We start from the raw sequence: 576,716 nt of genomic DNA, 5'->3' as shown, positions 1-576,716 counted from the left end.
TTCCCTACATCGCATTAGCTATGGATTTTCTCATTGTAAGGGCTAAGAAGTCATCCAAAATTAAGATTAAAATATTACACAAAACAGAAGCATACTATACACAAAAATATTTTAAATTAGCACATTAATTGTAAAGTGCTCAGAATCACAATTTCTATTCCTCCATTCCTAGTTTTATATTTAAAATCCTCTTTTATTAGATGGCTGTTATCAAGTAACCTGAACATGATATTCATCTTTAAAGGGCAAATCAGTAAACTGTACTAATCTCCCTACAGTTCTAAAGCTAGAGCATCGATTCACAGAAACCTGGTAGATGCGATGGAAAGAAAGTGCAATATATGCACACCTGTACAGCAGATGACTAAGTGATTAAGCAGAAACAAGCATTTATTCCTGCCTGTTTTAGTTTTGCGTCTTACTCCTTTATATGTCTGCTAGAAAAATCTTTTGGGCCAGAATCTCACTAATCCTACTGATTTGCAGCAGTATACCTACTTTAAAATTTAGCAGTGATAATTATTAACTTCGAACACCACCTTTAGACTCCAGGCTATTCTTCTCATAAAACTTCCCCCCCAGTTTGTTCAAATGAGATCTAATATGAAAACACTGTGCTGGTGGATATTTAAACTACAGCCCAATGCAAATTGTGTTTGGGAGTGTAAATGTTAGGATGAAATCTGTATTGTTAAATTGAGACGGAATCAGGTTTATAGCCTCGAGGCAAGTTGTGAATCCCATAAAGCATTGTTTAAGGGACCTGGTTAGTGTTCTGTACACCTGCTTTATGTTTTTTTCCCCTCCTTAGTCACAAAATGTCAAACTGCTCAGTAACGCATTGGGGTTTGAATGACAGCCATGCACTAGAGCAGCAGTTATGTTTTTTCACTACCAAATTGGACCATAAATGATGAAAAAGAGGTTAGAAAGGAAGTATGGAAGAATACAAATTTGAAAGGGGAAACTGCTAATAGCCATAAACCCTGTGCAATCAAAGGACTGGCAAGTCATTGTGAATTACCAGCTCCATGAATTATTGATCTAACTGCATTATGATATGGAATTTTCTAACTCCTTTCATCTGTGGTACCATGTTTTTTAACAACTCCCAGATCAAAAGCAAGGCTCTGCCAGCAAGATCGGGCGGGCCGGAGGGGTGGGGGGGGGAGAAATCCATTGAGTTACATTAAAATACCCTATTTGTTAAAAAATGTTATATGCAGGATTTGTTATTTATTGATTGGATGTAATGTAAATATGGTGCTTATCAAAGTTGAAGTAACAAAATAAAATGCGTTGCTTTTGCATACAAGTCAAAGAAGAAAGAATACTTACATGTACACATTGATGGCTTGAGAGATCTGCACGAGCAGTAAGATACAGAACAAATTCTGGAATTATATAAACAATTAAGTACTTTGGAAGTGGAAAATAGGTTATAAAGCATATACTGCTAGTGCTATTTATTCTATACGGACGATAGGACAGTGTGTACTTAACAACAGTGCAAGATTAAAGACTATTCATTTCTAGGAGTATCCAGTATGTTCACCTGAGAACCGAATTTGGCCCATAGCTTCAATGTCACAACAAGTATTACTGTTAAACTGAATGCAGAAAATGTTGGCCAGAGCACCAAATATTAAAACAAATTCTCATCACCAACCAAACTCTTGAAAAATATGGTTTTGTGGCTTTGTGGTGAAAAAAATTGAAGCCTCAATACTTCTGCAAAAATTAAATGCAGTTTTTGCAGGCAGATCACCATTTTTCTTTAAAAAGCAAGTTGATTTCTATTTGGGACAGGTTTATGATTTTGCTCAGAGGTGGAATTGTGAGCTCATTTCGATACGGTGACAGAATGAACAGTGAACATCTCATCCATACCGGTCTTAGATAAATGTAGTTAGAAATAAACATTATGTCTGACAGTTTATAAATGCTCTGTAGACAACTAACCCCAAAGCAAAGCTTATATGAAATTACCAGCCAGTGTATTGTTAACTTCACCTAAGCATCCCTCAGAGATGCAACAGAAGGACTTAAATTTAACCTTCCATCTGAAAGACAGTGAGCCAAGTTCTTCCCTGGCTTATTGTCTATACAACAAACATGGGCTTAGACTGGGATGTTTGGGACACTGAAAATATCTGGTTTCTCTTGAGAACGGCCTATGTTTCTGCCAAGTTGGAGGAACAGCTGCCATTTTAAAAATTTAGTATCTCATGAACCACCAGGGATAGAAGTGAATGCTAGGGACCATTGGAAAGTGAGGAATTCCAGTTTTGCTGGCTCTGGTGGTTCATGAAATAGCAGACCTTAAAAATCAGATCAGGCATCACCTTGCCTTGTTCATTCCCACTTCAAATCCAATCTAATTTTACCAGCCATTATCTGGGCAACTATTAAAGCTAGAAACAAAGGTGAACACTGTTTCAAAGTGTGTCCTTCCAGTTTTCAAAAAGAATGAAGTATTAATCTTTGTCTTCAGAGGTTAAATATGGCAATTAGAACTGAAAGAGGGGAGGAAGATTTTAATCGGAATAGTAAATGTTTAAAAGTGGACATTATGAATTTGTCATGTTCATATTCAATAGTGTGCTAACATAATAAGAGGTTTCCATTTTCATTTTCCAGAGAAGCCGCAACTAACTGTACAATGAAGTGAGAAAACGTTTTTACCTAGAAGAAAAAGGAAGTGAAATCCTCTTAAGTTCATTGGGCCGCTGCAGGTCCACCTCTGTGTGGAAGCAGTTTATGATGCACAAGCAGCACGGACATGGGACCAAAATGATCTCTAATACTTCCTGGGTGCAAGAGTCACCTATAGGACAAATGGTAAAGGGACAAAATCAACTTAAAATATCAATTCTCTGTCTGAATTTAAGCCATAGATTTTTGTTTTACTAATATGGTCTGATTAGAGAAAAATCTTTTTCAGTCAGAGCAAACTAATTTTTCCATTTGTTTTCTTTATACATTTGACAGTACTTTGGTCCCTTCCATGGCTAGCCATTCCACATCTTTGTGTGGGGGTATCACTTAACAATGAAGAGAAAATGTGCATTAAAAAAGAAACTCATTGTAAAACCATAAAGTTTTAGAAAGGGTTCAGAAAAGTTACAGAATTATCTGAGTTTTGCAAGACATACCTTTCGTGAGAGACTTAAGAAGCTTGATCTAGTTAGTTTATCCAAGAGAAGGTTAAGAGGTGATCATCACTGTCTACAAGTACCCATCTGGGGAAGAGATTTATAGAAGATGGCTCTTTTATCTAGTAGAAAAAGACCTAACATGACCCAATAATTGGAAGCTGAAGCTTGACAAATTTAGACTTGAAATAAGACAAATATTTAACATTGAGGGTAATTATCCATTGGAACAACTTACCTAGGAATGTGGTGGATTCTCCATCATTTGAAATCTTCAGACTGGATTCCTTCCTATTACTCAGCCAGGAGCAGTGGACTTGGTGCAGAAGTTATTGGGGGAGGCTGTTGATAGCCTGTGTTGTACAGGAAGCAGGGCCAGATTACACTTTATATGCCCTTAGGTGCAGCATCTTCAGCACCCCCATCACATGCCTACAGGTGACCTTCATGTTGCAGACAGTTTTAGAGAGGTAAGGTGTCCCTAGAAGGCTGGCACCCCAGACACATGCCTAATCAGAAATCTGGCCCTGGCAGGAAGTCAGACTAGGTGGTCATAATGGTCCCTTCTAGCCTTAGACTCTATAAGTCTAATAACTGGCAGGAGACGTCTGGGGTGGGTGTAGTACTGGAGACTGCTTATAATTTAGTTTTCACACTGACTGGATTTCACAACTGATGGTGTCTAACTTTTCAATTTTATGAAACTATTGCGATTTTGTATAACAAACATTCAACAAGTATCTTGCTTCACAAGCACTTTCAGTTTCAGTGTGACTGTTCATGAAGTGGGATACTAGTTAACATGGGAAAGGGCAGCAGGATTGGGCCCTAGATTATTCCTTCGATATTGGTTTATATTGCATGTTAATTATGCAAAAGAAGGCTTTAATAGACGTTTTGAGGTCCAAATGTGCTTTCTGGCTCTGTAAACTTTTTACTAAGTACTGATTCCTAAATTCAGTGCTTATGGACCAGCAGTCCCACCCATCTGCATCCACAGAGCAGCACTAGACCTATAAAGCACCCAGCAGCGACAGCCATTACCACACACCACTGCCAGCTGATGGGGTGGGTGATCTGTCTGAAGGAAGGAGGAGAATGTTTAACCAGTCACCAGAGCATGTTGCATGGCTCACTGGCCAGCTTGCAAGTGGCTGGCTGGAACAAGGGGGTGGAGGGAAGAAGGAAGAACAGAAAGGGGGATGAAAGAGAGACTCGTAAGAAAGAAAAGTAAAGAGGGGAAAGAGGTAATGAAAAACACAGTGGGGAAAGGGATAGATAGCTGTAAGAGGAAATAGAAAACATCAGTGTAGAAAGAGCAGAAACAATATAGAGAACCGCAAAGCCCCCACAACACTGTATTATAGTAAAAGTTACAGAACCAAAGCAGACCATCCCCTCCATCATCACAGAATCTAGAATTGGGCCTGAAATAAACCCCAAATTACCAGTGCCCAATGTTTGGGGGCAGTTGGATCTGAACTTTGCATCTGGCACTGGTGTCTCTGCTCAGGCACTTAGAGCAAATGTAAACACCCTCAGAACTACCTTTGACAGGAACACTGGGAGCCCGGCTCACCTCTTATTCACTGCCAGGTCTTCCAAGTACCTCTCAGCCTAAAACATTCTTATACAATATATCACATATATACACCATACATCCAACATACAATGTCAAACATTTTGTAGTGTGCATGTTTTCTATAACAATTTGGCACCAAGAATTTCATAAAACAATTTTAAAAGATTAACTTGACCTCTCCTGGTTTTTTTGCTCTTTATCTTTGCTTGCTTTTTCTACTTCCTTTTTTGGCTACTGGTCTCTTTTCAGCCCCTCCCACCCCTTTTGTACAATCTGTTTTCCCTCTGATTAATGTTTCTTTTCCACTCTTCTCCCCTCTGTAAATCTCAGGAAAAATACTTTGGGCACTGACAAAATATTCTAGTTCAGATTTCATAATAACTCCCAGGTAGCCTCACCTTTTTACACACAGACACACACACACACAAAATCCCACACTTTGGGGGGATTAAATGTTTTTAAAATAGTCTCAAAATTCAGGAAATGACACATACTATTTTAAAGTTTCCCCAAGGGAGACCCCACAACCTAGTTCTCATGAATGATAGTGATACATGTATACATATGTGCCTCTCTATTTTGGCTTGGATATCTCTGTGCCTGAATCTAGTGTGTGAGAGACTGTTCTTGGAAAGCAATATAAATTCACACATGCAAATAATTGTGCTAGAAGTGCCTGCACAATCATTCAATCAGGAAACAGAAATAACTTCTTGTGAGATTTATCTGACCAATCACAACTAAGAACTCCCTCATTTCCTTTTTTTTTTTTTTTTTAATTTAGTCTCTGCCTATCTTTTTTCTTTTCCACCCTTGACAAGCTCTCTCTCCTGATTCAGTGTTGCTTAGTGATGAGTCATAGGGTACATCTAGCTGGAAGTTTCATTTCTGGCTAAGGTAGATGTAGGTATGTTAAGTTAGATGGAACTAAAAATAGAGTACCCATGGTGGCACAGGCTAGCTGCCTGTCAGAGTGCACCTAGGGTTCCGGGTGGGCTCGTATTCATTCGCTAGCGTAGGCCACAACTACACTTCTATTTTTTAGCTAACTAGCCAGGGCCAGATTTACACCTTACACACCCCTAAGCACAGCATCTTCAGCACCCCCACCCTCTGCCTACAGCTGACCTTCATGTTGCACACAGTTTGAGAGAGATAAGGAACCCCTAGGCATGCGCCTACTGTGCCTAATTGGAAATCCGGCCCTGCAACTAGCTCGATCAAAGTTAGCGCACAAATACCTACCCAAGCTAGACTTTACACCTCCAGCTCAAGTGTAGACAAACTCTGCCTGTAAGGGGAAGGTCAGAAGGGACCACCCAGATCATGCAGTCTGATCCCCTGCATATCAGACCATTCAATACTATCAAGTTACCTCTGTATTGACCCCAAATAACCTGAATTAAACTAAAATATTACAGCCCTCAGGAGATGAACCAGCATGTACCACAGTTTAACAGTAATATTTATGTTTAACATTGAAGCTGTGGGCCAAATTCTGTTCAGGTGGATATACTGGATACGCATATCAATAGTCTTTAATCTTGCACCTATCGTTAAGTACACAGTGATTGTCTTTGTAACCTTACATAAATGAATAGCACTATCAGTATATATTTAATTGTTTATAATGTAAAGTATTTTGGGTGACTTGAAGTCAAGGTCATACTACACAGAGGCAGCCATTTTGTAAATCTGATGCGTTTGTGGAGCAGGTTGTATGGAGATGGCTGCGTGAACACCAATTTTGGCCATTTGCACCATCCAACTGTGCAAGCATCCCCCTGAAGGGCTTTGATGAAGAAGACCCTTATCTGCGGGCGGCAGCCTCATTAACAGAGCATCCTCTTTGCTCAAGCTGTTAGGAGCCTGTGATAGCCTTTTCGGAGATGGGAATCTGCACTGGCTTGTACGTCTCTTAAGGCAGGGCCCATAACTTCTTTTATGTCATCCTGAGTACGCTGTTGGTACTTAAAGATAAGAATCATTTTAAGTCACCCTCTCTGTGCTGCTCTAGTATGATCACACAGCCTTCCTAAGTCCTGGTCTCGTTTGATTAACAGTGAATTCTTCTGACTTGTTATAAGGGCACAAAGGACACATTTTTACACAGAGTATCTGCTTCAGCCTCCAGCAGTGAGTCTAATGATGCAGTTATGAGCAAAACACACACCAAGAAATGTGCTCACAAATATAAGGAGGCTTCTTTGCTTATGGCTTAACCAGTGTTTTGGTCAAGGGCGAAGAAAGCATCATTTTGGCCTATGTCACAATGTTATCTAGCAAAAGCATGAAGCCTAGTAAACTTAAATGAGACTTGGAACCCCTTCACAAGGAATACACAGAAAAACCGGCACCAGCAAGAATAACTTTAGCATCAACAATTGCAATTCATGAGAGCCATGTCCATCTCTGACCAAGCTCAAAAAGGCATCATTTAAGGTGAGTTGCCACATTACATAGGCCAAGAGACCTCATACAGTAGGACAGACTTTGATTTTGCCAGCTGCAATTGATATGGTGAATATAACTGTGGGGGAAACTGAGGCAAACAAGCTCAAACCCATACCACGCTCCAGCCACACAGTGAAGCGAAGGATTGAAATGATAGCAGCAGATCAGGAAAACACACTGGGGGAGCATCTGAAAAACATAGATGCTTTTGCTTTTCAAGTTGAGGTGAGCACTCAGGATCATGATGCACATTTCTTGCTTTGTGAAATACACCTGGGAGGATGCAATTCTTCCCAAACACGAGACAGCACAAGGAATGTTCTATGTGAATGCATGGTGGGCTTCTACACACATGGAGCTTCATCTACCGAAGGCCACAACGCCAGCCTGCGTGCCTTGATATAGAAAGGTGCTTCGTCCCCTTTGTGCACCCACTGCCTGATTCACAGAGAACAACTGGCATCTAAAGCCCAGAGCTCGATGAAGTTTTGCAGCAGGCCTCATCTATTCAAACTACATAGACACCCAGCCTCTTCACACAGTCATGACATGTTGTTCCACACTGAAGCTTGAGAAGAAACATTCTGGGATGATCTTCTGAACTGAGACACAATCTGCATGGCTCTGCAGCAGACTGCAAAGAGTGTGACTTCACTGATTTTCTTTGTGGCCACAGGAAGATGTGCCTTCCTGCATAGGTGCCAACTCTGTGGGTGCTCTGGGGCTGGAGCACTCATGGGGAAAAAATTGTGGGTGCTCAGCACCCACCAGTCACAGCTGTTTGGTAGGGCCCCGCCCAAACAGCTGATGGGTGGGGCTGCTGATCAGCCATTTGGCAGATGGGGGAAGGGCTTTGGGGAGGGTAGAGAGCAGCAAGTGGCAGGCAAGGACTTCGGGGAAGGGGTGGAGTGGGGGCATGGCCTTGGGGAGGGGTATGGAGTATCCCCAGTGAAAAGTACAACTCAACATTTACGCCTTCTTGCCTATGTCAGACATATCTGGGAAACTGAATACAAGCCTTCAAGGAAAGAACACCCACATCCTTCAGCAGAGAGATCAAATCACAGGCTTCATGAAGAAAATTGTTTTCTGGAAGAATAATCTATTGAAGACAAACTCTGAATCCTTCCCACAGCCTTGCAAATTCCTGGCTGACAAAGAAGTTATTCAGCCTCCCACACAGGTGATCTCAGCCAACTGGAGGAACAGTTTGTCATGTCCAATTTGGAGGGGAAAGGATGCAAAGTATGATTGGGTGCAAAATCCCTTTAAGTGTAAGACTGATGCCATGGTTTGGCCAGCAGCTGAAATTGAGCAATTCTTGCAAGAAACATCTGCCTAACTTTCTCTCCCAGAGTTCTGATTCACTAAAAAGAATGAATATCTTGCACTCTCAACACAAGCCTTGAAACTGATGGAGCCATTCATGAGTATGTACTTGTGTGAAGCTGGATTCAGCGCACTTTTGTCCATCAAGTCTTGGTATCGATGTACTGTTGACAGGGCTGGCCTTACCATGAGGTGAACTGAGGTGACTGCCTCAGGTGCCAGACGGTGGTGCCACTAGGACCCAGAGTGTAGAAAATTGTGTCTGCTGCATATGTATTCTCTCTGCTCTAGATGCACAGAGATGGCGGAGTGCCCTCCTTCCTCCAGCACAGCACAAGAGACATAACAGGCCAGCAGTAGAAAAGGTGAGAGGAAACAGAAAGCAGCAGGAGCTTCAGGGAGAGAGAGGAGGAGGAGCCTCTTATGTACCTCTTTATCACCCCCAGGAGCCTGGACTGATTAACACCAGCTTCTCATGGAGCTTCCTGTTTCCTGCTGCTTCCCTGAACCCACTTGAGGAGAACCGGCAGTCAACTGAAGTAGTAGGAGCCGGTTAGGCCCTTAAGACTCTGATGTCTTCCCTCACTCAGGCCCTGCTACCAGCTTGTTTGTTTGTCCCCTTCAACTGAGTGTTGAGAACCACTGTAGCTGGCACAGAACAGCAGTCATGAGTGAAAGAAGAAAACGCCCCTCTGGGGCAGCATTCAGAAAAAGAAAGAAAGCAAAGGAAGCCTTTCTATCTAAGCAGGAAGGAGCTCTCCCGAGATACATAGACACAAATGTTCACGGTGAGCCTTCCGGCCCCAGTGAGGATGTGAGTGGTGAGGAGATGCCTGATCTTCCAGTTAGTCAGACTGCAGGTGACCTGGCAGGTACTGAAGCATCCATATCTCCATCTCAAATGGATGTAACCATGCACATTCCTGAAGAAAAAAGTGTAGATCAGAGAAGAAAGTGTGGTGGAGGTGCAAGAAACAGCTGCTGCTGAGTTTAGTTTCTTAAGTCTAGATGATCCAGGACTGTGGACCCACTTGTGCAGTAGCCTGAGGGACTTCATTGTACTGCATGGGCCACAGCAAGTGAAAACTTCATGTTCCCCAAAGACAATGAATATAGAATTTTCCATCCAACACATTACTGGCGTGAAACCCCCAATGGTGACAAAGTGGAGAGGCCATGGCTTATCTACTCAAAAATCCAGAATGCTGCATACTGTTTTTGTTGCATACTCTTCCAGTCTAATGTTCCAGCCACATTGAGTTCTACAGGAACAGGGGACTGGAAAAAACTGGCTAGAAATCTGGCATGTCATGAGAAGGCAGCAAATCACGAGAGCATTCCATAGGTGAAAAGAGCTTGAGATGAGACTAAGGTTAAAAGGCCACCATAGATGATCAGCATCAAGAGACGATTGCATCAGCGTCCCTTTACTGGCAAAAAGTTCTGAAAAGGCTTATTGCTGTTGGGAGAATGCTTGCTACCCAAAACGTAGCACTGCGTAGCACTTCAGATCAGCTGTGTGTGCCAAACAGTGGAAACTTCCTTAAAACTGTGGAGCTGATGGCTGAGTTTGATGCTATACTCCAGGAGCATCTAAGAAGAGGCACCACCCAAGAAAGGTACACACACCACTACCTTGAAAGAACAATTCAAAATGAGATCATACAGTTATTGGCTACAAAATTCAAACAAAAGATTGTGGTAGATCTGAAGTCAGCAAGGTATTACTCTGTTATTCTGGACTGCACATCTGACATCAGCCATACAGAACAAATGACTTTAATAGTGTGTTTTGTAACCACAACAGAACCTAGTGAAAATGTCCCCGAATGGTGACTGTCAGAGAGCATTTTCTAGAATTTATTGACATTGATGATACTACAGGAGCTGGGATGACAAATGTGCTTCTTAAAAAGCTGGAAGATACGGGAATTGCGATAGTGGACATGAGAGGTCAGGGCTACGATAATGGTGCCAACATGAGAGGAAAAAACAGAGGAGTGCAGAAGCAGATCCAAGAGTTAAACCCTCAAGCTTTTTTTGTCCCATGCAGTTCTCATTCAGTGAACTTAGTGGTCAGTGATGCAGCATCAGCTTCTAGTGAGGCTGCTGAATTTTGTAATGTAATTCAAAGCATCTATGTATTTTTCGCTGCATCAACAATTGATGGCAAGTTTTGAAGCAACATCTGGGAACATCCTCTCTGACACTGAAACCACAGAGTGCCACATGATGGGAAAGTCGAGTGGAGGCGATAAAGCCTATCAGACACCAAATTGGGAAGACAGATGATGCCATAGTTGCCATTATGAGGATAACGCTATGACAGGAACTGTTCATGGGAGAACAGTGGCAGAGGGAAATGGAATCACCAGAAACATACATAACTTCAAATTTCTGTGTGGCTTAGTGTTGTGGCATGACATACTGTTTGAAATAAATGTTGTAAGCAAGAGACTCCAAGGTGTTGCCCTTGATATATCTGGAGCAATGGAACTGGACAAAGTAAAGTCATACCTACAGTCTTACCGGTCAGATGAGGGATTTCAAAACGTTCTCAAGCGTGCACAGAAGTTGGCAGAGGAATTTGACACTGAAGCTAGTTTCCCACCCATTCAAGAATACAAGAGTTACTGAAGACGATGACATTTTGATTACGAGGCATGGGATAATCCCATAAGAGACCCCAAACAACAATTCAAAGTTGAATTCTTTAGCCAGGTGCTAGATTGTGCAATACAGTCAGTTGAACGTTTCATGCAGTTTAAGAAACACAGCGGTATATTTGAGATGTTGTATGATATCCCCAACTCCTCACCATACCTGAAGAAGACCTACACCAGCAATGCAGGGCACTACAGACAGTGTTGACACATGAGGACATGCGCGATATTGATGAGAGTGATTTAGGTGATGAACTGAAAGCCCTTTCAAGCAGGGCCGGCTCTACAGTTTTTGCTGCCCCAAGCAGTGAAAAAGACTGCCGCCGTGGATGGCAAAAGGGAGAAGCTGCAGCTGATTTGCCACCGGGGCCAGCGGAACGGAGAAGCTGCCACCGAATTGCTGCCGCGGCCGGCGGGACAATGGAGCCATCACAAGAACACTGCCGCCCCTTTCTAAGTGCAGCCCCAAACATCTGCTTGGAACGCTGGTGCCTGGAGCCGGCCCTGCTTTCAAGATACATTTCAGCAGGATCAACTCCAAAGGCTGTTCTGGAATATATGTGGCAAATAAGATGACCGCCCTCTTTCCAAATGCTTTCGTTGCTCTGTGCATACTTCTAACGCAGCTTCTCCAAGCTGAAGTTAATAAAAATACATCTACGCTCCACAATGACACAGAGGCTAGTCGGCCTTGCAACCATCTCAGAGCATGAGCTGGCCCAGACTGTGGAACTTCAGGAAGCAGTTCAAATCTTTGCAACCAAGAAGGCATGAAAAGGACCACTTTGATTATCCAAACAGATAACAATGCCAGTGTTTACTATGCAGACAAGAAAAGTTACATCTGTTGCTCAGGCGTTTGAAAGTTAAGTGTTACTAACAATTTTTGAACAAGGCATTTTAAGTTGTTAGTTCTCCTTTATTGGGGTAGGTAGCAGAGCAGTACCATGAGAGGAGTAGAACAGGAAGAGGGCAGAATCAAGACCTTTCAAAGTTTTGGCCCAAGAGAGGGGGTATGGGGGCGTCATTTGAGCTCCCTGCCTCGGGTGCCAAAGTGTTGTGGGCCGGCTCTGACTGTTGATATCACAGTGATTAGATGTGCACTGGACTTTTGAAAAGGCTGTGTTGCAACACACAAGCCCATGTGTCACATTAAAGGACATTAAATGTACTTAATGTGTAAATTCCTTGGTCACTATGTTGATTTGTTGCTACCTGGAGTCACGGGAACTGAGTCTCAGAATGGGGTCAAGCATGCAGTTTGGGAACCCCTGAATTATACCCTGAGCATTTGACCAAGACCCACCAACCAAGCATCTGAGATTATGGATATGTTATTTCTCAATTGCCACACAAAGACGTGGGATTCTAAGCTGTTAGAATGCTGTTTTGATACAAAAAAGACCATGGAAATTGTTGCATCTTATTATAAGCACTTTCCTTCTATACAAATTCTAAAGAAGATACAGAGAAGCTATCAAAAGGAAGATCTCTGAATAAAGGAACAATAGGAAAATATGGACACTCCTAGAATAAAAAAAAGTGAAACTGGCTAGACTCAAAAATAAGTCCACCTGTCAAAAGATGACTCCAACTAGAATTGCTCAGGGGAACTCAATTACCACCCATACTGCAGAAAGCTGAAGGATCCAACATGAACACATCAAAACAGACCTGACCATGACCTCCCAGTCCTAACACTCCCTTTGGCAGACTCCCTCTTCACCCTGCTCAACCACCATTTGCTATCTTACATGAATTCAGCCCCCCAAAAGGTCACATGACTATGGCCTCTTCAGTTTAATTCCACTTTTGCAAGCACAATTTAAAAAAATAAAATAAAATCAGGCCATTTTGATCAAGCAGAAGAGTTATTCATTTGCTGGATTGTTTAACATTTCTTTTGTTAAAGTCATAGATCTCATACAGTACATATGCACACTTAAGGCAACATTCTGATCTCTGTTATGCTGTGGTAAATCTGGAGTAACTCCATTTGCCTTAATGGAGTTAATCCATATTTACCTTTCCAAATGAGATCGGAATATGGTCCCTAGCATGAGGTGTACCAGACCCTTCCCAGCACATTCCAATTAAGAGAACCCTGAGCAGATAACAAAAGAAGTTTAGCATGGTCTTTTAATCACTGTCACCAGAAAATCCAAGTGTTTTCTCCATGTGCCTCTAGAAATTGGTGTGCATTTGCAAGTTCCATTTTAATGCGTGGTGCTGGACCAAATTGTATACAGCCCTGTCATCTGCAAACACACACACACACACACGAGGAAAAATAAAAGTGAATATGTGAAGTGAATATGCCTTGCACTCAAAGTTACGAAGTGTTTTCATATTGCCTGTCACATATTTGATTTGTAGAAACAAATATATTATCCTTGTTTTTCTAGCACAAACATTATTTTCCACATGAGACCAGACTTAAAAGTGCTTTTAAAAAGGAGATGCAATAATCAGTCCTGAAACTTTCACTTGAAATTCAAAACAGAACCTGGAATAAGTCTTCTGGGATATTCCTATATGCTAAGGAATGTGCACCTGCTGTTACCTAAAGCAGACAATGAATGGCACCATTGCCTCACAGAAATGCAACAGAAGAGCCTTTATTTTTTCTTAGCTGTAGAAAACGGTAAGGCCAAAAGTCTAACACTGCACTGGATCTGAAAACAAAAAAAGCAAAACACAAAAAGCCCCTGTGCTTCCATTTCTTTCTTGAATAGAGTCCATGGACAACAGTAATGACCACACCTCTCAGCCATCCCTCTTCCCTAGGGATGTCACTCATTTTAGTCTCAAAGTTCCACACAAAACTTGGTGTCCCTTCATGCTTGTGGCTGAAGACTATTTACATCAGAAATACAGAATCATGAAACAGGGATTACAGAAAGCGTCACTTAGACTCCTTCCTTTAGCGTAACAACAATTTCCTACACGATTAATTTTTTCCTCTCTCTCATTTTGGGCCTTTATCACACATTGCACTTCGTAGAATGAGAGGGACAGAGATGGCTAAGAAGTACTCATGTGGCCAATGAAGAAAGGAGAGTTACTCAGCAGTACGGCAGGTTCTTCATTCGTTTTCCCATTGTATGTTGCCACTTGTGTTACCACCTCGTACCTCCCCATCTCTCACCTCCCTAACACTGGTGTCCTTCGGGAAACTTCTAGTAAGCCAGTCTCCATTGGGATCAAACAAGTACCTAGTCACAGCACTGGACCTTCAGAACATTCTACAATATCCCAGGGTCCTAAAGAGAGTTGAACTCCAACGAAGAGAGTAGGGCAAACAGGTAGTGTGAAAATGCAGAGGCAAAACTCTCAAAGAAGCACAGATAGTAGTAACTTTTTGTTCTTCGACATGGCCTTTGTATATTCCCATTGTGGAAGTCTAGTTAGCAGTATAACACACAGGGAGGTAAGCTGAGGAGTTCTAATTAAGCCAGTCCTTGTATATAGGGGTCCCAGATTGAAAGGAGCTAGGTGAAATATTTACCTACTACACTACTTGGACTGAGACACATCATTAGTCACCACCCCAAGAGCACAAGACACCCACTTTGGTTCTTGATCTCATCAGATCGAGAACAAGGGGTAGGAAGAAGGAAGGGGAGGACATGCATCAAGGGCTCCTTTGCCATACCTTCCAACCAAGGAGTGACTGCTTGCAGAAGTTTGTCTCATATAAATCTTCCTTTGCAGCATCGAGATGTTAAAAGTCATTGGGGATTGTTTTAGCAATGTGTCACAGCAAGGGCTCCGATAACAACCTGAACCTGCATGTGCCCTCATATTCCAGTGACCTCAATGGGAGACAAATTTGCTCAGCACTTTGGACAATCAGTCCCTAAGTGAGGCTGAATAGTTCCATCTGTATAAGTGTAGTCACCATTAAACAAGCAACATTCATTGTGCTAAGGTATTTGACTTCAGTGCAGTGTTTCCTATAGGAGTAGCAGAGCTGAGAATGTCTAGAGCGCTGTCAGTTCTCATTGTAGACTTTGATCCAGCAGAGCACGTAAGTACATACTTAACTTTAAGCATGGTTTTAGTCCCAGTGGGGTTAAGCATGTGCTTTAAAGTTTGTCTACACCTAGTGACAGGTGCAGTTAAAGTAGAGTTAGAATGGTAGAGTGATAAGAGAAATGCCTTGCTTAATTTTGATCTGCCATCTCTCCCCCAATTAATTATCTTGCAAAGGGAACAGTATTGCCCCAGACCCCCCTTAGCTCAAGCTGTATATAAAATAACCTCAACTTTTTGTTATGATTCATTTAGAGTGAAAATAAAATAATTAAGAGCTTAATGGGCCAGGTTCTGTCGTCATCTGAAGTGGTGCAAATCTAAATCCAAATTAACTCCCTTAGACTCACCAGATTGCACCAGCATGCATGAGATTAGAATTTAGTCCAAGATTTACCAATTCAATTTTCATATATCTGTTATGCTGTAGCTGAACCCAAATTATGATCATTAAAGTATCATTATTGCATTCAGATAACTAAAAAATCTGGATAATCTGTTCCCTTTGTTTATCTTGAGATTGTTTCTTTCAAAACCTTAATGAACTACTTTTGCAGTCACCTTCATAGATAATTTGAATGTGTGAATCAAGTGACAGTGCAGATTAAAAAGTAAAGCAAATTCCCATTGTGTATATATGGGTGTGTCACAATCACCACCACAGTTGGTCATCTTTTTGGCAGTGTCAATGGAGGAATGTCATGGAAACAAACCTCTCAAGGCGGAGAGGTTCGGTTTAGAGAAGTACATTATATAACATAATATTGCCATAACATTCCACGTTTGATCTCTCCATTTAGATATAGATGATAGGCGAATCTGGTAATACTACTTATTAAGGTGGCCCAACCCTTTCCATTATCAAACCCTGTTTTTAGTTGCTTGTAATTCTGCCAACTGTTTGGGCTGAAAGTTTCAATCTTGGGTGTTTTCCTCAGGCTGAATGTTTTTGGAAAATTTCAGTCAAAACAGTGCAGCTGTTTCTGAGAACAAAGCTAGAAAGAGATACATTGTTCTGCCCATGTTAAAAAATTCTTGTGACCTTTCTTTGAAAAAGCTCTAGCACTGGTGTGCTTTGAAGCAGGGTCTTGACATGTTGCAAGGGGTTGGATTTGTGTCAGGGACCTGCCTATTCCTGCCCTCATGAAAATCTGCCCAAATGATAAGACGTTGTTGGGGGTGGGCAGGAAAATCATCTTGCACATGCTCAGTAGAGACTTGGATTATAGTAGCTAAATTCCCTGAATATTCCATTCCCACCAGGCCTGCTCCAGTCTGGGGTGAAGCAACTGACCTGGAAGCAAGGACACTATGTCCTGTGCTCCCAGTGACACATGTACACACTAGGCCCAGGCAGCACGGAGGACGAAACTACCCAATTCAACTGCACAGGGGACAAGAGCCAGAGGAAGTAGACTGGAACAAGGAGTCTGGAAGGGGCAGAGAATGAGAGTTGGAGGAGAGGTTGGGACTGATTGGTCAAGGAGACGGAGACTTGGGGGAAAATGAGGACTGACTGGGAAAGGAAGTTGGGGCTATCATTTGGTGGGGAAGGCTGCAACTGGATGGGCAAGGAGGAGGAGTTTAAGGCCAGAAGCGATCACTAGATTGTCTAGTCCTACCTCCTGTATATCACAGGCCACCAACACCACCCACCACCTGCACATGAAACTCACCAACCAAAATAAGACTGGGACAAGGAAATTGCAATACAGCCACTGCAAGTAGTGCCATGAGTGGGGAAGAGATAGCAGTGGGACAAGGATAGGTTGGAGAGGATGAGGCAGAAGGGGCCACACTTGGAGGAATGGGCAGAATAGTCACTTGAGTACACTGCCCTCTACAGCCTGGAACAGTGGGCTGTTACTTCATATTCTTTATGGAAATATGCTTATACTATGGATATGACATAACTGAGATATACTTTATGCAAGATGGGTCTTGTAAGGTATCATTGGAAAGGTTATGATTTACTGAATGTGATTATCCAATTTGTATGCATGTGTCATTTCTGTATCTAAAGTTAGGAATATGGACTATGTAACAATTACAACTGGGTGTGTATTGGGAAGACACCCACCAGATGACAGGCCATCAGATTTGATGGGCCATCAGGAAGGAATAACAAGGCCATGAAGATACTAATCTCTCTCTCTCCTGGGAGGTGTCCGGGAATGTAGTTGTGACACTACTAGGTCAGGCGGTCTTGTCACCTGATAACAAACGTTATCTGGGACTTCTTGTAACTTTCCACTGGAAGGGAAGGAAGGGGGTCAAGTTTGGGAAACAAAGGATTTCTGCCTTATGTAAATATTACAGAGAGGAAGACAAATGGACTCCTCTCCATGGCCTGTCTGCCCAAGAAGAAAGATTGCTAAAGACACCTGAAGGGAAGGCAGGTGGGGAGTCCAGATTGAGACAGGGGTCCAGTCTGAAAAGGAATACAACCGGAACTCTAAACCACAGAAACTTTGCAATCTGCCTAAAATAATATTTAGGGTAAGAAATTATATTTTGTAACCTGTTTCTTAAATATATACAGCTCAGCTTGCGTATTTTGTTTTTTTGCTCAGTAATCTGCTTTGTGCTGTCTGTTATTGCTAATATTCACTTAAAATTCACCTTTTGTAGTTAATAAATTTATTTCTTGTTTATAACATAACCCCATGTGTACAATTCATAATTGTGGTGGGTTAAGAGGCTGTGCATACCCTTCTTCACATTGAGAGAGAAGGGAGATAACATAATACACCTTTGGGTCTGCACTCCAAGGGAGGTGGACACCTGTGTGCTGGGGCAAGTCCCTTAAATTGAGCCTTCCCAGAACTGATCTCAGTTTCTGTTTTGTTCTGCAGTTGGGTGTGGCCCTGCCTGTGTGTGTGCTGGAGGCGGCTTAATAGTTTGCTCAGCAAGACAGGTAAAAAGGGTGTCCAGGATGGCATAACTGACAGGCTCAGTGGTATCTCAACACATCTGGTGACGTCCTAAGGGGGGCAACCCATCACAAACGGAACCTAAGATTCCTGAGTCTCACCATTCCTCTGCTGTCAGCAAATATCTATGAAACCCACTGGCAAAAAAAGTGTTCCATCTCCTTCTTGTGCTGGTCCACACAGAGGATGACAACCTAGTATGGATGAAAGATCCTCTGTTAGTTCCAGTGGCAGAGGTCTGGGCTGTGAATGTAAAGATTCCAGTCCTGCTAATGACCCATGTGAGTCCCAGTGTGATGCCACATGATGAATTTCTGGGTGTTTTCAATTTGCTTTTTTAAAATATCTATGAAATTATGCACCAAAAGCCTACTAAAAATATTACGAAAGTTGCAAAGTCAAGTACTAAAAAAATTAGTGCCAGAACTAAAATTTCCTGCACTTCACTGTCCAGTGCACTCAGTTCTGTGCTTTTCATGAGCACTAAATTCACAAACAAAAAAATATTCAAGAGACTAGAAAAAGTCACTTCATAAATATGGATAATAATGTAAAAGATTCAAGGACGGTGAAATACTCATAGCAGAAAGATAGCAGTAATGAAGGAGAAGAACAGTACTTCTCTTTTCTATTATCTGTACATCCCTTGAATGAAAATGGACATGTTTTGGGCCATTTTATGCATCTAATATTCCCATGAAGCAAAATAGGTCTCCTACCATTGGACATTTTACACTATGGAAGACAGGCATCCACTTTACTGCCCTGACCTCCACAAACCACCACATTTTGACTGTCTAGACCCTTGCAGCCCTTTCCCTAAGCCAGCAATTAAAGCCTAATTTGAAGCTGCACTTGTGAAGTTGGAACTTCCATTTTATCATTTTTGAAATCAGAGAGGTGTGGAATTGTAAAAATTCTATTTTTGAGGCCATATAAAGCACATAAAACAATAAAAAACAATGACCATCCCGAGATAGAAACACTGCCCCAAATTGAGATAAAACACAATCCGCAAATATAAAGGAAGAAAGGAGAAGCAACAATAATTCACTCTTCTCTAGGAAGTTTGGCACTCCGGTTCTGAGCACAAGGAATGAGCTGCAGAGGAAAACAAAACTAGAGAATATGGAAAGCGGGCGATGAGATCATCCCTCAACAATGCTTCAAATTCATAGACACTTATGGATTCATGAGGTGAGAATGACCAGCACTGAGGACTGTAAAATTAATTTGTAGCTTTAGCATTTGTTAACATACATTCACAATATGTCTGTCTTATAGAAAGGAGACCACGAGCTGCACTGGTAAACAGGGACTGAGCAAAGTAACCTTTCCAAAAACACTTCTTCAAAAGAGTGACACAGTAGTTTGCATCCAGACATTCTCTTTCATAGCAATCTACACCAGGCTAGATAAAAGTTACCCCTATTTTTTAAACTTGCCACCAGTGTATTATGATTTTGTAAAGGCCAGATCCCGCAAATGGTTCCTCCCCGGTGTATCAATATTCACATGTGTAGCCCATTGAAGAGAATGGAAGTCAGTGCATGAGTAACTATTTGGAGGACTGAGCTCTTGAAAGCGTTTCTGCACATGAGCGGGAGTTGCACATTTGTGAATATATTTCACTTACATGTAGGCGGATCATTTTGTTCACTCAAACAAAATGGAGAAAGACCTATGCCAAGGTATCTGTAGAGAACACCCTAAACTTTGACGATGCTTCAAAGTCAAACCCAGATCCAGATCCAAGATTTGCAAACGCACTCTGTGTTTGTAGGAGGCTGGACTTAGATCCCACATCCAGAAATTGCCAGGTGTTTAAAATATGGAAGTAAGTTTTGCCATTTGAACCATCCCTAAATAAAAGCATTAGAAGAAATAGTTCATTACTATACAGTGCAGCATTCACCTCTACACATACCACACACACAAAAAGGTCTGTCCTTGTACAAACAAACACCAAGAATTTGAAGAGTGACAAATGATTTTGGATACTTCGGTTTTTGGAAGCCCAACTTGTAACACCTTAAATAGGCCTAATTTTTAGAGAACGAATGCTGTGTGTTTTCTAAAAATCAGGCACCTTTAAGATGTCTTGGGCATCATCCTGGTCCTCTCTCTTTTCCAATCACAAGCTACTAGGAGACCTTCTCCTGGTCAAACACCTCCTGATTTTTTTCACCCTGTTCTCCCCATCACCCTTACAAACTTGTGCAACTCTGTATTTACAATAGTATACACCCCTTAGCTCATCCCAAGGGGGGGGGGGGGGAGAGAAAGAGAGAGTAGGTATCTTCCCCCAGAGAGATCTCTCCTGGCTCTGACTCTCAAAAACCAGCTGGTCTCTCTTCCCCCAGCACTTCCTTCCTGTGCCTTTTCTACTTTCCGGGCTAATGGGTTAGCCAGCCTTGTAACTTCCTCTAGCCTATCCCCAATCTATTAATTGGATACAGCTTTGTCTCTCAGGTTTACTCCAGGGCAATTTAATAGGGGACCCAATGATCAGAGTACTGGTGCAGCAGCTGTTACCCAGCCATAACTACTTCGAGTGTGCCAGGTTGTGGCTCCTCCAGAACCTTCTCCTCAGGTTCTAGCTGCACTTTTCCATGCACTTCCTGATTTATTCACACCCTGTCCATGGCTCCACAAAGTCACGAAACCTTCTTGTCATCCTCCTCCTGGCCATCCACCATACCAGAAGGAGGATGTTGGATGGGGAGGTGCTCTGCGATTGTGGGGGCTATTTCAGCTCCTCCCTTTGATCATGTATCCAGGCAGAGTTCCTCTGGACCATGTCTGCTGGCTCCCTAGACACCTTCGAAGAGCAGAGGGCACTGTCTGGGGTTCTCTGCTTGGTGTCCTCCTGTGGCTCCCTGCTTATGACCTTCACTCCTGTCCCATCATTTGTTGCCCCCCAAACTTGCTTGAGGCCTGGGTTCAGAAGCTCCTCCCCTTAGGTTGGGGAGGGGCCTTCAGCTGAGGGCAGTCTTGTGCCTGCCTGCTCACCTCCCCCAGACATCAATAGGTGCTATTGCCCTGCACTCCGGCACACACCTCCCACCAAAGTTTTTTCTTATGCCATGCTTTCCATCCCTTACTGGAGGTGCTTCCTTGTGGGGTTTTCCCTCTGTCTCCAAGGTGATCATCTTGGCCCTTCTTATATGGTCCACCCATTCTCCACAAATCATACTTTGTGGGCGGAGGTTGCCCCCACAATTCTGTTTTGGAATATAGGTTCTCACACTATGGTACCTGGGACTGGTGGTCTCTTCCCATGCTCCTGCTCACTTGGAGTTATTGATTCTCCTAACCATATGAACAGTGCCTGAGCTTTTTCCCCCTTGATGCCAATGCGGGAGGGAGGAGATGCTTCTGAGGGCCACTCAACCCCCATTAACAAGTTCAGGTTATCCTTATTTTCCTTCCTTTCCCCACTCAGCCTCTCGGGGCTCTTCCCTTACATCTTGGCTTGGATTCTCCTGTCTAGTAGTATCCAAACCTTCTACCTCATTTTCCTTACTCTCCCAATCAATACCTTGGGGAATTCTCTTTTCTTACTTCTCATTTGGCTTTGTCTTCTTGTCTAGAGGCATCTACCTCAGGTTTGTCCCTTCCTTTCCCCTTTTTCTTCACCTGAGGCCCCCAACACCAACTTGTTTTCCCAATGGGAGGAGCCTTTAGTTGGTGCCCAACATAAAGGAGTAGGGTAACCTATCCATTCCCTTTACCTGAGGGATTCCAAGTGAACCTCCCCTGGACGTCCAGGGGTACCTCTGCCATAGGGTGGTGCTTTTTGTCTCCATAGACCTATTCTAATTTCAAGATTGCTCCTGGAATCATCCAGTGGGGTTTTACCCACTCCCACTATACCAGAGAGCAAGCTGAGGTCATGTCTACCAAGCTCTTTGACACTTCCTCCTGCCATCAGAGTTTCTTTCCGCAGCCCACAAGTCCTGACCCAACTGATGACTTCAGCAAAACTCTACTCCATATAAGGGCAGTCTCTCTTTATGCGTCCCTGTCACCCACACTGGTAGTCGGAAAGGGTAGAAGTCTCTGTTGGAGCTCCTTTTCCGTATGCCCTTCCATTGTCTAGATTCCACCAATCTGCTGTCCCGAATGGTCAGCCCTCTTTCTTGGGAAGGTCCACTTATGTGAATTCCTATCAGTTTAACTGGTACACCTAGTTACATGGCTGATACCACCAGACCCAGTTCTTGAGGAGGCTCTGGAGGAACCACTCCAGAGTCAAAGTGTTATGAATCTTCCCCAGTTGGAGTGTCCAATCTCAGCCACTAGGTGGCCAAATCTATCAGGTTTGGGGCAAATGTCCAGGACTGCAAACTCCTACTTCATCTCATGGCTCAGAACTTCTGTCCACACTGTTCAGTGGGCAGAATCACCTGATCCAGGATGGCCATCTTAACTGCCTGCTCATCATTTAGACCATATAAGCCACTTGGGCTTCACCAGTCAAATAGGGGGCTAGCCACAGTGCCCAGGCTCCCACATCCCAACCTGCAGTCATAGCCACCCTCTTGAAGGCACCCAGGAATGCATCAGGGTTATCTGTAGGGCCTATCTTACAGAGGCCCGGACCCTGGGCCCAATTACCCTTCCCCTCCACGAGACTCACCACCCTTTGTAGTAACTACTGCTGCATATTTGCTTGTGCTCAAAGTTCTGCAGACCCTTTTGCTGTGTCGCCTGCCAGGTATACAACAACTGCCAGTCCAGGTGGTGTGGCTGCTGGAAACTTTGCAGAGTTGTCTTGCTGTTTCACTGGTACGGCAGGATCTCCTCCATAGTCCAGGCCCCCAAACTCTTGCACCAGCTGTGATCCCAGACAAGCTCCCCCATGCAGTTTGTTTACATCTGCTCTTCCCATCACCTTTCTGATCCATACACCATAATTATTTACAGTTTCAGTTTCTCCTCAGTCCTCTCAGGAAGGAGGAGAAGCGATCACTCTACCCAGACAGCTTTCCTGGTTCTGGCTCCACTAGCCTGCTTCTCTATCCCCTGCACTTCCTTCCTGCACCTTTTCTACTTTCTGGGCTAATGGATTAATTAGCCTTGTAACTTCCTCCAGCCCATCCCCAATCTATCAATTAGGCTTTGCCCCTCTGGTTTACTCTGGGCCAATTTAATTGGTGATCCAGTAATCCAGGTGCTGGTACAGCTGCTGCCCAGCTCTCTGTCACAGCATCCAAAAATTGAAGTATCCAAAATCACTAGTCACTTCTGAAAATCTTCGCCTAAAACAATATTTAAATAAAAACAAACCCAATGGTGCAGAAATCAGCTGTTCTTACACAAACAAAAAGGACAAAAAAGGAAAACAAAAAAGCCAAAAGAGGATCGTTTGGGGGAAAGAGGTGAATATGGTCAGACAAATTCACCAGAAATAGAATAATTGTGCCAGGCCTCGAAAACAACAAGTGGATTCTAGTGGGCACGGTAAGACAGTGAGGAAGTTCTTTATATAGAACTCATAAGTTAAAAAAAAAATTCTGCCTACGCTAGATAGAACAGCCTGATAATCAATCTAGTCTTCATTCATCTTGGAAAAACATAAAGGAAGGGATTTGTCCAAGTGATTTGAATATTTCTTTTATACATTTCTAGAAGATAAGTATGTAGTGGCTTAATCTTTCATTTTCTTCAAATGAAAAATTAATCAACATAAAAGATGAAAGTGCCATAGAGACAACACATACATAAAGTATTTACAGTTTTACTCCTGGCAATGGCCAAACCCAAGGCTTCCTGGTTCCTCCAGTCTGTCTGAACTGTGTTCAGTGCATGATTGTGGGCAGAAAAGGGGCTCTGTGTCTTCTCCATCCTGGGGCTAGCCACGGGGGATGATTTCAGCCCCTACTGTAGCCTCTGTCCAGCAGCTGAGGCTTATGGATATATAGAGGGGCCTATGCTGTGCCTCCTTTTCCTTGAACAAGGACCCTAAACATATTCCAGCTACCACTCAGGAATTTCCCTCTATATGGTACTTTAAGAATTCTCAGTGCACGGGTTAAGCCTCATTAACCCCCTGTACCATCAGAGTATCAGGGTCAAAAGTCTGGTCCACATTCCAATAGGTTTAGACTTGGTCATATGCAGCTGGTCAATTTTTTTGCACTCACATAGAATGACACTAAATTGGATATTGCATGTAAAGGGTGGAGACCCAAGGCCTTGATCCAAAGCCCACTGAAGTTTGATGAATCTTACCACTGACATCAATAGGCTTTGGCTCAATAGCCCCAAGTGATATGTAGCCCTTCTCCTCTCCCTCGTCCTATTCTTCTTCCTCAGTCAGCAGCCCTTTCCCTTCCCTTTTTAAAAGTGGCTAATATTTCTCTCCCTTCCTTTTCTTTATATATAGGGCTAATTTTGGAGACAATGCTAATTTATACCAACTGAGGATTTGGGCCAATATTCCAAAAAGCATTTCAGGGTCTCCAGCAATAATATAATCCATAATCATTGTCTTTTCTTTCAACAAATAAATCGATTAAATACTGGGAAACAGAACTGCCTCAAGAAATACAGGTCTCTACGTAAAAGAATAAATGGACACAAATCAGACGTCAAATGATTTCAAGGTCTCTTTAGGTGACCCCTTTGTAACCTGTTGTCTCTGTGATACATCTTTGTAAGTTGGAGCATCAGGTTTTATCTTTGTCTGCAGGAGTCATGCTCTACAAAGGAAGACTATTTGTAGAACCTATTAATTCATTCTCATACTGACTGCAGAAGGCTGATGTCTCTACTGAGAAGGCGTGTACTGGTATGAGGGGTTAGTTTATTTTTAATTTGAAAGGGATCCCAAATAGACTTTTATAAAGCACAATTTGCTTTTACGTTTTGGCATGTTTATAAAATCATGCAAGGAAGTAATCTCTCTTAACCAATATGGTTCAGACATATTTGCAATGTTAATTACACTGTTGGTCTGACATTTCAATGACAGTCCTTCATTGTAATCAGCTGAGAGATGGTGCTTTAACTTACTCAGTGCAGGTATAAACTCCTCCAAAGTGCATGTAACAAGTCTGGAAATTATAAACATAGCAAGCAGTCATTTCCCCAGAGATCTTGGATTCTGACTTTCACAATGAGCTCTCGCTTATAGTAATAAAATGCTGGAATTCTACAGGGCAATTATCACTAAATTATAATTACAATAATGGATGTGCTAGTCACTCTAGCAAGACCAATATCCTGAAAACAATACCTAAAAGGACACAAGGCAATTTTTGCTCTGACACACTGAAAATGTTCAAATATGCCTGTGATTTTTTTAAAAACAGTAATATGCATTTTTGGTATTTTCTAGAGAAGTGCTTGTTAACCCAATAATAACCAAATGCTTGTTATTCTATGAATATTTAGTATACTGCAGCATGGCCCTGTGCACTGGAATCTCATCTCTGAATCAGCTGACTGGTGAACAGTTGCATGAAGGCTTTTCAAAAATATATTTTTGGAAGTAAATTTCCCAACACGAAAAACAGCTGTCGTAAAATGTGTTGTGACAAAAATATCCCTATGTAATGCATTTTTAATAAATATTCCAGGCAGCATGGGAAGTACTGGAGTGATCAGTTTTAGTCTAGCCTGTATCACATTGCAGTATATATCCTTTATGTTTAGGATGTCCATGTGTAATTCAATTTTTCCCCTTCCTGTTCATATTCTAGTTTTGTGCACATTTGAACACTAGGGGTTCAATTCAATACAAATAGTCTATTCCAGACTCCTTGGCTAGGCTATGGCAGATTCAATGGCGGATTTAACAGTTTAACCAAATCCCAGTTTGCCGGTGACCCCCTGCAGGCAGCATTAAACAGTGTGCCATGCTGTGTCCCATGCACCTTCCACTCTGAAACCAAAAAGGCTTCTCATCCAGCAGTTACTGAGGAATGAAACTGGAGAGTTACATCATATTCAGGGGCTGTCCTGAAATCCTTCCACCCTAGTGCAATCCACTCTTGACTTTTCAAAGGAGGCAGCGATGACAGTCAGCTGAGACAGTTTCAGAGAAAAAAAAAGATTTCAAAATATTTCAAAAATATTGAAATTAGAGCAGAGAGAGGACAGAAACAACAGAGCTGTTCTCAAACCATTCCAGGCCTAAAGAGCCTTCTTCCAGATCTTCACATTTATCAATGTATTCTTCTCTAATTTAGACCAGTTTTAAGCAGATGTAACTCATTTGAAGTCAAAGGAGTTACATCTGTTTTATACCAGTGTGAGTCTAAAAGAGTCAGAGAGTCTGAAAATTGTAACAAAAGGCAAACAACCCTGCAACAGAGAGGAAAATGACCTCCTTGTCAAGAAGCAATGTTTGTTACTAAAAAAAGATTTTGTATTTGGGCCACCAAACCTAGACCCTGTTCTGGTAGCTGCACAGAGGAATTGCCAGAGCTAAAATAAATTTGATGCACTGCTCTGGAACATCCATTAAACTGTCTGTTGATTCAGGTATAATGCTAAACAGGCTAAGGGGATCTTATCATTCAGATTAATGCAACCCACGCTCACAACCCCGCAAAAGTTTATTTACAAGAAAGCAAAGATTTGAGAGCATTAGACGCACACAGAAGTCCATGGCTATTTCTACTGGATTGAGTCACCCTGTAAGCATGTAACAAAATGGATACCACCATTAAAAAGCAAGGAAAACTGCATGAATTTGTACCACCAAGATAATATCTTAGCAACATGATAAAAAGCTATATACAGCTGACCACTTTCTGGTGACCATTTTTTAAAAATAGTTGTGGCTGTTGATGTAATCACCATCTGTTCTAATCAATGAGCATCTAAGCAACTAACTCTGTAACTGCCTGAAAAAAATCACCACAGCTGTTTGCTACCTCAATTAATTAGCATAGAGTCATCCTTTAAGGCCAGAAGTGACCAGCAGATCAACCAGTCTTCCCTCCTGTATATCACAAACCACCACCATCATTGGGCACCTGCACAGTAAACCCAACAAGTGAGGGTAGATCAAAGTATTACAGCCCTTGGGAAACTAGCCAACAACTTCACTAGTACTGGCATTCAAAACAAATGTTTAGCAAACATAAAAGTATTTTTAAAAAGTTGGGGGTGAGTGTAGCTTTGCACAAAAAATAAAGGAAATCATCTCTTAGCTGAAGGATGTTGCAGATTTAGGGTATGCCTACACTGCATGCAGAGGTGTGACTGCGCCACATATAGGCATAGCTGAGCCACTTTTGCCCTAATTAGCTCAAATAACAATAGCAGTGAAGCCATGGCAGCATAGACAGAAACATGGGTTAGCTGCTCAAGTACATACCCAAGGTGTCTGGTCAGTTTGTACAGCCCAGACTGCGTCTAGTGCTGCCGTGGATTCACGGCTATTGTTATTCGTGCTACATCAGAGCTAGCTACGATATGTGTACACATGCTGCATTCACATCTCTGATTGCAGTGTGGACATACCCTAATAGAGTTTAAGGCCAGAGGGGAAACTCTGGGACATCTAGCCTGATGGACATCATTGAGACAAAAAGAAGGGACCAAGACATTAACTAATGTACATGCCAAAATGATTCCTTCTCCGCCAAAGAAACCAAAAATCTTAAAACTGAAATAAAAAGCTTTTCAATTTTAAGTTTTGCCCCAGCCTTTACAGGCACCGTGGTTGTGTAGTTAATAAAAACCTGAAGTGTCTGTCCGGATCACATTACAATGAACAGGGGTCTGTGTTACTCCATTACAAAGATCTTCAGGAAGGAAAAAGTCGGACAGTGCTATAGTTATTAATTTTAGTTTGTAAATTAACTAACTAATTTCCTTGTAAATTCTCAGAAGATTCATTCTGTAATCCAAGAGTATGTGCTATCATTTTGGGGAGGATACACTGTATGCTTCATACTTAACCAAGGGTTGAATCACTGCTTTAAGTCCAAAACTCATCTCAAACTTAACTCTTCAACCACCATTGGTGTGGTCCTGATGCATCATTCCAGCTTTCTGTTAGACTTACTTGCTCAACCACTCCATGACATGTGGTGCATAAGCCTGATAAGCTTAGCGAAATATGGGAACACATTTCAGTGTTTGGCCCATCTCTATGTGACAGGCTATAGAACTAACATTTTCTTCAGGATTATTTTATGCTTGCTCTGAAGAATACAGTGGGATGTATTCTTACCCCTTTTCACTCAGTGTTAATTGCTTCTCTCACTTCCCAGTATTTTAGAAAGACATCCAGGCATGGGCATGTACTGTAGCTTATAGTAAGTGCAAATGTATGCCTTTGGAATCCATATACCGGTAGTTTCTGTGCTACTTTATATCTTACTGTCAAATTCATACCTTAGAAATTGGAAGTGTCATCCACAGATAATGCTGCATGTGTTGAGACAGTGAGGAAAAAACTTACCTCTCTGCTTTGCTAAAGAAAAACAAAACAAAAACAAAGACAAAAAAATAACTTAAACCAAACATGGCCATAGGCAGCAACAACCCCCAGTGGGTATTCACCGCTAAGGACATCCATCAAACAAGCAGCAGTGAAGTACGTGAACAGATTGTTTTTATGACACGTCCTTTCCTGGCACCAAAAGTAAGAAGTCTTCATCAGATTGTGGAACTATTTGTTTTAAACTGCAGCTAAAATAGTTAAATGGAGTTTAAAGTGATAGGTCAAAAAAGAAAAAGAAAAAAAGACCCCTGTGTGTGTGATTTGTAGGCTTAGCATAGTAAGGGGTAAACATAAAGGCCATTTGTCAACCAGCATGTGGAATCACTTACATGCGATCCAGTCATCTACTCTAAATGGGAAGCACTATCCTCACACTTTCTGAATTACACTCAAATTGCAAAAGCATGCACATGGAGGAAATAAATAGACAGCAGCAAAAACTAGACCTGTTCCTCTTTCATCAACTCCTGCATTTACACCCACAGCTCCAGCAGAACACAAGGCTTCCCCAGTTACACAGCCACACCAAAGAGTCAGGAGTCAGACTAAGAAACACCTATCTCTGTACTACAGTTGTTTCAGTGTCAGGGAACAGCAAGTTCCACTTTCCTAGTTGCCAGAAAACTGAGTGACCTCTCCTGATGGAAGTGATAGCTGGAAATTTACAAGCCATTTTCTTTTGGCTGACAATTTTGTTTCCAAACATCTTCTGCAGTGACTGACAATACTGTCTTACTGATTTGAACTAATTTCAGCCGCCGTAAGTTCCCAATCATGTAGGAGAGGTTAGAAAAATTAAATCCAGCTTTTACCAGTAGTTAAAAAGTGGTTTGTTGCTGACAACTAGAGAAACATTAATATAGATACTTCATAGCTGCCCTTAAATAGGATACTATCAGAAACAGATATTCAGGGTTCTCATGGAGGGGGAATAAGGGAGGATTCAGTTCCTGTCAGGAAAAGATTTGATACAATAAATTCTTTTAATATATCTAAGGAGAAGACAGAAAAGGTGAATTCTCTCTGTTAGTTGTTTATTATTTGAGCCTATCAGATGTGTTGGTTCTTTCATATTTGAACATAGGATTTTTGCTACATGCTTCTGAATGTATATAGTGGTGAATAAACAATTTTGCTTCTTAATAATGTTCTCTCTTAAAACTCTTCCACTTACAGACTTCAAGATTGTTGATCAACTATGCCCCATTATAATGACCTTTGCATATGTAACTCACTGGTCTCAGTGTGTATTATGTGTTCCCCTCTAATGGTTCAGCTAAATAATAAAGTAAGTACCTACTATTGCTACCAGTTAACAGAATTGTTCCTTGAGCTCAAATGGTTGAGGCCTTTCTTTTTAGTGCTGAAGGTCCAGGATTCAATCCACACTGATGATCCATGATAGGGACCATCTATTTACAGTGTGTACAGTTTATAAGCATAGTGTCATATAATGCATGTAACCAAACTGGATGCTCTCTGGATGTCTTAAAAGTGTAATGTTTCACTAACAGTCACATTCTTGAAAATCACAACATATCATAGGTGCTAGAACTAGGGGTTCTGGGAGTATTGTCACATCCCCTGGCTTGAAGTGATTTCCATCATATATAGGGTTTACAGTCTGATTCAGTGGCTCTCAGCAACCTCACTATACCAACTGTTCCACCAGCCCTCCAACATATTGTCGTATCCTGCAAGTACAGCAAGCGTCATTTGTCCACATTGTGTCTAGGGACTCAATCAAGTCAATCAGAAACAAAGAAGATGCAGACTTCCTACAAAGCCCCTGAAAGAGGATGTCATGTCCTAAGAATTAACACCATTAATTTAAAGCATGTGCTGTGACATATATGTACCGCCAAATAAGATTTATTAAATACTACACCACCTGTTTTGGCATGCCAATGATGCAATACAAGGAAAAGAAATCATATAGCTTGCTGTTCTTTGAGACTTTTAGATGAGGCAATGTTAACTTATACCAAGAGTCTGCAACTGTACCACAGTGGAATAATTCTAAAGCAGAATTATATGCCAAGAAATAGTGTCTATAAAATCCATGGTGTTTTTAGCAGAAATACACCTGTAGTTTGAATGTATTTCTCAAGCCCAAGTGCTATGTTACTGCCACACTGCTTGGCCATATTATTTACAATCTTTGCCTTAACTGATGGGTTTTTTAATCTGTCATATGAAGCCAGGAAATGATGAGCTAATAAATCAGGGAACTAAAAAAAGCAGCTAGAAGCATTTGACTTTTTGAGAGAGACACTGAAGCCAACTCATGTTTGCACCAGAACAACTCAATTAAAACCTATTTCAACCATTTTAAATAATTCAATATGCTACATGGTCAGTTTTCCTGAATGATCACATAGCTCCCCTCTTCTCGCACTCCCATTTCATTGCTTTTTTGGCGTTACCCCATCACTTTATCACATATGATATTAGATAGTGAGCAATTGGGGGAAGAGATTTTTGTTGTGATTTTAATGTGCTGAGAAGTGCCTGGCACAATTCTGGCTGCTGTAAAATTAAAAGCTAAGTACTTTTCTGTTATTCAACTCATTCATTGATGAATGGATTATTTTTTCTTTTTTGGTGAGATTTTATTGTCCTTGCTCCCTCATTGCTCGGCATCTCTGCTTAGACTGCACATTAATGCTCACTCTGATGGTAATTTTTGTGATGAGGAGTAGGACCTGGACAGATTCCACCACCTTACTGCAAGCAGGCCTCTGAACAGCAATCAAATAGTAATGACTTCTGGCTGCTGTTCATCTGAACTGGTGATGTAGAGATGAAATGGCTCTTGAGTCATCAATCCCCTGTCACTAAAAGATTTTAATCTAATTTTCCAAAACAATGCATGTCTTTCCAAACACAAATTCATATCTGCACAGAGTTATAGAACACTCTTCAACTACTAATACCGTAAGGACAGGCTCCTGCACTCCCACCGGCAATGCAGTAAACAAAGGGCCAGCCCCTTGTAGCATCCTCATTGAATCCCGTTTGAATATTAATACCAAGTTCCTTTTTTGTTACCCATCCAAATGCCAGTAAAAAAGAAGGTACCAACAAAAATTCAAAACATAATAAGCAAGTTAAAAATACTATAAAACACTTGTTTGCATAAAAATAAAGTACTTGCTTTAATTTATCCAAATAATTGCAGTAAAACACTTAATTGCTGAATAGTTTTTAAACACTGTCCATTAATATCCTTGATCCCACTTGTACATACTAATTCCTTTTTAATGCTACTCTGCTGATGTTGATGGAATTTCATCAGGGATATATTTGTCCCCTGCCGTTTTCCTTTGGAGCAGTTTTACAGCTGGACACGAGATCATAAAATTGTGTATGATTCTTAAGTTATCACTCACTATTAATAATACTTAGTGATATATCAGTGCACATCTTCAAAGCACTCTGCAAATGGTAATCCTCACAGCATCAGTATAAGGTGGGCATATATTACAGTATTAAGACCATGTTACAGCTGAGGCTGGGAGATTAAGTGAATTACTCAAAATCACAGAGGAAGTCAGTTCTGCTCTAGCTATGTGTATATATAGCTCATTGCAATAGGGTCTGACCCTATTGTGGCAGGGTATGTTCCTCTCCCACCTTTTAACATTACAGAAGGCAGCTCAGACTCTATTGGTTGGGTGAGCACACCATGCTGTTTATTTATGTTCCCTCCACCCACACCTTTACCATTACATACATCAATGCTATTTACAACATCCCTTGTATCCTCAGCCCTTCTGCCATGGCCAACAAGGAAAAGCTATCTCCCTTCCTGGAGATTGCTCTGTCTCTGAGCTCAACTAACCCTATTCCTCTACCTTGTGCTTCCTTTCTGTGCCTTTCTAATCAGTCCTCATCTGATGGGCTAATTAATCCTTTAGCTCACCCAGCCTGCTATCCTGATCAGCTGATTACATTTAATTCCCCAGTCAGCCCTCTCTGGGGGAAGCTAAGTAGTCAGAGTGATCAGAATGAATGCTCAACCTGTTAACTCACTGCACTGTAAAAAGAAAAGGAGTACTTGTGGCACCTTAGAGACTAACAAATGTATTTGAGCATAAGCTTTCGTGAGCTACAGCTCACTTCATCAGATGCATTCAGTGGAAAATACTGCACTGTGTCACAACCATACGTTAAAAATGGAGTTCTAATTCTCACATCACCTTAGTATAGCAGGGAAGTAGGATGGTCATTTTACAGATGGGAAACTGAGGCACCGGGTAAACTAAGTGATTTACCCAAGGTCATACAGAAAGTCTGACTGAGCTAGGTACTGAACCTAGGTCTCCTTTGGCCTACTTCAGTACTATTCTGTTGGCCCAGAGCAGAACTCAAAAGGCGCTGGCTGGGAGTCCTGTGCTGGTTGCTTACACCTGGCCCTCACAAAACTAGCTGGTTGTCCCTGGAGAGTTGGATGGTCATATAGTGCTGACTCTGCGCCTTGCTTCCAGCTACTCAAAACACCTATAAATAAATCCTTTCTAAAATTATTTTTTCACAGAAGCAAGTGCTGTCGTTTCCAGAGGGCTGTTGTACAATTGCAAATGGGAGAAAAGGTAGTTTGTGTGGTTATGAATAGCAGGAGAAATAGTCCACAAGACAAGCTCTCTATTAAGTTGTGCTCCAAACTATGATACAGTTTAAGAACCCATAGCTTTCTCACAGGATATTCCTAGCCATGGCTTTTGTTATATTAACGACATACAAACAGAGAAGTTAGATAGATCATAAAATACTTTTTCCAGAAGTATAGAGAGTAACACTGCTTTATTTCTTACACTCCAGAACCCTAACATACAAGAACGCCAAAGCAGAGAGGCTCAACTTACCCCACCTTGCTCTAAGCTGTCTCTTTTCAGAAAGGTTGCTGAAGAACCAGATTGCATCTATTTGCATGCTTCCCTACAGAGCCCTCTAGCCTGCAAGCAGGACCCAGAAACTCCTTACATTTAAAGTGATAGCTTGTAGTTTTAACACAGTTTTCAATACACCACACCTTTCAGTGTTATTATTTTCCAAAAGCCTCTGTTAATCATTATAGGACCCATGCTATCATGCATTTGAGAAATATAACATTGTAGTACCACTATTTATGAATGCAGGTAGATCCCAACATGCAATTTCACCTGATCTGAATTTTACCAAGTTTGCCAGACAGCTGTAGCCTTATGGTTAGTCCTACAAACTGAGAGCTCTAAGGTACCTCTCAGTGCTACCCCTTTTGTGATTTGTTTGCAGAGTTACAACTGGTTGCTGATGTGGCTGTTCTTCAACCAATAGCACTTGTGGAATCAAGCAGTGGGTTCCTTTGTCAACTGGCTTTCATAATCAGTTTCCCCGGTTGTGTCTTCCTTTCGTTCCATGCTTTATGCTCACTCTTGCAAAGTGCTGCATTCCAGCACCAGCCCTGCTCCACCAAAGCATTGCAGCATACAGGGAGAAAGGATGGTTTAAGGCACAAGATACTGCACTGCGCTTGGGAGACCTCTGTTCAAGTCCCCCCTCTGCCAAAAACTTCCTATATGATCTTGTGCACATCATTTACTCTCTCTCTCTCTGCCTCAGCTCCCCATCTGTAAATTGGGAGAATACTTCCTTACCTTAGGACATGGTGGATGAAAATCCATTAATGATTAGGAGGATCACATATGAATAGACAGTTAGATTTGATGGGAGTACTCATGTGCCTAAATACTGTGCTAGATTGGAGCCAGAGTGCTTAGCATTGTACAAGATCAAGCCATTAGATTCCTTTCAAGGGGTTCTAAATTTCCTTAAAGGGAGGCAAAGAGTTCTTTAATCCTCTGTTTCTTTGGTTTTCATGTAACTGCATATCTATTACACACTATCTGCTTTTTGGGGGGAGCAGAACTCAAACTCCCCCTGCATTGCAAACACTACCCAGAGGAAGCTAGAAATAGAGAATAGGGCTCTCTAAACTCACACTGGAAGTGACTAACCCATGTTTCCTATCTCTGTTGGCTTTCTCTTACAGCCTGGCAGCATTTCTTCTTCATTTGTACCTCCCTAAAACATGTAATAGAGAGAACAAATATTCTAATCATCCAGGGAAGGAGATGTAATGAATTCCAAAGCTGTTCACTTTACAAGGAAAGTTCCCTGTAGTAAAAATGGTGTGCTTTTTAGATGTTACATCAAAATGCATTCAGATCTGCTTTTTGTCAAAATATAGGGCCAAATCATTTCTTCCACCTTTATGGGCAGAAACCACAAAAATTAAAGGCCTCTACAGATTTGGGTCACCTTGTCAGAGGCTGACCTAGGAGCAGGAAGACCTAGGATTGATAAGTATTGACTTCTAACAAATCCTGCAAGAAACTTAAGTGACAGTCACTATTTTATTATGGGGGGAAGGTAAACATCCAATATTCAATTTTCTATTTGTAAGGCATATATAGAAATAGATATACATATATGTATTTCTATCCATAAGCCTCCTTTATTTGAAAGGTGAATTAGAAAAAAGCATTAATGCAGTTTACCTGCTGGAGGGAATACGTAGGGGTAGGAACGCATTTTCGTGCTTAGTGGGAATGTGATGTTGTCCACTGCTTCTGGAATCATACTTTAAATGTGACAGAGCAGGTGATTGGAGTGTCCCTAGAGACAGATCAAAAGGGTCAGCTGATGGAACTGGACGGTGACCTGAAACAAGCTCCTTTAAGGAGAATATAAATGTGGTTGCTCAGAAGGCCCACTCAGCATGACACACCATTGCTATAGTCTAGATATTGGTATCGGGGGACAATCTGTGAATTAGACAATTTTATTACTGTAAATGATATTTCTTCAATGGATAATGTCAATCGCTACTTGAATGGGGTTTTGGTCACATCACATAGGAACAGGCTTGAGTAACCAAAGGAACAGCAGAATGTTTGAGCAGCAACACAAATTGCCTCAAGGCCCCTATTGGCTTCCCAAACATGAATCCCACAGCACTTATTAGAAAGGGAAATATTTACAAGCTGGGAGGTGGCAGACACCTGGGTGGAATGAAATTTATAACAGGAATAAGAGCCTTAGCTTATAGTCAAGCTTAGTTACAGTGAAAATCCTTTATCCAGAAAGTCCAAATGATAAGACATTAATAGAAACTGTGCTCAGGAGATTTCTCTCATAAGTATGACAGTATAGTAAGGAAATAGTATCATTAATGCCAACTGGCAATAAAACAGAAAGACAACGAATGGTAGAGTATTAGCAATTGATTTTGAAAAAATACCAATTACAAGTAAGAAATGTTAGGTGAGATTCTCACACCTGCTCCAGCCCCTTTATATGGGTATAAAGGCCAGAGAAGTTTAAAGGGGCTCTAAAAGCTCCAGATCTGACTAGGGAAGGATTCCCCTATGCAGGCACTGCAGAGACAGCCCAAGACTGTCCTTCCAAGAACCTCCTTAAAAGCCCAGATGTAAGGTATATACCAGAGGCAGGGCAGCAGCACATAGCATTGTGAAAATCTGGGCAGTGCTGTGGCCCATAGACCAGGCAACCATTAGACAGGGTTCCAGGACTGTGTAAATTAATCTGGATGCTGCTTCAATCCTTACACTATCTCCAGACTGCGAGGGTGGAAAAGTGGATTAAAACGGCATTAAAAGTGGGCTGTCAGTTCGGTGCTGCAACTCTCAGAGGTGCAGCTTAGGGCGTCTCACCCACTGTTTATTCTCTGCACAGGCAAGGTCAATCTCTGATTAAATGGGGTCTATACAGGGAGTCCTCAGACTTACGACCCCCAACTTACGTTGGACGCCACTTACGACGCTTTTCAATTGACTGCCCGTTTCGCCCTTACGACGCTCGATTTGCATAAAGTTCGCTTGAAATCACTTCCTGGTTGCATTATACTGGTATGGAGCTGGAAGAGGTCACTTCTGATTGGCTTCGAGGCAGCAGGGTAGCTTGTTGCCCAGTAAGGTTGCCACTTGTTTTTGACTGGCTCCCGGCCCTGGGCTCAGCCAATCAGAAAGCTTGAACAGTGATTGGCTGAGGCTTAGTATGTGCGCCTTTCTCCCTGGCTGTCTGAGTAGCATATGTGAGTTGCTGGCATTCTGAGCAGCATATCTGAGTTTATCTGTTTATTTGAATGCTGTTTACCAAATACAGTGTACAGTACATACATTGATGTTGCAACATTAGTCATCTATAATTCATTTAGTACAAAAATCTGGGTTATTGTGCTGAAAATAGTGTATGAAGCCTTGGTTCAGGAACCAAGCCCCTCTTCATACCATTGATTCCTACGGGAAAGGCAGTTTCAATTTACAACGTTTCGACTTACAACGCAATTCTGAGGAACGAATAGTGTCATAAGGCCAAGGACTCCCTGTATAGCATTCCCTTTAAATTAAAGAGTGGGACTACTTCTTAAGAACAGACTAGAATAGTTGGGCCAGAAGCTACACATGCAAAGGAATGTGTGTCCGTATTCTAACAGCCTGTGGAAGTGTTCAGGTGTGAGTCATCTGCTTAGTAGGTGTGTGTGTGTAAGTCTAACTAGAACTCAAAAGAGTTGCTTGGCCAGAGAAATGATGTTAACCAACAATGTATGCTGACACCTTAGGGAACTGGTGATGTCTTCAGCAAAACCTTGCTGGAAAACTAAGTCCTTAGAGAAAATATGGTAGAACAGTAGAAATTCTTCTAGACCACTCTTCAGTAGAAAAGGGATTTGGAAGAGTCTCAGGATTTTAAGAGTCTCCTGGAATGCAAACGGGGCCATTCTTTTAGTTCTAGAATATTTATGTGAAGCCATAACTCAGCAAACGTTCCCATGTGCTCTACCACCAGACAGACTTGCATCTGTTGTTATAACAGTCCAGTGACACAAAGCTCCCCTTTAAATGATTCACATCTTGAAGCCACTATGACAGAAAGCTTTTCTTAGAGAAGGATACCTATCAGTTTGTCCAAGCTGGTTCTGAGATACTACAGTGATAAGCTCATTACTGTTGCCTAAAACAGAAAGAGAGGGAGATGGATTTGCTCTGGTTGACTCTCACTTGCAGAAAAAAGAGTTGTGAATCTGAAGCCAGAAGCAAGCCAAGGGGAGTACCTGGAAGCAGGATATAAGAAAACTAAGCAGCTATATTTCCTGTAGGTCCTGAACATGGGGGGATTTTCCCAAGGTGTATCTGCTGGAACAACATAACACAGTTATTTCATTGAGCGCTGTTCATCAAATCAAGACTTTTGCAAGATTACTCGGTGTGCTACTGTTAGCGAAGCCATAATTCTAATTAAAAATTGGAGAAAATCTTTGGCTATGTATTGTAGATATTTGGATACATCGTCTAATAATATGAAGGGACTGTACGAGAAAGCTTGTAAGGAAGATAAAAATACTCAAAGGTCATTTTATAAGTGTTATAGACTATACGAGGTGAAAACAGAATTTGTAGAATATCACTTTAAAAGCTGTGCATACATTTTTTCCCAAGGCATGTGTTGTTGCCCTGTGTTGGAACAATTATTTTCCTGGAAAACTTAAGTTTAGCCTAATTCATCACAGGGGCAGCATCCCCCTCAGCTTTAGCTCCTTTGTAGAAAGAGAGGGCACTAGCTTGAGCTGCTCAGTCACATTTCACTATGTCACAGGTAGATCTCTGAGAGCCAAATGCCTAGCCTCTTGCGGGCAGTCTGTTCTATGTATTCAGGCTCATTTTGACCCATATTAGGAGCGGTAATTACAGATGAATGTGAGGTAACCAACAAGTCCAGGTTAGTGGTATATGGAAATCTCAGTGGGCTGATTAAAGAGTTGATTTAAAGCATGAAGAAGTCAGTAAGAGCTTTTCCACTGACGTCAGTGGGCTTTGGATCAGGACCTCAAATTGCAGTTTATGATATTTATGGAAACAATAGAAGAAAGAGGAATTATTTATTATTAATTAGCTCAGAAGCTGCAATTAGGATCAATATCCTGTTGTGCTAGCTGCTGTACAAATACATAAGAAGACATGCTCCATACACTGAAGAACTTACAATTTAAAAAAGAAAAGTAGGAACAACTTTAGCTTTGACTGGTGGTGACAGACTTTATCCTTTACTGTCATCTTCTTTTAATCAAATGCCTACTTAAACTGCCTCCCCCTTTCATCTAGATATGTTACACTTGGTGCTGGTATTACTTTTTCAGATAAGCCAGACAAGCCTGTGCTACTGAAGACCAGAGGCAGGCATGCAACATGTGCTGACAGGTTACCCCAGTGATGATGATTATCACATCCACAATATTGATAAGCTAGTGAGGTGAAGCTGACATTATCAAGGATAGTTTGTGTAGTGTTAATATTACATATAATCCAAGAGAATCATACCATATTATATCATGATCAGTCATTAATCAATGTATCTAGTGAATCTAATAATTTACTATGATGCATGGAATATTTTATAGTTTCACATACATTAACTGATATTTGCAAAATTAATATCTTCCAATATTTTAGCATATCCCACTGTCCATTATTACACTACTCACACACAGGATTGCCTCCACAAAGTCCTGCCACTTACTCCACTGATTCATTAAGATACTTAACATATATCTAACTTTAAGCATGTTAGTCCACTAGCTTATGTACTTTGTTGAATTAAGACCTAAACTCTAAATCAATGGGAATCTTTCCAATGGACTCTGGATCAGGCCCTTAATCCTCGAGTAGAGGACTGCTTTGCTTGAGTCATCTTCACCCAGGAAGTGGAAGAGGTCAACGTGTCACGGGAAGAGAGGAGAATAAGGGACAAAGATTACCGCAAAGATAGAGAGAAAGTAAGAGGAAGTGTAATTGCTAATTTTCTGACTTTTGTGAGTTTTCTGGGTTACTGGAATCTTAATTCAAAGTCAGGCTTGTAGCATTAATTTTAACAGGTTTAATGATACATTAATGCACAAAGGAAGAGAGATACATTGGTAAAATACATGAACAGCTAAATTCTCTCTGGTATAATTCCATTGACTGTAATGGAATTGCACCATCAGAGAATATGGCTCATAATATACAAAATACATATTTCATAACGTACCATTAGGCATAGATAATGATTTTCTTTGCCACCTAAAACCCAGGAATCACATTTGTATTTGGCAGCTTGATAACAGTATAAATGGAACAGATCATAAGAACTGTCATTAGTACACAGATCATAGTAAAAGTTATAAAATATTATTATAAAACATTGTCATTAGAAGACTACACTGAAATGATTTACATGCAATCTCATAATCTGTGATAGATTTATAGACATTTCATCTATAATTTTCAGAAAAACCAAACAAGGTGACTTAGTTTCCTTTAACATACAGTACATTGGGGGGGGGAGTGAGCTTCTATTTTGAAAAGCCCAGATTCTTACCTGATGATATGCTTGATAGATTATATCAAATAGGAAAGCCTGAGGCATTTCACTTGCTCTGTACCTGGAACGTTCTAGTGAATAGTCTAAGGAACCATCTGCAGAGGAAGCAACAACAGTAGAGACGAGAGGACGGATTGCTCCTGTAACTTTCCATTAATTAACTGTATTTCATTAACACCATCTTGATTGAACTGAAAAATTTGGAGCAGGAGATTCTAATGAAACCTTAATTATTTCACCATTATCCCCTTTGATGTTTTCTTTCATTTGCCTCACCCTACACTCAGAGCTTACTGAAAGCACTCCAAACTCTAATCTCCAGGCTTCACTTCCTCTTCACACATCGACTTGTGGAGAGTTGCCTATCATCCAGGGATCTCCAAGGTTGGTGCCTGGGAGCATGAGATTTCTTCACTTGCCACTTGGCAGGAATTCTTTCAGTGCACTAATGTGTAAAGCCTGGTACCTCATGGTTGAAAAGAAGAATCTGTTACAAATCTTTTGCAAGAATAACAACCTGTGTTGTGGGGGCAAAAGACCTATCTGGATTTAAGATTAAACTCAATAAGTTTATGGAGGAGATGGTATGATGGGATAACATGATTTTGGCAATTAATTGATCTTTAACTATTCATGGTAAATAGGCCCAATGGCCTGTGATGGGATGGGATCTGAGTTACTACGGAGAATTTCTTTCACTTATCTGGCTGGTGAATCTTGCCCATATGCTCAGGGTTTAGCTGATCGCCATATTTAGGGTTGGGAAGGAATTTTCCTCCAGGGCAGATTGGAAGAGGCCCTTGAGGTTTTTCGCCTTCCTCTGTAGCATGGGGCACGGGTCACTTGCTGGAGGATTCTCTGCTCCTTGAAGTCTTTAAACCACGATTTGAGGACTTCAGTAGCTGAGACATAGGTGAGAGGTTTATCGCAGGAGTGGGTGGGTGAGATTCTGCGGCCTGCATTGTGCAGGAGGTCAGACTAGATGATCATAATGGTCCCTTCTGACCTTAATATCTATGAATCTATGAAATATTATAAACTTTATGTATGAAGCACTCGGAAAACCTCTTTGCAACCTTCTGATCCAAGTTAATTATTCATGTGGTGATCCTTTTCTCCAGAGTTATTTTATAGTATGAATATACTGTAGCAGCAGTAAGACTGATCTGGTATAATGTGAACTTGCATTTTATTGGTTTGGATTTTTTTCTATTCATTTTGTAGGACAGGCTTTTGTATGTATTTACAATAACACCACCTTTTAGATTTCTGCAGTGGCTGAGATAGTGTCTCAGGCAAAGACCTATAGGATTAAAATAAAAATAGCAAAGAGTTCAAAATGACATCATGTTTTATGCACTCAAGACGTGACCACAAATAACCTACAATAACCTTTAAAATTAGTTTTTTCCTGACTTCATAAAACAATATTTTATTTGGCAGGCCCTTGCTGGCAAGCACTTTGAACAGTTCTATTTGTTTTCTGTAACCAGGAAGACACAACTAGTGTTTTCACATAGGCTTCCTTTAGAACTGTGGTTTTGCCATTTTCTGCCTCTTTATTACTGCCTGCTGCTGTTGAATGTTTTTCTTTGGGATGTTTATTAAGAACAAGACTCTGAATAAAAACATCCATCCATCCATATAACAATACTAGTGGGTTTCTCCCACTGTAATATTGCTGTACTGAAAACACAGAAATAGATACTATGATCTAATTGCTTTATTCTGAAGTTATGTAACAACATACAACTGGGTACATGTATATTATGAGAAACTGGTGGAAATAGGGACATATGTCCTTTGATGCATTAACCAAAACCAAGATTTAGAAATCCAGAATAACTTACAATACTGTATGAACTGGAGAAAAAGGTTATATCTAGTCACTGAACTGAAACACAAAATAAATAATAAGAGCTTGATTTAAAGAAAATTAGGACTGTCACACATAGCAAGAACCACACTTTGTTTCTAATGCAGTCCAATCTAGAATGTGTTAATATTTTGAATTGCCACCAGTGGTTGTCCTTATAATGAGAACCACAAATGGAAGGCTGTGTGTTTGATAGTGCCTCCTGTTAATAAACATGTTTGCATACCATGAATGAGGATGCTCTGAATTTCATTATTGAGGGCTCTGCTGAGACTGAGGCTGAGGGGAATTTTACAGTTAGCTGAGGAGGTGTCTCACTTTCACAAGTGCTCTGGGTATTTTAATTTTTAAATTTCACACACTATTTGTATTCACTACATTCTGAGATATTAAATAATTAGCATTTCCCAGTTAAATACCATAATATAGCAAACATTTTCCCCAAATTATTATATTTATGAAAAGAGGGGATATATTTACTAAGGAATATCAAATCCATCCATTTACTAAGGATGAAAATTTCAGCTACTGTACACAGTTCTGACTTCCTAGTAATTTCTCTTTCTGATGTACAGTATGCAGCTTGAGCGAAAAAGGAAAGTTCCAATAATTAAACTTGCTCTATTGACCTAACCAAAATTAACTGGTTATGCAACAATGTAGCTGTCCATGTAAAAACAGGAAGTCAGATTTCCCCAAGTATTCACCATGAGAAAAACAGCTGGTGCTCTCCCTTTACATGCAAGTCTGTAGGGCATGGATAAAAGGATGTATATTTCTGATATCCTCTTTTTTAAATGGGTGTTTTTTTTCCAATGGAAGTTTTCCAGCACTCAGTTCCTGAGAGGTAGGGCCCAAGACAGTCCGGTCAAAATAGTTGGAATTATATCATTTTAAGGAGAAGGCTGTGAAAATGAACAAAGAAGCCACATCAGTGTAACGTGAATAACACTCCCCCACGTCCAAAAAGAAAAATAATAAAGGAAGCATATGCTTTTTTCCCCCTAAGAAGGATTAATAAGAAAAATACTCCCTAAAAAGCAACAATACTCACCATTTCAGAATCAGAGCTTTTGTGTCACTGTTTTTCAGTAGTTATGCTACATTTCCCCTGGTCCACTGCTGGGATTTTTTATTTTTTATTTTGCTACGCATGCTCGCACATCTGCTCCACATGTGTGATCAGCGACTAGATTTTTTGAGCTGAATGTCTTGTTAAATGGACAGAGTGGGCAGATCAGTCCTTTGAGAGCAGAGAATCTGCCTCTGGTGGGTTGCCGCCAAATGCAATGGTGTAATAAAGAAAAGAAATCTGCTTATTCAAATTGCTCTGAAATGAACTGTGTCCTCTCCTAAAATACCATATGGTTATGATCCCTAGAGGCATAGTCCATAACACCTAGGTCTGGCAGGCTATGTTTGATGGCTGTAAATGTCTCTGCAGTCAGACTGTGGGGAAGGCAAGATAATTAAAGAGAATGAGAGGTGAAACAATTGCACTCTCCTACTCTTTGACCAAGTGAAATCTCATTGTGATAGACGAGGAGACTGATCATTTTGTTGTAATCAACAAATACTCCTCTGCTATTATTTAAAAAAAACTGTCTCAGGCATGAACTACAAAATAATATCTTGGTGCTCGATCCTTGGTGGGTATAAATTGGCTGAGAGCCACTGAACTCAGTGGAGTTATACTGAGTGCACCAGCTGAGGATCTGGCTCTTTGTGTTTTATTTTAAGTAGCAGGAAGAGATGCTTTGTAGTAAATTGTGTAAAGAAGACGAAGGGTACTGTGCAGTACATATGCAAGGCAAAATACAGGTTCCTTAATCAAACCACACCAATGGCTGCTAACAGATGTATAAAGTCACAAGAGAAATTAACAGATGCGTCTCAGTTTTGGCCATTATCACCAATAAATATCGTAATTTCATGTGGTCCATTGACCACGCTAAAGAGTCTGTGCAGAAGAATAAGATTGGTTTATGGTGTTGCATTAAAAATATAAAATAATGTAATGGTTTTGTGAAGTGACGAGCTACTATCCTGTTTTAGGCATAGAAGGGCAGGGCCGGCTCCAGGCACCAACGTTCCAAGCAGGTGCTTGGGGCAGCAGTTCCTCCGGCCGCCACGGCAATTTGGCGGCAACTTCTCCCTTTTGCCGTCCGCGGCGGCAGTTTTTTTCACTGCTTGGGGCGGCAAAACCTGTAGAGCCGGCCCTGTAGAAGGAGAAAAGTGAATAGCTAGTTTTATAAGCAAAAAGCACAGCACTGATATCACCAGTTTAATTCAATTCATCTCTCTTATTGTTCATCATGACTGTAAAGCAGCAAACACCACCAGCCAGCTCTAGCTAAACACAGCACTTCATTTTAATTTTCTTTTTAAACTTTCAGAAGTATCTTTAACTGGGGACAGTTTGTTTGGACAGGTACAAATCCTACCACTGTGTGGGGACCCTGCTTTTGGAAAATCTCTAACATTTTCGAGTGGTACTAAAATAATAGTTATAATTGGTGATGATGATGATTGATGATAAACATGAACTTCAGTCAGCTTGCATTCTAATTTAAATATGGCTTCACTGAGCTTTGAAATTGACCTTGAATTTTGCAAATTCAGAATTGCCATAAAAGATACACTGACTAAAGGAATAATAGAGTGATGTACATCTGTACAAAGCATTTTGCAGAGATTACCTAATTGAGACTGATAACAGCTCTGTGTGGTAGGTATTTAGGTAAGTAATAACTACAGCTGTCTAGAGGATGACAGTTACGTTTCATGGCAACTTTCAAGGTTTTGAAATTTGTTTTCATTCATTCAAAAACAAAATCTTTCAAATGTTTTCACAAAATGGTACTGTGTCAAAATGTCCATTTTCGGATCAAAAACCAAGGCTTTTTGACTCTCTCTCACTCACCCTAGACCAAAAAATCATTACTGATGAACTTGCCAAAAAGCCAAATTAGGAGTCAATATTAAACCTGGGATAAGAACTCGGAAACTTGCTGAACCTAGTTCTGTGCTTAGGCCATTTGATCCTGACTCTCTAAAACAATTCCCATTCCTCAGACCTTTTCATAAAGCTTTTAACAACTGGGTCTTTTTGATGTACTCTTATCATAATGAATTGATAAGGGCCTGGATCCAAAAACCAATGAAGTCAGTGGGAGTTTTTCCACTATTTTCAGTGGGCTTTAGATCAGGCCCAAAATGAGACTGGATTGAACTGCAGATTCCCACTAGTGAAATAATGGTCTCCTGCATTGGTTGAGAATGATGGTATCTGCCTTGAGAGTCCATTCAGTAGGTAAATTGGGTGTAATAAATAGCTGGCTAGTGCAAGGAACAGAGGCTCTCTGAGAAACTCTGGACAGAAAGTTTTCAGTCTTGGTCTGAATCAGTGTTTTCTTAATACTAATGTAACTGGGTAATAACCAGGGATGAGCAAAGCAGTTCAGATAAAGAACTGACTCAACTCACATCTTGAACTAAAACCACTTTAGTTGATGGTTTTCATTATTTTCCATGTCTCCGGCTTGCATTCCTGTCTATGCTCAGTCTTCTCACCTGGGTAGGGTTACCCACATTTCTACCACTGCAGGAACGTTTGTTCCCTTATTCCTGAGCTCCACTGTTAGTTGGTACACACTTGGTTCCTGCTGCTATGGAGACGCTGCAGTTCCACACACTCAGCAGCCACAACAGAGTCTGTTTGTAACATCCTCCTCCAAGTCCTGTCATAGCCTAAGCCAGAGGGTAAGGGAGGATTTTAAAAGGAAAAAGAGGGTGTTAGAACATGCTGTTAATTAAGATAGAAATGATCTTATTTGGATTCCCTGATTTAGCAAATCATAGTTGGGACTAGGCATGCTGATTATGTCAGTCCACAAGACCATGATAAAACCCTACTGAATTCTAATTCTTTCAATGTTGAAAAAACACAAAACAAATGAAAACCAAGTAATGCCTTCTACAGTGTGATTCGGGTCAGTTGCTTAATGCTAAATATTCTCACAGTTAAAAATCAGCTTCCATCTCTTCCATCCATGGACCTGGTGATTCAATGCCCATTGAAGTCAGTGGGAGTCTTTCCATTGGGTTGAATGGAAACTTCAGCCTCATAAAGTTGCATGTAATTGAATTACTTGAATTTTCTTAGTTCTTTTAAAATATATTTAATAATAATAATTAAATACTTAGCCCTGGGACCTAAGTCATCTCTAATCTAACAGCACCTTAGCAAGCTGGTCAATAAAATGTTGCCCTCATTTCACAAATGGGAAAAATGACATAGAGAGAGGTTAAGTGACCGAGCAAGGTAATGGCAGAGCCAGGAACAAAATCCATGTCTCTTGACTCTTAGTCTGTGCACTGCACAGTGATGTGCTGTTAGAGGCAGGCCCATGATAGAAAGAGCTTTAGAAAAGGAGGTGGGAGGGGGAAGGAGGAAAGCCTAAATTGGTTTCTTAACTGCTCAGCAAATTTAGGTAAAAGATAACAGCTGAACAGACCTGGGGAGTGAAGACTTCTGTAAATCTGCCCACAGAAAATATACAGCAAAGGAACCAATAGAGCAAGCTTCTCCACATTGCTTGGGCACTGTGACTCAGTCTTAACCTAGGGGACCTCTGCTTTAAGAAAGTTCAGTCTCCATGACCTTCCAGATCCTGGCCTCTGCACATTTGTTCTTATCTCTGTGAATCTATCCTTCCCCTCTACTTTGTGCTTCAACATCTGGGTTAATGATACTTAGGCTACTGTTATTGTTTTGAACAGGTCTGGGAAAGCAGCATCTTTTATAGCTCACCTGAAACCTGGTTTTAACTGTTAAGATTTTAAAGAATAAGTTAACGGATTTGTTTTTCAAACTATATATATATATATATATATACAGAGAGAGAGAGAGAGAGAGAATAGAAACATATAAACACATATATGTATTTAAGAGAGATCAGGCTGCAGATTCCAATATTCCTTTGGTTTTACGTACCAGCTTTTACTAATTTATCATTACTGTAGGCTGAAGGGCAGAATGTTTCTCAGGAAATGCAGAAGGACTTTTTTGCTCTCTTGGCCCTGGTCTACACTACGAGTTTAGGTCGGATTTAGCAGCGTTAGATTGGCTTAGCCCTGCACCCGTGCACACCACAAAGCCATTTTTTCCGACTTTAAGGGCTCTTAAAACCAGTTTCTGTACTCCTCTCTGGACCTAGAAGGCGGAGAAGGGACCTTTGGTGAGTGTACCTTTGTAAATATAATACACGGTTTAAAAGCAAGCGTGTTTAATGATTAATTTGCCCTGAAGAATTGGGATGCATTCGTGGCCAGTACAGCTACTGGAAAAGTCTGTTAACATGTATGGGGATGGAGCGGAAATCCTTCAGGGACATCTCAGTGAAGCTCTCCTGGATGTACTCCCAAAGCCTTTGCAAAAGGTTTCTGGGGAGGGCAGCCTTATTCCATCCCCTATGGTGAAAGAAAAGGAGTACTTGTGGCACCTTAGAGACTAACTGATTTATTTGAGCATAAGCTTTCGTGAGCTACAGCTCACTTCATTGGATGCTGTAGCTCACGAAAGCTTATGCTCAAATAAATTGGTTAGTCTCTAAGGTGCCACAAGTACTCCTTTTCTTTTTGCGAATACAGACTAACACGGCTGTTACTCTGAAACCTCCATGGTAGGACACTTTACCACAGCAGGCCAGCAGCACGTAATCTGGAATCATTGCATAACAAAGCATGGCAGCATATGGTCCCAGTGTTTGCTGGCATTCAAGTAACATCCGTTCTTCATCTCTCTGTGTTATCCTCAGGAGATAACACATTCATGGTCACCTGGTTGAAATAGGGGAATTTTATAAAGGAGACATTCAGAGGTGGCCGTTCCTGCTGGGCTGTTTGCCTGTGGCTGAACAGAAATCTTCCCTACTGTTAGCCACGCGGTAGCGGGAGAGATGAAGCGATCATCCCAGAGAATTGGGAGCGTGTGGGTGTGTGTGTGTGTGTGTGGGGGGGAGGTTAGTTGGGTTTGTGCTGAACGTTAACCCGAAAACCGCAGCCCCTACTTTTAAATGGCCAACCCATTTTAAAGGGCCAATCCAACGGGTGCTTGGTATGTGAAACGAGGGCTCTGCTGTTTGAAACCATTCCCACATGTTAGGAAGGTTGAAGAAGCCAAAAGACTGGCTTACCATGTCTGCCTGCAAGCCGAATTCTGTTGCCCATGGGCCCTGTGTGTGTGATCTCTCACACCATACTGGCAGGCCCTCGATATAAGAGGCAAAATGTGACCTTGTATAGAAATCACACGTGCTATGTAATGTTAACAGCTTGGTTCACCGTGAAAGAGTCTACCCATTGTTCTCTAAAATGTCTCTTTTTAAAGACTAATCTCCCTTTTTTCCCTCCTGCAGCTGCAAATGTTTCATCGCTCCATGCATCGTCTCCGTTCCAGAGGTTATCAAAAATTAGAAGCCGAAAAAAACGCACTCGTGATGAAATGTTCTCTGAGCTCATGCAGTCCTCCCACGCGGAAAGAGCCCAGCATAGTGTGTGGAGGGAGACAATGTCAGAGTCCAGGAAAGCACAAAATGAATGCGAGGAGAGGAGGGATGAGCGAGAGGAGAGGTGGGGTCAGCGTGATGAGAGGAGGCAGGATGCAATGCTGAGGCTACTGGAGGATCAAACTGATATGCTCCGGCATATGGTTGAGGTGCAGAAAAGGCAGCAGGAGCACAGACCACTGCTGCAGCCCCTGTGTAACCAACTGCCCTCCTCCCCAAGTTCCATAGCCTCCTCACCCAGACACACAAGAACGCGGTGGAGGGACCTCCAGGCACCGAACCACTCCACCCCAGAGGACTGCCCAAGCAACAGAAAGCTGGCATTCAACAAGTTTTGAAGTGCAGTGTGGCCTTGTCCTTCCGTCCTCCCTTCCTCCACCACCCCACCTAATGCTTCCCTTCTCCCCTATCTACCTCGGCAGTTATCCCCGCATTTGTGTGATGAATTAATAAAGAATGCATAAATTTGAAACAACAATGACTTTATTGCCTCTGCAAGTGGTGATCAAAGTGGGGGGAGGGCGGTTGGCTTACAAGGAAGTAGAGTAAACCAAGGGGGCAGGTTTTCATCAAGGAGAAACAAACAGAACTTTCACACCATAGCCTGGCCAGTCATGAAACTGGTTTTCAAAGCTTCTCTGATGCGCAGCGTGCCCTGCTGTGCTCTTCTAACTGCCCTGGTATCTGGCTGCGCGTAATCAGTGGCCAGGCAATTTGTCAAAACCTCCCACCCCACCACAAACATCTCTCACTTACTCTCACAGATATTGTGGAGCACACAGCATGCAGTAATAACGATGGGAATATTGGTTTCACTGAGGTCTAACTGAGTCAGTAAACTGCGCCAGCAAGCTTTTAAACATCCAAATGCACATTCTACCACCATACTGCACTTGCTCAGCCTATAGTTGAACAGCTCCTTACTACTGAGCAGGGTGCCTCTGTATGGCTTCATGAGCCATTGCATTAAGGGGTAGGCTGGGTCCCCAAGGATAACTATAGGCATTTTCAATATCCCCAACTGTTATTTTCTGGTCTGGAAAGTATGTCCCTTGCTGCAGCCATTCCCACAGACCAGAGTTCCTGAAGATGCGAGTGTCATGTACCTTTCCCGGTCATCCCACATTGATGTTGGTGAAACATCCCTTGTGATCCACCAGTGCTTGCAGTACCATTGAAAAATACCCCTCTCGGTTTATGTACTGGCTGCCTTGGTGGTCCGGTCCCAAGATAGGGATATGCATTCCATCTGTAGCCCCACCACAGTTAGGGAATCCCACTGCAGCAAAGCCATCCACTATGACCTGCACATTTCCCAGAGTCACTACCCTTGATAGCAGCAGCTCAGTGATTGCATTGGCTACTTGGATCACAGCAGCCCCCCACAGTAGATTTGCTCACTCTAAATTGATTCCTGACTGACCGGTAGCTGTCTGGCGTTGCAAGCTTCCAGAGGGCTATCGCCACTCACTTGTGAACTGTGAGGGCTGCTCTCATCTTGGTATTCTTGTGCTTCAGGGCAGGGGAAAGCAAGTCACAAAGTTCCATGAAAGTGCCCTTACACATGTGAAAGTTTTGCAGCCATTGGTAAATGTCCCAGACCTGCAACACTATGCGGTCCCACCAGTCTGTGCTTGTTTCCCGGGCCCAAAATCAGCGTTCCATGGCATGAGCCTGCCCCATTGCCACCAGGATGTCCACATTGCTGCAGCCCGTACTTTGAGAGAAGTCTATGTCCATGTCCTCATCAGTCTCCACACTGCGCTGCCATCGCCTACTCGCCTGCTTTTGCAGGTTCTGGTTCTGGTTCTGCATATACTGCTGGATAACGTGCATGGTGTTTAGATCGGTCACAGCTGCCACGGTGATCTGAGCGGGCTCCATGCTTGCCATGGTATGGTGTGAGCAGGAGAGCAGAGTGGCAGCGGAAGCGGTGGATGGATGACGATGCTGACAGCAATATGGCGCCCGCATGGAAAAAGGCGTGAAACGATTGTCGGCCGTTGCTTTCATGGAGGGAGGGAGGGATGGGGGGCCTGATAACATGTACCCAGAACCACCTGCGACAATGTTTTTTGCCCAATCAGGCATTGGGATCTCAACCCAGAATTCCAATGGGCGGCGGAGACTGCGGGAACTGTGGGATAGCTACCCACAGTGCAACACTCTGGAAGTCGAGCAGGAGAGTGAATTTGTGTGTGGGGGGGTGGAGGGTGAGAAAACCTGGATTTGTGCTGGAAATGGCCCAACTTGATGATCACTTTAGATAAGCTATTACCAGCAGGACAGTGGGGTGGGAGGAGGTATTGTTTCATATTCTCTGTGTGTATATAAAGTCTGCTGCAGTTTCCATGGTATGCATCCGATGAAGTGAGCTGTAGCTCAAGAAAGCTCATGCTCAAATAAATTGGTTAGTCTCTAAGGTGCCACAAGTACTCCTTTTCTTTTTGCGAATACAGACTAACACGGCTGTTACTCTGAAGCCTCAGTACTGTGGATGCACTCCGCTGACTTAATGTCTTAATGGTCTTAATGGTCTTAAGTGGGGACACACACAATCGACTGTATAAAATCGCTTTCTAAAAAATCCACTTCTATAAATTCGACCTAATTTCGTAGTGTAGATATGCCCTTGGAATTTAGTAGAAAGATTCAGAACTTTGGCAACAGTTTGCTCTTTCAATAACCAGTAAGTACAAAAAGGACATGAATGCTGTGCTCTTTTACACCAGCTAAATACGGAGAAATCACATAGTCTTCAACACAGTCAACTCTAATTATTCCCTGGAGCAGCTGGGATAAACCTGACCTTGGTTTTTTTAATGCTGCCCATTTATAGTTAGGAACCTAAGACAATGCAGTTATAACAGTTCAAAACCAAAATGAGATCTTTACACAGTACTCATGGAAGATAGATGCCAACCCATTAAAGAAGCTTCCTGGTGCTCCTTTACCAGGCCTCATTTAGCTGCAGATAAATGGATGTTCAAGAATGTTGGCTTTTTTTTTTTTTGTCTGTCTGAAAAATGGGGATAACTGTCCTAAACAACTTCTCAGGGTTGTTGTCACCATTAATGAACATTTGTAAAGTATCTTGGGATCATCAGATGAAAAATATCACTTAAGTGCAATTGATAATTAAATATTTTATTATGTGCTTCTTTGATCCAGTACTAACAGTTAACTGTGGAAAACTTCAATCTCTGTGTCTCAGAAAGGTCAGAATAACTGGAGAGCAGGGAACTATCTGGCTAAAATATGTGAAATCTGAGAAAATTGTCTGAACAGTGTTGGGTGTCTTGAGAAATGGATGGGGAACAGGAGCCTCTCTTTTCATCAACATTTAAATTTCTATTTATCTATAATCTGATAGAATAAGAGCATTTTCAGCATTACCCACCTAAATGTAGGTAATGTTTATAGACTTAGGCATCTAAATTGGGCACCAGGATCCTGCCTCACAGGTACATGTAGGTATCCAAATGAGGGATGTTGATATATGAGTAAGGAGATACTTATGAAAATTGGGTTCCCTCTGAATTTGAAGGAGGCACAATTTATTACTTACTACATTGTTTTTTATACTGCTAACAGTCCAGTTTAAGACAAAATACTATGAGTGTAATGAACAATAGAGGGCAAGAGCATGGAAGAATAAGGACAACAGTGATAATTTAATGGTTCAAAGACATTACTTATAAATTATATATATACACAGGTGCGCGCGCACGCACACAAGTGGGTATGCTGATTGGAACAGCAGGGTGTGGAGGAACCTTCCAGGGGCTCTGTTACAGTTCCATAAGTTTCTGGCTAGTCCTGGCAGTGTTTGGAAATTCATAACAGTTTCCAAAGAACCAGCTGCAATTGTGGGGATGGGTGCAAGAGGCATACCCTGGCTCTACATTGCTCAGCACTCACCTGTGCCAGGTGAGTCCACAGGGGGGAAGATGCTGCATGTTTCTGCTTCTTTTTTTGCAGCTTGAGTGGCAAAAAGGGAAAGGTGAGGACTAGAGAATAAGCCCCAGAAACTATTAAATAAATATATATCAACAATCCCTGCTGGTCCTCTATCTAGCAATTAACCTATGATTAAATGCCTTGTTTACACAGTATTACCATGAACTACATTTCAAAAAATCCATCTGATTAAAAATTGGCTGAACAGTGAATAGCCTTGTTCCTACAGACATTGAACTGCATAGAGCTACTGTATCAACCCTAGATTCCGTTCCCCACTAAATCCTTTAGTTAAGAATGCTGTTGTTATAGCAACGTGATAAATCCAATTTTTACCTACACTGGGGGCCCAGATCCTTCATTTGGATAGGCAATGGCCATGCCTTAATTCTCCTCTTCACAGTCTTACTATACAGGTTCCATCTCATTAACTAACTTTTATCATATATATGGGACAATTTGATCATGTTGCTAAATGATTCAATAACATTAGAAAATGTATACTAGAGATATAAGTGGTGAATAAACGGCATGTACTGGAGTGCAAGGCTTTTAGCTGACTAGATTCCTGTTTCCAAGCTCCAAGTGTCTGTTCAGCATGCATCATTTATAATGTTATACTCCCTCTGCTGGACAAATGGGAAACTGAAGCAGGCTTGGAAACTGAGAAACATATTTGTTTTAGAGATTCTTCATCTTTAGTCTTTTATTTTCTTGTAAATGTTTAACCTGAGTGAGGCTGTGCACTAATATTTTTAAAAAAACAAGTATCCACTGGAATTATATATTTATCCTTCAGCAAAGAAAAAGACATTATAATCCCTCCCTCACTTTCTCTCGCTCACCTCTTCTTCACAGTCCCAAATATTCCCTCTTTCCTGGCAGTTTCCTGCTTCAGTGACTCCCTACCCACGGTTCCTAGCAGCAGAATCCTCCATGTTCTGGGTGCCTGTTTTCTGAGATCCCCTTCCCTCCAGCCACCTCATGATCAGCTGCAGAAACTCCTGACCTATTTCCTCCTCCCTCATTTCACTAAGAACTAAATTCACAAAGGGATTTAGGAGCCTAACTGCCATTTTAGGCACGTAAGTCCAACATTTAGGCAGTCCTGACATTCACAAAAGCCCCCCCTGAACTGCTGCCTAACCCTAAATGTAGGTGCCTAAATTTCCTAGGTACTACATTTCCACCACCAAAGTCCCCTAGGTCCCTACATTTCTGCCGATGGGCGTGCACACTGCCACCCATATCCTGATACCCTGGAGCAGCTCAGTGCCTAGCTCATGTCTAAGCCCTGGCAGGATTCACAGACTAAGCATTTCTCAACCTATCTCACTGGCTGGGTCCAATCTGATAGGCCTGCTCTGAACATGCCTATCAGAAGACAACAGATGTGACGGCTGTGATTGCAGAGCCATTGGCCATTATCTTTGAAAACTCGTGGCGAACCGGGGAAGTCCCGGATGACTGGAAAAAGGCTAATGTAGTGCCAATCTTTAAAAAAGGGAAGAAGGAGGATCCTGGGAACTACAGGCCAGTCAGCCTCACTTCAGTCCCTGGAAAAATCATGGAGCAGGTCCTCAAAGAATCAATCCTGAAGCACTTGCATGAGAGGAAAGTGATCAGGAGCAGCCAGCATGGATTCACCAAGGGAAGGTCATGCCTGACTAATCTAATCGCCTTCTATGATGAGATTACTGGTTCTGTGGATGAAGGGAAAGCAGTGGATGTATTGTTTCTTGACTTTAGCAAAGCTTTTGACACGGTCTCCCACAGTATTCTTGTCAGCAAGTTAAGGAAGTATGGGCTGGATGAATGCACTACAAGGTGGGTAGAAAGCTGGCTAGATTGTCGGGCTCAACGGGTAGTGATCAATGGCTCCATGTCTAGTTGGCAGCCGGTATCAAGTGGAGTGCCCCAAGGGTCGGTCCTGGGGCCGGTTTTGTTCAATATCTTCATAAATGATCTGGAGGATGGTGTGGATTGCACTCTCAGCAAATTTGCGGATGATACTAAACTGGGAGGAGTGGTAGATACGCTGGAGGGGAGGGATAGGATACAGAAGGACCTAGACAAATTGGAGGATTGGGCCAAAAGAAATCTGATGAGGTTCAATAAGGATAAGTGCAGGGTCCTGCACTTAGGACGGAAGAACCCAATGCACAGCTACAGACTAGGGACCGAATGGCTAGGCAGCAGTTCTGCGGAAAAGGACCTAGGGGTGACAGTGGACGAGAAGCTGGATATGAGTCAGCAGTGTGCCCTTGTTGCCAAGAAAGCCAATGGCATTTTGGGATGTATAAGTAGGGGCATAGCGAGCAGATCGAGGGACGTGATCGTTCCCCTCTATTCGACATTGGTGAGGCCTCATCTGGAGTACTGTGTCCAGTTTTGGGCCCCACACTTCAAGAAGGATGTGGATAAATTGGAGAGAGTCCAGCGAAGGGCAACAAAAATGATTAGGGGTCTGGAACACATGAGTTATGAGGAGAGGCTGAGGGAGCTGGGATTGTTTAGCCTGCAGAAGAGAAGAATGAGGGGGGATTTGATAGCTGTTTTCAACTACCTGAAAGGGGGTTCCAAAGAGGATGGCTCTAGACTGTTCTCAATGGTATCAGATGACAGAACGAGGAGTAATGGTCTCAAGCTGCAGTGGGGGAGGTTTAGATTGGATATTAGGAAAAACTTTTTCACTATGAGGGTGGTGAAACACTGGAATGCGTTACCTAGGGAGGTGGTAGAATCTCCTTCCTTAGAGGTTTTTAAGGTCAGGCTTGACAAAGCCCTGGCTGGGATGATTTAACTGGGAATTGGTCCTGCTTTGAGCAGGGGGTTGGACTAGATGACCTTCTGGGGTCCCTTCCAACCCTTATATTCTATGATTCTATGATTCTATGACAGTCCTGTGATTAGAGCACTCACCCAGCCTGTGGGAGACCTAGGTTCAAATCTCCCCTGTCCCAAGTTAGAGCAGGGATTTGAATCCTGGTCTCTTACCACCAGGCCATATAGTCACCGTCTGGTCTAACGATTATATAATTATTTATACACAGTGGAACTGTTCCAACAGGAGAGCTTGACACAGCCCCACCCCAGAATAACCCTATAGCTGACTGGTTAGGGCCCTCTGCTGGGAGAGGTCAAATCAGGCAAAGTGGGGATTTCAACTTGGGTCTTCTATATCCTAGGTGAGGGCTCTGATCACTGGGGTGTTATGAGTAAGGAAGAGGGGTTTCGTTTCTGGCTTTGTGAAATGCTGTCTGACCTGGCTTAGATGCCCACATTCCTTTGAGGGGCAGGATTTTGGACACACCACATCCTTTGCATTTCCTACCAGCTAGATAAAGAGTCTCCTCACTCAGCTTGCTGCCTTCTCTGAAGCCCTAGTTTAGGTACCCAACTTTCCCGATGCACTGCATGGGGAGCCTGGCTGCCTAACCTGGGGCTGTGGATTTCACGAAGTGGCAGGGTGCCTAAAAGTTGGATGCTGCCAGTGATGAGCTGCCAGAAGCTGAAGAACCGGTTCCTTCAGTCGCTCCAGGTCTTCGGTGGCACTGAAGAACCTGCCGCCGAAGTGCCGCCGAAGGCCTGGAGCGAGTGAAGGACACACCACAGAAGTGCCACCGAAGGCCCGGAGGGCCGCTGGGTGAGTAAAAATTCTCAGGGGAGCTTCCCCAGCCGAGAGCTCAGGAGGGACAGAAAGGATGGTCCCACTGGCCGCATGTGGTGCGCGGGCCACAGTTTGCCCACCCCTTTAACAAATGGTTCTAAACCGGCTTCAAAATTTAACAACCGGGTCGCGCGAACCGGTGCGAACCAGCCCCAGCTCACCACTGGATGATGCAACACCTAAATCCCCCTTGTGAATCTAGCCCTAACTTTCTACCTCATCCCCAGGGAAGCACAGAGAATTAGAGAGGGAGTCACAGCAAGCAAGCCATTCCACTCCCATGCTGTGGGAGAACAACAGGCAGGGGCTGGAGCAGTGCAAGTGTAATGTGATGCCCCTGAGCAGATCACTGACAGTGGGGATGGAAGCTGGCCTCTCTCATCCTAAAAGCCGGAGCATCTACTCCCTGAGTTAAAACACCTCAGCCTGGGCTCTAGCAGGCTCATCAACCTCAATCAGTAGCCCAGCTGGAGACAGAACACCACCCTGAGAGGGTGTGGGTTACAGTCCAGAACTGGGGAGATGGATGAGCAAAGGTAATGGGGGGGTGGTGTGTGCAGTGAATCAGCGTTTGCTGACTACCCATGCTAACTTTTGGATATATACTGAAACTTTATCCCTTAAATTATGGCATGTTTCTAATCCGTTGTGTTTTCTCAACTACTGGTTTCTTTTTGGCACATCTCAGAGTGGTAAACTTAACATTCATACAAACTGGTTTGAACAAAATGTTCAACGCTGTTTTACACACACAATGTGCCAGCTCTTTGCCATTGTCTTCAAGGGCCTCCACAATTTAGCCCCTGCCTACTTTTCTGCTTTAACCTCTTATGCTTCCCCATATGCTCTGCCCAAGCCATCCAATTGTCAGAAATATTTGTACAGCACAAATCGGAAGTCTATTTTCCTTGAAGAATGTTTTCAAGAAAATATACTTGCCAACAGCAATGGAATTAGTATGAATGATTGTGCGCCTGTCCAAGAGCGTTATCCTTTCAGTTCAGTTCATGTTCTTAGTGAACATGAACTGAACATACCTCCACTAACCTATTGCATTGCACAGTCATGTAAAAGACACCATTGGATAATTTTAATATGTTGACAAAAAAAAAACAATTTACAAGCACTGCTAATAATCCAGATATATAAGTCATATCATCTACTTCTCTACAGTCACTGAAAAGCAAAATCAATACCAGAAAGGATTCAGCTAGGAATTCAAGGAGTTTCCAATATACTATTGAATTGTTTTCTGTACCGAGGTATGTTGTAAATAATACTAAAGGTATCTACTGAGCATTGATATAGTCTCATTTGAAACAGTACTATGTTAACATGCCCAAGGAACCTTTTAGAGTGTGGCATCAGGGTTTACACAAGGCAGTTCGAGCACTTTACAATTTACACCCCTCTGGTGCACATTGTGGCACAGTGTAGACAACCCTACCTTGCCAAAGAAACAACAGGGAGTCTGGTGGCACCTTAAAGACTAATACATTTATTAGGGCATAAGCTTTCATGGGTAAAACCCCACTTCTTCAGATGCATGGAGTGAAAATTACAGATGCAGGCATTATATAATGACACATGAAGGGAAGGGAGTGGAGAACAGTGGAGAACCAATGTTGACAGGGCCAATTTGATCAGGGTGGATGTAGTCCACTCCCAATAATAGATGAGGAGGTGTCAATTCCAAAGCTGCTTTTGTAATGAGCCAGCCACTCCCAGTACCTATTCAAGCCCAAATTGAAGCCCTACCTTACCAAGAGTCACAGAATTGATCTTTAGCAGAGCTGGGAGGAGAGCCCAGGACGCCTGGTTCACAGTCCTGTGCTTTAAATACTGGACCATGCTTCCTCACCTCATCACAGAGAAATTGCACCTTGTTGACTCCTGCAGACAAACCAAACCAATATTCATACAGAAGGAGACAGTGTAGGCTAGTAGCTGTGGTGCTAGACTTTGAGTGGGAGACCTAGGTTCTGGTCACAGTGCTGTCACTGACTTGCTGTGTGATTCTGGTCAAGTCATTGCCTTTCTCTATGGTTCTGTTTCCACCTCCCCCCGTGCCTCTCATGTCTATTTAGATTGTAAGCTCTTTGGGGCAGAGACAATCTCTTACTCTGTGTTTGTACAGTGCCTGGCACAATGGAGCCCTGATTTGTTTGGGGCCTCTACTGCTACCACACTGCAAAACAATTAATAACTATTCATCAATTTTTATTTATCTTAAAATTATTTGTAATAATGTAGCACCTGGAGTCCCCAACAGAGTTTGTGCCCTCATTACAATAGGCCAGGGGTCGGCAACCTTTGGCATGCGGCCCATCAGGGTAATCTGCTAGTGGGCTGCAAGACATATAGTTTACATTGACCGTCCACAGGCACAGCCCCCCGCAGCTCCCAGTGGTTGCAGTTTGCCTTCCCCGGCCAGTAGGAGCTGCAAACCGCGGCCACTGGGAGCTGCGGTGAGCCGTGCCTGCAGACAGTCAATGTAAACAAAATGTCTCATGGCCCAACAGCGGATTACCCTTATGGACCACGTGCTGAAGGTTGTCGACCCCTGAAATAGGCACTGAACACACACAATAGTAAGAAACCATGCCTGCCCCAAACAGCATGCCAGACAAAATTGGCAAGGGGCATGAGAAAGGAAGTTTTATTATTTCCATTGTACAGATGGGAAACTGAGGCAAAGACTAAGTATCCTGTGACAGTAACATAGGAAGTCTGTAACAGAGTCAAGATTTAAACCCCTGTCTCCTGAATCACAATCCAGTGCCTTACACTTGAGACCCTCTCCTTCTACTATGTGGTCCCAATGCTTGGAACCCTCTCCCTGGCCTGACCTGCATGCTGCTACCATCTCTGGCACTGTACAAACATACTGAAAAATCTATTTCCAAGATTTTACAGTCTGTGGTCTAATCCAGCAAAGCAAACAAATAGTCAAGAGGGACTGCTCCCATGCTTTTATTGAGATATACGCTTAAATCTTTGCTGGATCAGGGCCTGAAATCATTTTCATATTCCCATTAGTGTCATTTATTATTCTACTTCCAAGGGACCATTCTTATTTTTAATCTTTAGACTTGCTTAGCTGCTAAAATTAATGATTAAAGAACTTCCTCTTAATTCATACACAAGCAATTTATGGTAATTTAGATTATTAATTTAATGATACTTTTATTTGCATGAATGAGAGCAGCAATAATTGAATCTGGCACACATTTTTAAAACTGATAGTTAGTAAAATGAAATTTATAATAGCAGCTCTACCCATAGCCCTACTTATTTCAAAGCAGTTTGGACAGTCATCTATATTCAAGATCTGCAATTTTCATTTAGCTTTGAATACTGCAGGTGTATGTTAACCAGTGCACAGATAATTGCGTGTGCAGTGACATGCAAACTTGTGAAGTTAGTCATGCCATCAAACAGTACATGCAATAATGTGCTTGTATTTCAGTGCTCTGAACTACTTCTGTGAATTAGACTATGTACAGTACAACCTTATTCTACTCTGTAGCATCTGCTTGTCAGTGGCGGGTGTGAGTAACAGAAGCCACAACAGCATTACCCCCCTGATGTACTGGTATTTACCTGAGGTAAATTGCATTAGCAGGAAAAACAACAGATCTTAATTTGACTGCACATACACAAGAAATAGACTTAACTGCAGAGGGCATGAAAGAGCTGCTGAACAATTACGTGTCTTACTTATAAAACATTCTTTCAAGTGTAGCAGCTTCCACAATGAAGTTTAAATAAGACTGATTTCTTCTGTACTGTCTGCCTCACATTCTACATTAGTTACAAGTGATCCTCCAAGGAACAATATCCAATCTGGTTTCCTGTGTTTGCTTGAAAAAAACAAAACAAAACGCACACGCTGATAAATGTGACTCCAAAGAACACAAAGCACCAAATTTACATGACATTCGTAATGGTTATTTCTTAATGAGAATCATGGTAGAAAATTCAAATTTATTTTGTTGCCCAGAGGTGAGTGTAATAAACATCTCACTTTGTGGAAAATCTGTCCTTGTGGAGATTTTTTTTTCTCACACTGACCAAAACTTTTTGCATCAATTAAGTACAATTGTGTTACTTTAATATCAACTGATATTAATCGATTTCTCATTTAATGTCAATTTGAAAATCACCAGGTGCTTGTATTAAACAGCCTGGAACACCGTCTGGCTGCCTGGAGTGCTGTGCGTTGCAAGCTGTGTTTCTAAAGGCTCTCTACTGTTCAGAAACAGTTTCAAGAAAGCCCAGGAAGATTTTTGCAAGAAATGACCCTTATTTAAGCTGTTGGCTATAAACCATGCGGAACTCTATGGTTTCAACCCACATCCAGGCAAAACTTTGGCCAAGTTTGGGGGGTTTGTTCAAGCCTGAAAAAAATGAAACTCGGGGTCTGTACTGACAGAAACTGACAAAAGTCTGAATGAAACCCTGGGAACTGCAGAGAAACTGCCTCCAAGACTATACATGTCCGCCAAGATAATCCATTGTATCCTAGCCAATAGATATTGCATTTACCTTTCCCACCCACATGGACTGTTTGATTAACTGTCTGGCAGCTTGTTGCTACCCAATGGGCTAATAATATTACTGAGCATATTTTCCAGCACTCTCTGTAAACTAGAGTTTACAGTAATGATTGCACTTTTCCTTTTTACATTTTAGTAACTGTGAATGATGCTGGATTGATAGCTCTGGAGCCAAATTCTGTATTTTTTCAGTCTTGCCACATTGTTCAAACAGGTACCCCATTTCTCATTAATTACCACAGGCACGGAGTTGTGTTGCTAGGAAAGAGATTGGGAATCAGTGATATTCGAGATCAAGGTGATGATTTAAAATCCTAGTGAGATTGTCCCAGTGAGCAATCACTGCACTGCCAAGCTATTCATCAGTAGTACAGGCCTTCTGATCAACTTTAGAAAGGCTTTTTTTGCTAGAAATTCATAAGGCACCACCACCAGGTGGTGCTTTGCTGCCACTGTATTTTGTCTTCTTTGGTGCGGGAAGTAATCATACTACAGTACTGTGAAGCTTTGAACAAACCCTGCACCTTCAGTTTCTGTGTGGCTGCCTACACAAAGATACACATTAAATACGTGGGATGAAACAAGGAAGGCTGATGTTTTTTAAACAATAAGAGACTGTCTTTTGTGATGTGCACTCAAGGCATTTGGAAGTTTTTGTTTAAATACACATCATAACAAAACTTCTTTGATCTGGTGTTAAACAACCACTCCCAAAATGGTTTACAGACATTTTCCTTCCCCCCACCCACCCCCGCCATGTTAGAACACAGTTCAGACTCTGAGCATTTTTAGAGAGATCATTTTCACAGAAGACTTGCATTTCAGTGTACACAGGGCATGGATAATTTCAGTGCCTATGTTTTAAATGCTGCACATGTAGCCAAGAGCCTTGAGTTCAATAAATGTACATGAATTTTTACTTACACACAGAAGCCATTCTGAAGGTCTGCATCAAAAATATATACATATATATTTATAAGCGTCCTTCCCAACAAATGATGAAGTACGTGGGTGCTGCATACACACACACCTCACAATGTAGCATAAGTGAAACAGCCTAAACTAAGCAGTGTGGTTACGTGTAATGTTAACAAAACATGGCAGGAGGGAGTAGATGCAATAATACTTGAGGACCCAGAAAGCAGTGATTTCAGTGGGTCTAAATGGATTTCAGTGGGTCTAGATGGAGTTTTGCTGTGAAAAAGGGACTAACACGGCACTGGTTTATTGTCTCACAGTGACTCCAAATCTGCTGTTTTTATACCTAAACATTTTTCCAGTCGCCAGAGCCCTGGAAGCGCTCCCTGAATTCTGAGAGTCAAGCTGGGTTCTTTCTGACTCATGCAATCCGGCTGCTTATTTGTCTGACTTTATTCACCCAAATGTGCTTATTTTGGCCTATCTGACCTGGAAGGAGATCAGTTTCCATGTGACAGGGAGCTTGAGGCTTTACTCAGTTAACTGGTGGGGCTCAGTGTTGCTTTTAGCAGCTATCCATGCAGGAAGTCTGTCCTTTCAGGCAGCTATTGCTTGAATGTGCTCAGCTACCAATGGAGCACAATGGAAGGGGAGAAGGTCTTTGGATGCTAATTCATGTCAAGATTTTACAGTAGCTTAATATGCAAGTGATTACAGGTAGTTACCTGCATCTGGCTCAGTAGAGCCACAGGTTGTAAGTATGGAAGTGACAGCTGCCCTCAGTCCCAGCTCTGAAGAGCACAGAGAAGCAGAAGAATGACTGCCTTAGTTCTTGATCCAGGCAGGCAAGGAAGGCATTCTTGTGCAAGCCCACAGCCTGGCTTTGGGGAGGAGGAGTGGATTGTCTCCTTTGACCATGATTGTCCGGGAGGAAAAGAAGGATATTGACAAATAGGGAAAGACAGAAGAGAGACAGAGGGGAGGAGGAGAAGACAAAAGGAGGGGAGAAGGGGGAAATAAATGTAACCCACACACCTCCTGGGTGTGGCGTTCTGTCCCCTCTAGTGGCGTGAAGACCACTTAGAGATTAATGAGTCTGCTCTACAACCTTAGCTAAGGGCCCTATGCCTTTTAGCTCATGCCATAGAGGCTCCTGCATTTAGCTCTAGAGGTCCCAGGTTTGATCTTGCCTGCACCAACAGACCCTGCGAGGTGTGTGGAAAGATAAGATTCAAAATGAGACAGAGTTGAGATATGATGACATAAAATAGAAGGAAAGAGGAAGTGCCATGAAAGAGGAAGAGATGAACTGATGCGAAGAAGGAACAAGTAATTAAGAGAGATAAAATTAATTACCAGGAAAGGGGAAACACAGCTGCAGCCTGTGGCTCTACTGAGCCAGATGCAGGTAACTATAATCCCTCGCATTTTAAGCTACTGTAAAAACTGTTTTATACTGTAAAAACTTGACATGAATTAGCATCCAAAGACCTTCTCCTCTGCAGCTCCTGCCATCTGGAGGAGCTTTCCTATATCTCAGTCTCACTGCCTCTTGCTCATAGCCATTTGCTCCTATCTATGCCTCTTCATTTCTCTCTCCATCTGCTTTTATTTCTCTCTGTAACAGTGTTATTTAACTCTGTGAAGCATTCTGATACTGAGAGTATGTGACAGATGATGTAGAAAATAAAGTTGTGTTCTATGGTTTAATTCATGTGGGGGATAAATGCATCAAGGAATGCCACACCTCCTCAGGCTGGTATGTGTAATCGAACAGTCGACGCTGCCATACACTTATTTGAGATACAGGGACTCTGGAGTCAGCACTGGTACAGAAATTGCATTTTTCAGGCTCCAACTCAATTTACAAACATTAACATTATTAATTAATTAATTATTAATTAGCATTAACGTTCATATTGTAGGAGTGCCTAGAAGCCAACAAGGTTGAGGCCCAATTGTGCGAGGCATTGTACAAATCCAAAGTAAATCACAGTCCCAGCCCCAAAGAGCTAACACTCTAAGGGACAGAACAAGTGGGCTGAGGTGGGGGTTGAGGACATGGGGTAATAAAAAGAATAGTAAGTTACAAGCCTAAAGATGGAGTCACAGCTCCAATATTGTCCACATGGATATCCATGCGCAAGGACCGTACTGACCACCTAGAAATCAGGTAGTTACACATCTAACTGCGCAGTTGCAAGAGCAAGTTAGTTTTTTTTAAATAATAGAGCTACAATATGTCATAATTTGAACTTACCACGAGGTGAAAAAAAACCTGAGTGATTAAATGAATGGGCCACTAGTCAAGTTTTGTTTTGGGGTATCTCATTCCTGACCTATCTAGTTACTGCACCAAGACTGGTATCTAAATAACAGCTTTATAGTGGAGTCTTTTGCATCACAGCAAATATCAACATCTGAGCATTTCATAACTAATTACCCTAAGGGGGGCACTTAAATATTCTTTCTTTTTACAAGTCTCAGCATCTCTCCAAGTTTAAGTGAACAGTCAAAGAGTTAATTGTGGCTTTTATAAGTGATTCTTGAGACAAACAAGAGGAAATGCCTTTGAATAGCATTCTTTCACTACCAAGTCATACACAAAATCTTCCATTTAGTGAACCTTGTATTTCAATTCCTTAGTTGGAAAGATCCCAATAACACATTATAAAAAAATAAGATGGGGATTAGGGGTAGTGATTTCCTTGTCAAAAGGAGCATAGAAAAATCAGGTACGTGACTTTAAAAGGACGAGCAAACAAAATCACTCTGAACTGCTACATGAATCTCTGCAACAAATTTTGTTTCACAACTGTTTGTCCCCTTCATTGGGCCAAATCCTGGCTCTACTGAATTTAGTGGAAGTTTTATCTATCAATGGAATTCATTTAAATTCACTCATTTAGATGTGTGTTCAATCCATCTAGATTCAGCGCCTTCCACTTCTAATTCAAAGTATCCTTAATCCCAGATAAAATATGATGATGTGAATTATTCAAATCACGTAAGAGGTGACATACAATAGGAGAGCACTAACTAGCAATAGGGAACCTCAAATGGTTTTTGAAGCTTCTGTTTGGATAAGCACCAAAAAGTCTATTTTCATGTGGATATAACGCTGAATGTGCCCAAAACTTAAAGGCTTTGGATACAGAGTTTTGTTGTTCAGTCCATTATACTGAGAGGGTCAGCTGCAACCTTCATGGGTGAAATCCTGGCCCCTGAGGGCAAAATGGGAGTTTTGCCATTGATTTCAATAGGGCTAGAATTCCATCCCCTATCTGGATGTTTCTTTATTATGTTGCCTTCTGTGCTTTTCATTCATGTAATTTTTTTCAGTGAAACAACCAAATGTAATTTTCAAGTCAGATGGCCTGGAAATATAATGAAGATCAGGGTAGAAATTTTTCTACCAAATGACCTAGCAGACCTCAAGTTTTTACTTTATTTTCAATTGTGACAAGCAGGTTTGTTTCACTGTACATATATATATATATTACAATTATTCTGTCAACTTTGCAATCATTATAATAATTACTAGGGTCAGATTCTGAAACCCTTATTCACATTAAATAGCATTTTACTCAAGAAATATTATTGGTTATTACTTGAGGGGTAAGGTGAGTAGGAGCAGCTGAATCTGGTTAGAGTATTATCTCTGTCTAGATATTCAAAGCAATATGGCTTGTGACTGATTACTAGTTAAACTCAAACAGCATGTGTACATATGCCAATTTTTTTCATTTCTATAACTATTTGTGAGCTGCTGTGTGTAGATAAAAAACAATCAACCAGTTTCTTAATTTCACCTTACCTATTTATTCATATTTTAGATATTAACATTAATGAAAAAGGCACCACTTAGATTTGGTTGGGACATTCAAATATCATTAATTCTATTTTGTTTCATTCATTCCTACAGAAGCGTACTATTTTACCGTGTCTCAATAGCTTTGCTTTTGTAATTTTTACTTTCTCCATGCGAGTTTACTGGTTGTTTATGGATTGTTTAAAGAGAAACAACAGCAATGATATTAATAGCACATCAAGGAAACCTGTTATTTTATCCTACATTTCAGTTTAAATAAACATTAAATCTATATTGAGAACCTGAAACTAATTTACATTGTTTATTTTCTTTTCAAGTGCTCCCAAATAGCCCATAGAAAATCATTTTTCATTATGCAAGTTTATTGCATGAGAAATTTTCAGTTGTATCAAAACCTGTTCAAAATAAATAATTAGGTAAAAATTACAACTCAATATAAGTGAAATTGACATAATTGACAATTTTATGATAAGTCAGTTTCCTTACTACAGTGCTTGAATTTAAGCACAGTGGCTATAATTACTATAGATGGAAAACATAAAGGATATTTTATTTGCTTGCTTGTCAGTCCTGGGGAAACGCATCATATATTTTGTGTTAGAACCTTTCTACATGTTATAGTGAAGCAGCAGCAAAATAAGAAGTCACTAGTAATCTAGGTGTTTGAAAGCCAATTAATAACTTACATCACATCTTTTGCAAGCCTGAGAGATGAATTACTGCATCAAACTCAATCTATGAGTGTCAGATAAAAGTGAATTTGAAAAGCTTATTCATAAGTGAAAGCAAATAATGTAAACTCTCAAGTTTCTCATTTGTCTAACTAAACTGCATAGGTATTCTATAGCCATGTAAGGTGCTAACACAAATGTATTTGTTGTATAATGTCAAAGAAGGACAAATGGTTCATTTGTGATAATTATAGAGAGGGAAGAGGAGCAAAGGAGAAAACAGCTTATACTGACTGCTTGAGAAGCTTATAGCTCTTTTATACAGGTTTCTGTATTGAATGAAAATATCTGCTCTGGATGAAAAACAGGCAGCCATAACTATTTGTTGTACCTTGTAAAGGAGGAAAATTTGGATCAACATCAGTTTCTTAGCAGGATTTTAAAGCAGAGACACGCGTAGTTCATCCGGTGTCTAAGAGTACTCACTAGCAGAGCGAACCCAAAGTAGATTCAGATTCTTATAGGACCTTATCTAATGCACCAGATGAGATCTTCTGGAGCACCTAAGCCTCAGAATACTGTGGTTGGGACTTCACATTAGGCCAATCTTCTCCTGCACCAGGTTTATTGCAAGGGCAAAATAACCCACCATCAACCCATGCTCCATGGCCAGGAGTGCACATCTAGCAGGTGAGCAGAAAGAAGTATGAAGATTTTACCGGCTGAGACACAAAGATTGTATTGAACATCCACCTTCCCCATGCAAGACTGCATCCTCTTCTCGACCAAACCTTCTCCCACTCACAGGGGGCCATGCAGGCAGTTGAATTTATTACAGCCTTAAGACTGCATTAGGCTCCTTACCTGGCACAGCTGGGAATCCGCAGGGAGAGAGGAGGAAGGGTAGCAGGCAGGGATTGTTTTATTTTTTGCAAACAACTGTGTTGGCTATCTTTCAATGGGCTGTTGTGCTGGGGAAGGGAGACATCCAACAGTCAGTGATGGATGTTTGGGAGGGCTCTCTTTTTATCAAAATTGGGGGCCCTCTTCTTCACAGGAATTTTGTGATGTTTGCTTAATAGAGAAGGGGAGATCACTACTCTTCCCACCTGAATGCCATTGAGACAGGGAAATCTTTGACACAACGGGGTCTCCTGTCTCCTTTTTCTGGCTGAGACCCTTGAAAAAATTCCCCATACACCTGTAAGTCAGGGAACAATCTTCCCCCTTCTAGCTGCAGTGCATGTAACTGTGCATTCTCCAGCATTATGCCAAGGCCCAATTTCCATCCTGACAGACTTCATCCCTGGGAAGATTGCAGTGACAGGTCAGCAGCAAAATGCATTACATGACTGGTTTCAAGGGGAAATTTCCCCTTGGAATAGGAGCCATCTCTAAACCTGGAGATGGTGGGAGGTTCCTGGGAGCACATGTGGGACAGCTACTTATGCGCTGAATATTTCTCAAAGTTCTTGTTCCAATTACAATGAAGTCAACAAGAGTTCCTAAGAATGTAATCTAACTTATTCACAAATTGGGGAAACACAGTACCAAAAAAACATTAAGACTGCAGGGGGTTACGTGCTGCCAGAGGCAGTAGAGAACTGTACATTTTAAGCTAGTAGAACATGTGAAAATATTCAACACAGATAAGTGAAAACTTCTTATTCTACCCTCCTCCCTAAGCCATCTTCATTTAAATGTCAAAACACCCTCCATGCATTAGCAGTTACGATACTGTCTTCCAGATGATGGTCTAACAAACACATATATCAAACAGAAAATCAGAGTGACACAAAAACTGAAAGTGCAGCTCAATTACTGAAGAAGAGAGTCTTTCTTCTGTCTTATTTCTCCACTACCATCAGAACTGATAACCTTTCAAGCTTTAAAAAGAATTAGTTCCCACCACAATGAATTCCTAATTCTGCACTCCCAGGATAGGCTATTACATCTCATATGGTATGCACAAATGTATTTTTAAAATTTAATCTTCATTCTCTGGGGAATAAGGACCAGATCTTGAAAACAATTCTAGGATACTTTCATTAAAGTCCAAGGGACTATGTCTTGTATTAAAGAGCACCAGCTGTGCTTTAATATCATATATGTTATCTGGTTGAAAAGAAATTTGTGCTTAGATCAAGTGCTTTGGACATGAAAGGACTAAATAGCACCAATCAGTTGTAGTTTTTGAAATGATCAGTACCTCACATATAATGCTTCAATATAAACACTTTGAAGTATAATACCTGGTGCACCTCACAGCATCTTCTATTTCATTTACACTTGCATCTCAACACAAGGTCAGACTTACATTTTATGTTGATAAAATATCCTAATAACAAACTTTGTAAGTCCAGTGGTTTTGTCACAGAGTAAAATGTTTCAAGAATATTGCTAAACACATGATGAAAAAGAAATACTTCTGTTAGCTACAAATGATTTAGTTATTCATGCTACCAACAGCTGGCCAATCAGCTCCGGGTTTCTGTCCTTTATTAATGCAGAGATAATGGCAGCAGCAGAATTTATTGTCTCCTGAAGCTTCGGATCATCCTGAAAGAAAAAAGGAATAGCCTGTGAGCAATTATGAAAAAAGTTAATTGCACTTAACAACCTTTTAAAAATATGCACAATCAGTTTATGACTTCTGACACAAATTCAAAATGTGCTGCATTTACCAGTACAAAAACCTTCCAAAAATGTTGATTGTTTATAAAAGAAAATGTCATAGTAATGTCAGTTCTCCAATCTATACCATAAAAAAACATTTGTAGACAGAAGTAGAATGTAAACAAACGGTAATGGAATGTATTTTAATTGTTTCAGGTTAATGACATGAGATCGCCTCAATTAAGAGATGATCCAAAATGAAACCTTTTTTCCAGACTCCCTCTCCCCAACTTGTGTTTGAAAGCGAATACAACTCCAAATTCCATGAGCAGCTTCCCAGGCAGAAGCAAAACCCAGAATCCTAACACCCTCACATTTTAGGGTTTGGGAAATCTGGATCCAAATTTAGGTCCAAACTAAACAAAGCATTTAAGCACATACTTAACTTTAAGCATGTGCTTAAATCCAGTCCTATTCAGTAAAGCACTGAAACATGTGACTTCAATGAGATTTAAACATTGGGACCTTAGTGATTTGAGCCTATCTGTGTTCAAACAATCAAAGAAGTTAGTCTGTTCTTGGTAGGCACGTATAAAGGCCAACAAGGGATGGTACAACATTACTGGCACTCTAGTACAATATGAAGCTCCTTAACAGGCAGTGGAGATGAGTTTTTCAAAGGGAATTCAATCTGGCTTCCAAATTTTCCTAATTATATGCAGATAAAAAGCCAAATCTGTATGGACAATTAGTAACTCCACCTGCACACTGATTAGATGTCAATAGATGTAGCTAGCAGTAGCTCACTGGTGGGAGTGATATGCGTGCCCCCAAGACTAGCCCTAGACCAAATGGCGCCCCAGGCGAGGAGCGTGTTCAGCACCACCCCACCATTTATTAAAATTTTGAATACCTTATTTTTATTGCATTTGTAGGCCATTTCATGACTTTTATTTATGATTTGCATGCATGATTTATCCCGGTCATACAAGACAATACATTTGCACGCTAGGATCTGTAAATCTGTATTTATTCATGCCATAACAAAAAATTGTTAGTGAAAAATGAATCCATACATGGAATATCTGAACACGTTACTTCTATTTTGCCTTTTGTTACTAACATTCTATTTTCCCTTTTGTTGCTAAAAACAAAAACAGCATCCTGAGCCTGGCGCCACCCAAGCTCAGCTCCCCAGGCAGTCGCCTGGGTTGCCCGCCCCTAAATCCAGCCGTGTGTGCAGCAGTGGATCAAAAGTCAGATTTCTAAAGAGGAATCAGAAAAGAAGATGCTGAGCCAATGATTGTAGATGGCATGTTCAAGAAACCTGGGTTAATGGATAAAGGGAAACGATATAAAAATGAAGATTGACTCAATTGCTGGCTTTTTTAAGGAGAGGGGCTACTGCACGGGGGAAGGCAGAATGAGTATACAAGTACAGGAGTTAGAAGTTAAGAGTAAGAGGCCTTGAAGTCTAACTGGGAGTGAAAGGAAAATGGATATTGGGCAGGGGGGCATTGGAGAAGCTCACTGTCATTTGTTCATTTTTAAGAAAACGATGAGAACCAGGGCAGAAAGGGAAGTTGGAAGAACTAGAAGAGAGGGTTTAAAGAGAGGACTGAAGTTAGAGAAGGGGTACTGGAGGTTGTAGTTTTAAATAGGGCTGTCAAGCGATTAGAAAAATTAATCACGATTAATCATGTGACTAAAAAAATTAATCACAATTCATTGCACTGTTAAACAACAACAGAATACCATTTTTAAAATATTTTTGATGTTTTCTACATTTTCAGATATATTGAGTTCAATTACCACACAGAATACAAAGTGTATAGTGCTCACTTTATACCATTATTTTTATTACAAATATTTGCACAAGAGAAAAACAAAGGAATAGTATTTTTCAATTAATCTAATACAAATAATGTAGCGCAATCTCTTTATCATGAAAGCTGAACTTAAACATGTAAAATTATATACAAAAAAAAAACCACTCAAAAATAAAACAATTTAAAACTTTAGAGCCTACACTTTAGTCCTACTTCTTGTTCAGCCAATTGCTCAAACAAGGTGGTTTACATTTGCAGGAGTTAATGCTCCCCTCTTCTTGTTTACAATGTCGCCTGAAAGTGACAACAGGTGTTTGCATGGCACTGGTGGAGCCGGCGCCGCAAGATATTTACATGCCAGATGCGCTAAAATTCATATGTCCCTTCATGCTTCAGCCACCATTCCAAAGGACATGCATCCACGCCGATCATGGGTTCTGCTTGATAACGATCCAAAGCAGTGAAGCAAGACGCATATTCATTTTCATCATCTGAGTCAGATGCCACCAGCAGAGGGCTGATTTTCCTTTTTGGTGGTTCAATTCTGTAGTTTCCGCATGGGAGTGTTGCTCTTTTAAGACTTCTGAAAGCATGCTCCATACCTCATCCCTCTCAGATTTTGGAAGGCACTTCAGATTCTTAAAACTTGGGTTGAGTGCTGTAGCTATCTTTACAAATCTCACACTGGTACCTTCTTTGCATTTTGTCAAATCTGTAGTGAAAGTGTCCTTAAAAGGAACAACATGTGCTGGGTCATCATCCAAGATTGCTATAACATGAAATATATGGCAGAATGTGGGTAAAACGGAGCAGGAAACATACAATTCTCCCCCAAGAAGTTCAGTCACAAATTTAATTAACACATTTTTTTAACGAGCATCATCAGCATGGAACCATGTCCTCTGGAATGGTGGCCGAGGCAAGGGGTACACGAATGTTTAGCATATCTGGCACGTAAATACCTTGCAATGCTGGCTACAAAAGTACCATGCAAATGCCTGTTCTCACTTTCAGGTGATGTTGTAAATAAGAAACGGGCAGCATTTACCTCCTGTAAATGTAAACAAACTAATTTGTCTTAGCAATTGGCTGAACAAGAAGTAAAACTGAGTGGACGTCTGGCTCTAAAGTTTTACATTCTTTTGTTTTTTGAGTGCAGTTTATGTAACAAAAAACAATCTACATTTGTAAGTTGCACTTTCATGATAAAGAGATTGCACTACAGTATCTGTATGAGGTGAATTGAAAAATACTATTTCTTTTGTTTATTATTTTTACAGTGCAAATATTTGTAATCAAAAATAATAATATGAGTGAGCACTGGATATTTTGTATCCTGTGTTGTAACTGAAACCAATATGTTTGAAAATGTAGAAAAACATTCAAAATATTGAATTAATTTCAATTGGTATTATATTGTTTAAAAGTTAATCGTGATTAATTTTTTAAATCATGATTAATTTTTTTGAGTTAATCATGTGAGATAACTGTGATTAATCAACAGCCCTAGTTTTAAGATGATAAGGGAATAAAGCAGAGCTATTCTGTTGCACATTGGCTCATCCCAGGTAAGTCACATGAGCCTTTAGTCGTTAGTCTGGAAATATGAATGATTGGCTCAGACTAGAATTTTGCTCTAAAATTCCATTTTTGGAGACAGTTATCGTGTATACAGAGAAAACATGGTAATTCCTAGATATAGGAACCATTTCATGTATTTTTGATACCTAGGAGGATTAGTCAATGTTATTCACTAGTAGCCTGCAAAATTCTCTGAGTTAAAAATAACAATCACAGCCATTGAGAACGCAGATGTTTATTGTTCACTTATGGTTAAATCCTGTATTTCTTATTCAGACAAAAGTCCCAATTAGCGCAGGGGATAAACAAGGAGTGCAGAATTGGCCTCATGGGGCCCAATTCTGCATTGTCTTTCATCTTGTGTAGACATTTACATGCTTGTGCAAAGTGGCTGTCAGAAGATGCCATTCTGGTTTTTGCCCATGTTGCACAGGTGTAAATGATGGCACAAGGTGCAACGGATGGGGAATCAGGCCCATAGGGCGATAAAAACATTTTAATTGTTTTCAAGATTCAGTAACACACTTGTTGAAATTCAGCAGGAACAACCTCCAGTCTCCACTTTTGTTTAGTTTGCGGGTGCAGTGTGGAGAAGTGTTTCACAATTACAGACATTACGTTTTCTAAATAGGCTCCCAGCCATATCTGAAGTTGGCCAAAGTTGTACACTTTTTTTTTTTTAAAGGAGAAAAAAAAATACACCTGGCCAGGAATGCTCTTAATGTTTCTCCTAATAAATCTTTCCACATCCTCTGTTGGTTACTGGATTCTATACACATTCCTTTGTTGCAATAAATTATTTCAGTTTTTGAACATGAAAGGAAGCGAGAGAGGAAAATTTAGCTTCCACTATTTTAAAGCAAGGGACTTAAAGTGTCATTGGGAGGTCCAATTTGACTGAAAAATTAGCTTTAATAAAAGCTTTTACCAAACATACAGCCACCTTAAAGATTTTTATGATTATTTCAAAATTCCAAGGGAAAGATTTGAAAAAGAAAATCCTCTGGGGTATTTGCAAGCCGCACACTGCAGCAGTGTGCTGTGTAGAGGAAGCTGAAACAAGAACCTGATTAGAAATGGAGTAGTCTATTTTTCTTTGTGTAGGAGGAAAGAAATACAAAACATAAACAGCATAAATGATTAAAAGTAATATTGATTTTTAAAATTATTTCACTCTTAATAACCTAAGCTGTAACACAGGTAAGGAAATCTGTTGGTTCCTTTTTAATATGTTTAGCCTCACAATTTCCCTTTAAAATCAATCTTTGAGAAGTACTGGAACATCTGAGCTGCCGTTCCAGTTCAGACCATCATTCCATCCAGTCTGGTATCCTGTCTTTGACAGTGACCAGCAGCAGATGCATTACAAGAATATGTAATACTCAGTGATAAGTCTGGGTATATTCTAATATAACTTGCTTTATTCACACACCTATACCAGTTCTGGAATGAGATGGTCAAACAGCATGCAGAACTATATCTTCTTCCCAGAATTTCAGACCAACACCAGTGCTTGGTTCCCAGGGACAAACTCTGCCTCAAGAATAGACTCTAATCAGAGCCCAAAGCAGAAAAACTTCTCCTGCTGTTTGCACAGCTCCCACTTTCCTAAAGCTGTCTCCATACAGAAACTCAAATAGCTCAAAACTAACAACAACACAGTATGCTTTTCCAAAAGTCAAAACTAGCTTGCACACGAAGATACAGTACTGTGGTATCTGACTGTCATGGTATCTCCAGGAATATTCCTTTCTATTGCTCTTCCCTGGACCTTTTCTATTTCTGCTATATCTTTTTTATATTCACAGTGGTTAACTTTTTGGAAGCCAACCCTGAATATGGTATTCATAACATTGACTTGTGGAATCATAGGACTGGAAGGGACCTCGAGAGGTCATCTAGTCCAGTCCCCTGCACTCGTGGCAGGACTAAGTGTTATCTAGAGCAGGCTAGCCTGCTCTTGAAAATCTCCAATGATGGAGATTTCACAACCTCCCTAGGCAATTTATTCCAGTGTTTAACCACCCTGACAGTTAGGAAGATTTTCCTCATGTCCAACCTAAACCACCTTTGTTACAATTTAAGCCCATTGCTTCTTCTCCCATCAAAGGTTAATGAGAACATTTTTTCTCCCGCCTCCTTGTATTTGTGTTATGTAATTAAAAACTGTTACCATGTCCCCTCTCAGTCTTCTCTTCTCCAGACTAAACAAACACAATTTTTTAAATCTTCCCTCATAGATTATGTTTTCTAGTCCTTTAATCATTTTTGTTGCTCTTCTCTGGACTTTCTCCAATTTGTCCATATTTTTCCTAAAATGTGGCGCCCAGTACTGAATACAATACTCCAGTTGAGGCCTAATCAGCATGGAGTAAAGCGGAAGAATTACTTCTTGTATCTTGCTTACAACACTTGTGCTATTACATCCCAGAATGATGTTTTCTTTTTTTGCAAGAGTGTTACACGGTTGAATCATATTTAGCTTGTTATCCACTATGACCCACAGATCCCTTTCCGCAGTACTCCTTCCTAGGCAGTCATTTCCCATTTTGTATGTGTGCAACTGATGGTTCCTTCCTAAGTGAAGGAATGGTAATGTTATGGTATTAATGGTAATGTTATATTTTCAATGTTCTGTTCTATCTTTTCCTCATTGTAGCCTGATGATTTTATTGCTTTTCAGACCATTGGTGTTTACTGAGTTGATATTTGCATTGAGCCTTAATGATACCTAACTTTTTCCCAAGTGGCTACAGTTAATTTGGAATCCATCATTGTTTACACAGAACACAAACTAGAATTCAGACTACAAAAAATGAAGAGTTTAAGAGCCCTCCTAATTTAGGGGGGGGCTAGTAAGTGAACATATGAAACCCCATAGGTATACCTTGAGAACTCCCAAGTTTTGGATACTTGCAGTGTCATTCTTGGAATTAGTGCTGTATAAAATGGGTAATGCATCCAGGGACACTTCAATCAACCTAATCTACCAAGATCAAGATCAACCTAATCTACCATCCTACACACAGGCCCCCCAGCATCCTTTGTATTCAGTGGTACAGTACTGAATCTTTCAAAAATCTCATTACTGGTTGCAGAAAGCCAAATAATCAAGTAGAGCGAGGGCTTCACATGGCTAGTTGCTTGGGAAGTTTAGATGCAATGTAAACCATGGCACAGAATAGGATGTAAGAACAAAATGCTCAATAGAGATCTTGTATGCAGCCCTCAACAGTTATCTCATATTATTGCCCACCCACTGTTCAGTTCAGTACATTTAGAGGATAAAATGTACTGTAGTATCCTAGGTTTCAGAGTAACAGCCGTGTTAGTCTGTATTCGCAAAAAGAAAAGGAGTACTTGTGGCACCTTAGAGACTAACCAATTTATCTGAGCATGAGCTTTCGTGAGCTACAGCTCACTTCATCGGATGCATCCGATGAAGTGAGCTGTAGCTCACGAAAGCTCATGCTCAAATAAATTGGTTAGTCTCTAAGGTGCCACAAGTACTCCTTTTCTTTTTGTAGTATCCTACTCACTCAATGCTTATAGATTAAACAAGACTAGTTCTTTTACTTAACAAAAGCCTTCAAAGTCTGATTCATATCAGAAATACCTTTATGAATTAATATGATTAAATTTCCCCAGGCTCAGCTGGCATGACCCAAAAACATCTTGTCTTATCCACTGTCTACTCACAGATTAGTCACTGGGACAACAGGGTCTTTGCCCAGGAGCCCCAGACAACAGAGGCGTCTCCTGGAAAAAATCTGCCACTGCTGGAAGGCTGGAGCCCTGGCCAGAGGGGCAAGGAAGCCCCCCACGCCCTGATCTTGCTCAGCGGCAGCAGCTGCCAGATGGGGGAAGCCCCCCAGAGTGGTCCGCCATCCCCAGCAGCCCCCCATCCTGTCAGCAGCCTCAGGATGGGGGAAGTCCCCTGCCCAGTAGCCCCCGAGCCTGTCCCCAGCAGAAGCTACAGGACAGGGACCCCACCCCTGGCAGAAGCTGCAGGGCGGCAGGGCCAGCCCCTCCCCTCAGCGACCCCTGACCCCATTCCCAGCAGAAGCCACGGGGCGGCAGGGCAAGTCCCCATGCCGGACCCACCCTCTGGTAGAAGTGCCTGGTGGATGTGGAGGCAGAAGCCCCAGCACACCAACCGTGGTCCCCTGCAGAACTGCGGGAAGTGGCAGAGGAAACCCCAGCACCTGGACCCCTATTAGGCAGCACTGGGACTGGAGGAGCTTCTCACTCCCAGCTGCAGCCTCAGGGCTGTGGTGTGGGGAAAGAGCCTCTCTGGCCTTGGGGCCGCAGTGGAGGGGTGGGGGCAGAAAGGAGCAAAAGGGGTTGCGGCGCTGCAGTGAGAGAGAGAGCCTGGGTGGAACAGGATCAGCCCCGGGGAAGGGGCAGAAAGGGGTGGGGCTTTGGGCAGGGCCACAGGCGGAAGGGGCAAAATGGGGGCAGGGCTGCAGGCGGAAGGGGTGGGGAGAGGTACCCACGTGCACCAGCCCAGGGCCCCAGGAAACCTTAATCTGCCTTTGTCCTACACATTTCATCCAGTTGATTTAAGTGAGTCTCTTGTAGAAACCCTTTTCTTGGCCGTTAAGAAAAGTATTTTTTTATTGTTGAAATGGATATACCAAGAACAAAACTTTTACCATTTTATTTTTTAGTACATTGAAAAGAAAGTACTTAAAACATTACTAACTTTATAAATAATAAATCCATACAACAAAATTTTGATTCCAAAATAAAATATCCACTTTCTGTCCATTATTAAATAGTAAAAAATTCCAAACACAGTAGTATCATATGATTGTCATTCACATTCATAATGTACATGAGGTAGAGCTGTTAGGTTTAAGAGGTTTTCTGGTCTACAGGATGAGGCTGGTAAGAGATACAGGAGCGGAGTTAAAAGCAGTGTTTGGAACGTGCAATGAGATATTTCACCTGTGTGTATTTATTTAAGAAACTGGGAGGATAGTATAAAATTTATTGACACTCTCCTAACTGTTTATTCCCATACTTTAACATGTTTAGGACTTTTTCTTTAACTGGAATACTGTTTGATATGCATATATGTCATCTAAATATTAACTAGCTTAATTTAAAGCATAGCTTGAGAAATGTATCTGACACCCATAAACCTGTTATCCCCGGTGAAAAATACCTGTGCAGGTTTCCTCCCTGTCTCTTAAAACCACAGACCTTTTAATACGACAGAAGTTCTCAGATTTCATTGCATTGCGACCCCCTTCTGATAACAAAGTTACTACATGATCCCAGGAGGGGAGGGGAGGGGGTTGCAGCCCAAGCCCCGCCGCCCTGAGTTGGGGGAGAGGGGGCCGCAGCCCGAGTCCCACCGCCCGGAGTGGCGGGAGAGGGGGCCGCAGCCTGAGCCCCACTGCCCCAAGTGGGGTTGGAGCTCGGGCTTCAGCTTCAGCCCTGGGTCCCAGTAAGTCTAATGCTGGCCCTGGAGACCCCATTAAAATGGGGTTGCAACTCACTTTGGAGTCCCAACCCACAGCTTGAGAACCGTTGATCTAATTTGATGGCCTACCTCTCCTTAAGATGCTTCCATGCTACATTTTTATTGAAGCCACTTGCCAAAGAACCTACTGAGAAATAACATTTCAGACATAATACCAATGCAATTGTTTACCTCAGTAAGAAGATATTTAAGCAGATAATTTAGAGAGAAAAGAAAATTTTCACTTAACATCTTTAGTTTTCCTTTCAAATAATAAACAAAAAATTAATGTAGCATTTGGGTTCAAATACAAAGTACAATGTAGATGGATCACAGCACAAATAGCACACAGGAGACAGACTGCAGGCAATGAACTTTCAGTCCAATCGAGTACTTCTTCACTTCCAAACTAACATTAGATCATTATTCACTATATCATAACTTGATACTTATTCTTACACTAACTACAGTGCATACAGGTATTGTCTGTCATGAGTAATGGGAAAGCCATCAACTTTTGAACTTAATGACTGTTTACAAAGTAGCAGAAAATAAAACTAAGCAGGACAATAATTCAATTTACTGATTCTTGGAAGCTTCTGGAATTGATGGTAATACAAGAGAAAATATTGTGCAACCCCAAAGCTTCAATACTGCTTATCCTGGAAAAGTCTACATGACTTCCCTGCCCTCATTCTTTTCACGTCTCTCTAGTTTTTGTAAAAACATTGTTATAATAATTACGTTAAAAAACAGTTCTATGGCAAACGAAACAAAACACACCTTCCACAACAACAATAAAGGAGTGTCTTGTAAAGCCCAGTCTCCTAAAGCCTGCTCTTTGTGGTTCAGACACAGGGAATGAGAGTCAGCAGAGTTTGAGGCTTTTGTTCCCCATTTACTATCCTCAGCTCTACGCACTTGGCTTCACCAACTGCGCTAGCAGTCATACCAGGAGCTACCGTCCATTCCCCTTCCTGTGTTCAATAAAGTGACCTTATGCTTGAACTGGCAGCCAATTCTCCTTCTTGTATGTCACTAGTACAAAAGTACTGGCAAAAATCAGTTGTTTACAGACGTGGTCATTTAATAAAAGTGGAAGAATATTGTCTACTGTACATTTGAGGAGTCTCTGGGTGGATTCTTAGTATCGGATATTACCTATTATTAAAAGTGTTATGGTCGTGTATACAGGCTGCACCCAAAATCAGGATCCCACTGTGCTAGGCACTGTGAAACCATGCTATGAGCTTTTTTGGAGCAAGGACCGTTTCTTATGGATCAAAATAGACTAGACGAGGGTTGAAAAAAAAGGTATAAATCTGAGGCACCGCAGAGTCACTTTCTTCTCCCCCCATGAGGTATGAACGTTATCTCCACAGTGCTCCAAATCGTTAAAACCTGAGCCTGGGACAAAGCCTATGGAAACGAATGAGTCTGTCCACTGACTTCAGTGGGCATTGGGTCAGGCCATTAGGCAAGCCCAAATTCACATGGGATTTCAATACAGGTCTCCCACAGAGTCGTGCATAGTAGGGTTTCCTTCTGCATGTTAGCCCTGGTCTACACTAGGACTTTAGGTCGAATTTAGCAGCATTAAATCGATGTAAACCTGCACCCATCCACACGATGAAGCCCTTTATTTCGACTTAAAGGGCTCTTAAAATCGATTTCCTTACTCCACCCCTGACAAGTGGATTAGCGCTTAAATCGGCCTTGCCGGCTCGAATTTGGGGTACTGTGGACACAATTCGACAGTATTGGCCTCCGGGAGCTATCCCAGAGTGCTCCATTGTGACCGCTCTGGACAGCACTCTCAACTCAGATGCACTGGCCAGGTAGACAGGAAAAGAACCGCGAACTTTTGAATCTCATTTCCTGTTTGGCCAGCGTGGCAAGCTGCAGGTGACCATGCAGAGCTCATCAGCAGAGGGGACCATGATGGAGTCCCAGAATCGCAAAAGAGCTCCAGCATGGACCGAACGGGAGGTACGGGATCTGATCGCTGTTTGGGGAGAGGAATCCGTGCTATCAGAACTCCGTTCCAGTTTTCGAAATGCCAAAACCTTTGTCAAAATCTCCCAGGGCATGAAGGACAGAGACCATAACAGGGACCCGAAGCAGTGCCGCGTGAAACTGAAGGAGCTGAGGCAAGCCTACCAGAAAACCAGAGAGGCGAACGGCCACTCCGGGTCAGAGCCCCAAACATGCCGCTTCTATGATGAGCTGCATGCCATTTTAGGGGGTTCAGCCACCACTACCCCAGCCGTGTTGTTTGACTCCTTCAATGGAGATGGAGGCAATACGGAAGCAGGTTTTGGGGACGAAGAAGATGATGATGATGAGGTTGTAGATAGCTCACAGCAAGCAAGCGGAGAAACCGGTTTTCCCGACAGCCAGGAACTGTTTCTCACCCTGGACCTGGAGCCAGTACCCCCTGAACCCACCCAAGGCTGCCTCCTGGACCCAGCAGGCGGAGAAGGTGTGAGTGTACCTTTTAAAATACTATACATGGTTTAAAAGCAAGCATGTGAAAGGATTACTTTGCCCTGGCATTCGCGGTTCTCCTGGATGTACTCCCAAAGCCTTTGCAAAAGGTTTCTGGGGAGGGCAGTCTTATTGCGTCCTTCATGGTAGGACACTTTACCACTCCAGGCCAGTAACACGTACTCGGGAATCATTGTAGAACAAAGCATTGCAGTGTATGTTTGCTGGCATTCAAACAACATCCGTTTTTTCTCTCTCTGTGTTATCCTCAGGAGAGTGAGATATAATTCATGGTCACCTGGTTGAAATAGAGTGCTTTTCTTCAGGGGACATTCAGAGGAGCCCATTCCTGCTGGGCTGTTTGCCTGTGGCTAAACAGAAATGTTCCCCGCTGTTAGCCACAGGGAGGGGGGTTCCGTCTATGGCCCCACCACAGTTAGGGAATCCCATTGCAGCAAAGCCATCCACTATGACCTGTACATTTCCCAGGGTCACTACCCTTGATATCAGCAGATCTTTGATTGCGTGGGCTACTTGCATCACAGCAACCCCAACAGTAGATTTGCCCACTCCAAATTGATTCCCGACTGACCAGTAGCTGTCTGGCGTTGCAAGCTTCCACAGGGCTATTGCCACTCGCTTCTCAACTGTGAGGGCTGCTCTCATCTTGGTATTATTGCGCCTCAGGGCAGGGGAAAGCAAGTCACAAAGTTCCATGAAAGTGCCCTTACGCATGCGAAAGTTTCGCAGCCACTGGGAATCGTCCCAGACCTGCAACACTATGCAGTCCCACCAGTCTGTGCTTGTTTCCCAAGCCCAGAATCGGCGTTCCACAGCATGAACCTGCCCCATTAGCACCATGATGCATGCATTGGCAGGGCCCATGCTTTCAGAGAAATCTGTGTCCATGTGCTGATCACTCACGTGACCGCGCTGACGTCGCCTCCTCGCCCGGTATCGCTTTGCCTGGTTCTGGTGCTGCATATACTGCTGGATAATGCGTGTGGTGTTTAATGTGCTACTAATTGCCAAAGTGAGCTGAGCGGCCTCCATGCTTGCCTTGGTATGGCGTCCGCACAGAAAAAAGGCGCGGAACGATTGTCTGCCGTTGCTCTGACGGAGGGAGGGGCGACTGATGACACGGCTTACAGGGTTGGCTTCAGGGAGCTAAAATCAACAAAGGGGGTGGCTTTACATCAAGGAGTATTTCAGGCAGGACTTCACAGAGGGTTCCAATAAGAAATGGTGCACCTAAGTTATTGTTCTTATTGGAACAAGGAGGTTAGCCTGGCCTCTGATTGATACATGGCTAGATTTACCTCGCTGCACCTTCTCTGTGAGTGACTGCAGTGTGACCTAGAGGAATGAGTCCCCTAAACAGGGGAGGAGGCAAATGAGTACAAAACAAATCTGGTCTATTTCTTGTTTTGATCCACTCCATCTATCTTTTACATCTTTGGCTGGCAGCAGACGGTGCAGAAGGACTGCATGCCATCCACATCTCATGGCTGCTCGGCAGAAGATGGTACAGTACGACTGCTAGCCATCCTCATCTCTTGCCTGCCTGGCAGAAGATGGTACAGTACGACTGCTAGCAATCCGTATCGCCTGCCTGCTCACCGTAAGACTGTTCAATAGGACTGACTGCAGGACTAAAGAGAATGACCTGCTCAAGTCACTCCAAATTTCGTCCCTGTGCCCATGTCTGCCCAGGCGCTCCCAGCCGACGTGGCCAGGAGCACCTCGGACACGACGAGGACGGCTACCAGTCGTACTGCACCATCTGCTGCCAGAAGGCAATGGGTTGCTGCTACTGTGTAGCAAAGCCGTACCGCGTCTGCCAGCACCCAGGAGACATAGGGTGACGGTTACCTGAGCGGGCTCCATGCTTGCCGTGGTATGGCGTCTGCACAGGTAACTCAGGAAAAAAGGCGCGAAACAATTGTCTGCCCTTGCTTTCACGGAGGGAGGGAGGGAACGGGCGCCTGACGATATGTACCCAGAACCACCCGCGACAATGTTTTAGCCCCATCAGGCATTGGGATCTCAACCCAGAATTCCAATGGGCAGCGGAGACTGCGGGAACTGTGGGATAGCTATCCACAGTGCAATGCTCCGGAAGTCGACTCTAGCCTCGGTACTGTGGAAGCACTCCGCCAAGTTAATGCACTTAATGCACTTAGAGCATTTTCTGTGGGGACACACACACTCGAATATATAAAATCAATTTCTAAAAAACTGACTTCTATAAATTCGACCTTATTCCGTAGTGTAGACATACCCTAAGTGTGGTAGACCTTCTGCTGACTGATGGACTGTGGTAGTCTGTAAATGATTTCAATGGCTTGGATGTTATGTTTTGTGGGAGGCCAAGAATGCCTCTCAGACCCACCACATACACGCATTCAGAGAAACATGCTACTCATTCCTGGCCTCCCACTACACATAAACACCCCAGTCATCCAAATCATTTACAGACTACTACAGTACCACTGGCCCCATCAGAAGCCTGAGTTACTGTATGGCTCACGTAAGGAAGTTCCTGACACATGGAGCTAGCAGCGCAGTGAAATCTGCTTAACACAGTCCGAGGCAGTTCCCCTTAATAGGTAAAACCATGTGTAAAGTACATCAGAGATCAGCATTACTTGATGACTGTAGCTCTCCCTACTAGACAGAAAGAGAGAGCCAGCGGAACATAGGACGGAGAAAGTGGGAAGAAGTGGGGAAAGAGAGAGAGATTGCCAGAGAAAGAAGAAAATGTAGAGGCAACAGAAGTGTTCTAATATTGTTTTACTCAGACAGTATTTTGAAAAAAGGTGAACAAAACTTACATTTTGGTACCCAAGCAGACTGCCAAAAAATAAAACATTTCCCCCCATTCCTGCTAAGTAATCTAAGGAGATTTGGGAGATATCAAGGGGAGAGTTATTTTATTTTTAAAAATCCTGGGACTGAGAGAGAGAAATATTCCTACTTCCTACTTATTTTCTAGTGGCCAGGATGATATTGACTCCCACTCCCACATTATTTAAAATCAATTCGGGATCTTTTCTATGTAACCAAACTAGCCAGTCTGTTCTCTAATATATTATTTAATTTCATATTCACCATCTTTCAGCTTGTTCTAAACAATTATTTCTGTTACTGAGTGAGGTCACAAAGATGCTATTGTGATAGTCAAATACACTCTCTAGTAACAACAGGCTAATATACAAGGAGTGAACAGGCATATATGAACTCACACTTCTTAAGCAGGTACTGTTCCTAGATTCTACAGGAGAAGGGACCATTGTGATCATCTAGTCTGACCTCTTGTACAACACAGGCCATAGAACATCCCCAAAAGAATTCCTGGAGCAGATCTTTTAGAAAAAAAAATCCAATCATAATTTAAAAATTGTCAGTAAGGGAGAATCCACCACTACCTTTGGTAAATTGTTCCAATAGTTAATTACTCTCACCACAAAAAATTTGAGACTTATTTCCAGTCTGAATTTGTCTACTTTCAACTTTCAGCCATCGGGTCATACTATACCTTTCTCAGCTAGACTGAAGAGCCCATTATTAAATATTTGTTCCCATGTAGGTAATATAGACTGAAATCAAGTCACCCCTTAACCTTCTCTTTGTTAAGCTAAACAGCTCCTTCAGTCTATCACTATAAGGCGTGTTTTCTAGTACTTTAATGATTCTCATGACTTTTCTCTGAACCCGCTCCAATTTATCAATACCCTTCTTGAATTGTGGGCACCAAAACTGAACACAGTATTCCAGCAGCGGCCACAACAGTGCCCAATACAGAAGTAAAACAAATCTCTCTAGTCCTATTCAAGATTCCCATTTATGTATCCCAGAACCCATTAGCTCTTTTGGCCACAACTCACCCTGGGAGCTCATGTTTAGCTGATTATCCACCACAACCCCCAAATCTTTTTTTCGTTTACATTTAGCCATATTAAAATGCATATTGTTCATTTTTGCAAAGTATACCAAGCAATCCAGAGCGCCCTAAATCAGTGACCTGTCCTTTTCATTATTTACCACTCCCGCAATTTTTGTATCATCCACACATAAAAAATCAGTGATGGGTTTATATTTTCTTCCAGGTCATTGATAAAAATGTTAAATAGAGTAGGGCCAAGAACCAATCCTTGCAGGACCCCACTGAAAACAAATCTGCTAGATGATGATTCCCCATTTACAGTTACATATGAGACTATCAATTAAGCCAGTTTTTAATCCATGTTAACTTTATATCGGTCTAGATTTTTCATCAAAATGTTGTGTAATCAAGTCAAATGCATCATAGATGTCTAAGTATATTACATCAACACTATTACCTTGTAATAATAATCAATCTCTTGTTCTTATATCTACTGTAGAAGGATCCTTATAAAGACTTGTCATTAGGAAATGCTATACAAATAGGAAAATTAAATTTTTAGACCAATTTGTAAGAAAACCATAACTTGCATAATGCGTGCAAAATGCCAAAATATGGAACAGTAGTCTTCTAATGTAAATGGAGTAGAATTGTACTTGGGAGTCAGGGTCCCAATGTAGGAGGGTACCTAAATAAAGGAGTTCAGACTAGATGATCACAATGGTCCCTTCTGGCCTTATAATCTATGAATGAAAAGGCATTTTCAGATTATGGTGATTATAACAGAAACAAATTGTATCAATTGTAGCAATTTTGAATACATCAGTTTGATTTTTCACTTTCATTTTCATACAAACACTGAAAATGTAGGTTGTTCTGTCATCAGTTTCAAGAAAATTTGACCACACTGGAGTGCAAACAACTAGGATCAAGTTGCTAAAACAAAAAAGTACAGACCATGAAACGCTTCAGTTGTTGTGGATGACAGACTCTGGCATATGAAGGTATAAGCTCTGGTTTATACTGAAAAATGATGAACATTTGTTTTGTGATCTTCATATTATCAGCAATATGCAGGAAAGCTGAGCAACATTTAGTTGTTATTATTATTATTGTACCAAAATGGAAAGGTGTTTGTTGAGAGGGAGCCATGCACTAGAATCTCCTGTGGGGCACTGAAAAACAGTGCAGAGGAAATGTTAGCATTTTTTCCATTCCCTCAGCCTAATGCAAACTTCTTTGGTTTCCTGAATGTACTGATTTCATAAAGAATAATCTAAATGTTAAAACAGAACTCCTTCCCCTCCAAAAATAGAAAGGAAAAGAAGGCTACAAAACTTGTATACATTTTAATTTACTTATTTCTGATTAGTTGTTAAAATCTACATTAAATACAACTCCTATCGGCTGTAAGTAATTTGAAATACTAGCATAAGGTCACAATAATTACTTAATTGATTAGAAACATTCCCCTTGATTGTAGGTAATTTGTTTAAGATGGTTCACAGGAAATGCTGTAACAAAACAAAATGAAAAAATCTCCTCCGGGGAGAATAATAAACTGAACACAAGAGACTCTGAGGGGCAAACCACACGTGAGTGCATTCTCTAGGCTATTGTTTACGTTGCCCTTTGCTGTTTTGCTCAATAGTTTTGGGCAACAATGCCAGTTTAGTAGTTTAGAGGCCAGATTCCAATCTCAGTTACACCAGAGTTGCCATCAACAGAGTTACTCTGGTATTACACTGAGAATGGGTCTGACCCCAAGTCCTCAATTACACGCACATGCTTGCTGCACACTACACTATGTGCTCTAATTTCCTGTGGTGTTGATTGCTCTCTCATGATGTCAAGATCAAGGTTTGGAGCAGCCCAAGGTTCACTGTGTGCTTGTGTGCAGAAAACAATGAGACGTGGGCAGTTGCAGCACACAGTATATTCTACACTGCAGCTGGAAGCAAGCCTTCCAGCCCAGGGGGACAGACTTGTGCCAGTGGTGCTTGAGCTAGCGAGCTAAAAATAGAGGTAGATGTTGCTGCTCGGGCTATCAAGCCCACCTGACCTCTGAGCTCAGGTGGCTAGCCTGAATCTCTGCTGGAGATGCAATGTCCACACGATTCCTTTTATCCCGGCTGCAGTGCAGAGATACCACAGGGGCTCACTGTTAAGGGGTTGGTGCTGCAAGATGCCCTACACAGATAGCTTCAATGGGAGTTGACTTCCCTCAGCACAGTTCTCTGCACTTTGCAGCATCAGACCCTAATGTAAAAAGGGACAGCCCAGTGAACAAGTCATGAACCCTTCATACTTTAATTGCATTTTGAAGTCAATGGAGCTACTTTGACTTACACCAGCCGAATTGCAGCTTAATATTTAAAATTAAACATCTAGCCAAGTAACTTTCATCTTATCATTCACATCCCACTTTAATGATAATATAAAAGTATGAAGCACCATATATTTATTTTAAATTTTGAAAAAGTATGAAAAAATAAGCTCCAGTTACCAGTATTTGCTATAAGATATAATATCTAATTATTGCCATGTTTGTAGTCTCTAATACCACCACGTTAGCTAGCAAACAAAGGAAGAGAGAGGAATTAAAAAGGCATATAACATATTTGGTTTAGGTTAGTGTTTCTGTGGCACCTCACACTTTGTCGTACAGCCGTTCCCTCCCATCCTACCAACAGGAACAGTCAAAGACATACAGTATTATGGCACCACCACTGGAAAGCAAGTAAGCAAAAGAATCAAGACAATAAAGGCAAAGTCAAGAGCTGTATGTAGGGCCTAAGGATGGCCAACTTTCCAACAGAATGAGAAAACTTCCAGAGTGATGAAGAAGTTAATGAGTTGAGAAATGGGATAAAGAGATGTAAAGATGTAAGGTGGTACCTCTTCACAAGAGGAAAGGGGATGTTGAATGGAAGAAGGGAGAACTACAATGAAAGAAATTAACAGTAAGTAATCTTCCTGTCTGTAAAAAGAAAAGGAGTACTTGTGGCACCTTAGAGACTAACCAATTTATTTGAGCATGAGCTTTCGTGAGCTACAGCTCACTTCATCGGATGCATACCGTGGAAACTGCAGCACATATTATATACACACAGAGATCATGAAACAATACCTCCTCCCACCCCACTGTCCTGCTGGTAATAGCTTATCTAAAGTGATCATCAAGTTGGGCCATTTCCAGCACAAATCCAGGTTTTCTCTCTCTTATACCAATAGGATGCTAATTTTAAAATTTATTAATATTATGGTAGTGCTGAGAGACTCTGATTGTACTTAGGGCCCCATTGTGGTAGACATTGTACAAACAGCGGTAGACACAATCCCTGCCCCAAAGAGCTTACATCCCAAGATGTGCATTGAATGTAGATAGCGAGAAGGGGCCTGCCTTTACTGTGAGAGTTGAATAACTCTGTGACCAGAGGTGGCATCCACCAATGTAGATAGATCCAAATGATAGAAACTGGGGGTGGGGAATGACTACACTGCAGCCTAACACACTTTGGAAGTCAAAGTCTCAGGTCACATGTGGCCCAGGGAGCTACGACCTCTTTGGCAGAATGATATTTGACCATCTATGAATGCAGGCCCTTACTTCTCATAGGTAGGTAAGATGCAATCCTTTTCTCATCTGGTATTCCTCGAAACAGACTGACTGCATAACGTTTCTGAGCTCTTGTGAACAAGAAAGAACTTCAATACATGTTTAATCCTCTAGAAAGGGTATAGAGAATAACAGCTTTGTTGATGAATTCCATGTTCATCTTCCTGATGAATTCTGGCAGGAGAGGGAAGTCCACATTTTCAGGAAAGAACTGAAGATTCAGGCATGTGTATGTAACAAAGTTCATTTCTCTCACCCATCTAGTGATGTCACAGAAACTAAAAAAGGTCCACCTCTGAAGACACTGGTTTGAGGGGACCTCTCCGAGGGATCTGAAGAGTAAACCTGTGAGCACTTGCAAAATGAGGAACAGGTCTCATTGAGGAATCACTGGATGATGTCAGACTCTCAAACAAAATAAACGAACGAGATCTCTGGGATACCAACATCACTGCTCCCAGTATGACTCCTTGAAAGTAATCTTATTGTGATTGTTACATAACACTCCTGGATCCCTTTTCTGTGTTCTAAGCTAAAGTATTTGAGGCTGGCAGAGTATGTTTCCATATGGTACCGTATCTCTGACTTGAACATCACATGGATGTTATGCAAACAAATATACGATAGCCACGGTATAATAGCTGCTTGCAAATTAAGTGATTAAAAATAGCATTTCCAACATCCTTAAATTTAAAAGGTCAAATATCCTTTTTTGAGAATAATAAATTTTATTATCCTTAAGGGGAAAAATATCCTTATTTTTACATTCAAGTTCTCTTCTAGACTGTGTTAGTTCAGTAAGATAAATATGGATGTCACTGATGTTCTCTTAAATAAAACCTATAGTTTGTCAAGATGGGTCGTTCACATCTTTCTGCCAGCTAATATCAATCATCAATCCAAACCCATTAACACAATAGTCTGTTCCTATACAAACACCCACACTCAAACTAAAATTAACTTCAAAAGATAAAACACTTGTAAAATAACCAGGACTTTTCTAAAAAGCTAAAGCTATTTGAAATGACAGATTAAAGAAAAAGGTAATGAAGAACCAATTATAAAAATTAAAGGAACAACAAACTAATTTTGCATTAACGGTTTAAGGATGAATTAACTGCACTCAATAATTACAGTATTTTAATAAAAATGAAAACAGATGAGTAGTTCATGACCTATGAAGGCATCCACAACTCTTTGTTAACATTATTACTCAATACTAACCTACACCTTCATCTATGTTATACGTTAATCTGGATAATAAAAGCAGCAAAAATGCCTACCCCTGGGAAGTTTCCATGCTGCACAGTCTTTAACTACTATTTAATTGTTACCACAGTCTCCTTTCAAAATATCTTCAAAACCCCAGTCACTTTCCTATGGATACTTGCAGTTTTATATGTCCCCAAAGACAAAAACTTTCCTGCAATAGGAATTCAAATAAGGAAATGATTCTTAGAAAAATCAAAACACATTTCCCATTATTATGATTAAAACAAGTTCTATTATAAGAGTGAAATTCACTCAAGCACTGAGTGCCTCACAGCATTTAGCATTTGGTTTGATCCGAAGTCATTTGAAATCAATGGGAACCAAAGACTTCCACTGATTTGAATGAGTGTTGGCTCAGACCCTCTGTGAGCAGCTCTACCACCTACATGAATTGTGGAAGGTCACCCCACGCCAGCCTCAAAGCTACTGAAGCTATTCTTATACAGATCCAATGGCCCTAACTCCAGCCATAAAAGAGCAGTGGCCAATATTTTAACCCGGGGTGGGCAAACTTTTTGACCTGAGGGCCACATCTGGGTATGGAAATTGTATGGCGGGCCATGAATGTGCATGAAATTGGGGTTGGGGTGCGGGAGTGGGTGAGGGCTCTGGCTGGGGGTGCGGGCTCTGGGGTGGAACCAGAAATGAGGAGTTCAGGGTGCAGGAGGGGGCTCCGGGCTGGGGCTGAGGGTTGGAGTGCAGAGGGTGGTGAGGGCTCTGCTGGAGGTGCAGATTCTGGGCTGAGTCTGGGGAGTTCAGGGTGCAGGAGGGGACTCTGGGCTGGGACCAAGGAGTTCAGAGTGTGGGAGGGGGCTCCGGGATGGGGCAGGGTATTGGGGCATGGGGGTGTGGGAGGGCTCTGGCTGGGGGTGTAGGCTCTGGGGTGGGGCTGGGGATGAGGGGTGCAGGAGGGTGCTCCGGGCTGTGATCAAAGGGCAGAGGGCAGGATGGGTATATGGGCTGGGGCAGGGGATTGGGGCGCAGAAGAGGTCAGGGGTGCAGGCTCCAGGCAGTGCTTACCTCAAGCAGTTCCCAGAAGCAGCACCATGTCCCCTCTCTGGCTCCTACGTGGAGGCGCGGCCAGGTGGCTCTGCGTGGCTGCCCCGTCTGCAGGCACCATCTTGCAGCTCCCATTGGCTGCAGTTCCCGGCCAATGGGAGCTGCGGGGGTGGTGCTTCAGGCAGGGGCAGGATGCGGAGCCCCCTGGCTGCCCCTATGCTGGGCAAGCCCCAGACGCCGCTCCCCAGCGGGAGCTTGAGGGCTGGATTAAATCAGCTGGCAGGCCAGATGTGGTCCACGGGCTGTAGTGTGCCCACCCCTGTTCTAACCCATAAGCTGGAAGAATTGCCAGGAAGAGGTTGCGTTTTTTGCCCTACAGCCTCACTGCAGGTTGGTGGGGGTGACTTCCCCCTCAGATTCCTCTCTCCTTCCACAGAGTTTCCCACACAATGTTCAGTTACTTGGGTGTGGTGCAAGGAGTGAGTTGGACTCTAAATAAACACTGTCTAACTCCCTTATGACATATTTTGGATGTTTCTTAAAAATAAAGATGAACTGAACATAAAATTGCAAATAGGCGCACAAATAATGTATAAGATTCAACCTATTTCTTGAGGTTATTTGCTGGCTATAACTCAAAAATGAAAGAGTAAGCAAAATCCTCTATTTTCCCCATTTCCTGGCAATTTTCTACATTACAGAAATGAGACACAATTTTTAGACCTGTGGAAAAAGTTTAAGTTGTACCCTTTAATACAAATTGTGTTACAATTACAGATGTGTGAATGACCTATTTGTCAGTTCAGTGGCAATTCTGAAAAATGAAAACAAAAATGGTCCGACCTGTATCAAAAAAGCTGAAAAATGTCAGCAAATCAAAAAAGTCAACAAATTTAGTTCCAAGTCAAATGGAATATTTCATTCAATCTACAATGAACTGCTTTGATTTGTTGCCACACACTCTTTAACATAAAAGCAAAGGAAATGATGAGCTAGACTCACACAAAGGGAGGAGGAGGAAGTAGTGGTGAATAATGAGCCAGAGAAAGCAAGTAAGAGTGACTCTATAGCCAGGTGATTAGGGCACTCCCTGGGAGGTGAGAAGATCCAAGTTCATGTCCCTGTTCCACAAACTATTTTTTATACCCAGTGGAACAGATTCAGCACGAGAGATTGAGAAAGATGCACAACACAATTTCCCGCAGCCTAGTGGCTAGGGTACTCTCCTGCACTTGGAGAGATCCCTGTTCAAATCCCTACTCCACACTAGGCAGAGCAGGGAATAAACTTGGGTCTCCCACATCACAGGTGAATGCCCTAACCACTGGATCAACAGTTGAAAGGCAAGCAATGGGACCACCTCTTTTTCCTCCTGCAGATATTCTAAATATTCCCTGCCTCCCCCTCAAAAAAACCCAAAAAAACAAAAAAAAAAACCCCAAACAATTTGGCCAAAACTATTCAACAAATTAATGTCAAATTTGCAAATAGTTTCGAATTAACTGAAACTGCATTTTTCGGCAAATAAACTATTTGTCTGAGAAATTTCACACAGTTGTAGTTGGGCATTTCAGGGTGATAACATTGCTGGCTTTTGGGCTGATTTTCACAGCAACAGAAGTTGCCACTTATTTATTTAGGTGTCTAACTCTGGATTTAGGTGATAGTCAAGGATGAATATTCTTGTGCTAACGTTTAAAGGGCTGTTTTTACCTCTTCTTTGATATTTACTCTCACTCATCTTTTTTCAAGTTTAGCTTTAAGCTTCCACTTTAACAATTACTCTTAAATGCAATATTTTTGACAGTCTAATGACTCTACGTTATCCACCCTCTCAGCCTGTATTGATAATGAGAATTTATAGTTTGTCTATATGATTTTCAGCCAGGCCCCAAAAACCAAAAAGCATTCTGTGGGCAAAAAGAGCAATCTGGAGTACAACTTCATTTCCACAAACTCCCTTCCTGACTCAAAACTCTCCTTCATCTGCAGTAAATTTCACTCCCCTATGTCCGTAATCTTGACCTCATTTTACACCCTCATCTCTCCTCCTAGTTCTGTAAATCTGCTGCCTATCTAATAATTATTACTATGTCTATAACATTGCAATGTACACATCATACCCATCATCAAACAATTCATTGTTGCATTTCTCCATTCCCTTCAAGATCCAATTCCAAAACACCCACCACCTTTTATTTTAAGCCCACAATGGACTAGTTCCTGCCTGCAGGTGGGCTTTGTAAATATATATATTTGCTCTCTCTGTTCCCCTCCCCGCCCATCTATCAATGGTTTCCACGTGGCTTTTTCTTTAACACAGCCTCGTTATTACTGATGCAAAACACTTTCTGTATACTTCTACCTTAACTCTCCATCTCAGTTCAAACCTCAGCTGAAAAAGTAGCTTTTCTTTCTTGCCTAAGCCTCACTTCTCTCTTATTGTGTTATTTATTACTGTAATTTCATTACTGAACTCTGCAAATCACTTCTTTCACACAAAGTATATGCATGACATTACACAAATTAAAATTCTACTGTAAAATCTTTGCTTTCTTCCACTCCCTGAAGGTTTTGGAGGTTTTCCGAGACTGAGTCCTCACCCTTTCCCAACCTCCTTAATCGACTAGCAATATTCTTCCCAGAGGACCACATCTGGTGTCTCCCTCAGAACTGGGGACTTTTAATTCTTGTTTTCCTTCAAAAAAGCGGAACCACAAATTTTCCAGATTCAGATTTGTTTTAAATAAGTAGAATCATGCCCTTTAAATAGCAAGTGAAGTAATTCTTACTGGCAGTACTGATCCAGTATATCACCAAGGATACTAGCTAATCGGACTGTGGCAGATTAAAGATCAAAGGTGGCAATCTTTTTAATTACTTATTTTCCCAAATAAATACAAAATCATAATATCTAGAAATTGTTCAAACAACTTTGGATTTCTATGCTGCTGAAACACACAAACCTACATTTTATTCTGGGGTCATTTTATGACCAGTCCCACAATTCTATAGAGAAAATTCAAGCATGAATCATTTTATTTAACCACAATTAAAAATAAAAAGTAGTTCCACCAGCTTTATAAAAGGGCTGTTTACATTCATGTATCATAAACTTCAGTGAGGAACAATTTAAATAAAACTGTCATTGTCCTTAAAATAAAAACAAATTAAAAATGTTTTCAGACACCAAAACACAAACAAAAGAAAAAGAAAATGTCACTTTTTAATTGCACAGAGACATTTACCAAAGCAAATGTAGCTTCAGGGCAAATTCTTCTTTTCTTAAGTATTGTTAGTTGAATAAAATACATGCCATCTCATTGGAACTCTCTTTGGAAGCTCAGTATTTTAAACAGTTTTTATAAGAAGCTTTGTTTTTACAGCTATTATTATCATGGGGTAGGTGGAAGTGGAAGCCAACTATAGTCGTGTAACCCATATTCTGCTGTCTGCAAACACTCGACACTCCAGAACCAAGTCAATCAAAAGAAACAAGCCCTTAATATGGATTTACTTGCTAATGGTTCTGAGGGAGCCATCACAGACAACTGCATCAACGATCTACAATTTTGAAGGACCTGGTATAGGCATGTAATACACAATATTGCTCACTGAGGCTATTAACATCTACTGTGTCAATAATATACCTTTTAAGTGATTAAATTCATAGTTACACAATAGATAGTATTTAAGGCATAATAAGTCATGACAGGCAGTGAATTTCAAGGCACTTGTAACGTGCCTCAGGGAGCATTATAAGGCATGAGACTAATACCTAGTGAGTTTAACCACCCAAGAAGTGCTGTGAGTCTTGAACTGAAGTATCTGGATTGTATTACCATTATAAAATAAAAAACAAACATGAAAACAGGACCACATATTTAACAGGCATCATGTATTTGGGAATAACATAATTAATAGTCAGTCTCAGAGCACTCATTTTATACAGAGCTGTGAAACTATTTTATAATGACAATTGCAGTCTATCAGATCAGTTCCTGTTTCTTAACCTACTGGAGAAACAAAAACACAATTCAGACAGAAAGAAATGTAAACGATATTAAGGTTTCTTAACCAATATTATGAAGTACAGGTGTTGTGAGATTCCTCCAGTACATGATACATGCTGCAATACCTGGGCTTTCATTGGGCATTTAAAGGTGATATGTTAGCCTTCACTCTGAATTTTCTGGTGTGTGTGTTAACTTTATGCTTGTGACATTGTTTCCACTAGGCTTTTGTGTGTGTACATATGTGTTATGAGCAAATAAAAATTAAAAACTTGAAATCAGGATTGTAAACCGGTCAAATTAATACATTAAAATAGTGTTAATTCATGTCAAAAGGCTCACGTATCATGTGAGTTCATATCAAAAGGGTCAAAATTCATGACCTCTATATGTACACACCCATAAGAATAATCCTAAAATTCCTTGCATTTAGGGGAGGTTTAAATATGCAAACTGTGTGCTGAACTTCATGCTTTATAGTTACAGTATATGAAATGTTATTTGTGAGACTAAGTCTATTCTGGATTTGGTTCCTCCTTTTACCTAAAAAGTAGATAATTATCACAGCCTGTTTTCTTCATCAGGTAAAATAAACTTAAATTAAAACAATGTCACTTATGTTTATATCCTGTCTGAGGTCACAGAAATGAAGTTTGTAATTTTGAACCCAGAGTATAAAAACTTACACAGATTGCAAAAGCCTTGCAACGCCCCAGTCAACCATGTTGTGACAAATCAGTTTCCACATGAAAAGCCACAAACATTTCTTACTTCAGTGCTAACCTATCATGAAAAAATATCTCCATGCTTTTTAAAACCTTGGCTATGAAAATAACGATCAGTTTATCTCTAAGGCATGAGAGTGTCATTTGTCAAATGTATGCACTTATCATTTTATTGTGACCTTTAAAACACTCTTTACAATGTTTAGAACTCATATCTTCAGTTGCCCGGTAAAACAATCTATATTCCAGCTCCAAACATGGGTTATCAAAGGGAGGCATACGTAAGCATGTGCCTGTCCAAAATGTGATTTGTTCACCATTTTTGTAAATTCTCTACTCTGCTCACTCGCTGCTTCTCCAAAATGAGGGTATTCTCTTTTGCTTGTCTTAACTCCTATGCCATTCTGGGTTGTGAGATCAGATGTAAAGTAGAGAGGCCAGAACAACAGAAGTTGTACAGTTTGCACCAGTGAATTGTAGAAACCAGTTTATGGAGCTAAATTATCCATAGGTTCTGTGTGGAACATTCAAATGTGAGAAATTTGGCGGGCTTGCAATTAAACATATGTTATCTATCCTGACAGGAGTTGAAAGTTATAGTGGAAAATTATTGCCTCACAGGATATATATCACTATTATCTGACAGTAAAAGACAACTACTGACTGCGAGGGATATGTGTGCATATGCGTGCAACTACTTTATAATTTGTATATAGGGTACTTTTCAGTACTAAGTGTATTTGCACACAACAAACATTATTTCAGAAGGGTTCATTTGTTCCTGAAGTGTATTCTGTACGTGTAATCCTAATTGCTCATTTACTAGCAAGCAACTGTAGTGTTATAGACAGAGAATTATGATTTTTGGTGGATATAAAAAGGAATGTATTGACACTTAAGGAACAAAGATCCTGCACAAATCCTTTGGAACAAAAAACTTGAGATGAGAACTACATGAAAAATACTATACACAGAACCGTTTCTAAATAAAATGTTTTTCCAAGTTTTCCATAAAGCATCAGCAGCTCACAGGGACATGCCAGCCATGTTAAACTTTTAATCACACATCGTGAGTTTGGACCTGAATGGATCTAAATAGCTCAAAGTCAGGAAGAAGGGAAAGAGAGAAGCAGCTGAGAACCTACAACTAGTCACGATTCCTGGATTTTTTTGCGTCAGATCAGGTTAGAACAACCTGGGGGCTGCTCTAATTTGCATAATCTAATTTGCATAATCTGACAACAATCCCCTATTGACTACATATCAGATAGGAATAACCACAGTGCAGAACTTTCAATCTACTCATCGTCCTTGCCTCCTAAGCCAGGAGGATTTGGGGAAGAAGGCTGAGGAGCCATCTCTGCTGGTGCCATGCCCACTAGGGAGTCCCCCACACCACAGGAAGCCAAACAGGGAGCAAGTGGATGGTTTCTGTTCCCTTTGCACCACCTGAGCTACACAGATGGAGCAAATGGTGCAGGAAATCTGCCCCAGAATACTGACCCTTTGGACCTTATTGAAATAATGTTTGGCGCTCAGAGCAGAGGTGTCTCATCTTTCCAGTTTATGCTATATACAGAGCCAGGGCTTAAGCGAATGGCCAAGAGGTAGGGAGAGAAGAAAGAATGGAGAGTGACCTGAGACTGAGGGCACGTCTTCACTGGCAATATTACAGCACTGCCGCAGTAGTGCTTTAACGTGGCTGGTGTAGTCACGGCAGAGCACTGGGAGAGAAAAACCACCTCCATGAGGGAAGTAGCTACCAGCCTTGGGAGCTGGTGCACTGTCTACACTGGCACTTTACAGCGCTGAAAATTGCAGCCCTCAGGGAAGTGTTTTTTCACACCCCTGAGTGAGAATTTTTCAGCGCTGTAAAGTGCTGGTGTAGACAAGCCCTCAGTTCTGCTATTGTTGACTGACCGGCTAGCTGTTCCAGCTTTGTTTCCTCTATTTTTCTTTTAAGTTGCATGTCTGTGTTTGTCCCTGTAATAATGGTTGTAATTATGGTAACTACTTTTAATTGAGGAGGATTTGCTTGTAGTGACACTGTGAAAAGCAGAGAACTTGGATATTCAGGTGAGGTTTTAACATCACAATAAGCTGTGCACAGCGCATATCAAAAAGCACTATTTGCTCCATGTTATGATTTCAAATACAGTCAACCAACATGACAAGACTCATATGCCATCTATCCATTATAAAACTAGCGAATGAAAAGACAGCACATAAAACAGAAACTAAAATTCACTCATAAGATCATTCAAAAGTCATCTGACAAATGTATACAAGACTAACCCCCTATTTCTGATGCTTCTACTGCCACTTTGCCAGGAGACATCTGTTCTATCTATTACATCAACCATAGGGCCTGTGCATTCTTTTTTTTTTTTTTTAAAGGGGGATTTTGCACTATTGTTATACCTTCATGTGAAGGCCTTCCTGAGCCTAAAATAGGGAGCTTCATTTTATCCTTTGCAATGGCAAAGTAAAGATCCATAAAAAAAAATATGAATTGATAACTGAAGGTTGGTCTGCGCTTAAAAGTTATATCGGCATAGGCATGTCGGGTGCGAGTTTGAAAAAAACCCACAGCCCTGAATGACACAGCAATGACAACAAACCTCCAGTGTAGATACAGTTATGTTGAAAGAGCCCTTCTGTTAATGTAACTAATTTCATTCAGAGAGGTGGTGCTAATATATCAAAAGAAAAACTCCTCTATTGGTGTAGGCTGGCTACACTAGAGGGGTGTGCTAACACCGCTATGCTCCATCGTGCAGACAGAGCCTGTGGCTGGTGAGTTTAGCAAGGACAAAAAATAAAGACTTGAATCCTGTATGTTGAGAAACCCAAACCAACAAATAGATAAACCTTTAAACCAGTTAAATCGTTGACAAGGAGAATGATGTGTGGGGATACAGAATATCCATGTAATTTGGATAAAATGGAAATTCTAATATTGCATTTCTTAGAGGAAATGCATGCTCTAATGTGCTTAAACTGGAAAAGCTACAGGATCTGATGGTTTTAAATATTTCAGACACTTCCCTTTTTTGTCCAATTCCATTTCTTTGTATTAAGTTGCATAATTCTGCACCACTTAGTGGGCATGGAACTCTTTCTGTGCATCTTTACAAGAAAAGGTGAAGGTATGGCTTCAGTGAAAATAGATCGTTTATGCAGAAAATATGAGCGTCACACTTTTGCACCATTACTGGAACTCCTCCAATGAAACTTATCCTTTATGTCTGAGTTTCTATTCATTTCCAATAAAACATCTGTTATACCAGTCACGTGAGGCATAATGAATTGCCTTCGGCTATGGAAACTATATGCACCTATCATTTTCACTTTTTTATTGGTTATTATGTGAGCAGGAGCAAATTCAAACAACTTTGCAACAACCAACCATTGGTTGATACCCAACCATTTGATAGCCAACCATTGTTAAAATAATAAATAAGGTGCCCATAAGCAGCTTTGGGTAAAGTTGTAATGGTGTATGATCATTTATATCATTAACATGGCCATTGTTAGACAACTGCAACGTATCGATGGAAAAGTTACAATCTATCAAATATGATTATTTGTATGCTAGTATCATCTTTGTATCTAAAGTTATGAATAGTGACTATGTACCAGTATTTCAAATGTGTTTGCTCCTGGGGTAACACTCCCAAGGTAATTTACATCCAGTCTGGCCAGCACATTTGTGAATGAACTATTCAAGTTGATGGCCCATGAAAGAATACTTATCTCTCAAATGGGTCACAGAAGAAGCTTGTCCCCATCCGGTGAGTCTTCCTCTGGCCACTTTAGCCAAAATGGCTACTCCTATGAGTCATCAAAGCATGAAGGGCCCGTAACTTGCTCATGTGTCCCTGGACTCCATCTTGTGCCTGTAATTTTCCACAAACTAAGACAGAGAGCAATCCCTCCATATGTGAAAAGGTATACAAGTTCCTGAAGCATCTCCATTTTGCCTCTTTCCTGATCTGACCTCTGGGCTATGGACTTAGACCAACGGACTGAGGACCTTCCAATCTTTTTGGAAGTTACCAGAGACTTTACAGCCAGCAGTTTATTCCATCACTACTACAAACCTGATCCAAGAACTTTGCAATGATGGTATGTATATGATTTCTTTGATGATTTTAGCTCTCTCCTCTGTCTTTTCTTGTCTAAATAAACCTTTAGATATTAGATACGAAAGCATTGGCAACAACATGATTATTGGGCAAGAGCTGAGCTATACAGTGACCTGGCTATGTGGGTGATCTCTTGGGATTAGAAAGACCCTTTGTTTGATTAAATTGGCTTTAAATAACCACACATTGTAAGTTGAGGTGGCTGAGTGGTGAAATGAGTGCTGGAATGCCAAAGGAGACTGCATTTTTTACTTTTTGTTAACCAGTGTGGCGAGACAGAAGTTTCCTTTTACTACTGGCTAGGTATATCTTATGATAGAATAACCACCAGTTTGGGGTGAGTTTGTCCTATTTCTCAGCAGTTTGTCCTGAATCTGGTATTCTCCGCTGCGATCCACTGAGGCACGGTGACTGACGTGCAGACATTTTCTTAGAGCTCTACAACCAAAATGGTCTTCTCACATTTAATCTGCTACATACAAGGCTTGTGTACTCTGCAATTATGAGTAAATTCTGCAACAAGGCCTCTCTGGTTTCTGAAACACTCCAGTGTAGAGCTGGCCAGAAAACAAGAATTCTGTTTCACAAAAAAAGAGGTCTCTTTTACACTGGGATGAACCAGACACCTCTGAAAAAATTTTGAGAAATTTTTTTTTCAGAAAAATTTGAGAGACTTTATAGCCTGGGGGTGATAAGGCACTGACCTACTCTCAGGTTATTGGCTATTCCGGGGTCTCTCTCTTATTTTGACAAGAATCTCCATCCTAGACCATCCATCCATTGCAACAAAAGTTATGTTTCCGCAAACCAGTGTGTTTCCACATACTGATATTTCAACGAATCTGCACTTTCCAACAAAACATTTTATTGAAAAATTCCCAACCAGCTCTATTCTAGGGTGTCAAACTGGAAATTTTACAGTTCTTGAAATTCATTGTGGGTGCGGGCATGTGGGATTTGAATGACAGAGTTGAGGCAAAGTGGAAGTAAAGATTGAGTAAAGATTTACTATTGAGTAAAGATGCTTTGTTGAGGGATTTGGGTACAGACTGAGCAAGAACACATTTGTTCAATAACAGTATAGTCTTTCCTTCATTGAGTGGGTGAGACAGGTGTGGCTTGTGACCAGAACACACACATGTGGTTACAGCTAATACAACAGAAACATTGTTCAGAGTTCTATTGTTTTTTATGTTAAAATGAACCTTCAAATAAACATGTCTGGTAGTTTCCAGGTGTACAACATACAATGGGATTTATTTACTGTTTCACTGTTTACCTTGCATGAATTAAGTAACTCTACCTTCCTGTAGTATGGCATTTTTGTGATGTGCTATGTAATATGATACAGTTTGTCCTCCATATATTAAATCAAAGTATTTAATAAATGAAAATATGGCATGTGAAGAAGTCTCAAAGTGAAAGCTGAAATTGTATTACAACCTTTTAATTAAGGCCTGAACATTCTCCAGGAACAACAGGAGAGAATGAAAGTTAGATGCTTTGCAGCTATTTCTTCAAGAATATAATATTTGACTACTTTTTAATCTATAAATAAACATAAATATATAGAGAAATTAAAGGCCAACAAGATACTATGGGCCTGTTCTCTAGCAGTGGAAAGTCTGCCAGGAGGGGTGCTGCTGCACAGGTCTCCTACAATATCTTTTCCACCCTTGGAACCAGAAATGGCAGCAAAGTGGACAGGGCTAGCTGCGGAGTGGGTGGGACTAAGACACATAGGAGATGCACTGATTTAGTTGAGTATCCACTGCAGATTGAGAGGAAGTGTGGACCTATATGTAGGAGTTGAAAGAGAGCTATGAACTATGGAAACAATGGAAAAGCTTATTAGTGGCATGAATACCTACTGCACAGTTAGAAGGGTCAAGTATTGTCTTCAATTCTGACATCCTAAAATGTACTAGAGAATCTAGCTGGATGCAGAATAATGTAGTAGAAACAAAGGTGTCATTTTAAAAACAGTTTCTAGCCACCGCAGTTATAAATAAATAATTCCAAATGCAAACTGAATGTAAATCTATGCAGTGTTGTCTTTCTGCATTTGCAAACCAAAAGCTTGAATCAATATGTCTTAGATGTAGGAACTGTTTCATTCTGCAGCCCAGCATCTCCCATAATTCTGAAACATATGATTCCCCTCCTGTCCGCAGGTTCTGAAAGTGGTTCAGAACCTGCAGATAGGTTGGGGTGCAGGAGGGGTGCAGGCTCCTGCTGAGCGGCGCTTACTTCAGGCAGAGGCACAAAAATATATCCCTGCTTTCCTGGGGTGTACTACTTCCTTTAATCTAACAATATCTGAGTAATAGAACTTGCTTGGGCCCTCTAGTCTTCTCTATCATTCAGCAGTGTGACTTTCCTTATTACCTGACAACTTTCTATCACCAGTGATTTAAATAACCAAATAATACTCGTTATTTATATTACAAATAATTTGATTCAAAAATTATTTGATCAAATTAGTCAGGGAACAAATTAACTGAATGGCATTGTATGTAAACTGTTCAAAACTGTTTTCACTTAGATTAAATTTTACATTTGAGTCCAATAACTTTAAAGATTATCTAGTAGTACATTTTAATATTCAAATAATATAAAATATATTTAAAAGAGAGACAGCAACAAGATATTTGAATAGCAAGAAAGACAGTACCAAATTCAAATATTTAAAGGTGAAGATTTAAAGGAGGTAAGCAAAGGAAAAAGAGACAGCAATTTCAAGGATCCCTAGATGTAGCATCATCAACGCCATAAACATGAACAGTTTGCTAAGGCAAATACCCCGGGCACATGACAATGAAGACACACACAAATCAGTGAATGAAAAAAAAAAAAAAAAAAGATTTGAACAGGCAGCATCTCTATTAAATGAAATTAAATTAGACAGCCCAGAAGACAGAACTCCTAGCAGCTCCTAAAAGGTGGAAGGTGACAGATAGCTTCTGAGGTGCAGATTGAGCAGGAATGTGGCCATCTTTGTCCCTTCACTGCAGTGTTAGCTTGAGTTATAACTCAAATGTCCTTAATCGATCCCACTGTACACAGGTGAGTCTCTAGCTCTAGTTAAGTGGCACTTTAAACTTGAGCTAGCTAGCCCATCGGGGATGAAGCCAGTTAGGGCAGTGAGGAATCAGTTATTCTGCACTACTACCACAAAAACTCTGTCTTGCTGCTACAAACACTATGTGCTGTTCAGTGTTTTGTAGTGTGACTTGTCTTATATGAACCATTTTGAGAAGAGTTAACTCAAGTGTAGATTGATCAAACAACATTCCAGTGAAGACAAGCCCTTAGGCTAATTCCTGAGCACGAGGGAGGCAGCTGGGATTTGGCAATGGCAGTCTGCTTTTGTGAAGTGGTGAATTCCACTAACTAGAAGGAAAATTCCATGCAGCAGCTTCCTCAATTTCCTGTAATATCAAGCAGTTCCTATAAACAAAGAGGCTACCTCTCTGTTGATCAGTATAATGTTCAGTGCTAAATTGGTGAAGAGGCACGAGTTCTAGGATATAATTTAAAAAATTAATTTCAGTGTCTGAAATCCATGCAAAGTAAAATGGTTGACAAAAATCTTACCCCAATTACCATTATATGGTCACACATTATGCTCTTTTCGCTTGAAACAAATTGGCTAGTGCATCCATCCGCTACTAAAGATGTAAAATTCAGAAAAGTCCCTATTAATTCACTGCTGGCTGAAATATACTTCTGTGGAGTGCAAAATTAGAATGTTTCAGAAATATCAAAGCTGCCTTCATACAAAATTATATAGATTAACACCCATGAAAGCCAGAAGACATAAATTCTTAATAGCCTTTGAGACTATGAAATGTGTATCACCACAAAACCAAAATGTTTCGGAAGCTGACACTGAATGAAGAGCTGTATTAAAAAACACAGCAGAAAAAAGTAGTCATATATATGAAGCACAACTATGAAAATGTTGAAGATTAACACTTTAAATGAAGGTTTCTCACCAAGGTCAATTTTACCATAAAACTGCCAAGAAATCTGGTAAAGAATAAAAACACTGTACAAGCTTCATTACTTTATATATTATTTTTAAAAAGTTGGATATTTGAAATGCGGGTGTTTTTTCTGATCATGTAAATTGCACATTTCAGCATGAAATTTAATTAAATTTTAAAAAACATATTGATAAAGAATGATTCAGGAAAACAATATAATTTATTTCTTTTAAAATAACCATCACCTCATATTTCCTGGTAAACAAGGAACTACTGGTCATAGTTTATTAGTAGTTTTTAACATATTAAAAGCTTTCCGGTATATATTCACACATTTTTTCCTAATGAGATAACTCGCGTTGTACTAAATAAGATTTCTATTAACGTTCATAATATCAGGTATGTATTACTCCAGGTAGATTAAGCTTATATCTCCTATCTTACCCTAAACATAACTTTCTACGTGGTCTGTTATAAATTCCTTCATTCAGGGAGTCCAGACACATTAGGGAATAATGATGCTAAGGACTGAACAGATATGGTAATTACTATGCCAGCAATGTTACTTATAGTACTATAACTAAAATACGGCAATACCAATAGTAAGGGTGAAAATCTTTTATAATTGAAATCCAGAGGATATTTTCCCATTATATACACGATTACTTGACAGCAAAATTACACGATCAAGCATTGTGACTGCAGACATCTATACATATGTTGAAATCCTGGTCCCATTGAAAGGGGCCAGGATTCCATCCCTAAATTCTGACACACTTTATCATGTAGGACAGTGCATTACTTACATTTTTAACTATGGCTTGGTGCTGAAAGTCACTTAGTTATATTTACTCAAAACAACACTAAACTACATTAACGTCTTTGATGATAAGAATGAAATGTCTTGGCAATACATTCCAATTGTAGCAGTGGAATACACTGTGATCACTTATTCTAATAAGATTAAATACACACAAAAGCAACTTACTACAATAACGTCAGGGCTCTAATATCATCTCATGAAAGCAAGAAAATTCTGAGTTGAGGCTGCTAAAGCACTATTGACTATATGTTAACTATACCTAACGAACATAGTACTAATGGTGGCTGATGATTTGGAGGAGATGGATTCTTTGCAGCAATCCAGCCCCTTTGAACGGCAAATGATCTGGAAGCAGACAGGTTCAGCTAGGATCAGCTGGCCACAGCTGAAAACATGGCCCAAGATCTCTATCAAATGCTCTCAGAACAAGATACTACATTTTGCTGTAAATATATAAAACAGGGGTAAATTAGGAGAGCTGCTGTAGCCTTAATTGGGGATATTTTTACTCTATGTATTTATAGTAGAATCCTAGAGTTATTTTAACTGGGTTTAGGATTTGAGGGTTTTTGAGGGTTTAAGAGCATAAATTGTACTGATATTATGATGCTGAAAGAAAACAATCATAATGCTGTCATTTATAATAATGAGTTGTCTATGCTCTTGCATTTTAACAATTTTGCTGTCATCTCAGTCTAGAAGCACAGCAAATTTTTGCTCTTCACACCAGACATAACTGCATTGTCATGGGTTCCTGGCTAACTGACACTGAGATTATTTTGCCATCATCATCTCACATTGTAACTGGGTCTCCATAGAGAGGCTCCATCAGCCATAGGAGAACAGCATATGGCCATGTATGCACTGTGCAAAATAACTGCTCTGGCTCAGTTGTTATTTTTCAGATTTAAATATCTGTCATTTGAGAATTCTTATTTTCTTAAATAAGAACATAAGAATGGAGATTGAGAGAGCAGGAACAAACCATCTCAATGTGCAGAAAGAATAGCAAATATGGCAGGCGACCAGCTTGGCTTAACAGTGAAATCTTCGGTGAGCTTAAACACAAAAGGGAAGCTTACAAGAAGTGGAAATTTGGACAGATGACTAGGAAGGAGTATAAAGATATTGCTTGAGCATGCAGGGGTTTAATCAGGAAGGCCAAAACACAGCTGGAATTGCAGCTAGCAAGGGATGTGAAGAAGGGTTTCTATAGTTATGCTAGCAACAAGAAAAAAATCAGGGAAAGTGTGGGACCCTTAATGAATGGGGGAGGCAACCTAGTGGCAGATGATGTAGAAAAAGCTGAAGTACTCAATGCTTTTTTTGCCTCGGTCTTCACAGACAAGGTCAGCTCCCACACTGCTGTCCTAGGCCACACAGTATGGGGAGGAGGTAAGCAGCCCTCAGTGGTTAAAGAACCGGTTAAGGACTATTTACAAAAGCTGGACATGCACAAGTCCATGGGTCCAGATCTAATGCATCTGAGGGTGCTGAGGGAATTGGCTGATATGATTGCAGAGCCATTGGCCATTATCTTTGAAAACTTGTGGTGACCGGGGGAGGTTCCGGAAGATTGGAAAAAGGCAAACACAGTGCCCATCTTTAAAAAAGGGAAGAAGGAGAACCTGAGGAACTAGAGACTGGCTAGCCTCACCTCAGTCCCTGGAAAAAATCATGAAGCAGGTCCTCAAGCCCATTTTGAAGCCCTTGGAGGAGAGGAAGCTGATCAGGAACAGTCAACATGGATTCACCAAGGACAAGTCATGCCTGACCAACCTGATTGCCTTCTATGATGAGATAACTGGCTCTGTGGATATGGGGAAAGCAGTGGACGTGATATATCTGAACTTTAGCAAAGTTTTTGATACGGTCTCCCATAGTATTCTTGCCAGCAAGTTAAAAAAAGTATGGATTGGATGAATGGACTATAAGGTGGATAGAAAGCTGGCTAGATTGTCGGGCTCAATGGGTAGTGATCAATGGCTCGATGTCTAGTTGGCAGCCAGTATCAAGCGGAGCATCCCAGGGGTCGGTCCTGGGGCCGGTTTTGTTCAACATCTTTATTAATGATCTAGATGATGGATGGATTGCACACTCAGCAAGTTCTCAGAGGACCTTCTAAGCTGGGGGGAGAGGTAGATATGCTGGAGGGTAGGGCTAGGGTCCAGAGTGACCTAGACAAATTGAAGCATTGAGCCAAAAAGAAATCTGATGAGGTTCAACAAGGACAAGAGCAGAGTCATGCACTTAGGACGAAAGAATCCCATGTACCGTTACAGGTTAGGGGACCGACTGGCTAAGCAGCAGTTCTGCAGAAAAGAACCTGGATGAGAAGCTGGATATGAGTCAGCAGTGTGCCCTTGTTGCCAAGAAGGTCAACGGCATATTGAGCTGCATTAGTAGGAGCATTGCCAGCAGATCGAGGGAAGTAATTATTCCCCTCTATTCTGCACTGGGGAGGCCACATCTGGAGTATTGCATCCTCCCCACCCCCCAAGTACAGAAAGGATGTGGACAAATTGTAGAGAGTCCAGTGGAGGGCAACAAAAATGATCAGGGGGCTGGGGCACATGACTCACGAGGAGAGGCTGAGGGAACGGGGCTTGTTTTGTCTGCAGAAGAGAAGAGTAAGGGGGGATTTGACAGCAGCCTTCAACTACCCGAATGGGGGTTCCAAAGAGGATGGAGCTCGGCTGTTCTCTGTGGTGACAGATGACAAAACAAGGAGCAATGGTCTCAAGTTCCAGTGGGAGAGGTTTAGGTTGGATATAAGGAAACAGGATTTCACTAGGAGGGTGGTGAAGCACTGGATTGGGTTACCTAGGGAGGTGATGGAATCTCCATCCTTAGAGGTTTTTAAGATCTGGCTTGACCAAGTCCTGGCTGGGCTGATTTAGTTTGTATTGGTCCTGCTTTGAGCCAGAGATCTAAGGTCTGGTCCAAGGCCCACAGAGGTACTGGGAGGCAGAGGAAGGCAACAGGTCCAGACTCCATTGCCTATTATGAGTGGCCTTTACACTGCAGTCTGCCACAGGGAGTGGGGGCTTGGTGATGACTGGCAGTAGCCCAGACTGAGGTAAGGTGGGGATAGGAGGTTGGGGGTTCCCCAGGAAGGGGAGACCCAGAGGCAGAGTGTGTGGGTACTGCCAGAGGGCAGAACCCTAGAGAAAGGGGCACCGAGGTCTGAGGGAGATGGGGGGCCGGAGTTGTGTGGATCACTGGCCTGCAGAGGGTGCTCTGCACTGGAAAAAGATATTTTCCCCAATGACCAGCAGGAGGTGCTGCAGGGGTGATTCTGCTCCTTTACACATAGACACATGAGATGTACCTAAGAGGTATAAAATATCGGTGCAGCAGAGATGCCAATTCAGATATATTTTTGGGAGGGGTGAGGGTTACAAATTAAGTGGGTCACCTTTAACTGATATGGTTAATTTCTTAATAGCTAAACACTAACTGTACAGAATAATAGCTGAAAAGTGAGAGGGGGTTCATTTGTATCATATTTCTTCTGTGGACATTCCAAGTCCACAATAACCCTCTATATGTATGTGCATTCACAAGCATGCATGGGAATGTCTTGTGTCGATATAAAAATTAGAAACTTGGGCAATACATTTATAATCACTAAGATAAAACCAGGCTCTGTTGCTTGCTACTGTAATTACATTAATAAAAGCACTGCTGAATGATGAAGAAATATGATATTTATGCTTGAGGGATTAAAAATCACCATTCATTTACAGCCCAGCAGTTGATAAATCCAGTCTTTCACCACAGATAAGTTATTAAAATATATTTTAAACATAGGTAAAACAATGCTTCAGTATGTTAGATTGATTATATTCAAACATGCCTACAAGGCTCAATCCTCAAACTTCAAATCTCATTTTAAAATCATGTCTTTAATCTTACTTTGCTCAGTATATCCTCAGAGTGCATATTAAAAAGGAGGCCAATTTTACTACAGCCAAATGGGAATTCATCAAATTTTAATTCAGATACTTTAAATGTTCTAGAAAGATAGGTAAAAATGTGACTGGTGTTTTAATCTATATTTATGAACTGATATCGTGTTTCCAAATTCTGCCAAGGAGGTTGGACCTACATAGGTTGGGCAGAATTTGATTTTATATATATATACATTTCAAAGGATAATAGCAATGCTTTTTAAACTTTTATTTTTATTTATTAATATTTTCACAGTTGAGGGAAATTATGTGGGGAGGGTCAGACAATGAATGGATGGGCTCAGGCAGTTATTTAATGGCAGTAGACATTGAGATTCAAAAAGTTAAAGCTTTATAAACGTTAAAACAAACTGCGAACATCAGATAACAAAATATAGGAAATAAATATCAGTAAATCAAACTCTCATAAGTTCTTAAGCAGCATTTTTTCTTACGTTTGCTATCTGCAAATTTTGATTATTATCAATGTAAATATTTTTCCATCAGTTTGTGTGCGTGTGGTGAAATCAACATTTACCCATAAAAACCTAATCCTTCCAAACATCCTTTTGGATAGGAGAGCCAAAATGGACACAGAAACCCAGTGTGGATATAGAGAGACATGACCATCTTTCCCACACTTAGTGGTAAAGTTATGGGGAATGGTCAGCCGTTAATTGAGCAACTTCCTCTAGAATTATGATAATTTAATTTCAATTTAGATTTACTTTTAAACCTTAAAAACAAGCATGGAGAAGTACTGTTTATTCAGATTACACATACAAAAACAGCCGTGTTAGTCTGTATTCGCAAAAAGAAAAGGAGTACTTGTGGCACCTTAGAGACTAACCAATTTATTTGAGCATGAGCTTTCGTGAGCTACAGCTCCGATGAAGTGAGCTGTAGCTCACGAAAGCTCATGCTCAAATAAATTGGTTAGTCTCTAAGGTGCCACAAGTACTCCTTTTCTTTCTACATACAAAAAACTACGTTAAAGAATGATAGATTGGCAAAGCCTAATATCAAAAGTTAGGAAAAGTCAGAAATAAGACTGCCCATAAAACCTTAATTCGGCCCCCTTGTGCACTTACATTATGATAGTCTCCAAATACAAGTTCACCTACTTTTTTTCCCCTTCACTAGATCCTAGCTTCATTCAGTGAATGGGTAGCTTATCTACTTTCTTTTTAGTCACATTCAATGTATGGCCCAGATCTTTATCCAAACCTTGCACTGAATACAGAATTACTCATTTCCCTGTAGGTGTTTCTATGCTGCTTTCACCATAGTTTCTGAGCACTTCACAAACATTAATGAATGTATCCTCAAAACAATCTAGTGACATTAAGTTTTACATTTTTCAGCTGGGGAACTGAGAAACACGGAGATTTAGGCCAAAATAGTCAAAAGTGTCCACTAATTTTGGACACCAACTGGAAACACCTAGAATCTGATTTTTTCAAAGTACTTAGCATTTTTATCAAACTTTTATCTGTTCTAAACACAACTCTAACTGACTTCATTTGCAGTCTGAGATAAGGTGGGTGAGGTAATATCTTTTATTGGACCAATTTTTGTTGGTGAGAGACTAGCTTTCAAGCATATACAAAGCTCTTCTTCAGGTCAGTTACAGTTGTGAGTGCTCAACACTCCTGCAAAAAAGACCCCAGGTGTCTCACATGGGGCGCCCAGAAAATAAGGAACGCACAATTACTGGCAAAGGTGAACATTTTGGGTTAAGTGACTTGCCCAGCATCACATAGAAACTGTGGCAGAGGAAGGAAAAAATCCAGTTCTCCAGGGCAACATTCAAGTCTCTTAACCATGTGACAATTCTCCCTCTTCCTGCAATCTCCTGCCTTATTCTCTACATACCTTCCAACTTCGACCACAAATAAAGCTGGGATCCTACAGACAATAGCCTCCTTTACTACACAGCCTTGATTAATCCCCAGAGCACTGCCCATCAGGTGCACTCAATGAAGCAGATGCCCTGTGCACTTATCCAATCCCCTCCAAAGCTGGCTCTTGCCCCCCCCCCCCCAATCTCCTGAAACACCAATCCAGCACCCTCTATTCCTTACCCCTCTGCATTCAAATCAGGTTGCTACCTCCTCCTTTGCTTCCTTTCTGGGCACCAGCAGGGGGAACACCAAGTATACAGAAGAGCCAGACTCCCTGTATTCAGTTCCTGTGCCTGGTGTCACAATGGCCCCCCATCAGCTGGGAGGAGTAATTGCAGGGGAAGGCCTGCTAAATCCCTCACAATTTGTGCTGGAACTTGCTGGCTCCCTTTGCAGGGATGACACACACAATCTGGTCACACGTAGGAGCCGAGAGAGGGCGAAGCATGCTTAGTGCAGACAGAATCTTTGAATTATAACTGCAGTGCCAAACTCTACCAAGTTTCTACTGAGCATGTATGAACTGTGATTTTTAAGAGACTCATAATTTGACCAAATTTGGGTGAATATTCACAGGGATGAGGAAAGACTTAACTTGTAATGCATTTATTTTCACATGGGCAAAACCAATGTGTTTTCCCCAAATCTTGTTCTTGGAAATGGCTGATTTTATTTTTTCTCAGAAAGAAAAGGAGTACTTGTGGCACCTTAGACTAACAAATTTAGAAAGCTTATGCTCAAATAAATTTGTTAGTCTCTAAGGTGCCACAAGTCCTCCTTTGTCTTTCTGTGAATACAGCCTAACACGGCTGCTACTCTGAAACCTTATTTTTTCTGAAACTTTCCAAAAAAATTCAGCCTGAGGCAGGCAACTTGCATCATCACAAATTCCAGTCTAGAAAGTTAGTCTGGCAAAGTTATAAGCCACTGACAACAGGAAAGTGTCAAGCAGCCTTAATTTTAGGTGATGCTAACAGCTCCACCTATAAGCTAGGTTTGGACTTTGGCCAAATTGAAGTCAATGGCAAAACTCCCATTGACTGCAAAGGGGCTGGGTTTCATCCTTTGCCTCGTCCTGTCTAAGGAGTGGTAGCTTCACTGCCACAGGAGGAGCCCAGGGAAAAATCTGTGACTCAGTAAGGTATGGCTGGTTTTTACAGGATGCAGTTTACTTCCTGCCTTGTGTCAGTTCAGCTGGCCATGCATTTGTGGAAAAGGGAGCCACAAGGGTGCAAACAAAGCTCCATTCACTCACTGCCCCTCTCCAACCCCTTCCTGTCCTCCTGCTCATGTAGGGCAGTAGTGGTACCATGGACCCTATTCTCCCTCTACACCTGGACTCTATTAAGATACCCAGTTGCAGGGGACTGAGTCCCCTTCTTCCAAGTGGGCTGCAGAGGCCTAGGTTATAATCTTGCCTTTAAAGAGTATTAAATAATATAAGAATTGGATTATGTTCAGCTCTCATGAAGAAAAAAAAAAAAACAGGGCAAAACAAAAATATCTGCCAAGTCAATATAAAAAGCCACCCAAGTAGCCACTGAATAGAAGCACATTGTGTACTACAGGAAATTCTACTGTCATCTGCCTGAAGCTACACAGATGAGAACATTCTTTTCTTATGTGTAGTACCACTTTAATATCTCTCTGTAATATTCCTATTCTGTCTTCATAAATGATGTGTTGTGGTCAATTACTGCTTCACAAGTATCTATGAAGGTCTTCTGGGGCTTTTTTGCAGTAGAGCCTAATTATTTAGTAGAAAAAAATATCTTCACAACCAGCGAAGGAACATAATATTACATACATGCAAAGAAGTAATTCTTCCACTGTACTCTGCGCTGATTAGCTCTCAACTAGAGTACTGTGTCCAGTTTTGGGCACCATATTTCAGGAAAGATGTGGACAAACTGGAGGAGGTCCAGAGAAGAGCAACAAAAATGATTAAAGGTCTAGTACACATGACCAATGAGGGAACATTGAAAAAACTGGGTTCAGTCTAGAAAAGAGAAGATGGGGGGGGTCTAGTCCCCTCCACTCAAGGCAGGACTAAGTAAGTGACCTCTCAAGGTTCCTTCCAGTCCTATGATTCTATCAAGTCTTTCCAGCTATGCCCTTTTTATCTTGCAAATTCCGAGTCACCTCCATCATTGTTGGCATATTTTATCATTGTTTAATAAAAAATCATAATCATGATGGTAATCCATTGTGGCATATGGTTTCCAATGTGGGCAGAAGAACGTAGAACATTCTTTATCACAGGTACTCTGGAATTAATGCCCTACAGAAATACACTTAAGCACACATCTAACCACCTTTAGAAAGTTGCAAAGATGCATTTTTTTTCTCAGATCATCTCAAATTACTAGACTCCAAGTTGGCCTAGCTGAAAGTTGTTCACAGCACAGTGTTTACTCTGTTATCAAAATTGCTAGTATCTCCATGTAACCTGCATAAGAGGTATCCAGATACTATAGTTATGAGAACCTATAATGGGTTCACAGCGTTCTTCTGTTTACACACCTCATTGGCAGGTGCTGGAACCACTGGCTGATTCCTGCTGTCTCACTGTGACAGGTGGGATTTAAGTCCACCCCTCTAAGAGAAATAGTTGCTCTTTGACCTAAGAAAGAATGGTCTTTTCAGGAAACTACTAGGAAAAGCTAAGTTTAAAGGGAAAAATTAAGGTGTACACATTTATCCTTCTCATTATTTGAGATACTAGTAAAGCCAAATCCCAGGAAGGGCATAAGTCTGGACTAAATACATGTACAGTTTCAGTTCGGTGCAGGGTTAGACCTCCACCTGTACTATAAATACCTGTAGTAGTGATGATGATGATTGGAGAGTCATAGATTTGTACTATCCTAGGCTGATTAACACCAGTCTAAGTACTGGATGGTAAGTATATACTATGTTAAATCCCCAGTATATAAATACTTTTGCTAACTTCCTCAAGTGCATTTTCTCCTCCTATCTTTGAGTACCTAGGTCAAGTTTTGAACACTGGTATAACTTTGAAAAGAATGATTATGGGGTTGGAGCAATTTATAGCCTTTATCCAAAACTCATCATACAGAGAGGTATGCACATCGGCTTTCCTGAGGTACTGAGTCTCTCCCTTGTTCATCTTTCGTCCACAATCATTCCAAGAGACATCCTAATGATATGGCTTTCCCTCAACTTTTCCTTAGGTACAATGCTGTTCTGAATCCACAGCTGACCCTATCTCTGCCTGTGATGTGGGAGAGTTATTCAAGCTACTCCTACACTTCCAAGTCTGCTCCTGCAGAACTCCCTCTAGTTTGTTTTTTATTTCCCACTATACCTGCAGAATGCACTGATCACAGAATGGTGCACAGATCCAATGAATATCTGGAGGAATGAATTAGTATTCTGGGAACAGCATGAAGAACATTCCTAACAATATGAACTAGTATCCTGTGTATGGCTGGGGCAGAGGACTGTACAGCAAATGGGAGACTCACTAGCAGGCATCATAAATATTTTTGCAAGTTTGTGTGTCTGAACTGATGAGTGTCTTCTCATGTCACACTTAAAAGGGAACAAGTGGCCAATTAAATTACACACCTTATTAGGCACCATTCCAGGTGCTGGTGAGCCTCTTATTGTGCTTTAATATTTATAAAGACAAAAATATATTTGCTGGATAGCAGGTGAAAGAGACCTAATTAGGAATAAAAACGGTTAAAGGAAGAAAAATATCCATTCAAAGTTAATTGAATAAACGTCTACCAAAAAATAAAACTGAAATTCAGAGAAATAAGTGCCTTTCAGGAGTAGTATAGCATCAAAAATATCAGTTACACAAGATGTATTAGAACACTATAACCACCACTGAAGTAATACAAACATAACAACCTGTACTATGAGGAACAATACTTTGTTGGGAAGGAGATGGAATGGATAACCTATTAAGGTTTTTCCATCTCTGACTTCTGTGATTCAGTATACAAGAAAGGAGGTGTGTCCATCACAGAAATATCAAAATCTGACTAGTCTACAAATAGACAAGGTCAGGCTCTAACAAGACAGAATCTATTTAATATTCTCACAATAATAATAAGGTGGTGTCCGTAGTGGGATTATTTCTTAAGAACAGATGCTACTGATCCTCCAGAATGCCTCACCCCTCCCCACTCACCCACATTGCTGAGGAAGAAATGCACCAAGGTCATCAGGTCTCTTTTTTTTAAAAGATATCTAAAAACTAATTAATGGTGGCTGAATAATTTCTAGTTATTGGAATGGACTCATTTCCATCACTGGGTTAAACAAATATAAGCTTTACATCTAAAAGTTCACTAGAGATACATGCAAGTTAAGATGTAACATCTGCACATAAAATATTGTTTTCTAGCTACTGCAGAAGGTATCATCAATTAAACTATCATTTGTCTCCTTTCCCAGGATATAACAATATCAGTGACCCTTGATTCAAGCATCAAATTCTGATGTCAAGAAATGTTTAAGTACAGCATTTACACAAAGATTTGATATTTGATCACAAAGTAACAATGTGATTTAAATTAGTTTTGTCATAAGTTTCAATAAGTAAGGCTCTGACATAGCAAACATGTTTACTAAGCTCTAGAAACTCCAACAATACAAAAGCACAATCAATACAGTTTGGAACCTTCTGCACCAATCGGAAATCATATTCTCCTTGCAGAATCAGGAAACAAGGAGATTCAGAACAAGAGTTTCACATTAACTCCATGTAACATATTTAATTTAAATGTTATTCTAGCAAAACATACACTTGAATATTATTTCATTGGGATAGGCATGAGGGGAGCAGAAGTAGTTAAAATAGCAACAAATCTTTAATTGATTATAAAATTCATATTAAGTCTCCCAATGGAGAATTGGGAATTTTATTTTTAAATCACCATTTGGAGTGCCCTTATGAAGGACTGTAACATTCCTCTTGAAATGGACTGTATTTCAAGGCATGTCAGGGCAAACAGCAAAAATGTTTTTGCGAGGCCCAGGCTTGGCACAGAAGGCATTGAAGTAGTTAACTTTTTAGGAGATATTTTAGAGTCCTTCCTCCACTGGATGTTTGATGTTTAGAGGCTCTTAAATTGGTTCAGTCTTTCAAACAATATCACTTAAACCACTTAAGTCCCTAAAATATTTCAAATGTAAAGCAACTGAGCATTTATATTTATTCAACAGTAGACAAACACCTTCATATCATTTGCACTGGTTGTAATTACTTAAATGTGTTCATCAGAGTTACAGTTATCTTTATGAAAATTGAAGTTATTTTCTGTTAAAGTAAAAGGTTTATTTATTTCTAACTTGCACATGATCGTAATTAATCTATCAGAGCAATTAAATTACAAACCTCTGCACTGCTTTAGTATGTGCAAGGTATTATACAAGTAGAATGATCTGTGCTGCAACAGAATCTTATTTATCTTCTTATTTGCCACTTCCCTATTCAGGATGGCCAATATTTATAGCCTTTATCCAAAACTCATCATACAAAGAGGTATGCACATCGGCCTTCCTGAGGTACTGAGTCTCTCCCTTGTTCATCTTTCGTCCACAATCATTCCAAGAGACATCCTAATGATATGGCTCTCCCTCAACTTGTCTTCAATTGGAGCACCCGCATTACATCCTATACAGCCTCTTTTTGTTTCCTATCAGTGTTCAACCATTTGACCATCTCAACATCTTCATTTCTGTGGTGGAGAGCATATTTATTTCCCTTCCTGGCCAAGTCTCTGCTCTGTATATTAAGATGTGTCAAATTACAATTTTATGTACTGAACCAGAATCTGAACAACTTTATTTCTCTTGAAGCATATTAACTCTGAAAAATGAGCATTCTGAGAGCCAGAAACAACTCTGATAGAGGAATATATCCAAGGCTTGCAGGAAGGTTACTGGCAGTCAGAAGATGGGTCAGGCACAAGTTCTCAATCTGGAGGTTGCAACCAACCTGCTTCCCCCATATTGCTAAAGGGGAAGGAGGTCTCAGCTAGATGAGAAGGAGGTTCTGGTCTGAATAAAGGGGTTTCAATATGAAAAAATTGAGGACCACCACATCTAAGGCAAGCTAGCTGCTGGAAATCTTCCCTACTCCCTAAGCCAGGGTTCTTTTTTCATAACCGAACCCCTTTATTCAGATCAGAACCCTCCTTCCCATCTAGCTGGGACCTCCTTCCCCTATAGCAATATGGGGAAAACAGGTTGGTTGCAACCTCCAGGTTGCAAACCTATGCATTAGATCATGAAACCAGAACCTCTCACCCTCTTCCCTAAACAGGTACCAAAAGGGAAGGGGGTGAATTTTGGCAACTGAAAGACCAGCTTAAGTGGGAGGATAATCAGGTCACAGACTATTTTTGGAAGAAAGCAGTGGAGAATACTGACAAATAGCAACATCCAAAAGCTCAAGGTTCAAACTCATGAATGTAAGTCTTCTTAAAACCAAAACCTTCATTTCTCTTGATCCAAATGAGGATGAAGCTTCCTCTTTGAGTACTATGCCCTCTCCTCTTGTCTCTCATGCAAATCAATACATGTACCAACAGCTGTGGGGAAGATGGGGGTGCTTAATGTGAAAGGTCAGTTGTTTCCTCCTCACTATACATAAACTGGGTAATGAAAGGTTTTGGACAAATGGGATCCAGTTTGCAGACTCTTCTGTTCCCCTCTAAAGTACTGTCACCGAGGGCTTGTCTATACTTATAGTGCCACTGTGGTGCTTAGTGAAGACGCTACCTCCACCAACAGGAGAGCGTCTCCCACTGATGTAAGGCAATACACACTACACTCTGTATTAGGTCAGATTTTCCACATCCCTAAGCGATGCAGTTATACTGACCAAAGTCTGTAGTGTAGACCAAGGATCAGTGAAATAGGAGCCACTGATTTCCCTTGCAGGACAAGAAGAGGAACTACTGCTACCTCCATCACTCTCTTCTGCTCCAAGAGGTGCCACTGCATTGGATGAGAAGGTATTACACATCAAATAATACTAGTCCTCAAAACTTCTTCATTGATAGTAAATATGTGGAAGCTAATATAACTTTACAATACACAGTTTAACACAATGAGTAAAATTTTCAAAGGAGTCTCTGTCCCATTTTCAAATGTGACAGGCCCTTAGGAGCATAAGTCCCATTGACCAGCAACAAGACTTAGGTATGTCTTCACTACAAGCGCTACAGACACTTGCTACTGCAACAGAAAGGGTTTTTTCCACCACTGTAGTAAATCCATCCCCTTGAGAGGTGGGAGCTAGGTTGATGGAAGAATTCTTCCATCAATCTACCATTGTCTACACTGGGGCTTAGGTCAGCCTAACCATCTCTCTCAGGGGTGTGATCTTTCCACATCCATGAGCAACATAGTTAGGTTGACCTAAATTTTACATGTAAAGCAGGCCTTAGGCTCCTAAGTTGCTTCTGAATATGGGACTTAGGTGGTGCTTTTCAAAAATTTAACCTGAATCACTAATATGTCTCCTGCATTTTATGTTTGTTTCATGATTTTTGTACTTCATTATAAATCTATTATTATCCATAAGTTTCATACAGTATTTATTACTATAAATTCAAGTTTCAAGAAGTCAAGGCATATTTGGCAGCACACAATGTGTGCATAGACTTTACTTATATCCTTTGTCAGTAGATAGTAAAAAACAATTTAAAATATTGTAGGTATTCTTACACTTCACCATGTCAATTACTACAATAACTCCTTTTATATGAAAATATGGTTCAGAAACACTTTTTGCTTTTGTTTTAGGGAACATTCATTTATTCTCCAGAAAAGATTGAATAACAATTTGTATAAAAGAAAACAAAGGGAAAAATCACTCCTTTTTAAATTTCACAAAAGGTAATGTTATAAGAACATAAAGAATGGCCATACTGGGTTTGACCAACAGTCCATCTAGCACAGTATCCTGTCTTCCGACAGTGGCCAGCATCACATGCTTTAGAGGGTGTGACGTTGCACTCCATATTAGTTTATGAAAATATGCTAATGAGTGTGAATAAGCTTCATGCAAAAGGTCTCTTCTAACGTATCATTACAAAGTTTATAATCTACTGAGTGTGTTCATCCTATTTGTATGAATGTATCATTCTTGTATCTGACACTAGAAATATGAAATATAACTCTGAGGTCCTACTGTAATTATGCAAAGTGTGGGTCATTAATGGTGGTTTGGAATCTTGATGGTTCCCATTAACCAGGACAATTGCTGTAGATGGCTCTGTTTACTTGCAAGCCTTTCTGTGAGTCAGGCTGGGAAGAATGAAGGCTTGGGTCTCACAGGACATGTGACCATGTCACCTGGTACTGGAATCTATCTTAAACCTGGTGCTTTTCCATTAGAAGGATGGGTGGGGACCCAGAGAGACAAAAGATTCCCGCCTTGTGCCAAAACTATATAAGGGGGTGGAACAGAACAAAGGGGCTGCAGTGATGTGAAATCCCCTAGCTACCACCTGAGGTGGAACAAGGACTGTACCAAGGGAAAGGATTGGGCCCAGACTAGAAAGGAATCTAGTCTGTGAAAGAAGCTTATTGGAACATCTCTGAAGGTGAGATATTATCTGTATTCAGTTTCCTTCTGTATTAGGCTTAGACTTGCATGTTTTTGTTTTGTTTTGCTTGGTAACTTACTTTGTTCTGTCTGTTATTACTTGGAACCACTTAAATCCTACTTTTTATACTTTAATAAAATAACTTTTTGCTTACTACTGAACCCAGAGATAATGACTAATACCTGGGGGCGCAAACGGCTGTGCATATCTCTCTATCATTGTTATAGAGGATGGACAATTTATGAGTTTACCCTGTATAAGCTTTATACAGAGTAAAACTGATTTATTGGGGTTTGGATCCCATTGTGAACTGGATATCTGGGTGCTAGAGACAGGAGCACTTCTTAAGCTATGTTCAGTTAAGTCTGCAGCTTTTGGGGGACATGTGTCAGACCTGCGTCTGTGTTTGCAACAGGCTAGCATGTCTGGCTCAAGAAGGCAGGCTTCTGATATCCCAAGCTGCCATGGAAAATGGGCTCAGAGGTAGTCTCAGCACATCAGGTGGCAGTCCTAAGGGTGTTTCTGTGACCCAACCAGTCACAAAGGGAATAACAGAACAGGACAATTTATTGAGTGATCCATCCTCTGCCATCCAGTCCCAGCTTCTGGCTCTCAGAGGTTTAAGGACACCCGGAGCATGGGGTTGTGTCCCTGATCATCTTGGCTAATAGACACTTATGGACCTCTCCTCTAGGAACTTGTCTAATTAGTTTTTTAACCCATTTGTACTTTTGGCCCTGGAAACAAGTTCCACAGGTTGATGGTGTACGTGTGAAGAAATAATTCCTTCTGTTTGTTTTAAACGTGCTGCCTATTAAATTAATTGGGTGACCCTGGTTCTTGTGTTATGTGAAGGGGTAAATAACACTTCTATATTCTTCTCAAACCATTCATGATTATATAGACCTCTATCATACCCCTTATTAGTTGTGTCTTTTCTAAACTGAGCAATCCCAGTCTTTTTAATCTCTCCTCATATGGAAGCTGCTGTTCCATAACCCAAATCATGTTTGTTGCCCTTCTCATATGTTTTCCAATTCTAATCTTTTTTGAGATGGGGCAACCAGAACTGCATGGCAATGTTCAAGGTGTGGGCATACCATGGCTATATAGAGTTGTATTATGATTTCTGTCTTATTATCTATCTCTTTCCTAATGGTTCCTAACATTGTTAGATTTTTTGACTGCTGCTTCACACAGAGCAGATATTTTCAGAGAACTATCCACAAAGACTCCAAGATCTGTCTTGAGTGGTAACAGTTCATTTAGACCCTATCATTTGGTATATACAGTTGGGATTATGTTTTCCAATGTGCATTATTTTGCATTTATCAACATTTTAATTTCATCCGCCATTTTGTTCCCCTCTCACCCAGTTTTGTGAGATCTCTTTGCAACTCTTCAGTCAGCTTTGGACTTGACTATCTTGAGTAATTTAGTATTGTCTCCACACTTTTTCACCTCACAGTTTACCCCCTTTTCTAGATCATTTATGAATGTGTTGAACAGCAAAGATTCCAGTACAAATCCTTGGGGGACCTCACACTTCATCTCTCTTCATTGTGAATTTATTTCTACTCTTTACAGTTTTTTTTCTTTTTGGCATAAAGGATCTTTTATTAGCATTTCACATTAGGAAACTAATCCAGACCAGTGTAGGTATTGTAGCAATGCAAACATAGGAAATGAGGAATTTCCGTCTGTCCTTTTCAAGCATCATTCTTTGTTTATGTAAGACATACTAAAATCTCATTACTTATTATGTTTGTACTGTGACCCATGTATTCATATTGCTGTCTCTCCTTGAGATTATGCAGCACAATAGCTCTACAAACAGGAAGACTTGCATATTTACTCTTTTCATTAAAAAGAACAAATATTAGTTGTCATCAGTATCTTGTCAACAATTTAAAAAGGGCCATCAACTTGTACAAATTAATATTTAATTTATAGATATTTAATAATTTTTAAAATGCATACTGAAAGCATTTGTTCTACATAGCTGTTAGGAACAGTCTTAGGTTACGTTCCTTGCTAATTCAGTTTGGAAAATAGTACTATAATGTTGGCAAGCTCTGGAACACTTTCTATTTTGATTTGACACAAGAATGCAGTACCATACCTCAACATCTTCCACAAAAGAGAAACAAATACTTTGCCCTTAACTATTACTCTGTCCATGAGCCAGCACTACTGACCTTGGCTCAGGTGCCTTTAATAAATATAAACAAGCCAAACCCCCTTCCCCTCCCCCAAACTATGGGATCCCTGGAGTAACCCAGGGCCTGATTCTACAAACCTTCACTCCTGTGCGTCATCTTATTTACTTCACTGACTCCACCGGGACCACTTATGAGAATATGGGCTTACCAGACTGGGCCCCAAACATTGTCATCCTCTAATCTCTTCCTTCGGTCTCCTGAAAATGTACATGTGAAACTAATTCTTGAGATATTAATCTCTTTCTTATACCATATTTGCAAGCCTATATAACAATAAATAAAAGTTTGGGGGAAGATGCATTTTCCTGAACTATTTTTGTTCCTGATTTCTAATAGGGCCCTCTTAACGTTCATAGTATGACACATTTACCTACCACAGAGATGTGTTAAATAAGTTCACCAGAAAGTAGATGGAGTATAATTTGCACCACTTTAGTCATTCTGAGCTTATTTACACTAAGCTTTCCATTAGGAACTACTATTAATATTTTCAGGTCAATAGAATCGTCACTTTGACTATTGGTAAATTCAGGTTGCTGAACTTTGAGCACCACAACACACATTCATAATTTCCAATATTTATTTGAAGATTGCATATATTGAACTTTGTATTTTAATCTCACTGAGGAAATACTACAGGTCAAAAACATTTTCAGTGTCCCATCTATCCCTGATAAAACAATAATTGTCCCATCCATCATGCCAAGATCTTATTATGGTTGGTTCTAAAAATCTTAAAAAAAAAAAAAAAAAAAAAAAAGCAGTGTTGACTCTCTCTATTTAAAAAGATGCAGTGGTGCAGTCTCAGTAATGACCATTCAGCCAACTGAGGAGTGATAGTGACAAACTCCAAAAAGAATCCTGCTATGATGGACTGGGAAGTAGGCAGTCTGGCCTAGTAGTCAGAGCATGTAGCCAGGCTGGGGAACAAAGCCAAGGGTTAGCACCAGAGTCAACTACCAATTACCAGAGCCAGGGGTTAAGCCTGAGTCAGGGTCAGAAGTCAGAGCCAGGACTGGTAAATGATGATTGGAGATGAGGTGTAAGTAGGGTGACCAGATAGCAAGTGTGAAAAATCGGGATGGGGTGGAGGGTAATAAGAGCCTATATAAGAAAAAACCCCAAATATCAGGACTGTCCCTATAAAATTGGGACATCTGGTCATCCTAGGTGTAAGGGTAGGAAGCAGAGGAGAGGCAAGGATCAGGCACAGAGCAGGAGTAGGGTGGGGACAGGAGTGAAACCAGGAGTGAGGCAGGAGCCAAGAGTGGAGCAGAAATGAGGAATATGGTTGGGTGTACGAAGTGGGCACAAGCAGGGACCAATGCAGCCACAATCGAAAAGCACCTTGTTGCTTGACAACTTCCTGTACCTCCTTCTGGCTTAAATAGTATGGTTGGACCAATCAATGGAGCCAGGCAATCCTCCAATCAAGGCTCCTGTGGGTGGTGCCTTGGCTGAGGCTATAATCCTACTAGCTTCTTTGCCCACTAGGTTTCAGCAGACCCTGGGTGGAGGCCAGCAGCTGTCAGTGGAAGTCTAGATCAAGACAACTCTACGGCTACTTCCACTAGAAGAATAGTGGCTGTGGCCAGATTGAGTAGTACCTCACAGTAGTTCAACTGATTTCAATTATACTATTTTTGCAAGGTCAGGGTAGAAGAATCTGGCCCTAGATAGAGACCCTTGACAATGGAAGATTGGGGTTAGGAGGGTTAAACTGAGCATGAACATGATTGAGTGTGTGTCATGGGGGGAGGTGGAGGGTAAGATAGTGTAGATAATCTTCATGTCTTCTGAAGAGATGCAGAGTAGACCCTATTCATTCAGTAATTCATTGAAACTACAATACAGAAACATATCTCCTGCATCCCTCAGAAGCAGTGCAAAGGCTTGGGGAAGTCAAGGATAACAGAGCAGCTTAGGGAGAGGGACGGAGCCTGGGAGTGAACCTGGAGGGTTGTTGGGTATGGGTAGGAGAAGTATGGAACAGGTTTGGTTGTTTTTTTTTGGGAGGGGGGGTGTTTGAGTAAGAGATACTGTGCAGGCACATGCATATGCATGGAAACATTGAATAAGTAACAAAGTCAAAGGCAAAAGCTCTGCCAAAAAATGAATATGCATGCTGTTGCCAGTACCACACAGGTTGAATCAAATTCCAATGTAAACAATTTACTTTTATTCTTCTACAAAAAAAAAAAAAGATTCTGCTTGGTGGAAATTCAAGGATCAAAACACAGTTACAGTTATAAATCAAGTATGTTTACTTAGCACATTGCAAAGTAATGAGTCTGTGCCTCTTAATTCTAAAAAGAATGACTTTTCTGAACTGGTGGGAAATTACATTGCACGGAATAATATAGAGTAAACATTATTTAAAAGTATGGATAAAAGTGGCCAAAACAAATATCAGTTCATACGAATGTTTTAAAGTCAATATAATTAGTTCAGACTGTGAATGTTGGAAATTCTATGAATGATAATGAAGTATTTCCATTTTTTTTTAATCCAAGCATCTGGTAGGAAATACCTTAAAGAAATTTGTTCATATTGAAATGTAACTGAAAATGTCCTAACCAATATCCTTTTCTTCTATAAAAACTATACAGAAGTTTCTGAACATGGAAGTAATTTTAAATTAAATCGTTTTTGTTACAAATGTAACTATACATATTTTATACCTAATAGTATAGCAAGGCTGTCTAAATTACAGCAGCGCATCCCTCCCTGCTTATGGACAGCAGCACTGCTCAGAATCTCCAAAGTGCTACAAGCTGCAGCCCAGCTCCCGCCATACCCTTCCCGCCCCCCAAGGAGTGCCCTCTAGGTCAGAGCTTGTAAGGGAGTCTCCTGAGGACAACCTGATGCTCTCCCTCAGTTTCCAGAGGGAAGAGTTGACAAAAAGCCAGGTGGAACTGCTACAGTGTAAATCTGATGGCCCCATCCTCTATGCAGGAATTTCAAGAACTACCATAGACTTATGGCTGCAGTAACAGCCACACTGCCACTACATAGTTTAGTGGGGGATTTGTCCCTGTCCATTTAAATGGTTGAAGCATTTCATAAGCCCTGCAGTTAAACACAGGAAATATGACAACAAAAACCCGATGATAAAAACTCAGAAATATAAATCAGAAAAAGAGGTTAAATGGTACAACCTCTTGTTGTTTAGGTTTTAAAAGTTTATACTATTTTATTTAATACATTTAGTGTTTGGTACAATGAAATTTATGGAAATTATTACTAATACTGCCTGAAACAAATCAAGATTGCATAGGCATGCTACAGTAAAGTCAGTGCAGAAATTCAACTGAATCCAGAAGGAAACAGAAAAATGTCTTAATGTGAATTTTTAGGGACATGAAAACTCAATTTTAAAATGACTAGAGTGGTGAAAATTTACCAGTTACGGATTAAACAGAGTATCATCTATAATATTCTCTCCCTAGCTATGCCCAGATTTTAGAGATTGATGGGTTTATTAGCAAAAGGATGTTTAGATGAGATGTCACGTACATTGAGCCTGACTATCTCAACATAACTAACCATTGCTTTTCACCATGGAGCTGATCATGAACTCCCCCTGCAACTGAGAAAAATCGTCATTGTTAGGAATAGTATTTTTATCTGTAACCAGTTGGTGAGGCGATAAAGTTACTAAAATACTCTAAACTGTATTGAAATTGAAATTTATATTCACAGTTCAATGGGCAATCTATAGGGTTGAGAATACAAGTACTGGAAACCAAATAAAGCTTTATAATTTGATCAAAATGTTAACTGCTCTATAGAAGCAGAGAAAAAGTGTGATTCATCTGAAGTTAGTGAGGAAAAAGTGTTACAATCAGCTCTTTTTCATTTATGTGGATATAAAAAAAGACACTCAGTACAAGACAGATTTCAGTAATAGTCTACAAAGAAAAAATACAGACGGTAAAGATAAAAATACCATATCCAAAAATGAGGATTCGTCCCACTTACTGTACATATTTACATAAAAATATAAATAACAAATCTGTACATTGTATTAGTTTAAGTACTTGGTTCAGTGTATACAGCTATTTATTGGTTTAAAAAAAGTCTGCCACAACCAAATAGTTCACCTGCAAATTCAGTTTGGGTTCAATGAACTGATTTGTTTTTAATCTTCCTGGTCTGGTCCCCATGTACCTCCAGTACTGAAGGAGCACAAATGAAGGTTTAAACCAAACACTACAGCACCAACAATCTGAAGTGAAAGTGCCCATGAACAAGTGAGACTGACATCACTGGATTCCATTGTTCATGCTGAGTAAAATGCAAAAAAACAACATAGCTAAAAATAATTTGTTGGCAACTGGTGATTTTTTTTCCTATAAGTCTGTTATTTTAAATATCTACGTATTTCTCTTATTAAGAGGTAACAATCCAATACTAAAACCTTTCAGTGTATTGAAAATATTTCAGAGTAACTATTTACAGATTTGAAGATGAAACAGCTCAAATTTGATACTCTCCTTATTTATTTTCACAAACTGTTCCAATTCAGTGTTTATTTCCTATCTCATTAAACTATCAAACATAATTACAACAGACACATTTTTGCAGCTTGCCATCTTTATGTGCTGTATATTTTCCTTTCTTCTATTTATCCTGGAATTACAGCTCTCAAAAGCATTTTTTTCCACATTTCCTTCTCTAAAAATCTCAAGATTCAGAACAATACACACTATAAAAAAAAAATCTAGGTAGCATAACCTTGTTTAAACTTCATGAGTAAGAAAGCAAGTTTATAAACTGGGTAGTCACAACATTATTTTTATGACAAGTCTATATGCCTTGATCATTTTGGCTGACAAGGTGGTGGGAGAATTCTCAATTGGCAATTAAAAGTTTGATAGTTGAAACAAGTCTAAAAAGGTCATGTGTAGAGACAAAAAATAGTAATCTCATCATTTTCTATAGAGCTTGTTAAACTCCTAGAAACACTAATAGTGGAAACAAATTGAGCAACTCTCTGACCTTTCCAAGACAAAAAAAAAATTGGATAATTATTTAGTGAAAACCTAAAAGATTACCAATTATTTCTCTCAGCAGCTCATCTCTTACTCAGATTGGCAATTCATAATCACAGTGAAAAGTTTGTTTGTGGGATGCTTCATCTGAGCACTTGCATTCCTTTATTAAGATTCCACAGTTGTAATGCACCAGGTAATTTATTGTCTGCTGTGTAACGTTTACAGATGTAGAGTTCTTGATAGACGCACTAATTAATACCCATAAGGGAAAGGAAACAATACTTAACTAACAGGGTGATGGGGAAGCTGATCTAAAGCCAGTCCTTATAATTTCTATTATTCTGCAGGACTACAGACATTTAGCTGTACATACTCTTGTGCCACCCAGCCAAACTCATTAGTGGAACACTCAGTTCCAGAATTGCCAAAAAAAATCCTGAGTCAGACCCAGAGCATGAGAGGTGGCCCAAAAATCATGAGGTTTATTTTTAAAAAGAACATTGTGTAGTTTGGTGTGTCTTAATTTTTGACCTCATCACCCTCATCCCTCCGAGTGTGTGTATGTGACAATTAGTGTCACTAACTCACCCAAATGCATATAAAGTGATTATGGTCCCTGCTGCACGAGGTCTCACCCCCACATCTGCCTGCCAAATCAGTCCTGTCCCCATAGCTCCCACATCAGTTCTGCTCCACTCGCACCTGCCCCCACATCAGTTCTGTCCTCCCTGCCTCACCTCTGCTCCAGGGGCAGGACCAGATCTAGGCACCCGCAAAGCAAGCACGTGCTTGGGGCAGCCCATTTCCAGGGGCGGCATTCCGGCCATCCTTTTTTTTCAGGGCAGTTGCGCTCTCGGAGCTGCACCACTTAGACGGGGCGAGGGCACCACACCCCCGGCTGCAGTGGGAAGGGGAAGCCCCAGCCCCGGGACGTTGAGCTGCCAGGGCCCAGCCGCTACCTGGGGAGGAGAGGGCAAGTCCTGCCAGGGAGCCGGGCCTGCGCCATTTCATCTGCGCACTGGCTGCTGCGCTGCCTTGTGCCACCCCTTATAGCGGGGTTTCTCTGCACAGCTGGGTGGGGAAAGTCCCTGCAGGCGCTGGGAGAAGGTGACATCACTCTCTCCACTTACAGCACCACCTGCGAGCCTCAACCCCACCTGAGCTTGGGGCGGCAAATTTTTTGCTTGGGGCAGCAAAAAAACTAGAGCCAGCCCTGCCCACCGGTGTTGCAAGGAGGGAAAAGGAAGGTGGGAGAAGCTGTCTTGTCATTCACAGGAGAAGAAAGGAGCAGTGCCATCCGAACCTAATTCTTTAGCTTACCCCTCCTTCTCAGAGAATGGTGTTGGCTACTGAGGGGAGGGAACAGAAGCTCTACCTGCTTCCTGCAGCAGCTCTGATCGGCTGCTCTTCATTTGCTCAGGTCTAGAACCCAAGCTGCAGTCACCAGGGAGCTGGCATCTCCATGCTGAAACCCCATGGTAGCTGTAATCAGCTTCCATTCCACTGCCCATGACCCACAGTGGACACAGACCCTGGGTAGCGTCACCTCAGGAGATCTGATAGCCAGCAGCCTCATGGCTTCTGATAGGTTTATATAGGGCAGTGAGCCAAAGGGGCATTCCGAGAAGTTTCCAAGCAACCATGTGGATCTCCTATAGCTGCCACGACCACTCCTGCTCCTCGTACTGACCTCAGCTTGATTTGGATTTCGTCTCCTGACTTGGACCCTGAAACCTTCAGAGGAGTCCAAGAGAGTTAAGTGCCTTTGACCGCTGGTATCATTCCTGGCCTGGAACCTGACCATGCGCTCATCCGCTACTCCCCGCCGCAGGTTTGCCCCTGCTCTGACCCTTGGTCCCAACTGCTCTTGTTAGGGTCCTGACATCCCCAGGAGTGAAGGAAAGCACCCAATCAGAGGTGGTTTTCCCCAAGGCAGGCCTGAAATTCGTGAGAGGGCTAGAACTCACATCATTGCAAAACTGGCTCCAGCCCTGGCTAAAATCTTGTCATTTGTGGGAGGAAAAAATTGTGAGAGCTAGCAACGAACTCTCCAATGCTTCCTTTAAGCAACATTAAAAGCAAAGGGACTTAAGCCCATACCTATGTGCCTTGATCAGTCATTTCAAGCATAGTAACAATTACAGATAAATTCATAATTTAGGTCCTAACCATTCCTTTTTTTTAATCTCCCCGCAACAACTACACATTCTTAAATATACTTAGTGCTCTGAGTATTTGCAAATAACAACATGCTTTGTTCAGAAAGCGTACTATCACAAAAATGAAGTCGTGTGGAAGGCACCTCCTTTGCCTTGCTGGGCTCAGTGTTTCCCTCTCTGGTAGTGAGGAGGGAGGGGGGCGGGGATGCCTGGAGTAAATCAGTCCAACTCCGGAGAGTTTCAGAAGGATGTGCTGGCTGCTGCTTCCCGCAGCTCCCATTGGCCGGGAATGGCGAACCGTGGCCATGGGGAGCTGCAGGGGGCCGTGCCCGCGGACGGTCAGCGTCCGCAAAACGTTTCACAGCCCCAGTCAGCTTACTAAGGTGTCACTAAGGGCAAAGTCTGCCTTAATGTCTACATACAAAACAGTTCTTATGGATTTTTTGCTGAAAAAAGATGCTATTGTACCTTTGCTGCTTTTCTAAATAAGAAACTATTTTTCCCTATTAGTACAGGATATTTCTCCAGCAGGGAAGGTCAGTTTTGATTGAACTCTCTCTTCTTCAAAAAGCACAGAAGACCAATTGCAGAATTCTGATAAGCTTAAGCCTCCTTTTAGCACCCCAAGTTAGATGCCACAGCACTACAGTTTTGGACACGTGGTTGATGCAAACCATTCTAGAGGGAAATAGGAAATTCTGCTCCCTAGTTTCAGCTCTGAGCAGAGGTCTATGCGATCTTTGTCATAAAGTGACTTTTATGGGTGGGAGCAGAGCTCCCTCTGGGCTCTCTCCCCAAACCTCACATCCGTGACTTTCTTTTGGATAATCTGTTGTCCCTTCACTGGTACTTCTGTGAGGTTGAGGCCCGAAAGGAGCTGTACTCTCTCCTGAGGGCACTTCATGACAATGGGAGGGACTGCTCAGATTTTGCAGCATTATCAGCCACTACCTTGTCTAGCTTTTCTCTGAAAAGGAGGGAACCTGTAAACTTGACAAAGAATAGGACCTGCTTAGAATGAGTATCCAACTTCCAGGGTCGGAACCATAGATGACACCTGGTTTCTGAGCTGGAAGCCAGGGCCCTGGCTGAGAACTTCATTGCATTCATTGAGGCATCAGCAGTGAATACTGTTGCTAGGGAGATTTTCTTTAAAATGGAGTCAAAAGTCAGGATGATCTCTGTCCTTTAGGGCTTTGAGATCTGCCAGCTAGGAAAGAGATGCCCTTGCAAAGAAGGTAGGTGCTACAGACACTCTGAGAGAGACCAAGGAGGACTCAGAGTCCTTCTTGAGAGTGGTCTCTACTTCTCTGTCTATTGGGTCCTTAGGATAGCATTCCCCTTCTGAGAGAATGACTGTATCCCTTGCCAGAAATACTACAGTGGCACCTACCTGAGGTACCTCAGAAATAGAGGCCTTTGTTTCCTTTATAGAACCTGAGGTCATTTTTATTAATGTGCTTGCCCTAATCAGGCTTGTTCCATTCATCCCTGACCATGTCCTCAAAGGCAGACTGCAGGGGAATTGTAGTCTCAGGGAAGGATTTTGAGGGGCAAAATTTACCCTGAGGCTTGCTCTCAAGAACCTGTTCAGGTTGGATCTGAATCGTGGAGACAGCCCTTCTGAACATGGCCTCAAATTTCTCACAGGGGGAAAAAGCTCGTGTTCCCCTACGCAGTCCTGTTTGGATTCAGAGTCCCATAGTTCGCCTTCCTCAATGGAGAAGAAGAAAGAGGAGCCAGAGGGCTCATACCAAGATTTTTTGCAATTTTTCTTCCCCTTTTTTGATTTCTTTGCTCTTTGCATGCTTTGCAGGTGTAGGAGCTCTGTTGTGGCTTTGAGGCCTTTTGCGGCTTGCCTTCTATAGAGCCTGAAGCCCTCAGGAAAGTCCTCTCTCTGATTCCTCCCCCTTCTTGGTCCCATTCTCATGCGGGTGGGACTCATTACCAGAGCCCTTCTGTTCAAATTGGGAAGGATGAGGGCTGTTTAAGAGCCCTGCAACTTTTCCCAGAGCATTCAGGACCCATTCTAAGATTTGGATGGGGAGGGATCTGTGGTCCCACAAGCCCTTCTCTTTGTTCCCTGGGGACTTACCCCCTGAGTTGGGTGGCTAGTGTCCTTCTCTTTATAGCCTTTCACTGATCTATTCTTCCTGGTCCATTTTTTCCATGCTGGAGCCGTGGCAGCTTTGGTGAGTATGCGATCCCACCTACCTGTCCCTCTCATAGCCCTGAGACCTAAAGCAGTTAGGGTCAGCTGGCTGGGTACAACTCACCATCTGCTGAGCTTGGGAAGGCTGCCTGACAAATGGAGCACTTCTTGAATCTGACCCGGGTGCCTTCTTGGTTGCTCTGCCATGCCTGTACAGGGGCAGAGGAGCCGACAGAAGATGCTGCAGTGGAGGCTGAGAGAATTGAACCATCAGGCTTGCTTAAGACCGACCCAGGGAAGAAGAAGAAAGAAGCCTGAAATAGAGAAATTGATCACCACTTCCCCCCAGAAAGGGAGAAAAATAAGGATAGAAATAAAAAAAAGTAGGAACAGTGTAACCGCCAACTGACCACTGCCGCAGGGAGTGGGGGAAGTGGAAGCAAAGGGAGTGTGGCCAGGCTGTGAAATACCAAATCTCTGATCGCCTCTGTGAGCTGCAGAGTAGAGGGGAGGAAACCAGACATGCAGAATTGTGGGAGACGCTGGGGTGCAGAAAAGAGATACTCAGGGAGCCATGTTCCTCTGTGAGGAAATGTGAAGAATTGTCTCTCCATACATCTCTCCAAATTCTGCTGAGTTCCAATTCCTTGGGCTCTGAGGATTGCTGGCCATGTCCCTGTCCTACACCATGACCCTGCAGACAACCCTAAATATTTGACCCTAAGTATAAAATGAACAAATTTACTAATTAAGAATGACTTTCTTTTTAACTCCTTTCCGGGGGGGCGGGAGGGGGTTGAATTCAACAATATATTGTGGATTTCAGTAAACAAGATTTAATTTGTGTTTGCCCATGTTCCACAAGACCGTGTCTTGGAAAATATGTGTTTGGTAAGTAGTGAAGGAATAAATTCCATGTAATCACTCAGAACACAAACAAGAGTTGTTGCTAAATGAATCCAACCTTTGTATCAATATTATTATATTAGAATTTCATGCATAGTTATATTGATAGGTCACCCTTTGTTTACAAGCACATGCTCTTTTTGAATGACTGACACAGTATTTACAGGATACAGTACAGATCATTTGTACCAGTTATAGAGGCCTTTAGTTTTGTTTCACTGTTTCTGAGTAACTCCCTAGAAACCTTTGGTCCATAAAAAATATAACTCTTTAGTAAATCAAAAAAATTCTCAGCATCACTTTATAATTAGCAAACAAAAACTATACTTAAAAGCTGCAGGATACAGTCCATCCATCCAAAACACTGGTTCAGCAGCTGTTCAACTCTCTGGGATTAAAATCAATTCAAATATTCTGTGGTTATGATCTGTGCCTTTAGCAGACATAATACAACTATTCTTAACTTTAAAAGGATATACTTGGTATGCTCATGTCCCATATTTGATCCATCTATATATAAGAAAGGGTACTCTGATATATCCTCTAACAGGAAACTATAACCTGCACTTGAAGGATGATGGCCTAATAGGTCCATATTAGACTTAATTTTTTTAGTGCTTACTGCCTGCTTGAACTCCTCCAAATGACATTTCAGCAGTTATATCAGTGTTTCCTGACCCAAGGCTGCCGAAGTCTACTCTGAAAGAAGCACTGCCTAGGTAAGAACAGGAGGAATTTACAAAGCTTTATAAAAAGAAAAGGAGTACTTGTGGCACCTCCACAAGTACTCCTTTTCTTTTTGCGAATACAGACTAACACGGCTGTTACTCTGAAACCTGTCACAAAGCTTTATGACACCTGATCTCCCCCACCCCATTAAAAGTGTGCTCCCACAACAAAGCAGAATGTGGTTATCTGCAAGCCACCCATATTCTGTCCCCACAACCACATTCTCCTTAATCCAGACGGCCACAGGGCTAGAAGTAAAACTAAATTTCTTGCCCCTTAATAGTTACATTTATTTAAAAATCATTCAGAAAGTGTTTAGGAGTTGCCACAACCAACTAATTATATGACTGAAAAGCTGCTACATTACACTGTAATTTATAAACTTCTTAAAATGAAGATCTGCTGCACTGTTTTGGCTCTATAGGACCCATTATGATCATTCATGTAAATGTAAGTTAAATTATTTTAAAGTTCCCTTATGTTATAAGTAGTAATAGATTAACAGAGATATTACGTTTTATTATTTAATACAGATTTAGGGATTTCTTAATATGAAGATTAGTGATTTGAGACCTTTCTGGAGACCTCAAGGTCCTCAAGGAAACCATTTTGAAGCACTTGGAGGAGAGGAAAGTGATCAGGAACAGTCAACATGGATTCACCAAGGGAAAGTAATGCGTGACCAACCTGATTGCTTCCTATGATGAGATAAGTGGCTCTGTGGATATAGGGAAAGCAGTGGACGTGATATATCTTGACTTTAGCGAAGCTTTTGGTACAGTTTCCCACAGTATTCTTGCCAGCAAGTTAAAAAAGTATGCATTGGACTATAAGGTGGATAGAAAGCTGGCTAGATGGTCGGGCTCAACGGGTAGTGATCAATGGCTCAATGTTTAGTTGGCAGCCGGTATCAAGCGGAGTACCCAGGGGTCGGTCCTGGGGCCAGTTTTATTCAACATCTTTATTAATGATCTGGATGATGGGATGGATTGCACCCTCATCAAGTTCACAGACGACACTAAGCTGGGGAGAGAGGTAGATATGCTGGAGGGTAGGGCTAGGGGCCAGGGTGACCTAGACAAATGGGAGGATTGGGCTAAAAGAAATCTGATGAGGTTCCACAAGGACAAGTGCAGAGTCCTGCACTCAAGACAGAAGAATCCCATGCACCGCTACAGGCTCGGGACTGACTGGCTAAGCAGCAGTTTTGCAAAAAAGGACCTGGGGATTACAGTGGATGAGAAGCTGGATATGAGTCAGCAGTGTGCCCTTGTTGCCAAGAAGGCTAACGGCATATTGGACTGCATTAGTAGGAGCACTACTGCAGATTGAGGGAAGTGATTATTCCCCTCTATTCTGCACTGGTGAGGCCACATCTGGAGTATTGCATGCAGTTTTGGGCCCTCACTACAGAAAAGATGTGGACAATTGGAAAGAGTCCAGTGGAGGGCAACAAAAATGATCAGGGGGTTGGGGCACATGACTCATGATGAGAGGCTGAGGGAACGGGGCTTGTTTTGTCTGCAGAAGAGAAAAGTGAAGGGGGATTTGATAGCAGCCTTCAACTACCTGAATGGGGTGTCCAAAGAGGATGGAACTAGGCTGTTCTCAATGGTGGCAGATGACAGAACAAGAAGCAATGGTCTCAAGTTGCAGGTCTAGGTTGGATATTAGGAAACACTATTTCACTAGGAGGGTGGTGAAGTACTGGAATGGGTTACCTAGGGAGGTGGTGGAATCTCCTTCCTTAGAGGTTTTTAAGGCCCAGCTTGATAATGCCCTGGCTGGGATGATTTAGTTGGCGTTGGTCCTGCTTTGAGCAGGGGGCTGGACTAGATGAGCTCCTGAGGTCTCTTCCCACCCTAATCTTGTAAGATTCTAGGGCCTGTTTCAGTAAGTTTATGTAAATCCTTTCATCTTGTGAATTACAGAACCAGTAGACAGAAAAGATCTTACAGACCTATCTTGCCTATATAGCTTCGATGTACAGAATGAATGATAAGGAAGTTTATAATTTCTGGGGGGGAAAAAAATCACTCAAAGCTTAAACCTAGCATTTAAGTTATGCAAGTAATACAGCTGGTTTACAATAGATGAGTCAGTGCACACATGCATCAAAACAAGATTTAATCTTTGAGAGTCTGCTAAATATTTTTAACTTTTCAGTTAAAGTAATGCACAGTAGTTACTTTCTAAGCAAAATAGTTTGTGATTAAATTTTTATTTGCCACCATATTTAAAGATACCCTGTCATATTACATTTTGAAATGACAGAAAGTCATTCTGAAGCCCTACGTGCAAAAGGTGTTTGAAACCACTAAATTATTTTATTTGTGGTTGTATAATTTAATAAGGGTCATCTTGATTTTTTTCGCCCCAAATTTTATTTCAAAATAACTTTTGACCTTCATCTGAGACTTTGAATTTTAAATTTCATCTTAGAAAGATTATATAATCTGAAAATCTACATCTGAATAAAATACATCCTTCTATAGAGGGGTTGATGTTGAAGGAGAATTACAGTTATTTATAACAGTATTCCTATAATAACATTAATAAGTCTTTAAATATAAGTGACCTGATTTTCAAAGATATTAAGTATCCACAACTCTCATTAAAATCAATGGGATTTTTGAGGCCTCAGCACTTTTGGAAAAAAAGGCTAAAATGTTATGAACTATAGTTGTGATTAGTCAGCCACATCTAACTCTAAACTACCATATTCCAAACATTCAGTAAAAAATACATTTATTCCACTTATTTAAACATCAGTTGAATATTGAATATTTGCATCTCTTAACTGGTGGCTCTATGAAGCTATAAAGCTGCCAGCACAATGAAAACTATATATGCACTAGTGGCAAAGTAGCCTACTGTGTTTTGTAAGCAGAACATATCCCCAAACAAAAAGGTTAATTTTAAATAGCTTTTCTAAGTACAAAGATGCTGTAGATTGCCTTGGCAGTCTACTACTACTGGAGATATGGATACTGTTTGTTTCACCAGTTATATGCCATGTCCTTTTTGTTACCTGAATACCAAACTTTGTTCTGATGCAGGAACGGAACACACTTGAAAAATCAATTTTGATTACAAATACTTCTAATATTTTCCATTTTAAAAAGCTGCAAATGCCAAGTTTTAAAAGTTAACAGGAAAAGAAAGGCTCAAGCATGGTCACGTTGTTTTTTTTTTTTTACTATTTACCATTTTTTCTCTCTAATCAAATCACTTACATTTTTGCCTGTAACCAGAGGCTCTACTGAATATTGAACATGAACAGGCAAGGATCTTTTCAACAAAACTTTACCTTGTCATATTTATTTCCCTTTGATTTTTTTAAATGAAGAAGATTCTTATAATTAATCATATAGTTTACAAAAGTAGATAATTTGCAGGTATAAAGAGAATTACATACCTTATTGTAATGGATGAGAAGACCATAAACCAAAATATTTTTCTTTTTCACTTCGCTTGCAAATTCCTTTATCCAAGCCAGTTCTTCCATTCCATTGCTGAAAGACATATTTTCTGAAACATTCAAGTGGACCTGCAAAGGGGTGCAAAAAGCAAACCATTACTACATTATATTACAAAATATATTCTGTTAGATCTCCAGATTTTTTTAACAAATTGTTAAATAAACACACAAATAATATAAGCTGGCAAGGGATTTATTTATAAATTTGTATTAATGTGATGCTCCATGACTCAATTATTTAATAAGAGGAAAACTTTTTCAAAATCTAGATAAATCAACATGCCAGAAGTGATGGAATCTTTAAAAATTTATTAATTAAAAAATAATCTCTAATCTCTGATCCATCTTTCATGCAATTGTTTAGTATCAATGGATTCACAAATCGAATTCTCACCTGAAGAAATCAGAGAAGAGTACAGATGTTTTCCTTTAACATCTTTTAGTTTTTCAATGTGGAATCACATTCTCAAGAATATTTGCTGTGTCTGTTCTCTTTGTCTGGGACATTGCATTTGTAAGGGCTTGTATACATTACTTGCTGGATCGATGGGCAGCGACTGATCCAGCGGGGGTCGATTTATCGCGTCTAGTCTAGATGTGATAAATCGACTACCGAGCACTCTCCTGTCTCCTCCGGTAGTCCATCAGGACAAGAGGCGCAGGTGGAGTTGACAGGAGAGAGTGTCAGGCATTGACTTACCACAGTGAAGACACCGCTGTAGATCTAAGTACGTCGATTTCATGAAAAATGTAGCTGAAGTTGTGTAACTTAGATCGATCCCCCTGCAGTGTAGATCCCTAAGTTGCATTCTATACAATACTGCACTTCAGCATTGTAAAGAGAAGTAACTAGTTCTCAAACTTTGACTCAGGCTTGACAACAATCCAACTATTTTGATCTTTACCTCTTCACAAAGTTTCTATTAAGCACAGAAAACCAAGATTGAAGAAGGACATTTCTTCATATAATGTTTTTCATATGATGTCATGGCTATGCTACTGGATAGTTAAAATGAGTGTCATAAAACACAAAAATAAAAAGCTATTTTTCAGAAAATTCAAGTCCCTAAAATCTTAATGAGACTTTGTGTTGTTCAAATACTTTGATTTGAGATTGAGTTTTGTAATTACCAGTCCTGCCTACCTTTCCTGATGGAGGCAAGAGCTAGTGAGTCATGCCTCGACAACACTTGTGCCTTTCTTCTGCTCCACTTCAAGCCTTACAGAACCCTCATTACTGCTTCAAAAATATATTGTGTGTCTATATCAATGTCCATCAACATGACATGTTTAAGAAAAGCTGAAGTAATATTTTTAATAAGCAGAAACTCACAACTACAAGGCACCTTACACTAAAGGGAAAAAGCATTATGAATATTATTTTGAAATAGGATGCAAAATCCTCTACCTGCCATCAGGGAAAGGACCTGATTGTTGAAGATTATGACAATGTATATTACATGAAAAAAATGTGCTCGTGTGGCACTGAGTCTACACATTCACAGTGCATTATCAAATCATGAAATTCAAGAGTTAATATTGGTGATGGAATCTTATCTTCATGACATTGTACATTCTACATATTTTATTATTTGCATTTTACAACATAAACAGGATTATATTCTACTATATATTTATCCAGAACATTAAGGATAGAAAATACCACTACTGATTATTATAGCACCCAGCTCTTATATAGCATTTTTCAGCAGTAGATCTCAAAGCGCTCTACAAAGGAAGTCAGTATCATAATCCCCATTTTACAGATGGGGAAACTGAAGTACAGGGAGGTGAAGCAACTCGCCCAAGGTTACCCAAGCGGCAATGGCAGAGCCAAGAATAGAACTCAGATCTCCATCGCAGCCTAGTGCTCTATCCACCACTTCAAACAGATATCGTGGGGGTCACTAATGGGCATTGGCTGGGTACATGATGAACATGGGTTAAAGCCTGGGGAAGTTCTGCAGCGAAGTCCCAGTCAGGACTCTAACTACTAAAATGATTATCTAACACTTAACTTAATGGTCCATACCTAACAACTAACTACAAGGGAGACAGAACAATGGGGTCTGAAAGAACTGCTCACGCTTTTGCGATGCAAGACAAGGCACTCCGACCAACCGCCATGGATGGTAAGAAGGAACTGAGAGGGCATAGGGTTGGTGGCACTCAAGGATGCACCACAGCCAACCTTACGAATACGACTAACACAGAAGTCTCCGACTGTGCATGTGGGCGCACACACACCTAGAATGGAATCAATATGAGCAAGCATTCGAAGAAGAATCTGTGGCATTGTAAACTATTGCAGCTTCCCATGTACCTGCCTGCACCTCTCAACTTACTGTTCCAACTGGAACAATCAAGCCAACAGTCTGTGGTGAGTAACTACCTCTTAACATGTCTTTAAAAATTAACACTTTCCAAACTGTGCATGCATGTCCAGCACAGACATGTGGAAATGTGCACTAAAACACAATGTTTTGTTGTGCATGCTAAGAATGCAATTTTCAAACCACTCATAACTTTGTTAAATATAAATCAATTCTTTTAAAAATTTAGCTGAGGCACTACTCCTTAATGACAATTTACAAGCAAATTTTAAAACTTCTGCTTTTTTGAGAGACTCAAGTCAAGATAACGTGTAGTCAAAAGCTATATATTTTAGTCACATTCACAAAATTCATAAGAAGAGATTTTGCTGAAGAGGTTTTCCTCAAACTTACCTTTGAACTAAGAGCAAATATTGGACATTCGGCCCCAAAGTCCTCCACTCTCCTTCCTCCGTGCCCCCTCCCCCCAAAAAGTTGTGAGAATGAAAATTGAGTTAAAATAGCAATCTTAACCACGCTTTTGATAGTGGCAAAGGCTATAATGCATTAATAGTGAAAATGCAGGAAATGTATTATAACAGGTTTACGCACAATACATTTGTCCAGTGAAACATATACCTACAAGTTTATACAGAGTTTAGAGCAGCTGTGTTAGTGTGGGAATAGAGATATTGGGTCCAAAGCTGGAGTTTAGCTGTTCAGCAGAGAGCTCATGTTTGTTGTAGGAGAGGTGGAAAAACTGTGTAAAGTTTACCTTTGTGCTCCCCTGTTCCTAGTCTAACCCCACCCTTCCCTTCCCTGTTGTACTGGGTTATAGCAGGCCAATCAGTGTTCACTTATGCTGGTTACAAAAGGGTCCAATGGGCCAAAAATGTACTCAGGTATCAGTATGATATAGTGACATCCTGGCCACACCCTGCTACTGTATCAGTAAGGAGGCCAAGTGATGTAGGAGCCCCTATGCTGCCTGTACGCCACTAAAGGGTCACCCTTATACTGCGAAAAGAAAAGGAGGACTTGTGGCACCTTAAAAACTAACAAATGTATTTGAGCATAAGCTTTCATGAGCTACAGCTCACTTCATCAGATGTATGCAGTGGAAAATACAGTGGGGAGATTTATATACACAGAGAACATGAAACAATGGGTGTTACCATACAGACTGCAACAAGAGTGATCAGGTAAGGTGAGCTATTACTAGCAGGAGAGCCGGGGGTGGGGGGGGGGGGAACCTTTTTGTAGTGATAATCAAAGTGGGCCATTTCCAGCAGTTGACAAGAACGTGTGAGGAATAGTGGGGGGCGGAGGGAATAAACATGGGGAAATAGTTTTACTTTGTGTAATGACACATCCACTCCCAGCCTTTATTCAAGCCTCTAAGGTGCCACAAGTCCTCCTTTTCTTTTTGCAGATACAGACTAACACGGCTTCTACTCTAAAACCTTATACTGCAGCAATCCTCCCCTCGCTAGCTAAATTGGTGGTTTGGTGCTAAGTAGTGCAATGCACCAGAGAATCAAAAAAGTTAAACACTAAAAAAAAAGCAAAGTAATACAAAACCAATTCTGCCAGTGATCGGATTCGTTTTTTTTATCAGAGAAGGTGTTCTGAAATAAGTGCAGAGTGTGAGAACTTTCTATTTATACAAAAAAGGAAATAAAATGCTTGTCAGGGCGGAAGGAAAAACCCTTAATACAGGTTTTTCTATGTTAGATTAGAGGAAGTCTGCTGCTTCTTTTCACCTATCCCTTCCTGGCTCCATAGCAAGGGATACGTTTACTTCTGGACTCAAAAAGGGAAATGTTAATCAGTCAACCAGTATCTAAAAAAACATAATGACCAATTGTGCCAACAGCCTCATAATACCGTAAGTTTTGACATTTATTTGTCTGAGAAATCTACGTATCCACTTTTACATCAAAAGAGCAATGCTATACAGAATAGTTTTCTAACACTTCATTCAGGTTCTGTAAGTTAAATTTATTTTATTTTTTAAAAAAATATATCAAACTGAGAAGAATTTCACTATAGTTGCTATTACTTAGGAGTACACCCAACACTGAATAATTAAAGACTGATGAAAGAAATTTCTATCCCTCAGCTATACCATCTGTAGTGAATTTTAGGGATCAAAAGTTTAAAGGATTTAAATAGTTCCCAGTGATTAATATGAAACAATGATTTGTTTAACTCTTTATTAATTAAAAACATCTTTTTCAGACCTCTTTCCATTTTCTATTTCTGAAAATAATGTGGAAGCTCCATAAACCGAGAATATGAATAGGTAGCAATAAGAATTCTGGACAAAGAATTCTATACAAAGCTTTTTTTTAAGCACCAGGTCTATTTATTTTTAGGACATTGCTCTATTTTGAAGAGAGACTTCGTGTGCATCAAAACTATGTTTCATAAACAGACAATTTTGTGTATCTGTTATTAAGGCTATTCCCAGGCTATCTAGGCCAGGGATATTTAGAATGTACTGTGAGAATAACTTAACAGATGAATCAGATCCCGTAGTTTAAAATGTATCTTATTCTTCTTAGAAGGTATTAACAGTTTAACAATTTGGGATTGGGAGGCAGGGCAGAGAATCAGAGCTTCTGCAAAGATGGTGTCGCACCGCAGGCAGATGTCAGGATCTGTGTAGTTTGAGGGCAGAACCCTGACAGAAGTTTCCTTAGTGAGTTCTTGTAAGGAATTTATGTTCTCATATATTTTTCTTCAAACATTGACATGAGTCTGGTATGTTTTATTATTGCTACTATCAATCCTTAGCCCTTTCATTTTACACCCCAGACAAGAAAGAATTTAATACCCATCTGATAACAGACAAGGACATCTACTGCAAAAGATTTTAAAGTTATCGTGTTATCTGGCTGATTGATAATTCTATAAAGATTCACTCATCATGCTCCTCCTTGGGCTTTATATGTACAGAAAGTGATTAAAGCAGTTATTCAAGGGATAATGCAAACAATATTCTGCCCCAGAGGGAAAGTATTTTGTGTTACCACACAGCTGAATAGTTGGTAAGAAAGAAGAGTCTTTTATGGAGGCCCCTAAATACTGGGTGCAGGAGTGAGAGATCTGGATTTTCTCTGTTTCTCATAGGTAAACACAGGAAGCCCCACCTAAAACTTAAGAGGTTGGTATGCATGGAGGTCCCTACTGAATTTCCTCATAAACGTCCATAAGCAAGCAAACACTAAATTCTCAGATGCCAAGGATCAGCATTCACACTAGCCCACTGTGTGCAGCGAACACTTGGGTCAGATAAGGATGTAGTACTTGTGATGTTCTATTCACTTGGAAAGTGTTTTATAAACATTAACTAATGAATCTTCACAACATCTCTGTTAGTTGGTAAAGGATAAGTGATTTGTTCTGGATACAGAGAAAGTGACTGTCAGGGCTGAGACTAGAACTCAGGAGTTCTTGACTCCTAGCCTTACCCTTAGACAATGCAATCCTCTCCGACTAGCTGAGATTCTACTGCCAGTGGCTTCATGTATAACATCAACCTATATGTTTACAAGTACCTTACTCAAAGAATGATATTTAAAGTAACAGTCAGTTGTGATGCACTATTTCTACCAAAACCTTTAAGTACAATACAGCAGCATAATCCTTAGTACTAGGTAGAACTGGTAACTCCCCTGTCTCCATTCTTTCAGCAAGGCAGAACACTAGTAGAGAGAACTATGCACAGCTGTTCAGTAGAAGCAGAGGCTTGCAGAGCTGCTCAGTTGCATGGAAAATGCTTGTCTCACATTTTGTGTGGATATGAATCCCTCTGCCCCTCTAGGTGTAGAAACAGCATTCAGCCCAAAATCTGAAGATATCCTCAGCAGCAGTAGCAAATGACCCATGTAACCAGAATGTAAGCCACATACAGATTGATAATATATACACTTAGAAAGACTGATACTTAATGAAAGTTTACGCATAGCTGAATCTATTAGGTCTTAAGAGATGCAGGTAAGTAAATGACATTTTTAAATTATATTGTACACAGTTTTTCAAATTTCCCTGTAATACATGTGGCAGAAAATTATCATAATTTTAAAACTGATAAATCCACACAACATAACTAAAAATGCCATTTATCTGACACCTGATTCGCTGGTTCCACACTCTTACAGAGCTCTATGCAGTCTGCAGCATCGCCAGAATGAATGGGGCATAATAAAGCAGTGGGATCCACTAGGACTAGACACCATGAAACCTTCAAGAAAATAAAGTAAATTTTCAACTAATGCTGTACCTTTTATCTGCCTCAGCTTGGCTCCTGGCAGCATTAAGTACATATTGATGAAGTGCAATGACTTTTTATAATCTCATTTACAGTTCACCATTTAAAAACACTTAAAATCCCAGGGTGCATCACACGAAATATTTTATAAACTATACAGATTCTAGGAAAACCATTTTATATCTGTTTAGAGGTTTATTATATTAAACTTATATAAGTTAACCTACCGAAATGAGAACAACTGGATGTAAAACAGAAATTCTTGCTTTTTCAAGTTTATCCACTAGTTGCTGGGCTTCCTTAATGTCTGATTTTTTAGCCTAAATAAAAGCAAATTTTAAAGTTACCAAAAGAAAATAAAGCAAAGCCTAATTCACAAAGTGCAGCAAAAGTTTCTTTTATCCACTGGAAAGGGAAATACACCCTTAATATACCTCTTATATTTGTAATGCTTTGGATTGGTGAAATTATAGCCATATATAAGAAAAGGAGTACCTGTGGCACCTTAGAGACTAACCAATTTATTTGAGCATAAGCTTTCGTGAGCTACAGCTCACTTCATCGGATGCATACCGTGGAAAGTGTAGAAGATCTTATTATGTACACACAAAAAGCATGAAAAAATACCTCCTCCCACCCCACTCTCCTGCTGGTAATAGCTTATCTAAAGTGATCACTCTCCTTACAATGTGTATGATAATCAAGGTGGGCCATTTCCAGCACAAATCCAGGGTTTAACAAGAACGTGTGGGGGGGGGGGGGGAAACAAGGGGAAATAGGCTACCTTGCATAATGACTAAGCCACTCCCAGTCTCTATTCAAGCCTAAGTTAATTGTATCCAATTTGTAAATGAATTCCAATTCAGCAGTTTCTCGCTGGAGTCTGGATTTGAAGTTTTTTTGTTGTAAAATAGCGACTTTCATGTCTGTAATCGTGTGACCAGAGAGATTGAAGTGTTCTCCAACTGGTTTATGAATGTTATAATTCTTGACATCTGATTTGTGTCCATTTATTCTTTTACGTAGAGACTGTCCAGTTTGACCAATGTACATGGCAGAGGGGCATTGCTGGCTCATGATGGCATATATCACATTGGTGGACGTGCAGGTGAACGAGCCTCTGATAGTGTGGCTGATGTTATTAGGCCCTGTGATGGTGTCCCCTGAATAGATATGTAGGCACAGTTGGCAACGGGCTTTGTTTCAAGGATAGGTTCCTTGGTTAGTGGTTCTGTTGTGTGGTATGCAGTTGCTGGTGAGTATTTGCTTCAGGTTGGGGGGCTGTCTGTAGGCAAGGACTGGCCTGTCTCCCAGGATTTGTGAGAGTGTTGGGTCATCCTTCAGGATAGGTTGTAGATCCTTAATAATGCGTTGGAGGGGTTTTAGCCGTCACCTTCAGCCCCCAACTAAAACCCCTCCAATGCATTATTAAGAATCTACAACCTATCCTGAAGGATAACCCAACACTCTCACAAATCTTGGGAGACAGGCCAGTCCTTGCCCGTTGCCAACTGTGCCCACATATCTATTCAGGGGACACCATCACAGGGCCTAATAACATCAGCCACACTATCAGAGGCTCGTTCACACGATTACAGACATGAAAATCGCTATTTTACAACAGAAAAACTTCAAATCCAGACTCCAGGGAGAAACTGCTGAATTGGAATTCATTTGCAAATTGGATACATTTAACTTAGGCTTGAACAGAGACTGGGAGTGGCTTAGTCATTATGCAAGGTAGCCTATTTCCCCTTGTTTTTTCCTACCCTCCCCCCCGACGTTCTTGTTAAACCCTGGATTTGTGCTGGAAATGGCCCACCTTGATTATCATACACAATATAAGGAGAGTGGTCACTTTGGATAAGCTATTACCAGGAGGAAAGTGAGTTTGTGTGTGGGGGGGGGGAGGGGGGAAAGAAAATCTGGATTTGTGCTGGAAATGGCCCAACTAGATTATCATACACACTGTAAGGAGAGTGATCACTTTAGGTAAGTTATTACCAGCAGGAGAGTGGGGTGGGAGGAGGTATTTTTTCATGCTTTTTGTGTGTATATAATAAGATCTTCTACACTTACCACAGTATGCATCCTATGAAGTGAGCTGTAGCTCACGAAAGCTTATGCTCAAATAAATTGGTTCGTCTCTAAGGTGCCACAAGTCCTCCTGTTCTTTTTGCGAATACAGACTAACACGGCTCTTTCTCTGAAACTAGCCATATATAGTGCACTGTCACAAATTCTGCTACATTCTAAGGCATACAAGTGACAAAACTGGAATCTAGACGTGGTTCAAATTAAATCCTTCCTGCTCCAGTACAGGATCCTAGCCAGAGGTTTAGCAGAATGGATTTGTCAGAGCCAGTAGGTACCAGCACAGACCGTGTGATGGATCCTGAGTTTGATGGCCACAACAACATTCTGAACCAGTCACATAGCCACATGAGGCAATCTCAGTGGACTACAACCTCTGTGGAAGCATCCATTACAGCAGTGGTTCCCAAACTTTAACAGCCTGCGAACCCCTTTCACTAAATTGTGAAATCTCGTGAACTCCCTCCTAAAAATGAGTATTTCCAGGGATTTAAGTTTAAATTTCCTCTGCACTCCACGGGGCTTCTGCTGCTGGACCCCATTGACCGCCCTGGTCAACTGAGCTCGGGCTGCAGGTCCCGCTGCCAGCCCCAACTGCCCAGCCGCGCTCTCCCTGGGGCTCAGGCTGTCAGCCCCACACAGAGCACTGGGGTTCGGGCGGCCAGCTCCCCTGCTGATGGGGGCAGGGCTCGGGCTGCCAGCCCCAACTGCCCGGCCCAGCTCTCCCTGGGGCTTGGGCTGCCAGCCCTGTATGGAGCGCCGGGATTCGGGCTGCCGGCTCCCCCACTCATAGGGGGAGGGTTCGGGCTGCCAGCCCCAACTGCCCTGCTCCGCTCTCCCTGCGGCTTGGGGCTGTCTGCCCTGAAACCGGGGCCCACCTGCTGCCTCCAATGCCCGGGGTCCTCTGGCCGCCATTAGTGAAATTTTTCTGGTGAACCCCAGTTTGGGAACCACTGCATTACAGGGAATCTCAAATTTACTCCTGATGTAATTCTGTGCTAGGGTGACCAGATGTCCCGATTTTATAGGGACAGTCCCGATTTTTGGGTCCTTTTCTTATATAGGCTCTTATTACCCCTCACCCCCGTCCTGATTTTTCACACTTGCTGTCTGCACTCCTGTAGCAGCCTGCCTACACAGTAACATTGTTAATGTTCCTATTGTTAGTTAACTGTTCCCATTCTCAGTCAATTACCCCAGGAGCATAAAACCTGGACAAATCCATTATGCACTTCACCTAACGTCTGTGCTGGTACCTACTGGCTCTGACAAATCCAGTCGGAGTACTCTATTGTTGAGATAGCACAACAAGAATCAAATAAGTACACTATCAACCCTATGATCCTTTACTGTTTATTTTTTCAACTGGTGATTTATAAGAACTCTTTATCCCTCCTATGCAATAACTCACTGGCTGGTTTTACAAGGTGCTTGTGATTGGAATGAGTGCAAGAATGCAGGGTAGGCCAGGCGCATAGTCCATAGTGTCTCAATGGTCTATGACTTGAAATATAAGGGAATTTCTGGGCCTATCATACACTAGAAATACAAACCTCAGGAGTGAGATTCCTATGTGGCAATATTGATTTTACTATTGTTCAAAACACATTACCCACAAAAACTTATTGTGAGTTATTGATTTATTTAAAAAAATCAAAAAATATTTTAAATGTGAAGTGCATAATTAGCATATTTGTCCATAATACTCACATTTATGCAAATAAAATTGTAGCATTGTCCTAAAAAGATGTTCTGTAGACGACTATCATTTTTACATAGAAACACTGATATACCTTTAACCTGCTGAAAAAGCAAACATATATTGTGTCACTATACAAATTCAGAATAGTATTACTACTCTCTCTTTTAAAGCCACCACCACTCAATGTCTGTGAGCATTTTACATGGCTTAAAATTCACAATTAACATTCTAAATATGGAACTCAAAAACTCCCTGCTACTTAAAAGAGAGGGCAGAGCCAGATCGGCTGAGACAACTAAAAGCCAGGACACCATATCAGTTGAAAAAACCTGGACAAATAGGTGTATCCTTCAAATCTTTATCACCCTGGCCAGATTCACATTTAAGTGCTATTGCTGGAAAGAGCAAGTCTAGAGATATAGGCCTGCTACTGAGAATACCCTGCCTCCAGCCCCTGTAAGCTTCAACCCTGGAATGGCAAGTTCCATGGTCTCCAATAGACAGATGGAGCATTGGAGATGGAGAGGCTGTTTTTAGGGTCGAGAACTTTTAAGTTTCTATATACAGTGATTAACACTTTGAATTTCTCCTGAGGACCATTTTTTCAATAAATACTTTAAAAGAGTCTCTAATTGTATTACGGCTAATAAATAATGATTTTTGCATAGTATCAGTTAAGAAGTGTTCTTATCCTAACAAAAATGACTCCAATACAATATCAACTTCAGGCTTGCTTTATGTTAAGATAAAGCTTCTAATTACAGATCAGAGGGGGAAATGTTTGCTAACATAAGACATTAATTTGGAATAAATAAAAGGCCAGCCAGAAATAGCTTCATGCTGCCTTTTGTTTTGCCTGGAAACTTACTCACAAACTTTAATGTCAGAAGAGACCGTCATCATCTAGTCTGACCTCCAGCACATTGCAGGCCACAAAACCTCACCCACCCACTCCTGTAATAGGCCCCTAACCTCTGGCTGAGTTGCTCAAGTCCTCAAATCATGGTTTAAAGACTTCAAGTTACAGAGACTCCACCATTTACACTAGTTTAAACCTGCAAGTGACCCATGTCCCATGCTGGGAAGGAATTTCCCCAGAGGTCAGACCGGCAGAGACCCTGGGGATTTTTCACCTTCCTGTTTGGAAAATATGTTATAAAGTAGATCATTTTAAACAAGTTATACAGTTATCTTCCAATATTTTCCTTACATTTAAAGAAAGAGTAATCTGCCAGTACAATAAACTCAAAAGAAGTTTTTTTTTTTTTTAATATTGCATCACATCCCAATAGGATTTCTTCGTGGTATTCATTGTCAATTTGTTTGGTACACCGTATACTCTGGAGTGCTGATCAGCTGAATTCTCCATATATTTGCTGGGGAAGACAACACCTGATTCCAAAATGCTGTGCCCCAAGGAATGATAACATTTGAGTTGGTGTTTCGGTTTCTCATGCAATCCACCAATGCAGATCTGTCTCTCTATCTTTTCCTTACAATTTGCAGTATCTAGTATGTTTAGTGTAAAATTCTGAAAGCTGTAAGTCAAACTATTATCATTCTTTGTTTCCATTCTATGGCATTCCAGGCTTCTTGCCCAATCATCTACATACTCTTGGAGAAATACTGGGCATTCGCACTATATGAGACACAATGTCAGAAATGATAAGCAAGTATCAATCCCACTTTAGTTCTGGTTTAACAAGTGAAAGAGGATACTTTTAAACAATGACTTGACAATTATTAGAGTGGGTCATAAAGGTCTCCAGAGTTTTAGCAATCTGAACTTTCAGCCTTCTCGTCATTTTTTTACATCTGCATTCTACGATTCTTTTTGCCTTCCCCTCGCCCCCAACCCGTAATTCATGACCAAGACAGCACTCACTCTTTGGGGCAGGCAGGAAAGATGAGACAAACTGAGCATCGAACCTTGGAGACTGAGAACATTACACTAGGAATCCCATAGGGTTCAGTTCTTGTGCAACTTTATTTAACATTTTTATTGATGATCTGGAAGAAATCATTACTGATAAAGTTTTCTATGACCCAAAGATTGGTTAGGTGATAGATAAGAACAGGTCAGTTACAGACAATCTGAATACTGGTAAGCTGGGCGTGATCAAACAACATGTAGTTCAACATGGACAAATATAGGATCGTACATCTATGAACAAATAATGCCGGACAACCACATGTGGTAGGGAACTGTATCCTGGAAAGCAGTTATTCTGAAAAGGATTTAGGGGTTAAAGTGGCTAAACAAGACAATATGAGCTCCCAGTGAGATACTTTTGCCAAAAGAGCTGTTGTGATACTTGAATGTATGAACGCGAACATCAAATAGCAGTAGGCAGGTTACATTACTGCTGTATATGTGGAAGAGAATGGGGCCCGTCCTATAAAGTCCTCTTCCTGCTGGACCCTGGGTTGCTTATGCTGAACCAGTGCCCTCCCGGGGGAATTCTGCCTGGAACCTTCTCACCAAGCCCAGACAACGTAGTTTCCAGTCTTCTCAACGAGATCAAAACTTCCCTAAGTCTGTCCCTCACTCCCCATAAGTTCCTCAACCCAAAGTTCCTGGCTCTTACCTCAGAGCCTTTTTGATAACAGGATTTCCCACAGTCTCCCTTCTGTCCATTTTTTATTTCTGGGAGCAGTTCCTCATACCAGTAGCTCCAGCCTATGGCAGTTCCCCCTCTCCTTTCCTGTTCCTCCTTTTACGAGGATCAGCCAGTTAAGCTGCAGGTCTTTTCCCAGGTGCAGCAGCCAGCTGCTGGCCTTTCACCTCAGTCGAAAGGTATCCCTTATACCTTCACAATATGACACTGATGAAACTACTATTGAAATATCATGTCCAGTTTTGATGTCCATGCTTCAAAAAAAGGAATCTGAAAAATTGAGAGGGCTCAGAGAAGAGCCACAAGAATGATTTATAAACTTGAAAACATTCCTGAAAATGAGACTTAGGAGATCAATCTATTTAGCTTATCAAAAAGAAGGTTAAGAGATTACTTGATTACAACCTAAACACTTACATAAAGAGAAATTATGTTATAGAAAAACATGTGTCAGCCTAGCAGACAAGAGCATAACAAGATCCAGTGGCTGGAAATTGAGGTTAGACTTTCAAAATAGAAAATCATGTTTTAACAGTAGATAATTAACCATCAGAACAAACTACCACAAGATGTGGTGGATTCTCCATCTTTGAAATCTTTATATCAAGACAGGATGCCTTTCTAAAAGATATGCTGCAGTTCACCCACAAGTTACTGAACTATTCACAAAAGCAGGAATCTAAGTGTCATTGACCCTTAGGTTTCTAGTTCAGCAGCAAATAAGAAATGCAGCAGCCAAATGGAGCTGATTTTCAGTCTGTGTGCCAGTATTTTGAATAAAAATGTTTTTAAAAATGCTGAGGGATACGAGCTGGTGTTTTCAGTTAAGCTTTGATAACACTTGGTGAGTAAACAACATGCAGAAATAACACCTGATGAGTAGAGTATGCTTATGTAACTAAATGGATGGAGATAAGAGGTCTTGCCAAATCATTACTGGATTTAGGAGCAATTAGCTTTCAGTTATAGAAAATGGTCACAAACATGCCATTTTGATTCATAAGATGGAAATTTTAAACAACCTTGACATTTTGTAATATAAAATGAATTGTATAGAAAACACTATTTTTAGAGAAAACACATTTTTCCTACTTACCTTGCCACCTATGTTACGGTTTCAACTTTCTTTTATTTCCGTATTTATAAAAACAGATTAATACCCATGCAGCAGGCATCCATAGAAAATGTTAAAATATTACAGTTGAACTTTATTAAATATACACATAATTAATACCATTCCAGAGGACTGTGATTAATGCACTGAAAGGCATTAGTGAACCTGGCCTACATCCCAAGTGAAATGAATGAAATAGTTTCAATCTAGTCCCTTGTGGATATTTATTTAATCACAAAACTAGTACACAACTTAGCCATATTCATCACAATTGGCAATCTTTGGATAGGAGAGACCCGGGACTGAGGAACCAGCGGTGCATAATTTTCGAGCACAAAGAAGGAAACATCTTTAGTCTCCTTATAAATTTACTTGTTTTAACAAGGCAATGAATAAATTAACAATTGCAATGAATAGGAAAGGTTGTTGACCTCGTTCTTTTACAATAATAGATATGTGAGTTGTGAAAAGTATCTTTCAGTAACAACATTAATTTATTAGTCACGTATTTTATTATAAAGTTCTGGTTAAAAATCATTGTGAGAGGTGCTACTTTGCATGAGACAAGGTAAGTGTTGGAATTCTCTCAGAAAAGTTGTTGTTTGCATTTCCTTCAGTTCACTGATACAATTTTTGAGGTGTTTTTTTCTGTTGGTATTGGCTTTTGGAATCTCTCATCACAATCTGTTCTCTGGAGAGGTGAATTAATTGAATAATCAGAGAAATCTATCTCACAATAGTGTAGCCAATGATTCTTTAGACTTTGCATGAAGAAGTAAGCACAAATACTTAGTGAATCCTAATATATTTGGTCTTATGGACTAGAGTGGCAAAGCTGTCTCAAACAAATTGAGGATATATTTCTCAAGTGCTGAGAGCCAGTAACGTACTTTTCAAAGTTTTGGCAAGACACATGTATGAAACTGGACGCAGAATAGCTGATTAGTTTCCTTTTCCCATTTAAATTATTCTAGTGGCACAGAGGGCCTTGGATACTGTCTTTAACACAATGGTGAAATTTGGTCCATTTCCTTAAGAGTTGATGGCAACCAGAAACAGACTATTAGTAATATTACTAACACATATGCTATGTGTTAGTACTTACTTTTACTTCGTTTTTCAGAGTTTCTTGAAGGAGAAAACCTAACTGCACAGCATCTTCTTTCATATCAGTGGTAACACAAACTTGTTGTGATAGAGTGTCTATGATCAAGAGAAAACAAGAACTGAATGTTTCACATAAAGAATATATCAAACAAAATTATTCATCTGCTGAACTCTACTTTCAACTTCTTCAGCTGTTGTTTTTCGATATAGCCTTTTCAACAGCTGAAAATCTCATTTTAAGAGGCCCTACTCCAAGGCAAGTCAGCACAATTAACATAAATCAGAAAAGCAAATTAGCAGTTTATTTCCTATTTCTGCAGAATTTTGTAAAAATCTCACACACAGGGCCTGATCTAAAGCTCACTGAAATCAATGGAAAGATTCCTAATGGACTTCAATGAGTTTTGGATGAACCCCACATACTTACATTTAATGACTATCAAGAGAGTATAATAATTTCCTGGTATACTGATTTCATACAAGCTTAATTCTTCCCCACCCCAACTTCCAACTGGACACTGAATACATTATTAGCAATGCTGCAAAAGGTATATTATCAAATGGGCAAGAAGCATATGGGACAAAGATGCAGCCAGATAAACTAAGTCCTGAACCAAACAACCAGCTCCAGGTGAGTGTTTGCTCACATAGAGCTCTATTGAAATCAATGAGGTTTTGGGCACAGGGAGCTACCCACACAGAGCAAGTTGTAGAATCAGGTCAAAGGTTGCAATCCATCTGATTATCAGACAACAGCCTCACAACTGGGAACTCATTACTACCACATTGGCCTAGATGAGAATAACCAATTTACTACTACGAATAAAAATAATGCAGTTAATGCCCAGTCAGTTCCACAATACCAACATTTCAAAGCAGGAACTCGGTCTCTAATTTTAAGATTCAACAAGATTTTTCCTGATGGGTTGTTTCTGTTGTTGTTATTTTTTAACAACATTTTTTAATCCAACTCTTATTTAATGCAGTTTTTATCCTTTTGATGCCCAGTTAACATGCATACTGACATGTAACGGTTTGTATTGTCTTCTGGGTGCCCATTCTACAAGCATCTAAAAAATAATAAATGTGCAGTATAATTATACTGAAAACAGATCTGTACCACACTTCGAGGACAAAAATAAACAAACCTAAAAAATTAAATGAGCATTGAGGGATTTAAAAGAAATTATACAAATATGACCTGAATGCTCATCAAAACAACATTGGATATAGAAATATATACTAGCCTCGTGTGGAAAGGTTTTAAATATTTAAACACCAAATGATATATGTATTCAGATGTCTTTAACATTGTCTAAGAAAACCTTCCCTCCTTCTCTATGGCATATGATCAAGCACCTCCATATAAAGGGTAACAAATACAGAACAAAAAAAAATTTAAAAACTGCTTATTGCTGGAGTTAGTGTTCTTGGAAAATGAATGAGATTTGTGATCATTTTCAAGCAATTTTTTTATTAACATTAAAACTGAATTAATCGCCTATAAGCTCTAAAGAAGAGGTGGAAGGATGCTGCTATACATTACATTATTTACAATGCCACCAAAGCACAATTTGACAGTGAAGAGAATGGTGGTGAAGTTTTTTGGATTAGGCTACAAGAAAGAAAAATAAATGAGAAACAAGAAGCATCTTCTTACAGACTACAAACACCAGATGAAAGCGAGAATGAAAAATGTATGGCCCAATTCTCAGGCAATTGGAAACCATGGGATACCAGCCTTACGGGAGAATTTATATTCCTATAGATTTGTTGGGCAGAAAGTGAAGCCAAACATGCATCAAAGCTGTCTTCTACATAAAAAGGAAGAATGTTATGATGTAAAAAGTGGGACCTGCATGTACAGGAGAAGCATCCTGAATTTACTTCTTACCAGCAGAGAGGAACTGGTTGAGAATAGTAGAGAAGCTTGAAACGAGAAACCACAAATCACATCAATTTAGCATAGTACAAAAAATGAAGCAGTACAAGATGTGTGTACATAATGGAGCAATTCAAGGGTAGAAGATTTCAAAAAATGAAGTGTTGAGGAACTAAGTATTTTAGTAAAGTCAGATTAGAGCAATTATGAAAATCAGCATGTGGAATATGGCTGTGGAATCCTAAAAGGCAGCAGAACAAGACACAACACACAATTTCTCTGAAAGAGGAGTCTGCAAACAAGTAGCGTCCAATGTAACTTCACAAGGGGCTGCTCAAAGATCTCAGTTTAAAAAGTCAACTCCCCACCCCTCAAAAATCTCCTATCCCCTGGACTTTAAGGGGTAAAGGGAGAAGAATACAAAATGGCAATTAAGATTTCTAGGTTAACCTTAATAGAGAGGAGCAAAACATCTTAATACTATCAAAAACAGTTAGAAGGAATAACAAGTCATTTTATTAAAAATAGCAGGTGAGGGAGTAATATTACAGAGAAAGTCCATAAGTGAGGAGAGTAATAAAATTAATGATAATTCAAACACCAATGGGATATTGAAATCATTTTTAAAAGATGGCTTCAAGAAGAAAAATAAAGAAAAGAAGTTTGGACAATTAGAATTTATAGAAACAGCTAAAAAAGAGGTACTGGATGGTTGGAAAACTTGATGATACACAAAGTCAATTGGTTTGATGATATGCATCTCTTCACATTAAGAAAATCTGCATATAAACTTATTGTACCACTAACGATGCCTCCTGACTGCCTCTCCTCTCCCCTCTCACCATGCCCTATCTTCCCCTTCAACTGCCAGTTGGGCTGCTTTTCTTCCCTTTTCCTGATCACTGTTATATTGCCTCCCTCCACCTTTCTACTGCTTTGGCCTCCCCTTCCCTGTGCTCAGATGACACTCTTCCTTATCTCTCTGGAACACAACCCAGCCTCTCTCCCTTAACTTCCTCCACTTTGTCCCTGAACATGGAGCAAAATGTAGCTGTGGTGGGATTAAACCTCCAAATGCTGCTTCCTTTTTAACCTGTACTCCTATCAGAAAGTCTCTGTCCATTCCATAACCACAGCTAAAGCTCTCCATGCTGTCAGAATATAATGGGCCAAATCCTGAGGTCCTTAAATCAGTAAAGTCAGGGAGTTTGTTAGACTAAAATTTAAAAAAAACAAATACTTTACTGGGGACTTGCTCTGGTATGTTTAACCCTTCTCTCCAACATAGTAAGACTCCTTTGTTTGAATCCTAAGGCAGCCCAGAGGTCACCCCAACCCATTTTCTGAATCTTGCCATGTCCCAGTTATATCATTGCCTAGTCTTGCCACATCCCAATTTTGTCAAGCTTCATACAAGCAACTGCCCTGACAGTTTCGGACACAGGGTGTTTTCTTAGGCACTTGCCAATTAATCCAACTTGTTACCTGCATTGGACTGTCTTCTGCACCAGACTTAACACTTCGCTGGGACATTCTTTTCTTTTCCACTCACAGTAACATGTACTAAAGTTAAGCGTCATGTCTTCCTCAATTTTGCCTTAGTATCATTTCTGTTTAGTAAGGCTTTCTCACTTCAAATTAAAGATTTCTTATCACTGCTATTGAGAAAGATATAGCAATTTCCTGCAATATCCTTGGGAGACCTAATTGAATTAAAATTTTAAGTATCTTTGGGGTCCACTGTATTAAATGAATGGTCTATTATTGTCTGGATATAACAAAAGAAGGACAGCAGACACATGATATAGAATTTAATCAGGCCACAACTTTATTATATAGATGTACGGGACAACCCAGCAGATAAAGTGTACAGTGCAGGCAAATCCACATTTATTCAAATCATTATCTGGGGCTTCCACCAGCCCCGCTTCATCTTCCATCCCGGTCCCCCCAGCCAATTGGAACTTACCATCCACCCCCCTCATAGGAGGGTTAAGGTGACTATGAGAATGGGGGGAGGGGTCGGCTCCCTGCCGTACCAATCATAGGAGTCCCCAACTTCCCTCCCCCATTCTGTTCCTTTATCTAGCACCTCCTTTTAAGTCCTTTACCAGGCCATTTATCTGGTCACTGGATGCCTTCCCTATGGAGAACCTGCACTGGACATCTGCCAGAAGGAGGTGCCAGCAATTTGCTTGGCAGCCTCCCCCCCACCCAGTCAGGTTCCCCGACATCTCCCAATGGCCTCTTGTATAGCAACCCCAATAGGTGAATCCCCATTCTCCCGCAAGAACCCATTGTCCCTTGCACCATGCCAGCATCGTCAAGGGGCACCAGCCACTGAGTTGTCCTCAACCAGGTACCACAACAACTGCCTTCTGCGGTGGGAAGTATAGGTGACCAGCACTCTGGATCCTTAAATTGAAAGAACTCATTAAAAAACAATGTCTTGCACAGCTCAGCTGTGTGCCCGGAGCCAAGAATCTCCATGCCACCGACTACATCATATGCCAAGGTTCGATAGAGCTCAGATTCGTTGCTAGCTCCTGGTGCAAGCTCACAAAATCTGTCAAACTGGAAACAAGACAAGGCGTCTGCTATGCCATTATCCATGCCTGGCACATGCTTGGGAGAAAAACAGATGCTGAGGTGTAAACATTGTAGAACAAATGCCCTCACCGACTTCATAACCCTGTGCGATATGGAAATTTGCGACTGATAACCTGTACCACTGCCATGTTGTCACACCAGAAGCACACCCTTCTTAGCCAGCTCCGGTCCCCAAATAAGCATTGCAATTAAAATGGGAAAAAATTCCAAGGAAGTCATATCATGCACCACTCTGTTTTGTGTACAAATGGCAGGCTGTTTCTGGGCACACCACCTGCCTTGATAAAACACCCCAAAACCTGTACCCCCTGCAGCATCCGAATGGATTTTTAAACCCCCTTGTAATAGCCATTCCTCCCTCCACAATGATACTCCATTGAAGTGACTTAAAAAAAACCGTTCCCACACCTTCAAATCCTCCTTCATCTCTCTAGTGACTCGTATGTAATGGTGTGGCCTGGCTACACCCACTCTTGCCACTGCCATCCAGGCACAAAATGCACTCCCCGGGGCAACAACCCTGCAGGCAAAGTTCAGGTTCCCCAGAACAGATTGCAGGTCTCACAGTGAGTTTTTTGGCTCCTACTGCTCTCCTGAGCAATCCCAATAGCTCCTGAAGCTTATCCTGAGGGAGCCACGATATGCCCTCCCTGGTGTCCAGCTTGATCCCCACGTAGGTCAATGTAGTCTGTTTTTTCTTCCACTAGGGGTACCCCCCAACTGTTTAGCCAGGACCTGAAATGTGTCCAATAGGTGAACACAGTCATTTGACCCAGTTCGTCCTGCAAACAAAAAAATCATCCAAATAATGCACTCCTTGGCATGGTCCCACTGCCCGCACCACTGTCCAGTGCAACATTGTACTACATTTTTCAAATGCTGAACAGGATACCGCACAGCCCATGGGCACAGCCTTGTCACAATAAAATTGTCCCTCAAAAAAGACCAAACTCAGGGGGGAAATCCTCAAGTTTTCTATAGGTAATTGGTCAAATGGCCCAGCCACCCTGCCCTCCTTTAATTCCTGTGTAATCTTCTGTTCAACAATATGTTCCATCCCAGTTACTGACTTAAATTTTTTTGACATCACATGAGTCCTACTCCTCACAAAGGGGATCCGAAATCCCACAGTAAACCCCTCCCACAAATATGCCTCATCTGCCTTGTTAGGGTAATCCCATAGGAGAACCCTTAATACCTCCAGCCTAACTAGCGTCGGTGCCAGTGTGCATTGCACTGCCCCCAGTTTGTCCCCCTCCCCAGCTTGCGTTCTGTGTCCCAGACCCTGCTCCAACCAAGCCAGACCTGCAGTTGGCCCTTGAGCCACTCCCAGTCCTGTTTCCTCCTTGTGATCATCCCTTACCGCTCTGGCAAGAACAGGCTGAATGGGTCCCAAAACATGCCTTACAAACGTGCCTGAATTTACAGGTGCTGCCAAAACAACCACCATCATTAAATCCCCAGCAAATATTATTATGTGACTCAGGCCCCTCCCAAGCTTGCTGTGGTATGAACAAGCCACTGTCTGTGTGAACTCCTTGGCGTCATCCACTCCAACCACAGTGTGTGATGAGGTATGTCCCACTGGATGCAGTTGGTGTTGCTGTCCTTAATCGAAACTGCTCATCCCTCCTTAAATGCAGTGCAGTCATTAATGTGGGCCTGGACTGTATGTAATCTCTTGATGGGGAATATATGACATATGTGACACCTGGCGTTTCAAAGGACTATATTGAACAATGTGCCAGGCAACAATGGACTTTTGAAACAAAAACTACTGGGTTTTCCTGAGCAATATTTAGGGAGAGGTGAATGCAAATTCCTCACCTCCGGTTATGCAAAAACTCAGTCTTTTGAAGCTACATCCTGAGGAGTGGGGCTGTGTCTGCTGATCGCCTATTACAAGAGGCCCAGCTCAAAGGCCCAAGCTGTATAAAGGAAAGATTGAACTATTCCTGGTTGTTCTGATTCTGAGACAGTTATGAACTTGTAACTACAGGAAAAAATGACTTATGCGTTTTGAAAGACTGACACCTACTGTTTTTAATATGTTTTCTCTATAATATTTTCACCTTAAGAATAAATGTGCTTGCTTATAAGTAGCTGTGTTGTAACTTATAACTGCAGGCAATATACTGGACATAGCCTCTGGAGAGAAAGCTAAATGCAGATGATGGCCTTTTAGGCAGTCTGGCTTGCTGGGGATATCACAATGTGGGTAGGAAAAACCCCAGTCAGGAGGGAGAGAGACACGGGTCTCCGCCCAAGAGAGGTAATGTCTGGGAGACAAAAGCCTAAAAGTGCATGCCCTTGGTGGACCATAGGGAAACAATACAGGTGCAGTTTCCCTAAACTGTGAAAGCTACAAAGTACAGTACAAAGGTATCATTATAAATGCAAAGAAAACAAATTTGCAGCACGATGATTCACCTGTCTACAATGTATTAGGGATGGAACTGAATAAAATAGTAAAAAAATTGTATACAAATGTATGATTCACTCAAAATAAAGGGTAGTTCCACTCTCACATTCTTCTAACAGTAACTGTAAGTAAAATAAGAATTCACAGAAATACACCTGCATTTATACAGGAGTGTTTAAACATATCAAGAATGAGAATTTCCCCTTCCCTGCAAAGAGGAATTAACAGCGACTTTTATTTGTATTACCCAAATACTGAGAAATCTGAGCTGCAAACTTCCTAGTTTCACTGCCATAGACATATCAACATTACGAGAATTCATAGTTCATGCTGGAACAGTATGTAATGCAGCATATTAGGCATTTAAGATCATTCAGTGTTCAATTAACTTCAGGGCAAATAGAATTGATACAGATTTATTTTTAAAACTTGCTGTGAAAATATATGAAATCTGTTTTCACTAAAAAATGATGCTTTCAGAAACTTGAAAGAACATCTTGTGAAGTGTTTAGGAAAGTGTGAAAAAATTATGGAAATTATAGCCTGCAGACTGAGGTATCTGAAGTCTGAAAAATTAAAAAGGAGGGAAAAATTAAATAATCTACAAAGTCAAGAAATCTACAAAAGCAAACAAATCTAGGTTAAAACTGAGACTTCGTTCTTAACCGGACCGCTTTGTGCTGAGGTACTGTAATCCATAGAATGCTTCAGATCAGATTATTCAGTGACATCTCTCATCGCCTCCTCTCTAGAATTATACCCAATCTTTTAAATTAAATGTGTGCATGTATATATATATTATTATGTATACACACACAACCCACGGCATGCTATCATTTGAGCAATGCCTAAGTCAAGCATAAAGGTAAAGTTGGTAAAAAAACTAGTCAGATTCTTGCAAATCTACAAACAAACAAAAAAAATCTATAAGGTTTTTTTTTTTTGGCTTCATTACCTGAACGGAGATTAATACCTTATCAAGGTCCTAGAAAATTAATTGCAAACAGCAGTCGTCAGCTTTTAAGCATAACATTTTTTTAATTACACACACACACACACACTTCCTTTTGTAAAATATTTGCATGACATGGCCCCCTCAAGCCATCACTGAAATGCTTGTCCTTTATAAGCACTTGTTTAGTTTAGTTGACCTGTGTTCTACCTCAGTTCTTCAGTGAATTCAACAGAATGTCCATGCTGTGGCTGCAACATGTCAAGCTAATGTCTTATGGTTCTACTGTCCCTTACCACAGAAAAGCATACAAGAGTCAATAAACTACTCTGGAAACTTGATATGGTTTATCCTGCAGAACTTCTAAGCTATCACTTTCTCATGGAAGAAGGATTTCTATCTGTGCAGACATGGGAGGTGAGGGGGTGGGGATTGACCGCCATTAGGTGTCCAGTCTGTGGGTATAAACTTTCTTCAAAGCTCCATAGTTCTTCATAGAACACAACAAACCTAACCAAACCTATGATTGCCCACTGAACAAACACAAACACAAAAACAACTATCAAACTCAACACTGTGCATACTATCATTAGCATATAAAGAAGGGAGGGAGCAACATTTGTGGTGGCAGAGAAGGAAGAGTTTACTTCCATTCAGCACTGATTATTATGGGCACCCATTGCCACATAGTGGAAACATGCCATTGGTTAGGGTCTAGACTGCCTTCCTAGCCCTGACTGAAAATCCTGCATCATCTACATATGCCCTTTGATAAACATGGAACTCACAGAAGTGTTTTTCAGAACCTTTCACATGTGCTCTCCATATAATATGGAATTCCTGATTTCCATAAACTGAGGCTGAAAGTCTGTCACTACATTTGTGCTTGCCTCCAAAATTGGGATTTGTCCCCACACATGGATAAGCAGGTGTCTATCCAGCCAACTATGCATGCAGAATGCCCAGTCTGCATGTGCACATTGATAAGCACGCATGTTAAAGTAGTTACAGAAGCAGGGCTCTGCTCATTAAAAAAGTTCAGGCTCTAAATTACAAAATTCTTGTTGATAAGCTACTTAAAGTTTACATGTTTGAACTCGAGTTCAAAGATACTTACCCAGGGGCAGTAGTCCTAATAGAGATTTTTTAGGATATTTTGTATTATCCAGATCTCATTTCCAAATGAGTCAGCCTGACTACAAGATGAGGTTTCCTTACTGATAGGCAATTAAAAAATAGACATGTGCCACCTTGTCTGCATACTCTGCAAGTTCATACCTGCTGAACTAAAGAAAAGCATTGTTACTGTTTATAAAATGAATGGTGCTGGGGTTTTGTGACTTAAGGAAGTGAGAAAATAAATAAGTATGTTTTAAGAAAACAGTTTCAGAAGATAGTGACTCATGAAGCTGTTTATATATTGCACTGCACTGAAAATGAAAGTTATATTTGTGTTGTCCTTACCTACATCAGAGTTCAGTTTAGTGGGCTGGAATTTGTCTATCATCAGGTCTCATTTAGCCAGCAGCTGAAAACCTAGTTCTGCTCTTCTGAAGCATTTGGGACTTGTTAGCTTTTCTTGCATAGGTAGAATTACATTTGTAATGTGGATGACTAAGGAATAAGTCACCTAATTACTGTCAGATGATGAATTGTGACTTCTTTCACACACTATTCTACAGCCAAGTACTTATCTTTACAACAATTTTTCTTTTATTTAATTATATTAAATTACAATTAGGCAATTAATCAAAGAAAAATGATAGAAATGCAAGAGTATCCTGTAATAAATAAAATAGCAAAATAAGTCATTGTTCAGAAAGTCCATGAGACCATCACTGGAAAAAGGTAGTAAAAAGAAAACTATTCCTTAGCCAAGCTGTGCACAGCCATAACTATAAATTTGACATTTTGGCTCATAAAGAATAAACTCTTTAAAGATTTGTTTATCCAAGATTATAACTCAAAGCAAAAAGATACCATCTGTAGTCAGACAGTGAAGACTTCTCCAAATTATTCTCATCAGAACGCACATAATTTAACTTAAATGGATTAAATGCTGTAACTTAAATGGATTTCCTTACTGCCTGAGTTAAAAGAAAAGCATTAGTATTGCTTAAAGGTCAAGGATGTCATCTGTGATAGACAACGTGCACTACAGAACTTTTAGTGTGTACGTAAATGTTGGCCTGTTTTGAACAGGGGCCTAAAGGACTAAGGAGGCACCAACTACCTGTAGCTTGAGTAGCAGCAGGAAAGGGGAAACAGGCTCTGAAGAGCCACTACACCATAAGAGGCTCCCGTCCCTGATGTACATGACAGCAAAGCTGCACCAGTGTGTCAGGTGGTGTGCGTTGCACTGGATCTGGATCAGGTGCAGTTTGCTCCCTCCCAGAAGAGCCACAGAAAATGGAGAAACCACAGAAAATCATAGTCTCCTTCTGGGTTGCTCAACAGTGTGCTGCCTCTTACTCTGGGCTTATGGTAAAGCCATGATTTAGCACAAAATTATTAAATATTCTTTACCCATAAATCACAAAACATCACAAAAGTCGCTGAAAGAAAATTAATGCTATCTTTTATAATTCAATAGGGTTATACTTTTAACTGTATTAAAAAAACTTTGAAACATACAAAACGTTGGTAGATCCTGAAAACCCTCACTCAAACTAGTAGCTCTTAGTCACAAAAGTAACCCCATTGATGCAGTACAACATGAGAGCCCTACATGTGCAATGCAAAAAATAAAGCATAGGTCACTTTAAAATTATGTTAAAGGCAAAGGCAGTAAAAATGAAGAAATAATTTAAGGTAATAGTTACTGGATAAATTGCCATTTACGTTTGTGATAGATGGGATAGTTAAGGGTGAAATGGTGCAGGAGGAGTGGAAAATGAGAAAAACATATATAGAGACTTGGGTATGGGTGGGTTTTTAAAACTAAATATTGATCCTTTAGCCAAGATATGGTCAGCCTATTAAATTAAGTACGGTTTTGGACTGTTTGTATTGTTTATGTAAATCTAGTTCAGCTAAGTTACTCTTGGCATGTCTAAGCACTTAAATAATTTATGTCAGTTTGAGCACGCAGATCAGCCTTGGGTGGGCTCAACAAGTTTGAGTGACAAAATAAAATGGTGCTTTGTTAAGTGGACATTTATAAATTCAGTATCAAAACAAAACATGTTAAGGTAAAAATCACGAGCCCCGTACTATACACACTCTATTGATTTTAATGTGAATTCCTCTCATGGAGGGCTTGGACCTGTCTGTGGCTAGCTTCTCAGCTGGCATAAATTGGCATAGCTCCATTCACATCAATGAAACTCTGCCACCTTATGCCAGCTGAAGATGTGATCACTGATTATATAATCCTTAACTACTGTTCTGTCACCAGTTTATTTCCCCAGTTTAACTTTGATCCCCCAAACACATATGTTCTTAACTGCAAGCATATGAGAACTCCTGCTAAAGTCTGTGAGCATACTCATGTACTTAAAGTTAAGCACATGCACAAGGGCTTGTGGGATTTGGACCTATATTATTCAAACTGAAAAAAAAAATCTAATTACTTTTCAGTATTATATCATCTGGTTAATTTTTGCATTTTTGTTAGCATAGAAACCTCATTTTTATTACTTTCTATCTCTGAATTTATGGTATAAGCATAAACATAATACCTAGCCAAATACAGGAATTAAAAGGAGTATTGTTATCAAGTTATATTATCTGATCTTCTTCCTGATTTTACCAGGTCACAAATTCCAGTTAATTTCACGTTAGAGTTCTCATGCACTAATACAGTGCAGCAGTATTTTACCCATAAACCAAACATTGTTATTTGTTTTTCAAAAACACACTTTTAAACAAAATTTGTGGAACCATTCCTAATGGACTTAGATTTTTCAAATTCTTGTTTTTACAAAATCTGAGTTTCACTAAATGTTACCTGTCAGTTTCTCTTTAAATATTAGTGGCAAGAAAGAGGGGGAAAAATACAGTAATCGTAGAAGAGTCAACCAGGGCAATTTGTACTATGAATAATGTTTTGGAATAAGTCTGTACAGTATAAAGCACTAAATATACAAAAATATGTGCCAAAATTGCATAAATTTTAAACTGACCTTTGTGTGTACTCAATATAGAACGGTTATAAATTAACTGTCTTGTTAGTATAATAAATAGCCATATCTTTTTACAACATTTTCACCTCTAAATCACAAATATTCCACATTTTCTTTATAGTCTAAATATTCTTTAATCTTTACACATATGAGTAAAATATATACAAACATTACAACGATATAAATAATAAATAACAAAGTTGGTATTTTTAAAAGAACTAACCAAAGCAGTTGTATGGTTATTGTTTCTTCTGGTGATAAATTTAAAACAGTGTCAGACTAAATTCTGGGTTTGGATTTGAGAATTATACAACTGATGGTCACAAAGACAAACACATACCCTTAATAACTGATTCAGCAGCATACAGATCCCACTTGTAGGTCACCTAAAGGACAGATAAACCTCATTAGATTTAACAGAGCAGGAAGGAATGTAAAACCAATAAAATAGTGCCCTGGAGGCAATTCTTTACATTTGAAATACCACAAACAAATGATATAGTCAATTTCTTAATTATAGTAAATACTACTGGCAAATGTGAGAACATAAGTTACAAAAATCACAAGACGTTATAGAATCACACTTTTTCGTTAAATATTTAGATCTGTTTCAAGATAATTTAAAACTATCACGTTTTGTAACTCTTTAGGGAGCCTTAACAAGCTTGTTATCCTCTAGATCAGGGGTCAGTAACCTTTCAGAAGTGATGTGCCAAGTCTTCATTTATTCACTCTAATTTAAGGTTTCGCGTGCCAGTAATACATTTTAACATTTTTAAAAGGTCTCTTTCTATAAGTCTATAATATATAACTAAACTATTGTTGTATGTAAAGTAAATAAGGTTTTAAAAATGTTAAGAAGATTCATTTAAAATTAAATTAAAGTGCAGAGCCCCCCGGACCAGTGGCCAGGAGCCGGGCAGTATGAGTGCCACCCTGATCTCAAGAGGTGGGATGGAAGAGATGGCTTACTAATGGACCTCTCTGTGTTAGTAGCATCTGTTTAGTGTAGCAGCCTTTGGGTGAGTACCTTGAGATTGGCCCACACTACTACAAATACCTTGGAAAGAATTCAGTGAATGGAAAAAGGACAATTTCTGTCAGACAGAATCCAAAGGTAGATACTGAAGATTATGGGCAAAAGAAAGGTGTTCTGAAGGACTATCAGTTGATGGATTGTGGCTTACTAAGGACGTAGAAACCTCCACAAAAAATATATGCAGTTGAGAGAGAGAGAGAGAGAGACTGCCTCAGCATTTTTAATGACTTTAAAAACTGTTTACCATCAAATAAGAGACAATAGGCTGAAGATATTCTATTCAGATTCTCTGAAATTTCAAGAAACTTTTGAAGCATCATTACTGTGTCAGTTCTTCTTCATTAGAGTGGAGTTCTTTTCCTCTGTTGGAAATAAGAAGACTGATGTTGATCTCTCTGGAGTCATATCAGTTCTTGGCACGTGTAGCATAACTCATTAAAGCACCAAAAAGCTTCACAGAAAAGCCAGTAACCATAATACTTTATACATTCACTGTGTGTAACAAGCTAATGTAGAGCTTAATATATAGCTGAGGACAATTCTGCAAGATGATGAGCACAATGCAGATTTGAGCCTGAAGACTTCAACTCCCCTGCTAGAGGCATTAGTGATATCTGAAAATGTTATAAAAAGGATTGAATGAACATTCAGGGCCATATTCTGTCACTCTTACAGTGAGTAGTAGTACCTTACTTTACAAGTAATCCCACTGAAAACAGGGGTGTTGACTCAAGGAATAAGGTACTTTTCAATATGAAAAAGCATGGCAGAATCTGTTCTTTAGGGAGGATGAATAAGAAAATAGATGGTAGAGATTTTGTGCTTCTGAAAAAATATTCTCCCAAAAAAATTATTTTAAAATTTTTTGTTTTATGCAGTCAATGCATAAGGAATGTCTTAAATTCTGCTCTAAAAATGATAGCGTTGTACAAGTAGTGCTGAAGGTTCAATACATCACCTCTTCATCTAAGACTTACTACTGTCTTATTAGAAATAACGTTGAGTGGAAATTTACTGTGCAAGATGGATGATGTGTTTTGAACTGGCTCCAGACCTAGCAATGTACTTATGAATCCTAAAATAATAGATTGTTGAAAAATTTCATGCTACAAAAATACAATAGCTACTCTGAGAGAAGAAAAGTCTTGAGGAATAATGCTTCACAAACCGCAAACCAACAATAATATCTTTAAGCTGGAGGGGCACAGTCTTGGGCATCTGAATCCACACCAACCTTGACAATAGCGAAGGATCTACAGTCATCATCAGACATGGTAAACAGTGGATTTCACAGTAAAATAAGGGTCTGAAGAGACCTCAATCAAGAAGTTTCAGATCTTACTGAATGCAGTGCAAGGCATGCTTGATACACCCTCCACTAAAACCCACATATCAGAGCAGGAGAACAATAACTGAGGTGCTAAAAGAAAATGGGGGAACTAAAACAAAAGGATACAGAATGATCAAAAAACACCAAAGTAATAATTATGTTTACTATGAAGATGGTTTCGATGGAAATCATAAGATGACAACATAAGACTCATTGGAGTATCAACAGACAACAAAGTATCACTATTAAGTTTGTAGAGTGGTTTCTAACAAGTCAATCAACTTGGATGTTAAAAGGTCCCTGTAAAGTACACAGGACGCAAGTTGGTGACTCAGAAGAACAAGTACACCATGCCATCACCTCTTTTAAGACGTCATCTTGTTCTCCAGATTCTCAGATTTCATTTTAAAAAAACCTAAATCTTTAATCTTTATGGTTGCAAGGAAACCTCCAAAAAGCAACCCATGTGCAGGATGGATAAAAATCAATTACTTAAAAAAAAATTTAAAAATCTTTTTTTTTTATTTAAAATCAGATTTTTTTGATAAAAAGCTTTTTGAGGAGAAAACTCATCTACAAATAGTTTTAATTAAGATACATTATAGCTCAGATATCGCATCATGGAACAGGGATTATAAATTTTAATTCTATCATATAAGACAATATATTAATGTAATGTTTAAGAAAACTTTGTAAATGAGTTCCAATAGTTCATGGATTAGGGACCCAATCTTATGGGTTTCAGGGGCTTCTGTATAGATTATTTAGGTTAATCATTCTATCTACCCAATGGGACTCAGTGCTCAGTCTAGAAGATACCATCAGAGACGCTTAGTTTTGCAGTTCTCAAACTGTGGATTTGTGTCTCCAGAGAACCATAGAATATCAGGGTTGGAAGGGACCTCAGGAGCTCATCTAGTCCAACCCCCTACTCAAAGCAGGACCAATCCTAAACTAAATCATCCCAGCAAACGCTTTGTCAAGCCTGACCTTAAAAACTTCAAAGGAAGGAGATTCCACAACCTCCCTAAGTAATGCAAAGAGGTATCACCTCCCAGAGATAACCATCCATGTGCTGCACTTGGAGCATTGCCAGAGGTGGAGAAGCAAAAGTAGCTTCACACCACCTTTGTGGTTCCATTATCCTAAGACCAGTGAGGGAGAGAAAGCAGGGTCCTGTTGTTAGGAAGCAAGCCTAATACTTTGGAAATCTGTGTTCAAGAGTGCAAAAAAAACGCACCAAACAAACCCCTAACCAGAGAGCAGAGTGATGTGCAGGAGCAATGAAGGGGAGGAAAAGAGCTTTAGTTTGCTACAAAGGAATACTACTGAAAAGACCGGAAGAGCAGCATCTGGACATGACTGGACTGGTGAGTGAGAGATACTCTTTACAACTGCATTTTTGATAGACTGAAGAGGGAGTGAAGCAAGAGTCAGGAGGTCACAGAGAGATTGCTGTAGATGATCAGGGCACAGGGGAGGGTTTTGGTGGTGGAAACAAAAAAGAACAGATGCATTTGAGGGCACTTCAGAAAAAAATATCAGCACATTTTCAGGTACAGAACTGATGTAGGGAAAGAAGGCAAGAGTAAAGTAAAAAGAAAAAATTTGGCCAACAAGCCTTAGGGTCGGAGGGGATGGCAAGTTGCCTATTTTATTAAAGAGAAGAGGAAAGATGAGGACTTTGAGTTTTAGTAATTTTGAGTTTGGGTTGGCAGCTGACTTCCAGGAACAGATGTTGAACAGACAGTCAGAGACACTCTGAAAGGGTAAAGGTCAGGCTGGAAAGGTAGATATGGAAGTCTCAACATAAAGACAGCAAAGAAAGCTGATGCACCTACTGAAGTCAACCAGGAATAAAATCTAGAGGAAGAAGACACAGCACTAAGGGACTCCTACAGAAAGAGGGAGAAGACAAGATACATTCAAAGGGAAAAGAACCAAGTGAGCACAGTCTCTGAATCCAGTAGCAGAGGAAATTTCTGAAAAGAGGAAGTAATTGACAGTGCTGAAGACAGTGCACAGATTGAGAAGTATGAGATCTCAAGACTTACCTAGAAAGAGGGCATTTCTATTTCTAGCAAGAAAATCTATTTTCAGAGCTCTTTGGTGTCAAGATATGACCATCAATTCCACAGACTCTGTAGCAATGTGTTCCTCATACTCTCATTCCTAACATGCTTACTAAACTCTTCTTCCTCAACGCAGGTTAGTCTGTTTTTCTGTTGTAACAACCCCAACAGCCCTCTTTGTCTCCTGGAATTGCTTCTGTGAATTCATTCTTCCCATAAGACTCTTCCCCAAGCAAAGACCATACTCTGTCTTTTCTCCTTTAAAGTCTCTTCCTTTGTTTCCCAACAGTCCTGATGTGGTTTCTGTTCATTAGCTGTGGGGGCTCTCTGCCTTTGAATGTCCTCCATCCTCATTATGGCTAATGGTTCATTGTGGTTTTGCATCTATGGCTTGCTAAGACCTTCCTGGCTCCATTGTTACCAAGACTCTTTCCTGTTTGTTAGTACTGTTCTCATTTTTATCTTATTGTACATCAGTGCCATATACATTTTCTGCCTGCCACCTTACCCCATCTCTGTACTCCTTTAGGTGCATTCTGCTCCTTTCAGGGGTGGAGAAAATTTAGTTGAATATCACTAATGAACATCTCTATTTTTTATGAGTCAGTAGAGCAACCTCACTTCAACACAGCACCTCTGTTGAGTTTCCCTTCACTTGAGGCAAAAGCCTCCAACAAAGCCAGAAATTTGTCAGGGGTTCTCAATACATTAATTAATTAATTAATTAAAAAATCAGGAGACTTTTGGGCTTCAAAGTTTCTGGGCCCTGGTCTACACTAGGACTTTAGGTCGAATTTAGCAGCGTTAAATCGATGTAAACCTGCACCCGTCCACACGATGAAGCCCTTTATTTCGACTTAAAGGGCTCTTAAAATCGATTTCCTTACTCCACCCCTGACAAGTGGATTAGCGCTTAAATCGGCCTTGCCGGCTCGAATTTGGGGTACTGTGGACACAATTCGATGGTATTGGCCTCCGGGAGCTATCCCAGAGTGCTCCATTGTGACCGCTCTGGACAGCACTCTCAACCCAGATGCACTGGCCAGGTAGACAGGAAAAGAACCGCAAACTTTTGAATCTCATTTCCTGTTTGGCCAGCGTGGCAAGCTGCAGGTGACCATGCAGAGCTCATCAGCAGAGGGGACCATGATGGAGTCCCAGAATCGCAAAAGAGCTCCAGCATGGACTGAACGGCAGGTATGGGATCTGATCGCTATATGGGGAGAGGAATCCGTGCAATCAGAACTCCGTTCCAGTTTTCGAAATGCCAAAACCTTTGTCAAAATCTCCCAGGGCATGAAGGACAGAGGCCATAACAAGGACCCGAAGAAGTGCCGCGTGAAACTTAAGGAGCTGAGGCAAGCCTACCAGAAAACCAGAGAGGCGAGCGGCCGCTCCAGGTAGAGCCCCAAACATGCCGCTTCTATGATGAGCTGCATGCCATTTTAGGGGGTTCAGCCACCACTACCCCAGCCGTGTTGTTTGACTCCTTCAATGGAGATGGAGGCAACACGGAAGCAGATTTTGGGGACGAAGAAGATGATGATGATAAGGTTGTAGATAGTTCACAGCAAGCAAGCGGAGAAACCAGTTTTCCCGACAGCCAGGAACTGCTTCTCACCCTGGACCTGGAGTCAGTACCCCCTGAACCCACCCAAGGCTGCTTCCTGGACCCGGCAGGCGGAGAAGGGACCTCTGGTGAGTGTACCTTTTAAAATACTATACATGGTTTAAAAGCAAGCATGTGAAAGGATTACTTTGCCCTGGCATTCGCGGTTCTCCTGGATGTACTCCCAAAGCCTTTGCATAAGGTTTCTGGAGAGGGCAGCCTTATTGGGTCCTCCATGGTAGGACCCTTTACCACTCCAGGCCAGTAACACGTACTCGCGAATCATTGTACAAAGCATTGCAGTGTATGTTTGCTGGCGTTCAAACAACATCCGTTCTTTATCTCTCTGTGTTATCCTCCGGAGAGTGAGATATCATTCATGGTCACCTGGTTGAAATAGGGTGCTTTTCTTCAGGGGACACTCAGAGGAGCCCGTTCCTGCTGGGCTGCTTACCTGTGGCTGAACAGAAATGTTCCCCGCTGTTAGCCACGGGGAGGGGGGAGGGTTGAGGGGGTAGCCATGCAGTAGGGGGAGGCAAAATGCGACCTTGTAACGAAAGCACATGTGCTATGTATGTAATGTTAACAGCAAGGTTTACCCTGAAAGAGTGTAGCCACTGTTTTATAAAATGTGTCTTTTTAAATACCGCTGTCCCTTTTTTTTTCTCCACCAGCTGCATGTGTTTCAATGATCACAGGATCTTCTCCTTCCCAGAGGCTAGTGAAGCTTAGAAAGAAAAAAAAACGCACTCGTGATGAAATGTTCTCTGAGCTCATGCTGTCCTCCCACACTGACAGAGCACAGACGAATGCGTGGAGGCAAATAATGTCAGAGTGCAGGAAAGCACAAAATGACCGGGAGGAGAGGTGGCGGGCTGAAGAGAGTAAGTGGCGGGCTGAAGACAGGGCTGAAGCTCAAATGTGGCGGGTTGGCTTCAGGGAGCTAAAATCAACAAAGGGGGTGGCTTTACATCAAGGAGTATTTCAGGCAGGACTTCACAGAGGGTTCCAGTAAGAAATGGTGCACCTAAGTAATTGTTCTTATTGGAACAAAGAGGTTAGTCTGGCCTCTGATTGATACATGGCTAGATTTACCTTGCTGCACCTTCTCTGTGAGTGACTGCAGTGTGACCTAGAGGAATGAGTCCCCTAGACAGGGGAGGGGGGGAAGCAAATGAGTACAAAACAAATCTGGTCTATTTCTTGTTTTGATCCACTCCATCTATCTTTTACATCTTTGGCTGGCAGCAGACGGTGCAGAAGGACTGCATGCCATCCACATCTCATGGCTGCTCGGCAGAAGATGGTACAGTACGACTGCTAGCCATCCTCATCTCTTGCCTGCCTGGCAGAAGATGGTACAGTACGACTGCTAGCAATCCGTATTGCCTGCCTGCTCACCATAAGACGGTTCAATATGACTGACTGCAGGACTAAAGAGAATGACCTGGTCAAGTCACTCCAAACTTAGTCCCTGCGCCCATATCTATCCAGGCGCTCCCGGCCGACGTGGCCAGAAGCACCTCGGACATGACGATGACGGCTACCAGTCATATTGTACCGTCTGCTGCCAGAAGGCAATGGGTTGCTGCTACTGTGTACCGTGTCTGCCAGCACCCAGGAGACATACTGTGACTGCTACCTGAGCGGGCTCCACGCTTGCCGTGGTATGGCGTCTGCACAGGTAACTCAGGAAAAAAGGCGTGAAACGATTGTCTGCCCTTGCTTTCACGGAGGGAGGGAGGGAGGGAACGGGGGCCTGACGATATGTACCCAGAACCACCCGCGACAATGTTTTAGCCCCATCAGGCATTGGGATCTCAACCCAGAATTCCAATGGACAGCGGAGACTGCAGGAACTGTGGGATAGCCACCCACAGTGCAACGCTCCGGAAGTCGACGCTAGCCTCGATACTGTGGAAGCACTCCACCGAGTTACTGCACTTAATGCACTTAGAGCATTTTCTGTGGGGACACACACACTAGAATATATAAAACCGATTTCTAAAAAACCGACTTCTATAAATTCAACCTGATTTCGTAGTGTAGACATACCCTGGGTCATTGTAGGGTGGACCATAATAAGAATTGTTTTGGAAAAAATCACCATAAAAAGCTTACAATCAGAGCTTGTCTTTACAGTGAAATGTACTAGAAATTGTAAAATGAAGCCAGATATTAGCACTGACATTTAAAGCAGGGTGGGTAAAAATCAAGGATTTAAATACATAAATAAATAAATAAAATTGATTTTTTTTTTTTTTTTTTTTTTAATAAAATGAGTTTTGAGGAAAAAACCTATCTAAAGATAGATACATTATAGCTCAAAGATATCTCATAATGGAATAGGGATTATAAATTCTAATTCTATAGTATGAGACAATATATTCATGTAACATTTTTAAGAAAAGTTTTGTAATTGAGTTCATGGATTAGGGACCCAATCTTATGGGATTCCAGGGGCTTCTGTATAGATTATTTAGGTTAATCTTTCTATCTACCCAATGGGACTCAGTGCTCAGTCTAGAAAATACCATCAGAGATGAGTAGTTTTGCAGTTCTCAAACTGTGGATTTGTGTCTCCAAAGATAACATGCTTGTTAACAGCAAAAATGTGTTTAAATAAATAATTAAATATGTAACAGACCTCAACCCTATTGTCCCTCTGCAAATTTGTGTACACAAAGTCAATCCCTTACCTCTCTCTACAAGTGCAAAGCTTCAAAAAAGTTCAATGAATAGAAGATTGTTGGAGGCGGAATAGATCTGGACAAGGAGAAGCAGCCTGGAGATAAATGTGAGAAGGGAGGGACAGGCAAAAGAAACAAAAGTGAAACACTTTGAGCAGCATATTCCAGGAGTCTTGAGTCCTTTCTGACTGTAGCCTTCATTGATTTGAGATCTACCATTCCATTCTCTCACTAGAAGAGAAAAGCTATAATGGCAGCAGGCCGTAAGAGAGACCCAGTTTGGGATTATTTGAATGAAGTTTCTCTACCTGTGGGTAAGACAGGCATGCGTGCAAAATGCAAACAGTGCAAGAAAAAAATGCAAGGCCTGGTTGCCCGAATGAAACAACATCATGAGAAGTATTCCTTCTCAGGAGGAAGCTGCGTTGAAGATGATCAAAGGAACATGTCTGAACATGCAGGATCTTCAGGTTGGTAAACTTTTTTATTTCAGACTTCTTTCTTAAGGACTGCCTGTCTTCTTTCTGGACTATTCTTGAATTCTCATGTTTGAGCAAAAAATATAGTTGTTACTCTATGATACTATCATTTTAGATGCAGTTGTGATAAAAAATAAATAGATGAAATACGCAGATCTTCCTTTTACAATTTCACCTTTAAAGTAGTACTGAGTGTCAGTGAATGCAATGAGTAATACTAAATAAGCAGTATGGTAATAATAATTAAATAACTGCATTGACTTATTTTGTTTAGGAGAATCCATCCTCAACATACAGGATTCTGAAGACTATCCACCTTCAAGATCACCACCATCTCTTATAGTTTCAGAGTTATCTGCCAATGATAGTGTTTCAGTCACATCATGTATGTCACATAGCCACAGTTTATCACCTGCAGCAAAAAGAAAAAAAAAAGCCTCCATCATCCAGAAACAGCCATAGATAAGTTTGTAATAAAACCCAGCAAATTACAAAAAGAGGTAATTGTCGAAAAAATTGCCCTGTTTCTTTATACAACAAACTCTCCCTTCCGTATGACTGAGAACCCACACTTCATTAACTTGGTTCAGTCACTAAGACCAGGATACAGTCCACCCAACAGAGCAGATGTCGCAGGCAAATTGCTGGATAAAGTGTATGAAAGAGAAATTGAGCAGTATGCAAAAGCTGTAGAGCATTAAATTGTTAACCTGAGTCTTGATGGGTGGAGTAATGTCCACAATGAGCCTGTTGTATGTGCTTGTGTGACAACAGAAGAAGGGAATGGCTTCCTTACAGAAACAACTGATACATCAGGAAATGCACACACAGCAGAATACTTACAAGAAGTAGCAGTAAAAGCTAGTACAAACTGTGAAAAAAATGCAAATGTCTAGTATGCAGCTTGGTCACAGACTATGCTGCAAACGTATCCAAGATGAGAAGAAATTATTTAGAAGAGAGTCCCACACTAATGACTATACAGTTGCAATGCTCATTTGATGCACCTCCTAGCCAAAGACTTCAGTGTTCCAGAAATAAAGGCTAATGTTGTTGAAATTGCAAAATACTTCCGTAACAACCACTTTTCAGCAGCTCTCTGAACAAAGTGGGAGGAACCAAGCTAACTCTCCCCCAAGACGTGTGATGGAGCTCAGTAGTGGACTGGTTTGAACACTATATCAAGAACTGGCCTTATCTGATGACAGTTTGTGAACAAAATCATGGAAAAAATAGATGGCGCTGTCACAGCCAAAGTTCTCAACATTGGGCTTAAGAGAAACATTGAACACATGCTGAGTACCCTGAAGCCTATTTCTGTCACCTTGAACAAAATGCAGGGAAATAGCGGTTTTATTGCTGACGCTGTTGAATTTTGCAAGGAACCGAGTGAGATCTTAAAAAGAGAAATATGCAATGACAGAGTTAAATTACAAGCATTAAAAAAACGAATGGGACAAGCACTATCTCCAGCTCATTTTCTTGCAAATATTCTCAATACTTGTTACCAGGGTCAAACTTTAACTCCTAAAGGAGAGGAGTTGGCTATGACATGGACAATCATCCCTCCATAATGCCAACTATAATAAACTTCAGAGCTAAGGGTGAACCAGTCAAGAAATATACGTTTGCTGCTGATGTTTTAAAGAAAGTCACCCCAGTGAACTGGTGGAAGTCACTTAAGCATTTGGATTCAGAGACCGTTAAAGTGATAATCTCACTTTTAACAGCAGTAGCTTCTTCTGCCGATGTAGAAAGAATATTTTCTTCCTTTGGACTAAATCATTCCAAATTGAGAAATCGTTTGGGGCCTGAAAAAGCAGGAAAGCTTGTTTTTTTCTTTTCCAGATTACGAACAAACAGGAAAATGAAGGTGAAGATGACTGAGTTAGCTACAGAAGCCAATATTTTAAGTTCCTCATGTTGACCTGGCTGACATAGTCGATTTAATTTTTCTGGGTTTTTTTTAAATGTCATTTAACTATTTTAGTTAAAAACAATTTTAACAAAAGCAAACCTGATTTTATAAAACTTAAATGTTTAACTAAGTTCAAAAATTCATATGCTTGTTTTGTTAAAATATGTTTGCTGTTAAAGAAAAAAAATCCGGAATACATAACGTTGTTTTAGTTAAATAAAACAATTTAAATGTCTGTCTGGTGATGTTCTCCTTCTAATACAGCATGGCAAGAAAATCTTCCAAATATTAATGATTAACCTGTTGAACTGGAGATAGTTCACCTCTCAATGACTTCATAAATATCTGCTTCAATTACCTTTTGTAAATGAAATAACCAAACAATCATTCATTTTCTGATATAGCTGTAAAACTAATCTGAAAAGTTTTCAAAATAAATCACTTTAAAAACGTATAGTGTGTACCTTCTAAAAATGAAACCTACATCTATCTCTGAATTGTGAAGAATATGTACTAAGGTGATAACAACTAACAAGAATGCACTTTTATGTAGAAATCCATGATTAAATCGAGGCTTCCTGATTAATGATTTAAATCATGATTTGAATCAATTTGATTTAAATCAAATCTCCCTGCCCATGTGTCACCAAAGCAGTGACATCTGCCAGAGATTGTGGGGAGACTAAAATAATAGTGCCAAACGGCATGATTTGCTCCTCTTCAACTCAAGGAGATACTAACTCAATAGATGCCAAATAATAATAATTTGAAGGTCAGAATTATTTACCCTGTCACTGCTGGTTAAAATATGTATAAAAGGGGAGGGACGACCATATTATGAATATGTACTATGAGTGACCTCTCTTTTTGGCACCATAAATGGATGGTGTGCTTGGGCAAGTTCCCCTAGTCAAAATAAAGTCAAGACCAAGGAGCCTAGAAGGGCATCTGAGCTCCTTCAATGTGGAACCAAGCCCAGTGAGCTCATATTATCTATGAATACTAACTGCACCTGTTCAAAATTTAAAAAAATGACAAAAATCTGAGGCCTCCTAAATTTTCATAAATCTATTGCTTTTTTGGTACTTTGTGGCAGCAAAGGCTTCTCTTTCCCATGTGTACCTTGCTTGTGTCAATTATTTCTTGGTGACTTTAAGACTAGATTACAATGGTATACTTGGGACTGCATCTTAACTCTATTCAGAAAGTGACAGAATGCATGTTTAAGCAGGGAACCTTGATGTTAATATATTGTATTGGTGCTCTGTGGTCTGCATTGGTTGCCTGTTGGTTTCTGATTGAGTTTAAGCAGTTTGCATTTACCTATAAGCCTTAAGTGACCTGATATTTGTCTAAGAGACAACCTCTCTCCCCTTGCTATACTGCCAAGGTTGTGATCGACTGAGACAGTCAAAACTGAGTCCCTTTGATTGAAAGAAAGGAAGTTGCTGTCAAAGAGTTATCCAAAAGACCCTATAGCGTTGGAACTTGTTTCTCACTTATGTGAAATAGCTCAAAAGTGTTGACCTTCAGTGTCTTTTTATTGGGGTTTTTGTGGATGAAGACCTTTTTTGGGGGACAGTATTTAAGGAGGCTGAGATACTTTTTCCTCATCTTGCTGTACTGTTTAATTAGTTACTACTATATATTATAGGGCTGCTACATTTTAAATAGCTCTTAAGGACACCTAGAGTTTGGGATAGCTACCGTTTTATTCCACCTATATACCCAAATAAACATAGAGAGCCGCGACCTGGAGCTCAATCCACATCATTATGCAGCTTTGCTCTCTTAATATGGTTTCCAAATCTGATGCTTGCTTCAGGAGAGCAGTCCCAGTAACTGTTCAATACCCACTGAAGTCAACTGAACTCTCTCCACTGAGTTTAATGGGCAGTAGATCAGGCCCCAAGTTTCCTCCTCAAAACCAGCTTCTTAGAAAGTTATTTCTTTTATCCATTTCCAAAGGATAGGAATCTGTACTGGCAATATTGTAAACAGGAAGAAGCAACCCATCTTAAATGGAACTCTTCAAAGTTCCTTGTTGGCACAAATGCACACTCACCAGCTTCCATCTCCACTCTTGTGGAGTCTACTCAAGATTCCAAGAAATTAAAAAGACCCAAGGCTGCATGTGGGGGTCACACCTCTTGATATGACCACTCATGGAATGTTGCAAAGCTTAAGGTGAACTCCACGAAGCCTCACAATATTCAGAACTTTCCAAAGGGTTCCAAGCCAGCAGACCTCAAGAGTGTGAATCTGTACTGACAATCTACATGAAGAACTGCAAATACAGGAATAATTTCTTTCTTCAACCCTTAATTGGGTAAGAATTATTTCTTTAAATACCTCCAATCTTTATTATACATTACCCCTCAACTGTTATAAACCATTCCCAAGTTTTTAGAATTTTTAAACTTGTAAAACAAAGGCATAATTACTGTAAATCTTAAGGAGTTTTAATATTTTGTAATTATCTGATATTTTAGCTGGTGTGGTGTTTTTACTAAACAAATAAATAAAAGAAAATCAATATTGCTCTTACCTTCCAGAGATCAGGCGATCCTTCAATAAGTTTGGCATTTGTTTTACAGTATTTTAGAGCCAAGTGCAAACATTCTGTCCCATAATCCAGGTCATAATCAGTACACTGTAGCAATTAAAACAAGAACAAATTTGTTATTGTATTTAAGAGTGTAATTACCATATTAATGGTCTAAATGACAAAATATTTTGTCTCATTTAACCACATTTTGTGTCCTTAGAGTTCTATCCACAGCACTGGCGCCTTAACAGTTGTGTAGGTTAGGACTGAGGCGCTTTGGCGCAGTTATGCCAGGAAGCCGACCCTGTTCACACGATGCCAGACTCTAGTAATTTATGGACTTTCATGAGTCTAGATAGACTTGCCACACCATTAGGTACTGAACTTTGATGATCAGAAGTTACAGTTATGAAAGGCTGCTGATGAGGCCTTAATTTCTAACGGGTATCATGGAAATAGTTTAACAGTAAACTTCATAAGGATGTGGAGCTGGGTAGCTAGCCATGGAAGAATGGGCTTTTTCATTTAAATACATTGTTCATTTTGTCTTTTGAACTGTGGGAGATGGAGGCCAAGGGAGTTAAATGAGATTTCCCACATCCCTTACAGATCTGTGCATCTGCCATTTATTTGTTCCCATTTTTACACACATACAGAACCCTAGAGTAACAAGTCTCCATGTTATAGCCACAAGTTTTCAGATGAAGACAAGTGGCTGGAATTCCATTTGCTTTCCTATCAGCATGAAAGAGCACTCTCCCAAAACACCCTCCTTCTTCACCCCTCACACCTTTCAAGCAGCTGAGCACATCTAAATTATCGAGGACTTGAAAGGCAAAAATATTCAGACAGGACAGCAAAATTAGGGGACAGATTTTCCAGATTTTTTTCATCACAAATTTCATCACAGATTTTTTTCATCACAAAGCATAGACTGCGGTACATGACTCCCTGAATCTCAAGCTGTAATGGCCCTGATGCAAGTGAAACAGCCCTTAGGCTACATTACACTCCCTAAAGGACCACAAACCAGCTCAGAATTGTGTTAGAACTCTGCACCCTTCATCTCCCAGCACAGGGATGTAAGGGGTGAGGATGGCATAGGCGACAGCACTGCAGGGGAAATTCCCTAGATTATGTTCTGTTTGTACTGCTCAGGCAGTGCAAAGTGTCCAAACCTCTAGAATCTAGCAGGTCTCCTATACACAAATTTCACTATTAAATTCTTCTTCCTTGGATTTGGTGGGCACTGCAAAAGTGCCAGGCTCAGTGCAGAGAAGTTGTTTATCATGTTCAGTTTTGGAACACATAGTTAACATAAATAGTTCTAAATTCTGACTTAGGGTACCACTCAGATATAGCTGCAAATGCTCCGGAATAACTGCAGTTATTATTTAAAAATAAGAGTTCACATCAGAGCCCAGGGAAAAATACATAGGAAAAAGTTTTCGTCCTCCAAGCTCTGAGTAATTAAAATATAGCATGACTACACAATTAAATGTAGCAGACAGCAATTTAGAAGAGGAAAACCAAACCAGAACACTTTAACACAGCAGTGGGCAAGGAGTGGGGGTGAACCCAAACTATTTATACTCATATACTTCAGTCCTGACATATAAGCAGGGAGTATGAAATTGAGAAATTTTACAGAGCTACAGAAAAAGTAACCCAATACAGTTATTTTAGATTCCTGCCCCGCCTTCCTTTTCTCTCTTGTTCCATTTAGGAAACAGAAAACAACAACAAACCCTAACATGTCAGCTGTGAGTTTCTTTAAAGTCTATTAGGCTGACTACAGAAGGTAGGAGCAACAATACTATAATGTGACTCACAATAGTCTTGTATTTCCTCAGTAAGTTTAAGTGTAAGGGTATGTCTATATTTAAAATGCTACAGTGGCACAGTTGCAGCAGCTTCATTGTAGACATTCACTACAGCAACAGGAGCGTTCTCCCATTGCTGTAGTTAACCCACTTCCCTGAGAGGCAATAGCTAGGTTTATGAAAGAACTCTTCCACAGGCCTAGCACTGTCTACACTGCGGGTTAAGTCAGCACAGCTATGTCTCTGCAGCTGTAGATTTTTCACACCCCTCGGAGACATAACTAGGCCAATGTAAGTTCCCAGTGTAGAACAGCCCTCTGACAAATAACAATGTTGATGTAAGATTCCCTTTGTTCCTGTTTATCTCTTGCAAGGTATCTGTGAAATGCCTAAAGGAATATATCAGATAAAGAAAATAGAACTGTATGAAATTCTAATGGCCTCTTAGTGTAATACTTAAATGAATAAGAATAATTGGTTTTCCAGTCAGTCATCTTGCAACCAGCAAGAAAAGCTTTTTATCCCTCCAATTTTTTTTTAAAAAGCTGAATTTTAGCAGTATATTTCCATAGCCATTTTTAATAGCTTTAGGTAAGAAAATAAAACAGGAGCATGAATTAAGGTGTAACACACCTAAAAAGAAAGGGAACTTGTTTCAGGAAACTATTCATACAATCATAACAAGAGCAATGAAAAAAGTTCCACAATTTTATTTACATTACACAAAGCTGTTATATGCCATACACTAAAGAACTAAATCACATCCACAACAAATATCCTGCAGCATGGAATCAGGCTTTCTGATATATATAATATGGGATTGTAAGTTACGCACACATTTGGATTTAGGGACAAAATATTCAAAAAACCCAGTAATATTGGTGGTATTTCAAGTGGGTCTCAATGCCAATCAATCATTTATTATTAAAAATTTTCCCTCCTTAAGAGGTATGTATACACAAATTATTTTCTAGTAACACAGACTCACAGACTTTAAGGACAGAAGGGACCATCATGATCATCCAGTCTGATTTCCTGCACATTGCAGGTCACAGAACCCCATCCACCCACTCCTGTAGAAGTGGGTCCATAAATTCTGGCTGAGTTACTGATGTCCTCAAATCTTGATTTAAAGACTTCACGTTACAGAGAATCCACCATCTACTCTAATCCAAACCAGCAAGTGACTTGTGCCCCATGTTACAAAGGCAGGTGAAAAAACCCCAGGATCTCTGCCAATCTGACATGAAGGAAAATTTCTTTCCAACCCCATATATGGCAATCAGTTAGACCCTGAGCATGTGGGCAAGACCCACCAGTCAGACGCTTAGGAAAGAATTCTCTGTAGTAACTCAGAGCCCACCCTGTCCTATAATCCTGTCCTATCTATGGTCACTGGAGATATTTGCTGTAACAGTCACAGATGGGCTACATGCCATTGTAGGAAACCTCATCATACCATCCCCTCCATAAACTTATCAAACTCAATCTTGAAACAAGTTAGGATTTTGTCCCACTGCTCCCTTGGGAAGGCTGTTCCAAAACTTCACGCCTCTGATGGTTAGAAACCTTCTTCTAATTTCAAGCCTAAACATATTGATGGCTAGTTTATATCTACTTGTTCTTGTGCCAACATTGATCCGTAACTTAAATAACTCTTCTCCCTCCCTAGTGTTTATCCTTCTGTTGTATTTATAGAAAGCAATCATATCTCCTGTCAACTTTCATTTTGTTAGGCTAAACAAGCCAAGCTCCTTAAGTCTCCTCTTGTATGGTAAGTTCTCCATTCTTCTGATCATTCTAGTAGCCCTTCTCTGCACCAGTTCCATTTTGAGTTCATCTTTCGTAAACATGGAAGACCAGAATTGCACACAGTATTCCGTATTAGGTCTCACCAGTTCCTTGGAAAGTGGTAATAACACTTCTCCATCTCTTCCAGAAATACATCACCGGATACATCCTAGGACTCATTCGCCGTTTTCTTGTTGCTAGTCCCTAAGTGCATGAGCTTTCACTTTGCACTAATAAATTTCATCCCATTTCTATTAGTCCAGTTTTCAATGTCATCCAAATCTTCTTGTATGATATCCCAGTCCTGCTTTGTTATTAGCAATACCTCCCAATTTTGTGTCATCCACAAATTTTATTTGCACACTCCCACTTTTTGTGCCAAGGTCATTAATGAAAATATTCAATAAGATTGGTCCCAAGACTGATCCTTGAGGAACTCTATTGGTAACCTTCCTCTAGTATGACAGTTCACCTTTTAGTATAACCCAGCACAGTCTCCCCTTTAACCAGTTCCTTACTTACTTTTCACTTCTTGTATTAAATCCCCATCTTCTCCAATTTAACTAATAATTTCCCATGTGGAACTGTATCAAATGCTTTACTGAAATCCAGGTAGATTAGATCTACTAAGGGCTTGGCTACACTTGCGAGTTAGAGCACATTAAAGCAGCCCCGGGCACCCTACTCGTCCACACTGGCAAGGCACGTAGAGCGCTCTGACTCCGCAGCTACAGCGCTCCTGGTACTCCACCTCGGCGAGTGGAATAACGTTTGCTGTGCCTAGGCTACAATGCCCGGGCATCAGTGTGAACAAGGTGTTGCATTACTGCGCTCTGATCGGCCTCCGGAAACGTCCCATAATCCCCTTAAGTCAAGCGGCCACTCTTGTCATTGTTTTTGAATCACTGTAGGAATGCCCTTTGAAAGCTCCGTTTCTGACAGCCAGCTGCTTATCTGCTCCGAGACAAAGCAACCATTAGTGTGGAATGCTGTGTGAGAGAGAGAGAGGCGGGGGAGGAAAGGGGGTCTGCTGCTGTCTGAACTTACAAGAGAGCATGGTGACATGCTCTCAGCCCCCCAAAACCCACTCTCTCTCCCCCCACATACACACAACACACTCCCTGTCACAGTACACCCCACCCCATCCCCTTTTGAAAAGCACATTGCAGTCACTTGCATGCTGGGATAGCTGCCCATAATGCACCGCGCCCAATGCCGCTGCAAGTGCCGCAAATGTGCCCACGTCAGTGCACTTGAAGTTGTCAGTGTGGACAGATTTCAGCGCTTTCCCTACTGTGCTCTCCAAAGGCTGGTTTAACTCAAAGCACTCTACATCTGCAAGTGTAGCCATACCCTAAATTTCCATTAACTGAGTTTCTAATCTGGACAATCTTCTCAAAGAAAGAGATCAGGTTGGTCTGATGTGTTCTTTCATAAAGTCATGCTGCATTTTATCCCAATTACTGTTCACCTCTATGTCTTTAATTACTCTCTCTTCCATGATTTGTTCTAAGACTTTGCATACAATCGAGGTCAAGCTAACAGGCCTGTAGTTTCCCAGATCACTTTTTTTTCCCCTTTCTTAAATATAGGTACTATATATTTGCAGTTCTCCAGTCATAGGGTACAACCTCTGACTTTAAAGATTCATTAAAAAAAACTCATTATTGGCCATATCCTTGTTCCCATTAGCCATACCAGGCTTATATTTTATCTCTACCTCATCTTCAATCCTTAGTGGTCCCACTTTTCTTTCCCTGTTTTCTTTTTATTTATCTGGTTAAATAACCTTTTACAATTGGTTTTAATTTCCTTTGTAAATGCCAACTCTGCTTGGCTTTTGGCAGTTCTCACTTTATCCCTACATATTCTGCCCTCCAAGAGATAGCTTTCCTTGCTGATTCATCCCTTGTAGGCTTCTTGCTTTCTCTTAATAACCTGTTTGAGTTGCTTGTTTATCCAATTTTTTTCTGTAATCCTTCCCTACAAATTGTTTCCCCTTCCTTGGGATAGAGGCTTCAGATAGTTTCTGCAAGTTTGACAAAGTAATTCCAAGTCTCCTCCATATTCAGATCCTGGATTTCTTCAGTCCATTTCCATTAGGGATTTCTTCCCTAATTCCCTTAATTTTTTTTAAGTTTGCCCTTTAGAAATCAAGGGCCCTGTTTGCAGACCTACTTTTGTTTATTCTTCCATTTAATTTAAACTGAATTAACTCATGATCATTCTATCCAGGGTTGCCCTCTATAACCAGTTGTTCTATGAGCTCCTTGCTACTTACCAACACTAAATCACTTTGTTAGTCCAGTGACTATTTGGTGAAGAAATCCATCATACCCAGGAATATCTGGGCCCTATCATTATTAGTAGCACTTGCCCTCCAATTTATATCTGGGAAATTAAGGTCTCCCATAATCACACAATTCCCAGTAGTCTTTATTTCATTACAAATATGAAGAAGTTCTCTCTATATATCCAAATAGGATCCTGGAGCTCTGTAGCAGATCCCAAGCACTGTCCCAGTGGAGCCTCTGTAACCATTCTTCCCCATAGTGATTTGACCCAAATAAATTCCATTTTATCCATTCCACCACTTCTCATTTCCTTACAGTCTACTTTGTCATTAATATACAACGCTACTCCACCATCTACACCTGTATTTCTGTCTTTCCTGAACAGCACATATCCATCAAAACCCGTATTCCAGTCACAACTACTATTCCACCATGTTTCCCTTATCCCTATCATATCTGGTTTCACTTCCTGCACCAGTTGCTCTAGTTCTTCTGTTTTGTTACCCAGGCTCCTTGCATTGGTGTACAGACATCTCAGTTGTTTCTTCTTGGCTTCAACCACATTCCTTGCCCAATTAGGTACAATCATTTCACTGCCAGTATCACCTACCTGTTACTGCCAGTGGTATTGGCACAATCATTCCTCTTGTTGTCCATTCTCCTACACTCTTTTGTTCCTTTCTCCATTGCTATATCCTCTTTACTTGATTTTCCTCCTGTTCAATATTTGAATCAGGCATGGAGATTGCATGAGCGTCTCCCAACTGTCTCCCCCAAATTCCTAGTTTAAGGCTCTTTTAATCAGTTGTACCAACCTCTATCCCAGACGTGTATTACCCTCCTTATTCAAGTGCAGTCTACGCGACGAGAACAGTCCTCTATCCATGAATGCCTCCCAGTGGTCAAACATCCCAAAGCCCTCCTTATAAACACCACTGCCTGCGCCATCTGTTGATCATCATAATCTTGTCTTACCTTCGCTCTCCTCTATACAATCACAGACCAGAAAGATGTAAACCTTACTATTGTCTTAGAATACATGAAGGAGTTTGCAGAAGGAAGATCTTTGAAATCACTAGCTTACAAATAAAATTAAAATTTTATTTTTATTTTAGTAGTGTATTAATTATACATCATTATGGGGGGAATTTAATCTATGGGATAAACCATCTTTAGGGTATGGCTGAATTCAAGAAATTAAATATGACACAAGTATAGTAATAATTAAAAACATATTTCACTAACACTTGTACTGCATGATATTTACCACTCTGTTCACTACCTGTAACTGTTTAAACATAAAAACAGGGTGGTTTTTTTGTTTTTTTTATAATAGACTCCTTTGCAAGTCTATGGAGATGATGCACTGATGCCAAGTGAGAAATAGTGAAATGAAAGGAACATAGTTCAAGGACAGCTCAGATTAATTTTGCATACAAGTGAATTTTTAAGTCTGTTTTTAATGTGCTGCTTTTGGAAGCTTTGCTACTTCTTTGAGAAATTCAGATAATGAGATTCAGCCCTAACCATGAAATGTCTATGATTCATAAAAGCAGGACATTTATAAACAAAATTCTCAGTGACCCATGCATCCCAAATACCATTATTCTAATTTCTACACGTTTCTTGCCCTGAATAGCCAGAGCCTCAAAAAGACAGGCTATCCAGATAGATAATAATATAAGTTCAGTTTGATCAAAACTTTTCACATAATGCCTGACATAGTACAGTTGGCCATAACAGTTATGGATGCCAAGCTCGATGAAATTATTGGCAGAGTTTAAATTTTGGAGCAGAGATTTGAGTTGGTGGAAACACAGCTGTGAACTCTGGCGTCAAACACATCCACAACAGAAAGAAACCAGATGGGTTTGACATCATGAATAACAAAGAAGAAAAAACAGTTATTTAAAGATGCTTTTGAGCTCTTGGATAATCAAGAAAGTAAAATGTGTATATTTGGGGTTTTCAGAATTGTTTGAAGATGATCACACCCTATATTTGTATTTTATTGTATTCTATGTCAAGATACATACACAGCTCAGCAACAGTGTACAGACTAAAGTTTACTAAATTTTGTATGTTCTTTATTGTGTTTTGACACAGATCCACAGTTTTGTAGTGATTCATTCCCAGATGGTTTGCAATAGATTTCAGTGCGGAACCTTAAGTCTGGTCCCCCTGCTAGCACAAAGTTAAGCAATTTTCAAATCCTGTTTAATCCATATACCCAAGTTAAATGAAATCATGTTTGCAACAATTATATGGCATCCACCCTATTACTTTAGAAGCCTAGTGAGATGTGCTTCGCAAGATGAGACAAGGAATGGTAGTATCACAGGGTTGCTGACTATTTACACCAACATACAACATGTCCAAATAAGGTGTAATCAGCTGAGTAGTATCCAGACCTTACCATTTTCATTTGTAAATTACATATACCAACTCTGAAGTTTTTTATGCACATTTTTTTTTCCTTTGGATTTTTCTGAAAACAGCACAAATGAGTGTTGTATCCTAAAAAATTAACTCTACTGAGATTCCCTAACATAAAAACTAGGAAACTGAGTTTCTCTGCAACAGCAACTGCAGGTTACACCTTACCATCTTCCTCCTCTGCGTATTGTTATTTGCTGAAAACCATAAAGTTGTTTCTGATATATCTCTTCTAACAATTCAAGAGAGAAAAGCTTTGAGTTTATTCTTATTTTTATGTTAATAGCCATTAACCCTTTTGGTCCCTATCACTGATTTTGAATGCAGCTGTGAGATGACATTTCATGGGTAATTAGAACAGTAAGTCTATTACATTTACAGTATCAGAAATTCTCAGCAGTTTATTGTTTCATTGTCCTTAAAATAGGATATTTATTGTTTTTCACATATAAGTTAATATTTAAAAGTATTATTGCTTCAGAGCTGCTTCTTTATGTGTCTGTCTATCCTGTCTAGTTCTGTGGTACATTTTTACTCAAATTTTTGACTACAGAATTACCAAACATATCATACAGAATCATTCCCCCGGGGCCCTTACGAACTGACACAAATAAATCTTGCATTTTAACTACAAAACCAATTAGCTACAGGCAAAGCTTTAGGTTATGTTTTTTGTTCTTGTCCCTTGCAAACTGAGCAAGTTTCCATTGTTGATGTGCCAGAGACAGTAATTACCAAAGACAGTTATTCAGTGTCAAAAACAGATTAATAATTTCAAAAAAATCAATGCATCCACCCAGGTTCATGCCATGTGGCTTATACTTCCTTTGTCCCAAACACAAACCTATAGTATGTGGGCATGGTAAAGCATTTGCAGTCCCCTGTCCACAGACATGTCCTTACATCTCCTGCTGATTTATAGATGTAACCCCTGGCTTCTCTCAGTGGGTTCATTGCTAGTTGATTGTCTTTGATAGGCCATCAAGCAGGCTGGATAGTGCTGATACTAATCTGTCTGAGGGTGTCACCGGAGATACACAACACAAGTTTGAAATACAAATATACCACACATATTTATAACTCACAATACAAAGATTATACATACATATAACCATGTTAATCATATTTAGCCACTGATACCTTACATGGCATATCTTGTAAGATTCTTTGCAATTTCTACAATATTGGTATCAATATTATAATAAATGGTCATCCATATTCCATACAGCGTCACAACCTGTTCTTCACACAGGCTGCACAAAAGAGAACATCTTACAGAATAATTATTTTCTGTGGTTCCATTCCATCAGAGCAGAATGAGGGATAACTCCTCAGCCAATAGGAAACAATTAAACGGCTCTGCTCCCTTGCCCGTGCAGTTTCATTCACTTCCTGGGCCAGCCAGTTTTAGGGTATGTCTACACTACGAAATTAGGTCGAATTTATAGAAGTCGGTTTTTTAGAAATCGGTTTTATATATTCGAGTGTGTGTGTCCCCACAGAAAATGCTCTAAGTGCATTAAGTGCATTAACTCGGCGGAGCGCTTCCACAGTACCGAGGCAAGCGTCGACTTCCGGAGCGTTGCACTGTGGGTAGCTATCCCACAGTTCCCGCAGTCTCCGCTGCCCATTGGAATTCTGGGTTGAGATCCCAATGCCTGATGGGGCTAAAACATTGTCGCGGGTGGTTCTGGGTACATATCGTCAGCCCCCCGTTCCCTCCCTCCCTCCGTGAAAGCAAGGGCAGACAATCATTTCGCGCCTTTTTTCCTGAGTTACCTGTGCAGACGCCATACCATGGCAAGCATGGAGCCCGCTCAGGTAACCGTCACCCTATGTCTCCTGGGTGCTGGCAGACGCGGTACGGCATTGCTACACAGTAGCAGCAACCCATTGCCTTCTGGCAGCAGACGGTGCAATACGACTGGTAGTCGTCCTCGTCGTGTCCGAGGTGCTCCTGGCCACGTCGGCTGGGAGCGCCTGGGCAGACATGGGTGCAGGGACTAAATTTGGAGTGACGTGACCAGGTCATTCTCTTTAGTCCTGCAGTCAGTCCTATTGAACCGTCTTATGCTGAGCGGGCAGGCGATACGGACTGCGAGCAGTCGTACTGTACCATCTTCTGCCGAGCAGCCATGAGATGTGGATGGCATGCAGTCCTTCTGCACCGTCTGCTGCCAGCCAAAGATGTAAAAGATAGATGGAGTGGGTCAGAACAAGAAATAGACCAGATTTGTTTTGTACTCATTTGCCTCCTCCCCTGTCTAGATCACACTGCAGTCACTCACAGAGAAGGTGCAGCGAGGTAAATCTAGCCATGTATCAATCAGAGGCCAGGCTAACCTCCTTGTTCCAATAACGATAACTTAGGTGCACCATTTCTTATTGGAACCCTCCGTGCAGTCCTGCCTGAAATACTCCTTGATGTACAGGCACACCCTTTGTTGATTTTAGCTCCCTGAAGCCAACCCTGTAAGCCGTGTCGTCAGTCGCCCCTCCCTCCGTCAGAGCAACGGCAGACAATCGTTCCGCGCCTTTTTTCTGTGCGGACGCCATACCAAGGCAAGCATGGAGGCCGCTCAGCTCACTTTGGCAATTAGGAGCACATTAACCACCACACACATTATCCAGCAGTATATGCAGCACCAGAACATGGCAACGCGATACCGGGCGAGGAGGCGACGTCAGCGCGGTCCCGTGAGTGATCAGGACATGGACACAGATTTCTCTGAAAGCATGGGCCCTGACAATGCATGCATCATGGTGCTAATGGGGCAGGTTCATGCTGTGGAACGCCGATTCTGGGCTCGGGAAACAAGCACAGACTGGTGGGACCGCATAGTGTTGCAGGTCTGGGACGATTCCCAGTGGCTACGAAACTTTCGCATGCGTAAGGGCACTTTCATGGAACTTTGTGACTTGCTTTCCCCTGCCCTGAAGCGCATGAATACCAAGATGAGAGCAGCCCTCACAGTTGAGAAGCGAGTGACGATAGCCCTGTGGAAGCTTGCAACGCCAGACAGCTACCGGTCAGTTGGGAATCAATTTGGAGTGGGCAAATCTACTGTGGGGGCTGCTGTGATGCAAGTAGCCCACGCAATCAAAGATCTGCTGATATCAAGGGTAGTGACCATGGGAAATGTGCAGGTCATAGTGGATGGCTTTGCTGCAATGGGATTCCCTAACTGTGGTGGGGCTATAGACGGAACCCATATCCCTATCTTGGCACCGGAGCACCAAGCCGCCGAGTACATAAACCGCAAGGGGTACTTTTCGATGGTGCTGCAAGCTCTGGTGGATCACAAGGGACGTTTCACCAACATCAACGTGGGATGGCCGGGAAAGGTGCATGATGCTCGCATCTTCAGGAACTCTGGTCTGTTTCAAAAGCTGCAGGAAGGGACTTTATTCCCAGACCAGAAAATAACTGTTGGGGATGTTGAAATGCCTATATGTATCCTTGGGGACCCAGCCTACCCCTTAATGCCATGGCTCATGAAGCCGTACACAGGCAGCCTGGACAGTGGTCAGGAGCTGTTCAACTACAGGCTGAGCAAGTGCAGAATGGTGGTAGAATGTGCATTTGGACGTTTAAAGGCGCGCTGGCGCAGTTTACTGACTCGCTTAGACCTCAGCGAAACCAATATTCCCACTGTTATTACTGCTTGCTGTGTGCTCCACAATATCTGTGAGAGTAAGGGGGAGACGTTTATGGCAGGGTGGGAGGTTGAGGCAAATCGCCTGGCTGCTGGTTACGCGCAGCCAGACACCAGGGCGGTTAGAAGAGCACAGGAGGGCGCGGTACGCATCAGAGAAGCTTTGAAAAACAGTTTCATGACTGGCCAGGCTACGGTGTGAAAGTTCTGTTTGTTTCTCCTTGATGAACCCCCCCGCCCCTTGGTTCACTCCACTTCCCTGTAAGCTAACCACCCTCCTCTCCTCCCTTTAATCATTGCTTGCAGAGCCAATAAAGTCATTGTTGCTTCACATTCATGCATTCGTTATTCATTCATCACACAAATAGGGGGATGACTACCAAGGTAGCCCAGGAGGGGTGGTGGAGCACGGAAGGAAAATGCCACACAGCACTTTAAAAGTTTACAACTTTAAAATTTATTGAATGACAGCCTTCTTTTTTTTGGGCAATCCTCTGTGGTGGAGTGGCTGGTTGGCTGGAGGCCCCCCCACCACGTTCTTGGGCGTCTGGGTGTGGAGGCTATGGAACTTGGGGAGGAGGGCGGTTGGTTACAGAGGGGCTGCAGTGGCAGTCTGTGCTCCAGCTGCCTTTGCTGCAGCTCAACCGTACACTGAAGCATACTGGTTTGGTCCTGCAGCAGCCTCAGCATTGAATCCTGCCTCCTCTCATCATGCTGCCGCCACATTTGAGCTTCAGCCCTGTCTTCAGCCTGCCACTTAGTCTCTTCAGCCCGCCACTTACTCTCTTCAGCCCGCCACCTCTCCTCCCGGTCATTTTGTGCTTTCCTGCACTCTGACATTATTTGCCTCCACGCATTCGTCTGTGCTCTGTCAGTGTGGGAGGACAGCATGAGCTCGGAGAACATTTCATCGCGAGTGCGTTTTTTTTTCTTTCTAAGCTTCACTAGCCTCTGGGAAGGAGAAGATCCTGTGATCATTGAAACACATGCAGCTGGTGGAGAAAAAAAAAGGGACAGCGGTATTTAAAAAGACACATTTTATAAAACAGTCGCTACACTCTTTCAGGGTAAACCTTGCTGTTAACATTACATACATAGCACATGTGCTTTCGTTACAAGGTCGCATTTTGCCTCCTCCCACCGCGTGAACGGATTTTGGTTGAATGCCAGCAAACATACACTGCAATGCTTTGTTCTACAGTGATTCCCGAGTACGTGTTACTGGCCTGGAGTGGTAAAGTGTCCTACCATGAAGGACGAAATAAGGCTGCCCTCCCCAGAAACCTTTTGCAAAGGCAGAACCGCAAATGCCAGGGCAAAGTAATCCTTTCACATGCTTGCTTTTAAACCATGTATAGCATTTTAAAAGGTACACTCACCAGAGGTCCCTTCTCCGCCTGCTGAGTCCAGGAGGCAGCCTTGGGTGGGTTCGGGGGGTACTGGCTCCAGGTCTAGGGTGAGAAACAGTTCCTGGCTGTCGGGAAAACCGGTTTCTCCGCTTGCTTGCTGTGAGCTATCTACAACCTCATCATCATCATCATCATCATCTTCTTCGTCCCCAAAACCTACTTCCGTATTGCCTCCATCTCCATTGAAGGAGTCAAACAACACGGCTGGGGTAGTGGTGGCTGAACCCCCTAAAATGGCATGCAGCTCATCATAGAAGCGGCATGTTTGGGGCTCTGACCCAGAGCGGCTGTTCGCCTCTCTGGTTTTCTGGTAGGCTTGCCTCAGCTCCTTAAGTTTCACGCGGCACTGCTTCGGGTCCTTGTTATGGCCTCTGTCCTTCATGCCCTGGGAGATTTTCAGAAAGGTTTTGGCATTTCGAAAACTGGAACGGAGTTCTGATAGCACGGATTCCTCTCCCCAAACAGCGATCAGATCCCGTACCTCCCGTTCGGTCCATGCTGGAGCTCTTTTGCGATTCTGGGACTCCATCATGGTCACCTGTGCTGATGAGCTCTGCATGGTCACCTGCAGCTTGCCACGCTGGCCAAACAGGAAATGAGATTCAAAAGTTCGCGGTTCTTTTCCTGTCTACCTGGCCAGTGCATCTGAGTTGAGAGTGCTGTCCAGAGCGGTCACAATGGAGCACTCTGGGATAGCTCCCGGAGGCCAATACCATCGAATTGTGTCCACAGTACCCCAAATTCGAGCCGGCAACGTCGATTTAAGAGCTAATCCACTTGTCAGGGGTGGAGTAAGGAAATCGATTTTAAGAGCCCTTTAAGTCGAAATAAAGGGCTTCATTGTGTGGACGGGTGCAGGTTTACATCGATTTAACGCTGCTAAATTCGACCTAAAGTCCTAGTGTAGACCAGGGCTAAGTACTTCCCAAACGCATACCATCATAACAGAGTGAAACTTCTCAAACTGAAGGAAACAGTGTTGCTGAGTCTTGTAATATTTGGTGTTACACTTACTCATTCTTGGGACATACATGGCTAAATAAAATAAACAGAAACCATAACTTACAAAAAGGTAAGGTTCCAGTTAAATGAATCTTGAAGACCTTTATACGGTTATCCATTTTTGATTGGAATGGGTACCCAATTTTCAGAATCTAATGGGTTGTTTCCATTTGAAGGAAAGATTGGTGATGGAGTCAAGTATTTCTTTTGTACAGTCCTGTTTATTTACAAAGACTGTTCAAAGTCTTGTTTCCCTCAACACAATAAAACTCAAACAACAGGAAACAGTTTCTTTGCTCACAGTTTGAAGCCTCTTTCTCTTTACCCAACAGCTCTCTCTCTCACTCTCTCAGCTTCTTTTTCCTCAAGGTCAGGCTACTCAGGCTTCTCTGGCTGTGTCTGGAACCTTCTTTGTTCTTTCTCTGTGTCCTGTGTGTTTCTGCTGCTTCTCTTACACTGAGGTTACAGCTATACTAACAACTATACATGTGTCCATGCATGCGGTTGTGCCATAACCCCCGTTGTCTACATCTAAACTCCAGAAGCACGTCTGAAAGCAACAGAGAACAAGTAAATTAGCACATCTGAGGGATGTAGGTAAGTACACACCATTTAGTGAGGGCAGGGGTAAGGGATGTGTGTCAGGTCTCAAGTTTCAGTAGTCCTTCCCCCATTCCCACAATGCCTTGAATGCTTTTCTTCCTGACCCTTACCCAATACATAAAGATCCCTGTCCTCATTTTCACCGGCAGTAATGAGCTGTATTACTTCTTTCATATGGCTTGGGTAGGTAGCAATGATTACAAATTTATATCTAGATTTGATAGCTAGCATGTTCCTGCAGCAGTGAACTGGTGAATGCCCTTCAAGCTTCCGGCGAAAGAATGAAGGGGATACTCAGATATGATGTACTCAATCATTTATGCCGTAGAACGTACCAAGACTATTGTTGCGGTTTGTAGGATCCATGGTCTGGAGCCCCATGATGTTTCATTATAAGTGACACGAGACCTAACCTTATCGTGCGTGATGTTTACGAGGTATTGTTGAAAGGTCAAGTGTAATGCCGAGATACTTTGGGTTAGCCTCATGGCTGACAATCTCACCACAGAACTGCACATTAAGTTTGGTATTAGCCATTTTATTGTTCAGACGGAAAGCGGTCACCATGAATTTTTTTCAGGTTAGCCCTAAGTTTCAGCATTGGAAATAATCAGCCATTTTGCTAAGATCTTGGGTTAGAGTGCAGCTGATTATATGGAAACTTGTGTGCTGAGTAGCTAGGGCAATGTCATCAGCATACACAAAATTTCCTCAACTCTGTCACTGGTATATACGTGGTGTATAGAATAAAAAGTACTGGGGCCAGGACAGTGCCCTGAGAGGTGCCTGAGTTAAGAGTTCATGGTCTACTGATCTGGCCATTAAGGTGTACCTTAAAGTGGCGGTCCCTGGTCATCGCCACCAAGAGACAGATCGTTCGCCAGCAGTGAATGACGTGGGAGATCTTGAGGACGAGGCCGTCTCTCCAGACAGCATCACATGCCGAGGACAAATCAACAAAGGCAATCCCTGTCTTCAATTTATGTTGGAATCCTGCCTCAATGTGGTCGGTGAGTGAAACTATTTGGTCACAGCAGTTTCTCATCAGGCAAAATCCTTCCTGCTCCACTGGGAGGATATCTTTGATAATGTCAGACAGACGGCGGAGCAGTGCCCCTTCCATAAGCTTGCTGGTGGTTGAGAGGAGAGAGATGAGACAGTAGCTGGCTGCATCCTCTGGGAGTTTCCTAGACATCAGCAGGGCAACTGTTGCCTGTCGCCAGCTTGTCGGCACTTGTTGGTAAGCTGCACTGACTACATCAGAACAGCTTTCAGCTGCATGAATCCTGCTCAGAGCAGCTGCTTGGCTTGCTGACCCAGGTACTGATCAATGTGTGGTTGGAGTACATCACTCTCCATGACTTCACATGCAGCAGCAGAAAAACAGCTCTAACGGGAAATTTCACAAAGACTAAAGCAGTCATTCAGCACACTCCAGCCCAATGCCAAGAACACATCAAACACTTGAGGCTCTTATATAGGAGGACAAAAGACTCAGTCCGGAGAGCTTGTTGTACATGCCCCTTCTACAAGATGGACAAGGTGCAGTCAAGGGGGGCCCAGTAGAGAGCCTGAAGTGGCTCACAACCCCCTCCTCACGCCTACCAGCCTTCAGGATGCTGATGAGGGTCAAGACAAGGAGGTAGGCACTATGGAGGATGTTCTGGAAGACTTGGTGGATGAAGAGCATGCGACTCTGCACTGCTACTCGGAAGATCCAGTTGAGAAAGCCCCCTCAATGAACCCAAGGATGAACACTGGAAAAAGACCAGCATAGAACATGATTTTATCGAATCTGAGATCTGGCAAACTCGTACCAGCATAGGGCTGCTTTTAGCTGCCTCTTTCTGGTCTAGGTTTGCCAGCCCTCCAAGGTTGTCCTGGAATCTCCAGGAATTAAAGATTTATCTTTTATTAAAATTTGTCATGTGATGAAACCTCCAGGAATACATCCAACCAAAAATTGGGGACCCTATTCTGGTTACAGACTTACAGCAGTGTTGTAAAATATACAGTCTTGGATGACTAAGTCAGACTCTTATTCGAGAGAACGAAAAAGGAGAAGACATAAGGTGGGTCAGGAAAAGAACACACAAAAGCATTTGTGACAGTCTTACATCCCAAGTGGTGTTTGGGATTCTGCTGGAGCTGGTAGAGATTGCAGTGTCATCTTGGTCCCTTTGTGTGGCCCACTCTGGTACAGCCATCTGTCAAGGATAACAAATGACTGGTGTCCCAAGAGACAGTGTGGGTGGCAGCCATAATGGTAAAGCTCACGCCAGCAGTCAGCTTTAGTTCCCAAAACCTTCTTAAGGACCCACAAAGGAAATGGTGGATGGAATAGTCCATCCCCTCATTATTTTGTCTATCAATTAGGCCTAGTTTCTGACACACCGATTTTGGTTCATTGATTTCTGGTTCCACACTTCTCTTGTTTACCAAGCATGATTTTAACACAATCCTTGAGTTATATTAGTAGGCATTTTTGTGTGGACTAATTCAGTCTGTCTCCCTTTTATACTTTTTGCCATTAACATTTTGTATTAGAATCATAGAATATCAGGGTTGGAAGGGACCTCAGGAGGTCATCTAGTCCATCCCCCCGCTCAAAGCAGGACCAATCCCCAATTTTTGCCCCAGATCCCTAAATGGCCCCCTCAAGGATTGAACTCACAACCCTGGGTTTAGCAGGCCAATGCTCAAACCACTGAGCAATCCCTCCTCCTAATTATTATACATTATTGTGCCATCTCATGAACTTTCATGTACTTTATACAGTTGAGCTCACAATTAGAATAAATTTGTAGGCCCAGTTATCACAACAGTACCAGGACTATATATTTTTCCTGTGACACTCCACACTTGGAAAGATTGGCATCTAGCATGATACAGACACTGTATGGATCCCAAATGGGAAATTCCCTGAAAGTTTCCTCCGATCCAGCCACCAGATAAGAGATTCCCTGACTAGCTAAGGAGTGAGAAGATATGGAGTTTACAGATTGTCATCATCTACCCCTGACCTAAGGAAAAATTGCTGAAAGTGTTTAAGGTTGAAGTAGGATTAGGAGACCAGATCCTAATATAACACTGTGATAGACCAAGGACACTTGGAGAGCACTCTAAGAACTGAGAGAGACTCTGGATAACAGAAATACAGATCTCATTTTATGATTCTTTTCAGAGAGTGGAATACAATCCTTTGTTGTGCCTCAGAGTATCCTAGGGGAGTGAATACATTCTTGTCCTTTTTTGTCCAAAAAAGCCAATCTGAAATCTTAGCCTTAACCTGGCTGCTTCTTGTTCTGTCTCTGCAAAGGAAGTGGTCCAGACAAACCAGTCATCAAGATAAAGAAAAACACTACATCCCCATCTTGCTTAAAGATGCCACATCCACCAATATTATCTCTGTGGAAGTCCAGAGGGCTACTGGAAAGCTAAAGAGAGACCTCTGACTCCTGCATACCCAGAGTATCCACAGATGAACACCTCCACAATGAAATACCAATTCTGTGTCTTTCCAGTCCAAATCATTGCTGTACTGTGGAAAGGAAAAAAAATGGGTATGACTTCGCTGCTCAAGAGCTGCCACATGATGCTGGGTGACCGGGGCAGTCTAACATAGCAAAGGGTGGTAGTGGGCACCATAAAAGCCAGGGAGCTCAGTGTGGCTGCAAATAGGGCTGAGAGGAGGCTGGCAGACTGACTGACATAATGAAAGTCAGGATGTAAACTGGTTGGCATAAGATGTGAATTTGGGTATAATTAGTAGATGGTCTTCTGCCTTACATAGGAGGAGGAGGAGTTACCCATCAGTTGTCCCTGGTAAAAATGGAATTCAAAACAATCTACTACTGATCTCTGAAGGACTTAAGAGGCATGTTGTCTTTAAAATGGCTGTTGACAAATTGGAAAAGGTTCAGAATAGAGGTACAAGAATGATTCAAGATCTGAAAGCCTGCCTTCCAGTGAGAGGCTAAAGAAGCTCAATCTGTTTAGGTTTATCTAAGACAAGGTTAAGAGGTGAATTGATTACAGTCTACAAGTGCCAAAATGGGGAATCGATTTCTGAAAATAGAGGGCTCATTAATTTAGCAATCAAAAGCATAACAAGCATAACCATAACATAATGGTTGGAAGCTGAAGCCAGACAAATTCAAATCAGAACAAAGGTGCACCTTTTTAACAGTTAAGATAATTCACCATTGGAACAATTTACCTACGGAAACATTTGGTGAAATTCTATGGCCTGTGATATGCAGGAGAACAGATTAGAATAGATGATCATAATAGTCCCTTCTGTCCTTAAAATCTATTAATCTATTAATTGATGGATTTGAACTACTGACCAAAAAGTGAAAAGCTCATTGTTCTGGGAGCATCTCAGAAGCTAAGCAGTATAACCAGAACAGAATTTGTATGAGGGGAGGATTCCTGCATGAATTGGTGTGGATTCAGTGGCTAGCATTCTTCCCTCTGAGTTAGTACAAAAAAACCAATGGTTATGAGAGGCACTATGCTGTTGCAGGTACAGTCTACTTGTGACTTCTCAGGACAGATCCCTCCGTACTTGTGAAAAGTGTGCCAGTTTCCAAGTGCATAATTATAATGTCTTCCTAAACTTGAATACAGTACTCCTCTTCAAATCCTGCCCTAAATGAAGTGTGCTATTAAGCAGCTGCCAAGTTTCATAAAAGATGTGGCATCTTTTCAGTGGGGAGCAATATTGGCATAATATAAAGAGTTAGTACAGTGTTTTGGGATCCTACAAGATGAGGAGTACCATCAAATGTGAGTAATTATTCCATTAGCAAAATGATTTTTTTTTTTTGTAAATGGTTCATACAACTTCTCTGAAAAATTCCCCAACTTATCCTAATTAATTTTCATCACAGGATTCACACAATATCCTGGGTCTACTACTGTGCCACACAACTAACTAAGTACAGAACTTTCTAAAATAATCAAGGCTACTCAATAGACCACCAATCTTGCTTCAGATTTTGAATAAATTAAAAAATTATTGAACTAACGTCAGATTAAAATATAGTTCTTCTGAAAACAGATTAGCAAGCTCAACTGGTTTCCGGACGGGAAAAATCCTATTACTCAATAGCCCAGGACGACTGAAAAGCTGTGTGGGCAAAACATGTCAGGGGAGGCAACGGTAAAATCTCTTAGGAAAGTGTCAACAATGCATACTAAAAGTTAGATTTATTATCAAGCCCGCCGATGGGCTATATTTGAGCAGGAGTCAGTGTGTATCAGACAAGAACTGGATGGAAAAAAGCCTGTTTTGTGAAGGATTCTGGTTGTTCAAAATCTGGTTTTATTCTGATTTGGAATGAAACACAAAAATTTCAAAATTCTTCATGAAAAAGAACGGAACATGGGGCAGTCCAAACAGAGAAGTCTGTGTGAGTAGCATTAAACACACACAAAAACAAGAAAACCCCAAACACATACAGAACAAGCAGAATACAGAAAATGCTTTTAGATAAATCAGCAACCCTATTTCACATGAGAGAATGAGCCTTACAGCCCTGAAACAGAAAAACTATGTTTTCTTGTCAAACAATCATATCTGAAGTCCTAGCTGCCCATGGACGTATGATCACAGAACTAAAAATTAACTGTAGCTTAGGTATAAGTGATCATTCTTGATCACATTTATGAAGTGCAAGTAGAATAAAGCCCAAACCAATAATATACATCCTAGGCCAAATTCACAAAGCTAAAAACAATTTTGAGCAAATTAGCTGGGAGGAAGTATTTAATCAGAAAAATGCATATGATAATTGGGAATCATTTAAGAACACCTTACTAGATGCTCAAAAAGTGGAAGAAAGCTATGCTGGTTAAAACATGACCTGGGCTTCAAGGGTAGTGATGGCAGCTGTAAAATAAAATAAAATAAAATAAAATAAAATAAAATAAAATACAACAAATGGAAGAATGGGGAAGTTGTGAGTAATTAATATAAATCAGAAATTAGAAATTGTAGAAAATTGATTAGGGAAGCCAAGGGACACAGGGAGAAACTTATGGCCAGTAGAGTTAAAAACAATAAAAAGGAGTTTTTTAAAAATATATTAGGAAAAAAAGGAATCTTGACAATAGTACTGGTCTATTACTATATGGAAATGGTATAATTATCAATAATAATCCAGAAAAGGCAGAAGTATTCAATAAATATTTCTGTTCTGTATTGGGGGGAAAAAACAGATGCTATAGTTTCATCTATAGTGATGATAACATTCTTTCCATCCCACTAGTATCCCTGGAGGATGTTAAACAGAAGCTACTAAAGACAGACAATTTAAAATCAGATAATTCGCATTCAAGAGTTTTATAAGAGCTGGTTGAGGAGCTCACGGGACCATTAATGTTGATTTTCAATAAGTTTTGGAGCATTGGGAAAGTTCCAGAAGACTGGAAGAAAGCTAATGTTGTGACAGTTTTTAAAAGGGTAAACAGGATGACCCATATGGGACCCAGGTAATTACAGACCTGGCAGTCTGACATCAATCCCAGGCAAGACAATGGAGAAGCAGATCTGATATTTGAATAATAAATAAGTAAATAAGGGTCATGTAATTAATGCAAATCAACATGGGTTTATGGAAAACAGATCCTTGAAACTAACTTGATATCTATTTTTGATGAGATTACAAATTTGATTGATTAAAGGTAGTCCTGTTTACATCACATACTTAGACATCTGTAGGCAGACAACTTGGTACCACATGACATTTTTATTAAAATACTGAAACGATATAAAATTAACATAGCACACATTAAATCGATTAAAAACTTTCTAACTGATAAGTCTCAAAATGCAACTATAAACAGGGAATCATACAGGAGCAGGTCTGTTTCTAGTGATGTCTTGCAGGGACTGATTCTTGGCCCTATGTTATTTAACTGTTTTATAAATGACCTGGACGAAAACACAAAATCATCACTGATAAAGTTTGCAGATGACACAAAAATTGGCGGAGTAGTACATAATGATTCAGAGTGATCTGAATTGCTTGGTAAACTGGGCACAAGCAAACAATGTGTGTTTTAATATGGCTAAATGTAAATGTATATATCTAGGAACAAATAATGTATACCATTCTTACAGCATAGATGTTCACTGCTGGAATACTGTGTCCGGTTTTAGTGTCCACAAATCAAGAAGGATGTTAATAAATGGAAAAGAGAAGAGCCACAAGAATGATTAAAGGATTAGAAAACATGCCTTTTAGTGACAGACTCAAGGAGCTCAATCTATTTAGTAACACAGACAGTAAAAGGCAACAATTTCAGTCTATAAGTACCTCACAGGGAAGAAGTATTTAGTAGTGAGCTCTTCCAAATAATAGAGAAAGGTACAACAAGATCCCGTGGCTGGAAGTTGAAGCTAGACAAATTCAGACTGGAAATAAGGCATACAATTTTAATGGTAAGAGTAATTAACCACTGGAACAGTTTACCAGGCATCATGGTGGATTGTCTATCACTGACAATTTTAAAATCAAGATTGAATGTTTTTCTAAAAGATAAAAGAGCATAGAATCTATGAACTGATCAGAATTTTCTTCCCCTGTCAAGTTGGTTTTATGTTTAGATTACACAAAGAAAAATTTAAAATTGTTCAAGTATACATATTCCCTAACTTTACATTATCATGCCACTAAATATTATAATCTATACAGATTCTCATGTTTGTAGAAGATCTAGTGATGTGGGATTTTGCAAACTCAAATGAACCCATGCTACTTTGCTATACCACTAAATATCAATGCTTCTGTTTTAGAGAGAGAATGAGTACTTCCATATTCTAAAAACACTTTTGAGAGAGCAAGGATTAAAATCCAGCTCTTTATTAACCTAAGAGGCAAAAAGTGTTACACAAATAAATAACCCTCTGGGATGCTTCAGAAAACTTGAAAAGCAGCCAGAAACTTAACACATAAATATAAGTACAGCAATAAAAATAAAGTTAAGTTTTTCAAACATAACAGTATAATTACTGATTATATTTTGTAGGCAGGTGGAAGTAGTCTACAGCGCGGACTCCATGTTAGAAAGAATCCAGCATTGCTCTGTTTGTTATTTAGTTGGCTTGTACAACTCTATTGAGTATATTTCTAAAAATATTAGGTGATTTTACCCAGTTCCTGGCCAATTCATTATTAATTTTTTGATGCACTATCATTGTGTTCCATAATAGAGTTGACAAGAGGCAGGACAGCCCACACACACATATTAGTGTAGTAAAAGAAAAGTGCAATTATCATCTAAATTTTGAGCTACAGGTGTAAATTCCAGCTCAAGGAGACATACCCTCACTAGCTCTCACTAAGACAGCACACTAAAAGTAGTGTGTGGCTACGGGAGCCGCACACTAAAGGTAGTGTGTGGCTACGGGAGCATGAGCGGCCGTAGGGCCTAGCTATCACAGTATGTACCCATCCAAGATGCTAGGTATGTACCCAAGGCAGCCACTGCTCATGCCATGATGGCTCTACTCTACTTTTAATGCACCAGCTCAATCAGCGCTATCGCAGATATGTCTACTTGAGCTGGACTTTACACCTCCAGCTCAAAATGCACATGTACCCTAAGCTGTAACACAACATATAGTGATTCTCAAATACATATGGGATGGATTCATAGAGGTTGACTGACATCACTACTGTAGCAGATCATCCCTATGGAGGCAATATGTTTGCTATAAATATCTCTCCAAGTCCTCCTTGAAAAATATCAAAGGGTTTGCATCACGACTCATTATGGACTATGGTTAGATCTGTCCATCTACCTCACCTTAATGTACAACACAATGTGATTCAACACTACCTTCAGTGCTTTTACAAACGTCTATACTCCACACAATCAATTCATAACCAAAGGATTTCAAGCAAAGATTTAAGTATCTTTTTTGTCTGAATGGATTTCAACCTCCAGCCCAATGGATCACATTTGAACAGGCATGAGCGACCAATGGAGCTACAGAATGTTTGAAATGTGAATCTGAGACACCATTTAGCACCACAGTCTCACAAAACGTGTGCGCAGCCCTGACTTCTGAGCTCCCACATACCCTTTCCAGAATTTTTCTTAGCTTGCTTTTCCCAGTTTAGTTACACCATTCCTATTTCTTTTTAAAAAAGGAACAACAAAAACAAATAGAAAAAGACTAAGAAGAAAATCAATAACTGCTTCCCATGATGATGCAGTGTAACCTGGCCTTGTTAGTCTGTCATTTATGCCAAGCCTCTGAACCATTATCTGCAACAGTTTGACATGTTACAATCCTTAGCTATTCCACAGCCACAACTTCAGGTGACAAGGAGAATGTCAGCAGTCCAAGAGTCTTCAGAAAGGCCACAATGAATTACAAAATGTCTATATACAGGGAAGTGGGTTTCCCCATTATCCACAACCTCAGTTCTGTCACACTGCACCTCCTTACTGACCACAACTGGATGTTACTACCTCCCTTCCAGACAGCTACATTAAAAACAACAAGAAGAGCTTATTATGTCTGCCATCAATGCTTCCCTCCAGTCATGATTAAATATATTTCCACTTACTTCAGCTCCTACTGATAGTATTACCCTAAATGTTATGGGCCTTTGGAGTACCTAAGTACCAGTGTCTTAGTTAACAATTAGTTTACTAATTTCACTTAATCTCAATTGTTCCAGGCAATGTTAATTTAACAGACATTCATTTCTTCAGCAAAGATGGCACCCACATAAAGTCCCAGAATCAATCTAGATATTTTGCCTGAAAGAAAATGATGCTATTCCCCTTCAAGATGTACTTCAGAAGTTTACAAATCACACATACGTAGCTCCCTATACTCATGTACGTGCTGAAAAGGCAAATCTATGAGTAACTACTACTACAGTGGACCTAGCAATAGCGAACTTCCTTTCATATTTCCAGCCAACTCTTCCCTGCATAATCCCCAGAGATTTGCTATATAAGAAAATTGTTAGTCTTTGAAAAGAATTTTTGAGATAGAGCCCTGATTGAACAGTTTGCAGAATTTCTCTTCTCTCCATCCCATCCCCAAATTCTGTGGATATCCTGTAATGGTTCCAGAAGAACATCTGCTTCTCAGGATATGGCATTTAAGTATTTGCATGATTCTTCCCGACATTATATTATTTTGTCTGCTTATAATCAGAGGTCCTCATCTATGCAGGCAGGTTTTGCAAACTCCCCTCACCAAGTGTGTTTGCCACTACTGCCCGAAAAGTGGGTTGTGCTGGCTGGAGGAGGGGCATGAACAGGAGATGTATTAATTTAGTACATCCCTGAAGAAGCCTCCAAACAAGAGACAGCACACAATCTGACCTCTCTAGGGCTGAATCCTGGAACTGATTTTGCTCCCCACTGCTATTTACAAGGGTCTTGGGGGCAGGCTTGAGAGCAACACTCCTAAACAGGCTCAGGGCTAACCCCTTCTCAGTGCACACGCCTACCTCTTGGTTGGTCTATTTCAACTTCACTTTCAGCTTTGCTGTTGTGACCTCTGTTAAAAACCCTCTTGCAGTGCCAGGGAAAGGTCCACCATAAACAAAACTGTCAAATTGACTATACATGAAGTAAAGTCAAATGAAATAAGTATAAACACCAAAAAATAGAGAAGCTGTTTTTACTTTAAGCTCTTTTGGGTATAGTAAATAATAGAGGTTACTTATAAAATCGGATGGAAGTGTAATTTTCAAATAGAAACTGCCCCCTTAAAAAAAGGAACATGTTATTTAACCTCCACTATTCCCCTTTAATGGAGAGCAGAGGCTTCTCTGTACAAAAAAACATTGCAGTGTTCTTACACTACAACCCTTTGAAATTTGCTGCTCCCCATCATCTGCACGTACTTGCTGCCTTCTAGAAGGCACTCAGCTTGTCAATGCTAGTCCACTAGCAGTTAGCTGTGTCTTCTCCTGATTTCTTATTGCGGACACCTCTCTGGACTCTGTTCAGGCTCTCCTGCTATTCCACTTCTGTTCATAGCTGTCCACTTGCCAGGAAAGCAAGACTCTGTAACTGTTTACAACTATCCCACCTTGATAAATATACCTAGATAATGAACACCTAACCTTGACACAGCATATAGTATGAAATGTGTATTTCAGCCTTTTCTACATAATGTTCTGCTACTTTGTTACAATAATGTGACATGACATAACATGATGTTTTGTATTACTACTCAATACAAAGGGCTTCTATGCATTGCACAATCTGTCAGGATCAGGTCTGTATAGAAATCAGCCCGAGCATAATATGATGGAAGGAAACAGATAGTCTACTTGACTTCCTGATACTCTAATTCCTCTTAAGATATTGCTCTGGGGAATGCCTAACTTCCACGAAATGATGTACCTTGTCTTTCTTTTCAGACTTCAGGAGGATTCTTGGGATATAGGCTCCTAGTTTAATTTAAAAATCTGAACGGAAAACTGAAACTTCCTTAGGCAAAAAAGAACAAGTCTGGTCTAAGAAATAAGACTTTTTTAGCTATTCTTGGAAAGGGTGGATTTATAATTAACACTTCTAGTTTTCTGATTTCCCTGGGGGCTGATATGGATAGAATAAACGTCTGTTCCTAAAAACAGGAATTCCATTTATATGAACCTAATAAGTTAGAAAATGCCAGCGTTAAGGTTGCCTATGCAACAATAATTCAGTCCCCTTGCATGCATGCATTGCAGTACAGTGTCTTACCCAACATCACAGAGGATGTCTAAGGCAGAGCAAAGAATTTAACCTAGTTGTTCCTGAGTCCCTGTCCAGTGCTGCAAACACAAAAGGAAGTTCTTTCTCTTTTTCTAATTCTCTGCCTCAGGTCACTGACCTCCAAGGGCACTGAATGAAAAAAAACGTATATGATACTGTAGCTAACAACTGTATGTAGTAATATTGAAAGGACATGAGAACCTATGATCTAGTCCATGGGAATAATGCACTTGGAGGGGAGGAAGTCATTGTGTTTCTGCCCCATCTAGCACTCTAACTCTGCACCATGCAGAAAGCTGAGTGAGACCTGGGAGCATACCCAGTGCAGTGGGCATACTAGGGCTGGACCAAAAAGCTCCACTGACTACATGCAAATGGTGATATGAAGAGGCTTTTAATTTAGCAAAATCTCAATGGATTTTCATTAGGGCAGCAAAAGGTACCTCCCTGACAAATTTCAAGTTCCAGCTATAGGAGATGGCGATATTACAACACTTCAATAAAGCAGATGAAATTTTTTAAACAAATAAAACATACACATTTTCCCCTAACCTTGTTTTCAGAAATGGCTAAGCTATTTTTGCTGAAACTTTGCAAAATAAATTCATTCTGAGACAGACAGCTAACATGTAAAATTTCAAACCAAATGGCTAGCACTTGGCAAAGCTATAAACAACTGAAAATAGAGGCTTATACTGGAAAATGTTAGGCAATCTTAATTGTAGCTGTTGCTGCTCTTTCACCTATAATATATGAATAAGTATAATGGGATTATGACAAAATATTGTATATAACTCAGTTATGTCAAATCTGTGGCCTTTGAGGGCAACTGTGTTAAAAAGAAATATATAATTATAATTTGAAAATTTGTCCTCTCTGATTTTTAAATTGAAGGGTCTGAATCAGCCCCATCATTGTGGGAAGAGGTATAGTCATTCTCTGATCAACTGACTCCAACTGCTTCCCGTGAAGCCCTAGGTGCTGCTCACATGTGAGCTGAGAGTGCTCTTAACAGTTGTCACTTCCTTGCTGCATGTCCGTTGGCTCCTTGCTGTATCGCAGGAAAGGGATAAGAGAGAGTACTTCTGGTGCCAGTTTTCCTGTTAGACAGTAGGAACCTCAGGGAAAACAGGATAGGAGCTAACTGGCTCTGCCTAAGCCTGAGAAGTATCTATCCAAGGATGACTCTCCTCCCCAGAACAAGGCAGTAAAGGAGAAAGGGTGCAAAGGGAGAAGAATAGGACAGAAAATATGGCCCAAAGCATTGATTGTAACCTTTTGACCTTTCAGAAATATGTTTTGCCCAGAGGCTCAAAAATTTGGACACTGCTGATATAGCTGTTTGTATTGTCATAATTTTTAAAAGAAATGTTTACATTATTTTCCCAGGAGACTAAGCAGTTCTTTTTCAATCATTTGCATTCCTCTAGTAAAAATGTGAAATACTCAAATGTCTTCTCTCTTTGAGATGTGGGTGCAGACGTATATTCCACGACCCACCCTCCACCTGTCTGTATCATAGTCTCTACTCTTGACATTCAGTGCAAAGGACCTGAAGGTGTGGGGTGGTGGGTGGGATGTCGCTGCAGCCACTTTAAATAGCCACAGGAGGAGTTAAGGGCCATAGGGCATGAACAGCATCCCTATAGATACTGCTAAGCAAAAGTTTTCCAGTTTCAGTGAGCACTGGGCATGCACACATCTGAGTGGAATGCACGTCTGCAGCCACGTGAAGAAGTATGGCTCTTTTTTCAAAACACAAATTAAATATCTGAAACCGTAGCCATCACACCTATAAATGTTCAACAGCCAGTCAAATTACTGTTTGTTGGCATTTCTAGTTATTTCTAGTTTATTTTGTTTCAAATATATTTATTCTTTTAGGGATTAGTGGGTTAGATCCAATCTCATTTAATATCTTCATTAATGATCTAGAAGGGCAAGTAAAACAGCCTACTAATGAGATTCACATGTTCCAAGTTAAGAGAAGATACAAATACCTCTGTGGACAGAACGGTAATAGAAAACGGACATAGAGAAAGGAGAGACATGAGCAAACACTAAAATGAGATCCTACTTGCAAAAATGCGAGGTACAATATCAGACAAAAAAATAAAACAGCACACATATATTCAACTGGAAAACCTGGGGAACCAGTAAAGGTGAAAGTGGCCTTCAACTCGTCTCCAGAGTTATGTCATAAAGGTCACTATTGTGTTTTCTACACAGAGTAAGAACATAATCTAGTATGCAGATCACAGAAGAGCTGGACTCCATTCCCAGCTTTGCCATCTGACCTGCTGTGTGATCTTGGACAAGACATTTAACTTCTCTTTCTGTATCTGTAAAATGGTGAAATGATACCTACGTTTTTCATGAGATTTTTGTGAAGATTAGTTAAGGCTTGCAAAGCACTTTTAGCTATCTTCTTTCCATCTCCACCTCCAGTCATAGAATCAGGCCCTAGTATCATAGAATATCAGAGTTGGAAGGGAACACAGAAGGTCATCTAGTCCAACCCCCTGCTCAAAGCAGGACCCAATTTTTGCCCCAGATCCCTAAATGGCCCCCTCAAGGATTGAACTCACAACCCTAGGTTTAGCAGGGCAATGTTCAAACCACTGAGCTAAACAAAGCTCTTCTACAGTTAGATTTTATGGTCTTCAGGGCAGCAGCTACCTTTTTGTTATCTGTTTGTATAGTTCCTTGCACAAACAGGGCCCTGATCCTTGATTGGAGCCCTTAAATGCTATTGCAGTACAAATAAATAACAACAACCACTACCACCTGCGACCAGAAATATTTAAGAAGTTTTAGTGAAGTATATTCTTTTCCAGAGCTCCAAAGCATAGAGCACTCGTGCGTGTTGCACCATCCCTTCAGATGAACAGCATGTAGTCAATGCAATGGGTGTGGGGAAGGGATCATAGCCCTGGTTCCTCAATGCCCCCTTTTGGAGTTTTGCTCCCGCAAGGGGAGAGAAGTACACACTCTAGGTGGGAGCATTCCCCGTACTCAGAGAAACACAGAGATTGCAAATATGGCTGGCCATTGAACAATGCAGTGGAGGGACAGCAACACTCCTTTACGCCCTTCCCAGCTCTCTAGTGTACCTGCACGTGGGGTATCCACAACCTAACCCTAGAAAAACAGAGTACAGTATTATACAGTATGTTTTGAGAAATAGTATATGACCATGTAATTAAAACCAGTCACAACAGATACTCATGGGGGGAGAGGGACATCTCCTGAATTTTGAGAGTTTACCAATGCAATGGTAACATCCTTTTCATGCAGATTTCATGTGGAATAAATACTTTATTTCAGTGATTCCCAAACTTTTGTACTGGTGACCCCTTTCAAATAGAAAGCCTCTGCTTGCGACCCCCTTTATAAATTAAAAACACTTAGGTTAACCATTATAGTTAACACCATTATAAATGCTGGATGCAAAGCAGGGTTTGGGGTGGAGGCTGACAGCTCGCGACCCCCCCATGTAATAACCTCATGACCCCCAGAGGGGTCCTGACCCCCAGTTTGAGAACCCCTGCTTTATTTCATTCATAGTAGATAAACAGGAGTGATGATATGGGGATAAGCTTCAGCTAAGACTCAAAATATTTCATAGATGCATAGATATTAAGGTCAGAAGGGACCATTATGATCATCTAGTCTGATGATCACAATGCAGGCCGCAGAATCTCACCCACCCACTCCTGCGATAAACCTCTCACCTATGTCTGAGCTACTGAAGTCCTCAAATCGTGGTTTAAAGACTTCAAGGAGCAGAGAATCCTCCAGCAAGTGACCCGTGCCCCATGCTACAGAGAAAGGTGAAAAACCTCCAGGGCCTCTTCCAATCTGCCCAGGAGGAAAATTCCTTCCCGACCCCAAATATGGTGATCAGCTAAACCCTGAGCATATGGGCAAGATTCACCAGCCAGAAAAGAAAGATTCACATACCTAGGAAAGAATTCTCCGTAGTAACTCAGATCACACCCCATCTAACATCCCATCACAGGCCATTGGGCCTATTTACCATGAATAGTTAAAGATCAATTAATTGCCAAAATCATGTTATCCCATCATACCATCTCCTCTATAAACTTATTGAGTTTAATCTTAAAGCCAGATAGGTTGTTATTCTTGCAAAAGATTTGTAACAGATTCTTCTTTTCAACCATGAGGTACCATGCTTTACACATTAGTGCACTGAAAGAATTCCTACCAAGTGGCAAGTGAAGAAATCTCATGCTCCCAGGCACCAACCTTGGAGATCCCTGGATGATAGGCAACTCTCCACAAGTGGATGTGTGAAGAGGAAGTGAAGCCTGGAGATTAGAGTTTGGAGTGCTTCCAGTAAGCTCTGAGTGTAGGGTGAGACAAATGAAAGAAAACATCACAGGGGATAATGGTGAAATAATTAAGGTTTCATTAGAATCTCCTGCTCCAAATTTTTCAGTTCAATCAAGATGGTGTTAATGAAATACAGTTAATTAATGGAAAGTTAAAACAGAGATAGTATTCACAGATATATCATGATCAGTCATTAATCAATGTATCTAGTGAATCTAATAATTTACTATGATGCATGGAATATTTTATAGTTTCACATACATTAACTGATATTTGCAAAATTAATATCTTCCAATATTTTAGCATATCCCACTGTCCACTATTACACTACTCACACAGGATTGCCTCCACAAAGTCCTGCCACTTACTCCACTGACTCATTAAGATACTTAACATATATCTAACTTTAAGCATGTTAGTCCACTAGCTTATGTACTTTGTTGAATCAAGACCTAAACTCTAAATCAATGGGAATCTTTCCAATGGTCTCTGGATCAGGCCCTTAATCCTCGAGTAGAGGACTACTTTGCTTGAGTCATCTTCACCCAGGAAGTGGAAGAGGTCAATGTGTCATGGGAAAAGAGGAGAATAAGGGACAAAGATTACCGCAAAGATAGAGAGAAAGTAAGAGGAAGTGTAATTGCTAATTTTCTGACTTTTTGTGAGTTTTCTGGGTTACTGGAATCTTAATTCAAAGTCAGGCTTGTAGCGTTAATTTTAACAGGTTTAATGATACATTCATGCACAAAGGAAGAGAGCTACATTGGTAAAATATATGAACAGCTAAATTCTCTCTGGTATAATTCCATTGACTACAATGGAATTACACCATCAGAGAATATGGTTCATAATATACAAAATACATATTTCATCACGTACAATTAGGCATAGATAATGATTTTCTTTGCCACCTAAAACCCGGGAATCATATTTGTATTTGGCAGTTTGATAACAGTATAAATGGAACAGATCATAAGAACTGCCATAGTACGCAAATCATAGTAAAAAGTTATAAAATATTATTATAAAACATTGTCATTAGGAGACTACACTGAAATGATTTACATGCAATCTCATATAATCTGTGATAGATTTATAGACATTTCAACTATAATTTTCAGAAAAACCAAACAAGGTGACTTAGTTTCCTTTAACATACAGTACATTGAGGGGGAGAAGTGAGCTTCTATTTTGAAAAGCCCAGATTCTTACCTGATGATATGCTTGATAGATTATATCAAACAGGAAAGCCTGAGGCATTTCACTTGCTCTGTACCTGGAACGTTCTAGTGAATGGTCTAAGGAACCATCTGCAGAGGAAGCAACAACAGTAGAGACGAGAGGACGGATTGCTCCTGCTGCCTAGGGAACAAAAAAAAAATCTTAAATATATACTTGGATGTTTATCTTAGCTAATTTCTTCACAGAGAACAAGCCAAAACAAATTTAATATATTAACCTCTATACACTATAGGGCCCAGTGCAGCCAGGTGTTAAGCTCTTCTTGAGACATACTGAGCATCCCCCATTCCCAGTGACTTCAGAGCAGAGCTGGTGCAGTTTTGCTCTGCAGAAGTGGAATAACCTATTATTGAAACAATAGTGATATTTGCATTCATCTCCTTGAGCTTCCATTACCAAAATCTGCTCTTGGTTATGCAAGTCTCTCTTTGACTTCAGCTGGAACCTCACCTGGCCATCTAATAGGAAAGTACAACACAAAGCAGGTTTTGAAAGATTTTTGTTTATTTTAGAAGAAATCAATTAATATTGCTGCTTTACCCTTCCTCCTCTAAACCACCTAATAATGAAGCAGGGAGGAGACAGCAAGTACTATAAGTATATATTTAGATAAAATTCAATAAGTTGAGCCTTTTATAAGTTATTATTAAGAAATTTACCTAGTACACAATTTTATGTGCACGGAAGGAAGACACATAATTGAGGTGAACCCCCGGTGCTTGAAGCCTGGTCCCTGTGCATAAGATTACAAGGCGCAGCTCAAGGGGAGGGGACCGGAGGATCCAAATGACCGAAAAAGGATCTGAACAATTTTCTTGTGTGAAGAGCTTCTCTTCTTCATGTTTCAGAGTAACAGCCGTGTTAGTCTGTATTCGCAAAAAGAAAAGGAGTACTTGTGGCACCTCAGAGACTAACCAATTTATTTGAGCGTAAGCTTTCGTGAGCTGAAGCTCACTTCATCAGATGCATACTGTGGAAACTGCAGAAGACATTATATACACAGAGACCATGAAACAATACCTCCTCCCACCCCACTCTCCTGCTGGTAATAGCTTATCTAAAGTGATCGCTCTCCTTACAATGTGTATGATAATCAAGTTGGGCCATTTCCAGCACAAATCCAGGTTTTTTCACCCCCCCCCCCCCCTTTTTCCAAAAACCACACACACAAACTCACTCTCCTGCTGGTAATAGCTTATCCAAAGTGACCACTCTCCTTACAATGTGTATGAAAATCAAGGTGGGCAGTTGCTCGCTGGAGTCTGGATTTGAAGTTTTTCTGTTTTAAGATAGTGACCTTCATGTCTGTAATTGTGTGACCAGAGAGACTGAAGTGTTCTCTGACTGGTTTATGAATGTTATAATTCTTGACATCTGATTTGTGTCCATTTATTATTTTACGTAGAGACTGTCCAGTTTGACCAATGTACATGGCAGAGGGGCATTGCTGGCACATGATGGCATATATCACATTGGTGGACGTGCAGGTGAACGAGCCTCTGATAGTGTGGCTGACATACACATTGTAAAGAGAGTGGTCACTTTGGATGGGCTATTACCAGCAGGAGAGTGAGTTTGGGGGGGGGGGGGGGGCGGAGGGTGAGAAAACCTGGATTTGTGCTGGAAATGGCCCAACTTGATTATCATACACATTGTAAGGAGAGTGATCACTTTAGATAAGCTATTACCAGCAGGAGAGTGGGGTGGGAGGAGGTATTGTTTCATGGTCTCTGTGTATATAATGTCTTCTGCAGTTTCCACAGTATGCATCCGATGAAGTGAGCTGTAGCTCACGAAAGCTTATGCTCAAATAAATTGGTTAGTCTCTGAGGTGCCACAAGTACTCCTTTTCTCTTCTTCATGAGAACGGGGAAGACAGGGCCCACAAAATTCTGCCTGGAGTAAAAGAAAGCCTTTTTCTCATATCCCAGGGCAAAATATCATCGAATATCAGGGTTGGAAGGGACCTCAGGAGGTCATCTAGTCCAACCCCCTGCTCAAAGCAGGACTGATCCCCAATTAAATCATCCCAGCCAGGGCTTTGTCAAGCCTGACCTTAAAAACTTCTAAGGAAGGAGATTCCACCACCTCCCTAGGTAACTCATTCCAGTGTTTCACCACCCTCCTAGTGAAAAAGTTTTTCCTAATATCCAACCTAAACCTCCCCCACTGCAACTTGAGACCATTACTCCTTGTTCTGTCATCTGCTACCACTGAGAACAGTCTAGATCCATCCTCTTCGGAACCCCCTTTCAGGTAGTTGAAAGCTGCTATCAAATCCCCCCTCATTCTTCTCTTCCGGCAGTTTAAACAATCCCAGTTCCCTCAGCCTCTCCTCATAAGTCATGTGTTCCAGTCTCCTAATCATTTTTGTTGCCCTTCGCTGGACTCTTTCCAATTTTTCCACATCCTTCTTGTAGTGTGGGGCCCAAAACTGGACATAGTACTCCAGATGAGGCCTCACCAGTGTTGAATAGATTGGAACGCTCACATCCCTCGATCTGCTGGCAATGCCCCTACTTATACAGCCCAAAATGCCATTGGTCTTCTTGCCAACAAGGGCACACTGTTGACTCATATCCAGCTTCTCGTCCACTGTAACCCCTAGGTCATTTTCTGCAGAACTGCTGCCGAGCCATTCGGTCCCTAGTCTGTAGCGGTGCATTGGATTCTTCCATCCCAAGTGCAGGACTCTGTGTTTGTCCTTGTTGAACCTCATCAGATTTCTTTTGGCCCAATCCTCCAATTTGTCTAGGTCCCTCTGTATCCTATCCCTACCCTCCAGCGTATCTACCACTCCTCCCAGTTTAGTGTCATCTGCAAACTTGCTGAGGGTGCAATCCACACCATCCTCCAGATCATTTATGAAGATATTGAACAAAACTGGCCCCAGGACCGACCCTTGGGGGACTCCACTTGATACCGGCTGCCAAATAGGCATGGAGCCATTGATCACTACTTTTTCAGCCCAACACAACTAGCCAGCTTTCTATCCACCTTATAGTCCATTCATCCAGCCCATACTTCTTTAACTTGCTGGCAAGAATACTGTGGGAGACGGTGTCAGAAGCTTTGCTAAAGTCAAGGAACAACACGTCCACTGCTTTCCCCTCATCCACAGAGCCAGTTATCTCGTCATAGAAGGCAATTAGATTAGTCAGGCATGACTTGCCCTTGGTGAATCCATGCTGACTGTTCCTGATCACTTTCCTCTCCTCTGAGTCCTTCAGAATTATTCCTTGAGGACATGCTCCATGATTTTTCCAGGGACTGAGGTGAGGCTGACTGGCCTGTAGTTCCCAGGATCCTCCTTCTTCCCTTTTTTAAAGATGGGCACTACATTAGCCTTTTTCCAGCCGTCCGGGACTTCCCCCAATCACCATGAGTTTTCAAAGATAATGGCTAATGGCTCTGCAATCACATCCGCCAACTCCTTTAGCACTCTCGGATGCAACACATCCAGCCCCATGGACTTGTGCATGTCCAGCTTTTCTTAATAGTCCCGAACCACTTCTTTGTCCACAGAGGGCTGGTCACCTCCTCCCCATGCTGTGTTGCCTGGTGCAGTAGTCTGGGAGCTGACCTTGTTTGTGAAGACAGAGGCAAAAGCATTGAGTACATTAGCTTTTTCCACATCCTCTGTCACTAGGTTGCCTCCCTCATTCAGTAAGGGGCCCACACTTTCCTTGACTTTCTTCTTGTTGCTAACATACCTGAAGAAACCCTTCTTGTTACTCTTAACATCTCTTGCTAGCTGCAACTTCAGGTGTGATTTGGCCTTCCTGATTTCACTCCTGCATGCCTAAGCAATATTTTTATACTCATCCCTGGTCATTTGTCCAATCTTCCGCTTCTTGTAAGCTTCTTTTTTGTATTTAAGATCAGCAAGGATTTCACTGTTAAGGCAAGCTGGTCGCCTGCCATAGTTACTATTCTTTCTACACATCGGGATGGTTTGTCCGTGTAACCTCAATTAGGATTCTTTAAAATACAGCCAGCTCTCCTGGACTCCTTTCCCCCTCATGTTATTCTCCCAGGGGATCTTGCCCATCAGTTCCCTGAGGGAGTCAAAGTCCGCTTTTCTGAAGTCCAGGGTCCATATTCTGCTGCTTTCCTTTCTTCTTTGTGTCAGGATCCTGAACTCGACCATCTCATGGTCACTGCCTCCCAGGTTCCCATCCACTTTTGCTTCCCCTACTAATTCTTCCCGGTTTGTGAGCAGCAGGTCAAGAAGAGCTCTGCCCCTAGTTGGTTCCTCCAGCACTTGCACCAGGAAATTGTCCCCTACATTTTCCAAAAACTTCCTGGATTGTCTGTGCACCACTGTATTGCTCTCCCAGCAGATATCAGGGTGACTGAAGCCTCCCATGAGAACCAGGGCGTGCGATCTAGTAACTTCTGCGACTTGCCAGAAGAAAGCCTCTTTCACCTCATCCCCCTGGTCCGATGGCCTATAGTAGACTCCCACCACGACATCATCCTTGTTGCTCAGACTTCTAAACTTAATCCAGAGACTCAGGTTTTTCTGCAGTTTCATACTTGAGCTCTGAGCAGTCATACTGCTCTCTTACATACAGTGCAACTCCTCCACCTTTCCTGCCCTGCCTGTCCTTCCTGAACAGCTTATATCCATCCATGACAGTACTCCAGTCATGTGAGTTATCCCACCAAGTCTCTGTTATTCTAATCACATCATAATTCCTTGACTTTGCCAGGACTTCCAGTTCTCCCTGCTTGTTTCCCAGGCTTCGTGCATTTGTGTATAGGCACTTGAGATAACCCACTGATCGCCCCTCTTTCTCAGTATGAGGCAGGAACCCTCCCCTCTCACATGCTCCTGCTCGTGCTTCCTCCCGGGATACCACTTCCCCACTTACCTCAGGGCTTTGGTCTCCTTCCTTCGGTGAACCTAGTTTAAAGCCCTCCTCACTAGATTAGCCAGCCTGCTTGCGAAGATGCTCTTCCCTCTCTTCGTTAGGTGGAGCCCGTCTCTGCCTAGCACTCCTCCTTCTTGGAACACCCATCCCATGGTCAAAGAATCCAAAGCCTTCTCTCCGACACCACCTGCGTAGCCATTCATTGACTTCCACGATTCGACGATCTCTACCCAGGCCTTTTCCTTCCACGGGGAGGATGGACGAGAACATCACTTGCGCCTTAGACTCCTTTATCCTTCTTCCCAGAGCCACGTAGACTGCAGTGATCCGCTCAAGGTCATTCTTGGCAGTATCATTGGTGCCCACGTAGAGAAGCAGGAAGGGGTAGCGATCTGAGGGCTTGATGAATCTCGGCAATCTCTCCGTCACATCGTGAATCTTAGCTCCTGGCAAGCAGCAGACTTCTCGGTTTTCCCAGTCGGGGCGACAGATAGATGACTCAGTCCCCCTGAGGAGAGAGTCCCCAACCACCACCACCTGCCTCCTTCTCTTGGGATCAGTGGTCGTGGAACCCTCAACCCTAGGACAGTGCATCTCATGCCTTCCAATCGGCGGAGTCTCCTTCTGCTCTCTTCCCTCAGACGTATCATCTGGTCCACTCTCCGCATTAGTACCTGTGGAGAGAACATGAAAACGGTTACTTACCTGTATCTGCATTGCTGGTACATGGACATTCCCCTTTTCTCTTCTGGAGGTCACATGATGCCAAATTTCTTCACCGTCCTCCTGTCCCCGATGTGCAGCCTGCTCTGAATCTTCAGAGCCTTGTGCCTGTAGAAGCATATCCTGACATCTGTCCAGGAAATCTTCAGTTTCTCTTATGCAACGCAGGGTCGATACCTGTTGCTCCAGACCTTGAACCTTCTCTTCCAATATGGAGACCAGCTTGCACTTTGTACAGACAAAGTCGCTTCTGTCCTGTCACCAATGGGGGCTGTGGGAAGGGCGGCCAGCATGTCCCTTGGCCCGCGCCACTTCCTGCAGCCCCCATTGGCCTGGAGCAGTGAACCGCGGCCAGTGGGAGCCGCAATCGGCTGAACCTGTGGACGCGGCATGTAGACAAACTGGTCCGACCCTCCGGGGGGCTTTCCCTGAACAAGCGGCAGATCAGCTTTGAGAACCACTGGACTAGATGATCTATGGCACTGGGTCTTTTTCATCTCTAATTTCTGATTCTAGGGTGCTGGATCATTATTCCTATATCCCAGCTTCTGGACTTTTGGCTAATGTTATATGTTTTGTCATGTTTTAATTGGCCACATACAAAAAAAAATTATAAAATTCAAATCCACAACTTTTCCATAATTACTTACGTCTATTTAAATGTCTAATACAAGTTTTTCTGAAACAGTAATACCAGAAAAAAACATTTTGTCAAATAAGATTTCCCAGGCTTATGCAATATTATGTTATAATCTCTTTGTCAATCATGCAAGATTACATTCTAACCATAGGAACACAGGACTGGAAGGGACCTCATGGGTCACTGAATCCAGTCTCCTGCTAGTGCAGGCAACCCCATCATACAGTGCTGTTCATAAACGTATCAAGCTCTATCTTGACCAGTTAGGCAGATGCCCCCACTACTCCTATTGGAAGGCCATTCCAGAACCTTACTCCTCTGAGGCTAGAAACTTTGTTCTAACTTCCAGTCTATATTTGTTCGTGGCCAGTTTATGCCAACAGTGTCCATTACCTTAAATAGCTCTTCTTCTCTTCCTCCTTATCCTCCCAAAGTATTTATAGAGAGCAATCACATCCACTCTCAGCTTTCATTTTGCTAGGCTAAACAAGCCAAGCTTTTTTAGTTTCCTCTCATAAAATAGGCTCTCCATTTCCCTGATCATCCAAGCAGCTCTTCTATATACCTGCTCCATTTGAATTCATTTTTCTTGAACATGGGTGACCAGGATTCTACACAGTATTCCAGACCAGGTCTTACCAGTGCTTTGGACAATGGGATTAATTCTTCCCTATCTCAACTGGAAATACCTTGACTAACACATCCTGGGATTGCATTTGCCTTCAGCGTCATTACAAAACCAGACCAATGTAATGCAATGTGGTTTATATAATCAGATCTCATAAATCAGACACATATTGAAAAAAAGACAATTGCTTAAGAAATTAAAACTGTATTCTTAAAAGCACTTTGAAACACTATTTTAACAACTGTTTTGTACACAGTATAAATTCATATTTAGTGTCTGTATCTGACAGTCTTATTTGTTGATTCTAAAACCAAAAAATACCAATATGATCATGTAGTCTAATCTCCTGAATAGCAGAAGCCAAAAAACTTCTCCAAAATAATTCAACAGTGAACCACATGGTATTTGCTAAGTACCTAATTGGAACTGCTGTAGATGGACAGGTTAATGGATTCAAATTATTTTCACTCAGCTACAGAGCCAAATATTATTCCCCACAAGGAATTTTCAAGTTATTGTGTGTATACAAATTGCTCAGATCTAGATTGCCTCCATATCAGCAAGGAAAAAAACATGAATTTCAGCTGGCATTGCTCACTACAGTTCTAGAAGCTCTCAAGTAATGTGAACTGGACTCATGTTCTTCCTGGCTGAAGATCAGTTAAGAAGCACTGGTCTGCACTTTGTGGAAACCATCAACACTTACCTTCAGAAGGACAGGCCGCCTACTACCCTTAAGAAATCCATTATAAAGTTTCTGCTCAGGATGACTGTCTCGAGGCTGACAGCCTTGCTAATTATAAATATGTCTATCCCCTCTTTTTGGGGAAAGATGGTGAAGAAGGTTGCAGTGGGGCAATTGAACAAGTGTCTTGACCCCAGCCCATTGGATTTCAGATCTGAGTACATTCCAGTATATCAGCTGCAATGGTAGTGTTGGTTTGCAGATGGAAGATGATAATGGAGTCTTATATGTCTGTCAATTGCTTACAATATTATTAATCAAAATGTATTGTGGGCATATTTTTGATCCCTAAAAGGGTTTGGTGGAGTCACTCAAAGCTCTTTTCTTTTTCTTTGCCAGAGATCTTAGAGGTAGTTTGGGCAATTGCTTATCTGCTTCAAGAGTTCTTTCATGTGCTTCATACTGCTTCACACAGACAAGAAACTAATAGGAGGGGCTGTAAAAGATATACTGAGGACACCCAGCTCACATCTTTATCTTGTCTCTGATCCAGATGGTGCAGTCGAGCAATTCATCCCAACAGTTGACTCAAACTGGGGCTTGTTTAAGTCTTAGTCTATGCAAAATTGATGTAGTGTTAGTAGACAGAACAAAAGCAACTAGAAGTGCTGACGGAAACCATATCAGCATCTCGGATTTGCTACTTCGGTTACCAATTTGTGGGTATTTGGCCTGGCTGCTTAGGTAGTAGGTTTGGCCAAGAGCACTTTAAATAAACGAGAAGCTGGATATGACTCAGCAGCGTGCCCTTGTTGCCAAGAAGGCCAATGGCATTTTGGGATGTATAAGTAGGGGCATAGCGAGCAGATCGAGGGACGTGATCGTTCCCCTCTATTCGACATTGGTGAGGCCTCATCTGGAGTATTGTGTCCAGTTTTGGGCCCCACACTACAAGAAGGATGTGGATAAATTGGAGAGAGTCCAGCGAAGGGCAACAAAAATGATTAGGGTTCTGGAACACATGACTTATGAGGAGAGGCTGAGGGAACTGGGATTGTTTAGTCTGAGGAAAAGAAGAATGAGGGGGGATTTGATAGCTGCTTTCAACTACCTGAGAGGTGGTTCCAGAGAGGATGGTTCTAGACTATTCTCAGTGGTAGAAGAGGACAGGACAAGGAGTAATGGTCTCAAGTTGCAGTGGGGGAGGTTTAGGTTGGATATTAGGAAAAACTTTTTCACTAGGAGGGTGGTGAAACACTGGAATGTGTTACCTAGGGAGGTGGTAGAATCTCCTTCCTTAAAAGTTTTTAAGGTCAAGCTTGACAAAGCCCTGGCTGGGATGATTTAATTGGGGATTGGTCCTGCTTTGAGCAGGGGGTTGGACTAGATGACCTCCTGAGGTCCCTTCCAACCCTGATATTCTATGATTCTATGAAATAAGTAAATAAATAATGGTCTTGGTGAAAACAGTGTGACCTTTACTTTCAGGGGGGAACCTGGATACAGTTTCCCAAGTCTTTTTAGTAGTCTAAAGTTGTAGCCATAAATAGGCAGCCACTAGGTTTAAAATGGAGAGGGATCTTGTGCCAGCATGTTTTCTGTGCAGGGTCATTAACTCAAACTCATAATCACCTTGGATCCAACAGAGCCTGAATCTGTTAACCTTTAGAACACTATGCAACCCTGATCTACATTCTTGGGCTTTTAATGAAGGCAGGGTTTGAGTTTTGAGGTGGTTAGTTATACACATTATTATTAGTCAAGTACTATTTTCTAGTGGAGTTGACTTGTATGGGAAGTTTGCTTGATTTTCTTTAGCTTTTATTCTTTGTTTTTTATGTATTTAAAATATTTGTTAAAGCACTTAGAGTTACCAGGGGCAGGCACTTGAAAATAATCTAAATAAACAGATGTCCTGGTTTCACACACGTATTATTGTTCCTTTACATTAATTAGGTACCACTAAGAAGTTTTTCTTGGGTCAAAATCATTAGTAAAAAAAAAAAAAAAAAATGAAGCCTGTCCCTTTAATTTCTCTTAGATCCAACAATTCACTTGGAATAGTTCTAAATGTGCAGAGCACCTGCAATTTTCACTGACTTCAGAGGGAGCGAGTACTCAGTCTCCCTCAGCATCAAGCTCTATTTGTCTTCATAACAGTGCATCTGCTGACTAAACAAAAGATCAATCTGTCTTTGGGTACTTCTATCATTAATAGGCTCATACCCATAACTCATTTAAAATTTGCACTAATCCAAAACATTTATGGTCAAACCTTAAGGTCCATATTCAGTATTTACTTGGGAGTTTGAGTGAAAACAGAAGACATTAGCACATCTACAATATTCAAAGATACAATGATAATTTAAGGGAGGGTAGGGAAGGATATATACACCACATAGTCCAATGTAAACAAGGTACTATACTGTAAGTATTTTCACTGATTCACACTACCTCCTTCCATGAAACTACCACACAGTATCTGTCTCATTTTAATGTTGTTATACTGCAAGCTGGAGCAGCTGATCATTTAGATATGCATATTCAACAAATAAATAATTACATGCATGGATTTCATATTATCTTGAAATGTTATTCAATTCATGCACCAAATTAACATAGGGTTCAGGTGAGTGTACCATAAAGTCTTCCATCTTCCTACCATAAATTTCAAACTGTGGGTCTCAATCTTTGGCCAACCCGAGGCTTACGTAGTTCTGCAGTGGTATCAACGTTCAGTACAGGCAATATTTTGGATACATTTGTTTTTCTGGGATCTCATCTCCCAGCAAATACATAGTTCTGCCAAGCTATCCTTCTCCAGATTTCCCCCAGTATTTGCACAATGTTTCTAAGCTTCCTTTCTTATTTCAAGCAGCATGAGTCAAATACTGATCATATTCCACAAGAGCTACATGCTAGAGCCTGAAAGAACATAACATTAGCACAATCAGTTTAAAACATCAAAACTTGAAGCAAATACAAGGCTTTTGCTCTCCTGAGCAATAACGATAACACCATATACTAAGAAAGTGAAACAAAATGAAGGAAAGGAATTTGTGACACAATACAAAATAACTTATATTTTTATAAAATATACATATTGAAAAGCCATATATTATTTTTTAAAAGAATTAATCTACACCTAATAGCCTGGTCTGCTTACCTGTATGAGTAACTACTTTAAGTAAGGTTTCAGAGTAGCAGCCGTGTTAGTCTGTATTCGCAAAAAGAAAAGGAGTACTTGTGGCACCTTAGAGACTAACAAATTTTAAAAATTTGTTTAAAAAAAATTTAAAAAAAAGAGAGAGAGAGAGAGCAAGAGATCAGCCATCCATCCCAGCCTGCGGGTGCCCTCAGCACTCTGTACACATTAAACACAGATTCCCAGACATAGTTGGTCTCAGAAAAATATACCCTAGTCACAGCAAGTTATCAAAAAAAAAAAAATCCCCCCCCCCAAAAAAACAAAAAAAAAACACCTCACAACATCCAAACCGCCAGAGTCCCCTCTACTACCGTGCCTCACAAATCTGTCTCTTCCTCATAGCCAGAGTAAAAATGGAACCTTTCAGCACATCCTGAAGCTTAACTACTTTGAGTGATATGAACCAAGGAAGGAGTGAATTCCAAAGGCACAAAAGCCCAAACAGAAGACACCAACTGCCAGGCCCAGAATAAAGAATTTTGGGGGCACGGTGCACAATGCTTTAAAGAGGGTGCCCCCCACACCATCTTTAAAGCATCTCAGACCCATATATATCCTACCCCACACAGACCTCCGTATGCCCGTCTACCCGAAATATACCTCAAAAACTCTCCACCACCCCCAATTATCCTGACAGCCCACACACACACAATCCAGCACCCGGATGTACACCCTGCTCACCGCAGCCCGCAACACCTCAACCCCACTGGCCACAGCCCTGCAAATCCCCCACTCAACCAGAACATCCTGGTCCCCAACCCCACCACCTCCTATGCCCCCACAGCTCTCACAAATCACCCTGCAACCCCCAACACCACATTCTCCCCCAGCCCCTCAACTCCCTCCCCCATACTCCCCACTCACCTCATAGCCCAACAACAACTTTCCCCAGCCCCCCTCCCCGCCACGAGGACCTTCCTAGCCACTCACTGGCAACCTGCCCTCCCCACTTACCCCAGCTCAGCTCAGTTCTTCACTCCCATTCTGGGCTAGGGTGGCTCCTTCCAATCCTGGCTGCCCACCTCCACTTTATCCTATCGCCCGCCCTGCACTCACATGGCTCTACGTCGCTCAGGTTTGGCTCATCTGCCCCTCCATCATGATAGAGGGGCTGCTGGGCCAAATCTGAGTGAATGGTATTATAACCTGGTGCTAGGGGTTGCAGCACAACTCAGGTTTTATTTTGTTTTTTTGCCAGTGGTCAGAGGTCCTCCTGAGATGGGGGCCCTGTGCAAGTGCATTGAGTGCACACAGTTTAATCCAAGCCCGACAGCTGCAGCAGCTTGGCCTCAGAAGAGAGGCAGTATGTTAGGCAAGCGGACCATAGATGCCCATGCAGAGTCCCACTGAAGTCCACCTGTACAAATCAGATTGTTGTATTGGGGCCTTAGATAGGTGGCTCACGGGCCATTTAGGCCCATTAGTTTGCAGCATCAGACCCTAACGTGAGGACTCTTCTGATTCTCTATTCTGACACCTCTTCTCTCCCTTTTTCCTGCTAGCAATTGTTTTCACTCTACTACCTAACTTCATATATCCTATCACTCATTCTCCTTCCACCTTGAATCTCCCTCAGCTAGATCTACCAACCCAATGCATATCTTATATATATTTTAATCATGTTTTAATATTTAATAATAGGCTCTTCAACCTACCAGAGAAAGTATAAATGATTCAATGGCCAGAAGTTGAAGCTTGACAAATTCAGACTAGAAATAAAGTGCACATTTTTAACAGTGAAAGTAGTTAACCTTTGGAACAAATTTACCAAGGGCTGCGGTAGATTCTTCATCACTCATAATTTTAAAATCCAGATTGGATGTTTTGCCAAAAGATCTGCTCTAGGAATTATTTTGGAGAAGTTCTATGGCCTGTGTTATACGGAAGATCAAACTAGGTGCCTTCTGGCCTTGGAATCCATAAATCTATGTTAATAGATGAGTTTCAGATTTTTAATACACAGAGAAGGTCTGATGTCAGATTCATGTATATCATGGTTATGAATGACAATTTAACAGTAGGAAAACTTTAACCATCTCTACATTTCTTAGTGTTAACATATCTTAATATTAAGATTTTTATCAGAACATGCTGATTTCTTTAATCAGAGAGTTATTCTCTGCTCTGACAAGTGCTGCAGCATGGAAACGGAGTTCTGAAAATTTTGCATTACAATGCCTTAAAAAGAAATAAAATTTCTGTCTTCATACATACGGACCCAGAATTTAGAAGTATATTTAAATCACTTAAAATGAGATTAATCTCTTTGAAGCTTTATACTGAAATCAGTTGGGACAGTCAGACACCATAAGACAAATAAATTCATGGTGCAATGTCATTGAAGTCAATGGAATTGTGTTGAGGGTGAATTTGGCCCAGTATGTCCACTAAGCTTAAAAAAGCTTAATTTAATAGAAATGCAAGTGACTTTATTTTCGTCTTCAATGAATATAAGAGTCACATAAAAGTGTTGTTCATACAAACAGCTCAAACTAATAACATACATGAATGTAGACAGGCTAGATAAATATCCAACAATTTACAAAGCTGTGGTGGAATTTTTGATTAGGTGGAAGATTATTTGCAAATTATCAAATACTTCTGTCTCTTTGGGAGTTAGCCTAAATTAGCTCTGGATATGAGCCAGACGAAACTGCTCAAAATCACTGTGATTAATTTCTTCTCAACCTAATCTATCAAACTGTTTCCACATGTTAATACATGGAAAATATTCTTTTACACAAATCAAATGACTTGCAATGGTGGGCATTCACAGCTACATACACTTTCAAAAACAGAAATGAAAGCAATACCTGTGGATCTATGCATGACACAGGTAAAAACATGCACGTCTATTCAGACATCTGCACTCAAGCTAATTATATCTGTAGTAATCAACATGCTTCAGCCACATACAGTAATTACTATTCCAGTTAGAAGGGCTGTCTTCAGTGAATGACTGCTTACTCCAAACTTATAGAATAGCACCTTCAAAGCTAAACCAACCACTGGTAATTATGAGATTAAAATATTTCACATATTTAATGGAATATTCCTTTTAAACCTTCTGCGTTTGTGAACCTGAAATGGAGACTGTATTAATGAAACAGAGTCCTATAGCTAGCTTTGGAAGAACTCCTCTAATCACTTTATTGCATACAGCTGGTTTACAGTAATTTAAGGTATCGGGTCTCACTGTATCATTTTTTATGCTGCTTTCTTATTTAGCCCTTTTTCTTAAAAGCACTTTCCCCAAATTCTATCCAGTTGTTATTAAGGGTAACATCCTACTTCATCTGTAGACTCAAGACCATGAGCTAGCAGAAATGGCACGGTTCCACAGCAGAAAAGGAGGAGAGCATGATTTCGGGAACCCTACTAAAAAGATCCTTGCTCTTGTGCCATTGCAGCTCCAGGTACCCCAGTGTACAGGTGAGGTTAGGGAATATGGTTCGGGTAGAAGATATGACTGCACAAACTCTCCCAGCCATTGTCCTCTTTGAAGTGCACCAGCTCCTGGGGCTGCAGAAGCTGGTATGGAACAGACGATTAGAGCTGTGCAAATAACTGACTTTTTGGTTTGTTGGGAGTTCCACATTTTTTTAATTGTTTCCGGTCAAACTAAACATTTCATTCAATCCAAAATTAAATGTTTCACTTCAGTTTCAAGCATTTAAGTTTTTCAGTTTTTTAAATAAAACTGAAGACATTTTTTGAAATAGTCATTTTGAATTAAAAAATTCTAAACATTTTGTTTCAAAAACATCAAAATGAAACATTCTGACTTTTTCCTGGAAATTATTTTTGCTCCCTCCCTTTTCCCTCAGACATGAACAATTCAATGAAACCAGCACAAATTAGCAACACACTTCAGTTTTGCTGAATCTGCATTTTTAGTCAAAAAGCGTTGGCTGAAAAGTTTTGCCCTGCTCTAAATATTCTTTTCCTTGCAGAGAAGTCTAATGCCATGCCCGGTTAAGGATTTGACCGAGAGGAGCCACAAGCTTCATTTTTATTTTAAAAACAGAAGAAAAATATCTTAATTACCTTCTGTTAAATCTGCAAGTTTCTAACTGAAACTTATTTTGAGAATGTAGAGCAGAATATCAATTATTCACATTAATGACTGGAAGACCCACTGTTAATTTCAGAATTTGATGAAACAGTGTGGCATGTCCAATTCTAATTGTACTTGATGTATGTGTATTGACCGCTTTTATCTATTAATCTGGAACCCAGGGACCAGACTGTTAGAAAAACTGGCATGAAACTGGGTTTGAAACATTGAGTGTGCTCCGAGAAAGACACTAAATATACTCTTTAGTCAGACAAAGAGAGGGTCCACTAGAATATGTGCAAGGAGTTCTGAACGATAGGGAACGATTTGTATGTTAAAATTTACTTAATTTCCTTAAGGTCTGTTTACCCAGCTGGGTAAGGACAATGGTGGAACTCACTGAAACTGGACATATGTGAATCTTAAACCAATATCAGGAAGGAAGTTATAATTGTGTTTATTCCTAACTGCAGAAGAGGGCTGTTTAATCAGAAACTTAATATACACTCTGATCCAATACTAACCAGCTGACACCAGGTTGTATATTGAATGGACTTTAAAAAGACAGGATGGCTTAAAGAAATGTAATATAAATGTATGACACCATAACTCTTCTAATGAGGTAACCTTTATCACTGCATTATATTGAATTGAGTAATTGAGGAAAGGACACAGAGCAAGAGATGTCAGAACCCACATTAGTTCTGAAAAGCTGGGAATAGAGAAGACTCTAGCAGAAACTGTTGATCCTTAATTGAGGTCATCTGGGTTTCCTTAGCTTTCTTCTTGTACATAGTTATATATTAAAGTCACAAGAATAAAAACTAACATTTCTTTTTATCTCTCTCTGTAAAATGCCAGTAAATACCACTATGATTTATTCTAAAATACACTGGATTCTGAATGTTTAATCGGAGAAAAGTACTAATAAGGGTGTGAAAATGGGGGTGCAGGAGATCTGTCTGTACAACTTATAAATTCTGCTTGATATTATGAAATTGTTACTATGAAAATTGCTATAACTTAATAACCTATGTAGATGTGGAATCCACCATTGCTGGCAGGACCGCAACAGATACACATCAGGCTGAGGACAATGGGGAGTAGTTAACTTTAACAATTGTCCTTTGACCTGACAATAGCTATGCTAAGGGAGTTGAGCACTTTAGGGTGTCTCTCTGAGAGTCCATTTATAACCTTTGGCTTTGGTCATCTGACTCTTTGTTAATGCTATCCATTCCTCCTCCTGTCTTAAGGGTGAGCTGGGGAGGAATCAGAAGCTTAACACTTTTGGGTGTAGTTCTCGGAAATGGTGTGTTTAAGCTACCGGGGGAGCAGGAGGGGCAGAGGTAGTGTTGACAACCCTCCGGGACTGGCCTGGAGTCTCCCAGAATCATCACTGATCTCCCGGTGACTGTTGAAAGCAATCCAGGAGATTTTAATAGGATATTTAAAGAAAATGACATTACATCAAGTTGGGGGGGAAAATCTCCTGGAATAGCTTCAGTCACAGCTGGCAACCCTAGGCAGAGGGGCAAGTGTCAGCATTTTCCAAGGGCTGGGCAGGAGACTGCATGGCTGCAGCTGTCAGTACAAGATGCTGCATGGGGGATCTGCACCCAGAGAGTGTACCTAGGGACCCTAAAACAGGGACAGTAAGTAGGCTCTGTTCAGATGCCAGAGGCTTAAAACCCAGGGATTCAATGACTGGATCACGTCACTGCAGTCTGGTGAGCTGCATCTGTGACAAAGGGTTTTCACAGAAAATGGAAATCTGCGTTCAAAAAAGGCAGTGAAAGGAGAGAGTAAGTGCGAGCGAGTGAGTGCGCATGTGTGTCAAAACCATGGAAAGGCTGCAATTTTTCAAATGAGCAGCATCCAAAGAGGGGCTGAGGATACCAGTGCAGACAAAGGAGGATCAAACAACCAAAGGGAATGATATGGCTGGAATGCTAAATATCACCTAGTAATTTGGGCATTTTCTATCTTTCATGTTATTCTTCCAAGTGAGTTGATGGTGCTTGGCAATTAGCACAAAATCTCATTTTAGAAGACATCAGAAAACCCCCTCAAAAAGCCATTTCATAAATAGGGATCCCTGCCCTACCGTGGAGTGTTCTCTTTTCTCTTGGGAACAGCTTTCTATTCTTATTGTTTCACATCTTCAGATCTGTTCTTGACCCAGTCTTGCACCTGTTTGCAGTTTAGAAAAGAAGCACCTGTTTGAAAATAAATAGTTTCCAAAAGCCCAGATTCTATACAATAGGGGAAGAACAGAAGCACTTCTTCATTTCCATAAAATTCTGAGTTTCCTACCTTATCACGTTTCAGAGTAGCAGCTGTGTTTGTCTGTATTCGCAAAAAGAAAAGGAGTGCTGATGGCACCTTAGAGACTAACCAATTTATTTGAGCATAAGCTTTCGTGAGCTACAGCTCAATTCATCGGATGCATTCAGTGGAAAATACAGTGAGGAGACTTATATACACACAGAACATGAAAAAATGGGTGCTATCATACACACTGTAAGGAGATGTCTGTCTCTCCAGTTTGACTCCCATCCTAAACAAGGGCTTGAAACAGAAGGGGGTCTAATGCTTTTAAGCAGCTCTATGAATCAGCTGTGTCTTTGCCTTCTGAAGTCTCACAGCCTCTTCTCATACCCTTTGGTCTTCTTGTCTCTGCTCTTTGTAGATTCTCACTGCCTTTCTCCTCTCCGGCTTCTTTCCCCTAAAATGCTGCATCAACACACACTGTGTGAGTTCAGTGCGCACACTCTATGCACATGGAATTGCAGAGACCTCCTTCATCAGGCCTACACTAATTCCTACTCACATCTCCCCTACATAGACTACCTTATTTATGGGAGACCCAAGTATAAAAACCAAAGAAAGACTTGATTCTACATGCTAATACTGTACATGAAATCTATTGGCTTGACTTTCAGGAAATGACCTACTCCTCATTGTTGTACAAACACAGCAACTCATTTTTATGAGACAGAATGAGATGCAATGCAGATCAGAAGGCAAGTTCACCCCCTAAAGCTGATAAACTCTTGAACAATGGAGTTGCACCTGTTGATAAAATGACAAACTTCAAAGAAACTTTCAGCTGGTCCCTGGAGCCTCCTTTAATGGTTCCAGAAGGAGCCATAAACCTGCCATTCCACAAGACAGAATACAGCAGAAGAATTTACAAATCATTATCCTTGTTCCACTCACTAAACACACACTGTATCCAGAAGTATCGTCAAGCTATCATGAGCTACTATTTAAAGTGGTCAACATCACAAACTAAATAACTGACAGCAATTATTACACATTGGTATGACCGATGCTGCCACACAGGGGTATAAGACCCCACTATGCCCCTGCATGGCCTCCCCACTGGGGAGAAGAGTAAGGAGAGGCTGTGCAACACAGTATTTCCCCAGCCACACAAACAGGCAGTGGAAGAGAAAGGGCATAGCCTTGACTCCATCCCTCAAATGCTCTGGCAAGCCCAAATGAGCCAACTCTGTGAAATAGTAATCTCCTACTGATATGGGCAGCTTATTACCTTCAGGAGCAAAGGGGCAGCAAGAAAGGAACCAAGCCATATGCATAGAACACATGCCTAAGTGCAGGGATTGGACAATTTACCTGACACCACTATTCCAAAGGCTAAGCCTACTAGTCGGGAGTGAAAACTCTCTCTGAGGCCACTCCACTTTTTGCTAAAGGCCACATTCCCTTCAATTTAAAAGAATAAAACTGTTTTGTGTTTTTATTTTGGGGTGGGGCGCAGGACAATAGGGGATTGGATTGTAACATACTGTTCATCTACTTTCTATTTAATAAATGTTAAAAGGATGTAACTTCCTTCTAAGGCTGACTGAATAGCAGGAAAAAAAGTCAAAAACATTGGTCAACAATTTTTCCACTGACCGTCTGAGAAGTTATTTGCTGAGTAGTATTTTACCAGCTATGTCAATATAAAAAATTGATTCATGAGGCACATAAATTGTCATATGGCATCAGGCTCCAAGGATTTATTGGAGAGAAGCTATGGCGCTGTGTATTTCCCCAGTACAGAGCAGTGGAGCTCCTCTCCTATGCACCTGTGAAGTTCCACAAGGGGAGAAAAGGAGGAGGTGGCTTCACAGCAATTTAGGAGGTGCTCAGAAGCATTGCTCCTCTCCTGCAGGACATCAAGAGCTGCAAGGAAGAATCTCTTTGCACCTTGGGCCTGAGAGAAAACCAACTAAGGTTAATTAAAAAGAACAGGAGTACTTGTGGCACCTTAGAGACGAACAAATTTATTAGAGCATAAGCTTTCATGGGCTACAGCCCACTTGATCGGATGAACAGAATGGAATATAGTAAGAAGATAAATATATATACATACAGAGAAGGTGGAAGTTGCCATACAAACTGTAAGCGGCTAATTAATTAAGATGAGCTATTATCAGCAGGAGAAAAAAAATTTTGTAGTGATAATCAAGATGGCCCATTTAGACAGTTGATACGAAGGTGTGAGGATACTTAACATAGGGAAATATAATCGAGATGTGTAATGACCCAGCCACTCCCAGTCTCTATTCAAACCCAAGTTAATGGTATCTAGTTTGCAAATTAATTCAAGCTCAGCAGTTTCTCGTTGGAGTCTGTTTTTGAAGCTTTTCTGTTGCAAAATTGCCACCCTTAAATCTTTTACTGAGTGGCCAGAGAGGTTGAAGAATACGCAAAAGAATAAATGGACACAAATCTGACATCAGTAATCGTAACATTCAAAAACCAGTAGGAGAACACTTCAACCTGGTAGTGGCTGGGTCATTACACATACCGAATCTATTTCCCTATGTTAAGTATCCTCACACCTTTGTGTCAACTGTCTAGTGGACCATCTTGATTATCATTACAAAAGTTTTTTCTCCTGCTGATAATAGCTCATTTTAATTAATTAGCCTTTTACAGTCTGTATGGCAACTTCCACCGTCTCTGTACGTATATATATCTATATCTATATATATATATATCTCTTCTTACTATATGTTCCATTCTATGCATCTGATCAAGTGGGCTATAGCCCACGAAAGGTTATGCTCTAATAAATTTGTTAGTCTCTACAATTACAAAGTACTACTCTTCTTTTTGCGGATATAGACTGAGCCCTGGTCTACACTAGGAGTCGAGGTCGAATTTAGCAGCATTAAATCGATTTAACCGTGCACCCGTCCACACGACAAAGCCCTTTTTCTCAACTTAAAGGGCTCTTAAAATCAATTTCCTTACTCCACCCCCGACAAGGGGATTAGCACTGAAATCGGCCTTGCTGTGTCAAATTTGGGGTACTGTGGACGCAATTAGACGGTATTGGTCTCTGGGAGCTATCCCAGAGTGCTCCATTGTGACCGCTCTGGACAGCACTCTCAACCCAGATGCACTGGCCAGGTAGACAGGAAAAGAACCGCAAACTTTTGAATTTCAATTTCCTGTTTGGGCAGCATGGCAAGCTGCAGGTGACCATGCAGAGCTCATCAGCAGAGGGGACCATGATGGAGTCCCAGAATCGCAAAAGAGCTCCAGCATGGACCGAATGGGAGGTATGGGATCTGATCGCTGTACAGGGAGAGGAATCCGTGCAATCAGAACTCCGTTCCAGTTTTCGAAATGCCAAAACCTTTGTCAAAATCTCCCAGGGCATAAAGGACAGAGGCCATAACAGGGACCCGAAGCAGTGCCGCGTGAAACTTAAGGAACTGAGGCAAGCCTACCAGAAAACCAGAGAGGCAAATGGCCGCTCCGGGTCAGAGCCCCAAACATGCCGCTTCTATGATGAGCTGCATGCCATTTTAGGGGGTTCAGCCACCACTATCCCAGCCATGTTGTTTGACTCCTTCAATGGAGATGGAGGCAACATGGAAGCAGGTTTTGGGGACAAGGAAGATGATGATGATGAAGTTGTAGATAGCTCACAACAAGCAAGCGGAGAAACCGGTTTTCCTGACAGCTAGGAACTGTTTCTCACCCTTGACCTGGAGCCAGTACCCCCCCAAACCCACCCAAGGCTGCCTCCCAGACCCGCCAGGCGGAGTAGGGACCTCTGGTGAGTGTATCTTTTAAAATACTATACATGGTTTAAAAGCAAGCATATTCAATGATTAATTTGCCCTAGCATTTGCAGCTCTCCTGGATCTACTCCCAAAGCCTTTGCAAAAGGTTTCTGGGGAGGGCAGCCTTATTCCATCCACCATGGTAGGACACTTTACCACACCAGGCCAGTAGCATGTACTCGGGAATCATTGTAGAACAAAGCATTGCAGTGTATGTTTGCTGGTATTCAAACAACATCCGTTCTTTATCTCTCTGTGTTATCCTCAGGAGAGTGAGATTCATGGTCACCTGGTTGAAATAGGGTGCTTTTCTTAAGGGGACATTCAGAGGTGCCCATTCCTGCTGGACTTTTTGCCTGTGGCTGAACAGAAGTGTTCCCCGCTGTTAGCCACGGGGAAGGGGGAGGGGCTAGTCACGTGGTGGGGGGAGGCAAAATGTGACCTTGGAACGAAAGCACATGTGCTATGTATGTAATGTTAACAGCAAGGTTTACCCTGAAAGAGTGTACCCATTGTTCTATAAAATATGTCTTTTTCAATACTACTGTCCCTTTTTTTTTCCCTCCACCAGCTACATGTGTTTCAAGGATCACAGGATCTTCTCCTTCCCAGAGACTAGTGAAGATTAGAAGGCGAAAAAAACGAACTCGTGATGAAATGTTCTCTGAGCTCATGCTGTCCTCCCACACTGACAGAGCACAGACGAATGCGTGGAGGCAGACAATGTCAGAGTGCAGGAAAGCACAAAACGACCGGGAGGAGAGGTGGCAGGCTGAAGAGAGTAAGTGGCAGGCTGAATAGAGGGCTGAAGCTGAAAGGTTGCGGCAGCATGATGAGAGGAGGCAGGATTCAATGCTGAGGCTGCTAGAGGATCAAACTAATACGCTCCAGCGTATGGTTGAGCTGCAGGAAAGGCAGCTGGAGCGCAGACCGCCGCTACAGCCCTTGTGTAGCCAACCACACGCCTCCCCAAGTTCCATAGCCTCCTCACCCAGATGCCCAAGAACGTGGTGGGGGGCCCTCCGGCCACACAGCCACTCCACCCCAGAGAATTGCCCAAGCAACAGAAGGCTGGCATTCAATAAGTGTTAAAGTTTTAAACTTTTAAAGTGCTGTGTGGCCTTCTCCTTCTCTCCTCCACCACCCCTCCTGGGCTACCTTGGCAGTTATCCCCCTATCTGTGTGATGAATGAATAAAGAATGCATGAATGTGAAGCAACAATGACTTTATTGCCTCTGCAAGCGGTGATCAAAGGGAGGAGGGGAGGGTGGTTAGCTTACAGGGAAGTAGAGTGAACCAAGGGGCGGGGGGTTTCATCAAGGAGAAACAAACAGAACTTTCACACCGTAGCCTGGCCAGTCATAAAACTGGTTTTCAAAGCTTCTCTAGAAGAGCACAGGAGGGCGCGGTGCACATCAACCGCCCTGGTGTCTGGCTGTGACTAACCAGCAGCCAGGCGATTTGCCTCAACCTCCCACCCTGCCATAAATGTCTCCCCCTTACTCTCACAGATATTGTGGAGCACACAGCAAGCAGTAATAACAGTGGGAATATTGGTTTCGCTGAGGTCTGAGTCAGTTAACTGCGCCAGCACACTTTTAAACATCCAAATGCACATTCTACCACCATTCTGCACTTGCTCAGCCTGTAGTTGAACAGCTCCTGACTACTGTCCAGGCTGCCTGTGTACGGCTTCATGAGCCATGGCATTAAGGGGTAGGCTGGGTCCCCAAGGATAACTATAGGCCTTTCAACATCTCCAACGGTTATTTTCTGATCTGGGAATAAAGTCCCTTCCTGCAGCTTTTGAAACAGACCAGAGTTCCTGAAGACGCGAGCGTCATGTACCTTTCCCGGCCATCCCACGATGATGTTGGTGAAACGTCCCTTGTGATCCACCAGTGTTTGCAGCACTATTGAAAAGTACTATTTATGCACTCGCCGGCTTGGTGCTCCGGTGCCAAGATAGGGATATGGGTTCCATCTATGGCCCCACCACAGTTAGGGAATCCCGTTGCAGCAAAGCCATCCACTATGACCTGCACATTTCCCAGGGTCACTATCCTTGATATCAGCAGATCTTTGATTGCGTTGGCTACTTGCATCACAGCAGCCCCCACAGTAGATTTGCCCACTCCAAATTGATTCCCGACTGACCAGGAGCTGTCTGGCATTGCAAGCTTTCACAAGGCTATTGCCACTCGCTTCTCAACTGTGAGGGCTGCTCTCATCTTGGTATTCTTGCGCCGCAGGGCAGGGGAAAGCAAATCACAAAGCTCCATGAAAGCGCCCTTACGCATGCGAAAGTTTCGCAGCCACTGGGAATCGTCCCAGACCTGCAACACTATGCGGTCCCACCAGTCTGTGCTTGTTTCCTGGGCCCAGAATTGGCGTTCCATGGTATGAACCTGCCCCTTTAGCACCATGATGCCTGCATTGCCAGGGCCCATGCTTTGAGAGAAGTCTGTGTCCATGTCCTCATCACTCTCGTCACCGCACTGACGTCGCCTACTCGTCCGGTATCACTTTGCCAGGTTCTGGTGCTGCATGTACTGCTGGATAATGCGCGTGGTGTTTAATGTGCTCCTAATTGCCAAAGTGATCTGAGCGGGCTCCATGCTTGCCATGGTATGGCGTCTGCTCAGAAAAAAGGCGCGGAACGACTGTCTGCCATTACTCTGACGGAGGGAGGGGCGACTGACGACATGGCTTATAGGGTTGGCTTACAGGGAATTAAAATCAACAAAGGGGGTGGCTTTACATCAAGGAACAACTTGATCAAAAACATCAAAAACAACTGTTACATCAAAAACAACTGTCACACAGAATGGCCCCCTCAAGGATTGAACTCAAAACCCTGGGTTTAGCAGGCCAATGCTCAACCCACTAAAGCTATCCCTCCCTCTGGTATTTCAGGCAGGACTTCACGGAGGGAGGGAGAAAGGGGGGAGCAAATGAATACAAAACAAATCTGGTCTATTTCTTGTTTTGATCCACTCCACCTATCTTTTACATCTTTGGCTGGCAGCAGACGGTGCAGAAGGACTGCAAGCCATCCACATCTCCTGGCTGCTCGGAGGAAGACGGTGCAATAGGACTGCTAGCCATCCACATCTCCTGCCTGCTCACCATAAGATGGTAAAATAGGACTGCCTGCAGGACTAAAGAGAATGACCTGGTCGAGTCACTCCTAATTTAGTCCCTGCACCCATATCTGCCCAGGTGCTCCTGACCGACCTTACTGAGGCGGCCAGAAGCACCTCGGACATGATGAGGATGGTTTTCAGGCCTATTGTACCGTCTGCTGCCAAAAGGCAATGGGTTGCTGCTGCTGTGTAGCAATGCAGTACTGTGTCTGCCAGCACCCAGGAGACATACAGTGACAGTGAGCTGAGCGGGCTCTATGCTTGCTGTGGTATGGCGTCTGCACAGGTAACTCAGGAAAAAAGGCACGAAACGATTGTCTGCCGTTGCTTTCACAGAGGGAGGGAGAGCCTGATGACATGTACCCAGAACCACCCATGACAATGTTTTTTGCCCCATCAGGCATTGGGATCTCAACCCAGAATTCCAATGGGCAGCGGAGACTGCAGGAACTGTGGGATAGCTACCCACAGTGCAACACTCCGAAAGTCGACGCTAGCCTGGTACTGTGGAAGCACTCCGCCGAGTTAATGCACTTAGAGCATTTTGTGTGGGGACACACAAAATCGACTATATAAAAACTATTTCTAAAAAACCGACTTCTATAAATTCTACCTAATTTCATAGTGTAGACATATCCTAACACAGCTGCTACACTGAAACCTGAGGTTAATTAAGAATCTTTACAGTGATTTCAGCAAGCTTTGGAAGCCCTTACAATGTATGCAGTAGAAGTTCCCACAGACCTGGGCTCCTTGAGTGATGTGTGAGTAGGCACCCTACATGAATACTATCTAATAAGGTACTGGGACCCAACTTTCTCCGCTGCCTATGTATAAAGCAACAATTGTGAGCAAGCATTTTATTTAGCATATAATTTTCCTCCAAATCCTAGTTTCTTCAGTGCACCACAGTGGCCACTGCTGAAAATTCATCCCTCAGCATACATTTTTCCTTCAGTTGATTCAATTTGTTCTCTGACAAATTCATCTTATCTTCAGACTCTTGCTAATTACGAACATAAGGATTTTTCTTTGAAGCCTATTGAAAACTACAGTTATTCATTAAATTAATTAGAGTCCACCTTCCAATTCTGAGAATGAAGCTTCTACTTTGACAGGTTTCAGAGTAGCAGCCGTGCTAGTCTGTATTTGCAAAAAGAAAAAAAGAGTACTTGTGGCACCTTACAGACATCGGATGCATCCGATGAAGTGAGCTGTAGCTCACGAAAGCTTATGCTCAAATAAATTGGTTAGTCTCTAAGGTGCCACAAGTACTCTTTTGCTTCTACTTTGAGTTAGAGAAGGGATAAAAATCAGGTTTATAATCAAATCTAGTTGCAAATTTAACTACAGACAGAGGGACAAAGAGAGACTCTTTCTCGCTGTAATATAATTTTTCCAATAAATAGAAATGACAGGTTTTTCCTTTTATTTTAATTGTAAACATTTTTTGGTGATACTGTTTAAAACGTTGGCAATGAGATATTGCTATGGGCTTTGGATTGCTGCCTTCTTCAGCTTCTACCATCCCCAGCTTTTACTGGCAATGAAGAATTTGTTTCTAGGAACATATAATTTTACTTATAAATTTCCCCCAAAAAACATAAATGGATTTAATTGGTTACAAAGCTACATAATAAGGGGATTGTTTCAGAGAATTAATTTATTAAGCCATAATTTATTATTTTTGGATAAGCTGAACATTTTGAATCCTACAGGCAAATAACAAACTGATTAGTAAATGTAATAAAGTAATTTATTTGTCTGACAAGTAGAATTAAGGAGTGCAATCCCCTATTTGATCAATTGCCATTTTAAGAACATTAAAACTTCATACAATTACACTATCTATATGGTATGCAGATGAACAACAGTGTAGTATTATCCTTATTGCATTAGTGATTTAATGTTTCTGCCAGATTTTATATCAGTAAAGCTTTGACACATAATGTAAGAGGAAATAATTACATTCTGTTATGAAATACTGAGGAGTTGACTCCTGTAGATATGGTAAGAACATGATTACAAGAGAGAATAGGAGAGGGTAACTTCTCTCTGATATTCTGAAACTGCAAGTGTCAATTTTGAGATGGAGAGTCTACGGCTGTCCAGTGATTTCCTCAAAATGAAGTAAAAAGAAAAGGAGTACTTGTAGCTCACAAAAGCTTATGCTCAAATAAATTTGTTAGTCTCTAAGGTCCCACAAGTACTCCTTTTCTTTTTGCAAATACAGACTAAAATGGCTGCTACTCTGAAACCTGTCAAAATGAAGTGTAGCTGTTAGATAAAGGTAACTTCTCCCCTCCCCACGCCGCAACTAGGGGAGTTTGCCAACTTCTATTCCAAAGACTTCTGTTACACAATCTGAAGATCCTTTCAGGTCCTCAGATGCTCCTATGCTGACAGGTCGCAAGGGAAGCCAAGAGCTTCTTGGGTCAAATTCTCTGCTGGCATAACTCGACTGAGTTAAGTGAAGCTATGCCAGTTGAGAAAGTAGCTGTTCTATTATTTGTTCCTGGTCAGGAGGCATATTTTTAGAAACATACAGAAGTTAAATACATGAAAGTGGGCCAAAACAGCTCCTCTTCCTTGCTGCTCCAAACAAAGAACATAAGAACGGCTATACTGGGTCAGACCAAAGGTCCATCTAGCTCAGTATCCTGTCTTCCGACAGTGGCCAATGCCAGATGCCACAGAGGGAATGAACAGAACATCAAGTGATCTATACCCTGTTACCCATTCCCAGTTTCTGGCAAACATCCCTGCCCATCCTGGCTAATAGCCATTGATGGACCTAACCGCCATGAACGTATCTAGTTCTTTTTTGAACCCTGTTATAGTCTTGGCCTTCACAACATCCTCTGGCAAGGAGTTCCATAGGTTGACTGTGTGTTGTGTGAAAAAATACTTCCTTTTGTTTCTTTTAAACCTGCTGCTTACTGAAAGACACTAGACAGCCACGGAGCAACTTATAAATATCTAAAATAGACTGGATATACATTAGAAAAGGAAGACTATGTCAGACACGGGAAACAGATGATTACGTGGGCAAGCCCAGAGCAGTAGCAAATTGGGGATTGGTTATCTACTGTCAGGGGATGATCAGACAAACCAGGGCACATTGACTGGTGAAGAAAATGTTTATAAAGGTTGCCTTTGTCCTGTATCCAATTTATTTGGAAAGATTATGCAGCTAGATACTATAATCACCCTAGAAGAAAATTAGTGAGAAAAAAAAATCATCCACTGTATCACAAACATAATATTACTCAGTTGTAAATGAAGTGTCTGAGTTTATTTCCTTTAGCATTAAGTGGGAATTTAAACATTCAAAACAGTAAGAGTCTGATGACAGGACAGAATAGATCCAAAAATATCCTTCACATAAACAAACACAAACACATTTAGAAAACAAAAATGCTAGTCTCATTGCAACATCAATCTTATCTGAAAGTTCACATCACCATAAATAATCCCATGCTTCTATCACTATTAGAAATAACCTTAAGTTAAAATAGCAGATTTACAAAAACACTGTGTTAATTATGTGATCAGGATCTGAATAATCATTGATGATATCATTTTAAAAGACATTTGAATTTATAATGGGAAAGAATTTTTCAAGAAGAAAAGGAGAAAGGACCCCTGTGATGAATCACTGTTATCACTTCATTTGGTGGTTAAACTCATTGAAAGATAGCAGACTCTCCAGAACAAAGACTGAGACATGTTTTCCACTATACTGTAACCCACATTTGCCTCCTTCCCCCTAAAACTGTCACAGAAGACTACTTTTCCACTTAAATTTTGACACGTGTGGAATGTGGCCAGCAAGCAATATTTTCCCAAGTTTAAGATGATTAGGAAAATTATGTTGAGATATGGGACTCAAGAACAAAATGACAATCATATTTGGAAAGTTCTAGTGCTTTTTGTCATCACCTATCTCAAAAATGGCTTGTGTTAGAAATTTCAAATTGGGTACATTGGCAACCTCTAATGGACAGGAACAATTCTGGAAATATATTTACTGGCAAATCAGGCAAGCCAACTAGAATGTAAGGCTCCAGCAGACTTTAAAAGTCTCCAAATGACTGGTGCAGATCCTAAACGACAAGATAACTGGCTCTGTAGATGAGGGGAAAGCAGTGGACATGTTGTTCCTTGACTTTAGCAAAGCTTTTTACATGGTCTCCCACAGTATTCTTGCCAGGAAGTTAAAGAAGTATGGGCTGGATGAATGGACTATAAGGTGGATAGAAAGTTGGCTAGATTGTCAGGCTCAACGGGTAGTGATCAACTGCTCCATGCCTAGTTGGCAGCCGGTATCAAGTGGAGTGCCCCAAGGGTCGGTCCTGGGGCCAGTTTTGTTCAATATCTTCATTAATGATCTGGAGGACTATGTGTGGACTGCACCCTCAGCAAGTTTGCAGATGACACTAAACTGGGAGGAGAGGTAGATACGCTGGAGGGCAGGGATAGGATACAGAGGGACCTAGACAAATTAGAGGACTGGGCCAAAAGAAATCTGATGAGGTTCAACAAGGACACGCGCAGAGTCCTGCACTTAGGACGGAAGAATCCCAGGCATCGCTACAGACTAGGGACCAAATGGCTAGGCAGCAGTTCTGGAGAAAAGGACCTAGGGATTACAGTGGACGAGAAGCTGGATATGAGTCAACAGTGTGCCCTTGTTGGCAAGAAGGCCAATGGCATTTTGGGATGTATAAGTAGGGGCATTGCCAGCAGACCGAGGGACGTAATCGTTCCCCTCTATTCGACATTGGTGAGGCCTCATCTGGAGTACTGTGTCCAGTTTTGGGCCCCACACTACAAGAAGGATGTGGAAAAATTGGAAAACGTCCAACAGAGGGCAACAAAAATTATTAGGAGACTGGAACACATGACTTATGAGGAGAGGCTGAGGGAACTGGGATTGTTTAGTCTGCGGAAGAGAAGAATGAGGGGGGATTTGGTAGCTGTTTTCAGCTACCTGAAAGGGGTTCCAAAGAGGATGGATCTAGACTATTCTCAGTGGTAGCAGATGACAGAACAAGGGTTAATGGTCTTAAGTTGCAGTGCGGGAGGTTTAGGTTGGATATTAGGAAAAACTTTTTCACTAGGAGGGTGGTGAAACACTGGAATGCGTTACTTAGGGAAGTGGTGGAATCTCCTTCCTTAGAGGTTTTTAAGGTCAGGCTGGGATGATTTAGTTGGGGATTGGTCCTGCTTTGAGCAGGGGGTTGGACTAGATGACCTCCTGAGGTCCCTTCTAACCCTGATATTCTATGATTCTAAACTGTCACTAAAGCAAAAGTAGTCGAGTCTATTTCATCTCTTACTAATGAAGACAACCTACCAAAATATAAGCCGATTGCCATGGAGCTTTATGTATTTGGATTTATAATCATAAATATACTCTGGGAGCTCTTACATAATGTAATGTTCATAAAACATATTTTAACAAATGGCTCATCCCACTCCTACAAGTTAAGGAATGCCACAACTCACTTCCAAGACTGATACACCACTGCCACAGCTCCAAATACAGCTACTACTTCATGACTTCTTTTCCTTTACCCCACTCCCCAAAATGGACAGGCACCAGGGGAATTTTATTCCCAATATACTCCTGCCACTCTAGTATCCCAGTGCCTCATAGTCATAAACAGATTTTATCCTCACAACAGCCTTTTGAAATAGGGAAGTTATCATTTCTGTTGTACTCATGAGGAACTGAAACATACAGTTGATTTGCCCAAGGAAGTCTGTGTTAAATCAGGAACTCAACCCAGATCTCCTGAGTCCCAGTTCAATGCCCTACCTACTACACCAACCTTCCCACCTGCATCAGTGCTGTCAATGCCCTTGCCCTGCTACCTGAGTCAACACAATTTTCATCAACTACTCCCTGAGGAAATGAAGTCCAGTAAGGGGAAGTCTCTGTAAGATCTTTGTGGAAACTCCAAAAAATGTGAGGAATCTGAGGCACTGCCATTGTGAGGATCTTAGGCATCACCATTTCCATGTCACTGAGTCTGAAGCATTAGGCCTCATCCTCTTTTCAGCAGTAGCCTTGTCTCAGTGGAAAAGACAGAAACGTACTGATGCTGCTGACCTTCTACTGTAATGTTCACTGCAGGGAACAGGTTGAACATGAGACAGTTTTGTCTTCAGCCATCAGAATGGGGAAGGCTGGTAGTAATAAAACTTTACAACTTCCCAAGCTGAGTGTAAGTATCCAAATATCAATATGCACCCAACTCATGAAGTAGATGCCTTCTGGTGTTGATGGTACTTAATCCCAGCAGTGGAGAAAGAAAAGGAAAGGAATCAGGCTCAAGAAAATGATGAAGAATTATAGAATATATGATTTTCATAAGCACCATTACAAAATTTCTATTCTGTCTCATGCACAATTTGGATACTGTAGAATTTAAACATTTGGGTTTCTGTTTTGCTTAACCTGAACTCTGAATTTCTTAGGTGAGTGATTTTTAAAAATTATTATGTTCTTGTAACAACTGTATTATTATTAATTATTATTTAAAACCATTACGTTACTGATATTTATTCTCCTCAACTCTAGTTCAAGACTTTTTTTGCCTATACAATATACAAATATTTAGAATTTTACATCATGATCCTGCAATCTGTTATGCACGTGAGGTCAGTGAGGCTCCACCTGAATACACCAGTCTACCCATGTACAATGAGTTGCAGGTCTAGGACCTTAATCTGGTAAAGAAAAAGGCCTGATCCTGCTAAGTGCTGAAATAAATGGCAGTTGAGATCACTGAGCACCTCTCAGAATCAGTGATCAAAAGAATAAAGCGATGACCCAACATGGTTAAATATAGAGGTATGTAAAAATGCATTTTAATTTTCCCCAAGTGTGACAATCAGTTAATACAGAAGGTTACACTATGCTAATAATCCCATATTAAAGTATATGATACGTAAGTGAAACAAATCATAGCAACGTATGACAGGGCACTCACCCTCACACTGACAGAGAGGAGATTAACAAGCTCCCCTGGGCCTGTTCAATTCCAACGTGGGGCACCTGCAAGCCTGGTGAGGATGGGAGGGGCTTAAAGGGAAAAGCTGCCACAGGAAGGGGTGGTGAACAGGAAGAGGCTAGCCTACCTTAGACAGGTTTGCTGAAAGTGAGATAACAATCCTCTCTGCTCCTGAAGCGGCAAGAACCAGCCACAGAGCAGTACACGCCATAAGGAGAGGCTAGACCCCATTTAGACTAAGACCAAAGAGTAGACCCAAGAAGACTGCATGAGTTCCAAGCCACCCTTACCTCTCTTTATTTTCCCATTAACTCTCCTCTCCCATACAGGAGGAGAGGGGAGAGGATTCTTCTTTTGTTTGTTTGCTCCAAGAACCCGCTTGGGGAAAGGACAAAAAGACAGCATAAAGACCTGAAATGGAGCCTTGAGGGGACTTGAGGGGACCCCTGCCCCCCTAGACAAGTGGTAATATAATGTGTTCACATGTAGAACTTTATGTAGCAATGCAGAAAATACAGTACTTTAATACTTTTCAGATGCATAACTGAACATAGTTTTACTATATGACTGTTGAATAATAATGTTAGGAGTTCCGTTAAAAATACAGGGCCGAGTCCTGCTCACCTTACTCACAGTCATAGTCCCCAATAATTTCATTGAGATTACTTAGAAAATTACAGATCATGTCCTCCATGCTTTGTCTATGCATCAGATTAAAATCTGTCATATTTTAATTCCATTTAACGGATATTTATAAGATGTCTCCTATAAATCCTAACAGCATTCAGAAATATCCTGTTTTTAATGTACTAATGATTAGTGACTCTGTTTCCTCTTGTTTTTTCCTACACCCCCCCCAGATGTTCTGGTTTAACTTGGATTTAAACTTGGAGAGTGGTCAGTTTAGATGAGCTATTACCAGCAGGAGATGAGTTTGTGTGTGTATGGGGGTGGGGGGGATGTGAGAAAACCTGGATTTATGCAGGAAATAGCCCGACTTGATTATGTAAAGAGTTGTCACTTTGGATGGGCTAGCACCAGCAGGAGAGTGAATTTGTGTGGGGGGTGGAGGGTGAGAAAACCTGGATTTGTGCTGGAAATGGCCCACCTGATGATCACTTTAGATAAGCTATTACCAGCAGGACAGTGGGGTGGGAGGAGGTATTGTTTCATGATCTCTGTGTGTATATAAAGTCTGCTGCAGTTTCCACGGTATACATCTGATGAAGTGAGCTGTAGCTCACGAAAGCTCATGCTCAAATAAATTGGTTAGTCTCTAAGGTGCTACAAGTACTCCTTTTCTTTTTAGGAAAACACAGGTACTGCAAACAAAAACTGTATTAACATCATCAGACAAAGCTCAAGACAACAAACACAAAAACTATTTTATAAAGGAAAACAATAGAAATAGTGATCTCCAAAACAGGCATTTCCTGGCAGTTAATGACCAGGTGTGTTTAGGGCTTGCGGCTGATCATTAACTAACTGTTAGCTAACCTCCCTGCCATTTACTGCTTAAAGAAAAGGAGTATCTGTGGCACCTTAGAGACTAACAAATTTATTTGAGCATAAGCTTTCGTGAGCTACAGCTCACTTACTCCATCAGATGCTTAATTATTCCCATCAGCATAAGATCTCAATTTCATTGTATCCACAGAAAACAGCAAACACTGATCTACAAGACTTGTATGTAATTCTACACAATATGTCAGTGTTTAAGGGTTTTAAGGAAATCAGGTAATGTAATAAGAACAGTACTTTTGCCAGTTACTTTGTGAAGGAATTCGTGATAAAGGGTGAGATGGAAAAGTATAATAGGGAAAGCGCTTTGTTATGCCACAAAAATATTACTCTCTCTTCTAGATAACTATAAACTATGCATCACTGGAGCATTTAGGTATCGGTCAACAAAATTTTGCATACTAAAGGCCAGCAGGATCAAGCATACACAGTAAATTCTCATCAGGCTGGTAACTTCCTACCTTACAAGTTGCAAATTAATTCCATATCCTAGTTATATATTATTCTGTATGGCAAATAAGGCCCTTATCCTGTAAGCACGTCCACCCAAGCTGACCTGCTTACATGACTGGGTCCTATATTTTGTTCCGTTTAAAATGTATGGTACTATGTTGAGGTATTAATACAGTTCCTACTTTACTTTGTACCATGTAAGAGTTTACAGAGTTCAGGTGTTGTGCTGTACATACCCCATGTTCTTTAGCAGCCAAAACCACTTTAAGAAGAGTATCTTCCTCGACAAATGGCCTCACAGCATCATGGATAATCACTACTTCTGGTTTCTGGAGTGGACAGCTGGAAAGCTTGCTCTCTGGAAAGATTTTCAGTCCATTGAAAATTGACCGGTGGCGAGTCATTCCACCTTCTACAACCGTAATTCTTTTGTGGCCATATTTTTCAATGATAGACTTCATTGTTTCAATGTTCTCTAGAGACACCACCACAACAATATCCGATATCCAGTTTATTCTGTAAGAAATTGTAGAGAAGCATAAATATTGTTTGCATGCATTCTTAAATAAAACTTTGAGCACCTGGATTAGGATTCAAAATGAATACATTCTTGTTGCAAGAAACTTTATTATCAGTAAAAATATTAACATAATGAAGCACTTCCCAACATTTTAAAGTTGCTATATCAGTTTGCTACTTTAAGGTTCTGATCCTGAAAAAAGAGCCATGTGGGTGGACCCTTCCATCCAGATGGAGCCCCAATGAAGTCAATGGGATTCTGTGCAGGAGTCTGCCCACACATAAATTGAAGGACTAGGGAGTAAGACTTCAGATATACCAGACAGAAATCTCCTCGTCAACCAACCTTATCAACTAATTGAGTCCAATCCCATTCTGGGTCCCAATGACCTGTCACTTCCTTTTCAAATGTGTGTGCACTCTAACCAACAGTTATAGTCTTGCTGCTCTTAACCTCAATCTCATATCATTTGGTACACAGAATTTTGGACTATTCCAAGTTCTACTGTGTATCAGAACACATACAACTGAATGAGAGTCAGACAGCAAAGAGACTCTGGACAGATGCTAGAAAGTGAATCACTGTCAAGGTAGAGATGGACAGTAATATGGAAGATGCTATGTGAGTCAAACAACAGTGGTAGAAGCTAGATGTTAAAATATGGTTATAATGTAGTATTGTAACAGTGGTCTGGAAATAGTGGTATTCTGCATATATATTTACCTTTTTATAAAGCTAGTTTCACAAAATGTACAAATATTTAAGTCCCACAACATTGTTTTGACGATGAAGACAATCTGATGGTTCTTAACATTATTTAGATAAACTCTTTTTGGGGGTGGTGGTAGTGGCGGGGCAGTGGGGGAGTTTGCTAAATGTACTGACCCCAAAAGTAGCACTGTGATGGACACAGAGAAGAACCTACCTAGATCAGATTCTAAAAATACACTAATCTGAACTGGTTGAAGTGCTGACTGAAGTAACATTATTTATACCTTGGTTATGTTCTATATATGCATCAGAAAATAAAGATCATGTTCATGTACTGCATTTCAAAATATTTAACAGCATAGTCCAAGTTCATTCATTTCCATGTTTGTTTCCTAAAACTCTACGCAGACAGTATCTAAAAAACCCAACCAAATAAAATCAGTATATCATTTCCATGTGTACAACAATTATTTTTAAAAATGGAAACAATACATGAATCTAGCGAACTGTGGAATGAGAAGGAATTTCCTCCAGCACCCTCCTTACACAAAAATAGGCAAACCCAAAAAATAACCCCACTGAAACGATACAATAACTGGGTGGTTCCAGGGGGAATTTGAGGCAGCAAGGAGCACAGTGGCCAAAGCAACTGCCCAGGCTCTGATCTACTGCTCCCTCCTGCTGACTTTGAGCATTCTCAACACAAATAACAAGTTAACGATACTTTTGGTTGGGACCATATATTTTGTCATATCTAATTCTTTGGATTGTTAAGAACAGCCATACTGGGTCAGACCAAAGGTGCAGCTAGGCCAGTGTCCTGTCTTCCGACAGTGGTCAATGCCAGGTGCTTCAGAAGGAATGAACAGAATAGGTAGTCATCAAGTGATCCAACCCCTGTCGCCCATTCCCAGCTTCTGGCAAACAGAGGCTAGGGACACAATCCCTTCCCATCCTGGCTAATAGCCATTGATGGACTTATCCTCCATAAATTCATCTAGTTCTTTTTTGAACCCTTTTATAGTCTTGGCCTTCACAACATCCTCTGGCAAAGTGTTCCACAGGCTGACCGAGTACTGTGTGAAGAAATACTTCCTTTTGTTTGTTTTAAACTTGCTGCCTATTAATTTCATTTCGTGGCCCCAGTTCTTGTGTTATGAGAAGGAGTAAATAACACTTCCTTATTTACTTTCTCCACACCAGTCATGATTTTTTTGACCTCTATCATATCTCCCCTTAGTCGTCTTTTTTTCCAAGCTGAAAAGTCCCAGTCTTATTAATCTCTCCTCGTTTGGCAGCCATTCCATACCCCTAATAATTTTTGTTGCCATTTTCTGAACCTTTTCCAATTCCAATATATCTTTTTTGAGACGGGATGACCACATCTGCAAGCAGTATTTAAGATATGGGCATACCATGGATTCATATAGAGACAATATATTTTCTGTCTTATTATCTATCCCTTTCTTAATGATTTTCAACATTCTGTTAGCTTTTTTGACTGCCGCTGCACACTGAGTAGATGTTTTCAGAGAACTATCCACACGGACTCCAAGATCTCTTTCCGGAGTGTTCACAACTAATTTAGACTCCATCATTTTATACGTATAGTTAGAATATGTTTTCCCATGTGCACTCCTTTGCATTTATCAACACTGAATTTCATCTGCCATTTTGTTGCCCAGTCACCCAGTTTTGAGAGATCTTTTTGTTGCTCTTCACAGTCTGCCTGCGACTTAACTATCTTGAGTAGTTTTGTATCATCTGCAAATTTTGCCACCTCACTATTTATTTACCCCCTTTTCCAGATCATGTATTAATATGTTGAATAGGACTGGGCTCAATACAGACCCCTGGGGACACCACTATTTACCTCTCTCCATTCTGAAAACTGACCATTTATTCCTACCCTTTGTTTCCTATCTTTCAACCAGTTACCAATTCATGAAAGGATCTTCCCTCTTATCCCATGACCGCTTACTTTGCTCAATAGCCTTTGGTGAGGGACCTTGTCAAAGGCTTTCTAAAAATCTAAATACACTTTATCCACTGGATCCCCCTTGTCCACATGCTTGTTGACAACCCTCAAAGAATTCTAGTAGATTGGTGAGGCATGATTTCCCTTTACAGAAACCACGTTGACTCTTCCCCAACAAATTATGTTCATCTGTGTCTGATAATTTTGTTCTTGATTATAGTTTCAACCAGTTTGCCCGGCACTGAAGTCAGGCTTACCAGCCTGTAATTGCCGGGGTCACCTCTGGAGCCCTTTTTAAAAATTGGCATCACATTAGCTATCCTCCAGTCATTTGGTACAGAAGCTGATTTAAATGATAGGTTACAGACTACAATTAGTAGTCCTGCAATTTCACATTTGAGTTCCTTCAGAACTCTTGGGTGAATATCATCTGGTCCTGGTGACTTATTACTGTTTAGTTTATCAATTTGTTCCAAAAACTCCTCTAATAACACTTCAATCTGGGACAGTTCCTCAGATTTATTACCTAAAACAAATGGCTCAGGGTTGGGAATCTCCCTCACATCCTCAACTATGAAGGCTGATGCAAAGAATTCATTTGGTTTCTCCGCAATGGCCTTATTGTCCTTGAGTGCTCCTTTAGCAGCTCAATCGTCCAGTGGCCCCACTGGTTGTTTAGAAGGCTTCGGGTTTCTGATGTACTTAAAAAAAACAAAACTGCTATTACTTTTTGAGTCTTTGGCTAGCTGTACTTCAAATTCTTTTTTGGCCTTCCTAATTATATTTTTACACTTCATTTGCCAGAGTTTATGCTCCTTTCTATTTTCCTCAATATGATTTAACTTCCATTTTTTAAAGGATGTATTTTTGCCTCTCACTGCTTCTTTTACTTTGTTGTTTAGCAATGGTGGCTTTGTTTTGGTTCCCTTGCTATGTTTTTTAATTTGGGATATACATTTAAGTTGAGCCACTATTATGGTCTTTAAAAAGTTTCCATTCAGCTTGCAGGGATTTTACTTTTGGTGCTGTACCATTTAATTTCTGTTTAGCTAACCTCCCCTTTTTGTGTAGTTCCCCTTTCTGAAATTAAATGCTACAGTGTTGGGCCGCTGTGGTGTTTTCCCCAACACAGGAATGTTAAATTTAATTATATTGTGGTCACTATTACCAAGCGGTCCAGCTATATTCACCTCTTGAACCTGATCCTGTGCTCCACTTAGGACTAAATCAAGAATTGCCTGTCCTCTTGTGGGTTCCAGGACTAGCTGTTCCAAGAAGCAGTCATTTAAGGTGTCAAGAAACTTTATCCCTGCTTCCCATCCTGAGGTGACATATACCCAGTCAATATGGAGATAGTTGAAATCCTCCATTATTATTGAGTTTTTTATTTTAACAGCTTCTCTAATTTCCCTGAGCATTTCACAGTCACTATCACCACCCTGGTCAGGGGGTCAGTAATATATCTCTAGTGCTATATTCTTATTATTAGGGCATGGAATTACCGTACATAGAAATTCTATGGTACAGTTTGGTTCATTTAAGATTTTTACTTCATGTGATTCTATGCTTTCTTTCATATATAGTGCCACTCCCCCACCAGCACGACCTGTTCTGTTCTTCCGATATATTTTGTAACATGGTATTACTGCATCCCATTGATTATCCTCATTTCACCAAGTTTCTGTGATGCCTATTATATCAATATCCTCATTTAATATGAGGCACTCTAGTTCACTCATCTTATTATTTAGATTTCTAGCATTGGTATATAAACGTTTTTAAAACTTGTCACTTTTTAGCTGTTTCCCATTACATGATGTAATTGAATGAGACTTTTTTTCATTTGACTGTTTCTCATCAGATCCTACCTGTATTTTATAATCTTCTCCTTACTAGGACATAGACAATCTCTATTAGTAGATCCTCCCCGAAGGGATGTCTCTGTCCAAACCATGTGCTCCTCCGCAGTTGTCGGCTGTCCCCCAGCCCTTAGTTTAAAAACTGTTCTACGACCTTTTTAATTTTAAGTGCCAGCAATCTGGTTCCATTTTGGTTTAGGTGGACCCCATCCTTCCTGTATAGGCTCCCCCTTTCCCAAAAGTTTCCCCAGTTCCTAATAAATCTAAATCCCCCCCTCCCTACACCATCATCTCATCCACGCATTGAGACCCTGCAGTTCTGCCTGTCTAACTGGCCCTGTGTGTGGAACCTGGAAGCATTTCGGAGAATGGTACCATGGAGGTCCTGGACTTCAATCTCTTACCTAAAAAGGAGTACTTGTGGCACCTTAGAGACTAACAAGTACTCCTTTTCTTTTTACGGATACAGACTAACACGGCTGCTACTCTGAAATCTCTTACCTAGCAGCCTAAATTTGGCTCTCTCCTATCCTTCCCTATGTCATTGGTACTTACATATACCAAGACCACCAGCTCCTCCCCAGCACTACACATAAGTCTATCTACATGTCTCGAGAGATCTGCAACCTTTGTTAAACGTGTAATCTTAACATTGTAATAACATAATGGTTTTGTACTGAAAAATCGGACATGATCCTCAGCACCAAGCCCCCTTTGCTCAGACTGACAGTTGAGGATTCTCTTATAATAATACCACCCACCCCACCATTTGGGCATAAGGGGTTCATTAGAGGCAGGGGCAAAGCACAAGTACTCTGGTTAATCCTGGTCAATCCCGAGACTCAGTGCTTAAAGTGGTCTGAAAAAAAGTGGGGAGGCCTATCATAACACCCACTGAAAATTTTCATGCACTTAATACAGACAATTCACAATTTCTTTTATATAAATATTACATAATTACATGCAACTTAGCTCATTACGCTATTTATACTTATTTATTGTTATTGTCTTTAAATGAGTCAACAGGCCTCATACAAATTCTTAAAACAAAATATATCCTGGGGGGTTGGGGCATGGGGGGTGCAGTGAGATTCAGTGGGGTTGAAGTCTCCTTCTTGGGCTGGGTGCTACACTAACATTGTGTGAGGTCTGGAGTCTCTCTGGGAATAGGGCGTTGAGGGGTGCAGTGAGATTCAGTGGAGTCCACAGAGAGACCCTCAACAAGGGGTGAAGTGACAGTTGAGGTTGCGGGTCTCACTGGGGGTGAAATGAAGTAGGGTTGAGGGGATCTCTGGGGCTGGGAAGATTGAGTACAGTGACAGTGGGATTGGAGGTCTCTCTCAGGGGTCAAGGTGCAGAGACAATCAGTGGAGTTGGGATCTCTCTAAGGCTGGAGGGGTGCAGTAACATTCAGTGAGTGAGGTTGGGGGTAAAGTGAGAGCAGGACTGGGGTGAACTGACAGAGAGTTGGGGGACCCTCTGGGGCCAGGCAGGGGTATAATGACAGTCAGTAGAGTTGGGTGTGTCTTGTTGAGGTACAGCGACTGTGGGGTTGGGGATCTCTCTCAGTGCTGGGGTGCAGTGACAGTCAATAGGGTTGGGGGGCTCTCTCTGAGGGTGCAGTGAGTCCCTAGGATCTGTTCCAGAGGTGCTGCCTCTGCCCTCTTTTCCCATCCCTACTGTTTTGCTGCTCCTCATCCCATCCCTCCTTGCTTGCCAGTTCTAATCCTGTCCTACAAGGTGCTAGGTATCCAACAAGAGAATGACCCATGCCCCCTGTTGCTCTCCCCAATTTCTAGGCTGTGCTGAGGTTGAAGCCCTCCAGAACTACTACATATGCTGTTTCCCAGGCTCCTTCAGCTCCCATCCCCAGGCTGTTCTGCTCATCCAGGTACACAGCCCTTGGTGTGTGACCAAAGGGCTGACAGGACAATGAGTGGGCAGTGCCTGCACATGGGGGAGTAGAGCAGCGTCCTGGTAGCTGTATGGGGCAGCAGCAGGCACCTGGGTGCTGTATGAGGTAGCGGCTCTGCGCCCCTCAGCAACTCCCCCATTCACCCCACCTTTAAAAAAGTTTTCCTGGGATCTGTGAACTTTTCCCATGCTCCCCCAGGGGTCGGTCCTGGGGCCGGTTTTATTCAATATCTTCATAAATGATCTGGAGGATGGTGTGGATTGCACTCTCAGCAAATTTGTGGATGATACTAAACTAGGAGGAGTGGTAGATACGCTGGAGGGGAGGGATAGGATACAGAGGGACCTAGACAAATTGGAGGATTGGGCCAAAAGAAATCTGATGAGGTTCAGTAAGGATAAGTGCAGGGTTCTGCACTTAGGACGGAAGAACCCAATGCACCGCTACAGACTAGGGACCGAATGGCTAGGCAGCAGTTCTGCAGAAAAGGACCTAGGGGTGACAGTGGACGAGAAGCTGGATATGAGTCAGCAGTGTGCCCTTGTTGCCAAGAAGGCCAATGGCATTTTGGGATGTATAAGTAGGGGCATAGCGAGCAGATCGAGCGACGTGATCGTCCCCCTCTATTCAACATTGGTGAGGCCTCATCTGGAGTATTGTGTCCAGTTTTGGGCCCCACACTACAAGAAGGATGTGGAAAAATTGGAGAGAGTCCAGCGAAGGGCAACAAAAGGATTAGGGTTCTGGAACACATGACTTATGAGGAGAGGCTGAGGGAACTGGGATTGTTTAGTCTGCAGAAGAGAAGAATGAGGGGGGATTTGATAGCTGCTTTCAACTACCTGAGAGGTGGTTCCAGAGAGGATGGTTCTAGACTATTCTCAGTGGTAGAAGAGGACAGGACAAGGAGTAATGGTCTCAAGTTGCAGTGGGGGAGGTTTAGGTTGGATATTAGGAAAATCTTTTTCACTAGGAGGGTGGTGAAACACTGGAATGCGTTACCTAGGGAGGTGGTAGAATCTCCTTCCTTAGAAGTTTTTAAGATCAGGCTTGACAAAGCCCTGGCTGGGATGATTTAACTGGGAATTGGTCCTGCTTTGAGCAGGGGATTGGACTAGATGACCTCCTGAGGTCCCTTCCAACCCTGATATTCTATGATTCCCTCCTCCACCCCGACCCTTCCAACACACACACACACTTTAAGCATTGCTTAGTCTGTGTTAACATATCCTGTAAAGAACAGGATAGGGGGAACAGAAACGTGGCCCCACTAGGCCAAGTGTAAGTATCTACTTCTAAATTAGAAGATTATCTACAATGATTTGAGTATTTTTTATAACTACGGAAACAGCATTAATGGTTTTAGAGATAATTTTTAAAAATTAGTTTCTGCTTAAAACAAAGAAATAAATGGGAACACAATTATTAAAATTCTGCAACATAAAAAATATTTTCTACTTATATGTGATCAATCTGCTTTACTGTCGGGAAAAAAAGGCCTCCACAACTCCCTAGTATTAAATCTGTGCAAAAATTGTTACAAAGCCTGAAATCATCTGACACCTTGGTTTCCCGTTTCACTCCATGTGAATCCTTCAAGTGTACTTCAGTACAGTCATACATCTAGCCATAAAAATCTTCCACTTTTGCATGATTTTGACTCAAACCTAGGGCAAACTAATTGAACTCAACTCTTCTTTGCATGTTTTGAGTTAAAATTAAAGCAAAACTCAGGGAGAAAGGCATACTCACATTAATAGAAACTAAAGAAGAGATTTGTGCTATCCCTTGCTAAACTGCAGAACTCCACACAGTTGTGAGATGGTGCAAAAGCAAAATCTGGTCTGCATTTTCACTAGTGACAGATTGATACACGAACAGCATTCAAATTCCTTGTTCCGAAGCCAAATGACACTGACCACACTACAGCTATCATATGCACAGTGTCTCGTGGAGAGGTAGGGAAACTGGTATCTTAATTATCTTTTGCACCATCTAACAATAAAATTTCAAACTCAATAAAGGCAAGTGAAAGGTACTTCAGGTAGGAAGGAAAAATCAAATCACACCTACAAAATAGGGAATAATTCTCGTGGTGGTAGTACTACTGAAAAGGATCTGGGGGCTCTAGTGGATCACAAATTGATTATGAGTCAACAATGTGATGCAGGTCCAAAAAACAAAACAAAAAACCTAATAATATTCTGGAGTGTATTAACAGGAATGCTGTATGTAAAACATGGAGATTATTGTCCCACTCTACTCAGCACAGGTGAGGCCTCATCAGGAGTACTGTGTCCTATTCCGGATGCTACACTTTAGGAAAGATGTGGACAAGTTGGAGAGAGTCCAGAAGAGAGCAACAAAAATGAGAAAAGGTTTAGAAAACCTGACATATAAAGAAAGGTTAAAAAATTGGGTATGTTTAGTCTGAGGGGGGATCTGATAACAGTCTTCAAAATATGTTAAGGGCTGCTATAAAGAGAACATTCTCCATATCCACTGAAGTAATGGACTTAATCTGCAGCCAGGGAGATTTAGGTTAGATATAAGGAAAAACTTTCCAACTATAAGAGTAGTTAAGCTCTGGAACAGGCTTCTAAGGTTGGGAAATCCCCATAACTGGGGGTTTTAAATATATGTTGGACAAACAGGTCAGGCATGGTTTAGCTTTACTTGGTCCTGCCACAGCGCAGGGGGCTGAACTAGATGACCTCTCGAGGTCCTTTCCAGCCCTATATTTCTATGATTCTTTGATAATGGTAGAGAAGAGGGACATTATCAGGGCAGACTATGATCAGCCATTGCCTGTACGGTGTAGGAAGGCTCAATGCCTCCACTGGTGCAATCCACAACAAAGTGGCAGGGAGGAGTCACAGCTGCACCCTACCTCTGCACAAACCCTGTAGAAGGCTGAGTGCACCCCTCTCCACTGAGATCAGGGACAATCCCTTCTTGAGCTTACTCTGGGATGGTGTGGCTCTACTTAGGGTACGGTAGCCAATTTTGGTTGGACATATTCCTGGAGGCTTCATCACATAACATAATCTTTGATTAAAGATTACTCTTTAATTCCTGTAGACTCCAGGACAATCCTGGAGGGTTGGCAATCCTAATTTAGGGCTGTGCCTTAAGGACACAATCTAGTCGTATAAAAGCATAGGTGGCCCAGAATGATTAAAAAGGAAAGAGTCCATGCTTTGATCCATACAATGGCACTACATCCAAGTGATTATAAGAATGATGAAAAATATTAATATAGTATTGTTTTAGTACACTGCAGATTTCTCATTAACAGGAATTCCATGTCACACAGCTGCATTGACTGTTGAGGATCTGATTATAGACACATTTCAAAATTATTTAGTGACTCTATATGGAATGTCAACAGACAGTCAATATAGCAGCAGAGTGATTAATTCTTTCCTGAAACTGTTCAACTTCTATCTTTTGATGGTAAACTTCACCAATTTAAAAAAAATTCAAAATCAGCTTGAAAATTTTGTTTTAAAATGTCAAATATCATTCTTTCCTTTTTTTCAACTACAAAAAAACTTTTAAGCAGAAGCTTTCAGTCTGGTCTGATCACATATAATATGAAAAAGAATCTGTACAATGCAGTAACTGAGAAAGAGATCTATTCTGAGCTCCCAAAATGCTTTATAGTCTGCCATATATATACACACACACGAATCAAAAATGTTATAGAACGGGATAATCCCCAAACAGTATAGACATGAATCCTAGTTTGAAAAACAACTTCCAAATGAGTAAACAAGAGATCAAAATAATGGGCCCCCAACTCTGATCATTGAAAAAATCTGGAGTAACTTCTTTGAAGCCATTTCAAAACTGAGATCACTGAAGTGCAGAGGATTCCCCCGGCCCCCACATCCCTTCCAGATTTCTAATGGTCACCTCTTAATGCAGTTCAATAATTCCTATAGTTACAGCAAGCCAGATCCTCAGCTGGTAGAAATCAGCAAAGTTCTCAGTGGAACTACTCCCATTTATATCTGTTGATGATTTGGCCCAACATATTTGGCCAGCAATTTTGCAGGTCTTTATTTGGCTCTATGAAAAATATTTATTCTTCCATAAGTTTAACACCACTGAAAAATGTTTTTCTGCTAAATGTACAAGAAAACAAAACTGCTGCATTAGTGTTATTAACAACACTACCCAAACCCACTGTTTAGATTTTTCTCTCCATATTGCTACTTGCAGAGTGAATGTGTTCCTGCTTAAATGAAGAATTTATCTCAGGTTTCCCTTTTCTTAAGAAATAAAGGAAGAGAAGCATTGGTGTTTAAATCAATCAAGTCTTCAAGCAATGGTAAATTATAGAATCTGACACTAGCTTGAACTCATCAAAAAAACATCTCTGCTAGAAAGAGTAATTCCAGAGGAAACAGAAAAGGAGTACTTGTGGCACCTTAGAGACTAACCAAAGTGAGCTGCAGGTCACGAAAGCTTATGCTCAAATAAATTGGTTAGTCTCTAAGGTGCCACAAGTACTCCTTTTCTTTTTGCGAATACAGACTAACACGGCTGTTACTCTGAATCCAGAGGAAACCTCTCTCTGTTAAAGTTGTTTGGACATCACGAGGACTTACCATAAGAAACCTGGACAAAAACTGGATGAACTGACATATCCTAATAAAGATGGCCAGCATTGTGACAAATATGGCAATATCCTGCAATATCTTTGGGAGATCTTACCATATTAAGTTTGTGTATCATTGTGGGATGGGGATTGTTTGTAATTTCATTGGAGAAGGTATCAGGGGAAGAGCTGGCTCTCAGCCTGGTCACAAGGCAACCCAGCAAGCTCAACTGGGCCCTGTGAGCCCCTACCCCTACACTTCCTGATAGGGCAGGGGAGCCAGCAGGCTGCTATCTGAGCCTTGCAGCAACACTACTCCAGTGGCTGCTCAATATGTACCATGCCTGCAGCTGTGTTTATCCCGCTCTCACTACTGCTCCAAGCCCTGCTCTAGCTCAATTCTAGTTTCTGACTCCTGACTCAGACTCTTGGCTGACTTTGACTCCGTCTTACCCTTTAGCTTAAATGTGATTGCTGACTCCTGGCTCTGACCAGATGTCGGTTTACCCTTTGGCTTCAAACTCCAGTTCTGATTTTTGGCTTGGCCCCTCAACCGCAACTCCAGTGTCACCTTTGGACTGGAGTCTGAACCCTGGATCTTTGCCTGCCATTACTCAAACTACCACCATAACCACCAGGGTAGGTTTGGCTCCACCTGCAAGGTAGGCTGCCTATACCCTGGCAGATTACAGTAGGTGACCACAGCCCTCCAGGAACAAACAACAGTTGGGGCTGATTGGGGAAATCCAGTCAATTTGTAACACTTCTACAGAGGTACCACCATCGAGAGAGACTCACACAGAGTGGTTCAAACTGGATTCTCCAGAGACCAACAAAGAAAGGATTTTAGCGTAAATAACTTGAATTGAAACTGACACAGACCCTTCTTTCTGATCCAGCAAACACACAGGACACACTGTCCAAAGAGGTGCCCCACTCCTTAAGGACAGGTTTGAAGGACTGGCCACCTCCCAGACCCCTTGTTGGAGTTGGGGCAGTCTTCAGTAAGCTTATTAGCATGCATGAAGGATCTATCACTGTTCGTAATGTTTTCTCTGTAAATGTTTTATTTTAAGAATAAACTCGCTTGCTTAGAAAGAGCTGGGTAGTACCTTTATAACAGTAGGCAATTACACTGGTTATCGCCTTGGAGAAGAAAAGCAAAGGCCTGCTTAGGCAGTCTGACTTGCTGGGGCACTAATAGTAAAGCAGGGAATTGTGCAGCCTTGAAAAACCCCAGTCAGGAAAGAAAGAGATGCGGGTATCTGCCCAAAAAAGGTGATGGCAGGGAGAATGAAGCCTAAAAGTGTTGCCTTGCTCAACCAGGGAGGGAGAATACAGGTGCAGTAGTTCTGAACGGTGGCAAGTGTCCTTAGGAAACTATCCTAGTGCAGAAAAGCAGCGAGGTCTATTATCAGAGCATATATGAAGCTAGGAGTTAGGGCTTCTGGGCTTTATTCCTCAGCTCTTCTCATTGGCTTGCTCCGAGACCTATGGCAAGTCACTTAATTGCATTGTATCTCCATTTATTCATCTAGAAAAGGGGAACAGTAGCAGCATTTAACCTTAAGCCTGCCATGAGGCTTAATAACTCAGAGTTAGTCAGTTGTCCATATTCGCATTGAACAGTGACAACACCTGACTCCACCCACAACTGCAGTGCAATCAATGGGGCTATACTGGCAAAGTAAGGTATAGTTAACATCAGGATAACAACTTGGCCCCTAATGCTGTTTAAAAAACACAGATATTCAGTTAATATATACCACTTCTGAAATAGTCTTATGTGATACCGACACACAAGTCTGCCAATGGAATTTGGCACGTGAGATTTCAAGTCAAGTAAGAATACGTTATGGGAAGCCAGAATACAATATGTGAAGGACATAACCGACAAGCCTCAAAAGGAATTTATTGTAGCAGATTCTTGGCAGCATGAAATCCTTTGACATACCTGTTCATGTTTAAACCGAGTAACTAGCTGGAGTTCAGCTTCCTAATCTTTGACAACACAGGTTTTTCTGCAAGATTGAAAATGTATGGAAAGGTATATTCCCACCTTTCTTTAGAATTGGAAAGTCTGCCTCCTGCCACTAGGCATATGTGAACAGACAAGACACTCTGGCGGCATTGGAACCAGAAGGTCTTGGGTCATTGCAAAGTCCCTTCAAGGAAAGTATTTTTTTCTGTATATTTTGAATATTGAATTCATAAATCAAATGGGTGATCAAAATCAAATGAGAAAAAAAGTGTGCAATTTTACTTTTGGATATTCATAGCAGATATTGGTCCACTAACTATATTCTGTTACATTTGCACTGAACAGAATGATGGCCAATGAGTTTGTTAGCCCAGGACAGGGGTGGGCAAACTTTTTGGCCCGAGGGCCACATCTGGGAATAGAAATTGTATGGCAGGCCATGAATGCTCACAAAATTGGGGTTGGGGTGCAGGAGTGGGTGAAGGCTCTGGTTGGGGCTCCGGGGTGGGGCCAAAAAAGAGGAGTTCAGGATGTAGGAGGGGCTCCGGGCTGGGGCGAGGGCTCGGACTCCAGCTGGGGGTGCAGGCTCTGGGGTGGGGCTGGGAATGAGGAGTTTGGGGTGTAGGATGGTGCTTCAGGCTGGGATCGAGAGGTTCGGAGGGCGGGAGGGGGATCAGGCCTAGGGCAGGGGTGCGGTAAGGAGTGCAGGCTCTGGCTGAGAGTGCAGGCTCTCAAGTGTGGTGCAGGAGGGTGCTCTGGGCTGGGATCGATGGGTGCAGGAGGGGGATCAGGGCTGGGGCAGGAAGTTGTGGTGTGAGGGGGGAGAGGCTCAGGGGTGCAGGAAGCCCTTAGCTCAGGCAGCTCCCGGAAGCAGCAGCATGTCCTATCTCTGGTTCCTACGAGAGGCGTGGCTTGGACTGCCCTGTCCGCAGGCACTGCCCCCATTGGCTGTGGTTCCCAGCCAATGGGAGCAGCACTTGGGGCAGGGGCAGCATGCAGAGCGGAGGCCCCTGGCTGCCTCTACTTCTGGGAGCTGCATGGAGCGGCCCCAGACCCTGCTCCCCCCTTGGAGCTCGAGGGCCGGATTAAAACAGCTGGCGGGCCAAAGTTTGCTCACCCCTGGTCTATAGTATGTGTCTCTCACATTTTAAATTACGCAAGGTCCAGGCCTGTGTAGTATGTTAACATTTGAGACTACAAATTAAAGATTTATTACACATCCACAGACAGTCACATGTCTAAAATCCAGCAACCTTGTAAAATGGAAAAAATATTAACTGCCGAAGTGTCCTGATACATGAATTCTTTGCTTCAGGAGAAACAAAGAAGAGCCACAGATGCAGCCTTACATTATGTTAGTTATCAATTTACAATTCAACTGAACTTTAATTAATTCCACAAGATACTTCATGTTTTCTATTAAGGTAGGGTATTAATGCATATGTGATGCCAGGGGCAGGAATAAAGGAGGCCTGTAGTGATTTCTGATAGAGAGCACTGCATTTCACACACACACCCAAAACTGGAGGATGTGAATTCTCCCTCTCTCTCAGGAATGTCAATCAGCACTAACCCCACTTTCATTGCCAAAAGCTTTGGCTATGGGCAGAAAAGTAAACTCAGGAGAATCATATTAGGAACAGTCAGAAGTGACTTGTTTAATTTAACTGGATTTGATTAATATATAAACATTTTGATATCAGAGAGAAATACTTGCTTGTCCCAAGTATGTAATTCTAACAACAGCTATATTGTTGTAGAAACAGAGCCAAATTCACCATCATACAAGTGGATGCAGCTCAGGCTCACCACATCAGGAGCTGCACGTTTACTCCAGCCCTCAGTAAAACCCATGAATTTTTTTCAGGAGTAGAAATAGAATTGGTTATGATTCTGAGTACAGGTGGGGTGGGGGGTTCCCAACTTTGCCAAGTGTATTTGGGAGCGGGCATGCAACAAGAGACAGCAGCTCCAGGGATATGACGCAGGGGACAGACAAGCCCAGGGGAGAAGAGATACATAAAGGGGCAGCAAACGAGCTGAATATGCAGGAGCTGGGGGAGCGGGAACTCAGCAGGTGACGAGTCCTGGAGCGTGAAGCCGGTGGCAAAGCGCCTCCCAACGGGGGGCGGCAGGAGGAGACTAGCTGGTGCCAGACCCCCCGGGCGCGATCTGGGGCTCAGAGGGTGGCCGCTGGACTGGGGGAGGGGGTGACAGGGGCAGAGCCCCCCCAGGCTGCGGCAGGCAGGTGGCTCGAGGTGAAGGCAGAAGGGAGCAATAGGGAGTTTAATCCCCGAGGGTGGGGTGCCCAGTCTGGGGGCAGGGAGGGAGGAAGGGGTGGAGGGGGGGGGCGTGTCCCGAGGTGTAGGAGGGGCTGGACTGTGGGGCGGAAGGGAGGCGGCAGACAGAACTGGGGGGTCCGGGGGGGGTTAGGGGAGCCATGTCCCGGGGGGGGTGCTGGAGGGGGTGGGGCGGCTCTTTACCTCTCCAGCGCCCGCACCGTGTAGCTGATGAGCGGCCTGCCCAGCAGGGCACAAAACTGCTTCGGGGTGGCGCCCCCAAGGCGCTCCCCGCTCCCGCCCGCTGGCAGCACCGCGGCCACCGAGGCTCCGCCGCTCAAGACATTCCCTGGCTCCATCACGGGCCTAGGCCTCGAGCGTCCGCTCCCGAGCTCCAGCGGGAGTCCCCCAGACCCGGGGCCCGGCGGGGGCGCAGAGAGCGGGAGCAGGGCAAGCGGCCGATTCCCTCGCCCACCCGCGTCGCTTATCTCCCCTGCAACGTCCGCGATCCAGAGAATCCAGCCTCCCCCCCGGGACTGGCCCTACTCGCCCAGGCTGAGTGGGCGGCCGCTCCCCGCATGGGCCTAGCGCGTCACTCCCGCCTGCCCTGGAGTGGCCGGCTCCCTGCCCTGCAAGCGGATGAGACCCTGGGGGCAGCCCGGCAGCTGCCCTTTAGATCCCCGAAGGCGCGGGGGGAGGGGAGGGGCGCAGAGAAGGCTTCCGCAATGCGCTTGCGCAGTCCGGCTGCACGCGGGCGGTGTCGCTCTTTGCCGCTTGTCCCCGCATGTGGAGCGGGGCTGGCGGTGCGGCCCCAGCTCCCCGACTCCCGCATCCGCCCCCTGCCAAGCCGCGGAGCCGCTGTTTGCAGCTCCCCATCCCCTGAGGTCCACGCTGGCCTGTCCCTGCGTGTAATTGAGTGCAGGCCCAGGGCTAGTGTAATCCTTGGCGCCCGACTGGGGCCTGAAGAGGCCAGCGTGCAGCAGTGCCTGGCCCCTGGCCCCCGCGGGCTACTAGTCCTGTGCCAGGTGGTGAGTTGCTGGCCTGGTTTTGCAGTTACGAAGCGGGGCAGGTCCGATCTGAGCCACAAGTACAAGATAGTGGAGAATTCGCCCCAGCCAACTGGTTCTAGCCCACTGTGGTGATAGATGCCCTAGAAAAGCATGTCCCAGTGCTTAGCTCATTTTTTCATCTTCAGATAGGGTTGCCAGGTGTCCAGTTTTTGACTGAAACGCACGGTCGAAAAGGGTCCGTGGTGGCTCCAGTCAGCACTGCTGACTAGGCCACTAAAAGTCCGATGGGCAGCGCAGTGGGGCTAACGCAGGCTCCCTGGCTCTGCACGGCTCCCGGAAGCAACTGGCATATCTGGCTCCTTGTCACAGGAGTGGCCATGGATGCTCCACTCACTGCTTCCACCCCCAAGCAGCAGCTCCGCAGCTCCCATTGGCCAGGAACCGCAACCAATGGGAACTGTGCAGGCAGTGCCTGCCTGCAAGGGGTGGTGTCTGCTGGCGTGGGCATTACACAGAGCCCCTTGGCCACTCCACCTAGGAGCCAGACATGCTGGCCGCTTCTGGGAGCCACTTGAGGTAAGCACTGCCCTGCTAGTGCCACACCCTGAACCCCCTCCCATACCCAACCCTCTGCCCGAGGTCAGAACTCTCTCTCACACCCTAACTTCCTCCCAGAGCTGGCATCCCACCCCACAAGCCCTGAGCCCCTTCCTGCACCCCAAACCCTTCATCCCTGTCCCCACCCCAGACCCACACCCCCAGCCGGGAGCCTGCACCTCCTCCCACACCCTGAACCTCTTGGCCCCAGCCCAGAGCCCCCTCCTGCACCCTGAACCCCTCATCCCGGAGCCCGCACCCCCAGCTGGAGCCCACACCCCCCCCCAACCTCTGGCCCCAGCCTGGTGAAACTGAGTGAGGGTGGGGGACAGCGAGCAACGGGGGGGGATGGAGTGAGCCAGGGGATGGGCCTCTGGGCAGGGGTGTTCAGTTTTGTGCGATTAGAAAGTTGGCAACCCTATCTTCAAAGCGCTTTTTAACTATAGTCTTCACAGCATTCAGCATGGTAAGATGTGGCATTTCTTTATCTAACACACTTGTCTCAGTTACGTGATTCAGCATTTATGAAACAAATAATTTACTGTTTGTAAAAGGATGAAACCTGGTTCTTTGAGACCTGTCATTTAGATCCAAATTTCCCAGCATAAATGGAGCAGAAGGAAGGACTTAAAATTGCCCTGCTAACTGGAAAGTCAGCCATTGATACCCTCTATGGCAGGGTGGGAAAACTTACTGACCTTCTCAGCCGCATATAACAGTTTTCAGAAGTTCAAGAGCAAGGGCATGCCTGCTAGAGCTTGGGGCTTCAGCCCCCAAGGGGCACCTGCCAGGGCTCAAGACTTCTGTCCTGCTATTGCTGAAGCCCCAAGCCCGAGCAGGAGTGCCCTACAGGGATGAAGCCCTGAGATCCTCCTTGCCACTGGGCAGAAACCCCTACCCCACCACCCCACTGCAAGGCAGAGGTCCCAACCTCACCCCCGCGCCACCCCAGTCTGATAGGTGGGGGGGCCTCCGTGAGCCACACTTTAACTAAAAGAGCTGCATGCGACTCATGAGCCACAATTTGGCTGCCCCTGCTCTATGGTTTGGAGAACAGACTGAATTTGGCAGCACTGCATCCTAATGTGAACAGAGGCTTACTACAGTGGGAGAAAGAATATCACTTTTAGCACCCTGTTTTAGTCCACAAAAGTATTGGTTCATTCCCACTGACCCCAGGAGAGAGATGCTCGAAGAGCAGCCATTGCATGAAGATACAATAGTAGCTGATACAGTTTATCCTTATGAATTTATAGGACCATGTTCTGGCTTCCATGAGGTTACATGAGGAAAAGTGAATGAAGTAAAGGAGAGCTGGTCCATATGTAAATGTTGCATCTGGGTAATAGACAAAATGCAGCATAAATTGATGTGCATAATTTCTTTACTCAAACTCCCTGCCGTGCAGTCTAAGTGGCTTTAAATCCGTGTGGATTCGAGTTAAATCATGATTTAAATCACTAGTTAGGAAGACTCGATTTAATCATGGATTTCTACATAAAAGTGCATTCTTGTTGGTTGTTATGACCTTAATACATATTCTTCACAATTCAGAGATAGATATAGGTTTCATTTTTAGAACATACACACTATACATTTTTAAAGTGATTTATTTTGAAAACTTTTCAGATTAGTTTTACAGCTATATCAGAAAATGAATGATTGTTTATTTCATTTACCAAAGGTAATTGAAGCAGATATTTATGAAGTCATTGAGAGGTGAACTATCTCCAGTTCAACAGGTTAATCATTAATATTTGGAAGATTTTCTTGCCATGCTGTATTAGAAGGAGAACATCACCAGGCAGACATTTAAATTGTTTTATTTAACTAAATCAACGTTATGTCTTCTGGATTTTTTTCTTTAACAGCAAACATATAATAATTAAACAAAACAAGCATATGAATTTTTGAATTTAAACATTTAAGTTTTATAAAATCAGGTTTGCTTTTGTTAAAATTGTTTTTAACTAAAATAGTTAAATGACAAAAAAAACCCAGAAAAATTAAATCAACTATGTCAGCCAGGTCAACATGAGGAACTTGAAATATTGACTTCTGTAGCTAACTCAGTCGTCTTCACCTTCATTTTCCTGTTTGTTCGTAATCTGGAAAAGAAAAAAACAAGCTTTCCTGCTTTTTCAGGCCCCAAACGATTTCTCAGTTTGGAATGATTTAGTCCAAAGGAAGAAAATATTCTTTCTACATCGGCAGAAGAAGCTACCACTGTTAAAAGTGAGATTATCACTTCAACGGTCTCTGAATCCAAATGCTTAAGTGACTTCCACCAGTTCACTGGGGTGACTTTCTTTAAAACATCAGCAGCAAACGTATATTTCTTGACTGGTTCACCCTTAGCTCTGAAGTTTATTGTAGTTGGCATTATGGAGGGATGATTGTCCATGTCATAGCCAACTCCTCTTCTTCAGCAGTTAAAGTTTGACCCTGGTAACAAGTATTGAGAATATTTGCAAGAAAATGAGCTGGAGATAGTGCTTGTCCCATTCGGTTTTTTAATGCTTGTAATTTAACGCTGTCATTGCATATTTCTCTGTTTAAAATCTCACTCGGTTCCTTGCAAAATTCAACAGCATCAGCAGTAAAACCGCTATTTCCCTGCATTTTGTTCAAGGCGACAGAAATAGGCTTCAGGGTACACAGCATGTGTTCAACGTTTCTCTTAAGCCCAATATTGAGAACTTTGACTGTGACAGCGCCATCTATTTTTTCCATGATTTTGTTCACAAACTGTCATCAGATTAGGCCAGTTCTTGATATAGTGTTCAAACCAGTCCACTACTGAGCTCCATCACACGTCTTGGGGGAGAGTTAGCTTGGTTCCTCCCACTTTGTTCAGAGAGCTGCTGAAAAGTGGTTGTTACGGAAGTATTTTGCAATTTCAACAACATTAGCCTTTATTTCTGGAACACTGAAGTCTTTGGCTAGGAGGTGCATCAAATGAGCATTGCAACTGTATGTCATTAGTGTGGGACTCTCTTCTAAATAATTTCTTCTCATCTTGGATACATTTGCAGCATAGTCTGTGACCAAGCTGCATACTAGACATTTGCATTTTTTTCACAGTTTGTACTAGCTTTTACTGCTACTTCTTGTAAGTATTCTGCTGTGTGTGCATTTCCTGATGTATCAGTTGTTTCTGTAAGGAAGCCATTCCCTTCTTCTGTTGTCACACAAGCACATACAACAGGCTCATTGTGGACATTACTCCACCCATCAAGACTCAGGTTAACAATTTAATGCTCTACAACTTTTGCATACTGTTCAATTTCTCTTTCATACACTTTATCCAGCAATTTGCCTGCGACATCTGCTCTGTTGGGTGGACTGTATCCTGGTCTTAATGACTGAACCAAGTTAATGAAGTGTGGGTTCTCAGTCATACGGAAGGGAGAGTTTGTTGTATAAAGAAACAGGGCAATTTTTTCGACAATTACCTCTTTTTGTAATTTGCTGGGTTTTATTACAAACTTATCTATGGCTATTTTTGGATGATGGAGGCTTTTTTTTTTCTTTTTGCTGCAGGTGATAAACTGTGGCTATGTGACATACATGATGTGACTGAAACACTATCATTGGCAGATAACTCTGAAACTATAAAAGATGATGGTGATCTTGAAGGTGGATAGTCTTCAGAATCCTGTATGTTGAGGATGGATTCTCCTAAACAAAATAAGTCAATGCAGTTATTTAATTATTATTACCATACTGCTTATTTAGTATTACTCATTGCATTCACTGACACTCAGTACTACTTTAAAGGTGAAATTGTAAAAGGAAGATCTGCGTATTTCATCTATTTATTTTTTATCACAACTGCATCTAAAATGATAGTATCATAGAGTAACAACTATATTTTTTGCTCAAACATGAGAATTCAAGAATAATCCAGAAAGAAGACAGGCATTCCTTAAGAAAGAAGTCTGAAATAAAAATGTTTACCAACCTGAAGATCCTGCATGTTCAGACATGTTCCTTTGATCATCTTCAACGCAGCTTCCTCCTGAGAAGGAACACTTCTCATGATGTTGTTTCATTCGGGCAACCAGGCCTTGCATTTTTTTCTTGCACTGTTTGCATTTTGCACACATGCCTGTCTTACCCACAGGTAGAGAAACTTCATTCAAATCATCCCAAACTGGGTCTCTCTTACGGCCTGCTACCATTATAGATTTTCCCTTCTAGTGAGAGAATGGTATGGTGGATCTCAAATCAATGAAGGCTACACTCAGAAAGGCCTCAAGACTTCTGGAATATGCTGCTCAAAGATTTTCCACTTTTGTTTCTTTTGCCTGTCCCTCCCTTCTCACATTCATCTCCAGACTTCTTCTCCTTGTCCAGATCTATTCCGCCCCCAACAATCTTCTATTCATTGAACTTTTTTGAAGCTTTGCACTTTTAGAGAGAGGTAAGGGATTGACTTTTGTTCCTCTGCAAATTTGTGTACACAGAGGGTTGAGGTCTGTTATTTCTCACCTCTATTTATTTAATTATTTATTTAAAAACACTTTTGCTGTTAACAAGCATGTTATCTCTGGAGACACAAATCCACAGTTTGAGAACTGCAAAACTACTCATCTCTGATGGTATCTTCTAGACTGAGCACTGAGTCCCATTGGGTAGATAGAAAGATTAACCTAAATAATCTATACAGAAGCCCTTGGAATCCCATAAGTTTGGGTCCCTAATCCATGAACTCATTTACAAAACTTTTCTTAAACATTACATGAATATATTGTCTCATACTATAGAATTAGAATTTATAATCTCTATTCCATTATGAGATATCTTTGAGCTATAATGTGTCTTAATTAAAACTATCTTTAGATAGGTTTTTTTCCTCAAAAAGCATTTTATCAAAAAAATCGAATTTAAAAAAAAATCCTTTTTTTAAATGTATTTATTTATTTATTTATTAAATCATTGATTTTTACCTACCCTTCTTTAAATGTCAGTGCTAATATCTGGCTTCATTTTAAAATTTCTAGTACATTTCACTGTAAAGACAGGCTCTGATTGTAAGCTTTTTATGGTGATTTTTTCCAAAACAATTCTTATTTATGGTCCACCCTACAATGACCCAGAAACTTTGAAGCCCAAAGGTCTCCTGATTTTTTATTTATTTATTTTGAGAACCCCTGACCAATTTCTGGCTTTGTAGAATTTCCTAGGCTTCTGCTGATGGCATTAGATATGCTGCAAACTGAGCCAGCTCCTCTTCTGAGAAACCAGTGTGGCCTCAAGTGAAGGGAAACTCAACAGAGGTGCTGTGTTGAAATGAGGTTGCTCTACTGACTCATAAAAAATAGAGATGTTCATTAGTGATATTCAACTAAATTTTCTCCGCCCCTGAAAGAAGAAGAATGCACCTAAAGGAGTACAGAGATGGGGTAAGGTGGCAGGCAGAAAATGTGTATGGCACTGATGTACAATAAGATAAAAATGAGAACATTTTGGCTTGTTGGCCAAATTTTTTCTTTTTACTTTACTCTTGCCTTCTTTCCCTACATCAGTTCTGTACCTGAAAATGTGCTGATATTTTTTTCTGAAGTGCCCTCAAATGCATCTGTTCTTTTTTGTTTCCACCACCAAAACCCTCCTCTGTGCCCTGATCATCTACAGCAATCTCTCTGTGACCTCCTGACTCTTGCTTCACTCCCTCTTCAGTCTATCAAAAATGCAGTTGTAAAGAGTATCTCTCACTCACCAGTCCAGTCATGTCCAGATGCTGCTCTTCAGGTCTTTTCAGTAGTATTCCTTTGTAGCAAACTAAAGCTCTTTTCCTCCCCTTCATTGCTCCTGCATATCACTCTGCTCTCTGATTAGGGGTTTGTCTGGTGGTTTTTTTTGCACTCCTGAACACAAATTTCCAAAGTACTAGGCTTGCCTCCTAACAACAGGACCCTGCTTTCTCTCCCTCACTGGTCTTAGGATAATGGAACCACAAAGGTGGTGTGAAGCTACTTTTGCCTCTCCACCTCTGGCAGTGCTCCAAGTGCAGCACCTGGATGGTTATGGATAGGACTGTGTTCTGTACGCAGGGCCGGCTCGAACTTTTTTGCCGCCCCAAGGAAAAAAAACCACCACCCGGACTGCCGAAGCCAAAAAAAAAAAAAAAATGGCGACTAGAGAGCCACAAAAGCACCCACCCCAATATTGGCCCCCCCCCCCCCCAGGCATGTGCTTCCTTAGCTGGTGCCTGGAGCTGGCACTGTCTGTAGGGTGAGTCTCCAGGCCACCTGAAAGCTGAAGAAAGCCGTTCTGAACACTGCAGCTATTTGGATGTCCATATGTAGTGATGGTTTGAAAAGGACCTCAAGGTTATGCAGTCACAGCACTTGTCAGTTCCTCAATGATTTTCTTTGCCTGTTAGTATCACCTTGATCTTGACTGGATTGAGCTTGATGCAGCTGGTTTTCATCTTAGTTCCTATTTCTTACGGACCTGGATCCACAAAGGAATCTAGGCACCTAAACTGCAAATTTATGCATGTATGTACCATTTTTAGGCGTCACTTAGATCCACAAAACCCCCGATTGGCTCCAGCCTAACCCTGTAGGTGCCTAAACTCACGTGGTGCCTAAGTTTATGTACTAAAAGTTGCCTGATGGCCTAAGTTTCTGCCCCTGGGCATGTGCACTGCTGCGTTACTCTAGGCATCAGGCCATGTATCTCCCACTTGAGCCCCAGCACAATCCACGAATGGTTCCTTCTGGCCTTGGAATCGATGAATCTGAGTAGTTCTCCTGATGTCTCTTGCTTAAAGTTTAGTACATGCATGAATATTTGTAGGATTAGGTCATTAAAGGGAATTTTAGTTACACAAGTCATGCAGTATTTGGCCCTTTGTGTATCGCACACTACCTCACCTTCGTTTTACTTTACATGTTATATTTTTGCATGCGCAACAGATCTTACATATTTTAGTATGTGTATACGATTTTTGTCCACCAAACTAAATGGTAGTGTGGGTACTGAATTTTGGTTAATTGGTAAAGACATTTCATGTGTTTTTTAAAAAAAGAATTCACCAACTAGAGAGTAAATAGAGAACATAAAGTATTCTGACACAAATAGAAAGGAAAGTGTGAAATGTGGCATCTGTGCATAATGGAATGTTTTCATAACTACTTGCACTTCACTGTGGATAAGTGTTGAATGACATATGGCAAGTTTCACCCATTGTGTTGCATTTATTTTATGTCTCACCATTAACATTAGTTTAATTAGTTCTGATAATTTAAATTTGGTCTGGAGACAAACAAGGCTTACTGATATTTTATGCAAGTATTAGAAAAATTAAGCAACCTGTTCATTTGATGTTTGACCTAAAATTACAAACATTTAAAAATCCGAACCTAAAGTGGTGCACTATGATTTGAATACCTTTTCAACTCCAACAGAAATTTTACACATTTACATCAAAATAATGTATTTTAAATGTTAAGGTATAGATTTAGATCATAAGCTTTTCAGGGATGGGACTATTTCTTACTATGTGTTTGTAAAGCACCTAAAACAGTGGGGCCTCTAGACACTGCCATAATGTAGGTAATTATAATGAAATAACCCCACCTGTAATATTTGGGGTTTTTTGGGTGTGGAGTGAAATTCGCCCACTGTGCTTCAGTGCTTCAGCACAGTGGGGACATTTGGAATAAGTCTGAGAGTTCTCTATGCCACCTACCTAATCCTGGTGGTTGTTGATTGTCTTTCTATGTATCTGCACGAAAAATCAGAGTGCCTACAGTAAAGAGCAGTGTAGTTATAAAATATACTTGGGCTGGAATACTATCAAAAGTCAGTTAATCAAAGAGGCAAAGGATAATATCTTTCACAGCCTCTGCACCTAGCCCCAGTAGGAGTTTTCAGTTATGGAGATTGTTTTTCAAATTTTAGTTAAGCCTGTGAGTCTTTGGCACAATTCCCTCTTCAGCACCTTGTTTTCAAATAATCTCAAAGTTTTGTATATATCCAAACAGTTTCTCCTCTTTGTTTTTATATCCTCCCAGTTCAGATAGCCTTGTAAAAATGTTACAAGTTGCTTGTGTCATGTGTTTTTTGTGTATTGATGACTTGCTTAAGAATCCTTTGCTCACATTGCAATTTTACTGAATTTATTAAAATGTCACATTCTTTTCTGTAACTTCCTACTTTGAACCCTTTAAACAATGCTTATAAAGTATAAAAAAATCATGTAAACTATTAGCTACCCATGCAAGTCTCTGGGCTCAATCCTTGTATGTTTCAGAGCTATGCTCAGCACAGAAACTGAGGGGGCCAAGGGCAAAAATGTCTTTATACTATCTTTATATCCTTCCACAATCCTGGGGCTGTCAGGGACCACTCTGACCCCAGTATAATCTAGAGAAGCCTCAGTAGTGCACCAGGTTATGTCTTGTTCCAGTGACCCCCCAATGGGTAGTTCCAGCAGCCAGGAATCGCTAGGGCACCATTTGCTCCAGTTGTGACCCTTTCCTTCAACACAGCCTCTACCAACTACATTGACTCTACACAACTGGAGGATTCTCCTACCCGATGGGGTAGGTGGAGCTCACCTCTGCAAATTCTTGGTTGATCTCTGTGTTTGTCCCTCATTACGGGGTTAAACTGATGACTGCATGCTGTAGTGTGGTCACAGCTCAGTTAAAGATGGGAGAAGAGTCAAACTGGCCAGATCCTTTGTCCCAGCACATCTACTCCAACTGCACAAAACAGGCTTAAAACCCGTTGAAATGGCCAGTTAAGGATTCCATCTGTATAGGGGAATCTTCCACTGGTGTAGAGCTGGCATACCTGGCTACACCTAAGGAGAAAGCCCGTGTTAAATTTAATCTCCTCCCACTCACCTTTCAGCTCATGAACAATCACCTCTGATTATAATAGGGATTTATTATCATAGGGATTATTAATAGGGATTTGTAATAGGGATAAATCGATCCAAAGAGAGAATGGGTTTGTTAAGAGCAATCAAGCAAGACTCCTGAAAAAGACTGGCAGGACGTGGAAGGCATCAGCCAGCCCAGTGAAGATTCATTTAAAGAGTCACAGGTGCAACAATAACACTTTTTTAAAAAAATAAACTGTGCTACATAAATAATTTATAGCACTGTCCTGGCAAGTGTCACTTGAGCCATGAGCTGCACTGACATAGGTCAATGCAGAGACAAGATTCCAGTTAAATTTCAGGAACTGAAGTCAGAGATTTGGGATGTGTGCAGCATTTTGAAAGTTCTAATTCTTGTATGCTTTCTTTTTCTGTATTTAATAAAAGTTTGGTTTTATGAATGGCACCGTAACGTGCTCTGAGTCATTTCTTCACAGAAGTACCAAGGTGCTTAGGATAGGTAAGTAGCACTATCCCCAATCATATCAGGGAATTGTAAAACTCAACCAATGTGAAAAACTTTTGTAGATTCTTGGATGAAAAACCCCCTAGAAGTGGGAAGTATTATTTGTATTTATTATTACACTGACAATATTGCTTCTGTGACTCTTGTTATATTCATAGTGTTCCTTACTCATCCTTAGTGTGCCAGAAATATTCATCTGAGCTTCATGGGGAATGCAAGAGGGTCCATACTTGATTGGCCAAGAGGCACAAAAGAGATAACATTGACGTATAAAGTTACAACCCAGCAAACATGCTGGTCGCAGCTAAATTGTCAGGGATCTAAAATGCCATCAGGTGAGGTGAGATTAAGGCCAGAAGCAAATTGAGGCTTTATTCACCAGTCCTAGATCTGTTTGGTATGCTTTAAACAAAAGGGGGTATGTGGGTTTCTTTTTTTCTTTTACACTGTAACCCTTTTAACAGGTGCCTTGGGCAAAGTGAATTGACTTAATGCCTGCCTTGTACATCACTGATTTGTGAACTTTTTAATCTCTTTAAAAAATGTTATTTTAGAGCTAACAAAGTGCTGGAATGACAGTCCTAAAGACTTGTAGACACAGCATAGACAGCAGCTGTGCTCTGCCCTGCACCTCAGCCCTTTCTGGATGGTCCACTTCTAGTGGTGAAAGGGGGAGTTCAGTCTTTCAATTCTTTTTGGTCCTAAGCGTGTCTGCCAAGAGTTTCAACAAGTTACCAATTTTTCCCAATTTCAGTGGTGTGATGTGGCTCCCTGTCACTAGCAGTTGTACAGAGATTGTGGCCCATATCCTGGAAGGTATTTTTGGACTCCTAACATCCATTGAAATCTGTGGAAATTAGCCTAAATACATTTCAGGATCTGGGCCTATGAATTTATTTAACACAGACTCCACTGAACAACCATCAGATAATTACTTTTATTCACTACTGATCTGCTAGAAACAAACCAATGACTTAGTGAGAAATACTCTGTATCCTATTACCAGTTCTCTGAGATATCCAGTCCCCTGTTCTTCCATTTTAGGCATTTTAGAAGTATTTTTTCCTGACATTCATCTCTATCTGTATCTCCTGCTTCCATTTAAGTTCTGGCTTTTGCAACATTATACATTTTGAGAATACAGGATCCAGTTTTTCTTCAATACAATTTAGAAACTTCTTCATCTGTTTAGACAGAGTGGAGGAATGTGTAAATTTTCCACTGCAGTGAACAAGAATCCAAATGGCAAGCCAATGAGGGGGGCATCTGTCAAGAAAGAAGGGGGAAATTTTGTCATCAGCAGATACTTGTAAAAATATGGAGGTAGTCAGATTTGTAGCATGTCTCCAGTATTTGAATAGATTAAAAATCCCAACAAATGTTAATTTTTAAGGGAAGTTCATCGGCTATGTAGCTGGATTATATAATTAAGGTTTTTTGTGTTAAAAAATGCAGATAATTAAGCAAATAAAAACTGGAATGTTATAATTAACACTTGCCCTAATCTTGACAGAGGATCTTGCAAACACATTTTGTTTTTTTGGGAAGGGGTGTCAAGATATATGAGTACAGATATGAAACGTGAAAGAAAGAGAGAGCTTAGTAGTTGTATAGAACTTGAAGGTTTTCTGTGGATGATTTCCTAATCACCATTCCTAATAAATCTTGGTCAAAAAATTTGATTATGAATTAAAAATGTTGTAAGGATAGCACTGATCTTTTTGATAAGCATCACTACATTCGTGGTGGATGAGTATGGGCTAAATTCTCCCATGGGAAAAACCTGATTATGTGGTGGAGTGACAGGGTTCTGAGAACTCTGTAAGTATGAACTTGCAGAGTTTCTGCTATGTTCTCCCCTTGTGGGGGAGGTGCATGGCCACATGGAGGAGGCAAGGGATGTGTCTTTGCAACAGGATGGTACATGAGGATCTGTGGAGATATCAGATCCCAGTGTCTCCTTGGCTTTCTCCATAGCATTGTAACATGGCTGAATTGGAATCCAGGCTTGGCATACATGCTGTGGCTGTGCACTGCCCTCCACGTGGGTAGAAGTTGTAGAGATGCAGCTAGGAGCAGGATTAATTCCTGTGTGGGTATTTCCACTTGAAAATCCCCAGGGTCCTGAGGAAAGCATACCATGTACCATTGGCTGCACTCTGGTTCTGCCGCCTGCTGGTCAGCACCACTCAAAATCCAGTGGAACTTCAGTTTCTCAGTGTTCAAGTGAAGAAGTTCTGATAGTCTTGGAAAAGGGAAGGAACATACAATATAGCTCCTGCAGTCCTCCATGTATTGTTCTCGGGCCCTTCCTGACACAATTTCCACTCCTTTCCTCTGCTTATGACATGCCGGTAGAGAAACATCTCACCAAGCCAAGTGTTTAAACTTACAACACTGTGGTGTTAAAGGAAATGGCCTTGTTAAAGTTTCTCCAACAGTGTAGTATCTGTTGGCCAAACAGGAGGTCTGTATATAAGAAAATCATAATGGGTCATCAGAAAGTGCACTGGGAGCACAAAATTGGATTGAAAATCCAACTTTAAAACAGGGTGTTTTTATGCAAGAATGTTCAAAAGATCACTGCAGGCCTGTTCAAAATTCTGTAGAGTGAACATTTGGTGGTTCCAAATACTGTGATGACATCCTCACATTAGCGTTGGAAATGCAAGAAGTCCTTTGGTGCATGATTGGAAGTGCCCAATGGTATGTACGCTTTGGAATGAGGGAGTATTATGGTCACTTTCGGCTTATATTATGGTGGTAGATTGATGCAGTGGGTAAGGTAACTTGTTCTCACAAGATACTGGTTCTTTAGGATTTATGACTGCAGCTGAGAAATTTTGCTCAGTGGAAACAGCAACAGCACCAAATGTGAGTACGCTGCTGCAGTAGTCTTTTGGGAATCACAACATTTGAGAATGTAGCATTTTCAAGATATTTTAAACATTTATTGTTATTTACAAAACAAAAAGAACAACACATTACTGATAAGAGTTAATATTGAAACTGTGTTGCAATAGAATCCAGATAACACTCCAAAGCAATATTAGTTTCCTTACAAAAATTCTACTTCCCTTAACAAAATCAAACATGACAATATCTGGAAACAAACAGAGAAAAGATTCAATCTGTTCCCTGCTGTTATATAATCCTTCATCACTTCCTATGACTCCACCCAAATTGCCCTCTAAAATTTGAAAAATGTATGTGCAAGGGTCAAAAACACAAATGCATGCCTGAGATCAATTTATATTTATAAATATTTAAAACAAAACCAAGCATGTTACACATGTGAAAACTACTATGTATAAATGTGGGCAGTTTTCGATAACAGATAAGTGCTGGGGGAGAGAGAGGAAGAAAGGGAAAAGTAATCCCTCCCTGTGCCAAAACATAAAACATTGCATCTTGCCATTTCAGAATCAGTTGCCATGGTTCAGAGCATTTCTCCATCCCAGCTTAATGCCCAAGGAGTCTGAACAGGAGCTTTCCTCAACTTGTCGAAAAAAAAATCCATCAGGCAACAAATAGCTTAATCTTGCTTCAGACAGGGTTAAAAACAAACAGTCCTCATTTTACAAAATCTCTCAATATATAATCTTTCAGTTTCCTAGTTTCAGTTTCCTTGCTTCCTGTTCCTGTGGTCGAACTGGACAAGCACTTCTTGTTCTTCCTAAGCCTCTTCCTTCAAGTTTCCACAGTTTCCTAAGTATAAAACTGCTTCAGTGAACCCATCTTTTGCCTACTTTAGCATGGGATAGCACAAACTGGTTTATGTTTTTATTAGGTATCTTTGTAATTTCCCCACTAACTGCCCCCTGATCACTCCTCACAAACATAAATCAGATGTGGAACTTCTAGGCCAAACTAGATAATGAGTTCTCATCTCAATTACCATAATTTAAAAATAATAATGTATTCACTGTACAGAAAAGGAGACTAAACATATCTCCAAGCAGAAAAATATGAACGAGGGTGCTTTAGTGAATATGGCTCAAAAGAGCTAAGTGCTTTAGCCATGGGAGAAACAAGTGTGTTTATTTGAAAGGCAATAATACAGTTACTGTAGGATTACTGAAACATAGCAATAGAATTCAAAATGGAACAAGAAAAAATATATAGATGAGGTAATCAATAACATAAAATTAACATTTTATTTTATGTAATATTATTCCTTATTAGCTGATATTGTTGGTGTGACAGCAAGTGGCTTCGTCAATGCCTAGTAAGCACAGCAACTTTATAGAATATTCTGGTATAAGTTTCTGTTACAGTGAAGCAGATTTTGATACCTATATGTATATTGTATAGTACTTTATTCCACAAACAGCTCCATTGAAATCAATAGAACTGATTATCATTTACACTAACACATCTTTACACCACTCTGGCAGTTTAAAGAAGCCTTAAAGGGGGTATAAATTACATGTACCCATTCTTACATTTATGCAGTGTTACATTACCCGTTAAAGTTTTATATGTGTGTCAACTATGCGTTTTTAAAAACGAATTATATATTTACATGTTTATGGAGATTTTTCAGAAATTTGGTAAGAATAAATTTAGAAATATTTCAAGTAATTGTTTGTGCTGTATTGCATGACCAGCATTAATTAAGAAGGGAAAGTAGAATAATTACTTGTAACTGGAAGTCTTGAAGAAGATTTTCCAGGTGGTTGGCAATATAACTTACAAAAATTGTAAGAGTGGGGAGGAACTAATGCGTCAAGACAGCTCAGATATGAAATGATCTGAAAGGTTGGATGTCTTTCAGAAAGATGCTCAGGCAGGTTTCTTGTTGTTGGGATGATGTGCAAGTAAAATGAACAAATCTAGTGACAGAATGTCTGCTTGACTCATAAATCTGTAGACAAATTCCAATTTTAACCTGGAGCTATATTTACATGTATGTCAATGAAATTAAAATCAAAGCCCCCTGCTTGGCCTACGGGAAAGGAAGTGCATCATGAGAAGAGAATGCTTTCCAGCACTGAAGGCTCCTTATAATTTTCCACTAAACACCTCCAGGTTAATACTGTAGCAACAAGAATCCCACATTGGAATGTGTTGAACAGTCCCTTTGTGATTAATGCTGTACCTCCTCAGGAAGGATGTAAAGGTCAAGTTTAGGAGGACTACAGAGATTTACTAACAGAAATCTGGTAGCTATTTCCAAGGGTATTATTCAAAAGTCTGCTTTATTTCCAAATAAATGACTGAACTTGTATTTGGCACTTCTGATTTCAAGGCTGCTGGTGAGGAAGAAACAAGGGGTATGTGACTATTACTAAAAAGTGAATAAATAAGCCTCTTAAAGGCCTTTCTAATCTTTGTCCTACAAGAGTCATACACTTTTGACCTCCAAAATGGAGAATGCTCTAATGACACCCCCACGCCACCCCTGCAACTCCACAGCATTCCCTTTCCTCTGAGTAGTTACAGTGCTATCAAAACAATCAACATCTGGTTTCTAATGTCTGTGGAAAATTGATTTTCATTCATTATAAATCAATTTGCCCCTTTGCTGTGGGCTACTGTCATCAACAGAAAAGTAATGAAATAATGATATATCTTACCCAATTGTACTGAATGTGTTCAGCTTTAATTTTCAAAAGATGAAAATAGCAGGCTTTTTAAAAAAAATTTAAAAAAATACTAGATTTTAAATGTAAAACTAACTTGCTTTTTCTAGAGATTGGATTGCAGAGGACCCACATTTCATCAGAGTGGAGATATCTTCCTTTGTCTTGTGACTGGTTGTCCATCAATCAGGAGGGCAGACAAAAGTATTTATTTACCCACTGAATAGAAAGCACTGAGATGAAAGATATCACTTTACACTATAGGCTGATGTTACAATAGCTACAGAGAAACACTATTTTCAGAAGCCCCGGGCCTCCTCACCCCACCCATTGAGGAGCATATTATATAGACAGGTTCTATACGTTCTGTAGAAGAAAATCCACTATCTATTCATGTAACAATGACCTAATCTGCCTCTACATTGTATTTATTCAATACATTTACAAGCTTCTTTTGCCTGTTTACATTTCCTAGTTTTCAATGAAAACATTCAAGGTCTGGCCTAAAGCTCTGTCCTTTTCAACAGAGGCTGAATGAATCTGACTAAATATAATATTATTGATCATATATTAAATGATTTCAATTCCATTTTTGAAGGTTAGTATTTGTTTCATTTAACTATAACAGCATGGCTCCAAGAGCTAATTATCAACACGGGCCCAGATCATACCACTGCATCCTCACAGGGAGGGGAATCTCCATATTTGGAAGAGGGAAGTCAACTGACTCTACATCATTGTTTCCCTCTCATCTGAAACCTATGGATGGGGCTCTGTGCATTCAAGTTCAGCATGAGAAGAAAGGACTGAGACTATACAGGCCAGAGGGAGATGCAGGCAGGCTGGAGCCCAGAGGTGGGTGGGAATGGTACACATTGCCCTGTATAGCCCCGTGAATGGTACAGCTCAGGTCTCTAGTTATTCTTTCCTCAGAACTCCCATGGCTAAGGGAGATGCAATGCCAGAGAGCAAAGGAAGGCCTGCAATGCCAGAGCCACTGCAGATACACAGGGACTCCACTAGGATGGCATTGGCCTCCCTCAAGTCCCTGGAGATCTACCCAATTTGAGGGTGGACCCCGTTGGCTTTTCTGGGTGGGGGTGGGGGCAAACCACATTTCCTCCAGCAAGACACTGTGAAGAGGTCCTCATAGAAATTTCTCCTTTCAGACTTGTCCATCCCTCTAAGACCCCTATACGTGTTACTGCAAGAACCGATGATCTGGTGTAAAGTTACGAATAGTATTCTTAAGAGTAGAATCATTATTAAAGTTATTATTTTTACAACTAAAACTCACTGTGCATAGAGGGAAGCTAAGACTGGAACATGATAGTCATCCCCTTTTTTATTATTATTATTATGAGCATTGTACTCCAATCACGTTAGAGTCAAATTCACTGCATGCGTAAGCAGACACACTTCTATTGGCTTGACTAACTCCGGACTTCGAAGTTAGTTAATTATCCTCCTCGGTGCTTTTTCATCTTGAGCGATGGCTTGTCTACATCATGTGGCAATGCACACTAGAGGAGTGTGAATTCTAAATCACATCAACATGTTACACACTAACTGGCTTATGTAGACCTTGCTGGTGTGCACTAAAAGTTCAGGGTCTACACAGGGCAGTTAGTGTACAATACATCGGTGTGCTTTAGAATTCATGCTCTTCTAGTGTGCATTGCTGTGCCATGTAGACAAGCCCTAAATGTCTAAAGATTAGTGTGAAAAATGGATACATTTGTTGGCATTTGGAATAGCCTTACTCATAAAAATGAAAGACTTGGATTTGCTCTATCTGTGGGGTTGTAATCTATGAGAGCCCTTTCTGCGTATTTATGGATTTGTCATACAACATTCCTGTGAGATAGGAAAGGAATATAATTCCCATTTTACAGAAGGTGAGAGATCAAGGTCCAGATTTTCCCATCCTCATTCATGTTAAGTAGCATTTTATTCCTTGAGTAGCCCATTGACTTAATTGATGAGTAAAGTACTATTCAACCTGAATGAACGGGACAGAATTGCCCAACTCACATTAGATTCTGTGATTCTAAAACCTGGAATTGACCCTTGATTGCTAGAATCCCAGCCCAGTTTCAACCACAAGACCATCCTTCTTCCGTTTAATGGATTAGTAACTCAGTTGATCAGGGAATAGGTAATAGAACACACACAACCTCTTTGTGTTGGCTGCATGTAGTGATTGACGGCTATTTTGTGTCCCCTGTGAAATGTGTTGATAGTTTTAATTTAGTTCCTAGTCTCCACATGACCAAAAACTGTCCAATAACAAAAAACATTATTAACTTTTTGGTTCTGTCTACACAAGACCTCCTTGTCCCCCCTAACCTGTTCCTGAAAATAGTTTAGCTGCTAGTGTAGAGAGAATAAAATCATTTTCAACATCATTATAAAAAGGGTATTAGAAACTTGCTAGACCATAATGCCAGAGCTTTTCTGTAACAATGCTAGGTATCCGCAAAAAGAAAAGGAGTACTTGTGGCACCTTAGAGACTAACCAATTTATTTGAGCATGAGCTTTCGTGAGCCACAGCTCACTTCATCTGAAGTGAGCTGTGGCTCACGAAAGCTCATGCTCAAATAAATTGGTTAGTCTCTAAGGTGCCACAAGTACTCCTTTTCTTTTTGCGAATACAGACTAACACGGCTGTTCCTCTGAAATGCTAGGTATGGTTTTTCCTGTCGACACATTTTAAACATCAATTGGGTAAGAACCAAGGGAGATCAGTTGCTGACACCACTGTCAGAAAAGGGCCACTATCCTTGTGTAGACATAGTGAAGAAGACAAAGACTGAATTGTAATGGAGACTAAACTACCCTCTCAGTGCTAGAGGTGGTTCTTCCTAATAAGGTTGAGACTCCTTAGTAGGAAGGCATAGTGAAGCCAGATATACTGCTGCCCAGGCTATATGTGTTTTGTGGAAAAACATTTTCTCATTTACACTAAAACCCCTTTACACCCCTCTTGTAGTGTGTAAGGGCCTTAAACTGGATGTAAATGAAGGATTATTTAAGCTGCCAGAGTGGTGTGCAGAGGTTTTGGTATAATTGAGATTCCGGCCCTCCATTTCCAGGCTGATTAATCTGGCATTTCCACGATCTCCCAAAGTTAATTTAAAGAAAACAATCTGGTTATTAACTTATTTATTTTTTCCTTAAATATATGGCGCTATGTGTTCTATAGGATGATAGATTTCATCTTTTTCTCTTTCCATTTCCAAAGTTAAGGTGATAACCCCATAGGCAGAAAAGCACAACTACAAGAACGTTTTCTCTTTTTTTCTCATACATAATGTTACTTTCATATGTGTTCTTAAAAAAATTGGGTAAAGGGAAGCAAATGTAATTAGAAAGACTTTTGCAAAGTCATTAAAATTTGGGATCCTAGGAGCCAAATTGTGGCATGCATTTTTAAACAGAGGTCTTCATTAATAACCATGAGGAGTTCCACTTTAAAAATGATGGCACAATACAGTTCTTGAGCCTTATTTATTTAAAATGTAAGGTGGACTGATCGAAATATTCTGTCAAAGAGGAGTTTTGTACAGCATTCTTTATTAGGGCCAGATTCTCCATTGCCCTGTTCCCTGAGTAGCCATTTACATCTGTGCTAAAAGGGTGTAAAATGCTACCAGTTGAGAATGATGCAGCAGGTTGGGGAATCTAGCCCTTACTGTTTACCCCAATATAGAGTAATCATTGAGTACAAGTATTGATGAAAATCATCTCAGTCTTAATATAGTCTGAATGGTAACCAACATGATTCACAGTCTATGTTGAAAAATTTGACAGCTTACTACATATTTCACAACATTTGGTGAAGATTGTGCAAGACTAAATTGTGTTTAGAAGAAAGATTATATTGATTACTATTTTAACCATAAGTTTGTAATTTATAATCATAAATGGAGAAATATAAATAAATTGGGGTGGTTTTATTAGCTTGTAAAACCTTCCAAATATATATTTATTTTCTACAATGTACACATTGAGAATTGTTAAATATGAGCCTGGTTTGGACCACTAATAAGCACCAGCTGTTAGAAGGTCACATAAGACTTCTACAAGCCGAAGGAATCCATTGAAAGGTTATTTTTATGCTAAATATTGCTGCAAGACTTTTTATGGCACTTGCCTTCAATCAAGTAGGTAAAACATCCCACTTTATTAGATTGCATGCCAAGATTGGTCAAAAATGTGTGCATTTTCATACATGTTAGAGTCCCAAAGACGATACATCTTTATAGCTGTTTATTTTGTTAAAAAAAGAGAGAGAAACGGATGAATTTGAAAGGAAGTCATTTCTATCTTTTGATTGCACACTTTAAACAAAAATAATACAGAGCTTATGATGCACAAAACAGTTTTCAAAATGCTACTTGCAAAATAAAACCCAAAACTATTAATGTTCAAAATGAAATATATATATATATATATATACGTACCAAGAATGCCAAAACATCTATTTTACATTATCTACAAAATGTATATTCTAATCCAGTCACAAATCATAAGAAAATACTTTGATACATGGAAAAAGCTATAAAACATAAGATGAACATTTTGAAAAAAAAATTACATGTAAAAAGCTCATTAAATAATTACAGTGACAAATAAATAGTTTATTCAGCTTTACTTTTCAATTGCTGCCATGCATATTTTAGTTTTTGGTAGACAGAAGAAAAAGATCAGCATGCAAGGCATTGTTTTGTTAGAATGAAACTGACAACAGTTACTGATTGCTGCTTTTAAGCAAATGTGTCAAAAGTTCATAAAATATTATTTGGAAGGCAAGAGACATTTGCTAATCAACTGTTCCCATGAAAACTTACAACAAAGCACCTTTCTAAAAAATATAATTTCAGTGAATGTTCATGGGAACAATTCTTTGCCTCCACACCTCAAAAAAACGTAAGACTTCATTGTGTGGGGTTGGAAGGCTTGTGGTACTGCCCATCTGGAGCATTTGGAAAATCACCAAAAAGGTCCATATGCACAGAATGCCATTTTGAGTTTGGTCAAAGCAATGCACCGTCAAGTGAGAACACAGCAATGGCAGACTTGTCTTTTAAGCAGTCAGATCTGTAAAGAAGATGGTTACAGATGAGTTAAGTTTTGGGGGAAGGGTTGCCTGACTTCTAACTTGAGCTGTGCTTGCTGGATTTACTGGCTCTTTTTCTCTCTTTGTGGTGCTGGGTGGGCTTTGCCTGAGAGGTTCCCTCAAAATTGTGGCTGGACTCATTGTGCTGCCTGGTGTACCTCTTGCATTTGCAGGCCGTGACCACGGTTATTTTGTAGGTTCTTGTACTTCCATCTTGACACTGGAGCTGGATCCTCTGTGTGCGAGTTTTGTCATTGACACATCTCCACTCTTGGGAGCTCCTTCTGCTCCAGTACTTGGTTCCATAACCTCCTCCAATCCAGTTGGGGAGCACTGGCAAAGGGAGGCACTCACCAGCACACACAAGCTCTTTCAAAGGATTTATGCTGGTACACTGGCCATCTGAAATGTACTTGGTGGATCTCAGTTCCCGGCAGCCAACTTGAACGCGATCTGCAAAACGCACAGAACAATGAACATTGAGATTCATAAAGAAAACATTTCCTAAGCCATTCTTCAGACTCCAGCTCATTTTCAAATGACCACAGCATGCATAGCAATTGATGACACAGGCTTAGACTATAAGCTTTTGGGGATGATCTTTTAATTATATATGTATAAAGTGCCTAACACAATAGGGCCTTGATTCATGATGGGGGCCTCTAGGTGCTATCATGATACAAATAATGATATATATGTCATAGCACCGCAGGAGCAATATAGTCACAGTAAAGGAGGCAATTTCATTCTAAGCCCCCTATGGTCAGGTGCATGGAGGGAAAAAATGCCCTGGGGTTGAAGTGTCTTTTGCTTGTTCTTTTAGAAGGAATTTGCTCTGGGATGTTTGGTAAAACTCTGTTGGACCGTTAGTGTGAAAAATAGTGTTTTTCAGGATTTTAGAAATTATTCTAATGCATTTGAATAAAGAATTGTTCTATTTTAAAATGTCATACTTGCTATGGATTTCGTCTCCAGTGAAGGCTAGTGTTCTGAAGAAAAACTGTTTTATAAATAATAAAAGTTGTGTTTGAAAATTATGTTTTGCACATGATTTTCAAATTTTTAACCCTGTACAGTGGTCATTTTGCCTTAAGGATAACACATTAGTATGTACAGTATTCCTTATAAAAAGAAAAGGAGTACTTGTAGCACCTTAGAGACTAACCAATTTATTTGAGCATGAGCTTTCGTGAGCTACAGCTCACTTATCAGATGTGTACCGTGGAAACTGTTTCCACGGTACACATCTGATGAAGTGAGCTGTAGCTCACGAAAGCTCATGCTCAAATAAATTGGTTAGTCTCTAAGGTGCTACAAGTACTCCTTTTCTTTTTGCGAATACAGACTAACACGGCTGTTACTCTGAAACCTGTCAGTATTCCTTATACTTCTTATACCTAATAGAGGGAATACTGCAAATCCTGAGGCAACTTTTGAGTTCTCTAGGTGAGTTGACATGGTATAAAGGTGCAGAGCTGCAAATATAGGCATGTTTATACCTGCTATTATGTGCAGCTCTGCTCACTGCAATAAACACAACTGTTTAGTTCAGTAATTACACTTAGACATGAAGGTAATATAATATGCAATCCTTCACTGGCTGTTCTCTTCCTCTTTCTCGAGGAAATGTACACTGGAGATTTTACACATATTATACAAGAGGGCTCACCATTGATGCTTTTAAAAATAGAAGTAATAATCCCTAGAATGATACCTTAGAGTACAGATACAAGGGTTTGAAGGTACCTCACCCCATCAGTTACAAGATGCTTCTGTTTTGGTTTGGTTTTTTAATCAAACTCTAATCAGAGACATCGAGTTAAGCCAACCATTTCTCCTTGTCCCACTGCTTGCAAGTTGCACAGTCCAGGGGGGATTAGGAATTTGAAGACTGTTCTGGATAGATGATTTACAAAAGGACTGGTTTCTGGACTGCTTGACTGGCTTGAATGATTCACGCTCTCCTTCTTCCCTGCAGCTGCGCTCAGGAATGTACCTGGAAGCAGCTGATCACAGCTTTGATTTGTCTTGCCTTCTGTTTTTATGTATGTACAGGTTCAGCTTTCCCGTAGTGACAGGTCATTGACAATGAATACCTACTGGGCTGCTCCAGTAATCTCATAATGACGAGACATTTCCTGTGCAGTTAAACCACCCGTATTCATAAAAGCTGACACGTCTTGGCTTTGCTGAAGGATATTGCCATCAGTTTTTGCCTTTGCTTTCCAGCGATGCCGCTGTTCTTACTGAATGAATGTGGGTCGGTTTTTCATTTCAGCTTAATGAAGTGGGGATGGGAGGGAACGGATCAAGCCAGAAAAAGGTTTCCACGTCCGCAGAGAATCGGGAGGAGAAAATCCCATAACATATAAATATATATATAATTTAAAAAGTAATTTGGAGCAGAGATCACAGGTAGGTTGTGAACCTGTTTGTTTACTTTTGCTAGCGGCGTTAAGCAGGTAAGTGCTAAACCAGGAAGTGAAAAACAAAAAGCTGGAACAAAATCAAAAGCTTTTTGCCTGGAAGAGTTACATTTCCGAAGTAGCCCAGACAGGATGCTGTACCTACACACTGCGGCACTGAAAGCCAGGGTGAGTGAGCTAAGAAAGCAAGCACATTTCAAATGTCATCTCCCCCATTTTCTTTACCTTCCTCCTCTTTTCTACTGCAGCAGCATCATAAACTGAGCTCCCGGTTTAAATGACTGCATCTGAGCTACAGTTAGTCACGTGACGCCCCAAACACGTTGAGGGTGAAGTTGGTCGGTGTGTGCCCAGAGGGAGTAAAGAACTAACAGAACATAGTTTCCTTCCCTGGATTTCATTGTAGATTTTATTTTCCTTGACCTATTACCGGGGTGATGGAACGTGCAGGGATAAAACGTGTCCCGGCAAAGCCAGAATGCCAGGCTGCGTGTGTGGCTCTGGGGAGCAACAAATCCAGCCCGTTTTTGTTAAATTACCCCACTCAGGGATCACTGCCTAGGAAGTGAAGTGAGTCCGATGAAGTGGGCTGTAGCTCAGGAAAGCTTATGCTCTAAGCAATTTGTTCGTCTCTAAGGTGCCACAAGTCCTCCTGTTCTTCTTGTTACGGACACAGACCCACAGGGCTGCTACTCCGAAACCTGCCTAAGGAAAAGGTGCTCATCGACCAGTGCCTGGTTCTTACTGCAGACTGGGCATGGGTTCGAACAGAAACGTAGGCTTACATTGGTTAGGCATGAACCCACCCTACCAGAGGCGTAGCAAGGGATGGGAAGCGCTGAAAGTGAAACACTTACTGTTACGGTCTAATCCAGTGTTGCCGTAATGCCTGCCTCCGTTCCTGGCTTGATTCAGCGTGCTGTTGCTGCTCGGGCTCGCTGGGACAGGTTTGACCACATGTGTATAAAGGATCTCTGTGGCATCATTCTTGAAAGCCAAACAGCTTTTCATGAAGACGCAGGCGAGGAGAAAACCGGAGAAGTGAATGGCAGGGAGGATCATGGTTGGTTCGGTTTCTGCCTGACCGAGCTGGGTGAATTCCTTTCCTTCAGCTTCTTCCCTGTAACTCTGAAATGCCTCTTGAAGGTTTCCCTTATATATCCACAGAGGCTTGGCACTCATGCAGGTGTAAAGTTGTGGATTGATTCGGAATGAAAACACGGAGAAGGGGTGGGATTCCCTACATGAGCCAGCAGCGACATTTTACCAATCGAAAAGAAGACTGCAGTAAAGGAGGAGCCTGCTTACACTAATTGCAGGATTCCTCGTTGGGGCTTTGAGGGTGTCAGGAAACTGTGAACTGTATGGCAGGAGGCAGAGCGAGGTAGAGCCTGCAGGCTCTGTTCTGCCATTCCAAGCTCCCCGCATGTCTGGGATTTTTGTGTGGTGCGGCTGAAACAAAGTGTAACTGGGTGTCTGTCTTCTTCCTCTTGTACAAAGTCGCTATTCCCTCTCCTACGATGTGCCTTTGGGAGAACTGGCCAGCTATGTAAAGAATGAAAATATGACACAAAATATACAAGCTGCACATATTTTAGCTATTAAGAATAAGACTTTTCAAAAAATACACTGTGGAAAATGTAAAGTTCTCTCCAGATAGATTTAAATAATGCAGCTTTGATCAACAGGGACTATTGCTAGAGAAACTACTTACGTTAGGGGAGCATTGGCTTCTCCATGTGCAGGGAGTTATAAGTATATAGTTCTGTGTCACCACCGTAATAAGATGTTCCTCCAGGCTTCTCAATACAATCATCCATATTCATAGACCTGCATTATACTCACTCACCAGACTCGCCTCCTTTTGTTTAGTAGACTGCCAAGAAGAGTAAAACATTTTTTTAAAAAATGTAAATATATTTTTCATATAATAATAAATTATTACATAGAGGAAAGAATAAGCCTTATTTTGACATATAACATTTTGCTTGTATCTTATACTTACTCAATATTCCATAAAATGCTGAACAGAAAACTGTGGCCCAAATTCAACTGCTGGTATAAACTGGGGTAATTCCAATGAAACCAATTCCTGTTTACATCAGTGGTGAATTTGGCATTCATTATAAAGAAAACTAGAGCTATTGATATTTAAAACCTACAAGATTTTACTAGCAAACTTTTTCTAGGGGGAAGTAACACAACAGCCCCACAGGAAGTCAGATCACACAAAAGGTAACACATTAGTGGTCGATTCTTAACTCACACTCAGGAGCGGATTTACCATGAAACAAACTGTGCTGTGCCATGGGGCCCCCAACATGCAGAACAAATCTCGTCTGACAATCTGCCCCTGAGTCCCAGCCAGTGGTGCAGCAGGGCTCAGGCAGCCAGGCTGCCTGCATGCTGTGGCCGGTGGCCCTGCGCTGCTCCTGGAAGCGGCCAGCCGCTGGCACATGTCTGTGCACCCCTGGCAGGGGGAGGCAGCTCTGCACGCTGCCCCTGCCCCGGGCAGCGCACAGAGACCCACTGCCTCCCTCCCCTGAAGGGTACACAGAGAGGTGCCAGCAACAGGGATAAGGCAACTCCCTGCCCACTCTGCCTCCCTCGCTCCATGCCACGCCGCTCCCAGAAGTGGCCGGCATGTCCCTTGGGCCCCTGGTGTGTGTGTGTGTCTCTGCACGCTGCCCCCACCCCGAGCACCAACTCTGCAGCTCCCATTGGCCAGGAACTGCGGCCAATGGGCACTGCAGAGGCGGCACCTGCAGGCAGCGGAGCGCAGAGACATACACACACCCCGGCCAAGGAGTCGCTGCCAGAGGAGTGTGTGCTGCTCAAGGTAAGTGCCACCCTCCTGCCCCGCTCCTGCACCTCAACCCCCTGCCCCAGGCCAGAGCCCGCACCCCACACCCAATCTTCCTCCCAGAGCCCAACCCCTCACCCCCCCACACCTCAACCCCCTGCCCCAGCCAAGAGCCCACACCCAAACTCCCTCCCACAGCCCAACCCCCACACTCTCTTTCACATCCCAACCCCCTACCCCACCCCAGAGCCCACACCCAGAACCCAAACTCCCTCCCAGAACCTGACCCTCACATCTCCTCCTGCACCCCTACCCCCGCCCCAATTAAGGTACCTCACTTTATTTTAATTTACTTCCCATTACTTATAATGTAGGAGGAGGATGAAGAAAAAAGAATGAAAAATGGTGGTGGGGAGGGAGATAAGAGAGAATGTTCTTTTTCTTGGCTGGGTCCAGAGGGGTGGGGGTGGGGGGCGAAAATGAAGCTGCGCACGGGGCCCCACTAACTCTAAATCCGCCACTGCTCACAGTGGTGTAATTCAATTGAAATCAATAGAGTTACTCTGGATTGACACTGCTGTAGTGAGAGCAGAACCAGGCTCAAAGAATTACCTTTAAAGACCTGGGTTAAAACCAAAGTAACTCACTAAGAAAACGAGTTCATCTCATCCTAATCCCCAATGGACATTTCTCTACAACTCCCAGACCTTGATCCTGCACCACTGAAATCAATGGGGACTTTACCATTGACTTCAATAACAGGAGCAGGTCCAAAATCACCACTCAGCTGACAGGCTATGCCTGAGAGACAGAGAAATAACTGGCATGTTGCAAGGCAGAAGTGAGGTGTATTGGCAGAGCTGTGTGCAGGGAAGCTTGATTAATATCTGCTTGTATTATGACTAGACCCACCCAATTCTGGAATAACAAGAATGTTGCAAGATCTACTAGCAGACCTATGTGTGGAGAAGCTTGGTTAGTACTTAGCTCCAGTCAAGGCTATCAGTTTCTTGTTTTAATGTACATTAAATTCATCCACAAAAATACAGACATTATTAAATCACCTTCCTTTCTAAAAACCAGTTATAAAGTAAAGGTTCCTTTAAGCTATTCAAGAAAGTATGTATATTATGAAATTAGTAATATTAGTAAAGGATTTTTCTGTAATTGTGGCAAACCAAATATATGCTTTTTTGTGTTTTATAAATTTTATCTTAATTTTTCTCCCCAACTGCAGATAATAAAGAGCGTCACACACTTTTCCCATAATATATTTTCTGGACTGGTATGGCCCAAACATCACAATACAAATTTTTAAAAGTACTGTGTCTATTGTGCAGTTATCCCTGGTACTGAGGACAGGGTAACTCTTTTTAGAAGGAAGATGGTTATTCCTTGGGTTGGGTAGGGAACTGTTTTCCCTGATAGGGATAGGGCACTGGTTTCTCCTTTTTGTAAGAGAAATGCTGGGAATTTTCTTTCTAGTGATTATGGGACCAATACTGTAAAGTGCTAAGAAAACTCTCAACTCCTGCTGACTTCAATGGAAGTTGGGGCTGCTCGCTCAGCACCTTGCAAGATGGGGATACATGAAACCTCCTAGAACTGCCCAGAACTTTCTGCTGGGCTTAGTGAAGATAAACCTAAGACAGGCCTCCTGAAAACTTGAAGGAGTACTAGTTCAGTTCACTTTTGAAATTGGTGGTGATGGGAAAGATCCCATCTCCCCCATGTGCCAGTTGGTTGTAGATAGTTTGTTTTGTTTTTATTATTTTAGACCCATCTTTACACCTTGCTTTTCCATATGTTCAAAATATTTCATGAAAATCTGTCCCAAGAGCTCTCTCCTGTGATGTTCCACAGGATTTGATTCATTCAGCCCTCCTGTTCGACATGGATTTGAGGGTTTTCAGGAGATGGTGAGATAATTTGAGCTACAATGTTGTAAGTATGTGGATGATTGTCTTGTCTTTCATCACACCCAGATGATGCATCATACCCAGATGATGCATTTTTAGTGCTTGGATGAGATAGGGGTATCAGTATAAGAGTCACTGTCATGAAAGGTTTCAGAATAGCAGCCGTGTTAGTCTGTATCCACAGAAAGAACAGGAGTACTTGTGGCACCTTAGAGACTAACAAATTTATTTGAGCATAAGCTTTCGTGGGCTACAGCCCACTTCATCGGATGCATGCAACTCAGTCGAGACAAGATGGACGTGCTGATGGTACATGAGGAGATTTGCTCACACTTTGTAAAAGAAGTTCACAGTTTGGAAGTGTTTCTTGATGCCCAACTCTTCATAGATTCCCAGAATTAAATATCTTTTGCCACTTTTGATCAGGTGATTGTGATCATTCCTTTCTCATATGGATGTAGATACATTTATCCATTCCTTTGTGACCTCTAGACTGCAAGGTGTTCTCCCTGGCTGCCCTTCTCCAGATCAGCAGCTATGGCTTATATAAAACATTGCTCCCTCCTTAATTAGCAGTGTTGGCCATAGGTATATTACAAGAAGTTCTTTGAAGCCTGTACTGGCTTCCTATTTGCCTCCAGGTAGGATTCAAGATATTCCTATTGATCTATAAGGCCCAATCTGTTTTGAGTCCTGAGTGATAAATCCCCTACTGTTTATGTGCCATTTGACAGTTGAGATCAGCCGGGGCACAAACGTAGGGTTCAATGTCTGGGAATTTGAGTTCGGCTGTTCAGAGAGACGGGCATTAACTCTGGAATCCACTTCCCCCATTGGTTCATCAGATCCTGAATCTATTGACATCAGGGCATGGTATAAGGCCCAACTATTTGCTCAGACTTTTCCTTGAAAGGGGTAATTATGGGGAAAGTACAAAGCTTTACCTTGGAGCAAGGTGTGAGTCTATTAGGTGGTTTGTTTTAAATGTTTGTACATGTGCCCATAGATTGTGTGATGAGTACATTACATAACTCTCAAAATAATTAAGTAAAGGTAGTGTTGGAGGCTATAGATACATGCTTTTTGTTGCCTGACTACTTTTTGCATCTGAATAGTCACACTTCTGAATGATCTCACAATTTACTGATAATATCATTCATCATATGTATATGTTCTTGTAAAGAAGGGTAGTCACAGTTACTCACACATTAAATATTACTTCCTGCAACTTCTGGGATAGAAAAATATACACACTGTCTTCTCATTGTGTGCAGAATAATTCAATGTGTACTTTCTATAAATCTCATAAAAGAGAATTCCCTGGATACTATATGAATTTATGACCATTTATGTCTATCAGGATCCTGTTCCCCATTTGTCCCAGGTGTTATGATGATATCTAAAGTGCAGAATTTTGTGTAGAGCACATGCCCTGTCTAGTGGCACAGAACATCCACAGGGAAAAGGAGGATATGCATGGACAAGTACAAATGAGTTGACCAGTGCAGTAGCTTTGCAACCTCCACATTAAATGTACATTCAAAAAGTAATGAGTAATTCCCAATTTTTAGCAAAACTTGGGAAGCATTTTAAAAGAGGTTCACAGTGGAAAAGAGCCCACCTAATTACAGCACTGACAGAAAAAGCAATGCTTACAATTAAAGGGGTGAGTTGAAATGAAGGCAGCAGGGAACAAATACATTTTTTTAACCATTCGAGTCATGTAGACAATTAGTATATTACACCTTTAACTTGTTTCAAAATGCAGGCATTTTGAGGAGGAATAAAAGTTCAGACAAGTGACTGCAAAAGAACCCAACATGTTGACATGTATTGCTTTGCTCCTTGAAACAGCAGCGAACATCAGGTTAAGCAATGAGCATATTGAAGTAACATACTTCAAAGCAGCATAAAACGTGATTTGGAGCATGATAACAGAACTAGTCCAAAAGCAACATAAAATTTTAATAAATGTAAAACTGTTGAGAACTTAAAAGAGTTGTTGTGCAACAAGGGTGCATGGTTTGAAAGCTCATAAAGAAAACAGAGATGCAAAACAAAAATCAGACTGAAGAGTCATTTCTAAATAAAAGGGCACTTTCATTTTTGTTGGAACTTTTAATCTATTCAAACATTTTGAGGATTTAATAGGAAACAGGAGCATATGTTTTCATTACTGAGAATGAATAATCAGTTCTGATTTATGTTTCCTTCTATTTTTGCATAAGTAATTTTATTTCATTCTACTTTCGTTCCAACATAATGTAGACAGAATAAATTAGGGTGGGCTTTCGCTGTAGGCTCATATTGTTGCTAAGGAATCAGTTTATGACTTTTATTGAAAAAGACATTAAATATTGACTGGAAAGTGAAATTATTTATTTAGTAATCCTGGGAACATTTACTGAACAATGAAGTACTCCTTGTATTAACTATGACTGCCACCTTTTCTTCAACTGTTGCAATGGACTTTTAGGGCCATAACTGAAGGAGTTGAAATGTTCTTGTTTTCAGTCAATCATGTTCTTTATATATCCTCATTATTCAAAACGTATTTTACAATAGACTATTACTTTCTGCATGAATTAGGAAAAAACAGAAGAAATAGTAAGAGATCTTATGAGTGAGAAATTACCCAACATTCAGAATAACTTCATTAATGTAGGGTAAAATTGTGAAAAGCTCCCACCATTTTCAAAAGAGACTTAGACATTTATGAGCCTAAGTCCCATTGACTCTCAATGAGTCACTTAGTTGCTTTTGAAAATTTTACACCCAGGGACAAACCCTGAAATTCATACTCATTCTTTTATCAGACAAACTACCAATAAGTTCAATGGGACTTGTCCTGATATTGGATAACGGATGTAGTGGAAACTAAGTAGGGACTTTAAAGTCTATTCCTATTAGTTTGCATTTTATTAATTGAACTCTTCCTATAATATCTCATTAATTGTGTCTCAGTACACTACTTTGTGTTTCTAATTGTTTAAGTGATTGTGTGAAGTGCATTTAACAATACACACTTTACAGCAAATCAGCTAAGAAAGTCATAGAATCATAGAATATCATGATTGGAAGGACTCAAGGAGGTCATCTAGTCCAACCCCCTGCTCAAAGCAGGACCAAGCCCCAACTAAATCATCCGAGCCAGGGCTTTGTCAAGCCTGACCTTAAAAACCTCAAAGGAAGGAGATTCCACCACCTCCCTAGGTAATGCATTCCAGTGCTTCACCACCCTCCTTGTGAAAAAGTTTTTCCTGATATCCAACCTAAACCTCCCCCACTGCAACTTGAGACCATTAATCCTTGTTCTGTCATCTGCTACCACTGAGAACAGTCTAGATCAATCCTCTTTGGAACCTCCTTTCAGGTAGTTGAAAGCAGCTATCAAATCCCCCCTCATTCTTCTCTTCTGCAGACTAAATAATCCTAGTTCCCTCAGCCTCTCCTCATAAGTCATGTGTTCCAGTCCCCTAATCATTTTTGTTGCCCTCTGCTGGACGTTTTCCAATTTTTCCACATCCTTCTTGTAGTGTGGGGCCCAAAACTGGACACAATACTCCAGATGAGGCCTCACCAATGTTGAATAGAGGGGAATGATCACTTCCCTCGGTCTGCTGGCAATGCCCCTACTTATACAGCCCAAAATGCCATTAGCCTTCTATCCAGCTTCTCATCCACTGTAACCCCTAGGTCCTTTTCTGCAGAACTGCTGCCGAGCCATTCGGTCCCTAGTCTGTAGCGGTGCATGGGATTCTTCCGTCCTAAGTGCAGGACTCTGCACTTGTCCTTGTTGAACCTCATCAGATTTCTTTTGTCCCAATCCTCTAATTTGTCTAGATCCCTCTGTATCCTATCCCTACTTAGCGTATCTACCACTCCTCCCAGTTTAGTGTCATCTGCAAACTTGCTGACGGTGCAGTCCATGCCATCCTCCAGATCATTAATGACGATATTGAACAAAACTGGCCCCAGGACCAACCCTTGGGGCACTCCACTTGATACCGGCTGCCAACTAGACATGGAGCCATTGATCACTACCTGTTGAGCCCAACAGAACTAGCCAGCTTTCTATCCACCTTATAGTCCATTCATCCAGCCCATACTTCTTTAACTTGCTGGCAAGAATACTGTGGGAGACGGTGTCAAAAGCTTTGCTAAAGTCAAGGAACAACACGTCCACTGCTTTCCCCTCATCCACAGAGCCAGTTATCTCGTCATAGAAGGCAATTAGGTTAGTCAGGCATGACTTGCCCTTGGTGAATCCATGCTGACTGTTCCTGATCACTTTCCTCTCCTCTAAGTCCTTCAGAATTATTCCTTGAGGACATGCTCCATGATTTTTCCAGGGACTGAGGTGAGGCTGACTGGCCTGTAGATCCCTGGATCCTCCTCCTTCCCTTTTTCAAAGATGGGCACGACATTAGCCTTTTTCCAGTCGTCCGGGACCTCCCCCGATTGCCATGAGTTTTCAAAGATAATGGCTAATGGCTCTGCAATCACATCCGCCAACTCCTTTAGCACTCTCGGATGCAACACATCCGGCCCCATGGACTTGTGCATGTCCAGCTTTTCTTAATAATCCCGAACCACTTCTTTGTCCACAGAGGGCTGGTCACCTCCTCCCCATGCTGTGCTGCGCAGTGCAGTAGTCTGGGAGCTGACCTTGTTCGTGAAGACAGAGGCAAAAAAAGCATTGAGTACATTAGCTTTTTCCACATCCTCTGTCACTAGGTTGCCTCCCTCATTCAGTAAGGGGCCCACACTTTCCTTGACTTTCTTCTTGTTGCTAACATACCTGAAGAAACCCTTCTTGTTACTCTTAACATCTCTTGCTAGCTGCAACTCCAAGTGTGATTTGGCTTTCCTGATTTCACTCCTGCATGCCTGAGCAATATTTTTATACTCTTCCTTGGTCATTTGTCCAATCTTCCGCTTCTTGTAAGCTTCTTTTTGTGTTTAAGATCAGCAAGGATTTCACTGTTAAACCAAGCTGGTCGCCTGCCATATTTACTGTTCTTTCTACACATCGGGATGGTTTGTTCCTGTAACCTCAATAAGGATTCTTTAAAATACAGCCAGCTTTCCTGGACTCCTTTCCCCATCATGTTATTCTCCCAAGGGATCCTGCCCATCAGTTCCATGAGGTTGTCAATTCTGCTTTTCTGAAGTCCAGGGTCCGTATTCTTCAGCTCTCCTTTCTTCCTTGTGTCAGGATCCTCAACTTGACCATCACATGGTCACTGCCTCCCAGGTTCCCATCCACTTTTGCTTCCCCTACTAATTCTTCCCGGTTTGTGAGCAGCAGGTCAAGAAGAACTCTGCCCCTCGTTGGTTCCTCCAGCACTTGCACCAAGAAATTGTCCCCTACACTTTCCAAAAACTTCTTGGATTGTCTGTATACCACTGTATTGCTCTCCAAGCAGATATCAGGGTGATTGAAGTCTCCCATGAGAACCGGGGCCTGCGATTTAGTAACTTCCATTAGTTGCCGGAAGAAAGCCTCGTCCACCTCATCCCCCTGGTCTGGTGGTCAAAAGCAGACTTCCACCACACTTGCTCACACTTCTAAACTTAAGACTCTCAGGTTTTTCTGCAGTTTCATACCGGAGCTCTGAGCAGTCATACTGCTCTGTTACATACAATGCAATTCCTCCACGTTTTCTGCCCTGCCTGTCCTTCCTGAACAGTTTATATCCATCCATGACAGTACTCCAGTCATGTGAGTTATCCCACCAAGTCTCTGTTATTTCAATCACATCATAATTCCTTGACTGTGCCAGGACTTCCAGTTCTCCCTGCTTGTTTCCCAGGCTTCTTGCATTTGTGTATAGGCACTTAAGATAACTTGCTGATTGTCTCGCTTTCTCAGTATGAGGCAGGAACCGTCCCCTTCCTCCTGGTATCCCACTTCCCCACTTACCTCAGGGCTTTGGTCTCCTTCCCCCGGTGAACCTAGTTTAAAGCCCTCCTCACTAGGTTAGCCAGCCTGCTTGCAAAGATGCTCTTCCCTCTCTTCGTTAGGTGGAGCCCGTCTCTGCCTAGCACTCTTCCTTGTTGGAACACCCATCCCATGGTCAAAGAATCCAAAGCCTTCTCTCTGACACCACCTGCGTAGCCATTCGTTGACTTCCACAATTCGACAGTCTCTACCCGGACCTTTTCCTTTCACAGGGAGGATGGACGAGAACACCACTTGTGCCTCAAACTCCTTTATCCTTCTTCCCAGAGCCACGTAGTCTGCAGGATCCACTCAAGGTCATTCTTTGCAGTATCATTGGTATCAAAATCTGGCATAGTTGTAGGTTTTCCTAAGCAAACATTTGTGAAGCCTGTTCTGTGACCCAGCAATATAGTCATAAATTAAAAACAAGGCTTACCAGGAATCTGTAATGAAATCTCTCCCTCCTTCCACCGCCTACCACCCTTTATCCCTACAGGGAAACCACTTTACCTCATCAGAACCAAAAAAACCTGCTACTTTGTGTTTCCAATCTAGTTCTAATATATTCAGGATTCTGCTAGTGCATGTGTGTCCTTTGTTAAAGAAAAGAAAATGTCCACACAAAGAATGCAGGACCTTAAGAGCCAAATTCTTCAATTGGATACATAGGCACAATTCCCATTGAGGTTAAGGAAGTATCTGAGGACAGAGTCCCCAAATTAGAATTTTAATATTTGTAATGTAATTGAAAATTACAGAGTTCCAGGGCAAGATATTTGCTACCCTTTGCCTCAGAATGCACTAACTTTTATTCAGGTATGATAATCTCTTCTTTTCGGAAGTGGAAATGGCAGGCCTTTCTCTGGAGACCCACAGAGACAAATTCAGTGTCTTGGTTTCCGGAAAGGATATGTTTTTAATTCTCTAAAGCCAAATCTGGGGGTAACACAATCCTCCAGTAGCAATCTACAGCTTCTTAAACTGTGGTTCTACTCTGGAAAAAAGCCTAAAAATGGTATTGTGAGGTTCCATATTTATTTATTTATTACAGTAATTGCTTACTTGACAAAAAGAAAAGTGAAAAAAAGCTTTATATTTTCCTAATTACCAGTACTGCCAACACAGCCTTGGATCTGAGTGTCTAGTTGTATTCTTTCTGCCTCATGCACCCTCACCAGTAGTAAAGATTGGCCAATCAGAAATTTGTTAACAATTTGGCAGATGATGTGTGAGCCAGAATAGAATCAGGCTCATGGAATAAAACCTAGTACAAAATTAATGTAGTTATGGTTCATTAAAATACACCCATCCAAAACTCTGGATGCATGTACACAATATTAACAAAGAAATACGTATCCATTGGTTCATTATCAAAAAATTAAAAGCCTTCATAAAACTCAACATTCTTTCCGCTACACACTCCTGTAACTGGAGCAGTGTCCAAAACCAAAAAGCCCCTTCAAAACTCCCTAAACTAAGAATCGACGTTACAGAATCTATGAAAGTTACAGTCCATTTAACTCTCCCTTCTAGAAAGAGCCTGGGAGAAAAACATATGTCTTGAAGCATGACCTGTGATGTAGGTTGGGGGAGTGCATTCCAGAGTTGAGGACCTTTCACTAAGAAAGCCGTGATGCTTCCATTTAAACCAAGGGACTGGTAGCTTTGAAACCTCAACTGATCACAATGGCCATCATATCATACAGTGCAGGCTTGTCTACATGAGGACACTCAGGAAAGTTACAGCAAATCAACTAAAGATGTGAAATCAATGCACATACATTTAAGTATGTTAATCCCACAACTGTGTGGATGTTTTCACTTAGGTGTAAAATGGCCTTAGTTTGCTGTAACTTAATCCTCTGAGGATGCCAATCCTCCATGTAGACAAATCCTCACTGGAAGATACCGTGGCCATTGTGAACAGATGAGGTTTCCAAGCTACCAGTGCCCTGGTTTAAATGCAAGTGCCAGTGTTTCCTTAGTGAAAGATCCTCAACTCTGGAATGCATTCCCTCAACTTACACCACAGGTTATGCTTCAAGACATATGTTTTCTCTCAGGCTCTTTCTCCCCGGCTCTTTCTGGCCTGGTCAATTTTCTAGACGGGAGAGTTAAATGAACTGGAAGATGTCACAGCTTTTAAAAGAAAAGTCCTCAACTCTGGAATTACCAGTCCCCTGGTTTAAATGAAAGGGCAACAGTGTCAGGGCATTCGTAGTAAAATCCTCAAAGGATTAAGTTACCGTGAACTAAAGCCATTTTGCTCCTGAATGAGAATGTCCAACCTGCGGATTAGCATGTTTTAATTTATGTGCATTGTCTCATCTTAACTTTTCTGATTATCCCTGTGTAGACATGGCCTGAGAGAGAGAGTTTCTCAAATTGTCTGTGCACCAACCATTTAGGAATTTATAGGTCAAAACCAATGTCTTAAACTTCACCTGAAAATGAAATGGCAGCCAGTGCAAATTGTGGACCACTGAAATAATATGTTCGCTGCATGAAGTACTGTTTACAAAACAGGTTATTCCATTCTGCCCAAGATTTTAGCCTCAGGTACAGCACAGTCTGTAAGTGATTTAAACATGGCTAATGTGGTGAGGGCCACATTTGAAAGAAGAGTTTGTAGCCACTTGCCAAGCACAAATGAGAAGGATAACTCTTGACAAACTTTGTGTTTGGACATCCTGGAACAGCTGGGATCCAACAAACCCACAGACTGGGAACCTGAGTAAAAATGCGGGTACATCTGTCCCTCCAGGGTGCTGAAATAATCTCCACTATATCTTCCCATTGCTTCCCATGCCCAGTTAACCTTATTTCATTCTCATCTGGATTTATTCTCGATCAGCTTGCTTTCATCCAACCCCTAATCTCTTTTACATAATGAAATAGTCACTCAACCACCCCAGACATTTTGGATGAAAGAGAGACAAGGTGGGCAAGGTAATATCTTTTATTGGTCCAACTTCTGTTGGTGAGAGAGACAAGCTGTCGAGTTTACAGAGAACTCTTCTAGAGGTCTGGGAAACGTACTCACAGTATCACAGCTAAATACAAGATCATTTATCTCCAAGTCTCTCTCAAATTCTGTTATAACAGCAGCTGTATTATGCACAACATTTTACTTTATATAACTTAATTACTTCATAACAAATGACTGTGTGTATATATTGTAATTAACAAACAGATATGTGGCTCCTAAGCAGTCTTGCAGAGTACCTCCACTTGCTTTCTTTCATTTCCATGTAGGCAACTTCATACAAAATGGGAAATTACAGAGCTACAAGGGGCACTGTGCTTTGTACCATACTACTAATATGACAGGTCATGTTCTTGCTCTTGTCATAGGAGAAACATCTGCCAGCTTGCTCTAGTGAGCCATGTACAAGCATTGCAGAAACTATGGGGCAGAACCTTGCTAGGTGTAAATTGTCATACCTCTATTGACTTCAGCCATTTACACCAATACACAGAGCCACTCCTGTGTATTTCTACTGAACAGTTGTCCTAGGAGAACTTAGCAAACTCCTTTCTACCCTTGCTGCAATGGCATCTGAGATGAGCCTCCGTAGAGGAACATGACGAAGGGAGCGTGTGCATGTCATAAGCAAGTGTGACATGCAGGGGCGTTCGAATAATTAGTATCTTGGGGGTGCTGAAAGCCATTGAACCAAACTGTAAATCCTGTGTATGACAGAAACCACTTCAAGCCAGGGGGTGCTGCCACACCCAGATCACCCCTAGTTCCAGCACCCTGGTTACATGGCCAGTGAGTTTGGTACACATGGCTCAGATCCTCCTAAAGAGGGGAGCATGAGTCATATCTGCTAGGTCCCCCAAACCTTTACAACACAGTAACTGGCTGCAGGCAGGGGCAGCGAGTTGTATGGGCCTGTGGTGCCCGGGATCCAGCAATATTCATGGCCCAGGGGCCCGGCTCCACCAATGTTTGGGGCCAGGTCTCTCCCTCGGCCCCGTATGCCTCCCCCCACACCTCCCCTGAGTGTTCCCGAACCCCACTTGCTGCCCCCGCACACTTCCCCTAGGTCCCAGAGCATCTCTGCCTCTCCCCTGCAGCTCCACGCTCTGCTGGCTTTCAGCATCAACTGCCGCTGCAGGGTCCTAGTGCCCCCCCATCCACTGGTGGCAGGGCACGCTGCCCTTCCCCCTCTGACCCTTACATTTTCTGGCAGGACCCTCGACCAGCACAGGGCCCCCCCCCCCCCACCCACAGTCACCGCTCCTGCCCCACCCCTCACCCCCAGTGAGGCTACAGTGAGGAGCAGCAGCAGGGGAGGAGATGAATATGTGATGGCAGCCCCACCCCCAGCACCCACCACAGGGGAGGTGAGGGGGCTTCCTGGACCTGAGAGGGGCCCTAGGAGCACATGCAGTGACAGTGGTGCGAGGTGAGTATGCTGCCAGAGGGGAGAAGGTGGCCCCTCCCCCAGAGCTAACTGCTGCTGGCGGGGAGAGGGCTGGGGGGAGTCCCAGCCCTGGGGCAGTCTGTCTGCACCCCAAACTCCTCAGCCCCAGAGCCCTCACCCCCAGCCAGAGCCCTCACCCCCCCACACACCCCAACCCTCTGCCCTAATTCTGAGCCTCTCCAATACCCAAAACCCCTCATCCCCAGACCCAGACAGAGCCCTCACCCCCCCCGCACCTGTACCCTCTTCCCTAGCCCTGAGCCCTTCCCAAACCCCTCATCCCTGGCCCCAGCCAGAGCCCTCATCCCCTGGCACCCTAACCCTCTGCCCCAGCCCTGAGCCCCGTTCTGCATCATGAACCCCCCAGCCCCACCCCACAGCCCTCATCCCAACCCTCTGCCCTAGCCCTGAGCCCCCTCCCAAACCCCTCATCCCAGCCCTACCCCACTCCCTCCCCCTTCCCACACACCCCCTCCTGCCCCCAAACTCCCTCCCAGAGCCTGCACCCCCTCCAATCCCCAAACTCCCTCCCAGAGCCTGCACCCCTCACCCCCTCCTACACCCCCACGCCTTGCTCCAGCCCAGAGCCTGCACCCAAACTCCAGCCCAGAGCCTACCCCCATCCGACTCACCCTCTTCTGCCCCCAAACTCCCTACCAGAGCCTGTACCCCAGACCCCATCCTCGCCCAAACTTCCTTCCAGAGCCCAACCTCTTACCCCTTTTGCACTCAAACTCCCTCCCAGAGCCTGCACCCCTCCTGCACCCCAATCCCCTGCTCCAGCCCAGGGCCTGCACCCCAGACCTCCTCCCCCAACCCAACCTCCCTCCCAGAGCTTTAGGCAGGTGGGGGATGGAGTTGGAGGGGGGGTGGGCAGGTTCTGGGCACCACCAAAATTTCTACAACCTGCCACCACTGGTTTATAGCCCTGAAGTTTATGTTGAGGCTGAGGATTCCTTCCCTTTACCCCATTGTTTTAGCGTATTTTCCTCACAGAAGGCTAACACTACTGGGGGTTGGGGGAGGGAAACCCTTCAAATTACAGCAGCTGAGGTACTTGCAAAGGCTGTGAATACATGGGATGGGATTATGGAACCCTGGACAGTTCTGGTTAGATCAAGGATCTTGGTAGCTGTGTGATTACAGTATGCTCTTCACAGTATTTACTATTACATACAGTCATTTCTGTGATACAGTTTGTCAAGGTTCCTCCCCCACTTTGAACTCTGAGGTACAGATGTGGGAACTCGCATGAAAGACCCCCTAAGCTTATATCTACCAGCTTAGGTTAAAACTTTCCCAAGACACAAAATTCTCTGTATCTGGGATTCAGTATGCTGCCATTACCAAGTGATTTAACAAAGAATCAGGGAAAGGACCACTTGGAGTTCCTATTCCCCCAAAATATTCCCCCAAGCCTTACACCCCCTTTCCTGGGGAGGCTTGAGAATAATATCCTAACCAGTTGGTTACAAAGTGATCACAGACCCAAACCCCTGGGTCTTAGGATCATAGAGAAATCAGTCAGGCTTTTAAAAGAAACAGAACTTTATTAGAAACAAAAAAGGTAAAAGAAGCACCTCTGTGAAATTAGAATGGAAGATAATCTTACAGGCAGTCAGATTCAAAACATAGAGAATCCCTCTAGGCAAAACCTTAAGTTACAAAAAGACACAAAAACAGGAATATACATTCCCTCCAGCACAGTGAATTTCACAAGCAAAAAAAAAAAAGAAAATTGAACGCATTTTCTAGCTAGATTACTTACTAACTTTATAGGAGTTGAATTGCTTGCTTTCTTGATCTGTCCCCGGCAGAGGCATCACACAGACAGACAAACAAAGCCTTCCCCTCACCCTCTCAGATTTGAAAGTATCTTGTCCCCTTATTGGTCAGGTGCCAGCTAGGTTACTTGAGCTTCTTAACCCTTTACAAGTAAGAGGATTTTGCCTCTGGCCAGGAGGGATTTTATAGCACTGTATACAGAAAGGTCGTTACCCTTCCCTTTATATTTATTACAGGTACAGTTTATTTTGAAGACACACATGGCAAGCACATTCGAAAGGCCATTTTGATTCTTGAGATATTATCAGTTCTAGCATTATTCCTCTGAGAGATGTAATGTCTCTAATGAGAGATTAGAGAGATGTAATGTCTCTAATCCCACATGAATTTTTTAAGTGTGTCCACTGTACCATACATCCAGATGGTGTGGAATCAGGGTCTTCAGCAGAGCCTGATTCTGGACAACCGAATGAGTGCCGCTGGCCTGTATTTACCAGTTACAGCTGCTGGATTGCCTGATTGGCTACACTGACTGATTGGTTGGAAGAGTCAGCCAATTGGCTCTTAAATTCAGCAGCATTAGCAGCAACAGCAGTGCAGCAGCTGCTCAAAAGCATTTGCCCAGGGCTGCAATAGTCTATTACTGCCTTGTTCCAAACCCAGCCATAGGCGCTGACTCCATGTCATTATGACTCCATGGCTGGAGCACTCACGGAGAAAAATTAGCAGGTGCTTAGCTCCCAATGGCAGCCAAGCTCTCCTCTGTCCCCCCACTCCTGCCTGCCGCCAGCCCCCGCTGATCAACTCCTCCCCCTCCGTCCCTCCCAGTGCCTCCTGTATGCCATGGAACAGCTGGGAGAGAGGGGGAAGAGTGGGGACTGGTCATGCTGGAGGGATGGGGCGGAAAGAGGCTGGGAAGAAGCAGAGAGGGGTTGGAGTGGGCACAGGGAGAGGTGAGGCCTTGGGGGAAGCGGTGGAGTGGGGGCAGGGTCTGAGCAGGCGTTGAGCACCCCCGGGGAAATTTAGAAGATGGTGCCTGGGAGCCCAGCTCATGCCTCGCCTCATTCCAGGTATCCTGGCTCTGACCCTTGGCTCTGGCATCTGGCCTCTTACTCCAGCTCTGACCTTGGGCACCTATTCCTGGACTTCTGCTCCAGTCACCAGCCATGACTGCCCACATCCTGGTATCTGACACAGACTTGCATCTGATTTTTACATGCACTGTACAGTATTTACATAGGTTATATATTAGAAACTGTGCAGGAGACACACGTTTTGCTCCTTCTGAAAATATCATGGACAGCATCAAATAGAGATGTCCTCCCCAGTATCCACCGAAAGTAAAACTTTTTGGTTTTAGCAGACCAGCATGTAATTCATGTAATTACCCAGTATCATTATAATGTAATAAAATATTAAAATGAGCTACAGGAATTAATTTACTTGAACATTTAATTACCTTTTCCTTCTTAACTGATGCAAAGACAAGTAATTATTCCATTATTGTTCATCATCTAGTCGACAAGCAATGAATGAACATGTTTAAATACTGTACACAGAACAGAAGGGGTGTGTGAAAGTGAGAAAGTAGTTTTTCTTTCTGCATGCTGGAAAATCCACATTGTGAAAAATGTACATTAGAAGGTTTTGGTATTCAGTGATGAAATATTTAAGGTAGGTATATTATGTCACAATGGGACAAAAGGAAAATCTATCTATCTGTGTTTTTCCTAAGACAGTCACCACCTTGGTACATAAGGATCTGACCCAAATCCTATTGAAAGCTTATTGAGTCTTTGGATCAGGCTCTCAGTGATGTAAAACAAAAGCAAAGCATATGCCTTAAATAGCAATATCACCATAGTCTCTCTTGTTCACAGTGTACATGTTAATCTAATTTAAAACCTCTGTCCAGTAGATGGCATATGAGGTCTAAAAGGCTTAATCATAAATAAAGGCATATTACCACTGACAAGGGAAAATAATCTTTTACCAGTTACAGCAAGAATATACTATAACCCTATAACTATAGACTCCAATGTGGTCTTTTTACTGACTTTTATTTAATTAGTGTTATTGGATTCAGATTTCCATGTAAAAAAGATCTTGACACATTTATTAGTATTATGGTTATAAAGTATCTGATTTATCCAGTTATTTAAAATATTTGACATTTTTGAGGTTTTCTGCATAACTTTTTGTTTATTGATACTCATGTCAGCACAGTGATGCCTTTTATGTGGTAGGAGTAGTCCCTCCTCAGCCCTCATTCCAATGATCTGAATTGGTTTTCTCTCATTACACTTGACAAAAGGTTAGGGTCCTATGGTCCAACTCATTCCTTCATTACCTAGTAGCCTATATCCCTTCCAGCAAATACTCTTTCCTATGGATATTTGTTTCTGGGACTATATTTCTATGTGTAAGAAGACAAGAGAGCATTATATGAGGCACCATGAAGTCGCTGTATCTCAATGTTGATGCATCAAGCAGTTGTTGCTGTCTTTGCTGCAGTGCCAGTCTAAGGAATTTAGGGCTTCCCCTGAAATTTAGTTTTGGGAATGACCTCCATCCCATCCCATCCCATCCCATCCCATCCCATCCCTATTTGTAATATTGCATCACTTGTGACATAATGACATGATGCCACTTCATCATGCTGAAGACTCAACATCACCTTGTCATGTTACCTCAAGATGCAACGATACCTGAAATTAACTCAGGACTCTTTAACTGTCCTACAAGCAAGGATTAAAGGAAGCAGGACAATCCCAGGAGACTCAGGACTGTCCTTTGTGTTTCTGTCTTGGTGGATACCTCACACTGTTTATTAAAGGCCCCTTATGGCAACAAGTGTTACGCCTTACCAAAGCCACTCTGGTTCCTAGCTGAAACATCTTCTTTGTGTACCTTGTTACCTTCATCATCTTGAGGAGCAAGAAAACTTAAGTTTGCTCCCAAAATCTAGTCTTTCAGTTTTTAGGCAAGCACAATATTTGTATTGTGGAGCCCCCTCTTCCACATGACAGCACCAGTGCTGTGAAAGGGCAGGCTCTACCCCCTAAGATGTAATTGGCTAGGGCTCCAACACCAGATGACAAATAAAAAGAATCCTGCATTTATTATTTTTTTAAATTTCATAATTCTTAAATCAATATCATGATGTCTTGGGCCTGACTCAGGACTTTTAAATGCTTGGGGTTGGCAATCCTGAGCCTGGTAGGGAGGCAATTAGGGTTCTCTGGCCCAAGGTGTGTGGGTTGGAGTTTGGGGAAAATCTAGTTATGTAGGTAACTTTCAAATGCCCTTTTAAACTGGGGCAGGGGAATCTTTCTCTCTTCTAAATTTGGCAGTTATGATTTAAGATTAATAGTTTGAGTCTCCAGTGACTTCAGTTTGGAAACAAAATTAAACTCATAGTAAATTTCTCTAAACTGCCTTTCCAAACATTCTGCTAAACACATCCTTTCTCATGGAGGTAGCTGTAATAATATAACATTTTACATTTATAAATTTACATTTTCATCCTGAAAGATCCCAACAGGCGTTGCAAACTACATGCATTTGTGTGAAGAGCAGTAACAGGGCATGGAGCACAACCAGCATCGTTACGGGCAGGTGAAATTTTGGCCAAGGAACCAGGACTAAACCCTCTTCCTCACAGAAAGTACCATGGGTCTTTGATATATGGGTGGAACAGACAGGATCTTGGTTTTAAGGTATCTCTCAGAAAGACACCATGTACAATGTTACAATAAACTTATGGGTTCAATTAGTACATTGGCAGGTTGAAGTTCTGAATAGAGTCTGCAAAAAGAACGAGGAGTACTTGTGGTACCTTAGAGACTAATAAATAGAGTCTGTTAAGAGTTGAAGCTTTGGTTAAGTGAGTCTAGTCTCCTAAAATTGATGCTTAGACCAGTAACCCATCCCCTCCAGATATATATGGATGTAGGTCTCAATCCTGAAATGTGTTGCATGATGATGGCCTATTGCTCCTGGGCAGAGCCTGTGTACGTCAGTGGGATTCCATCCCGGGCACACAGTCTGCCTCCCACACCACCATTGAAGTTTGTGGGTCTCCCCAGGCTTAGTAGTCTGCCCAAACACAATTTTTTGCGGGGTTGGGCCATAAATTGTTAACTACTACAGATGAGATCTAGCATTTTTCTGTATGAATATAAAACAACAACCATATAAATAATTTAACTACATACATACATATATATATATATATATATATATAATCAAAAAATAATTGTGCATAAGAAACTTTATCATAGTAATAATGTCTACTTTAGATATGTAACGGTGGTGGGTTTTCTATTGTTCTGGAAAGAAAGCAGAGGACGTAATAGATGCTTATTTCTGTAGCCTACAAAATTGTCGTGCACAGGAAAATATTATACTGTACATTTATGTACTGTGTATCAAGCATACTGAAAAATCCAAAGCACATGACACCACCTGGTTCTCCTTTTTTTGTGAATGACACCTGAATTTAGCCCAAAAAATCAAAATGTTTTGTTTGAATTCATTTTGATGTTCTGAGATTTTCTTTTTTTTCATTTCATGGGAAACGATTCAGCAAAATTGGCATGATTTTCTGAAATGTTCTGGTTAACTTGAGTCTTTTTTTCTTTTGGCAAAAAAAGTAATGGGTAAAAAAATTGATCTGGCTCTGCTTGACACACAACTTGATCTTCTAGTTCTTCAGAGCAAAGATCTCCCACTGACTTCAATTGAAGTTATATTAGCATAAGTATGGCAGGATGTAGTGTATTCAGGAACCATTTCACCCATCACTGAAGTGCTGCCAATTCTGGGATGGAATTTGGCAGCTGTGTAAGACTGCATAATAAATGAGTTTAGGCTAGAAAATGAAAAATAACATATTGAATAGAAACTGCATTTTTATGTATTGAGACAAGTGTTTCAGTTATGACATTTTGAATCTAACTTTTTTAAAGCACTGATAATCACTTTTAAGGAGGAAATGGATGTCAACTATCTCATACCTGCCAATTAGTCAATCCTTTTCTAAATATTGTAACTAATTATCAATATAACAATTATGCTTCAAGCACAGCTCATACAGTACAGATCACAGAATTTATAAAAGTTGAATTAATTTCTTTTTTAAAAATAGTTTTTCATTCCTTGTTTTTTCCTATATGTGGTAAATTCCACTCTTAACAAAGCTTGTGCTTTTTGTATTCTTTTTTAAAGTCTGTGGCAAGAAATCTATTTTAATTTTGAAAGGTTGCAATGATAATGACATCTCTGGGGATGCTTTGTCCAAGAAAATCTACTTGTCATTCTTTCCCCCCACAAAGTCTATTGACAGAGTAGAGAATTTTTTATTAATGTTTTAGACCATTTGTGTCTTTAAGCTTTAACACAACATGTCTTTGTCTCTAGAGCATTTGTCTAAGAAATGGGAAGACACAACAAAACAGCCTGTCCGGTATTTATTTATTTGTTTTGTCAGGAGAAAGCTAATTTCTCTTGTTCCTGGACTATAGTTGCAGTAGGATCATGCAATCAGTTGGGATTTTCACAGGACCCTTAGGGAGTTATGTATCCAATTCCCACAGACTTTAATGAGAGTCCAGTGTCTAATTCCCTTAGGCACCTTTGCAAATCCCAGCCTGTTGGCTATGCAAGACATTAATGGATTTATTTTCTTGGGACAACTAAGCAAGTACGGCAAAATACCGGAAACCATAGGATTATATCAATTGCAGTTTCTGGTTGGAAAATTTAAAGGTGGCTATAGAAAGAAAATGGCGAATTTAGCAGACTGCCAAAAAATTGTTAAAGCTACTATTTGTTATTCTTTTCTTTATGGAAAAACGCACAAAAGGTGGGATCCTGTTTCTCCTGAGTTCCTGAGGATTTTTCTCATAGATCCATAGATTTTTCTCATGGATCCATAGATCCATAGCTTGACCTCCTGTATATCCCAGGCTATAGAATTTCATCCAGTTACCTGCTATTAGGCCCAATAATTTGTGTTTGACTAAAGAATATATTCCAAAAATGCATCTAGTCTTGATTTAAAGACTTCAAGAGATGGAGAATCTATCACTTCCCTTGACAGTTTATTCCAGTGATTATCCCTCACTGTTAAAAATTGGTGCTTACTTTCTCATTTGAATTTGTCTAGCTTTTACATCCACACATTGGTTCTTGTTATACCTTTCTCTGCTCGATTAAAGAGCCCTTTGGTACCTGCTATTTTCTCCTTGTGAAGGTACTCATACATTGTAATCAAATCACCTCTTACATTTTTACTTCTCTCCTTCCTATTTCTGCTTCACTCCCTCAAAGGCAGGCAATCTCTAGCTACCCTGTTTACTTCCCTGAGAGGAGCCATTTTTGTAGACAAACCTGACAGGCTTTCACACAATGGCTACTGTACACAGAGTACAAAATGTCAAGGCTTGTATGAGAAAATTCTAGTTTAGGAACACTACAATCAAACAGTCTGCAGCATAAAAGTGGAATGTTTCATGTGATGTGATGTTCTAGCTGATCATAAAAAAAAAAGCTGCATGTGGCCGTCATCTAGAAGCCTTGTCACATCTTGTAAAGTAGAAAGCTTGATTCTTCTGCAGCCTACTCAGTGGAAAAAAAATGGGTTACTGAGACAGTTATTTGGCACAAACACAATGGAGCAAGAAAAATGCCCCTTTTAAATTTGACTGAAGAATTTGACTCTGGTCTTGTGCCACCCACTGCTCTGAATAATCCAGTTCTACCTTCCTACCTGAAAGCAAACCTAATATCTACTTTCCTACAGTAAAAATTCCAGAATCTTTAAGTTGATTTCATTGAAATGCATTGTGTTTTGAGCAAGTAATAGACAGGTTATCCCTTGAGTCTTGGAATTATTCAAAGTAAAATGCTAACATGCTAAAAAGTGAGGCGAGGACTGTCAAAGCTAGACAAGCATATGACTGTGGAGTTTTGTGCCTCAGTGGACACACAAAGGGAATTTATGTACCCACAGAACTTTCAACAAGGTGACTGATATGACTGTATAACTGATGTGTGCTTTGGAAAGAGGTTGCATATTTTGGGGAGCCTTAACTATGAGACCATGGATTTAGATTCCCTATAAGGATTGTCAAACTGTGGCTACTATCCTGGAAACTGCTTCATATGGGTAGACTCCTGCAGTTGCACACAGACCTGTCAACTTCACTGGCTGCCTAGTGGATACATAGTGTGATGTTCTGGGTCTTGAACCCGGGCTTAGGATTCTCCAAACAGCTGCTACATCCTGGCCTACACCCAGCATCTACTGAAATCCAGGAAGCAGAGGAGCAAGTAGGACCATAGCCTCAGCTAAGATGCCACTCATGGGACCCTTGATTGGAGGATCACCCCAGCTCCACCAATTGGCCCAAGTACACTATTTAAGCCAGAAGGAGGCACAGGAACTTTGTCTGAGCAACAGGGTGGTTTCTGTTGTGGCTTCACCCATCCTTGTTCCTGATTCCTTTTAGGCTCCTGTTCCCGCTGTTCTCCTGCTCTGTGCTTGATCCTTGCCTCTCCTCAGGTTCCTGCCCTTACACCTCACCTCCAATCATCAGTGACCAGCCCTGGCTCCAACCCTGGCCTCCAACTTCTGACTCTGGCGTGTCCCTTTGCTCTGGCATTTGGTATCTGACCCTCAGCATTGATTCCTGGTTCTGACTCTGGCTTGATGCCTGACTCTGGTGCTGACCCCTAGCTTTGTTCACCAACCTGGATGCTTGCTCTGCCCACTAGACCTGACTCCTACTGACTACTAGGCCAGACTGCCTCCATCCTGGTCCATAACACAGAGTCCCATCTGCACAGATCAGCTTGTGGTTTAGGGGCCTTTGTGTATGCAAGAGCATATCAGTAGCTAAGTGCTGGGATTTTAAGTCCCCCAAGGGCACACAAAGGCAAGTCTAAGTCATTAGATATTGAGCCATATTGCTCCTTGGTGTCAGGCAAAGTCTGCTGGTGATGAAGAACAAAAAATGAAAACTCTTACTGGTGAATAAAAGAGGGTTAAATCCAAGGAAACAAAATGTGTGTGTGATACTTAGCTACTCAGGGTGTACAGTTTCTTCTCACCAGCACAAGTGATTACATAACACACTAATTATTTGCCTTCTAGTTGGAGCTCAATATGACAGTGCATCATTACCAACTACTATCACATCAGAATTCTCAGCTTTACCTCAGCCACTTGACCAGAATCTCTTAGCACAGCTGTAGGGGGTCCAGAACTTCTAATAATACTTTGATAAGAACATAAGAACATAAGGCCTCTGTGTTTCCCTCTCAGGCATGGAATTGTTTCACAGACAAAGTCTTTCAGTCTTTTAAAAACTTGTCTTTCACTCAATACACTTGTGTCTTTTTTGCTATAGAGTGGCTTCCTAAGGGTTTTATAAGGTCTAGAAGCAATTGCAAACATGCTGGTTTCATTGATAGCCACACCCTGGATTGTATCTTTTCAGTCTTGCTATCTGAAACCACTTCTCCCTGCTTTCTCTACTTCTGTCTCTTCTCACTTTGGATTTTCTTCTTTGCCTTGTTCACTGCTGGTTTTAAGGAATCTCAAATTTTGACGGTTACTTGTACCTTAGCTTTCTCTCTGTGAAGGTATATGCAGACTTCAGTTCATGTTTCTCCAACTAACTAGCAATTTGTTTTTCTTTATGGTCTTTACACAGTGATGCAAAAAACCAAAATACTGATTGTTTTAGTTTTTTGTTATTGTTCCGCTTAAAATGTCAAAATGCTGACCACCCTGAAGCTCCCATTTACCTCTGTGGAAGCTAAGGGATTCTCAGCACTCTTGCAAATCAATTACTGATTTAGCAACCTAACTTAGCTCCCATTTTTTAAAACCTTAAAATCATAGATATAGCGGGCTGGAAGGGACCTCAAGAAATCATAAAGTCCAGCTCCCTGCCCTGGACTTTGTGTTTGAAGTATGCTTTGCTGAGCATTGTGCACAGACATTAAGACAGCCCATACCCTTGAGATATTACAATCAAGTTAACAGACAAATAAGGCAAGACACTCTTGATAAAACCATACTTAACATGAACAGAAAAACTAAAATAAAAATAGGTTTCAGAAATAGGTTTCAAAATAAAAATGTTTTCCTGTCTAGCCAATTTGCTAGCAGAAAATGTAAAGGGATACAGTTTGTTTTTGGGAACCAAATTCTGCTCAAAGAAAAGGAGGACTTGTGGCACCTTAGAGACTAACAAATTTATTTGAGCATGAGCTACAGCTCACTTTATCGGATGCATCCCAAGAGTTGCCCTTTTATGCTATCATATCTCCTTTCCCTCATGTTATTATACTCATGGGATACAGTAAGTGGAAATTCACTAGAATCCTTCATTATACCCTTTCCTCTCTGACTGTTGCATCTCTTGTTCCAGAAGAAAGGAAACTATTCTGTTTGTTCATCTGTGTTAAATATGGCATGGCCAATATTTTTTCCACTATTCAACATCTCTAGCTCCTATATAATATGAACTATGCAGTACATATTTTCAATAGAGTCCATTCTAAATTGTTTATAGAACATGCTCACTATAATGTCTCTACTAGGATTAATTAAAAAATGAAAACATGCAAAAGTGAATTATCCTACACCTTAACATATATTTTGTCTACAAATAGAATCTTGCTGAATTTTAAAGCTGAAAAACTTGTGAGAGCACTCAACTTGGACATACTTATGGGATTCAGAATTATGGCAGTGGCAGCTGTGAAATAAAACTAGAGTGATTCATCTTTCAGTCAGCTCTAAAATGGCATGTCTGAGGAACACCATCTAGTGGGTAATTGTAGTAGAAGCAAATGTGTACTTTGCAAGCAAGTTCTGCTCTTTACTATGTAAGGACCACCCACTCCCACAATTTTTTGTAGCGTCAAGTGTCAATTTTATCCAATGTCGTTCAGATTGAAGGTTAAAAGTTTTATTTTGAAACTGATCCTTCAAGAATGTAGATGTCTTTACAAATTATCCCTGATTACCAAGGAACATGGGCTCAAACCTCCCTTTGAACACAAGTACCATAATGTATCAATATGACTCATCTGGACATGCCTAGAAATAATATATATGTCAGTACACTAACGAGGAGTCTGTGAAGTTGAGCAGCAAATTAACTTGAAAATAGAGAAACTGAGAATTTTGAAGCCTGAACCATCTGAATTTCTATCTGTTATATATTTCAAAAGTGCATAGTATTGTGGTATCTAAATACAAAAAGTTGTGTCAAATGTTCTTTTCTTGCTCAGACAGAGCCTGGGTTTGCTAATTTTCAGAGCAGACTGTAATACTAATTGTTTCCAGCAGGGTAAAGTATCAGAGTTTTAGATTAATAGATTATACACAGGTTTCAGAGGAACAGCCGTGTTAGTCTGTATTCGCAAAAAGAAAAGGAGTACTTGTGGCACCTTAGAGACTAACCAATTTATTTGAGCATGAGCTTTCGTGAGCTACAGCTCACTTCATCAGATGTTATACCGTGGAAACTGCAGCAGACTTTATATACACACAGAGAATATGAAACAATACCTCCTCCCAGTTCTTTTTTGTGGAGCTCCTTAATATTTGGAAGATGATATTACGTATGATATCGGCAGTATTGGTAATTTTGCTTTGAAAAACTTATTTGTAATTTTTACCTTTTGTATGAGCATTCAGATGCTCTAAAAAGTTAAAGGAATAGATACATCTGTGTATAGTTATAGCTGACTGCATCAAAAAGAAAAGTTACTGATCATTGTATTCTCATCCTAAAAATTCTCACACAACTAGGCCTTTTTTTTTTTTGTCTCCAACAAAGTAATTTTTATAGGCTTGGTAATTTTTATAGACATGGACTTTTTTACCTCATAAATGTAAAATAAAGCACTGTATTATTGATAGGAAAGATTATGGGCACCCTATTTCTAACAAGCTATAATGAACTTGTGACATTCTCGCATGCTGGCTTACAGGGTAGCCTGGCTATAAATTGGCAAGAGCATACAATCTTGTAGTACATGGTAGAGCATAGAACCAAATGGAGTTTTCTAAAATATACAGCCCAAAATCTAAACCTCAGTAATCTAACTGCAAACTCAATATCTTAGAAATCTTAATTTAAAGAGAAAACATCATTTACAGGAGCTGCCTCAAACATGTAGACCAGCTTTTTACTTTAATATAATTCAGTTAAGTAGAATTTAAACACCTCTAAAGAAAACAATTTTGACAAAAAACATAACTATATAAGCTTTACATATGAGCATTCAATCTTAGGGTTAAATGCCTGTCGGACTGAAAGCTGCCTATCGATAGGGCTATCAACTCTTAATTAGATACTATTGCACAAAAAGATAACACATTTTTTTCATTTGTTTAGCAGTTTCTCAGCAGATTCTGAGTCCCAAAAAATTCTGAGTCCTGAGTCCCAGGAAATTAAGGTAATTGCCAAGGGAAAAGTTAAGTTTTGCAAAATATTGATTTGACGACTGCTTTATGGTTGAGGGGGGGAACTGCCTTTGTTGGACATAAGTATGCCTTGTTGCTTTTATTTCTAAGGCTCACAACATTAATATTGAGGATTGTAGCTTGATTTTTCTAGTAATTCTAGCCTAGTATTTTAAAATGTATTGTCATTCATGAGCACAACAGGAAACATTTCAGAGTGCATTGCTTCGCCTTTACATAGCTTAACATCTTTTGTACATTTATCTATGATTTCATAATATCTATACTTTGCTCTAATATATTTATTAGCTGGTATTGCAGCAATTTATCTATCAAGGGAAGCTACAGTTATTTTTGGGTACATCTATATGACATGCTGAGGGAGTAATTCCCAGCCCGAGGAGATATACCTGTGCTAGCTCTCATCGAGCTAGTATACTAAAAACAGCACAGCCCACTGCAGTATGAGCAGTCAGTATGCACGTAGGGTCTCAGACAGATATGCACATGGGGTGGTTAGTTATGTTAGTTCATATTGAACTGCTCCAAACTCTTCCGCATGTGACTAGGAGAACCAGGCAGAGGAAAAGACGGGCCAGTGAAGGAGAAACAGAGCTCAGGACAGGTTTGTGGAGTTGGAAAATGAAGAAGGGGCATCGCAGGTGGCCACTGAAGGTGAGAGGGCAAGGAAGAAGAGAAGAGCAGCTAGTCCTATAGGAAGGGGGCAAGAGTCAATGGAGATAACAACACCAAATATGAGCCCCAGGAGGATACAGGATGGGTTGCAGAGGATCGCAAGGGACAACAGGAATTGAGAGGACTTGCAGCCAGATGGAACAGGGGATAGACTGGAGAATTGCACCATCACCAGGAAAAGGCAGGTCTATGTGATTGGGGACTCATTACTGAGAATAGAATAGACTGAGAAGAATAGACAGGCCTGTAACCAGAGCCGATCCAGAGAACAGAAGGGTGTGCTGTCTGCCAGGTGCTAAGATATGAGATGTGGACCTGAGGCTGAAGAGGATCCTAATGGGAGCAGAAAAGAATCCATTGATTATCCTTCACGTGGGAACAAATGATACGGCCAGATTCTCGCTGGAACATATCAAGGGAGACTATGCCAGGCTGGGGAAGATTCTTAAGGAAATCGAGGCTCAGGTGATCTTCAGTGGGATCCTAGAGAAGGGCAACAAAGGTGTGACAAGATTATGATGCTCAACAGATGGCTCAAGCAGTGGTACTATAAGGAGGGCTTTGGGATGTGTGGCCACTGGGAAGCATTCAGAAGAGACGACTGTTCTCTCGGGATGGACTTCACCTGAGTAAGGAGGGAAACAGACTTCTAGGATGGAGGCTGGCACAACTGATCAAGTGAGCTTTAAACTAGGAATACGCGGGAGATGGTTGGGAGATGTCCAGGTGATCTTCACGCCAGATTTTCTCCTTGAGATGGAAGAAAACGAAGTAAGAAAGGATACAGTTGTGGGTAGGAGAATGGACATAAGGCAGAAGGGCAGTGTATATACCAATCTAATAAGTAATATTGGCGGTAGAATGTCTGTGCCCAATCGGGTAAAGAATGTGAGTGAAGCCAAACAGCAAAAATTAAGATGTTTGTACACTAATGTGAGAAACCTAGGTAACAAAATGGAAGAACTAGAGCTACTGGTGCAAGAAGTGAAACTAGATATTATAGGGATAACAGAAACATGGTGGAATAGTAGTCATGACTGGACTACAGGTATTGAAGGGTATGTGCTGTTTAGGAAAGACAGAAATAAAGGTAAAGGTGGTGGAGTAGCATTGAATATCAATGATGAGGTAGACTGTAAAGAAATAAGAAGTGATGAAATGGACAAGACAGAGTCTGTCTGGGCAAAAATCACATTGGCGAAGAAAGCTACTAGAGCCTCCCCTGGGATAGTGCTTGGGGTGTGCTATAGACCGCCGGGATCCGATTTGGATATGGATAGAGACCTCTTTAAAGTTTTTAAAGAAGTAAATACTAAGGGGCATTGTGTGATCATGGGAGATTTTAACTTCCCAGATATAGACTGGAGGACAAGTGCTAGTAATAATAATAGGGCTCAGATTTTCCTGGATATGATAGCTGATGGATTCCTTCACCAAGTAGTTGCTGAACCGACAAGAGGGGATGCCATTTTAGATTTGGTTTTGGTGAGTAGTGAGGACCTCATAGAAGAAATGGTTGTAGGGGACAACCTTGGTTCAAGTGATCATGAGTTAATTCAGTTCAAACTAAATGGAAGGATAAATAAAAATAGATCTGTGAATAGAGTTTTTGATTTCAAAAAGCCTAACTTTAAAAAATTAAGAAAATTAGTTAGGGAAGTGGATTGGACGGAAAAACTTGTGGATCTAAAGGTGGAGGAGGCCTGGAATTACTTCACGTCAGAGCTGCAGAAGCTAACTGAAGCCTGCATCCCAAAAAAGGGGAAAAAAATTATAGGCAGGAGTTGTAGACCAAGCTGGATGAGCAAGCATCTCAGAGAGGTGATTAAGAAAAAGCAGAAAGCCTACGAGGTGTGGAAGATGGGAGGGATTAGCAAGGAAAGCTACGTTACTGAGATCAGAACATGTAGGGATAAAGTGAGAAAGGCCAAAAGCCACGTAGAGTTGGACCTTGCAAAGGGAACTAAAACCAATAGTAAAAGGTTCTATAGCCATATAAATAAGAAGAAAACAAAGAAAGAAGAAGTGGCACCACTTAACACTGAAGATGGAGTGGAGGGCAAGGATAATCTAGGCATGGCCCAATATCTAAACAAATACTTTGCCTCAGTCTTTAATGAGGCTAATGAGGAGCTTAGGGACAATGGTAGGAAGACAAATGGGAATGAGGCTATGGAGGTAGATATTACCATATCTGAGGTAGAAGCGAAACTCAAACAGCTTAATGGGACTAAATCGGGGGGCCAGGATAATCTTCATCCAAGAATATTAAAGGAACTGTCACATGAAATTGCAAGCCCATTAACAAGAATTTTTAATCAATCTGTAAACTCAGGGGTTGTACTGTATGACTGGAGAATTGCTAACATAGTTCCTATTTTTAAGAAAGGGAAAAAAAGCAATCTGGGTAACTACAGGCCTGTTAGTTTGACATCTGTAGTATGCAAGGTCTTGGAAAAAATTTTGAAGGAGAAAGTATTTAAGGACATTGAGGTCGATGGTAATTGGGACAAAATACAACATGGCTTTACAAAAGGTAGATTGTGTCAAACCAACCTGATCTCCTTCTTTGAGAAGGAAACAGATTTTTTAGACAAAGGGAATGCAGTGGATCTAATTTACCTCGATTTCAGTAAGGCATTTGATACGGTTCCACATGGAGAATTATTAGCTAAATTGGAAAAGATGGGGATCAATATGAAAATTGAAAGGTGGATAAGGAACTGGTTAAAGGGGAGACTACAGGGGGTCACTCTGAAAGGTGAACTGTCAGGCTGGAAGGAGGTTACTAGTGGAGTTCCTCAGGGATCAGTTTGGGGACCAATCTTATTTAATCTTTTTATTACTGACCTTGGCACAAAAAGCGGGAATGTGCTAATAAAGTTTGCAGATGACACAAAGCTGGAGGTATTGCCAATTCAGAGAAGGACCGGGATATCATACAGGAAGACCTTGTAAACTGGAGTAATAGTAATAGGATGAAATGTAATAGTGAGAAGTGTAAGGTCATGCATTTAGGGATTAATAACAAGAATTTTAGTTATAAATTGGGGACACATCACTTGGAAGTAATAGAGGAGGAGAAGGACCTTGGAGTATTGGTTGATCACAGGATGACTATGAGCCACCAATGTGATATGACCATGAAAAAAGCTAATGCGGTCTTGGGATGCATCAGGCGAGGTATTTCCAGTAGAGATAAGGAGGCGTTAGTACCGTTATACAAGGCACTGGTGAGACCTCATCTGGAATACTGTGTGCAGTTCTGATGTCCCATGTTTAAGAAGGATGAATTCAAACTGGAACAGGTACAGAGAAGGGCTACTAGGATGATCCGAGGAATGGAAAATCTGTCTTATGAAAGGAGACTCAAAGAGCTTGGCTTGTTTAGCCTAACCAAAAGAAGGCTGAGAGGAGATATGATTGCTCTCTATAAATATATCAGAGGAATAAATACCAGGGAGGCAGGGCCGGATTAAGAGGCCCTAAGCACTGAAAGCACTTTAGAGGCCCTAAGCACTGAAAATTTTATGGTGCCCCCCCATATGTAATTCAAAATAAAAACAATACTATACCGTAAAATAATATTTTATTTTTCGAAATGACACAAAATTTACATGTATGCTGAAATTAAAATAGCTTCTTTCTAGATTTTCTGATTGCAAAATTCTGGATAAGTTCATCGAAGCTGACCTGACAATGCAAGTCTGCTTCCATACACCATAAGGAAAGTGAATCAAGCCTGTCCAGACACATTGTTGTCTCTGAGGGTTTTTTATTCTTTTCAGCTGAGAAAAAGAGTGTTCTGTGGAGCAGTTAGTAATAATCAGTGTTGGAAAAATACATAGTGCGATCTCCACATTTGGAAATACACAGTGTATTCCGTCTTTCAATATTGTGTCATGAAAATTAGTGTGGCTGAATTTCATTTTTCCTGTTTCATTAAACTTTGCACGCATATAACAGTGGAACTGCCGTACTTCTCCACAGAGAAGTTGTTCAAGTTGTTCAAGTCAACAGGGTATGAGTCAACTAGCTTTTGGGAACCTTGTGAATATTGTTCATCAGATAAGTACATATCGTTTAGAAAAGAAAATCTACTTGATACTTCTTTGTACACTTCACCTCTCCTCTTCATATGAGCTTCAACTGTATCAATTATAGCATAGTAAGTAGATACGTGAAATTTGTCTCTATGATTCAATGCTGTTTCTGTTGCACTACTATCATTTGCTTGTTTTTTCCTGATTCGCTTGCGGGACTGAGCTTCTTTGTAATTAGTATCAGGCAAGATATCTTTTGATATGTCTTCAAATCTTTCGAAATCATTCTTCAAAGTGTGTATGTGGTCTGCGAATGATTGACAGAGGTCTGCACATGTTTTCAAATCCAGTTCTTTTTCTTGGAGAGCTTGATTTTGTGTGGTAAAAGTGTTGTAAAATTTCATTCCACATGGTCAGCATGAATACAAACTCTAGTTCTTGCATCTTGTTTGCAATGTTTTCTGCCTCTCCTATAGTTTCTCCCTTTTGTGATTGGTCTTCAGCTATACTTTCTAATGCATCCACAACCTTTGAGTAGGACTCCAGAATTGCACTTGTTGCCACTTTATATGCCTCCCAGTGAGTATTAGAAAGAGATTTCAACACATGATCATTGCCCAAATATGTTTTAAGAACTACCCATCGGTGTGTTGAGGCAGAGAAAAATGTATAAAGTAACTGGACTGTTGAGAAAAAACTTACTGCCACTGAACAACAATCAACAGCACTGTGGCCAACAAGATTGAGAGAGTGTGCAGCACATGGTATGAATATGGCATATTTGTTCTATTCTAAAAGCGTCTTCTGTATTCCTTGATAACGCCCTGACATGTTGGCAGCATTGTCATAAAATTGACCTCGGCACTTTGAGAAATCTATTTTGCAAACTTGGCACAGATAATGCTGTACTTGATTTGTGATTTCTTCACCACTGTAGCTTTTCAAATTGAGGAATGTTATAAATCGTTCAATTTGTTTTCCATCTGTGGGAAACATATTTTAGTACAATACTCAATTGATCAATATGTGAAAGATTAGGTGTACAGAGAATTCTTTCCTAGGTGTCTAGCTGGTGAGTCTTGCCTACATTCTCAGGGTTTAGCTGATCACCATATTTGGGGTCGGGAAGGAATTTTTCCCCAGGGCAGATTGGCTGAGGCCCTGGGGGTTTTTCGCCTTTGCCTGCAGCGTGGGGCACGGATCACTTGCTGGAGGATTCTCTGCACCTTGAAGTCTTTAAACCACGATTTCAGGACTTCAATAGCTCAGACATAAGTTAGGGGTTTGTTACAGGAGTGCGTGGGTGAGATTCTGTGGCCTGCGTTGTGCAGGAGGTCAGACTAGACTATCATAATAGTCCCTTCTGACCATTAAAGTCTATGATCTATGATTCAAAGACTTTGAGACATGTTTATTTGTACCTTTTCTGGTGATCAACATTTCTTCTCCTCATCTTTACCTTCCAGCACTGCGGTGGTTCGTGCTGGTTCTGAGCTTGAGAAGAAACCTTTTCTTTCTAATTTGGAAGGTGTAACTTCCCACCTTATATCTGACAGCTTTTACTCCTAATTAAACATTCCCATTCTTTCAGCAGAATCTCCTATCCCCTCAGACAATTTATGGCCACAAGTAGCAAAAAAAATGTGTGGTCTTAATTTGTATTTATCTTCAATAGGTAAAGACAGTGTACCACATGCTGTGGACCTGCAAAATTTTTGCCCCTTTTGATGGCTTCCTATTTCTTATGGCAAGGACAAACATGTCTTAAACTGTTGGATTCACTCCTTTGTGATTCACTTTGTCATCTGCCATTGTCCGCCATAGGATTGCCAGGACTCAAAGTGAGCAGTATTTTCCTATAACACAGTGGCTCTCAATCTTTCCAGACTACTGTATCCCTTTCAGGAGTCTGATCTGTCTTGCGTACCCCAAGTTTCACCTCATTTAAAAACTACTTGCTTACAAATCAGACATAAAGATACAAAAGTGTCACAGCACACTATTACTGAAAAATTGCTTACTTTCTCATTTTTACCATATAAATATTAAAATAAATCAACTCGAATAGAAATATTTTATTTTGTATACATTTGTATACATTTGTATTGTAATTGTATACATTTCAGTGTATAGTATATGGAGCAGTATAAACATGTTGTTGTCTGTATGAAATTTTAGTTTGTACTGACTTCGCTAGTGCTTTTTACGTAGCCTGTTGTAAAACTAGGCAAATATCTAGATGAGTTGATGTACCCTTTAGAAGATTTCTGTGTGCCCCCAGGGGTATGAGTACCCCTGATTGAGAACCACTGCTATAACATATTTATAATGGAACACAGGAGAGACTTCCTACAGAAGAGATGGCGTATCCTTCTAAAGTCTTTACTATGTAGCCATATTTTCCTGTGGAAAGGGTTAGAACAACAAGTGAGTAGGCACCATGCCATTCTAACAGAAGGCCATGACTCTAAATTTAAGACATTAAGTGTATGATTCAGGTATACATGCTGAAATATGATTTATAGCAAGGACTATACAAAAATACATCTGTTCTAAGCCTCATATCAATGAAGAAAGGGAATATGCCATTTTTAATTTAGCTCTGAGTTTGATTAAGAACCAAGAATGAAAAAATAACTCTTTTTTTGTCCAAGAAAAGTTGGTCTTTGACCATTTTAAATAAGATGGAGTGCTATGTAGGGTGATGAGTATAATGAGTTTTCCTTTTCCAAATATTTTGTCTTTATGGGAGACCCCAGCGTAGCTCTCAACAACAAGCTTCCTTGATGCTGCTAAGTTTCATATGACTAGCTTTGCAGGGCACATACTTAGGCAGAATTGTCCATGTCTGTTGAAGAGACTCAGGACTAAAATAGCAGGGATGGCAGAGGTCAGGATAGAGCTTCACTGACTGAATTGTGGATGGAATTTTGCAGAGTACTTGACCACAATATGTGGTGACTCTCTCACTTTCATGAGCACCACACGGTACACGCAAATGCTGCAAAAACACTATTGTCTGTCTAGGATTTCAGATTTGAGGCATAACACTTGTGACACATTACAGTTTATAAGTATCTACATGGGGAACAAATATTTTGATAATGGGCTCTTCAATCTAGCAGTCTAAGGTATAACAAGATCCAATGGCTGGAAGTTGAAGCAAGACAAATTCAGACTGGAAATAAGGCATACATTTTTAACAGTGAGGGTAATTAATCCTTGGAACAATTTCTAAGGGTTGTGGTAGATTTGCCATTACTGACAATATTTAAATCAAAATTAGATGTTTTTTTTAAAAAATACTATGCTCTAGAAATTATTTTTGGGAAGTTCTATGACCTGTCTTATACAGGAGGACAGAGTAGGTGATAATGGTCCTTTCCGGCCCTGGAACCTATAATGGCATGAGAAATAAACTTTACATATGAGCATTTCACTTGAGAGTTAATTATGCCTGTCAGACTGAAAATTGCCTAAACTCTTAATTAAACAGTGCTACAGAGCATTTTTGCATTGTTTAATAGTTGCACCATGTTCAAGATACACACCAGTTTTCTAAAGTGCCTCTTTTAATACCCATCTAAGTTTCACAACCCATAAGGCAGAAGTGTGAAAATTGTAGAGCAGATATTCCCATGCTAGCTATGGGTGGGATTGCAATTTATATTAAAATAATTAAAGAGAAACAATTACATATCTCATTTGTATCTTTGAGGTACATACAGTTCACGATAGAACAAGTTTTTCAGTCCCAGTGCCAGAATAACCTAGCCAGTGGGGATAATTAATTGGTTTTATGCACTAACACACATTGTCTAACAGCACTCATAATCTATGGTTGATTGCACTCTGAGCATTGCAAAAATGCCAAACAATCTCCTTACTGTTGAACAAGTTCATAATATTTATATTGACAATTGAGTATTGAAGACAAAGTCCCATCAGTCATTCTCCAGAGTTAATAATCTTTCAACGTCCAAAATCAACACAAGCCTGCACAATCCAGACATTCAGATTTTCATCACTTACTTCTTTAAAAATTCCCATTTTATATGTTGTGCCTGTTTCACCTAAATGTGAAAATATGTTCCTAAAATATAGCCTCGCTTCCAGTTTGTCTTCTGTTTTGTATATTACTTTACTACATACTTCTTCCATAACAAAACATCTGCTTTTTCAAAAATGAGATGCAAAGCAAATTGCCTTTTTTGTTTTTGAGGTGGAGAAAATATCACCATGTTCTATTATAAAATAATGTTCTTCACTTTATCGCAGAATTCAGGATTAGAGAATCATGGAAACGTTAGAATTAATGCTGAAATGGCATTTTCCTTCTACATACTGATTTTCAGTCACTGATAACTTTCTCAAAAAATTACTTTTGGGGCACAAATTTCTTAGGATACATCACAACCTAAAAGCTTTTTTTAAAAAAAAAATCACAGAAGGCAGTGTTGTTTGAGCTTTGGACTGGGAATCAGGATACTTTAGGGTTGTTTTTTTTTCTTCTGGCTTTGCCATTGATCTGTTGTGTGATCTTGGACAAATTACTTCAGCTTTCTGGGCTTTGATTTCTCCATCTATACAATGGGGATTAGGATACTTTTCTCTGTAAGCTTTCAGAGTAACAGCCGTGTTAGTCTGTATTCGCAAAAAGAAAAGGAGTACTTGTGGCACCTTAGAGACTAACCAATTTATTTGAGCATGAGCTTTAGGGAAAGTACTCTTTATGGGGCAAAAAATGTCATTGAAGGAAGGTGCTGCTTTCTCTTCATTTACCTGCAGCTGAATTTTTGTGCTGGAGTTATAAAGTCAGAAGCACTATTTCCTCTTTTCAATTACTTTTTAAAACTTCCCTTATCCATGTTCTGTTCCTTTCTCTTTCTCCTAACACAAAATGGTATGGTCCCTAAAACTGATGATGTTTGAATGCAGCTACTCATTTGAGGTTCAAGGAGTTCATTCCGGGCCTACATAGTAAAGACCAACTGTTCAGCGCAGAAGGCCATCAGAGCACTGAAAGTAGAATGGTCTAGTTGCGCTGTTGTCTGGAAGGCAGGCTGCAGGCATATTTGTCTTCACCCACTGTTCCATGAGAACTATAAATTATGACTGCTTTGTTTGTATGGCTGAGCTGTTTTAAAGTGTTGCAAGGCCTTTTTTAAAATTTTAGTTGGCGCTACCTGAGACTGTGTGGAAGATGAATTGGCACTGGGGCAATTTCTGAAGCCATTTTGAAATTCAGTGAGAGCTGTCTTCTAGCTTTGCTGAAGCTGTTTTTAAAAGATTTATGGGATTTATCTGAGCCTTGTGCACAGTATTGAAGAAGGCCAGTGAAAATTCTTTAATTTTTATGAGGCTATTCTATGCTGAAGTTGCTTTTGTCACTTGACATTTAATAGAAGAAGCAAAGAAAAACAGTTCCAATAAAGATTAGGAGTCAGGTTTTGTGGAAGGAAAGATTGCTTGCTTCTTTTCCTTCACGGTGATTTTTGCTGGGAAAATCTGTTACCTCACTAGCATCACTTTAAATAAAATCTCCACTCTTGCTAATGCTGTCTCATGTCCACCAGTGGTAGCAATGACTTGCTGGCCTTTGCTGGTGTTTTTAACATTGTGCCCTTTAGACCTAATCAGAGAGAGTTTGGATGGCCTGGTGTTATATATTTGTAGATGCAAACAACCCATCTCCACTGAGATTCTCAGGACATTTCTACACTACAGACTTTGGTGGACACAAGTTATGCTGGTGTACAGTCACCAAAGTTAGTATGTTGCTTGTCCGCATGCATAATTAGCTGCTTGCATTGGTGCTGTGCACACTCAACAGGAGTGCTCGTGTTAATGTGAAGTGTGATGTATACCACTGTGCCCTGCACCACTGTCTGGCACAATGCCTCAGGAAATTTTCACAGTGTGTTGTGGGGTAGAAATGTCTCATGGAGGAATCTCTGGCATCTAGAGTCAAGCTCCCAACATGAAACTTTCTCCATCCCATAATGCCACCCATATCCCATCATTTTCTTGCCTTTTTAAAAAATCCTCCAAAAAAATCCAACTATTTGCTGGAACCAATTGAGCTGAAATGATGTTAGCAAGAGAGGGAAATTTTGTAGAAAAATGTTCCAGTGTAGTCTGAGCCCTAGTGGCTCAGCACAGTTGAGTTTCTGGGGATTTTGTAATTTTTTCTGGCATCTCTCAAGAGTAGTAGATAGGGTAGCTCTGACATGTCCAGCTACTGGAAGAACATTTGTCCAGTGAAGAGACCAAACAAGCAGGATCCTGCAATAATGCCTATACTACAAACTATCATCAGTATACTGTATATACTCCACCCTATGTTCAGTAATGGTCTGATCAAGAGGCTTCAGTGTTTACTAATAAGAAGCTAGTATCTGCCAACAGTTACCTCACAATGGTATTTGAGATTACCAGATTTTTTTTCTTACATTCAAAACAGGAGATAGCTGTGTAATGGATGAGAGAACAAAAATGTTAATGGCGTTTACTGTGTATTCACTGAATAATGGAGGTAGAATAAGTCTGAGACAACACTACTCCCTTTATAAATTGGCTTGTACATTTTATGGAACACTTTCTCTAGTTCTTTTTTAACTGTACAAATGACCAAATTAGGCTTTTGTTAATTTTAATACTGAAGAAAAAAAGATATAGGGCCAGATTTTCAAAGGAATTTAGGAGCCAAATGATGCAGATAGGTGCCTAGTGGAGCATCACAGTTCCCAATGTATCTTCTGAACACTACTATATGTTCTTCTATTCTAAATTATTCAACCTATTTCAAAAAAATACAATTGCATTGTGAAATAAGTAGGTGGTCTTGATATAACTTTTTAAATATAAATATGCAGGTAGATCAGGGAGCATATCAACAACAATGTAAGTATAAAAAACATTTATAGGAGAAAAAAGTACCTAATGAAAGGCCTTTCTCATGTAGATTTCTTTTCCTTATTTATTAATTACATGAGAACTTCTGTTATTACCACTATTAATTATTTGTATTACAATAGGGTCTAGCTGTAGAGGCCCTAACTGAGATCAGACATTTTGCTAGGTACTGTACAAATACAACATAACAGATAGCTCTTCAGGGCAGAGATTTACAGTTTAACTAGACAAGACAGACAAATGTTGGGTGGGGAAACAGAGAGATGGAAATAAAATGACATGCTTAAGGTCACACAGCAAATCAGTTGCAGAGTTGGAAATAGAATCCAGGGCTCCTGACTCCCAGTCCAGTGCTCTGCCCACTCAAATTAATACCAACTTAAAAAAATCAGGACTGTCCAAATAAGGGGTGGTTTTATTTTTTATAGTACAAACAATCTGGTTACTGAAAGTCTGATCCTTCACTTACTGAAGTCAATGGGAGTTTGGCCACTGACTTCAGTGAGAGCAGTATGAGGCATTAGGTTTCATTCACGGTAAACAGAGGTTCAAGTTTAAGGAATGACTCAATTTAGCAGAAGACAGTGTTTCAATGATTAAAAATATCAATCACTAAACATCATGTTTTAAATGTCCTTCATAGCTATTGAGCAAATAATACTTTTCTCATTACACTTTGCTGAGGTTTAAATTTCAAGGATTGTCTTGTGCCATCAGTTTTTCAATGGGATTCCCATTGAAATCAATGGAGAAGTCTTCTGAAAAAAACTGTCTATTATATGACCCTAAACTAGCAATTTTCTGACTGAGAATAGCTAAGCTAACTTTGTGTGTTAGGGCCAGTAATGTGGGCAGTCTGACCTAATGGTCAGAACCCAGAGTAGAATCAGTTGCGGGTCAGGAGTCATTCCAAGGGTCACAGCCTTTATCCTTTACAAAAGGATAGTCAGAGAGGGCTACTTGGAGAAAGAGATAAGGAAGTCAGGTATCACAGATCCACAAATGAAATGGTGTGGTTTCCAATACTGTAGAGAGGAATAGTCTTGATGACCCAGTGGTCCTCTCAAGTCCTGATATCTACAGTATGACGAATCTGTTGGGCTGGCCTGGCAGTCTTATGGCAGTAAAATGTGGAGGATCGAAGTTTTTCCTGAGAGCCACATGCTGTTACCACATGAAAAGCCTGAGCTGCTACTGTAAATCAGGAATAGGGAGGGCCTCTTTCCCCTGTTGTGACAGAATATACCCCTATTCACACTCTACACACTATTGTAATAATGTTTTTATATGGTATAAGAGCTATCACTTAAAAACTCATAATTTGCTGATTAAAAATATCATGGCAACATGCACATAGCAGCATTATATGTGAAGTTATAAACATAAGCTGAGATCATGACTAAAAGTATGTTTGCCAGATAAGTCTGGGGGGAGAGTGGCTAAACCGTTCCTCAGACACAAAGGGCAAGCTGACACTTCAGCCAGGTGTAAACAAGGCTGATGGACCATTACTGCTAAGTGGCCATTCTTTGTTAGGAAAGCAAGCAGGGACAAAAAATCTATGTCTTAGCAAAGAAACAACACTGAGTTTCCTTCCACACAGACTGCCTGTCGCCTTGCTCCCAACTGGAAATGATTCTCAAAGTGGGAACAGGACTATAAAAAGAAGGGGCAGGCATCTCAAGACACCGCTCTCCCTTTCCCTGCCCATAGCATTCTCTGCACCTGAAAAGACAAAGGAGGCAACCATTAGACTCTGGGGGAGGGTCCTCCTAACCTAAAGAGTTTGGTCTGTAACACTGCTGAAAGCATGTTGTGAGAAAACTTTGCTTTGAGTCTAACATAGTTGTTAGGCACCACTAAGCATTTTACCTTTATTTTTCTTGTAACCATTTCTGACTTTGATGCTTCATTAATTGTACTCACTTAAAAACTCTTTGTAACTAATAAACTTGTTTTACTGTTTTGTCTAATCCAGTGTGTTTAAATTGAAGTGTCTGAATAACTATTTAAAATAATAGGTTTCAGAGTAAGAGCCGTGTTAGTCTGTATTCGCAAAAAGAAAAGGAGTACTTGTGGCACCTTAGAGACTAACCAATTTATTTGAGCATAAGCTTTCATGAGCTATAGCTCACTTCATCGGATGCATACTGTGGAAACTGCAGAAGACATTATATACACAGAGACCATGAAACAATACCTCCTCCCACCCCACTCTCCTGCTGGTAATAGCCCATCCAAAGTGACCACTCTCTTTACAATGTGTATGATAATCAAGTTGGGCCAGTTCCAGCACAAATCCAGGTTTTCTCACACCCCACCCCTTTTTCCAAAAACCACACACACAAACTCACTCTCCTGCTGGTAATAGCTTATCCAAAGTGACCACTCTCCTTACAATGTGTATGATAATCAAGGTGGGCCATTTCCAGCATAAATCGAAGTTTAACCAGAACGTCTGGGGGGGGGTGTAGGAAAAAACAAGGGGAAATAGGCTACCTTGCATAATGACTTAGCCACTCCCAGTCTCTATTTAAGCCTAAATTAATAGTATCCAATTTGCAAATGAATTCCAATTCAGCAGTTTCTCGCTGGAGTCTGGATTTGAAGTTTTTTTGTTGTAAGATAGCGACCTTCATGTCTGTGATTGCGTGACCAGAGAGATTGAAGTGTTCTCCGACTAGTTTATGAATGTTATAATTCTTGACATCTGATTTGTGTCCATTTACTCTTTTACAAGAGTAAAAGGGGGGCGGGGGGTGAGAAAACCTGGATTTGTGCTGGAACTGGCCCAACTTGATTATCATACACATTGTAAGGAGAATGATCACTTTAGATAAGCTATTACCAGCAGGAGAGTGGGGTGGGAGGAGGTATTGTTTCATGGTCTCTGTGTATATAATGTCTTCTGCAGTTTCCACAGTATGCATCTGATGAAGTGAGCTGTAGCTCACGAAAGCTTATGCTCAAATAAATTGGTTAGTCTCTAAGGTGCCACAAGTACTCCTTTTCTTTTATTTAAAATAATAAACTGGCACAGCATTCCCTTAAAGGAATAATGGACTTAATATATTTGTACTATCTAGGAGAGGGCTGGGCAGTACAGGACATATATTTCTGGGCATTGGGGTCCCCCTGCAGCATAACGAAGGCTGGTATGAGTCAAGGTGTGGCTGACTGGCTGCTGCACACACAGAGATAGCTGGGAGTGACCGACATGCTGGAGGCTGTTTGTGAGCAGTTCAGGTTGGAGGCCACATCAGCAGGACGTTGTAAAGTGCACCCCAGGTTACAGGGCAGGGGTGACACAGCTATTCATTAGTCTGGATTGTGCCCTGCCCGGTATGTCACACACCCATCACAACCGTTACACTGGTACCATGCTTCACTGCTCATACTACTCTTTGGAAAAATGGAGCAGAGCGCAAGTTAATGCTGTTGGATAATGGTACTGTTAAGAGGGAGAATGTCTGGCTTGTTGTTGCAGCTGTATATTAACATAAAAACAGATATAGGCGCTGACCTTACATTTCAAAATACAACAAAAGTGATAATTTAATAGCACCCACAACTGTGTTAAGCACTTACCACAATACACATAAATAACAAGTCACATCCATGAACATCTTAAAATGTAAGTGATGGATCCAACAATAGAGGGAAAAACATCCAAAGGGAAGGGGCCAGGCAGGTAATGGTTGTAGGAGGTAAGATTATATGTACTCACTATTTAAAATACTTGATTTGTTTTTAAAAGTGTAAATATACTCTTTTCAAGTTCCACTTACCTAAGTGGGAGTTGTGCCTGAATAAGGACTTCAAGCTCCAGGCTGGAATTCTCTTTAGATTAGCATTTTCACATTAAAAGTGTGTTCAAAAATCCAACTGCTGGAAATTTCATTTTACCATTATAGATGAAAGCATGGTTCCCATTTTTGACTGCCTTCTCCCCTTACAGAGTTCCAAAACAATAGCTTTGTTGTGTTGATTTAAAGCTTGTTCCTCTGTGAAATCTAAAATGAATAGATTGTCTTTCTATATACCTAAAAAGAAAAGGAGTACTTGTGGCACCTTAGAGACTAACCAATTTATTTGAGCATGAGCTTTCGTGAGCTACAGCTCACTTCATCAGATGTATACCGTGGAAACTGCAGCAGACTTTATATACACACAGAGAATATGAAACAATACCTCCTCCCACCACACTGTCCTGCTGGTAATAGCTTATCTAAAGTGATCAACAGGTGGGCCATTTCCAGCACAAATCCAGGTTTTCTCACCCTCCACCCCCCCACACAAATTCACTCTCCTGCTGGTGCTAGCCCATCCAAAGTGACAACTCTTTACATAATCAAGTCGGGCTATTTCCTGCATAGATCCAGGTCTCCCTCTCACAAGTCTTGGGAGACAGGCCAGTCCTTGCCTACAGACAGCCCCGCAACCTGAAGCAAATACTCACCAACAACCACATACCACACAACAGAACCACTAACCCAGGAACTTATCCTTGCAACAAAGCCCGTTGCGAATTGTGCCCACATATCTATTCAGGGGACACCATCACAGGGCCTAATAACATCAGCCACACTATCAGAGGCTCGTTCACCTGCACATCCACCAATGTGATATATGCCATCATGTGCCAGCAATGCCACTCTGCCATGTACATTGGTCAAACTGGACAGTCTCTACGTAAAAGAATAAATGGACACAAATCAGATGTCAAGAATTATAACATTCATAAACCAGTCGGAGAACACTTCAATCTCTCTGGTCACGCAATCACAGACATGAAGGTCGCTATCTTAAAACAAAAAAACTTCAAATCCAGACTCCAGCGAGAAACTGCTGAATTGGAATTCATTTGCAAATTGGATACTATTAATTTAGGCTTAAATAGAGACTGGGAGTGGCTAAGTCATTATGCAAGGTAGCCTGTTTCCTCTTGTTTTTTTCTACCCCCCCCCCCCCCCCCCCCCGATGTTCTGGTTTAACTTGGATTTAAACTTGGAGAGTCGTCAGTTTAGATGAGCTATTACCAGCAGGAGAGTGAGTTTGTGTGTGTATGGGGGTGGGGGGGATGTGAGAAAACCTGGATCTATGCAGGAAATAGCCCGACTTGATTATGTAAAGAGTTGTCACTTTGGATGGGCTAGCACCAGCAGGAGAGTGAATTTGTGTGGGGGGGTGGAGGGTGAGAAAACCTGGATTTGTGCTGGAAATGGCCCACCTGTTGATCACTTTAGATAAGCTATTACCAGCAGGACAGTGTGGTGGGAGGAGGTATTGTTTCATATTCTCTGTGTGTATATAAAGTCTGCTGCAGTTTCCACGGTATACATCTGATGAAGTGAGCTGTAGCTCACGAAAGCTCATGCTCAAATAAATTGGTTAGTCTCTAAGGTGCCACAAGTACTCCTTTTCTTTTTGCGAATACAGACTAACACGGCTGTTCCTCTGAAACCTTTCTATATACCTGTTTACCTCTCAAACATTTCCTCATCATCAGTAAAGCACCATTTCAATCCAAGTCCCAATAGGTATTTTAGCAGCTAAAATGAGTGATTAAAGACTTTCCTGCTATTATTTACATACTCTTAAGAAATCTAATTTTTCTTATTTAAGATTTTCAGTTGTCTAAAGCCACTGGCTGGAATGGAAGCTACTCACACAACTTTTCTATGACAACTTCATTCACGTAATATATTTGTAGCTCCACCCATCCACCACATATACACTCCATCAATTTTTTTAGTGATCTGAACAAGCAGGGACGTGCACATAATTAATTCCATGAGTGGTAGTTTATTTATGTATTTGCATGCACAATCCTTATTCTTTATTAATTGCACATGGTCTGTAACACCTATTTCTGTTAACTCCATATAACTGAAATTCTAAATATAATTCCAAGTCTTCAGACAGATTTTCATTGCAGCTAGATCAAACATTTTCCATTGTCCCACGTATATATATTTAGTCTCTGGAAATGGCCTTATGCTATTTTCCATTCAATCTATGTAGCATAAATGGTAGTATACATAACACGGCAACACCTGTTCGCACATGTGGAAGTCATAAATATTTTGAGTTGGTTTAAAACCTGTGTTAAATTGAACACATTTTATTTCACAGCAAAGTATGTGTTGAAGGAAATGGACACAGAATACATGTATTAAGGTGTGAATGTGATTTGTAAGTTGCAAATCAGTAGTGTAAGTGGTATAAATTTGTTGTACTTTAAAGCTCACAGATATTTGCTCAACTGCCAAGAACACCTGTGGCTGCTACTCAAATAATGACAGAAATACAGGGCTGTCAAAAATATCCTGTCTTTCAAGATCATAAACCAGTAAGACCCAGTAAAGCCAAAGATGACATCAAGTTTTTTCTGTTGCTCTCAGGTTTTCTCTTCCCTGAGGTCTCATACCAAGGCACACTGACTTTAATACCACCCTTCTTTCTTTCTCCCCAATGCTCAAACAATGAACTCGGAGGAGAGTTCAGATGTTATGGGCACAGGCTCCATCCAGGAACATAACTCTAACTGAGGGCTTGTCTACACTGGCACGGCTCCCAGAGCTGGTGCACTGTCTACACTGGCACGTTACAGCGTTGAAACTTGCAGCGCTCGGGGATGTGTGTTTTTTCACACCCCTGAGTGAGAAAGTTGCAGCGCTGAAAAGTACCAGTGTAGACAAGCTACCTAAAAGTAGCTATTTCAGCTGCTGGAAATCCTTCCTCCCACATAAACCCCTCTAGATCTGCCTTCAATTCATGGGCCCCTGTGGAGGCTCAGGATGCCACTCTATTGTTAGACCTTTGCTATTTCTTCAAGGGTATTGGAAACATTTTTATACTGGTAGGTTTCAGAGTAGCAGCCACGTTAGTCTGTATCTGCAAAAAGAACAGGAATACTTGTGGCACCTTAGAGACTAACAAATTGATTAGAGCATAAGCTGTCGTGGGCTACAGCCCACTTCATCGGATGCATAAAATGGAACTTCTCTGTGTGTCTATATATATATATATTCTTACTATATGTTCCATTATACGCATCTTATGAAGTGGACTCTAGCCCACGACAGCTTATGCTCTAATCAATGTGTTAGTCTCGAAGGTGCCACAAGTACTCCTCTTCTTTGTATAGTGGGGATGCTGAGAGCCACTGAAGGAAACAGTAAACCCTGTATATAATAGAAACCACTTCAAGCCAGGGGGTGCGGCTCACCCCTAGTTCCAGCACCAATCTTTCAACTAAGCACCCAGTCAGTTTTATCATATTATTTAGTCCCAGCGCTGTCACAAACCCCCATCATGTCCCCACACATCCTCCCACTACTGTCACCGTGCCCAAACCTACGCTGCCCCTTTCGCTGTCACTCCCACACCATCACCTCGCAGCCCCCTCGCGCGCGTGTTCCCAGTGAGTGAGATTCTTAACTGCGCGCGCCCCCGCCGCCCCGCCCCAGTCCGCTCCCGGCCCCCAGCAGCCCGTCCCAATTCCCGGCTCCCCGCGTCCTCCTCGGCTTTGATGCCTCTTTGCTCTTTCCCCGCCCCCAGGAGCCCCGGTCGCTTAGGAACTTGAAGCTAAAATGGCGGCTACTCGCAGCGGCACCAGCTGCCAGGTGAGCCCCTCCCGCCTCCCCTCCGGGGGCGGCCGCGCCCCGCTCCTGAGCCCAGCCGCCAGCCTCTCCACCGTTAGTGGGGAGCAGGAGCCAAGCCGTTAACTGCCCCGCCCCCAGCTCTGCATAACCCCGTTTGGTATATCCCCGCCCTTGTATAATCCCGCCGCAACTCCCCCCTCCCTTCCTCCCTCCACGGTCGGTGTGCGGGGAGCGGCTGACACAACCACTCCCTCTGCCCTTTGGGGTGAGACACTGACCCCTCATCCTCTCCCCGAAGGAGAGAGGCAGTGACCCCGACAGGAATCCCCCACACCCTCCCCAGGGGGGTGAGACAGGGATCCCCCCTCAGGAATCCCCCACACCCTCCCCATGGGAGTGAGACAGGGACCCCCCTCAAGAATCCCCCACACCTTCCCCATGGGAGTGAGACAGGGACTCCCCACAGGAATCCCCCACACCCTTACCATGGGAGTGAGACAGTGACCCTCACAGCAATCCCTGCATCCCGTGCCCGTGTGGGGTGAAACTGACCCCACAGTAACACCCATGCCCTCTCTATTGGGGTGAGACAGTGACCCCCAGCACCCTCCCCAGGGAGTGAGGTAGTGACCCCCACACAGCAACCTCCCCTTCCAACTTCTCCCCACTGGGGTGAGAGGCAGTGACCCACACAGCAAAATCACCTTCCATCCCATCCCTATTGCAGTGAGAGAAGCATGTACAGAAAATCTTCAAACCCTGCCATCCCAGCTGAATAAGACTGCCTACTCTTCCCTTATGCCATTTTATCTCTAAAGGGAAAGAGGCTTTGATACCTGCAGCAACTTCCCCTCCATCCCATCCTTACAAGAAAAACCTGTAAAATAAACAGCAACATGTCACCTCTCCATTTCATCCTCAAGGGGTTAGGAAGAAACTGACACACAACTAGTGTAATGAGATGTCACGGAATATCAGGATTGTCCAAATTTTACGGTCCCAGATTCAATCCCAATAGTATTATCCAGGCAGCTAGATGATCAGATAATGTGCTGGATGATCAGCTGTCTGCTCTATTTCCCATGTTTGCCTCTTCCTTGTAAAATTGTGCTAGATATGGATGTTGGATTATGGTGCTTAGTATGAGTTATCCTATAAACTACTTTTTGGTAGTGAGGGAGATTCAGTGAGAAAATATCTGGTATGGAGAAGCTGCAAATCTGGACCCTGTGCAAGCACAGCTAGAACCCTCCTCAGCAGAATGGGCAGAAAGTTGTTGCAGCACTCGGACCAGGATCTAGATTCATCAGGTTCTTGTGGAACACAGGGAGGGCTGGCTGGGAAAGGGTAGGCAGGGAGGACTACACGCCTGAAGGATAAGGAGTGAATGAGGAAGGAGGCTGAAATACTGGGATTTAAGGAAAAGAAATAACTTTCCCTAACCTTCTCCCAGATGTCAAAACTGTGCTGTGTATGTTTCACTTACAAACAGTTGTGCTCCGCAGTTGTACTGATATGCATTTTTAAACCATCTGATCATTATTACCACTGGTCAGAAAACATTTTTTGTGCAATACATTTTCCATTTTTCATTAAATTTTGTAGCTAGCTCTAATTACTCTACAAACTGCAAAATCCTTCATCCCCCGAGAAGCAAGATTGTAACATACTCATATTGCCATATGTCAATGTTCCCAAGCAATTTTGTATTTCTAAAGTAAAGTCAACATCTATGTTTACTATATACTATAGATAGATTTTAACTTTTCAGATGTTTTGGACCACACTAATCTCAGATATAATTTACTATATACTATAAATAGATTTTTTAGAAGTTTTGCACCAAACTAGTCTCAGGGTATGTCTACACTACGAAATTAGGTCGAATTTATAGAAGTCGGTTTTGTAGAAAGCATTTTTATACAGTTGATTGTGTGTGTCCCCACACAAATGCTCTAAGTGCATGTAGTCAGTGGAGTGTGTCCACAGTACCAAGGCAACCGTCAACTTCCGGAGCATTGCACTGTGGTGGCTATCCCACAGTTCCCACAGTCTCCGCCGCCCATTGGAATTCTGGGTAGAAATCTCAGTGCCTGAGGGGGCTAAAACATTGTCGCGGGTGGTTCTGGGTACATATCGTCAGGCCCCCGTTCCCTCCCTCCCTCCGTGAAAGCAAGGGCAGACAATCGTTTTGCGCCTTTTTTCTTGAGTTACCTGTGCAGACGCCATACCACGGCAAGCATGGAGCCCGCTCAGCTAACCGTCACCGTATGTGTCCTGGGTACTGCATTGCTACACAGCAGCAGTTTATTGCTTTTTGGCAGCAGACAGTGCAGTATGACTGGTAGCCATCATCGACGTAATCCTTGGTGCTCTTTTAACCGGGCGCCTGGGCAAACATGGGAGTGACTCAGCCAGATCATTTTCCTTGTTTCGTCTCATGGTGATTCAGTCCTACTGGCAGTGCACTGTCTTTTAATCTGCAGATAGCAGAAGATGATGGCCAGTAGTCATACTGCACCGTCTTCTGCCGAGCACCCAGGTGTTGACGATGGCTAGCAGTCGTACTGCACAGTCTGCTGCCAGCAAGATGTATAAAGATAGATGAAGTGGCTTAAAACAAGAAATAAACCAGATTTGTTTTGTATTCATTTTCTCCTCCCTCCTTCCTTCCCTCTGTGAAATCAACGGCCTGCTAAACCCAGTTTTGAGTTCTATCCTTGAGGGGGCCATTCACTTTCTTGCAAAGCCACCCCTTTTGTTGATTTTAATTCCCTGTAAGCCATGTTGTCAGTCGCCCCTCCCTCCGTCAGGGCAACGGCAGACAATCGTTCCGCACCTTTTTTCTGTGCAGATGCCATACCACGGCAAGCATGGAGCCCTTTGGCAATTAGGAGCACATTAAACACCACACGCATTATCCAGCAGTATATGCAGCACCAGAACCTGGCAAAGTGATACCGGGCGAGTAGGCGACGTCAGCGCGGTGACATGAGTGATAAGGACATGGACACAGACTTTTCTCAAAGCATGGGCCCTGGCAATGTGGGCATCATGGTGCTAATGGGGCAGGTTCCTGCTGTGGAATGCCAATTCTGGGCTCGGGAAACAAGCATAGACTGGTGGGACCGCATAGTGTTGCAGGTCTGGGACGATTCCCAGTGGCTGCGAAACTTTTGCATGCGTAAGGGCACTTTCATGGAACTTTGTGACTTGCTTTCCCCTGCCCTGCGGTGGAAGAATACCAAGATGAGAGCAGCCCTCACAGTTGAGAAGCGAGTGGCAATAGCCCTGTGGAAGCTTGCAACGCCAGACAGCTCCTGGTCAGTCGGGAATCAATTTGGAGTGGGCAAATCTACTATGGGGGCTGCTGTGATGCAAGTAGCCAACGTAATCAAAGATCTGCTGCTATCAAGGGTAGTGACTCTGGGAAATGTGCAGGTCATAGTGGATGGCTTTGCTGCAATGAGATTCCCTAACTGTGGTGGGGCCATAGACGGAACCCATATCCCTATCTTGGCACCGGAGCACCAAGCCGGCGAGTACATAAACCGCAAGGGGTACTTTTCAATAGTGCTGTAAGCACTGGTGGATCACAAGGGACATATCACCAACATCAACGTGGGATGGCCGGGAAAGGTACATGATGTTTGCGTCTTCAGGAACTCTGGTCTGTTTCAAAAGCTGCAGGAAGGGACTTTATTCCCAGACCAGAAAATAACCGTTGGGGACGTTGAAAGGCCTATAGTTATCCTTGGGGACCCAGCCTACCCCTTAATGCCATGGCTCATGAAGCCATACACAGGCAGCCTGGACAGTAGTCGGGAGCTGTTCAACTACAGGCTGAGCAAGTGCAGAATGGTGGTAGAATGTGCATTTGGACGTTTAAAAGTGTGCTGGCGCAGTTTACTGACTTGGTTAGACCTCAGCGAAACCAATGTTCCCACTGTTATTACTGCTTGCTGTGCGCTCCACAATATCTGTGAGAACAAGGGGGAGACGTTTATGGCGGGGTGGGAGGTTGAGGCAAATCGCCTGGCTGCTGGTTAGTCGCAGCCAGACACCAGGGAGGTTAGAAGAGCACAGGAGGGCGCGGTGCACATCAGAGAAGCTTTGAAAACCAGTTTTATGACTGGCCAGACTACGGTGTGAAAGTTCTGTTTGTTTCTCTTTGATGAAACCCCCTGCCCCTTGGTTCATTCTACTTTCCTGTAAGCAAACCACCCTCCCCACCTCCCTTTGATCACCACTTGCAGAGGCAATAAAGTCATTGTCGCTTCACATTCATGCATTCTTTATTCATTTATCACACAAATAGGGGGATAACTACCAAGGTAGCCCAGGAGGGGTGGTGGAGGAGAGAAGTACCAGAAGGGATGGTGGAGGAGGGAAGGACAAGGCCACACAGCACTTTAAATGTTTAAAACTTTAACACTTATTGAATGCCAGCCTTCTGTTGCTTGGGCAATCCTCTGGGGTGGAGTGGCTGGGTGGCCGGAGGCCCCCTCGCTGCGTTCTTGGGCATCTGGGTGAGGAGGCTATGGAACTTGGGGAGGAGGGTGGTTAGTTACATAGGGGCTGTAGCGGCGGTCTGTGCTCCAGCTGCCTTTCCTGCAGCTCAACCATACGCTGGAGCATATTGGTTTGATCCTCCAGCAGCCTCAGCATTGAATCCTACCTCCTCTCATCACGCTGCCACCACCTTTCAGCTTCAGCCCTCTCTTCAGCCTGCCACTTACTCTCTTCAGCCCGCCACCTCTCCTCCCGGTCATTTTGTGCTTTCCTGCACTCTGACATTGTCTGCCTCCACACATTCGTCTGTGCTCTGTCAGTGTGGGAGGACAGCATGAGCTCAGAGAACATTTAATCACGAGTGCGTTTTTTTCGCCTTCTAATCTTCACTAGCCTCTGGGAAGGAGAAGATCCTGTGATCTTTGAAACACATGCAGCCTGTGGAGGAAAAAAAAAAGGGACAGTGGTATTTAAAAAGACACATTTTATAGAACAATGGCTACACTCTTTCAGGGTAAACCTTGCTGTTAACATTACATACATAGCACATGTGCTTTCGTTCCAAGATCGTATTTTGCCTGCCCCCCAACACGTGGCTAGCCCCTCCCCCTTCCCCTTAGCCTTGGCTAACAGCGAGGAACACTTCTGTTCAGCCACAGGCAAACAGTCCAGCAGGAACGGGCACCTGTGAATGTCCCCTTAAGAAAAGCACCCTATTTCAACCAGGTGACCATGAATGATATCACTCTCCCGAGGATAAAACAGAGAGATAAAGAACGGATGTTGTTTGAACACCAGCAAACATACACTGCAATGCTTTGTTCTACAATGATTCCCGAGTACATGCTACTGGCCTGGAGTGGTAAAGTGTCCTACCATGGTGGATGGAATAAGGGTGCCCTCTCCAGAAACCTTTTGCAAAGGCTTTGGGAGTATATCCAGGAGAGCCATGAATGCCAGGGCAAATTAATCATTAAACATGCTTGCTTTTAAACCATGTATGGTATTTTAAAAGGTACACTCACCAGAGGTCCCTTCTGCGCCTGGCGGGTCTGGGAGACAGCCTTGGGTGGGTTCGGGGGGTACTGACTCCAGGTCCAGGGTGAGAAACAGTTCCTGGCTGTCGGGAAAACTGGTTTCTCCACTTGTTTGCTGTGAGCTATCTACAACCTCCTCCTCCTCATCTTCTTCGTCCCCAAAAGCTGCTTCTGTGTTGCCTCCATCTCCATTGAAGGAGTCAAACAACATGGCTGGGGTAGTGGTGGCTGAATCCCCTAAAATGGAATGCAGCTCATAGAAGCGGCATGTGTGGGGCTCAGACCCGGAGTGGCTGTTTGCCTCTCTGGTTTTCTGGTAGGCTTGCTTCAGCTCCTTAAGTTTCACGTGGCACTGCTTCAGTCCCTGTTATGGCCTCTGTCCTTCATGCCCTGGGAGATTTTGACAAATGTTTTGGCGTTTCGAAAACTGGAACAGAGTTCTGATAGCACAGATTCCTCTCCCCATACAGCGATCAGATCCCGTACCTCCCGTTTGGTCCATGCTGGAACTCTTTTGCGATTCTGGGACTCCATCATGGTCCCCTCTGCTGATGAGCTCTGCATGGTCACCTGCAGCTTGCCACGCTGGCCAAACAGAAAATGAGATTAAAAAGTTCGCGGTTCTTTTCCTGTCTACCTGGTCAGTGCATCTGAGTTGAGAGTGCTGTCCAGAGCGGTCACAATGGAGCACTCTGGGATAGCTCCCGGAGGCCAATACCATCGAATTGTGTCCACAGTACCCCAAATTCGAGCCGGCAAGGCCGATTTAAGCGCTAATCCACTTGTCAGGGGTGGAGTAAGGAAATCGATTTTAAGAGCCCTTTAAGTAGAAAAAAAGGGCTTCGTCGTGTGGACGGGTGCAGGGTTAAATCAATTTAACGCTGCTAAATTCGACCTCAACTCCTCTTGTAGACCAGGGCTCAGACACATTGCATACATTGCAGTATATAGTAAAAACCTTGCTAATTCTCCCATAGTAAACCTATTAATTCTGGCAGAAAATCTCATGTTCTCTCCTATGTTTCAGCAAAGTCTTAAAAGCCGAGAGCCATAATGATGCTTCATGTTGTTAAGACTTAATTGCTTTTATAAAATATAACATGGTAATTTACTGGTATGGTATACCATGAAAAATCACAATTAAAACTACGTTTGTCAAAATAAATGGACAAGTTACATTTTGTGATCGAGTAGTTGTGTTTTTTTAAATCATCTTTAATTACTTAGGGTCCAATCCTGCACAATTTATCTGTGTACATTAATATTCATTGTGTATAGTTAAGCTGTATATGTGTTTGCAGGATCTGCACTTTATTAATCTTCAAGATTTGATCATCTACAAGGGTCTGCTGGTCATTAGCAAGAATTAGTGTGGTGGTTTTATTCTGTCCCAATCCTGCCCTTGAGAATGCACTACTTGTGCAGATGTGTTTTCCCCCAGATATGTAGCAATGTATCTATTTAAAGAACCAAATATGACAAGGATAAGAAAAACTGGATTAAGAGTATATACCATAATTGTAGTTGTCGTCTTTTTATCAATTTAAAACAGAAGCTTCCAGTTTCACCTCTCTACTTTAGACCAGGGGTCTCAAAAGTCCTGGCCCGCGAGCCATCTGTGGCCTGAGAACCTCCCCACTGCGGCCCGCGTAAACTTTTAAAAAAGTGTTGGGTGGAGGAGGGGGGCAGGAGAGATTCACATGCCCCTCCCCCCCCGGAATAGAAACCCATGCAGCCTCGCTGCTGGCTCTGTCTGCTTCAGGTGCCGCCCCCCCCCAGCTCCCATTGGCTGGGGGAGAAGGACAGAGATACCATCACTAGTTGCTGGGCAGAGTCAGCCATGGAGGCAGCGTCACTAGTCGCTGGGCAGAGTCAGCCGGGGCGGCATGCGGCCAAAGGAGCGAAGTGACATTGTTGGCCCGCTGGGAGATTTGAGGACTGGCACTGGCCCTAAGGTAAATTGAGTTTGAGACCCCTGCTTTAGACCATATTGTTATTGCTTGCAAGATCTTTACCCACAGGGATGAAGTCTGATAAATTAATTTTGTTATCAGGCAATAGAAAATCAGCTAAAGATATGTGGCTTTAAGAGGGATATGGATGTCTCAGTGTTGTACCTTGCTGGACAGTAAGTACACTTTATATTACTAATACAGAGGGGTTTTGTATTTAATAGATCCAGATGACACTGTGTATGTTAGTTTTTTGTAGTGTTGTGTGTGTCAGATATTTTGTGAAAGTTATTTGTATTTGAAGCACACAGTAAATCATACTTACACAACAGATGGTGGAGCAGGTATAAAAATAGAGAGAAATAGTGAAATTTTGCTGACATATAAAGGCCAACTAATTTCACAGTTAAGTAGTTAACTGCCTCAGCCATCGATGTAGATCCAGCTCTAGCAGTGTTTGAAAGTACATGAGTTCATAGAGTGCTCTGCAGGACCTTCCAGTACAAGGAGAGAAATCAGGTTCCACAGGCTGCTCTTCGTCTGTCTGACTAGCTTGTAAAGTTGGGTGGGAGAAGCAGAAAGAAGGCAAGCACAAGTTGAGAGTACAGGAGCATTGTTGGCTAAGAACCTGCATATCTGTATGTTGTCCATCCCTCACTTCCTGAAATGGCCCTGGAGTTCCCAGGCATGAGAGCAATTCTCTGCTATCTAGAAAAATAGTAGGATAGCTATAGTGGCTTCTTTTACTACCTAGTGTCAATTGTAGAATCATAGAATCATAGAATATCAGGGTTGGAAGGGACCTCAGGAGGCCATCTAGTCCAACCCCCCCGCTCAAAGCAGGACCAATCCCCAATTAAATCATCCCAGCCAGGGCTTTGTCAAGCCTGACCTTAAAAACTTCTAAGGAAGGAGATTCCACCACCTCCCTAGGTAACGCATTCCAGTGTTTCACCACCCTCCTAGTGAAAAAGTTTTTCCTAATATCCAACCTAAACCTCCCCCACTGCAACTTGAGACCATTACTCCTTGTTCTGTCCTTTGCTACCACTGAGAACAGTCTAGATCCATCCTCTTTGGAACCCCCTTTCAGGTAGTTGAAAGCAGCTATCAAATCCCCCCTCATTCTTCTCTTCTGCAGACTAAATAATCCCAGTTCCCTCAGCCTCTCCTCATAAGTCATGTGTTCCAGTCTCCTAATCATTTTTGTTGCCCTCCACTGGACGCTTTCCAATTTTTCCACATCCTTCTTGTAGTGTGGGGCCCAAAACTGGACATAGTACTCCAGATGAGGCCTCACCAACGTCGAATAGAGGGGAATGATCACGTCCCTCGATCTGCTGGCAATGCCCCTACTTATACATCCAAAATGCCATTGGCCTTCTTGGCAAGAATGGCACACTGTTGACTCATATCCAACTTCTCGTCCACTGTAACCCGTAGGTGCTTTTCTGCAGAACTGCTGCCTAGCCATTTGGTCTGTAGTCTGTAGCAGTGCATGGGATTCTTCCGTCTTAAGTGCAGGACTCTGCACTTGTCCTTGTTGAACCTCATCAGATTTCCTTTGTCCCAATCCTTTAATTTGTCTATGGCCCTCTGTATCCTATCCCTACCTAGCATATCTACCTCTCCTCCCAGTTTAGTGTCATCTGCAAACTTGCTGAGGGTGCAATCCACACCATCCTCCAGATCATTAATGAAGATATTGAACAAAACCAGCCCAAGGACCGACCCTTGGGGCACTCCACTTGATACCGGCTGCCAACTAGACATGGAGCCATTGATCGCTACCTGTTGAGCCTGACAATCTAGCCAGCTTTCTATCCACCTTATAGTCCATTCATCCAGCCCATACTTTTTTAACTTGCTGGCAAGAATACTGTGGGAGACCGTGCCAAAAGCTTTGCTAAAGTCAAGGAACAACACGTCCACTGCTTTCCCCTCATCCACAGAGCCAGTTATCTCGTCATAGAAGGCAATTAGATTCATCAGGCATGACTTGCCCTTGGTGAATCCATGCTGACTGTTCCTGATCACTTTCCTCTCCTCTAAGTGCTTCAGATTTGATTCCTTGAGGACTTGCTCCTTGATTTTTCCAGGGACTGAGGTGAGGCTGACTGTAGCAAGTAGCCAGAGATTTTGGAGAAATGGGAAGGAAAGGGAGAGATACCACAGGAGTTGGGAGGGGTCAAAGACACCAGGAACCTGATGGGAAGGAGAATGACTGATTATTAGGTGATGTGTTAGGATGAATATTTTGATAGGGTGCCATAAAATATGGGGTGCAGAAAAGGGGACACTTGAAACTTGTTTAGAGGCTCACTTTGAATTTCTGATTAAGGACTCATCCAGAAATTGTTGTGCTCCTGGCTACAACTTCGTAATTGCACCTAAGAATACTTGCGCTGTGCATATCATGTTTACACAGCTACGTTAGCATAATAATATAGGGCCAGTTTTTAAAAGGTATTTAAGTGTCTAAAGGTAAGGATATGTACCTACAGGGATTTACATTGATTGCCCAGATTGATTTCAATGGGAGTTAGGCGCAAGGGGCCAGACTTAGGCCTAGATCCTCAGAGGTATTTAGACCCCTAACTCTAATTTATTTCAGTGGAAGTCAGGAGCCTAAATACTTTTGAGGATCTTGGTCTAGGTGGTTTTGGAAATCCTGCTCAGCGCTTATCTGTAACTTTGGGTGCCTAAGGACTTCTAAAAATCTGCCTTATCCTCTGAATTGCACCTAAAATACTCATTCCCTGAATTGCGCCTAAAAGGCTGTGCTACTGTTTGAAAAGAAAATGTATTGTATATTGGTGCTGAAAAATTATTAAAATATATAAGTTAGAGAGAACTTAAGACATTGAAAGTATAAATCAATAAAGATATAAACCATTTTGAAAATAAAATTAGTTTAAGTATAAAATAATGGAAAAAATTAGAAGATGCATCTATGATTGTAGAAAAAGATATGTGATACTATTTTTTATTATTTGATTAATAGCAGGTGATCATGTAATTAAAAATTATTATGCATACACATAAGGGTGAAGAGTTAAATCTGCATGTAACCTTACCAGTTGTGTTTCCTGATTTTGGAGTGATAAATGTGTAACCGTAGTCCTCTTGCAACAGTTTTTGCTCTGGAATAAAAAGAACAGATCAGATGGCAGATATAGAAATGATCAGTATGCTCAGCAAGGGATCGTTTTTCCCATTCCAATGTATGCAGTCCTTGAACCTCAGCCAGTCTCAGTATCAGATGATATCCCCTTATTTTTGACTTGACACAATGTTCTGCTGGCTAAACTAAGAAGATGAAAAATAAATTATTAAAATCTGTCAAGCTAGAGATGAAATTATATTTTAAAACCAGTGCTATTAAGGGGACATGAAAAAATGTACCTTTGAACACTGAAAGCTGGAAAGAAATGCTGGAGGCCAAAAAGGATGAGTTTGTAAAAGACATGCAAAGGCTGGAAGGCATATGTAAAGGGACAGGCTTTTTTAAAATGTGAAAGGAATTAATCTCTACTTGAGGCCATTTAAATGCCTTAGTACCAGAAAGAACAGAGCAAAAGTTGAGATAGTTAAAATGAGCATATTATTAGGGAGGGAAGAAAGTGAATTAAAATGTAGTTTATAAAATTAAGAGTAGTGCAGGAAGCGCAAAGACAGTTCCTCTGCTAAGAGACAGTAAAGAGAAACTTCAGCTTGATGGACTGTGAAATAATGCAGGATTTGATAAATAAAACTATATAAAAGAATCATACAATAGCCCTGTAAAAGAGTAGTGTAAATATGAAGATCCTGATCCAATAAACACGTACATGCTTTATTTCACTACTTTAAATAATCTATTTACTGATTATTCACAGTCGTAAAACATGTGAATAAGTGTTTGCAGGATCATGTCTATGGATTATTTTAAGGAAGGCTGATTTACCAAATTAACAAAGGACTATCAGTCTGTATTGAACTGTCTAGTCTTCAAAAAATGGAAGAGCATAAACCCAGATTAAAGGTATGGCTATGCTTTGAATGGGGGTGCAATTCCCAGATCAAGGAGACATACTTGCTAGTTCTGATTGAGCTAGCACACTAAAAAGTACATAGCATTGATGGTGTGAGCAGCTAGCTGCCCTAAGTACATACTTATAGTCTCAGATGGATACATACTCAGAGTAGCTAACCTCTTGCACCACTGTGGCTACACTTCTACTTTTAGTGCACTAGCTTGATTAGAGCTAGTGCAGGTATGTCTCCTTGAGCAGGGATTGAGCTGGGAATCACACCAGCTTGTAGTATAGATGTACCGTTGGCTGGGATGATTTAGATCAGTGGTTCCCAAACTAGGGGCCCCTGGCGTGCTGGGCCGGTTTGGTTACCTGCTACATCCGCAGGTTTGGCCGATTGCAGCTCCCAGTGGCCGCGGTTCGCCGTTCTCAGCCAATGGGGGCTGCGGGAAGCAGCATGAGCCGAGGGATATGCTGGCCGCCCTTCCCGCAGCCCTCATTGGCCTGGAGCGGCAAACCGCAGCCCGTAGGAGCCGCGATCGGCTGAACCTGCAGACGCGGCAGGTAAACAAACTGGCCCGGCCTGCCAGGGGCTTTCCTTGAACAAATGGCACTCCTAGTTTGGGAACCACTGATTTAGATGGTGTTGGTCCTGCTTTGTGCAGAGGATTGGACTAGATGACCTCCTGAGGTCTCTTCCAATCCTAATATTGTATGATTCTATGATCCTATCCTACATTGGTGGGGTATGCTTCAAGCAGATTATTTTTAAAAGCAGGACTAAGCAGAGATGCCTAGTTTTATCTTTCCTCTTTTCTTTTTCCTGGATAGGGAACAGTTTGCATGAAAGATTGCAGAAAAATCAAAGTCTAAGTTTTACAGTTAGTTCACAAACAAATCAATTGGCACTTTGGGCTGATGATGTGACGTTAATCGTTTCTGATCCTATTGCTTCCTTACCAAACACAGGTCTGATCCTGCAACTTGATCAAGTCTATTTACAAAATCTATTTTAAGATAAATGTCATAGAGGAAATAAAAATCCTTTATGGAAGTGAAAGATGAGGGAAAAGCAAGTATTACAAGAATTATTGGGCAGCTCATCTTGGGTTTTCTGGTGAGGAAAGTTTATTGTGATTTATATTACCCTAGTGACCTAAGGCCCCATTGTGTTAGTTGCTGTATAAACACAAAAGAGACAGTGCCTGCCCCAAGAAGCTTACAGTCTAATTTATAACAAGACACACTAAGTGAATGTAATCAAAAAATAGGAGGGAATGCAGGAGAGAGGAGGAGTGTAACAGTAATGACTTCTTCTTTGAATGATGTCCTTGCGGGTGCTCTACTTGTAGGTATGGCTGTGCCCTTGTGCCTGGGATCTGAGATCTTCATCAGCAGTGCCTGTTGGACTGCACATGTACCCCTCCTGCTTCTTGCGCTGTGAGCAGGATGCAGATATATCACTGAGTGGTCCAACCACCCCCAGTTCCTTCTCTACCGCCTTTGTTCTGGGACAGAATCCACTGCAGAGCCTGCTTCTCGTATTATCTCACTAGATAGTGACTTACCTATTAGTGTAGTAAGAAGAAAAGGAGGACTTGTGGCACCTTAGAGACTAACAAATTTATTTGAGCATAAGCTTTCGCGAGCTACAGCTCACCTCATCGAATGCATCCAGTGGAAAATACAGTGGGGAGATCTATACACACAGAGCACATGAAACAATAGGTGCCACCACACACATTTCCACTGGATGCATCTGTTGAGGTGAGCTGTATCTTGCGAAGCTTATGCTCAAATAAATTTGTTAGTATCTAAGGTGCCACAAGTCCTCCTTTTCTTTTTGCAGATACAGACGAACACGGCTGCTACTCTGAAACCTATTAGTGTAGTGTAGTTAGTATTTTCCTCTTCACCTTTCTTCCTTCTATCTATAAATATTTTTTTTTAACTTTACCTTTACAGTTAATTCATAGCTTAGGTTTCTGTTTTCCTTGCTTCCCATCCTTCCTGACCAGGAAGCCTTTTTTCCTTCATACTTATGCCCAGATCCTCCAGCTTTAAGAGGTGCGTTTCGTGCGGGGCCACCTTCCCGGTAACAGATGACCATCCACAGTGTATGCACTGCCTTGTTCTGAAACCCAGAGCCAGAAAAGACCGGGACATTAGATTAAAACTTCTCCTCATGGAGAAATTGTTGCGACTGGCATCGGACTCTTCCCTGGAGAGGCCTTCATGCTCTGTGAGGTCATCTCCAATCCTCACTCCCCACATCCCTTGAGGAGAGAGTCATCTCTTGCTTGGATGAAAAGAAATGTGCTCCCTCCTCACACTTTGAGGCACACTCTAGAACAGTGATTCTCAAATGTTTGTACTGGTGACCCCTTTCAAATAGAAAGCCTCTGAGTGCAACCCTCCTTATAAATTAAAAATACTTTTTTATATATTTAACACCATTATAAATGCTGGATGCAAAGCAGGGTTTGGGGTAGAGGCTGAGAGCTCGCGATCCCCCCATGTAATAACCTTGCGACCCCCTGAGGGATCCCGCTCCCTAGTTTGGGAACCCCTGCTCTAGAACACCATCCCCGGCAAGGTTTGTTGCCTCAACCTCATCTGACACAGCTCCAGGGCCTGTCCAAGTACCTCTGGTACCAACGAAGAAACAGCCTAAAGACCCTAACTGGGCAGACCTACAACGAAGCCGTTGGCACCGAGTAAGCCCTCGGCACCATCGAAATCATTGGCACCGGTCAAGTCATCAGCACTGGCCTACTCCTCAGCGTTGACCAAGTGTCTGGTGCTATCTACTGACACTTTGGGAGAATACACCCTTCCTTCGGCACCGAGCTGTACACTTGCACCGATGATGCTTTCCCCCACTCCACGAGACTTTAGATACCATAAAGACTGCTGGTCTCTAACATCTCTGAGTCTCCACTCCTTCGACTTGACCTCCCACCACTTCCACCCTCCTCTCCAGACTCATGACACTCCTCCCATTTTCCGCTGAGGATGGCACCTCCCTCCCCCAGCAATGAGGAGGAGGAGGAGGAAGAGGAGGGCTCCATCGCTTCCTCATCTACTAGGCAAATCAGACCTGCTCATCCTCACTATCCACAGTCTACATCTGGTCCACAATCTTGGCATGTACCACTTGAGATGCAGCCACATGTTACACTCCCTCCACATTGGCCATATTGGAACCCTTGGGCCATGTATAGAGCACAGTTCAGGACCCCCTCTCAGGGAGCAAAGCTGGAGACCTACACCAATCCCTTCTCCATCGGTCTCTTCCATCCGCTGGTTGAACCCCCGCCGATACCAAGTGAAGAGGAAGTTCAGAAAGAGGAACAGGAGCAGGAGGCTCCACCGACATTACATTTTTCCTCCTCCACCCCCTACATCTGCTGAGGACTTCAGACATTTTCAAGACATATTCTGCAAGATTGCAGACTCCCTGCAGATTCCTTTGGAGGAAGTCAAGGACCAGCAGCATAAACTGCTTGATATCCTCCACACATCTTCTTCCTCCAAGATCACACTACCGATCAATGAGGCTCTTCTTGACCCAGCGAAGGTGCTCTGGCAAACCTCAGCATCCATCCCTCTGACCTGCAAATGCACCGGAAAAGAATATGTTCCATGGATGATGCAGGATTTCTAGTGCCCCATCCCAAATTCTTAGGTGGTCAGTGCGGTGCAAGAGAGAGGCCGTCAATGCCGATCCCATTCTAGCTATCCAGACAGAGGTGGAAACCCCTAGACTTATTTGGACACAAAGCGTATTCATCAGCCATGCTCCAATTTAGAATCTCAAACTACGAAGCTCTCATGACTAAGTATAATTACTTAAACTACTCCAAATTGGAGGAACTCTGCCATGACCTACTGGAGGCCAAGAAAGAGCAATTCCAGTCCCTAATATTGGAAGGACATTTCCTAGCCCGTACAACCCTATGAGCATTGTTAGACTATGCAGACACCACTGCCTGATCCATTGTGACTGCATCATGGCTCCACCTCTCGGGTTTTCCTAAGAAGGTACAAACCACAGTAGAAGACTTACCTTTTGAGAGCCAGAAAATATTCTCAGAGTGCACGGATGATTCTCTGCACTCCCTTAAAGACTCCCAAGCCACACTCCGCTCTCTCAGAATTTACATGCCAGCACCAAAGAGACGGTCCCAACCACAGGAGTACATTCCTCAACAACACTGTGACACCCAGCGCTGAAGACAAAGGCCTCCTACCAAATGTAGACAGCCCACTCCTCAAGGGGCTACTTCTCAGACACCCCCACTGAAGCAACAGTTTTGAAGTGTGGAGGCCCCAAGAGGCCTCCCCCTCTTCCAGTCGTTCCCACCATCTTCAACGTTCCACCAGTTTGGTGACTGACCAGCTCAATTTTTCCCATCTTGGAGACTCATCACTTTGGAAAAGTAGGTTTTTAAGATTATCAAGGAAGGATACTTCATCCCCTTCGTAACTGTCCTGCCCCACCACCCCCTCTCCCCATCCCTTTTCAGGGACTCCTGTCATGATTCCATTCTATGGGGAGAAATAAATCATCTTATGGAATGGGGACCCTTGGAACCAGTCCCTTACCAGCACATGGGGCAGGGTTTCTACTCCCACTATTTCCTGAGCTGGAAGAAATCTGGTGGCTGGCAACCCATCCTGGACCTCCGCAGTCTAAAACAAGTTAGTCAAACTGCATGCTTCAAGATGGTTACCCTTTCCACTACTATTGCAGTACTGGAACAGGCGGACTGTTTTTCAGCCCTCAACCTCCAAGACGCATACTTTCATATTACAATACATCCTACCCAAGGGGATTTCTCTGATTTGTCATGGGTGATGACCACTACCAGTACAAGGTACTACCTTTTGGGCTGTTTATGGACAGCACCTCGGTTGTTCGCCAAGATTCTTGCAGGAGTCACTGCCTACCTAAGGAAACAAGGCGTTGTGGGGTGAGAAAAACTGCTTAATCTAAATGTTTCCCTGTCTAATAGGGTTGAGAGTTTAGACTGCGTGTTTATATTTTCTTTTCTTTTGGTAACTACTCTGACTTTTTGCCTATCACTTAAAAGCTATCTTTGTAGTTAATAAATTTGTTTGTTTATTCTACCTGAAGCAGTGCGTTTGGTTTGAAGTGTGTCAGAGACTCCTCTTGGGATAACAAGCCTGGTACATATCAATTTCTTTGTTAAATTGACAAACTCCTATAAGCTTGCAGCATCCAGTGGGCATAACTGGACACTGCAAGACGGAGGTTCCTAGGGTTGTGCCTGGGACTGGAGATATTGGCTAGTGTCACTTTGGTTGCACAAGCCAAGGAGCAGCTCACATGCCAGAGGCTGTGCATGAACAGCTCAGGAATGGGGGTTCTCACAGCAGAGCAGGGTAAGGCTGGCTCCCAAAGTCAAGGATTGGAGTGACCTAGCAGATCACCAGTCCAGATAACACCAGGGGAACGTCACAAATGCAATACAACAACTGGAATTAACTGGGACACAGTTGGATGCCATACAAGCCAGAGCCTTCCTACTACCTCACAGAGTCTCGTGTATGGTATCCAGTGCACAGATTTGCCCCCAGATCTCTGCCAGAACGTGCCTCCAAATTCTAGGCCACGTGGCAGCAGCCATTTTCGTGATCAGTCATGCAAGACTACATATTCGATGTCTTCAGGCATGCCTCTGTACCATATATCTCCCCCACAAATACAGCGTCCACAAACTTTTATCCATGCTGATGAGAGTCAAGGACTCACTACTTTGGTGAACACAGCCTAACAATGCCTTTGTTGGAGTTTCTTTCCTCCAATCACCACTGACCATGATCCTAACAACTGATGCCTCCCTAATCGGTTGAGGAGCGCATCTCCATGATCACACAGTGCAGGGCAGATGGTCGTTAACCCGAATCCACCTTACACATCAATCTCCTAGAACTACGAGTGGTCTGCAGTGCATGCCGATGTTTCCTCCCTCCACTCATACCATCAGAGTCATGATGGACTATCTCGCCTGCATGTATTACATCAATAGGCAGGGTAGATTGAGGTTTCACTCTTTATGGTCAGAGGCACTCAAATTGTGGAACTCATGTATCCAACACAACATCATCATTTTAGCAGCATACCTTTCGGGACACCAGAACACCACCATGAACATATTGAGGAGGAGGTTCTCCCACGATCACGAGTGGGAACTGGATATGTGAGCACTTCAGCCCATCTTCAACCGATGGGGATTCCCCACCATAGATCTTTTTGCCACATAGCACAATGCCGGCTGCCCTCAGTTCTGTTCCAGAGTGGGACTGGGACATGGATCTCTCGGAGATGCCTTTCTCAGAACATGAGATACCTTTCTTTTATGCCTTCCCTCCATTGCCCCTCCTATTCCAAATACTTTGCAAGATACAGGAGGATCAAGCTCATGTCATACTAATAGCTCCAACATGGCCACAGCTTACCTACTCCACATGACGGTATGCCAAACAATCTCTCTCCATCTAACACCGTGGCTTCTTTCACAAGACATAGGATGCATTCTCCATCACAATCCACAGATGCTGCATCTCAAAGGCTGGCTCCTCCGTTGTTCTGGGATTCAGAAATAACCTGTTCGGATGCAGTCAAACAGATACTTTTGAATAGCAGGTGTGACATAACTAGATGAACTTACGTTCACAAATGGACTAGATTTCAATGCTGGTGCTCCTTCCACCAAGGTGACGTAACATGCGCTCTTCTACCACTTATCCTGGACTGCTATACCTTAAAGAATCAGGATTATCCACCAGCTCCATTCAGGTACACTTGGCAGCAGTCACTACTTTATACTGTCCCATAGATGGTCATTCCATTTTTACACATCCACTTACGAAATGTTTTCTGAAGCGTCTGCACAATCTTTATCTCCACATAAAAGACCCGATCCCTTTCTGGGACCTCATCCTCATCCTAAGTTCTCTGACTAAACCCCCATTTGAACCAATGCCAACCTGTTCTTATGTGCATCAGTGAAAATGGCCTTCCTTGTTGCCATCACTTCCGCCCGACGAGTTGGCGAAATCACGGCCCTTATGGCATATCCACCATACAGACTGTTCTATAAGGACAAAGTTACACTATGCCCACATCCAAGATTTCTACCTAAGGTTCCAACGTCTTTCCCTCTCAGCCAACCAATACACCTTCTTTGCTTCTTCCCGAAGCCTCACAGTAATCAGCTGGAGGCGGCTCTACACACCCTAGACGTGAGACAATCATTATCTTTTTACTTGGACAGGACTAAACCTTTCTGAAAACCACTACGATTATTCCTCTCCAACACTGAAAGATCCAGAGACACAGCCATATCTAAACAACGCCTTTCAAGGTGGATCTCGCAATGTATACGTTTATCTTACAAACTCCACAAAAGACAACCTGCTACCACAATCAGAACACATTCCACATGTTCATTGTCCACTTCAATAAGTTTTCTCAGTAATGCCCCCATTGCGGAAATTTGCAAAGCAGCTACATGGGTATCAACAGACACGTTTGCCAATTACTATGCTATTATGCACGATGCCACATATGGTCCTATCATCAACAGTAAATGTTGCTCCGAAGGCCCAGCCTTCCAATTAAGGGCACTACTTGCTAGCTGCTTACAAGTGGTGCACCCATAGGGACATCACTCAAAGAAGAAGAGAAGGTTACTCACCCTGTGCAGTAACTGAGGTTCTTCGAGATGTTTGTCCCTATGAGTGCTCCACTTCCCAACCTCCTCCCCTCTGCTTCAGAGCCAAAAACATATGCTCTGCAGCAGGGAAGGAACTGGGGGTGGTCAGACTGCACAGAGGTATATATATACGCCCCACTCACAGTGTGATGGGGGCGGGGAGGTTGCGCATGTGCGGTATGACAGGTGCTGCAGCTGAAGATCTCCAATCCCAGGCACAGAGTGGCGCTGCCACACCTAGAAGTGGAGCACCCACAGGGACACACATCTCGAAGAACCTCAGTTACTGCACAGGATGAGTAACCTTCTCATGTGTTTACATAGCCCAGGTAATTACATGACCTATATTGAGTACAACACCAATTCTTAATGAGAATTTGGTTTAGAGAAGTAATATTTAACACTAGAAATATCAGGTCTGCTCAGAAATATGTCCATCCATTTATTGGGTTTCAGTTTTCCATCTTTTTCTCTTTAGAGCCATGTCTGGTGGCTCCAGGCCACACCTTGAGTAAAAATTTTCCCATTGGCTTGGTGTCTTCCCAAATTGAAGAATTCTCCTCATGTGTCATAAGCAGTGTTTCTGGGAAAAGCAAAGCAGCTGGGATTCCTGCTGTAATAATAATTTTTTTAAATTAGTTTTTTCTTCGGAGAAATTGAATTCAGTTTAGAAAAAATTAAGATATTATTTTCTTTACAAATGAGTTTTCTTTACTACTTTTACTACTTTGGTTGATTGCACTCCCAAGCACTGATCATAACTACACTACCACTGTCATATTATTCTGTATGTCTTTTTCTGTTAAAGGCTCTGTAAAATTGTTGCTTTATAATGTTTGTATAGTATAATTTGACTGAAGATTAAATTATATTTACAGAGTAATTAATAAATATTGAAGTTGGACAACTTTTTTTTCTTCTCAGCGGACTAAAAGAAGTCCCTAATCTGTCACGATTTCAGATCTTAAGGTATTTGTGGCTTAACAACAATAAGGTAATAAGACATTTTGTTAAAATATGAATATTGGTATCTAAAACAAATTTTTATTACTACCTAATACTTTTGCTATTTTAAAACACTACCACCACCACGTTCTCCTCCTGGATTTTGAATGAAACCTGCTCTAGTAGGTGTGCTCAGAGGCCATCTACCAGATCATGACCCACATGCGACTTAAGTCTGTCTTTCCCTGAATGCCTTTATTTCCCTGGTTCGTGAATTACTCTGGGGCTTAGATGGAAGACAGGCATCTGGATGCCTAAAGGGAGGAAGTGGTGAGTGTGCCCAGAGGCAGAAGTTTCTGCACCTAGGGAACTTTTACCCTGAAAATGTAGGTGCTAGGTGAGTTTAGGCACCTACAGTGTACACTGGGAGCTTTGTGGCTTGAAGTGGAGGCAAAACTGGGTTTTAGTCACGTAAACCCAAGCTTTAGGCACCTAAGTCTGAGGTTTAGTGCTTAACTACTTTTGTGGATATATGCCTTACACCCAGTGCCCTAGGGCGGTATAATGAAGATTATACTACTTCGTGTATCCCCTGTGGGCTTTGAGGCAATGTTGTAAAGTAGTCAGGACCCTCAGATGGAAGGTCTGATATAAATGCAAAGTATAACACCCAAAACCAAAATATTTCAAAAATCAGCTAATTGGCAACAAAACTAGGTCATGCCCTTCCCTGCCCTTATCAAATGCAAATCTGCACATTTATTCACTGATCTTTAAAAAAATGAAAATAACTATCAATTTGCACTGAAAAATTGATAACCCATAGTAGTTTAAAACATTTAAAACTTTTTATAAGTTACTGTTCTGTAGTTCACACGATTTCCGAATGTGCTCAGTATCTGAGGACTCTGTGTGCAGCAGTACTTTCTAAGATAAGTATGCAGTTTTGTGAAGAACAGAAAAATTAGTATACATTCCACATAACTTAGGAGTGCATGGATTTCTGCTGCCTCAAGCCAACATTAATGATAAAGCATCTCATGTCAACTCTGTTGAAAGACTTGTAGTTATTCAAATGTTGAAAAACTCTTTTAATTATGGAGACATAAATGAGCTGAACTAGTTCTTGGCATTACTATACAAGGACATGAAGTATGAGAAGATAGGGCTTCTTGATGACCAAGCAAAATTGAACCTGCTGATCAAGAAGACAAAAATCAGACTCATTTGTCCATATTCCCCATCTTCAAACCTAAACAGTAACAAAGACTAAATTAAAAACAATGAGGAGTCCTTGTGGCACCATTAGAGACTAACACATTTATTTGGGTATAAGCTTTCGTGGGCTAAAACCCACTTCATCAGATGCATGGAGTGGAAAATACAGAGGCAGGTGTAAATACACAACACATGAAAAGATGGGAGTTGCCTTACCAAGTGGGGGGTCAGTGTTAATGAGGCAATTCAATTAAGATAGAAGTGGGCTATTCTCAACAGTTGACAAGAAGGGGTGCTACTGCCAACAGTAGCCAAGAAATAAGGGTGGCAATACCATACCATGCTACCCATAGTTCTGCACTGCTGCTGGTGATGGTGCTGCCTTCAGAGCTGGGCACTCAGCCAGCAGCCACCACTCTCCACTCTGCCTTCAGAGCTGAATGCCCAGCCAGCAGCTGCCACTCTCCACTCTGCCTTCAGAGCTGGGTGGCCAGCAGCCGCCAGTCTCCGACCACCCAGCTCTTAAGGTAGTACAGAAGTAAGGGTGGCAATACCGTGACACCCCTACAATAGGCTTGTAAGTCAGGACCCCCAGTTTGAGAAATGCTGTGGAGAAATCATACATTTTTCATGAGTTGGCTACAGCATAAGTAGCAAATTTGCTATTTATACTATGACCAACCTGCAAAAAATATGTGATTTCTGTGTGATTTAAGTAGACCTCTACTTATATGGAAAAAATAAGAATTCTCATAGGCTGAGACTTCATCAGAGGATAAAATAGATGACCCTCGAGGTTGCTATACGTTCAGGTTTCACTATAATTATAATCTGTGTGGTTTGGAAGCCTAACTAAACTTTGAATGTTTTCAGGAACCTAGAACAAATACATACTCCCTCAGATCAGTTGGTGCTGGTGTAATTTTTAATTTGGATGTTGAGTTTATTCTAAGGATATTACCTTTGAGAATATTCTTAAATCAACACAGAAATGTTATGTATTATGCGAGGAGATTCTTCTCACAGTATGAGTATTTCAGCTGAACAAAACTTCCCGATAGCTAAGAAAGTTTAATTGAGCACCAGTATTTTTCAGTGAAAGTGTGTTCCAAAATACAAAAACTAAATCACTAAGTCTGAACGTTCTATAAGGATGTTCTATAAAGTTATTCTATATGTATTTATCACACATAATAAATATTATTGACAAGTTTTCAGCTCTCAAAGAAGTCCTAAAACAAGGGACCATTTTCACTGAAACAGGAAAAAATACTTCTTTAAAAATACACAATTTATTAATATATAGTTCTCCAAAATTAAAATTAGACTGACAGGTACCTGTTTCCCTAATTCTCATATTTCAGATCCAGAAGCTAACATTCTTGATCAATAATTATTGCTTGACAGAACTCTACCTCAACAATAATGAGCTCATAGATATAGCAGGTAATGTCTTATATTTCAAACTTTAGAGCAAAAATGTGAAGTTTTTTTCTATGTATCAGCAAGCTAAGTGAGTTTGATTTAGGTGGTCTGTAGTCAGTGACTGACTGATAGTAGCTGAAAATAACATCCCCCAGTCTGTAACAGCATACACAAAAATGATGTTTTAGGAACAAGATTTATTACATTACTCTTGAGTGGTTATACAGTGATATTTAGGGTCAGATTCAGCCATGATGTAAGTTGGTACAGCTTCATTGTATCTACTTCAGTTAGGGATAAATTTGTCCCTTACTGTTATTAATTGTTATTTTTGTTATTAATTGGCTATTTTAAAATGTAAATAGTAGTGTAGTGGGGTGTCTTGCCCTGTAAGGGCCAGAGGCATGGAGCTGGCCAATGCCATACAATTAGTCCTCCCTGCCACACCTGGGATGATGTATGGGATTTAATTAGAACCAGTTGGATATGGAGGAGCTGATTCCCCTATAATGGGCAGCAGAGCAATAGAGGGAAGGTGGCCTGGTCTGAGACGAGGCAAGACCAGGCACGGACGGCACCAGGGGAGTTTGCAGGCTGTGCCCAGCTTAAGGCTGGAGGGAAGACTTTTGTGTTTATTTTTTGAATTTTAAGTTAAACCAGACCCTGAAGAGGGCTGTTGTTATTAGATTTGTAAAAGACTTGAGGAACCAAGATTGGAAACTGAGGTGAGAGGCTGCTTGCAGGGCTGCTCTGAGGCCACGGGGTGCTTGGAAGAGGCCACTTGATGACAAGTAGGTTGAAATAAACAATACTAATTTAGTAAGACTGCATTTATATTTTTTGTTAAAAGTGAACTGAAAATATATTGATTCTGGAAGCATAGTACACCATTTTGGTGGAAAAAGTCATGCCATCAAAATACATTTCTGATCTAGTATGGCAAGTTCTCTTATTCAAATGAATATGCAAGATTTGCTGGTCAGACAATTCATAATTAATTAAAAGTACCCTTTGGAAACCATATAAATGTATATGATAGTAAACTGACAAGGCTGACAGACATACCATGAAACGAAAGGATACTAAAGTAATACATTGTCCCGTATGTAGTATGTCCGCAAAGGCTCTGCAATTTCCCTACCAGTATAATTGTCACTTACATTTAAAGTACAATTGTACTCTGTGAAGTTACTCTGCAAAACTGTCTTCTTGTGAAGCTCCATCTTTATCTCCCAAGGACTTTTATTTCAGTTTGTCACAGAATCTGTCCCTTAGTATTTAAAAAAATTGTATATGTTAATATTTTATATCTCGCTTTATATAATGTTAGATTAGAGAAGGAAGTTAAATGACATTGGTTAGTATTTGTGGGACTTATGGGAAATGTGAATCTTTAAGAAGGGAATGGGAGGTTGTTCCAAGCATAGGGGGCAGTATGGAAGAAGGTAACAAGATGTGGGAGAAAGAAACAGCAAGTCTGGCTTCTCTGGCAAAACAAAATGGGTGAGGGGTAAGGTTGCTGGGGGTTCGGGCTCTGGGATGGAAACTAATTCCTGTCTTAGTAACATAATTAACGGAATGGGGCCGGGGATGAGAGGTTTGGGGTACAGCAGGGGGCTCTGGGCTGGGGCCAAGGGGTTTGGAGTGTGGGAGGGGGTTCTTAGCTGGGGCAGGGGGTTGGAGTGCGGGAGGAGGTGCAGGCTCTGGGCGGCTCCCTAGTCCAGCTCCTAGGCCAGGGGTCAGCAACCTTCAGAAGTGGTGTGCCGAGTCTTCATTTATTCACTCTAATTTAATGTTTTTTGAAGGTCTCTTTCTATAAGTCTATCATATATAACTAAACTATTGTTGTATGTAAAGTAAATAAGGTTTTTAAAATGTTTAAGAAGCTTCATTTAAAATAAATTAAAATGCAGAGCTCCCCGGACCAGTGGCCAGGACCCGGGCAGAGCAAGTGCCGCCTTTGGCACGCGTGTCATAGGTTGCCTACCCCTGTCTTAGGCAGAGGCATGGCCAGGTGGCTCTGTGCTCTGCCTCCACTCACAGGCGCTGCCCCCGCAGCTCCCATTGGCTGCGGTTCCCAGTCAATGGGAGCTGTGGAGCTGGTGCTCAGGGAGGGGGCAGTGCACAGAGCCACCTGGCTGCACCTCCACCTAGGAGCTGAGGGACATGTCGCCGCTTCTGGGAGCCGTGCAGAGCCAAGTAGGAAGCCTTCCAGCCCCGCACCAACCACACTTTTAATGGCTCGGTCAGCGGTGCTGCCCAGAGCCATCAGGGTCCCTTTTCGAACGGGTGTTCCAATAAAAAAATTGGACATCTGGCAACCCTAGTGAGGGGAGTGACATAGTCTGAGTAGGCAAGTGGGGGACTGGTGGTGACTTTTTTTTTTAAATGTAAGATTATTTGAGGTGGAGCTAATGTTCCAGAGGGAATTGAGTTGAAATTGGTTAATATGGAGCCTGTGAGGCAGAGGTGGTAATGGAGAAGGGTGAAACTGGTATGATAGGGTGGGGATGATAGATGATCCAAGATAGATGTGGCTATCAGGGGAAGAAGAAGGCAGTAGAGGTTGGATGTAGATTTTTGAATGTGAGGGTGGGGGAGAGAAGTAGGTGAGCAGGGATGGGAAAGAAAGAGATGAAGATGCAAATGCTGTGAATAGAAAAGAGGAAATAAGGGATGTAAAATTTCTGGGATGAGGTAGAGAAGGAGGAAAAACAAGGAGTAGAGTTGCTGAAACAGAGGATGAGTGTAGTGAGCATGAGAAATGTTGTATGTAGTTGATGAATAATTAGGATGGCAAACTAAATGTGTAGCATGGCCAAACAAATTAGCAAGTCAAGGTATTCAGCTATGGTGAGAATAATTTATTATAATACATTTTATTTCAGGTGCTCTGAAACATTTGCGTGCATTGCAGATCTTGTTGCTTCACAACAACCAGCTGAAAAACCTTGACACAACAGTGAAGGAACTTCAGGGAATGATAAGTCTGCAGACCCTAAGTAATGTGTTACTTTCTATTATGCATAGCTGCAATCAGTAACATTGGAAATTAGGGAAAAAACAGACATTTTTATAAGTAGGAATGGAACTAAATCATTTAGATGTCCAAGATATTTTCCTCCTCTTTTCTTCAGAGTAAATGGATTCTCTCATACAATAATATTTTTTAAATTAAGCATACCAATATCTGTTTTAACTAGTGTAGGCATTTTGATATACTGTGTGGAGTAAGTGGTAAATGAAATAACCGTAGTCTCTGAAATTTCAAATTACCATGAACAAGACAGTGCTGGCGCCACTAAGTTGTACTGCGTGAAGTAGCCTCAAGGGAAGTAGGATTATATGCTATTAACCTATTGAAAATGAAAGTATAAGCAGTCTTTCTCCATCTTTCCTAAAGGAATGTGCTCATAGATCATACCAAGCTCTCAGAACTTTAAGAAACAGGAAACTAATTTCATGTCTTAGTAACATAATTAATGGAGGTGTATAATATCATCAACCCCTAGCTTATGCATCCAAAAAGCTGGATGTTTGATGGCAAGAAATAAAAAGATGGCTTGAAAAGTACATTTTTAAATTGAACCTGAAACTGAGCCAAGAACTGAAAAACAAGTCAAGTGTTATAAAGACAACATACCAGTCAAATTATTGTAAGTTATTCTGTTATGTGTAAAATCTAAAAATAGACCTCTAAAAATGAAGTTGTTTGAAACGATTGGACAAAAGTTGGACAGACATCCCATTTCTCAGTGGTGCTGTCAGTTGGATTTAGTGTTATAGCGAAAGCAATTAACAGGGAGTTTCAACAAGCACAAACAGTTTGCTTCACAGTATTGTGAAACAAACAGTCATAGCAAGAATTCAAAGCAATGTTCTAATGCTGAAATGATGCATACATCAGTCATAATGACATGATAATATAGTTCCCATTAGTCCAACCACTAGCAAATAAAAATAAAAGCTAGAACACTCCAACTTGCTCTGTTACGAAATTTTATTCTCGTTTATGGATACAGGAAAAAAGTCCATTTTATAGGGGAAAATACTATTGCACTATACAGTATATACTCACTGCACTTTATAACCTATACAAGTCAAGAATTTATATTAAGGTGATAATGAGGTCTCACATTATGAAGACTATTATTTTAATGAAATACAGTATACTACCCTTCATTATCACATTAGTAGCAAATGACTGTAAAATAAATGAACAAGAGTACATTTTTAAGCAGTATCCTTACTTCATAAATAATATCGGTTTGCTTACTTGCTAATTTGCAGCGTTCAGAAATTTGAACTGAGCCTACCAGTCTTTAGTGTGAATTAGCCAGATTCTGTGGCTATCCTTTATCAAATATTCTTCTTATGAAATAAAGATTACTTTAGGAATGAGAAGATACCTATTATTGCTAGATGGTTCTCTTTTATTGTTGGATAGTCCAATTAAAAACAAAATTTATTCAGCACCCTTCATGTAACATCTGGACATATAATTTAATTTAATGTTAATTTAATATCAATTTAATATTAAGCACCCATGTGGGGATTATTATTTGAGCAGCCCAATAAACCGTTATTGTTCATCCCAATAGCTACATCAGTTGCCAAAGTATCCTACATCCCTCCTTTAGGGCTCGTTTTTACCTTTTAGACACAGCCCTACATTGGACATGGTATGCAGCTGCACTTCTGCAGCTGTTCATGGAAAAACTGTACCTCCTGAGGCTGGCTTTCTTGCCAGTGCACCCTTTCAGGGGAAGCAGCATGTGCAGTGGAGGGCATGATCATGGCCTCAGTTCATCCCCACCCCATCTTTTTGGCATACAAACTCTTTGTGTTCCTGCCAGTGTTCTGCTGTGCCAGGGCCAGCCACAATCTGGCTTGGGCTCAGTGAAAAAGACTGACTTAATAAATGCACCTTTCACTCTGCCAGAAGATCACCAGACTCAGGTTCTTGCAAACAGAAAGAGGCAACAAGTTCCATAAATATGAGTCCTCAACAGTACCCAGCTGCTACTTCTAACTAGGTGGTTCTTCTTTCTATATTTGAATCCTGATAGTGCCTATAGGCTCCAGCCAGGATAAGTTTCCCAATGTGCTAAATTCTAAATGAACAAGATAGACAAGCCTATGGCCACACCGAAACTGTGTGGTGGATGCAAGGAACTGAACCTAAATTTCTTATACAATGATACCATGCTGATGGACAGAGCACCTAGAAAGATTTATTTTTGGCACTGGCAACAAAATAGTCCAGCTGTTCTCAAACAAGATTACAGGAACCAGAGGGACCATATTTGTGCCTGGGTGGTGAGGGAGGTGCCTTAGTGTCTTTCGTAAATGGGAATTAGGTACTTAGCTGTCATTTGTGCCTTTGAAAATCTCCCTTTCTGAAGCCTCACTCCATTCCAAAATGATATTACATCAAATCCAAAACTAAATCAAATTTTCCTAAGGCTTAGGTGCTTCTGGGATTCCCTTCCTAAAGAGCTATCTCTCCCAAACAGTAGCATTCATTTTATTCAATAGTGTAGGTTTATGAGCTATATAGTGTTTTAGAATGTACTGACTGAACTTTGCAGCAGTAAGAATGGAACTCTATTACTGCCATCTTGTGGTTCTCCTAATACAATTAAATGCAGTGATTAAAAAATAATAATTCTGATCTAAAAAATCATCTTACCAGGAGCATAAGAAGAATGCAGATATTTCACAGCGCTCCCCCCACCACAAAATATTATAAACACAGTCATTTCCAGCATGGAAAAGACCAAATATCCATTCTCATATCCTGCCTATATCTATGGGCCCCCAAAACACAACTGGCCAGTAGCATCTTTCCATAACATAAGAGAGTGTCTCCTCACCAATCCTGTCTGGCAATTGCTTTATGCCCTGAAGAAGAAGGATTAACATCTTATAACTTTCTAACCTGTGTAGAACATCTGCAGATTCTGTCTTTATTCAGTTAAGTGAATAATCCTTTATGAATCTCACTAAGCTGTTTGCCTCAATATCTTATCCCTCTTTCCACCTTTCTCTCCATAACCACTGAACTAGCATAATCCACAGTAGTTGTTTCAGCCTTAGGGTATGTCTACACCAGGGTAGGCAACCTATGGCACGCGTGCCGAAGGTGGCAAACGAGTTGATTTTCAGTGGCATTCATACTGCCTGGGTCCCGGCCACCGGTCCCGGGGGCTACGCTGCTGATTTGGGGTACCAGCCACTGGACCCCTGCCAGCTGGGGTTCCGTCCACCGGCCCCGCTCAGCCTGCTGCTGGCCCCAGGTCCCGGCCACTGGTCCTGGGGGCTCCGCTGCCAGCCTGGGGTACTGCCCGCCGACTCTGCTCAGCCCGCTGCCAGTCCCACGTCCCGGCCACCGGTATGGGGGGCTCTGCTGCCAGCCTGGGGTCCTGGCTGCCATCCCGGGGCTCTGCAGCTGCCCCCAGCTGTGGCCCACTGGCCCCAGCCTGGGGCAGTGAGGGGTGCAGACAGGGGCAAGAGGGGGCACAGCTCAGTACCCCCACCTTAAAAATTGTTCCAGCTCCACTGTACTGGGATATTTTTAAGTCCTGATTTGCTGCTTACATCACTATCACGCCACATGGAACAGCGCACTGCATTTAACATTGAGATTAGAATGTACATGCAAGAACTGGAATCAGAATTTGCGACAGATTTCAAGATTTCCAGCGATTTGGCCCAATGCTTTCTTTTCTAATTAAACCTGAAAAGTTCAATGAAAGCGACTTGGATTTGTCTGTATTTCAGTGGATGGGTGTTGAAGATTTCGAAATGCAGCTCATTCAGTTAAAAAGCTCAGAATTGTGGGCATCAAAGTTTGGAGATCTGCGGAGTGCACTTGAAGCTACCGAGAGAGATCATGGGGCCTCTATTCTGACCTGCTGGATGTCCGTTCCAGTGAAATTTAACTGTTTGAAGAAAATTGCATTTGCAATGCTTTCAGCATTTGGATCCACATACCTGTGTGAACAGGTATTTTCAGACATGAAATCTGTCCTCTGTCCCTCTCAGAGCCAGTTAACAACTGAGCACTCAGAAGCCTGTGTGCAGTTTAAAGTATTCAAATACAAGCCAGACATTGGAAAACTCAGAAAGGAAAAGCAAGGGCAAGGATCACACTAAACTGATAAGATCTGCATTTTAATTTAATTTTAAACGAAGCTTCTTAAACATTTTGAAAACCTTATTTACTTTACGTACAACAATAGTTTAGGTATATATTCTAGACTTATAGAAAGATACCTTCTAAAATCGTTAAAATGTATTACTGGCACGTGAAACCTGAAATTAGGGTGAATAAATGAAGACTCAGCACACCACTTCTGAAAGGTTGCTGACCCCTGGTCTACAGGATGTGCATACCTCTGTGCTGGATTTTATTCATGCAGGCGTGAGCCAGGCAACTCTGCTCCGAGAATCCACATTTGTTGTGCTGGACGTTGTACAACAGTATGTACCTGCATTCATACTGCTGCTCTAGGTACAGGAGTTTAGCACTATGAGGGTTCTTTGTGACATACAGAGGCACTCTAAGAACTGATTTGTGGTGTGTTTTTGGACTGGAATATAGTATTTTCCTGGACCCCTTCACAGAAAACAGTTTTCCCCGACTTCACATATGTGCCGATGGCACTTCCAGATTATGTGGCCCCTCACTTTTATCCTTGAAGAACTGGATGGAAGTCATGGATCCATTGGATGAGCTGGTCCTACTCTTGCTCCTTATTGCAAGAAAAATGTTTATGTAGTGAGATAGGCACTCACCAAGACACTGAATAGCCTTTTGACGGCATTTTCTGAGTCACTGAAAACAGCAGGCCATGAGGAATGAGGGCAGTTCATTTGTGACAGGCTGGACAGATATGATGAAAGCTGCTAGTGCCATGGAATACCCTTTGGTTTATTGTCACTTCTGGTATCGGAGAACTCACATGGTGTGATTGGATCACATCGTTTTGCAGACTTGGGACAACCAGCAGTGGCGCCAGGTCTTCTGCATGAGGAAACAGACCTTCATAGAGCTATGTGAGGCACTCGCACCAACCCTCCAGCACCAGAACACTCAATTGAGGGAGACATAGTGATACAAAAGTGTGTCATGATTGTCCGGGCAGCTACAGGTCTCTAGCAAATCACTCTGGAGTTGGAAACTTAACTGTTGGGTTCATGGTAGTTGAGGTTTGTGAAGCCATTAACACTGTCTTTTACCTCTGGTGGCTGGCATAAGAAACATGCCTGAAATAATAGCTAGTTTTCAGAGGATGGAGTTCCCATTCTGTGCTGGGGCCATCAATGGCACTCGTGCTCAGAGTTCACCCACCAGAAGGGGCAAATGAGTATGGGAATTGCAGAGGATAATATTCCACTCTTATGCAAGGCTTGGTGGACCACAGAGGCAAGTTCTTCAACACAAACATGGGAAGTTCAGGAAACTTTAATAACATTAGGCTGTGGAGATCTGGCTTGTACCTGAAGGGGAAAGCAGAGACCCAGAAATGTTATGAACGGGGTATCTGTGCCGACTATTATTTTGCATATCCACTGCTGCTATGGCTGATGAAACCATACCCTGATGTCAGTGGCCCTGAAAAAAAGGAATTCAAGTTCAAGTTCAGCAGCTGCAGCATTTGGTAGGCTCAAGGCTAGTTGGAGTTGCCTACAAATCCGGATGCCAGACAGAAGATGGCATCTCACTTGTGCTGCTGCTGTGGGCCACCTTTCTGTAAAACTAATTTAACTTTGCATGATGTTACATGCCAACCTAGTTCCTCCTCTGCCTTGGTGGATCCTGCGCTTATTGGTGGATTTTCTCGCCTCAGAGGTTCACGGCAGCCCTCAGTTTGGCCACTTTCGTGGCTCAGATCTGCCGTTCACTCAGTTAGCCTCATCACTGGCCAGCATAGGGAAAGGAAGAAGAACAATCCCCGCAGTCTCTGCTGATCCACCCAGTGGATCGGGGAACAGGCCAGAGACCTTCTCCTCTGGTGGAACCCACAGTCCAGTTCAACTCCTCCAGTATCAAGCAGGGAGTTGGGGGGATGGAGGGATTCCAGCCCAGGGCCCTGTGGATTGCAGCTGTCTACAGTGGCTCCTGTAACAGCTGCGTGACAGCTACAACTCCCTGGGCTACTTCCCCATGGCCTCCTCCCAACACCTTCTTTATTCTCACCACAGGACCTCCCTCCTGATGTCTGATAATGCTAGTACTTCTCAGTCTTCCAGTAGTACACCTTCTCATTCTCAGCTTCTTGCTCCCAGATCCTCACAGGCGCACCACAAACTGAAGTGAGCTCCTTTTTAAACCCAGGTGCCCGGAGTAGCCTGCCTTGATTGATTCTAGCAGCTTCTTGATTGGCTGTAGGTGTTCTTATCAGCCTGTCTGCCTTAATTGTTTCCAGAAAGTTCCTGATTGTTCTGGAACCTTCCCTGTTACCTTACCCAGGGAAAAGGACCTACTTAACCTGGGGCTAATATATCTGCTTTCTATCACTCTCCTGTAGCCATCTGGCCTGACCCTGTCACACTAGGTACAGACCACAAGTGCATTTTACGTGTTTTGATTTTATCTGGCTGGGGGTTTTGCTGTGTTTGTGCTTATGACATTGCACATCTGTATGAAACCCATTGTTACAGGTTTTATTATGGTTGAGGCTGGAGGGGACTGTGATGGATTGGGTTTCCACTAGGGCTGTCAAGCGATTAAAAAAATTAATCGCGATTAATTGCATTGTTAAACAACAACATAATACCATTTATTTAAATATTTTGGGTGTTTTCTACATTTTCAAATATATTGATTTCAATTACAACACAGAATACAAAGTGTACAGTACTCACTTTATATTTATTTTTGATTACAAGTAATTTGAACTGTATAAAAACAAAAGAAATAGTATTTTTCAATTCACCTAATACAAGTACTGTAATGCAGTCTCTTTATCATGAAAGTTGAACTTACAAATGTAGAATTATATCAAAAAACCTGCATTCAAAAATAAAACAATGTAAAATTTTAGAGCCTGCAAGTCCACTCAGTCCTATTTCTTGTTCAGCCAATCGCTCAGACAAACAAGCTTGTTTACATTTCCAGAAGATAATACTGCCCGCTTCTTGTTAACAATGTCACCTGAAAGTGAGAACAGGCATTCGCATGGCACTGTTGTAGCCGGCGTTGCAAAATATATACAGGCCAGATGCACTAAAGATTCATATGTCCCTTCATGCTTCAACCACCATTCCAGGGGACATGCATCCATGCTGATGATGGGTTCTGCTCGATAACAATCCAAAGGAGTGTGGACTGATGCATGTTCATTTTCATTATCTTAGTCAGATGCCACCAGCAGAAGGTTGATTTTCCTTTTTGGTGGTTCAGGTTCTGTAGTTTCTGCATCGGAGTGTTGCTCTTTTAAGACTTCTGAAAGCATGCTCCACACCTTGTCCCTCTCAAATTTTGGAAGGCACTTCAGATTCTTAAACCTTGAGTCAAGAGCTGTAGCTATCTTTAGAAATCTCACATTGGTATCTTCTTTGCATTTTGTCAGATCTCCAGTGAAAGTGTTCTTAAAATCAACGACATGTGCTGGGTCATCATTCGAGACTGCTATAACATGAAATGTGTGGTAGAATGCAGGTAAAATAGAACAGGGGATTTACAATTCTCCCCCAAGAAGTTCAGTCGCAAATTTAATTAACACATTTTTTTTAACGAGCATCCTCAGCATGGAATCATGTCCTCCGGTATGATGGTCAAAGCATGAAAGGGCATATGAATGTTTAGCATATCTGGCATGTAAATACCTTGCAATGCTGGCTACAAAAGTGCCATGGGTTACACCTGTTCTCACTTTCAGGTGACATTGTAAATAAGAAGCGGGCATCATTATCTCCTGTAAATGTAAACAAACTTGTTTGTCTTGGCTTTCCCTCTTTCCTCCCTAAGAATGGTGAGGTGTTAATGGGTCATTTCACCTTGAATGGTCCCTTGAAATATGTGTTAACTACTTATGCTAAACAATCTGTTCCATCTTGTATTTAGTTTTGACACTCTGAGTCCAGGTCTACACTATAAACTTATATCAGTATAACTATGTCACTCAGGGGTGTGAAAAATCCACACCCCTAAGCAATGCAGTTATACGGACCTAGTTCCTGGTGTAGACAGTGCTCTGTCGATGGGAGGACTTCTCCTGCTGAGATAGCTACTGTCTGTTCTGGACGTGGATTAACTCCTCCAATGGGAGAAGCTCTTCCATTAGCGTAGTAGTGTCTTCACTGAACCACTGGTAAAGCGGTACTGTTTTAAGTGCAGACCTGTCCTGAGTAAGTTTCCCAAACCTGAAGAGCTGTGTAAGCTCAAAAGCTTGTCTCTCTCTTACCAACAGAAGTTGGTCCAATGAAGGATATTATCTCACCCACCTTGTCTCAGATTTTTTAATACATTCATCTTCCATAAATTATGGATTGAATTTTCCCTACACAACAGGCAGTTAAATGACCTTAATTCTGAAAGGTACATATGTAAATTAAATATTGCATTTTTCCAGAAATCAAAAATGCAGTAAGATCAATGACAGAATGGGGAATCAATTGAGAAATTGTAGCAGAACTTGCCATTCTGTCCTTGATGTTATTTTATGATGTGCATCAGGGAAATGATGGGATTCTGTAGTGTACTCAATTGCTTGTTCATTTCTGTACACAACCTTGCGGTGAAAAGTAAATGCATATGTGATTACATTACAATGTACCTATTTATCGTGCATTACAATGCAATACAGTAAGGTGAGTGAATACAACACTGAATGCCTTCGTGAACTTACTGTACTGACAGTTTTCCTACATTGTTGTGTATGAAAAAAAGAAAAGTAAAAAAAAGGGACAGGGTGTAATGGGGTTTACAAACGCCATACTGAGCATAGGCAGAAGGGTCAGGAGAGTGTTCCTTGCTTACAGGCAATCACTGAGCTATTGCCATTTTCATCTGTGATACTGAACTGTGGACACTGAAATAGAATGCTAGTAAGCTTTGGACACTGCAGCATGCTACTTCTGTTGTATGCAGGGGGAGTGAGAACTTTATAGACTGAGGAGCAGGAAGATATGTGTACTGTGAATTGTTGGAGTGGAGGGCTCTTGAAACTTGAGATCTCGTACCCACTTCTTCACCACATCCACAGTGCTAAGTGAGCTGGGCCACTGCTCATCCGGGCATGTATCCGCTCACCCGAGCACCTATTCACACCTCCTCAGGTGAGCTAGCTAGCTCGGCATCTACTTGCCCTGAGACACGCACTTCAGGGGTTTCTGGATGAACAATAGGGTAGTTTGGATACAACTGCGTGCCTGGCCATGTATACAGTCAGCAGTGTAGATACCCCAAGAGTAGCTGAGTGTCTGCTACACAGGTCCTAAGAGGGGGAGGAAAATTCCAGCGTGGCTTTTAGGCCCTCTGATGGTGGTGAAACTAACGGGTTTGGAGGATTTCTCTTTCACCTCTAATCACCATGCAGGGTGGGTCCTGCTCCACTATTTAACTCCTATCCTTTCCTTTTGAAATATTGTACATCACAGTAGTTATCTCTGGCCAGATAGCACCTTCTCTTCTACATGGCTGCCAGACACAGCTGTCATGTAAAGAAAAGAAACAGGTTTGCTGCACAACCCATTTTATAAACCATATCTTCCTGCTTGCCAGTCAACCAGGGAATGAGCTGGTCTCCATTTTGTACCCACTGAATTTTAGTGTGTCCTGTGACATCATTCCCATGAACCCAAATGATTTTGCATTTGATCTAGGAAGACTTCGTGTGTCCACTCCTGGCAAAATGGCAATATTGGGTTGATATATATGTCTTTCAAAGAAAAATAAATACCTCCATTAAAAGGGCTTGTTTGTTCACATAATAAATATTATGAACTCTGATTGAGTGATTGAGCCAAATTTTGAAAAGGACATAAATGATTTAGGAGCACAAGACCTAGGGTCCTACATGACTTAAGCACTTTTGAAATTTGTATGCTTCACCCATTGTTTGATATGTATTTGTAGTTGTGTAAGGCATTTCCAACTAGATATATTCACAAGTCAGAAAACTGTCATTCACATTTTATATTCCAAGTATATGGTAAAACTGCTATGTACTTATACTTACCTTATAGTACATAAGAAAATCAAAGGCAAAAACTTTATGGATTTGTCAGTGTATCAAAGATCTCTTAGTTAATCATAGAAGATTAAGCAGGAACTTCAAAGGCTCAGCACATTAATTCATTTATTTTCATTAAACATTTCATAATGGGTCAAATCTTGCAGTCCTTATTAAGGCAAGGGAATTTGTTTGACTAAAGACTGCAGGGCTTGGCTCATAGTATAAAAACAATTTGGGTGTATTTAATTGTATTTTCTGCAATAACTTTGCCAAATGGTGATTATTTTCCCAGGCTTGTTAATTTTTATATTTTTTCTTCCTCCCTGAAACATTTGCAGATCTATTTCACAACCCTCTGTCACAAGATCCAGGGTACCGTCTTTATGTGACATACTTCCTTCCCTCAGTACAACTCCTCGACAGGAAGAGTAAGGACTCCTTTCCTCTTTTCACAGTGCATTGACAGTCACTTATGACTCTAGCCCATTCAGAAAAGTAGGTGAATTCTTCCTGTGGCTGTTCTCCTTCTTCCTTCTCTCCTCCTTCTCCTTCTTGCTTATATACCAAAATGTATAGTGAATTTAATCCAATTAATTGTGAGATTTTGCACGGAGGTAGAGTTTGTGAACTAAACAATTCTCTGCTTGATATCAGACCTTTCATGTTGAAACTGACTAAAAGATTTGGCTTCTTTGCTGTTTAAAAGTGTGTGTCTCCACTCTGAGATCTCATTTGTCTTACATAAAATTCTGTGGACCAAATTTAAGAGAAGTTAATGTCAGTAATTCAGAAATATGCACCTATCTTCATGTGTGCAAATTGGGTAAGTGCATGTACAATGGCCAGTTTATTTCAGTTTGTGCTCACCCAGAGGTCTGCACACCTTTGTAGATTTTAAATAAATGCATGCACATTTCTTAATTGATCTTATCCACATAAAACTGGCTAAGCCCACTACAAATAAAACTATTATCCATACATCTCTCCCAGCAATCCCTCAAGGTGAAACCTGGGCAAGTAGGGCTCTATCTTGCCACCATTACTCTTGAGAATAAACAGAAGAAGTAAATCAAATACATAAGTTAATGACTCGATCAGCTCGTTTCTTGTAGATGCAACAGAAGAAATAGATCCTAAAGATCAACTTCTTCAATAAATGCCTAAGTTGTGTATTTACCTACATGACTTTTTTGTCATCTGAATGAACTGTTCAATGATGTGGAGGAAGGGGGTTGAACATTAGGAGGAGGAATGTTGGAGACAATGGGTAAGATTCTCACCCCTGCTCCAGTCCCTTTATGCTGGGTGATAGGGCTGGAGTGCTATAAAGGGGCTCTTGAAGCCCCAGATCTGGCCAGGGGAGAATTCTTCTGGTCCAAGACCTGAGGCTCAGTACCCTCTCACCAGTCCTAGTGATGGGGTGTGACTGAGATGGGAGGGGTCGAGTGGTGGGAAGGGCCATAGCACACAGTGTTGTGGAGATTCTGGGCAGTGCTGCTACCCACAGCCCATTTGGGGAGGCTGACATAATTTGGACAACACCCCAGGACTTTTCTAAATTATGCTGGGGGCCACTACAGACCTGGAGTAGCTCAGAATCAGGAGGATGTAAAGTGACTTAAAGCCATCTTTGACCTCCCCCCTCATCCTCCTCAGCTATCAGTTCTTTACTGTGCCTCTTCTACAACACAAAATTTCACCCACAGGATTGAATTACTGAAAGGGAGAATGAGTGAGTTTAATTCCGGTGGGATGAGAGGAATTTAGTTTGTTTAACTTTAAAAATCTACATTATAACTGTGTAACTAATAAGACTCATCTATCATCACTATAATCATTTTGTCTGTACGATACATCACTTTTCCCCTTTGCATTGTCAGTGTACTTTCTTCCAGACAGAAACGGACTCTTCCTCAGTGTTTGAGAAGCAGAGCACAGAGTTTTGGCTGCACCACAATCTAAATATTAAAAATAAAACAGTTCTTTTGACTTTGCTGGTTCTACTTGAGAAGGATTGTCCTCACAAATAATGGTTTGCAAGATTAGGCCCACATTACAATTTGCATGTGCACTTCCCTGTTATACAGGTACAGGTTTGCTGGTGGACCTCAAGCCGATTTCTGAATGTAGAAATCATAGAAATGTAGTACTGGAAGGAATCTCAATAGATCTTCTAGTCCAGTCCCCTGCACTGAGGCAGGACTAATTATTATCTAGACCATCCCTGACAAGTGTTTGTCTAACCTGTTCTTAAAAACTTCCAATAAGGGAGATTCCACAGCCTCCCCAGGTAATTTGTTCCAGTGCTTAACTACCCTGACAGTTAGGAAGTTTTTCCTGGTGTCTAACCTAAATCTCCCTTGCTGCAATTTGAGACCATTGGTTCTTGTCCTTTCCTCAGTGGCTAAGGAAAACAATTTATCACCCTCTCGTTATAACAACCTTTTATGTACTTGAAGACTATTATCATGTCCCCCTCAATCGTCTCTTCTCCAGACTAAAAAAACCAGTTTTTTCAATCTTATAAGTCATGTTTTCTAGACCTTTAATCATTTTTGTTGCTCTCCTCTGGACTTTTTCCAGTTTGTCTACATCTTTCCTGAAGTGTGGTGCCCAGAACTGGACACAGTACTCCTGTCATAAATATAAAGGGAAGGGTAAACCCCTTTAAAATCCCTCCTGGCCAGAGGAAAAATCCTCTCACCTGTAAAGGGTTAAGAAGCTAAAGGTAACCTCGCTGGCACCTGACCAAAATGACCAATGAGGAGACAAGATACTTTAAAAAAGCTGGGAGGAGGGAGAGAAACAAAAGGTCTGTGTGTCTGTCCATATGCTGCTTTTGCTGGGGATAGACCAGGAATGGAGTCTTAGAACTTTAGTAAGTAATCTAGCTCGGTATGCATTAGATTATGATTTCTTTAAATGGCTGAGAAAAGAATTGTGCTGAATAGAATGACTATTTCTGTCTGTGTGTCTTTTTTGTAACCTAAGGTTTTGCCTAGAGGGATTCTCTATGTTTTGAATCTAACTACCATGTAAGGTACCTACCATCCTGATTTTACAGGGGTGATTCCTTTACTTGTATCTACTTCTATTTCTATTAAAAGTCTTCTTGTAAGAAAACTGAATGCTTTTTCATTGTTCTCAGATCCAAGGGTTTGGGTCTGTGGTCATCTATGCAAATTGGTGAGGATTTTTACCAAACCTTTCCCAGGAAGTGGGGTGCAAGGGTTAGGAGGATTTTAGGGGGAAAGACGTGTCCAAACTGCATTTCCCAGTAAACCCAGTTAGAGTTTGGTGGTGGCAGTGGATATTCCAAGGACAAAGGATAAAATTAATTTGTACCTTGGGGAAGTTTTAACCTAAGCTGGTAAAAGTAAGCTTAGGAGGTTTTCATGCAGGTCCCCACATCTGTACCCTAGAGTTCAGAGTGGGGGAGGAACCTTGACATGGTGGCAGAGCGGTGGGATTAACCTGAAATCATTTTGAGATCAATTTGAGATTTTTTGAACCAGAAATACAGATTTTAAAAAGGAATTTTTTTTTCCTTTGGGGCTGCTGGAAAAGAGGTCCAGAAAGCAGCTGAAACTGAAAGCAGCTTGTTTTTTCTCTGCTTTGGAGCCAGAGGAGAAACAAAAGGGGATTATCTTTGTGAATTGCAGGTTTTCTTTGCCTGGAGGCAGGGTACTTAACTCCTGCAGGGAAATTCACAGTCTTCCAAACCAGAAGGGGTTTTTTCCCCCTAAAAGTAAATAGGGGGGATGTTCTACCCATTTGCCTGGAGACAAAAGTGGCAGGGGCTTTTTTTTTTTTTTAAGGATTTTGATTTTTTTTTACAAGGAGCACAAGTTTGAAAAGGAATTTTTTTTTCCTTTGGGCTGCTGGTAAGCAGGTTTCCAAGTAGTTGGAGGTTTTTTGCTTTGATTTGGGGCCAGAGCAGAGACAAGGGAATTGTCTTTTTCTGTAGGCTGACAATCACTATCAGAGAATAGGTATTCTATTCCAGCACAGCAAAATTTTACATCCAAGTTTTGTTTGTTTATTTCTAAACCTCGGGTGTAAAGTTAGTTAAAAATAGAGAGGTTAGGATGACAAAATCCACGGCTCGACAAAAGCTGGAATTAGCCAGATTTCAGGCTAAGGAAAAACAAAGGGAACATGAAAGACTGAACTCATGCGGCTGGAGAAGGAGGAGAAGGAGAAAGAGAGGAAGCATGTGGAGGAGGAGAAGGAAAAAGAGAGGAAACATGTGGAGGAGGAGAGGGAAAAAGAGAGGAAGCATGCACTGGAGATGGAGAAGGTAAAGGCTCAGCAGAATATACCAACAAACCCTAGCAATCCTTCTCCAGGTACCACTCCCCATCCCAGAAAGTTCCCCACCTACAAGGCAGGCGATGATACTGAGGCCTTCTTAGAAAACTTCGAAAGGGCCTGCCTTGGGTACAACATCTCTACTGACCAATACATGGTAGAGCTGAGGCCGCAGCTCAGTGGACCCTTAGCTGAGGTGGCAGCTGAAATGCCTAAAGAACACATGAACAAGTATGAACTGTTTAAATCCAAGGCGAGAGTCAGAATGGGGATAACACCCGAGCAGTCTCGTCGGAGGTTCAGAGCCCTAAGGTGGAAACCAGACGTGTCATTTACCCGACATGCCTACCACATTGTGAAACATTGGGATGCCTGGATATCAGGAACCAGTGTTGAATCTCCAGTAGATTTGCCCTTCCTAATGCAAATGGAACAATTCTTAGAGGGTGTTCCTGAGGAAATAGAAAGATACATCCTAGATGGGAAACCCAAAACTGTAATTGAGGCAGGAGAGATTGGAGCCAGATGGGAGGTGGCAGAGAAGAAGAAAACTGGTCGCAGTTGGAGCGGAGACCAGAAGGGACAACCCCACACCACACCCTATTACCGGGGGCCGCCCAAAGCCCCACCTACCTCCCAAAGAACCCTCCAGACCCCTTATCGTCCCACCACCCCGTTCTCCAGCAACCCACCTCGCCCCAGTGACCCGTCAGCTGGACGATGTTTTAAATGTAACGAGCTGGGGCATGTAAAGGCCAACTGCCCCAAGAACCCCAACAGATTACAGTTCATTGCACCGGGATCACACCAGAGGTCCGCAGGCCCAGATACCTCCCAGATACCCTTGGAGCGGAGGGAAACTGTGAGTGTGGGCGGGAAGAAGGTCACCGCGTGGAGGGACACCGGAGCACAAGTGTCAGCTATCCATGCTTCCTTAGTGGACCCCAATTTAATCAACCCAGAGATCCAAGTGATGATTCAACCCTTCAAGTCCAACTCTTTCAATTTGCCTAGAGCCAAGTTGCCTGTCCAGTACCAGGGCTGGTCAGGAAAGTGGACTTCTGCAGTCTATGATGATTATCCTATCCCCATGCTGTTGGGAGAAGACTTGGCCAATCATGTGAACCAGGCTAAGAGGGTGGGAATGGTCACCCGTAGCCAGGTTAAACAAGCCGTGAGGCCTAGCTCTGTTCCGGAAACTTCTATCAGGACCCAGTCAGAGGTGATGGACCCGGACCCCAGGCCAATGTCTGCAACAGCAGTAGTGGATCCAGTTCCAGAGACCCAGACGGAACCAATCCCGGAACCGGAACCAGCCGAACAACCAACACCAGACCCATTGCCAGCACTGAATCCAGTACTTGCAACCTCAACATCAGAGGGCCCCACCGAACCTGAACCGGCAGCAGCCGATAACCCTACACAAGAGGCTCAGCCGGCGCCTGAATCCCAACATAGTGCACCAGCAGAAAGCGGTTCACAGTCAACGGAAACAGCCCCTACATCACTTCCAGAGGAACCAAGCATAGGTCCACAATCCAATGAGGAACTGATGCCTCCAGCATCAAGGGAACAGTTCCAGACCAAACAGGAAGCAGATGAAAACCTCCAGAGAGCTTGGATGGCGGCACGGAGCAACCCACCGCCTCTCAGCTCTTCTAATCGATCCAGGTTTGTTGTAGAAAGAGGACTTTTATACAAGGAAACTCTTTCTGGTGGACACCAGGAAGACTGGCATCCTCAGAGACAGTTGGTAGTTCCAACTAAATACCGGGCCAAGCTCTTGAGCTTAGCCCATGATCACCCTAGTGGCCATGCTGGGGTGAACAGGACCAAAGACCATTTGGGGGGGTCATTCCACTGGGAGGGAATGGGCAAGGATGTTTCTACCTATGTCCGGTCTTGTGAAGTATGCCAAAGAGTGGGAAAACCCCAAGACCAGGTCAAAGCCCCTCTCCAGCCACTCCCCATCATTGAAGTTCCATTTCAGCGAGTAGCTGTGGATATTCTGGGTCCTTTTCCGAAAAAGACACCCAGAGAAAAGCAGTACATACTGACTTTCATGGATTTTGCCACCCGATGGCCGGAAGCAGTAGCTCTAAGCAACACCAGGGCTACAAGTGTGTGCCAAGCACTAGCAGACATTTTTGCCAGGGTAGGTTGGCCCTCCGACATCCTCACAGATGCAGGGACTAATTTCCTGGCAGGAACTATGGAAGACCTTTGGGAAGCTCATGGGATAAATCACTTGGTTGCCACTCCTTACCACCATCAAACAAATGGCATGGTGGAGAAGTTTAATGGAACTTTGGGGGCCATGATGCATAAATTCGTAAATGAGCACTCCAATGATTGGGACCTAGTGTTGCAGCAGTTGCTCTTTGCCTACAGAGCTGTACCCCATCCCAGTTTAGGGTTTTCCCCATTTGAACTTGTATATGGCCGTGAGGTTAAGGGGCCATTTCAGTTGGTGAAGCAGCAATGGGAGGGATTTACACCTTCTCCAGGAACTAACATTCTGGACTTTGTAACCAACCTACAAAACACCCTCCGAACCTCTTTAGCCCTTGCTAAAGAAAACTTACAGGATGCTCAAAAAGAGCAAAAAGCCTGGTATGATAAACATGCCAGAGAGCGTTCCTTCAAAGTAGGGGACCAGGTCATGGTCTTAAAGGCGCTCCAGGCCCATAAAATGGAAGCATCGTGGGAAGGGCCATTCATGGTCCAGGAGCGCCTGGGAGCTGTTAATTATCTCATAGCATTCCCCACCTCCAACCGAAAGCCTAAGGTGTACCATATTAATTCTCTAAAGCCCTTTTATTCCAGAGAATTAAAGGTTTGTCAGTTTACAGCCCAGGGAGGAGACCACGCTGAGTGGCTTGAAGGTGTCTACTATGAAGGGAAAAGTGCTGGTGGTGTGGAAGAGGTGAACCTCTCCATGACCCTTGGGCGTATGCAGCGACAGCAGATCAAGGAGCTGTGTACTAGGTACGCGCCAACGTTCTCAGCCACCCCAGGACTGACTGAACGGGCATACCACTTCATTGACACAGGTAATGCTCACCCAATTAAAGTCCAACCTTACCGGGTGTCTCCTCAAGCTAAAACTGCTATAGAATGGGAGATCCAGGATATGTTACAGATGGGTGTAATCCGCCCCTCTGGAAGTGCATGGGCATCTCCAGTTGTTCTAGTTCCCAAACCAGATGGGGAAATACGTTTTTGCGTGGACTACCGTAAGCTAAATGCTGTAACTCACCCAGACAACTATCCAATGCCACGCACAGATGAACTATTAGAGAAACTGGGATGGGCCCAGTTCATCTCTACCTTGGACTTAACCAAGGGGTACTGGCAGGTACCGCTAGATGAATCTGCCAAGGAAAGGTCAGCCTTCACCACACATCTCAGGCTGTATGAATTTAATGTATTCCCTTTCGGGCTGCGAAATGCACCCGCCACCTTCCAAAGACTTGTAGATGGTCTCCTAGCGGGATTAGGAGAATATGCAGTCGCCTACCTTGACGATGTGGCCATATTTTCGGATTCCTGGGCAGACCACCTGGAACATCTACAAAAAGTCCTTGAGTGCATAAGGGAGGCAGGACTAACTGTTAAGGCTAAGAAGTGTCAAATAGGCCTAAACAGAGTGACTTACCTTGGACACCAGGTGGGTCAAGGAACTATCAGCCCCCTACAGGCCAAAGTGGATGCTATCCAAAAGTGGCCTGTCCCAAAGTCAAAGAAACAGGTTCAATCCTTCTTCGGCTTGGCCGGTTATTACAGACGATTTGTACCGCAATACAGCCAAATTGCCGCCCCACTGACAGACCTAACCAAAAAGAAACAGCCAAATGCCGTTCAGTGGACCGAAAAGTGTCAGAAGGCCTTTAACAAGCTTAAAGTGACACTCATGTCTGACCCTGTACTAAGGGCCCCAGACTTTGACAAACCGTTCCTAGTAACCACAGATGCGTCCGAGCGTGGTGTGGGAGCAGTTTTAATGCAGAAAGGACCTGATCAAGAATTCCACCCTGTAGTGTTTCTCAGCAAAAAACTGTCTGAGAGGGAAAGCAACTGGTCAGTCACTGAAAAAGAATGTTACGCCATTGTCTATGCTCTGGAAAAGCTACGCCCCTATGTTTGGGGACGGCGTTTCCACTTGCAAACTGACCATGCTGCAGTGAAGTGGTTTCACACTGTCAAAGAAAATAACAAAAAACTTCTTCGGTGGAGTTTAGCTCTCCAAGATTTTGATTTCGACATCCAACACATCTCAGGAGCTTCTAACAAAGTGGCTGATGCACTCTCCCGTGAAAGTTTCCCAGAATCAACTGGTTAAAATCGTCCTTGAGATGTGGAAAATGTTGTTAGTCTTTATGTACTTGGTAGTATATTTAGAGATGCATGTGTCTTATTAACTCTGTTTTTCCTAGAGCTCCAGAAAGAAATCCCAGCCAGTGTTTCACCCTAGCTGAGATTTGGGGGGCGTGTCATAAATATAAAGGGAAGGGTAAACCTCTTTAAAATCCCTCCTGGTCAGAGGAAAAATCCTCTCACCTGTAAAGGGTTAAGAAGCTAAAGGTAACCTCGCTGGCACCTGACCAAAATGACCAATGAGGAGACAAGATACTTTCAAAAGCTGGGAGGAGGGAGAGAAACAAAGGGTCTGTGTGTCTGTCTATATGCTGCTTTTGCTGGGGATAGACCAGGAATGGAGTCTTAGAACTTTAGTAAGTAATCTAGCTCGGTATGTGTTAGATTATGATTTCTTTAAATGGCTGAGAAAAGAATTTTGCTGAATAGAATGACTATTTCTGTCTGTGTGTCTTTTTTGTAACTTAAGGTTTTGCCTAGAGGGATTCTCTATGTTTTGAATCTAACTACCCTGTAAGGTACCTACCATCCTGATTTTACAGGGGTGATTCCTTTACTTGTATCTACTTCTATTTCTATTAAAAGTCTTCTTGTAAGAAAACTGAATGCTTTTTCATTGTTCTCAGATCCAAGGGTTTGGGTCTGTGGTCACCTATGCAAATTGGTGAGGATTTTTACCAAACCTTTCCCAGGAAGTGGGGTGCAAGGGTTGGGAGGATTTTGGGGGGAAAGACGTGTCCATTTCCCAGTAAACCCAGTTAGAGTTTGGTGGTGGCAGTGGATATTCCAAGGACAAAGGATAAAATTAATTTGTACCTTGGGGAAGTTTTAACCTAAGCTGGTAAAAGTAAGCTTAGGAGGTTTTCATGCAGGTCCCCACATCTGTACCCTAGAGTTCAGAGTGGGGGAGGAACCTTGACAACTCCAGTTAAGGCCTTATCAGTGTACATTTGGCATTGTTCAGAATAACTTTTTCAGTATTCAGGATAGTACTTCTCTTACTGTTGCAATGAGGACCATTGCTGGAAAGAGGAGAACTGGCTATAATTTAATTTAGGGAAACTATATTGATATTTACAAAGTCCAGAGATAATCTTGTTAAATTCATGGACTTAATCTTCCTTTAAGTACAACCACAGTACAATGATCATTCCTGAATTAAGAAGTTAGGCAGTATTTTTTACCAAACTTTACCCTTGACTGTCAATTTGAGAACTATTTCTTTAACATTACGAACTCCTGTCTTTACTATGAAACATTACTAAAATATACTCTTGTTTTCCTCATTTACACAAGACACTTGGTCACACTTTTGTTACCCCCAGGCGTAACTACTGCAGTTCCTTTCTAATTGTTCCCCTAGACATCAATATTAAAACACTTTACTGAATTCAAATTGCTTCTGCTAGAATTTCTTGTTTTGAGTCTTTAGTTCCCATTTATCCCAGTTTGAAAGTGCTGAAATTAGCAGGTGGTGCATATTCTTAATGTCAAAATTCTCCTTTTGATTTACAATCTTAACCTCTTTGTTTAAAATTTACAAGTGATCTTCAAACAAAAGGACAAATGAAGCTGAAAAACTTCTTTTGATTGTACTCCTACAACTTTCTGTAATTGAGTGGTGGGAATTATTATTGACTTTGAACTGGAATTCTGTTTTATTATGGATATGAATCTTACAATTTAAGACTTCATTTAGTTCTCTAGTATAATGCATTTAAACACCATGTAAACAGAGTCTAGGGGTGAAATCCTGGATCCAGTGAAATTAATGGGAGTTTGGTATTGACTTCAGTGGGTCAGGATTTCACACAAAATCTTCAGGCAGTATAAATCAGTATCTCTCTTTATTGAAATAAGTGGAGCTATACAAATTTACACCAGCTGAGGATCTGGTCATAATTCTGTAGAGAAAATAGTTTTTGTCTGAATACTAGCAAGCAGCTAAGCTTAGATATTATTCATTGGTATAGAAAGGGTAACAGTTTTTATTTGTCTTTTAACAGAAGTTACTCAAAAAGAAAGGGAATCAGCTTTACATATTTACAACCATGAAAGGTCCCGTATTCTCCAATCTATAGGTTTTGGAAAGAGAATAGATATGCCATTGGTGGCTAAGACAGTATCTACCAGAAGCATTCCATGCGCCAAAAGTTTGCTGCTGTCTCCAGGTATTTATAATGATTTAGGGAAAAACATATATTTCCAAGTAATTTGAATTAGAAATAATAATTTCACCAACTTAATAATGAAATAGATATGCTTTATGAACTCAGATTGCTTCTTTATTTAATTAACAAACTGTAGCAACATTCAGTGAATGTGTCTTTTCTACTAATTTTTATATTACACTATGTGTTTTAATTAAACTCTGGAATAACAGAATTGCCTTTAAGGCAGCTACTCAAAATAGAATTTCATTATCTTTTCAAAATGTATTCTCATTCGTGTTGAAGGTTTTACTCACATGTTCTGAACAGATTTAACAGGGAAATGAATTTTTCCAGGGTACTGTACCTGTGTACTGACCATGAATGTCTCTATGCAGTGTTGGTTTAGTCATGTCAGTCACAAGATATTAGCGAGACATGATGGGTGAGGTAATATTTTTTATTGGACCACTTCTGTTGTGTAAGTACCACAGTTTGTCTCTCTCACCGACAGAAGTTGATTCATTAAAAGATATTACCTCACCCACCTTGTCTCATGAATATCTGTCACAGACAGATCCGGTTGTTTAGAGTTTTGGTGCCCCTGGTGCTTATTTGACATTTTAGACCTTTTCAGTCTTCCAAAGAAAAAGAGTTTCTCTCTTAAATAGTGTTGCAGATGGTGCATCAGCCTTTTCTATAGCATCTAAATACACAAAACTCTAGGTCTGGAGCCTTTTGCTTAAAATATACTATAAATATATACCTATTAGAAATATCAGTCACACAAAAGTTTGTTTTTTTAGTAGACTTACATACTTAACATCTCTCCCTACCTGTTTTATTTGTAGAAGTTTAGAAATGTTGTGCTCTTAATTGTGATTTTCTAAAAATGGCAACGTAGCATGTCATCTTTGTTGGGTCTGTGTGAGTCCAGATGAAATTTGATCCATTTAAAAGAAGGATGATGTTTTTTCAAATTGTCAAATTTAGAGGGGTCTTTTTGTCTTGCACACCATCTTTACTAGTAAAGATCCTGCAAACCAAATTCTGGCCTAAGGTACAGTCATGAACCGTAGTGGCTTTGAATTATGTTCGGTGACAAATATGCAATCCCATTGTCTTCCATGGGATTGGGCAGGTGTAAATGAATGCACTTTGGGTGTGCAGTTGGAATTTAATTAACGATTTGCTCATTCTAGACAAGCTGTGATCTTGTCTATACAGGGAATTATATCTTTTTGTGGAGATTGCTAAGCAGATGTCTGCAAGGGTTCATGATCATATGCCAACCAGTACCAGATAAAGAGCAAACAGCTCAGGAGGACTTATATTAAAACCAGGGATGAGAGGAAAATATCCAACAGGAGACATGAAACCTCTCCATTTTTTGAAGAGTTGGACAGGATTTTCCACAACTACATGACCACCATACCCAGAAAAAGTTTGGAGCCTGCTGCATGCTTTCTTCCCCACTCCACCAAGGACAATCAGTAAAACTCATCAGAGGATGAGCGTGAGGGGGCCACTGATTGCAGGGTCCATGCTGGCTGACAGCAATTTGAAAATGGCACTAGCTCGCCCAGAAAAGAAATATGGGGTAGAGAGACAGAGGAAGCCTGTGATTTTTTTAAAAATTTGAACCTGCCTGGCATCCATTATGCATCCCACAATGCATAGCAAGAAAAATCCCAGAATGCATATTGCTTAGCAACAAAGCAAAGGATAATGGGATACTCTCCAAGAACACCATGCCCTTAGTACTCAGCAAACCACCATCGTGTGCACAAAATGATGCACATTAAAAGTGGGCACACTGTTCCATGTGTATGATATTAGTGTGGTTTGCGTATTTCACATTACCTAATGTGCACCTGGAGCTGCAGCTAGCCAGAGATGTCAAGAGTAACAAGAAGGGTTTCTTCAGGTACGTTGGCAACAAGAAGAAAGCCAAAGAATGTGTGGGCCCTTTACTGAATGAGGGAGGCAAACTAGTGACAGAGGATGTGGAAAAAGCTAATGTACTCAATGCTTTTTTTGCCTCTGTTTTCACTAACAAGGTCAGCTCCCAGACTGCTACGCTGGGCATCACAAAATGGGGAAGAGATGGCCAGCCCTCTGTGGAGATAGAGGTGGTTAGGGACTATTTAGAAAAGCTGGACGTGCACAAGTCCATGGGGCCGGACGAGTTGCATCCGAGAGTGCTGAAGGAATTGGCGGCTGTGATTGCAGAGCCATTGGCCATTATCTTTGAAAACTCGTGGCGAACCGGGGAAGTCCCGGATGACTGGAAAAAGGCTAATGTAGTGCCAATCTTTAAAAAAGGGAAGAAGGAGGATCCTGGGAACTACAGGCCAGTCAGCCTCACTTCAGTCCCTGGAAAAATCATGGAGCAGGTCCTCAAAGAATCAATCCTGAAGCACTTGCATAAGAGGACAGTGATCAGGAACAGCCAGCATGGATTCACCAAGGGAAGGTCATGCCTGACTAATCTAATCGCCTTTTATGATGAGATTACTGGTTCTGTGGATGAAGGGAAAGCAGTGGATGTATTGTTTCTTGACTTTAGCAAAGCTTTTGACACGGTCTCCCACAGTATTCTTGTCAGCAAGTTAAGGAAGTATGGGCTGGATGAATGCACTACAAGGTGGGTAGAAAGCTGGCTAGATTGTCGGGCTCAACGGGTAGTGATCAATGGCTCCATATCTAGTTGGCAGCCGGTATCAAGTGGAGTACCCCAAGGGTCGGTCCTGGGGCCGGTTTTGTTCAATATCTTCATAAATGATCTGGAGGATGGTGTGGATTGCACTCTCAGCAAATTTGCGGATGATACTAAACTGGGAGGAGTGGTAGATACGCTGGAGGGGAGGGATAGGATACAGAAAGACCTGGACAAATTGGAGGATTGGGCCAAAAGAAATCTGATGAGGTTCAATAAGGATAAGTGCAGGGTCCTGCACTTAGGACGGAAGAACCCAATGCACAGCTACAGACTAGGGACCGAATGGCTAGGCAGCAGTTCTGCGGAAAAGGACCTAGGGGTGACAGTGGACGAGAAGCTGGATATGAGTCAGCAGTGTGCCCTTGTTGCCAAGAAGGCCAATGGCATTTTGGGATGTATAAGTAGGGGCATAGCGAGCAGATCGAGGGACGTGATCGTTCCCCTCTATTCGACATTGGTGAGGCCTCATCTGGAGTACTGTGTCCAGTTTTGGGCCCCACACTTCAAGAAGGATGTGGATAAATTGGAGAGAGTCCAGCGAAGGGCAACAAAAATGATTAGGGGACTGGAACACATGAGTTATGAGGAGAGGCTGAGGGAGCTGGGATTGTTTAGCCTGCAGAAGAGAAGAATGAGGGGGGATTTGATAGCTGCTTTCAACTACCTGAAAGGGGGTTCCAAAGAGGATGGCTCTAGACTGTTCTCAATGGTAGCAGATGACAGAACGAGGAGTAATGGTCTCAAGTTGCAGTGGGGGAGGTTTAGATTGGATATTAGGAAAAACTTTTTCACTAAGAGGGTGGTGAAACACTGGAATGCGTTACCTAGGGAGGTGGTAGAATCTCCTTCCTTAGAGGTTTTTAAGGTCAGGCTTGACAAAGCCCTGGCTGGGATGATTTAACTGGGAATTGGTCCTGCTTTGAGCAGGGGGTTGGACTAGATGACCTTCTGGGGTCCCTTCCAACCCTGATATTCTATGATTCTATGATTCTAATGCACACCAAAGAGCTACAGAGTAACCCCTCCCCCCCAATAGACAAGCCCTGAAATATGATCCAGGTAATTCTCTTTTATATCTCTGAATTTAATGGAGCAAAAATAGTCAAAACTTTCTTTAATCAGTCCGGTAAGCAGAGATGACTCTCTGAAACACTGTTATGCGTATACATTAGTAAGCTCGACCACTGTAATGCTGGGGGCGCATTTTTTGTATGGAGGAATTTGTTAAGAGTTGTTAAAATATCTGCTTGAACAATGCAGTATGACCGTGATGTAGCAAAGCACATGCTTAACATTAAGCATGTGAATTAGTCCCACTGAAGTTAGCCTACACTCAGCCTCAGACTTTCTTAAACAGCAAAATATGGAACTCAGGAGCCATTGAAAATGGGTTTTATTATAACCAAAATGACAACAACTTTTTACACTGCTGCAGCTTCACTGCTACCAACAGTGGATTCTCTAGTAGTAGAGAAAGGTCACAGGTGATTCTACTGTCATGTCACCTGAGCCTGCTCTAAAAACTCTCATGCCCTATCTACAATACCGTGTCCACTATAGATAAAAATACTTACACATTTTCTCATTGTAGACTGAACATCATGCAGTTGGTTCTAATAAACGCATTTCAGGAGTTCAGAGTGCAAAGTTTGGACTTGATAATAAGTTATTTGCAAGTGATTTTGAGTGTAATGTTTTGCATAGATTTAAATCATCTGCAAAACAATGACTATAAGCTTTACTAGTTTAATAATAATTTCTAAAATGCAGGTTGAAAGAGTTATTTTTAATCTTTTCCCTCATAGTTCATAAGGACCCCTGGGAAATTAGAAACTGATATCTTTGAACAGTGTATCTTTTTCTTCACCATATGTTCACATTGCTTTGCTATTGGAGGGTTGGTGCTATCATTTCTTTTAAAGAAAAAAATGTATGGCAGCATTTTTTGGGGGGGAAGTAAAATGTGAATAATGACACAACATATACAGTCAGAAGAAAACATTTAATAACCAGGAAGCTATAGCCTATATTTTTATTTAACTACTAATATTTAGTTGTAATGGCTAGCACTCCTAGGGATTGATCTTGCACTATTCAAGTCAATGGGAGCTAGAACAAACCGTAGTTCTTAAATGGTCAAAGTGCTGTAGAAATATTAACTACTTATTATAAATTTGTTGTTACAGGTTATGAAGTTGCAAATCACATAAATAAGTAAGTAGTTTGTTTGTGCCTATTTTTGTTTTTGCACATCAAAAGTATTCACTCAATCCTCACTGCTCCTACAAAACAAACAAACAAACAAAAAAGGCAGAAACTTTTAAAAAATATTCTGCTCTTTTTTGTGGTGGGATAAACCACTGTGTCCATCAGTGATGAGACAATCCACCTGCTGCTATCTTGAATGCATTTTCAGTAGTATTGCTGATTAGGAAATGAGGTGTATGATAAAAGCAGTTCATTTTGCAATATCAAACACAAAGTCAGGGGTGGGCAAGCTTTTTGGCTTGAGGGCCACATCTGGGAATAGAAATTGTATGGCAGGCCATGAATGCTCACAAAATTGGGGTTGGGGTGTGGGAGGGGGTGCAGGCTCTGGGGTGGGGCCAGAAATGAGGAGTTCAGGGTGCAGGAGGGGGCTCCGGGCTGGGGAATGCGGTGTGGAGGGGGAGGGCTCCGGCTGTGGGGTGTGGGCTGTGGGGTAGGGCTGGGGATGAGGGGTTTGGGGTGCAGGAGGGTGCTCCGGGCTAGGATTGAGGGGTTCGGAGGGCAGGAGGGGGATCAGGGCTGGGGCAGGGGGTTGGGGCATTCTGAGAGGCTCAGGGGTGAAGACTCCGGGCAGCACTTACCTCAAGCGGCTCCCAGAAGCAGTGGCATGTTGCTTCTCTGGCTCCTATGCAGAGGTGCGGTCAGGTGTCTCTGCATGCTGCCCCATCCACAGGCACCACCCCTGCAGCTCCCATTGGAGCGCCAGAGGGAGCCATTGGACTGCATAGGGGCCAGAGGGGGGCCATGCTGCTGCTTCCGAGAGCTGCGTGGAGCGTCCCCCGACCCTGCTCCCTGGCTGGAGTGCTGGAGATGGGCCATGCCGCGGCTTCCGGGAGCTGCGTGGAATGGCCCCCGACCCCACTCCCCAGTGGGAGCTCAAGGGCCAGCTTATAATGGCTGGTGGCCTGGATGCGGCCTGCAGGCCATAGTTTGCCCACACCGGGACTAAGTGCTAAAAATATTGTACATTAATGTGTTAGAGCAACTGAGTAGTTCTGCTATAAAATGGGTGAGAGAATTTCCTTCTAACTCCCTATTCTTAAATAGGCACTTTCCTGGAAAACATGCTGCCCTGTGGAATGAAATTTCGCAGCCCACAGTTGGTTTATTTTGTTGGATTTTTCATGTATAATAGAAATAAAGATAAAACTTAGTTCTCTCTCAGTGTTGTGGTAGGGAAAAGGATGCTATTAATGCTCAGACATTTTTAGATGCAATTTTTTTATGGGGAAACTTTACAAGTTTAACAGTTCATGCTTGTTTTAATTTATCAGTGAGCAACATGTGTGAGTAGCTATAGACATTGTTGAGAAATATATTTTTAAAATTAGCATGTACACATGTTAGTGCACATAAGTTTGCTACCATTTCCTTTAAAAACCTAAGTATACGTAACTATCCACTTTGAGTATGGCGCTATGCAATCAGGCAAATCATAAAGAAAACAGAGTTCTATGCTGGTTTCAATACCACTCTGCTTGCTGCATATACTTTCTGTTGCTTTTAGTGCTCAGGTCCCAGATTCCACAAGGTACTTAACTATAAGCACTGGAATAGACCTGTTGAAGTCAGTGGAACTCCTCACACAATTAAAGCTAGGCACATGCTAATGTGTGTACATGCCTTTATGCAGAGAGTTCTTTTCTATTCAGTTTTTATACCGTGCCCAACACCTGAACACCTCTATATGAGAATGACTGTGCTGCCGAGTTTCTTTCTGCCTCTACTCTCCTCACTGATTTTGTGAGTCTGCAGCTCACATCTCCTATGGTACAACTAAAGTATGACATGGCACAAAACGAGCTTATGGAGTTTCAGTTTTTGGATTCAAAATCTGCTAATCAGAAGTTTGCACCTTGATTATCCAGAAGACTCACAATGAAATAAACATCAGTTGCATTTGCCTAAGTGTGTGATCACTTACACCTGCAAAAGAGACTATAAATGCAGTGTAATGATTAAGATTTTACATGTACATGTAACCCTTCTGCCAGGTGAGGCCAGCAACAACCAGGTACAGGGGTTCCTTTTCAACAATACAACACAGAACTGGCTCAAACCGCCACTCAGTAACCTAGGAAAATTACGCACCACCTCTGGGCACCTCCGAGAGGCAATATTTCCCCACTCGCAAGCACAGAGTCTGAGTTTAGAAAAGAAACTTTTAATGAAAGGAGAGAAGTCACCTGACATTAATTAGGGAAAATGCCACAAGGAGGATTCATAAACATAAAACTGTGCGCAGGACACTCACCCCAGAGTGCGTGGGGCAGAAGATTTTCCACAACCAAAAGTTCCTTTACTGTGCCCCCCCTCTGCTTCCTCACCATACCCCAATCACAGTGGTTGTCCTTGGTCAGTGAGGACCCAGGGTTCAGAGTTGCATCTGTGTGAGTTCACCTCCCACCTGGGGAAGAAGGCACCTTGCTTGCTCCGCTATCTGAGCACTTGCCCTGCCAGTCACGGTTTCTTGCCGCCTAGCCATCTCATCAGCCATGGTAACTCACTGACTGCTTGCCACTTTTGCTGGCTGCCCATCAGTTACCTTCTGCTGCCACCTGCATCATTGTTGTGACATCTGTACATCACTCTCTTAGTGATTTTCAGCAGGCTGGGCAGAAACACTTCTCTACCACAGGTGATTTCAGCTCTTACTGAGTATTTGAAATAACAAAAGGTTCCTAATTAAGCCTATTTAGCACTATCTGTAGGGAAGAACAGGTTAAACCAGATCAGAAAGTCTACATCTCATGGCTGGGACACCCATCTCCACTCTCACTTACTTTCACAGGGGTCTAGCATTTGAGCCCCTGGCTTTCAGCTGAGGGTGACCCCCTCATTTGGAATAGGTTAAGCACAGTTCTGAGCCCCTTTATTCATACAATAAAGACAATGTTGATAACAACATTTCACTCCTTTAGTATTCAATACTAAAGTTATTTGTAACCCAACACCAGCCAAAGTTGATCACTTTGAGCAACACAGTTCTATCTGCTGCATATCTTGGCAGAGTAGGTGTGTTCATGTAAATACAGATTGGTCCTGACGTCTCTACTCCTCCCCAGCTAGCTGTCAGAGTGGAGTTCATTCAGACCCTGCTTACATACAAGTCATAAAATTCACTTATAAATCCTACTGTAACCAGATCTATATGCACAGAATCATATTCCTGTGTATAAATGTGGCAATATTGTGAAAGTTAACTCTGAGCAATTAATATTGTATTAATATATCTTTTTGCACTGAGTTCACTTATTTTTTAAAGTTAAGGAAAATACATTTTAATTAGTTTATTGCATTTAGTTTAATCAAAACAAAGTTTCTTTTACTTGGACTTCTCTGACACTGCCTTTTTTGATTCTCTTTTGTTTTGTCTCATTTTGATCTCAAGATTTAGAGAGGAAGTGTACAAAAAAATTTCTTAAGTAGTTATAGACTAGTCTGTTTAATCAATAATTGTCTCTACCGTTACTTTCCACATAACTGTTTCCAGAAAATAATTCCAAAGTGGTTAGGAAAAATTGTTTTTATCATGTCAGTTATTTACATTTGTTTTGTTATTTTTGTAGAGTTCCATTTGCGAACCCTGAAGATGCTGTTTTTGTGAGGGCAATGAAGAGATCTATAATGGAATTTTCCTCTGTGGATTGGAATAAAATATCCACCTGTCTAGGAATACGCCTTGAAAACAAACCAGAAGAACCTCCTGAGAAATTGACAGTCAAATTCAGATAACTGTTTGGTTCCTTAGGAAAATATGTACCTACATGTTGGATATTAAACTTTTATTGTAAGTTAATATCTATAAAACATGTATGCTATAACTTATACTTGATTAAAAGAACTTTCAGCAGGAAAATTCTAAATTCATTTCCTTTAATCCCAAATGTGGGAATTCAAGGATTAAGGTTAGAAAATGCCGGTCACAGATTTGCTGTAACTTTATCATAATGTTGCCACTAATTGAATTCTCATGAGTATAATATTGTCTGTTGTGACAAATTAACAAAGCAAACCTTTACATTAACTTTTAGGACACTAAGGATGAATGTATTCATCTTTGATATTCTTTGCTGGTTGGCCTCCTCTTTTCTAAATTAATCAGGTTTCTCTTACCACCTTAGTTTCCAACACTTCCAGGTCAGATTAAGGTTTCATGTGGCCTCTCTCTTTCCCAAATGAAGTCATTGCAAGGTTCTCAGTGTATAAGGTTGGTATATAGTCCTTATCATTGATATCTTAATTTTAGCCTCGTTCCCAACTCCGGCTACAATCCACTTTTGTCCTTTGCTGATTGCTGTTTCAAAGGAAAGTGTTTGGAACTGGCAGGAGGGGAAAGTTAATCACATTAGGAATGTAGAGAAGAGGCAAGGTAAGTCCATGCTGGCTTCTTACAAGAGTCCCAAACTTTCTTACTTCCTGTTGGCCAGAAACCTGTCTTTGCAATTGTGCTCATAGTGGTCAAGGTGAAACACTAGCAATCTAGCCAGACAGACGTATTAATCACTCCTCATGGGAAAACTCTACTGCATTGATCTCATGGAGAACCTTCTGAGCTGTTCCATCAAAGGAAAGGCAGGATTTATCTCCCAGTGTATGTGGGGTAGGGGACAGCTTTTGGTAGATCAGAGAGCCATGATTGAGTCCACAGAGACTGGCCTGCATCGCAGTAGTTAAACACTGTAGGTGCTTTATCCCAGGATTCACAGTTAGAAGGGATCTAATACTTTATCTCACAGCAGTATGAAGCTGAGTGTGGTGTGGAAGAAAATGTTTCAGTCTCCAGGGGAAGAGGGAAGTACATTGCACTGGGACAGTTGCAATGTAAAGTTACGCTCTGATTTACTCAATTACAGAAGTAAATTTCATGTTGTTAAATTCTCTGAAGATTTTGTGTGCACTGAGCATACTCCAGCCTAGGGCTGTAGGGACCCAAGCACGACTTTCCCTCTGATTGCTCCTCCCCACTGCCAGGGGCCTATGTGCCACCAAGCATTGGAACTGACAGCAAGGAAACTGTCTCTCCTGTGCTCTCAATGCTCCCCCTGCTAATATGGAAGAGAAAGAAGAAGCTGCCTGATTGAAGCGAGGTGCATGTGGGGAAGGTGTCTTTCAGAAGACAGAGGGTGAGGAGGAACAGAACGGGGACAGCAGGAACAGGAGCTAGTGGAGGGAGACAGGAGCTGTAGTAGGGTGCAAGGAGAGGGAGAAGAGCAGAGAGGGGCATATAGGCACAGAACAGGAGGAGGGCATAAACCAGAGGATGGAGGGGATTAGATAGAAACAAATAGGGGCAGGGACAAGAGCCAAATGGTGCAGGATTGGATAGGAGCAGAAAGGTGGGGGGTAGATAGGAGAAGAGAGAGACAGAGCCAAGGTAGGATGGATAGAAGTAGAGCAGAAAGATACAGGCATGTGTGGGAGGGACAGGTGCAGAAAAGTCTATAACCATTCAGATACACTCTCCTCCAGAACCTAGAATTGAACCTAGAAGTCCTGCATCTCTATACTCCTCTGGTGTCAGAAAATAGCTATGAAACCCACTGGCAAGTGAGTTTGTATGTCCTCCCCATCTAGTGGCTGGTCCACATAGATGATAACAGCCTACTATTTCTATCAGTTACTCCATTAGCTCAAATGGCAGAGGTCTTGTAGAATTAAAGGTCTAAACCTGCTGACTACCCAAGTTGGGGGTCAATATGGTTCCATATGATGGAATTTGTTTTTTTCAGTTTTTTTTTTAAACCCTAAATTAGGAAATTATAGCCATAAAACTAGATTAAAAGAAAAATAAGGTTGCAAAATCAAGCATTCAAATATTAGGAAATTCCAGAATTAAGGATGGCCGTGCAGTCTAAACTTGGGCCCGTTGTGCATATGTATTATGATACAGTTTTAATTATATGATCATATGTTATTTTTCTGAAGGACCCAGGGCCACACAATAGATAGTTATTCAATATTTTCAATATTTTTTTGAATCCTTGTCATTTGGTTTGTGGTCCCAGGCCTTATTGACCACACACCGAATACACCTTGCATTGAATACAAAATTAGTAATTTACTCCTGGCATTTTTGTGTTCTCACCATAGTATCTGAGTGCTTCACAGACATTCATGAATTTATCTTTACAATAACCCTGTGCAATTAGGTGTTATTATCCCCATCTTCCAGATGGGGAACTGAGACACAGATATTTAGGGCCAAACTTGTCTTGATTATCTGGACTACCTATGATTTTTCTAGCACTTTCTATGGTCAAAGCTCAGCTCCAATTGTCTTCATTTGCAGTTGTGAGCACTCAATACTTCTGCATATCTGGCCCCATCTGTTTCACATTGGGCACCAAGGAAATGAGGAATGCACAATCAGCAGCCAACTGTGAACGTTTTCATTTGAATGTCTTGCCTAGCATCACATAGGAACTCTGTGACAGAGGCAGGGATAGAAGTTCCCAATTCCCCATGGCAGCATTCAACTGCTTTAACCATGAGACCATCCCTGCTGTTTCTGCAGTCCTTTACCTTGTTCACGACACATCTTCCAACTTCTGCAACAAATGAGACAAGCAAGGTTCGTACTGACAACAGCCTCATTCACTATACAACCCTGATTTATCTAGAGAACCATTTGTCCTGTGAACTGGAGGTAAAAGTCCTGTGGAAAAAAAAGTAGTATGTAAGCAAACATCTAATACATATGCAAAAATTAAGATTGCAGAGGCAACTTTAACTCTGGCATTTCTTAACTTTTGAGTGCTTGACGTTGCAACTTTAATGTTCTTTTAACCTATTTTTAATGTAATTATAATGATGCTGTTGCAAAGAAGAAGCAGGAAGTCAGTACAAAAAAAAGGGAGCTATACTATTTTACTGTCAAAAAGTTTTTTGATTAAAGAACAGCTAAATACTAGTCAACTTTCTTGGCGACAAAATGGCTACAGAAGGCTGTCCTGGTAGGCCATATCAACAGAATTAGTCTCCCAGCATGCCCAGTTCTTGGTGTGCATTTCTTCTTATGTTACATAAGTAGTTACTTAATATTGTTGTGGAAAACGAGTCATACCATCTATTTGGTTCAAACAGCCTGAGGTTTTTTATTGAATACAAGCATGCAGGGAGAGGGAGACAGAGATGGTCACACACAGGTGCCACCCTGGTCTCTTTCTGCCCTGCCCCTATAATACCAGTTTTATATAGGTTCAAATCCAAGCCAAATGATACATTTCCTTATTAATTATTTTCAGCACTCAAGCATTGTTAATAAAACCTTATAAGGAGATAATTAAAAACAGTTTTATAATTAGCACTGTGCTGACGCACGTTATTATCAAGATCTGTGGTTTGCTTGTGGCAGCGTTTTGTCTAGGGACTTTTGCAGGGTGGAGGGTGCATATAATGGACAGCTAGGGACTTTAGGCCCTTTGGCTCTTTTCTAGCTAGAGATTGGTCTAGTCCGTTATTTGGGTCAAATGCCACAGCCCAGCAAACGGAAATGCTTTTAGCTTAAGCCAAGTCTTACAGGACGCAGGCCTGTAGGCCTCTTTCGTTACCGCTCTTGCATATGTTGCATATAGTACATAGATTTTGCCGCAGAATGGGATGGGGTCAGGTCAACAGTCATTTCACCCACAGTATATACAAGTCTATTCATCTATAACAGTCTATACAGCTACATTTTGCCTGTGATGGCTCTTGTTGACATCAGTGGGGACGGTACACATAGCTGCAGACACAGTTGGGCCTTAAAGTCTTGGGTGCAGTGCAAACCACTATAACACAAAAGAGAAGAGTTCCATAAGGTAAATTTCCACATGCTCCTAATTCTATCCCTAATGCAATTGAGATAAACATGCTAGAGAATCATGAATACTTTACAGTTTCTGAGATTAGCTGGCTTTTAGTCACTTTAGGTTTTTTTGCTCTGTGCATGTGTGCATGCACCCATTTGTGTGCATGCATGGTTTTTAAGCCTTTTCTTTTAGGGCAGACTCAATATTCACAGGAAGTTTCTTGCTAGAGCAGGGTGGAAACCAGTCTTTCTGTTTTGTAGGAAATTCTACAATTCTGATTTTATGTTCCAATTCAACCAGCTCTAATTGGTGCCCTTTTGTCATAGGCATTCAAAAATATGGATATCCTATTTGAATGCTGTGCCTGGTAGTCAGTTCAATTTTCTAAGTGTAGCCTTAGAAGGATTTTATGGTGAAATGGCTGTTGGTTAGAAAATAGATGAGATACATGTGGAGACACACCTCAGAACTGGTTGCCTTGATCCTCCAAAAAGAAAAGGAGTACTTGTGGCACCTTAGAGACTAACAAATTTATTTGAGCATAAACTTTTGTGAGCTACAGCCAATGAAGTGAGCTGTAGCTCACGAAAGCTTATGCTCAAATAAATTGGTTAGTCTCTAAGGTTCCACAAGTACTCCTTTTCTTTTTGCCGATACAGACTAACATGGCTGAAACTTGATCCTCTAGTCACTGTTCTCTCAAATTCCAACTCAAGGCTTACTTCCACTGTATCACTGATATTAAAACTGCTAATGTTGGCGGGGACATGGAACAGTTTTACACAGATGACGGTATTCATTTCTTTCTAGCTAAACAAACTCTAATCATTTGGACCATCACAGAAGGAGGCAGTATGGTAGAGAAGAATGGGGCATTGGGCGAGGAGTTAGCAGACCTAGTTTCTGTTCCTGGGTGGCTCTGCAACTGATTTGTTGTGCAACCCTGAGCAAGTCTTTTCACTTCTTTGTACTCAGTTTCCCAATCAGTAAAATGAGGATAATACTTACCTCCCAACCCCACACACACATACCCTTGGCAAGGTCTTTGAGATCTATGGGTGAAAAGTCTTATATGAGGACTAAGTATTGTTACTAACATTGAGTGATAACTAACTTACATAACTATGTTCTTATTTTGTCCCCTTTTTCCGTGCTGTTTGATATACTCACTAATTGTGTCTCACTTGAAATCAGATTGTAAGATATTTGGTATCTTCATAAGATGTTTACACAGTTCCTAGCACAATGGGAGCCCATGACCCAAATCCTCAGCTCCTTGAGAGTTGTTGTTTGCACAGGACCTGTTTTTTCCCCCCCATCTCAGTATTTTTGTTTTGTTTTGTTCAGCATCTTCATTTAATGATCTGGATGATGGAATGGATTGCACCCTCAGCAATTTTGCAGATGACAGTAAGCTAGGGGGAGAGGTAGATACCCTGGAGGGTAGGGATAGGGTGGAGTGACCTAGACAAATTGGAGGATTGGGCCAAAGGAAATCTGATGAGGTTCAACAAGGATAAACGCAAAGTCCTGCACTTAGGACGGAAGAATCCCATGCACCACTACAGGATGGGGACCTACTGGCTAAGTGGCAGTTCTGCAGAAAAGGACCTGGGGATTACAGTGGACAAGAAGCCGGATATGAGTCAGCAGTTTGCCCTTGTGGCCAAGAAGGCTAATGGCATATTGGGCTGCATTATTAGGAGCATTGCCAGCAGATCGAGGGAAGTGATTATTTCCCTCTATTCAGCACTGGTGAGGCCACATTTGGAGTATTGCATCCAGTTTTGGGCCCGCCCCTACAGAAAGGATGTGGATAAATTGGAGCGAGTCCAGCAGAGGGCAATGAAAATGATTAGGGGGCTGAGGAACTTATGAGGAGAGGCTGAGGGAACTGGGCTTATTTAGTCTGCAGAAGAGAAGAGTGAGGGGGTATTTGATAACAGCCTTCAACTACCTGAAGGGGGGTTCCAAAGAGGATGGAGCTAGGCTGTTCTCAGTGGGGGCAGATGACAGAACAAAGAGCAATGGTCTCAAGTGGATATTAGGAAAAACTATTTCACTAGGAGGGTGGTGAAGCACTGGAGTGAGTTTCCTAGGGAGGGGGTGGAATCTCCATCCTTAGTGGTTTTTAAGGCCCGGCTTGACAAAGCCCTGGCAGGGATGATTTAGTTGGTGTTGGTCCTGCTCTGAGATGACCTCCTGACGTCTCTTCCAAACCATATCTTCTATGATTTTCCCAATTGTCGGATTTTTCAGTGAGGCCCTGCTGAAGCAGGAAGAAAGTTTGGCTGGCAGAGTGAAAGATAAAACTGGGTTATAAAAAGTTCCATAACAATCATTTTAAAAGGCAGTTAACAGGATTCAAAAACTGGGATTTTCAGATGTGCCCAAGGAAGTTAGGCATCCAAATCCCATTTAAACTCAATAGTACTTGGGCACTTAACTCCTCTAGGCTGTGTCCAAACTACCATGGTAAGTTGACCTACGCAACTCCAGCTACGTTATTCACATAGCTGGAGTTGCCGTACCTTAGGTTGAGTTACCGCAGGGTCTACACCACAGGTGGTCAATGAGAGAAAATCGACTGCTGGTGGACCGATCTCAGAACATTGATCCTGGTGTAGTGTAGACCTGCCCTTAGATTCTTTTGAAATTCTGCTCTAAGTAGTAATCTCTTATTTTTCCAGCCCTGGAGACTAAAATTTTTTTGAGCCACAGAAGTAGCCCCTCACCAAGTGTGTGTGTGTGGGGGGGGGAGGGGGGGGAAGAGGGGGGGTCAGTGCTAACGAGGCCAATTCAATTAGGGTGGATGTGGCCCATTCCCAACAGCTGAGAAGAAGGGGTGACCCCCTCACCTTGGTAAGGCAACTCTTATCTTTTCACACGCTGTATATTTATACCTGCTTACTGTATTTTCCACTCCATGCATCTGATGAAGTGGGTTATATCCCACAAAAGCTTATGCCCAAATAAATTTGTTAGTCTCTAAGGTGCCACAAGGACTCCTCATTTTTATTGATACACACTAACACGGCTACCCCTCTAAAACCTGTTACTTTGTGAACTGTCCCACTGATTTCATGACATACTGTACCACTCATCAAATATAAGGGTGACAGAATCAAGGGTGACTGGGAATTTTCCCATTGGCTTCAGTGGGGCCAGGACGTCACCCTTTTGTCTTGTATGGCCATCAAGCATGTGGTCAATGCTTAGCAAATATTTCATAAACATAAAATCTCAGTGTACTAGAAAGGAAACCTTTTCCTTAAAACTGAATTTAGAAACTATCTTGAATGCAGCCGATGAAGTGAGCTGTAGCTCAGGAAAGCTTATGCTCAAATAAATCAGTTAGTCTCTAAGGTGCCACAAGTACTCCTTTTCTTTTTGCGAATATAGACTAACACGGCTGCTACTCTGAAACTCTAGTCAATGTAAATGTTTAATATTAAAAACTTGGGTCTAATCTTTTCATTGGTCTGTGATAGATTTGAATATCTTTAAAGAAATAATTGCCCACTTCACTTGAAGTGGTCTCCTAGAGCATCAGTGAACCACTTATCCCTAGCAACTTGTCCCACACCCAAAGAAGAGCTCTGTGAAACTCAAAAGCTTGTCTCTTCCACCAACAGAAGTTGGTCCAATAAAAGATATCACCTCACTTGTCTTGTCTCTTTGAACAAATAAGTAATTTATTTGAAAGATACATTTCACAGTCCACTTGAGACAACTGGGTCAGCAGTATCATTTAATGAAAATTGTCACAAAACAGACAAATTATATATTGCTGTGCACCAATAGTGGAAACTAACTCATCACAGTAAAGAACAGTGAAGAGTGTTCAGAAACCAGATGAAGACTCAAAAAAAAAAAAAAAAGATGTGAACAGTTGTAAAGCAATTTAACTGCTAAACTTCCATATGACTTCATAAGCCTCTCTCAGCTTCACCTTTATTGCACGTGGAGAGAAATCTTGAATTTAGTATATGTAGGATTTTAATTTTTGAAAACAAGGATAATCCAAGTGATTTGAATATTTTCTCATTTCACTAGCAAGTGGCTCATTTTCCACAGATATTCATAGGTTTACTACACTTACTGTAGATACAACCAGAGGGATATATGCAAATATAGTATTGACCAGTGTATAAATGACTTGTCTTGACAACCTACAATGGGCTCTAAAGTATGTGATTATACTAGCCTATTTCTTAACTCAGGAAAAAATAGACATATGTTATCTCACACAGGAAGTCTTGCATATGCTATGCAGTGAGGGCTATAAACATATTGAACTTAGAATATGCTGCATGACATTGAAGTACAGGGACTTCAGTGAAGACACTTGTCCTCTGCCCACCATCATCTTACTCCTCAGCTTCTTGAACTTTTTGCACAGCAATGTCAGCTAAGCTAGTCTCACTTTCAGACTGATTGTCAGGACGAGGTTGTGGGGCTGCTGGCTCATTGTTAAGCCCACGTTCCTCTGTTCTGTCAACTGCATGACTTAGATCCACTTCTTTGGTAGCTCCTGGGTGAGGGTCTGACTGTTCTTCATTTGTGGAACTAGGATCAGCTGCTTGTGCTTCATCTAACAAAAAAAGACATACACATCTCACAAATCTCATCATCAACACCCACACAAGAAGCGGCATAGTTATTCTTAAGGCTGAATTTGGCAGGTACTTTCTCTTTGTTTCACTGAGAAGTTTATTCACCCTGCTATCAACAAGTTTCCTAATATTTATTCTTCTAAACGTAATAACGAAGCAGGACTACGTTAAGAGACCTCAGACATGGGAGTTCTGTCTAAGGCAGGGGTGAGCAAACTACGACCTGGGGGCCACATCTGGACCTCCAGACCTTTTAATCCGGCCCTCGAGTTCCCACTGGGGAGCAGAGTCCAGGGCTTGCCCCACTCTGTGTGGCTCCCGGAAGCAGCGGCAAGTTCTTCCGCCGGCTCCTATGTGTAGAGCCAGCCAGAGGGTCCCAGCCCCAAGCACCACCCTCATAGCTCCCATTGGCCGGGAACTGCAGCCAATGGGAGCTGCAGGGGAAGCGCCTGTGGACAGGGCAGCATGCAGAGCCGCCTGGCTGTGCCTCTGCTTAGGAGCCGTAGGCGGACATGCTGCTGCTTCTGGGAGCTGCTTGAGGTAAGTGCTGCCCGGAGCCTGCCCCCCCGACCCCCTCCTGCGCCCCCAACCCCCTGCCCCAGCCCTGATCCCCCTCAGTCCCAGCTGAGAGCACCCTCCTGCACCCCAACTCCTCATCCCCAGCCCCACCCCAGAGCCTGCACCCCCCAACTGGAGCCCTCACCCCCAAACACTGCAACCCCCTGCCCCAGCCCAGAGTCACTTCCCACACCCTGAACTCCTCATTTCTGGCCCCACCCCAGAGCCCACACCCCCCAGCTGGAGGCCTCACCCCCTCCCACACCCCAACCCACCCCACAATTTCATGAGCATTCATAGCTCACCACACAATTTCCATACCCAGATGTGGCCCTCAGGCCAAAAAATGTGCCCACCCCTGGCCTAAGGAGATGTTAGGTTACATTGGAAACAATCCTGGGTACCTGACTCGGACAAAGCTTCCCATGATGCTCTCTCTTTAATAATTAATTTTGCCTCTTTTATGACTGCAGGAACTGGCACACGCTATTATGATACTAGGTGAATAGGTCAACTTAGTGCCATACTCAATCAAACTTTCATTTCAAAGTTATTCTAATCCAATAACCTGGTATGTCAAGGAATGGAAAACCAGAGCATGACTTGCTGACTCCAAGAAATAATTCTGCAACTTAAAAAAGAACTAAGGAGGTTTTGTGAGAAAAGTGGCAAATGCAGGTTTGCATAAGAGGTTGTTAGATGTACCAGAGAACCTCTGTCTATTAAAAATCAAGCTGAAGCCAAAAAAGTTGGTTAGAATAAGCTATCCTGACCTTTATTGTTTGACCAGGCTGAAAGGAGCCACATGTTATACTTAGACTTTCCAAAAGGGGTTTTGGGGAAAAGCATAAGTATATTTGGCATGTCCAAATTAAGTGGTTGGGGCATTAGAGACCCTGATTTATAAAGGGAAATGGAAGTCTACTTAGGGGTCAGAGTGATTAAAAAAGCCCATTTTGGCTCCTTAAATTTTACATGAGATGGTCACCAGGTGGAGTTGTTTCCTGATATACTAATAACTGCCCTGCAGTAGTATTTTCAGAGCTACTCTCCTGTGAGTAAGGCAAGCATGACATGGCTGCTGTATTTTGTAATTGCTGACAATAAAGTTAAAACATATAAAATGGTGATAATAAAATGGGAAAGGGGTGCTAAGAGACAGGAAGTGAGAATGAGCATGTACTCTACTTCAAAGACTTTCCTTTGAATTACATACAGAAAAATTATTTTGGAGGAAGGGCGTTAGGCATTTTTACTCTGTTGTATGATCTTCAGAGTTTGTCATTTTGTTAGTGGTTGTAAGGAAAGAACCCAAAACAACCAAATAGCCACCCCCATACATACTCACACAAGACTTCCTTGTTCCTCTCCCCATACCCACAATATAGCAAAGAATTAACTTCTGAGTTAACCTTTTGGACAGTGGGTTAGTGTGTGGTTGGCTGTTTTGTTTTTATTATTCAACTTGTCACTTGGTCTTCTAGTTTAGGATTTGGGGTATTTTTTTGATCAGAGCTTTAAGATTTTGAAACAGCAAAGTTAGAATTCCTGGTGCCCTATTGTACTCAAGAGTCATGTGTATTTCTGTTATTGGATACAAAGTTATGCTTTCACAAGTAAGAAGTCAAGCATTCCAACAATTACTGCCATTTTTTTCTACCAACCAAGACAGTCTCTTAAACCTCCCTTAGTACGTGTAGTAACAGAATTTACTTTTGCTTCTTGTAGTAGAATTTGTTAGTGCAGGATTAATTTTAGTTAACAAACTGTTGATCCTAACCTCTCTCTTGCTTTTTTTCTTGTCTCCGTTTTTCTTTGGCAGCTTCTAGCTCTTGCTTCTCATGAGCCTCCTTCAGCGTCTTACAAACTTTTTTGTGGGTAAACCAGTGTATTTTCTGGCAGTTCTGGTCACAATAAATAACCTGAAAGTTTCCAGAGCCATTACTTCACCTTCATATAACAGGGCACTACAATCGTTTAACTTTATGGGGAGCTAAAGCTGCAAACTTAATCAGGATATTGGAACAGTATGTTATGTAACCTAAGAGTACTTCTTTTAAATTACAATTATAAACAGTTAAGGTCACACAGTATGGGTGTTCTATACATTATATCAGAAAGGAAACTATTGTTCTATTGTAATTAATTTTGAAAATCCAAAATGTATTGTAACTCCACCCTCTAACCCAGAGTGTCTTATTTGGGGCTTTAAATATTCTTACTTCTTGGATTCAAGATACCTGCACCATAAGAAGGTGCTTTGTATCTCCTGAGTCTGAACATACAGGGGCATTTCTCAAAGAGCTACAGTTACTGGTAAGTAACCTTCCTTTTCCAGACTGGCAGTAATATATTCACAGATTACAAGGCCAGAAAGGATCATCTGTTGTGATCGTCTAGTATGACCTCCTGTATAGCACAGGCCAGAGAACTTCCCAAAATAATTTCAAGAGCATATCTTTTAGAAAAACATCTGATCGTGATTTAAAAAATGGTCACTGATGAAGAATCTACCCCAACCCTTGGTAAATTATTCCAATAGTTAATTAGTCTCACCATTAAAAATTGTGCCTTATTTCCAGTCTGAATTTGCCTATCTTCAACTTCCAGTGGCATTAAATTTTTTAAACTTCAACGACAGTCTCTTACCATTTTACATACGGAACATCTTTTGTCTGCTTCCTTTTCCCCACAGGTTGTACAGAATTCAGCATCCACAAAGCCCACTTGGCCAGTAATAGCTTGTGTAAGTACAGAGAAAGCAGTAGGATCAGAGCCCTGAGGGAAGGGGAAAAGATTAGGCAATAAGGAGGAGAAAAAACATAATTTAAGGACTGCAGAAATATGACATGTACATTTAGCACGAAGTTTTGGCAATTTGTAACTTAAGAGCAAGAAGCCTGGTGGCTCTATGCATTTTCACTGACGTTTCTATAGTAGCAACAGGTACAGAAAACTAATCATGTGAACGCAGCTGTAATGCAGGATCCTCCACTACTATAATTCATTACACTTAAACCTAAGCTACAGCTGAATGTGTGTCTAGTCTGCAGTTTCTAATGAAGGGGGATAGAAATTATTTTATTTCATCTTAGAAGCCTGAATCCAGTTTTAGGCTAACCAGTTTAGAATTAATATTTAAACCCACATTCTCATCCTGCCATCACTTTAGAAAGTAGTGGATGTGCAAAATCCTCCCTCACCATTCCTTTGCACCATGTGATCTGCGAAAACACTGATGGCCAGGATTTCAGAGCTTTTATAGTAGCTTTCAAAATAATGTAGCTGGTCCAGTAAGTCTATGATACAAAGGGCCAAATTCTACCCTTGGCTAAACATGCACAACACCTGATGACTTCAAGGGCAGCTGTGCACCATTAGCCCTAAAGGATAATACTACACAAACACAGGAGCAGCTATGCTTCTGATGAAGCATATTTACAGTTGAAAAACTGTATCTACCAGTACCGCTTTAGAATTAAATGTGGATTTAGGTAGAGCACAAGGGACTTAATGTCACATTGAATATTTTCTTCTTGTAACCCCTGCACTTACTATAAAGTGTCCTTTGTGAGCCTATAAATAAAAAGCTTTTTCCCATGGATTTTTTTTAAACACTTATGTGCCACTGCTTGAAGAAACGTTAAAAGAGTACGTCTTTCCCTGTTGAGGTTCTTTCCCCACTTGGAAACAATGGATATTGTTCCTGTATCTAATGCTGCTGCAATTAACATGTACATTTTTTGTTGTATTGACTCCCATTTGCGGCATCTAGTGAAAAAGTTCTCCAGTATCTTTGCATAATGGGGCACCACTTCATTTTATTTCACAGATATGCCCATGTGTCTTGATATCAGAGAACATATGTGATGTTCCATTGTTTTAGTTGTGTCATAATTAAAACATCCTTTTAACGTATTTGTTGGATGAACTAATGAACTGTACTTTGTGATATTCTTTTCACTTAGGGTTGGCAGTGTGTAAATAATATGCAGCAGGATTGTGCAAACTAGTGTCTGTGCTGGCCCGAGAGAGACGTTTCTCTTGGCACTGACATACTGGAGTGCCCCATGTCTTCAAATATTCCAGACTGAATATTTGCAACTTGGAATCTTTAAAATACTAGATAAAATGTGCAGACATCCTTCTCCTTCAAAAAGGACAAGCAGTAGCCATCACTATATGCTACCTTTGGTGATATTATGGAAGTGTTAAGAACCCTTTCTTGGAACGATGCTAACACTGGGGGCGGGGTTGAAGAACCAAACAAGTTGTTCTAGCTCAAAAACAAATCTAAAACCATTAAAATCATCTGAGAAAGACGGTAATTGCTACACAAGAGGCTGGGGGGGGTTTCTCATACTGAATCTGCATAATTGTGCATGCCTAAGACCAAGTACTCCTGGACAAATGTAACCGATAGCATAGATTCTTCTAGAGCTTTATAGATACACCCCAAAGTGTCACAGCCTGTGCAACAAAACAGATTTCTTTGAAGGGCGTTGGTAGGGGACGAGGCGATTGCCAGGAATAGAAAAAAAAAGTAGAAGAAACCTGGGAAAAAAAAGTGTTTACTGTAAGCATGCCTTAAACAGTGTGAGACAGTGTATGAACATTCAAATCATTGTGCTGCCTTTTGTTCTGATCTTGATAAATTGTACAGATGACTACTGCAGGAATTAAATTACAGAACAGTCCCATTTATCGGATCCCTGTAAGATATTTTTAATTCATTATAGTGTATAACAGTCATGTCACAAAATTAATCATCCCAATCTTAACACACGTACCGCATAGCTTTCAGAAATAGATCTGATGTGCTTTCCTCTGAAAAATAAGTCTCTTGTACAAGATTTATTATAAGCCAATTAAAATACTCTTTAAAGATAGTCTCCTATCAGACACATATGCGAAGATGTAAAGTTAGTTTTCTTACTAGGCATTCATGGCACTGGACACCAACAGCTGTTCGTTTTGCTTCTTCTGCTCATAAAGGCAGCTTCAAAAAGATGCTTTTCTTCCAAGTTACCATCACTTACTGCCACCCACTTCTGGCCCACTGGAAATAATGACTGCAAGAGTCCCAGGAGATCCTGCAGTCCTTCCACCCCTTGCTGTTTTGCCCAAGTGCAGGAGAAGGCTCTTAAGCTATCTAACACCACTGAATTTATGGAGTGAGTTTTGCAAAGAGAAACAGGGAGAGTGTCTCTCCCCCCTCCTCCCCAAATGCTCTAGTTTTCTGATGTGAAGATTTTTAATAATGATCCACAGTCAAAGCCACAGTAGGGAAACAGAAACTAGAGGAAACCCAATTGTCAGGAATGAGAACTTCTACTGTATTTGATACAGAAGAATTCCCTAGAATCCCAATTTTTTAAAAATATCTCAGGGGACATTCAAAACTTTTGCATCCTAGAGGACATAAGTCAAGGGACAAAAAGACATGTTCAATTCAATTGAATATCAGGGTTTTTACTATGTGGGATATCTAAGTTAATCTGTTTATAAAATAGCACTTATTTGCTTCATGAGAGACACTTACAATTTCAACAGGAGCAATACTTCTCACCAGCTGCTGGAGCAGGGTAGCTTCACAGTAAGGAAACTTTCGAATGCACTCTCTGATAAGCTTCTCTTGATACACAGGAAAACCATCTGTATCTCTGCCTTTCAATAGACTGAAATTTTTAAAGCAAAAGTTAAATGAAAATTCACTAGCAGCTTATGATTAGCGTTTACTAACAAGCATGGTCCAAGGTGTTATTCATTCTGCTGTCCCCTGGCTTCCTTCCTCATACGGCAACTTTATGCTAAAATTCAGATTCAAAGTAAATTCTGTAGTGTCAAAATCACAGTGAAGTTAAAAATGCAAATGAAGCTCTTTGTATGTAATTACACAACAATTCTGAAGTATTAAATAATAATTACAGCTAAGTTTTGGAAACCTAGACCCATTATGTTTCAACTATCTAGCCCAATATCAGCAATGGCAGACATACAGCTTATTAGAGAGACTTTGCTTTGTTTTAAATTATAAGACATGGAGGTACAGTTCTTGTTTAAAATTCTATTAGTAATACCACATTATTGTCCTGACTTCATTAAGCTATTTTATCTCTTCTTTTCCCTTATTTATCCTCTTAATTCTTGAATCACTGCTATATTAATTGATTTTAATATTTTAGAGACAGGGTTATTTGCTTCATTTATAACCCAGTTTTCAGAAGCACCTACAGATCCATTGAAGTCAGTGGGAACTCCAGATGCTCAACACCATCGAAAGTTAAGCTCTTAAATCAAAATAGCCTGTTGGCACTTTTGAAAACCCCACCCAAGATTTACAAACCCAACTGGCTTAGAAGCAAAAATTCCATTGGCTTTAAATAGGACTTTTGCTTTATGTCTGCCAAAGTCTATGCTAGGGAGCAGAGTGGAGTAGATAGCAACATGCTCAAAGGTGACCTTCGCTATACATTTGAAAGTGTAGCTTGCATCACTCTTCCACACACGCACGCACCACCTACCTTTCTAGTGCTCAAGGGCATTCAGGACCCTGGCCAAGCCAGTCTAACCCACCCAGCCATGTGCCCTATCAGTTATTCAGTGCTGATGACTGCACCCTTCTTTGCACTGCATGAGTGACTCCTGGAGGAATTCTGCACCAAAAAATTAAAATTTTTGCACACATTTTAAAATTCTGGAAATTTTATTTGTCAAAATAGCACTATATAATCACACCAGTTTCAATTATTTTGGTAATTTATTTCAAAATACCTGTCAGCAGGTATGTCTGAATAGAGAGACACCAAAAAATTCCCCCAGGAGTAGAGAGTTGTAGCCACCCCTATAACAACCTAGTTCCTGTTTCTCTGCCCCCTGCCACCACCCCAGAGCCCAGCCACGGTCCCCCCCAGCCCAAACACTCGCATCCCCTATCCTCCTAGAGCCCAGGGATCCAGAGGGAAAAAAAAAACAGCATGATGCTGGGTTCTGGGTTTGTACGGAGTTTCCTGCATGCTGCCTCCTTCCTTCAGGTTGTGCTGGGAAGTGCAGCTGCTGGGAACCCTCCAGTTACCTCCCCCAAACAGCCTTGTCTTCTGTTTGTGAGCTGGGTTCTGTTGGGTCCAGCAGCCCCTAGGGGCGGCCAACATTTCTGCAGCCCATTTCTGTGGGGAAAAAAGGAAATTCTGCACACACAACATTAATTTCTACAAAATTCTGCATTGCACAGTGGTGCAGAATTCCCCCAGGAGTAATGACTACTGGATGCCTTTTGTATACGAGTGGTAAGGGATCAGGGCTCCCCTGGACAATGTTAAATTGGAGTCTTTCAAACAATGCAATTTAATCTTGGTAGTTTTTAAACCGCAAAAGCCCAACTAACCAATGCTCCAGCTCCACTTCATCCCAATAGATGCATTATTTTTTATATGTATAAAATTCATGTATAGACCTTCAGACTCCTTTTAAATTCTGTATAAATGCATACCTTTTGATTAATCCATCCAGTTTATCCTCTCGCTCTTTGAGAAAATTAATACATTTCTGGAAGATGCAACTGATATAGTGCATTTTAATAGCCAGTACTTCATTCATATCTCTCTGCTTCATGCATTTCTCACAAATCAGATCCAACACCCTGTAGCATTTCAGCAGTGCTTCTACTTCTGCCAATAGGGGGTTCTCTTTGATCAGCAGCACAATCTACAGGGAACAGTGAAGAGAGTTTAATGTAATGAGGAACTCTTTTTTTCCTTTAAGCATGTGAGTTAAAGCATATAGGTTAGATGGATGAAAATAGCTAACGTTAGTAGGGCTTCTGATGTTCTTCCATTTTTTAGTCTGTTTTCTCTTCCTATGTTGTGCTCCCCTTCCTTTGCTAATGGAGCATATTACTGAGTAATAAATATACTGCAATTCATAGTTACCATCCAAGACTTTCAAAACTAAGGGCAGGACTACACCCCCCTGAGCAACACAATTTACAGCAATCTAAGTGCTGTCCACACTGGTACAATGTTGGTGGGAGACCCTCTCCTGCCGACATTCCTTCCACCTCTCACAGAGATGAAGTAATTATGCCCGCAGGAGAGCGTTCTTCCGTAGGCATAGCACATCTTCACTAGGCGTGGTGCAGCTGTACCAATGTAGCGCTTCGAGTACAGACCTGCCCTAAGACTGGTCAATAACTGCAAACAGATCTAAAAAAGGAAAGTTGCATCAAGAATTAAAATCATTTACAGTGTAACCATTATCTCCAAACACTATAATGATTACCCTGGCCCAACATCCCCCTCTCTGAGGTGCATGTACAAGATGGCATTGCATGATATAAGTTTACCACTCTGTAGCTAGCCTAAAGTAAGCCTAGAGTGTAGTAAATAGACTGTTCATATATTGAACTAAACACTTTCAAAGACAGGTGCCCAAGTTGCTACTCTTAAGTAATGCTGTACATAATTACCTGTTTCCACATGCCATAGATACCACAATGGTACCTGAACTATTTCTTATTTTAAATACAGATGGAAACTATGGTATCTCAGATTGGCGATAGCTGACAAATGCTAACTTTCAATGGCAAGCTGTAAGAATTTAAGGCTACTTATTTCCTGAGCTACACATAGAAATAAGCCGTAAGGTATAGCACATATGTTCATAAGTTGCAGCAGCAGACATTACTGCAATGAAATAGTGATTAAAGAAAAAAAGTAATAAGAAGACATCTGCTGTGACACACATGAATTGAAAGAACGGTGAGTTAGCATTAAGACTGGATGTTGCCTGAATTTTCCACTAAAAGAATGAAGGACATGTAAAATAGGTTTAAGCATTTATTTCAAGAGCATGAACCTCTCTGACCAGAGATGTGAACTCAGTTCCTGACTTACCTGTACCATACTAAATCTCATGGTGTCTTGCATGAGCATGAAGTATAAACCACAGTATGCAATAATACCATTTAGTTTGATATCTCAGATTTAATGTTCTTAATTATGGGCCGATTCTGCCATGCCTTCTCATTTCAAAGATCACCTTATTTTGCAAGTAATCCCCTTATCAATAAAATAATTCTCAACAAAAGAGTTACAGAATCTGGTCCTATGCCAATAAAGAAGATGTACCCATTACTGCACCTTAACAGGATGCAAGTTTGTAGTAGTAATAATTTTGTGAAGAGGCCCAGCAAACTTCACTGGCAGTTTTGGTTCTTTATCTAGTCCTTGTGGTTTAGTGTAGTAGTCTAGCCTTTCCCGTGGAAAGAAGTTGTTGATGATGGTTACGCAATCATGTTGACCTTGAACAACAAAAAAAGTCATTAAGAGTGAAAATGTAATTTCGTTATTACTCCTCCCCCCCCCCCATCCCCACAGGAGCTGGTTTAGCACATGTTCTTGAAAAATGATGTTTAAGCAAAACAATGTTAAGCGAATCCAATTTCCCCGTAAGAATTAATGTAAATGGGGGGGGGGGGGGGGGGCGGGAGGGGAGAAGATTAGGTTCCAGGGAAATTTTTTTTGTCAGACAAAAAACATTATATACATATGCAGAATAAGTTTTAAATAATTTTAAACAATTTAATACTGTACTCACCAATAATGATTGTGAAGCTAGGTTGAGGCAGGGGTGTAGCAGAGTCGGAGACCGGGGGCTTGCTCCACTCCGCCTGCTGGCCATTCCAGCCGGGGATCAGGGTGGGGTCATGGGGGCTTGCCCCGTTCCGCTGGGCGGGCGGAGTGGGGCAAGCCCCCGTGCCTGGATCTGGTCCCTGGCAGGAGCACCGGGCGGACGGAGACAGGGGGAGCCAAACAATGTTATAAGGGAACATTGCAGGACTTCAAAGGGGTATGTTCTCTAATAGGTCAGTGACCTAATAGCGAAACAATGTTAACCGGGAGGACGTTAAGTGAGGAGTTACTGTAGGGTCTATTTGGACTAGCAGATGTTGCCTTAAACCTGAAACACATACCTTTGCTTCAAACATCTTAAGAACTTCACAGTCTGTCTTATGGTTTGAAAAGTGATGACTCAGTGTAATTTATACACTTTTAGCACAGCAGCAACTATCTTTGCAGATTTCAGCAGAGTGGAGGATCATAGATGTTGTAACATTGTTGAGAATGAAAATGACTGACTGCTCACTCATATAGGAGGAGACATGGGATAAAATTTGATCCTGTTTTTAATCAATTAATGAAGAAATGTGAAGTAATGTTCCTCCAAGAATAAACCGTTTAATCCACCAAACCATATAATCTTATGGCCCTGGGGAAAATTAGGAGATAATTTCAATTTACCCACAAAGGCAGCCATCTGAGCTGCTGTCCTTCCCACAGAGTTGACAACATCAGTCTCTGCTCCAGCCTCTAACATCATCCAGGTAATTTCTTTGCTGCCTGTATTTGAAGAGAAAAGACATAACAGAGTTTTGTTTTGTCTTTTGTAGATGCACATAATTTGAGAAGACCAGTAGCTAATTTCAGATTGAACTTCAAGACCTAAAAGGGACAACACTGACACAACAAATCCTTGATGTCCTTGGTTTAAAACAGTGGATTAAAGAGCCAGCAGTATTTTTCTCTTATTTGCAAAACCGAAGGAACAAAAATTCACACTCTCAGGATCAGATTCTTCCCTAACTTATGCATGTTCAATTCTCACTGAATTCAGTGGTATCTCTCTATGCCAAGATTTGACCCCACAGTGGGTAGCAATATAGATGCAAGGCCCGCTATTCTAGCTTGACAGCACTACTACAGCATCCTGTCTTCTAAGAGAAGAACAAATTCAGTACTATTATGGAGCCAACGCGTAGAGCAGAGAACGGATTGTTCCTTTCTTCCCAATGGGAACTAGGTGTTCAGGCTGGGATAAATATCAAATAAGTAAGATGAAGCTAAATTTGATGGCAAAATTATATCACTTAACTGGTGCCCTTCAGGGAGACTAATAAAGACATTTGTGACCAGGCTTGTTGGTTCTATTTTCCAGGTGTGCTCTTCCTTTACTTTCTGTTTTTGTGGGAGTGCTGACTAGAGTGGTGTGACTACAAAGGAGAAAAGAATATAAATGTTTCTTGCATTTGCTCTAATTTTAGAGTGACACTGCTTCAGTTGGGCTCACATTCTTTTTGAGCTCAAAGATTGAAAATTTGAAAACTAACATCCAGGAGTATTCATACTGGAGATTGTGGGCCATTGATTTTTTACTCTACATCTAACTAATATCTTACATTAATGTCTCCACACCTAGCTAAGAGTTTATATTAATGTCTCTAGGAATTATGCTTTGGGAAAGATCTGAGTGACCCAGAAAGGAAGAAGTTTAAAAAGAGTCAAACTTCCCTAATCCTTATCTTCTACCCCTCATTCAGAGATTTAAAGCCCTTTTCCTGATTCTAAGAGAATTATTGCTCATCTAAATCAGGGAACAGAAACAATGCCATATAACCAGTGACAAATAACAAATGGAGCTCAAAGTTCAAGAATCAGATACACACAGTGACCTATTAGTGATCAATCCCTAGAGGAAGGAAATTGGGTGAGGGATCTATCCCTTGCCAAAGTTTCGCTGAACACATTCAGGGGAACTACAATCTGCTTGCAGCCATTATTTGAACAGGAAGACTAAATTTGACACGCCTCAGAAGTATTAAAATGGCATTGCTTATTAAAAGCTACAGTTGGGGAGTCTTAAAAATCCACCCATCCTTCAGAAAGGGAGTGTCTTTCATAGGAACTCAATGTAATTAAACAGAATTCACGCTGCTGTGCAGGGAAATCATTGCACGACAGATGGAATTTTAAGGCTCCAGGACTAAGTACGGCAGTATTCCTCCCTACACCGTAGGAATTATATATATAGCATATGCCTCAAATAGATGAGCAAATCAACTTAATATAGGACAAAATGAGTCAACAGCATCTTTCCTGCATACTGGGTTGTACTAGCACTTCTGCAGTTACACAGACCCACCCATTCCTTAAGTAATAACATCTTTTCATTATTCCATCCTAAGGCAGCGTCCTGAATTATGAACTATTGCAACCTGTTCATAGGCCTGTCGTCCAGATAGCAGTATTATAAAAATTTGAAAATACAGATTTGGAAAGAGTTTACCTGAGAGTCCAGCAAACATCAAGGCAGTATATCCATGCTCATGTTCATTGCAGTTAACATCCGCTCCATGCCGCAAAAGCAACCTGCACATGTCAACTTTCCCTTTGTATGCTGCATGCATTAAAGGGGTCATGCCATGCTAATGAGAGAAGAACCAAGAAAGAAATATATGCACTTGTGGCAATTACATTTATGGATCTTTGTACTGGTCAAGACTCCCACCTGGTAATTACATACCCATGTACAATGCCTCATCTGACGTGTGGGTTAACAAAACCAAACCATAAAGCAAAGTGTTGGGTAAAAGGACTATATGTATAATGGATTTCACACTCATTCGTTACACTGGTTTATTCTTTTATTCTGTACTATTACCATGCAATTCAGTCTTCAAAAAACAAAAATACCTATCACCATTTGCCAAAGATCTCTACATGTACTTAGTGTTAAACACAGATTATACCCTATAAACCTAGGAAAGTTGCCAGCCTCCTAGGTTGGCAAATGAAAGTTTTTTCCATTGCATACATGTGGGAGTAAGAATATTTAGTTCAGGCTCCTCTCAGTCTTTCTACTACCAAGATTTATAGACACCCAACTGTGAAAGTCATGCTGTCAATTCTTAATTATAATTGATGGAGCTGTAACTTTATTACCCCTCCTCCCTCCCACTCGCCACCTATTCACAATACCAAAAATATGAGGGAAAGTTTCAGCCAGTAGCTGAAGGTTTTTCCCTAGAACTTCTCTGGTTAACTACATCAGTGTAGTTATATGGGTTCTAACCCCTTCTGTAAACCCACTTCACTAGTGCAAAAAAAGGGGTAAGCTGTAGTAAATGGTTCACTGTGTCTGCGTTAGGGGTTTGTACTGATGCAACTACACCTATGTAGCTACGTTAGTGTATACTTCCCCATTCTAGCCTAATCTTAAGGGAAACCTTAGCAACCAGGATGACTTGTTGTGAGGACTATAACCTGACCTTGATTGAAAAGTGAATGAAAATTACAAACACTTCTAATTGAGAGTATGAGGTATGGCAGTGTACCCCCTCCTAATACTGGAGAATTGAGAGGAATGCATTTTAGTGAGTCACAGTTTCTAAATGAAAGTGTCTGGAAGGGACAGTCTCCATTTTGTAATGGATCCAGATTATTGAGTTTAGACAGCTGTGCATGATGAAAGGTCACAAGTCTGAAATAACCTAATCAGGTGGTTAGTTTAGTGCTCAGTCTAGCTTGTTGCCTCCCTCTTGGTACAAACGGAGACAGAAAGGAAACGTGCAGTCTGGGGGACGGTGTCTAATGCTATGCAGTAGGGTCAACAGTAAGCATATGATCATTAAGGCTGCGAGTCTGTCAAGGAGGTCACGGATTCCGGGAACTCTCTGACTTCTGCAGTGGCTGACATGGCTGGCCCAGGGGCCCCTGAGCAGCTGCTGGGGGTAGTCTCAGGCCACCACGCCCCACCATGCAGCAGTGCAGGAGTTTGGGTGTGGGAGGGGAGGGGGCTTGGGGCTGCAGGCTGAAGCATGGGAGGGGGTGAGGGCTCTGGGCAATGCTTACCCTGGAACCGGTGACATGCCCCTCCCTCGGCTCCAAGCAGAGGGACCAGGGGGCTCTCGTGTTGCCTGCACCTGCAGCTCCCATTGCCCATGGTTCCCAGCCAATGGGAGCTGCAGAGCTGGTGCTCAGGGCAGAGGCAGTGTGTGGAGACCCCTGGCTATGCCTCTGCCTAGGAACATGCTGCCATGCAGAGCCAGTAGGGAGCCTGCCACCCCCGCATAGCAGAAGGGGGGGGTCCCAGGCCACGTGCTGGTCCCCCCCGCCCTGCCCTGAGGTGCTCCCCAGCTCCAGAGCCCCTGTGGCACCCCCGGGCTGCCACTTGCCCCAAGAGCACCCAAGATTTAGTCAGGGGTATATAGTACGAGTCATGGACAGGTCAGAGGCTGTGAATTTTTGTTTACTGCCCATGACTTTTACTAAAAATAACTGTGACTAAATTGTAGCCTTAACAATCATTTCTCAAGAAAGCATCCAGAAACCTTGACACCCCCCACAACTGCATTGGGCCAAATATAGATAAGAACTAACATCCTGCATAATAATCCTTGGGAGCAGATATCTGATTAAAACTGTCGTATAGTTTTTGGACTTAAGGGTTTTTTTGGGGCGGGAGGCAGAAGAGGGAGTGTAGCTTAGACTTGGACAATGTCTAGGGGTAATGCACTCTACACGGTATGATTTCTAACATGCACTAACACAGGGTTACCATATTTCAGGTTCCCAAAAAAGAGGACCCTGCTACAGTGGGGGAGAGCTGAGGTAAGAGGGGGTACCTGTCGTGGTAGCAGGGCGGCTGGTGCAAGCCCAGGATGCAGCAACAGCCGTCACTCAGCACCTCCCTGCAGGACCCCCTCCCCAGACCTGGAAGTTGGGGCCTGGGTGGGAGAGATCTGGCATCTGTGGCTTGCAGGGGAATTGACCAATCAGCTGCAGATGCAGGGGAGGGACCAATTGGGGATCTTTCTGAGCTGCAGCTTGTCTCCTCTGCAAAAACCCTGGATATTTCCTTTTATTTGAAAAATCTGCCTGGACAGAGAAAGGAAGCTCAAAAAGAGGCTGTGTCCAGGAAAACCCAGATGTATGGTAACTCTAGACTAACATGTTGCATATTAATTGGTCTGTGTTGGTTCTTGAGACTTCTGTACTGTCCTCTCTCCTCCCTCCCTGCCCTTAAAGAGGACTGTACCCACTTCTGAGCTAGTCAATGCCACTGGCTCCTTAGTCAGCCAGCTTGCATGCTGTGGGGCAAAGCACCGTTGTTTTGATGGCACAGTTATCCAATAATTCAGAATTTGCTTGAAGATGCAGGGATAACCTGTGATAGCATGACTTCTTTCAGAATTAAAATTTGGAAGAATTGCAATAGGAAATTCAGATTATAAACTCTTTGTGGGCTTTGTGTTATACCATTACACCTGTGAACAAAACCTGTGCAGAATTTGAGAGAGAACACATACTGTATCTAAGCTTAAAGATATTAATCCTCTGAAATATTTTTATGGATTAAGAGTAGTTCAGAGGCTTACTAATAGCTGCAGGTTGAAAAGCTATTCAGAAGTCTGCCACTTCCTATGTGCTAAATAATAGTTATTTAGCTCCTTGGAAGAGTGCAGAACCTCTAAATAGATTTCCAACTGTATACTTCTCCTTGTTAGACCCACTAAGATACTTTTAATTTAGAAGTTTTGTTGTACCTCATCCAAGCAATTGACACGGACATTCTTGCTGCCCAAGAGCCTTCCGGCTTCTTCAGTGTTTCCTAAAAAAAAAAAAAAAAAAAAAAAAAAGTTAAAAATAAAATAAAATGGTGTTCCATTAAAAGTAAGGGGCTAAAAGGGAGGAAATGAAGAATCAAAGCAATGCAAAATCTTTCTATTTCTGATTTTAAATGAAATACTCAGACTAAATTTGTCAAGTTACCAAGCATGAAGAAACTCAGGGATGAATAATAAGCTAAAAGAAAAAGAAAAAAAGCTAAAAAGCTAAAAAAAAGCTAAAAAGAAAAAGAAGCTAAAAGCCAAGAAGTTTCAAAATCAATATAGAGTACCGTAATTAGAAGACTTGCATTAATGGGAAATGACTGCCCAGGAAGGAGAACTGCGGAAAGGGATCTGGGGGTCATAGTGGACCAAAAGATAAATATTAAGTCAACATTGTAACTCTGTTGCAAAGAAAGCAAACATTGTTCTGGGATGTATTAAAAGAAGTGTTGTAAGCAAGACACAAGAAGTAATTCTGCTCTTCTCTGCTCTGATTAGGCCTCAACTGGAGTACCGTGTCCAGTTCTGGGCGCCATATTTCAGGAAGGATGTGGAGAAATTGGAGAGAGTTCAGAGAAGAGCAACAAAAACGATTGAAGGTCTAGGAAACATGACCTACGAGGGAAGATAGAAAAAACTGGGTTTGTTTAGTCTGGAAAAGAGAAGACTGAGAGGGGACATTATAAGAGTTTTCAAGTACGTAAAAGGCTGTTACAAGGAGGAGGAAGAAAAATTGTTTTTCTTAACATCTGAGGATAGGACAAGAAGCAATGGGCTTAAACTGCAGCAAGGGAGGTTTAGGTTGGACAGTAGGAAAAACTTCCTGTCAGGGTGGTTAAGCACTGGAATAAATTGCCTAGGGAGGTTGTGGAATCTCCATCATTGGGGATTTTTAAGAGCAGGTTAGACAAACCCGTCAGGAATGGTCTAGAAAGATAATTAGTCCTGCCACGAGTGCAGGGGACTGGACTAGACTGCTCGAGGTCCCTTCCAGTTCTATGTTTCTATGAATAAAGAAAATTGCTTATGTGAAGCAATTAGCCTATTCTATAAACTTGAGCTTGGGAAATTAATATATCTTTTTTCATAAGTTGCATCAGGACAGCTCTGACTTGGTAAATAAATACAGAGGAAATGTTTTAAGGTATTGTATATAAATGTACCTGTAGATGTCAAAAAGTCTTAACAAATGACTAACATCCTTCTCCCAATAACTTTTAATATTAATTTGATTGAGAGATATTACTGTGCTTTTAAATCTTTGTTGGTCAGAATGAAGAATGATTTATAATTTACTCTTTTTTTTGGTTTACATTTGCAAAACCCCTTTCTACCCTGGCCAAAAAACAAACCAACCCACCTACCCTAAAATTCAAGTCTTCCAGATATAATTGGAATGTAACTGTAAACAATGTTATGGCTATGGACTTCACGTTGCCTGAGCACAGAACCTTCCATCACTGCTTACACTTACAACGAGAATGGGATGAAAATATTTTAAAGCTTATCCATGTTTAAGATGTGGCTAATATTCTTATGGCAAAGTTTTAAAATTATATTACTTGCCTTAAAGTTTTATTTTTAAGTCATTATAATTGTGCAAACTGAAAGTAATTGGAAAACACTGTGATCGTGTTCATTTTTCTTGGAGGAGCACTGTCGACTATCTGCAAGTTGTTTGCTTACTATTGCTAACAGTAATTCTGAAGATTACTGTAACTGACAGAAATTAGAAAGAAAAAAGTCTGTTTCCTTTCCCCTCCCATCACACTCAGTTGGGTTACTTTGTGCATTTGACTTCAGCCTGGTTATAGTCAATTTCCCCATTTTCCTTGTAAAATCAGTTTTCTTGCACTTTCATCTGCTACTAGGCAAAAGAAAAACATAATTTCCTGTTCTGGCTTTTAAAAAGTCACAGGCAGATTAAAATAAAATTACTATATTTCAAGATAGTCCCCCTCCCTCCAAAAGTCTCTCTGCAGAACAAACAGGCAAACAAAAACCTAAGGCCCCTCTTCCACTTGCTGTTTATGAATAGCAAGTGATCAGCATCTGGAACTAAACAAGGAAGCAGACATCAGCAATGTGTAGAACAGGCTCATCCTCAGGTCATCTTCATATATGTATATCCAGGAAACTACATATCTGGATCCTATATAGCCACAGATCAGCGTGAAAAACGATGTCATTTTCCTTGGGCAGGATAGAAACAGATGAAAAATATTAAGGGCCCAGCAATCCTATTATTTTTGAGAAGTTAACATGCTGAAACACACTACAAATAAGCCATTAGCCCTTTAGATATTAGCCAGGAAACATGCTAGTGCAATGTGTACAACAGGAGAATCTCTGTGTGTAACTGTAAAAATTTGCAGTGAGGAATCCCCACACCTACCAACTACACAATATAGTAAATCCTCTCTAAATCTGGGGCAGGGCTGATTCAGAACCTGAAGTACATGTGTTCCCCCATGTAGAGCTAGGACAAGACGGAAAGGAGCCAGCATTGTGTGACTGTTGTGTCACCGCCAATAGGTATAAAAAGCTGTTCGCCCACATGGATCCCTGTGAGCAGTAGTAGTGTGTGAGCAGGGCCAGCCCTAGACCAAATGGCATTCCCCCTCCATTTGTTAAACTTTTGAATAATTTATTTTTTATTGCATTTGTAGCCCATTTCATGACTTTGATGCACGATTTGCGTGCATGCTTTATCCCTGTCTTATAAGATGATAAATTTGCATGCTAGGATATGTAAATCTGTATTCTTGCCTATAGAAGCACACAAAAAATTAAAATTAAATAGTTTCTATAAGCTTAGAGGAAATTAAGAATAACTGAAATGTACTAACATCAAGAAATTGAACTGTGCACCAACATTGGGTGGACCAGCATTAAATAGTGTTACAGTAGGTGATAGCCTTAGAATGTTAACCCTAGTCCTTTAGTTCAAAAGTTTTAGTTTTCTTGACTTTGCCCTCATGAACTGAAGCACTGCGTCAGAGAGATCAAAAGACTGGCCAATGGCATTCTCAAGCAATGAAGTAGCAAGTGATATCAGTCTTTCATCGGCCATCGTCGATCGAAGATATGTTTTAATGAACCTGAGCTTCAAAAAGCTGTGCTCCACTTGCGACTGTGACTGGCAGCATAAGCAGAATCCTCAAAGCTATCCACACATTAGGAAAAGTGTCCTTCAGCTCTGCATTATAAATGAATTGGAGAACCTGGGATGGAGAGTGCTTCCTGTGTGGCAAAATGTGATGGATGTTGTCCAATTCAACATAGAGGTTGTTATCATCGACGTCCAAACATTCCCCATGTGTCGGCATCCATACAGTTGTTCAAAAGTGTTTTCCTGTCCTCCAGCAGCTTATTAAGGTCATACAAAAAAAACACAGGACTTTTCGTGGTGCTTTATTTGTCCGAACCTTTCTTTGATAGACACTCGAACAGCGTCAACAAAAAAAACTCCCTCTTGAATTTTTCTTCTGAACTTGCCGTCGCGTCATCTCTGCCTTCGTAACCAAACTCTCTCTTCTTCTGGTGAATACAGGCTCAACTCCTAAGTTTTCCACCATTTCTTTGGCACTGATAGCATCTTAAAATCTGTTGTCTCTGCAGGCCACAGCAAAATCAAGACAGCTTCTCATCAAAGTAGTAGTGGTGGTCGCAATGTCCTTTGACTGAGTTTGTAATGCCTTGTTTACAATGTTTACGTGGAACAGGATATTGTGCCAAACCACATCTGAGACCAGAAATTTGAAGTCAGTGATCTGGTTTGTGCCTCGTGTCAGATTCCGGCCTTGGCTTTACTCGACCATACCAGTTCCATCAGGATGTTGTAAATATCAGTCACTTGGTACTTTACTGGCCTTATGCTGTCAAAGCGGCTCTCCTAGAAAGTGTCACTGAGAGGCTTCCCAGTCAGATTTGTAATGCTGTCTGTGAGGATTTTCCACCTGATAGTTGATGCTGAAAACAGGATGAATATCCTTTGCTGTACTCTGAAGAGAGATACTGAATCTAAAGAAGATGACACTGCATCAGAGACAACCAGACTGAGGGAATGACAGCCACAAGGCATGAAGAAAGCTCTTGGATTCAGTGCAAGGATCCTTGCTTGGATGCCACGGTTTCTTACCTTCATGTTCATGCCATTGTCATAGCCTTGGCCATGGCAATACTGAAGCTTTATTTTATTCTTATTCAAAATGTTCATAAACAGTTCTGTTAGGCCTTTTCCAGTGGAGTCGTCCACAGACCAGAAACAGATAAAGTGTTCATTTGGATACAGACCTCCTTGTCAAATAATCTTACTGTAAATGACAACTTTTCACTGTGACTAATTATTTGATTGCAAGGAACAGGATAATTGAGATCAGACACTTGAGCATGTTCCTCCAGTGTTGGGTTTCTACGTTATTAATGGGCTGGTTTTCTGCATCTGTGCATTTATTCAGCTTGAGCCTGGACTTGACCTCCATCCTTTTGGAGTAGGCCATAAAATGGCTGGGTTGCTTCAGAGCATCAGCGAAATTATGCCAGTAACTGTACCCAGAAAGCACAAGCCACAATTTAGCATTCTTGTCAAATATTTTGCAACAAAACCAGAACACACTGTCAGTTAATTTCAAGTAAACTAACTAATGCAGATTCAGTTTCTCACCATTCTCAAGTACTTTTTCACAGTACTTTTTGAGAACTGCTCATTTACTGGAAACGTCTTATCGTCGATTTTGCCGGGCCCAGCATGATCAATATCTACAGAGTTTAGGATTGCCGGCCATAAAGCAGGCTCTAATGTATCAATCTGTGGTGTGCAATTTTTCTCACGGCTGTTTCTGTTATCATGCTAGGCTGATTCTTCTTTATAATTTCTCTCCTTTTCACGTAAACCAGATTTTTCTTTGTCATTACTCTCCTTTTCATGTGAGCCACATTCTTCTTTATCATCACTCTCCTGTATGTGGCCAGGAAAACTGGACGATTCTCCACCACTTTCCTCACATTTCCATTCCTTATCTTCAGATAAATCTGCTAATTTCTTAGTAATAGGATTTCCATCATTTATGCTTTGCTCAATTTCTTTTGCCCTGGGATGATCACTACTGGTCCAGTCTATGTTGTTCTGTTTCAGATATTTTCCCATCAAATTTGCCCCTTGCTGCAAACTAGATTGCAATTGAGCTTTTTACTTCCTATACTGAGCTCCTGAAGGCTTCTTTGGGGGCATCTTTTATTTTCTACAGGGGAAAACAGATACTATTAGTGAGTGCAAAACTCTATGTTCCTCAATCTTAGAAAGTCATCAAACATTACATGTTAAGCATGGCAAAATTAGTAATAGTATTTCTTTTATATTGCTGCATAGTTAGGGGTTTGATAGATATCTCTGGTGTCTCATTAAATATGTCCTTTATTAGTCGCTACTTACACTCTTCAAGTCTTAAAACACAAGTACACTTTCACCATTACACAATAGAACAAGGTTCACAATATCTCACTCCATTGTGATTCAGTCTTATATCTCACTGACTGACTGGCGATGCCCTGCCCCTTATATACCTGCGAGCGCATGGCTAACAACATTGTAGGATGTTCGAGGAAAATGTAGTTCTCAGAAAGCGTGGAAGGTTCTATGAGATTCTACAAAGGTCTAGGTTAGTGAAAAATAAATCCACATACGGAATACCTGAAACATTCTATTCTCCCTTCTGTCACTGACAAAATAAACCAGCACCCCTGAGCCCAGCATCACGTAAGCCTGGCACCCCAGGCAGCCATGTGCCCCTAAATCTGGCTCTGGGTATGTGGAAAACGAGCAAGAGGGAAAATAACAGGGAAGAGGGCAGCTGGTTCCCTGGGAAACCGATTAGTTTCTTCTCTTGCTTGCTCAAGCAGAGAGCTTGCTATGGAAATAGGGCTGCAGTGACCTACACCTGTTGGGTTTGCAGCCTGGGCCAGAGAAAGAGAGAGAGGCAGGAACGTCTGCAGCTCCCGGCCCTTCAGGGCGCAGGCGATGAGTGTTTCAACTGCTTCCCGCAATGCCTTTTGTGGGGGCTGGGGGGAGACACGGACCCAGCTCCCAGCCTGCCTGGGAATACAACGGTCAGTAGCCCAATCAATCGCTGGTGTTTCCTGCAGGAGCCACTGGGGTTTACTCCGCCCCGGCGAGCAGCTGGGCTGCAGCAGCGGGAGTGATCCTGGAAGCGGAAACAGACACCCCCCTTTCTAGGGCAGGTCTCTGCGAGGCGAGAGACCTGAGCATCAAAGCGGCACTATCCATGCCCGGCTCTCCCCGGGCAAACCACAGTCACCCCGGGGCAGCGCCAGACCCAGGCCCCGACCCCGTTAACACAGAGCGAACCAGCAGCCCAGCCGCCAACGCCGTAGTACGGCTCAGCCCGCCCCCAGCCCAGCGAACGCGGGGCCAAGCGGCCCCCTGGCTCTGCAGCGATCCCGGGGCGCCGGAGGGCTCGCGGGCTTGCCGGGCTCCTCCCGGCCTCTAGTGCAGGAGCCTCTCCCCGCCCGGCTCTCGCCGCCTCTCAGTCCAAGCACCGGGGCGGGCGGGCGGCCCGCGCTCAGCAGCTAAAGCCTCCCCCACTGCCCCCCGTCTCCAGCGGCAGCCTCACCTTGGGCAATCACCGCCAGCAGCGCCTTCTCGGCCGGGCTCAGCTCGCCTCTCCGGGGGGGAGCCATGGCGCCTCCTCCGCGCCCCGCGCTGGCCTCGCGGCGGGGCCAGACACGGCAGCGCCCCCGCGTGCCCGCTACTCCCCAGCCCTCGGAGCAGCTCCATTCCCCGCTGGGGGCCCAACCATTCCCCCTCCAGCGGCGGGGGGGGGGCAAGGTAAAGGCGGCGACGGCGGCCACCCCTCACAGCGCACGGAGGAGGTTCGATTTCCGAGCACAAAGGGCCGCGCGAGCTGAGCGTGGAGGAGGGCCCAGGCCCCCCGCGCGGGGTGTCGGGTCCTGTCGTCTCCATTCCAATCCTCCCCCCCCACCCCGCGCGTTAGCCGGCCGATGGTACGGCCCAGGGGAGCGGGGAGAAGCGCTGGCGCGCGAATGTAGCTGTGTGGCGCTGTTCTTCGCCGCTTCGCTGTGTGCGGCTGCTGCGTGCCGGCGTGCGCTCCTGCGGCCGGGCAGCCCCCGGAGGTAAGGGCGGCGGGGGATCCGCTGGCAGGGGGAAGCGTGAGGGGAGGTGGGAGGCACCGCCCCGGGCAGGGGAAGCGAGAGGGAGTTTGGCAGGGGGGGGGGGGTGTCCATCGTCCGCAAGTTGTGTCCAGCACTGGGCACCGAGCCGCCTGGCCCCTCTGGAGCTGGGGTGGGTTGTTGCGTGTGGTGGTTGTGGGAGCTCTCCGGGCACGGCAGCCCTGCAGGGGGGGTGGAAATAAATGGCTCAGCCTTGCGCTGCCCCTTGTTGCACGGGCTGTGATGAAGCAGGTGGCTGCCTGGTTGTGCAGTGTCACAAAAAGAATAGTTTGTGTGGAGCAATGGGTCGGCTGCTGGGAGCGCTGCAGTTTCAAACAGGGATCCCCGGAACCCCTGGAGTTTAGGGGATCGCAGCCTTTGCATTATAGCAACCGCCCCCACCCAATTGGTAGGTGGATTTCCCGGCTTGGTTGTGTTCTAAAATATGCCTCCTGCATGAATTCTGGGATGTGCGTTGTGACCCTGGTGGTATTATTTTAAATATATCACTATATAATTAAAAAAAAACGGCTGAGGTTATTTTTTAGGAGTGCAAATTATAAATTGTGGTTGCAGGTGTCTGCTGACCTGTGGGTCAGTAACACCTTCCGGGGTTTATTTAAAGTACTTTTAACAGACCTCATTTATAATATGTCCAGTTCTATTTTATTTTTATGCTCACAAAGTTAATTAGCTTTCAGGTAGACAGTTTTTTCTCCCCATCAAAACTCAAGGTTCAAGACTTGTGAAAATACGCAGCTGGAAATTTTACTAAATATGCATTTGTACTCTTTATACCTATTTATACCCATCCATCAAAATTGATTGCAGTTATAAGAGGATGGATTAAAGGCCCAATGTAAAACTAACAGATCCATGAAATACAACAGAGTCTATTCAGGATATGGTAGATTAAAATTCCAGTTGACAATTTATCTTGAACTACCTAGTAGATGTGAAATGGATTAAATGACTTGTAAAGGGAAAATATAGGTTTGTGCCATTCTGTTGTTTTTCTGATATATAAGAAGACCTGTACACTACTTGTTTCTGCTTCCTCCTTCCCACATTAGTAATTCAGTCAGGGTGGATTTTAAAAAAACAGTAATATGAATTTTAAAAAAAAAACCTATTTAAAATTAAATTTCAAACTGACAACCTAAGTTAAAGCTAAAACTTATTATAATCTATTAAAATTTAAATTAAATTAAAATATTCAGGCAGCATATGTTTGCTGCTAATGTTTTAAAGAACGTCCGCCTACTGTGCTGATGGGAGTCATTGGTTAAGCACTGGCTAGCGTGTGTTCAAGTGCTGAACCTGCTGTAGACAACAGTGTCCTCTTCTGCAGGTGAACAGAGATGATCATCATTTCAGTTTGTTTTGCTAAGTCAGTTCAATAACTAGCTCATTCAAAGTTGAGAAACTGAGAGTTGAAAAAGCTACAAAGCTTGTTTTCCTCTTCCAGTATGAATAAAAACAAGTTGTTAGATGATGAGATTTGTAGTTCTAAAATCTTGAAGGATGTGGTGACCAGAAACATTGAGTTCAATCCATTAGCTACAGATAATTTCTTTTGTTTAATAAATCAGCTAGTTTTAGATGCAAAACATATTAAACTTTTTTTCTTGTGTATACAGCACAACATTTAAGGTAGTTTTATTTAACTATATAAAACAATTTAAACATGCTGCTTTTGTACATGCATAGGCCTTCCCTGAATTAATTCCTGTTTGAATTAGAGCATATCTTTTAGAAAAACATTCAATCCTGATTTAACAATTGCCGGTGTTGGAGAATTCTTCATAACACTTGGTAAGTTGTTCCAATGGTTCCTTATCCTCACTGTTTAAAAAATTGTGCCTCATTTTAAGACTGAATTAGTGTAGCTTCAGCTTGCTGACAGTGAATCTTGTTATACCTTTGCTAGATTGAAGACACCTTTAATACTGCATTTCTATTCCCTGCGTAGGTACTTACAGGCTGTAATCAAGTCACCTTCACCTTTTCTTTAACAAGCTAAGCTTTAGTCTTTCACTTTTAGGCATGTTTTCTAGTCCTTTAATAATTCTTGTGAAACTTCTTCTCTGAAACTTCTCCATAAAAATACTGAAGGAAAAAGTGCTCTTTTTTAAGGATCCAACTCTCCATTCCTCTAACTGAGGGCTCAGAGAGCTTTCAATATGCTTTTCTTAGGCTATGTCTACACTAGAGAGCTTACAGCAGCAGAGCTGTACTGATGCAGCTGCGCTTCTGTAAGATCTCTTGTGTAGCTGCTCTATGCTGATGGGAGAAGCTCTCCTGCCAACGTGGCGCTGCCCACATCGGTGCTTATGGTGGTGTAACTTATGTCGCTTGGGGGCGGGGGTGTTTTTTCACACCCCTGAAGGTATGTCTACGCTACGAAATTAGGTCAATTTTATAGAAGTCGAATTTTAGAAATCAATTTTATACAGTCAATTGTGTATGTCCCCACTAAGCACATTAAGTTGGTGGAGTGCGTCCTCACTACCGTGGCTAGCATTGACTCACGGAGCGGTGCACTGTGGGAAGCTATCCCACAGTCTCTGCTGCCCATTGGAATTAAAATCAACAGAATTCGGTTTCCAGGCAGCCCTGGTAAGCCAAAGGGTACGCAGGGTTGGCTTCTTCTGCCTTCATAACATGTGGGAATGGTTTCAAACTGCAGTGCCCTCCTTTCCCATAGCAACCAATGTTGGTTGGGTTTACCATTTAAAAGGAGGGGCTGCGGTTTTGGGGTGGATGTGCTCCCCACACCCCACCACCTGGCTATTCTCTGGGATGATCCCTTCACCCCTCCCCCCACCACGTGACTATTCTCAGGGATGATCCCTTTTAGCCAAGCACAAACAGCCCAGCGTGAACAGGGTCCTTTTACTGTTCCCTTACAAAAATTCCCCTATTTCAACCAGGTGACCATGAATGATATCACTCTCTGAGGCTAACACAGAAAGATAAAGACTGAATGTTGCTTGAATGTGACCAAAACCAGGACCATTTGCTGCCATGCTTTGTGCTGCAATGATTCCAGACTATTTGCTCCTGGCTTGGTGTGGTAAAGTGTCCTACTGTGGAGGACGAAATACGGCAGCCCTCCCCAGAAACCTTCTGCAAAGGTTTTCACAGTATCTCCAGAAGAGCTTCATAGAGATGTCCCTGGAGGATTCCCGCTCCATCCCCAGACACGTTAACAGACTTTTCCAGTAGCTGTACTGGCCACGAATGCATTCCAAGTCTTCAGGGCAAATCAAACATTAAACACTATTGCTTTTAAACCCTGTGTTTTAGTTACAAATGTGCACTCACCAGAGGTGCCTGCTCTGCCTTCATGGTTGGGGATCCTGCCTTGGGAGGGTATTGGTTCCAGGGTGATGAAAAGGTCCTGGCTGCCAGGGAGAATGGATTCACTGCTTGCCTGCTGCGCATTCTCCTTCTCCTCCTTCTCCGCCTCCTCATCCACAAAATCCTCCTCTGTGTTGCGTGAGACTCCCCCCTTGCAGGTGTCCACAGACAGTGGTGGGGTAGTGGTAGGGTCCCCCCCTAAAATGCCATGCAGCTGATCACAGAAGTGGCATGTATGGGGCTCTGACCCAGAGGGACCGTTTGCCTCCTTTGTCTTTTGGTAGGCTTGCCTGAGTTCATGACTTTCACTGCTGTGTATCCTTGTTGTAGCCTCTGTCCATCACGCCCTGTGCAATTTTGGCATATATATTAGCATTTCTTCTTTTTGATCAGAGTTCTGCCTGTACAGATTCTTCTCCCCATACAGCAATCAGATCCAGTGTCTCCTGTTCGCTCCATGCTAGAGCTCGTTTGCGATTCTGGGGGGACTGCATGATCACCTGTGCTGCTGAGCTCTCCACGCTGACCAAACAGGAAATGAAATTCAAAAGTTTCTGGAGCTTTTCCTGTGTACCTGGCTAGTGCATCGGAGTTGAAAGCGCTGTCCAGACCGGTCACATTGGAGCACTCTGGGATAGCTCCTGGAGGCCAATAACGTCGATTTGTGTCCACACTACCCCAAATTCGACCCAGCAAGGTCAATTTTAGCGCTACTCCCCTCACTGGGGAGGAGTACAGAAGTCAATTTTAAGAGCCCTTTAGGTCGACGGAACGGGGTTGCTTGTGTAGACGCATTCATTATAAAATCGACCTAACACGGCTAAATTTTACCTAACTCTGTAGTATAGACCAGGGCTTAGTGACGTAAATTTTGCTGACATAAGCGCCGGTGTGGGAAGTGCTATGTTAGCAGGAGAGCATCTCCCATCAGCATAGAGCAGCTACACAAGAGATATTACAGAAGCGCCGACATAAGTGGTAGTGTTGACATAGCCCTAGTCACCCAAGAAACTTAACGAAAACAGGAAAGTAAAAAGTCTCTTCTTGTCTTGAAAATTCTTAAGAAACATCAAGAGAAATTGAGTGTGTGCTCTTTTTTGTTTCTTTTATAGGTAATCTTTTAAGAGATTGTTTAATCAACCAACTGAATTTTCTTCCATTGGTAGGTGCAAGTCAGATCATTATTTTATCTGAACATATTTTTGTGGTGTTTAAATCTTACTCCGTTGTTTCAGTGGTGTGAATTGCCTCACTGAGTTTCAAAAATCAATGAAGTCCATAGATGTATAACATATGTCTTGTTTTGTTACTGCTGTTATAATAAATATACAAGTGCTTGTGGATTCTGTTTTATTGTACCCACATTCCAGATTACCCCTCTTCTGTCCACTAGTTTTTAATTACTGGGACTGTTTGGATTGCCACAGTTTGCCATAGTCTCTTCCATTCATAATTTAAACAAAAAACTTTAGCTGCTTTGTAAATGTGCTCTAACTAAATTTTGTAAATGTAATCTACCTAACTTCCCTCTATGTGCTGGCAGTACTCCTACTAATGCAGCCCAATATGCCATTAGCCTTCTTGGCAACAAGGGCACACTGTTGACTCATATCCAGCTTCTTCACTGTAATCCCCAGGTCCTTTTCTATAGAACAGTCGGTCTGAAGCCTGTAGCGGTGCATGGAATCCTAAGTGCAGGACTCTGCACTTGTCCTTGTTGAATTTCATCAGATGTCTTTTAGCCCAATCCTCCAATTTGTCTAGGTCACTCTGGACCCTGTCCCTACCCTTCAGTGTATCTGCCTCTCCCACCATCTTAGTGTCATCCGTGAACTTGCTGAGGGGCAATCCATCCAGATCATTAATGTACATGTTGAAAAAAACCGGTCCCAGGACAGGCCCCTGGGGCACTCTGCTTGATACTGGCTGCCAACTAGATATCAAGCTGTTGATTACTAGCCATTGAGCCCAACGATCTAGCCAGCTTTCTGTCCTTATAAATGACTATTTAGGAATGTTTTGTGCACTGAGTGATTATTAAGCTCAGCTTGCCTGTTTATTTTTGATGTTTTCTCAGCTTGTTCATAGAATTTTCATTCTGATTGCTCAGATTTAAGGACCCCTTATTTATGCTGCACTGAAGGCAATAAACTGTCATCTATGTGTGTGTCACTGTTAGAGTCTACAAATAAAAACAGTTCCATATTGAGATGTCAGAGATACTATATATTTCATCTCAGGGTTTATGTGGGTGAATATTTTAAATGTGGGCTTGGGAAGAGATACAACTTGCTTGAATGCTTAAAAATCACTGAAAAATATGATTTCTTCCCCAATTTGTTACAGTTGTTTTTCATTATTCTGGAAATACTGATTATCCATCCAAAGGCAACTGAAATATCCAGTAATAGTGCCACATTGGAAAGAAGTTGACAAATGAAAAAAATCTGTCGGTTCTCCCTGGCGTGCTTGTGGACTATTTTCCTGGTCTGTGATGTCTAAGGACACTTCTAAATTTGTTGTCCCACTTCAAAATCTGATTGCTTTTTTGGGTCTCTTTCATGATTCACAAGTCAGAAAACTAATCTGATTGCTCTAAGGATAGACCCTGGGACATACCCATTATATTTGTCAGAAATAATGCATCTCAAGACTTTGTGTACCACAAACAGGGATCAGGGTGAAACTTTCTAGTTTCAGACAAAAATATGTTTATTGGCCTTAAGTGGTTCAGCAGCTTTGCTCTATTATAAAACAGACAAACTAGTTAACTTAAGAACTTTCTGGGGATACAAATATTTCAGGGACATGTGTTTTGTGCTATATAACTCCACATCGTTTATTTCTGGAAAAAAATACATTTTATATCCTTTTATACAGAGGTAGAGATATTAAAAATATATATAAACCCTACAGTCAGTATGTGGTAAAGATTCTTTTTATAGAATTATTTTTTTTATGTTTGGGTATGGTGGAACAGGGCAAGTGTGATGAAGAGATGCTATGTATTTGTGTCACATAACTGATCTAAGAATAGAGTGATTTAGGCCCCAGTCCTGCAATGGATCCATAAGAGTGCAAGCATCTGTCCCTGTGGTTCAAATTGTGCAGGATCAGGGCCTTACTGACACATACTACCTAACTTGAATAAAAATAATTAGGTGATAGGCTAGCTAGATGAGATGTGCAAGAAGAAAGCTGGTGATTTGTAGGTAAACAATGTTGCAATTTTCTCTTGTTCAGTTTGTTACCAGTCCAGCACAGGATATGCTCTTCTCATATAGTAACTTTTATTTATATGTTACATAGGAAGCTCTTGGTGAACGTTTTTAAATACTGTATTACTCTTCTGTTGATTTTTAGTTTCCAAGAACACAGGAAAGTTCTGCTAGGAAAATAAATTGGTAGTTATTCTTACCACATGATAGAAATCTTGCCTAGAGGCAGCCTTTTGTTTCTATGCTTCATAGAGCTTTGGAAGTTGGAAATTCTTTTTAAAAAGGATTTTCACACAGTGAACATCTTTACATTCATTGCAACAGGATGATCCACTTTAGGTCTATGCATAGGAACGTAGGTCTCCTGAACTGAGTTATCCTGATGTCAGATAGTTGAGTCTTGTGTAAAGGTGCACTATAATTATGTGATGAGTCATGCTAGCAAATGGATCTTGTTAGCTCCGACCAGGCTATAAAAGAGGGTGAATTAGCCATGGCTAGAAGAAAAAATTAGGGTTGGGAAAGTTATGCAATGAAAACCTTAGAGGTCATGCAGGGAAACCTTTAGAAAATGGGAAAGATGGAGACTGATGAGTGGGGTTTATACTTGGTGGTGGTTCTAGTTGACAGTAAAGATAAACTCCAGGAACATGACAAATAGACCATATTAAATACATTATCTGTTCAGAGGAAACACGGGAAAAGGGGGAGAAATTGGTAGCCCTACCCACATAATTCTAGACCTCTGCAGGTGTGTGGCAGAGGGTTATTGGTGACTCATGTTTATAGTCAAGGCCCAGCATATTTGGTGGTAAGTGGAACAGGATTTCTTTAGCTTTCCAATACGGCAGAATGGACATTGTATGAATGATAAACTAAAAAAATGAAGATATTTAGTGAAATTAATAATACAATCAATTTTATATCATTCATTTCTCCTATTCTGCCCCTAATTTATTAATTTTCAATGTGCTGCAGATTTTTATATAGATAATTAATAACTATACATATCTAGAAATTGTTGGGGGTAAACTGGAGATCTAAGCATCCGAGGAGGTGACTATTAAGTCTGTTCACACGCAAGAAGGGTTGGGATGTGGTTTAGGACTGAGATAATCACAGTAGCTGAATATCTGCTCAAATGATTAGCAGTGACATAGCTAGTAATCTTGACATTTTAGACCGACATAATTGGGCTTCAGAAATAAACAACTTAAATGAATTCAGTGATTCACACTTCTCAAATACTTTTTCAGTCTGCGCACATGGAAAAACTACGTTTTGGTTCATGTTTGGGAGGGGAGGCTTTCTTCACAACCTTAAATATAAGAGAGAACTTAAAAGCAAAAGCTCACGCTGAAGAACAATTATGTGATAAATTCTGTTGCTGTGGCATGGGACCCTGCCCATAGGTTCTGTGTTCTAGTGACATATAGTGATTTATTTAGTAGTTTTCTAGAACCAAACCTACTCCCTTCTTTAGCGGAGTCAGGTATCTGAAGCACTGGAACTGTGCAGGTATCCACTTCCCCATCTCATTGCTGCAGGAGACAACATTGTCAGGAAATGACTTATTCTTTCTCTCACTGTCTTGTGATAAGCTATGACCCATGCATGGCTTTGAAATTGTCTGGTATTATACAGTTCTCTCCCCCCGCCCCCTTCGGTGGTATCTTCAGAGAATTACTCTCAAATGAACTGTCTCGTCCCATCTCCATCCCCCATTTGTGAAAACCCCAGCTGACAGTTTTATTTTTTTTTTCTGTCTTTTGAGTTTGGACAGATTATTTATTTAGCCCTAATACATTTTTCAGTCTTGGGATAATAAACAAAGTAGTCCAAGTTGATTGCAGCATAGTTGCAACATTTAACGTTTTACCAGGGACACTTTTTTTTTTTCCCATTGTGTTGTGTCCCTTTTGACTCTTTCATTCTGTTCCCAGTGGCTGCAATTTACTGTTGGTTGATAGATCCTGACAACATTTGAATGTTATAGACAGCATCGAAGTGGGGAGAAAAATGGCACACGCCTTTAACTGTGCTGAAATTCCTTTGACTGGGAATAATTCTTGCAGTGACAGGGTGGGTGTATGGTAGGATTTAACTGGGTACTCATGATAGCAAGAATGTGCAATAAAATTAGGAACAACTGGCGCATGTGAGTTGTCATTACAGACTTCAAATAGATGCAACCTAAAGAGTTTTTATTGTGATTTGAATAAACACTAATAATAATCAAGCCCCCCACGCAACCACAAACCAATCTAAGTGCCCCATTATTTCGCTGATTTCAGACCTGAAAACCTGCTGCCATATCATACTGTTCCTATAGAAAATTTTCAAGTAACTTTAAAAAATAAATTGACTCAATACTGACATTCAATTTAGATTGTAAAAGTGTAATTTCTTACAGAATAAGGCATTCTACTAAGGATGTAATTTATTAACAATATGGGTGATCAACAGGACCACAGTACTATAAGTGAAGTGAAACAGAATGATGTCATCTTTAAATTCACAATGCAGGCTAGACTAGGGAATTTTACTCCACAATTTCTCACTGATGCTGTGCTGGTGTCAATGTGGTGGGAGCTCTACTGTAGACAAGGCTTTAGCCTCTGACAGCTTATGGCGTTTTTGCCACCACATCAAGTAACCATGCTCCAGTCTTCCCTATAGTACAGCTCCCACTTGTGTAGGTGAAATAGTGGTAGTTAAAATGTGTATGTGTTCATACAGTTCTGGAGAACCCAGACAGTTTTGTAAAATGATCCAGCACACTATGCCACAACTCAGTTGGCTTTGTTTTTAATCTGATTGCACTGTTACTGCATGTCAGTAGTACAGAAAAGCAGATACAAATTAAAGAAGGGACATGCTAATCACTCTGCCTTCTAGCTCCTAAGGTTTACACTGCTATTTTATTTGACTTCAAAGTATAAAACTATTTCTCAACCTGAAATTTCAGTCACATTAATGTAGTATATTTGTGTGCAAAATGTATGATCTGATTGTATTTACAATACAAATCATTCATAAATAATTCTGCTTTTCACAAATATCTATCAGATGCATGGGTAATAAAGCAAAGCTAAGGCATGATTTCATCATTGTCGCCCTCATCCTTCCTTTCATTTGTCTGTTCCTATCACTTGTTGTGCTGTTTAAACTTAGGATAGGTATAACTACAAAGTTTTGTTGGAATAGCTATGTCAGTCAGAGGTGTTTAAAAACAAACAAACAAAACCTTCACACCCGTTAGCTGACATACCCTTGCCAACCAAATTCCTAGTGCAAACATAGCTGTGCTGACAGATGAGTGCTTCTGTTGGGGAAGCTAATGCTATTTGGGGAGATGGTGTTATTAGGCCAACAGAAAAATGCCTTCTGTTGGCATAATCTGTGTCTACTAGGTGGTTCTGCAGGTATAGCTATAGCGGTGTAGCTATGCCAGTAAAGCAGTTGGAGAGTAGACAAGGCCTTAGACTGTGAACTCTTTGGGCTAGGGACGATGTATTTTACTTGTTTGTAAAGTGCCCAACACCCTTATATGGCTGTATTAATAATAATCATCACATATTTATGATCTTAGTTTGTAGATTTAAACTCGTGGACAAATGTAATCTAGAATTAAATTTTAGTCCAGGTATAGTGTGGGAAAAGAATAATAAATGGAAACTGGATTATTCAAGTTTAAAATTTTACAGAGAAAGCGTAATATTTTGTATGTTTCTGTGGTTAGTTCCATATTCCACAGGAAAAATAACACAAGGAACAATTTTGTCATGCACAGCATAGCAAAGCAGATAATCAAACATGTTGGGGATCCACCTGACGTCTGCGTTGTCATGGCATTTCCAATATCAGGACAGTGTCTCTTCTTTTGCAAACCTTCATTTCAGCAAATGTTCTGTATATCAGAACCTTACTATAAGTATTCTTGATAGAAATTGTATCTTTTCTTATACTGTTGTTTTACAAACTTTTCATGAAAGGTATTTTGGGGGTTTTGATGCTTCATGGAAAAACTTGAAATAAATATTCATTAAAAGCATATCAAATTTTTTATATACTGTGACAAAGTTCCTCCTCTGCCTTGGTGGGTCCTGCACTTATTGACAGATTTGCTCGTCTCAGAGATTCATGGCAGCCCTCAGTTTGGCCACATTTGCTAGTGGCTCAAACCTGCTGTTCACTCAGCTAACCTCATCACTGGCCAGCATGGGGAAAAGGAAGGAATAATCTCCAGTCTCTGCTGATCCACCTAGTGGGTTGCGGGACAGGCCAGGGACCTTCCCCTCTGGTGGGACCCACAGTCCAGGTCAACTTCTCTTTTATCCAGTAGAGGGAAGGGTAATGGGGGGAAACCAGGCCTGCCCTGTATTCCGGGTTCCAGACCAGGGCCCTGTAGATCACAACTGTCTACAGTGTTTCTTGTAATAGCTGTGTGACAACTACAACTCCCTGGGCTACTTCCCCATGGTCTCCTCCCAGCGCCTTCGTTCTCACCACAGGACCTTCCTCCTGATGCCAGATAGTGTTTGTACTCCTCAGTCCTCCAACAGCACGCCCTCTCATTCTCAGCGCCCCTCACTGACTGAGGTGAAGTCCTTTTTAAGCCAGGTGTCCTGATTAGCCTGCCTATCTTAATTGATTCTAGCAGCTTCTTATTGGCTCCAGATTTCCTAATTAGCCTGCCTGCCTTAATTGGTTCTGGCAAGTTCCTGATTGTTCTGGAACCGCTCCTGCTACCTTACTCAGGAAAAAGGGAACTGCTTAATCTAGGGCTAATATATTTGCCTTCTATCGCTCTCTTGTAGCCATCTGTCCCGAACCTGTCACAATACATTATCTTCTGTTTTAATTTTTCTTCTTCTTACAGAATGCATATGCATGAAAACAAGGTCTTGGTTGTCTTTATAGTTTGTCTGCTCCTGCTGCTTAATCCTTAGCTGAAGTTATAACCCTCTGTTTGACATCAACTGGTTGCTGTGAAAATTCTGATGCCAATAATACAAAATGGACTTCAGGTGGAAAATAAACAGCAGGAGCAGATGAAATCAAATAAAGATTCTGCTTTCCTGACAATAGCTATCATTTTAAAGAGCGCGTGAAGAGGAACACAGAAATTATTGTAATCAGAATGAACAAGAATCTGTTTACCCTGGGATAAACTCAGACTAATTGCATTGACTTCAGTGAGTTACTCACTTCTGTTGGGACTACTCATGTGCGGAAGGTTAAACAAGTATACATTTACATGATTGGAACATCACCTTAACATTCCTTAAGGCATGTGTTTTGCTTTTATTGATGTTTTACGAACAGATTTTTTTTTTAAGACCGCTGTAAAAATGAACTCCTTCTTGAGTAACTTTTTCAAACCAAAGGAGTACTTATGGCACCTTAGAGACTAACAAATTTATTTTAGCATAAGCTTTCGTGAGCTACAGCATCCGATGAAGTGAGCTGTAGCTCACGAAAGCTTTTGCTCAAATAAATTTGTTAGTGTCTAAGGTGCCACAAGTACTCCTTTTCTTTTTGCGAATACAGACTAACACGGCTGCTACTCTGAAACCTGAAATTTTTCAAACCAAAAGATTCTGCTATAATGAGGGCCAGATTCTATATTCCTGACACCAATGACGTTCCAGGGGCCTCAGTAGTGCACTTTTCACATTCAAAACTCCTGTTCCCAATGGCAGTTTTGTATATGCAAAGAATGCAAAATCAGCTGCCTTGGTGAAGATTTTGCTTGTGGGAGGAAGGTGGTGGAGAAAAGGAAGAGGTCTGAATCCAGTTTTAATGGATGAGGAATCTCTGAGAAGATGAGAATTTGGAGGTTTTTATCCACTTCAGAGGCTGGGTAAGTTACTGGCATCATATATTTCCTATAGTTTTATATTTCTCTCTGCTACCAAAAGGTTGTTGCTTCAAGTCACAAATGCACAAAAAATGTATTCATTACTTGTGACAGCATTCAGTTTGGAATGTTATAAACATGAATGTTGAGTCTTGTGGTGAATCAAGATGACTGGCCCAGGTCACTGTGTTACTTGTATTTGTCCTGGTGAGACAACATCTAGTTTAGGCTGGGTTTCTTAAAGGGGGAAATGTTGACTCAAATTCTGCCCAGTTACACCAGTGTAAGCCCTGCGTAATTCACTGAAGTCAATAGCGTTAGTCTGAGTTCACTCCACTGTAAGTAGATTTTGGTCCATTCTGATTAGAATAACTTACTTCTCTTCACTCACTCTTTATAATGGTAAATACTTTTGTGAAAGGAAAATCTTTGTTTGATTTCATCTGCTCCTGCTGTTTGTTCTCCACCTAAAGTAAAGATTATGATTATGACATCAGAATTTTCACAGCAACTAACTGATGTCAAACAGAGGTGAAATGTTTGCTTTCCTCCCCCACCACAGTCAGAGCACTTCTGAGGCAAATTGACTTCACTGAATTCTTTCCACAATTTTTCAAAATGAGAAGAATTTTATAATCATAGATCTGAAATTTTTCAAAGTGATGACCTGTCTTCATTATTGTCCCTTCATGCACTGGTATCTTCATCCTCAGCACTACATAACATACCTGTTTGGTGGAAGAAGGAACAACTTTACCACCATGTTTTTTATTTAATTATTTTAATTCCAAAATGGACATGGGCTAAGTATTTGTGTAATTCCGAATCTTGGATTCTCTAGATCAACTAGATAATCTTTGGGTTGAGATACTTTTATCACTGATTGAAGGGTAATATCCAAAGATATCTGTCTTCATTGTTTGTGCACTGTCTCCCGTTTCTTCCATCTATTTCTTTACTCCCTCTTTTCCCTCCACTAATGTTCCTTTTAGAATATGAGCTCCTATGGGGCTAATTGCCGTCCAAATGAAGGTGGTGAAATTGCTTTGTTAGGTGAGCAGGTGACCTACATATGTTAGCATTGTGCCTAATACATCGGTTCTTGCAACAATTTTTTTGGTGGCCTCAGACTGCGGCCACTGACTCTTGCTGGTGGCCACACTGACGCTTTCTCCTAAAATTATTTATTTTTTCCTAAAGTTAATAAAATATACATCCAAATCATTGTAATCTAGTTATGTACAGTTTGGGGATTTTTTTTGCAGACTCAGTAATAAAAATTATGCACAGTTATCTCTATTCATTACTGGACCTAACAGAATAGAAACACAAATAAGGTGCTTTGTGCTCTTGTCTTTTTGATTATTGTTTCTTTTGCTTTTTTGGTAAAAGTGGTTGTCTATGTAACAATTCTGAAATAAATTTAAAAATGCTTTGACATAATAGAAGTCCAAATAATAATGAAAAAGATATCTGGTGGCTTGGTTCTGGGGAGGGGAGGAGAGGCACGGCTGTGGCTGGCCTGGGACGACTCTGGGCAATTGGTGGGGCTCGGGGTTTCTCCGGCTGTGGGGGGGGAGGGGTGCTCGGGGCTTCTCTGGGTGGGGGGCTTGTGGCTGCAGGCACAGTGGGTCTCGGGGCTCCAGCTGCTGGGGGAGGGGGGAGCACAGGCAGATGGGGTGGAGTTGGGGGCTAGCCTCTCCAAAGGGGGGGCTCTACCTGATACCCATGCACCCGCCGCTCACCTCCTCACCCCATACCCGGCTCCTGTGTCCCTCCTCAACCCCCAGCCTGGTGCGAGAACCACTGCTCGCTGGTGGCTCACCACTCATCTCCTCACTCCCCCACTCGCAGCTAGCCCCCCCGGCCTGCCTCCTTACCCTGCTGCAGGCTCGCCCCTTGCCTCCTTACTCCCCTGCCAGGCCCTCCCACCGGTTGCTCTCCTTGCCACTCGCCTTCTCGCCCCCTCCTCGCCAACTCACCTTGCTCCTTAAGTGTTGTGTGTCCCACCTGTGTCTCCAGAAAGGCGGCACATGCAGAAGCAACAGGGAGGAAGGAGAGGGCCTGATGCTTCCTTCCCCACTGCCCAGGAAACTGCCATGGCTGCAGGGAAACCCCTTGGTGGCCACATGCAGCCACGGTGGCTCCATTTGCTAAATGGTGGCCTAGTATTTGCTCTAATACTGTAGGTAGTGTATTTACCTAATTAGCCCAGAAAGATGATTATAGCTGATTATTATTTTGTTTTGCCGTTTGTATTTTGAATGATTGCACGTCAACTTCCAAATGACCGCAACAAAATTGCTTATGTATTTACAGCTTGTATTGAACAGAATTACATCAATAACTGTCAAGAAAACAAACTTAGTATGTCTGATAAAGTGGTCTCTGTGCATCTGAATATTTACTGGTTTATATTAGATCATGGACTTCAGGAATAACTATATCACCAATATTACTGGCCCCTCTGAAAATATCTGTCTTTTCTGGATTGTAACTAACCAACCATGAGAGAGAAGAAATAGCCACAGGGATTAGGAGACTGGTAACGAGATATGGAGTGTTATTAATTGGTTGTAGGGTTTCTCTTTCCAAGTGAACATTGCTCACAGCATAATTGACATGAACTGACATTTTTAGAGTATCTGAGTTAGTTTCTACATATGCATAACATCCAACATCACTGCTGATTACATCCTGCACTGTATCTTTTTAACCAGGGAATATTAGAATTCAGGTTTCCCAAAACTGCTTTATAAACCTGAGGTTAAAAAGGAACATGTTAACTTGGTGATCTGCCTCATCTAGCACCTTCTCTAAAAGAACAGAATCCTACTCTAAAACTTGGATTGCTGCTTATAGCAGTTGGCTTTTATTAAAGCAGAGGCTTTCACTGCGTAAAAACATAGAATGTCTTGCCTATTAATAACTCTTTCCTGTACGTGTGTTTAGTTGATTAAATAAACCTGTAAAAGCATAGGCAACATACTTATGTCGAGTAAAAAGCCTATATGTACAAAATAAATGAATTGTTTAACAAAATGCCTCTCTCTCTCTCTCCATGACAGGTAGGAAGGCAGATTCTCTTAGAGGAGTATCATTTGCCACTAGAGTTCTTGCTGTATGGTTACTGCTTGAAAAATCCACCTAATGACAAGTAGGGAACTCTCCTGGCAGTTGGAGGCTTTTTTCCCTGTAAAAATCTACTCTCAATGTTTTTTAAATCTAGCCCTTTATCCTTCTGAAGACAAGGATTTCCACTACTACAATGCTGTATTTCTGAGTCAGTGGACAGCCCCACTGCCTTTGCTGGTGCTAAGAACTTTAAGTATCAGAAAAATGAAACTGTGAAGTCTCTAGATGAGTTTTACTGGTGCTATTAATTGCAGCAGTGGCACTGAAAAAATGTTATTTATTCTGCTACTTCTGGAGAAAGCTAGTAGCAGGAGAGGCAAGCACTAAAAGCTATTTGTTGGGGAGGAGGACGTAACAAAGCAGAAGAGATGGGTTGTGTAGAAGAGGACCCCACTCTCTCATACCAGCCAGAAGCTTGGTGTTGCTGACAATAGCAAAACCCACTTCTGTCCAGTAGGAGACTCCAGGAATTGGGAAGAGAGGACATAGGGAGAAAATGGATCCTTCTAGCTTCCAGCATGGAGATGGGGAGTTTCAAACTTATCAAGTACCTACAAGCCAGAGACTGGTTTAGAAGATGAAGCACTTGTGCAGGGTCCCAGGACAGCACCCTAGTAGGAACCCTGTGTCCTCCCCTTTACCAATGGGTGGTGTGGGTGTGTGTAGGGGTTGTGGGGTGGGGGTTGCTGGTGCTCCCTTTCACCACCCAAGTTCTTTCATACTGTCTTGTATTTAGCTGGCATAGTACTTTTGTAAGCAGGTGTCTGGTAACCTTTTAAATTCCTGAATAAATTACTCCTACAATAGAAAAACCATAGAGTAACTCTAATAAATAGGTTTCTCCCAAATGCATTATGGACTAGCTCTGCTACAACCGCCTCTGCTAAAGTTTGTTTAAATTAGATTGGGCCAAGATGTGGCATTATAACATACTGGTACCTCTTTCATGTTGCTGGCTTATTCACCCGAATCTCAATTTACTTTCTTTTAGTCTCTAGCCATTATGGTTTCTGAGATAAACTCTGCTTACATTTTTAAGGCTAAACAATACAGCCATGCATTTGAAAAATCATAGTCTGAACATCTGAAAAATGTATTGAGTGGCTTCGGGTGTAAGTGGAATGGATTTTGTGTGTGAAGCTTGGAAGAGTATTATACTTTCAGGTTTTTTTTTTTTCTAATTTGACCCCTAATTATACCAACAGCTCTAATCCACTTCTTCTCCCATGGGATATTTGTTCTGGAAGGACATGCCAGCTGTGAGTTTGTACCTTAACCTAACACCAGTCAGGTATCTTATTTAGAAATACTGTAGTATTCCAAAATGTACATTGTTTTGACATCCTCTAGCAGCACAAAACTCTTGCAAGAAGAATGCTAAATTAAAAGTTTCTGGGAGTACATCATCCTCACAAAACTATCTTTTATCTGTGCCTAATCACAGTTTCTGAAAAAACTTCCGTTACTGATACTCAGTTTTTCAAGTGTCAGCAGCTAACACATGATGGTATACTCTTTACCCTCTTCTTTGTTTTAATTTCACCAGGCATTAATAATAAAGAAAAATTTCCCCCTAGTTCTATTTAGTACGTACTATATTTTGTAATCTGCCACTACACTATCTTAACAAGATATTCAGTGGCAACTGTGGCATTCTTCCAAATATGAAAGTAGAGGTTGGTATGTAGTTGCCTCATGTGCTATACAGTAATAAGAAAAATCCATTCATAAAACAGGAGGTAACTTTCCAGCAGAGAAACACAGGATTAATAATGATCACTTATTTAAATATTAAGGACCAGATTTTGGTACGCTCCTGTTAAACAGCATCTTATTCCATAAGTAGTCCCATCTAAGTTACTTGTGGAGTAAGGTGCTACTGGGTGTGAGTGAAGGTATCAGAATCTGATCTTCGTTAAGTAAGTGCACTATCCCCTAAGGCTCTAACTTCTCATCCCTAGTGCTGGCTGTTCCAGGCACAATGCCAAGGTAAATGTGGAGGCTTCCAGTGCTGTTCTCTTGCTGCATTTGTGCTGTGGCTAAATAAAGCTCTCCAGTCTCTGGTGTTCTTGAGCTGGCATCTTTTGTAAGACCTATATTTTCTTTTGGTGGGGCAGGGAATGACTCTGGAAATACTGTACATATTACTGTAAAACCTGAAATTAACAGGATACTGGTCAGTTTCTGCTGCCCAAATGGCCATGAAAGTGATAGGGTCCTGGCAGTTTCCCTTTGTTGCTCCAGTAGAGTGACGCTATTCATGGAGGAGAGGATGGTGGTGGGTATATAATAGGAGAGGGAGAGTCCCTCCCACCCCCAGCATCTCCCCATCTCCTGGCTCAGAAGCAGCAGAGGATTAGATCTCTAGCTGCTCTTTTTTCCTAACCAGCATCAGTGAAACTTCTTGGCTGTAGGGAGCGACATTGCTACTCTTTACGACAATACTGGCCAGCAGTGAAATTAGCTCAGACTTAGCAAGAACTTTCACCTTTTGACAGAGACCAAATCTGGAAAGGTTTAACCCTCCTCCCCTCAGGTGAATTTCTCAGAAAGTTATGGGTGTAAGAAAATGTTTATAACAGAAAATGTTTTACAGCTGTAATTGCAGCAGTTGCTGTCTGGCGACAACTGTGATGAGCCTATAAGTTGCGTAAAAGGTGTTCCTTGGTTTTGCTCTTCAGACACTATACTAATTCACTCTGATATGACTGTGGAGGTAGAGGGGAAAAAAGAATCGGAACACCAGCTAAATATCACAGTGGGAAGCTTGACAAGAATTTGGCAAGAAACTATAGTTACATCACATCCAGCTACATCTGCTCTAACCTGTCATCTCCTTATGATAATGTGTTCCTCACTACTGAAAGGGATTTATGAATTTTCCACCTACAGGTTTTGTTAGTTCATAATCTAAATCTCTGCTACTTTTGCAGACAGCACAAAGAGCTGTGTGCTGTTTACTGGCATGTGGTGTTTTCTCTAGTAGGATTGCTCAAGACAGCTCTTCTAATATAGTGAACACCAGTGAAAATGAGGTGGGATCAGAGGCTAAAATAACAAGAAAAAAACAAGTTAAAAATTATTTAGACAAGTTGGATGTCTTCAAGGCACCAGGGCCTGATGAAATACATCCTAGAATACTCAAGGAGCTAAGTGAGGTGCTATCGGAGCAATTAGTGATTATCTTCAAAAAATCATGGAAGACGGGAGAGATTTCAGAGGCCTGGAAAATGGCACTATATTTACCCCTCTGTAAAAAGGGGAATAAGGACAACCCAGAGAATTACAGACCAGTCAGCTTAACTTCAGTACTTAGAAAGATAATGGAACAAATAATTAAGCAATCAGTTTGCAAACACCTAGAAGATAATAAAGTGATCAGTAACAGCATGGATTTGTCAATAACAAATCATGTCAAACCAGCCTGATAGCTTTCTTTGACACGGTAACAAGCCTTGTGGATAGTGGGGAAGCGGTAGATGTGGTATATCTTGATTTTAGTAAGGCTTTTGATAGTGTCTTGCATGACCATCTCAGAAACAAACTAGGGAAATACAACCTAGATGGAGCTATTATAAGGTAGGTGCGTTATTGGTTGGAAAACCATTCCCAGAGAGTTATCAATGGTTCACCGTCTAGATGGAAGGGCAGATCAAGTGAGATCAGTTCTGGGTCCAGTTCTGTTCAATATCTTCATCAGTGATTTAGATAATGGCATAGAGAATACATTTATAAAGATTGTGGACTGTACCAAGCTGCATGGGGTTGCATGTGCTTTGGAAGATAGGATTAAAATTTAAAATGATCTGGATAAATGGGAGAAATGGTCTGAAGAAAATAGGATGAAATTCTATAAGGATAAATGCAAAGCACTCCACTTAGGAAAGAACAATCAGTTGCACACAAACAAAGTAGTAAATGGCTGCTTAGGAAGGAGTTCTGCAGAAAGGGATCTGGGGGTCATAGTGAATCACAAGCTAAATATGAGTCAATAGTATAACACTTGCAAAAAACAATCAAACATCATTCTGGGATGTATTAGCAGGAGTGTTGTAAGCAAGACATGAGAAATAATTCTTCTGCTCTACTGCACGCTGATTAGGCCTCAACTGGAGTATTGTGTCCGGTTCTGGGTGCCACATTTCAGGAAAGATGTAGACAAATTGGCGAAAGTCTAGAGAAGAGCAACTAAAATGATAAAAGGTCTAGAAAACATGACCTTTGCGGGAAGATTGAAAAAACTGGGGTTATTTAGTCTGGTGAAGACTGGGAGTGACATAATAGTTTTCAAGTACCTAAAAGGTTGTTACAAGGAGCAGGGAGAAAAATTCTTCTCATTAAACTCTGAGGCTAGGAGAAGAAGCAATGGGCTTAAATTGCAGCAAGGGCAATTTAGGTTGGACATTAGGAAAATCTTCCTAACGGTCAGGGTAGTTAAGCACGGGAATAAATTGTCTAGGCAGGTTGTGGCACCTGCTCTTAAAAATCTCCCATGACGGAGAAACGCCTGTCAGGGATGGTCTAGATTAGTGGTCCCCAAACTGTGGGGTGTGCCCCCCTATGGGGGTGTGGAGGAATGTTCCGGCGGGGGGCACGGTGGGGACAGGGCCAACTCCCATGGAGGGTGGGGAGGGAGTGCCATGCAGCCCCACTCCATCCCCAGCTCTGCTCTGGCCCCAGCTCCCAGCCCTACATCTGGCCCTGCCCCTAGCCTCTCCTCCTGACTGTGGCCTGGCTGCAGCTCTGTTCCCAGCCCCACCTTCCACCTTGGTCGATGGACGCAGCTTCGGCCCCAGCCCCACTCTTGGCCCATGTCTCGCTCCTGGCTTTGGGGCAGGGGTGCAGATAGGGTAAGTGGGAGAGTGACCACTGATCTCGATAGTACTTGAGTGTTATCCAGGGGACTGGACTAAAAGACCTCTCGGGGTCCCTTCTGGTCCTACGATTCTGTGATTCTTTGTGCCACTGGAGTTCTGCAACTCATTACTTGGTAGTTTGGCTCTTAAAATCTGAGCCTGGAACCAAAAAAAGATGCTGCTTTGACTGATGGTGAGAGATTAGAGACATTTAATACATTTCCCAGAAGTATAGAGACTCAGAAACCTCCTAGTCATGGTATCTGATCTTCCGCATGCAGATTAAAGATGGCCAATGAAAAATACTGGCGGGAGGCTCTGTTTCTCTATAACTTGATGGTGTGGTGCACTCATGCCTTATAGGTCTTGTCTATACTGGGGAAAGAATTCCAATTCTTGCTAATGTTTGTGCCACTGAGAATCCTGGTATTAATGGGGCTCCAGCAGCTCTTTTAGCATTGCGGCAATCAAACATGCTCAGCACAGGTCTACGCAACATGGTGTGGAGCGCCACAACGGGAACCAGAAGGCTGTCTATACCTGGTGTTGCAATCTACCCCAGCGGATAACTTATTTTGTTAAAATTCCGAGGGTAGACAGACAAAATCTCAGCAGAGTTTAAACAGTCTCTCACGTTAGACAATGCCTGGCATTGATTTACCACTTTCTGTAGTCATTATGGTGAATTTTTACTGTGGTGGACCAGCTGTTACATATAACTTGATCTTGGGCATATTAATAGTGTTTGGAGAATCTTGGATGTTTCAGAGCTTCTGTTAAGATAATTAGACTAAAATAATGCCTTTTAAAAATATGTGGTATGGAAATAGGTTTCCAATATTTTCTGTTTTCAGTCCAAGCTTGATATCTTACAAGAACTGAGGCTTGTAGATATTTCAGCTTCTAGTCTTGGCAGAAAATGAAGAGGGCTATGAAGGTTTTAGATAAACTAAAAGTTAATTCTTGATTTTGGTTTCCCCTCTCTCTCTCTCCCCCCTTTCCCACCCCAAACCTCAGATTGTGGTTTTGGTTCGAGCTTGTTGCTTTTCTTTTATCTGAACCATTGAGCCTGTCACTGTTTTGTTAATTTAGGACTCCCATAAGCAGGCTCAAGGCAATGAGGGCATTTGAGTCCAGCTGTCAGTATCTAATTATAAAGACTACTAAACAGCTACAACTGTTTGTTTTGCCCCTTTCGCCATGTGATGTTAGATCAAACAGGTTAAAGAGACAGCGAAGTGGGTTGAACTTGTGAAAATTTACACACAGTTTTCAGGAGAATATAAGCAACTAGTGCTATCTCCTTTTGTAACCAAAGACCTGTCCTAGATATGTCTAGAGCAGGGGTGGGCAAACTACAGCCCAGGGGTCACATCCGGCCCTCCAGATGTTTTAATTCAGCTCTCGAGCTCCCACTGGGGAGGGGGTCCGGGGCTTGCCCCAGTCTGTGCAGCTCCCAGAAGCAGCAGCATGTTCTCCCTCCAGCTTCTATGCGTAGAGGCAGCCAGAGGGCTCCGCATACTGCCCCAGCCACAAGCACCGCCCCTGCAGCTCCCATTGGCCAGGATAGGACAGAACACAAAGACACCTGGACATGGCTCTGCTTAGGAGCCATAGGGAGGACATGCTGCTGCTTCTGGGAGCCGCTTGAGGTATGCGTCGCCTAGAGCCTGCACCTCTGACCCCCTCCCATGCTCTACCCCCCTGCCACAGCCCTGATCCCCCTCCTGCCCTCCAAACCCCTCGGTCCCAGCCCAGAGCACCCTCCTGCACCCGCAACCCCAGCCGGAGCCTTCACCCCTTCCCGCACCCCAACCCACAGTTTCATGACCATTCATGGCCCACCATACAATTTCCATACCCAGATGAGGCCCTCGGGCCAAAAAGTGTGCCCACCCCTGATCTAGAGAGAGTTACAAACGGTTTGATTTCTTACTGCTATATCAGAGCCATCCATACTATCCTGCATGGGAGGAGGACAGAGAACCCAAGGAACTAGGCGAGGTTCATCTTATAGAGTTTTTTTTTGCTGTTCAGTGGATTTTGGAAATGAGTTTGAAGAGCTTCCTGTCCTTTCTTATCCCCAGGATCCATAGGGAACCCTCCTGGAATGTGATATGGGCTGCCCTGTGATCTTGTCCAGTCTGCTCTGCCGCAGGCAGCCTACCTCTGTCTTTGATATCTCTCCTGTTTTGGAAGCATTTTTGGATATGGAGCAGAAATCAAGACTGTCCTTAGCAGCATTAACTTCTGCAGAGAGATCTTTTGGAGGAGAGAATCAAGGGCAGGTATGCCCCAACCTCTGCCCAGCCACTCCTAACTTTTGTGGAACTCCACTTGGCTGAGAGAGGCATGCTGAAGAGTCACAACTTCCTGTGTTCCTCCTTTCCCCCAGTGCTTCTGGGCTCCCAGAAACTACTGGAGTTGTTCTAGCTGGAATTAGAGAACTCTCCTTTGGCGCTGAGCTTCCTGAAAGTGGCTCATTTCAGTGTGGAGATCTTATGTAAAAGTTCAAGGTCCTGAGTGTTTTGTTGCCTCCTTATACATTATCGGTATATTTTGTTGTGAGCAGCACATTGTATACAACTTAATATTCAAGATGTGTATGTTCTTTATCTGCACTGTGGATGGGTGTTAGATGTAGCTCTTTAGAAAGGAACTGTTTTGCTCATGCTAGCGCTTCTGCAATTTCCTGATGGAAGTGCTTTTGCTCCTGGGCCAGTGCTTTAGTGAGTACCTTATAAAGGCTGACCCTCCCTGGAGCAGATTAGAGTGCAATGCATTTAAAGCTAAATATAGAACAAGGCAAATCCTGTGCTTCTCCTAATAACTGCTCAAGAGTCACTGCTGTTGGACTGAACCTTTGTTGATTAACTTTACCGCAAGTGGGAAGTTTTGTTTGTTCCCAGGTTCTATTAAAGGGCATCTCTTTGATGTCCAGAAAAACAATTTTAAAATCTAATTGTCAAGCTTCAGGTATGTGAAAAATGTTTTCTAGTATTGAAAAAAGAGACATCTCCATCCCCCACCACAAGGAAAATGTACAGTAGTAGAAATTAATGTAAAAATGGAAGACTGCACAGCTGCTGGGAAGTCTTATCTACTTCACTGAGGGGAAGGCAGGCTGGTTTTCCATTCTGCTGCCCCAAAGGAAAGCTGGTGTGTTTTCACTGATGGAGTTAAGGTGTATTAATACCAGTCTTCTGGCTTGTTTATGCTCTGAAGGGCTGTGACAATAGACTTAATTCATGCATATTGTATGGTTTGCTTTGTTTTCTTTCCCAGATTGCTGGAAGGTTTCTGTATCCTCTTGAAACTAACATTCTTATGTTTGCTGCAGTGAGAACATTATTTCCAACCAAATGAGATACTACAATGACTAGCAGAACACAAACATAAAATCCACTATTAGTAGCAGACTTATGGAAATGCAGATTTTTTTTTTTTTTATTTTTTAGTACACATCAAACTCTATCACAAATGATTGCTTGTTACACGGGCAAAATAGATGTGTCAAATCTAGCTGGTCACTAGCTGGAAGACTTAAAACCTGCAGGCATTGATGGCAGTATTATCTGTCTACTTCATGCAGAAAGCATTTACTGGTACTCTAGATATGGTGTCTGTTGGTAAAGGGATATATCTGTCTTTCTCCATCCTCCTCTGAAGTTCCTGAGCACTCCAGAAGAGAGACTGCTGGACTCTACTCACTGGAGAGCCTCAGCTCCTACAACGCTTTCTAAGCTTCACTGTGCCATCTCATTCACCATCCTTGATTTTAACTCTCAGAATGAAAGTAAGAACATAAGAACGGCCATACTGGGTCAGACCAAAGGTCCATCTAGCCCAGTATCCTGTCCTCCAACAGTGGCCAGTGTCAGGTGCCCCAGAGGGAATGAACAGAACAGGTAATCGTCTAGTGATCCATTCCTTGTCGCCCATTCCCAGCTTCTGGAAAACAGAGGCTAGGGATACCATCCCTGCCCATCCTGGCTAATAGCCATTGATGGACCTATCCTCTCTGAATTTATCTAGTTCTTTTTTGAGCCCTGTTATAGTCTTGGCCTTCACAACATCCTCAGGCAAGCAATTCCACAGGTTGACTGCGGTGTGTGAAAAAATATTTCCTTTTCTTTGTTTTAAACCTGCTGCCTATTAATTTCATTTGGTGACCCCTAGTTTGTGTGTTATAAGGAGTAAAGAACACTTCCTTATTTACTTTCTCCACACCAGTCATGATTTTTTTGACCTCTATCATATCCCCCCTTTATCGTCTTTTTTCCAAGTTCAGAAGTCCCAGTCTTATTAATCTCTCGTCATAAGGCAGCTGTTCCATACCCCTAATCATTTTTGTTGCCCTTTTCTGAACCTTTTCCAATTCCAATATCTTTTTTGCAATGGAGCGATCACATCTGCACGCAGTAGTCAAGATGTGGGTGTGCCATGGATTTATAGAGAGGCAATATATTTTCTGTCTTATTATCTATCCCTTTCTTAATGATTCCCAACGTTCTGTTTGCTTTTTTGACTGCCGCTGCATTTTGAGTGGATGTTTTCAGAGAACTATCCACAATGACTCCAAGATCTTTCTTGAGTGGTAACAGCTAATTTTAAACCCCATTATTTTATATGTATAGTTGGGATTATGTATTCCAGTGTGCATTACTTTGCATTTATCCACATTGACTTTCATCTGCCATTTTGTTTGCCCAGTCACCCAGTTTTGAGAAATCCTTTTGTAGCTCTTTGCAGTCTGCCTGGGACTTAAGTAGGCAAGTTCATCGCCAGAGGCTTGGCTAAGCAGTTTAACTGTACCTTCTTTGAAATGTTCTTAATTTCTGGTAAAACTGTAGCTTGTTTGCTCATTTGTTTTTGAGAGAGAGGATATTCTCAGTATGCAAAATTGTAACTGCTGGTTAGGTCTTTTCTTATGTTACAACTTGAAGGCAGCAAAGCCAATCATGACTCTAAACTTTTCTGGCCCTTTATGCTTTTTCTCTCAGGTGTGCTGTCATTTCATAAACCCATATAAGTCATAGCTCTGGACTCGAAAAGACTGATCTACTGAGTTACAAAAGTGAAACACTGTTGGAACGACCAATAGAAGGGCAGCTAGTGACGACATAAGGCTTGTCAAATAATTAAAAAAATAATTGCAATTAATGGCGAGATTAAAAAAATAGTTGTGTTTAATCATAGTTTTTAATCACACTGTTAATAATAGAATACCAATTTTAGTTTATTAGACATACTTTTGTATGTTTTTCTACATTTTCAAATATGTTGATTTTAATTACAATACGGAATACAAAGTGTACAGTGCTCACTTTTTATTGTTTTTATTACAAATATTTTCACTGTAAAAAAGATAAATGAAATAGTATTTTTCAATTCACCTCATATAAGTACTGTAGTGCAGTCTCTTTATCGTGAAAGTGTAACTTACAAATGTAGAATTTATTTTTTTACATAACTGCACTCAAAAACAAAACAATGTGAAATTTTAGAGCCTACAAGTCGAAGCATGAAGGGGCATATGAATGTTTAGCATATCTGGCATGGAAATACCTTGCAACGCCAGCTACAACCATGCCATGCGAACGCCTGTTCTCATTTTCAGAACAGGCGTTCGCATGGCATGGTTGTAGCTGGACATTGTAAATGAGAATCAGGCAGCATTATTTCCTGTAAATGTAAACAAACTTGTTTGTCATAGTGATTGGCTGAACAAGAAGTAGGCCTGAGTGGATTTGTAGGAGATGAATTGAAAAATACTATTTCGTTTATCTTTTTTACAGTGAAAATATTTGTAATAAAAACAATATAAAGTGAGCACTGTACACTTTGTATTCTGTGCTGTAATTGAAATCAGTATATTTGAAAATGTAGAAAAAAATCCAAAAATATTTAATTTAAATTGGTATTCTATAACTGTTTCACAGTGTGATTAACACGATGATTAATCATAACTTTTTTTAAAATTGAGTTTATATGTTTTACATTAATCACATGCCCTAACTGTGATTAATTTTCAGCCCTAATTATAACTGGAAAAGATAGACATCTCAGAAATTGGAGTAGATTATATCACTAGAGCATTGTTGGGAGGGTTGTTCAAAAACTAATTTACTGGGATACAGACAACCAATTAACTGGCAGATTCTACTTCTGCACTCTGTACAGTAATTTGTAATTGATAGAATCTGTCCCGCTGTGAAACCAAGAATTCACTTTGTTCAGCCTAGGAGGAGGTGATGGCATGTGTAGTGTGTGCTTTGAAACCAGTAGCATGAGTGAGACTTGCTGTAGAATAAATCTTCTCTATTTCATTTGTAAACAAATGGGCCTAAAATGAGGTAGGGTATCTGTGTGTAAATGTGGGTGTGTGTTTAAACTTGTTGGTTGGTTGTGTGGGGTTTCTTTTTGTTTTGTTTTTTTGTTAAGTTTTATTGACTGTCCAAAAAAACAAGATTTGTGAAAGGTAAAACTTTAGGGTGCTCTCAGATGAGTCAAGAATCTTGGTAGAGTTTTATGTCCTGAATTATGCGAAATGGCTTACTCAGTCCAAACAATAACCTCCTCTGTGGGGAGGATGGGGGGGAGATCTAAGAGAACTGATAGGTACAATGAAACTTCATTATATTCACTCTATATTACTTATTTGCATTCATTTGTCAATATAGGATGTGAAGCTTATGCAAAATATAGCTATATAATTAAATCAATTATACTAATATACTTAGTAAAACTGAAGAATAGCGGTGCTCATCAGATAATAGGCTATTTAATAATTATGAATGAGTAATCTCACATTAATTGAGGTCTGTATGTAAGGGATACTCTCCAGTAGTTTAGGCCCAATATTCGTCCTAGCTTGATATTATTTAATGGAATGCCGTCTAGATTTTCAAGTATCTATTTAAATACAAAATTGCTGATGGAGGAAAACTAGGTACCATTTTGTGCAGGACACAGAAGGCGATAACATCTCTTCCCAGTTCTTCAGTAGCTAATATGCAAGTCATGGTTATAAACACTTGAATAGGACAGGAAAATATATTTGGTGTTCGGAAGAAATATTTGCCAAAGACTTGATCCTGTAAACATCTTTGTAGAACCCATATTGATTTCAATGGGACTCTGTAAGGCATGAGTTGTCATTTGTTTTTCCATCACTAAGGGCTAGATTATTGCAGCCCTTTGTTGGCTATACCCGGGAGTCAGTTTCCCCCTGGCTTTCTTGCTCAGATTTTTAGCCTGCTCATGAGGGCAGCGGGGGCTATTCTCCCTGCAAGCAAATAGGTAGTGAAGTGGCAGAGAGTGGGAGGATCCATGCCTCCGTGCTCCCCTTCCTGCCAGCCTATGTAGTTGACTGGGTGCACAAGACAAGAGTGAGTTGCTCTCTGAAAAGGGGTGAAGTAATTTACTCCCTCCTCAGAGTGAGGGGCAGTCAGGGGAGGAATTGTGACTTTTGTAAATCACAGTTTGGTCTGCTCCTGAGCCAGTGAAGCACCCTGTTGTCCCTTACCTAGGTCAGATAATAAGGTTTCAATATAGTCTTAAGTGTTGCTGGGTTTTAGTTTTGTTTTTTATCTTTGAAATCAGGAAATTCTATTACAATGATGCCAATTTATATAAAAAGAAAAGGAGTACTAGTGGCACCTTAGACTAACCAATTTATTTGAGCATAACCTTTTGTGAGCTACAGCTCATGAATTTACAAATCATGATTCTACAGAAGATCCTATGGCTGGTTAAAGCTAGCCCTTATTCGAGCTAGGATTATTTTTGGTCCTGAGACTCATTATCTGATACTGTAATTAATTACTCTAATTTACATTTCTTGAAATAGAGGCAAGACAAAGGATATTGTGACAATATAACTTTTGAGATTATTTTCTGGTAAATTTCTGTGTAGAATGAAAGCTTCCATTTTTATAGTATTGTCATGAACCAAGCTTTGTCAGGGAAACAAATTTCAATCAGAATATGTTAAAATTATAGTGCTGTTTGTCTTTAAAATAATGAAAACTAATTTTTACATGAATTTTTCATCAGTGTTGCTGGATTCTATGAATTTCTTTTTTGCTTTACTGTCACATGACCGTGTCGTCTGTAAGTACTCTGATTAAATTGATATACATAGTTAAACTATTTTTCTTTCTCTTGCAGAAATTTTATGAATAAACATCAGAAGCCGGTGCTAACAGGCCAGCGGTTCAAAACTAGGAAGAGGGGTAGGATAAATGCTTTATTTTTTTTCCTTTTCATGAAGGTGACTAGAATTATCACAGTCATATAAAGCATTGCCTGCTGTCCTCTCATTTGAAATGCAGATGTTGAAGGACTAAAAAATGAGCAGATGGAGTAACTGAACTTTAGTAGGATTAAGGTGTCCCCTCCTACCTACCACCATCCTCCCAAAAGTGTAAAGGATACTGTAGTGTTTTTAATGTAACTAAAGGTTATGCATCCGACGAAGTGGGTATTCACCCACGAAAGCTTATGCTCCAATACATCTGTTAGTCTATAAGGTGCCACAGGACTCTTTGCTCCTTTTAAAGTTTATGCTTTTTGTATACATTTAGGATTACATATAAGACACTTGCAGCTTGGCTTTGTTTGTATTAGTGTGCAGTAGCCTCTGGGAAGAGCAAGTTTTTAACCAGGATTACAGAAGATTTGGATATTAGGAAGAATGGTTGAGGATGATTAGACACTTCTTCCAGCTGCCACTGGAAAGGCACATTTTTGATTAAGAAAGCACAACTACCAAGGGTTTCTTAAAAGACAAGCAGCGTTCAGAAATGAACTTCAGCTAATGAGGATTTTAGAGTCAAATCTACGCAATCTCCCAAAATGGGCCCCTGATTTCTAAAATGAAGCTAACTTCCTACCTCTCAAATATCCCATGGGCATATAGTGCTTTCTTTTATGATAACAGTCTGAAAACTTAAATATTCTTTAAACAGTTAAAGAATGCATTTTTTCCAGTATTTATTTTTTACTGTGACAATGGATTCTAAGAGTGTTTGTTTTTTTATTCACGTTAAAAAAATTAACATACCACAAAATAAATTCCTTTTCATATGGGGTTTTAATAATTTAATATTAAATGTGTCTAAATATAACCAAGTATCTTCCCTCGTTATTTTCAAGGTTCCATAAATTTTGAAAGTATTATATTTATGTGATGGAAAAGGGGTCACCCAGTGTGCCCCCTTTCTGTCAGGCATGGTGTCACAGGTGATCCCTGTATAACTTCCCTTCACCTGGGTTACAAAGAAGTCCAGACAGATCTTTGTAATCAAACAGCGCCTCCCTTCTGAGGGTCTCATTTATTAATGACAGCCATAAGCACAAGTAGAGCCTTGCTCAAATATACCCAGGGGTATTTGTTGCCTTAGGCTTAGTCCAACTAAGGGTCGATGACTCCATCCTTCAGGAGCCTCTGCTTTTCTGCACCTGAAACAGTCTCTGATCTGGAAACCCTTCTGGGTCCCTTCTCAGGATTACCCCTTTTCAGTCCTTCCTTAAGCAGAAGACTCCAGCTCTCCTTTTGGGAACTGGGTTGTATTAATTACTGCAGCAGTTTCTCTTTACACAGGAGTCTCCCCAGCTCTCTTCTCTGGATCTCGGTTGTAGATTAGCCAGTTGTACAGCCTTTACTAGCTTCGCCAGTTGACCCCTTTTCCTTAAACTTCAGGCTTCTCAGCAGGCCAGCTTTCCCTGCTGGTGTCTCCTAGTGTCTGCAATGCTATGAGAGAGGAGGCAGCTTTTATGCTGGTCCCCTTCTCTCTGCTCATCCCCAATTAGTGAGGTGAGAGGGAGAGCCTTGTACCACCCTATCTGCAAAGCTCCTGGCCCCAGCAAACATTTCTTACTCCTGGGACCACTTCCTTTCACCCAACATCTTCCAGGTTTGTGTGTGTGTCTCTAAAATATGTATCAAACCTGCCAGCCTCTTAAAGGACCATGCCACATGACAGGACAGGGTGATGATTAGACCCAAGAACCCTGACATAGTCTAAATAATGCTGATGCTACTTATTAAGGTTGTCACACTGCCTGGAGTAGCTCATGGCCATGAATGCCAACATCAGGGCAGACTGTCAAGAAACAGACACAAACCCCAAACTGGAGGTGTGTTCTATACTTAGATTTCATCAACCAAGTAACAAGTATGAACTTCTCAGAAACTATAACAGCCTTAATAGGGAGCCACAGACAGTCCCTGTGAGTAGTCCAATCTATCTTGCCACCCAGGCAAACCTGCCTCTGTGATAGATGGTCCCTTACACCAAAAATCACAACAATATTCAGGTTACTCCCAGTCCCAAAGGACCAGTCATTTACCCCAGGCCAAGTGCACCCTAGATCTCTCACCAAAGACAATGCTTATAGCCAGTCTTTCATAAACTAACTAAAGGTATTAATCAAGAACAGAAATAAGAGAGTTTATAAGGCTAAAACAGGTAAACACATACACAAAAATGAGATACAGTCTTAGGTTCCAAAAGATGATGACAGCTGATATAATATGCAAGTTTTATAAGCCCTTTAGGGCTAATTCAAACTAGACAGCTGGAGGAGATCCCTTGCTTATGCTTAGAAATCTTTGCCTCTTCAAGTTCAAGCAGCATAGGGATAACAATTTCTCAACAGGTATTTTTATTCCCTTCTCATAGTGTTCAAGCTGTGATGGGATGAAGGCTTTTGCATTACCTTCTTCAACCTATAGAGTCTTTTGTCCACAATGGCTTCTCTGATGCCTATAGACCTTCTTTTGTTGGGAGAGGAGATAACCGCTCTTGTTGTAAACTAGCACTTCACACTTGGTAAAATGCTTCTCCTTTACTGTGTGGGATTTACAGTCTTAGCAAACATTGTTAAAGTTGCAGAACCAACATTTAAACATTACTTTAGAATATGGGATATGGATATTATAAGTAGGATTAATACATGCAGCATCCTATAAGATTCCATAAAATTAAACACATTCTTATAACTAAAATATCTATTTTAACAGTACTACCGCACAGGTAAGCCAGACTGGTTTCCAGCTATGCATTTGTCAGAGTTCATTGAGGCCTGGGGACTTGGTATGAGCCGGCACCAGGTTTGCCAAAATCACCAAGGTATTCTAGTGAAATATAACCTATGAGTGCACAGTGCATTTTATAATGTATTTTACAGATCATTGGCTGCTGTAGGTTGTGTGTTTAGTCTGGGAATTGGGCCAATAAAGGGCTGCTTACCAGGAATGGTGCTAGTTCACTTTAACTGGAAAGAGAAACAATTGGTAATAATGAATGTGATACTATAGAAACCACTGTGAGCAAAATCTGTGTGTGTGTGTGTGTGAGAGAGAGAGAATATGAATTATAGCTATATCCTGGCAGCTATAGTAATTGATTCTATTATCTGTAATTTTACCGGGATTTTAACTGCTCTGGTTTACAATGGATTTATCAGAACAGTTACATGATATTGTTTGTTTGCAGCTAATTACAATGAGTTTCGGTGTGCATCCTTTTAAATTTATTGGTTCCTCTCTTCTGGAGAGGCTTTTGGAGCTGTATGTCCCTTGACCTCTCCTCCAATAAATTATGATAGTTTGCTAATAGCTAAAATATATGGCTTACTATGCCACTCCTATGCATGTTTCATTGGTGGCACTGTTGTTTTTAGTGCCTTTTTTTTTTTTTTAAGGAGTTCTCATGTGTCCTCAGCAAAACAAACCTTCCCTAATTAAGTGGCCCAAGAATCAAGTTCAAGGTCCTCAATGGCCAGGGCCATTAGTCGTGGTCTGCCCATGTGGTGCTCTAGCATGTCAACTTCTGAAGAGGATTTAGCCTGATGGGAACCATTGCTGCTACTCTCTTCCCAGCTATGTTTTGTCTGTTTGGGCTCCCCTTGCCCTCTGCCAACCTCCCAACCCTGCCAGTGTTGCTGTGGGAAACATGACAATTCCTTGGAGGCTAGCCTGCTGTGGGACATAGAAACAATTTAAGGTGGTTGTTGGCATTCCTGGAAGGGCATGTACCTGCGGCCATTGAACAGTGGAATTCAAAACGGTGACCAGAGCCGTCACGGTGGGACACCTCCTGGAGGCTACTAAAGTCGATGTAAGTAACGCAGCATCTACACGGACACTGCGTTGACCTAACTACGTCAACCTAAGTGCAATGTCTCTCATGGAGGTGAAGTTATTAAATCGGCATCGCAGGTGAGTTACATCGGCAGGAGTGACATTTTAGTGTAGACGCTTACAGAGTTAGGTTGACACAAGCTGCCTTGCATTGACCTAACTCTGTAGTGTAGACCAAGCCAAAGTGACTGGATTCTGGGTGGCTTGCTTTCAGGATGCCAAACTTGGAAAAACCTTGAAGAAGCCTGTTTTTTTTTTTTCAGGAGGCAGGTTCTCAGCTTGCTTCCTGCTTAACTGTTATGTTGTATTACTCCAAATGTATTTAGTGCTGTGGAAACATTTAGTAAGATGCTGTTCCTTCCCTGAAGAGCTTAGTTGTCTGCTGGCAACTAAAGAAATTGCTAACTTAATCTGTTAACAATGCTTTAGTTGCTAGGAGTTAAAATTACAAAAGCAGAAGAAGGGAGAGTGGGGCAGGGGGAACTAGAGTGGTGTTGCAATGTGTGATACCCTGAGATGGAGTCCCCCTTTGGGCTTTTCCTGGGTGGTGTTGCTAAATGTTGCACTCCGGCCTCTACTATTTGGTTATTTGCACAAATAGGAAAATTCTAGTGAACTCTTACTCAGTGCAGTCTTTCCTACACTCCTACTGAATGCTGTTTTTTTTCAATAGTCCTATTTGCAATAGTTGGGATCAGACCAGGATTTGTGCATATGGCACAGATATATGCAAGCCTACTATATTGGAGCATAGATGTGACTGCACAGAGTATTCCTTTCCTTTTCTGTTTCAGGCTCCTGTGAAGTGTGAGAGGGGGTAGGATCTGGAGCAAAATCACCAGTGCCTGGCCAGGCTAGAAAAACACATGCCCACATAAAACACTGTAGGTGTCACATGGGCCCAGTGGCATATTGGCAGTGCTTCATGCAGGCCCATGAGACCCAGATCTATTCCTGTGATACCGGAGATGGGAGTATATCCTTCAGAAACACACAGACTGGCAAACTAAAGAACCATGCAGATGCTATTAGCCAGAAAGTTGGTGAGTATGGGTAAACGCAGCACAGGAGGAAGTGAAGCAAAAGGAATCAAAAGTGAAGCAAAAGGTGCCCTTCAGGAAGAAAATTGTTCAGTAGAAATTCAAAATAAACACTCATACAGTAAAATGAGGTCCGAAAGGGGACGGGATGGATTTTGTGGAGGAATGAATTCAGTTTCCCTGGCTTGTGAGTCTTTTGTTGAAGGGTTAAGATTCATTTGTTAAAGAGTAAGATTCAAACGTATTTTATGATGTGGTGCAAGTGTACCCAGGGGAAGAGGGTGACTTCTAGAAGCGAAATGAGTGGAACTGCTAGCTGGCCCTAATTATGCACTTGACAACTTCACATGCTGTTCCTATTCCAGGATGACAGCTTCTTATTCAGCTTTTTGTGCTGGTTCAGCACATCACTTCTAGGGACATTAGTTGTTAGGAAAACAACGTTTCACTAATGGTGTGTATCACTTTCAGGCAATTAAAAAAAAATCCTCTTCCTACACACATTAGATTGCAACAGAGAAGAAAATAGTAGAACGTTCCAGATGGGAAGAAGGCTTGTAGGCAGGAAAAGTATCTGGGTTTAAAACTACTGTAGAAAATATTAGTGGTGGTGGTGTTTGTGTTGCACTGTGGTCCGCAGCCCCCATAGTGCTAGACACAGTAAAGCCTTCCAAATTAAATTAAATGGGTATTTTTAAACCTGCCTGTCTGAAAAATATAAAAATATCTATACGTTTAAAACTCTTAGGGGTACGGACTTTGTCTTCATAACTGTCTGTAAAGCACCTAGCATGTTGTTGATATCATGTGAATAATACATACTCTTGTGGTTCCCCAAGGACGAATAGTTTGTACTTCCTTTGGTTGTTTGGTAGCATTCATGATTCTGCTCCTGCTATTGTGCTGCTTGTGCACAAATAAAAACGTTTTGGGCATTATTACAAGTTAAGGTGAAATGATTGCTTTTTATAGTCCATGCTGGGAAGGACCCTAGGAGGCTCAAGATATCTGTGAATAAGCAGCATGGTTACTCAGAATGACTCTGCTACGGTTTTTTCAGTGAATTTTCATGGAGCACTAACTTTCACACAAAGCCCTCTCTTTTCTTTCCATTCCCTTTAATGCCCTGCCAAAATCCCCATTGCAGAGCATTTTCATTACATGCCCCACAGCTTCTGGGTCCTGCTCCAATAGGAGGTGTAGTTTGAGTAGAGCTAGATTTAAGGGTGCAGTGGCAGAGCCATTTACTTGATTAGGTTTTTAATAGATCTTCATTCTTACTAGTAAATGAGAGGTTTTTTCCTTCATGTGCAGAGTCTATTATATTCTTAAGTAATTATTGCTGTTATTGCTGTTATGACTTGCCACCAATATCTAAAACAGATGACAAAATGCTATGTAAAATTCATGATTGTTTCTGTTTAAACACCCTCCTGCCTAGTCTATGCTGCACAGTTAGGTTGGCGTAAGGCAGCTTACGTTGACCTAATTATGCCAGAGTATACACTATAGCCTGTCCCACAAATGTAAGTGCCCTACGCCTTTCATGGAGGTGGAGTTATGTCAGTGTAGTTAGGACAATGCAGAGTATGTGTAGACACTGCGTCGCTTACATCAGCTGTTGGCTGTCTTGTCAATTACAGGGCTCCGCTGGGTCTCTGCTACAAGCCAGGCTGCCACCCAGGCTCCCAACTTGGGCTGCTGCCCGGGCTCCCCACTCCCCACGGGGAGTGTTGCTGCCACCCAGAGTCCCAGCTCCATGCTCCTGGCTGGGAGCCTGGCTGCCCTCTGTCTCCTCGCTTCCCGCTAGGAGCTCAGCAGCCGACCAGGCTCTCAGATCCCCAATAGGAACATGGCAGCCAGCTGGGCTCCAGGTGCTAATTTCCCCGCCAGTGGCGAGAAACCAAGGGTGGCTGTTCCCCCAGCTTTGGGCAGGGAGTGGGGAGGCGAGAAGCCCAGGGGGACAGCAGGGCTCCCAGTGGGAAGATGCATGGAACTGAGAGCCCTGGCTCTCAGCCCCCCACACTTCCTCTCTTCAGTTAGTGGAAGTGCTCTGGTGAGGACACACACCACTAACAGAAGGAGGATAGTGTGGACATCAGCCACTGTAGTAATTACTGCAGTGGCTGTAAGTCGACCTAATGTAAGTTGATTTAAGATTGTAGTGTAGACATGCTTTCAGACATAAGCCATTCAAAGAACATGAGTGTAAATCAGGACTTGCTTTGCTGGGAGGTTTCAGATGTACATGGCTACCTATTAGCAGCTTGTTAGTTTATCAAAGAAGGAAGCAACAGGAGGTATATGTGGATGTGTCCAGTGATGAGCTGCCAGAAACTGAAGAACCAATTCTTTCAGTTGCTCCAAGCCTTTGGTGGCACTTCGGCGGCGGGTCCTTCACTCGCTCCGGGTCTTCGGCAGCACTGAAGGACCCGCTGCCGAAGTGCCGCCGAAGGCCCGGAGCAAGTGAAGGACCCGCCGCCAAAATGCCACTGAGGGTTCGGAGTGCTGCCAGGTGAGTAAAAATTCACAGGGGAGCCTCTCCAGCTGAGAGCTCAGGTGGGATGGACAGGACAGTCCTGCGAGCTGCATGTGACCCGCAGGCCGGAGTTTGCCCACCCCTTTAACAACCGGTTCTAAACTGGCTTCTAAATTTAACAACCAGTTCACACGCGAGTGCGAACTGGCTCCAGCTCACCACTGGATATGTCTAAACTTAATCTGGATTTGCAAGGGCATCCATTATGACTAAGGACCGTGACTTAAAGATGCTGTCTGAAGGTCAAAGTGAGCATTTTAATCAAGGTTTTCTCCTGGAGATTGAACTAGGTGATGCATCGTTGACTGGTTTCAGAGTAGCAGCCGTGTTAGTCTGTATCCACAAAAAGAAAATAAGGTGCCACAAGTCCTCCTTTTCTTTTTGCATCGTTGACTGTCACTCTTCTCTGTTTCAAGAGCTGCTGCTCTCTGTGAATCTGGGGAACAACTGATGATGACACCATGTAGCCTCCCACCCACACTCCTCTGTGCTCATAGAACATAAGAGTTTGTTGGCTGCTGTGATCTTTGCTCTTCCCCAAGATTTGCATATGTCTGTGCATGAATTAAGTTGCAGTTAAAATTCAAAGAAGAACATCAGAAAATGAAAAACTGAAAGTTCATGCAGCACTTTTAACTAGGTAGCTTTGCATAGCATGTATTTTTATCATCTAATTTAACAACATATATAGTAACATATTGAGGAATACGTTTAATAAGAGAAATATCAGTAGAAAATTGTACATATATACTATATGATTTTGCATTAATGGATTTCTTCTATTTCATTTTCCCAAGGTTGGTTGTGCATGTTCCTTTTTAGTTTTTGAAAAACAAGGGGCAAGAAAAAGTACCATTCCCAGAGCTAACAAAAGCCAACGGATACTTTTGAAATAGGATAACCAGAATGGGAAACATATGTTATGCTCCCATATCACAGACGTGTCAGTTGTTGTCTAATATGTAAATCTAAGCAGATAGATGGTTGGTTGACTTTTTTGGTTTGTTTGGTTTTTTTTTTCCTCTCCTAGATGAAAAGGAGAAATTTGAACCCACAGTTTTCAGGGATACAATCATCCAAGGCCTCAATGAAGCTGGGAATGACCTGGAGGCTGTAGCCAAGTTTCTGGACTCAACAGGCTCCAGGCTAGATTATCGTCGCTATGCTGACACACTCTTTGATATCCTGATAGCTGGCAGCATGTTAGGTAAACTTTTGTGCATCTTGTTGATGCTAGAAAATTTCTGTACATAACATTTTAGTGGAGGAATGTGGTTAAATAGTGTACACTTTGCTCCGCGAAAGCTATTAAATCTACCCTCGGTTCTGTCTATCTTGGTACTTATTTAGTCTGCAATCAGCCCAAATCTACTCCAAAATATTTCAGCATAATGGTACTGGATGAAAACTCTATTGTGTCACTAACTGGAGAATTGAGAGCAAATAATTTGCATTATTGACTGCTGAAGCACAGATGTGAGCCCTTGATGTACTAGGAAAATTTCCACTCTAATCATTCCCACCCATGCAATAGCTACAAAAGCCAGCTTGAAATACAGCTGCATGACCCCTGGGATAAGAGTGGAAAATCAAACTTGAGACCTTCAGAAATGCTGTCCCAACTTGTGAGTATCCTGAAGACGTGACAGCACTGAGGATTTATGGATTACAAATGGGAAAGGAGTACAAACAAATGAAGACAGCCTGTTGAAAGGGCGATCAATAGTAATGATGCAGAAGCGAGCTGCTGATTTTAAAAAACAAACAAAAACAAAAAACCAGAGACAATTTGAACAAATTTGTTGGGGGAAGATTGGTAGGCAGAAGTAGTTTTCAATAAATAATCAGCTGCCTAGCACTTACGTCTGAATCACAACTCTGTGTTTTTCCATTTTATATTTAGTAGATTTTCCTAAAACATAATGGTCTATATTTTCAATATTAATTTTACTGGAGACACTTTTTTTTAGCATCTTTTATGTTCACATTCTGTTTGGGGTGCTTGATAACAAACCTGTATCAATAACCTTTTTCACACCATAACTTTATCTAGTTATTTTCACTGTATGCTTTTTCCTCTAGAAAAAAGTTAGTTCTCACCTCTGTCCCCTGAAACTTAGTATTAATATATCGGCATAAAAATGGTAGAGGAGACAAAATGTTTATGACCCTAATTCTCTTGGGGCTGTTGACATGCTTGAACTGAGACCTATTCCTGGATTAAATTACTATTATGTTGTATTGACATACAATATAGTTAGTATAATTATAAATGGTCTCTTTAAAATACATCAGTTATTGGTATTAAATATATAAGGGGGTTTAAAGTAATTTCATACTTAAAAGCTAGACTGTCAAAAGTATGTGCCAACTCTGAATGTTTACATGCACCCCTTGATTTGCTTGCAAATACTAGTACGTGCAGATTGGAGTTTGGTCACGCAAGCGTGTATAGCTATGCTATTTGCTTGTAGCTTTATTACAGGGGTGGACAAACGTTTTGGCCCAAGGGCCACATCGGGATTGTGAATCTGTATGGAGGGCTGGGTAGGGAAGGCTTTGCCCCCCCAAACAGCCTGGCCGCTGCCCCCTCCCACTTCCCACCTCCTGACTGCCCCCGTCAGAACACCCAACCCATCCAACTCCCCCTTCCTTGTCCCCTGACTGCCCCCCGGGACCCAACCCCATCCAACCCCCCCTGCTCCCTACCCCCTACTCCCTGTCCCCTGAGTACCCCCCAGAACTCCCTGCCCCTTATCCAACCTCCCCACCCCCTTACCATGCCGCTCAGAGCAGCAGCCTCACCTTGCCGCGCCGCTTGTGCTCGCAGCCACGCCGCTGCACTCCCTGGCAGGAGCGGCGGGCCAGAGCGCAGGAGGCGTGGCAAAGTGAGGCTGTAGAGGAGGGGGTGACAGCAGGGGAGGGGCCGGGGGCTAGCCTCCCCGGCCGGAGCTCAAGGGCCGGGCAGGATGGTCCCGTGGGCAGGATGTGGCCTTCCGCCTGTAGTTTGCCTACCTCTGCTTTACTATGCCACATCCATAACTGAACAGATCTGATGCCAATAAAGCTAGTTTTAATATGGTTAAATGTACTCGCTAGGTATGGTAAGCAGTAAAGAGATTAGCAGCATTTTCTGAGTTCTAAAACAAGTGATGATGTGCTAATAGTTTTCTTCAGAAAAGATTACATTAATATGTTTGCAAACAGGGATGAAAATTAACACAAAAGTGCCAGTATGTTTATCAGGTAGTTGGCACCAACCAGTAATCCCCACAGGACTACATCCTGCACTCACCACTCAAAGCCAGCCAAGATTTCTTGTCATGACTCTCAATCCTCTGTAGGCTCAGTGGTCTGTAGGATGTGGCACAGTGTGGAAATCCTGATCGTTCCTTTCTCTATACGTGCCAAATGCCACCACAATTGATGAGTGCTCTGGCTTTTTTTTTTTTCTTTTTGCTGTTGCATCTGATGCCCATTTTCATTCCACCTTGAACTCAGTGATACTTAAGAGGTTATAAGCTTTAGTAAGTCTTAAGGGCCTTATCTGAACAATGCATCTTTATTGTGCTTTTTATCTTTCTTTTTAGCCCCTGGAGGGACACGCATAGATGACAATGACAAGACCAAGATGACCAGCCACTGTGTATTTTCTGCAGATGAAGATCATGACACTATCCGAAACTATGCTCAGGTCAGGGTAGGAAGGGAAACCCATTATTGACAGGCCACTGTAGTCTGTTTATAAATCATTAGAAAAGATAATAGATTCATAGATACCAAGGTCAGAAGGGACCATTATGATCATCTAGTCCGACCTGCACAACGCAGGCCACAGAATCTCACCCATCCACTCCTGTGAAAAACGTCTCACCTATGTCTGAGCTATTGAAGTCCTCAAATTGTGATTTAAAGACTTCAAGGAGCAGAGAATCCTCCAGCAAGTGACCCATGCCCCATGTTACAGAGGAAGGCGAAAAACCTCCAGGGCCTCTTCCAATCTGCCCTGGAGGAAAATTCCTTCCCGACCCCAAATATGGCAAGATTCACCAGCCAGATATTACAGAAAATTCTTTCCTGGGTAACTCAGAACCCACCCCATCTAACATCCCATAATAGCAATAAATCTGCAGATTGACCATGCAGTAGACTAACTACAAAGGAGTTAAGTAGTATAGTTAGGTACTAATCTGCCTTTGTTCCCTCTAATCTATAAGCATTAGATAAGAAAAAGGATTTCGAGAATTATCTGGTCACAATTCCTTTAAAAGACAATTATAGGGCTGTCAAACATATATCTTTGATCATATTTCTTGTGAGGTTTGTCAATCATTTCCTATTCTTCTCTTTAGTTTGTGCTGTCCTTTTCTACATACAGAGTTATTTTATTAGAGGTTTTAGCAAGTTTATATATAATTAACATATGGAACATAAGAGTAATGACTGAAAAATTTAAAGCCTAATCCTACAACTCTTCCTCATGCAGGTAATCGGGATTTGCACAAATAGTCCAGTTGATGTCAGTGGCCCTCTACATGTTATGAAAAGGTTATTCACAAGAGTAAGAGTTTGCAGGACTGGAAAAATAGGCCTATGTGAAATAAATACAAATAAGCAACGAACCTTAAGACGTTATGCAAGAATATCTCAAATCACGTAACTCCTTAGTGGAGTATGACAAATAATGATGACTAATAGCAGTACATAATAATCTGTAATATTCTAATAAGGATGAGCATTGTCATTACAGAAAAATATGAGCACCCTATAATTCTGCATGTAAGTAAAACTAAATTTAAAAAAATGAAATCTCATTAGTGTGTGTCCAGATATAATAAATTACAGTATCTGTTATTTTGTAAATAGTATTTATGTATCTAATTATTATTGTAACATGATACAGTACATGAAAGAATAAGAACCATTATCCCTGCCAACGTGTTCAGGTGATCTACAGACCCTCACAAGACTCATACAAAGGGCACTAGCTTCAAGAATTGTTTGAATAGCATATGTTGGCTGAGAAGTGTGAGGCTACTTTAAAAAGTCTACCTGGAGGAGTGAAATTATTTTGTGTAGCAAGCAACATGTTTAGCCACTCCACCCTTTGCTAAGAATATGCCACTCTTTCTAAGAATATCTTTATTCATAATATTTATTTCACAAAATTGTTGCTTTTGGTTCTTCAGCGTGGATAGATTTTTAAGTTGTTTGGTAATGATAACTGGAAATATCAGAAATTTAGCTTTGCAATAGAATCTGCATTTAAGTGTAGAGGCAAGAGGTTTGAAGGGACTAGAAATGCAGCACAGTGAAAGTAGTTCTACCAAAAGTCAGCAAAACAAATCAGTATTTGTAGTTAATAACTGAATTGATGCTTCCATTACTGACTCTGCCAACTCTTTTTGGACTAACAGGAAACAGAGGTTTGACTCTAGCATGAAGGAATGAAATTAAGGCTAAAATAACTGTTAAAGTAACTCCAAGAACTGCTTTAATCCTGCAGGCCAGTCTTATGCCAGTGCATACTTGAGGATTCTTAAATGTGCCAGTAATGCCACTACTTGCATGGCACTTTGTTGCTCTGTGTAGACAAGCCCTGTGTGCACAGCAGGGGTATGATTTCTAAAGTGCACTAACATGTTGCACATTAGCTGGTCCTTGTAGACACTGTTGTTGCACATTATAAGGTTATGTCAGCACTAGAATAAAAGTCCTGCAAGTCACCTGATTGACTCGGGCTCACGAGGTGGAAGGGAAGGGTCCCAGAGCTCTGGCTTGAGCCTGAGTCTGAACATCTACATTGCAATTAAACAGCACCTTAGCCCGAGCCAGAGTCAGCTGGCACGGGCCAGCTACGGGTGCCTAATTCCAATGTAAACATGCCCTAAGTATCCCAAAACACTTCACTTCTCCACATTACAAATTGTGTCATAATATGTAACATTTTCTTATTTTTTAAAACGCAAAAGGCTTAAAAACCCTAGCTCATGATTTTCATTCTCTTTCCACATCTTAATTAACTATACATTTCCATATCAGTATGCCTCTTCACATGGCCATAATTCATCCTTTATTTCATTTTCTGCTGCTCTGCAACAAGCGTGCCAGTCATAGGCTCTTAACAGCCTTTTAAAAATACATTATTGGAATAAACCGATTCTGTCATTTACCTCCAGGTCACAATAACCTGGCAACAACAAAAAAATTAAATGATATTTATTGTAAACCAGCTCCCCCTCCCAGTCGAATGCCATGTCAGTCACAAGCCTGGTGCTGGCTCTGCACAGTGGTGAGAGCACTGATTTTCAACCTCTCTCCTCTCAACACCCAACACACCCAGGCCAGTACAGCCACAGTCGCAGTCAGTTGCCCTCCACCTTTTACCAGTGCTGCAGTCAGATGGAGAGGACGGGGAACAAAGGATGAAGAGACAGAATGGGGACAGATGATAGGGAGGCAGTTATGGGAGGGGAAGAGAGGGAAACAGACAAGTGGAGGACAGACATGAATAGAGGGCAGACGTGGATCTGAGGGAAAAAGATCGGAGTATCTTGAGGGGAGGGGAGAGAATTGGGGAGCCCCTAGTGGGAGGAGACCTTTGTCCCCTCAGGAGAGAACAGGGAAAGGCCCACTGCCATCTCTTCCCAGCCATCCCCTATAAGAATTAAAAACAAACTGAGAATAGATGGGAGATGTTCCTGAAGATGCCAGTATGGGGAGAAGGGAGAACCCCTTCTGCTTATTCTCTGACTGTACCAGAAAAGTATATGTATGCATACACATACAGACATGGGAAGAACCTGCTGAGGCGAGGAGGGGGTTTTCAGTGGGGAGTGAGAAATGCAAGGGTCTGTATGAAAAGTTCAAAATGTTTGGGGCCCTGAATTAAGATACTCTGTCATAAATATAAAGGGAAAGGCAACCACCTTTCTGCATACAGTGCTATAAAATCCCTCCTGGCCCTAGGCAAAACCCTTTCACCTGTAAAGGGTTAAGAAGCTAAGGTAAGCTTGCTGGCACCTGATCCAAAATGACCAATGAGGGAACAAGATACTTTCAAATCTGGAGGTAGGGGGGGAACAAAGGGGTCTGTCTGTCTGTGTGATGGTTTTGTTGGGACCAGATCAGGAATGCAGCCTCCCAACTCCTGTTAAGTTAGTAAGTAATCTAACTAGAAAATGCGTTAGATTTTCTTTTGTTTCATGGCTGGTAAAATAAGCTGTGCTGGATGGAATGTATATTCCTGTTTTTGTGTCTTTTTGTAACTTAAGGTTTTGCCTAGAGGGATTCTGTGTTTTGAATCTGATTACCCTGTAAGGTATTTGCCATCCTGATTTTACAGAGGTGATTCTTTTACCTTTTCTTTAATTAAAATTCTTCTTTTAAGAACCTGATTGATTTTTCATTGTTCTTAAGATCCAAGGATTTGGGTCTGTGTTCACCTGTACCAATTGGTGAGGATTATTATCAAGCCTTACCCCGGAAATGGGGTGTAGGGCTTGGGGGGATATTTTGGGGAAAGACGTCTCCAAGTGGGCTCTTTCCCTATTCTTTGTTTAAAACACTTGGTAGTGGCAGTATACTGTTCAAGGACAAGGTAAAGTTTGTACCTTGGGGAAGTTTTTAACCTAAGCTGGAAAGAATAAGCTTCGGGGGTCTTTCATGCAGGTCCCCATATCTGTACCCTAGAGTTCAGAGTGGGGAAGGAACCTTGACAGTCCTATTAAAATAATCTGAAAGTTACCAGAATGTTAATGTTACGCTCCAATAGCACTGACTGTTGGTTTCTTGCATAGTTGTTCCTGAAAAGATTTTTAAAATAACTTACTGTAAATAATAATAACTATAAAGTATTCTGCCTCTCCCTCTGATCATAAAGCATTTTATGATACTTTGTGTCAAGGTCTTTGTTAATAAGCCTGCATCTACTAAAGGTATTCAGCCCTAAAATCATGGCATTGCAGGCCCCCCTCTATTTGTTCAATCCCCCAGCCTTCTCAGGCAGCTGTGTTGTTAGAGGATGTATGCAAAGTGAGGACATCCTCATTGTTTCACTCCTGCAAATGGAGCTATGAATGGGGTAAAAAGGGAAGTAGGGGCACTGGAGAGAGAGAGAAGAGAGGGGAACAGGGATGAGAGGTTGGGAATCAGAACATTTGTCATGGTAGCTTGTGAGACAAGGGATTGTCACACAAATGCGCACAACACCTGTTGTACTGGGTAGCTGCTAGTTTCCTGGAAACGCAGTGTATTTGGTCATATCTAAAAGAAAATCGTATAATAAGACATAAACGCATAAGAAGCCACTAATCCCTACTTTCTCCTCAGAGCTGGAATAGATCTTTTTAAAAAAAAAAAAAATCTGTATTCCAAGGTTTTTATCACAGATAAGTTATGAGTGTTCTTTATTGACTTACCGGAGACCGTGCTAGTTCCTGGCCCCCTACTTATAAAATACGCTGTTTTTATCTCTCTAACTTAATCTGTTTTGTATTTAGGTCTTCAATAAACTAATCAGGAGATATAAATATCTGGAAAAGGCATTTGAAGAGGAAATCAAAAAGGTAATGTTGGTGCCAGTATCTCTTTGGACTTAATATCACCTACCGTCTGTCCAAAGTAACTGCATATTCTTGTCTTGATTTAACTTGGCTGGGTCAGAGAGTGCAAACTGCAACTCCCCGAAGTGGTAGCTTTAGTTTGTAACTGAGGCGCTATAAGAGCACTGCCTGTGGAGATTGTCCAGGGCACGTGCTGAGTCAGTGCATCCTTGGCTCCCCTGACTACCTGTGCCCGCTACTTTCTCATCTCAGCCTGTGGTGCTTGATGGCTGTGGAACCACCTGGAGAGCACTCATTGGGATGAATTTCACCACCAAGGCCCTATATCCACAGAACCCAGAGTTGTATCAAACTCCTAGTATATATTTTCTGTGTAGCGAATGCAAATCTACCACGCATTGAAGTGAGACTGCTTGTATGAGTTGTGACTAGTCTGGTGTGTATAGGTTGCAGAATGAGCCCTTAGGTGTTTAGGAGGCTTTGAGTGCATGTCTGTGACATGGTAAGAGCAAGTATCACATCGGCAGAGTTGTTGTTGTATTTGCTTACTTTAGACTTCAGTGAATGTGGTGGTCATGTTTTGAATTGTGGCATTTACTGAATTACATGGAAGGCTGAAGAAATCTGTGAAGAAATGTTTGCACTTTTACACTCTTCTGGCCAGAATTAATAGAAAATATATCCTAGATTAATGGTTGGAATAATAAAACTGTGGCCAGTGCTGATGTGGGTATAACTTCTCCTGTGGTTAAAATATCTCCATTTAATAAAAATGAGCAAGAATATGCAATACTGTTCCAAGTATTAAATATCATGCACAGAAAAAGTGAGGGAGTGTCTTTCTGATGTCAAACTTACTCCCTTTACAAATACAGTGGCTTAGGGATATTGGCTCTTATTTGCACATTCTTCCTTGTTCACGAGGCTATTTTTATAGTTGTGGTCCATATACCTTTTAACTGATGCTGATTGCTTAGTGCATCACTCATTGTAGAACTCAATTTACCTCTGCTCCCTACACAAATCTGATGTTCTTGCTGTTAATTATTTTAATCATTGAAATGAGAAATGTTGACTCATTGCATTCAAATTACAGAAAGCGTTCTGCATATTTAACAAAGGAATACCATGTCACTTCAAACTGCCTCTTCTTTTTAACTTGCTTTGTAATTTGCTTCACTTCGAGTTTTGTGCATTTTTAAGAGTGCATATTGCACAATCATGCCAGTTACAGGTTATGGTCAATACAAAGTAATTTGAAGCTTTTAAAAAAAAGGATTGATAATCATCAGTTCAAATCAGTAGTGATAAAGTAGTTACCTAAAATGGATTGCTGGTGTTCTAGCACATGTGAACTGGTATCAATCCCACCTCCAGTGGCAAGTAACTCAGCTGAAAAAAGATTTATAGTTACCCTTGTCAGCAATGTCAGTAGAGATTCCAGAGTAGCAGCCGTGTTAGTCTGTATCCGCAAAAAGAAAAGGAGCACTTGTGGCACCTTAGAGACTAACACATTTATTTATTATTTAATTATATAATTTAAATTATATAAATTTATTATTCCAACACTTAACTGGGTGTGGAAATATTTTTCTTACCCTTCATGGTGGCTGTTTGATATTAGGGTTGAAGCGTGTTGTCAGAGCCCTGAGGGAAATCTTGCACTACTGCTCGCTAATCCTTGGGGATTACTGGAGGGTATTAGTCTCCAGGACTGCAAATCTGGCTATTTTTGCTTACTCCAGATTAACAAATAAGACTTACCGGTACCTTTCAGCCGTACCTCCCCAGGCTGTGGTCTTCTCAGGCCTCACAATTTAATTAGATATCAGGCTGGGTTAGATTAGTAGTTGGATGAGAGCTATCAAGAGCCTACTCTGGTGCTCTATTTGCCAGTGCCAGGGGAGAGGGAAGGGGCACCCTTCTCTTCTCCATCCCATTTCAGAGAACTGGAACCCATGAGGACGCTGGCAAGGGTTAGGGCCTGTGCTCCCTAGTAGCACCATGGTTGCCCTGTACTGGATCACAAAGAAGGCTCATTGTGTCCACTTCGTTCTTTTTTGTGCACCTACGCTGCAAGTAGCCACCATCCAACCTATAGAGTAATTTATTGTGGTGGTATTTCAGTATGTTAGACCTTTTCCCATCAAATATTTACTGTGTCTTCCTTAATGTGCAATAAAATGCATGCCTGGATGTTGATAAACAGGATTTCTCCTAAAACATGTTCCTATGGAAATTGGTAGTTGAAAAGGGAGATAAATCTACATTACTCTTAGAAAGACATGAGAAGTGATGCCTTGATGATACCACAAGAAATGGTTTGTGACTGTCCCAGCAGTGAAATTGATACTCTGGCAGTTGCATCATCCAATTTAGAGTGTTCAGGTAGTGCTGGTGGAAAGTTCCACTGGGGTAGGAAAAGTCATGCTGAAAATCAGGGCCAGACCAGCAGTCTCACTTTACTCAAGCAGGTGGTGTTTGGGGAATGTTTAATTTTTTTTTTTTTAGGGTGAGATTGGCTCAGGTGGCAATGTGCACTCTAGTGCTTGCTTTCACTGGGTCATATTATATTTCTTCCTGTTCATAATTATTACAAAAGATCACTGATAGTCCTGTGCACCTTGAGAAGCATTTCCCTTTCATGTCTGCTTTTGGCTTTCAAATCTTATTGAAAAAGAGACTTAAAAAAGAGGATTTTTTTATAAGGACTTTCTCCCAATTGCATAAGTATGACACAGATTTCAGTAGCAATTTCTCTCTGATGAGCAATTTTTAATCTAGACTTTTATTTCATGCAAGGAATTTCAAAAATTGTTGGAAAGGGTGTCCTTGCACAGTGATTAAATTTGCTAACCCTCTATTATTAATATTGTCAGTTAAAGTTCATGCCAGTAATTCACAGATCCTGTATGTAAATAGGCAACCTGGTGAACTGTCACAGCCCAAGTAAGAGAGACAAGATGGGTGAGATAATAGCTTTTATTAGACTAGCTTCTGTTGGTGAGAGAGACAAGCTTTTGAGCTTCCACAGAGTTCTTCCTCAGATCTAGGAAAGGTACTCTGAGTGTCACCGCTAAATACAAGGTAGAACACAGATTGTTTAGCATAAATAGTTAACACATATTTCAAAAGACCATTCAAGGTGAGGTGGCCTGTTAACATCCCTCCAGTCATGGAAGCGGGGGAGGGAGGGAAGAATATTATAAACATCGTGCTAAAGGCAGATCTGTAGATCTTTGTACATTTACCAGTAAATGTAAATGAGGCGTACAGGAGTATGTGCAAGTAGTGGGATATGGTACAAGGAACTTGGGTCATTTTTCCTCTTTCCCTAATGAAAGTAACTGCTCTGAAACTATGTAGAAGGATACCGGAAAGGTGGCTTTCTGAGAGATCAAATATGGATTAGGCATAAGATGCTGAGTAGAACAGAACTGACCCTATCATAGGGTATTGTAGGTAGCTTGCTGTGCTTCTCTGTGGATATGTAAAGTGCTTTATTTTGCAATGCTGACAACTATTTTTAAAACAATTCTGTGAATCTTAAAGCAATAACACACTTCAGGAAGTGGGGTTATTCAGGAATAACTGCACTTTGTAGGTGGATGGAGGAATACAGTCTTCTCAATCTTTGTGCTTTTCCAGATTACAAGAGAAGTCCATATACCTTTTTGTTTACATAGGATATGTGTGGATAGCTTATACTGCACAGAACTTCACTTTAGGTTTAAAAAAAAAAGTCTTGTAACACAGCACAATAGACCTGATCCTGGGCCCATTGTGCAGTTAAAACTCCCACTGAAATAAGTAGGAGTTTTAGATGTGCTACGAATATAGTACTGGAGTCAGTCATACTTCTTGTTTTTCATATTGGGAACCAATTTACATTCAGAACCAAATACAGTCTATCAGTAGGTTATAAACCACTTAGAACCCTGTGGGAAGTTCGGAACTCTTCTGAAATAACTTGGGCATTTTGTAACTCCCCAACAGAGGTTAGTAACAGTGTTAAGTAAAGGAAGAGCTCTTACAGATTTTCGTTGCCGATTACTTTAACAACAGCTTAGATCTGAATATCTTGGTGGTTTTTTTTATTGTTCCTAAGTGGGTTAATTAAAGATTTTGAAGTTTTTCCTTAATAATTAATTTAGGCTGCATTTTGCAGCTAAATGAGGATTGTATAATAATACCCTGGAACTAAGAAAATGATCCTGTACATAAGGTTCTCAGAGCTATCTTTTTTTTAACTTTATTAGTTCAAATATTCTTACAGCATCAACAGTGTATTAGGCATTTGCAAGCAGGAAGGCAAGGTCCCTGCCCCAAAGATATTGTATTGAAATGTAATAAACTTAAATAACTTTTTAATTAGAACCTGTCCCAAAAGACCTTTGTAAGAAGAATGTTTGGTTGGGGGTGTGGTGTGAGAAGAAACAGAAAACACTTAAACAATATTATGTGACTTCAGATCTTGCAATAACCTTTCAAGAAATGCTAAAGTTCAATTTGTAGATTTCTGAAATTCAGAAGGATTTATAAATATTAATGTTGTAGGTTTTTAATACTATAATACATTATTTTTTTATGGAAAGAGATGTAACAGAGTTTTTTCCCTGTGTCATTTTTCAAATGTTTGTGAAAAAATGTTTCTGAATAATAGCAATGTGTTCCTATTATTATTAGTGCTTTGGTAGTTAAAGATGTTTGTTCCCTTTATAATCTCCCTCTCTGTGCAGCCTATAGGAGTGTAGAACTCTGCTGTCAGTAGTAGTGGCTTTAAAAATAGCAGCTTTTTGCCCAGACTTCAGACCTGATGTGATTGGGTGCAACTTTACTGAAGATGGGTGCAACTTTACTGAAAATCTTTGTCCCAGGGATTTTTGTAAGTCACATGCACAACAATGCAAGCGGCACATCAAGAGTAGGATGGTCAGAAATTAATACTGGTTTGAAGTGCTAAAATGGGGAATGCACCCAATTTGGCTTCCAAGGGGTATACATAATCCTCCTTCTTTATTCGCCAAAATGGGGACCAAAGAGATGGGTGATGTAGCAGGAAAAGCAAATATCTGTAGGGGAAAACTAAAGATGCCTCCCTCTTACTAACAGCTTTGCTGGCAGTCTCAAACTGGAAGTTCTGAATTACTTTCACTTTCTCAAGGTTACGTTTCAGGTAGCACATTTATAGGCTTGGATAAAGAAGACTTAAGTCCCCATGGCCATCAATCAGATAATTTGCACTGGCATTACATTGGAATATTTTAAAAATAGATTTCAGCTCTCACACTAAATGTTCTGGCTTCTGAGAGTTTTGACCCTGGCCGTTATTTTACCATTGGCATTTTCCAGCGTGCTTATTGTCTGAACACTTTGGGTTCTATATACAGAATATTAATAGGTCTCCTGATGTCAGTGTTCCTGTGGCTATTGATCGTAATTCACGGTTACAGTAGATTAAACAAATGCAATTTAAAATGCACATTTTAGATTGGTGCTATAAAATATAAATTCCATTTTTCCCCGACCTGGATCTGTTGGTTTTGATAACATTCTTTAAATAACTTTTCCTGCTAACCAGTTAGCTGCCATGCTACTCTGGAGTCAGTCTGCACCTTCTTTGGAAAAAACAGCATAGCCAAGTATTTTCTCACCCATATATTTATAAGTCTTCTAGTCCTCTTCATCTCAGATTTTCTTATGTTTTCTGTTTGAATCACAATCTTCTTTTGCTTCACACAGCAGGAAAGCTTGTATTTTCTTCTCAAACCAATTTGCTGCCTTACTGTAATTAATAATGGGAATGATGAGGTCTCAGAAGCAACTTAGATTCCTGCATTTCCTTTGTCAGCTTTATCAAGAATATCAGTATTGCTTAAGTTAGGAAATTATTTTGAATTTTAGCTCAGAGAGAATCTGTTGTAATTGCATTTCCTGTAAATGTGGCAATGTGTGATGCTAAACTCTTCAGGCCAGATTCTGTTATGGTTCTGGTGAGTAGCACTTTACTCCACTAGCATTCCCATTGACTTCAGTGGGACTGTTTTAGAAGTAAGGGGTTCATCATCTGGCCCTTAATGTTCTTTACGACACATTGTCATTCTCTGTGGCTCAGATATGCCTGTTTGTCTGATCTGATCCACAGCTCCTGTTGTTCCTTAAAGCCTTTTCTGAAACGGAGCAGACAAAGTTAGCAATGCTCACTGGGATCCTGTTAGGCAATGGAACACTTCCTGCCGCCATATTGACAAGCCTTTTCACTGACAACATTGTCAAAGAAGGTAATTTTTTTGTGTGTTGTGTTTTTTATTTTTAAATTTTTTTTTCTGATTTTAGCTTTAATAGGTTTGGGGAGAAATGTGTTTTGTACAACATACGTTAATATTAGAGACAAGGTGGGTGAAGTAATATCTTTTTAATGCGCTAACTTCTGTTGGTGAAAGAAGAGAAGTTTTTGAACTCCACAGGGCTCTTCTTCAAGTCAATAGTGGGGGTCTCTTATACCGTGGGACCATCACAGCAACAGCTACATAGCAAACAACATATATTAATAATGCTTCCCCCTCCAAAAAAAAATAGCTAGCCCTGCACAGCAGAGTGAGACACCTCACACCAACCATCATGACAGACTCTAAACCAGTGGTTCCCAAACCGTGGGGTGTGTCCCTCTTAAGGAGGCACGGAGGAACATTTGAGGGGGCAAAGTGGGGCCCAGGCCAGCCCTCAGGGAGGGGTTGGGAAGGAGTGTCACCCAGCTCCGCTCTCCCCTGGCCACAGCCGCAGATCCAGCTCCAGCTGCAGTTCCGGCTGCAGCTGTGCTCCTGGCCCCGGCCCCGGCTCCGGCTCAGGCTCCAGCCCTGGCTGCGGCTCTGGCCCCACTCCCAACCACAGCTCCCAGGGGAAAGTGGACAAAGTCCATTATGGGTAAGGGGGGGCTCATGACATAAAAAGTTTGGGGACCACTGCTCTAAACCCTCAGGGTTTAAACCCTGCCTGATCTGTGACTGACATCCCCCTGATTGATGGGCATAATTGATGCCTGTTCTGTCTGGGGGAGAGACACATCCTTGGTAGATAGGTGTTTGGTATACAAATCCTTCTCTGCAAGGACTCACAAGTCCTATGGAGATGCAGCTCACCTGGCAGTCAGCATCAGCCAGCAGACTTCCTGAGCAGGTAACCCATGCCCAATCATGAATGGTCCATGCAGATATGCTATCATTAGTGAACCCCCATAATACTTGTTTGTTATCAGAGACAATGCCAAGTATGAGAACTTTTGCTCCAGATGGGGTCTAACTGTAGGATTATTGCCAGATGCCTTCCCCCCTGAAGTATAAGAGAGGACTTCTCTATGCCTGTCTACTGATTCCCTTGATACCCAGAGTGATTTCCAAGATCAAAAGGTCATTCTTGTAGCTAATATGGGCTGAGGCAGTTTTGGCTGATATACCTATTACAGATGACCATCCATCCCGGATCCAGCTCCCAGACTGTCCAGACCTGATCTCTCAGTCCCGTGGCCAGATGCTTTACCCAGACCCATAGTTACTGCATTTGGTAGCATGGCTATTGGCTGGCTGAGTACCATGGACTGCTCCCTATAGGTCAAGAAAATCCTGATACAGAGAGAAAAACATCCACCTGAAAAATCTTCTAAATAGAAATGGTTCTCAGTAAGGGCAGTCCAACATGGTCTGGATCCTATCCAGGCCCCAATACCAAGATCCTTGGCTACTTATTGCATTTTAAAGTAGACCAACCTTTTGTTCAGCTCTATTAAGGGCACTCTCCATAACACAATACATCTCACTGTGTTACCATCTGGCTGGTGTATCTTTTCCATAAAACATCAAGTCTGCAACATGGAGCAGCCCACTGATCTTTCTCAAATGCTATGCCTCGGGCGTAGCTGTAAGTCCAACTTCAGGAGAGCAATACTTCAATCACTGTTGGGTATAGCTGAAATTCTTCATTTCCCACCATCCTGGGTGGGTACTGCTTCCCAGTCAGATCAACACAGACCCATACTCGAAGAAAAAAGAACAGTTACCCTGTGTTAACAGTGTTCTTCAAGGTGGTGTTAGTGTGGATTCCCGGACCTGTCCGCCATCCCCAGTTTGATTCCTAAGCAAACAAAGTCTTTGATACATGAAGGAAAGTCATGGCCACTCTGCCCTTTATGTCCTTGCATGGGAGCACAAAAAAGCACAGTGCACATATGTGACCCCAGTGGACACTCCCATTAAAAAAATCTGAACTCACATGAATGAGGCACCTGTGCATCTACAGTGGGATTGATAGTGTTACATAACCTTAGACAGCCACGGTAGGGTAAGTAACTGTTCTTTCAATCTTATGGTGCATTGTGATATTTCTTCTGCTTTGGAGACTTAATATTTTTCCAGATGCTCCCCCCGCCCCCCCCCCCCCCAACAGATTGGTCTGTGAATGTGGGTTTCCCATCATAACTCATACACATACTGGCAATGTTGTACTTTTCTTTTTTACAAAGGTATTTTTTAAAATGAAGCTGTGTTCACTGCAAAATACTGCAACTGTTTAAAGCAGCTCTGAGTGGAACATGTTCTCCTTTACTGCATGCTAACCCTAATTACGTTTGTTTTCTAAATGCTACAGAAAGAAAGGCCACAGCTGCAGCCCTGCTCTGCCATCACCCACAGCTTTCACGATGGGAATAAATCTAAGAGAAAATGCAAACAAAAGCACTAATCTATGTTTTAGGGTAATGGCCTGTAGTGCTTTTAAAGGGCAGCCTTTTTTAGTTACAGGAACACAAGAGGCATCTGAAAACACAAAAGCTTAGGATTTATTTTTACCTTGAACTACAAATGCCAAATTTCAAATTAATGTTGAAGGATACAATTTTATGCCCTGTGTAAAACCAGAGCAAAAAACCTTACAGTATGAACCCATATTCTTAGGCTTTTTAAACTTCTGACAGCTCCTTACTTATTCCTAGTGCTTTTGATTCTTGGCATATATTTGCCCCAAAACTTGCATGTTTTTTCTATTGCTTTTTGCAGCCAGTCAGCCTTTTGCTGTTACACACTATTGATCTGTACCATACAATGAAGTATCATGTGGCCCAAGTAGCTGCTGTGAGGTATCAGACTTTCAGTAGAAAAGGTGTGTTTAAAGCAAAATCTTGGTAATAGCTGTGCTGAAAGGCATTGCTGCATGAAAAATCCTTATGGTCACAAAATGGAATGTTTCCCTCTCCTGAGTTTTCTAGAATGTCGTATTCTATAGTGAGTGGTATGTACATAAACTGTGGATAATGATTTCTAACTGTAAATGACTTATGTTGTCTTTTATCCAAATTCAGTTTTGGAATGCATAATTAATTTTTTTAAACTTTGGTAGAGTGAGCTGTGGTTAAAAATGAGCTGTTTTGCAGATACATAAGCATAGGCATGCATTGTTCTTTAAATCTTGTGTAAGTCGAACACACTCTTTCTCACTGCTGAATAGTCAGAGGCTATGTAACTGTATGTTTGCTTCATGTCCATTTCAACTTGACACACTAATATAAAACTAAAATGCAAAGTAAAAAGTCTTAGGCCTGATCCTGAGAGGCGTTGAGCATCTGCAGTTCCATTTAGCACTCGTCTCATGCTCATGCCCCACAGCCAACGTTCCACTACATAAGATTGGAAAAACTGCCATACCAATGTCATTGAAAATCGTGCATATTATTTCTTTCTCTTTGGGGATGCTCAGGGAATAATCTTTTCAGAAGATAGTTTATGATTCGCTACAAATGAAAAGAGAGAAAATGAGTGTCTGTAAATTGGCAAATAACAACTGTGTCATGCTTGCTTCCTACCTAGCTATGTCCTATTTTCATTTTAAAACCAGATGATTTTGAGATGAGGGAGAAGATGATGAATATTTGGGAGCCGGTGGGGCAGCTGTTGTTTATTTTTATGATGTTAGCACCCAGGTGCTGTAGTTATGTGCCAGAACCCCATTGGGCTAGGCATTGTGCAAACACAACAAAAAAAAGTCATTAAAGTTACCTGTAAAAAACCCTATGCAATTTCAAAGAGAATGCACTCCTACTTTAAGATATTACATAAGTGTTTTGAATAGCTACAATCCCATGGTGATTCTAGATACAAGAACACAGAAGAAAAAATAATACATACTGTATATTTTTTCTTCACTAATCTAAACCAATTACAAAGGAAGTAGTGTTTGGTTTATCATAATAAAGCACTTACTGTATAACTCTGGAGAGTTTTCATCAAGTTTCCTCCAGTGCATAATTTAATTTCTTTCAAATTATTTAGACAGTCAAGTATCCTTCTACCTAAACTGATTCCCTATTTAAATCTGTCAAAATTCATGTATTTGTTTTTTTTTTAAATCGTTGTGTTATACCAATAAAATAAAAACCAGCAGGATCTTATTAAAGGGGAAAAGGCAAAATACCACATTTTTTGTGAATACAGAAAGAATCTTAGTAAGCTGTTAGTTATAGCTATAACATTCCATTCAATCTTATATTTATTCACACATTCATTCATACACACGCACACACAGGTTCTGCAAGGTTGTTATCATAGTTACCAGCCTTAGAGTTGCTCATGCCAAGCCACTGGTCAGGTGGCCTGGACATGAGGAGGGAGCAGAGCCTTGTCAGATGCTCATCTGATGCTCCTGGAAGTTGGTTTGCAGAATCAGACCCCAAAGTTCTCACTTTCTAGAGTCCATTTTTATAGGAGTTTCTTCCTATGCCAGTCTATGGGAATTGCTTCATCATGGTGTTGCTGAATCAATCAGCAGATAGCACATTCCTGACGGCTCTGTGCTGCCAGATGTTATCTTGTTCTTTGGTTCTCCCATTCTTGAGGCTGTTGGGTGGATTCCAGTCTGCCCTCCGGGGGTCCTCTGGTTATTTCCACTTGACGCCTTCTTCAGCCGATGGACACTGGATTCTTAGGCTGGCAGCTCCCTGATCATTCAGTTATTACCCACACCAAGGCATCCATCCACATACATCCTCTATCTCTATTTTAATCACAATTGTTAATACAACAGAAGGGTGGGGAGTCTCTGGGTGCTGTTTCTGTTGTTACAGAGTATTGCTTTGAGTCTCTCTCTGTGTGAATTGCTTTGAGAACAGACTCTGTCTTAGAATGTACTAACGCAATTAGCAGCTTGCAAGTTTCACAAAAAGAGGGAGAGAAACAGTACCAAAAACCAAGAGACCTCTTAATTAGTAATACCCTGGAATTTAAACTATGGGGAATCAAACTCATTTGTGATTTTAATACAGAACTTCTTTAATATGATCCAACAATTAACGTAGTCTATAAATGAAAACAAGACCAATTGCAAGGAAAACAATTGGGGAAATCTGATTGGTTCAATGCAAATATAAAAACAGCATGTTTGAAAGTAGTTGTGAATTTTGCAAAGTAATTAAAGAAAATAAGATTGCATTTAAAATAAAAATAATCTAAACACAAACTGTAAATGCTTGTTATCTTTGACAAAGAATCCACAGAACGCACAATCTTGCTTTCTACCTAGTTTGTTAAAATCTCTCAAGCATTGCTAATTCATTCCAAAAGTTGCTGAAGTGTGTGTTCTTGTTTACTTTATTTTCTTAAATAGGAATTGCGGCATCTTTTGCTGTAAAGCTTTTCAAAGCATGGATAGCAGAGAAAGATGCCAACTCAGTTACCTCCTCTTTAAGAAAAGCCAACTTAGACAAGCGATTGCTAGTAAGTACCATGTATTTTCTGGGAGTTTTTGTTGTTTTAGGAAGAGGAGGATATATAAGGCAGATGCTACTTTGTCATAAATGTTAATTCCCACTAATGCTCCCTCCCAAAAAACTGACATATTTTGAATCACAGTAATAATGTTAGAGCTACTGTCCCTGCATCATTGTTAAAGCATCAGGTCCTGTAATTTTTTTCCGATCCACTTTTTTGTTTTTCCATAGCAGGAAGACTGAAGAATATAGTTTAAGAAGCCAGAGAATTAACTAACTTTTATTTGTCACTGTCCACTGAAACTCTGGTAATAACAGAGTATAAATAACCAGTATGTGTGTATTTGAGGATTTTATTTTATTGACGTAGTTTGTTAGTTGCAGAAAACCATGAGTGAAGCTGCAGTGGTTTATGAAATTATTATACTCTTGAAAATGAATTATAGCTCTATAATTTAAAATTGTGAAATAGTGTTGGGATATCCTCATAAAGTGAATACAAGACTAAGCATTTTGGTAGTCAGTGGTTCTAAAATGATAGCTGCAGAACCACTAGGAGCAGTGTGTGGTCAGGCCAATGGCCTTGCGGTTCATGCATATAATTCTTGGATCATCAACAACCTGAAGTGTTGAGAATTGTGGGTTCCTGGGAAGAAATAGTTGATTCTTGCTGTCTAATGTGCAGGTCTCTTCTTGCATTTGCCTGAAGACGCTTGGATTCATAGATTATAAAGCCAGATTATAAATCTGACTTTCTGCATAACACAGACCAGAGAGTTTCACCCAGTAATTCCTTCTTCTAGCCCAATGTGCAACTAAACTAGATCATATTTTTCTGTAAAGACATCAAATCTTGATTTTGAAAAGTCCAAGTGATGAAAAATTTACCATATCTCTTGGTAATCTGTTCCAGTAACTAATTACCCACATAGTTTAAAAAAGAATCTTTATGTATTATTTCCAGTTTGAACATTGCTATCTTCAGCTTTTAGCAACTGGATAATGTATAGTGCTATTGTCTACTAGATTAAAAGGCTTCAGTATCAGATGATATCTCCTGTGTAGGTACTTGTAGACCAAGATAGATAAGTAAATAGAGTGTGCTCCTTTAGTGTCTGTCATAAGGCCTGTTATCCAGATCATGAATCGTTCTTTCAGACACCGGGAACCGGTCAGTAAATAACTGCCATCCCCTCCCTGACAAGATGATGTGCTAGTTATAGTAGCAGACTTGAGAGTTGTCATCTATTTTTTTTCATGGTTGGATTCTCATAATTCACTGGTCTGCTGTTGCTGTGACTTGTATGGGCTGAATGATGCCACACTTGTGAATGAGTTATTTTAATGGTGTCCTGTCTATTTAATGCAATAATTTTCCATATTTATTGGATGGCTCTCAGAAATATTCCTATTCACTTTTGTGCAGTATATGGTAAATAACACACTGATATATTCTCTCAAAATGTAAATATATAGAAATGCTCTGTGTTCATAGTCTCTGATCTTAGCATGGTGGCTTTATGGTCTATGTTTTGAAATATTATTTTAAACTCAAGGTTTTTTCATGAATATGCAGACTTAATATTAATTTGTAAATTACTTGTCTTTTCTTTGTATATAACCTGAAGAGTTGTAGTTTTTTCTCTGTTACCAACTATCTCTAAAACAAGCCTATATAAAAATTAATGTGGTTTCTCCACTGAAAATGCAAACATTAATTTTCTTTTAACCAGTTCTCCTTCCTCACCATAAGCTTTCTTGGTAGTTTATTTAACAGAGAAGCATTCTCTGCCTCCTAGGAACTATTTCCAGCCAATCGGCAGAATGTGGAGCATTTTGCGAAGTACTTCACTGATGCACGGCTAAAAGAGCTCTCAGATTTCCTCCGAGTCCAGCAGTCACTGGGGACTCGTAAAGAACTTCAAAAAGAGCTACAGGAACGTCTGTCTCAGGAATGTCCAATTAAAGAGGTGGGGAGAGGTTTTTTATTTTTATATTCGTACTGTTACTCAATTAGGCAAAGACTTAAATGAATAGTGACTATAGGGAAATATGTATATACCCCACAGGCTTTCTCTACCCATCTTAGAATTATTTAATTTACTCCTATTTTAATTCTATACAAAAACATAATCACAGGGCTTCTGTGCTGTCAAGAATGGTGCTAGAATTATTTTAGTTTTACATTGTACATAAAGACTTGAAAAATGAACAAATTTTACTCTATAAGGTATTTTAAGGAAAAACCATGCCTTTCTTACATGATTGCAGCTAATTCCACTTTTTTTCTGTTATAATCCACACCTTAGTGTATTTATAGTTCAGAATTTTATCTAACTGTACAAACTATTGTGGGAAGTTTTTCTTCCACCAGGTAGTGCTTTATGTAAAAGAGGAAATGAAGAGAAACGATCTGCCAGAGCCTGCAGTGATTGGACTCCTGTGGACGTGTATAATGAATGCTGTTGAATGGAACAAGAAGGAAGAGCTGGTTGCAGAACAAGCACTTAAACATCTAAAGGTGTGTATGAGCGTGCATGTGCCAAGATTGTAAACAAGAAAATACTCCACAGGTGTCAGTAAACTTTTTTTTTGGACGTTTAAATCAGGAAGGCATAGAACCTGGTGTGACATTGATATTAAGTATTAGAACAACATCTTGCATATATGAGGAATAATGCCCTGTGCCCGCTATATGGTGACTGTCATCGCTTTTGGCCAAAGTACTGAGGAACATAAGGTGACCTCATAAGGATACAAATACTTTACAATGTGGCTGAAAAGTATTCAAAAGCATTTAAAACAAAAACAAAAACACCAACAATATTATGGCTAGTACTTCCCAACTGAATTGGGAAGAATTGGAGAATTAGTATCAGCCAGTTGAATTGGGGAGGGGAGCATAATTCCACTGAAGAGTTCTGGTGAACTTGTAAACTCTGAGAGTGAGGCTATGCTCACCAGTCTTTTAAGACAAGCATATGTTAAATGATGGTTGGGAAATTGCTGAACTTCCAGTTTCATGTATGATAACATGGATCTGTGCTCTGCACACAATGCCTTTCACCTTTCCAAATCTCTAATATTGATTGCCCACTACTGCTGTCCCGTCTTCCTCAGTTCCTTCTCCTAAGGTTTGTGTTCAGCATACACAAAGCTTGGGGTCCTGCATCTCCATAGGTTTTGCACCTTGCATGTTGGTCATGGAGCCTTTTCCAGCTGTGGGACCAGATGGGAAGAAAAACTCAACACAATTGTCTTCCAGCAGGAAGATGCATTTTGGAGTTCCAGCAGTGGCTTTATTTACCACTTTGGGGTGGTGATTGGTTTAATCACTTAATTCGTAGTTGTAGCATTGCATCTATGAGGTCAGATTTTTTTTTTTTTAAACATAGGGTGTAGTATTAACAATGCAGCTCGTGTATTAAGGGACAGCTTTCAGAATATTAACACTGGAAAGAGAAATAAATAGACAAGTTGTTTTTCAGTACATTGTGATATACAAATATTGTTGTCTTGTAATCCAGTCCTGCAAAATTTACTCTCGGAAGAAGTCCTTACTTTTGTGAGTAGTTCCATTGAGATCAGTGGGATCTCATGCCTGTGTAAAGGTTGCAGGCTTGGCCTGTTGATATGTACATTGACCTAAACCCACTGTCTCAACCCAGAACAGCACATTGTCTGTCCATGCTGGAAGAAGAACAGGAGGCCATGGCCATAGTTTAATTAAGCTACAGCTTTATTCACTTTAAAATATCTGGGAGTACCCGGCAACAAATAGTACAGTACAGGAAAGATGGGGGTCGGCTCCCCGCTGTTCCAGACAATATGCTTGGCTGCCTTTTCACCTCCCTCTCCAGGTTTCCAGAGTGTCTGATTCTTTCCTTCCTTTTTTTCTTTTTTAACTGAGGTGAACAATATTTGCACTCTGTGTCCATTCCCAGTCTGCCAAAGAGTGTACAAGGAGTGTCAGCCGGTCCCATAGCCTGCCTCTCCTTCCATGCCAGCTCAGGGTTGCCTCACTCCGTAGGCCCAGATGTGAACTGGCCAATACCTTGGAGGCTCCATCTGGCTGCCCAGTATACAAAGTCCACCCCACCGCTCAGTTGGCCTGTCTGCTTGATTCTGAAAGTGGAAATACAAGAAAATAAGTCCTGATTCTCTACCTGAGGTCTCACGTACATCCTGTATGCCTTTGAATGCTATCGGCCAATTGCATGAATCAGTTTGGCTCCTGGCCTTAGCAGGGCTGTAGCTGTTGCAGCCCCTATCCAGAAAGAGTGGGAACCAAATTCTTGCACTGGTAGCCCAAGATTTGTAAGCCCCTTTTTTAAAACTGTAACCAATTGGTATGTTGTGAGAGGGCCTTCCATCATCATGAATAAAGAGGGGCCCCTCTTCAATGGGTCTCTGTGTTGTATAAGTCCTTAAAGCCCTTACTGGGCAAATCCTTGCCTTGGCCAGCTCCTGTAGCATTATGGACTCATCATTGCCTCCCTCTACCCCCACAGATCAGTTTTTGAGAACCTCAGGGTTAAGAAGACTGATTGCTTTTCCCACTGAAATCTCTCCACTCTAAAGCCCTTCCTGAATAATAACATTGAGGCACTAGTTCACTGACTTTAAAAGCTGCAAAAATTTGGGCTATATTTTTTAAAATAAACTCCTTAGTATTTATGTAGCAGCAGGAGACATTAATCTCTGGACAATATCGGAGTCCCACTGACATTATTGAATAGAGACACATAGCATGTATTGTTATCTCTCTCAACATCTGTATCCAATTAAACAAATGCTGGACAATTGAAGGGCCAAAGAGGGAAGGATCTCAATGCCCCAAGCTTGCACTTCAGGGCTGGCACTGTTGCACTGTTGATAAATATTTGCGTATACTGAGGGAGAGTGTGAATATTTTACTTGCTAATATTGACTAAGTTCTAGCAATTTTTGTAGTTGTAATTGCTTGGTGGGAGCTTAAATAAAAGTTAGAAAAAAGAACCTTGCAATACTATACCTCAAATTACCAAGCTCTTATTACACAAACTGTGTAGCTTGTGTCTCTGCCAAGGAGAATAGCTGATGAAACATGAATACTTGGCCCAAGTGCTTATGAAGTTTTTACTCAGTCCTCTTCCCATTGACCTTATTAAGTAAGAACTTCAGGATCTGACCCACTGTGAAGCTATTTAATTCAGTCTATGAACACACTTATATTGAAGTGACCCTTTTAGTGTGAAAAGGACATGTTGAGGAATGAAATTTTCACTAATCTAGGCAATGATGTAGGCAGTAGCTTTGAAAATGTACATTTGGGCAATGGGGCAGACCAGGTGAAGTTTGTCTCCCCTCAGGCTCAAAATTGTAAGGGGCCGAGTACCCTGGCCCCAGTACTGAAGAGAAACCATTTAAGCATATGCTTAAGTTTAAGGTTGCAAGTAATCCCACTGATTTCAATACAACCCCCTAATGAGAGGGAAAGAAATGAGAAAGCAAGAAAGGTAAATACTGACTATTTAGAAGGAACGATCAGATGAAAATAAGGTCATAACTGGCATAACTTCCTTCTTCAAAAGGAAGAGAAGTATTTCCATAACAAAATGGAGTTCTGACCTTTTACGAGCAGCTACCTTTTTTCTTTGGATCTTTAATTGTTATGGTAAAGGTCATAAAAAGGACCATTACTACCTTGCCAGTGTACTGTATTAAATGGTTTATTTTTGTGTACTGGAAAAGCTATTGTGTTCTTTGCACAAGGAAAGGTCGCTTCTAATTCATGCCCCAGCATGTTCAATTTAATGGTTTTCACATACTGGATTTATTATGATCTCTATAAGCCTCTGTGAAACTGGGGATTTCAGATTATCAGGAGCATCAGTTCTGGGTGTGTGACATTGTTGGTGCTCTCTTTGCAACATGTAGCATCCAGAATATTGTTGAAACATCATATATCATAGTTGCTTATCTTCTGTTGTACCAAACAGCATACAAATAACCATACTCTGACATAATGGGTCTTATAACTTCACTTTACACAATTCAATAGCAAAGTGAAACATTAAAATAATCCATTGCAAGTTCCCCAACTTTTGTCTTACAAAAGCTTGTGCATTTGTGTAAATGGCACTAATGAAATAAAATTGCAATTATTGGCAATAAATTCTAGGTGTCAGTGTAGCAACCACATCTTTCTCTAGGTGATTGTTTTTCCAAAGATGAAATTTACAAGGAGTTAAATTGTAGTAATGGTGTCTGTGATTTTTCACTTTCAGTATTTCTATATAAAATAATTTGCCTTTTTCCCCCCCTCTTCCAGCAATATGCACCCCTGCTGGCTGTGTTCAGCACCCAAGGCCATTCAGAGCTAATTCTTCTCCAGAAGGTTCAGGAATACTGTTATGACAACATCCACTTTATGAAAGCCTTTCAGAAGATAGTGGTACTCTTTTACAAAGGTATATGTCCATATCCGCCTTAGTATGCTGTACAGTGAACATTGTGTCCTGTGCCTACTGGAACACACTGTACTAAGATAATGAGTAAGTTTGGCATGTATTTAGATTCTGAAGCTGGTCTCTCTGGTCTGCGCAGAAACCACTTAAACCAGCCAGAGATAGAATTGCCCCTGTAAAAGGAGATTCTCCATTGCCGTAGAGATGGAGGAGGTGGGCATGGGCACTTCTTACACAAGCCACCCCCTCACCAATGATGTAAGTGTGTGTTTGTGTGCGGGGGGGGGGAGAGATTTACAGGCATTTTGCGTGTTGGAATAGATATGGTAGACCTGAGTTCTGCTAGACCTGCTGGCATCAAGGACCTAATAACAGCAGTAAGCTAAAGCAAATTCCTCCTCCTCTAACCTATGCTGGAGCTGGGTAGCCCTAAATCATGGAGTCACAACTGTGATACGTGCAGCTGCCTCACCTGTATGAGGGAGGGAAGGGGGTGATCAATGTTATCTTGAAAAGAATAGTGATCAAGGTCTTTTGGCTTTTATATGGGCATTATTCTGTTCCCATTGATGTCACTGGCAAATCTTGCCTTGACTTCAGTGGAAGCAGGATCAGGCCATAGCTAGGCACTGTCAGATCCTTGCAGAAGCCTTTATTTCCAGGATTTCATTTTTGTAGTATAGATGTCTTCTTAGTAGGTTTATTCAGTTCAGGTTGTCATAGAGACTAATAGTCTTGCACTGCATGTGAGAGGTGGGTGATAAGCAGTTTGTTCTAACATTCTTGCTATAAATAGTTGAAGGGGGAAAATCAGTGTGACTAGAAATGCTCAGTATAGATTTTTTTTGTTCATATTGAGTGTTCACGTATACTTTCAAAAATACACACAGCTGTTGACTAAAGTATTCATATAGATTTTCAGAAAGCAGAAATAAGTGAGTCAACAATATTTATTCCTATCCTTATTATGTCTACATAAACTGACCCTAGTAGCATAAAAAAATAGAAAATGTGACCTTTTGAGAAAAATTAAGACTTAACAAGACACAAACATTCTAATTTGATTTTCTTTCATGCATCCTCAATAGATGGTGTTCCATCCTTAGTTCATTCTGTATATGCTGGATGAGCATTGTACTTTTCTGCATGTTATTTAAGTTAAGTGCCACAAATGATAACATAAATAGTTTAAGTAGATTTGTCTTCAGTTTGTGGTGTAGGGGACCAAAAATGAATTTAAATAAGTAACAATGTAAATGCATGAGGAACAAAGCTATTGAGAATTATTTGTACAGCTGTTATGGATAATATCTTTAATATGTTTCTGTTGCTTTTATGAGGAAATGTATATCTGATGAGAAATTATAACAACTAATAGACTCTCTTTCTTTGCCAGTTTGAGCCCAATTCAGAATATAGCAGTGACTACAGTCAGGACTGGGACAGCCATGCTGTCCCCATCTTCTGATGCGGGCTGTATTTTATTCTAAGCCTGTCCACCAACCCCAGTACAGTGCAACATCACAGTTTTAACTCTACTTTTTTCAGCTCTTCTTTGCCAGGGTGCTAGGAGGAAAGGTGGTCTCCCTCTCTCTAGGGAGCTCCTTCATTCCAGGTTCAGCTAGCCCTGTCTTTCTCTCTCTTGTAACCCTTCCTTCCTGGCTTTTTATCAGGTAGGTCAGCTGAGGGCTAATTAGTCCCTTACCTCCCCAGCTTCTCCTTCTGATTAGCTAATTATTTAATCAGCCACTGATTATGGGGGGAACTAATTGAGGCTACAGTGATCAGAGTGCTGACATGCCTGTCAGATCTGTAATAAGGTCCACCAATAATGATGATAAAGAAGGGTTTTTATATTCATACTTGCTTGGAAATAGATGCCAGGCTGAATTTAACAGAGACTGTATGGTGTTGAAGGCCTCATGGATTATTGTCCTCTAGCATTTCTATATGCATGTCAACATCTGCTTTCATGGGCCAGTCCATGGCTTCCTCCAAGCGATATATTCCCTGGGTTTTACCCAGAGAGTCAGGAATAGCTTCTCTAAGGCTAGCCATGTACCCCTACTTAATATTTGAGTCTGGCATGGATATTTTAGATATTGGGCCATGTCTGTTGCATGGATAGACTGTCACCATCTCCATTTCAGGGGTGGAACTTGCATCCACCCCTACCATTGCTACAAACAGGTTATTTCATCAGAGTCTTGGAGATTTGTGAGGTCTACGCATCTCTGTAGTTTCACGTGTGCAATCACCTACTAGCTAAGAAGTCCACCAGGTTACCAAGAGCTGTGGTGATGTGGAGAGGACAGCAGCTCCTCTTTCCCCTCACTGAAGGACTGATTGTCTTTGGCCCAAAGGCCACTGTGGTTTAATTGGGATCTCCAAGTCGTAAAATGGATGGGCCATGAATTGGAGAGATTTCAGAGTACCTGATCATCTTCTTTGTATGGTGAATCAACACAGCATATGGAATAGCTATGGTTGGGATTAAGAAATGCCAGTAACTATCCCTCAGAACTCTCTTGGATAGTGCACAGTGTGACACCCTGGATTCTCACTCTGTGGAACATTATTCATTACAAGGGAGTTTTTCAAAGGTGCAAATGGTAGTTGGACAATGAAAGTTAGGCACCTAATTGTTTGTGATTTTGATAATGTCTTCCTTGGACTACCTGCAGGGGCATTCCTAACATCTAAATTATAATCCTAATTTTATTATATTTCCCCACGCTTCTGGCTAAAATAGCCCCATAAACCTGAATTGCTTTCTAAGAGGATAACCTGGAATTTTCTCTTAATGTATCAGCAAAATATAGAGAGTCTGTCTGAATGTAAACTGGAAAACCTGAGACTCTATGTTCTTACTCTAAAATCTGTCCCTTTTGTAATGTACAGATATAGGTCCAGATTTCTTCATGCAGTGTGGCAGCTTTGTGCCAATCTGACCTTTAAAGCCAATTTAACCAGCCCAGAGAGGATCATCCTCATGTAAAGGAGATCCTCTAGTGATTTAGAGATGATCTAGGGGCCCCTACGTTATTATGCCTCCCTGCTGCTGGCACAGCACGGAAAGGGATGTGACTAGGATATCCCTGAGCTATGCCGGCGATAGGTTTTCCCTTCCCCGACTCTCCTGCTCCCACTGCACCTCAGTGTAACTTTGTTCATCTGGCTGGACTGTGTTGATCTGAGCAACATCAGGATCAGAGGAGTCTGCAGGTGAGCCTTTAGCAAGTTTTGAACAACCCCTGATGTGTATGGTGTTCATTTTGGCCTCAGCTGGAGGGTCCTGGTTCTAATCTTTCATTACTGTTGAAGAAAGTTTGTATATATAATCTCTTTTAGTTGATATAATTAGAAACTGGTAGTCAAATTTGGTAATTATTTATAAGGACCTCCACATTGCTGATCCACTGTCAGTTTAGCAGTAAAAGCATTTGGAAGTCTTAAAGCCAGGAACCAATAATAAAACAAGACCTTTAAGAAGTTCTGTATTAGAGCTCTAATTATAATAAATTCTCGGCCATGTAGAGCCTTTAAGACCGGATTCAAATCCCATTGAATATGTTGGGAGTTTGCTAATGACTTCAACATGAGAAGGATCAAGCCTCTTATCAGTGCAAAAGACCAAAAATGTTCTGTTCTGTGTATATATTTTATTTATATTTATAAGAAATATGTAAAAGAGCACCCTTTACACTCTTAAAAGTACAATTAACGATAAACAGAGGCTGGCAATTGCTCACTGACAGTACAACCCCAACAGCAACACAGGTCTAACAAAAAATTAATAAGCCTCACTCTTCCCCCAGATCTCTACTGGCCAGCCATCATACGTAGGATGATGTAAGCTTTCAGTCCATTCTAAATCATAGAATATCAGGGTTGGAAGGGACCTCAGGAGGTCATCTAGTCCAACCCCCTGCTCAAAGCAGGACCAATCCCCAACTAAATCATCCCAGCCAGGGCTTTGTCAAGCCTGACCTTAAAAACCTCAAAGGAAGGAGATTCCATCACCTCCCTAGGTAACGCATTCCAGTGCTTCACCACCCTCCTAGTGAAAAAGTTTTTTCCTAATATCCAATCTAAACCTCCCCCACTGCAACTTGAGACCATTACTCCTTGTTCTGTCATCTGCTACCACTGAGAACAGTCTAGAGCCATCCACTTTGGAACCCCCTTTCAGGTAGTTGAAAGCAGCTATCAAATTCCCCCTCATTCTTCCTTTCAGCAGACTAAACAATTCCAGTTTCCCTTAGCCTCTCCTCGTAAGTCATGTGTTCCAGTCCCCTAATCATTTTTGTTGCCCTCCGCTGGATGCTTTCCAGTTTTTCCACATCCTTCTTGTAGTGTGGGGCCCAAAACTGGACACAGTACTCCAGATGAGGCCTCACCAATGTTGAACAGAGGGGAACGATCACGTCCCTCCATCTGCTGGCAATGCCCCTACTTATACAGCCCAAAATGCCATTAGCCTTCTTGGCAACAAGGGCACACTGTTGACTCATATCCAGCTTCTCGTCCACTGTAACCCCTAAGTCCTTTTCTCCAGAACTGCTGTCTAGCTATTCGGTCCCTAGTCTGTAGCAGTGCATAGGATTCTTCTGTCCTAAGTGCAGGACTCTGCATTTGTCCTTGTTGAACCTCCTCAGATTTCTTTTGGCCCAATCCTCTATTTGTCTAGGTCCTCTGTATCCTATCCCAACCCTCCAGCGTATCTACCTCTCCTCCCAGTTCAGTGTCATCTGCAAACTTGTTGAGGGTGCAGTCCACGCCATCCTCCAGATCATTAATGAAGATATTGAACAAAATTGGCCCCAGGACCGACCCTTGGGGCACTCCGCTTGATACCGGCTGCCAACTAGACATGGAGCCATTGATCACTACCCGTTGAGCCCGACGATCTAGCCAGCTTTCTATCCACCTTATAGTCCATTCATCCAGCCCATACTCCTTTAACTTGCTGGCAACAATACTGTGGGGGACGGTGTCAAAAGCTTTGCTAAAGTCAAGGAATAACACATCCACTGCTTCCCCCTCATCCACAGAGCCAGTTATCTCGTTATAGAAGGCACTTAGATTAGTCAGGCATGACTTGCCCTTGGTGAATCCATGCTGACTGTTCCTAATCACTTTACTGTCCTCTAAGTGCTTTAGAATTGATTCCTTGAGGACCTGCTCCATGATTTTTCCAGGGACTGAGGTGAGGCTGACTGGCTTGTAGTTCCCTGGATCCTCCTCCTTCCCTTTTTTAAAGAAGGGCACTTTTTCCAGTCATCCGGTACCTCACCTGATCGCCACCAGTTTTAAAAGATAATGGCCAATGGCTCTGCAATCACATCCACCAACTCCTTTAGCCTCTCGGATGCAGTGCCTGTGGCCCTATGGACTTGTGGTCATCCAGCTTTTCTAAATAGTCCCAAACCACTTCTTTCTCCACAGAGGGCTGGTCACCTCCTCCCCATGCTGTGCTGCCCAGTGCAGTAGTCTGGGAGCTGATCTCGTTCGTGAAGACAGAGGCAAAAAAAGCATTGAGTACATTAGCTTTTTCCACATCCTCTGTCACGAGGTTGCCTCCCTCATTCAGTAAGGGGCCCACACTTTCCTTGAATAAAACATCTTCATTTCTGGCTGAACTATAGTGGGGAAAAGACTGAATGTAAGTAATATTGGATTGCATATTATATCATGTTCATTAAGCACAGAATCTCCTGTAGCTCTACTAAATTTATCTCTAACTTAGAGACCCGGGGTGAAATCTTGGCCACGCTGTGGTCTCCGTCCAAACTTCTGTTGACTTCAGTGAAGCCAGGATTTCATCCTTGAAGAACAAATGTTCCTAACATGGAATAAAACCTTTTTTCTGTTCTGTAAAGGCCACTAAAGCTACGTTTTATTAAGTTCCTGAAGACGTTTCTGGCCTTGCAGAACCCCCTAAAGAGACTGAAATAATTAGGAGTTCTCATGGGAGATATACACTCACTTGCTGCACCTGACTGAGGCCTTAAAGATGCTAATGATTTTATTTTGCTTGTCTTCATTTTGGGGTCTTTATAATAGACCAATTTGAACCACCTCTCTGAACATGCAATCTATTAATCCTCCACTTAAGGAGATCTTCAAGCTTAATTTACGCACAATTTTCTATGAGGTAAATTTCCTTATTTCTACTCAGTTACTCCAATTATCTTCCCTAGCAAGTGGAAGGTGGCTTATGAACCTTTCACAGCAGAAAATACACACAACAGAAATGCAAGCATTTTGCCACAGTTAAACTGTGGGTAACATTACTTGCATAATAATAATGATAATCAAAAAGCCCCATCTAAGGTTCTGTCTTTGCTACAGTTAACTTAACTCCTTTCAAGTTAGCCTACCTCGAGTGAGAGCAGCCACACTGCGAAACAACACATGAGCTACAGTGCGATAAGTTGCGCTAAACAGAAACTGTAGCCTGTACCACCTTATGGGCCCCTTAACTCAAGTTAAAAGCACCACCTCACTCAAGTTAAGGGTTTTTGTGTATGGACAGGACTTGAGCTAGGGGCAATACTTGAGTTATAGTTCAAGTTAAGTCTGCAGTGAAGACACCTTAATGAAGTGTGCCTTGGGACCTCTCCCTCTCATGATTGATTTTAACCTGGGGTTCTGGTGGTGGGTGGCTGGAGTAGTAGTTAGCTGCACTGGCAGGGAAACCAGCTCTGGATCTCCAGGGCTGACATCACCTGGGGCAGAGGATGTAACAACACAGAACCATGCCAACCATAAAATTCAACTGAAACTATTACAGCATGTAAAAAATAATTGCCATAATCTTTAATCAGAAATACTGTAGCTAAAATAAATCACCCCCAGTGTTCCCATTTCTTCAGAGGGTTATCATTAACTACACCCTGTCCTGGCTGATTGCTTAATTGAGCATCTCTGCACTGACAGGAGAATATTATCCCTTACAAACACTGGAGGCATGAATGAATTACCAATGATGTTTCTCAGAAATGAAAGGAAAGACGTGATTGTCATTTCTGTAACTGAAGGTATTTTTATTCCTTCTCTGGGTGCATTTTCTGTCAGTGCAGGAACATTCACTTCATTTTAGTGCCAGAGAATCATATGCAGGCAAATCTCTCCCCCACCATCTTGGAGCCATTCTCATCTTTCAGGCAGGTAATGAGACTTTTTACTATCCTGGATTTAGACCTATCTAATTTTTGTAATGCTTGACCACTAGAATGGGCTCTACTATTATTGCAAGTCCACGATCCTCAGAGCCCCAATTCAGGAAAGCATGTGCCTAACTTTAGGCACTTACTTATATGGTATACTGAATAGGGGCCAATAGTTCAGTGATGTGCATTTGCAATATTTTCCATACCTATGACCCCATGTTATAAAAGTTTCGATCCCTTCCCCACCCCCACTTAGCCAGAAAAAAATGGAGGCTAGTCACAACATCCTTTTCTCCCAGGGGTTATGATGCACAGGTTGACAATCTGTGTCATCGGTTGCTGCATTTCTTACAATTTCATGCACGCGCTATACAGTGTATTGGAGTACAGTGTTTTTTCATGAAGAAATTATATTTGTAATCTCTATTAAAAGTTCCAAGTCAATACTTTTGAAGCTTGTAGCTTATATCCTCTAAATCGGAGTCCAAATGTGTGTTATAGACCTAATGCCAGCAAAATGCTGGAGCTACGGTAAAGAATATTGGGTTGACATTTGTTTAATGCCAAATGTCACATCTTCCTTATAAACTTTATTTAGTTCCTGTATCTAATTTTTTCTCATAACTCTACCATTTCTAGTACTTTTGAGTACAGGTTCCAAGAATAGTGGATTTTTTGTTGTTCAGCTACATTTTTAGCTAAATATTGGAACTGAATTTTTACAAGGGCAGAGAATGATGGTTGTAGGTACAAGCAGACGTAGTCTTAAACAGGAATTCTGTAGTCTTGCGCATGCGCACACAACTGTGCCACCACACTGTTTTCAAAAGGTGTGACACTCCTGCTCTTCATCTACCTTCAGCTTGTTTGTTTGCTGATAATGTCAAATTGGATGATGGCTTTTGATAGTAAACGGTCCTTGTGAGACCAGAGGGACTTCTAAACACATTTCACTTGTTTTCAGCAGATCTGAAATCTCCAGGGAGACCCAAGTGTATTCAGTTTCTACCCATGAGTGACTGGTTGGCTTAGCTACTGAAACCTGGTTGGCTTAGGGTATTTGTAATTAGTTCTAGGTTACCAGTTCAAATAGTTCCAGGTCACTACTATCTATTTGCTGTTCCATGGCTTATGTGAAGTGAGTCTGTGGTCTCAGTCCTGTTTCTGTTTACACAGATGTTTTAAAGATGTTTGTTCATTTATTTCATTATAATTGATCCAGTTAATTTTCTTCTGTCCTTCACTGCTGGCATCTGCCTATAATCTTTGTGCCACAGTAGAATATGGCTGTGTCCTGGTATTCAGCAGGGTAGCAAGGGGAATCCCATATTCCTGGTATACTGGGCAGCACTGAAGAAACTGATGTAAATCACTTTCAAAAATGTGCTGATTATGGGGAGGAGGATGTTAGTTTGATCAGTACGTGAAAAGGAAAATGGTGGCGACAACCAAAGGTGCTGTTTTTATTCTGGCCTCCTATGTCATCCAATGGCCCTGAAGGCTAAACTGCATCACAGATATTGGCTCCACGACAGTCACTTATTCAGCTGCAAGACTTGGTTGGATGGCAGAAACTCTGTCACTTGGGCTAGAAGCTTATTGTTTCACATCAGCTAGGATCAGTGGGCATCCTGGCTGAGTTTATTAAGCCTGATGTTTCTCTTGTCCTCAATTATTTTGTTCTCGACACTTAAAAGAAGAGTTTTGGGAGCATGGTCCCTTTAAATGATTCCCCTGATGACTACTGTTTAGTCAGCTGGGAAAGATAAGAGACTTCACATTAGGATGGAATTTTTGTTAATTTTTTCGCCACAATTCTAGCAGTTTTTACTCTTGCATAGCTCTATGAGTCAGCAGCAAAAGAAACTACAGTATTTCTTACTGAGGTGAGTCCTAAGATATACAGGTAGATTTTATTGACTTCCTTTGCAATTGGTGTGTTTTTATATCTCTTATTTAAAGCCAATTGAATAGAGGAGTAATTACTCTTTACAGAAGCATGACATTGAATAGTTTATTTTAAGACTAACATATTTAGTTAATGACTGACTTTATGGTATGTGACACAGCTGCGATCTCTTATGTGACATTCTGCAGTTACAGCCTAGTGTTAAGTACAATGCCGATTCAAAGCTCACCTCACTATGATCAAAGTGATTCACTTCTTACTGCCTCAAAACCTAGCAGTTTTTCAGTTGTCTTCTGTCTTATAAAAATATGCTTATCTTTGCAACCACTGCTCTGAATTTCAGCTGATGTCCTGAGCGAAGAAGCCATCCTGAAGTGGAATAAAGAAGCACATCTTGCGAAAGGCAAAAGTGTATTTCTTGACCAGATGAAGAAATTTGTTGAGTGGCTGCAAAATGCTGAAGAAGGTACAATTCCATTTAAGTTAACAGTATTTAGTAGCCTCTTGGCCATTCCATTTTGAAGATGTTAGTTGTATTATAGTAGTGCCTACAGGTTCAGTCAGGACCCTGGCCCCACTGTGCTAGGTACTATGCAGATGGATGGTAAAAGACAGAACCTGCTCTAAATTCTTTACAATCTTAGTCTTTAGAAGGCAGGCACCACTGACTGTTTTTCATGTCATTAATAGTGTCCATGTGAAGTCCTGAGCTCTTAGAATTCCATGTGTCCTGCCGGGTGAATTTCACTGAATAGCACTGAATTCCTGAACGAGAAGAGCAATCATAAAGGCATAAGGACTGTAGTTGCTGTTAAAAAAGGAATAATGGGAAGGGAAATGAATGGGTGTTTGGGCCCACATTTCCTTTTTTCTGGTGCCCTCAAATGGTAAACACTTCCCTTCTGGTATAAGAACAGGTGAACTGTCCCTTTAAAGACTGCCCCATGTTAGTTGTTTTGAGTGGCAGGTGTATAATTATCACTGTTGACTTGCCCCCTCTCTTCTGCTCAGTTCAAACTGATAATTTGACACACTGTTTCCTTCAATTTCTTGGGGCTGCTGATTATTTGTGGCTGCTAAACACAGTGGTATCAGGTTATCAAACATTATTAATATTCAGAATTTTATGGAGGGATTATGAACAGCAATTCCACCACATAGGTGGCAGCATAACTGAAAGATTGTCCTTTTAACACACACCTTGGAATATTAAACTTTGACCAATTAAAATGTTTGCATGTCCGGCAGTAGTCTTACACTTTATTTATTCTCCTCCCACTACTCCAGTGCAGGGGCATGCACAAGCCCCCCAATCAGTGGGGGGCACAGAACTTTGCTGGGGCAGGGAGAGCAAACTGCTCTGTCCCCAAGATTAGGGAGGAAGGGAGAGCCAGCTCCACCTGCACTGGGGCTGCTGGGGGAAGGGGAGAGAACCAGCTTCACCTGCTGTAGCTGGGAGAGCCAACTCCTCAGCCCCGAGCTGGGGCAGGAAATAACAGCTTCTCAGCACCGGGGCCGTAGAGGGAGGGAGGGAGAGGCAGCTCCACCGGCACCAGGGCTGGGGTGGGCTCCTCCCACCCACTACTGTAATAGACCCCCTAACCTCTGGCTGAGTTACTGAGGTCCTCAAATTGTGATTTAAAGACTTCAAGTTACAGAGAATCCACCATGTACGCTACTTTAAATGTGCAAGTGACCCAGACCTCATGTTGCAAAGGAAGGCAAAAACCCTCCAGGGTCTCTGCCAATCTGACCCACAGGAAAATTTCTTCCCAACCCCAAATATGGTGATCAGTTAGACCCAGAGCACATGGGCAAGACCCAGCTGACAGACACCTGGGGAAGAATTCTCTGTAGTAACTCATCCCCATCTATGGTCCTTTCACCGTCCATTGGAGATTTCTGCTGCTAGCGGTCACAGGTCGGCTACATGCCATTGTAAGGAGTCTCATCATTCAATGCCCTCCATAAATGTATCAAGCTCAATCTCGAAGCCAATTAGGTTTTTTGCCTGCACTGCTCCCCTTGGAAGGCTGTTCCAGAACTTCACTCCTCTGCTGGTTAGAAACTTTTGTCTAATTTCCAGACTAAACTTGTGGATGGCCAGTTTATACCCATTTGTTCTTGAGTCCACATTGGTGCTTAACTTAAATAATTCCTCTCCCTTTCCGGTATTTATCCCTCTGATATATTTATAGAGAGCAATCATATCTCCCCTCAACCTTCTTTTGGTTAGGCTAAACAGGCCAAGCTCCTTGAGTCTCCTTTCATAAGACAGGTTTTCCATTCCTTGCATCATCCTAGTAGCCCTTCTCTGCACCTGTTCTAGTTTGAATTAACCTTAAACATGGAAGACCAGAATCGTACACAATAGTCCAGATGAGGTCTGACCTGTGCCTTGTACAAGGGACTAACACTTCCCTGTCTCTATTGGAAATACCTTGCCTGATGCATCCTAATACTGCATTGGCCTTTTTCACAGCCGCATCACACTGGTGGCTCATAGTCATCCTGTGATCAACCAATACACCCAGGTCTTTTTCCTCCTCTCACTTCCAACTGATACATCCCCAGCTTATAGCAAAAATTCTTGTTGTTAGTCCCTAAATGCATGACTTTGCACTATTAAATTTGGCCTGAGAAGTTTGGTTTGAAATTAAATTGCATTTGCAACATACTTTCCTCAGAGGCGAACAATAAGTCAGAGATTCAGCATAATGTAAACTTTTTCACTTGATTTTAGTTGGCAGTTTGGGAGTGTGTGGTGGTTTATTTAGATTTTTGATAGCAAATATTTGACATGCATCTCAGTCTAATTGTACTGCCATCTATAGTTTTGTGAACAGACTGCATCGTGATAGTTTTCAGAAACTGATTTATTTGACAGAGCACATCAGCTGCAGTATGTAACTTGTATTCTGGACAGCAGCAATCCCACCTGGACATATAGATTAGAGTTATACATGGATAGTTATTGTTTTTTATTAAATTTAACCAGTGTATACTTGAACTCACTTTATTTTGTGGGAAAGTTAGGTCTAGATTATCCATAGTGACCCAATTCTGTTCTAAATCTAGACCTGTACAACTGAAATAGATGGAGTATAACTGAGAGTAGAATAAAGTGTTCTGTCTGCAGTATTCAGAGTGGTAGCCGTGTTAGTCTGTAGCAGCAAAAACAAAGAGGAGTCCTTGTGGCACCTTAGAGACTAACAAATTTATTTGGGCATAAGCTTGGGTTTTAGCCCACAGAAGCTTATGCCCAAATAAATTTGTTAGTCTCTAAGGTGCCACAAGGATTCCTGTTTGTTTTTGTCTGCAGTTTGTTTCTTGCTGAGCCACTTTCCATGTCTGCCATCTCTTCCTAGGAAACATGAGGCAAATCTTTATTCATATCTTTTATTATTGCTATTTACAGGAATAATGATATAACTGTCACTGTAAATCCTGTTCAAAAAGAGCTGAAAAGTTTTATTTTTTTTTTCTTTTTACCTCATAGAATCAGAATCCGAAGGCGAGGAGAACGAAGATGGCTCAACAAAGCACAATCTCTAGGCTACTGTCAAAGGGTCTTTGGGAATGCTGTACTGTTAGAGCAAAACAGGTTTTACTTCAAGGTTAGGCTTTCCTTTTGTTTAGAAGAATCAAGTTCTTTAATGGAGCCCTGAGGCATTGGATGCTCTCCTTGGGACTCCACCTAAGTTAGTGTACAGTGAGTCAGAGTTAAAAACATTCAGTAAGGAGCCATACAGGAAAAGTGAAATTAAATACTTATGGACTCCCTTTTTATCAGCAGTCTTTTTAGGTCCTGTGGCATGTGAACACTCCTGTGTCTGTTTATAGAATTGGTGGATCTGTGTTTGTAGCTTAATACTAGCTTGTGTAGGTGACTTGACACCACCACATTTTTTTGTATAAATGGCTTTTTGTATCTTAGTTCATTTGTTCTCAGTGCCTTTGTTTCATAGACTTATTGTCTGCCACTAAACGCATTCAGATTTCTTGTTCCTTAGGTGAAAACTGAGCAACAGGCTATTCTGAGACTTCCTCTACTCCTTTTTTTGTATTTTTAAAGTTCACTATTCACAAAACCACAGTCAGTTAAGGATAGGCAGCAAGCCCATTTTTTCTCCTCCTCAATTTTCTCTGATCCAGTGTGGTTCTGGTCAGACTATCCAGATACCCGGACTTGGTATTCTCAATTTGCCCATCACTCAAAGAAAATGCAAAACTGCAACCTGTGTTGATCTGGACCTTTACATGTGCAAGATTTGCATGTGAAACAAATCAATATTGTGGGCTCAATCTAATGGCATGCAATGATCGGTAACCACCAGATTTTCATGAACAAAATAATTATACATATAAATCTGGTGGTTGCCAATTTAAATATGTAACTGAAATTTCCACGTGCAGATTAGAGATTTCCTATATGACTGTGTAGGTTAAGGTCCTGTCCCCCCACTAGTCACTTGTGCAAAGAAACATCCCTATTCACCCCATAAAACCAGCGTTCTTATATCTATTTCATTGGTCTAGATATTTCACTGTTCGCTATTCCAATACCTCCACAATAACTGTAATACAAAGAGAGGCACCTTCATGATAGCTTGAATGCAAATAACTTTTAAAATGTATGTTCTATACTTAAATCTCTTAACTGATCTGAAGTCTTTGCTATGGTAATAGACATATGAAGACTAAAAATAATGGTGTTGTGAAAAGCTACTGCAAGTGTGCACTTCACAATTTTCAAATATACAAACTTTCATTTGTTATTTTAATATAAAAGTGTTAAGTCCACATTGTGGTGAATGATCCTAGTAGGGTTTAGAAAGTCGGCTTTAATTATAGAAGGGCATAAGAGCATCCTTAACTAGAAAAGTAGCAATGTATTTTGCAGTTAGTAACTCTAAAACTACCCAACAGACTGGGGAGGGGGCGTTTGAAAAGTATTATATGCAAATAGTTCCTGGAGTGCATCCAAAGGGTAAATTCTTGTCTCCGTATATACCCAGACTTAACTGCAGGCAGCATGCATCAAGCAGAGAATAAATTCCCTTGTATGCCACCTTTCAGCCAAGAACAACAGTTTTGCAGCAGAAATTGATTTTACAGAATATATAAAATAGACTTTTTCAGTAACTATAGTAGCACTAGCAGACACCAGGATAATCACATTATTTACAATGGAAAACTGATGCAATGACAGAACACAGCTGGACCTAAAGGGGTTCTTAATGTGTGCAGACACAAACTTACCACGATCATTACTGCCCTTGGGTGGTATTTGCATAAGCTCTGCTGCTGAACTGTTAAACTTATTTAGCAGCAGCATTATATCAAAGCAAAGACAGTATGCATAAAATGACCATACAGTTAGGGTATGCAAAAGATTATACATTTGTGTTAACCTGAAAATCAGGATGCCTTCAAAGGTGCCAATCCATCATAATGTGCAAAAAGGTATAATAATCCTGCCTTCAGTGTGTGTGTGTCTATATCCAGCCTTCAGAGTGTGTGTGTGTGTGTCTGTCTCTCTCTATATATCCTGCCTTCAGTGTGTGTGTGTGTGTTTGTCTGTCTCTCTCTAGTCACACACATACACATTGAAGGCAGGATTATTATACCTTTTTGCACATTATGCTGGATTGGCACCTTTGAAGGCATCTTTGATGACCTTGTCGAAGGAGGGCATGACAACCATGCTCACAAAATGTATATGCACCTTTTACCTTCCCTAAAAATCTTTGTCTATTGGAAAAAGGGACATGTCCACATGCATGTGCAGTTATAGATCTTTCATGTCCAGGTACAGGTACTGTGTGGATATGTGTAAGCTACTGGTTACTGTGTTGTGTCCCCCTTGGTGCCTGATGCAAAGAGAAGGTGAGCCTGTTAAAGCCCCCACCAACAAATAACTGGCTCTATAGTTCAAGCTGTAGAGACTCATGCTTTTAGCTTTGGGGTTCCCTTCTGCAATCCCTGGAATCACTCCAGATTGCAACTTTCACATATGTCCAGGTGTTTTGGATGCAACAGGTGAATTGTCCTTTAAAGCTCTTGTCCAGAGTATGTTCGGGAAGCTGAATGTTGTGCTCCTAGATAAGTATTTTTAGAATAGCTTTTCCTCAAAATGAATTGATGCATTAAAGTATATATAAATTAAGACCTTGACAAAAGTCTCAAATGAGAATTTGGGCAACACATTGAATTTAACTTTTTGAGAAGGGGGTGGAGGACAACGTTTACCTTGATTTTGATTTCCTGACTGTTGTCAAAAGCTCAGCGTTATTGGAACACAACATTTAATATCAACAGTTCATATCCCTCTGCTGGAGATATGCAGACTTGGATCAACACTGCAAGTGCCATTAAGATCCAGGGTTAGTCTTTGAATGTGTGATTGTTGAATAAGAATGTTCTGTATATAAATATGCTTCATAGTACAATAGGACACAATACATTGCATTTTATTTCAAAATATCAGTAGACGTGTTTAAATGGTAGAACTAAAAATATCAATCTCCTCTTTAAAATAGACCACCATGTAGGGAAGGAGCCTGGGTGTGAACTTGGAGGGTTGTTGGGTATAGGTGGGAAAAGTATGGAACAGGTTTTTTTTGGGGGGGGGGAGGGGGAGGGATTATTAGGAAGCTTCCCCCATGCAGACCCAAAAAAGCTAAGCAGTCATTAACTCTACTGAAGCTGTCAGTGCACATCATCTTTGAAGATGAATAGCCTGTGATTTTTAAAGAAGTTTTAGAAAATTTGAATCCTTAATCTTTGGCTGATACAGGACAGCACAGAAAAAGTTATTTGTGAGGGCGTGCTTTTAAGATTTAACACTACAATTTGACAGCTCCACACAGAGATACTTGGACTGCTGCTGTGAGTGTGGTTTGGTGGATGGGTAATGTGTACTACTGGAGGAATTCTGTGCCACTATGCAATGTAGAATTTGTGCACAATTAATGTTATGTACAGAATTTCATGTGTGTCGTGTCCTCCCCCCCCCCCCCTCCCGAATTGGGGCTGCAGTGCTGCTGGTGGCCATTAGGGGCTGATGGACTCTGCAGAGCCCAGCTCACAGTGAGTGGAGCACCCAGCCTGGTGTGGATGGAGGCTCTGAACACTGTGGCTGCCCAGCTTTGATCATCTTCCACTCGGGGACAGGAGAGGGCCCAGGAGACCCATCTCTGGCAAAGGGTGAGGGAGGGTAGGGCCACACAGTGTCCCCCAGTGGGATAGTAAATAAGCTGGGGGGAGTAAAGGCTTTGGGCTAGGGCAGTGCTAGTGTGTGCACTGGGGGTGGTGGCCTGCAGCTGGGCTCTGGAGGAAGGGGTCCCGGGTGTCTGGGCTCTGGGAATGCCCCACAGCTGGGCTGAGGGGGGTGTGGGTGTCTGGGCTCTGGGGGGCACCACACAGCACCCTCCAGCACTCCCCAACTGGAACTGAGTTGTCATAGCAGTTTCTTGAACTCTCTACTCCTGGGGGAATCTTTTGTTGTTGTTGTTGACTGTAATGTTGACATACTTGTTGACAGGTATTTTGAAATAAATTACCAAAATAATTGAAACTGAAGAGATTATGGTATATTGTGGTGTTTTGACAAATGAAATATGCGGCATTTTAAAATATTGTGTGCCGAATTTTTAATTTTTTGGCACAGAAGTCCCCCAGGAGTAAATGTGGTGTGGCCAAGGGACTATATTACCTGTGCGACAATCTCACCAGCAGGGGAAGGGAGTTAGATGGACTGCTGCCAAAATTGCTTGGGGGAGGGTGTATTTTATGCTTAATTTACATATGTAATGCTGACAGCCCCTGTCATTGTTAGCCAGGATCAAACTTGTGATCACTGGAGCTTAATGCATGAGCTTCTATTGTATGAGCTAAAAGACACATCTCTCTTATAGCCAAAGCTTTAGCAGACTCATCAACTCTAGCTGTTCTAACTACCACTAGAGGGCGATAGAGTGCCACACCAAGCAGGCATGGGCCACACACTCACTCTCTCACTTGCTGTGTTTCCCCAAGTTTGTCTGTTTTCTTCTCCCCAGTAAAGATTTATTTGAGTGTAAACAGTCTTGGAGTGGGGAAGTTCTGTCTGATAAGGGCATCTGTTTAGTTTTTGCAGGTTTCTGGGTGAGGGCTTAAGGCAGTTTAGTTTTGTCAAGAGGGAGCCAAAATATATTGAATCTGACCCTTTTTGCTGCCAATAATCACAAGATAGAAGGGTTAAACACATCTGCATCTGAAGCATCTAGGTCTCCACCCATAGGTTCCAAAATTATTCAGTGCCTATATAAAAAAAAAAAAGGCCCTTTTTAAATAGCTGAATTTCAAAGTACAGTTTAAAAAGTCTCAACCTCATCCATGGTAATGGAAATATACCAAGAAAAGGGCTTCCACAAAGGAGTCATTTTATTCATAGTGCCATTTCATCAGTATGTCTTCCAATGGTCATTTTTCAGAATGGAGAGAGGTAAATGCTGGTGTCCCCCAGGGGTCTGTACTGGGACCGGTACTGTTCAACGTATTCATAAATGAGCTGGAAAAAGAGGTAAACAGTGAGGTGGCAAAATTTGCTGATGATACAAAACTACTCAAGATAGTTAAGTCCAAAGCAGACTTCACTGCGAAGAGTTATAAAGGGATCTTACAAAACTTGGGTGACTGGGCAATAAAATGGCAGATGAAATTCAATGTTGATAAAAGTGAAGTAATACACATTGGAAAACATAATCCTAACTATATGTATAAAATGATGGGGTCTAAATTAGCTGTTACCACTCAAGAAAGAGATCTTGGAGTCATTGTGGATAGTTCTCTGAAAACATCCACTCAATGTGCAGCGGCAGTCAAAAAAGCGAACAGATTGTTGGACATCATTAAGAAAGGGATAGATAATAAGACAGAAAATATCACATTGCCTCTATATAAATCCATGGTACACCCACATCTTGAATACTGCGTGTAGATGTGGTTGCCCCATCGCAAAAAAGATATATTTGGAATTGGAAAAGGTTCAGAAAAGGGCAACAAAATGATTAGTGGTTTGAGGAAAGGGTTTTAAAACTGGGACTTTTCAGCTTGGAAAAGAGATGACTGGGGGGGATATGATTGAGGTCTATAAATTCATGACTGGTGTGGAGAAAGTAAATAAGGAAATGTTATTTACTCATAACACAAGAATTAGGGGTCACCAAATGAAATTAATAGGCAGCAGAATAGGCAGCTAAAAAAAGTATTTCTTCACACAATGTACAGTCAACCTGTAGAACTCTTTGCCAGAGGATGTTGTGAAGGCCAAGACTATAGCAGGAGTAAAAAAAGAACTAGATAAATTCATGAAGGATAGGTCCATCATTGGCTATTAGCCAGGATAGGCAGGGATAGTGTTTCTAGCCTGTTTGCCAGAAGCTCGGAATGGGCAATAGGGGATGGATCAGTTTATGATTACCTGTCTGTTCATTCCCTCTTCGGCATCTGGAGTTGGCCACTGTCAGAAGACAGGATACTTGGCCAAATGCACCTTTGGTCTGACCTAGTATGGCCATTCTCATGTAACACACAGTTGTGTCTGTATGTCTTATGTATAGAAAAGGGCACATGTTGATACACCACAGATTTTTTTATTTTCATTTTTTCTTTTGAATTTTGTTTAAAAATTCTGGATCAAATCCTGAAAGCTGCTGTGTACCCACTGTCATAATTCAGGTAACTGCCCCTATATTACCCTGCTGTAGTTCACCAAAATCATCTGGTTTTAGGCTCCCAGCTGTCGCCTTCTGGGCCAGAGAATTGCATGTCTCTCCCTCCTCACTGGGGTTTTTCCAAGCTACACAGTTCCCTGTCTACACTGTGATATCCCCAGCAACCCAGATTGCTTGAAAGGCCAGCATCTGTGCTTTGCTTTGCTTTATCTACAGAGGCTACGCCCAGTGTATTTCCCACAGTTACAAGCTACCACGCAGGTCTTTGCAAACAAGCACATTTACACTTGAGGTGAAAGCGTTACAGAGAAAACAATAAAGAACCTACCTGCATTCTAAAAAGCTTAGCAGGGGTCATCCCAACTCCAAACCTTGGCTCTGGTAGGTGTCAGTCCTTCAAAACCCACAACTGTTCCCCCATGCTTACAAGTTCAGAACTGTCTCCTGTGATATGCCCACCATGAACAGAGGTGGATTAAGATTTATTGGGGCCCTAGCCACAAAGAACATTTGGGCCCCGTACACACACCCCCACGGGGCCCCCTGCTCCTCCCTGTCTCACTATGGCTCTACACCTTGCCTAGCCAGAAGCCAGGCCATGGTAAGAGCTGCCCAGAGGGTCTGGGCTGCTGTAGGGAGCACCTGTCCTGGACCGCACACCCTGGGGGGCAGGAACATGGGCCAGGGGCTGCTCTCTGGCACCCTTGCTCCTTGACCAGGGCAGGTGGAGGGTCCGGGGCTCCCCAGAGCTGTCCAGGCTTCCTGGACCGCTCTAACCACAGTCTAGGGTGACTATATGCCCTGTTTTGGCCAGGACAGTCCCCTTTTTAAGCCCTACCCTGGATATTCTGACTTTTTTTGCAAAACTGAGCAATTGTCCATCATCAGTTGGCAAGAACAAATGGGACAATTTTACTAAAAAGGGGCTCGGGAGTGGGGCAGCTCCACATAGGGGGGCCAGGGAGCCCCCTACAAGGGAAGGTCTGTTTACAAATACAGGGAGGAAGGGAGCAGTGGGTGTACATATTTCAAAGAGGGGAAATTTTGGCAGTCTAAAAGTCCCATTCAAATAGGCAAGGAATGAATCTGGTGAGAGAGGAGCAGAGAAAAGCCTAGATAGCTTATATGTAATGTATTGGGTTGGCTGGAAAAGTCTTTTTAAAAAATCAGCTGTGAGAGGAAACCAGCTAGGTATTGAGGACAACTGCCTTTATTGTTTTAAATAAGCTAGAACTGACTATCTTATTGCAACTGGTTTAATTAAGAAAAATATGTAATAATTTAAAATACTTCAATTGTTCCTGTCTAACTTAGATACAATATGTAAATTTTCTTTTTCAAATGGTTGGAGAAGCTGATGTAGTCAGAGTGTCTGGGTACTGGCTGTGGATCCAGAAACATGAGTTCTTTTCCTTGCTAGGGGATCTTTTCTTGCTGCATAACTTTGCGTTGTTGAGTTTCTAAATCATAAAATAATTTTTACTTACTTACCTCCCAGCAGGGAGTGAGGATTAATTATTTAGCTTTTATAAAGCAGCTTGTAGTTTAAAAACACTAAATATAAGCTACGTATTTATTGGAAAAATACTAGATTGTAAGTTGCTCAGGGCAGAATCTAAAACACTAATATAAGATAGGCAGCGCAGAAATAAATATGAATGAAAAAAATGGTTCAATGCACTAAAAATGTGGCTATCTTAAAGTTGTCATCTTTTCAATAAAGTGTTTGGTTTTGAATTAATAACCCCGCTGATACTTGTGACAGTAGTTTTGGAGCCTGGCGTTTCAGGTGAGTGAGTGTGGACAGCTGCAGCTAGCTGAACACATAATACAGCATTATGCCACGGAACTCTGCCCAAGTGCCAAATATTGTAATAGCTGAGACACGAGGCTTTTTATTAAAACAGTATTGTCTATTGGTAAGTGTTGGAGACTGGGAGTCAGGACTCTTGAGTTCTCTAACGAGCAGGGTGGCCAATTTTGGTTGAACATATTCCGGGCGGTTTCATCACATGACATTTAATTAAAGATTAATCTTTAATTCCTGGAGACTCCAGGACAATCTTGGAGGGTTGGCAGCCCTACTAACTAGCAGTGATAACTGATTCACTTTGTGCTTGACTGTAGGCAATTTACTTAACCTCTGTGTGTTTTACTATACCTGTGTGTAAAATGGTGGGGGGCAGGCGGAAGGGCTCGGGGGGAGGCAGCTCTGTGCAAGAGGTGAAGGGAAGGGAGAGAGGGGCTTGGGGCAGGGGGAGCTCCTCACAGAAGGGAGGGGAGAGGAGAGATGGGTTGGCGGGAGAAGTTCCACTTGGGGGAGAGAGGGACTTGAGGGGCCAGCTCTGTGGAGAAAGAGGGAGAAGGAGAGCAGCTTGGCCAGCTCTGCACGGGGGTTGGGAGGAAGAGAATATGTTCACCCTACCACAGCTCTGGTATCTGGCCTGGCCAGGGGGTGGGACCTCAGGGGAAGAGGAGGAGCAGGGCGGCGGGTCCAGAGTTCCGCCAGCGGGGGCTCCCAAATTGGCCAGGGCCCATGGGCACAGGCCCCATCAGCCCATGTGGTAATCTGCTACGGACAATGAATAGCTCAGTCTTCCATTAACAGAGCTTGAACCTTTGATTGTGAGCCTCCAGGATTAGGTGATCAGCAGACAATCACCCTCTCCTCAGAGCATGACTTCAAGAGGCCGAGTTCTTGTGTAACCAGAGCTGGGGAATTTGCAATAACCTCTCCCTAGGTATTCCCCAGGAAATCCATTTAACATTTATTGTCCCACAAGTCCATTCTTGTCTGGCACAATTTCAATATAGTCCTTTGAACCCTCTGCCTCACATCACATCTCCCACCTAGAGTGGTAACATACAATCCAGGCCCATAATAATACATAAACCATTCATTTAATACAATGGACCCCAAAGATACTTAACCTTAATTCAGTAATGTCTCTTGAGGATGTGGCAGGACGTTGCCAGATCTGTCTGACCTACAGCTATCTTTCTAAGCATCAGCAGAGCACCTCCCAAAATATTTATGGATTCAATACCACAGCACCCTTAGGCACAGAAATAAGTGTCTTTTTTTAAAAAAAAACTGATTAGAATGTGAGAGACAGATTAAATGACCTTCCCAAAGTCACAGCCGCAGTCTGTGGCAGGGCTGGGAACGGTTCTTCTGAGTGCCTGTTAGTGCCTTACATGACCATCCTTCTTCCTATCAGTGGGAGTTTCAGATGCTCAGCCCTTTTTAGTCCTTATTTGCATGCATGGTTAAACAAGAGCTTTTCCTACTCCATAGAAAGCTTTGGTTTGTGAGTGAGCTCAGAGGTCACTATGTGTGACGGCTGCATTAGTTGTGAAGGCAGGTTGCTTGTTTGTTTTCACAAGGCTGTTAGGATACCACAGCTCTCTAACGCATGGCGTGGTATTGGCAATGATCACAGCAGTGATGTAGCTGCTAGAAGATCTCCAGTAAACTAAAACACCAGTTTTTGAAAGGTAGGAAAAAGCCACCCTCTGTGACCTGATGGGTTAGGCACCAGGACAACACAGTTTATGCACTCTTAGCCCTGGTCTACACTAGGACTTTAGGTCGAATTTAGCAGCGTTAAATTGATGTAAACCTGCACCCGTCCACACAATGAAGCCCTTTATTTCGACTTAAAGGGCTCTTAAAATCGATTTCCTTACTCCACCCCTGACAAGTGGATTAGTGCTTAAATCGACGTTGCCGGCTCGAATTTGGGGTACTGTGGACACAATTCGATGGTATTGGCCTCCGGGAGCTATCCCAGAGTGCTCCATTGTGACCGCTCTGGACAGCACTCTCAACTCAGATGCACTGGCCAGGTAGACAGGAAAAGAACCGCGAACTTTTTAATCTCATTTCCTGTTTGGTCAGCGTGGCAAGCTGCAGGTGACCATGCAGAGCTCATCAGCACAGGTGACCATGATGGAGTCCCAGAATCGCAAAAGAGCTCCAGCATGGACCGAATGGGAGGTACGAGATCTGATCGCTGTTTGGGGAGAGGAAGCCGTGCTATCAGAACTCCGTTCCAGTTTTCGAAATGCCAAAACCTTTGTCAAAATCTCCCAGGGCATGAAGGACAGAGGCCATAACAGGGAACCGAAGCAGTGCCGCGTGAAACTGAAGGAGCTGAGGCAAGCCTACCAGAAAACCAGAGAGGCGAACAGCCGCTCTGGGTCAGAGCCCCAAACATGCCGCTTCTATGATGAGCTGCATGCCATTTTAGGGGGTTCAGCCACCACTACCCCAGCTGTGTTGTTTGACTCCTTCAATGGAGATGGAGGCAATACGGAAGCAGGTTTTGGGGACGAAGAAGATGATGATGATGAGGAGGTTGTAGATAGCTCACAGCAAGCAAGCGGAGAAACCGGTTTTCCCGACAGCCAGGAACTGTTGACCTAGACCTGGAGCCAGTACCCCCCGAACCCACCCAAGGCTGCCTCCTGGACCCAGCAGGCGGAGAAGGGACCTCTGGTGAGTGTACCTTTTAAAATACTATACATGGTTTAAAAGCAAGCATGTGAAAGGATTACTTTGCCCTGGCATTTGCGGTTCTCCTAGATGTAGTCCTAAAGCCTTTGCAAAAGGTTTCTGGGGAGGGCAGCCTTATTGCGTCCTTCATGGTAGGACACTTTACCACTCCAGGCCAGTAACACGTACTCGGGAATCATTGTAGAACAAAGCATTGCAGTGTATGTTTGCTGGCATTCAAACAACATCCGTTCTTTATCTCTGTGTTATCCTCAGGAGAGTGAGATATAATTCATGGTCACCTGGTTGAAATAGAGTGCTTTTCTTCAGGGGACACTCAGAGGAGCCCATTCCTGCTGGGCTGTTTGCCTGTGGCTAAACAGAAATGTTCCCCGCTGTTAGCCACAGGGAGGGGGGAAGGTTGAGGGGGTAGTCACGCGGTGGGAGGAGGCAAAATGCGACCTTGTAACGAAAGCACATGTGCTATGTATGTAATGTTAACAGCAAGGTTTACCCTGAAAGAGTGTAGCCACTGTTTTATAAAATGTGTCTTTTTAAATACCGCTGTCCCTTTTTTTTTCTCCACCAGCTGCATGTGTTTCAATGATCACAGGATCTTCTCCTTCCCAGAGGCTAGTGAAGCTTAGAAAGAAAAAAAAACGCACTCGCGATAAAATGTTCTCCGAGCTCATGCTGTCCTCCCACACTGACAGAGCACAGACGAATGCGTGGAGGCAAATAATGTCAGAGTGCAGGAAAGCACAAAATGACCGGGAGGAGAGGTGGCGGGCTGAAGAGAGTAAGTGGCGGGCTGAAGAGAGTAAGTGGCGGGCTGAAGACAGGGCTGAAGCTCAAATGTGGCGGCAGCGTGATGAGAGGAGGCAGGATTCAATGCTGAGGCTGCTGCAGGACCAAACCAGTATGCTCCAGTGTATGGTTGAGCTGCAGCAAAGGCAGCTGGAGCACAGACTGCCACTGCTGCCCCTCTGTAACCAACCGCCCTCCTCCCCAAGTTCCATAGCCTCCACACCCAGACGCCCAAGAACGCGGTGGGGGGGCCTCCGGCCAACCAGCCACTCCACCACAGAGGATTGCCCAAAAAAAAGAAGGCTATCATTCAATAAATTTTAAAGTTGTAAACTTTTAAAGTGCTGTGCTTAAAGTGCTGTGTGGCATTTTCCTTCCCTCCTCCACCACCCCTCCTGGGCTACCTTGGTAGTCATCCCCCTATTTGTGTGATGAATGAATAAAGAATGCATGAATGTGAAGCAACAATGACTTTATTGCCTCTGCAAGCGGTGATTGAAGGGAGGAGGGGCGGGTGGTTAGCTTACAGGGAGGTAGAGTGAACCAAGGGGCGGGGGGTTTCATCAAGGAGAAACAAACAGAACTTTTACACCGTAGCCTGGCCAGTCATGAAACTGGTTTTCAAAGCTTCTCTGATGCGTACTGCGCCCTCCTGTGCTCTTCTAACCGCCCTGGTGTCTGGCTGCGCGTAACCAGCAGCCAGGCGATTTGCCTCAACCTCCCACCCCGCCATAAACGTCTCCCCCTTACTCTCACAGATATTGTGGAGCACACAGCAAGCAGTAATAACAGTGGGAATATTGGTTTCGCTGAGGTCTAAGCGAGTCAGTAAACTGCGCCAGCGCGCCTTTAAACGTCCAAATGCACATTCTACCACCATTCTGCACTTGCTCAGCCTGTAGTTGAACAGCTCCTGACTACTGTCCAGGCTGCCTGTGTACGGCTTCATGAGCCATGGCATTAAGGGGTAGGCTGGGTCCCCAAGGATACATATAGGCATTTCAACATCCCCAACAGTTATTTTCTGGTCTGGAATAAAGTCCCTTCCTGCAGCTTTTGAAACAGACCAGAGTTCCTGAAGATGCGAGCGTCATGCACCTTTCCCAGCCATCCCACGTTAATGTTGGTGAAACGTCCCTTGTGATCCACCAGAGCTTGCAGCACTATTGAAAAGTACCCCTTGCGGTTTATGTACTCGGCGGCTTGGTGCTCCGGTGCCAAGATAGGGATATGGGTTCCGTCTATAGCCCCACCACAGTTAGGGAATCCCATTGCAACAAAGCCATCCACTATGACCTGCACATTTCCCAGGGTCACTACCCTTGATATCAGCAGATCTTTGATTGCGTGGGCTACTTGCATCACAGCAGCCCCCACAGTAGATTTGCCCACTCCAAATTGATTCCCAACTGACCGGTAGCTGTCTGGCGTTGCAAGCTTCCACAGGGCTATCGCCACTCGTTTCTCAACTGTGAGGGCTGCTCTCATCTTGGTATTCATGCGCCTCAGGGCAGGGGAAAGCAAGTCACAAAGTTCCATGAAAGTGCCCTTACGCATGCGAAAGTTTCGCAGCCACTGGGAATCGTCCCAGACCTGCAACACTATGCGTTCCCACCAGTCTGTGCTTGTTTCCCGAGCCCAGAATCGGCGTTCCACAGCATGAACCTGCCCCATTAGCACCATGATGCATGCATTGGCAGGGCCCATGCTTTCAGAGAAATCTGTGTCCATGTCCTGATCACTCACCTCACTCACTCCTGATCAGTCGCCTCCTCGCCCGGTATCGCTTTGCCAGGTTCTGGTGCTGCATATACTGCTGGATAATGCGTGTGGTGTTTAATGTGCTCCTAATTGCTAAAGTGAGCTGAGCGGCCTCCATGCTTGCCTTGGTATGGCGTCCGCACAGAAAAAAGGCGCGGAACGATTGTCTGCCGTTGCTCTGACGGAGGGAGGGGCGACTGACGACACGGCTTACAGGGTTGGCTTCAGGGAGCTAAAATCAACAAAGGGGGTGCCTGTACATCAAGGAGTATTTCAGGCAGGACTTCACGGAGGGTTCCAATAAGAAATGGTGCACCTAAGTTATTGTTCTTATTGGAACAAGGAGGTTAGCCTGGCCTCTGACTGATACATGCCTAGATTTACCTCGCTGCACCTTCTCTGTGAGTGACTGCAGTGTGACCTAGAGGAATGAGTCCCCTAGACAGGGGAGGAGGCAAATGAGTACAAAACAAATCTGGTCTATTTCTTGTTTTGACCCACTCCATCTATCTTTTACATCTTTGGCTGGCAGCAGACGGTGCAGAAAGACTGCATGCCATCCACATCTCATGGCTGCTCGGCAGAAGATGGTACAGTACGACTGCTAGCCATCCCCATCTCTTGCCTGCCTGGCAGAAGATGGTACAATACGACTGCTAGCAATCCTCATCTCTTGCCTGCCTGGCAGAAGATGGTACAGTACGACTGCTAGCAGTCCGTATCGCCTGCCCGCTCACCATAAGACGGTTCAATAGGACTGACTGCAGGCAGGACTAAAGAGAATGACCTGGTCAAGTCACTCCAAATTTAGTCCCTGCACCCATGTCTGCCCAGGCGCTCCCAGCCGACGTGGCCAGGAGCACCTCGGACATGACGATGACAGCTACCAGTCGTACTGTACCGTCTGCTGCCACAAGGCAAGGGGTTGCTGCTACTGTGTAGCAATGCCGTACCGCGTCTGCCAGCACCCAGGAGACATAGGGTGACGGTTACCTGAGCGGGCTCCATGCTTGCTGTGGTATGGCGTCTGCACAGGTAACTCAGGAAAAAAGGCGCGAAATGATTGTCTGCCCTTGCTTTCACGGAGGGAGGGAGGGAACGGGGGCCTGACGATATGTACCCAGAACCACCCGCGACAATGTTTTAGCCCCATCAGGCATTGGGATCTCAACCCAGAATTCCAATGGGCAGCGGAGACTGTGGGAACTGTGGGATAGCTACCCACAGTGCAACGCTCCGGAAGTCGACTCTAGCCTCGGTACTGTGGAAGCGCTCTGCCGAGTTAATGCACTTAATGCACTTAGAGCATTTTCTGTGGGGACACACACACTCGAATATATAAAACCGATTTCTAAAAAACCGACTTCTATAAATTCGACCTTATTCTGTAGTGTAGACATACCCTCACACACATATGGTCCAGCGCAGCACACACTTGATTCAATGCAGAAATACTTTGGGTAGCCTCTTTGCCACATATCAAAAGCAGTGCCATGAAGAGACTAGCCCTGCCTCTGGAGCCTCAGTTGGTTAGTGAGCTAGCTGAAAATCCCACCCTGACTTCCTGCTGCTAGTGCTCCACCAGTTGGAGGATGGGATCTGGGAAAAGGAGACTGCACGGTGTGGGCTACAACCACGGACTATCTGTTGCTGCTACTGTAGGCCCAAAGAGTCTGACAGGCCAGGGAATAACCCAGGTATGTCTCCAGTGCGAAAGAGACACTCCTAATCTGGGGTGTAAGGTTGGAAGGACATGTTGGATGTCTGCAGGTTGGAGTGTTATTAATTGAATTAGGATTCCTTTATTTGTTAGGTGTCCGCAATTTACTGCACTATACCTCTACTGTATAATAGCTGTGGGTAATTAACCACAAGTGACTGTCCTTAATTGTTCCTCTTAATGGTCTGGGTTCTGTCCATCCCAGAAGTGGCTGATAAAAACAGCAGGATACATCTGTGTTTTGTAATATCCCTAGGTAAATTTCTACTTCCTCAAAGGTTGCCAAAGGGTTATGCACCCTAGGCAAGCGGGTGATAATTTGGGATGATCCAGACAAAAAGACCTCCAGTTCATGCTTTATGAAGGATTTTCTTTGACAATGGATTTTAATCTGTACAGCACAAAAGAAGGCTCACTTCTTAGGTACAGCTGTCATTCAGCAATCATGGAGCTGGTCCTTAGAAGTTACTTTATTCTCCAGCCCTGATTTTAATTTCTATCAGCAGAGTGCAGTTTCTGAATTGTAACATTTGAGGCCCTTGATGGCCTTCACCGACATTGCCAGCAATGAGCACTGGAGCTAATGATGGATCATCTAATGTGAAAGGGCTGTAGGGTGACAGCATCATTTTGCATCTTGAATCTGTCACTTCCATGTTGCCTAGCTGCTAGAATCCTGATTCTCTCAGTGCAAATACCTCATTTAGCAGCTCAGCATTAGCCAGCATAGTTGAGTGCTATGCATACCTGGCATTTACATATACAGCACCACAACATTTCAGAGTGCATCTATCCCAGGGGTGGGCAAACTTTTTGCCCCGAGGGCCACATCTGGGTATGGAAATTGTATGGTGGACCATGAATGCTCATGAAATTGAGGGTTGCAGGAGGGTGTGAGGGCTCTGGCTGGGGGTGTGAGATGGGGCTGAGAATGAGGAGTTGGGATGCAGGAGGGTGCTCCAGGCTGGAACCAAAGGTTCAGAGGGCAGGAGGGGCACCAGGGCTGGGGCAGGGGGTTTGAGCATGGGAGAGGGTCACGGGGTCAGGGGCAGCGCTTACCTCAAGCAGCTCCCAGAAACAGCGACATGTCCCCTCTCCAGCTCCTATGCGGAGGTGCAGCCAGGCAGCTCTGCGTGCTGCCCTGTGTGCAGGTGCTGCCCCTGCAGCTCTCATTGGCTCTAGTGGCGGGGGGGGGAGGAGGGGAAGGAGCCAGAGTGGGGATGTGCCGCTTCTTCCGGGAGCTGTGTGGAGTGGGACAAGACCCCGACCTCGCTCCCTGGCTGCAGCGCTGGAGCAGGGCAAGCCCCAGACCCTGCTTCCCGGCGGGAGCTCAAGGGCCAGATTAAAACATCTGGAGGGCCGGATGTGGCCCCCGGGCTATAGTTTGCCCACCTCTGAGCTATCCAGTATATCCTTATTTCCATTTACATAAGATCATGATCCAAAACACCATATGCTGGCACCCATTCACTTCAATAAATATTTTTGCAGAGCAAGGAGTTCATATGCATCAATAAAGTAAATATGTATACAAGTCTGGTGAAAACCACCACACTGGTGTAAACCCAGTATGGCTTTGGGTTGGAAGTGAAGAATCCCTCCTCCAGGGACATTTTTATTAATTTGTGTGGGACATTAGTTTGAGGAAAAGTGACATCAGATCTTTAATGAATGAGGAGGAAGGATTTGGGGATTATAAGCCTACAAAAAGAAAAACACCCCCGAACACCAGAATGGCCCATAAAAACTACACTGATTCAAAGGGTAGAGAATACTGCATTTCTAACACCTCTCCCTGCAATACCTCAATTTCCCTAGAGATTTCCGATATAAGTAGTGACCGGAATTGACCCTGATAATTTATGAAAGTTGATTCATTTTCTCTATATCCCAAATAGTTACTGCTGGGATGCATGACATTTCGAATAACCCTGGTACCCTTAAAAGATGGTGAAAGGGGGGATAAGAGAACTCTGACGTCTGGTCATCAGACCCTTTGTCATAAGTTCACAGTAATGCCACATCAGTAGTGACCAAAAGTAGTTACCATCTAAAGACTACATGGGGACCTGGGTGAAGTAAATTGGTGCACTCAGTCTTCCTTCTAATGGACAAGCATCCATAAAACCCACCACCCTTGCACTCAGTTTCCAGTTCCCCCGTGCCTTTTCTATTTACATTTTGTATCTCTGGGTAGATAGAGATTCATCCACATCCTTTTTTAGTACTTTGGAATTTGTATTCCTTGAATTTTTGAGTTTCAGATTTGAATGGAGCTGGAAACCTATAATAAAGTCCTGTTTGAAACCACCAAGTTGTATCTGGCTTCAGGTCAAAATCATGGGTCTGATCCTGAACCCCAGCTATGAATACCCTGAACTTTCCCAATTCAAGCACTGCCACTCGGGACCATCTCTAGCCACCAAAGAGATTTCTTTGTTTTTCATCCTTCTCCATCACTTGGCCCAGCCTTGCTCACGCCTGGCCTGAATTTTCAAAAATATCTGTGAACAATTTGACAAACTTGCCCTAAGTTTTAGGTTTGTCTTGAAACAAGAACCAAGCTTGCTTTTGTGTCATCTGGATGTGTTAAATGGATATTACATGGGTGATTTCAGCATGCTGTATTGGGCCAAGCCCATACCTGGTGTTAGTCAAATTCTACACTGAGGGAATTACGACCAAATGAAACTGGCCCATTATTTGTTCGCATCTTAATCCATTTGTTCAAAAGCTATAGCATCATTTTGGGAATGGAATCTTAGTGCCCTCTAGTGAGTATCAGAGGCTCAGGCACACTCTATAAACTGTAAAAAGAACAGGAGTACTTGTGGCACCTTAGAAACTAACACTTGTATTTGAGCATAAGCTTTCGTGGGCTAATGCTCAAATAAAGCTTATGCTCAAATAAATGTGAGTCTCTAAGGTGCCACAAGGACTCCTCGTTCTCTTTGCGGATACAGACTAACACGGCTACCACTCTGAAATCTATAAACTGTGTTTCCATTTACATTGTTTCACAGGACCCTGAACTTAAAATGAAAAGACAGTGCCACTAAGATCTCACCGCTGTGCGTGCCCCACTGCAAGTCTACCCGTTACTCAAAATGAAGGCAGCAGTCTTTTACCTTTCAAAACTGGTTGGCTGTGTGATGGTGTGAATCCTTGTTGGGCAGGTCTTGGTGTCCAAATACCTAGGAGCCCTCATCTTCTTCACTGTAGCATCCAAACGCCTGCTCCTCATGTCTCTTTTCCGTTTTCATGAGCAAGTCACATGGTTCCACAGGGCACAAGGGAGCAGAAAAGGGACAGTGTCTCCATACATGCATCTTTACATGCCTAAAGAAATCCAGAGCAATGCAAAAAACAAAGGAATATCCCAGAATTTTTATTTGTATTATAGCAGTGACTAGAGACTCTAAACAGGGACATGCAATCAAGTGTGTGGAATGACTGCCCACGGAAGGGGGCTTCCACCCTGTCGCCCCGCATGAATGGAACTGACAAGCAGGAGGGAGAGCAACTTGTCAGAGTAACTGGGTGATTCACGCTGACATGCTGTGAACCTGAGCAGTACCCATGTACTCAGAGTTTGAATCCGGCACTGGGCAGCTTTCTGACAGCATGTGTGTCAGTTACTTTCTACTTACATTCTAGAGAATGAGGATGGCCTAGGGGTCAGGGCACTACTCTGAGACTCAAGTTCAATTCCCTGCTCCATCACAGACTTCTTGAGCTTGAACAAGTCACTAAGCTTAACTGTGTTTCAGTTTCCCATGTGTAAAATGGAGATAATATTTCTTAGGTGTTAAGGATCAATACATTGAAGATTGTGAGGTGCTCAGATCCTGATGACGGGGTTCATGTAAAAATCAGTGTTTTAACAAAAGGAACAGATGCTCATGCATGGATGTAAATTTGTGCCTGAAACCCAGAACCCACCTGATAGGGCTAAATTTAATTCCTTAAAATAATCCTTTTACAAAAGAGTTCTCTGTCTCTGCCTAAAAGAAAAATGGATGTTTAACATATTGATTAAAAGAAATGTGGTGACTGGAACTGATTAAAATGTTCATCAGTTTTTTCAATGAAAAATTACTTTTTGATGAATGGAAACTTTCATGAGAAAATTTCTATTAGGGCTTTGTAAAAAAACAAAACAAAAAAACAAAAAATTCAGTTTTCAGTTGTTGAAAACTGAAAATTTCAGTGAAAAATTCCTAACGGAAATGAAAACATTTCATTTTCTTCAAAATTTAGTGGAGAATAAAATACATTTTTGAACTATGTTTTGAGGTAACAATTAATGGGACACTTTCAATTAAAAAAAAATCACACTTTTATAACAGTCGTAAGTATTTAAATTCATACAGGTTACACCAAAGGTTACTGTAACAAAGATCAGAGACAAACTATTTCTCTTTCTTTCCAGTTTCTTCACTTTGTGCATTCAACATTTCTTTGTGTATATTTAGTTTCACTGTTTCCCTTATACAGTCGTCTTCCTCCCTTTTGGTTGTGTGGTCTTACACAAAACAGGGAGGAAAACCTTTATAAAAAATGTGATTGTACTGCCACCAAAATGGGGAAAGGGATTTAAGGGCAGCTATAATAGCTGAAACTACTTCAAATTCTATTTTTTAAAAGCTGACTAGAGTAGAAATTGAATAGAGCTTAGGAGTTATGAGAGTATGATACAGCTCAGTTGAGAGGCTTGGGACAAAGAGGCTTCTGTGTGAGTTATTGGAATTGTAACATACAGTAATTGCAAGAAATGAGAAAATGGCCACTCTGATTGCATTGTTGTTTGTAGACACAAACACAACAACTTTACAATCTAAACCAGAACTGACTTGGGTTTGAGGCACAAGATGAAAATATCAGATATACATTGTCAGTAAATATGAATCTCTGTAGTCCTTTTTTTCTTGTATCTTACAGTTATTTGCATATTAACCATTCTCCCAGAATCTGTATGATATTGCAAAGAGTATCTTTGAATTCTAAGGCCCAGAGCATTAGTTCTTAACCTGTGAGTGACCTGTACTCAGGAGTTTTTAATGTGATTGAGTGTTGGGTTGTATCTAATTATCAGCAGCAGCTCCAAGTGTGTGGGAATATAGATGTTCAGGGAAAAGACCCCTCAAACAAATAAAAGTGGCTACAGAAGTATGTTATAAACAAACCTGGGTGACTGATAAGGGATATTTGTTATTGCAGATGGGCTCTGTAGTGGATAAAATAATCACCCATTGAAAAATGGGTAACTCATTAAGAACTGTTGGTTGTCACAGTTGTTAGTAATAATGACCAGGTTAGAGAGTCCTTTTTACTCATCAATCAAGTAAACTGAGGATCATACAAGAAATTTCATGAGTAATTAAGAAACAGAACACATGGTAAAATGAATTATGGGAAAGGAATTTTTCCTCCAAAAAGCAGTTTCTTTGTCTCACACCCTATAAAGGGGACTAGTGTTGGAAAGTTAGATTGAGAATGAACACTATCAGCATTGCAACCAGGTACAGAGAAAGGGACCAAACTACCACCTCTTCACCATCTACAGGGGTATGTCTTCTTTCTGTATAGTGCTGTCTGCATCTTTGATTAATAATCTTTGACTACATAATTCCATTTAAGTCTGCTAGCTGAGCATCTCGAATCATTATCCCATTCAAACAAGTAACAACAGAATGAAACCAACGTGGACGAGTCAAGTTCTTACTAATACCTCACGGAAGAAATGTTAAAGCAGTTGGCTCTGAGGATTTTAAACTACAGTGGTTTTCACACGGGCTAGAAAGAATTTTAAATGTTTCAAAAGTTGTTAGCAGATATTGAGTTGGGGCACGTGATGGTGGTGATATTGCAGGGCAATCACGGAAGCTTTTAGAGTTGAAAATTCCCTGAGAAACTTGATGATTTTTTTGTGAAAACTTAAAAAGGAAAAAATGTCAGTACAAATTAACTGAACATCAGAGTGAAAATCCATGAGGGGATGGTTTAATCGGGTACAATAATTAGGTTACTGCCAGTAACATTTCATCTGTAAGGTGGACAAAACCAAAAAGCAAGTAAGAGCCATAGCAATGAAACCGTGCCTCCTCTAAATGATATAATGGGGGAGAAAGAGGGAAAGCAGTGAATAAACTGCTCCAGAAAAAGAACTGCAATCACAGCAGTACGGGCTTCTGTGTGGGCTTGTCACCTGAATAATTACCTAGAGTTCTAGGAGTGCTTGTACAGCTCATAAGAACGGCCACACTGGGTCAGGCCAATGGCTCATGAAGCCCAGTGTCCTGTCTTCCGACAGTGGCCAATGCCAGGTGTTTCAGCGCGAATGAACAGAACAGGTCATCATCAAGTGATCCACCCCCTGTCTCCCATTCCCAGCTTCTGGCAAACAGAAGCTGCCGCGGCTCCACTGCTCCAACTTAGACAAGCTAAATTAAAGCTAACTCGGGTATGTTTACGTTAGTTGCAACCCCAGAATAGAGATAATCTGGGGCCTGGTCTACACTACCGTTAGGCTGACATAAGGCAGCTTATGTCGACCTAATTATGTCAGTGTACGCACTACGGCCTTGTCCTGCCAATGTAAGTGTCCTACTACACCAACACAATAACTCCACCTCCGCGAGAGGTGTAGGTCTTATGTCTGTATAGTTAGGGTGATGCAGTGTTGGTGTAGATACTCACTTACTTACTTCCACTGTTGGCTGTCTCGTCAATTTCACGGCAGGGAGGGGTTGGAGCGGGGACAGGAAGAGGCAGAGTGCAGGCGTGGCCTCAGGGCAGAGCACCCACCCGGAAAAATAAAAGCCAGCGCCTTGGCCTCTGGGTGAATGAATAAATAATACTTTGTTTTGAAGATGCTGTTTGTGTCACTTCAAACATCTTGTCACAAGTTCCTGAAGAGAAATATCACTGGAACCAAAAGCAGTTGGTCCTGTCACATTATCATGGTTCGGAAACAAGGGTGGGCTGCAACCCAGAGGGCCAGTCTCCTAATGCTTGAACTGCAAGTTTCCATGAAGAGAGGGGTGAAGGTCATGAGGCCTATCCCTTAAGGGATGCGCTTGAGGGACTAAAAGGGATCAGTAATACACAATAATGCTGATACATTTACTGTAAGTTTGTATCATTCTCCAAAAGTAGCATGTTGAAATCTCATTCTATTATTGTATGGATTATACAGTGCACAGGGAATAATTTACGTAATATCGCTCAAGCAAGTGGTCTTCAACAGAGCTTTCTGAAAGACTAATTCATCTGGACCTGGATTCTTAGAAATATCAAGTGTTCTTTGCAAGATGATTGAGATTTGATGGGGGCTCTGCATCTTGCAGGATTGGGTTTTTAATATCCTAAGAACAGGGGGGAACAAGTGTTGGGTAAGAGAAGCTTTCACCATCTTCTGGTGTTTGGATCTCAAATTTAGGATAAAAAAAAAGGTCAAAACCTTACCCCAAGCAGAACCTTCACACCCTGTATGGTGCACCGATTATGAGATGGGAGAGATCAAAAATGTTTTGCTCTTTTATAATTAGAAACTAAAACATCAGTGAATTCTAGTAAGATTTTTTTTGAAGTCATTCCAGCCTCCAAACTCACACTCAGTGTGTCCCACTGAGAGCTCCCCAAATCTTTTACATGCTTTCATTTGCCCCCTTTCCTCTTTCACACAAAGACAGTTGTGTATTATCCATTTACAGAAAGGGAAGTTTAAATCATATAGTGGGAAGCCACAGAGCTTTCAGGCTGTAAAGTGCTTCTCCAACTCCACTTTACTGGACAGCATTTTTTTTTCCAATTTGTGATGTTTTATTTAATGTTAGGCAGCACCACGGTTGCTACTGCTCTGTCAGCTGTTGCAGATTCTCACGGTCAGTCTGTCACTACCAGAAAAGGTGTAGATCTCTACGTGTATTACAGTCTGCCTTGTCGATTTGTTCTAAGGGATCTGTTACCTGTAAGACAAGCTGCTATAGACTTCCTGAACAGCCACTGGTGGTGAAAAGCTGACATCTCCCAGAGCTGATATATCCCAAGGATGCAGGCCAGTGCTAAAATAAAACATACAAAAAGTAAAATGAAGCCAAAACACTTTCCAGAGCTCTCACTGCTTTTGAATCTAAAATATCCCTATCAATTACATTCTCTTCAAATGAACTGAAATTAGCCCCAGAGGAATTGTGGTTTCCATTTAGTCTTTTTTTTTTCTCCCTTGAGTATAGTTTTCTCTTATTGCTCCCGCTTCTTTCCTTCACATTTTATCAAAATCTCTTTGCCTCGCACCCTCACTGCCTGCCCCTATCTCACTTAAACTGTGAGTCAGATACCCAAAACATGATACTAAAGAAAGAATTGAGATCTTATTTGCTTTCTGAATTCTGAGCCTTTTGGGGTCATATTTTCCAGATTTCTTTCACAATGACAAGGGCTAGAAACAATGATTTTTTTTTTATTTTATTTTTGTTTAAATTCTCACATGAACATCTGACTCCAGGAGCTGAAGAGTTCAGAAATACACCAAATTTGGTGAAAATTAACAACATTGAAGGTTTGGCTGAGCATAACAATTTTAGAACCTTCTGAAGGTCCCCCATCATTAGCTTTAAGTGTAGTACTGTTTTGATGAGCCTGGTGAGATTTTCCATTTACTTCTGATTGTTACATTATTTTAACTTCTTGTTACCAACACTAATCCTTGAGGAAAAGGCCTTGCTGACCACAACTGTATTTTTTTTTCTGCTTAGTCATTCTGCTGTTTTACAACATGTTACCATCTTCATTAGTTCAGAAGTATTCATTTTATGTCCCTCACATTCTTGTTGTAGCTGTTAATGTAACAAAAATATTCCTTGACTGCACAGAACAGGGGCTCTCTAGAACATCCTATAGTCACAGCTGTCCCACTTTCCAGTGAACAATTTTTTGCTCACATCTTATGTGATTTTAGTCAGCTTTGTCTCTATAGATGCCCAAGACATCCAAGTGTGTGCACGCCTGACAAGCCTTCAAGACATCACTTCATGGGCCATGGTGTAGCGGTCCCTTGCTCTCAAGTGGGGAGGGAGGCCTCACTGCATCAGGCAGCAGCTCGGGTCCCGCTGGCAGGGCCAAGCAGTAAGTGGTAAGCAGTCTGTAGCTTGTAGCCTCCTAGCAGACGCAAATAACTGTTAACTGTCTGGAGCTCTCAACTTTTTGATACCAGGGACCAGCTGCCTTCCTAAAATGTCAGGGAGCTCTCAGGGACTGGTGCCAGTCCACAGACTGGTTGTTGAGAAATGCTGATCTAAAAAAGTCTAGAAAACTCATTTAGCACAGTTCTGTAACGGTGGTGTCCCTCTATTGCTGGACTAAAAAGATACTGTTTTGATGCACTGTAAGTAGTATCAACAAAACTAGATCCAACATCTCAGCAAAGGTGACAGAATAAGGCCTGGCCTACACTGTGGGCGGGGGTGAATCAATCTAAGTTATGCAACTTCAGCTACATGAATAACATAGCTGAAGTCAAAGTACTTAGATCTATTTACTGACACTCTCCCGTCAACTCCGCCTGCACCTCTCGCCCTGCTGGAGTACCGGAGTCGATGGGAGAGTGCTTGGCAGTCAATTTATCATGTCTAGACTAGACACAATAAATCGACCCTCCCCTCCCCCCGCCCCCCACTGGATGAATCGCTGCCTGTTGATCCAGCGGGTAATGTAGACAAGCCCTTAGTTACTGATGGGGCAGAGTGAAGCTAAACAGCCTCGCAATCCATTTAACAGAGTCCCATTGCAGAAACAGCGACAAATAGCCAATAAATATAGGTTTCAGTGTAGCAGATGTGTTAGTCTGTATTTGCAAAAAGAACAGGAGTGCTTGTGGCACCTTAGTCTAACACATTTATTTGAGCATAAGCTTTTGTGTGCTACAGCTCACTTCATCGGATGCACACTGATGAAGTGAGCTGTAGCTCATGAAAGCTTATGCTGAAATAAATTTGTTAGTCTCTAAGGTGCCACAAGTACTCCTGTTCTTTTTGCCAGTAAATATAGTTAATGTTTAGAGAGCACTTAGCTAAGAAGCTGAAAATATATCCCTGTTTTTTGGCCAATTCCTGACTTACTTTTCTGAGGGAGGGCTGCTCGCTCTCCAGCTATCACAGTGTTGGGATTCACTGAGTTCATTACCCTCTACTGCTCTCCTGTTCTCCTACAAGTGGTTAAGCTTTTCAGATCCTTGCCTCCTGCCGCAAGAATAGGTGCAGCCACTTCAAGCTCACTTTAAGTCACTCCCTGTTGACCAACTAGCAAGGAGTGTAACTAGTAAGCAGCTGGCACCATCTCAGAAAACCAAGACCATCTCCAGCTGGCCTTCATCTGAACCTGATAAGTAAAAGCAGTGAGGGATCTTAAAAAAATAAAAATAAAAAAAAATCAAATCTAGATCCTGCACATTAAAAACAAAATGCACCCAGTACTATCAGGGTAAAATAGCATTGTTAATTTGACATGTTGTGATCGACTGCATTAGGTGGAGTACCTGTTAAATGAACTCTGGGATGTGAAGTATTATCCGAATAATGCATCACATTCTCCCCAAGTCTACAATTTAACTTCTTCCAGTTCAATGTTCTATAAAACAAGAACACAAAGAAGATAAATATAAAATATGCAGGCATGGCTCTCTTTATAAAGAAGAGGAAAGCGGGAGCTGTTGTATGCAAGCTTCACTATCTGTAGCTGTTACATATTGCATATTTAGTTAACTTTTCAATTTAACTAAAAAGATTTCAGAGGTCTACAGCTGCTCAGAAAAACTCTTGTGATACAAAACATAAATTTGTAGAGCACAGCAATTGTATGGATCTAGTCCTTAATATACCATAGGGAAAAGCTGTTTCAGTTTTGTGGAGCAACATTAACAGCTGTTTATCAATGTATATGTTCTAATGTTTTATGTATTGGTTCTTCCAGAGTAAGCGATATACATATGAATAAAGCCATATTCAGTGTTAGGTTAGTTTTTGTGATTTGCCAGTACAAATACATGAAGAATCAGTGATATAATCTGCCCTGTGGTACCTGACACTTCCAAACACAGTCTCTCTGGGAGACCTGCTTTTAACATTTTTGCTGATGTCCTCAGAACTTTGTGAGGCAAGAAATACAAAGATTGAATGGCAGATGATACTTATTCTATATTGTAAAAGTTCTGTCAAACTTTCTCAGTTATTAGAGTCCGAAGGCCCATCTCCTGATCCTGGGGTTGAAGTGGAGAGAAAGGGAAAAGGTAGTACCACTCGCTTAAAATGTCAAAATTAGACTTCTCGGATTGTGCAGATTTTCAGAATTTGACCAATGTATTCTCTGGGTAGGATTGCCAACATTGTATATCAAAAATAGTACCCCTGCCCCACCTCTCCTCCTAATAGTAATTATGTACTATTGATAATAAGCAGTACTAACCTACATTCACCAAGAGTATTTCCTGCTGCTTTTTGCAGCACTCGGCTACTCCCGATCTTGTCGTACAGAGATGGAAAAAATAAGGGACGTCCCTTGTAATAAGGGACTGTGGGTAACCCTGTTGGTAAGTGGTGGTATCTGTCAAACCCACCTACTCAAGGCACTAAAATATCCTTCCGCTCACTGAATTGTCCGCATCTTCATAATATGAAACACGCTCTCCTTTCCTACATGTGTAACAATTTCATTGCTTGGATGTTTGACATTGAAAGTACCATTTGCATTAAGATGAATGGGCACTTTAAGTTTCCCAGAGCTACAGTTTCATGCTCTCTGCAACCTTGGAGACATTGCTTCTTTGGTTACACTTTGAACACATTTTCAAGGCTTTTTTCACACCATAACTGTTAGAGATTGACTTTAAGAAGAAAAATGAAAGCTGAGACTTGAGCAGGATGAAAGAGGAGCTAGTGCACAATACTGCCACAAATGGTCCTCGCCCCCCACCCCCTTCCATTGGGATGGAATACAATACAGTAAGTACAGGACTGAACATTAACACTGGTACCACAGCAGCTGCTAGCCTCCCCAGAGGGAACTAGGAGTGCAGTGTCTCTTGTAGCAGAAATGAGTCAGGATTCTGTTGTAATGAACAGAAAGGGGACCCTTAATCAAGACACAAATCCAGAGCCGTGACTAGAGCGGGGTGAGAGGGGCGGGAGTGAGCCAGCAGGGGGCATAGAATCAAGCCCAGTGGCATCAGCTCCCCCTCTACCCCCGGATTGGGCCTAGCAGTGTCGGTTTATATAATTATAGTGCGTTCCTAAATCCTGGCCTAAACTGAACAAACCACCACAGGCTTTGGATCAGGCCCCTGCTGCGTACTATTAGTAACTTGCGGAAGACATTTGTTTAAATGTTTTTAAAATGATGTAACACTGTCCCGTTAAGCCCCTAGTTGCCTGCCTCACAATATTCTAGGTGAAACATACTTATCCTTATCTTAATCCTCTCTCTCTCCTTAATTCAAGATGGATTTAAAATGTGCCTAAAGGGAATTCTTATATTCAGATACAAACAAGTTTCACAAAATTTCAAGAATTCGTCTCAAATCTATAAAGATAATATTTATTTGCCCCTCTCTCTCCCACATTCCCCCAAGGTGTCCTTCTGAGAAAGACATCTTACTAATAGTCAATATGAAGGTGGTATTTCAGTTCTTTTCTCTCTTTCCTTCCGTCTACAGACATAACAACCTTTCTGGATAATGGGGACAAACTTTTGTCTGACAAATGCTAAGGATCAGACCATTCAAAAGAAAAGGGTATCAATAGAACTATAAATTCTATTGTCCTCCCAACCAAACTGTTACTTTTATCCTGTATACACACAGCTGGAGAGGATTTCTATGGGAAGGATTAAAAAGCCAGCCCCGAAATTCAATGGCTCAGTTTGAGCAATTCATTCATTCTTGCCTATAGCTATACTTATTTGAAAAGAGCCTCCATTCTACATAGATTTTCAACAGTGATTTAACTTTCTGTGTTTGACTGAAGAGTATTATGCAGGCTTGATTTCAGTGAATAAGTTTCTCAAAAGTATTGGTATATTTTCAGAATACTGTATACCCACTAATAAATTTGGAACTACCTGTTGTTTCATCAGTAATCAGTTGTAATTGCTTGCCAGAATTATTATCCTCAACACTTTCTCTGTTCAGTAGGTCTCCTAACCTTTGGTAAGCTAGCTTCTGTTCTAGGGGTAGGTTGCAAGATAGGGGTAGGTCTGCAGCAATGGACGTATTTTCCTATCCTCTCACAAACAAGTGGGTTGAGTTTAGCGCATAATCCATTTTGTCGTAGAATGCTTCCTATATGCTCCCTTCCTTCTCTCCAAGGAAGGATTTTAACTATCATAATCGACACAAGTTTATTTTCTAGCACAGAGTTAGCATTCACTTCTGTTCTATTCAGGTTCTTACACTGCATTCATCCCTGTAGTATCGGAGGCTCAGCTCCACAAAGGTACTTAGGTGCCCTAACCTCAGATTTAGGCACCAAAGGCCCAAATTTAGGTGCAATTGTGATCCACAAAACCCCTGCTTGGCTGCCACCTAAACTTGTAGGCGCCTACATTCACTCAGTGCCTACATTTTTACTGTAAAAGATCCCTAGGCACCTAAGTTTTAGCCTCTGGGCATGCATACTGCTGCCTCCTTCTGGCAGCCAGATGCCTATTTCAGCAGTTCTCAAACTGTGGGTCAGGACCCCAAAGGTCGCAATTCCATTTTAATGGGGTCATCAGGTCTGGTGTTAGACTTGCTGGGGCCCAGGGCTAAAGCTGAAGCCCAAGCCCGACTAGGGTTGCCAGGTGTCCAGTTTTCGACTGCAATGCCCAGTTGAAAAGGAACCCCGATGGCTCCGTTCAGCACCACTGACAAGGCCATTAAAAGTCTGGTTGGCGGTGCAGCGGGGTAAGGCAGGCTCCCTGCCTGCCGTGGCTCCACATGGCTCCCGGAAGAAGCGGCATGTCCCTGCTCCAAGCCCTACGCATAGGGGCAGCCAGGGGACTCCGCACGCTGCCTCAGCCTCAAGTGCCAGTTCCGCAGCTCCCATTGACCGGGAAGCACAGCCAATGGGAGCTGCAGGGGTGGCGCCCATATACGGGGCAGCGCGCAGATCCGCCTGGCCATGCCTCTACATAGGGGCTGGAGGGGGGAACATGCCACTGCCTCTGGGACCTGCTTGAAGTAAGCCACCCGCAGCCTCCACCACCCCCTATGCCCCAACCTCCTGCCCCAGCCCTGATCCCCCTCCCACCCTCTGAACCCCACGGCCCTACCCCAGAGCCCTCACTCCTCCCACACCCTAATCCCCTGACCCAGCCCCCTCCTGCATGCCAAATCCCTCAACCCAGTCCCACCCCAGAGTCTACACCCACAGCGGGAACCCTCCCCCCCATCCTTCCCCCACGCCCCAACTGCCTGCTCCGGAGTTCCCTCCCACACTTTGAACCCCTCAGCCCCAGCCCCCTCCTATACCCCAAATCCTTCATCCATGGCCCCACTCCATAGCCCACACCCCCAGCCAAAGCCCTCACACCCTCCTGCAACCCAATCCCCTGAGCCAGCCCGGTGAAAATGTGCAAGTGAGTGAGGGTGGGGAGAGCAAGTGATAGAGGAAGTGGGAGGACAGAGTGACCGGGGCGGGGCCTCAAAGAAAGGGCTGGACAGGGGGCGGGGGGGCAAGGGTTTTCAGTTTTGTGCGAGTAGAAAGTTGAAACCCTAAGCCCCACTGCCCAGGGCTCAAGCCCGAGCCCCATCACTTGGGGCCAAAGCCCGAGGGCTTCAGCCCTCGGCAGCCGGTCTCAGATTACAGGCCCCCTGTCCAGGGCTGGAGCCACTGGGCTTCAACTTTGCCCCCACCATCTGGGGCAGCGGGGCTTGGGCTGTCCCCCACAATCTCCCAGGGCAGCAGGACTCAGGCTTTGGTCCCCCCTTGTGGGGTCACGTAGTATTTTTGTTGTCAAAAGAGGGTTGCGGTGCAATAAAGTTTGAGAACCGCTGGCCTATTACATGCCTGAGCTCCAGCGTGATCCACACCCCAGGGGAAAATAGGTGGGGTTCACCTATCTTGCCTACAGAACCCAATCTGGAGCACATCTACCAAATCAAGACCTATTCAAAATCTGGTGGTGGAGCCACCACCTCCCACCCCCTTTATAACTAGAGCCTTGTGTGAAATTATTTTTATTTTTTACAACGTTTCATTTTATTTTTCAGGAACTTCCTGTTTCATTTTATCCAAGGTAAAGGGGAGGTCCAGCCCTGTGCACTCACCCTGCAGCTGGGGCTCCTGTCCCTCAGAGCTGGACATTGTGACTTGATGCAAAGGGTCACAGTGCCACTCACTCAAATTTGGCCCAGCTGTCTCTCCGTCATGATGACAAAGAGGTGGCTGGGCCAAACCTGAGCAGCACTGAGACCCTGTGTGCTGGCTCACAATGTTCGGAGCAGGGAGCTGGACCCTGCCCCAAGGGACAGGGACTGCGGTTGTGGGGTGAGTTTTTCATTTTAATAGTTTCTTCATTTTATTTCACGTGTGAAGAACACAGGGCTCTACTTACAGCACAGAGGGTAGACCCCCCGCACCACAGAATGGGGGAGACCTGGGTTCAATTCCCCCTTCTGCGTGATGGGAGACAGGATTTGAACAGGAGACTCACATCTCTAAGGAGAGGTGCTCAAACCACTGGGCAACAGGGAATGCATAAGTCCCTTTGTGGATCTGGGCCTGAGCACCTTATTCACTTATGGAATCATAGAAATGTAGGACTGGAAAGACCTCAAGAGGTCATCTAGTCCAGCCCCCCCGCCCCACCCCAGGGAGTGGGGAACAATGCCACACATAGTCTCAAGCCTACCTCTTTCCCTATGCTGCTTTTCCAAAGCAGTGAAGAGGCTCCCTGAGGGTTGGAATGACACAGGGTTAGTACTACTTTTCTCCACACAGATCAGCTTTTTTGCTCCAAGATGCAGAGGGAAACCACGTGCCTCACTGTATGCAAGTGGTTATGGTGATGCCAAACCTATTACAGGCCAGTTCAAGTAAATATCTAGTTACCTAACTGAGGATGTGGTCTGTCATGTATACTATTGACTGGGAACCCCAAAATGAACGTCTTAAAAAATCCCAACAATTTATAGTACATACTCTGAATCCAATTCTGAAAAACTGCAATGCTCCGTTTGTCTTTAGGGTCCCATGCAATGATCTGTAAAAATAATCTTTTATGGGCCATTTTTGCAAATGCTGAAGGACATGAGAAATTCTCCAGCTGTGACATCATCATAGCCACAGGTCTGAAATGGAAATGTAAAATCCGTGATTTGTAGTTTTACTTATAAAAGCAGAGAATCCATGCTGCTGAGGCCAGGAATCAAGCCAAGATATCAAAGAGTCCGTTCCACAAAAATTAAACCACAACAGCTGAAGAACAAAGTTTGCATGAGGCTTCTGTTAACTTGCTGAAAATCTTAACGGAGTTAAGTAGGATATTAACCTCAGTATTCATTATCCCAGCAGCCCATTTATCAGAAAATTGTTAGTTCAACAACAAGTAGCTCAAGTCTGATTTGTTTTGGACTCACTAACATCATTAAGCTGTTTATTTTTTCCTCTCATAACCAAAACTTTGTTTTTGCACTTAAAGGAATAAAGACAAGTTGAAATCTAGCAATTAAACTAAATTATACGTCTTTTTTTTAAGGTGTTACTCTTGCCATGAGAGCACCTTCTAATTTTTTCTGATCACCTCTTTTTTTTAAAAATTTTCCACCTCCTCCTTTGCTGCTGTGTCAGAGACCCACCCAAACACGGGAAACTGACTATACTGGATAAAGAGTGGAATTGACTATCCACAAGGTGCTGTGAAATGCACAAAGTATAACTGCAGGGGGGAGGATTTCTCTGTCTAATCTTTCATTTACAGTGTTCTTAGACATTTTTTGTAATAATAATAGGCAAAAAAAAGATTCACACAAACAACCTTTCAATTGTATGGTTTGATCACTTATTAAACAAACACTGATGCTATGGAGACTTGAATCTTTTACCATGACACTGTTACAGACTTTCTGATCTCATGACTCTGACTTAATAATACTGATTCATAGTTAACTGAAAACTATCAAAATCTTGCCTCATTAAGAACTGAGTTTGCACCTCCTTCCCATTCCGAGCCCCTCAGATATATCCAAATGAATGGTAAACTATGAAAATGGCTTAATTCAAAGCCTGTCCTTAACTGTAAGAAGTGGATTGGCACTGGGCCATGGTAATTCTGAATTTACTCTGTCCCCTCAGAATAGCACCACACTATGCCCTGATCTACACTACAGACTTATGTCAGTATGACTACTTTGCTCAGGGGTGTGGAAAATGCACACCCCTGAGCAACGCAGTTATACTGACTGAACTTGTGTAGACAGCACTGTGTTGATGGGAGGGCAATGGTAGTGTCTACACTAAGCACTGCAGCCGTGCCACTGCAGCATGGTAAGTGTAGACAAGCCTTATGTGTAAGTACATTTTTCTCAAGGATACTCACAGCAACCACAGAATTACAAGTGACCAATCTGGGCTCTCACACGGTTGCATTTTCCCATGGAAGAACAACTGACTCTCACTTTTTATAGGTTTCAGAGTGGTAGCCATGTTAGTCTGTATCAGCAAAAAGAACAAGGAGTACTTGTGGCACCTTAGAGACTAACAAATTTATTTGAGCATAAGTTTTTGTGGGCTAAAGCCCACTTCATCAGATGCATGCAGTGGAAAATACAGTAGGAAGATATATACAGAGAGAGAGAGAGACACACACACACAGAGAGAACATGGAAAAAGTGGAGGTTTCCATACCAACTCTAATGAGAATAATCGATAGCTCAGTGGTTTGAGCATTGGCCTGCTAAACCCAGGGTTGTGAGTTCAATCCTTGAGGGGGCCATTTAGGGATCTGGGGCAAAAATTGGGGATTGGTCCTGCTTCAAGCAGGGGGTTGGACTAGATGACCTCCTGAGGTCCCTTCCAACCCTAACCTTCTATGATTAAGGTGGGCTATTATCAGCAGGAGAAAAAAACAACCTTTTGTAATGATAATCAGGATAGCCCATTTCAAACAAACAGTTGACAAGAAGGTGTGAGTAACAGTAGGGGGAAAATTAGCACGGGGAAATAGTTTTTAGTTTGTGTAATGACTCATCCACTCCCAGTCTTTATTCAAGCCTAATTTAATGGTGTCCTATTTGCCACTGACACCACTGAAAGATGCTAAAGAAGACAAGGGGAAGAAACAAAGACCATTTAAGGGAGTGGGGAATAAGGAAGACTCAGAATGAGTGACAAAAAAGAGAAGGCAAATTCCACCTTCTGTTACACCTGTGTGACTCCAAATTTAAGAAAACAGAACTGTGCCCAGTATAAATGAATACAAAATTTTTTCCTCAGAAAGACAAAGGGAGAAGAGACAGGTACATGCTATTGTCAGCTGGACCAAATGCTTAGAGAAACTAAGCCCAAATAAAAAATCAGTTACCTAATGTTTTAATTTTTTAGAGCGGAAGATTTTCCCCAAAATGCAAGGAAAGACTGTTTTCTGTAACAGCATGTAGGGATGCATTCACAAAAATATAAGACAACCTAGGCCCTACTTTCACTGAACAGCTCAGTGTACCTGCTCAATCCATGTACAAAAAAAAGATTACTCAGCTTGAGTTTGGTTAGCAATAAGACCCAATCTTTGCAACCATTTCCCAACCTTAACAAAACATGGTTTTTGCACAGTTTGATGTCTCTGTAGATATATATTTTTTTAAAACTGTGTGTCACTAAACCATTTTACCAGATTATCCCAATAGCAGGTTGGTAGTTTGATTTATGAACAAAGCTGGAAGAGCGTATGGGACAGATGGCTGCTAATATGAATTTTCGTAACTCCCTTTACTTCAGTGGAACTATGACAGTTTATACCAGTTGAGATCTGTCCCTAAGGGTTTGGTTGCTGGGTGGTGTTGGGTGGGGATGCAAGCCATGCTGCAATAGCCATGTTTGGACGTATTCATATTTGAAAAACAATTTCAAATGTTGTTATACACTTAAGGGTCTAATCCTGTAGAAACAGCTTCATGGCCTGTGAGGCATTCAGTGTAGGATCAGGTCCTTCATGAGAAACACTGTCATTAATTAATGAAAGCTGGGGTATCTCAATTATTAACAGAAGAAATGGATCTTTCAAGAAGAAGGACAGTGGGTAATGTTGAATAATTCAGGAATATGACAAAGGGAACAAGGATACAGTAACTTTATATCTGTGTGTTTGCATTGGTCCAACAAAAAAACGTGAATATCAGTTTTCAAGACTTCTATTTCTCTCTCATAAAGGTTTCTGTATGAAATAGTAACATGATTTTATAACAGCATAAAGCAATTTTGGAATCCTCCTCAAAACACAGGGTAACGTTCTGACAAATAAAGAACTGTTACATATCTTTCTACTGTACTAGAATATACCCAGTGTGGATAAATTGTTTTACATTCGAAAGGCAGGCTATATACAAGTATAGTGGATCTAAGAAATTGTTGTGTGATTGATCGGTCACGGGCATAATAATGAAAAAGGAAACTCCTCAATGAACTTAATGACCAAATTCAGAGCTGGTGTAACATGGTATAACTTTGTTGAAGTCAGTGGATTTACACTGGCTTACACTAGCTCTGAATTTGTCTCAAACGGTGGGTATAGTCAGAAAGGTGGTCCCGTAAAGACAGCATCTTGATACACCAAACGTATGCTCCCCATGGGCCAGACTCACCCCAGTAATCAGGTTAGTTTACTAGAAAAAGACATTTCACAGGATCATTTTGTCATCTTACAATGCGCATAGCTCCGCTCCTGTCACATTTAAAAACCAACCAACTAAAAGCTTTAAATCTAAACACTCAATAGCTGCTAAATTTTAACTAGATGCCTGGTCGGCAACTGAAAGGTAAATATCCATCAGTAGGAAAATGGAGAATCATTACTATTGTCAGAGCAAACCGCATTTAATTGCAGAAGCCTGGCAAAACCTGAAAGAGTGGGGGACGGCGGAGAATGCGAAGAGACTAGATCACAGTGACAGACCAGAAAGAAAAAGCCTGCTGCTGGCTGGGATTATTCGCTTGCTGTAGCTTTCCTCAGCCCAACAGGACCCAGCCAAATTACTTAAAACAAAATGTATTTGAAGTGCCTTCTTAAAATGCCTTAAGACCTGCTGTGAAATTCATCAGGAAGAAAATGCAATTGTCTATATTTACCAGGACCTGGCCCTCACAAGTTTTTCCCCAACATGCAGAGAGGACAGAGTAAACTTATAGTGCTAAACACTTGTCATTGGATCACTACAACCGTGTATGTGCTCACAACTAAGGAACGTGTGACTCCCTGCTTATCTCTTTGTAAGGTCCGGAAGGAAGACTAGAAAGCCCCAACCCTGCAACATGTATGCACATGCTTAATTTTACTGCTGTTAGCAGTCACCCTAATTTCAAATGTAGTAAGGTATGTGTATGAAGTGTTTGTAGGATTGGGGCCTTGGAGAGTATTAATAAAATTGCCCTATGCAGCAGCAGGTGTCCCATTCTATTGAACTCTCAGGCAAAAAAACCTGGTTAAAGCGAAGTTAAGCCTAGACCTGGATAAATTTTAAAAATAATTCACCGAACCATCTCTAGAAAATCAATTTTCCCCTTCAGTTACTGAAATACATTTTGCACACTTTAATGTTCTCAAACAGCCATAGGAAACCTACAATTTTTTAAGGCAGTGGTGGGCAACCTGAGGCCTGCACATGGCCCATCAGGGTCAGCTGCTGGCAGGCCCTGCCTGAGGATGGTCCATGTAACACTGTGTCACAGCCTGCCAGCGGATTATCCTGACAGGCTGCAGACAGGCCAAAGGTTGCCCACCACTGTTTTAAGGTAATTTAAAAAACAGAAATTATGGAAATGCACAGTTAATATTTCTACAACAATTTTAAATCAAAACCTTTCCTGTACTCACAGAGGATTGTATCATCAGTTATGGCATGGTCTCTCTCTTTCTCTCTCTATTATTCTCAATCACAAGCTGGGAAGACTTCACCTTCTCAGGGACCCATGAAATGCCACAGAAGTCCTACTTTTTAATTTATGAGTAAGCAAAGAACATAACAAAAGACAATCATTCCCCACCATTTATAAGCATGTTTTTGTTGCCAATCTTAAACGTATCATGAGACATAGTTGTTGTGGTTATGTATACAAACATCTTATGCAGATATAATCAAATCGTGCCACTTACATTGCAAGATCATAAGTTAGCATAGTTAGTTTACTTTATAAGGTGTTCTGAGAATATTAGGCCCCTATTGTATAATATAATGTATTCCAGTACCTATTAAAGTAGACTGGACTCAGAGAGTAAAGGAATTGCCCCAACACATCAGAAGGCATGATCCAGGACCTTAAAATGACTTTGTACAGCATGCTGAAACTATAAAGTTCTATAAACTAGGATGTTCTAAATAATTTTTATTCATTTTTTTAAAAAGGGAAAATAAAATGGAGCCGAGCAGAGTATACACCAGCCAAAAATCGAACACGGAAATTACAGGAATAGATTCCATACAGAAAACATTCTTACATAAGAAACAATTAAAATTCTTTAGTCATCCTTTCAGTTTTAACTTCTGCAAACCCAGACCAGGTTTCCCTAGGTACCTCTCCTTTTTCATTTATTAACCTGCACCGCTTGCTTTGGACTTGCACTGCATTATTTCACACTGTCTATGCCTAACTACTTATCTAGCACCCAGAGTTGCATACTGATAGTTTAGATCTGTGGGCATCCTGCTGGTCAAGCCTGCTGCCCTGGCCTCAGGAATTAAAACTCCAAGGGCTGAATCAGGCCTGTAATCTCCTTGCACCTGTGTTTTCAGACGTGCGCATAGTGGATACGCCGGCGGAGGATGAGATTCAGACAGACGCACCCTGCTACTAAGGCCGGAGCGCACAAGTGCAAGCCCCAGGGCGCCCCAAGCCAGTGGGAACCTACCAGGGCAGATGCACCCTCAATAGTGCACATCACGCTCGCTGCGTGTCACCTTTTGCTCCCCCAGGCTGCAGCTCCGGCTCCCACCGCCCTCACCTGGGCTCCCCGCCTGCTGCCGCCTGGCAGCCGGGCCCATCCGCTCCGAACCCCTGCCGCTCCCGGATCCCAGCCGCCGCCCCCCTTCCGCGCTCCGCTCATTTGCATATTTTTACCTCTGTGGCCGAAGTGCAGCCAGTCAGCGAGCGCGGCGGCCAGCGCAGCTCCTCCCACCCGCCCCGAGGCGGTGGCATCGCCGGCGCGACACGCCGGGAGGGCGCGTGAGTTGCCAGCGCACTGCGGGCTCGAGCTGCCACCTGCCGCGAGGGAGAGGCGAGCGCTCGGACAGCAGGCGCCAGCCCGAGGGCCTCGCCGCTCCTGCCTTCGCTCGCTCGCTGGCTGCCCGCCCCGCCCGCCCGCGGCAGCCCGGTTCTCCCGCCGCGGCGAAGGGCGCTGGCGAGATGGTTTGCGGGGGCTTCACCTGCTCCAAGAACTGCCTGTGCGCCCTCAACCTGCTCTACACGGTGAGTAGCTGCCGCTGCTGCCGGCCCAGCGCCAGCCTGTGCCCCTGCTGGGCAGCTCCTTGGGGGGCGCCGGGCCTGAGTGTGACTCCCCCCGCTCGGGGGAAGAGGGAGGCAGAGCAGCTCCCCTGCGTGTCAGGCTGCCGCCTGCCTGAAGCAGGCGAGGCTGGGGCGTTGCGCCGGTGCTTCTGCCTCCGCGTCAGCCAGGGCACCGCCGAGGAGCCTCCGGGATCAGCAGCTGCTCCTGGCTGGGCAGCGCGTGCAGGCAGAGCAGAGAGATCGGCCAGGGAGTTAAAAGACCAGCAGCTGCTGGGGTCTCGGTGTCCGGCTTGCCTCACAGTCTCTTTGAAGGGGGAAGTCCGCCTTGAATCGTCTGGGAGACAGACAGGGTTGTTTGACCACGCGTCAGACTTGTGTAGGGATGGTGCAGAGATCTGTACGCTCCTAGGATGCGGGGGGAGGGGAGCTTGGATTGGCCTGTGAATCTATTTTGTTGATCAGTAAAGTCTCCAGTGTTCAGTATCAGTCTGGTTGCTAATGCTAACTAACTACAATTGTTTTAAAAAGAACAGGAGTACTTGTGGCACCTTAGAGACTAACAAATTGATTAGAGCATAAGCTTTGGTGGGCTACAGCCCACTTCATCGGATGCATAGAATGGAACATATAGTAAGAAGATATACACAGAGAAGGTGAAAGTTGCCATACAAACTGTAAGAGGCTTTGCAAATACAGACTAACATGGCTGTTTACTCTGAAACCAATTGTTTTAAAAACCATCCTGCCGTGCTGGTGATGCTGGTGATTTGTAAACTGGAGCAACGTGTCTTGTTTCAGATCAAAATACACCTTCGTCTCCTTGAGACCCGTGCTTATCTTGTTTAACTGCTGACCAGTGCACTTTAGGCTCTGGAAGCCTTCTCCCCCCCACCCCCAAACTTCCACCTGACTAAATCATCACGTGTCACCTATTGCATTTAGTTTCTCATTTATTATGTTATAAAACAAGCCAAACCAAGAAAGTGGGGAAAGAGCACTGCAAAGCCTGAATGTCATTTGGTTAAAGTTGAGAATAAATCTGCTCACACCTTTTTTTAGTTAGAAAGATCTCCTTGTCCAGTGAAGGAATGAGGAAGGCTCCTTTTTTACATTTTTGCCATAGTGCTTTGTAAGGTGCTAAAAAGAGGTCCCTTTGGCATGATTACATGTAAAACTGCTGTACTTGTATGTCATTTTGGCTCTGCAAAATCTTTTATCTAGGCTGCACATATGAGCAAGTTCATTCAATAGACACTTATACACAGTGAGGGGAAAATATTAAAGAGCCTCTAGCAATAGTGATTTAGAAATGCCTACAATAATTTCATATGTCCATTTCCTTTTTAAAAATGAGTAATATTTCAAAACATTGTTGGGTAGGGTACTGGCTGTTTAGGGAGGAGGAGATGTAAAATATTTTGTTTTTTACTGGATTTAAAAGTTGTATGTGCAAATGACTGACTCACTGCAGTGCTCAAATTTAAAAACAACCTTATAAATTTTACCCCCCCTCCCCCAGTAGAACTAAGTAGCTATTTCCAATACATAAAAGAAAACAAAATTTGTAACTAATTTTTTTTTTTATTATAAGGCTTTTTGGTGCAGAAGCAGGGAGAAGTGTAGCGAGGTGTTATAACTGTTTCCTTCCACAGATCTCCTAAAAATCTAAATTTAATCGTTATAACATGCATTTAATATTTTTGTTACTTTTACATTTGACAATAATGTAAGAGAACGCCAGGTCAGCCTGGATATCCCGTTTGGAATCCACTGTAGTTCTGCATACTGGCACCTTTCTGGAGATAGCATCTTGTTCTCTTGAATCTCAGCTTTAATTTAACAAACAAAAGTAAGTCTCTAGCTGTTATGGATGTGAAGAAAACCTCAAATATGTAAGAGTGTAAACTGATGCAAAGATGTGTTTCTAAGTCCAACATTGTTAACTGTTTAATTTCTCATGTAAGGGAGGACAGAGAGACTCACAGGTCTGCACAATGTACTGAGTGACATTCTCCTTTTGGTGTCATGGCTGTGGTGGTGTTTGGAAGATAACACCACTTTCCTCCTCTTTTCCCTCTTCTCTTCCCCTCCATCCCCCAGTTACTTAGTAACTAAGCCCAAGGAGTCTTGCAGAGCCTATGGGCAGATCAGCACCACCAAGGGGGAGCTACATGTTCATGTTTTAAACGCATCCACAGAGAACTACGTTATCTTGTTTTAAACACCTGCACAATCTAATGTGAGAAGGCCTCATTTTGACAACTTGTGTTTTATTTTGTGAAGAGCATTGCCACTCTTTCCCACCCCCCGAATACCCCATCTGATCCCTGTAGGAAATGTAATTGTAGTTAGAAAAACAAATGGGACTTCTCTTTACAACAGGGGTGGGCAACCTGTGGCCCATGGGCCTAACGTGGCCCATCGGGGTAATCCGCTCAAGAACCGCCGCCACTGGGAGCTGCAGGTGGCTCTGCAAATGTAAACACGCAGTCTGCCGGCCCACTTGCAGATTAGCCTGATGGGCTGCATGCGGCAGCTGCAGGTTGCCCAACACTGCCTTACATTAAGGTCAAGTAAAACCAAGCCAGAAGACTTGTGTCTGTAGATTTTTGAGTCACAATAGTATTGGTAATGCTGTATTCTACTCAAAGCTGGCCTCACCAGTGCCTGATCCTACAAGATGCTGAGTCTGCTCAGTTCCTTGGGTGTTGACCTGACAATATTAAAAATCAAAGCACTCCAATCACGGCAGTACAGCTGACTTAAACTGGTTTAAATGTCTAAGTAGGAAGAAATGCAGAAAGCAACCAAAGCATGAATAAAAACAAACTGTATTTTAAAAAAATGGATCCTCTTCAAATAATCCAATGAGTGAGTAACATGACTAAAAAAATTTCTTTCTGACATATGAGTTAGTTGATGGCATCTCTTGAACAATTTCTGTGTCTGGAATTGGGACAATATAGCTTAGTATGTGAGGTGTCTTTTTATATTCCATAGTAGTAGCTAATTTATCCTGGGAATTGCAGGTTCTTACTGTAGCCTCTAAAAGCTTATAATTCATATTCTGTCACTTTAAAATAATATCTTAATTTTCAAAACAACCAAGCAGGATATTACAAGTCACTATTGGCACTGACTTTACAGGTACAATAGTGAAAAGTAACTTCTGTTGAGTATGATAAGTTCATTGCTGTAAATTGTCTGAACGAATCCGTGAATGAAATGGGTGTGGTGGGGTTTTTTTTGTATTGTATTGTTTTGTTGACACCTTGCAAAAAGTCTAAAATGTTTCTGCCTTCAGTGGGCTAATTACTTTCTTCTTTTTAGAGTATGTTTTGCTGATAACTTATTCTCTCCTCCACTTAATTGTTGGAGGTCTGCTTCAAATGTGCTTAAGTCCTGGTCCTGCAATTTGTGACTGCCCATGCAGAGCCTCACTCACCACACTGGGATTCAGTGTGGGAACAGGGAATCTAATCTGCCTGCATACAGTCAATTGAATGTGAGTAGTTGCACTGAAGCCTGTGGGATTACTCACATACTTTAAGTGCTTTTTCTTGACTGAAGACTTACTGGGAAAATTGTTTTGTATTTAAGGAACATCAATGTGAAATCTAGTCAATTAGGAGAAAAAATATGTAATTTCACGTCCGTGCCGATTTTTGAGGTTTTTGCAGTTACATTTTTTTAAAACACGGTTTTTCGCCTGTTGCTATTCCAGAGGGTAAAATGACTGTCTGCAAAGTATTGTCAAATAGAAATGTATGTGGTTTGTGTATAACATTATATATTAAAAAAATATGCTGCTAAACTTTCAGTTGGTAATTGCAGTAATATTAGCTTACATAAATGAGACAGGATTTTCTTTAAGTAGATAGTTCCTCTTTAATGACTGTGATTAAGTAAAGGTGTTGGCAGTTAATATCTTGTTTAATCAGTTTATCGGAAGGGGAATATTGAAGTTGCAGTTAACTATCAAAACCTAAATAGGTAGCTCTGCTGTGAGGATTAATTTAACTAAAGACCTGCTGACAACCATCCCACCAAAAACCACTTGTCTTGTATCCTCTGAGCAACAGCCTAAAGAGTTAAATTTCTGTTGCTGCAGGAACTGTAGAGACTTAACTTTGAAATTTTTTTAAAACTTTCAATATTGCAACTTGGATTTTTTTTTTAAATTATTGAATGTGTTTACTTAAATTACATAAATATTTACTGTAGATGTGGCTTCATTTTTTTTCCAGTTAAAGGTATGTAATTTTAGCTAGTACAGAGTTCATGATGTAACTGCACCTTGTTTGTTTAATCAATGGAAAATACCAAATATCTGATAGTGGTTTGTAACTGAGCTCACGTTTATCTACTGAGGGTATGTAAAACTGTCTTATACTTTAGTATTACTTTGAAATTATGTCATGCTTTGTCATGTCATGCTCCATATTTCTATAACACTGCCTGTTGTGCTGATGGATTATAGTAACTACAGCTGTTGTAATTACTGGATTAATGCTACGTCCTTTTTCTGTTTTTCAACAGGTTCCCTTTCCCCATCTCCCAATATAACCTGAAAATAAAATTTGCTCTGAATTTCATAAAAGATCTTGGATGAGGACAGAAATTCTCATATTGAGAAGACAACCCTTTGCCAGCCTGGCTATTGACAACAAGGAACATGGCTAATAGCAAAGCATTAGCCAAGTGCGGGTGGACTCCATCATGGGAAAAATATCTTCCAATGCAAAGCTAGTGAATCTGTCCTCTTTTTCAAGGATTCCCTCTATTGGAGATCCTAGTGTAGCCAAGAAGAGCCACCATGTCAGTTTCTTTGCCACCCCTTCCTTACCCTTGGCACAGTGGGTTTTCCCAGGGTAAACAGGGGCAGGTGTACCTATTTCCCAGTGATTTCTCACTGTTTCAATGGCTTCTTGGAATCATGTGCAGTCAGGAATAAGAGCAACCAGAGGACTACTCTAACTTTGTGCCAGGATGGGACAAGTTCGTATGGGGTAATAGGTTAGTTCATAGTCTGTAGGAGAACAGAGCAAATTTCCATTTGAGTTAATATGAAAATGAATTTCTCAACCTGTGATGTAGATAAGCAGCTACTAAGTGACCACACTACTTGTTATGGTTGGCATCTCCACTCAAGAGTTTTTAATGTCTTTAATTAAAAAGTTTGGGTGTGCAGTGCCAAGACAGTAAGGGGAGGTTTACACAGCAACTGCTTGTACTGAAGAACCCTACCTCATCTTATCTCTTTGATATTCGTAGATATACTGTTTTCCCCCATATGTAACACCTTCTCCACCCAAGGTAACTTTGAAGGTAGCTTTATAAGATGGACTCAGTTTTTATGTCTATACAAAATGATGATACAGAAGCTGTTTCTAAATATTTAGTAAATATTCTTGTTAACCTAAACTAAATCATATTGATCCATTGCATGCTCTTGTCACCAGTTTCTTTGTGCACATTTGATAGTGCATAACATTGGCTACAGAGGGCCTAGGAATATTTCTAAGAGTCATGTGACAAACCTGGAAATGTACTTGGATTTACCATACATCAGTCTATTACAAGGTTTAATGTCAATTTCACTTCCTATATAATTGTCAGATACTGGTGGGGAGCTCGGCAACTTCTGATATTTCGGGTTTCATATTGACTGGCAATAGCTCATGCAAATAGCTTAAGCAGAGCACGGTGTCTGTATTTAGCTATAGAGATGCGAGAACATGAGATCAGACTTTACTGTGTGGTAGAAAGTCTGCTCAAGCAGGTAAAAAGTAAACCTCCATTGGCTTTTGTTTTGTTTTTTTTTAATTTAAATGTGTAGTAAACTGCTAGTGTTAAACTCACTATGACCCCACATACAGGTCTGGGGTAGCATGAGGAGCTGTTACGAGAATTGTGGCGTTATTAGGATTTGCCAGCAGCCTGCACTCCCTGTTTTATCTCTTTTGGTATGGAAATGATGTAGGATTTCTAATAAGCCAAAACCATGATTATATAGGCAACGCTGCCAGAGTTGTCTTTCTTGAGGAATCTCCAAACACTTGGATGAAACAAGAGGTGGTCAAAACAAGACCTCAGAATTTGGCTTTGGTTTAGCAGATGGGCGTAGGTTTGTGACGGTTTGCTTGCCTATGGCTGCTATATATTCTTCTACATTTTGTGCAGCACTGTACTTTTGATGAGTTTGAAGATTTGAGTCACAAAAGGTGACTAGTTGTAACCAAACAGTCATTTGGTTAATAAACTTAAGGTCAAAATATCAAAAGGGTTCACGAATTTTGTGTGCCTCGATATTTGGGAGTGGAGTCTAAGATACACCTGGGCCAGATTTCTGCTGCACTATCCACCTCCTTTCTGATGATATAAAGAGGGAGGAAACAGGTCTCCAAGAAATCTCCTCAGTGAAAGGAAGTGATTGGTGTATAGCTGCCAGTCCAGCTACAGGGGGAAAATCAAGAGTAGGAGGGAGGGGCGTGGAATGCACTATAGTCTGGCTCTTTTAAACCAGCATAATTGTCCCTAGACAGCTTTTACAAATCAGCACAATTTAGAGCAGCCCTTAGGCTGGCTCCTAGCAAGGCTCAGAATATAGGAGGCACAAAGGTGGCTTAAAGCTGCCTTTATGCTGCCACACCCTCCAATTCCTGCTGTGGAAAAGAACATGAGGACTGGGTCCTCAGCTGTTTTGAAAATATGGTACCAAGTGTCTCAAATTGGCACAGAAAACCAACAAAGACGAAAATACAGGCACCTAGATTTTCTAACAGTTGCAAAAAATAAATGGTCCTCTGACACCTGTATACAAAACATGATTTAAACATCAGAGGCATTTTTGTTACAATTCCTCTGAAAAGGGGATTATTCTTTCAGTTAAAAGCAGCAAACCCAACTTGCTCTGAACTAGCGAGTATTGTACATAGTTCAGCTGGACTGTCATGCCAACGGCACAACCCGCTTTTCTGACTTGCAGCATTCCTCTCTCCTTTCACATATATTGCCTGTCACGTCACAAGGTTGTTTAGTAACTAGGCTTTGATCACTCCTTTAGTTAAACCAGTGACCTACAGGTGAAATTGCCTGTTACCAATCGCCGTGAGTCAACCAGTCCTTTCATTATAGCTGCTTCAGTACACACACAAACTTTAATGGAGAGTGATATTGGAGAAAATCTTTGCTAAAGTCAACATTACAGGTGGGCTACTATATAAATGGGACAGGAAGTTGGGGCAATACCCCAAACCCCTACAGTGCCAGTAGCATGCCAGGTGTGCTGTCACTTGAAGGTACATACTGTAGGTCAGAGGACCCCAAAGTGTGGGACGTGCCCCCCCCTATGAAGGTAGGGTGGGGCCTTTGGGGGGCACAGTGGGTTCAGGGCAGCCCCATGGGGGAAGAGTGCCACCCAGCCCCTCCTCCCCCCGAGCTCTGATTCGGCCCCGGCCCCGGCCCCAGCCCCGGCCCCGGCTCGGTATGGCCCCGGCTCGGTACGGCTCTGCACCCGGCTGGGAGCATGACTGTGACTCTGCCTGGGGCTGGGGCTAGCCTCGGAGTGGAGCTGCACACAGCCCCGGCTGCCAGCCCCCATCACATCCCAGTTGCGACTCCGATCCTGCCCCTGGCTGCGGCTCGGATACTGGCCCCACTTCCGGCCCTAGCCCCCTTACCCTGGCTACATCTTCTCTCCCCTCCCCCCCCCCCACCCCAGCTGCTCCCAGCTCGGGGGGGGGGAGAGAGAAGGGGGGGTTGTGGACAGGGGGAAGGGGGGGCACTGCCCTCAAAAGTCTAGGGACCACTGCTGTAGGTGCTTCAGGTGTAGGTCTTGTGGGTGCTAGCCATGTGTCTGAGTGGTTACTGGGCCAAGGGAAAAGGCGTTTAGCTAGGACTGGCAGGAAAAAGAGGTAGCAGATATCTTTAGTACAAAGGCTTAAGAAGTTACAGTTCAAAGTGAGCAAAAGCGATTCTTGTTTGGGTCCCTCGAGCAGTCCACTCAAGAGTTAGGGCTCTCCAGGCCTAGTGTCCAGGGTGCCCTTTCCAGTCCAGTCTCTGTTCCAAGCCGATAGGTGCTTGCAGGTTTCCAGGCCATACTTTCATTTGGGCACCTCTGCACTGGTTCCCTGCTCAGCTGCTGCTCCCCTATAAGGCCCACACGGACCGACAATCTGTAATGTCTGGCAGTGTCCGTCTGTTCCATGCACAAGTGGTTCCTTCTCCAAGTTCACTTCTACTCCAGCTCCCTTCTTGTCATCTGATTACTGCTTCAGCTTCTCAATTGCTGCTGCTTCCAAACATAATTCAGCCAGTTCCTGGTTCAGGAGGCAGGCAGGACCGTTTCCCCTTAGCTGTGCAGGAGGAAGGAGGTAGGCAGGGGCTGATAGGAGTTTTAATCACAGCTAGCTAAAGAACTGAATTCATTTAGCCTTAATTTCCATATGATGCAAGAGTGGCCTATGAATTTGAGATCTCAGATTAAATGCAGAGGAACAGAAAACACATTCCAGGCTCCTTACATTTTCTAATAGACATTGATATATCTATAGCAGTGGTTCTCAACTAGGGGTACGCATACCCCTGGCAGTACTCAACATGCCTTCCAGCGTGTACTCAACTCACCTAGATCAGCGTTTCTCAACCTGGGGGGTTGCAGGATAGGTTTAGGGGGGTCGCAAGTGCAGGGCTGGCATTCGGTGCTGACAAGCAGGGCAATTATCCAGGGCCCCATGAAGGCAAGTTACATGCTTCAGTTCTGGGCTGGTGGGGGGAACGAACACACACACACACACCCCAGTGCAGACAGCGTTATGTTGGCGACAGACAACAGACAGACAGGCTTATTGAGTGTGGTTTGATTATGGCGGCAGAAGAGCTCTCTCCTGCCAGTGTAGAGCAGCTACACAGGAGACCATGCAGCTGCAGCAGTATAGGTTGTTAATGACTGAAAGTTGTCATCTGATAAATGTTTCTGAAATGCATTTAGTCTCTGTCCAGTTTTTAGTTGAACAAGCAATCATCACTAAGGCTACAATTTTTGTCATGGACTTTTATAGTAAAAGTCACGGACAGGTCATGGGCAATTAACAAAAATTCACGGAAGCCATGACCTGTCCCAGACTTTTACTAAAAATGTCCATGACAAAACAGGGAGGTAGGAGGGTCGAGCATCCTGCTGTGCCTGGGAGCTGTGGCCCCTTCCCCGAGGCTGGGAGCTGGTAGGGACCTCTGCCCGTGGCAGCTGGGGAGCTCTAAGAGATTTGCCCCTGCCCTTCCCCTCCACAGCCCGTGTTGGCTGGGGAGCTGTAGGGGGACCCCCAGCTCCCGGCCACCATGGGAGGTGGGACTACCAGCTCCCAGCTGCTGCGGGCTGAAGTCACGGATTCCACAATTTCCTTGACCAAACTGTAGCCTTAATCATCACCACCAGACTTTCCTAAGGCATCTTTGTTTGCTCTCTTCAGAGACACCAAGGATTTGAGTAGGGGAGAATGAGAGCCTGATTGCACTAGCCTGTTCTAAGAGGAGTGCCACAAGCTATCCTTCATTCTGGAAAGTTTCTGCTTACGTATGAATGCTGCCCACTTGAGTAAACTGGAGTTTATCACATTCCACTTGTACTTATTACTACAGTCACAGTCTGTGGTTCCTTGCAGTTACTCCAAATGGAAATAAACTAAAAATAGACCCACTTACTCTATACTATATTTTTTAATTGTTTGGGTATTTGTGATAGTGTGTATCTTAATACACTGCCATCAAAAGTAAAGATACATTTGATGGTACTTGAAGAATATACTCACAGTTGAACGTTTTAAATTGAGGAGAACAGTGGCTTCCTCTTATGACCCAACCAGATATGCTGTATAGTAAATGATCCTTCCTGATTGAATTTGTTCCAAAGTTGAGTACATTATATTTCATTTTCTTCTCTCATTATTTGATGTATAGCTTGAGAATTACCTGCTGCATATTACTAGTGAGGTAGCATATCTTGTAATAAATCCTGGCTCCACTGAAGTCAGTGGCAAAACTTCCATTGACTTCAGTACAGCTGGGTTTTCATCCTTTGTACAAGTAATATTACTAAATTGGCAAATTCTCTTACAGGTTGCTTTAAATTATGATTTCAAAGAAATTTGGACCCTGTTTCTAGATAAACTTGGATTAAAAAAATGTTGATGGCTTACAGAATGCCAGACCTCTATTCCACCTAATACCCCCTCTTTTTCCCTCCCTTCCTCCCTCCCCCCATCCTGTTCCTCCCTCCTTTCCCTACTCATGTATGTCTTTTCCTAGTTTATTACTGATATCCCCCACCCCCAACAGTCTATGTAACATTGTCTGGTCTTGCAGCTTAGACCTATTAGAAAATTGCATAATTGTTTTGGAGATCCCATGAAGCATGTGATATTCAGAGACTTATGCAAGGTGTATCTTTACCTTTTTGAACTTTTTATTGTCTTTCTTTATGAAAATCAATACAAAACAAATTTCCTACCTCCACAGAAAAAGGCCTTGAGAGATACTGGGCAGTTTGACAGTGTCATTCAGAGTCTTGCTTACCTAGTTTTATCCTAAGCCTAGTTCAGTAAAAGTAAAAATCCAAGACACCAGATTAGTTAAACAGCATTAAATCCCCATGTGGACGCTGTTTTTCAGAGTTAAAGTGGCCTTAATTTGGCTTTTCTTAATTCATTTTGGAAGTGAATTAAACTAAACTGAATGAAGGCCATTTTAATTCTCAATGAGGGTGTTAATACAGGAATTTAAGGCAGTTTAACTAATCCATTTCAAATTCATACCTTAATTAGTTTGGATTAATTTTCCCTTATGCCCCCTGTAGACAAGCCCTTAGTGGCATAATGGATTTATATATGTCAAAAATGGTATTTCGGGGCCTATGTGATTTTTTTTTTTTGAACTTCCATAGTGGGACTTCTGAATACATACCTTTAAAAATGGCCCTGGGTAACTATGTTGGAACTGAAGATGAGTTGGAAATCTTTTGTTTGGGTTTAGGGAGGGAGCATGAAGATGTCTTGCTGTAAATTTGTTTAAATGAAAATTGAAAGCCACATGTAGCATTCAGATTGCATTTATGTGATGAGTAAAATCAAATAGTTGTACTAGGCAAAATACTTACAGCTGCACTTAATTACAAAACTGTGAATTACCGGCAAGACCAGGTTTTAGAAACTGAGAACACTTCCAGTTTTCAATCTCTTTTTTTAAAACGTGAGACCCTTTTTTTTTTCCCCCCAGCTCCTTTCATAGTTTGTTCCGGGCTCTGATTATTTGTGGTCTACTTCCCTCCTTCATATCCCATCCCAGATCTAGAGATCCTGGAGTTTTTCATGGCTCCAACCCTTTTCTTTGTGTTAGATTGAACACAGGAAAGGCTGGGCCTTCCTGCTCATAAAACAATATTTCCAGTAAACTAGCTGAACCATAGTCTGCATTTTCAGAATACCGTCCTTTGAAAGGAAGGAAACGGCTTACTGAGAGCGTTTTGAATTTGCTGTGATGATTAGTCTTTGCTTCATAGGAAAGCTGTCTTCCCAAAGGCACATTCAGTGAGGACAAGACTCCTGACTGTTTGTTTTGCTGTCAGAGTAGCATGTCAAATACTGCAAACCGCATCTTTGCATTTGATCTCTGTAAATGTGTATTGTCCCAACATCAACAATTCAGAAAATGTTGAAGATTAACACTGATGTAGTGCTGATTGGACTATATGTCTAGAAAGTAGGGTATTTTTTTCCAACTTGTTCATGTAGCAACCGAGCCAAGTATATCCTGTTTTTTTTAAATAGACCTTGTATTTCTCACAAGGTATTTGGAACTCTAATTTATTTCTCAATCTGTGGTATAAAGCTGTTAATCCTTGTTTCAGATGCATGCTCAACTCTATTATAATACCCATGGTTATATTGGTGTCTCTGGTATGAGACATTGGTCTTAAACTCAGGATGGAATGTGTTGGAACAGACCTCACATTCACAATATTGAAAGGTAAATGTACACTTGCACATTATGAACAAGAGAACTCTACAGGAGCTAATTTTTAAATTGTTAACTTCATATTTTGGACTTTAGTTTTTTCAGTGGTAGGGAGGGGAAGTATCCTCTTTTAATTTCAAGAAACATTAGTGCTAGGAGTACTAGCAAGCTCTACTATTTTTTGTTTAGATACTAATTGTCGTTTGTTTGTTCTCTCTCTCTCTCTCTCCCCCTCCCTCCCTTCTAGCTGGTCAGCCTGCTGCTGATTGGAATTGCAGCATGGGGTATAGGCTTCGGCCTCATTTCTAGTTTCCGAGTGGTTGGCGTGGCAATTGCAGTGGGGATCTTTCTGTTCCTTATTGCTTTGGTTGGATTGATCGGTGCAGTCAAACACCATCAGGTGTTACTCTTCTTTGTATCCTTTGATTGGAAATTTACAAACACAAGTTGTAGTGTGTGTGTGTGTGTGTGTGTGTGTGTTAGAGTAATCCCTAGTTGTGGACCAGAACCCTATTGTGCTCGGTGCTATACAAACACAGAACAAAAAGGTGCCCCAACACTCCTTCCCAGTTTGTGCCCAAAATTAGTTCTCCATAATGCGTCCATTCATCCACTGTAGGTGTGTGGTGTTTTTGTTTTAAAAACCTCTTGCTTCCTTTTTATTTGTATGATGAGAATGTTATTTCTGTCAAGGACTCATCTACATTACATCTATAACAGTCACAGGAGACTTTTACTGCATGTTTGTCCCCTGACCTAATTATAACACAGTTCTAACTCTAGGTTAAAGTAAACTCAAATGTGTTGTAGTGGAGTCAGATGACAGCCCTGGTGTAACTGGTTCCCCTGAATTTATTATAGGGAAATTAAGATATTTCTCAGGCACCAATGGGATCTTTGCATCTCTATGAAGTGGGTTACACCTATTTCATTTGCTTTCATTCACATCTAGTCCTTTGTCAGCCTGAATTAGAATTGAGCATGTAAGACACTTTCTCGGGGTGCCCAGGGCTGACAGTCTCCTTGTTACCCTCCTGCCTCAGTGAGAGGAAGACTTGCCGGTGCTTAACTGGGTGTCAGCTCCCTAACACCATTAGCCACACAAACAATCTCTGAAGGACTCTGTTTTGCAGGTTAACAATAGGTGTATCCAAGCACCACTGAAAACACCCCCCTGCAGCATCCAGCCCCTCTAACTTGACACCCACAGAAATTACCAGATTTCCTGTCCCCCAAGGAACACACAGTTCAGTGCAGGAGCAGATCCTTGATAACCTCACATCGCTGAGATATATTTATAGTAAAAACAATCTTAAGTTTTATTATCAAAAGCCACAACCCAAGACAGTGAGTAAGGCTGACAGGTGGAAACGGAAATGGTTACATATAAAACAAAAAGTATAACACGATCCTTAGAGTCAAACCTTAACTTTAAAAAGCTAGAATCTTTGTCTAAAGCAGTTACTCACCTAAAGCAATCTCTCAGCCTCGCCAATCAGTATGACTAGGATCCACCTGTTCTCTTTGGTACTTCAGTGAAGGATAAAAAACATGTCCTCTTGCTGCTTTGTTACACCCCCAAATCCACTGTTTTTTCCCTAGAGTCAGGATGACCCCTGTGATTTATTCTCTAGTGCAGTGGTCTCCAAACTTCTAGGCTCACGCACCCCCAGGGTGACCTGCTGCAGACGTGCTGCCGACAGAAGAAGACCCGCCGCTGGAGGGGAACACCAGCCATGGACGTGCAGAGCTGCCGCCGAAGGAAAAAACAGCTGAGTGTGGCCCGGCAGCACTGCTGCTGCTGTGCACCCCCTAGGGTGATCTCGCGCAGCTCAGTTTGGAGACCACTGCCCTAGGGTGCTGGTTCCATGTTGCTTTCACATCTTTGTGTTGATGTGTGTTGACCGACTTCCATTGTGTTGGCTTACAATGCTTACTTTATATGTGAACCAAGGAAGACAGGTGAAGCTACATCTTTGTCTGGCAAAACCTGTTTGTCAGACCTGCGTGGGACACAGATTCTAAAATAGAATTTCAGTACATACATACATCTTAAATATCACCCACCCATACATCTCACAAAGATGATCAGTAGGACATACACTTTTATTAGATACTGCACTTGATCCTCTTTGGATGTGTACTATGAAAGCAGTGTGTTGAGTGTAGTGAGTTTGTCAGGCCTGATAGCAGTTGCTGTTACGGATCAGTGAACCCTTTGCCAGATGGCACCGAGAGGCTCTTGGGGGTCCCAGCATGGACTTTGTCTAATGCTGTATTGACAACGTGCTCTATTGGCACTATGTAAATAGTTTATGGTGATGCCCTCCATGATTAAATCATGATAATCGTATTTAGCTTTCGTTCTGGGGTTTGGATGCGGGGTAAAGCTTCATCAGCTCCAACTTTGATTTCTGGGTGCAGTCCACTAATGAAAAATAAAGTGACTTTTTTAATTTTGCTAAAACAATAGTTCAATTTCCAGAAGTATACAATCTGTCAATGAACGACAGGAAACTAAATACAAATTTTCAAAACTTGCCTCTTCAATATTTAAAAATAAGGGTTTTTTTTCCCTTTCAGTATGATTCATTTTAAAAAACAGATTTAAGAAAACAAGAGAAGAAAGACCCTGTATTGTCTCCTGTGTAAGTTTTATGCAGGTTCAGGTTACCTTCTGTAATAAGGTGAGACTCTGAGTCACTTAAGGAAAAAGAATGTTTGAACAAAGGGTGCTGCCTACCCACTAAGACTGCCTGGAAAATTAACTACTTTGTACGCAGAAAATCTGTCATTTAAACCCTTGCTAACTTTGAATCTGGGATTAGCAATGGGAGTATGGAACTTCCCACTTTTAGGTCAGCTGTCTGATCAAAATGATTGCAGATGGTCCTCTGCATCACAAAATTTATTGCTGATCTAAATTTGCAGTCTTGTTAACAAGGTCAGCAGATAAATGTTCTCTGGGGCAGGGATTCTTTTCTTTGTTTTGTCTGTAAAGCACCTAGCATGACGGGGTCCTGATTCTCTAGTCAGGTTCCTGACTGTTGCTTTAATACAAATAAATAGATTAAATAGGCATTAAAAGGCAAATGAACATTCCCTGTTCTGGCTAAATATTTTTCCATTCTGTCCAGTGTATTGCAGCAGAGTTAGAGCTCACTGTTTTCTCTCCAAACATATCTTTTTTTTTATCAATTTTGAATATTTTTCCTTAGACAACCTCTAGGAGTCGCTCCTTAGTACATAAAGGACCGTAGATTATGCAGTGGATCTTCAGCCTTTTACAGCTCTGCTTTTGCACATCTGTTCAAACCACTAAGAAAAGCATTTATCTACTGTTTTTCCATTGCGGTGGTGACTCCATACAGACTAGTCTCCACAGTTAGCTTTTACCTTATCAAAATAAACACAATTTTTCAGAGATGGTAAGATTTTTTTTTTTTTTTTGTCCTGCACTCATTCTTCCCCAATCCTTCCTTTTTTAAAGGAAAAGGCATGGCACATGCAGGATGCAAGAAGATCCCTCGGGAGGCTGTATATCCTATAAATAGAGCAGTTGCCTGATTAGTTAGTGCTTTATATTACAGTTATGAGTTCCACGTTATGTATAAGTGTGGCAAGCAAGAGAGATTGCTGTGTGGTGGCTAGCCCACACAGGTGGGTTTTAAAAACAGACATAATTATGGGTTCACATGATCTTCTGGGCAGCTGGGACCTGAGCATTCCTTGCAAAGTTAAAATGTATTCAGTCTAGCTTAGTCCCATACCTATCTGTAGCTGGATGAGGAGAGAAGGACAAAGGGGGGGGGGGGAAGGAGGTTGCTTCTGTATCTTAGCCAATTCTTAATGGATATATGGCAGACTGCATCTATTCTAGAGGACACAAATATTCCAGGCTTTTGGGCTTATGGGCACTGCTGCAGCTACAGTAAAGTTCTATTGCTTCTGTGCTGCAGATGCCTGTAGGAAACCCTTGGAAAACGTACATGTTCTGGTGCAGCACACGAATAAAAGGTATGGAAGCCCAGGTGACACTACTACATGGCCATGTTTTGCTGCAAAGTCACTTTTACAATTGAGTTTAGCTCTTTTTTTTTTTTCTTTTTTCCCCAGCTGTGTACAGGCCTGGATGTAATCAAACCACCAAAAACACTTGAACACACATACAGGAGATGCTTGATACAAGAAAGATATTTCCTGAGGATCACCATTTATTCTATTTCCGTGGTTACAGCTTTGCTCTAGTAAATATTAAGCGTTTAAACTAAGTCCTATGGGCTCTCCTGCAGTTAAAAGGAATATCTGACTTAGAAACAGACTTGTTTGGAACTTAGTCTCCTTTAATTGTAAAATCTGCTCTGCATTGGGAAATATTGTGGTCTAAAGAGTCATTGAGGAAGACAAGTGTCTGTCAAGTATGAGGCGGCTATTCCATCACAAAGAGGCTGTTCTGGTAATGCCTTAAAGTAGAGCAAGAATGAACCTTATGTAGCTTGTGTAGTTGCAGGAAATATCAAAATAAAATTTTAATTGGGTATTTGAATCAGAGTCCCAGATCCAGTCCTTTTAAAATTTTAATATGTGGGAAATAAAGAATTTTCATTAGATCTTTAAAATCATGTGACTTATAGAAAACAAATACAAAGCATTGCAACTAGATTTTTTTTTTAAACTTGTATCATAAAGCATTGTCTGGTTGAGCTCTTACTTATTCTTTATAGCTTACTTATACATTCCAAAAGATGGCCAAGCCCTCCCATTTAGATGCTCAATAGCTTTTATATTCTTAAGCACCATTTATGTACATACTTGACTCTGCATGTAACTGTTAAGCATGTGCTTTGCTTACCTAAAATTCCTTTGAAAATGTAACCTTAACTGTTTCTTCAGTACATGATTATTCTCTTGCTAGTGTTCATTGTCCAGTTTTCTGTCTCCTGTGCTTGTTTGGCATTGAACAAAGATCAGCAGGTAAGAAATTTCTTCTGAATTTTCAGTTGAACAAAAATGATGTGTTTTGTAGGTAGATTTGAGCTATGTACTGCTGCCTTGACAACTTGATCAAACTGTAGTATGCATAGTATATTGCTTATATGTCTCTATAAAGGATGATGGGGACCTTTTTCACATCCTTTATTAAGCTAAGGACTGCTGCAAAATCGGTGCTGGGTGTCAGGTTCCTAGGAGGTCATTGATGCAGTTCAGTGTTCCTTTTCAGTGGTTTATATTTTGACTTTACTACTTTTAGACTTTCTGGTTACATTTCTGTTCTCAAGTATGTCAGTTATGTGATGTGAAGTTCAGCAATTTGGAGCAAGCTGAACTAATACTCAGTAGTTTCCTTTGCTGTTATCTTAAATTTAGATTAACACTGAATTACTTACGCATAAAAAAAACATTTCCATATAATAAATTGAATAATCCAGAAACTATGGATATTATAGGTATATTCAATCCAGTCTATTAAGCATGTAAACTCTATTTGATTTAAGGTGTATCTCCTCCCTCTATCCACAAGTCAGATCATTGACCCCCCTGCTTAGTGACTGTCTAGTAATACACTGGCACGTGGAACCAGCCCCGTCCTCTGGGCCCGCAGTCTGCCTCTAAGAGCCAGTCTTTTTTGTTTTGTTTTGTTTTAAGTTTATATCCTGTTTGAACTGTTAGACTTCACAAATCTGTACCATTTATTAAAGGTTACCTCCTTTATTCAGCTTCACTTCTATAGCCCAGCTTTGTAACCTAGTGAGGTTTACACATCCATGGATAAGATGTTATCAAGCATAGTTTGTGCTGGAGCTACTGATGACAGTGATCACACCTCTTAATGTGGGGGAAAAAAACTGGGACAGCTGTCATGGGAGAAGGGGGGTATGTGGCAGGGCTTTAATTGATGGCTCTGTGTGAGGTGGAAGTAGGAAAGGTGCTCCCTTTTCCTCTTCCTCACCTTTGCACCCACCCTTTCTGAAAGCTTTTAATCTTTAATTCATAGATTCGAAGGCCAGAAGGGACCACTGTGATCCTCTAGTTTGACCTCCTGTTTAGCATAGGCCATAAACTTCCCCAAAATAATTCCTAGAGCATCTCTTTTAGAAAAACATCCAGTCATCATTTAAAAATTCAGTGATGGAGAATCCACCACAACCCTTGGTAAATTGCTCCAAAGGTTAATTACTCTCACTGTTAAAAATGTACCTTATTTCTAGTCTGAATTTGTGTAGCTTCAACTTCCAGCCATTGGATTGTGTTATACCTTTGTCTGCTAGATTGAAGAGCCCATTATTAAATATTTGTTCTCCATGTAGGTACTTATAGACTGTAATAAGACACCCCTTAGCCTTCTCTTTGTTAAGCTAAATAGATTGAGCTTCTTCAGTCCATCGCTATAAGGCATGTTTTCAAATCCTTTAATCGTTCTAGTGGCTTTTCTCTGAACCCTGTCTAATTTATCAACATCCTTCTTGAATTGTGGGCACCAGAACGGGTCACAATATTCCAGCAGCAGTCACACCAGTGCCAAATATAGGGTTTGCACGAGAATCCTATTTGAAGTTCCTCCATTTATGTATCCCAAGATCACATTAGCACTTTTGGCCACAGCATCACACTGGGAGCATCACACTGGGTTCATCTTGTCTACCACAACCCCCAAATCTCTTTCAGAGTCACTTTCTCAGGATAGGTTTCAGAATAACATCCGTGTTAGTCTGTATTTGCAAAAAGAAAAGGAGTACTTGTGGCACCTTAGAGACCAACCAATTTATTTGAGCATAAGCTTTCATGAGCTACAGCTCACTTCATCGAGAAAGCTTATGCTCAAATAAATTGGTTAGTCTCTAAGGTGCAACAAGTACTCCTTTTCTTTTTTCTCAGGATAGAGTCCCCCATCCTGTAAGTATGGCCTACATTGTTTGTTCCCATATATATGCATTTACATTTAGCCATATTAAAATATTTGTTGCTTGTGCCCAGTTTGCCAAGTGATCTAGATCACTCTGAAACAGTAATCTGTCCTCGTCATTATTTACCATTGCCCCAATGTTAGTGTCATCTGAAAACTTTCAGTGATGATTTTTGTGTTTTGGGGGGTTTTTTTTGTTGTTTTGTTTTTTTTCCTCCAGGTCATTGATAAAACTGTTAAGTAGTGTAGGGCCAAGAATGGCTCCCTGCAGGACGTTATTGGAAAAGAACTCACTTCATGGCAATTCACTGTTCAGTTATATTTTGAGACCTCTGTTAGCCTGTTTTTAATCCATTTCATATGTGCCATGTTAATCAAAATGTCACATCTAAGTATATTACATCAACACTATAACCTTTATCCAAATTTGTAATATCAAAAAAAATATCAGGTTAGTTTGACAGGATCTATTTGCCATAAACCCATGTTGATTATTAATAAAGAACTAAAGGAAAGTAATATAATTAATGCTAGAGTCCTGTATCAGCTGTTCCATTATCTTGTGTGGGATTGATGTTAGGCTGACATACCTTTAATTACCTTGTCATACTGTTCAGCCTCCTTAAAAACTGGCAAAACATTAGCTTTCTTCCAGTCTTCTGGAACTTCCCTGGGGCCACCAGCCAACTCAGTGCAACTGAGCAGCTTGATGCTGCGGTTACTACAGCTTCTGACTAACTTACTCTTGTTCCTCCACAGCAGGATCTGTGCTAGGTCCCAGCTCCAGCAAACTTGCCCATAAAATTTACTGTTTTACTGTTGGATTTTATGGAGCATCTTCAGTTAGTGCCTCTTAACTTTTAGCATTAGTATCTGACACAATTCAATGACCCATCAGCAGCAGGGAGCAAATAAGAGCATGGCAACTAGATGATCAGCCATGCATGGCGTTGGTCACAATAAAACCAGTATTTCACTAAAATCTGGTTAATGAGAGATCTGAACATAAGAATGGCCAATTTGGTCAGACCAACCAGATCTAGCCCTGTCTTCTGACAGTGGCCCATGCCAGGTTCCCCAGAGGGAATGATCAGAACAGTAATCATCGAGTGATCCATCGCCTGTTGCCCATTCCCAGCTTCTGGCAAACGGAGGCTAGGGACACCATCCGTGCTCATCCTGGCTAATAGCCATTGATGCACCTATCCTCCACAAACTTATCTAGTTCTTTTTTGAACCCTGTTATAATCTTTGGCCTTCACAACATCTTCTGGCAAGACATTCCACAGGTTGGCTGTGCATTGTGTGAAAAAGTACTTCCTTTTGTTTGTTTTAAACCTGCTGCCTATTCAAATTCATGTTGCCACTTTGCTGGTGGTACAGCTGCAGATCTGAAAAAGTGTGGAGATAATCCATACGGACTGTGAACCTTATACTGGATATTTTTCTTGCTTTAGCTATTTGGGCTATTTGTACATTATATTCATGACATATGTATATTGCTTGTTTTAGACTGTAAATACATCAGGACAGGGGCTGTGTCTGTGAGTATCATGCATACTACATGGACACCAATGAAATACAAAAAACAAGGGTAGCATTTATTAAATGATGCATGTGTTAACTTTGTGTCTTGTAGAGACAACTTCTTGAGGTTGGATGGAACAACACAAAGAGTGCTAGAGAAGATATTGAGAGGAATCTAGACTGTTGTGGTTTCAGAAACTTCAATTCAAGTGAAACCTGCTCTGCTGTAAGTAGATCACTGAGATATAACTTTTGTTAAGTATTCTTTTCTAGAGAAGTTTGCAACCATATTGCCATTGCTTAGCAGCTTAAGTATATCATCACGTTTACAGGAATACTGTGTAGTTTGAAAAATCATTATCAAATACACAAGACAGAAATTGTATCAATTCATTTATGGTACTTACCTCATTTAAACACTTTGAGATCTTCTGATTAAAAAGCATGACATAGGAGTCATGTATTATTTACAGTCCAGTTTATTAAAAATGCCAGTCTTGGGCAAAACTATGCCATCTAAAGACTAGGTGCCTCTGGCTAGCTTCACATGTTTGTGCTACATTTTTTTTTAATAATCTAAAAGCTGTAATTTCTTCTGTTACAGGCTTGCGTTAAAGATAACCGATGTTTAACATGTGCACCTATAATAGAAGAATATTCAGGAATGGTACTGAGATTTGTAGGTGGCATAGGACTCTTCTTCAGTTTCACTGAGGTGAGTGCACATTAGCATAATTCTTTACTACAGAAATCTCTAACACTATTATTCAACATCGTCTAGCTTTTCTGACTAGCAACTCAAGCAGAGTGGATAGCGAACAGAAACTAACAAGAGGCATGTGGTCTTCAGCACTGGTGGTTTCCCAAGTCTCTAATCTTCAGTGCGTATGGTAGCCACACCTTTCCAGTTACATTGTTAATACTGTAGATAAATGATTAAGCAATAATTGTAGATATTGGTGTGGTCATAGGGAAGTATATGCCAACACCCCACACATTGGATATGCAGGTTTTTCTCCTTGTTGCTAGAATGAAATCTCTCCCAGGATATGTCCTCCCACTAGTAACAAGGGAACTTGTGGGGTTTTCTTGTGACTTAAGTACCAGTGCAAGCACGTCCTGAACTTGCATTTGCAAATTTTATGTATCAAGGCACGATGGAAAATATTCTGTTCTTTAAACCAGATGCGTGGAGTGGGGAGATAAAAGCACTGCTAAGTGTCTATCTTCTTCTTTTGCAGATTTTGGGAGTTTGGCTGACTTATAGATACAGGAACCAAAAAGATTCTCGTGCAAACCCTAGTGCGTTTCTTTGATTGGAAAATTTCTCAAGGACTGAATGTCTTTTCCAGTTAAAATATGAATTCTCTAGCAATTAGCACTTCTGCACGCTAAGGATCTGAAAGAAAACAATTTTCCTACATGGAGATGTTTGTGCTTGTCATCTTTGGTTTCCCATCTTCACCTCTGGGTTCTCTATCTGGAAATAGATATATCTATTCTGTAGCTGAATGCAATGTAAACACTTCTGAGATGATAGTTAACTGTTAGATCACAACAATTGCTGCAGTCTACTGTTTCAAGTTAGTTTTATGGCACCAGAATGTATTGCCTTTCTGAGTGTATTTTTTTTTGTTTGTTTGTTTTTTAAACCCCAACCGAACAACAAAAAAATACAACCAACATATATTCTGACATTAACACTTTCTTGTGTGTTTTTTGTTGTTTTTACAAAAAAAACATGCTTTCTCTTTAAAATGATGCATCTGTATGTTGAATGCCCGTAGGGTGAAATACAGTAAATTTTTTTTTCTGTTGAATCACTGTTTCCCATTCTGCTGTGTGGGTTAAAAAACACCATAGAGAACATCTGAAATATTTAAGCTTATCAACCCTTTATTGTGTTTCTTTTCTTTTAGATAAATTCAAGATACCATTTTAGATCATGGATATAAACATATGTTAACTGACTTCTGTAGGGTTTAGTTTTGACATCTTTAGAATTGCATTTAAAGAGAATAAAAACATTTTTTTTATCTTTGTATCTAAGCAATTGAGAATAATAATGAGTGAGGAAAACCCATTAAAATTAACCTATTGAAACTAATTTTAGAAGTACTTTACTTTAAAAAAGCAACTTTCTTGATAGGCGAATGAACTGTGGTACTAAGACAATATCGGAACTGGTAATGATCCATTTTGTTAGTGTAACAAATTTTGATTGATGTTCAAAGATTTCTTATAAAACTATTTTTACAGGTAGTTTAAATTCATTGTTGTAGTAACTTATGAAAGTGTGATACTGACATTCATTGTCAAACCTGACCCATCTTCATCCTTCAGTATCTATTTAAAATACTTGATTTCAAATGTAATTGTAAAAATATCATTGTGGCATTTTTGGTAGTTTAAAAATAATTAAAAAAAAAAAGTGCTTGTACTTGAATGCTTTCTAAAACTTCAGAAGAAATTGCTGTCCTTGACCAAGTTGTTCATATGCTAAAATAGATACCTTTATAGACCGTGATACGCTACACTGGATGATCAGAAGGCCTAATCTTTAAGGTGCATGGTGGTTTTTAACATGCACTCTTTTCTCTGAATTATGGTTAAATGTTGTCCTGTCTTCAGTGAAGGATTTCAATGGAGCTGCCCATCTTGGCTGAAATTCCGTCTCTTCTCCTTGTATGACACTCAACTTGAAAAACTGGGAAGATGCCCAGAAACAATATCTAGGAGAGCAGCTACAGAAGAGCGCAGGCAGCACAGGTTGGAGAGTATGAGGGAAACAAGTGTAATGTAGGTTGGGGTGGGATGTTGAAGGGCCTTCACTAAATAGGAGATAACTGAATTTAGTATGGTAAGCAGGTGCTCAGGTACAGAGGTGATAGGACCCATATAGGCATCTGTATGTTCAGTTTCTTTCTAAACTGAGATTGCATAAGGACATCTAGGTGGAGATTTGAGATGGGACAGAAGGGAGAAGCATTAAGAACTTCATGTACAGAGCTGCAGAGAAGTAGTTATTTGCAGTACACAAGTTTTTTATTCATTCTACAAACCCCAGCACCATGCTACATATACTTGAGTGCTGTCTGACACTTTATCTGTTAGCTCAGGGTGTGCATGCGCATACTTGGAGACAAACCTCTCTTTTTTATAGAGCACTCCAGTAACAAGGTGGAAATGAGCAGCTTTGGGAGTCCCATTATGCAAAAGCAGCATTGTAAGTTAATAGGATACTGTCAAGAAGCACTCACAATCTGAGGGTCCGTTTACACAAGGAAAATGGTTGGCAGCATGCTCTCTTTAAGCTGGTACTAAACTGTTTTTGGCTTAGCTACGCTAGGAGCACAACCATATTTTACCCCACTTCAGAGGAGAGTCATAGCTGATGTATCCAGACTCTGTATTTTAGCAAGAACCTAGCTAGTAATAAATGAGAGGAATGCTGGGAATGTGAAGGTTACAATAAAATATTGTAGTTGCTCCCATTTGTGATTCTGTTTTTTAAAATTCTTTCTTCATGGTCGTGCTTTAAGTAATGTTGCTTGCTGTTCATTGTAGCCTTCCATAAATGTGGTGGCTGAAACCATGTAATGTAGGTTTGCTGAGAGACTAGCAATTTGTCAAATCATGAGACTTTATGATATTTGGTGGTGGTTTATTTTTGTGTGTAGGTTTATATTTTTTATTGAAGCTCCTGTAATTACAAGAGAATCTCTTCATTATATTAAAAAAAAGTTTCTATTTCTGGTGGGTGTGGAGGAAAGTCTGAAAGTGAGGGCTATCACAACTAAAATATTAATTGTGATTAATTGCATGATTAATTGTGCTGTTAAATAATAGAATACCATTTATTTAAATATTTTTGGATGTTTTCTACATTTTCAAATATATTGATTTCAGTTACAACAGAATCAAAGTGTACAGTGCTCACTTTATTTATATTGGATTACAAATATTTGCACTATAAAAAAATTAGTATTTCAATTCACCTAATACAAGTAATGTAGTAAAGTAACTTTATCACAAAGTTGAATTTACAAATGTAGAATTATTTACCAAAAAAACTGCATTCAAAAATAAAACAATGTAAAACTTCAGCACCTACAAGTCCACTCTGTCCTACATTTTATTCAGCCAAGTTTGTTTACATATGCAGGAGATAATGCTGCTGGCTTTTTGTTTACAATGTCACCTGAAAGTGAGAACAGGCATTTGGATGGCACTGTGGTAGATAGTGTCACAAGGTATTTATGTGCCAGATGTGCTAAAGAGTCATATGTCCCTTCATGCTTCAGCCACCATTCCAGAGGATGTGTGTCCATGCTGACAAATGGGTTCTGCTCAATAACAATCCAGAGCAATGCAGACTGATGCATGTTAATTTTCATCGTCTCAGTCAGATGCCAACAGCAGAAGATTGATTTTTTTTTTTGGGTGGTTCAGGTTCTGTAATTTCTGCAGCTCTTGTCTACTGTGTCTCAACTGTCCATTTACAGCAGTTGGGACCAATAGTGTCCTGAAGTAGTGCCACCCACCCTCAGATCTACTTGCAAGCTTTCAGCAGTAGTACCTCCTGCTGTGAGTTTTAGAAAGATATTTGGAAGCAGTATCTATTACCTGAGATGGTTAAGTGAGTAGGGATTCTTTTGTGGTCCTATTTGCCCTTCTGTAGATAAGATGAGCAGCATATCAGCTCTAGACTGCATCCAACTTGGAGCATTGAGTTCCTTGTAAATCAGGTTCCTTCTTTGGTCATAAAGCTTTTAACCACTAAGAACAAAGTCAAATGTGCAAAGAAACTGTTATGGTTGCTTTAAGGGGGGGGGGGGGGAGTTTGTGTTCCCTAAAAACAAAAGCTGGCCAGCTCTAGAATCACCTTAACATGGCTCCACCTGCCCATATCAGTTACTCATCTCTTCCTCCCCTATAACTAAAATCCCAGACCCCTTCAGTGTGTACAAAGTCATCACTCACACTTCCTATAGGAAAATGTATCCTACAGCTCACTGGTGCACAGCTGCTGTGTTGCTGAGGTGGGAGTTAAGGTTTTCTATTGTAGAGTCAAGAGTAATATGGTAGATACTGTGGTACTGCCCATGTCAGAAGTATGGGACTTGGGTATTGTCACTGGATATTTTGCTTTCAGGGCTTGTGCAGGTGCTGCCACAGTTCCAGGGGTGTGCCCTCTCAGGCCAGTCGCTAGACTGCTGTGAGGGGATTTAACAATTGGCTTCCATGTGCTTTATGCTTCCTATAGTCTGACAGAGTCCACACACTGCCCTTCTTGGAGCTTCTTGGCTCTCACTGCAGTGCAGATATCTCTCTAGAACTACCTCCTGAGACCTTGCAGTCCAATATCTAGTCCCTTTGTCCACTACTGACCCCTCAGTCTTCCTCCCCTGTAGCTTAACCATACATTCTCCCAGAACTCTGGGTGTGGTGGGTCCTCCAGTTAAGCTCTTGAAAGGCACATGAGAGGTGTAGCAGCACAGACTTTGCATAGGATTCTAAACCACTATTGCTCTTTACTTAATTGTATGAGAAATACATGTCCATTTACAAAACAAACAAACAAAAAAACTTACATACTTTTCCCTGCCTTGGTTTCCTCAACATTCCAGCACATTCTTTGGGCTGGAGTCAGAGGTCTCTGTGGCTATTCAGGGTCAGTTTGCTGCAGTGCATGACTTGTCTTCTGAAACCTCAGACTTTGGCTGATCAGTGCCCTTCCTCTCTCCTACCCAAAGTTTCCTGTCCCAGTGAATCCCTCTAGTTGTATATGCTCCTCCAATAGCACCTGCTTCCTTTGTTCTCCTGCTGGTAATTTTCCACTCCCCAAATACCAGCCCCTTATGGGAAGCTGAAGGAGATGGCATCTCCCAGCTCCAAGCAATACCCTTAGCGTACTTATTGTTTGGTCAAAGTACAGTTGTTAAGAGTAACATGTCTCTGTTGTACATAGTCTGGGAGATATACACTTGAAATCTTGTCAGCAATGATGGATACATACAGGGGTTCCATGAAACAAGAATTTTTATAACAACTAGAATTCATAGTTGTACTGACAGAGGCCCCAAGTGTTAGACTTGTGTTCCTCTTACTAAACATGTAAAAAGAGTCAATATAAAATTTCTGAAGACAGGTAAATAATTTTCATGTTCAGCATTAAGTATAATTTCTTATACTATTTTTTAATTTTAAGTAATAGATCTGGAATTAACTTCTGGGTTAGTATTATGAACTAAATGTACTATGAAGCTATTGCAAATAATATCAAGCAACTGTTTCTCTTACTATCTTAGACATTTTACTATAACTTCCTTAGAATTTGAGAGAGGTGGTCAAATCAGTATTGCAAGCTGCTGTTCTTTCCTATCCTTGCAGTACACTTAAAAAAAAAGTTTTAAAAAGAAAATTAATGTTTAAGCGAGGAAATATTCCTCAGGCTCCTTTTGAGTGTAGGAACCTTAGATGGCTGTTAAAACTGTAGAGATGAAGAAGCCTCCCTGGCTTTCAAGTCATAATCTGTTTTAGTATTTGGATGTTACCGTGGGGAAGCTATAACCTCTTTTGCAGCCTCTTATAACGAAGTAGCCTTCTTTTGTTAATGTTGGATGACTATTTGAATACATTGTTGAGTAAGGCCCCATAAAATAAGACAACATACGCTGTAGAAATCTTAAAATGTATTTATTTTTTAAAAAAATCATGCTTTACAGTTGAAGCATACAGAACACTGTATACTTTTTTTAAAAGCAACCAGTACTTAAAATCCCATCCAGTACAAAAAAGTGTTAACAAAAAACCAGTTAGTTATGCATATAAACCAGTACTATGCATTTCTAAAATCAACCTAAAAAGTCTTCACTGATGCCAGTGAATAGAGCAGAGAGGGAAGATCAGACATCTTGGCTGTATATGGGTTTTTTCCCTGCCTTATAATTCAGTCTTCAGCAGTTTCAGAGCTTTCTGCATATTTGAATACACTAGAAATGAAACATTGAGAACTGTTAGATTTGTGCAGTTATACTGCCAGTGACAAATTACTTTAGGGAAAGTGTTGTTACTACTAAAGGAGACCTTTTGTCACAAGCTCCCTTGTTGTACTAACTCTTCATCCATCATACATTTTACAGTCTCGTCCAAGACTTGGAAACAGTCCTGACCATGTTTTAAGTTACAGTTTCTGCAGAAGCTACCCTACTAATATACTTTCCAAAAGGTTGGGGGGGGGGGGGAAGCAGGGGAGTCCAGTCATTCCACACAATTTAATTGCTCTGGAACTGTGAGGGATCTCACACACGGTTCATTTTCTACTGCAAGGTACTAATAACTCCCGTTAATAGGATTCTTATCCTGTTGCCCCCAAAGGCTCTTAGAGCACCAGTGTTCCATCTATCATGCAAAGTGAGTGCCAATGAATTACGCAACTTCTTACAAAAATGCATTATCTTCCTTCCAAACCGGTGGATTTTAATGCCCTAGAACCATACTGCTGGTCTCTCAGGATCAATGATGTGAAAATTTTAGTTTAACGTCCCTTTACATTTAATTTCTTGTTGTCAAAGCTGCTGTCTTGACCCATTTTATATATAAACTATCAAAAAACGAGCTTTAGTTTTTATGAGCCTGATTCTGGCACCTTTATACTGTAAACGATCCTATAGATTTCCCTTGCAGTTACTCATACAGTAAGGCACAACTGAGTGTAAGGGTGTCAGAGTTGGACTCTAAAGAAGCAAGAGGTCATGAAGAATGTAATTAGGTCTGGCAATTTAATCATGTTTCAACCAATATTAAGCAAAACAGGCCTAGCATTTCTCACTGCTTTTTGAGAAGACATCATCTGTTCTAAATGTATGTGCAAGCTTCTGTTAGGAAATAGAATACTTACACAATGAAATATCTGAAGGCTCATATGCATAGAGACGGTTTGAGTATCTTCCGGTAATATCTGCTCTAACTGTCAGGGAGGGATCTGGAAAGAGGTAAGGAAAAGTAGTGGAAGAAATTATTAATTTTAAATAGCCTACAATATTAATATTTAATATATACAAAGTATAGCTAAGCAGGTCAGAAAACAAATGTGAAGAACAACGAGAAAAGACAAAAATTAAATAGCAAATTTTGTTTTCTCTTTCGAGTACATCGGAAGCAGGAAGTCTGCCAATCAATCAATGGAGCCACTGCACTATTGAGGTGCTAACAGAGCACTCAAGGAAGATAAGGCCATTACAGAGAAGCTAAATGAATACTTGGCATTGGACTTCACTACAGAGGAAGTGAGGGATATTTCTACACGAGAGCCATTATTTTTAGGTGACAGAGCTGAGGAACTGTCCCAGATTGAGGTCTCCTTAGAGGAGCTTTTGGAACAAATTGATAAGTTAAACAGTAATGTCATCAGGACCAGATGGTATTCACCCAAGAATCCTGAAGGAACTCCAATATGACAATGCAAAACTACTAACTGTGGTATGTAAACTATCATTTAAATCAGCCTCTGCACCAGTTGACTGGCACATAGCTAATGTAGTGCCAATTCAAAAAATAAAACAAATAGTTACAGAGGTGATCCAGACAATTACTAAAGTTAGGCTTACTGGCTTGTACCAGGCAAATTGGTTGAAACTACAGTAAAGAACAGAAGTATCAGTATGTTGGGGATGATTTAGTTGGTGTTGGTCCTGCTTTGAGCAGGGGGTTGGATGAGTTGACCTCCTCAGGTCTCTTCCAACCCTAATCTTCTATGACTTTTGTAAAGGAAAATCATGCCCCACCAATTTATTAGAATTCTTTGAGAGGAGGTTCAAACATGTTAATAAGGGTGATCCAGTGGATATAGTGTACTTGGACTTTCAGAAAGCCTTTTACAAGGTCCTTCAAAGGCTCTTAAGTAAATATAGGTAGCTATGGGATAAGAGGAAAGGTCCTCTCATGGATCAGTAACTGGTTAAAAGATAGTAAACACAGGATAGGAATAAATGATGAGTTTTGACAGTGGAGAGAGGTAAGTAGTGGGGTCCCCCAAGGATCTGTACTGGCACTTGTGCTGTTCAACGTATTCATAAGTGATCTGGAAAAAGGGTTAAAATAGTGAGGTGGCAAAGTTTGCCGATGATACAAAATTTCTCAAGACGGAGTCCAGCGCTCACTACTAAGAATTACACAGGGATGTCATAAAAATTGGGTGACTGGGCAATAAAATGGCACAAGAAATTCAGTAAGTGCAAAGTAATGCTCATTGGAAAACATACAACTATATATAGAAATTGATGGGGGTCTCAATTAGTGTTACCACTCAAGAAAGATCTTGGTGTCATCATAGACAGTTCTGTGGAAACATCTGCTTAATGTGCAGTGGCAAATCAAAAAAAAAGTTAATGTAGACACTATTAGGAAAGGGGTAGATAGGACAGAAAATATCATAATTCCACTGTATAAATCCATGGTACGCTCACACCTTGAATACTGTGTGCAGTTTTGGTCCCTCATTGCAAAAGTATATATATTAGAATTGGAAAAAGTACAGAGAAGGGCAACAAAAATGATTAGGGGTATAGAAAAAACTTCCATCTGAGTAGAGATTAAAAAGATGGACTCTTCACCTTGGAAAAGAGATGACTAAGGGGGGATATGATAGAGGTCTATAAAATCATGAATGGTGTGGAGAAAGAGTGTTATTTGCTCCGTCACATAACACAAGAACCAGGGGTACCCAATTAAATTAATAGGCAACAGCAATTAAAACATACATAAGGAAGTACTTCTTCACACAATACATAGTCAACCGGTGGAACTTTTTGCCAGGGGATGTTGAGAAGGTCAAAAGTATAACTGGGTTCAAACAAGAATTAGATAAGTTAATGGCTATTAGCCAAGATGGTCAGGGATGCATCCCCATGCTCTGGATGTCCCTGAACCTCTGACAGGACGACAGAGAATGGATAAATGACACTGTTCTGTTCATTCCCTTTAAAGCATCTGGCACCAGCCACTGCTGGATGACAGGATACTGGGCTAAATGGACCATTGATCTGACCCAGTATGGCTGTTCTTATAATCTTAAATAGTCTATACCTTTACTTGATGCATATGTATGTATATGAAGATGGAGTATGTTGTTCCAACAGCTGATACTTCATGTTTTCTAAATGGTGTGAACAAAACCCCAGTGTTTCTGAAACACTATTGGGGAAATTCAGTTCTGAATAGTGCAGTTGCCCAATTTACATCCCACTTCATTACATGATACTTGAATTACCCTGATGTGCATGGTTACAAATATTAATTGTTATGAAGAGACACATGGTCCTTTAGCCCCCGTAGTTTGGTCAACAGAAAGAAATAAACTGTCTCAACATGATCCACATACAAGCCCAACCCAGAACCTGCAAAGGCTCTTTTGAGGTTAGGGAGGGAGGGAGATGGCTGTGAGAAAGAGCCACTTACAGTATCCTCTGCCAGCCCCATAAAGAATTTGTCTAAAATTAGTGTCATTTAAGGCTCTACTAACTCCCAAATGGAGATACCTTTGGACCAGGAAATCTTCCCTGGGATTTTCCTTCCCTACCATACCTTTCAGGTTAGTGGTTCCAGGGGCAGCAGTGAACAGAGGAATCAGCACTGGAATCATGCTGTCAGGGAGCCAGAGAGAGGGCAGAGAGTCCTAGAGTCAGTATGGAGACACGGGGCCTCTTGTGGCTACCTGAAATCTCTTTTCTGGAGCCAAATGCCCTCTTCATTTCATGAGGGGACAAGGCAGACTCACCCCTATGTATTGGCGTTATCTGATGAAAACTCCATAAGAGAAACCTCTAGAAGTTCTCTCTCACACTTCTCCTCCTCCTGACAGTTTTTGTTTCTTGCCCATTACAGGGGTGTTTTGGGTTTAAAAAAAACTATGTGTTCTGAGTTTAGAAAAAAAGTGTGAGATTACTTTTTGTAGTATGAGTGAAAGACAGCCATAGTATTAATGATGCTTTTTAGATTATGAGCTATACATCTAACAATATAGATTTTCAAAGCTATGCATGAGCAGTGCTTGCACCATTGCTTGATGTGTGGATGTGGCCAGTTATACACCTAAATATTCAGTGGTATGTGCATGTCAGGTACTAGTGCATATTAATTAGGCACACAGTTCAGTACATCTAGCTTTGCAAGTCTGGTCCTTTAAGGATATTGGACCATAACTGCTTTTATAATCCCAAGATTTTATTTCAAAGAGAAAACAGTTCATTGGTTATTTGTGTTCAGAAATAGCTTTGAGAAGTAAGAAGGGGGTCAACCATCTCTACATCTGTTCTGAGCATCAATAGCTGCCCTAGACACTGTACCAGGCTGCTTTAAACAGAGACCTGTAGGGTAAAATCCTGGTGCTACAGAAGTCAATGGCCAAGCTCCAAATGTCTTGATAGAGCTTCGACCTCACCCATAGTTGGCAAGACTGAAAATCTGAAGGCAGAGCCCAGCCAGGGGCCCGTTTCATCTTTGGGACAAAACAAAAGGAAGAACACATAAAACAACACTTATATGAAAAAACATGCCTCAGGTGACACGCAGACAAGAAGTGAGTTAAGATTAGCTTGCCGTTTCCTCATTCATAGAGGAGGAGTCAGGTATTCACTCAAGCACTCATTGGTGTACTCATCTCTATTTTAGAACACTCATCACAAATTATTATTAAAATATATTTCTTCTTAATTACTACATAAGCCTTCCCCCCCCCCCCCCACATAAGACCCATACACTACTACCTCATTCCAGTTTTGTTTTGTCACATTTGTTCCAGCAAAACAAAACTAAAGATTCTATTCATCCCTTGGTATTAACCCCTGTTAACAATGTGAAGGGTTCCCTGTTTGTATCACACTGGGGGACCCAGCATCTATAGCTTCAAAATGGATATCATCCTTGGGGGCTGTGTCATTAAAACCGACAGTACTCACCTATAAACAGAACTCTAGGGACATACTGCCCATCAGGTGAAAGATTTTTGTCAGTTGTTTCATACTGGAAGAAAAGTGATAAGGTTCTAAGTCAAGATTGCTGCAGATCATGTTGTATAAAAAGCACCAACAGAACATTTTCTTTCTACTCGATAATTTCTTGGCTGTCAAACTTAACATGTAGTCTGAAGTTTTAAAGCTTAAGAAATACACTAACCAAAGAACCCAGTAAAACTGCAGAGGTCACATTTAACAGTGTTTTTATTTATTTAAAATAAATATCTTTTACTGTTGTGTACATCATCTTGTAATAGCTATAGAATATACTTATTGTTAAATCTATCCCTGTTGTAGCACCAGACAGTTCTAGTCATATCTGATTAAACTGATACACAATATTTGCCTTAGTCAAAGAAGCCATAATTAAAGATATATGTTTACTGCTTCCAATCACTGTCACGAATAGAGCTAGTTGAAATTTTAAGTTTTGATAAAATGTAACTGGAAAAAAACTTACAACAAGATTCAGAAGAACAAACTTTTCAGCCATTTTCTGTATTTCTTTGTGTTCAGCAAATACTTTCTTCAATGCTACAATTAATAAATGTCAAACAATTGTTACAAATAATAAATAAAATACAAACTGGAGGAAGGAGAGGGTAAAATCGCATACATTTGCCAAGAAATGATATAGGAAAAGATTCAGATATGATTGGTGGACTCTCTAAAGTTAGGAGATTTTAGAATGTCCAACTGAAAGAATTAAAATGGAGAGTTTTAAGCCTGTGTGCGTGCGATATCTGGAACAGAGCTGAAGTAACAAAAATAGAAATGGCATAAATCTGTTCCCCTCCCCCCTTCAAATTTCAGGAAGATTTGGATTTTAATGTTATCCAAACCCACCACATTATTTTAGTTCTGCCTTTCAGTCCAACTCCAAGAGGTCTCGTTTGCGTGTCAGGCCCTGATCCTTCAGATGGACCTTAATGCCCACAGAGAACTCTACTGAAGTAAGTGGAGTATTTCACTGAAGTAGAGAGCAAGGTTTTATTTTAGCAGTATTTGAGTTTATAAGGTAGAAAATAAGGTGACATTATGTTCAAAGCTGTGTTACCTTGACTGTGTGGGCAGTCCTCTAAATGGTGGATGATCATTATGGGCTTGTTGCTGAAATGGAAGAAGATACCTCATTTTAGACTTTCCTTATTGACAACCTTAAAGCCAGTGCTGATGAGGGAGATCATCTCAGACTGTGAAGGACAATTAATGAATACACAGATTTCTAATGGTTGTCAGAATTCTTTCCCTAACGCCAGAGGAGTCAGGTAAATCAGATAACACTAGATGGCGCCATTGAAACCTGTGGCAAGAATAGAAAAAAAAAATGTTTTACCCGTTCTTGGCTCTGAACAAGGCTTCTTCATAGGTCTGAATCCAGACAAGGTTATCACCCCACCCTAAAGAAAAATGATATACAGCAATTACCTTTAAGAGTTGTTGGCAATGAGAAGATTATATCTAGGCTTGAAATATGAAATAAAGGATACTAAGAAGTACTTTGAGAGAATATGCTTCCAAAACAGGTATTGTAATTGAGTGACGATGAAATCTCTTCTGGGGGAAAAAAGTACTGGAGGGGTATTTTTAGAGGCCAGAGAAAAAATATTTGTAAATATATAGGCAGGTGAAAGGAGAGGGACTGTGGGCCAGACAGCTATTTAAAAATGTAATAGGATTTAAAGGTAGCAGATTGAGGGGTGAAGGACTTTCTTGGAGCTAGAATTGGGAGAATGAACCAAGTTTTTACCTCTGGATAGAGTTTGAGGCAGTCTTGGTTTGGTCTCTTTTACTTCTTTTGTATCCCTTTTGCCATCGTTCTTAGACGTGAAGTCTTTAGCCAGGGCATAAGAGACAGCAACAAGCAGCAGGAACACAGATATACAACTCTTCTCCATGGCTAGTGCTGAAAAAAGACAACAAACCCTTAGAATTCGGGCAGTTTCTCAGAATGCCAACCAGAAAATTGCTCAGCAGGATCATACAGTACATGAGCCTTCCGTGTATAAATGGCAAAGTCACAAATGTGAAGCTGGGCTGAGTCACCGCTAGAATTAACCACTCTTGCTAGTTTGCATTTTCAAGGATGTAAGGAATAAGTAGTAAAGTTTCTTTAGCGAACAAGTTATTAATAAATCAATCTATCATCTCCCAAAATCTTTGAAAGTTACTTGTCGCCACTTTAAAATATGCCTGTCCCATCTCAATGCAGTCATCCTAGATACTCACTCTGATGCTAGTTCTGTTTTTCTTGATGGTGGCTTTACATACATTGAATTCACTCAATAAGACAAGTGAGTTTAAACAATTAGATAACATCTATAGTACGATTATTTAATGGTCTAAAGGCACTTGCAAATATGAATAAGTGTCTTAGACATTATAAAACATTTATAACAGAAGTTGATCCAATAAAAGATATTACCTCACTTACCTAATCACTGTGGTAATGAATGTTTTATAAACGAGAGAGACAAGGTATCTCCCAACATCCTTGTGAGGGTTGTCAATTTAGGAAGGCTTACTCCATTTTTCAGACAGAGAAACTGAGGTACAGAGGGGCAAACTTACTTACCTCATGGATCTCAGAGTGGCAGAGCCAGGGTTTGAACACAGATTAGAACAGAGGATTTGTTTCAAAATGCAACTTATCAGTTTAAGGGATGCTTTACTGCTGAAATCTCTTCCCCAGCCTGACTCAGGGAGTGAGGATGAAGCCTGGAAAGTTTGATCAGAAGTTCCTTGATCTTTTAAATAAGATAATTCTACCAAGGAATAAACTTAGTACTTTTACTCTGAGATTCAAATTTGCTCTGTAAATTCTCATCTGACTGCTAGGATAGCATGGGGGGGGTACAGAAAACTTAAGATAAACAGATAGGTATTCCAGAACATACACAGGAAAAACAAAATGGATGCATGAGCTTCAGTAGGAATATTTTAAATGCAGGCTGCAAAAGTGAAAGCGTGGTAAAGCTGCCTCTTTCCAGGACTTTGGGGGAAAACCACATGAGGGGACTTGTTAACAGGAGTTAGAATGCCTGGAGATCACCCTTTGCTGCTCCAATGCCCAACAGACCCTGGCTCTCTGCTCAGTCATGGCTTCAACAGCACAGCAAAAGCACAAGAAAAGTTTTTTTGGAAATAGGTTAATGTTTATATTAGAAAAAAAAGTCTCCTTAGAGGGGAAGAAATCTAGTAAATTTTCATTAGGAAGCCCAGTGGATATTCAGAGCAGACTCCAGAGACAGTTTAGTTAGATCATTATGTAGGAAATATTGCTTTAAAAAAAAAGGGCAGGGGAGGGGGGAGGGGTCTGGTTGAACAGGAAATCAAAGAGCAAACAAATCTCAGCTTGCTGGCTGATTCAAAATTGAAAGCAATGACCAACCAGCATTAAACCTACTCCTTAAAGCATCATCTGTACAAAGCTAGATGTTGCCATGGTAAGCTCCAAGAGGAAAATAAAGTTTCTGGTTCTTTTAATTGAAGAGACAGTATTATTCCACCTGTCCCATTTATGGCAAGCTATACACTTTAAGTTGCCTCTTTCTTCCCTTTCCATTTCTCACCTGCCACAGTAATAAGTAACCTGAGTCCAAAGCTCACTGGATTCTAACAGCTGCATTTCTAAGCAAGAGCTCATAGCCTTACCTTGTTTACCCTCCCACTTGTTGGAGGAGCTGGGCAAGTGTTCCAAGTTTCAGTGTGAACTGCAAAGTCTCAGTGATCCCTATTTATGCACCTTGGCACACCTCAACTCCACCCACAAGCTAGGTATTTGAATACTATACCCTGTGAGCTAACCTTTCTATTTTTTCAAAGAAAATTACATTCAGGGTTAATTTTTGAATCAAATAATTTCACCCTTTATACCAATTACCCCATGCAAAATACATTTTAATACAGAGACACTTATATGGCTTTTTGGGTGATTTTTAAAAGTTATTTTAAAATATGGGCAAACAGCCAAGTCCAGGTAAGCTTAAATCAAGATTCCTGATTTGCCTGAAGGCTGATTTGTCTTTGCGTGATTGGATGGAAGTTTTAGCCTGCATCAGGGTTCTTTTATTCCTTTGAGAAAGTCAAAATGATGATTCAGAACTCTAGGTTTCCATCACTGTGGTAATTAAGAGATCATTTACTGTGCATGCTATAGTGTAAGGCAGAGCATTGATTTTTGTTTTTTGTTTTTTTTAAACCTAAATCAAATAGGAACATTTACAATGAAACTTATTCTAGTGGACAGCTACACAGACTCTGTAAACCATCGCATTATTTGGGAACCTTAAAAACAAAAACAGTTTAAAATCTGATATTTTAAATATAGCTCTGATTCATGTCCTACGTAACAAAGTAATTCTATATTTATTTTAATTATGCCATAAACATCCATTATTTTATATTTGATATATGTGCAATACAGTGCAACATTTAGGAAAAGTATAGAACCATTTGCCTGCAAGACAGCCACCATGCTGTTTGCTCTGAATTATTTGCAGGGCAAAATACATTGTGTTCCTTATCTGTGCAACATATTTTGAAACTACAGTACATGCTATTTGAGGTCCCCTTAGTGCATTTTGCTTTTCAGATGTATTTTAAGGAACCCAGAATAATGGCCATCTCTGGTAGGGAAAGTTTAGAACTATCCAGATAGGGAAATGAAACCCGTCAGATCTAAATGTCAAATTCACTCTGATTTCATGTATCTGCTAGTGAAAAGCAATTTCCAAATGTATTTAGACAGACTGTATTTAAGAGGAAATACTGCTTTACCCTAATACATCACTTTTTATTTTTAGCTTTCCCAACATTTTGTAAAAGGTAACTAGGAAAATGCTGAGCACAGACAAGATGATGATCTCATTTGACTGTCATTATTACATTTCTTATTAATGTAGTTCAGCACTTTGATTAGTAATGTAATTTTATGAACAGGATGTTGGATGTGTGATAAACAAGAAATCTAAGCATTCAAGGAGGTCAAGATTTTTTACTCATATCAAAGTATTTTATGTTAACTTTATGCACAGACTGATTATAAGTAAATGCAATGAGAGACAGAAAGTAGTAATATAATGAGTGTTTTATCTGAGAGGGCTTTGCTCCTGTGCTTCTCCCATAGGATGCAGAGCTACATCTTACAGATGGCTACTCTAGCATCTGTCTAAATTAAATCTCCTCTAAGCCAAGATATTCAGAAATGAGTGTCTAAAATTAGGCTCCTAAATCCACATTTAGGCTCCTGAAGCCAGTGGGAGCCACTGGGTGCTCAGTACATTTGAAAATCAGGTCACTTCTTCAGATGCCTAAATGTGGCTCTAGGAGCCTAATTTTAGGCATCCTTTTCGGAAATCTTTGCCTTATGTCAGTCAGTATCTAGACTTTCCAAATATTAGTTCAATGTGTGTTTGCTAAATCTCTTCCCTAAACTGTACCCAGCAGCCTTTAGTAACATAGGCAATATTTTAATTCCCACATTTATTTCCCAGCAGACATTGCTGCAGTCTACAAATACAAATATGGCTGCCAGGAGAGACCACATTTCCTAGCAACCTTACTTCCTGGCATCTCAAAGAGAGGCTACTTGGAAAGTTCCCTGAGCCTGTCTTGTTCCTTACTAATGAAGGGAGAGGGGAGTTCCAGTGCGCCCTTCTTATGGAGCTCCAGCCTTTAGGCTCTAAAACTGGAGCCAACAGTGTGAATTGTGTTATACACTCCAGAGTGCTTATCTCAGACCTCATTCTCCACCTCAGTGATTATGTTCCTTGTCCTGCAGGAATTGTTTCATGAAAAACTGGGACAGCATATCACTGGTCTCGATGGCTTTCCTTTATTCACCTTAAAGAGCTTGTTACACTCTCTGAGAGTTAATATTTAACGTTTCAGGTACAATAACTGATCACTTGATTATTCCTTTGACTTCCATTGTTTGTGAAGGGCTTGAAACTCTGTTATTTCATATTGTTAAACAGCAATCCTTGTATTTTTGAATGTTTTTTTCTTGTAAGTCTGCTAAACAATTTTATTTAAGAGCTCAGATAAAATGGGGCTACTATCCTTTTCTTAGTGGTTCTTACAGAGAGTTTTTATTTTTTTCATGGACTTTGGGTGCAGAATAGAAAATGCATTTAGAAGTGAACTTTTAGATTCAGCCCCTTTTCCCCCTAAGAACAGATTCAATATATGCTCCTAAGGTTGGTGAGCTCTAGATCTGTGAGATACTTTACAATAAGTAGCACAACTAAACGGGAGGAATAAAACAAAATACTACATGTAGATTATAAATGAATTGAGCTCGGACCCAGAAACTGCCAAATTTCAGAGCCCACAACAACAGTGCTGCCAGAATAGTAAAGCAGATTTTGAGATTAACTAAATGGAATTAGGGCTGGACAGTGTGAGGTGCTGAGTGACCCCAATACCCACTGACTTTAATTGGCCCTGCTCTGATTTACACCAGCTGAGGATCTGACCCTCTGTCTTAAATATTAATAATATATACTCCTGGGGGAATTCTGTGCCACTGCACATGCACAGAATTTATGTCACCCGGAGATTTCTTTGCTTCCCCGCAGAAAAATGACTTTCTGACAGGGAAGCAAAGAGAAGCTACAAAAGAGTGGTCAGGCAACCCTCCCTACCAGTATGTTTTGGGTGCCCAGGGCAGCTAGCAGAAAGGTAAGTCACTGTGGGGCAGAAGGCGGGACTGGGGAAGACCCAGCTGGTGTCTCCTACCTTGCACCAGGCTTAGCTGCTAGTCCCGACTGGGCTGGGGAGGACAGGATTTCCTCTTTCCCTGCACACCATCTGGGGCCATGTCAGACACACCCCCACATGCTTCTTGAACTGATCGCTCCTCAGCTGCAGAGGGAGGGAGTCACTGTACAGGGAGCTGCTCCCCCATCCACCCAACCCCGGTGTATCCAGACCCCTTCATAGCCAGACCCACCCACCGAGCCTTACCCCCTGCACCCAGACTCCCCCCCCGATGAACCCTACTCCCCCTGTACCTGGACCACCCTGATCAGCCACCCACACCCAGGTACTCACGCTACTGAGCCCCAACCAGCTGCACCTGGATCTCCACCGCACTGAGCCCCACTCCTCCAGCATCTGGACCTCCCCCCCCACTGAGCCCTCCACATCCAAACCCCTCTGCCAAGCTCTATCCCCCACATACCCAGATCCTCCCGCTGCTGAGCCCCAACCACCTTCACCTGGACCCCCCCTGCAGAGTCCCATTACCATTGCAGCCAGAACCCCCCAACAAACCCCTGTGCTTCCAGATCCCCCCCGAACCTGGATCCACCACTGAGCTGCCTGCACCCAGATTGCCCCCCACAGAACCCTCTCAACCCACACCTGGATTCCCCCACACTAAGCCCCTCCACACTTGGATCCTGCCTTGCTGAGCCTGCCTGCCCAGACCTGGGGTCTAAATTAGCTGTTACCACTCAAGAAAGAGATCTTGGAGTCATTGTGGATAGTTCTCTGAAAACATCCACTCAGTGTGCAGCGACAGTCAAAAAAGCAAACAGAATGTTGGGAATCATTAAGAAAGGAATAGACCATAAGACCGAAAATATCATATTATATATAAATCCATGGCATGCCCACATCTTGAATACTGCATGCAGATGTGGTTGCTCCATCTCAAAAAAGATATATTGGAATTGGAAAAGGTTCAGAAGAGGGCAACAAAAATTATTAGGGGTATGGAATGGCTGCCATATGAGGAGTAATTAATAAGACTCAGACTTTTGAGCTTGGAAAAGAGGCGACTAAGGGGAGATATGATGGAGGTCTATAAAATCCTGACTGGTATGGAGAAAGTAAATAAGGAAGTGTTATTTACTCCTTATAACACAAGAACTAGGGGTCACCAAATGAAATTAATAGGCAGCAGATTTAAACCAAACAAAAGGAAGTATTTCTTCACAGTCAACCTGTGGAACTCTTTGCCAGAGGATGTTGTGAAGGCCAAGACTATATGGATTCAAAAAAGAACTAGATAAGTTCATGGAGGATAGGTCCATCAATGGCTTTTAGGGATGGTGTTCCTAGCCTCTGTTTGCCAGAAGTTGGGAATGGGCCACTTGATGATACCTGTTCTGTTCATTCTTTCTAGGGCACCTCGGATTGGCCACTGTCAGAAGACAGGGTACTGGGCTACATGGCCCTTTGGTCTGACCCAGTATGGGTGTTCTTATGGTCTTATGTTCCTATGTTGGTGCTCTTGGCACAGAGGGGCAGGGCCCTGAGGTGTTTCTGGGGCAGGCCTGGTCTTTGTGCTGTGTCAGGGTTGGGTGCAGCCTCACCACTGAGTCCGTGTTCTGGAGTCGGGAGGGGCTGCACAGTGATCTCCCACATCTGTGCAGCCAGTGGCCTGTGCCCCCCAATGCCATGCCGGAGTCTCCACACTTATTTGACAAATAAAACTTGCAGAATTTTGCAGAATTTTAAAATATTGTGTGCAGAATTTTTATTTTTTTGGTGCAGAATGCGCTCAGGAGTAAATATAATAATCATCCTCCAACTTCATGTCAGTCTAATGCTTTCCCATCTGCAGTTGGGGGAGTTCTTCACTTCACATGTATTATCTCTCCCCCACCACAGCAGCCACAGAGCTGAGACTGGGAAGGAGGGCCATCTCTCCCTGGAAGCTGCAGCTCTGGAGCTGGGGAAAGTCGCCTCATTCTCTGGCCACTGCAGCCCTGCACATCCCAAATTTCCCCCATCCCCTCTTCTCACCCCACTGCACCCTCCCACCTACCCCCTATTTCCCCCAAGGCCACCACCTCACCTTACATGTGTGTCTTCTCCAGGGTCCAGACACCTAACTTGTGGAGCCATGCCTGCGTGGCTCCACTAATTAGGTGGGTGGCCCTTCATTCTCTTGTGTGCCGTCACCCAGCCATTCACCTTAGAGGGAACTATCTGTGGACCACCTGAATGAAGCTTGCAGACCACTGATGGTCCGCGGACCACAGTTAGCGAACCTCTGCTCTAGTCATTTACACACACTCCCTGGGTGCTCCACCCAGCTATGGGCACTCTGGGGTTCCAGTTTATCCCCTTCAGGGACAACAAGACAGGAAAGCAAGGAATACGGGCTTAGCCAAGGGATTTCTTAACAGAAACTTTACTTTTAAAAAAAACCATGAGAGAGTTACAGACTTTTGCAAAATAACAGAAGTCCGGAGACATACCCACCTACCCGAGGCCTGTCACCCCTTCTGTGAGTCCAAAATCTTGTAATTGTTTCAGGTGAGGCAGAATCTCTCATTCTCTACTGCTTCTCTCTCTCCAGTTCATTCTTCATGCATGTGGCAATAGATGGCCAGCCTCAAAGAGAAGCACTCCCTCTTAAATAGAGTCTATCTTTTTTGCCATATGATCAGCTGGCTGACTTGTCACTTCTTGTCCCCTGCACCCCTCTCCTCACGTGCTCTGGTTGAGCGAATCAATGGGGATAGACTGGTAGTTGAGACAGTCAGAGTCAAGAGCCCTACATTGTCATATTGATGGCTTCTGAGAGACCATCTTTCAATGAAGTATCAAGCACTTTTCCTTGGCAGGGTAGCTGACTGGAATACATCATAATAACTTTGCTTCACCCCAGGTTAGATGTGAGTTCAGCACATAGTACAAAATGAAGGTTACAATACAAAATGGAGGTCATATTGTGACCCAGACATATCTCATTCTGTCACAGCTGATATATTGCCACAATGCAGCTAATCTAATTGAAATGTGACTTCTTGTATTTATATATTGGGTTATTATTGCTGGCACAGAATGGGTGTTGGCTTCTACCCCTGAGGTGGCTGCATTTCATCAGTGGGCAGGTTGGTCCAGTATACAAATATAAATGCAATACATCAAACTGAATAGCTAGCTGGCTGAGTGAGCTATTTCGAATGACAGATAGACACGTGTACTTAAAGTCTTGTTTTAGTGTTACTGCCTCCTGGAAAAGGCAAACACACTCCTTCAAGTGAAGACACTAAATAAACATTGTCTGAATCACAAAGAGCTGTCATTCCTATTTAGGAGGAAGGGTATTATTCCTGTTATCCTGTCCAAATTCCAACTTGCATAATTACATTACCCAAATTCCTCCTTTACTTGCAAATAGTGTACATGTTCTTCACTTCTACTCTTTAAAAATTGTATTCGTTATTGCTGACACAAAATAGGTGATGACTTCCAGCCCAGGAGTGTCTGTGTTTCCCTGTGAGTTATGTCAGTATACACTGGCCCAGGCCTGATATACATCTGAGCTTTGCTTAGCACAGCTGTGGAGGTAGTGAGGAAAAGGTGGCTGCACAAAACCTTTATGGCCCCTAGCTTCAGGAGCCAGTGGAATCTTGCTTTAACTTTCTCCTAGCTGACCATGGCCTCAAGGGGCCATTCCATAGCTGGAATAGAGTGGCACTTAGGTAATGTCTTTTTGCTGAGCACATCCTCTATGCTGGGGGATACAGCTGCTACACTGGTCTATGCCATGTGAAACTTTCTTTTGTGCAAAGGGAATTTCCATGTAGTCAGATGAGCTTTGGTTTGCTTGGTGCCATTAGAGTGGGGAGCTACAATCTGATCCACTGTCTGTAAAGTGCTTTGGATTTGTTTAGAAGTCCTAGACATAGGTAAGATTATAGTTATTAAGAACAACTAGTGACTAAAGTGTCCAAAAAGAGAATATGGGGTAGGGGGGAAGTTTCCTGTTGACTGGTCCCAGACAGACATGTGGCTATGTCAGATTTCAAAGCCTAATTGGGGTAAGATGGATGAACTCTTTGTGAACTGTGGCAGGCAGAGATTTAAATTCCTGTCATGTGCAGCAGCTGCTGGGATTGCAGAAGGAAGCAGACTACTGATGCTCAGGCTGCTTGCAGTCTAGCAGCCAGCTTAACTGTGGTCCCTGAGGGGAATATTCATGGCACCAGTTACCTGTTTTCTAGAGGTTGGGAGATATAAACCAGTAGCTGGGAAGCTGTGAGAAGGGAAAGGAAAGTGCCTTGTTATTCAAGATGGTTTGAAGGGGGAGAAAAAGACTGAAGTGTGTCTAGAAATCTTGGGAATGTTGAACATTTGGCCCTTTTCTATTCTAGAGTGTGCTGCTTTGAGGCATCCCTGAGGCTTGAGTTCTGTTCCTGGAGCAGAATACTGCCCTATTCTCTAGCCTTGTTGCGTTAAATGTCAGGTCTTACCTTTGCTTTTTATGAAACAGATGATTGACTGTTTCGTAGAGGTCCATTTCCCAGGGCAAGACAAAAATTTCATTCTTCAGTAACACCCACCTGACTGGATACTCTGTGGCTCTGCAGATAGCTCATAGGGATGAAAGTAAAAAACCTATTATTTCCTCTCAGCTCTGCTGTTTTCTCTCTACAGATCAGTTTCCCCCATCTCTACAATGTAAGTGGTGAGTATTATTTCTATTATATGTAAATGATTGTGATAAATTGAGTTGAACCTGGCTCACTACATTGAAATTGAAGCAGTGAAGGAAGTTGTGTAGTTTCTGTAAGTTTTATTAGTGGTTCTACTCTGAACCACTGTAAAGCTCTGTTTCAGAGTAGCAGCTGTGTTAGAATGTATTCGCAAAAAGAAAAGGAGTACTTGAGGTACCTTAGAAACTAACCTCTAAGGTGACACAAGTACTCCTTTTCGTAAAGCTCTGGGCCTCTGATCAGAGAGCACACAATAATTAACAGTTTCAAACATATTTGATATGAGTTCTCAGGCTTCAAGAACTTCCTGTATTGGAAGAGTTAGGAAGCCATATATTGTGATTCTAAGGTTCCACCGTTTGTGAATCATCCTCTTCTATGATACCCCCTTATTGTTCTATTTGCTCTTGTTTGGGAAAGCTAAGCACTGAGCTATTGATGGTGGGGAAATTATTTAAATAGTTTTGCAAATTGATGTTTTTTAATATTCTGGCTTTTCCTTTCGAATTTATGAGGTAGTTTATTTCTAGAAACCAGTAAAACTGCATGTCTGTTTCACCTTCCTTGCCAACTTTTTGGTTCACATGTGCAATATTTCTATGGCTAGCACTATTTGCATTTGTCTCTTGTGTAACTATGATGCAGAAGTAGTTCCACTACTTTTGTTTTTATGGCACTGGCTCAGCCCAGAAAATAAATAGTGGTAGCACTTTCATAATTGATTTCTTTAAGTCCTAGTCATCATTCCAAAGCTTAACTGGGTGGTTCTCTCAACTGGAGGATCTACGCTGGCTGTGTGCATGCCAGTTCTGCTAGCGCTTCATCTTTTTGATTGATATTGTTAGCTAAGTCAGTAAAAACTTAAGCATGAATGCTTAACTGAAGGCCATTTTAGAACTCACTCAACTGCAGTCAAACTAGTTTCAAATACATGCAAGCTGTTTCTTCCACTAAGTAATGGAATACAGGGCTTTCCATGAAAATAATTCTACTTATTAATTACTGCAAAACCTTTGTTTGGGACTAACAATGATTGAAAGTGCCGTAGTTTCAGAAGGTTTGGATACTGCTGAGCAAGTGTAGAGAGTCTAAATAACAACATGAAGAGAAAAATGAGCACTTTGTGTGCTTTTTTGTTTGTTTTGTTTTGGAATTACAAGGCTTTTCCTCCTCCTGTGACCTAGCCTTATTCACATAAAATAGAATTAGTCTTTGTGCTCTGCAGCCCCATCAAATAAATTGGTGGTAGCAACTTTCGGGCTTGGAATCTCATCCTGTTCCCATTGATTTCAATGGGAGTAGCCTGTGTTCTTGCAGGGGTTTCTTTTTGTGTGTGTTTGTTGTTTTTTGTTGTTGTTTCAGGTTGATGGATACTCCAAACAAAAATGAATTTGCCTGACTTATGTTGAGGTATTTACCACACATTTAAAGCGCTAAACGTACCCATGCACAATGCAACTTTATGAAAGATGTTAACCAAAAGACAAACGGTATTCCAGAACACTTGGCAGAAATGCATTTTCATGGCATTTTTATCTAATAAGGTTTCTTCTCCCTTTAAATCAGAATGTTTCACCACTTGTGTAAAATTTTGTGAAAGCATCTAAACGATTGCCTGTTACCCTATCCCTCCCATCTCTAACTGTCTCATTGAATTCATTCTCTGGTAAATTTAAATTCCTCCTTGGTATCTGCAGAACTGGCAAACAGAAATAACTGCAAGCAACAGTACTGGGCATTGTCTTGGTGTTGCTTAGTGCTTTGGTGATTTGGGAGTGGCTTTGTTTAAATAACAGTTGCAAGCTCCCAACTCTTGGCTTTAATTATGCTAGGGGATGAGTTTGGGTTTTGGTAGCAGTAATAAGATGCAAGTCGTCTAAGCAGACTGGTTTTGTTGTACTGGGAGGTGAATGGCAAATACCTTCTCTAGGGTGTGCAGGATAATATCATTTTACTTTCTCTTTTTTGTATTACAGGATAATCTAAGTGAACAGTACATCATACAATGCAGTAACTCACTGCCTTTCAGTGAGCACATATGAAATGTGTAATACTCGCTTACAGAATCACATGGATTTATTGAACACTGCAGCTGCTAACTCCAGCAGACACAAGTGGGACTGAATTTCCTGCTAAAACCCTCAGATCAAATACTACAACATCACCTAACACTAAGATTAAGATATAGCACAATGTATTGGTGGAGGTGCTGTCTGCACTGATCATTATAACTTTTCTCTCTCCAGTTAAATAAAAATTTAAGAGTAACTCCTCAGAATCCATGTCTTCAGCCATCCATGAAGGTTTCCATGTTGATCTGCCTGCCCAAGTCCTATATTCAGTCATGAAGACATAACTTGTACAGCCCACTTCCCTCCCTGGGTTACTCAGGAGCAGGCAACACCTGGTGTGGGCCAGGGTAACTGATGGTGTTCACCAGTAGGATTTCCAGGATCTCTTTTACTGTCATGTTGGGTAGGTTGGGATCCTCTATCAACCCCTCTGCTGCAGTCTTTTTACATGTAAAGGAAATTAAAACTGGCGGTGCCTCCAACTGGCTGGGCCCCTATACACATTAAATTCAATAGCATGCCTTGGGAGCCTCCAGGAATTAACCTAAACTAATCTGTGCAATGGGTCTAGCTCAAAAATACCAATAATAAACAATATACATTTGGATTAGAGTTAACCACACCTTTACTTAACAATTTAAGAGAATATGGCATAACAGATGAGATTAAATGTCACTACTAAAAAAATCACACAGGGCAGTTTGTTAAATCAATTAACAAATGCAGCTTACAGTAGTCAATGAAATGTATCTAATTTGCAGTTACACTGCCACCATTTACACCACCTCTAAGTCTACCCGCCTGTGGATTTCAAAGTTCTAAACACTTGCTTGCATGGGCATGCTAGAAGATCTTGAAACTGAGGACAGCACTCTGGTCCAGTCAATCAGTCCAGCCAAGGCAACAAGGGGCAGAACAATTCTAATTTGGGATCATTCCAAGCTGCCAGCCCCCTCTGAAGGCCATGACTGACTTTCTGCTAAAACCTCTAGAGCCAATGCAATAACATATAAGACAACAGCTTAAGATAAAGATACAAGACTATCGGCTGGTGGAGGTGCTACTTGCACTAATCATTACAGATGGCTAAAAACTGGTGCTGGGGTTATTACGCTAGTTACACTATTCCTCATAGCTATGGCAGGCTGTTCTATTGCAGACGAATGGCTAAGCTGCACAAAGAACCTCACTGAAATCTGAACTGGTGGGAAGCGCATAGGGTATAAAGCCCACAAAGTCCTGCCCCAGAATATCGGGTTTTTCTGTTGTACCACCCTTCACTTTTTGGGGGGTTTTATTCCCTACTAGTCCATGTTGCTTTGTTTAATGTTTAAACATATTCATCTTTAACAAAAGACAATGGCAAAAAAACTCCGTAGAAGTAGTTGCCGATATTTTTGTAAATTAATGGACATTTTGATGTAGGTAGTAAGGTCAAACTAGTTCTATCCCCACTGAAATGCACAGGGAGTGAAATTCACCTTGTGAAGGCT

General features: G+C 41.6%; 8 protein-coding genes and 2 long non-coding RNA genes across 25 annotated transcripts; 5 read left to right on the top strand and 5 right to left on the bottom strand.

Moving 5' to 3' along the window:
* Positions 1-57,186: 57,186 nt before the first annotated feature.
* Positions 57,187-257,530, bottom strand: CRPPA (CDP-L-ribitol pyrophosphorylase A). Of its 7 annotated transcripts, XM_048838286.2 has the most exons (13): positions 257,020-257,530; positions 241,203-241,482; positions 207,881-208,030; positions 206,582-206,678; positions 204,681-204,775; positions 175,554-175,658; positions 162,209-162,254; positions 149,877-149,974; positions 145,048-145,140; positions 141,471-141,563; positions 134,593-134,724; positions 129,664-129,853; positions 68,557-68,657 (listed from the first exon to the last, which is right to left on the bottom strand). In XM_048838286.2, the coding sequence occupies exons 1-13, from the start codon at positions 257,172-257,174 to the stop codon at positions 68,653-68,655; spliced, it is 1,539 nt and encodes a 512-aa protein (XP_048694243.2). In that variant the 5' UTR covers positions 257,175-257,530; the 3' UTR covers positions 68,557-68,652. The 7 variants fall into 7 exon arrangements, with proteins under 7 accessions (XP_048694244.2, XP_048694246.2, XP_048694247.2 ...); XM_048838287.2 differs by lacking the exon at positions 129,664-129,853 and having other exon boundaries at positions 57,187-68,657; positions 257,020-257,527; XM_048838288.2 differs by lacking the exons at positions 204,681-204,775; positions 206,582-206,678 and having other exon boundaries at positions 257,020-257,527.
* A 20,106-nt stretch (positions 257,531-277,636) lies between these two features.
* On the bottom strand, positions 277,637-282,235 carry SOSTDC1 (sclerostin domain containing 1). Its single transcript, XM_048838320.2, has 2 exons — positions 281,785-282,235; positions 277,637-278,954 (listed from the first exon to the last, which is right to left on the bottom strand). Exons 1-2 carry the CDS (start codon positions 282,107-282,109, stop codon positions 278,539-278,541), a joined length of 741 nt encoding a protein of 246 aa, XP_048694277.1. The 5' UTR covers positions 282,110-282,235; the 3' UTR covers positions 277,637-278,538.
* Positions 282,236-328,492: 46,257 nt separating this feature from the next.
* Positions 328,493-332,849, top strand: LOC142071186 (uncharacterized). The gene is made up of 2 exons (XR_012667227.1): positions 328,493-328,587; positions 331,421-332,849. It is a non-coding gene; the product is annotated as an uncharacterized LOC142071186 (long non-coding RNA).
* A 3,323-nt stretch (positions 332,850-336,172) lies between these two features.
* On the top strand, positions 336,173-384,290 carry LRRC72 (leucine rich repeat containing 72). The gene is made up of 8 exons (XM_075125822.1): positions 336,173-336,243; positions 348,753-348,822; positions 351,356-351,437; positions 354,305-354,418; positions 364,942-365,031; positions 375,298-375,462; positions 380,350-380,377; positions 384,001-384,290. The coding sequence occupies exons 1-8, from the start codon at positions 336,212-336,214 to the stop codon at positions 384,164-384,166; spliced, it is 747 nt and encodes a 248-aa protein (XP_074981923.1). The 5' UTR covers positions 336,173-336,211; the 3' UTR covers positions 384,167-384,290.
* A 7,599-nt stretch (positions 384,291-391,889) lies between these two features.
* ANKMY2 (ankyrin repeat and MYND domain containing 2) lies at positions 391,890-415,608 on the bottom strand. Its single transcript, XM_048838294.2, has 10 exons — positions 415,476-415,608; positions 408,778-408,842; positions 405,519-405,657; positions 403,697-403,795; positions 402,536-402,696; positions 400,888-401,102; positions 398,941-399,076; positions 396,048-396,176; positions 395,179-395,320; positions 391,890-392,818 (listed from the first exon to the last, which is right to left on the bottom strand). The coding sequence occupies exons 1-10, from the start codon at positions 415,540-415,542 to the stop codon at positions 392,595-392,597; spliced, it is 1,377 nt and encodes a 458-aa protein (XP_048694251.2). The 5' UTR covers positions 415,543-415,608; the 3' UTR covers positions 391,890-392,594.
* BZW2 (basic leucine zipper and W2 domains 2) lies at positions 415,541-491,978 on the top strand. Of its 10 annotated transcripts, none has more exons than XM_048838297.2 (13): positions 415,866-415,995; positions 420,507-420,556; positions 444,639-444,703; positions 453,227-453,403; positions 455,787-455,890; positions 460,698-460,763; positions 466,906-467,041; positions 472,407-472,516; positions 474,309-474,479; positions 474,884-475,030; positions 478,823-478,961; positions 488,386-488,508; positions 491,542-491,978. In XM_048838297.2, exons 3-13 carry the CDS (start codon positions 444,646-444,648, stop codon positions 491,595-491,597), a joined length of 1,287 nt encoding a protein of 428 aa, XP_048694254.2. In that variant the 5' UTR covers positions 415,866-415,995; positions 420,507-420,556; positions 444,639-444,645; the 3' UTR covers positions 491,598-491,978. The 10 variants fall into 10 exon arrangements, 9 of the variants coding, with proteins under 9 accessions (XP_048694256.2, XP_048694254.2, XP_048694259.2 ...); XM_048838298.2 differs by lacking the exon at positions 415,866-415,995 and adding an exon at positions 417,768-417,846; XM_048838296.2 differs by lacking the exons at positions 415,866-415,995; positions 420,507-420,556 and adding exons at positions 448,357-448,594; positions 449,412-449,660.
* A 2,511-nt stretch (positions 491,979-494,489) lies between these two features.
* On the bottom strand, positions 494,490-528,834 carry LOC125631499 (uncharacterized). The gene is made up of 6 exons (XM_075124749.1): positions 528,689-528,834; positions 517,085-517,176; positions 514,518-514,613; positions 509,676-509,886; positions 496,440-496,596; positions 494,490-496,346 (listed from the first exon to the last, which is right to left on the bottom strand). The coding sequence occupies exons 1-4, from the start codon at positions 528,832-528,834 to the stop codon at positions 509,879-509,881; spliced, it is 342 nt and encodes a 113-aa protein (XP_074980850.1). The 3' UTR covers positions 494,490-496,346; positions 496,440-496,596; positions 509,676-509,878.
* Positions 528,835-528,911: 77 nt separating this feature from the next.
* Positions 528,912-553,778, top strand: TSPAN13 (tetraspanin 13). The gene is made up of 6 exons (XM_048838322.2): positions 528,912-529,196; positions 541,489-541,656; positions 546,135-546,215; positions 549,785-549,898; positions 550,277-550,387; positions 550,914-553,778. Exons 1-6 carry the CDS (start codon positions 529,134-529,136, stop codon positions 550,986-550,988), a joined length of 612 nt encoding a protein of 203 aa, XP_048694279.1. The 5' UTR covers positions 528,912-529,133; the 3' UTR covers positions 550,989-553,778.
* Positions 553,779-556,362: 2,584 nt separating this feature from the next.
* AGR2 (anterior gradient 2, protein disulphide isomerase family member) lies at positions 556,363-565,425 on the bottom strand. The gene is made up of 8 exons (XM_048838323.2): positions 565,344-565,425; positions 563,440-563,595; positions 563,026-563,089; positions 562,747-562,799; positions 562,150-562,223; positions 561,633-561,696; positions 557,576-557,659; positions 556,363-556,667 (listed from the first exon to the last, which is right to left on the bottom strand). The coding sequence occupies exons 2-8, from the start codon at positions 563,585-563,587 to the stop codon at positions 556,618-556,620; spliced, it is 537 nt and encodes a 178-aa protein (XP_048694280.1). The 5' UTR covers positions 563,588-563,595; positions 565,344-565,425; the 3' UTR covers positions 556,363-556,617.
* A 7,205-nt stretch (positions 565,426-572,630) lies between these two features.
* Positions 572,631-575,429, top strand: LOC142071185 (uncharacterized). The gene is made up of 2 exons (XR_012667225.1): positions 572,631-574,561; positions 575,128-575,429. It is a non-coding gene; the product is annotated as an uncharacterized LOC142071185 (long non-coding RNA).
* The last annotated feature ends 1,287 nt before the right edge of the window (positions 575,430-576,716 follow it).

The sequence above is a fragment of the Caretta caretta genome, chromosome 2 (genome assembly GCF_965140235.1).
Source record: "Caretta caretta isolate rCarCar2 chromosome 2, rCarCar1.hap1, whole genome shotgun sequence".
NCBI classification, from domain to species: domain Eukaryota; kingdom Metazoa; phylum Chordata; order Testudines; family Cheloniidae; genus Caretta; species Caretta caretta.
Note: the sequence above shows the minus strand (reverse complement) of the source record. Positions and strands in the feature narration are given on the sequence as shown.

What these genes read in the sequence shown, in the direction of transcription:
- LRRC72 (XM_075125822.1), top strand. Translation starts at nt 336,212, where the DNA reads ATGGATGTCTCAGTGTTGTACCTTGCTGGACA. An exon ending in GATAAGTCTGCAGACCCTAA is followed by an intron (nt 354,419 to 364,941) that starts GTAATGTGTTAC and finishes AAACATTTGCAG; the next exon opens with ATCTATTTCACAACCCTCTG. An exon ending in GTTGCAAATCACATAAATAA is followed by an intron (nt 380,378 to 384,000) that starts GTAAGTAGTTTG and finishes TTATTTTTGTAG; the next exon opens with AGTTCCATTTGCGAACCCTG.
- LOC125631499 (XM_075124749.1), bottom strand. Translation starts at nt 528,834, where the DNA reads ATGAGCGGAGCGCGGAAGGGGGGCGGCGGCTGGGATCCGGGAGCGGCA. An exon ending in GCAGCCTGGGGGAGCAAAAG is followed by an intron (nt 517,177 to 528,688) that starts GTGACACGCAGC and finishes CTTGTTTTATAG; the next exon opens with AACATTGAACTGGAAGAAGT. An exon ending in TCCCAGAGTTCATTTAACAG is followed by an intron (nt 514,614 to 517,084) that starts GTACTCCACCTA and finishes GTTTTATTTTAG; the next exon opens with CACTGGCCTGCATCCTTGGG.
- SOSTDC1 (XM_048838320.2), bottom strand. Translation starts at nt 282,109, where the DNA reads ATGAGTGCCAAGCCTCTGTGGATATATAAGGGAAACCTTCAAGAGGCA. An exon ending in CACTGGATTAGACCGTAACA is followed by an intron (nt 278,955 to 281,784) that starts GTAAGTGTTTCA and finishes TGCGTTTTGCAG; the next exon opens with ATCGCGTTCAAGTTGGCTGC.
- ANKMY2 (XM_048838294.2), bottom strand. Translation starts at nt 415,542, where the DNA reads ATGGCTCCCCCCCGGAGAGGCGAGCTGAGCCCGGCCGAGAAGGCGCTG. An exon ending in GCTGGCGGTGATTGCCCAAG is followed by an intron (nt 408,843 to 415,475) that starts GTGAGGCTGCCG and finishes TTTTTTTTTTAG; the next exon opens with GAAACACTGAAGAAGCCGGA. An exon ending in AGAAAAAAAGCAAGAGAGAG is followed by an intron (nt 392,819 to 395,178) that starts GTTAGGATCAAC and finishes TTTTTTTGTTAG; the next exon opens with ATGAAGCACAAGCAGCTGAT.
- BZW2 (XM_048838299.2), top strand. Translation starts at nt 415,541, where the DNA reads ATGGCGCCTCCTCCGCGCCCCGCGCTGGCCTCGCGGCGGGGCCAGACA. An exon ending in GATAGCTGGCAGCATGTTAG is followed by an intron (nt 453,404 to 455,786) that starts GTAAACTTTTGT and finishes CTTTCTTTTTAG; the next exon opens with CCCCTGGAGGGACACGCATA. An exon ending in AAGCACTTAAACATCTAAAG is followed by an intron (nt 475,031 to 478,822) that starts GTGTGTATGAGC and finishes CCCCTCTTCCAG; the next exon opens with CAATATGCACCCCTGCTGGC.
- CRPPA (XM_048838286.2), bottom strand. Translation starts at nt 257,174, where the DNA reads ATGGAGCCAGGGAATGTCTTGAGCGGCGGAGCCTCGGTGGCCGCGGTG. An exon ending in ATCATCCAGGGATCTCCAAG is followed by an intron (nt 204,776 to 206,581) that starts GTTGGTGCCTGG and finishes CTATGATACTAG; the next exon opens with GGCCTGATTCTATGACTGGA. An exon ending in ATCCAGTTGTTCTCATTTCG is followed by an intron (nt 134,725 to 141,470) that starts GTAGGTTAACTT and finishes ACCCCTTTGCAG; the next exon opens with GTCCACTTGAATGTTTCAGA.
- TSPAN13 (XM_048838322.2), top strand. Translation starts at nt 529,134, where the DNA reads ATGGTTTGCGGGGGCTTCACCTGCTCCAAGAACTGCCTGTGCGCCCTC. An exon ending in CCCTCAACCTGCTCTACACG is followed by an intron (nt 529,197 to 541,488) that starts GTGAGTAGCTGC and finishes CCTCCCTTCTAG; the next exon opens with CTGGTCAGCCTGCTGCTGAT. An exon ending in CATTGAACAAAGATCAGCAG is followed by an intron (nt 546,216 to 549,784) that starts GTAAGAAATTTC and finishes TGTGTCTTGTAG; the next exon opens with AGACAACTTCTTGAGGTTGG.
- AGR2 (XM_048838323.2), bottom strand. Translation starts at nt 563,587, where the DNA reads ATGGAGAAGAGTTGTATATCTGTGTTCCTGCTGCTTGTTGCTGTCTCT. An exon ending in GGACTGCCCACACAGTCAAG is followed by an intron (nt 562,224 to 562,746) that starts GTAACACAGCTT and finishes TATTAATTGTAG; the next exon opens with CATTGAAGAAAGTATTTGCT. An exon ending in GCCTTCAGATATTTCATTGT is followed by an intron (nt 556,668 to 557,575) that starts GTAAGTATTCTA and finishes TTTCATTTCTAG; the next exon opens with TGTATTCAAATATGCAGAAA.